The 576,716-nt window shown below is 37.5% G+C and overlaps 22 protein-coding genes, 1 long non-coding RNA gene and 1 other non-coding gene across 75 annotated transcripts in view; 15 read left to right on the top strand and 9 right to left on the bottom strand.

Moving 5' to 3' along the window:
- The window catches only part of LOC139965547 (coiled-coil domain-containing protein 102B-like), a 52,223-nt gene extending 13,873 nt beyond the window's left edge, over positions 1–38,350 (bottom strand). Inside the window, exons 1-8 of one of the 2 annotated variants that reach the window (XM_071968032.1) lie at positions 38,042–38,350; positions 28,472–29,878; positions 20,330–20,438; positions 19,485–19,601; positions 9,979–10,188; positions 8,492–8,662; positions 6,442–6,545; positions 1–3,612 (exon numbers count right to left, since the gene is read on the bottom strand). The exon at positions 1–3,612 is cut by the window's left edge and continues 13,873 nt beyond it. In XM_071968032.1, the coding sequence (XP_071824133.1) occupies positions 3,516–3,612; positions 6,442–6,545; positions 8,492–8,662; positions 9,979–10,188; positions 19,485–19,601; positions 20,330–20,438; positions 28,472–29,535 (1,872 nt within the window). In that variant the 5' untranslated portion in view covers positions 29,536–29,878; positions 38,042–38,350 and the 3' untranslated portion in view covers positions 1–3,515. Of the gene's footprint in view, positions 3,613–6,441; positions 6,546–8,491; positions 8,663–9,978; positions 10,189–19,484; positions 19,602–20,329; positions 20,439–28,471; positions 29,879–38,030 lie in introns of both variants that reach the window. The other variant, XM_071968033.1, reaches the window with a different exon arrangement.
- An 863-nt stretch (positions 38,351–39,213) lies between these two features.
- LOC139965560 (prefoldin subunit 4-like) lies at positions 39,214–45,664 on the bottom strand. 2 transcript variants are annotated; one of them, XM_071968051.1, is made up of 4 exons: positions 45,514–45,664; positions 43,257–43,370; positions 42,247–42,313; positions 39,214–41,066 (listed from the first exon to the last, which is right to left on the bottom strand). In XM_071968051.1, the coding sequence occupies exons 1-4, from the start codon at positions 45,547–45,549 to the stop codon at positions 40,864–40,866; spliced, it is 420 nt and encodes a 139-aa protein (XP_071824152.1). In that variant the 5' UTR covers positions 45,550–45,664; the 3' UTR covers positions 39,214–40,863. The 2 variants fall into 2 exon arrangements, with proteins under 2 accessions (XP_071824152.1, XP_071824153.1); XM_071968052.1 differs by having other exon boundaries at positions 45,520–45,650.
- Positions 45,665–45,679: 15 nt separating this feature from the next.
- Positions 45,680–82,926, top strand: LOC139965548 (protein disulfide-isomerase TMX3-like). The gene is made up of 14 exons (XM_071968034.1): positions 45,680–45,751; positions 45,858–45,906; positions 46,269–46,308; positions 46,913–47,036; positions 47,238–47,283; positions 48,246–48,326; positions 49,156–49,261; positions 50,859–51,003; positions 52,796–52,897; positions 53,674–53,794; positions 54,850–54,906; positions 56,055–56,187; positions 56,977–57,045; positions 79,255–82,926. The coding sequence occupies exons 1-14, from the start codon at positions 45,709–45,711 to the stop codon at positions 79,468–79,470; spliced, it is 1,332 nt and encodes a 443-aa protein (XP_071824135.1). The 5' UTR covers positions 45,680–45,708; the 3' UTR covers positions 79,471–82,926.
- On the top strand, positions 66,585–70,294 carry LOC139965550 (uncharacterized). The gene is made up of 2 exons (XM_071968036.1): positions 66,585–67,586; positions 68,034–70,294. Exon 2 carries the CDS (start codon positions 69,070–69,072, stop codon positions 70,153–70,155), a length of 1,086 nt encoding a protein of 361 aa, XP_071824137.1. The 5' UTR covers positions 66,585–67,586; positions 68,034–69,069; the 3' UTR covers positions 70,156–70,294.
- Positions 82,927–86,654: 3,728 nt separating the features above from the next.
- Positions 86,655–113,866, bottom strand: LOC139965543 (dermatan-sulfate epimerase-like protein). Its single transcript, XM_071968027.1, has 3 exons — positions 113,585–113,866; positions 89,859–93,404; positions 86,655–89,107 (listed from the first exon to the last, which is right to left on the bottom strand). The coding sequence occupies exons 2-3, from the start codon at positions 93,208–93,210 to the stop codon at positions 88,917–88,919; spliced, it is 3,543 nt and encodes a 1,180-aa protein (XP_071824128.1). The 5' UTR covers positions 93,211–93,404; positions 113,585–113,866; the 3' UTR covers positions 86,655–88,916.
- Positions 113,867–115,161: 1,295 nt separating this feature from the next.
- Positions 115,162–130,298, bottom strand: LOC139965544 (transport and Golgi organization protein 6 homolog). Of its 2 annotated transcripts, none has more exons than XM_071968028.1 (13): positions 130,160–130,298; positions 128,891–129,598; positions 127,629–127,931; positions 126,986–127,119; positions 126,402–126,564; positions 124,437–124,632; positions 123,745–123,927; positions 122,548–122,677; positions 121,904–122,248; positions 120,832–121,693; positions 120,091–120,242; positions 119,293–119,406; positions 115,162–117,896 (listed from the first exon to the last, which is right to left on the bottom strand). In XM_071968028.1, exons 1-13 carry the CDS (start codon positions 130,227–130,229, stop codon positions 117,720–117,722), a joined length of 3,537 nt encoding a protein of 1,178 aa, XP_071824129.1. In that variant the 5' UTR covers positions 130,230–130,298; the 3' UTR covers positions 115,162–117,719. The 2 variants fall into 2 exon arrangements, with proteins under 2 accessions (XP_071824129.1, XP_071824130.1); XM_071968029.1 differs by having other exon boundaries at positions 130,106–130,237.
- Positions 130,299–131,497: 1,199 nt separating this feature from the next.
- LOC139965551 (uncharacterized) lies at positions 131,498–165,293 on the top strand. 2 transcript variants are annotated; one of them, XM_071968037.1, is made up of 5 exons: positions 131,498–131,797; positions 132,679–132,805; positions 157,703–158,143; positions 160,315–160,437; positions 162,380–165,293. In XM_071968037.1, exons 2-5 carry the CDS (start codon positions 132,718–132,720, stop codon positions 162,784–162,786), a joined length of 1,059 nt encoding a protein of 352 aa, XP_071824138.1. In that variant the 5' UTR covers positions 131,498–131,797; positions 132,679–132,717; the 3' UTR covers positions 162,787–165,293. The 2 variants fall into 2 exon arrangements, with proteins under 2 accessions (XP_071824138.1, XP_071824139.1); XM_071968038.1 differs by lacking the exon at positions 131,498–131,797 and adding an exon at positions 131,877–132,030.
- A 9,962-nt stretch (positions 165,294–175,255) lies between these two features.
- On the top strand, positions 175,256–180,928 carry LOC139965559 (uncharacterized). The gene is made up of 3 exons (XM_071968050.1): positions 175,256–175,396; positions 179,065–179,231; positions 179,977–180,928. The coding sequence occupies exons 1-3, from the start codon at positions 175,306–175,308 to the stop codon at positions 180,277–180,279; spliced, it is 561 nt and encodes a 186-aa protein (XP_071824151.1). The 5' UTR covers positions 175,256–175,305; the 3' UTR covers positions 180,280–180,928.
- Positions 180,929–181,073: 145 nt separating this feature from the next.
- Positions 181,074–187,387, bottom strand: LOC139965557 (Fanconi anemia core complex-associated protein 24-like). The gene is made up of 6 exons (XM_071968048.1): positions 187,249–187,387; positions 186,638–186,799; positions 185,937–186,076; positions 185,116–185,268; positions 184,132–184,311; positions 181,074–183,564 (listed from the first exon to the last, which is right to left on the bottom strand). The coding sequence occupies exons 2-6, from the start codon at positions 186,786–186,788 to the stop codon at positions 183,487–183,489; spliced, it is 702 nt and encodes a 233-aa protein (XP_071824149.1). The 5' UTR covers positions 186,789–186,799; positions 187,249–187,387; the 3' UTR covers positions 181,074–183,486.
- Positions 184,529–184,601, top strand: Trnat-ggu (transfer RNA threonine (anticodon GGU)). Its single transcript has one exon. It is a non-coding gene; the product is annotated as a tRNA-Thr (tRNA).
- LOC139965553 (dolichol-phosphate mannosyltransferase subunit 1-like) lies at positions 187,355–195,942 on the top strand. Its single transcript, XM_071968041.1, has 10 exons — positions 187,355–187,491; positions 187,585–187,855; positions 189,696–189,795; positions 190,588–190,621; positions 190,905–190,981; positions 191,931–191,956; positions 192,829–192,924; positions 193,485–193,553; positions 194,433–194,547; positions 195,070–195,942. The coding sequence occupies exons 2-10, from the start codon at positions 187,752–187,754 to the stop codon at positions 195,172–195,174; spliced, it is 726 nt and encodes a 241-aa protein (XP_071824142.1). The 5' UTR covers positions 187,355–187,491; positions 187,585–187,751; the 3' UTR covers positions 195,175–195,942.
- A 2,167-nt stretch (positions 195,943–198,109) lies between these two features.
- On the top strand, positions 198,110–207,566 carry LOC139965561 (GEL complex subunit OPTI-like). 3 transcript variants are annotated; one of them, XR_011792283.1, is made up of 6 exons: positions 198,110–198,268; positions 200,482–200,596; positions 201,491–201,594; positions 202,095–202,224; positions 203,374–207,106; positions 207,299–207,566. XR_011792283.1 is itself a non-coding variant. In XM_071968053.1 (5 exons), the coding sequence occupies exons 2-5, from the start codon at positions 200,483–200,485 to the stop codon at positions 203,413–203,415; spliced, it is 390 nt and encodes a 129-aa protein (XP_071824154.1). In that variant the 5' UTR covers positions 198,110–198,268; position 200,482; the 3' UTR covers positions 203,416–207,566. The 3 variants fall into 3 exon arrangements, 1 of the variants encoding a protein (XP_071824154.1); XR_011792282.1 differs by having other exon boundaries at positions 207,203–207,566; XM_071968053.1 differs by having other exon boundaries at positions 203,374–207,566.
- A 5,230-nt stretch (positions 207,567–212,796) lies between these two features.
- Positions 212,797–219,440, top strand: LOC139965558 (echinoidin-like). Its single transcript, XM_071968049.1, has 4 exons — positions 212,797–212,923; positions 214,683–214,831; positions 216,098–216,281; positions 217,221–219,440. The coding sequence occupies exons 2-4, from the start codon at positions 214,692–214,694 to the stop codon at positions 217,467–217,469; spliced, it is 573 nt and encodes a 190-aa protein (XP_071824150.1). The 5' UTR covers positions 212,797–212,923; positions 214,683–214,691; the 3' UTR covers positions 217,470–219,440.
- Positions 219,441–221,080: 1,640 nt separating this feature from the next.
- LOC139965545 (CCR4-NOT transcription complex subunit 10-like) lies at positions 221,081–240,756 on the top strand. Of its 2 annotated transcripts, none has more exons than XM_071968030.1 (15): positions 221,081–221,238; positions 223,069–223,313; positions 223,613–223,787; positions 224,908–225,047; positions 225,482–225,553; positions 226,017–226,103; positions 226,885–227,140; positions 227,530–227,738; positions 228,300–228,424; positions 228,843–229,004; positions 230,469–230,681; positions 230,853–230,980; positions 235,073–235,269; positions 236,632–236,707; positions 237,279–240,756. In XM_071968030.1, the coding sequence occupies exons 2-15, from the start codon at positions 223,074–223,076 to the stop codon at positions 237,437–237,439; spliced, it is 2,241 nt and encodes a 746-aa protein (XP_071824131.1). In that variant the 5' UTR covers positions 221,081–221,238; positions 223,069–223,073; the 3' UTR covers positions 237,440–240,756. The 2 variants fall into 2 exon arrangements, with proteins under 2 accessions (XP_071824131.1, XP_071824132.1); XM_071968031.1 differs by having other exon boundaries at positions 221,082–221,238; positions 223,613–223,763.
- Positions 240,757–241,098: 342 nt separating this feature from the next.
- Positions 241,099–246,046, bottom strand: LOC139965554 (peptidyl-prolyl cis-trans isomerase B-like). 4 transcript variants are annotated; one of them, XM_071968042.1, is made up of 5 exons: positions 245,828–246,046; positions 244,695–244,763; positions 243,813–244,029; positions 242,665–242,784; positions 241,099–241,929 (listed from the first exon to the last, which is right to left on the bottom strand). In XM_071968042.1, the coding sequence occupies exons 1-5, from the start codon at positions 245,882–245,884 to the stop codon at positions 241,673–241,675; spliced, it is 720 nt and encodes a 239-aa protein (XP_071824143.1). In that variant the 5' UTR covers positions 245,885–246,046; the 3' UTR covers positions 241,099–241,672. The 4 variants fall into 4 exon arrangements, with proteins under 4 accessions (XP_071824143.1, XP_071824146.1, XP_071824144.1 ...); XM_071968045.1 differs by lacking the exon at positions 244,695–244,763 and adding an exon at positions 245,041–245,175 and having other exon boundaries at positions 245,828–246,029; XM_071968043.1 differs by lacking the exon at positions 244,695–244,763 and having other exon boundaries at positions 245,813–246,043.
- A 390-nt stretch (positions 246,047–246,436) lies between these two features.
- On the top strand, positions 246,437–257,143 carry LOC139965552 (CBY1-interacting BAR domain-containing protein 1-like). 2 transcript variants are annotated; one of them, XM_071968039.1, is made up of 8 exons: positions 246,437–246,591; positions 247,717–247,812; positions 248,797–249,031; positions 249,599–249,667; positions 250,562–250,663; positions 251,599–251,709; positions 252,941–253,054; positions 255,235–257,143. In XM_071968039.1, exons 2-8 carry the CDS (start codon positions 247,784–247,786, stop codon positions 255,532–255,534), a joined length of 960 nt encoding a protein of 319 aa, XP_071824140.1. In that variant the 5' UTR covers positions 246,437–246,591; positions 247,717–247,783; the 3' UTR covers positions 255,535–257,143. The 2 variants fall into 2 exon arrangements, with proteins under 2 accessions (XP_071824140.1, XP_071824141.1); XM_071968040.1 differs by having other exon boundaries at positions 246,438–246,691.
- Positions 257,144–260,882: 3,739 nt separating this feature from the next.
- Positions 260,883–400,433, top strand: LOC139965540 (piezo-type mechanosensitive ion channel component 1-like). Of its 35 annotated transcripts, none has more exons than XM_071967987.1 (57): positions 260,883–261,468; positions 277,063–277,158; positions 282,347–282,463; positions 283,664–283,706; positions 290,993–291,427; positions 296,846–297,014; positions 297,566–297,616; positions 307,230–307,307; positions 310,565–310,633; positions 313,421–313,435; positions 319,283–319,519; positions 319,876–320,142; positions 320,914–321,055; positions 322,178–322,380; positions 324,185–324,333; positions 326,016–326,168; positions 326,999–327,049; positions 332,038–332,079; positions 333,872–333,972; positions 336,905–337,068; positions 337,973–338,152; positions 340,848–340,862; positions 341,699–341,743; positions 347,178–347,258; positions 347,959–348,159; positions 349,257–349,458; positions 350,048–350,137; positions 350,554–350,710; positions 351,329–351,514; positions 352,410–352,561; positions 361,908–362,067; positions 363,137–363,226; positions 363,871–363,947; positions 367,188–367,211; positions 374,353–374,480; positions 375,564–375,672; positions 377,753–377,818; positions 379,000–379,092; positions 379,387–379,559; positions 380,160–380,248; positions 382,813–382,875; positions 384,342–384,398; positions 388,279–388,555; positions 389,542–389,733; positions 390,381–390,615; positions 391,868–392,009; positions 392,489–392,630; positions 393,050–393,264; positions 393,689–393,847; positions 394,460–394,607; positions 395,423–395,608; positions 396,237–396,329; positions 397,161–397,330; positions 397,804–397,941; positions 398,828–398,907; positions 399,446–399,617; positions 399,967–400,433. In XM_071967987.1, exons 1-57 carry the CDS (start codon positions 261,399–261,401, stop codon positions 400,217–400,219), a joined length of 7,692 nt encoding a protein of 2,563 aa, XP_071824088.1. In that variant the 5' UTR covers positions 260,883–261,398; the 3' UTR covers positions 400,220–400,433. The 35 variants fall into 35 exon arrangements, with proteins under 35 accessions (XP_071824088.1, XP_071824108.1, XP_071824090.1 ...); XM_071968007.1 differs by lacking the exon at positions 307,230–307,307 and adding an exon at positions 299,484–299,498; XM_071967989.1 differs by having other exon boundaries at positions 297,563–297,616; positions 326,016–326,156.
- Positions 400,434–403,932: 3,499 nt separating this feature from the next.
- Positions 403,933–431,455, bottom strand: LOC139965542 (receptor-type tyrosine-protein phosphatase eta-like). 3 transcript variants are annotated; one of them, XM_071968025.1, is made up of 12 exons: positions 431,035–431,454; positions 430,672–430,759; positions 427,626–427,735; positions 424,097–424,261; positions 423,258–423,342; positions 420,939–421,029; positions 419,405–419,478; positions 417,637–417,768; positions 416,813–416,938; positions 413,005–413,159; positions 410,683–410,818; positions 403,933–409,266 (listed from the first exon to the last, which is right to left on the bottom strand). In XM_071968025.1, the coding sequence occupies exons 3-12, from the start codon at positions 427,652–427,654 to the stop codon at positions 409,150–409,152; spliced, it is 1,110 nt and encodes a 369-aa protein (XP_071824126.1). In that variant the 5' UTR covers positions 427,655–427,735; positions 430,672–430,759; positions 431,035–431,454; the 3' UTR covers positions 403,933–409,149. The 3 variants fall into 3 exon arrangements, with proteins under 3 accessions (XP_071824126.1, XP_071824125.1, XP_071824127.1); XM_071968024.1 differs by lacking the exon at positions 430,672–430,759 and having other exon boundaries at positions 431,035–431,453; XM_071968026.1 differs by lacking the exons at positions 427,626–427,735; positions 430,672–430,759 and having other exon boundaries at positions 431,035–431,455.
- Positions 431,456–438,029: 6,574 nt separating this feature from the next.
- Positions 438,030–461,133, top strand: LOC139965539 (nose resistant to fluoxetine protein 6-like). Its single transcript, XM_071967985.1, has 16 exons — positions 438,030–438,190; positions 441,148–441,396; positions 442,638–442,780; positions 443,428–443,524; positions 445,234–445,342; positions 447,734–447,963; positions 448,195–448,371; positions 449,121–449,214; positions 449,854–449,946; positions 451,074–451,242; positions 452,217–452,296; positions 453,150–453,263; positions 453,493–453,631; positions 454,652–454,838; positions 457,076–457,218; positions 458,196–461,133. Exons 2-16 carry the CDS (start codon positions 441,189–441,191, stop codon positions 458,307–458,309), a joined length of 2,097 nt encoding a protein of 698 aa, XP_071824086.1. The 5' UTR covers positions 438,030–438,190; positions 441,148–441,188; the 3' UTR covers positions 458,310–461,133.
- A 10,089-nt stretch (positions 461,134–471,222) lies between these two features.
- Positions 471,223–476,505, top strand: LOC139965682 (uncharacterized). The gene is made up of 3 exons (XM_071968297.1): positions 471,223–472,108; positions 473,719–475,755; positions 476,483–476,505. The coding sequence occupies exons 1-3, from the start codon at positions 471,223–471,225 to the stop codon at positions 476,503–476,505; spliced, it is 2,946 nt and encodes a 981-aa protein (XP_071824398.1).
- A 494-nt stretch (positions 476,506–476,999) lies between these two features.
- LOC139965533 (solute carrier family 35 member G1-like) lies at positions 477,000–483,895 on the bottom strand. Of its 2 annotated transcripts, none has more exons than XM_071967980.1 (2): positions 483,568–483,895; positions 477,000–478,744 (listed from the first exon to the last, which is right to left on the bottom strand). In XM_071967980.1, exon 2 carries the CDS (start codon positions 478,730–478,732, stop codon positions 477,707–477,709), a length of 1,026 nt encoding a protein of 341 aa, XP_071824081.1. In that variant the 5' UTR covers positions 478,733–478,744; positions 483,568–483,895; the 3' UTR covers positions 477,000–477,706. The 2 variants fall into 2 exon arrangements, with proteins under 2 accessions (XP_071824081.1, XP_071824082.1); XM_071967981.1 differs by lacking the exon at positions 483,568–483,895 and adding an exon at positions 479,075–479,201.
- A 7,339-nt stretch (positions 483,896–491,234) lies between these two features.
- Positions 491,235–509,222, top strand: LOC139965537 (uncharacterized). The gene is made up of 2 exons (XR_011792279.1): positions 491,235–491,335; positions 506,384–509,222. It is a non-coding gene; the product is annotated as an uncharacterized lncRNA (long non-coding RNA).
- On the top strand, positions 491,558–500,430 carry LOC139965531 (uncharacterized). Its single transcript, XM_071967977.1, has 6 exons — positions 491,558–491,952; positions 494,803–494,974; positions 495,706–496,130; positions 496,649–497,040; positions 497,847–498,107; positions 499,883–500,430. Exons 1-6 carry the CDS (start codon positions 491,837–491,839, stop codon positions 500,272–500,274), a joined length of 1,758 nt encoding a protein of 585 aa, XP_071824078.1. The 5' UTR covers positions 491,558–491,836; the 3' UTR covers positions 500,275–500,430.
- On the bottom strand, positions 507,316–546,642 carry LOC139965530 (interferon regulatory factor 4-like). 4 transcript variants are annotated; one of them, XM_071967974.1, is made up of 11 exons: positions 546,527–546,642; positions 518,682–518,965; positions 517,261–517,438; positions 513,926–513,963; positions 513,147–513,210; positions 512,857–512,948; positions 512,455–512,509; positions 511,610–511,711; positions 510,934–511,104; positions 510,116–510,329; positions 507,316–509,731 (listed from the first exon to the last, which is right to left on the bottom strand). In XM_071967974.1, the coding sequence occupies exons 1-11, from the start codon at positions 546,543–546,545 to the stop codon at positions 509,236–509,238; spliced, it is 1,713 nt and encodes a 570-aa protein (XP_071824075.1). In that variant the 5' UTR covers positions 546,546–546,642; the 3' UTR covers positions 507,316–509,235. The 4 variants fall into 4 exon arrangements, with proteins under 4 accessions (XP_071824075.1, XP_071824073.1, XP_071824077.1 ...); XM_071967972.1 differs by having other exon boundaries at positions 510,934–511,194; positions 546,527–546,560; XM_071967976.1 differs by lacking the exon at positions 546,527–546,642 and adding an exon at positions 543,001–543,133 and having other exon boundaries at positions 510,934–511,194.
- Positions 546,643–576,716: the final 30,074 nt, after the last annotated feature.

The raw sequence follows: 576,716 nt of genomic DNA, 5'->3' as shown, positions 1-576,716 counted from the left end.
CCCGTAAAGTTTTCAGGATCTTATCAAAGCTAGCTGCCTTTTCTCCCTACTCTCTGAATGAGAGTGAAAGAGACATACTGTTCAACACATACTGTAAATGAATCTGATTTACTTTCATATTTTAACTGTGAGTAACTAAAGGAAAAGTAATATCTATGATACACCTTGTGTAGAAGGAAAAGGGAGAAAATAGGGATAGGCAGTAGTACAAACACACTTTCACTTTCGTCAAGGCCTGTGACGCCACAAAATACATTTTTATAAGAGAAGATGGTATTTTAATACTCAATATGAAATTCCTTACAAAAACAAAAATTATTATACATGGCATAGCTGGGATGAAATTAAACGAAACAAACTTTATACCAAAATATATAAATAAAAAAAAATTGAGAAAATACTATTCTTTTGAATGATTTCGTGAGCATTTATAAGCAATGAAAGTTTGAAGTCTTACGTACATGAATACTTTACCAACAAGGGTTGAGACTTGGACCATAAATGAAAAGAAACTTTGGTCATATAAAAAAACAAAAAAAAACAATATATACAATTAATAAAAAAGAAAAGGCAAATGCTTATAAGTACAAAGGAAAATGACGGAATTGCTGAAATTAAAGGTGAACGGATTGTTGAGAACTGTATTCACAACACAAACTTCTCACACCTCATGATGAATACATGTGGTCTGTGGAATACCTTCATCACTAGGAAAGCTCGCACGTGCCACACTTACTACAACACAGAGTGATGATATGTAGAGGTATGTAGACCCATTTCACAAAATTACGATAGATCCCCCCCCCCCCCCGCCCTCACCATGGTCAATTTCTACTCCATACCCTGCCACAAATTTTCTCAGTCAATTTCATCATATACTTAACTTCTTGACCCTACAGGTGCTACTAATGTTGTACAGTGTGTTATACCATCACACTGAGTGTCATATTACTCTATCTATATGCTTGAACACTGCTAGTTGAAAGGTTACTTACCTTTAGTTATTAAGTGACTGATGCATTAGAACAAATGACAAAGATAGCAATTAGTTGATCTTTCAATGATGTTAATCACTCTCCTGATAACCAGAGGACAAATTCATTAATTTCACCAAACTTTACTAATTCATATCTTTACCATAAAATATGCTATCAGTAAAATATGCGATACCGTCACCTAATCGGTAATAGAGACTTAAACTAGTCACCAATAGCCAAAAAAAGATTTCACAAGCTTTTCAAAAAGTGCAGGTCAAACTTCACAGCAAACTTTTGCCCACATAAAAAGCAGGATAAAACTTTGGTCCCAATAATATTGCAAGTTTTCCCCTCCATATTATTATTCCATTTTGCAGAGGTCTAGCAAACATACTAGAAAAAATAACTGATCCCCCCCCCCCCCTTCTCCTTTTTGTAGTTCACTTATCATTTAGAGAAAATCATTGATTTGTTTATGACTACAGCAAAACCATAAAAAATCCACCAAGATTAATTTAACTTCTACAATGGGAGAGAGGCAAAGTGCTAGTATACTAATGGAATGTTTGATCATGAAAGCATTTCTTTCTCACCAAACCAAGTATTTTTAGCTCTGATCACAGTGGTATTATACAGCTTTCTCTGTTATTATCTAGTACACACCTGTAACTCATTCTTTATTATATCACAAGACATACATTCAAGCTGTAAAGGTTAACCACCAATAATTGAGAATATTCAGACAAACTAGAGCTCTATTATTTCACCTTTTATATTTTTCTGACCTTTCTCATACCTAGTTTTAAATGTCAAAATTAATCCCGGTCTGTGTATTTGTAACAGAAACCATACGAGTACTGATACTCAAGGAACGGCATTAAAGCTCTGATTAAATGTTGAGGATGAGAAGTAAAACAGATCATTTGAATGTGAGGGATTCAGATGACTGGTATCTTGAGGTGAGAACACTATATAAAAACCAGACAAATGTCACATATAAAAAAAAAGAAATCTGAAATCTGTTTACATCCTGACCACTTTGGAAAGTGTCGCAATGAATCAAGCTTATTTCATTTCTTTATTTGAAGACGAAAAATCAAAAATGATCCTTATTAATTATCACCCTTAACATACTAATTACACAAGAGGAGCAGGAACCATTTTCCCCTTTTGTTATATATCACAGTTGAGATATTTTCTATTCACATCCGTGAAGATTTGTGGCAGCAACTTACTACGCTTAACTATTTCATTTGGCAATAACTTAACATCAGAAAATAAAACGAAACCTTTGGTTATCAAGGTCATGGATTATCCGCCACGGAAATTCATCCATTACAACATCTCTATCCATTATTACATAATACTGATCATGCACTTTTAATAGTACATTTGCAATTGATACAACCAGTAAAATGCAGAAACACTATACAGTACACTATATCAGAGAGTGAAATACACTGTACACCATGTACAATCCACTATGATAATAGCTACCTACTACACTATAGATATGAAACTGGATCATTCATTTCTCAGTAATCAGAAACTGGTTCATTCGGCTATTTCTTAATATCCTTATATGAAACTGGATCATTCAGCTGTTTCTCAATATCTGGGACTGGATCATTCAGCTCTTTCTCAATATCTTTATATGGAACTGTTTCATTCAGCTATTTCTTAATATTCTTATATGAAACTGAATCATTCAGCTGTTTCTCAATATTCTTATATGAAACTGGATCATTCAGCTGTTTCTCAATATTCTTATATGAAACTGGATCATTCAGCTGTTTCTCAATATCTGGGACTGGATCATTCAGCTGTTTCTTAATATCTTTATATGAAACTGGATCATTCAGCTGTTTCTCAATATCTTTATGAAACTGGATCATTCAGCTGTTTCTCAATATCCAGAAACTGGATAATGCAGCTGTTTCTCAATGCCCTTCTACAAAACTGGATCATTCAGTTATTTCTCAATATCTCGAAACTGGATCGTTCAGCTGTTTTTCAATAATCAGAAACTGGATCATTCAGCTGTTTCTCAATAGCTGGACCACCTCCAGTCCCAACCTGTCCAGATAACTCCAGTTCTACTGCATGTACTTAAATCAGGAAACATTTCCCATTAACAGGGAGGCGGTGCAAATTGGGGGGGGGGGGGTGGGGGGTTGGCGATGGAGTGGATTTAAGGATGTGGGGAGGATAGGGGAAGGACCATTTCCTTTACATTTAGAAAATGCCACATTTGATCATGGCCTCATGGTAGATGTTACCCATTCAAGCTCCACCATGTCAGAAAATAAAATTTCCGTAAATAGAAGACTCATGTGATAACAAAACACAAATAGAAAATGATATAATATATTAACAGAGCAGCATTGCGGTTTTCAAATAAGTAACTTATACAAAATGGTACAAAACCTGGCGAGTCACTGGAAGTCTCTGGTCTGTTTTATCCAGTAGGATAGAATTATGAAGCCTCTCCAATCATATATTGCACTAAACTGTTGAATGGTTTTGCTCAAACCTTACTCAATCTTGATCCTTATCATCTTCAAATCTTCCTTTTGGGTTGTACGTATTTCTTTTCTTGATGGGAGTGGTATTTGACGATGCCTGAGCTCGCAACCTACAAAAAAATAATAATAAAGAATTGCATTTGTTATTAGAGACATCCAAAACTTATTGTTTTCACTAAATAAAAAAAGGCATCTGGCAACAGTTTAAAATGGTGACATCAACCGATGACTATCATGAAATGTTCAGTTTTTATTTACACTTCTGTTTATTAGGATAAAATGAAAGTGGAAAACTGCAGTTGTGCAGCCATCATCCAAATAAGGCTGCAAGGTCTTGGCTGAAGTGAAAACCAGTCCGTTTTTCATTTAAAACCCGTTTTAACCAAAGAACCAAAGGATCATGCATGTAGACCTAGAGATGATACATTTTGGTGTTAGTTGTTTTTCTTGTGTGAATTTTATGAAATACTTGTCTATTGAAGGTCTTCAAAGGGAAATTTGACTGTCCTGAAAGAAAAATACATTTCGTCTAGGGAGAACAAACTTTAAACAATTACCTCAAGGGATTAACACATACCGCTTGCCTTATTTTGGGGGGCCTTTGTATAAATAAGAGTCTGTAGCACCTAGTCTGTTAATTAAATAGTTCTTTATTTATGCAAATATTTGTACAAAATTTGCAGTGCTTACACTGCCAAAGTCACCATTTTTGTCAGCCATTCTTACGCATTTTACAGATAGTTGTTCTATATTTGGTTTTTTGTTAATTTAGGAAACCAGTTTAAACCGTGTCTACTCCAGAAACCTGTTTTAGTTACAAGACCGGTTCACCATGCAGCCTTACACCCAAAGCAACTACATATCTTGTTAAGGCAACCATAATTTGCCTGTTATGCAACTTGTATTTCTATGATTGCAGACAGTTTATTGAATATGTGATCTTGTTCAATGACCAAACTTCAGAGTCCTAGCAACCAGCACAATTTCTTTGAAAACCAATGCTTTACAGCTTCAGTAAATTTGTTCTCATTCGCATAATATATTGAGTCAACAGAACTCCATTTGTCTGACAATATTCTTCATTAAAGTACAATGGCTATGGAGTATAAAGGTATTGAAAAGTGCAGCAAAATGAGCATCTCTTTGCTAGTATAATAAATGGGTGAACGACTAGAACACTACGAAAACCATGGCAAACATAGCTCGAAGCCATTGAAGAACTGTTTAAACTGTGTTGTGTTTCACTGTGGCCAATTAACTATTTCTAGTTTGGGTGTCATCCACTTTGAGTGTTCTTACTTTCATGGCAACTGTAGGAAATCTCCTTTATTGCTTATTTTCATGATATTCAGTGACTGTAGACAAAACTCAAACCATCTTGGCTTGATTTTGTGTAAACAGCAAGGTTTGTACAGAAAGGTTGTACTTATAGAACAAGTGATTACCAGTATTGATCTGATAGAACCAGAAACCTTGCGCCCTAATACAGAGGTCTAAAAGGCTGGAACCAGGAACTTTACGCACTAAAGCAGAGGTCTAAAAGGCTGGAACCAGAAACCTTACCCCTAATACAGAGATTTAAAAGGCTGGAACCAGGAACCTTACGCCCTAATACAGAGGTAAAATATGATGGAACCAGGAACCTTATGCCCTAATACAGAGGTCTAAAATGCTGGCACCAGAAACCTTGCGCCCTAATACAGTGGCCTAAAAAGCTAGAACCAGAAACCTTACACCATAATACAGAGGTCTAAAAGGCTGGAACCAGAAACCTTATGCCCTAATACAGAGGTCTAAAAGGCTGGAACCAGGAACTTTACGCACTAAAGCAGAGGTCTAAAAGGCTGGAACCAGAAACCTTACCCCTAATACAGAGATTTAAAAGGCTGGAACCAGGAACCTTACGCCCTAATACAGAGGTAAAATATGATGGAACCAGGAACCTTATGCCCTAATACAGAGGTCTAAAATGCTGGCACCAGAAACCTTGCGCCCTAATACAGTGGCCTAAAAAGCTAGAACCAGAAACCTTACACCATAATACAGAGGTCTAAAAGGCTGGAACCAGAAACCTTATGCCCTAATACAGAGGTCTAAAAGGCTGGAACCAGAAACCTTATGCCCTAATACAGAGATCTAAAAGGCTAGTCAATCACAGCTTCACACATAAACATTGGCAAAAGGAGAATTGAAACCAAGTTATCACTATTTACTTTAACATATAAAATTTCCTTTTAAAAAATGTTTTTCATTTTCCTTCAAGTTCAAGACTGAGATCTTAGGCAGCTTTGAGAAACCAATAGTTGATTGGGTTTTAATGATTTGTCTCCTCTATGTTTTCTTTTTAATAAATATATTTAAAATCGTAGTTTATTGAAAAGTTCCTTCCTTGCTACATTTCACGTTAATATCCAATGAAATTGGGTGCTATCTTCAAACCACATTTTTGTGATTACAGTGTTGTGATTTGAATTCTGAACTAGCTAAAGAGTTGCCTCCTATTTCAATAGTATTGCTTTGATGGGAGTGATATATCCAAAAGCAATTGTTACACATATTAAGAAGTTTACAACAAAGTACAGAAAATGGTTTTACAAACCACCTAGCTTATTTTTCACTATAAACAGAGAAAATAAAAATGTATTGTAACTTCTGGACCTGGTGTCTATGGTGAAGATTTCTACTCTAGAAGTAACTTCTACACTTCTTTCAAATTTGCAAAATTTCTTGCAAAATTTCAAAAATTTCTTTCAAATTTTCAATCTTGCAAACACAACACGATAGTCTTTTTCCCTCTAGGATACTATTTGCTTTTGTTGTTGTTGATGTTTTCACAGAGGAAGGAGGTGGAAGGTTCTCCAGATGCCAGTATATCACCAAACTAGATCATTTCATGAATATGCAATATAATAAAGTGATTCATATATCCATGGACCTACCTGGTCTGTAGATGTTCAACTTGAGTGACCAAGGTGGCAGTCTGCTGTCTGGAGTCCTCCAGGTTCCTTTCTACTTTACGAAGCTGGTTACCTTGCTGGTCAAACTAAAGAAAAGAGAGACAGATGAAAGTCATGATACTAAATTTATTTCTGACCATCCAAACGAGATAATCCTAAAGTTATTTGAGGAAACCACACATAATTATTACATGACACTACAAGTGAGATGAGAGAGCTATTACGTGTTACATTGTAGCACGACATCAAATATCTGGGGAAATCTTTCTGTATTCTTGGCAAATTATTTACAATGTAATAGGCACTCAGCACTCCTCCACTGTTTTCAATTTAAGTGACATACCACTCACAAATTTGCATACCAAATCCATGTCTTTGCATGTCATCTCACACTTGCATAATCATTCCCAACATTTTCTATATTTACTAACATTGCATGCTCTCTTTAACATTACATACCATCCCTTGAACTAATAAATCCATTTATAACATTGCCTGCCATCCATGACATTGTTTACTATCACTAACACCCAATACTATAACTAACTTAACTATACACTCTGAAATTTGTGTATCGTTCCAACCTCACATACCAACGTAACTTTGCAAATATTCCAGTTGATTTATAACCACAATATCAATCCTCTTCCATCAATCATATAAAATAGTAGTACTTATTTTGCATTCCATACAAGCAAACAATATAGTAGTGACAAACCTTGTGCAAAAACTACAAGTCAATCAGTCTATTAATGCTAATTCAATTTTGAATAGCCCCCCTCTAAGGAAGTAGCTATTGCAGGCCAGATACTGGAAGGGTAAACATCATGGTGAGGAAGTATTTTGTACCTTGTTTTTTGCAGTGATATGATCTTTCATTGCTGTACTTATTGCTCCCTTCCACATTACTGATATAAAACTTAACGATCAGGTCCTCATTCAATTTAACTAGGACTTACTTATCAACCTTGTCCTGCACCTTATCCCAGTCACGTCCCACTTTACAATCCTTTTTCAAGGTTCATCACCATATATGCCCTTCAAATATTTTACTCGGACTCTCCCTCTGTTGTCCCATAGCTTCACTGCTTTGTATTAAACTTGTCATCCCTTCTTTGCTATTTCCTAAACATTCTCATATCTTTTTTATACCCCATCTTTTACCCCTATTTGGTTTCCTTGTGATAATACATTTTCTATCATGTCCTACACACTATCCCCTCACATCTCTCTATCCAATCACACTGATATTCCATACCATACAGTCTCATAACCCTTTCTTCGTTTTTGTCGATACACTATACCATACAACTGCTATCTTTCTTTCCATTCTCTGTGACTTACTAATGTATACCCAAGTATATATCTTGACCTGTTCTATTGAGTACTCTATGTTCTCTTACCTCTTTACACATGTCCTATACACTCTCCTATCACATCTCTCCTTCCATTCATTCTGTTGTCCTACACCATACAGTTTCATCTCTCCATTATTTTAAATATACTATACTGCATACCTTCATATCTTGTCTTCCATTCTCTGTGACTTACTAATACATATCCTAGTATCGCTTGATGTATCCTAGTCCAAGATATCCTTTAATCATACCCTATACCATAGGTTCTCAATACCACCTGGGCAAAAATATTACCAGGGCCCTCAAGAGGAGAATCGGTCCGAATCTTGCAATAATCGGGTAAGTGGGCACATAAGGCCTTGAGCTTGAACACTCTAATGGCCTATCCAGTACATCACTCAACCTAAGCATAGCGAGATATGATCTTGTCACGCCCTTCTTTCCAACCAATGTTATTCTCTGGCCCTCATAGCAAAGTAATTGAGCACCCCCCCCCCAATAACTCTTCCACAAATATCATCTTTGATATCCACTACAATGACCTCTAATATCTCATCTTCCAATTTCAGGTTTAGAAATAAAAATTTCAGTGATGTTTTTCTTTTAGCAGCAATTTACATTATTTTGATATACGGTCATCTCTTCCACACTCTGACCTCTTACATCCAACTTACATCATCTTCTGCCTTGGCAAGGCTCTTCTTGAGGTCGTCCACCCTACTCCTCAGTTTCTTAACCTCTGCATCGTTATTCTCAGCAACTTTCCTGGTGTGATCTAGTTCGTCCTGTTTCTCCTGCAAGAGTTTCTTGGTTTTTGCAAAGCTGTGTTTTAAATCCACCAATTCCTGTTAAGTACATAAAAAAAGAAAAATAATTACATGACTGTTACATTTTGCATATACATTATATTATTTTGAAGAAAAAATATGACAAATATTAAAAGGGAAAAGCTGGATTATAAGGTCCGTGAATATAATTGCACGGTTAGTAAAAGCCCTCATTCTAAATAGGGTAATAGTTAATATATATGAGTGGATACCAGTGTGAACCTTTCTGAGCTGAACACATGCAGGCTGATGAACTCTTCCACAGAAAGAAATAACAAACAAAGAGAATATTAAGCTTGCATCCTGTTAGTTATGGATTTTACAGGGTGTGGGGAGATGAGGGAGGGGGGTGGGGGCATATAGCAGCAAACTTGGGAAAATTCTTACTACTGCTGTGGGTTTCATTGATGCCATGAGCATCCAATCATGCACTCCATGAAATGTAAAACTAGTATATGAAACTATTTATCTGGATGATGACAGCTCTTTCCCAAAAAAATTCTCACTGACATTGAATAGCTACTGTAAGTAGTACCGTACTTAAACATTACCACAAGTTAACCCACATCCCACAAAATGATATTGGAGGGTAACAGAGCTTCACTCCGTGTAGTGATAATGTAGGAAATGAATAGTTTACAAAATCACACAAACAAGAATTTGTTCAGCGGTTAAAAATTGCATCTTGCATCGCAGAATTATTACAAGGATCTTTCAACCTCTCTCGCTTTCTAAAACTTTCTTAAATGTTCTTTCAAATGCACCGCACTAAAATAAGAAACGTTCTGTTTCTTTTCCGTTTATTTTTTAGCAAAATCGCAGCTCTGTGGGGCATTTGAACAAATTTTGTATCTGCTGCACAGCCTACATAGCATAAAATGTTTCTTATTTTACAAATTTTCATTGAATTATTACACGTCTCCTTCAGTGTTACCCAGTAACATGTTTGACATTAACATCAAACTAGTGCGGATTTTAACTTTGATACTCAGCTCGAAAATAATCAAGCAATCTATAACTTCACTACTTCATTTAAACATTTCCTTCTTACAACTAAAATGAGAAAAGAGAAAAAACTTCATTTTCGACGATAAATTACGTCAATTTCCAATATCTCCTAAAGTCTCATGGCACCTTGTTTAATACCATGAGCAATATTCTTGTGCTGCACGACAGTTCCACCCAATTATCCACGTCCTCCCCTAAGAAATATCCATGGGGAACATTTCTTGTTTGGGAAGGATATGAGTTGAAAGTTTCATGGCGATGAACTTTCCACGAGAAGATATATCCTTTACAATAAAAGCCTAACTATGATTATGAGGTGACTGTACCTTGCTCTTGAGGGTGAAATCATCATCCAGTGTTTTCATCTTGTGTTCTGTATCTGTTGTCATCTGTCTGCTCTTTCTGCTCAGCGATTCCTGCAGGTCATGAACCTGCGATCTATATTTCTTCAGTTCCCTCTCCAATGACAGCTTCTCTGTCTCCAGTCTTTCTCTCTTCCCCCATTCTGTGGCATTTTCAGATTGCATCTTTTCCAACTGTCATTGACAAATGATACAATTTGAAATCAATAAAAAATATAAAAAAATCTGAAAATCCAATTAGTGGGGGGAAAAAAACTTGTTGTCTGCTCTATGAAAATTGTTTTTTACAAATTATTGTATTCAGATTGTGATTGTTGTTTTACTAGTGTCATATAATTTTCATCAGGACTTTGACTAGCTTGGTGCTGAAAATGTTCAAATAAATAATAAATTTGCTTTTCATATCATGTTTATTTTTCTACTTGATGTACTCTACATGGACACCCATATTCTTTTGTTCCTTATATCATGCATTTACGGTATGGTTGGTTACACAATAAGCTGTTTTTGCTCCTTCTTACTTGTAAGTCCCCCCCCCCCTCCCCAAAGAAACAAAATGCCATCAATTAAGGGTTGATATGTTAGTTGGTATAGCACAGGACTTGTAACCCTGAGGTCATAGGTTTGAATCCAGTTCTACCCAAAAGTTACCTTTTCTCTTTTCAAATTGTCATTAAAAATTTCCCAATCAGATTTTTGTTCTTAATTTTCATTATATATTCCAAAACTTACTGGTTTGGATATTTACGAGTGACGAGCTTACCTGTCTCCTCACAACCTTAGCACCTCATTCTACCGTGCCTATAAAGTCCTGGTAAAATAATAACACTGTGCGCCCTCTATGACCAAACCCCCCCCTCGGTCACTCCTCACTACTCATGAGACCACTCCTTAAAAGTGGCCTCACGGTCACCGAAATAGGGGTGGCCAGAATCCTCTGGCCACCCCCAAGGACTCCCGTCGACTAAACTTCTCAAAGGTGAGCCCTTAACAAAAGGCACTGATGCCTTCCTAGCAGGGAGAGTGTAATCCTCCCCGCCGCAGCGGGTAAGGGGGGGACAATCTCCTGAGCCCTGCAGGCGAAACTACCCCTTTTCCTAACAAGGAGCCTCATCCTGTAAAGGCCCAACACTTGCTAACCCTAAGACAACTTAGGTGAGTACGCATATGAAAAACACAGGGTACAAAGTTACCCTCACCGATAGACCTGGCCGGTGAATCTTAGTAGTTGTTGGCTCTGTCTATCTGGTGTTGTGCTTGGAGTCGTGAGCCTAGTCGAACGACTGCTCCCCCGTCCGGCTGTGTCCCACCCCCCCTCGGGGGAGGGAGGCGGGAATGGAGACAGGTAAGCTCGTCACTCGTAAATATCCAAACCAGTAAGTTTTGGAATATTTACTTCGCTCCTCGCTTACCTGTCTCCTCACAACCTTAGCACCGAGTGGCACTGCCCGATGGTGGGAGGCCCGAGGGGTGGGACCAAGTACCAACCGGACCTCCCATTGCCGCGCTACCAAAAGCTGCCTCGGCGTGTGGAGTGTCAGGTAAGTAACAGGCGACGAACGTAGTTGGTGTTTTCCACGCTGCCACCTTGAGGATGTCCTGTATCGGGATACCGGCAGAGAGAGCTGTGGAAGCCGAGGCCCCACTGATGTTGTGATCTCTTGGCCGGGTATCCCCCCATCGTGAACAGGCGGATCATCTCTACTAGCCATCGGGATAGGGTATCCTTGGTGGCTGCTGTTTAAGGTGGTCGTGGCAGGATGAAAAGGGAGGTTGTTTGTCTCAACTTCTCTGTCCTGTTTAAGTACCACTTCAGTGCCCTGACTGGGCACCATCGCTTGTCCTCAGCCAATGATGAAAGGGTTTTGATTTCCGGAAAGAAAATGTCCCCGGGCAAGAAAGTCAAGGCCCGGTTCCTGGCAATAAGGGACGGGTCTGGAACCGTCCATGGCCCTCGAATCTGATGTGATTCTGTTTGGTTGTTAGGGTTGGAGGTAACTCCTTCACGCTGACGCTACCGCAATGACGAAGAGTGTTTTCTTTGTAAGAGCAGCCAGGGAAGCGTTCCCCGTTGATTCGTACAGCGGCCCTGCCAGGGCATGCAGCCCTGCTGAGGGCCCCGCAGAGGGGGCTAACTGTCTGACTCGTGGACGGCGATTAGCCATGCCTTTGGTGAGCTGGTCAATGTCTGGGCTAATGCCCAGCGTGGAGCAGTCTGGAAAACCAGACGTCCCCGTCTGGGGCCTGCGTGTGGGACCTGCGGCCTGGGACCCGGGGTCCGGAGGGAGCCACTAGGATGAATTTACCCTTGGAGCTGCGAATCTTCCTCAGTATCTGGCTGATCATGCCAAAGGGGGGGGGGGAAGAATTTAAACCTCTGGTCCGTCTCAAGGCAGGGACCTGGCGCTATGTGGAAGGCTGCATGTGGGACCGCCTGTTACAAAAGATGGGCAGCCCATTGTTGCCCTTTGTCGTAAACAGGTCTATCAGAGGTATGACGAACATGTGGAAAACCCTACCGCATTGGTGAGGGTCTCCCATGCCAGACGGCACAATCTCTCTGCCCTGGTGCCACCCTGTCTATTGATGTAGCTACTGTACAGTATGCCACCACCATCGTGTTGTCTGCGAGGATGGTGATCAAAGTGCCCTGTACTTGGGCTTGGGAGGGCTCCAGAGAGCCCCAACCCCACAGTCCTGAGAGCGAGGCGAAAGTACATGAAACCTGGTTATCTTTGCAAATAGAGTGTTGGGGCCGATCCTTTGCCCTGCTGACGCCACTGTGGTGCAGGAAAGTGGTTTCTCTGTATATGCTGCTAAAGAAGTCAAGGACAGTGGCCTGTATGATGACCTTGTTAGCGCCTGCAGTACAGCAGCACTCGCAGTACTGCTTGCAGTACCACAGTACCGCTGATGACCCCTTTAGTTATCAACCAGTTGCAATCAGAAAACCTCTGAAGAAAAGTAATGCCTTGATGATGTAGACCTAAGCTGTACCCTGTAGGGAGGTTTAATGGAGGTTCTTTCCATGAAAAATAATATTAATAATAATATTGAGGGTTGAACTGCGCCGGCCTATCTATCGATAACGAAGCCAGAGGCGCTAGCAATATTACCCTGGTCAACAATAACCTGTTAAACAGAGAGGAATCCCTCCTGGATGGAAAGACGCAATGGAGATAAAGTGCCTTGCCCAAGGAAACAACAGAATGATCTGGCCAGGACTAAAACCTGCAAGCCTTAGATCACCAGTACACTGCCTACACCGCTTGACCACAGTGCTCTCCAAAAATTGAGTACTGAATGGATAGTTTGCTTCATCAGTCTTAATCAATGCTACAGCTGCTATGTGGCTTTTACAACTACAGTATATGTATGTATTTGTGTATGTAATTTAGATCATCCTGCAAGTAGGAACTTGTGAAGAAACCTCATTGGCTTATCAAAGCCGCAAGCTGACCAAAGTCAGTCTCGTACATTCATATTTAATTATGAGTAATGAATAATTAATGACTATGAATTGTCAACAGCTCTGTAACTGGACAACATACATTAATCTTGGGGTGACTTGAACCGGGGACCTTTTGATTGGAAGGCACCGGGTTTAACCACTGAGCTAACTAAGCTACAGCCCTACTCACCAGGAACAAACTCCCAACAGGGGATGTGTAGGGTGGGTTTGTAGAAATTCCACCTCATAAATCCTGGCTGTTTAACGGAGTCCAGGGAGTTACTCAGCAAACACAAAGGCGTTACTAAATGTTTAGTCTTTTGCTATGATAGCGTTATTAGAGGTGTAAGAAATATGTTACCGAAACCCTTTAGGGGCTATTATTTCAAACAATTTCCGTTAAGACATTAATATAACATTAATATAACGTAATATCTCATAGACATCTTATGTCAACGTTTTATCAACACCACATTTAACGTAATAAACACGTATTGAATTTTATGATAACGTACCCGTTACTTCTCAAATCTCTTCCTGTCGAGATGTGTCCATTTCGTAGTGCAGTAAAGGTTTCCAGCTTCCTATTGAAACCACCTAGCGCCTAGGCTAGTCAAGACTAGGCCATCAGGTGCTACGAAATGCAACTCTGCTTAAGATGTCGGAACATCGAACATTGTTCATGAAGCGCATGCTGTATGTTCGGAGCGTGTTAGCGCTTGTAACTTGCTGGGGTTGTATCGTACCCCTTTTTCAACTTACTAACGCGTTTGTCTTGGTAATTCACCAAAGAAATAGGGAGAAAGGCTTATTCCATAGGATCGCTCACGTAGTCGATAGCTCGTTGCAGTAAAAGTTGAGCTTACACGTGTCAAGCCAGGTGACTGCTTGGCCCCCCCCTCCTCTCTTAACAAATGTGCCACGTTGTACCTTTTTTTCTGGCAGTTTGCCAAGGATCTATGAGCGTTATGTTTCCTGGCACTTTGCCAAGTCTCGAGAAAGTTCTCTTCCTAGCAGTTTGCCAAGGTTTTAAAGTAAACGGAATACTGTACGTCATGAGAACCGATTTGAAACCCCTCAACATGTTCTGGAAGTGGGTTCGCCAGTGTTTTAAACGACAGTGTTTTAAAACACAAGTAAGATTTTAACCTAGGCAAATGGCGATGAATTATGATTAGAGAGGAGTATAATTAGCGAGGAGAATATGACCCGTGAGTGTCTGCAGGTACTCGATAAATAAACACACATTTGGGATGTGTAGTGGTAGCGGTGTTTTTCCGCAAATGATTCGAACCTGTCGTCGCCGCTCAAGCTGCTAGTTCCGGGGGGGGGGGCACTCCCCCTATTCTGGGAAGCGGGAGTAACCGTCCTCTGTAACCCCGAAATCTAGGGGTCGACCTCGTCGTCTAGGCGGACAGGTTGACCGACGCTCTGCAAACCAGGTCGTCCTTGCCGGGGAACAAATCAGGTTCCATTCTTTGGTCTGGGATTGATCGTGGTGTCGCGGCTGGGCTGGCCGTGGGTTGCGATCGCTCCTCGAAACCGATGTCTGTGTTCGGTGTCTGGGGATAAGTATTTCTCCCTTTGCCGTGGGGACCTGGCTCGGGGCTGGTTCTCTTTTCGGATTGGGCGCTTGCCCCTGCTACCCCGTTCTGGGGGCCCGGCATTGGTAATCTCGTCGGTTCCCGGCCTCAGGACCGGCCGCGGCTCCGGTTAGGGGGGCTGCGGGCCGGGCTTCTGCACCTGCTACCCCGTTCTGGGGGCGTAGCAGTTGTTAATCTCGTTGTAAATGTTGTTGTGGTTGTAAAAGTTATTGTAAATGTCGCAGTTGTAAATGTTGTTACTCTCGTAGGCTCCCGACTTCGGGACCAGTTTTGGATCCTGTTTGGAGCTCTGCGGACCGGGCTTCTGCCCCTGCGCCCCCGTTCTCGTCGGGCCCGGGCCCTCCGGAGCCAATCTCTGAGGACCCAGCGGTCGATTGTATAGCTCTGGTTCCCGGCTCCGGGGGCAGTCTCGGATCTGGAGTGAAACCTCGGTTCTGCCTTCCCTTCAAGTCTCGCCGGACCCGGGGTCTCGCCGGACCCGGGGCCTCGCCGGACCCAGGCTCCCGGAGCCCGTCTCTGTGTGCGTGCCACGCCGGGTACCACCACGCCGGTACTCCTCGACCCGGACATTCTGTCCTTTCCGGTGGGATTTTTTTTTTTTTTTTTTTTTTTTTTTTACTCGCCGGACCCGGGCTCCCGGAGCCTTCTATGGGACCGGCTCCGTTTCAGCGACCCCTCGGTCGTACTCTCTCTCTCGGACCCGAGCTCTCCGTGGCCTGTAGCCCGCGCTCCATGGGTCTCTCTTGCTACGACCCGGACTGAGACGTTGCCTCTAGCCCGGCCGAGCCGTGCCTCTTCTCAAGAGGTCTTTTCTTGGCGGGAGCCTTGCTCCTGCCCTTCCCTCTGGCCGTAATCAACCGGACGTCGCCGGGACCGTTAGGGGTACTCTTTGCTGCGACCCGGACTGAGACGTTGCCTCTAGCCCGGCCGAGCCGTGCCTCTTCTCAAGAGGTCTTTACTTGGCAGGAGCCTTGCTCCTGCCCTTCCCTCTGGCCGTAATCAACCGGACGTCGCCGGGACCGTTAGGGGTACTCTTTCTCTCTCTCTCTACCTCTCCTTCGGCCCTCTCCTGGCCACTTTCCTCCACCTCTCTCACCACTTCTCCCTCCTCCTCTCTCTCTCTCTTGTCTCTCCTACATCTTTTTCTGGGGCACCGATGGCCTAAGGAATCAAGTCCAGCCTGCCCTAAAGCTTGCTTCTTAGACTCGTAAGCCACTGGTCTATCTAGTGCCACTGGGCTGGCGAAAAATTTATGCAGACCAGGCATGGGTCCCGTCTGGTGTAGGTTCTACACTTAGGACACAAATCGTGTTCGACCCAGGTTCTGCCTGGCCGAAACATCAAGTAGTTAAAAAACTTCAGCTGGTTACGAGACATACTAAAACGCTCGAATTAAGGAAAGACTAACTCTTAAGCTTACGGAAAAATGCTAACTAACAAGAGAACGGGAGATAACGGGAGGTACATAACGGTGAGTAGAGGTACGTAGCGTAACCTAGCAACGGCAAAATACGAAAAACGCTACGAAGTGGCCTAACAAAATCAACACAAGCTGAAAAAGAACATGAGAGAGCGAAATATAGAAGAAGAAATCGTGAATAGAAATACAATGTAGACATGCTATGAACATGAAAATACAACGACACGCCTATAGCGTGGGGAAGGAAAATGGCGGGAAACCTAGGCAGTTCGCGGAACTGCTACCCCCGCAAAAAACCTAAGGGCGGAAACGCACTAGGAATAAAAACAGTCCCCAAAACCCTCCCTTTCAACAAAAAAGGATACTTATCGGGCTGGAAAGGACTGCAATACTCCTAAGAATCCGAGGAAAGAAACTTCCAAAGATCGCTAAAGAAAACCAAGACGAAATCCAAGGGAAATATATCCACAAGAAATTCACGTGAAGACACTTTTAATGGTAGAATGAGTAGTGAGGAGTGACCGAGGGGGGGGTTCGGTCATAGAGGGCGCACAGTGTTATTATTTTACCAGGACTTTATAGGCACGGTAGAATGAGGTGCTAAGGTTGTGAGGAGACAGGTAAGCGAGGAGCGAAGTAAATATATAAAACATGAAAAGCAGAATTTCTTTCAAGAACCCTTCCGTGCCATTAACAGGGCTGTATCACATGAACGAGTGTGTGGTCCCTGGTAACACAATGTGTAAGATACTGTGCCCTGTAACTGGTATCCCAGCACCCCCCCTCTTTCCCCTCCCCAGCCAAAAAATTGTCTGCTAGAGATATCCACAACCGTACAGCAAGATAGATCACTCCGTATAGTAATAGTGACATAACTAACTGAAAACAGCTCTGTAGCCAATAAATTTCCAGATTTATTTTCCAGAATTTATTTTCTAATTATCCCAGTCAGCTTTCTGTTTATGATTTACTTATATGCTGATAAAATAACTTCCATGAAATATTACACACTTCCCAAGAATCAATAAAGATTTACTTCATACTGGCTTCCAGCTTATCTGAACTGAGTCACAGAGAAGTCTTATCAAGAATTATAGAGTCTTAATATGGGAATGACTCAACCAGTGAAATCAAAAGTATCATCATAGTAAATGACATACGGTGGGCATGCTGCCGTGTGCTACGAGTATGTAAAAAGAAATGTTCCCATCAGTACAGAGAGCTAATAGAAGCATTAGACAGCTATTTCACAAATGAACATGTATTTCAGGTTTCATAGGCTCAAGACAATAACCGCTAAAGACACCTATTTTATTCTTGCATGTTAAGTTAAATTTTAAGGCTTAAAATGACCTTGATCACAGCAAAAATATATATGTGTGCAATTTAAAGGGCACATGCATTTCAAGTCAATGTTAACTTTGCCTGTCTTTTCGTTAATTTCAAAGGCAATACCATCAAATACTATATTACTCTCTACTTAAGTCAATGACCTCAATCACAGCTTTACACAAGACACCGCAGCTTTCAAAATGACTTCTAGTACTATTACATTCCAGGCTAGCCCAATGTAACACTGAATAATGGGAACATAATATTGACTAACATGCAACACATTTCATAACAGGTAAAGGTCAACTTAAAAGGCAAATTTCATTGGACTAACCTTTGAGTGTAATATTATTTTCAAAAGGACAAGCTTCAGTTTGCTGCATTGTATTTGTAGCTTTACCAGAAACCACATATATATGCAAAGTGATTACTCATTTTAAGGAAAAAATCCAGACTAGCCTGATGTAACCCTGGCACATGTGTGAAATCTACAATCCACAAAGATATATTATATTTCTCAATAATTTTCTATACCTGTCACTTCTCTTGTCCTACTTATTTCCCCCCCCCCCCTCCTCATTTTCATTATAATGTCATCAATACATTTTCTACTCTTAATTCAAGACAGCTTCAACATTTCTCTTTAGTACCTCATGATGAAATAAGAGTCCATATAATTATATATGCAGTTGTAAGCCAATCCAAATTCTGACATTGCCTGGTTCATATAAAATGCCGACAAGTTAAGTTCTGTAACATTTGTGTACTCAGCTGAGATTTCTATTTTTTTTTTCAATTTGTCTTAAATTTGCTTAGTCATCTTCTTGCAAAGAGTTTCATCAGATATGACATTAAAGCCGCAAGGCTAATAATGTTTTCCCCAAGACATCCATTAGTTCCAAGCTCACAGTTTCATCTTTCAAAATCTTTCAAATTTATTATCTTAGCAGGGTTTGTAATTTATTAAAAATACATATATGGGGTTGATGCCATTTGCCATGCTGGGTTTGATGGCAGAAATAAGAGTAATGGTAAGAAATTTTATATTTTCTTGACTGCTATTTGAGGAGTGGGGGAGAAGGGGAGTCCAACCTGACAGGAGAAAATTAAGTGGAGATTCCATTACATGAATCACTTTGGGTTTTATGATGATAGAAATCTCTAAAATTCCTACTTAATCAGGTGTTGAGAATGACACAATAATTCAACCGATGCATCCATTTTCTTTCTTCTTTTTGTTTCAATGTTCAAGTAGTCTATCCCTGAGGTGGCAAATTCTAATTAAAAGCTTCTGGGAGACACATTAGGAATGTCTATAAATTTACATAACTCTTGTGAGATGTAACACTTTTTTAAATCTATAGATTGTTACGGATTTAATCCTAAAATGTCATAAGTATATGTCTGCACCTGCTTTCTTTAAATTGTATAAAACTGCAAAAACTTGCATCAAATTTACTAATGCAGTAAACAGTCATATCTACCTATCCCCTGGCTTCTTCCCTCAAAATAATGCTATGGAGTTACAAGTCTTGAATTGCATTTTGGTAAGGATTTGTAAAACACTTTTTTGCTGTTATTATTGCAGTACATGTGCATTTGACATGTTTCCTGGCAAAACAATATATTTTTGTATTTACTAAATAATGAGTCCTGTTAATACCTCCTTCCTCAGGTCAGCAATCCTCCTGTCCATAGTATAACGAACATTGGTCTCATCTTCAAGGTCAGAGGTCAACCTCCCAACTTCCTGTTGATGTGCTGTCCTCATCAATGACAACTAATGGAGAAATTAGAAAAACAACGGAAAAGTTATTAAACTGATTAAACCCTGTCCAATTTAATTACTAAGATATTATTGATGAACTTGATGCTTGGATATCAATTTCTAAGAGTGAGGATCTGAGGGCAGCATATAATACTAGATGAAATGTCATTACCTAGCGACGGGGTGATTCAGACATTTAAACATTTCGATGGTCTCCCCCAATTAGATTAAATCTTCAATTAGATTAGGGCAAGTGTCAATGAACATATCTTGTACTGAGTTAGCTTTGTACTGGGTAGAACAGATGACAGGGTTGAGATACTCGGATAGCAGTACAGAGAGAAGAAACAAGCGTGAACACCATTGGTTTGTAATAATTTTGGTTGTTATTCTGCGAAATTCTTGACACACATTATGAGTACATGTTGTTCTTAACAGTCCTGACTGATGACACATGTCCATTATTTTGGTATCCATGGAACTTTAATTTTTTATTTAATGGCAGCTAACCTTTACGTTAATAGTAACCAGGAATTCAAACATTTCCAGTTTTTCTACATCATTACAAATGGTTATCATACTTACATAGAAGAAACCATCTTAGCAATGTAACATGCCTTTTGTAAAAGGACACTCCTCTTTAACAAACTTAAAAACATACATTCTTTCATCTGTTCTCCTCAAACCATCTTCTGAGATTGGTATTAAAATACCTTCTCTTATTAGACTGATCCACTCACCTCCTTCATAAGTTGTTCTTTGGCTTCTACTAATTCTTCATGTTGGTTTTTGGTACTAACTACATCTTGCTGCAATCTTCCGATTTCTTCCTGTAAGGCATCTTTCTCTCTACAAAGGAACAAGGACAGTATATGACTTTTATTAAACATGAAATAGTTTGGTAACAATATATAATTTCAAGTCCTAAAATCAAAAGTCTACATCTAAACATTCCTATAGGTCTAAATTTATTGAAAGTAAGAAAGGAAGCAAAAAAAAAAAAACCCAAAACACTAGGTGGACAGTTCTGGGACCACTCAAACAGACTAAACACTAACTGTCATACTGCTGTAACTCACTACCGAACATCATGTGACTAGTTAGTCACAGGTCATGTGACACATCATGTGACTTTTTACTCTCTGGATTATATTGTGATCCTTTCTCTAGTTTATGTGACTACTCTATTACAGTGCTCCTAGGAAATGGAACTACAGTACATCTGTAGTCTGGGCATGTAACATGGCCAGTCCCTTTTAATGATTCCTTTTTCCCCCCTCTTTTTGCATTTGGCAACTTTACCAAACCTTTGACTGATTTCAAGCTGTTGACCTACATTGTCAAATGGGAATTTAGTATAGCAGTGTACCAGACAAAATGATCAAAACCAACTTTAAACAGCCGAGTAAAGAAGTGGTTATCAAAGGGAAGAACTATGCTTTAAAGCAGTAATTTTTCATAGGATTTGCCTGAGACAAGACCTCCCAAGGTAATAAGGATGTATTCATAAGCAAAGCTTATCAATCCTTCTATTCATCCCTAGAAGCAGTCAAGGGAATTGTGAATAATGCAACAGTTTCTACTCTTCTGTCAGTACAGTAACTGCTTGGTTGCACAACTAGCTAACAATGTGTACAGGGTATTAAAGTACTATGACAATACTGTATGCAGCAGCAGTAGAATGGGGGAAAGTGTTGTCCAGTATCCACATATGTATCTTCATGACTTGCGAAGGAAGCAATTATCAATAGATGGATATTATAATGCACATAATGAGAGCCTTCGAGCAGAAGAATATAATCATGTGACTTTACACCATTAGAAAAAATAGCCACTAAATATGCTACTACTTTTGCAATAAAAACACTACAATAATATTGCAGTTCCAATTTCACAGACATATGGACTCATGGTGGGGGGGGGGGAGGGGGGAAAGACAGACCGGAGAGGAGGATTGACTTAATTAAAAGGTGCATTTAATGATTTCATTTTCTGTCTTTTTGCAGCCGATATAACTTCGGAGAGGATGCTTATTCAGTTCTATCTCCACTAACAGTCGTTAACAGTAGATTCAACAGAATAACTACACATTATAAACATTCTCACTACTTTTCAATTGGGTTTTCAGGCCAACAGACAGCTCAGATACAAGCATTGAAGGTCTCCTGGGTGTCCTGATACTAACAACTTACAGTTTATAAAAGATAAAGCCCACTTCAGATCAAGTTTACATATATAATCAAGAGTAAGACACATCTCCAACAATTACTATCTCAACTAAAGCGACACACTGTCCCCTAAGATCTCCGTCATTTCAATTCCACGCAAATTTCTCTCCGTGCCATCATTCCATAAACAAATTTCCTCCCAGTTGATGATAGTAGTTGGTATAAACTTACTTTTAATACCTAAGTAAACAGAATGGCACAGTTTACTGGATGATAAACACAGTGCGTTAGTCATTCGACGGCTGCTTACATTAAATATCATCTTTTATTTAAAAGAAATGTAACTTTATCAGAAGGCCACCAATGTCTCCAGCAGATATCCTCCGCTAACTGCCAAAGCCAATTTGGGAGATTACTCATTCTGGCGATTCTTCCATTAAACAGAAGAACATGTACATCTATGTATGTAGCTTGACTTGGGGAGATCGAATACCCAGTGAATTTACATGTAGAGGAAACATAAGATGCTGTGGCAGGTGGTTTGTACAGAGAAAATTCCAAAAAGAGGAAACAAAAAAACAAAAAAAAGGAAAAAAAGTACCCCCAAAAAATATTTAAAGTTACGGAAATGGAAATAAACTATATTATTAAAGTAGATCTAGATTAATTGGAATGTGATCATCCATGGAATTAGGATTAAGTACAGTATAAAACAAGGAAAAGGCAATGTACTTTCTCTCTACATCCAATAGTTGGAATATGTATTCAGTACACTGTAGGTCTCTTTGGGCTGGGTTCTCATACTGTAATGCAGTACATATGTTCACATATATTGCACATTGTTGCATATTGTCAATTTGCTTGCATAAATATAGTCAGTGGTATCTTTAATATATGTGGCATCTATTCCTTTAAAGAAAAGTCACCCATGGGCATGAAATTAGACAAAGCTTCAGTAACTGTGTTGAGACCACAGAGACATGTCAATATGTGTCTCTTTTACACCTGGGACTTGGCTTACCTCAAGTGGCCAAATAATTTTTTGACATGACTAATTTGCAAACAGGTACGAATAAACTTTTCACGTGCCTTTGATAGTAACAAATTGTGATGCATTTATGCCTACTGTATTCATATCACCAGTAAGACAATTGTAAAGCTCATCTTCCTTGAAACCGGGAAACATATCAAATTTTAAATGATTTTTAACATGTTCTTGAATGATAAATCCTTGGGAGTATTATATTGTTATTAAAAATTGTGATCCCACTTCACATTCTGGTTAAACCATTATATGGCCAAATGCTTCTAAACTGCCGGTATCTGTATAAAGTCCAATCTGTCTTTCCTTTTGTTTAGTGTAGTTTTTCAGTGCTTTCTGGATACAGTGAATAGAATAATTGTGCAAGACTATATAAGATGTATACAAACAATGCACACATCGGATCGAATGTGTTAAGCCATGTGATGCTACCTAGTCTGTAGACAGAAACAAGTTTTGAGGATCATTTGATCCTTACTTTTCAAATCATTGATATACAATTACACAGAATCACAGTAAAACCACTATTTTATGCACCAAATTTTAAGTATTGGCAAACCCTTCAAGTTCAAACACATGTGGCTTAAATGTGGACTTCCTGCACAACATACCTTGAACATTAAATAACCTGGTACTGGTAGATATGTGAGACTGGAACATTCTTGACCCGCCCCTCCCATTCCCCTTTCCCCTCAATCCCTGATTGTTTCCCATCATGTCTACTGCAAGACTTATTCCTACACCAGATGTGCTTCAGTAACCATAGATAATAAAATGTGTGGTAAGAAATGAACATAAAATATTCCAAACTACCAACATAATACTCTTTCAACAACAAAGAAGTAAGAAAACAGAGAAAACTAGAAACACATTTCATTCTGTTTGCTCAAACATTTATGCTAATACTAGAAAGGAAATTTTAACCAGTAAAATCTCACATCACTGAAAATAGCTTCAAATTTCAGTATTTATTCTACAATGTTCATTCCAAGATACAAGAAAGAACCGAAAGGCAAAATCTTTATGAGTAATACAATTCCAAGAACACCCACTACTGAACTTCCCTCCAACTTTATCAGTAATTACAGCAAATCCATTGATATCTTGATACCAGGATACAGAGGAGGGAAGAGGTTACAATACTACAGTATAGTCATAATCAAACTAACTCATCTCACTGGATTGTCAACTTTATGAGATCATAATCTCTGAAATATGATAGCGGAATCCCATTCCATCAGGGAAACTGGACTCTGTTGTTAATACTAAATGATTAGCGGAACCGGGCAGATCGTGACGACAGATCGTCTGGGCAGAATGTCTAAGTAGGCTGCATTGTGCCCCCCCATGCCCCCCCCCCATGCATTAAACTGGACTTCATTAATACAGTATTACAGTGTAGTCCAGTCAACGGCAATCAGTCATCTTTAAGGACATACTGTACACTCCATAGTTAAAACAAGTTCAGTTCAAGTGAGTCATTGATGGGAAAGCAAATAAACGGACTATGGAGAAGAAAAGACACCCAAAAGTGTCATAAAGAAGCACAGTTTTCAATCTTGCATGGCTTTCTAGGACAGTTTGAGGAGCAGGAATATACATTAGTTGAGTAAATTACCATTTCATATTTTTATGGTACATTGAGCTATGTATACACTGACTGTATACAGTTTGTTTGCTCAGGTTATGATTATTCATGAAAGCACTAGTGGGTTTTATCAGTCATCTTCAGGAAACACAATCCATCTAGACTTCAAATATAATCTCCTCTCTGAGTCATATCTGGAAGAGAATGAACTAAGAGACCAAAAATATGCCAAAAAAAGTATAAAATAAGTATTTCATAAGTATAAAATATGAGCAAAGGAGATTACAAAACTTTGTCATTGTGCTGCACCTGGGATCATTTTTCCAGAATTGTTCGATTTCCCAGAATTGTTCGCTTCAGTATAGATTGCACTGGTACCTCTGTACTACAAACCATTGCATACTTCACATCATACCGCATTATGTCTTCACATTAACATGCACATAAATATTCACAAAGATCCTGAAAAAGTGCTGCATGCTCCGGGTTTTGATTATATACTAAACATACGACTCACTGCACTTATCTAATGTTCAGTCCTGTCAATCAAGCTGCAGATATTAAGTAATGAATCATTCATGTTATACAGGCAAACCTTATCCTTCATCACACATGGTATTTTGAATTCTCATTCATTTGGCCCACTTGAAATTTTCTGCTCTAAAAAGCAAGCACTGGAGAAGCTGCCAATGCTCCCAATAGTATTTATATTATAGATCTGCAGTACAGTGCATTCCTTCTGTGACTGAGGCAAGTCTCATTACCTCTATAGCTTCAAATTCATTCAGTTGATGGATGATCTTATTAATTTACTGAAGCTAGTGAACAATGCGAACTAAATCCAACAGAAGTAGGTGAACAATTCCCTAGCATATAAACTGTATATTATAATGGACAATTTTTTTGTTTGACTCAAATATTGTTCCCTAGCACAGTTACAGTACATACGATGGACTTGTAAGTTGTATGATATCAAGATTCTTAAGCCCGGGTCACATCTGCGCGATTCAACACGCGATTCAACTCGCAATACAATTGAAGTTGAATCGCGTAGTTAGACACGGGTATCAACTTGTTGCGCAATAAAAGTTGCACCGTTGATTTGGGTTGATTTGCAATAGAGCAATGTCCTAATCAGCGCAACTTCTTTGAAGCAACTTTTCTGATGCGCGTGATTTTAGTTGCAAGTTGAAACGCGTGTTGAAAAGAATCGCGCAGATGTGACCCGGGCTTTAGTCTCTCCCCTCATGTTCCTTCCCTGTCCCCTTCAGATCGTCTGCCTTGCAGGCAATTTGCCTTTCCCTCTTTAATGGCAAATGACCAGTTTCAGCACGAAACACCATCACTATGTCGTCAATTCCGGGTTACCGAATAAAAATAAGTAAGCGGTCCCTTCAAAGATCTTATGAAAAATTTAAGGAATTTAAAAAAAAAAAATCAATTTCACCAAGAAAAATTTCTCAACTGTTATATAAATTTCATGGTTCATTCTTCTTGAAACAGGTTAGAGTACAAACAGTGGACTTAAATTGCATCAAGACAAGAGCAGTATACAGATACTGTAAATTGGCAGAATTCCAAAATGGCTGATGTCCAGGATTTATCCATGAAAGTCTGTTCTTCATACCAAATATCCATATTTCAATCACAAACCAATGAATGAACTTGTTATAGTGGCACCTCTACAGGTCTACACCTTGCTCTCGTTCATCAAAAGAATCTTCTGAATGTGAGCTTTTAGGGAGCAATAAACTATGTCCCATAACAGCTTTATTTCATTACAGTATAAACAGAAAGCAGGCCACAATATGATTGAAAGCAATCTTTCAAAACTGCTGCATAAAGAAAAGCATTTTTCATATCTAAAACCACATCTCCTTGAAGGCATACTGTACATACGCAAAGAACACATGTATATTTGTTGCACAGTGAAGATCAACAGAAAGCTACATACAAAGTAGATCTTTTGCACCACTTGGTGAATGACTACTTTCTATGGCATTTGTACAAACCAGGACAGTACCATGAAGTAAAGGTATTTCTAAACTGTTGACAAGAAATTCAGAGAAGTAGTTTTGCATGAAAATACAAAATTGGATGCAAATACAGAATATACTGTACAGTAGTTGATAGTATCCCACAAATAGCATAGCAAGAAACTCCAGTTCTCAAGAATCATATATGTGGCACAGTTTAAATAAATGTGTGGAAGCTACTATATACACATTATTCACTCAATTCAGAAATGAATGATGTCTGTGAAAGTACCCATGACAGACATGCTGTACGTTACATGTGCCAGTACCTATTTTTTTTTGGCGGGGGAGGGAGAGGGAAAGGCAGAGGAGTGAGGGAAGGGGAAGTGGCATAAAATTTGATGGAACTAATATCTAAGATACAGTAATATTAATGGAACAAGGTTTAACAAAAGTGATGCACCGTCGCACCGATGACTGTTGCTGTCAGTACTCCATCAGTTTTCAGGAAATTACTGGTATTCCTCTCCAAAATGACCCTACTCATTGGCAACACAAAATGCTGCAATGCCTTCTAGCTTTTGCTGTCCAACCTGAAATTTAGTTTAGGCCTCAAGGAACTATAATTTTGGATTATATGAGTACTTTTGCCCATCTTATTTTGAACTTATGTATTAAACATTTACACTATCAGTTTCCCATTCCAATTAAACTTTGTGCCATCGCGCCCCTCACTTATATGCTGGTGATGTACCCTACACAACTGTGCCCACCAAAGGGATATATGTTATGCCCCTATTCAATACAACGTCAAGCCCTGGCGATGTCATGAGTGATGCTGCTTATCTTGGTAAAGAGAAGCACTTAACAGACTGATCAGTATCCCCATTAATTAAGGAAGTTGCTTCGTGAGTTCATTCCTCGCCAACGACATCATTGAGCACGAAAAAAAAATCAGATTTGATTGCTCCGAACAGTTGCAACAAAGAATGACATTTATGTTGAAGACATAAATTAAGAGAGAGCTGTTGATCCCCTTCAATATGTGCCTCGTTGGAGATTTATGAGAGGCCAGATACAGTATGTTCACTTGAGAACTAACGATCTTCTGACTCATACAGGTAGGACAAGTTCATGAAATTCTACCTTAATTATAGAGAATGTCTTATCAAATTAGGACAGAAGGAAGATTGGTGTAGACTTGATGACAGTTATCGACCTGCGTAAATCAAACATGACCAAGTGCATAGTACTTGGTGGAGGGTCGTTAGTCTATGTGTCTTCCACGATGATAGCTCGCATATATTAGTCACAATACATTAACATTACAATACATTTTGCCACAAATTATAAAGAAATAGAACCAGAGGGAAACCCCTCCCGGCAGTTACTTGCCTTTAAATACATTACATACGTAGCACAAGAATATTTAACAAGCTAACCCTGGCTGAGTTCATAAGGCTTTAGAGTGTGTGTGACCTTTGATGACCCCAAATGACCTTTGACCTCCACCCAAAACAGTAGGGTTCTTGTAATAATTAAGAGGAAGCTACAGGCCAAATATGAGAACTGCAGGTTTCCTATCTGGAGATATCATGTTTACAAGGATTCAATTTTGACCCCTGGTGACCTTAAATGATCTCTGACCTACACTAAATTGTGTAAAAAAAATACACTATCTAAGGCTATTCTAAATAGCATATGAACTCTTTTGAGGATCCAGTTCTGGAGATTTTTCGTTTTTGAAATTTTCACATTTTGCCCTCTGTTGACCTTAAATGAACTTTGACCTTCAAGCATAACAATAGGGTTCTTGTACAAATTATGGGTAAGCCATATAAGTCAAATATGATAACTGTATAGGTTACCTAACTTGAGATATTGTGTAACTTACAAACTAGGGCGTCACATGTATACACACACGCACACAAACTTGACTGCATAGTTTACTGTTTGATACAGTATGCATCCAAAAGCATCAAAACAAGTAAGAGATTTGAAGAGGTAAATGTAGTTAAAGGTTTTTGGTGAAATACCAAATTTGCTGGTCTCACATTTCGATTGGGTCTTAAAACAAAAAATTGAAAAAAGGGACAAGAAACACTTACTGCCTCTCAATTTGTACTGTCTTGCCCGCCTCTTCTAACTTCATCTGGAGCATAAATGCCTTCTGCTCTAGTTTCTCCTCCTCTGGCGATGGCATCAGAGTCTTATTCTTCTTCTTTGGACTTGATAATTTGCTATCCTCATTTTTTACCTCTGTCAGAATCGTTTTCTTTTCTTCTGGCTTGATTTCTCCTCCGTCAAATACAATGGTACTAGATGCACTGGAGTTTCCTGACGAAGAAGCTTGTACCTTATCGTCTCCATCAGAGAGTTTGACACTGGGGCTTTCATTGTTTGTACCAACAGCAGTACTAGTTTTTACACCCTGATCTCTTTTAGGTTTGGCAGGTCTCCCATTGGCTTCACTACAAGAGCTCTCATACGCTAGCACGGCTCTTTGAAGTTCTGCTACCTGCCTCCTGAGAACATCGTTCTCAGAAGAACACTCCTGCTTTCCTCGTTTAAGTATAAGGCACTCTTTAACAGCTGCCTCTAGTTTTATCCTCAATTGTCTTACTTCCTCTCTGGCTTTATTCCTCTCTGCTCTGACCTTACCCCACTTCTCTCTCCAGTTTGCAGTACAATCAGACCACCATCTCATGGTCTTCTCCATCTGTGCAGCCCTCGCTTTAGCCTCGTCTAACTCCCTCGTCTGGACTTCTAACCTCTCGGTTAGACTCTCCACCGAATTGTAGTGGCCATTGGATTTGTGGCCTCCACTCCCTATGTGTTTAGCAGGAAACACTAGGTCTCCCCCCAGCCCTGGAGGTCCACCTGACATCAGCTTTATATCCAGAGGATGCGGAGGATTGAAAGGGATGTCGTTCAAGAAAATGTCTTGATTTGGCATGATCACATCGCCAGGAAGATTGTTCTCAGCCTCTGATCCAAAATGTGTTTGATGTCGTCCTTCCCCTGTGATCGGCGGTGTCCTGCTCCGACGCTTCTCCTTGGATCTGACTCTCTCCACCGCACCTGCAGAGGAGGGTCTGTCATCTCTCCGTAGAGGACGAGGAGATCCGTTAACAGAACCCTTCTTCATCTTGACATCGAGCCAGTTCTGCATAAATGTAACATCAATGCCATAAATATATTTCCTCAATCAACGTGAATGCTTTTTTCTCCCAGTCAACATTCCCTCAATTTACGGGAAAGCTTCCAAATTCAATTTAGCCCAACACAGCTCGTCATCAAGTTCTCCGCAGTGATGATAACCATCCTCTCCTGAAATGACTCGAGAAGTCTGTTCAGCTCTGTTGGCTTCAAAGTCTGTTTACACTCTCTCTCTCTCTCCCTAGATCTCTGTCTCTGCTTGCTCTATAAGCCAGTCACGCAGCTTATTTCATTTCATTCTTTGGGATTTTACAACTTTCTATCGCTGTTGTAGCCGTCTCCAGTCAAGCATGAGCCTGTAAAATTAAAGGCATAGAGAAATACCATGAATGGGAATAAGTAAAAATCCACTGTCACAGCTTTGATTAATGAGAGATGGAGAGTCCTTTTGGCTGCTTTACATATTTCCGAGCCCTTGAACTTGTTTAATATACATATGACTATACGGCGAATGTTTAAAATGAATATAACACCCTGTCTGTGTTAATAAATCAAATACCGAAATAACAATGGCACAACACTGGGTATTGTAAGATAAATCTACCAGTGCTCTTGTAGGCAGATTGGAATCCAACTACATTAATGGCTTGTGAGATCATTTAAGATCCACACACATCTCATTTTAACTGCAATTAAATATCTAACTAGAATGCAAAAATGCATTGTGGTTTCGATGATGTAACATGAGCAGTTTTCTTCATAAATCTGACGTAATATATAGTGTGGGTGTACAACATACTTGATCTTAGTAATACATTAGAAACAGTTTGTTCTGACAAACAATAAATTCACAATGACACAGGCTGTCCTGAAATGACCATTGACCTCAACAACAGGCTTCTTGTACTAAAGTGATAGATTCATCAACATACTAAACATGACATCTGTCCTTGTTGAAATATTGTGTAAAACATGGTTTACACAAATTGACCCTTGGTTAACTCAAACGACCATTGACCTCTGCAGGCTCCGCCCACAACCATAGGCTATTTGTACTCAATGTGGTACAATTACATACCAAATATGCGATCTGTCCAAGCTTCCCTTGCCATATTATGTTTAGGAAGGTGTGTTAGTGTAGAGAGTGAAGTATATGTTTGGCATTTGTCTTTTACCTCCACCAAAAGCTATGATAGGCTCCTGAAATTTGATATGGTACATCTACAAACCAATATGAGATCTGTCAAAGGTTCCCTTCTCACAATATCATGTTTACAAGGTTTTCCCAATTTGACCTCTGATGACCCCAAATGACCTTTGACCTCCACCAAAAACAATAGGCTTCTTTTACTCACTGTAGTTCTTCTACACACCAAATATGAGGACTGTCCAAGCTTCTCTTCTTGAGATATATCGCATTACAAGGTTTTCACAATTTGACCCCTGGTGACCCCAATGACCTTTGACCTCCACTAGAGCTGATAGGCTTTGTATACTCAATGTGGTACCTCACACCAAACACTTAATTGGTCCGACCTTCCCTTCTTCAGACATTGTGTTTACAAGCTGGGCATCACAAATGCACACACACCCACTCATACATGAATGCAAAGGTTAACATTATCATCAAAACTAAAAAATGTAAAATGCATTTAGTTGATGGACAATCTATAATGCATTCAGGTCAGAAGACAAAATGTAAACAATATGGAGAAAATATGGAGGCTTTAATCATAAAGAATACATCTAAATGTCCTACTTTAGATATTTACCAGCTATTAAACTTACCTGTCTCAACTTTAATAGTCCACTTTCTCATCTACCTAGCCTATAAATCTGTGCTAATCACTTACTCGTTTATAGACGAGATCAATGAGAAAGTGAAAGGCTAGTTATTTCCATGTATAATTCATACATAACATACAATTTCACACATGTTAATTCCAAAATTATAGTAAGAACTAAGCAAATACTTGGCATTTATCAATTAACCCATAACTACCCATAGTTCTACACTCAACAGCACAGTGCAGAATCCATTAAAACTAACCAAATATGATGAACTTGAACTAACAAGAACCAATGCCAGCACTTAAAGTAAATCTGTACATTTCCCCGTATTTGATCAAAAAAGTCTATGTGACCCTCGCAGATGAGCACCATTAACAAATGAAAAGGTTCAGTTCTGTAAAACCAATGTTTTACATACCCTGTGCTCAACACCTTTCAGGCACAGCCAAACTTCCATCCAAATAAATGCAAATATGTCATCAGTTTCTGTGCCTTTTTAAATACTTGTCCATAAAAAATCTCCCTCCTAAAATTAGATCAGCTGCCTCTTGGTTCAACTGCCACTGTCGTGCTTTGCTAATGCAACCATTAATCTTAGCTATTAACCATGTACCCCAAATAGAGTTATAGGTATGACTCATAAGCCAAGGTGACTGAGGCAAACCATCGCAGCAGCGAGACACAAAGAAGACAACATCAATTTAAAGGAGCACTTAACATAAATACATCAAGAAATAAGGTTAGCTGATATCTATCTCCTTGAAATCTGCTATCAAAAATTTTTACTTCTCACATATTTATATAAATGTGAGTCAGAACCCCCAGGAAATATTATCTCAATTCTGATTTAAATCAGTTGAGATTTTGTTAAATTATTTTTATTGCATTATTCGTACAGGTCTGCATTCAATAGGATTGTGATGAAACATCTACGAATAAATATAATTTCCAACTGAACTCTTGTTATAATTTTCTACCAGATGTGGTTTCCTTTTAAGCGTGCTACTTTAAATCGAATGTGACTGGGAAGCCGGCACGACAGAAGAATAAGAAGTGAAGATGACCAAGATGACAGTAGGCTCTCCCATCGTGTTTGGATAGATGGATCAAATCTAAGGAGGCTTGTACATGCCATTTAATTTCAAACTTGTAGGCAATCCATAGGGATACTTACCTCACTCCCACATGTGATATACTCTACTGTGTTATTGATTTACCCTACTTTATGGTACACCCTTCCTCAATGCCCACTACACCATCCACTTTCAGTTTGACAACTTTTGAACTGTAAAGTATACAGGACTTTTCCGTTCAAATCACATAATTTCACACATGATAGTCTTATATCAAAATCTAATCTTTTAAACTGAAATAGTTTAAAAAGGACACAATTAAACAGTTTGGAAATCATTTATTTAACATGGAATTGTTTACTCTACAAATACCAGGCCTTTAGCTAAAATGTCAGCAAAACTAATAGCACTAAACCTGAAAGTGGGACTAACTAAATACCACCACTAAAGTTTGTTTACAATGTAGCAACAATAGTTTCATATCTTGCGACAGTATGTTTGGAAGACATCTTTTGAAACATATTTTTGAAGTTTCCAGTCAAGCTTACTGTTCGAAACATCTTAACGCATGTCTTTTCATTCGGTGGAACTGCACCAGCCTGGAATCACTGTGCGTGTCTGTCTGCAAGTTCACAGTTTGTAAGCTCTCGTTATGTGATTGTGTTACCTCAATTCAGAGATCGTTTGACAGTACAGATGACACACATCTTAACACTGATGCTGGAGAGCCCCATTGCCAACCCTGAAGATACAGTTGGTAGCAGCTCAAGTAGTGTATTTTTACCCAGGATGACAAAATCAAGTTTAAAATTATCTCACCTCAGGAATACAACATTCTTATGTAGGGATGATAGAATACAGTGTATATGTTTCTTTCTGTGTATTGGAGCTGCTTGGTAGTTCCTTCACTAATACAGTACAGTACCTGTCGTCATGGTGATGAATATTATTGTGTTTTGTAAATTACTAAAATGGTTTCCTTTCCTTTCCTTGATGACACTGTCCTTTAAATACATACATGCTGCATACTAAAGCCAAGGCCAAGTTATTTAATATTATTAAATTATTGAATCTAATTTTAGTTTCAATTAATTACCAAACTTGTTAATTTTGTTGTTATATGATTATACCTGCCAGCATTGAATTTGAAGATAAGATCAGGATGTCAGTATGGGTATACCCAAAGTTGGAGCATGTAACAAAGAACAGCATGATCGGACTTCAACAACAAATATTTTACAAGTTAGGCTTTGATCACTGAAAGTCTTAGAATTTTGTGGACTATGACGATAGAGAGATATTATGGAACAACAGATACATATCAAGCAAACATGATGGATAGGGCACAAAGAAATTGCATAAATTTGCAAAACAAAATCAAACTTAGGCAAATTAATTTCATTTCACTAAGGTTATGTACAAGATATGAGGTTTCAATACTGCATTATTTAAGTATTAAGTATTACTTAAGTAAGTATTAATTAATATATAAATTTCACCAAGCATAATGCAACATGCCTCACTGAATTTGCAATTCAGGATTTCCACAAAACAGAAAAAGACGTGAAAAACCATAGCCTTTTACAAGTTGTACATTTACTATAAGATGCATACCTGTGTAATAGAATGTTGTTGAAAAATACCGAAATAGCTGAAAATCATAACGGCAAGACTATTGATTCTATGTCGAAAAATAATAAAACTAAGAAAATCAATGAAAGTACTTCAAAAGGTTCCACCAAAAACAAACATGTCAGAATGTGGAGGCCTCCAATGCCTCTAAGCTATGAAGTATGTTTTTGCGATAAAATCTCTCCCTTCTAGAGACGATCATAAATATAATGACCTTCTGAAGATCAATGCTTCAAGCTAATAATCCGAATGCCTCATGAATCACAGAGAATTAACGAGAATTGAGGTCTCTGATGGGAAACATCAGAGGAAGAGTTCAATGTTCAACAGGATTGCCACCAAAGTATTTAGCACGTTAACCCTTGCGATAGGTTTTAAAAGTGCCTTCCTACAGTAGGTAGTACTCTGTCTGGCCTTAACGATCATTACCAGACTCTGAGAGATTGCTTTAATGAGATCATTATATGTCTCAGTGAGTTAAAATCTATTAAGAAAGGGAAGCAACCCTTGTTGAAATTTGAACATCAATGACCATAACTTAACTTTCTAGCATATTTGGGAGCTATATCGATAACCTTTCACAGACTACAATATTAATTCAACAAACAATAGCTACAAAATAGCACAAAATACAACAGCTACTGTACGTATCAAATTCCCAAAATAGCTGTGTAAGTGTACGACATACAGTTGCTAAATATTAACACAACACACAGAAACTACTGTACAGTACTGTACATGTGGTCAACAAGTGTACAGTAGCTACATATTAATTAAACACACTGTACAATAGCTGTAGTAATATAGTCAACAGTGTGTACAGTGGCTGTAGTAAATCATAATTTATTTATATGTATTTTGTAACTTTAATGTAATTTCAGTACAGAATTATTTGTGTACACATTCTGATCTCAGTATGTGTAAACTTCTGCTCCTTGTACATAGGATAATGGCCCATTAACTGTCAATGAGAAGCTTTCCATCAGAGAACACAACCTTCATATTTACTTTATTATATCTCTCTTTTTTTTCATTCAAAGAACTTCATTTTAGTCACTTTTGAAATAAACAACATAATAACACATAAAACATGATAAATTAAAGAGAAAGAGACTGAGGAGTGCCCACAGGAAGCTTGGAGTAGCTAACAAACATTTACAAAATATAAACGTCTAAATATGAAACACTGAAACATATAAAATTACATGATGAATCTTGTTCATACTAATTCAATGAATATACAACCTGTAGCTAAGTATCAAACAGACATAAAGTAGCTATATATATATCAATCCAACACACTTAGCCACATATTTCAATTTTGATCCACTTGCAGTTTACTGACCATCATAGCTGGTGTTCTATACACCAAACCTACACATCTCTCCTACAGTGTGCACATTGGTCTTCCTTTTTTTTTTTTTATTCTGCAACAATTTCTCGTAAAACCAAATCTGTTGTTGGGACAACCAAAAAGTAAGGCCTGGTTGTAACTGTGATAGTAGTCTACTCTTTAGTACACATCCTGATCTCAGAAGATCTAAATGCTCCTCAGCTCATTTAACAATTTAACTGCTAATGACATGCTGTATATCAATGAACACAACCTTCATATATACTGTACTTACAGTACTACATCATGAATCATTTTGTACCCATAAAATATTTGTCGTTGCAGTGTTTTTTAAACTTCCTGGTTGGTTTTCCCTTGTTGAATTAATTTTAAATTACAAGATAATCATACAAATCTAGCAGAATTAGAAAGGTTGTCACATGATGTATGCCTTTTCTAGAAAGGTGTGTGATTGAGCTTGCATTGGTTCTTAGATTTCTGACTATTTTTACTAAACCTCCTGGCTGCAGTACTAAACAAGATTGCAACTAATCAAAATAGAACATCCTCCTAGATTTTTTCACTCATTGAAAATATCAAGCACTTACAGATATTTTATATTAATTTTTTATATTAAAGTGAAGTCAGTAGTGATGGGAAGCCAAAAATTTCCCTCCTCGTAAATGTTTGTTAATTACAATCAATCTTTCAGGTATATTTTCATTACGCAATCAATCTTAAACCAAACTAGGCCTATACAAGGAGGCATTCATAAGCCTTGTTATACTACATGTCACGTACAGTATATACTGTATGGTAAGACTGTAAACAAGTGTTTGTTTGTTTAGCATGTGAAACTGATTTACTCTGCAAGATTACATCTTTATATTTACTAATATCCTAAAATTGCTTTTGCAAAAGCATCACATGTGATGTTTTCCCCTGATGATGTGTTTAAGTGATCTATGAAAAAGTTTGGTAACTTGCAAGTGTGCAACTCTACAGCCTTTCAAGCCAACCAGTACAATGACTCATTGAATGAATTACTCATGAAAAGTGATTGAAGAATTCCTTAAAGCATTTTTGGGGGATATATCTGCATAAAATTGCTACAGTTAAGCCATGGGAGAAAATTTACTGCAAAGTTTGCAAACCAAAAGTGTCTTAAGTACAAGAAATTTATGCACTTACAGTATAGGGCACCGCGATATCATACTTGTTCAACCTGTGCTTTTTCATTGCTGTGCACTAAGGCTAGCGCTCCAGGAGGTCCATGCTATTTACAGATTAATCAAATGGTTATGTCTATTGTTTAATTTTACCAATCGCATACATGTTGCTTGATTCTTTCAAGTATGGAAAAGCTCTGTTCAACTTTCTGGAGACCGTTCAAGAGTACAAAGGTCAAGTTATGTTGTGCACATTGAAAGTAGGTTATGCAAGCACGCAATGCTGGGAAAAGTTGCTTACATTATAGTACAGTCAACATATGTAAAGGTAAACGAACGTAGTTGATCAAAACTTTTTCCAGACAGGAATAGTAACAAATTTTGACCAAATTTTACACTTAAACACATCAAGAGAGAAGTGAATATCAACATATGATGAAACTATGAAAGAATACTTATGCAGTTTTGCCTCCCTTCCTATACTTCAAATATAATGATACTGAAAATGGAGTATGATGTTACTGATTACTTCAAATTTCTGAACCAGGTAGTAAAGGCTTGGACCTGATAGTAATTTATTTCGTTCTGTCCCGGGGTTCCTGTTCCTATCAATAAGGTGTTTCGTCGTTCTCATGTTTATATAGTTGTGGCTATTGACCTGATCGTTGGGTGAATAAACAAGGCGCATAATTTAAATATATCTTGTCAAATATACTTGTAAGCACTTGGAATGTATGGTCGAGTTGTTGAAACTGACTCCAGTGCATGATGTTACGGAATCCTCCGAAGAAAAAAATATTAAACAAACATTGCGACGAGAAATGATGCGTTATAAGACATATTTAGGCTACAAATTACTTTTAAAATTAGGCCAAGGTCAATATGAAAGGCTGGGCTTATTACTAATTTACTTTTTTGTATCTTGGGGAGGTTGAAAAGAGAGAGGTGTGCACTCCACCATCTGGTTCCTGGCCAGCTGTGCTGGCATATTTAATCTGTGATTGGGTAAATAAGTATCCCTTTATTTCACAGACTATCGGGTAAATAAGTAAGTGACATCGATATTGAACTGACGATCATGTATAAAACTAGAACCAAAGTGATGCCAATTGAACTGATTCATGGTACGTAAATAAGCAAAAGGTCCATCTTTGCGGAACTGACATTATGGAGAACAATACTCAGTCATGCACATATCCTTATTGCTGTAACTAATATTACACCTTTAGTTTGGCCTAGTCTCATTCTAACAAGTACTTAGGCCGATTTAACAATACCAAGGCTATTAAGTTTGATAAGTTTAGGCCTAGCCTAACCTATGGTATTCTAACACTAACAATTACTGTAGGCCTAATATACTTCAAACTAAGGCCTATGCCTAGGTTGTTAGTTCGGCCTACTACAAGTCGATATCACGTTTTCCCTTGACGACCACAAGCTTCCTGTCTATGAAAACATACTTTCTAGCCTAGGAGGCTCGTCTTTCAATCTTTACAAAATGTAATTTTACCCAATTCACACCTTATATGACAGTCAACGAAAACTTTTAAGTTACTTCTACGGCACTGAATGATTTCACTCCGTGAGAAACACCTTTCTCCTGCGTACAAAACTTTCGAACTTCAAACGAAACCTACGTTTGCCCTCTTTATCTTCATTTGCGACTCTCGATCGTCTGCAACTCAGCATGTAGAAGACAGGTTGCAGCACTCAATATCAATAGTGTACGAATACACACTAGTGTGATGTGAATCGGAAGCTACCGTGGGTTAATTTCAACTACGGGTACAGCCCCTCTCGTCTGCTTTCGGCTCCTCCAAGCAAGATGCAGTAAATCTGCCTCTTGATAATGAAGCTTTTCCTAATTTGGCTTGATCAAACTAGACAACTTTGCAGAGCCGACGGAAGAAGCAAATGCAGTGGGGGAGATGAAAGCTGCAAGCAGTGCCAGTCTGTAGTAAAAACTGATGCCAGACAGATATTAAGAAAGATGTCAAGAGAGGCAAAATTGGGGACAATGGGAGGAGGAACGGGTTAATAGGTGAGGAATGATAAGGGATAAAGGAGAGGTAGGGAAGGACTGTGAGGGGAGAAGGGGAAAGAAGTGGAAAGGAAAGGAAGGTTGAAGGGTAGCATAAGTAGGGAACTTAAAGTAAAGTGTATTCATTTGAAAGTACCAAATCTGATCAGTCCAGTTTTCAAAATACAGTTAACTTAAGGCCTGGCCTGACAAGAGAGGGATGTGGTTTGGGTACAGCCTCTGGGTCAATTTGGGGACATGGGAAATATGGGATGTATGAACAGTGAAAATTTATATTCGGGACCTGACTTGGCCCTTGACCCCCACCCCTTTGTTCCCCACCTATTAGGATTATATTCTACAACCTTATTTTTATTCTAAATAAATTCAAACTGTTGACTTATGATATCCACATAATCATGAATCATTTAAAATTCCCCCTATCAATTACTGAACAGTGAATGCTGACTGCTTCAGGTTTGCCAATTTCCTTTTGTAGTATGCATCACAGCAAGGCTTTTCTCTCTTTACAAAGGACTATAGACACCTGTGCAACACCCATGCAATAATCATGGTTTTCTTGCTGCAATTATAGTGAATACCTTTTTTATTTTCATTAAATGGTCAACAGTGTATTCACCAGTGACCAAAAAACAGACCAAAACAGAATCTCTTCATTTCCTTTTACTTTATATCAAAAGCTGACATAGACATTCATTTCACCTTTACAGTTTCACTTCAACAATCTCACAGTTATACAATGTACTGCTTTAAAAAGGAATTTCAATTAAAATATGTTAGACATCTACATTGTTCACATAGTCCCAGGGACCAGGTGAAGCCATTCAAACCAAGATAAAACCAAATGGAATATTATTGGGTCTTTTACTGTGATGTTAACTGAGGATCTGAACAGATTCTTATATTCAGTAAATTATTTGCCGTAAGTTATTCCTTGGTGAATTACATGAAATTTGATTCTCTAAAATATGTCCGAGATATGTCAAAATGGAATAAATGGAAAATAACATGCAATGTACTGAGAAAGCATTAGCTTCCAGAGACTGAAAAAAAGCAGAATATTTTTTTCTTCCACAGAGTTACAAACTTTGCCTCGGAACTTAATTGTTCAAGTAATCAAAGTCATCCACAAAATTCACATCAACTCTCAAGTGATTCTTTTCGTGAAAAGATTTGTAACAAATAATCTGATTCCCAAAGATCTTCACCCATCGACTTATCATGACAACTATTAAATGCTAATAAGAATTTGAAAGCCAACAATAATGCTTACAGTATGAGACTGTTCAATATCAAGGAAATCTTACCTATCTTAAACTGCTTGTAATTATCTTACATCTTGTACACCTCATAAACCTATGCACTAACTCATCACATGAAATTAGTAGTTTCATAGATTCATAACATTTCATGATTTAATATGCTAAATTATGCTAGTGTTACATTTTCTTCGGGGAAGCTTTTCAAATCAATTCTTATCAGTTGGCAGTTTCACATACTAACATCTTTCACTGAACTAATGGAAGTCATACAGTCTACCCACATGCTACATATAACATCACATTTTACAACTCTTCCTGGAGAAGTAAATTCTCTAGATAAAGTCAAACAACTCTGGACTCTAGAGTCCACAATCAATTTGATAATTACACATTGTCTGGACCATAAAGATGATTTGCTCTCTGAGGTAGCATTATGGGGTAAATTATGGCACTTAAGACATTTAAACAGGCTATTTTTATGGATTGCCACATTAATTTTTCATACTGACTATGACATATGTAACGTCTGCAATGTTTCACCTTCATGTACATCTATATTTCACATATTTTGATGAAAGATCTAATTCCAGGTAATTTCTGTAGAAATTAGCGTCATACTTGCATATTTTGCAGTTGGGGAACATGGCGCAGTCTTCTTTAGTGACCAAGGTACATCTTACATTTTTATGGTCGGCTACTCAGGGCTTACAAATACTGCACTATGTGATTATAGAAATATGACAACTGCAACAGAATATGTTTCAAAACAATGCTAAACTGGAGGGTATTTCTTCATTCTTTACATTGAATTAGCAGAGAACGGTTGAGTGTACACTTCATCAAGCACCGGAGGCCACCTTGCACACTCTCAGTAAATATTCACTATCTTCTAAACAGTGCTAGGAAACCACCCCAAAGAGAGTATCTTGAGCACAGATGGGTCCAATCCATGTCAAAAGGTCAATACTTCAGCACCACTCTAGCCTCTCAAAGTTTAAAAAAAACTGCAATCCTTGATATTGTTTGATGACTTGTTTTGTTCAGTCTTCGTCCATCTCTAAGTTGATATTATTACCAAATTTGGCATAAAGTTGTACTTTTAGCTGACTGAGGATTTCTTTGATAGCATCTGCATCTTTATTCAGCAGAGAGATGTCACCTTCCAGAGATTGCTTCGTCTGCTCCACCAGCTTCAAGGCTTCCTCCGACGTTTGATACACAAACACCTCGCCTACCCTATATGTGAGGTTAGAGTTAAGGTAATCAATGCATAGTTTCATGTAGTAATTTCAATTGAAATTTAAAAAAAAAATAGTGGGATGGGCTTTTTCTTCACAATTAAAAAAAAAAAGGAGAACATATTAATTTGATTAAAACCAATTTTTTTTTACTTCACTTGATCTTTCTACATCCAGTTGGGACAATTTTTTCTTTACTGCACTTTTATGTCTAGCTTCAAAGCACTGGTACTGACAGTACGAGCGGTTTGAAGCATGAAAACAGGACAGTACAGAGTGGTATTAGCATTAGAAAATTGTCTCAACTCCAATATTACGTTTGTCATGAATACATGCATATATTAATTTTAAATTCTGATGTAGTTCACTGACTGGTTTGGTGATTACATAGAGGATAAATAGTAGTCATTTCATTCTTTAGAGAAATACCTTTAAATACCTCATAACAAAACATAAAACTGATTTACTATAAATTGTCGACACATCTTTAATTGCATAAAGGGTACAGCATTGTCACTTCTTGTTAATGAACCAATGCACTTACTTCCACTTCAAGATTAAAAAACAAACAAAAAACCACTAGATATATGCCCAAACTTTTTACTTTTAGCAAAGCAGCTGGTTGTATTTCACTTACTTTCTGTATTAAAACCTCCTATTCTGTTTACCACAGATTCACTCAAACACTAGTTTAATAAACAAACCATATGAATACTAAATATCTTCTAGTTGGGAAAGGCCTACTGTAGACCTATTGCTATGAGAGTTCAAGTCTCACTGATGCTTAATGTTCACATCTGTATTTGAAAAGTAATTTTATGTCTCTAGATTTGGTGGTATCATTAATGCAATACACTACCTGGAGTACAACACAGTCTCGACACTTGACCAAATCATTGTAGTGACTAAATACACATTCTTCCCGTTCTTCCAACATTCATGAAGAGGTTTTATGAATATTCACATATTCATTTCTAGGGACTCTGTGGAACCAATCAGGACTCTTCTTACCAGTAGTCTATTCTATTGAATGAATGACCACCTATGGGGACCAACACTAATGAAGAGGTTTCATGAATATTCACATATTCATTTCTGGGGACTCTGTGGAACCAATCAGGACTCCATAAAGAGCAAAACTTATCAGCCAAAAGAAGGTTACTGAACAGGTTGACAAAGGATATGGAACAGCTTCATCTTCATCTGCTAGTTCTAGCTCATCTGCAGCATCTTGTAGATTTTGAAGCTGTTTCTGTGAAGGTAAAAAGTTAACGATCTGACATCGGTTTGATATTTCATGATAGTAGTACTACTGTAGTTAGTACTCAGTAAATGACAACAAATGAAACATTTATGACAAATTGAATACTGAGGACAATATAACTGTTAACAATTGCACTATTTTATTGAATATGTCCTTTTGTAATTTATATTTTAGGAAATGAAACTATTCTAGCATAAGGTAGACCCTTAAGCCGAGGTCAGAAATGACAGTTGCAAATCCCTTAGAACACGCCCCCCCCCTCCTCCCCCCATTTATCTGATAATAATAATAAAATACCTGATATTAATAATGCGATGGAAGTGATTTGTAATTGCATGCAATAATTAAAAGCACTAAGCAAGTGTATACATTGTTTTGTAGAGTAAACATTATCTGGTATGCGCAGTGAACTTTTGTCCCACTCAACAGACAACAACACCTCTCTATGTATTTGATATGTTATGGCAAATATACCCTGTGCCATCTGTAAAACCTGCTCTTTGATTTCCACAGATGGATGACTCCACTTTTCATTTTCATAAAATGACCATATATGTAGTGTTATGCAGGTTGCTACAGCTGCAATTTTTCACTAACATGTTTTACCATTGATGGGTGACTAATGACATCCAACCATTTTACTCTATTTTGGACACAGATAACCCCCCCCCCCCTTCATGAAAAGACATGAGTGGGGTGCTCAATGTATTAAATTCCTTAAGAGTACACTTGTTATTCTGCACTTCCATAACACTTTATATGGATGGGTTACTGTTAGTGATGACATCAATTCCAGTTTACTCATCGTTTAGACAGTGCATACACTTGAATAGACATGATTTGCTCCGTGTGATAACATATACCAAACATTGCACCTGTTAATCATTCATTTTCATACTCTCTACTGAAGGGTTATCAATGACATCAATACCTTTTTACTCTGTATTTCATCCTCTACCTCGGTCAGTTTATTTGTATTTGTTGCAAATTTATTGATTTTTTGTTGGTCTTCAAAAGTAATGTTGACATCTTCCTTCTCATCTGTCTGTATGGAAAAAAAACACAAAGATGTCCAAAGGTATTTGTGCAACAAATTGGAAGGAAATCAAATGTGAAACTACAAACAGAGAAAACAAAATACTCATTTTAATTTTCATTATTACTAGTCAAGCAAGATAAAAATTGAATTATTGTAGTATATTAAATTTACCAACAATATCAGTTAAGATTTTCATGAAGTAAGTGACTTCATTTTACAAAAAAAATCTTTAAAGTGAAACATTAGGGTACAAAATTACAACTGATTACATACATGTTAAAATGTATGTATTTACTCATTGTTGAAAGAGCTTTGAGGAACAAGACTTATTTTATAACTATTAGCTATTAATATTTGGCAAAAGAAGTCATTTATCTAGGCATTTTAGTACCATCATAGCAATTGAAGTTATTGGTCCCTACATCACAACCAAAAGTTGGGGTAATCTCCACAGCATCATACTTGTTTTCCTTTCCACAATATTGTTACGGTATTCACCTTATGCCTAATAGTGGAGGCAATTCCAGTGAGGACATGGACATTCTACTATTATATTGTGTTCTTTAATTGTTGTAATGATATTAGGGTGTTTTGCTACAGTAGGCAGAGCTGCCCTCTATTCCCAAGCATATTTGTGTCAGAAGCAACTGAGTAAGATGCCAGTACTTGTCAGTTGTTTATTTCTGTATGTTAAGCTGTATCTGTTATGTTATGCACCGGTCAAAGGACCTGTTTATTCCTGTTACGTCATATGTTAAGATATTATATTTGGGTTTCACCGATACTTCTTAGTTTGGTACATTGTCTTGTGATTGCTACATACATAACAAATCTCTTCATGGGAAGAGCATATACCTTGACATATATTTGCAAAGTTAGCCTTCACCAATTTTAGAGTAGGCTTGGCAGTCTTTCAAATTTTAAAGTCAAGTACCGGCAGTCCTTCATGTCATACTGATTCAAGACCTTTGTGATTATAGGCCTAGGGCTTAACCTAAATCTGATGGAATCTGATCAAAGCATTGATGAAATCATGTTGTTGAAGGACAAAACTAAAACAAAGTGTGAGATCTGAAAGATTGTCTTCAATGTTACTCATTAACAGAACATAGGCTATTTGTCCTTTGAGTATTGTGAAATTCCTTTTTCCTAGCTGAGGTTTAGGCTAACCTACCTTAAGCCAGTAACCATTTACCAATACCATCATACAATATGTGGGAGCTATTTACCCGATCATCAGTTCAATGAAGACGGTGCTCTTGCTTATTTACTCAATCGTAGGATGAATAAGCAATGCATTGGGGCTTATTTACCCCATCATCAGTTAAACTTGGGTGCTTATTTACCTGACTGTTGACTATATGCCTGATGTAATACTAAAATAATCCGACCGTCAAAATATAACAACACAAAAATTACATACTGTACATGTTCAATACTCATTTTTAGCCTAAATATGCTTAGAATGAGCAATTTCACATCTAAATTTGTATTTGTTTTCCTTCTTCTTGAGAGGACCCATAACTCCCACACTGGAGTCAACTTCAGAGACCTGGCCATATCCCTTCCAAGTGCTTACAAGTGTATTTGAGAAAATATATTTAGAATTCTTTGGCCCTAGCTAAGCTCTTTGGTCCTAATACCAATATAGTACACTAAGATTAGTATCATACATCTGCACAATTAGCAGTATTTGACTATTTAAATGATATGCACATACACAAATTGCAATCTGGGGAATAAGCAAGTGCACCATGCTTATTTTCCCAACCTACAGTATACAGAAAGTTCAGTGAAAGTGGCACCACATGGGCGGATGCCGAGTGTGTACAGACAATAAGTCAATAATTTACGTTATACCAATTGCATTAAACATATAGTCGCAGCCTTTTGATTAGAATTGGGAGACTAATACATGAACATCAGTCTACTACAAATTTACAGTAGGCAGATTGCTTCTAAGAGGCTTTTCACTGCAGTGTACAGACTGCACTCATTTCTGTACTCTGACTTGACGACTGTGACGCAGAACTGGTTCCACGATGTTTGTGTAAGCCATGCTTAGCGAAAACAGTTTCAAGACGTAAAATTGCTTAATTGAAATTAAAAACAAAATTTGACGGTGTCTCATTTAAATAGTAATACCCACACTAACAGGTCCCCGAGCAACGCTGATGCTGGCCATTTTCAATTTGCTCCAGGAACTTGGTAGACAAATGTACGTCCGTGGTTTTGGGCGAATATTAGTTTGGTTGGGAAGGTAAAAAGGGTTACGCTGTAATTCTTATGAATCTTGAAACAAGAAATTGGAATAGCGCCACAGTATTTCAGCACAACAAAGAAAATGGCTGCGCCCTGTATACAACTGAAAACGATACTATTCATTTGTAAGATACTGATTTTCCTTTGAGTTATATATATTTTCTTATGCATTCCTTCCATTGTATCACTCTTTATGGTCTTTTGTAATCAATATCTTTTTCCTTTTCTCAGTGGCATGTGCTTACATTTCTCGAGCAAATGTAATTGAACTGGATGAACGGTGAGTCATGTTAAATATCTTCATTTTAATTTTTATGCTACAGACTACAGTAGGCTAGAAGGTATAGGGCCAAGGCATACAATGAGTTACATCAGCCTATGCCCTGACGGTAGCTCAAATATGTTTACTTCCTTCTTGCTATCTTTGCCTTCTGGGTTTGCACTCACCGCTTTACAAACCTTGATAACTTGACAGTAAGTAAGGTTACATTTTGCAAAGTTAACAAAGATCTAAGCCAAAGACCTACTTTAGTTTAAGAGTAAAATTTTGGTTGTTGCCACACAGCTCTGACCTGTGCCCTGCACTTTATAGCTGATAAATGAAATCTTAGCTTTTTACTACAAAATGCACTTATCTTTCAGGTTTAATGAAGCAAGAAAAGACGGAAAATGGTTGGTGGAGGTAAGTTTTTGTGCCATTTTTGCTTGATAATTTGACCATTTTAGCAATAAACAATACCACCCAGAGACCAAAGGTACATATAAAAGTGGCATTAGGTACCAAACAGCACCTAACCAAAAACTGTATAAAAAAACTATTGTGGGTGAAGTTCTTAAGCAATAATAGTAACCTTATTTTCACAGTTGCCAGTGACATACCACCAAACTGTCCATTGCCTCTAACTGTAAAATAAAGTCTCATTAACCCCAGAAACCCAATAAAATTGTTCCTTCACCCATTTGGTTATTCCAGGAGGAGGTAAGAAAGAGCAAAAACAGGGAGAAAAGAAGAGGGAGGCGGTGGGTGGGGTTGGCTTAGGGATCTAAATATGCCACATTAACAAGATTAAAATGTGCAATGCTCTATCCCTTGTATAAGCAGGTAGTTTGTTGAGGTCATTCCACAAATTTGACAGCTATCTTCAAAATAAAATGTGAACTGATAGATCTTGTTTCATCCATTTAATGCCATCAATTATACACTGTATGTGAGCCTTCAGATTGTGTGGTAAAACCCCAGTGTGTACACAACATCACAGTGTTTTTCTGTTGTCATTCCTTTGTAGTTTTATGCACCATGGTGTGGTCACTGCCAAAGGATACAACCAATCTGGTCAGAGGTTGGTCAACAGATGGTGACGAATCATCCGGAGATCAGAGTATCAAGACTAGATGGGACTAGATATGGAAGTAAGATACATTCCACAGCAAAGGAATTTTGGGAATATTTACAGTAGTTATGATGCAATCTGAATTTGATTTATATCAATTAGTCCTCGGCCAGATGACTTCAAAGGTAATTTTATAAATGATATAGCCATATATGAGCCACATAGCAGATTTACAGATTCAAAAGTTAATATAGAATTCTTGTTTTTTTTTATTTTTAAGGTATAATGGATCTTTATGATGTCAAAGGATTCCCTACCATTATGTTGTAAGTATCTGTGCATTCAGCTGATTAATGGAGTAAAGCATATCTTCTGCACAAAACCAATGCATTTAGCAGATTCTCTCAATTCTGTTTCTCTCAAAACCCTTCTTATTACATATCATCTCAGTTACATTACAATCACATGCATCCAGTGTGTTACTTGCCTATGTGCTCATGGCTCAGGAAAGCAACTCTGTACTGCTTAGTATTGCATTAATCTCAGTCTTTCCTGTTTATTATATGAAAATTTTTGTGCTTATATCAAATGGACATTAGTTATTGTCACATTTTTCACCAGTATTATATTTTTCATGCATTTTGATGGATGCAGTCATTTAATATGCTGCTAATGGCAGACGTTGGTGTATCAATGTATGGAAAAAAAAGGAGACAGTGCCCATTAGTATGTGTCCCATAAAACTGGTTTGATCCTGAAAGGTGTAGTATTGTAATATGTGGAACAGTTCAGATGAGTAACTAGGTTTTAACAAGGGGAATTTCATACAAAAGGCACATCATTTATATACAGCATTTATCTTTTTTCTAGCTGGAAACCCTCCCATCTGCTCTACCCACCCACCCAGCCTCCCCTCCCACAGCACCTGGTCTTATTGTAGTAGCTAAGATTCATTATTATGTGTTCAGATTTGTAAGTAAAATGCTAGATTATCCCTATTACATCCCCTTTGCATAATAAGTGGATAAATTGTGTGCTTGGAACAGCAATTTGAGAATCTATCAGAAGTTCTGAAAATGAAAAAGCTCTATGTGTCCTGATTACATTACATCATTGATGGATGTACAGTGCTTTGAACATTTTGCGTATGGGCTCGTGCTCTGCAATGCCAGATATTATTATGATTAAGTAACATATTCTGTGTCTGTATTGCCTTTGATATGTTAGATTTTTATGTTCCACAAAGTTTTATAAATTAGAGCATCTTTTTCTGGTATCTTTCCTCCAGTATTGAAGGTGAAAGGTCATATACACATCGAGGAGGAAGAACAAGTAAAGACATTGTTAGTTTTGCTCTCAGGGCTCAAGGGTAGGTTTGTTATGTTCTTATACTGTTCTTTTGTTGGAGAAATATATTTTGGAGACACCACAATATACTGTATTTCTCGAAGAAACATACAAGCCAAATTATATTTCCTTAAAAGACAGACAAGCCAAAGTATGGGTAGGTTTGTATCTTTTTTTATAATATTTTTTTTGTGAAAAATATACTTCGGGGAAATCATAGTATATGTCTTGAAGGAACATACAAGCCAAAATATGTAACGTAAAGAAACAGACAAGCCAACCCTTTTTTTTTTTGATTCAATGACAGTATTGGGGCCATTACACAATTCATTTTCAATTATTTCTCATGTGTTTGTACAGTGAAATTACTCACATGTCGAGGGCACTGGAAAACGGGCAAACTTTTTTGGAAAATGGAAAGAGAGATATTAGAGTCTATAGTAGTTTGTAAAGTACAGTAATATGCAGCCAGAAACATTTTGATCTTTATAATGGCACTGATATGTTTCATTACTCACAACCACAACAATAACCGTTTCTGAAACAATTGCTGTATCTTTTCACTAAACATGAATTAATGTTACCTTCACACACAGATTTTATACACAACTGTAAGAATCAACAATTAGGTACTCGTTTGGTATCATGCTCTCAAAGAAAAGTGATGTAATTATCTTCTGTTTATTAAAATTCATATAACACATTTCAAGGGCTTTTTATTCTTTTATTTCTCTTAACTACATACTCCTTTCAGTACATAGATGTATTCTACCAAAAATGATAGTTCAAGAATAATAATAATAGTAGTAAGGGAAAAAATTTGGATGTATATTTGTATGTTTTTACTTTAGACCCGCTGTCAGGAATTTAGAAGACCAAGCCCAATTTAGGCAAGCCCAAAGAGAAAACGATGTAATCTTCATCTTAGTTGCTGAAGATGATACATCTGATCTACAGGTATTTATTCATCTCATACCCAAGTCATGCACTCCGATATACTGATAGGAAATTTGATGTTTAACCCTGCCTCCTCCCACCTCCCCACTGACCCAGTCCATCAGGTTTCATCATTTGTAAATACCTAAATCAGTAAGTATGTAAAACTGGCAGGGATTAAAAGAAATGACAAGAGGTAGCAGATATGTTTTGACCTGTAAAAGGAGGGACATAATTTTAAGAAACTCAATTGCAGCAGCTTAGACTATATGATTGTTTGTGGCAGACTTTCCATACTTGTAATGCAAGCTAAACCACTCAATTATTAGAGACAATTGGATTGAAATAATATTTTCATGTTTACCAATAAACATTAATTGTTGACTTATTTACCATTTCTTGTAAATCTACTTCCAATAAATCTGCCTCATTAGTACATAAATAAAGGTTATTTAGCGATCCTGGATTTCAGGTTTTTCTAGAATAATCCAAAAGCATTTTGTCTGTTTCTTTAAAAAAAAATTCTTTCCTTGTTCTTGGGGTGAACTAAGGTATTTTTCCCAAATGCATCTTTCTTACCATTTCTTACCACGTTTTCTGTCTATGATTTTATCTTTGATTTTTATTCTTTGCCTGAGGCAAAAGGAATCTATGCCAATGTGATAGTGTGTATGTGTATCTATGTGACACTTTCTTGTAAACATGGTAACTCAAAAAGTTAATGGTGGATTAATTTCATACTTGGTATGTTGATCCATCTTATTGAGTACAATAAACCTATTGTTTTCTGTGAAGTCCATTGTTCATTTGCTGTCAACATTTAAAATGAAAATCTTGTAAACACAATAGCACAAGAATTACATCTTTCTTGAACTTAAAACTTAGAGAGTGCAAGAATCCTATTGAAATTGGTAGATGTCAACAGGTCATGAGGTCAACAGGCATCAAAGTCCTAAAACATTTTAAACACGATAACTCCAAAATTTAAGCTATAATTAATCTGTGAATTCGTCCATGCTATGATTTTCTTTTGGTGAACCTAGTTTGGTCAAATTTAGTTCAGTTTATTTCTGTGAAGGGGCTCTATAGGACTTTAATAAAACATACCTGGCATTCAGGTAATTAAATCTGCTTCAGAGTTCATACTCTTACTTTAAACATGCACTTAAACCTCCTATAAGGGTTTCTCCCTCTGAGCTTCAAGGGGTCAACAGGTTATCTCAAATGGACACAAACTGGCTCAAGGGGTCACCAGGTTATCTCAAATGGTGGAAAACTTGGCCATGTTCTCAAGAATATTTCACAATATATAATCAATGTCATGTAACTATTTAAAAGATTTGCTAGCTCTTAGTTGGTAATATGTGATCTTTCTGGATATTGACACATTTTGGTGTAATATTCCTATACTGTAAAATCCCTATGAGTGAATGACATGGTTGATGCCCACAAGGGATTGCTACAAATCTTTTCCTGGTTCTCTCACTTAATTCTTGGACAGATCTAACTCACTTGCTCTACATTAGTCAGACAGTTACAGTACTTTGAATTTGGAACAAATTGTACGACAAGGAGTGACAAAGCTAAACTGGCTTTCTGGTTTTCAATTTTTACACAGAAATATTTCACGTCAACTGCTGAAGATAAGATCTTAGACAGTAATTTCTTTCGCACGACTCGGGATGTCATTCCTGAGAAATCCAGACCAACAGAACTGCCAGCTCTCCTAGTATTTAAAGATGGAACCAGTTACAGATTTGAAGGTAGTACAGAGACGTCCATCTCAGAGTCTTGACAGTTAAACACAGATTAAAGAACTTATGTAACAATTAGTACTTAAAAAGGATACTCCTGTGTTGATTTTTGGTTGACAAAAATTGCTGGAATATTTCTGGTCAAAATCACATTCTCATTGCATTTTGTATGGTGAGGATTTAATTTGTCAATGATTGTGATATTTGGTGAATGCATCTAGCACAATCATATCTCAGTAACAAGATATTGAGAAGGTGCTTTCAACAAACACAGGCACAGTGTGGAATTTATTTCTATTTAAGATAAGACCATTGTTACGAAGTCCAGATATCATGGTTTGGGAAACGAACACCATAAAGTAGGTTAGATAGGTTTTGTTTTAAAAGAATCTAATGCGTGTCTCTTGGTAACAAAAATATATAACTTAGCATAAATACATTACATACCTTAATACTTAAAGTTAACTTAGCGCGCACGCAAGGTACCTCGCTACCGCTGGGCTCTCCGTCGGGGTGTCAAATCCCAGGGTAGTCTGTAACCGTAGTGCGGGTGTGTCTGGAAGCTTCCGGAAGGCGCTTTTCGTATAAATAACAGCTCCGGTATAGAGAACAGGACCAAGTAAGGTAAATAATAAGTTCAGAAGAATGGTATCCAAAAGAGAGTTAAGAGTAAGTCACACACAGCGTGGTTGGCATGGTGAAGAAAGGCCGGAACGGAAAAGGTAGGTTTGGTAAGGGCTATGCAGACATCGTTGTTTTACGTGGCGTGACGTACAGGTTGGTGCCACTGGGAGAAGAGACCGAGCCACTCCTTGAAAACTAATTTATATGGCATTCAGTGAGGTTACTCGACCGTAGCTTAGAACTGCACTGATTGTGCTCTACGTTTACAAATTAGCATAATAATACACCATTAGGAATTGCATAACATCAATTAGCGTAGTTAACCTTTAAGGTAACATGCTGCATCATAACACCATCCCTTTCAAAACCTTTTCAAAACTTTATAGTAGCTAAATAAATGGGTACCTACTCTTCGGGTGTTTCTAAAGTTTGCAAAGAAATGGTAGGTTAAGAGTGTTTTTCATACATAAATGATATGCATCGTGCTTTTCCCAACTTCGCATATTTGGGGGGGGTGGGGGGAACATTCTGAGCATGCCCTACACAACAAAGTAGAGAACCTTACGGGATATCCTTAAGGAAACCATTTTAAGCTCGAGCTGGCCAGGTAATAATAGGTCGTTTTTTGCTTTGTAAACCTATACTATGTTTCCAATGATTTCGTAGGATTTGGGGATGAAGGTTTTCATTGCTAGTGTCTGTATTACATAAAAGGTAAGATTATGGTTATGCTTCCTCTTATATTAATTGTTGTGTAGTTGAGATTTGAATGTACCATAACCTCAGAAAGAACTGATGTAAAGTTTTTCATCTTTCCTTTAGTATCTCTTCTCTTCTTTAGTATAAAGATTGAAGATGATCAGACTTTAGGCTAGGACCACATGTTAAAATTAATACTGAATTCTTCATAGTTCTGTAATCAGTGAACTATTAATTTCATTTTTAAAGGATCAAGTGGGAGATTTTTTATTTGCTTCTTCTCATTCTTCCTGTTTGTCTTCTCCTCCTCCTCCTCCTCCTCCTCCTCCTCCTCCTCCTCCTCCTCCTCCTCCTCCTCCTCCTCCTCCTCCTCCTCCTCCTCCTCCTCCTCCTCCTCCTCCTCCTCCTCCTCCTCCTCCTCCTCCTCCTCCTCCTCCTCCTCCTTCTCCTTGTAAATAATATCATTTTTTTCTTTCAGAGGAAGTGACCGAAGAGAGCGTAGCTGCCTGGATTCTTCAAGAGTTAATCACAGCATTCCCGATGTTTACCAGTGATAACATCTTTAATCTTTTTAAAGGAGGTCAGTTTCATATATTTTTACTTTTCCTCCATGAAATGCCCATTGTATTATTTTCAGTGGTGCACTTCTACCTTGGTTTTATTTCAATAGTTTTGATTGTGCCATACAGCGATGAATAACTCCAGGTGGATATGAGCGTGTTAAAGCCGCTCACACACTGCATGGTTACATGGAAATATTGTGGAGGATAGAGGGCAGTGTGCGTGTGCTTAAGGTTCCCGCTGATCCATAGTTTGTCTGTTTTAAGTTGCATCAGCTTACCTAACATGAAATGTTCTGCCAAAGCTCAGTCAGAAGTCAGATAATAATAATGTTAACAGAGGTGGCTTCAATGAGGGAGCAGGGCTGGAGTGGGGGGAGGTAAGGGGGGGGCAGGGGAGCCAGCTCCCCCCTTCTGAATGTTTCTTAGCTAATAATTGATATGAAAACTACTTTCCCCCCATAAAAAAATTTGCACACTCTGTATGCTGCCTTCATAATTTTTACTTCTTCTACGCGTTCTCTTAGAAATCCTGGATTCACCACCAGGGTACAAACTAGGTCCTTCCATGTATGTTAAATACATATAATGGGGGAACATTGCTATGCAGCAACAACCTCCTTAATATGTAGCTAAATATGAATAATATGAACATCACAATCCCAACCAATGTCTTAGTCCATTGGTTGTGTGTGGACAGGTGACGATTATTAATATTTCAGCTGTTTTCTGAATGTTAAGCCTTTCCAAGTTTAATTCTTCAAAATGATTTTCTTTTGTTTTTTCTATTGTTCAGGTAAAGCCTTAGTTATCATCCTGACATTTCCAAGTGCCAGCAATGCTAAGAAACACCCTCACTACTTAATGAGAGAAGTATTAAAGGAAGCAGCCCTGCACCACAGAGATAAATATCATAAGTATGAATACTTACTACTCTTAGAGATGAATACCATATGTTACTTGATACTCATAGAGATAAATGTCATAAGTACGAATACTTGCTCCTGTTAGAGATAAATATCATAAGTATGAATACTTAGTACTCTTAGAGATGAATACCATATGTACAAATACCTGATACTCATTAAGATAAATATCATAAGTATGAACACCTGTTACTCATTGAGATAAATGTCATAAGTAAGAATACTTATTACTCATTGAGATTAATACCATATGTACAAATACTTGATACTCATAGACATAAATATCCTAAGTACCAATACTTATATCTCACAGAGATAAATATCATAAATATGAGTACTTGTTACTCATAGAGATGAATGTCATAAGTATGAATACTTACTACTCTTAGAGATAAATACCAAATGTACAAATACTTAATACTCATAAAGATAAATGTCATAAGTATAAACACTTGTTACTCATAGAGATAAATGTCATCATAAGTATAAATACTTACTATTAAAGATGAATATCATATGTACAAAAACTTATAACTCACATTGATAAATATCATAAATATGAACACTTGTTCCTCATAGAGATAAATGTCATAAGTATGAATACTTATTACTCATATAGATAAATGTCATAAGTATGAGTACTTGTTACTTGTAGAGATAAATACCAGATGTATGAATAGTAGAGATAAATACCACAATAACAAATACTTACTACTCATAGAGATAAACAATTTAAGTATGAATATTTATTACCCATAGAGATATATATCATATATATATATATATATATGTGTGTATATATATATATATATGTGTATATATATATGTATATACATATATGTATATATATATACATATGCTCGTCTTAAGCAAAGTAATCAAAGACGTTTAAGTCCTTTGGCAAACTTGCATGGCGGAGACATTTTAAAGTACAGGAAAATGGTTGAAGAAATGTAAGATGTTATGGAAGGATTATGTTAATGAGTTGGCATTGTGTGAGGAACCTGTTTTTTGTTTTTCTAACATATCACACTCACCTCTTACAGGAAGTATCAGTTTGTGTACATGGAGGATAAGGCCTTTATGCAGGAACTGATCTTGACGTAAGTATTCTCATTGTTTCTTTTCATTTTTTGTCTTTTTGCTATCTTCTTGTGAGAAAAGACAGACAGCCTTCTGTGTTGCTATGGTAACATGTATTATTTTAGTGTTACATTAATGACTGCCACTCAGAACACTTCATGTGGGGTAGAGAAAAACATGGGTTCATGTTTTGAGTAAGAAGAGCTGGATCAACAGATAGAGAAAATTTTTTACGAAGTCATGTAAACAGAGAAATGAAAGGGAAAAAAAGGGTTGACGGATGGATGGAAGGATTGGATACGAAGATAAACCTCACTGAGGATATCTACACTTGCATGAGTGTTGAGATAATGGATCATCTTAAGGAGGGTTATTTAGGGTATAGGGTCAAACACTCAGGAATGTTTTTAATGATTGTTATCTTAAAAATGCACATTAATCACAGTAAGAGCTCACAGTAAGGAAGGGTTGAGAGTCCAGGCTTCTTTCTCTTTTTTTTAAATTCTGAACTAACCCAAATATCTTCAAGGGATCTTCAAACTGGCTCTGTGATATTATATGTATCTTTATCAATTCCTACGAGCTATTTAACACACCGTTTCTTCTGCAGTGAGTATTTCAATATAATACTCTCCAAATGATGATATCATAAAGGGCATAATTACTACTTGAAATATGAATTGGTTGCATTGCTGATTTGTAAGAAATTTTGTTGTTTGTCTCTTGGGGAATCTTACAATTTCATTTAAAGAGAAGGATTTCCATACAGCAGTGGTGGTGGTCACTCAGTGGTCACTCAGCAATGTCAATGTATAAGTAAAGCTGCGACTCGGTGCTATCACTTAAAACAAACTATTGTCTCCATGGGATATATTAGAGATAGTTTTGGTTGTTTGACATCCATAGTAGCTTTGTTTCAATTATATCTTTGAATACTACCGTGCACGTCTAGTTTCATCAGGCCTGACGTACGGCATATTAAAATTATCCCTTCATATTAAGACTTAAAAAAAACTTAGTGAATGAATGAATTTATTAATTAGTTAATCAAACCAAAATGAGAAAAGTGAGAGAAATATGATTCAATGAAATAAGTGTTTGTACCTTCACAACATGAAAATGTTTTTCCCCTGATGAAAAAGAAAGCTGTATTTTGATTGGTTAACAGGTCCTTGGAGATTCCTAGCGTCCTTGTCTTTGATCCAGCTACGTATTTCTATTACTTAATGGACGACCCAGAGAAAGTCAGTCAGGAATCTCTGGAAGAATTCTTAAAATCTGTCGAGGAAGGCCTACAGCAGGTGAGGAAAAAGAAACCAAAATTGGCAACAATGCATTTCATGGGTCCAACTACACATATGTGTGTGCCAAGGGCTCAGGTCAAGTTGGGTCATGTCAGGTCAGGTCAAATGGTGCAAACACAAGATGGCGCCACCGAACCAGATTTTGACTGAACTTGTAACATAGTTTTGGATAGTGGTCAAGACACATGCATGACCTTACAACCGACCCCACAAACACGACAGATAAGTGCATGCTGAACGACCAGTTAGGTCACATGTAAAATTATTGCCCTGTGATTGGTTAACCATTAATGAATTTCATTGACTGATGCTGACCGGGACCGAAAACTCTCTAAATCTGGATCAGTCGTAATCAGTCATAATCATATGTTACACACACTGGCCGACTATGGACAAATTTCCACATTTGTGATATTCAAGCTGAGTCTGGTTAGATGGCAGTAGAACGTGCTCGGCTGCCTTAACCAAAACACAAATGTAAGAAGAGATGTACAGATGTGTACTGCATTGAAGTACCAGGTTGAGTTGAGGGGGGGGGGGGAGGGGGAGGGGGAAGACAAAAAGGAGAGAATTAAGTTGACAAACCAAACGATATAAATTCATCTCTAGTTTTCAGTATTCATCGGGCGATCAGTCTCTGATGGAGCGTTTAAGCTAAGAGTTCAGAATTTGGAATTAAAATATTTTCAAGGAGACTGAAAATTGCACATTAAAGATGCCCTGAATATACATTATGAATTTGAATTCAATTATCAATTCTGTTTTTTTTTCATTTAATATTTGCAGGCATACGGCGGGAACAGCTTTTTCAGACGTCTCTATCGGGTCTTTTACGAAATTGTGACTAGCGTAGCGGTGAGTTGTTAAAGACAGTCGGTTTCTTTCATAGTATCAATTGGAAATTCCCTTAAAGAGTAAATGTATTTCAGATTGAAAAGATTATAAGAAATGTTTAGATATGACAACGAAGAAGATGCTACACTGCACATTTTATTTTAGGTTTTTTTTTGGCTGGGCTTGCAGAGTTTGAGACACTTAACGTGTATATTTATTTGACCAGAAGTAGGTCTGACTTTCCTGACCATGGAAGTCAACTTTTGTACTCGATAAAATTTCACGGCAAGAAATATACAAACTATTCAACAGACTTGTTGATGGTTATGATTCTTTGTTTTAGACTTGACAGCACTGGTTCTTTGACTGCAATTATAACTGTAGTGTTAGTTCATTTTGGTTGTTTGTGTGTTTGTTTGTTAGAATTGATTGTTTGTATTGAAGCATCCAAAAATGCTACATTTTAAGGGTGGAATATCATTTTTAAGTATTTCCTGTAAAACTTTTGATTTGTGATTTTGAAAATTCAAATTGATTTGAAGTCACAGGACTACTTTCTATGAATTCAACTAAAGTGATACTATTCCCAGAAATATTAATAAAAGAAGTTGAAATGATGTTTAGGTGTGGTTCTTTTGTTGGCTCACAAAGGGTGTTCAGCAAGTCTGTGTCCCACACTTTTGAATAATCATTTTACCCTCTTCTCTCCTGTTCATGTACCGTAACTTTATGATGATCTATACAACTTTGAGAATCATTTTAGATTGTGTTTTTCATTTTTGGCCTTCCTTAGGAAGTGCAAGTCTATTATGTCTTGTTGATCTGGTACAAGTCACTTTGTATGCATTTGATGCGTTTGGTAAAAGAGAACGACAAACCATTAAGAAAAGACCCAATGAAAGAAACATCTCTGGAAGCAATTTGAAGTATTTATAACCTCTTGTCTTTCAAAAAACAAATAGGACTTATAAATAACTGTACAGCTGGTCCCTCAGTTTGTCTTCTGCTGATGGTTGGCTGTTAAATCCAAACACATCCGGAGTGTTGCCTGCAGTCATTCTGCATCTAGACTTGGATTCAAGACTTAACAAACACATTGAAACAAATGCGATGATATGTATTTGTGATTTCATGTATATACATTCGCGCTTAATAAACACATTGAAACGAATGCGATGATATGTATTTGGGATTTCATGTTCATACATTCGCCATTCTTTCACCGTCTTGCTGTATTCATGTGACTGGCTGATTTTTGTCTTTGTAATCCACCTGTTCTCTGAACAGATTATGATGTTTCTGCTGCCACATAGCTAACTGCTAGTCAAGATAGTAGCATTGGTATTTGGGATAGTTAGAAGGCCATTCGTGATAGTGAAAATTGGTATTCTGGACAGTTAAAGTACTATTCTGAACTGTTAAATTGGTATTTTCGATGGTAAAATTGCTATTCGGATACTTTAAATTGCTATTCGGGATAGTTTAATTGCTATTCGGGATAGTTAAATTGCTCTTCGGGATAGTTAAATTGCTCTCGGGATAGGTAAATTGCTATTCGAGATACTTAAATTGCTATTTGGGATAGTTAAATTGCTTTTCAAGATAATTAAATTGCTATTTAGGACACTTGGTTGTTCTTCAAGATGGTAAAAACTGTAAGGAAGACTAATATTGCAAGGTAACAGAGCCAGTTTGTTGTTCACGATAGATAAAATAGCTATTTAAGATAACAAACATTGCTATTCTAGATAGCTTATATTGCTATTAAGATTGCTAAGTTCTTATTTAAGATAGCTAAATTGCTATTTAAGGTAGCTAGAACTGCTTTGGTAAACTCTTGTTGTTTCTCAATTCGTTTTTTTTGGTATTTGTTTTAATGAAATAGGCAAATGCGCACAAATGACAAAGGTCATGCAAACATTGAAAACAAGCTTTCTTCCTGTTTAATGGAAGTACACATCAGCACAACCTATTTTTGCTGGTTTCTGGATAAACGCTCACAACTGATGGTTGAAGACTTGAACTATTTGGAATAACTGGGTACTTTCCTAGAGAGTGCATCAACATTAATTGGTCTCTTAAGTGAGACTACTTGAGATGATTCAAGGGGGTTTAAATAACATGGCCTCTTTTTTTCACTGCCAATCTGTTGCTGTAATTTCACTTACACTCTACGTCACCCTCACCTTGTAATCATATCGTTCAAAGCAAGATCATACCAGATGGAAATTGAATAACCACATGGAGTAGTTATGTCCCAGTGATCAGGAGAATAATTGTGTTCTGATACATGAATGTTCCTGCATAAGGTGCTGAATTGCTGTCTTGATTTCTTCAAATAAAGGGAGGGGGATTGGAGGTAGTGGAGGGTGATTGGGATAGTGGAGGGTGATTGGGGTAGTGGAGGGTGATTGGGGTAGTGGAGGGTGATTGGGGATAGGGGAGGGGGGTTGGTGATAGTGGAGGGTGTTTGGGTGGCGGGTGATTGGGGGTAGTGGAGGGTGATTGGGCAGTGTAGGGTGATTGGGGATAGGGGAGGGGGATAGGTGGTAGGGGAGGGGGATTGATGGTGGGAGGGGTATTTGGGTTAGGGAGGGGCAGTGGGGATTAGGGAGGAGATTGGGGGTACAGGAGGGGGTTTGGGGTAAGGGAGGGGGAGTGGGGGTAGTAGAGCTTACTGTTATTTACAATTTCAATGTTTAATGACTTAACCATGAACTTCTCCATTTTCCTTCCATGATACAAGTCTGTTTAATACCTGTGTCTGCTGTGACTTACTAGCCCAGAAAGAGTGGGAGTGCAGGAAGAGGGGGGGGGGGGGTTGAGAGTGAGGATCCTCTCAGATCCCTGAAAATAGTGAATATTTCATTGTAGTAATTATTAAGGAAACCTAAGGTTTGGTATACACAAAAATTTTATAATTTTCAAACACTGACTTAAAGTGACTCTTTTTAAATGACCTCTGACTTCAAATTCTTTAATGAGTGAAGGCACCCATGGATCCATCAAGGTGCATTTGTAAAATCTGGACAGACAGACAGATATGATATAAATAATTGTACAAGATCCTGTAAATTTGCTGGTGTGTGCCATACAATGGTTAATAGTGTCTGCTTTAAGTGCTCCACTTAATTAAAGGCATTGAAGACTCGCTCCAAACCGCGTGCCATGCTCTGAAAAAGTTAACTTTCCGTTGCTTGCAAGTGAAGTTTCTGCTTGTCGCTACAAAATGCAGACAGTAATGAAATGTGATACCTTGTTATCTTTAGCTGGAACTGAGATGTCCATCGCTGTATCGTTTTCACTGTTTTGTGGGTATTGACTGCAGCTGTATGTACTGACTGTACACTAGTGTCTAATTACCGAAGGTAGTAAGCTGTGTGCGTATTTTCTGGGATCGATGGTGGTTTCTAACACTTCTGTTACACCTCATTCGAAACTAGGTCTGATAACCGGCATTAGACATTTCTTTTTGCGTGAGTCTTCACACCCTTTAAGGGATCATATTAATCTGGTTGATGTATATATTAATTGTATACAATGATCCTTCAATTACCTTTGGAATTGTCAAAAGTCGAGAACGTATTTAAAAACAATGTGTCATCCGATCTTGTCATCAGTGAATGATTATTTTTGGAAAAAAGGTGAAGGCTAAGTTGATTTGTTCAACCCCAGTAACTTAAATCCAGATTGCAATTACCTCTGGTAAAAACAAAATGTTCTGGCTGGTGAGAGAGAGATCAGGTTTCCACTACAAACAAGGCTTGTAAAATGGAATTCACACTTCCTGATCGTTGTGTTGCCATTAAATTTCTAAATGTCACCGTGTTCTTTTAACCTTAACGTGGAAGTGCTTAATGTCTGTAATTGAGTGTAAGTACTTTAATTCACACTATATATAGCTGACAGATCAATTTTCCACACGTAGGCCGATTGCTGAACAATAGTTCAATGATCAGAAATTCATTCCACTTCCAAATGTTTGAATTTGGTATAATCTGCTGATCTAGATCTAGTTCAAAGGACTATTGGATATGCTCGATTTATCCTTTATCTGAAATTCTCATACTAGAGACCCAGAAGCAATGATGTGGACAGGATATCAAATATGTATGTGGGGGGGGGGGGGGGTTGGGGGGAGGCCTGATTGATTTTGGTAGTGGCATGAACCTTAATTGACGGAATGTAGGGGGATCAAAAAGTTTTTGAATGAGAAGCATGGCTGTGAGGTCTTTGCAAACAGCTCCCTAGAAAGAAAATTCAAAGTTCAAATGATGCATTCTTAGGCATGCATATAAATAGACCATAAAGTTGGTTTTAAACAAAATTAAGTACTAATAAATACTTTTGATAGTCCCCTGATTTAAAATGGTGGGGGAGTCCCCCTCTCCTATCCCACCCCCTTTGCACACACCACTGTTCAGATGGTTTACATTGATGTCAATTTAAATTGACAGATATCAATTTCAATTAACATGTATCAATTTAAATTGAAAGATATCAATTGAAATTGACAGATATCCATTTAAATTGACAGATATCCATTAGAATTGACACTTGACAGATATCCATTTAAATTGACAGAGCTCCATTTAAATTAACAGATATCCATTTAAATTGACAGATATCCATTAGAATTGACACTTGACAGATATCCATTTAAATTGACAGATATCCATTTAAATGGACAGATATCCATTTAAATTGACAGATATCCATTAGAATTGACACTTGACAGATATCCATTTAAATTGGTATATCCATTTAAATGGACAGATATCCATTTAAATTGACAGATATCCATTAGAATTGACACTTGACAGATATCCATTTAAATTGACAGATATCAGTTTAAATTGACATATCCATTTAAATGGACAGATATCCATTTAAATTGATATGTATCCATTTAAATTGGTATTGATTCCCTATTGTCTGTTACTAATGATTACGATTACTAATTCCCCATAAAGTCTTTACAATTTTTCTCACCAGAGATCACCAAAAACTGGTATAAAAGATGTTTTCCTCTTTGTAACTCTCATGGCATTTGTATAGCCTGTATACATAACATATACATAATTTTTTTAAGGGAAAACATTTAAAAACATTGAAAGGTCCTTCAAAATGTTAAGACCTAGGTTCTGTAAATATGATAGTAACTTTCAAAAAAACTTATGAATTGATGATATCTTTAAGCAAATTGCCAAAAAATTGATCCATTTCTCGCAATTAATAACTGATTTAATTCTTGGTTTATCTGCAAAAAGGACATGATGAAAATTCATCAAATTTTTGTTGGTCGTCAATTTGAAATTTTTGGGGGGAAAAATATCGCTAACATGTTTTGTATATATTTAGATAGACTTGCAATCTCCTGATGGCACATTAATGTTTCTAAAGGATTTAGTTTAAATCTGGATGCAGCTGCTTTGGTAGTTAACACATGAATGGAAATTCAGTCGTTTTTCAGTTTTCGAAAATTCAGTCGTCACTTCCTTCAAAAAAGTGTCATAATTGACTCTTTCTGAACATTTTTGATTTTCTTAAATATAGTTCATATTTTGATAAGATCATGTTAGAAAGTGCTTATTTGCAGACAATCAGGTCAGAATTATCTCTTTTCTGTTTACTCTTACATTAAAGGCTTAGCTTTAAATGTAGGTCACTTTGTGAAACATTGCTGTCCACCTGTTAATACATTTTGATGTATTTTATTTTTTCATTCAAGTATAAAAAATAAAATATATAAAGAGGAGTCATAAAAATTGTTTAACAGGAAGAATAACTAATATAAAAGGAAACAGATAAACAAGATACAGCATGTACGAATAGAGTATATGACTGTAGATCTAATTCAATTTATGAAGTGATATATAGATCCACTTTAATCATCTCCAATGTGTGTGTGTGTGTGTGCGTTTGTTTTTGTATTCTGACCGAGGACTTGAACAAAAGAATTCCAGGTCCTCGGTTGTGATTTTTTAAAGAATCACCACGTCCTCGGAAGAATTCTATTGTATGGGGTATTGTTAAGGTTAGGGTACGTGGATTTGAACAATGGAAAATACAATGGGGTCCTCGGTCTGAATGTAATACAAAAATGTGTGTACAGTTAGTGTGTGTATATATCCTTTAAATGATGTTATTATCACACTCTTAAACATTACAAGGCATCTGTTTACTGGCAATACAAGTTTTCAGAGTTTATGCAATCGTGGCATTTCTGTCTTGAGGTACTACTGTGTGTGATCCAGGCACCAACACCACATGACTGATTAATATAGTGTTAATTGGATAGAAGTGGGTGGTGCTCTTGTGAGGGGTGTGAATGTAAGGGAAGTAGTGGGATGGTGATTGCGTGTGTTTGTTCTTATTATGCCTTGTAAACATGGTAAGTCAAACACTAAATGGTGGGTGAACTTCATATGTGGTAAGTGAATGCACCTTGTAGAGTAGAAGAACCCTATGGTTTCAGAGTTCAAAGTTCAAGAGAGGTCAAGAGAGGTCAATTTCTGACAACCTTGTAAGCACAATAAATCGAAAGCCATAAAGTGGTTGAGTAGAAGAAACTCATATCTTTCTGTTGAGGTGAAAGGTTAAAAAGCGGTCAAAGTCTGAAATCCTTGTAAGCTTTCAAACTCAAACCATTTCTTTGATGACTTTTCTATGTCACTAACTGTTGCATAATTTGACCTTTGCTCTTTTAAATGGCTGAGAGGGTTTTCCACTTTCACTATTGACTGTTATCTGTCATCAACTTTCAGAAGGGTAATACCTTAATTACAATGATAAAGTCATCTGGAACTCTTTCCTGATGTTCTGGTTCTTGACTTTAGGACACATTTTCCTCATTTGCTCATAACAATCAGGTGATTCCATATACAGTATAAACTTATAAGGCAAATGAATCACTAAGCCTGCTGGCTCCCTGGTTCATGTTTCATCTCATGGTTCCTCAAGCCGAATAAAAAATCTGATTGCTTTTCTTTTTTTTACCTTTGACATGATGAAACTTATAATCCACAAGATAAAGCTCTGCAATTTGCATAAGTTCATAACCAGTGCAATGTCCTCTCCAACTGGTGCATTCACTCCCAGATCCCTTAATCTTTATTTCTAAATTCCATTTCTTGATTGATATCAGTAAACTATGTCCTGTTTCTGAGGCTTAACCGATGATAAGCCGTTGAAATGATTTCCTCTTCGACCATCTAAGATATTTCATCACTTTGGTGGTATCGATCCCTATCTTCCTCTTTGAAGGACTTGTTTCAATCAATGCTTTCTTCCTTCAGGTTGAATTCAAGAGTCTTTAATTCCCTCAGCCAGTTTCTTTTGAAAAATGTAGTCAACAAGATAGGTCGAAAGGTCACCGTGACCTTCCAGCATCCCACTGACTATATAGATTAAATTCCAAATTAGATCCTTTATTGTCTCCATCAGTTCTGTGATCTCCTTTACCTAAGATGGCCATATTTTTGCCAGGAAACCTCGGGGCATATGATGTAAACATTAGGAGGTGGAGTAGGGCAGGGGTGGGGGCAGGGGGGTTAGTATTTACACTGTATGGTTTAAGGGAGGAGTGGAATTCTGAAAGCATCTCAGTGGTTGGTGAATTTGGGGGAATAGCTTTCTGGGAAACTTGTAATGATGATCATCAACAGTACAGTACATGAAATTCAAAGTCAATTAAGCACACAGTACACAATATGCCATCTAATGAGATATTCAAACAGTAACCTACTTTGTAGTAAAATGTGGAAAAGATTGTACTTAAAACTGTTCCAAACATAGAATTAAAAAAAAAAAAAAAATCTTCAAAATGTTGTCTTTAAAGGTCTGCTGTATAGTCCCCAACTATAGCACGATATCATGTAAAAGTTTCTTGAGACTACGTAATGGACCTGCCTTGATCGTAAAGTGAACTCTCTTTACCAATTAGTCTTCAATGCATGCCATGTAGTTTGGCAGGTCGATTACGTTATCACAAAACTTTCCTAGCTATAGCCTACTGTAATTGGAGCCAATAAAGCACTTCTTTAACACACCTAGCTTGAATCCTGTCATATATGGCTTTTTTCGTCCTATTTCTGTATGATGTATTACTCATTCCATGGTTGTTTTACTATTCTTTTTCTCTCTCTCTATTTTTTTTTTTGGGGGGGGGGGCTAAATAGATTTCTATCATTCACCAGTCATGTATAGAGATTGCAGTTTTAAGCAATTTCATTTTCTTTACCGTCATTACCGAGGTCAGATACGAGAAGGTCATCATTGTACTTGATGGTTATTTGTGTTAAATTAAGGATATTGTTTATCAATCACTCTGTTGCCAATGGCTCATTAACAGGTTTACGCTCCATCCGTCTATGATTGTGTAGGCCTACTTCCTCCTGTTCCATGTCATTTTATTATCGTCCCTGCTAACTTTTCCACGCTTCTTTCTCATCATTGGCTTAGGTAATGCACTGACGGTGTGTGTAAATCAACCGACCTTGATTGATCTTCAATATAGATGTATATATATGTACCTCAAGCTATAAAGAGTGTTAATTTGCTCAGATTGTAAAGAATCTCTTCAGGTGTGAATGCATGTATGTCCGTACCTAGCACTAAAGTAGTTTAATGGATGATAAACCATCCAGAGGCTTCTCCTTTCTACTGTTATTAAAAGTTGTTCTCCAGATGACGATGAGGTTTGTTGAGCTCCCCCGTTAAACTCAACCGAGATGTCTGACAGCCGATTTGATATCAAAAGTCCTCTGGGCATGTCTGCTTGGCGTGTGTGCATTATGCCTTGTTGCAGTGTTAAATATTTATAGACACTGTAATACTGGGATATCTCCCCAACCAAACAAGGTTTTTGCCAAGGCGTTTGGGGGTGGGGGGTTGGGGGGAGTTGTTCTTTATAGCTAACGATGATAATTGGGTTTCCAACTCCTATAAAAGTCACCCTTTGCAAAGGAAGCCCGAAGTATTAAACTGAAAAGCAATCAAGACAACACAGTTACAATTAAACAAGAAATCATGGGTACACGTTGTCAGTCCGACACGTTTTCAGTCCGAAAATAAAATACACGTTTTTAGTCCGAAAAAACGAGTTTTCAGTCCGACACGTTTTCAGTCCGAAAATAAAATCAACGTTCTCAGTCCGAAAAAACGAGTTTTCAGTCCGACACGTTTTCAGTCCGAAAATAAAATACACGTTTTCAGTCCGAAAATAAAATACACGTTTTCAGTCCGAAAATAAAATACACGTTTTCAGTCCGAAAATAAAATACACGTTTTCAGTCCGAAAAAACGAGTTTTCAGTCCGACACGTTCTCAGTCCGAAAATAAAATCCACGTTCTCATAAAATCCACGTTCTCAGTCGGAGCTTAAATATATTCTGTTCATTATATATATAGGCCTATATATTATTAAATTATCATATATATTTATATATACATATATATATATATATATATATATATTTATATATGTTGTTTCGGATAGAATAAGCTGAGGAAAAGGTGAAGAAAGTGTTTTCCCTCAAGGCAGTATGCTGTTTACTAATTAATTTTTATACTCATATCCAGGTCTCGCATAAACCCCATGGGAGTCCGTGCACGGAGGGGGGAGGGGCGGGGGTAACCATTCCCTACATGCGCATGTATACGTTACGTTCGATTTATATCTGTAAATCTGTAAATGTTTACCTGCATCTCATAAAATTTGATACGCTGTTCTTTTTATGTAGGTAACATTGAAAACGATATAATTAACATAAATGTTCAGTGACGGGGTACAATATTGAAAATAAATCTTTATTTGCACATAATAAATTATGTTTGTTACAAGTATATGAGGACGCGATAACTTTTAATAATATTTTAATATCTACTTCTTTCTTTTTCTTTCTGGAATACACACGTCTACGCGGAAATATTATATTAAAAACTGAAATAATTAGTCATATGATACAAACCATTTAGACACTTTTCAAAATTAATCATCAAAAAAGATGATATGTTTCTAAAAGATCTCTCTACATTTTCCTTCAAAATTGGCTTTGTATACCGTATATAGGCCATACTGAACCTTGCTCATTTTTATTAATAATAGGCATATATGCAAAGCAGTGATAAAGCCATATGACGATAAAAAATATCAATATGGAAACTTTATAAGAAAATTCTAAGAATAGATATATTTACATCAAAGTATATTTACAATGCTTGTGGTGATAATAATAATAATAAAAAAATTGTAACAATCTAAAGAGACAGCAGAAAACCTCCCTATTTACTTCGCTCCTCGCTTACCTGTCTCCTCACAACCTTAGCACTTCATTCTACTGTGCCTATAAAGTCTTGGTAAAATAATAACACTGTGCGCCCTCTATGACCGGGCCCCCCCCCGGTCACTCCTCCTTTTTCATTCTACCATTAAAGTGTCTACACGCAAAAATTCTTGTGGAAGTTTCCCTTGAATTTTGTCTTGGATTTCTTTATACGATCGTTGGAATTTTCTTTCATTCGGATTCTGTGGAGTTTTGCAGTCTTTTCCAGACCGATAAGTATCCTTTTTGTTGAAAGGGAGGGTTTTGGGGACTGTTTTCTCAGTGCGTTTCCGCCTTCGGGCGTTTTTTGTGCGGGGGTAGCAGTTCCGCGAACTGCTTAGGTTCCCGCCATTTTCCTCCCCCACGCTATAGGCGTGTTGTTTTCATGTTTTTTCATGTTCGTAGCATGTTGTTTTTCGTGTATTTTCATGTTCATAGCATGTTTACTCGTTATTATTTTCCTCTTCTATATATATTGCTCTCTCACGTTCTTTTCAGCTTGTATTGATTGTTGTTAGGCCACTTCGTAGCGTTTGTATTTACCGTTGCTAGGTTACGCTACGTTCCACCTATTCTCTGTTAGCATGTTCCTCCCCCAGATTATCTCCCGTTCTCTTGTTAGCTTCATTGGCTTTCTTTTTTAAGCTCTAAGAATTATACCTCCTTGACTCGAGAGTTTTACAGCATGTCTCGTAACCAGCTGAAGTGTGTCAGCTGCTCGATGTTTCGGCCAGGCAGAGCCTGGGACGAGCACGACCTATGCCCCAAGTGCAGATCCTGCACCAGACGGGACCCCTGCCTGGTCTGTATAAAATTCTCGCCGACCCAGTGGCAGGAGATTGATCAGTGGCTCAAGAGTCTGCGAACCAAGCTGCAGGGCAAGCTAGACTTGATCCCGAACGACATCGGGGCAGAGGATATAGGAGGGACGGGAGAGAGAGAGGAAGAGGGTGAGGTAGAGAGAGAGGTGGAGGAGAGTGGCCAGGAGAGGGCCGAAGGAGAGAGAGATTAGAGAGAGAAAGAGAAAGAGAAAGAGAGAGTACCCCTAACGGTCCCGGCGACGTCCGGCGTAGTTACAACCAAAGGGAAGGGCAGGAGCAAAGGGAAGGCTCCTGCCAAGAAAAGACCTCTCAAGAAGAGGCACAGCTCGGCCGGGCTAGAGGTTACGCCTCAGTGTGGACCGCAGCAAGATAGACCCACGGAGCGCGGGCCGCCGGCCACAGAGAGCTCGGGTCCGAAAGAGAGTGCGATCGAAGGGTCAGTGAGACGGAGCCGGTCCCATAGCAGGGAGCCGGAGAGGGAGCCGGAAAGACGGGTCCCTACTGAGACCCTGACCCGGGAAAGCAGGGGGAGAGAGACCTCCCGCAGACCTAGAAGAGATAGATCCGGAACGCACTCAAGATCCCCGAGACGGAAGGAGAGGAGAAGACACTCCCCGACCTCCGACGAGTCTTCAGAGTCGTCTGACGACGGCTACAGGAGAGCGAAGAGGAGGCGCCGGTCCCCGAGACGGCGACAGGAGGAGGAACCAGCATGGCTGGCTCAACTTACCGGCCTACTACGCCCCCTGATAGAGCAGAGAGTAACCACGGTGACCGACAAGGCACCAGGCTCCACAGGCTCCGGCCCTACTACGGCCCCACATCCGGTCTCGGATCCAGACGCCCTGGACTGCAGAGCGTCGGTAAATCTATCCGGCTTGGAGGACGAGGGGGATCTTATGGATCCCACAGAACCCCTCGACTACGATCCTATGGAAGATAGCTTTAGTCGAAGCTACGAAACAGAGGAGGCTCCCATAACAGGAGGAGCGCTCCCCCAAGAGTTAATGGCACGGGCGGCCGACATCTTCAGACGGCACCTGGGGTTCGAGGAACCTGAGACCCAGCCACAGAAGGCAGGCCGGGTGTCCAAACTCACGGCAACCGGCGAGATGTCATCGAAGCCAAAGACCACCATGCCCGTTGACGCAACATGTTATGATAGATTCGAGGCCATAGCCGATAAGAACAGGTGGACTGCCTTCCCAGCCAGGGCAGACAGGGCAGTCAGGGTACCAGACGAGGCCTGGAGGGCGCTATTCAAATGCCCAACCATCCCCCAGGAGGCCAAAGAAAGGCTGAAGGCCGAACATGGGGCCTCATCTTCCCAAACCTTTAAGACTCCTGACCAGAGAAAGCTGGAAGAACTTCTAGTTGAGGTGGACACAGCGGCCCGCTCAGGCATGAAGTTCGCCTCAGTCCTAATACTGTCGGCCGAGGTCCTTATGCGGCACCACCAGCAACTCCCTGAGGACGACAGCCAGGTGTCCAGGGATGAAGCGGGCCAGCTCCTCCTACTGCTAGGACCCCTCGTAAGGCTCGCATACGACCAGTTTGCAAGAGTCGCTACACGTTCCGTAAAAGCCCGCAGGGAGAACGTCGTCTCCGCCATCCGCTGGCCATCAACCGAGGCAAGGAACAGAATGCTAGCTCTGCCAGTGCTCGGTGAGGACCTCTTCGGAGGCAACTTCCAGAAAAAACTACAGGAAGAGGTAGCCCGGAGAGAGACCCTGGCTAAATCGGAGTTCAGACCCTCGGCTACACAAAGACCGAGACCCTTCCGACCGAGGGAGAACAAGCCAACCAGGGGAGCGAGAGCAGCACCCGCCAGACCACTGAGCAGAGGAGCTCTCAGAGGAAGAAGCAGGGGAACGGCATACCGCCCGACCCGCTCCTGGACACCGAGAGGAGGCAGAGGCACAGCGCCTCCCAGACGGGACAACGACCGCTCCTCCACTCGACCGTCGTTCGCCTCCCAGCCCTAGGGGTGCCCACCTCACCGCGGCCATTCCGCAGGTGGGGGGGAGACTGACAAACTTTACCCAGCAATGGGAATTCATTGGCGGGGACAAGTGGGTGTTGGACACAGTCGAACACGGATATCGAATAGAATTCTCCTCCAGCCCACCCTTCGGGGGCGGAGGAAGACAGACACCCACACCCACAGACCCCGTCAAACGCCTAATTCTAGAAGGGGAAATTCTGGCCCTGCTGGCCAAGCAGGCAATTGTGGAGGTACCGGGAGGGACGGGACCACTCTTCCGGTCCTCTTTCTTTCTGACCAAAAAACGGGACGACACCTGGCGTCCCATCCTAAATCTAAAACCCCTCAACACAAAATTTATCAGGCCAAAACACTTCCGTATGGAAACCCTAAATATAATATTACCCCTACTCAGAAAGGGCATGTGGGCGGCGACCGTAGACTTATGGGACGCTTACCTACACATCCTAGTGCACAAGGATCACCGACGGTTTTTAACGTTCTGGTATGCAGAACAGGATTACCAGTTCAGGGCGCTCCCGTTCGGCCTGTCCACGGCCCCCAGAGTCTTCACGAGAATAGCGGGAGCGGTAGTCTCCTACCTCAGAAGGAGAGGGGTCACCCTGTACGTGTACCTCGACGACTGGTTGGTGGTAGGGAGCTCTCAGTCAGAGGCCGCCGACAACGTACACAAAACGCTCCATACCCTCCGAGAGCTGGGCTGGATCGTGAACGAGAAGAAGTCTCGACTATCTCCAACTCAGACGACCCAGTTCCTTGGAGTGATACTAGACTTCTCCGCCGGGGTAGCCAGACCCTCGGAAGAAAGGATCACTGCGGTCAGGACGACCACGCAACAGATCTTGTCACACCAAGAGTCACCCAAAATGATGTGGCTCCGAGCCCTGGGACTCATGGCCAGTCTGGTCGATGTAGTCCGACTGTGCAGGTTACACATGCGACCCCTACAGCTTCACCTCCTGAAGTCCGCAGACCCCACAGATCCGGACATGACAACACCAATCCACAGGTCGGAGGAAACCACTCAACACCTCCGATGGTGGCTCGACCCAGACAATTGGAGTCAAGGGGTACCTTTCACAATAGAGCTACCAATGACATCTGTAACGACAGACGCTTCACTCACCGGATGGGGGGCTCATTGGAGCAACCGCACAGCCTGGGGAACGTGGTCCCCAACAGAAAGATCATTCCACATCAATATCCTGGAGATGATCGCAGTCAAGAGAGCTCTGGAAACCTTCAACGAGCACATACAGGGTACAATAACCACGGTCTTCACGGACAACACCACAGTGGTGGCTTACATCAACCGGCAGGGGGGCACCCACTCGGAGAAGCTCTGCCGGCTAGCATGGGAGGTGATAACAGCAGCCGAGGATTCGGGCACGATCCTACGAGCTTCCCACATTGCGGGCAAGCTCAACGTGATGGCAGACGCCTTGTCCAGGGGGCATTTAGACCCCAACGAATGGACGCTGGAACAAGAAACTTGCAACAGAATCTTCGCGATCTTCGGAAAGCCGATGATAGACCTGTTCGCAACATACACAAACAGCAGGCTCCAGACCTTTTGTTCCAGACGGTTCCACCCCCAGGCCTACCACACGGATGCGATGTCCCTCCCATGGGACCACTTAGAGGCCTACGTCTTCCCACCGCTTTGCATGGTCGGGCAGGTTCTCAGAAAGATCCGGAACTCCAAGGGCAGGTTTATTCTAATAGCCCCGTTCTGGCCTCGCAGACCCTGGTTCGCAGAGATTCCCCAACTCCTCATGGACGTCCCAGCGAGCCTACCAGACAAGCCCCACCTACTGTCCCAGAGACAGGGAACACTCTCCCACCCGGACATCAAGGGGTTGCAGTTAGTTGCCTGGAAACTGTCCGGTCTTCCCTACGACAGAGAGGTTTTTCAGAGGCAGCTGCCGCGATGGCAGCCGACGCTAGAAGGGGAACGACCGCAAAGACTTATGATTCCCGCCTGCGGAAGTTCGAACAGTGGTGCCGGCCTAGACAGATACTGCTTACTAAGATCTCTATAGCACAGACTGCCGAGTTCCTACTCTCACTCTTCAGAGAAGGCAAACAAGTCTCTACAATCAAAAATTACAGGTCGGCCATCGCTGCCATCCACCAGGGTTTTCCAGACGGCTCCACTCTGGGCAATAACCTAGACATTGCCCAGCTCATCAAAGGCATGGCTAATCGCCGTCCACGAGTCAGACGGTTAGCCCCCTCCTAGGGGCTCTCAGCAGTACTGCATGCCCTGGCAGGGCCTCCATACGAGCCAATGGCAAACGCTTCCCTAGCTGCCCTCACAAAGAAGACACTCTTTCTTATTGCGGTAGCGTCAGCAAGAAGGAGGAGCTGCCTACATGCCCTAACGACCAAACCGAACCACATCAGATTCGAGGGCCATGGGGTGAGGATGGTTCCAGACCCGGCCTTCATTGCCAAGAACCAGGCCCTGACCTTCTTGCCGGGAGACATCTTCATCCCGGAGATTAAAACCCTGTCATCAGTGGCCGAGGACAAACGATGGTGCCCAGTCAGGGCTTTGAAGTGGTATTTAAGCAGGACAGAGAAGTTAAGACAAACAACTTCCCTCTTCATCCTGCCACGACCACCCTACACATCGGCCTCCAAGGATACCCTGTCCAGATGGCTAGTGGAGACAATACGCCCGTTCACAACGGGGGCTGCCTGGCCAAGAGCCCACGACATCAGAGGGATCTCAGCCTCCACAGCCCTCTTTGCCGGTATCCCGATAGAGGACATCCTCAAGGCGGCAGCGTGGAAAACACCAACTACGTTCGTCGCCTGCTATCTAACTGACACACTACACGCCGGGGCGGCATTTGGTAGCGCGGTGATGCGAGGTCCGGCGGGTAATAGGTCCCACCCCTCGGGCCTCCCACCATCGGGCAGTGCCACTCGGTGCTAAGGTTGTGAGGAGACAGGTAAGCGAGGAGCGAAGTAAATATTCCAAAACTTACTGGTTTGGATATTTACGAGTGACGAGCTTACCTGTCTCCATTCCCGCCTCCCTCCCCCGAGGAAGGTGGGACACAGCCGGACGGGGGAGCGGTCGTTCGACTTGACTCACGACTCCAGGCACCACACCAGATAGACAGAGCCAACTACGACTAGAGAGTCTCCGGCCAGGTCTATCGGTGAGTGTAACTTTATGTTTTTCGTATGCGTTTATATTACATGTTCTACTCCGTATACGCTCTCACCTAAGTTGTTTTTGCGGTTAACAGGTGTCGGGTATTACAAATTAGGCTCCTTGTTAGGATAAGGGGTAGTTACGCCTGCAGGGTCCAGGAGAGTGTTCCCCCTGCTCCGCTGCGCCGGAGAGGGTTACACTCCCCCCTGCTAGGAAGGCGTCAGTGACTTTTTGTTAGGGGCTCACCTAAGGGAGTTTTCTCGACAGGAGTTGTTGGGGCTGGCTAGAGGGTCCTAGCCACCCCCTATCTTCGTAACCGTGAGGCCACTTTTTAGGAATGGTCTCATGAGAAAGGAGGAGTGACCGGGGGGGCCCGGTCATAGAGGGCGCACAGTGTTATTATTTTACCAAGACTTTATAGGCACAGTAGAATGAAGTGCTAAGGTTGTGAGGAGACAGGTAAGCTCGTCACTCGTAAATATCCAAACCAGTAAGTTTTGGAATGTTTATACCGCGTATTATGTTGAGTTTATATATTGCCTGTTGAATCACTTGAATGGCCAATATATATGAACATTTCTGTCTCAATAGATACATCTTACTGAGAGTACAAAGGCCGCACACATGAGTTTGAAATCGATTATCTCTAAACGCCATAAAAGACAATTAAAATGAACAACAAAGGGTTTCTTATCGTCATGTGTTTCTTTAAACTGATCATTGTGTACAAATTATCAATCTTGATAGAAGCAACCACGGCTTCAAAATTCTACATTATTAAAAAAAAAAAAAAGTCGGTCGCTTCAAGATTATTACTACCTCATAAAAAAATCATAGCCCGAGTTTAATTCATTTTGTGCGATTACTGATTTTTAATTGTTCCTCTTGTAAACATATAAGACGAAATGAACCATAATCCTCGGCTCCTCGGTCGAAGAGTCTTGTCAAGTCAAACTTAACGTTACGTTAATAAATGAATCAATTATTGCTTGCCAGTGTTTAACGACAAGGCTTTCTTATAGCCTTTTCTGAATTGCATACAAGATGACGGTTGTATTATTGCTTATACGTATTGTAGAAGATGTAGAAAGAAAAGTATCGTATATGAACAAGATTATCGAGTTCGAGGGCGAGGGGGATATAAGAGGGTGAGAAGGGGGTGAGGGGTGTAAGAGGGGAGAAGGGGGTGAGGGGGTGCACGAGGCCGAGAAGGGGTGAGGGAGTGTCCAAAATTACATCAGTTAAGTGTTTGCTTTATAATCATTGCATTTAGAGGTCTTTATGATCACATTTTCAAACGGTCACGCCCCACCCTCCACCGTATAATAATAATAATAATAATATCCCTGCTCCTAGTATCCCTGCTCCTAGTAGAATGTGTCAAATTGTAAAAATAACAATTTACCTAGTTTGACGTCAGGTCTACGAGTCTATGTGTGAGTCTGAAGGTTCAGTTTATGGATGGAGGGGGGGGGGGGGTGACTTCCAAGGGCAGTGGTACACTTAACTTTGGTATGAAGGGGAAAACCACAAAATCACCTAAAACTGCCCCAACAAAGTGGACCTTCTGTGCATTTTGTACTACATATTCAAGTATTTGAATGTTGTTTTATTAAATTGCAAAAATTGCACAAAAAAAAAATATATATATATATATATATACACATATATATATACATATATATATATACACACATATATATATATATATATACATACACACATATATATATATATATATACACACACACATATATATATATTTATATATATATACACACACACACATATATATATATACACACATATATATATATATATATATATATATATATATATACATATATATATATATATATATATATATATATATATATGACTCATAATTGACAAATAAGGAGTAAAGTTTTTGAAAATATATTGAGACCTTCGTCAGCAATACTTGGCAGTCGAATGAAAAGTACAAAATGTAACACAATGAAAGTATGACGCTAGGCAAGTGTAAATTGCATTGATGGAATTAGTACCAAATAAACCATGACTATACAGGAAGCGGATTAAGGAGCAAAGAACGGATTACATATGTTTGTAACTGATAGTTGCTAAGGGGTTGAGGCCGGTGATGTGAGACATAATACGAAAGATTCAATCGATTTCTTTACTATCAGTTCGGGCTGTCACCGTTTATTGGTGGTATTATGGCATTAAAACTGCATGCTTTCATTCTCCAACTGAAAACGTGTATCTCATTTTCGGACTGAAAACGTGTATTTCATTTTCGGACTGAAAACGTGTATTTCATTTTCGGACTGAAAACGTGTATTTTATTTTCGGACTGAAAACTTGTCGGACTGAAAACTTGTCGGACTGAGGGGTGTACCCCGAAATCATGAGTGAGGAGTAAGAAAAAAAAAAATTGAACGTAAAAGAAAATTGGGAATCAGTGTGAAGAAATAACCGATTCTGCCTAGATCAACAAATTTTTGGTGGTAATTTGCCTAAATTGATGTATTATGATAAACCTGCCAGGGGTCTACAAATAAGTCTCAGTGGGTATACACATGGAAAAGGTTTGGAGCCCATTTAGGTACCTGGCAGCTGCAGTGATGTTGAAGATAGACCCCTGTCAGTGTCAACGAACCCAGTGGGAGGTTGTTATGATAGACAAGCTAAGAAGATAGTTTTGATAGCAAATATGCCATGGGATGATGAAATGTCAAAGGTCATAGCCTACAACTGCCTTTTTCTCTCCTTATAGTAGCTTTTTGTAAAGCACTCTGGGTATCAACTTCTGACAAGTTTGCCAAGTTCATGAGTTTTATACTGAAAATGAGATTTTCTTGGATCAAACTAAGACCAATTAGATGTTTGTTTACGGAATCAATGTTAAGTAGTGAGTCAGTAATTTATGACTAGATTTGATTTTTAATCTTTTTGTCACCGGGACATTTTTTTCCTTCAAGTTTAATAAACAGCTTTACAAAATGCAAATATGAAAGAAGGAATGAAATATTTATTAACATTTTCATCATTTGGGATAATCATAAAACCTAAACTAATGTTCAATTTTGATGAAGGTTTTATTCGTGCCATTTGGTAGATCGATCACCATGACTACCAGAAATTGTTTCAAAATAAACACAAAATGTGACATGATATTGTATGACTCTTTTGTGTTACGGTTCGTTTTGTGAAACTTTCACACTCTGTTAACTTCCATTCCCAATGATGCCCACCCTCCCCCCCCCAAAAAAAACATGACTGGTTTATGGTGTGCATTTATTAGCTGGCAGGTGTGATGGACCCGTAACTTCCTGTAGCATTTCTTTCGAGATCTATGGTTGGGATGAATGTAACAATTTGAAAACTACAGACAAATTAGTTGGAATTGTTTACAAAAACATAAACAGGAAAAGATAGAGAAAATGCAACTGTTTTCAAAAACTAACAGGAGAATATATCATCTTAGAGTAGCATGCTAATACAATATAAGGCAAGGGTTCTACAGTTCTTTTTCAATTAATCTTTCAAGTCCAATCTGGAAACAATTCATCGGGCAGCTTTGCGATTAGTGCTTCTATTTGCGCAGTCCGCTCATACATAATGCTGTGGTTGTAGCTTGGTGAAATCTCCATGACAAATTCCTAATATTTGTCAACTTTCTGTTGAAAGAAATGGCCTCAGTAGAGAGATGAAATATTAACCACATTTAACCTGCAATTTTTTTACTCCAACTAGCATATCCAAGGTCATACACAAGTATTTATATGTAGGCGCCACTTCTGTAGGTAAATTTACTGAAGAAGGCGATGTAAGTTCATATTAAATATTTAAAAGCAAGAGTGGGCAGAAAAATGCATATTGGTTAAACTATGAATGTGTTATATATATCTAAGAAAAATTTAATTGAAGTTACAAACTTGAAATTTAACGAGTGAATTTTATTGTCTTGCAAATGAGGTTTCGGTGGTCTATGTACTTAACATTACTTTAACTGCTACATGTTTTAGTAGACTACCAAATGTTGTTTGTAATGATCAGTATAGACTAATATTATAGAGCAGTATCAATGCAGATTAATTTTGAGATTGATCAAAACAACTCTCAAGCTGTATTACTGTAGATTTATTTAGAATAGAATTACAGTAGAGCAGTGTCATGATAGACTAATCTAGAGTAAAATATGCTAGAGTATTATCAGTGTACTAGACTTTGCTAGTGTAGACCACTTTGGAACAGTATCATTTAGACTTATCCACAGTACAATACTCTGGGAGTGTCTGGGAGTTTTATCAGGATAGACTATCCTAGAGCAGTATCAATGTTTACTTAAATGCAACATTATTGTAGACTTATTGAGAATATACTACAGTACAGTAGAGCAGTATCATAGACTAATCTAGAGTATTATCAGTGTAGACTATGCTAGAGTTAGACCACTTTAAAACAGTATCATTGTCTCAGTTTAGACTAGTCTGGACAGAGAGCTGTATCAGTATGGAGTACTCTATAGAATTATGACATTTGCATTTTAAAGCTAAACTGTGACTTTAAGATGAGAGAGCCCAATGTATAAACATTGCCATGACTAGGGATATTTTGAATTATGTATGACGTACAACACTACATCCCTTTAAGATGTAGAAGGCACACAGTTCAGTTGCAGTTCATTTAAATTCTGTTTAAATTCTATTTAATATTGGTACTAGTGAAGCTAATACTCCTTAGCAAAGCATGCTAGATTTATGCTAACTGTGTTGCTGTACCTTGTGCTACAGGATACAAATTATTCTGTACATGTTTGTATAAGTTTGGTAAAGTTATTCTTCATAATAGATGACTTTTTAACCTTATACGACCCTTTATGTTGACTTTACTCTAACAGCAATAACTCGGTGAACCAGAGTGTAATAATAAGCAGTAGGCAGGACGTGATTGGTATTAATGAACCAAAGGGGGATGTTAACAGTTTGTGTAAAAGATGCGTTTGCATCGATCTTGGTAACTCTGACAGTCTTTGAGAATTTAATCTCTAATTAACAATGCAGTTCATTTATTAGCTTGACTATTCCCAGTCTCAATTCAGAAAAAGGGATGGAATTGCAAAATACAAAAAAGACTTTTGAGTCGCAGCTTGCGTATGATTAATACTGATGTAAAAAATTGACAACAAAATGTTTAGAATCAAATACACTTGTGTCTTGCTAAAGTAATATTCCTTTGGTAAAAACCATCTTTTTTTAACAATTTTTTTTCGGGATCAAGTCCAATTTCATTTTGAGCATATTTGTAACATTTGCAATCAAACACAAAAAAAGCTTTTGAAGGGATGGTGTCGGGTGAAGCCCTCAGAACTAAATCTTAAATGGTTCAAATCCTTTATTCATCTTCATGGAATGATCATAAAACATCAGTTCTACACATATTGAGGGACAAGAGGATGACATTCCATCTAGGAATGTTCTACCTCCACACCATGGCGAGAGAGAGAGGGAGAGTTGTGTGTAAATCATCGCTGTATTTCTGTTTGTGTCATGTCACATTTGTTTGATTAATTTCTCTTTACTGAATCTTTTTGACAGGGACATTACATCCAGGGGAACATAACCCTCCTCCCAGGGTTGTGTAAAAAAAAAATCCCTTTCAATGAATTAAAAGTGCTCCTTTTAGTTAATGCAAAGTATTCAGTTTCTATTTTCAGTTTCCAGATTCTGTGAAAATACTGTGAAAACTGTCCTATATCATAGATTGAGATGCACTTTCTTTGGTGGGCATGTATCTCACTCTCCTTTAAAGTTCCTGTCTCCTCTCACACACCCCTTCCCCTCCCCTCCCAACAATTCACCCCTCCTCCACCACCCCTGATTTTCTGATATGATCATAGATGTGTCTCTTTGTTTGTTTTTACAGGCCATGTGGAGTGCCCAGCCCATCCTGACAACGTTACTGCTTGGTCTCCCGTCCATACTGATGACGTTCGTCTGTTACTCGCTGTGTACTGCAGAACCAGCCGAGGAAGGAGAGATGGACACAGAGGACGAAGGAGAGGAAGGGATGGAGGAGTTAGAGGAGGAACTGTACGACGAAGGAGGAAGTAACGAGGAGGAACACCTCAAAGCAGATTGAGGATGTCCTACCGTAATGACCCTATCACGGTCCTATCGGATGACCGTAATAACCCCATTACGGTCCTCTCGGAGCAATCGGAACGTTTATTGAATGTTACTATTAGTTTTTGACTATTAGTCATTGGTATATCCTCTTAATACAATCTTCATGGAATTATTCTGGTGGAAAGTGTCTTAGAAACAGGGGGGTTTTTTGGTAGCAAGTTTAGCTAACATTTTGTTACATACTGAAATGACCCTTGAAAACAGAGTTTTGGGCCTTTAGTCAACAATTTTACCCAACCTACTGATTGTCCTATTATTATTCAAAATAAGAATAAACTTAATCAAGCTAACCTTTATGTTTTACTTTATTTTTTGTCAGCAAATGAAGGTAGATAATCAACGAGGAATTAATTTGATTCTATCGTCAATCTTTCAGCACCCACACTCTTTTCTAAAGTATTATTAGTCACATATTAGCAAGCAAATTTGAAAACTTGTCACTTTTTTCTTATATTTAAAAACTAAGATATTATTGACAATCTCCCTGACCTACATTGTTATGCAGTTCATGTGTGTGTCTTGCTTGGGTCCACAATAACACAACAACAAGAGTGTGTGCCGTATTGTGTTTGGTACTGACTTTATGAGTATTAATGAGGTTATGGGGTCAAACATAAAAAATCTTTATATTGCTATAACTCTGCAACCATAAGTTGCATTGTAGCCAAACTTGGTATACAGTTGTTGGTTAATTGCTGGTACATGTAGGTCTAAATGTTTTGGGATCATCTGGACCCCAAATATTTGCGGGCCCATTTCTCATCTGGTTGGGCCCAGATTTTATTTGCACCTCAAATGCTTTTTGAGATTCTTTGGGCCCAAATGTGTAGGTCCCAATATTTTTGTGAACATTTGGGCCCACATTTAGTGGGGTTCAATATTTGGGCAGCAAATATATTTTTGAGCCAGTTTATTGGGCCAAATATGTTAGTACCATTTAGAGGCAAAATTTTATTGGGCCTTATATGTTTGGGTATGGCCAAAATCTTAAAATTGCTCCACAAAACACAACTCCACAATCTTAAATCACATTGTATCCAAACTTTGAATACAGTAGTTGGTTAATAGCTGGTACATGTGGGCCAAAATATTTTAGGCCCTTTTTGGCCCTAAATTTTGGCTGACCCATTTTGTGGACAAGTGGGCCTTAATCTTATTTCCACCTCAACTGCATTCGAGACACTTCTTCTTTTTTGTGCAGCCAAAATATTTTTTTTTTTTTTTCTTATATTAGGTCATAATGGGACTCTTCAACCTGTTAATTACTAGACCTCTGCAGTTGCAATTTGATGACATACAACACTTTAATATTCCATTAAGCAAGGAACCATAGTGCCTCTTTGGGCTCTTGTTTTACTTTTCATCAAAAACATTTATTACATGAAACTCGACCCTTCATACATGGCAATCTTGGTTCAGCCTTTCATTAATATCAGCTAATGGTTCATATTAAGTTATTGTAGATATACTTTTAATACATGTTTTGACTAATATTGAGCAAATTTTGACCAGTTTAGTTAAACAATAATAAGTGCTTATTGTCCTTGTACTATAGACTTTCAAACAAGCACTGACTATTCAATATGTCATAAATTGTGTAAGAATTAGAAGAAATATTAAATATTATTCATGTTGTTTTAGTTCAAAACAAAAGTTCATTAATGAAGGATTTTGCACGTCTGTTTCCTTCTTGAACCAGAAATCATGACGATTTAGATGTTGATGACCTTATATAGTTAATTAACAACAACGGTTATGTTAATTGTGTTAACTAGCACCACTCCTGAAATCAGTGACTTGTATTTTTTTTCTAAAGGAATGTGCAATATCGATATCTTTTTGTATGTGTCCAAAAATGAAAAGTAACGATTGATATTGTATGTACTGTAATCAAATGATAAAAAAAAAAAATAAAAGAATACAAATAAGGATTTATCAGAATTGCAAATAATACCAGATCTATAACAGCGAATGTTGTATTTAATGCTAGTCGGTTATTAAAGCTCCTTCTCTTGAAGTATTGTGACGGCGAAAAAAACAAAATTCCTTCTTTTTAAAACTTGAACACATTTTTGTTTTGACTTCTGTATGATATCTTACAGTGTTCCCGTTTTATGTTCTGTTAGTTTTATATAGTGCTGTGAATTTGATATGCTAGTAATCATATTGTGGTCCATTTTATATGCTGCTGTGAGGGTTGTTGTTTAATCAACACAGCTAAGAAAATAATTTTCAGCATTCAAACAAAAACCAAACTGTTCAGATCAGCTCCAATATGAGTTTACATGATGCGTAGCTTAAGCTCTGTGCATTAATTGCACATTAATACTTTAGTAGAATCTGCCAACCAGAGGTCATTGTTACATTCAAATTCTTTGAATGTATGAAATATGCATAGATCTAGGACCAGTTATTGGTTGCAGCTTCCAGTAAATGGATAGGATTTAAGTTAACCTTCATCTGGTTGATGAATATTCAGATTGCCAGGTAGGAAATTGCTCCACGTTTCAGTTTTCTGCAAATAAAGTCAAAATTGGTTCGCTGAGTAGCCTTAGTCCATTAGGCCGGCTGAAGAATATTGAAGATATACTAAAAAAGACAAAACATTTGTCTATCCTAACTAACATATCACATCTGTTAAAAATATTCAAATGGAGGCAGCTATTATGCAATACCTATAGACCACACCCCCCCCCCCCCTCACACCCTTACCTTTCTTTTCTTTGAATGTCATAAATTAGTCTCTTGGTGAGATTGGTTAAATTACCAAATTTAATTCTCTCATGGTGAGATTGGTATTGGCTTTTGTTTTACTTGTACCTTTTTCTTGTCTTCAAAAATATATGAATTCATTAGTCGTTATGTCTGTGATTGGATCGTTGCACTTACGAAGTGTGAAAATTTGCATCACAGTAAAGTGAAAGAATGTTTGTAGATAAACCATTCATGTTACAAGGTTTTATTTTTGGTGCTTAAAGAGATGAGCTATTTTAGATGTTTAAGTTCTCATCAGATCTGGAGTTTGTAATTCATATCACAGGGTTCTCTCTCTCCCTCACAAGACTAGTCATTTGATTGCCTTTGGAAAATTGTATTTTATCTTCATATTATAATAAAATAACCGAGTAATTTGAACACAATTCAAAAGTCTACACACATCACACAGTCAGGTTTATATGCCTTTTACTCAAATTAAACTGCATCAAAGAATATTTATCGTTTGCTAAAAAAGTTTTACAGAAGTTAGAAAATATTTGTTTTTATAAGGGAGCTCTCGTGTGTCAGTGTTAATAAATTTTGTTAAATATACAGAAATGTTTCTCAATTTGATGGTTTCTCTGATCAATGTCTTTCACAGATGTCTCAAATAAAATGTTACTCAGTCTAAATAAACCTTTCCAATACTGAAGTTCTCATTATGTATATTCTGTTATTCTTAATATATATATATATATATATAAGCGGGAGGCCCGGGTTCGAATCACGGTGAAGGCTGGAAGTTTTATCACTGTTCTTGATTTTCCAACTCATTACGATTTTCATTTATATATATATATGTGTGTGTATGTATATGTATATGTATGTATATATATGAATATATATATGTATGTATATATAAAGGAGGCCCCGGTTGGAATCCCGGTGGACGCAAGGATTAGATGAGGCTCCCTGAAACGCCGGGAGCAAGGTTTTATTGTTACCCAGGTCCCTTTTGAGAGAGGTTATAGTTTCTTTAATCTGATGTTAGTCAATTTGTTTTACCTCATTACCTCAATTAGAATCATTGATACAAGAAGTCCCCCAATGATCTTATTATGCTTCTGATCTTCCGAGAGAATATTAGCTTTTATTGCCCTAAGACTTTTACCCCATCTCAGACGATCAGACCCCCTCCCCCCCCCCCTTCGCTGGCATAGAACTAACCCATTGTCAAACTTTGACGATGCATTGAACATTATCCTTTAAATGTGGAAAGTCCTTCGGGCAAAACATGAAAATTAATTACATTTCAAAACGTTTCTATATATATACCAATCAATCGTCAAAAAACGTGAGTGTTCGAGAGACTGGGGGTGAGGGAGAGGTGATGTAGACATAAAATGGTTAGATGTCCAAAACTACTCTAATTTGTTTTGTCTGCAGAGCCTGTTGTTTTAACAAAAAAATCAGACATTTGTGAAAGTACAGCTCAGCAGAAGCTGTCAAGACTGTCTGGCTACCATAACAAACTTGTACTGCTTCTCATTACTTAAGAATCAAACTTTGCGTGAACAATTTTACAGAAGCTTAAAAGTGCCATCAACATAAGAAAACTTTGCTCCAATAAGTCAACATTTGTCAGTAAATTGTTTAGATAACAAGATAATATCTTATCAAAAACCAGAAAAATTGTTGGATTGCTCAGTTGCTTTATAACTGAGCAATTGAACAATTTTCTGCAAAAATGTTTAATTGACAACTTAGCAGATCTCGTCAATTCAACATTTTCCTGCAAAATGTTCAATTGTTCACTTCATTCCAACTGAGCAATTGAACATTTTTCTGCAAAAGTTTAATTGACAACTTATCGTATCTCGTCAATTCAACATTTATCTGCAAAATGTTTAATTGTTCACTTCATTCCAACTGAGCAAGTGAACAATTTTCTGCAAAATGTTTAATTTACAACTTACTTAATTGTTCACTTACTCAATTGGAATGAAGTGAACAATTGAACATTTTGCAGGAAATTGTTGAATTGATGACATAATAAGTTGTTAAAGCAACAGAGCAATCCAACATTTTCTGATGATTGATAGGATATTATCTTGTTATCTAAACAATTTACTGAAAAATGTTGTCTTATTGGGGCAAAGTTTTCTTATGTTGATGGCACTTTTAAGTTTCCGTACAATTTAGCTACATTGACCAATCAGTCATCTCAAAAGAAAAAAAGTTTCAAACAAAGTCTGTATCTGATAAAAATTCATTGTTACATAAATAGTTTTTTCTTTGGTTTTATCTCAAATATCATAGCACACCCTTTGATGTACAGTTCACCCTGGGGTGTCAACAAAACCCAGATACAATTATTTTCGGGCTTTTTGCCCTCGTGTCTGTTCTCTGGATATTTCAGATGGCCGAGTAATTTAATATCACCCGCAGTTATACAAAAAAGCCCCATTTTGATTAACATATTTTAAGGTTTCAGAAGCCATCGCCCCAGGTTTACTTTCACGATATTTAAAGCAGTATTCTGCTTTTCAGAAAAGAATGACAGCAAGCAATTTTTTTTTTTCAATTGAAAATGAGTATTTAGGACTCTTTTAAGTTTTAAGGAAAAACAATTTGAATTTCTTAGGGGAATGAAAAATCTGAAGTCTTCCACAATAAGTATAAACATAGCACAAACTGTGCCTATTGCTAGCACAACATAACCAATACAGTCAATAAACCTGTGCAGCAGTTTCCTGGTAAAACAACTTTCACCACTGGTAGAAATATATTTCAAGGAAAAAGATACTTCAAACAGCTTTTGCATTTGTTAACTTCACCAAAAAACGAGTCTTCTGGTTCTCCAAAGGAGAAGCAGTCTTCTGTTATTCCAATGTTCAACCCATTTTTGTAGAAATATTTAAGTTTAGGGATAAAGTTCAACTGTTGTTATATTTATAGATACATCTTTTTTTCGTTTGATATTTTATGATTTTATCAAACCTAATATGAATCACTCAAAATGTGATGAAACTAAACTGTTAACAGACAAGGAATTAATGATTCCAATCTCTTCACACATTCCCTGGCTCATAGACCCAGACGATTTTTCCTGTTAATGTTTACCTTGTGAAAGATGAAAATCATATAGTTTCAAAATGTTTAACATAAAATTATTTGAAATGTAATATTTCTAGTCACCCTAAAGGCAAACTCATTGTAAGGGAATTTAGTATCACAAAACATGTTTTTTTTTTTTTTTTTTTTCATCAAAGTTAAAGCTCATGCTTCACATTCATTTATAAGCTGATTTAACTTTCCAAAGAGAGTTACTATCAAAAGCTAAGTCCTAAGACAAAACCAGAGACTATGTATCAGGTTTTATGGATTCATGTTTGTTTTTATAGATTATAAAACATGATATTTTTTTTTTAATAAACAAACCATCAAGATTCCCTACAGGCAAAGAATATTATTTCACTGCTTGATGCCATCATGTCAACATTAATTCAGGATCCATTTACTGCAGATCAAAGGAGATAACATTTTTGAAGCAGTTATCTGAAATTAGAATATATCCACTGTCTTGTGGAAGAGTCCAATGCTCTAAAGCAGGTGTATGAATCTGTAATATTGCACTAATATCTATAACATATTTCCAAGATGCCCCAAGTTAGTTTTTTGGAGTACATCAAGCTCAGCTTAATGAAATCAGTAGAGATATAGCTATAGGCATCAATACAGCTATCTCAACAGTGGTACATCAACATTCATACCCTAACACTGAACCTAGAATATAGATACATTATAGATCTGGAATAAAAACGCTGCGATGTCAGTACTGATCCACCAAAATGGATACACCAACACTGATCCATCAACTCTTAACAGCACTGATCCAACAGCAATAATCCCAAACCTGATCCATAAACAATGATCCTTCAACAGATGAAGATTGGTACATCAACACTGATCCATCAAACCTTGTCCATCAGCAACGATACATATTTACAGATCCTAACCCATCCATATTAATCCTTCAAGCTTGATCCTTCAACAGTGATCCACTTACACTGATACATCAAGGACTGATCCTATATAGGTTCAAACCTAGTCCATCAGCAATGATACATACTGATCCTAATCCATTCCCATCAATCCATCAAACTTGATCCCTCAACACTGATCCACTAAGACATCAAGGACTGATCCTAGGTTCAAACCTAGTCCATCAGCAATGATACAGTACATACTGATCCTAATCCATTCACATCAATCCATCAAACTTGATCCCTCAACACTGAGCCACTCAGATTTATACATCTACACTGATCCTTCAAACCTAATCCATCAACACTAGTTTATATTGATCCTTCAATACTGATCCACCAAATTGATCCATCAACACTGATACACTAATAAATAAACAATACATTTGTACAGTACATTTACACATCATTTATATAGTCTTCATACTTTTGTATGGTATGTGTGACAATTAACAGGTGGACATTTCCTTGTTGGTGTGTGAACACCCTCGAATACTTTTTTCTAAACTTCTTTTATTGTATTATTAGCACACTACAGAAAGAAAGTTTAACAATAAATTAAAGAACTTAATTGCCATAGGTTATAACACTATAAAGCAACCATAACAGCTTTATAATTGTAACTATTAAACAGGATATGATCATATACCAACACAGCATTCCCACATACACCCTTTAACCAACCCTGTAGTATTATGCACAACAAAACCATTGACCCCTCTCGCTACCCCTTACACCACTGCTCCCTCTCCTACACAATCCAACCCTGTACACAAAATCCCACTAATAACCCAAAATCTAATATCCCACCCAAAAACCCTCACCTGAGTTAAAACACCTAAAAAAATACCTTACTGTAAAATGTACATAATACTCTCACTGACATGCTTTCAAACCAAACCTAACTTCTTTCTGGCCATGTATAAAATCTATGCTATAAAACGGTAAGCATCATTTGGTGTCACTGCTGTCACAGATCAAGTTCACAAGAGCTATCAGAGTATGTATCTATGCTGTCACAGCTGTAGCGGTCTAAATCTACCCGATGAAGGCGGTCACGGTACGAATCTTTGCTGTGGCAGTTTGTTTCAGCAGCTGTCACAGTACAAATCCATGCCGTCACAACATGAACTAACGAGACAGCTGTCACAAACGTACAAACAGTTGATTAACATTCCTGTCAGATTGTACTTCCTGATACAGTCTGGAAGAATGAAAAAGAACTACAGGTGCATTTTGTTAACTACTGTCTGAATTTTGCAGAAATGAAGTTAAAAAAACGTAATCATAACACATGTTCAGTGTAACATCAGACTCAAGCATATCTCCATACCATACCCTGTGAAACAAATGTAATAACTGACTCCAATTTGGAATGTCTAAGAAAACACTTTTTGGTTGACCCCCCTCCGGCCAGCTTCCAACAGTTACAAGCTTCCTACCACAAATTCCTACGACAAATTATGATCAGTCGAAAATTATGTTATAAATCTAAGTCAACTTTTCTTTTTCTCTTTTTTTTTTTAATTTCTCAAAACATGCAATAAACAGTTCACTTGGATATGTTACATTTTCACTTCTTTCATATTTCGTTTTGCGAAGAAAAGTTTTCCCATTTACAACTTTTGCACAATTTGAATTTGATATGTCTTCTGGTTTTCGTTTGTGAAGGTTCTGGCTTACAGTACTATCAGTTTGATATCACAACCAGGCAGTGTTAGCGATATTAAAAAGGTGGGGGGGGGGAGAATTCCCCAGTCAATTTATTTTCAAAGAAACTCTTTTTTTTTGGGGGGTGGGGGTTCATGATCCTAGTACAGTAGTTAGATGTATGTACATATGCCCTGTACCCAGATTTAGCGCACATATATACTACATGCAGTGCAGTACATATGGTCGACCATTGCGTCCAATACACACTGTGCAGTGCCCCACTAAGGAAGCCAGTGTTTTCTTTTTAAAAAGATTTGACCAATCACATTACTCCTTACATAAATCAACAACGGACACTGCAATCAGGTATGGGACACTAAGTAAATTATATTATGATTCTATTGCAATCTAGATTATTATGATTTCCTAAATCATGTTTGACAACAAGATTTCAGGCTACACTTGACTATTTCATTTTATTGTAAATCAATCAATGAATGAATAGATTGCTTAGACTGACCAAAATACTGGAAAGAAGTTGTACAATTGAGGAAGAAAATGAACAATAACTCACACACAAACAACCATAGAAAAGAAGGAGAGAAAAAAAAAACTTTAAAACAGCCTCAATTATCCTCTGGCAAATTTCATGAGTTGTATCAAAATACTGCAAATTGTCATTGCAAAGAATTTATAGTGAAATCTCAAAAAGGAAAGTATTGTATATCCAATCCAGCACATTTTTACTTTGTTAGGGACTCCATGTTTTGTCTAACACTGTTCACTCTATAGTTGTGACAATAGAGAATCCCCCTCTATATTACAGAGCTGAAAGTCTGCATGGTCCTGATACATGAATAGTTCAAACGTCAGCTCTCCTTCAAAGTTAGCGTGCAACTTTTCAAATCTTCCGCGAGGCCCCAGCGTGCCGGATTGCTGTGATATTGCAACTGGTAGTCTGTAAAAGTACTAGGGCAGCTCTATGAGGGCCGCACCATCTTGGCTACCTATAACCTAACTGAGCCATGAGAGGTCCACATATACTTAGAATATCTTGGATCTGTTCTTTGGAGAGTTCACTAGACCATGCGTCAACCGTGTGCTTGCCTATGGTACCCTCGTATGGTATATGATAAACATTGCTACGAGTCATCTGAAGGGCTTGATGGGTCACCACTGGTCGAACGGGCAAACCTAAAAACAAGCACACAGAAAAAAAACAGAGATTTCCAGGTCAAGAACAAGAGAATTGGTAGTCGGTGTACATACATGTATACCCAGACTCGTGTTATTATGAGTACAACTTCGGCATGAGCACATGAGTATAAGTACGGTAGAGTTCTGACCTTTCCCTTACAAGAGCAACAGCAATATGAGGCAATAGTGGTGAATACAATGACATGTGGGAGTGCTTCACTTGTTGACTTATCCTTAATTTTCATACATTCCAAATGCTTGCTTTAAAGCAATCAATGTAATATTAATTCATTCATTCTCATTCATGCATTCATTTGTTTCCATAGTTATTTTTCTCTGTGCATAAAAGGTTTAAACATAATAAAGAATGTATAAAAATGATATGAATCCCTGCAATGAGAAATACACGACATTTTTTATTTATATACTTTAAAATAGATCCCTGTAATGAGGAAAACATGACATTTTTGCTTTAGCTACATGAATATGGGATCCCTTTAATGAGAAATAAATTCATGAATATGGATACCTCTAATGAGGAAAACATGACATTTTTGCTGTAGCTACTTTAACTTGGATCCCTTCAATTATGAGAAATACATGACATTTTTGCTTTAGCTACTTTAAAATGGATCCCTCTAATGAGGAATACATGACATTTTTGCTTTATCTACTGTAATATGGATCCCTCTAACGAGGAAAACATGACATTTTATGTAAAACCAGCAAAGAGTGCTCATCTACTCACCTATAAAGTTATAAACTTCTCTTGCTATATCATCAGCTGCGATTAATAAATCTTCTATTTTCACAAGTTTGACATTTGTCTCCCAATACGCTGCTCCCAGTCTCACAACGGCCTCCGTGTGGGCCTTCCAAACTAGGGCCAAAATTTTGTGTGGGCTCGCCTTGTCAAAATTCTCCAAAGATTCTCTAATTTTTAAGAATTCTGGCAAGATTTTACCATTGGGTGCACAAAGTTGACCGGAGGACTCCAAAAATTGCCTCACGACTCTCTCCACCATCAGGGAGAGGTACAGCTTTTTGTCGTTTCTCAGAAAGTTGGCGATCCAGGCGCGTGGGTCCCTTACGAAATGAATCTGCCTTAAATTTGATCGGAAAACTAGAGAGAAAAAAGTGGTCTTGAGAGCCCAGCTCCCAGTAGTGAAATGTAGCACGGGCCGAGCCTGCGGGTACATCTCGACATGGCGTCGAAGATCGCCGACAGTGTAGTTTTTATAAATAGGTGATTCGCTTTTCACTTCTGGATTGGATGAGTTCAACGGTGGGGGTTGAACCTCGTCGCCAAAATGAATATCCATGTATCTGTCATCTTCCTCGTCAGTCTTGAAGAGATCTCGTTTTGATTTCGTCGGCAACGACCCCATCCAGGTCCCGAGGGCCATCAGATTACCCACGGACGGGTCGTCCCAGCTACACACATCTGTGAGCAAGTTATCGATGCTGTCCAAGTTTGGCTGTCTGATGTGGCTCGAGGGTAGCGGGAGAACTGTCAGGTCGGGATTGTTGACGAACAGCCACGAGGCCAGCTCGTGGCTGGATCCTGGTAGAGATGTCACTACCACTGACGGGAATTCTGATTTTTCGATCATGGGTTGGCTAACCGGATTGAAACTTTTATACGGCGATGAGCTTGTGCACGATTCACAGCTGTCTTGAGGACATTGAAATAAATAGATCGAGGTGTGGACTAAAGCGACCACTAGCATCACCAGTAGTATGGCCTTCACTCGAGCTGTAGCACGAACGCGTAGCTTGGACAGCGTGACGCACGTGACCAGACAGAGCGCGGAAGAAACCAGCGTGCAGATGGCGACTAGGTCGTAACATTCCTGTCTGCCTGGACTCTGTTCGGTAGGAATAGTCTCCGAAGGAGACAATCCAAAATAGATATCTCGACCTTGCGACTTGACGGTCGCAAACCCTGCGAAACCCAGGTAAGAATGCCTGGAGACAATGTTGTCGTGGCGAGTCGCGACGTGCACGTTATAATCCTTTGTCGACTTGACTAAGACGTGACAGCCTTCCTTGTGGTTATCCATGAACTGAACTCTCTGAATATTTGCGTTTGGACCCACCAAGACGAACGCGACCCGAGTGGTGGTCGGGGTCAGTTTCAGGGTGACGTTCACAAAGTGGGTCTGCCGGCTGCGATACTCGGACGGGTGGGACTCCTTCGCTAGAGACGCCTTGGGACTACGATCCAACGAGGTGATCCAGAAGATTCTATAATCCTTACCCTCGATGGCCAACTTGGCTCCGTGGAGGCTACCACCTGGCAATCTGTCGTATTCGAATAAATAGTCCAGGTTGTGAAAGAAAGCACTCACGTGCGTCAACTTGGAGGACGTTAGGGTCTGGATGTTATCAACGACCAATAACAGCTCGGGCTCTAAGAGGACCAAAGATCGATACACAGAGACCAGCTTCATCGATGAATCATACGCATCCTTCGCCTCTCCTCCGACGAATACCATTCCTTCTTTCTCTTCTGCAAATATCACGTCCCCTCTGGAAGACTTTACATTCTGATTCTTCCAGTTCAACCATTTATCACACTCGCCTAACTGTCCTTCCCACGGTTGGTTACAATTACTGGTCGCAGACGGGGAGAAAGAATGCACATTGTTCAAGTAAGTGAGCTTTGGTCCATAGAGGGCGTCGGCGATGAATAACTGGCCGTTTGGGACGAATACAAACATGTTCTGATCCGGGTGTTCGTGTCCTGGATTGAAACTGTACCATCCCTTGAGCCACGGGTACATGTCCCTTTGAACCACGTCAAATACAGCCCTGCCGTGCATGGCTCCCGATTTAAAAGCGAGGAATGTACTGTTGGGATGGCCTCCCCGGTCGGAATAGGTGACCACACCCCAGTCAGTGAACGTGTGTAGGTCCTTGGTGTCATACCCAGGGGGCGGTACGGGAACGATCAGAGGATCGTACCACAAGTATTCGGTGTGGAGGGTACACCACTTCTGACTCAGGGAGGCTCGCAGCGGAGAATCCTGGTCGTTCACCCTCTGTCTGTGGATCTCACGGGCGAGCCAATTCCCGTGGCCGGTCCGAAGGACGTAAGCATCGAGAAAGACTAATTGACTCTCAGGACCGTAGAACCAGTTGTGGTTGCTGTCTGCTATGCCAACCGTCCGCTGGAATTTTGGTAGCAATGTGTTGTAATAGAACCAGATGTGATTCTCGAGCCATGTGTCCGATGTATGATCTATTCCAAAGTGTCTCAGAGCCAGGAACACGTACTGGACGAAGGAACGGGACGTGTAACTCCCGTACGCCACTCCTTCGTCTAAGGATCCGTCCACGATGTGGTTGAGAAGCTTGAAGTTTCTCTCGAGCGCCAGCACGGCATCCTGTAACCAGACTGTCGTCTTTGGCATGTGAAGGAAAGTGACTAAGCAACTGTGAAAGAGAGCGAGATAGTTAGTGGCGACGTGATTCTGGAGATAAAACTTCCCCCAAGACCTGAGTTTGGAGAACTTGTGGAATTCCTTGGTTTCGTTGAAGATCCTGTGCATGTAGAGCTTGCGACGGTCGGTGTCGAGCCTCTGGTAAAGAAAATCATAGGCGGTCACAAATCCAGTGAGAGAATGCGCGACCGGAACTTCGTCCTTTGGGGCCGAGATGACCTGCCATTGTGGGTGAGAGGCCATGACGTCCATGTACTCGAGGACAAACTCAAAGACCGGGATATCGTCGGGATAGAGGACACAGTACATCGCCATGGGAGCCAGGTTGTTACCGTAGAGCTCATTCCATCTGCCGCCAAACTTGCTGTACTCTTTTGGCGGCATTAAGGCCTCCGTCTTGGCCATCACAGTCTTGACCATTTCTCTCAGTTCTCTCGCGATATGAGCGTGCGTCGTATCTGCCATCTTCCTCAACTCCGGGATGTTCTCCTCCGTAAAGTAGATAAAAGGGTGTGAGTGATACTTGAGCTTTAATTCCACGGCATGGGCTGTTGCTGTAACCGATAGCAACAGCTGAATCAAGAACACCATCTTGCCTAGCGAGGGGAGGACCGAAGCGGCAAAAAATAACCCTTGCACCCTGTCCGACGACATCTTGCAGTGCTTTCCTTCTGACCACCGCTTTCCTGTGTAACGGTAGGAGACTTCTGGGAAACTGTAGGAACATACCGATGATGATGGTCAGCTTCCAAAGTAGGCGGAGCTAATCGTAGCGGGGAGCAACCTCTGCAACATCTACTCTTCCGTCTCCATGCCGCCGTGTTGAGTATTATGAAACACTCCTATACCTGCAATAGAAAAAGAGAAATACCTGAGTTGAAAGGGAAAGTTTGCTGTTGCACTCTGTCAACAATTACTAAATGGCCATGCCCATTCACCTCGCCAGTGGTCTATTTGCTTTTCTGGTAAGACTGTGTTTGACGAAGGCAAACATTCACTACAGTATTTCAAACAAACGCCAAAGTTTGCACAATTAGAGGGTTTATAGATCAGTGACTGTGGGTCTTATGAGTTGTACAGTTGGTTGTTATTTATCTATTGACATCTAAATTTACCTTGAATAAGAATCAAATGAAAAAAGAGGAATTTTGTTTCTGGAGGAGTTGTAAATTTAGCAGAAGATGGAAAAGAGAAAAAAGCTTTTGCTCAGCTGACACACAAACACTTTAAAATTTGGAAATTCTGTAATTTTATATTTAACAACAATGCTCCTGTCAGAAGGCATACAAAATAGAGACTGTAGATAAACCTCCATCATTTAATGTGCTCTTCCTCAATACTCTTAACTGAAATTCAATGCAATACATACAATTTTCATGTATACACAGAATATAATCAAAACTTGGCTATTCAGACACTTTTACTCACTACATATTTTCTGTTCATTAAATTACTGAAGTAGCGATACTTTTAAGGTTTTTTCTTAACCTTGAATTAAATCATATGTTATTGGATATCCCTCAGTAAAACTGAGAGGTTTATATGTTGCCAACCACTTAAGTCTTGATTCAATGACTTCTCAAGGAAACAAACTTCAAAATATAGTCCAAAGAAAAGTTACCTTTGACTAATGAAAAAGAACATTTACAATTCCTCCCATTGAGTTTTTGAGATGTCCATAGTTGAAATTATCAGAGTTTGTGCAATAAGTGAACTTGAAGCAAACATGTGTGATGTCATAGCTGTTACATGACAGCAAAATATTCTCCTTTTTGGTTTCCTGAAGGGAAAATTATGCAGTCACTCTTACTGACCTTGCAAAAATTATGAGGGGGGCGGCTGATTGCAAAGACGGCAATGACGTAATCGCAGATCACAAAGTCAGTAACTACTGTACCATTACAGTTAGATTTGTCCAATATGGCAGCATTTAGAAACTGTGTACTCAAAGCCGAAGCCAAAGTGAATTAATCAGGTCACACATCCAGAGTCCATGCATGCTAAGTTCCTCAATGCCGCCCTGATTAGCTTTCCGGAGAGATTTGATACTGCAGTTTTGATTCCTTATTTTATCACTCAACTTTAAGGGTGCATTTATGACATCACACAAACCTGTTTTCTTGAAGTTCAATTTGTCACAAAACTTGTTCATTTCAAAATGTTGTTACCTCAAAAAAACTGTACATGTATGCAAGAATTGAATAAAAATTTCACCAGGATGCTAAATTATACAGTACATAAGGTACGTTCTCCTTTCACTAATCAAACGATGAGTTTTCCTCTGTGCAATCGGAATGATTGTCCAAAATTCACCTACTGTACTATTTTCTTTCACTTTAAAGCATGGCATAGCATATATAATTGAAATTGAAATGAGTTGGAAAATCAAGAACAGTGAAAAAACTTGAACCTGGGCCTCCCGCTTTATATGCAGACACCCTAACCACTAGGCTATGGACGCTTATTGTATGTCCAGATGTTATAAACCAGTAAGGAAGGTCGTATTCCACTGTAGGCGTTTTTCACCTGTATCGAACAATACTGCAGTAGTTCTGTTTTGGTGACGTATTTGCCTTACTCTAGAGATCAAACATGATTCTAACCAACTCGAAGTCATTTGTGAATCCTAAGCCCGATCTCGAAGGAGATACTTTGAACAGACTTTTATTAATGAAATGGAGGTAAACGACAAAGGAAATGAATATAATTGAAATCGTAATGAGTTGGAAATATATACATATATATATATGTGTGTGTGTGCTACAGTTAACATTATAAAACTTACTGGTTTATATATTTACGAGTGACCCACTTACCTGTCTCCCCACAACAAGGGGTAAATTTGGTTAATATACCTACATTATGAATGCAGCCAAGCAAACACTAATTTATGGTATATTCATCAAACTGCGAAACTGTATACCATATTTTGTAATGTCTTTACTCAAAAGTCAAAACAAATTTTGTACAAATCAATAATATCAACTTTGCACTCAGAGTATCTCTTTCATATTTTATGAACAAGCAAACAGGTTTGCTCGCAAGCTACGCAATTACAATCGACAAAATAACTAAAATCAATATGCTGTCTAATGTCCAAAAAAAAAGAAAAAAGACTTGTAAGGGTCATTGTGGTACAATGCAAAAAAAAGGTTTCTTGGACAATGAAAGTAAATAGGAAAGTGAATCCTGGAACAGAGATGGTTACGTGTCTAAAAGTGTTCTTGAATGAATTTAACTAAGCAGTAAATTTTGGACATGTGCCTGCCAAATGTAGCCCAAACTCCTGTAATTTATATTCCTCTTCCCTGGTCAAACTCTGCTGGTGGTGTCTGCATCTGTCTCAAGGACCTGACACACAAGAATACACATTATCAACGCACAGCGGAGTATGTGAGGACCTGCCATGATACTCCCCATGATGTCTGATGTAAGAATGAGATTCAACTGTGATTCAATCTTATCTGAAAGCAGAATGTTTCTATATTATTACAAGTTGGATAGGAGGTCATAGGGAGCAGCTGACCAGTTTGCATGACTACCATTCACTAGTATACTATAGATGCACAGCCTAACCAACAGTGTACATTATCCTGTGTTTAGTGTGTCATTACCACTACAGTAGATGCATGATCTAATAACCCTTCCTGCATCTTATACCGAGACATTGTACAAGTGTGGGATGAAGTATTAAAATACTATCGTAAAATCACCTCAACACATGTATTACAATATCTACCCACAAGGAACTTGACAGTACTGTATATATAGCTGCTCCCCAAATTTAATCTCCATATGAAATAATCAAGTGTTTTTTCTTTAACTTTAGCAACATTTCTCAAGGAGAAAAATTTCGGCAGGTCTTAACTCTGTACTTCCTGCAATATCTCAGCTTAATGATTTCCTTCCTGCCAAACTCAAAACAAAATGTATTATGGAATACATGTATGCACTTATAGACCTATAAGTATGATATATATGTAATCCAATCCAGATCTTTCTACATGAATACAAAGTGCATTCCTCTTCTTGCCAACTTGCCAATTAACTGGTAGCAATTAACTTGGGCTCATTTGTGATTGCTGTTTCCAAAGCATTTCGGCGAAAATTTTTTCCCAATCCGCAAACACTATGAGACACTTTGGTGGTAGAAAAATGAAGGAGGTGACTAGGGTCAGTGAGGGTGTACAGCAGGGTTGTCCAACCTTTTGCAGAGGAGGGCCACATGGAATGATTATGATGAAGGAGGGGGCCGCACGAACCCTACGCTCGATTTTTCGATTTTTTGCCCGAAGGCAACAAAATGTGAGCACTGCGCGCGGAGCGCACTGATTTATTTTCCTTCCTGATAAAGCAGATGAATAAAGTCCAGCCGCCCCCCCCCCCCTCCGCTGAGAGTGTCAAACAAACTGACCTGTATGCAGATTTTTTGGACCCGGAAGGTTCGAATGATTGATTATATAGCTTCAAATTGTTATCAATAATTCTGCTCACTAAAATTTCGCACCGTAGAGCATCTCTGGCGGGCCGGACGCAACCCTGCGGCGGGCCGGACTGTGGCCCGCGGGCCGTAGGTTGGACAACCCTGGTGTACAGTGTTAAAAGATTACCAGGGCATACTAGACATGGTAGAATGCGGTGCTTAGGTTGTGGGGAGACAGGTAAGTGGGGAACGAAGTAAATCACAATTTACTCCTGATTATCAGACTAACTTCCCGTACAAGTGCATGCTGACTTGATGTAAGAGACATTCACACTCACACATAATGTATATATATCTGGTTACTCATTTCACTGGTATTGTACAGTATGTATGAATGCATGTTCATTTTGTGTCGTTTCCCATCTGGAGAAAATACGATTTGAGTTTATATGTCACTATATATCATTTAGTCAGTACTGAGCCCCAACCCTGTGCAGTTATTTGATTTGAGATAAGTCAAACTCATTACACATTTCTGGGATATATACTTCTTATTTACATTCTTCCTCCATTGTTCTGCGGTGTTCTCTATACCATTTTCAAGTGTTAATAAACATGCATAGGTCTGTATGTACACAAGTGCATTAGTACTGGTTCTATTCATGCTCATGAATAAATGTCTTGCTTGTTTGTAAAGGATTCCTGTACTTCTATGGGACATTTGTTTGAACGTCTGCAACCATTGTGTCATCTGAAGTGTCCTTTCGCATGGAAACTGCACACACAGGAACACTTCAGTCCTACTTACTGTAACCATAGAAACTATAACTACTACTACAATCTTCTAGTATCCTGTTAGCATCTATTTGAAACAGCACTAAAACTATACAAATTATGCAAGTATTGATGTACACATACATGGAAGTATTGATGTACACATTGGTCACATACCAAACCACATCCCCATATGATCCTTGGACACTGATTTGCCAATTAAGTTTCCCCTCTTTGCCAGGGTTAATCAATTATAACACATGGCATTTTGCAGTACTCAGTAAGCCAGCCCAGGTGGGAGGAAAAAGCTTGCAAACCCATGATCATCTTTGCCACTGAAACTGTAACAGCTCTTTCGAGACTTTAAGAGTACAGCAGGAGATATTAAAACCATATGTAGGAATGTAATCGAAGGTGACTCAATCCATGAGATTCAGAAGATGAAGGAGAAAGTAACGATTCATTTCCTGATGTAAATATGGCCCTCATCTAAATCGGTGGTTATCACTCGGATAGAACTGGATCGTAACACCTTATGGGCCTATGTGAGTTACCATGGCAATGTATTCTCTTTTCTAAAGTGCCCAGCAGCATATAAAAGTGTAGCCCACCATGACAAAGATAAAACGTCTTTTTCTCCAACAATGGGTTCTTGGAATTCCAAAGCATCTTTGCAGAAGCAAACTGAGTACAGTCTAGTTTCTTGCATGGAGGTCAGGCATGGACACTTTGAGCTATGCTATCTGTGGCAATGTAACATAATAGTGACTTATGACGTTATCTCTCACTGGAAAAGGCAGGCAATAAGTTACAATTATTAGTCACATCTCTATGTGTTAAATGTTACTAGGTATATGGACTAGAGCAATGACTGGCCATACAGTGCCAATTAATACAGTACTTTATAAACTATGCATAGTAGAGTAGTATTTACTAGAGTTTACCATGACCCAGGATCATACAGGCAGTCCACAAACTTCCTGATACACATACTTAATTCACAACAACCGTTTAGGAGGCTTTTGATCAAGTAATTCTGTATGACGGGTACTTATGTATGACTGTATAACGGCGGCACCACAAGAGTACAGTACGACAAATTAAAATGTCAAACTTGAACATAACATTAAAGTACAGCTTGGTTTAATAACCATACTTACAGTACATGGTACAGAAATCAAATTGTATACATGTGGGTGTATTTTGGGGAAGCATGACCAGAGGATTTATTTGAAGTACAGAATAGTTTAATAACCATACTTATGGTACAGAAATCACAAGTGCATACTGTACATAAATGGGTGCAATTCAGGTGTAACACGGTTACATGAAAACAGGATGTGTTACACTGAAGTACAGAATGGTTTAATAACCATACTCATATGGTATAGAAATCACATAGCATACATACATATATATACAAACATGGGTGCATTTCCGGTGTAGCACGGATACATGACAATAGGGTGTAACTTACCAAAGCATACAAACCGAGAAACTTCAGACCTAATAACTTCATCTCCACCCCGCATCCAGGCCTATTTTTTATAATGCAAATCCATTACTGTGTACTCTTTTACAATTATGCGAAACCTGCCGCAACAAACAATCGGTGAGCTTTTTATATTGTCATAACTTGGCACAGCGAGGATTACTCCATTGCCACCACATTTGCCCTTGACAAATCTGTACGGGAATGTAATTATATGAGACAGCAAAAGTCATATATTCCTAAATACAAAAGTAATCAAAATAAAATGGTGTGATAAATGTAGGTCAACCACTACTTAAAGGCATTGAAGAGTCGAGCCAAACCGCATGCGGCCATCTGAAAAAGTTAACTTTCTGTTGCTTGCAAGTGACGTTTTGTTCGTGTCGCTACAAAATGCAGACAGTAATGAAACGTGATACCTTGTTATCTTTAGCTGGATATGAGATGTCCATCGCTGTATCATTTGTATACTGTGCTGTGGGTATTGACCGCAGCTGTATGTACTGACTGTACACTAGTGTCTAATTACCAACGGTAGCAAGCTGTGTGTGTATTTTCTGGGATTGATGGTGGTGTTTAACACTTCTGTTACACCTCATTCGAAACTAGGTCAAATTACCAGCATGAGACGTTTCTTTTTGCGCGAGTCTTCACACCCTTTAACTGCAAAACTCTACAAGTGAGTGATCATTGCTAAATACAACCCTCAGCAGAAAGTAGCACAGAGTACAGTAACTAACTAATTAACAAGAAAAGTTAATTGAATTAATGACATCAAAACATTGCTTTTCCTTTACAATTAATTCTATACACAAAACTCTGCAAAACTCTAAACACCATATTACATTTCTCATCATCATTAATAAAAGAAATCATGATGTGAAACTGTTTTCCCTATGAATACTCAGTTCAAGCAGATTTCTCATCGCGATTAAAGACAACTTTAGCGGGGTACTTGACATAGGTTTGGGATGGGGATGGGGAGGGTAGAGGAGTGGGGGTGGGGGAGGGGGAGGAGTAAGATCAAAGTTACCTGCTGGTAATGTTGCTGCACATGTATCCATGTCTCTACCAACTGCTTAGAAATGTGCATGTCCTACTGTATTCTAAATGTTAGTGTTGAATGCAAAATGCAGCAAACCTTCCCATGCTTTTTGACATCAGTTGCAGACTCACATATTGGGGTGTTTTTGTTTTTTTGGCTTTGCTTTGTTATTTATGGCAAGGAGACATCACACTATGAACGGAACCAATAAATCACCTTTTTTTCTACGATTATGCTTATTTATTCAAGTTTTTTTTTTTTTTTCGAGTAAAACAAATGTCAAGAATCGTGTATGAATATGATACAGTAGACTACAATTGTTTTTCTTGAACATTACTCAAACCAATGTGCAAAAAGCAGCTACTATTGAACTTTATCTGTTGTTACCATTTGTTACACCTCCAAGGAAAAGCTCCCCTATACATTACACTAAATCCAATCAAAACATTTTCTTTACCCTCCAGATAATTTCAAAAGTTATGATACTTAGTATTATTGTCCGCAGTAACCAACAATAGTCATTGTATATTCACATCTGTGAAATGGTTACTGTGATAACTCGCCTCTGGTTACACAGACCTCCTCGTGAGTCATGACACAATCCTTGCATAAAGTCGCCATCCTTAATCTACAAGAGACCAGCTTGCTAACTACACACAGCTGAAGGTGGGATCAAGTAATGGGTTGGGACTTTGAATCAATTCTGACCACGGTGTGGTATGCATTGATGGCAAGGCTTAATCTTGCAACTTACAGACCGGCCTGTGGGTTACAACAGACATTTTGGTGTTTCATCGTAGGGGCCTTGTAATAAGTTAATAGGATATTCTGGTAGCTGAAAAAATACTGAAATTTTTATGAAATATTTCGGCGAAAACCGCATTATGGTGTACAGAATCATGAACGTTATCAATTTTTGAAATATTGTAATATTTTGTAAATTTGCATCTGGTCAACAGCAGAATTGGTGATGATGTCATCAGGGCAATTCAGCGGAAAATGTCTCTTTATTTTGATCATAATTAGTCATTGATTAACCAAAGAGGAAAACTTTATTTCTACAGAAAAGATAACATTTGGATGACATTTGAAGAACAGAGAAGTTTGACAATCAAGCAAACTTTCCAAAAATATTAGGTTTGAAGGATAAATGAACAAGAAGATTAGGATCTAGCCTAAGTGAAGCCTATGAAGAGCATTTGCCAAGATGATATCACAGGCCCACTAATTATTGTGATCCAACTTCTTGGAGTGTATAGCTGAAGGGTACATTCAAGCAACCATATTTCAATTTTTTTAGTGGCAAGATATTGAAATGGGGTTACGTTTTCGACTAGCAGTGGGGAATGTTTTTCTCTTCAATACGCAGTAAGTTTCACATTGTTTTTAATTGTCACAAGAAAAAATCCTTTAACAAATAAATTCATTGCAGACAAAGTTTGCTCTAACAAATCTTGATGTAATTATTAAAATGACACATCTCTTGTGGCACTCATGCCACATATACGTAACCTGTGTACCATTATCATTAGTGCCATATTTCACATGCTTAATTCTGTTAAATATTGTACAGTAGACTTTGGAAAGACAAATTATGTTAATCCATGCAAGATGACACGCATACACAGAATGATTTGTAAAACTAGGACTCATCTTCAAAGCTAAAATGAAATTTGATGACAAAAACACGCCTGACCCCGCTAAGCATTCTACTATATATAAATATATAGGCCTATACTGTGTTCATAGTAAGTGACTCATTCAATACAGATCCCATGTGGAAATAAACACTGCCTTGCAATTCCAGGTCCCTGTGTTAGTAGCATCTCCCAATCCAATCTAACCAAGGGTGATTAGACCTACGTAGAGTAATAATCTGCTGAGGCTATAGCAAAGCAATACATGTCAAGAAGTTTCTTTTTTTAGTCTCTAATTACTCTTGGATGGATAGATACTAAACGACCATTAACAACAGTTCCTGATCATGGGGGCAGTTTTAAAAATAGAAACTCAAAAATGTTACATTTCTGTCCTAAAAACCACCACCATTACCAAACCATCAAGCCAGAAGGGTTTGTGATTCCTTGCCATGCAAGTCAATTGCTCAAAATTCCACAGATCTGACTTATAATGTACAGCAAAGTGAGTTAAATTTGTTCAAGGATTCAGTGAGAACGAGCAAAGATCAGATATATGTCCATCTATTATTTGTAGCACTCACTTGTGGGCATTAACCAACTAATTTCACTGGTAAGGATTTTTTACAATATAGAACTTTTTATTCCAAAATTTTTCAATATCCAGAAAGAACAGTCTTCCCTAGAGGTGAAATATAGACACATACAGTAGATGAATGAGAACATTTTTTCTTTTACCAAATTTTGAGCGAGCCAATCAGCTCTGCCACCAACCATCCTTTTAAAACTTGTTATTAATGAATGATAATTACATGACATTGTTTATACAACTGTGAAATATTTTGTAAACTTACTGCTAAAGCTAAAGTCATCTTGTATAAATCCCAGAGAATCAGGCCAAGTTTGAGTCCATTTCAGATAACAACGTCATGAGTTCTACACTAATAGAAACCTTTACATTCAACCCAGTTAGTTTGGAATACATTTCATAGTTTTAATATTTGCCATACATTTAAGCATCCCAGGAAAAATTTGCCTCTCCTACATATCTCTGACATATCAGTCTTCTTATTTCCTTCCAATTGCTAATTTAGTTCAAGTCTAGATCTGTCCTTCCACCCAATGAATCAGTTGGATTAGTAGACCTTTGCAATCTAATACCCATCAAACACAATGAAAGTACTTTAACATTATCAATGGATTTCTTCAGCTGTGGGTTGTATCTCAGTACCATAGCTTAACAATCTATATATCTATATCTTAAGCGCTTTGAGGCCTTTGCATAAAGCGCTCTATAAATATTTGCTTATTATTATTATTATTATATAGTCCATCCCATATTGACCAAAGTCTTCAGTAATAACTAATAAATATACCATTCCTTTTAATTTATCTAACTTGGAAATGAATATCCTCTACAGAAACTCTCAGCGATACCGGGTGTTACGTACCGTACAAAGAAATACACTTGCATGGAGTTGCTTCGGTATTCCAGAGAACTCCCTTGGTACGACGCATTCCGCCATACCTCTATGATATTACAGTACCTTAGCTACCCATCACAAACATGCATGCATCATCTACTGTACAAATAAGCACAAGTCACAAATCACTAATCTGTATAACTGTTAAAGCAGCTGTTTATAAGTTAAAACCTTGATCACTTTCTGATACCATGTCGAGACTACGATCCCATTAACTTTGACTGGACTACCATATGTAGTAATTTGGGGCTTGTTTTCATTTCAAGATATACAGAGAATGTCTGAACTTTTAGATATCTCCTATAACAAGGTATGCTACATTGTCTTTATCCCCTCTATGGAAAATTTCTTTCACGGCAACAAAATTTTGCAATTTATCTACAAGAATCAGTAGGCTACATACAGTACATTGTACTTGGGGACCAACTTGACAAGACAACCAACAGTAAGTATACAACCTTAATTTGATCATGGACTATAATCACCTTGGATGGATGGATGGGTGATACTTTCACTATTTGATCAAGCTTCTTTTCTACGTACTGGGTAACCCCCCTTCCCCTCCCCCCTCCCCTGCATTCAAACCCAAAAAAGCTGCTTTAGGCCAATTTATATCATCAGCCATGGGTAATATCTATGGAACCTCAATAGTCACATATACATCTAGTAACTACTAATGGACTCAGTATTATTGAGCCTGGAGGTACAATACTTTCTGTTGTCCATATAAATAAGTCACTCATGGATGAGGGAGGTCACTGATAAATGGCCATCTTTATTTGTATAGTTCTTTCTTTTTTGACCACATATAGACACACACAGTTCTTTCCACACTTTTTCGGGATCACAATGAACTTCAAGAACCCTCAGGGTAAGAGACACACCTATTACAGTTGTAAAGGGTCAATTGCTCAATGGTGGGTTCAGGGCCATATGACCATTTACCAACAGATCTTGTGGGAATGAGAGAGAGGTATTGCTAGCAGGCATTCCCTCCCAGTGTTACAACAGTGTTCATCGTTTGGCTGAGAATAGGAGTAGGGAGTGTGTAGTGTTAAACCTACAGTAGGGGTTGATTTTGCCTATGCTAGTAAGCATTGCAAAGATCAAACACAACATAGTAACCTAGCAATGATTTCATAAATTAAGTGATTCTTGTTCTAAGCCTTGGAACTGAAGTGCTTAAAGGCATTGAAGCCTTGCCCCAAACCGCGTGCCGCCACCTGAAAAACTTAACTTTCCGTTGCTTGCAAGTGACGTTTTGTTTGTGTCGCTACAAAATGCAGACAGTACAGTAATGAAAGGTCATACCTTGTTATCTTTAGCTGGACCTGAGATGTCCATCGCTGTATCGTTTATAAACTGTGCTGTGGGTATTGACCGCAGCTGTATGTACTGACTGTACACTAGTGTCTAATTACCAACGGTAGCAAGCTGTGTGTGTGTATTATCTGGGATCGATGGTGGTGTATAACACTTCTGTTACACCTCATTCGAAACTAGGTCAGATTACCGGCAATAGACATTTCTTTTTGCGCAAGTCTAACACCCTTTAAGTCCTAACAGATCTGCATTTTCTTTCCCAAATGACCCCACCTGAAGATGCCCCTGTTGTATACGCATGCATAGATCTTTGTGAAACGATGGAAAACATGTCAGTCTGGAGATGTGCAAGCAGCCATACATTCTTCATTTGCTCCAGTCACTTTGGGTGGTAAAATGAGGAGGGCGGTAAAATGAGGAGTGCGGTAAACCCGAATGGGCCAGTCGGAGGCAGTGGCGTCGCCAAGGGGGGGCCAGGGGGGGCACGTGCCCCCCCTGGAAAACCTAGTGCCCCCCGAGTGCCCCCCCATCTGAGATTTGGGTTGGTAAAAAAATATATATTTTGTTATATTCAACTCCCATCATCTGAGTTGGTTTTTCATAAGGACAAAGAAGCACAGTAATTCGTATTTTCTTCAAATGAGCTGCGAAAAAATGAAAAAGTTTATCCTTGAACGTCGGGTATCGAAGTCGTAACCCGCGCCATCACAACAGGTGTCGATATGTACATTGAATGTGTCAGTGCTCACGCCATACCAGCGAATATACACGTCCGCTTCGCGAGCTACATGACTGTGAGAAGGGAGGGTACTGCAATATGTTGCCTTGGTCTGAGGTTGACAGGTTAGGAGCTGACGAAATGTGAGAATGTGAGGGTCCGCAGGCACCATACTTGCCTATATTTGTGGACCCATATATTAACCCTGTTGTGTAGGGGGTGCAGAGGTCATTTGAGGTCAGATGCTTGTAGGAACAAATGGTGAATGTTCATACCTGCATACTGAGCCATACTCGATGTGTGATCAAACTTTGGATTGCATGGTGAGATCCCTGATAGGAGCCAATAACGATGCTGGAACCTGTTACACCTTAATAGATAATGGGCGAAAACGAGAAGGACAAGAAAGGAGTCGGGGTCATGCACACATTAATTCAACAAATGTAGGTTCTATTGATATAGGGTTAGGCATAATATCGACAGCATGTGGTTCATATCCTCTGCAAAATTCTGCGCCTTGTTAAAATCATTATCTCAAAAATAGCAATTTCTGGAGATATCTTCAGATCGAATTTAGCATCAAATGTGGCAGCATTTTGCATCTAGCCCATCCTCCATATGCGAAAATTTTCCAAAGGGGAGGGGGGCAATGGCGGTGGAACCGGGGGGCCTGGGGGCTCAGCCCCCCAATGAAAAAGTTGAGGGGGCAAATGCATGATAAGCCCCCCCCAATATTTACCAAGGCTCCGAAACGTGCATCTGCCCATTTTTCAATGCATACTTGTCGATCTGTCCGATGCACACGTATACTATATAGGTGTGATAATTTTAGTAAATGCTGGGGGGACCCTCGGCCCGTCCCCTGGCTATAGACCACATTGTCACCCCAACCGCGTCTTCACGCCCTGTGAAAAGTGGAAGCAGTGAGTGTGAGTACCGGTGAGCGCAACACAACTTCGTCTTAAGCCAATGACTTGCTTCATTTCAGCCAGTTCTCCAACATCCCCTTACTACACTCAAAAACGTCTTTGCGAGTACACTACGAGTAATAGCTACTCTCTTAAAACACCATCGAATATACAAATTACAATGTTTTTACAGACTTTTACGTGCAATCTGAGAAATTGCAGGCTTGAGACCCATATTTTAGGGCTAGGTATTTGCAGCATAAAACACTCGGGAAGTGCCGTTTCCGGCCATCTGGGGGTTTGAAAAACCCAAAATTTTCTTGTACGCTCCGCGCCAACCGATGGTGGCGCTCCGCTTAGATAGTCTCTACACATTAGCCCCCCCCGCCCAATAATTTTCCCGTTCCGCCGCGCCTGGAGGGGCACCCCTCCCCTTAGACCCCTCCCACAGGACGGCGATCCGTATCCATCTAAGTGCCCCCCCATCAAATGCTGGTGCCCCCCCTGTGCCCCCCCAGACTGAAAAGTCTGGTGACGCCACTGGTCGGAGGGTGATTATACTACAGGTGCTAAAAGGTTGCCAGAGGCTCTAGACACAGTACAGTGAAAGTGAATTTCTTGTGAAGAGACAGGTAAATGAGGGAAGAGTAAATCCCAAGATTCTAACCAGAAAGCCAAACGGCTTACTGATTCCAAAATCGCCACATTTCATTCATTCATATATTTGATGTTTTACACTGCAGACAAGATTACAAGTTTTAACCATGTTCTACAAAACTGACTTGATGGACAAGATTTTTGCACTCATGAAGACCTGTGTATTTACAAGGTTATACTTTCACTTGACCTAAACTGAACTTTTGAGTTTGACAGAAAGCATATTTAAGAAGCTTTCACTCACTATGCTGGACCCAGGGTACAAGTATGAACTTCATCCAACCTTCACTTTTTTAGTTCCCTGTATATTCTTGCTTTTTAAGACATTGACCTCTGTTGACCCTTGACCTCCACAGAAACCAGTAGGGTTTTATTTACGCACTGAAGTAGACGCACAAATACCATATATTAAAGTTCACGCAACCTTTCCTGTTATCATGTTTACTGTCCTGATCACTTGAGTATCACTTGTATCAGTAATCAATAGTCATCAAAGTTGATGGATTCTGGATGAGTGAAGTAACCTTGAAGACTAAATTGTCTGTACTGTAATTACTACAGAATTCAGATCGGGTCAATAGGAAACACTTTGACAAACTATGTCACTGAGAGATGTGTGTCTTTCACTCTGTCAAAGTAGATCAAAATCCTTCTACATGGTCACTATTAGGGACCAGGTATCAAAACCACATATTTGATAACGCTTACCATGCACTTCAGTTCTATGCAATTATCTTAGGTATTACAAGTAACATCACAGATACTGTACCTTTAGGGTATTCACCCTTGGAACTTACCAGGTCTGGAAATTTACGAATGACAGGCTTACCTGTTTCCTCACAACTTCAGCACTCTGACTATACCGTGCTTAGAGTAAACTGATAACCTTTTCTAACACTGTGCACCCTCTATGACCGGAATCCGCGAGTCAATGACCTCCCTTCTCATTATTATCACCCAAAGTGCTTAGATCTACTCAGAGCAAAATGTCTGACACATCAGTCGATTAAACATTCATAAGAGACATTTCTTTGAAAATTTCTCATCTGTTTATTCATCAAGTCTTGAAATAAAATGAACAATTTTTGGATAACTGAACCTTGTTGCATGATGTAGGATTTTTCTAACAATTGGCACTTCCCCAGGGCTACTAAACCAAAAGTTAAAAAAGTTTCCAATCTGTTCCTGCCATTGTTGAATTACAACTTGTGACTAGTCACAATTTGTAAAGGAACTGCACTTGTTACTGTACCACATTTCTATATACCCGTAAAATTATCCCAAATCTTCAAAGCCCCGTGTCACATACAAGCAAACAACCAGACACAGTCACAAAATCACAAAGACTCAGACTTTCAGCAAGGAAGAATGAGATGCTTCAAATCAAAACCCTCTCCATCCATCTTCCTATATTAGATACATTTATTCTTTACATCACTGACATTCTCCTCTAACAGCTCTTACTCATCAAAGATTCTATTTAATAAGTCCAGGGTATCTTAACCCACATCATCACATACCGTAAACTACTGCAGATTCCGTATAACTGCCAACTGCATACCTTTCGAAAAACTTGCAAGGTATGTGATTATATTTTGACAGCACCATCGGCGCTAATTTCCACGTCGCTGATACGTAAAACATGCAAAATTCACAAGCTCTCACAGAAAAACAAGGCGATATATTTAAGTAGGGACAGTCTGCCTGGCATAAATCGTAGGACTTGAATTTAATAACCATGCACGGATCCTTCAGGTAAATCCATACAGGATTCGATGATTGCGTTGCGGTAAGGATAATCACTTTCACTTTTGAAAAGCTTAACTGGGATTCACCTCACCAAATTTGCTCCCGCGATCGACGACAGCTTAATAACTAAATGCACACCTGTTGTGAGAGTTAGCCAGAATGTGTTTGCATTATCAGATTAATAGAATTAGCCATGAAAAAAAAAACACCATCTCGAAATAGCTGGTGGTGTGTTTTAGGTCTCGTAGCAGTAGGTACAGAGGAAGGCAGATGTCATACAAAGGTTACAAGTGGCAGACTTTGCTAATATTTCTTCACCTGTTTTATTTACTTCTTTTCTTTCTTTCTTTCTCTTTTCTTACTTGCTTTTTTTTTACTTGTTTTCTACTCTCTATTGCTTTTTCTTGTTTATTATTCACTTAAATTTGAAATTGTTCAGAGTTTTGTTTAGCAGTTATATTGAAGGCTCTCCAGTTTTGCACATGTACATAATTGCTACATGTGTACATGAACATAAACTGTTATACAGTATCTTTGAACTTGTATGTCAAATATATGACAATTTTGCATCGCGTTTTGCTATGATGCGACACCGGATAAATTATTCACTGTTGTATAGTTTTCATCTCCTCAGCCATAGGCGTAGGAGGCGGGGGAGGCTGAGTGGGGCTACAGCGCCCCACCCAAATTTTTGTGAAAATTCAGGCAAGATGCTGAATTTTTCGGGGCACCTACTGAAAGAAAAATAACTGTGTACATATCTTTGAACTTGTATGACAATTTTGCATAGCATTGTGCTATGATGCGACACTGGAAAAATTATTCACTGTTACATAGTTTTCATCTCTTCAGCCATTTGATCTCTCGTTGTAGTCCTTTTACCACTTCTTGCTTCCCTCTTCTTATATGTTTTCATACCTCAAATTGGTCCAATTTCATGTTATATATTAAGTCTGTCCATCGGTCTATTTTTAAAAGTGTCCTTTTAGAGTGTTCGGAGTTTGACTTCCGAAAGATCCTGTCAGTATTGAAGTGTCCGGACATCTAACTTTTGTATATCTACTGTATTATTACAAATTCAATGATGGCAGATAAGATACTAAGGCAGAGCCCTGGATTCCCTGGAAACCTCGAGAATATGTGGAAATGAATTGTTCAGAAAGCAGACAGTATAGATATATAGTAACCTGATGATGATAGTAAAGACAGATATAAACTGACCAAAGATTAACCAATAACTATGAACCATTGATAGCTCAGGAAACCTAAAAAGACCACAATTTAGCTATCTCAGCCAGTCCTTGTAATAGAACAGTTATCTGCTAAAATCTTTGCTTAAATTATCTTAAACCAGCAGCAATAGTTTAAAGGCCTCTCAGGTCACCAAACCGAAAGGTACCAGATTGTTGACGAGAACGTGGTTCTAGGAAATGAGAAAGACACATATCACAAATGGCAATTGCAGACTTTTTATATGTTATAAAATAACCGCTTAGAGATTTCCTTTGAACATAAAATGTAGAATCTACGAAGTGAGAATCACAAAAGTACAACAACAACGAATCGTTATTGGTTTGGTATATATACTTTCAATGGAACGTGGGATTCGGAGTAATGTTTCATCCAGCACGTATAGCACAGAGCAATTGAAGGGCAATGACCAACACATATATATATGTGCAGAATTATACATGATTTTTTCCCCAACCTTTTGAGATTCATTCAATAAGCAATATTTTTCTGAGCTTTACTTGTTTCTGACTGTTGGGTTTTGCTCACGGATAAAAAGATATCCTGCATTGCTGATTAGGATTGTTTTCCTGGATGTGATTCTGTTTTGAAAATTTAGTTTCGTCTGACACAGCGCACAGTAGAAAATATATCCATCTTTAAATGGTTAGCCTGCCAATGCTAATTCACAGTATCCTCAGCATGTTACAGTTCGTACTTGGTGTCGTTGAGCGTGAAAACTCGGGGGGTGCACATACCTACGACTAAGACTGATCAGGATTCAGCAAATTTCAAGTCACATCAGGTTTACTTAAAAGCCAACTCAACATACCTTTTTCTCCCAACTGGAACTCAGCAATGTCAGTAAAATGCAACGCTGCCTAGCTTCAACAAATCAATCAATCATTCATGGGCAATTTTGCATACTTAAGACTTACTCAAGCATCTGTCGTTAACATGTGCACTGATCAGTCGTTCACTGTGTGACTATGGGTCTTGACGGCTATTGAAAGGTCTACATACAGACCGTGCATCCTAACAGTCCAGTTACAGTGTTACTGTACATATAGTTCTGCGCATAGTGTGGCCAGTATTACAAGGCCAGAGGTGTTCAAACACCCCACCCTGGTACTTACTTTACATCAGGCTCTATAACTTACTTACAAATTTGCTTTCAAATCTCAAACAACGAGGAAAATAGACAAGTTTCAAAAACTCCAGTCACTGTAGAGTAGACGCATGGTGAGTAGAAAAACTCCTGGAAACATTGAAAGTCTGCATCGAAATGGAAACCGACTTTGTCAATGATGATGACACACTTAATTTCGACTCCAAGTACCACACTTCTCGATAAAACTCACTTTCTTTCAAATTTGTAAAAAATTTAGAGAAAATGTTTTGACAAAAGTCACAACCACACTGACTGCAAACTTTGGTCCTTCCATCTTGGTTGTAAACTTCTGGCGATGCAAATTAGTGTGCAGTATACCAATGGGATCATTCATCATGCTAAAAGGAACCTGGAGGCATAACAGCATCTTTGCAATGTGTGTATGACACTGTCTTTATGTTTCTACGATAAATATTTGCCGAGCGCTATCAGAGCAACGTGCAGCTTTTTGGCCCTGCTCCTGAAGGGGTGCGACCTTGCTGGCATGGTACACCTACTGTAGAGAACTGAGTTCTTGGCATTTTACTGGCATACTGGAGCAAGTTTTGAGTATTTTGTTCCATTAATAATAAGAAACTTTACTTTTAACCACACTCGATAAACAATTTTAAAAAATAAAAATTTAAGTTAGTAAGTCTGGAAAAATGGGATGGAGACCAAGAAAATGCTGAATTAATATGAACAGCATGCAACTTTGGTTACTGTTCATTGAATGACTTGAAATTGTTGCAAAGTAATGAAATCTGTTTTTTTTTTTGGGGGGGGGTTAGTGGTTTGTGGTATATGTTTATTATGTATAGGGTATTACATCAAGAGGTCAAATGAATCATTGTGTGGCCAAGCTTCTAGCTATTGTACACCCAAATTGATAACATTTTTAGTTTGTAAAGAAATTATAGATAGGCCTACAGAAATTCAGCATACAGTACACTGGAAGGAATTTATGGATGCTGAACTATAACCATACCTACACTGTCAACATACAGTAGTCAGTAGGTGACAATTTGTGTGAACATTATAAACTTATGCCAATTAGCTAATTAAGTTAAAACAGCAAGCCAAGAAGCTTAGTGATTCCTTGCCAAGTATTATAGTAGCCTATAACAATTGAAGGTTTATAATCTTGCACAATGACAGTTCTGATGTATATACTTAATACGGTGGATAAACATACAAGGTGTGAAGTTCATTAAAAATGTACTTTTGGAACTAAATTTGGATTTCAAACTTTGACTTCCATTGACCTCAAGTGAACTTTGGCCACCACAGAAACCATATTACTCATAAATGTGGATCCACATACCAAATATGAAGTTCATACATGCTGTACTGAGTTTTGGTTTTTGAGTGGTTTTAATTTTTTTTTATAACTTTGACCTCTGTTGATCTAAAATGACTGTTTACCTACATAGAAAATGATAGGGTCCTTGTATTGCAGTATGATGGATCCATATAAATAGTATGAATTAGTTCATCTGAGCTTTACTTTCTGAGCTGAATTGTGTACAAGCTGGTGTTTACCTCATATGAACTTTGACCTCCACCAATTTCAATAGGGTCTTGACACTAACTATGCGAGGTTAAAATACCCAAACCATGAAATTTAACAAGGATGTAACTTTTAGTTATATTTACAACTTGGTTTTCAGACTGATTTCATATGACCGTTAACCTCAATGGAAAACAATAGGGCTCTAAGTGCACAATAGATTAAGATGGAACCATATAGCAAGTATGAAGTTCATTCGAGCTTCTTCATTGAGTTATCGTTCATCACATGCCAAATATGTACTGTAATTCACCCACCAAAATAGCTTTAGAAAATTAGAGTTGCCTTGTTTACAAGGCTAGGTGTTGCACACACACAAATATGGACACACAGATCCTGAATTAACTTGCATGACATCAACTCCAGATACCATATTTTATTTTCATAGAAATGTAACATCTGCAATATGGTCTAGGTTAGAGAAGAAAGAATCCGGGATATTTCTTAACATTGGATAAAAAGCAAATAAATGTTGCGGTGAGATAAGTAGGCGTAAACAAAAAGTTGGCTTAGGCCCAACTTACTACATAAAGCCTAAATATGATTTTTATAGCTAGACTGCAGTAAGCTCGGTTTACAAAGTAACACCATTGCTGGACTTGCCTTTTGTGGGGAAAAAAGACTTTCTATACATTTCAAGAGCGACTAACTTGACGTTGCTATGTTAAATTTCCTAAAGTGTGGCATAGTAGCCATCACTCAATATTGGTCGAAGAGCCTAACAAACTTCACGGACAACAACATACAAACTCCGGCTCATATACAAAAGTATCCAACTGTACCTGAGATTGGCCTCCAATGTGGTTTGTAAGGTAGTGTAGTATTATAGGGAAATATACACGTACTTCGATGATTAATTTAATCTTACCTGTTCAACAAATAATGTAACATCTATTCCTTCCAATTCTTCCGTTTGTCTGTCTGTATGTCCGCAAACAAGAAAGGGGTTAACTTTATAAAATATTCCACAACATTATAGTCGGTCTCCGGAAACTTATAAATCACATCAATCTAGCAGTGTAGTCCTCTGCTGCCTGTTGCACGGAATTCCGTACGTACACGCACTCAGTTGTGCTGTAACATACAACAATGCGCACATGTACAGTGGAAGTACCTGTTTAAAGATTTCACACTTTTTTACAAATTCACAACTTCTAAAACAAAGTTTTATACGGAGACCTTTAAACGCCGTTCATCAGTTTCGGAAAGAATTACTTTCAAGAACAATCTTGTTCGACTTCGACTGACAAACATAGTTTGTTCGACGTTGATGATTGTATGAAGAAGAAGGAGGAGGAAGATAAATATTTGTCTATTTTTGACTAATTCCGCAGACATAACCGTTCCATCTCATGACATCCGATGGCATCTCTATCAATCAAATACAATGTACTGTGTTGGCACAATCTGTTGGCATGTAAATAGTTGCACGCAATGGTTAAATACATATTGATGTATGGTGACCAGGTGCTGGATATACTTATATACATGCAGGGTAATCTCAAACGCCACCAACTTCAAAAAATTTAATCGCATTCCTGCGCAAGTTGATCTTTATATTGCTCCAAGTTAATTTCATATTGTTTTATTACATTGAGTTTGCAACCGTTTACATTAGTAGGCTATATGTGTTCTTGTTGTTTTGTGCAAGGTATCATATCCGTCCGTAATAAAGTTAATTAACCGAGCCTCGGCTTATGTAATGGGCCAAGTCTCATGGCATCATGTTACTTTACAAATTTGTAAGCTCGTATATTCGCTGCACTTTACTGTCATTTTATATAACCTTAGCCTATTCATTCTATATATGTTCTAATGGACTTAAAAAGACTATAATCTTTGATTGGGGATTTCCTGGACTTTATCATTTTATCGTAAACTTCACCGTGACGGTTCATAAGGAAGTCACAGCGTGCCAGGTAAATCTCTCATCGTTATTTCATTGTGAAACGTCGTAACCGCAGTAGGTCCGTATTTTTCAGGCTTTACAAGTCACACGGGGTCCACACTGCATATTCCTTACAAATTTCTAGTGGCCCACATACCGTCATATCGAGTAATTAAACTCCCGGTTTGGAATAGCTAGTTTCAAATAAATCGTCATTTGAACTGGGCAATTTCATCACCACTTGTTACCCAAGTTCTTGATCGCATACGCCACGCAGCACAGGGCCGTAGTCATGGGATGGGGTGGACACTCCCCCCTACCACAAGAAAACTTACTTACAAGAGGCTTACATTTTGGCATGACAGTAAAAGCTTCTTCGACTTGGCGAAGTGCAGTTCAGTATTTTTTGGGTTATTTATCATTAACATGTAACCCTCTTCTTCTTTGATCATAATTCACACCAGATAGATTAAGTTTTGCGAATTTTGCACCTGACTTTGTAATTCTAAATTTGATGACTTATAAAGTTTTTCTTAAGCTGGGCCTATACAAAAAAATTTATATATGGGATGCCTTCTGTAACGTCTATGTAGCATAGGGGCAAAATAATTGCGTTACTTTATTGGAAAAGTTTAAGTGTAAACAAATTTCTGTGTATTCGACGAAATATATGCGTTTAATGATCATGTGCAACCAATTTGTAGAGCCTATAAAAAAGAGAACATTAAAATTGGTGGGGCGGGGTGAGTATATTTGCATGATTGATTCCTGTCATTAGGCATGTACCATAATGTAACCCAATCCGTGAATATTTGAATAGATCGTACACATTAGACCAGTAACGGAAGCTTTTTAACTCCATGGCGCTGCATTAATGACTGGTGGGGTACTATTGCTACATTAAACGGATATTCTATTTTTCACGTGATAATGCTACAAGTTCTAATTTCCTTAAATTTTCCAGTTAAACTGTTCATTGACCAGTCCTAGGAAACTTAAACACAAAGTATGGTTACTTGAAGTTTGATAAACAAATGACAATAGTGTGCTGCAAGAATTCATTGACGATATAACATCTTAGCACCCCTCCCCTCCCCCGTGACAAAATGGTGGTTGTGTCCCCTGCTAGTTTAGTTGTGGTGTGTGTAAATTTTGCACAATGTGGATCTCATTCTCTACAGAAAATGACAGATTGTATGTATTTGAGCAAGAAGCTCACACTAACAGTCCCAACAATGTTACCCTCACATTTTGAGCAGGATCTCTAACATTGACTGGTATGTTGGTATCACTTACAGCTGTGGACCTGGGCCCCACATCCATTTCATACTTACATTGTAATTGGCAGCCAGCCAATGAAGAAGAACCCATTAGGGCCAAAGGCCAGGAAGTGTGAAATTAAAGCTTACAATATCGTAAAAAGCTGCAACAGGGTATGAGCAGCTGATGGCTGAAGGGTTGGTTGTCTTTGGGAAGGGGAAGGCACAGGGACATGAGGGAATGGTGTAATTTTTAAGAAGCATTGGAGTCTTGGCCTACAGCATATTGAACGCTAGGAAGAAGTCCTTAAAATGTCTAGCTCAGTTTTGTAGGGTACTGAAAACAAGTTTGAATTGTTAAAGTTCCATTGTTCTAAGAAGACAAACTACTTGGATTCTTTCCATACAATTAATAAAATAACGTAATGGCAAGTGGAAACCGCTAAACAGTATTTCATATTTTAAAAGGAGATGAATACACAATAAATCAGAGAAATAAACCATGATTATTTGCTGATTTTATTAGTATTATTAAAATCCATCATTCTACTTCAAAATTTCAGAGGATTAAATCAAGGAATAAACAGTTCCCATTGTTCCTACCTTAACTGATATCCGGTACCTCTATCGCTACCCCTTCCCCACCTACACCTCCCCCCCCCCAACCCTCTACTTTACTCAAATTTATACTTTCTCATAGCCTGGGTAATAACTAATTTACTATGAAGCAAGTGATTATCATATATCCCTGCCCCATACCACCACTGCCTCTCCCCTCCTGCCCCCTCTCCCCACCCTTCCCCCTCTACTAATGTTCTCACCTTCCCATGGATTATTACTTATGTAATATGATGCATGGATCATTTATGCTGATATGAAGCATTCTACCACTTATCCTCTATTGTATTACAACCATATTAAAGAAACAGGCGTTAACCTTTAAACATGAGAGCTTTCATATTTCAAAGTGACTGTACTGCCTGATCACGAAGTCAGGTTCACACAAATATCACTTATAGGGTGTGAAGACTCGCACAAAAAGAAACGTCTAATGCCGGTAATCTGACCTAGTTTCGAATGAGGTGTAACAGAAGTGTTAGACAACACCATCGATCCCAGAAAATACACACACAGCTTGCTACCGTCGGTAATTAGACACTAGTGTACAGTCAGTAAATACAGCTGCGGTCAATACACACAGCACAGTGTACAAAAGCCATGGACATCTCAGGTCCAGCTAAAGATAACAAGGTATCACGTTTCATTACTGTCTGCATTTTGTAGCGACACAAACAAACGTCACTAGCAAGCAACAGAAAGTTAACTTTTTCAGATGGCCGCAAGTGGTTTGGGGAGAGTCTTCAATGCCTTTAACTCTTATGATGTCCTGTGCACAATGCAAACATAAATTTGTCACAGAAATCTGGTACTGCCATCATTACTTGGCCTGCCTGTTACATATATGAAACCAAAATAATGAATCTTCTGTCCAACAAGTAATTTCCAGAACGAAAGATTGAAGTTTACATTAAAGGAGCAGTCCAGACGTTGAGCCTTGAAATTGAAAATAGCAGAAGAACTATGACCCACATTGTTTCGCTTTCTCTCCCTCTATGCTGGGTTACTTCAAACAGCCAACACTCAAATTCTGCCAAAACTCCTTTAAAGCAATTGATGGGCCAGTTGTTCAGATACAAACGTTTATAATCTGTCGTTGTTGCTCTTACCAATACACAAAAATGTTTTTTTCACAATTTCTCTGTGTAAGTTTCCTCCACATTGATTACACATGTGTATGTGCTAGTCTAACTCCTGCTTTAATGTTTCTATGTTATTAACAAAATGTCCTATTCTTCTTATGGAAGGAATGTTATCTTTTTGCTAAAACTTTGTGGAGGGAAGAGGTATTTCTTCATGATTACATCGAGTTCCTCCAGAGCCAGTTGTACATGTAACAACATCACTTCATCTTTCTCTTTAGTCCTGAGTAGTTTAAGAAGCCGATAAAGATTTCCCATCTCAGTCTCCAGTACCTGCAAGATGGAAATATAGATACAGGATATTTTCTTAAGAAAAGTCACCCAAGAAATAACCTGGACACGAAAAAGCAAACAATCGAACGACTGATCCGCTCTCAAGCCCAGTTCAATTGCATAGAGACTGTGACTGTGTGATCATCTTCAGGTGTGTATCACGATTCCCCTACATGGGGAACAAAATGCTAAACATGATCTGAGCCATACAGGATATATACAGAAAACCATTTAAGTGAACAGTAGTTTGATATTGCTCAAGTATGGCATAGCACATTATGTAATAACATTGCTATGTCAGTATAGGACTTTGCAAAGGTATGTAGAAAGGGTATCATGTACATATTTAGACAAACTGTGCAGATGGCATTATCAAAATATTTGATTGTGTAAACACAGGATGTAAAGTATGTGTAAGATTACCACATCATAGTCAGTTGCAGCCTGTGTAAGTGTAGGAAGTGGTGTAACTTCAGGAAAGCACTACCACTAAGTTGTGCAATAGAGGGCGCTATGTAAGAATGGGTCATGTCAACACACTGCTATGTAAGTGAAGGAAGTGGACAAAGTATTTAGGCACCATGAAAGTGTATGGCTGCATAAGTAAGTAAACTTGTGTGTAACTGCAGAAAATTGCGGAAGCATAGGTTAGTTTATAAGAATGGCGTAAAACTACGGTTATATGAGAGCACATGATATATATATAGCATATTTAAGCGAGGAATTTCTTTAAAACTGTATGAATGTGTTCATATAAGAATTAGCTCAGCTACTTATTGATCTGTAGTAATTGAAGATACACAGTCGCTATACAGCACACCCTAAGTTCAAGATAAGGAGTGAGTTCAAGTATATTGAAGTATAAAACATAATCATGTTTATATAGTTTGAGAATACCATCTGCAACATTTCTCGTAGCAACTGTTCATTTTATTTCTCTCAACTAGAATTCCCTTGATCACTCACTGAAAACTACTAACTTAACAAAGCTAGGTTTTCCAGCTACAACCATAACTATGACTACTCTAGTGGAAGAAAATTTAGAAATAGTAAAAAAGAAGTTGGAAAATTGAAAGAAAAAGTAGGGTAGACAGACTGTAGGACCGGAACAGACATGTTACAATTTCAATGATGTTTATATTAAGTATAAAACGAATAAGTGAAATCCAGAAAGTGAATTTTGTTGAGAATGAACTTATTTGTGGTGAAAACACACATTACAAAAGCAAAGCCATAAAGTAGGATAAAGTAGGGAAGAGAAGAAATTTTGATGAAAAAGTAGAGAAATTAGGACTGTAAAACAAAAGAGGACCAGGAATTGAGGAATATTAGTATCACTTCACAGCCTGCTAAGCTCTGAACTTTACAAAATTTGAGGGAATCTTTTAAGACTCACTTCCAGAGCATCGGTCCCCAGTCCTCGTAACAGAAGACAGAGTACAAGAACACATGCTCTTCGAACAGTCACCTCAGAATCGGCTTGGAGAACGGTCGTCAGGCACAGGAAAATCTAAGTTTAGAAGAAATCGATTGATAAACTTAAAATGAAATATGTAATTTGGATCTTGACTGAGCTTTCAAACAAAAATTGACTGAACAATATAAAAACTTCATTCACTCTTCCATTACTCCCCTCCCCATTATTTTACACCCCCCCCTCCCACCCCCTCCAAATTGTCCCTCCTAAGACTGTCACCTCCTCGTCCAATGTCCAATCCTGAGATTGTCTCCTGCCCCAGACTGTCCCATGCCAAGATTTTCCACTTCCAAGATTTCCCCGTTCCCCAGAATAGTGCACTCCCAAAAGAGAGAAAATAAAAAAAGCATGATTAATAAAATAATCCATTTTAATATGGGGGCTATTTTTGTTGAGCTTCAAAGTTTTTCTCCAAAATTCCAAGACTATAAGAATAGTTTTACTGCTGAAAATGAATAGTCCAGGATCTGCTGAATAATGATGTCAAGGGACAGACCCATGCCCAGGAAGGAATTGGTACAAACCTGGCTCATGCTTTGCTGTATTTGAAGCAATTGAAAAGAGAAGACATAATTGAAGTCAGCATTCACCCAAAAAATCCTCAAAAACGGCAGAAATAAGTCATTCCGTGGCTTACTTTAACTTCCAAAATTAACTTTACTCTTGTAACCTTGCAGTATGTACTTGACCTGAACAACCAAGCAAATGCAGACTTACCTCATGAATACTGCCAGATATAGAGAATCTCAAAAGTTGACAGATTTCTCCAAGATTGGAGAGACTGCTGGCTCTGATGTGTTCATCTTCATCTTTAGCACCAAACAGAAAGACATTCAGCAGTAGTTTAGAGTAGAAAGGAGCCATCTCACCTATCAGATATGATGAAAAGAAAATAACATCATTTTCAAGAAATAAAATCATACTTTTCATTTCAAATATATGAAGGATGACTCACTAGGCCAGAAGGATTGGGATGAATATTAAAAAAAAATTATAACATCTGACACATTTCTTCCATTAACTTGCCTATTCTATGCATTTGTATCTTGGAGTGTATCAAATAAATTAGTTCTTACCATTTGTCTGTTTTTTTCGGTGTATGAATTTCATTTCTTACTTATCTTTAACTTATCTCAAACACACTATGGTTCTCTGTGTATTAATAACTGCTAATATATCTTTGCAATTGTGTAGCACCTGACAAATTACCCTATGAATTGTCTTTTTCTTTTTGCTTTTACGTTTTTTGGTTTTGTTTCTTAAAAATTGTAATTACATAAAATGCAGCAGATGTTAATTGCAGTGCATGTCAACTCGTTATCGTATGACACAAAGATTGCCGATTCGATAGAAATGTTTGAACCAAAATATTTTGACTCTTTAAACTTGGAAAACTTTGCCCAACATAATACATCCACACTGCTAATGAGTCTTATACTGTTAAATGTTACTACTAACCCATCATCCGTGTGGCTTTCACTAATGCTTCACCGACTTTAAGCCTCGTCTCGACCGACCTCTTGACCTTCGACCTCTTTTCCTCTGTCTCCTGATATGAATATTCAGAGCATAATGCTGGAATGACCTCAGAAGCAAACTTATCCGACAACGACACCAGAGCTCCGACGGCCGTCAAGTAGACGTACGAATCATCGTTCGATAAATGTTCCAGAAACAATTTCAAGAGTTGATCTTGTTCTCGTAGAGCCTTCGGGTCCTTTTCCTGGAGGAGCCTCGACAGAGCAATCAGAGCATGGCCGCGGACTGGGACCAAAGGGTCAAATAATTCTTCATACGCCTTATCAAATTTTTCAGATTCGACTTGGTCCCGGCCCTTATCGACAGATTCATGTCCCATATCTCTTTTCTTGACGTCAGTTTCTTTGAACTCTGTCCTGGATTTCACTTCCATATGACTTGATTCGGTATGTTCTCCCTGTGATCTATGCCCCTCTCTGCCTCTTTCCTCTTTCTCATCCAGAGATGCCTCTTTGAAGTCATCTAATGTATCTGTTGATTGAATCACTTTATTCCCTTCATTTACTTTAATTTTGTCTCCTGATTTTAACTCCTCTACTCTCTGAGTTGCTCTACTCTTTATAATCTTTTTGCTCTTCTTTGGGATCTGCTTGTCAATTTTTCCAAATTTGTGCAACATTTCTGTTGCATTTTCTGTCCATACCGCACCCTGGGTTGCTATGGCGATGCGTAAGTCTGCTGCCATCTGTTGTAATGTCTCTGAGGGATGTTGTGAGGCAATTCTCTCCAAGAGAGGGAGAAGAGCTTTTAGGGATTCTCTGTTTTCTGTTGTTACTTTCTTCTATTTTGAAAACAAGAGAAGCAAATCAATTTAATAAAAACATTTGCAATTTCAAAAGAAAATCTTCTTATACAGATATTTCAAAGATGAATAAATACCCCAAAATTTGAAAGATAAAGAAGGAATGTTCAATTGTTTTGGCTCAAGAAATCTCGCACAAAAGACTTGAATTTAGTCCAAAATGCTACAAGTAGTAAATTTTTCAATTACCTGTGTTTTTCCACCAATGATAGCTGAGATTAATCCAAAAGCAAACATGACTGTTTCCGCTTCGAAACCTCCAAGTAAATTCCTTCCCTCTCTCTCGAGATGTTTGCAAGCTCTCTCCAACGTAGCCTGAGCAAACATGATCATGTGCTCCAGACTCTGAAGGACGGTCGGTCCGAGACCCTCGCAGAGTGACGAGACTAACGCGAGCACGCGGAGGGAGCGTTGGACGTGAGAGATTTGCTGCAGCTGACGAGATTCTACCGCGAGTAGCAATTCTTCTTCGGGTCTAGAATCACCGCTAGATTTCCCATCATCGTCTTCCTCATCAAGGAGAAAACTCAACTCCTGATAGTAAAGTAAAAACAGCTAAATGTCATCTCCTTTGACTGATCCGGGATCTCTCATAGTTTTATCAACTTTAAACCAGAACTCAAAAGTCACTGAATAAAACATAATTCAAAATTACAGCATTTTAAAACCACTCACACTCTCTTCTCCCAGCCACTCTCACCTCACCACCAACCCCCCACATCTCCCCCCCCCCACACACATAAACACCCCATACTTAGACATTTTCTTCAATATTTGGGAATAAATATAATGGCCAGAACCAATTTTATATTACATTTCAGTATCACTTTTACCTTCAAGACCAAAATGAAGAAATCCGCAGCCAGGCCATCCAGTTTTCCTTTCCCAGCGAGAAGCAAGTCTGCACAGCAGGCAGCAGACTGCTCACCACTGAATACTGAATCTGTGAAACGTTCATCATAGCTGTAAAGGAAGTAGCATATTTCATTTTGAATGGTTTGTTTTTCATATTCCAGCAACTATCAGTCTTTATATAAAATCAAGATAAACAATCAAAAAACAGTCTTCTTGTAAATCTAACAAATATTTTAAAAAACTTTTCTGTTACTTGTTGTGTCGTTTTTGGCCTCCCTTGTTCCTCTCCCACCTTTGAGGGGCTTGCCTGTGTTGTATGCTCTTTTACGTGTTGAGAAAAACTACTAGCCATGTGCGCACATGGTGTCATCTACGACAGACGAACAGGCAATCGAGAGACAAGATTTTCAGAGTAAAGTCGTGGATTTTTCACTCCCTATTTGAATTAATCAAATTTTCCATCCTTCCCTTTCTTCTTACAAGAAATAAATCAACATTCTCAACGTACTTATAGTATATCTACTATCTAGCTACATCAACTATTAAATTAATATCTATATCAAAGTACATGAACAATGGAAAACTGACTGGGATATTGTAAATGAAGCTGAAAAAAGGGTGGAAAAACATTTTGCCAGAACGGGAATCTAACCAGTGACCAGTTGATTATCCTGAGGTCTCTGTTTCACATCCCGTTTCTGGTCAAAATTTTCTTTGCTCTTTTCAAATTGTCATTAATCATAACAAAGGTTCTTTCATCAGTTTTCATCTATTCAATGCTCCATAATTACATCCATGTTTATTAATGGGCTGTAAAATTAGGCTGGATAATTGAAACCTTTAATATGTCATGAACCTAAGCCATTTTATTATTCCTACTTGCAGAATGCATAAAGTTATGTCATAAGGGAGGTAAACTTATCTTTAAGTTGATGTATGATGTACAGTCTGAATCATGAAACAGATACTAAGTTAATAAAACATTTTTTGTGTCTCACGTCGGCTTTACCGCTGTATTTTGCTTCCATGTTACCTCGTTCTTGTTCATCGATGGCTGTTTATTTTCATCTGGTGTACCTTTTCCATCACATGACTAGCTATGATAAATATTTCCTAGAGATGAGAACCACAACCGAGTGAAACATTACTCGTTCGTCGTATGAACTTCACTTTACCTCTTGTGCACACTACAGACAGCAACAACTCCACCAGACGACCCTTCGATGAAATCGATGTTTTGATGCATTCTGGGATACTTCTTGTGCCCTTTCACCTCGGTGATAAATGCCACCAGCTCTACTGATGCAGCATGGTCACATGATTGTAAGCCAAGTAGTAACAACTTCTCTACAGCTGGCCTACGAGAAAATAAAAAGAAAGATTGGAAAGGAATGGGTTGGTATAACCCAAGATGAGGGTTACAAGCAGAATACAGACAGCAACCTACCTTGTAGACCCAAAGTCAACACTTTGGAACAGGAATATAGCTGCTGTAATGATAGGATTGGAATTTGAGTATTTTATGATGATAGTTAAAAGCAGGGTAAATTTAAACGACATGAAAACCTGCTCTCTCTGGTACACAAATACAATTGATATAATGACAATTGGATAACATTAAAGTATTTCAATATGATAGCTGAAAGCAGGTTAAATCAAATCTAGTGGAACACCTGATATCTCTGGTATGTAAACACTGCTGATGTAACAGCAATGGGATGGAATATACTGATAGCTTAAAGCAGGATATATGTAACCTACCTAAAACCTGCTCTCTCTGCTACATGAATACAGTGCTTATAATGTCAACAGCATAAGATTGTGGAATTTCAAGATGATAGCTGACTGCAGGGTAAATTCAACTAACCTGTAATCCCAAACACTCTCCTTAGTACTGATATACAGTTGGTACAGAGGTAACATAACTGGATACAAGGTTTCCAACAGAACTGAGCTAGGTTCACTGCCTTCCAAGTAAACTTTACAGAGATTCTCCACACACTTTGTCAGACTGCCTTCTGTTGCTATGGTGACCACTTCACTCTGAGTGTTATCTGGCAGTTCTATAATAGAACATTGATATAAAAAAAAGTCGACATCAATTATCATAAACATCAATGATTATGAACATGTAAATTATATCTGTTATCATTCTTTAATCCAACAACTTGCTGTTATTAAAGTAATTTGCTAGATAATTTTTCCCCAGTGAGATCAAATATTATTATTATTTTTTTTTTGTGCAACCCTTAACTTTATACAAAAACTTATAACAAAACTAAAATAATTCTGTACAAACAAAACTTGAGGAATTGTTTGTATGTGTTTTGGTCAGGAACAGGATCTGGGGGGGGGGAGGTGAAGGGGGTGTGGAGTGGTGCAGGAAGGAACAGAGTTTGTATTTCGTTACCAGTCAAATGTCAAGTGGTCCCTATGACTATCTAACATGCATGTCAATAATAACACATTTGAAAGGTACATGTTGCCTCAATTTTGTCTCAAACTGGAGAAATCAAATTCAAATATTACAGCAAAAAATTGGTACATGAACACCAAATTTGCTTGATAGGTCTATAGTAACAGCTACTGCCCAGTGGAAATTATGTATAGCCTTTGAAAGTTTGTAAACCAAACAATGAAACATTACTGGACATTTAATTGGGTGGGACACAACATTTTTGGATAGGATTAATCAGTGAACTCTACTAATAAGCCACAGTCAAACAATTGTAACCTCGTAGATTTCTTTGTTTGTAGGGTTGTATCTCAACAGTAATTATTACAAGGCTTTGCCAAAGCGATGCAGAAGTTAGAATCCAATTACATCAATTGCAGCTGTCGCTTTACATTTTGGGGAGCGTTGTGGTCAAGTGGTTAAGGCAGTGGACTGGTGATCTAAGGATTACAGGTTCGAGCCCTGGCCAGATCATTGAGTTGTGTCCTTGGGCAAGGCACTTTATCTCAATTGCCTCTCTTCACCCAGGTTTATAAATGGGGCTTTGCGAGGTAACTTGTAAATATAGTTGCATGCGCCGGTTTGTGGCTGCACCCTGTGGAAAGTCCCCAGGAGGTGCCCCAGGAGAGATTGATTGACTTACGCACACTTTGGTGTGTAGGTGTGACAAGTTACCAATGACCAAGGCTAAATTGTACACGCTATGGTACATTAAGCGCCTTTGAACAATTTCTGTTGATTTTGGCGCTATATAAATGTCTATTGATTGATTGGTACATTTTTTTGGTGTAAGCGTGTTGATGTTGGGATCAATTCTGGTTTCTGGATTTGAAAATTGGTTTTATGAGATGCATTCATTTTCTTTAGTATTGATATAAGAGTGATATTCTAATAATTTTATTCATTAATAAACTATGAAAATGATTGTTGAATCAGCTATAATGTGTTGCTGTAAAACAAAACTATTCATGATTTGATACCTAGAATATGTGCTAGATTAATACTGGAATTGTAGTCCTTAAAGGCAGTAATACAAAGTATCCCTACAATTTTTGTGATTAAAAAGGAAACATTTTGTTGAAGAATAGAGCAAAATGTAATTAAAAGTGCCCATTTGTTGAAAGCAGTAAAATACTGCGATTTGTGATATGCAATGCAGAGAGTATCCATTTTGTCAAAACTTTGAGCTATTTTTTCGGTTTGCCCCTCAACAGAATGGCATATGTACCACTGCTCCTTGTGTGCCCCCACCCCCCCCCCCTGCCCCTCATCTCCCACTATCCCTGCTGACCATGCTTCTATGCAGGAGTTTGGAGATAAATCCAAGTCTATTTCCTGTTAGAAAGAAAACATCTAAACTAATAGAGAAATACTCACCAGATATTTCAAGGGTCCTAAGGAGGGGTTCTTGGAGGGGAGTGATCAGATATTTCTCTGCCAGTTGAGGTTTCTTGACCAACAGTGCTCCAATGGAAGTACAGCAGACACGAAGAACTTGTTGCAGAATAAGATGGTCCTTGTAATTAAGAAGTTGTAGAATCTGTGAAGAAATACGATTACCAATCACATTTTCTGATCTCCTTCTGGTTTCTACCACAAATATTTGACACTGATGAATACCACCCCCACCTCCCTCCCCAAAAGGAAAAAACTGCCCCCCTGGCAGCCAAGATTGTTTTCTTGTGAAGTGGAGTCATGGTCTGCAAAATTACCTTCCAACAGCCACATGTAGAGTTACCAGCATGATATTAAAATGGTGTTATCAATTGACAGAATATAATATTTTTGTTTTCCCTCTTTAAATTATCTGGCATTCCCAGGTGATAACTTGGTTCCTTCAGTACTTGGTTCCCATTTTAAGACCACTTCACCCATACTTGGTCTACCTTGATGAGTACTTGGTTCATATTTTAAGACCAATAAATACATACTTGGTCTTCTTCTACCTGTCAAAAACCAACCTGAGGGCAAACTGCTTTAAAATATTCCTCCTCGGAGATGGACGTTGGTTTGTACTCTGTCAGAATATTCGCTACTGCAACACATCTCTGCCAGTCCAAACTTGATGACTTTATCCTACCTGTGCTAGAATCTCCTTAGAGATGAAACAGAAAATAAGATGGAACATTTCTTTCTATTCATCCGCATGCTATCCATTTATTTTAATGATGTAATAAACTAATCTACATATTCATCATATCTCAAACAGCCACATCCTCCTCTTATCACTCAAGTGGAACAGTGGCTGGAATGAAACTGCAATGCAAAGTGACATATCTTTAAATCTTTATCAATAATTTACAATGTTCTCCACATGAATGCGACATTAGAATGAGCTACATGATCACCCATCAGTATAAATTTGTGACAGAAAAGAGGGTGAACATATCTTCAAGGTCACAAAAGAGTGTTAAACATTGCAGTTGTACGGTTCTTAAAAAAATGTAATTCGGGTATTTTATCTCAGGTTTTGTTTCCTGGGGAAAAATTTGGATGAGTCAATCTTTAATAAACAGGAAACACCTACACATGTTTTTCCCAATCAATTATTTGCAATTACACTTTGATCTATTTACAGTCAGTACAACAGCATTACTTACTTACCTGATATATCTAGCACAGACCTCAGTAAACACTGAACTCCCTGCTTCTGCACAATTCTCTCTATCAATAGGCCTGCGCAAACACCTCTTAACCAGGATGGTGATCTTGGTAGCGGGTTTTTGGACAGTGCTCTCCCTTTTTCTGTATTTTTGGAGCCACCTGGGCCTCCTTGAAGAACGAGGAGTTCCCTAATCACTGCTGGTTGATAAGCCTTTTCTAAGAGCCTTTTCAAATTCTGCTGGCAAAACTTTTGTCGGTCCATCTGGTCAACAGCTTTTGACGTAGTTTCAAATTCGTCGGAAGCTATAAGAGTATAAAATAAAAATTTCCCAACATGACATAATATTTTAAGAGTTTTCCAATTCTATAGCAGTATTGAAATGTTATTAGTCTATCTTTAGGGCCTCACAAGTGCCAGTATGGACACCACAGGAACAATGCTTTGGCATACATGTGTGATAGACAGCACCCTGCACAGTCACCAATTATAGACCAATTGGTAACCTAGCCATTAAGCTACATCTTTGAATTGAATTAACTGAATTTGCTTTGGGAAAAAAGATTTACTTAGCTGACCAGCAAAACTTTCACAAGAACATTTCCCATTTGTTTCCCCTGTCTTATGTATAAAATATAAAGACCTTTAACATTTTGCTTCAGGTTGGATAGCCTTCAGGTCAAGAATAATTTGCTGTAGTTGCAGATATGATCGAAGAAACAAGGAACAATTTATTGTTCAAGTTTTGTGAACTAGTTTTGAAGGCTCTGAAAGTCTGAATTTTGTCTCTTAAAAAGAAAATATTATAGTTTCATGTTTATTTAACTGCTATACATCTGTAAACCTGTACAGCAATCTGACCAATTTGCATAGCATTTTGCGATTGTTTAGTTACCGAATAAATTATTCCCTGAGAAATGCTATAAAGCATTGAGGTGGTATGGAATGTAGATGTGCCACTGGACCATCAACAAACTTTCTCAAAATAGTGAATGTACTACTGCTACTGCACCATTAATAACAAACGTTCAATCCACTATCACAAAAATGTTAAACAAACTAACTGCAGAGAATAATGTAATTAACTGTGTAAACATTTTGCATAGCAGGTTTGAAGGCTATGAACTGTGCCTCTCATAAAATACTGTCATTCTGTGTACAAAAACTGCTATGCATCTTTACACTTGTATAGCAACTTGCCCAGTTTGAATAGCATCATTTGGCTATGCCATACCGTATCAATTATTCAATGTGCTGTACATACCTGTTGCACTGCCAGTGGTGTCACTCCGAATAGAATTTTCGGCAGTATTAACACTAGCGACATTGTTGGAGTTTCCACCTTCTTTCCCTTCCGATCGAGGTTCATGTAGAAGTTGAAGAAGAGATGACATCAAGTCACCCAAATGTCTGGTTAGTATAAATCCACCAAGACTGGGAACAGTCACACAGGTCAACAAGGTATGAATCACCTCGTACAAACGCGAGTACACTGTACATTTTGGTAGGGATGATGATTCTGACAATATATTGCCGAATCCAGATCTCAGTTGAAAAGGGATTCCTACTCCTCTCGACAGGTAAGTACAAACTCCCAACGAAACCACAAACTGGAGAACAGTGGAGAGTACCTGTTGATGTCCTATACTGAGTGTGTCAGGGGCAAGTGGGGGAATATCGCCCGGTCGTCTGTCCTTACTAGCTATTTGAGACTTTTTAAATGCTTTAATTTCTTCAAGTAGGTGAGAATGAAGCGACTCCAAGAGAAGTAACAAGCATTTGGTATGCTGCCACCGGACATCTCTGAGGCATTCTGGATGAGATATCGTGGCCTTCAGACTCTGTCTAACTTCCTCTGAAATTGCTTCCACTGCAGTTTGGTTCTCGAGAAATTTTTCGAGGGTAGCAAGCGCATTGACCAGTGAATCATTGAACTGCTGACCTTTGTCAACTATTTGAGAGGATGGTGAAGCTACATCGAAAAGAAAAAGAGACAAATGGCTGTGTATAACTGGTTTGGTGGATGAGTACATCTATGTACCGACTGAAAACTGTTAAAATAAATCCAGAAATAATACCTGATATCACACGTAATCTGGGATGGGAACATCACATGCTGAAGAACATTATTTTGTTTTTTGATGGGTTAGGTTTGGGGGAAAGGATAGTGATGGGGAATGATATCACCTCCAAAGTAGTTTTTTTAAATGTTTTTTAATGAATTTTATGTAGCCTAGGCCTATGGTAACATCAGTTTACAGAAAAGTTAGTGTGTAACGTCAATAGAGGGATCATGATTTAGCTGTAATTTGAGTATCTTAATTGAAGATTAAACCTATGTAACTGTTGTAGCCACAAATCAAACAAAACACAGATTCCATAAGAGTTAAGACAGTCATGTTGTTACACATTCGCACAATTAGTACCAACAGTATTTTGAGTGGCTTGGGTTAGCTTTAATTATTACGTCGTCTCTCACCGCAAGAGTAGGTTCTCATTTCTACCTGCTACACGATGCAATCTTGTTACGTACCTTTTAATGAGGACGATTTTGCTGTCACGAGTATTTTGAAACACTCAAAGATAGTTGTCGTGGTTGACATGATCTCAGATTCTCGTTTGTAATCAACACAAAGTTTCGTATGACATGGGGTCACACTATTTCATAATAGACGGTCTCTATTTCATAATTAGGAAGAACGCCCTCAATTTCAAAATATTGGTTTCGGTTTGTTCATAGCAAATGATTGTCAGCCATAGAAATTGAACTATATTAATGTTTATGTTGTGCGCTCATTTGGATAAACGGCAAGCGATTCGGAACTTTCCTCCACTGGATCACATGTTTTTCTTTGAACATTTTAAACTATTTTCTTCAGCCCATCATTGATTTTGCAATTGTGCAGTTAGTTTTAAACAAAACGTATTGTGGGTCACATGATACCTTTCTTTTGAGGCTCCCATCCTCCACAATGGTACAAATTGACAACCAAAAGTAGTCATGGAAATTCAACTGAATCATTAAAATATTTCAACATTATTGACTTCGACAAGGTGCAAATGTACATTTACAATGTTGAATTGATGCTATATAGACATAAATTCTCATGAAAAAGCCAGATGAATTTCTGGTTGGGTAATGTTGACTAGTTTATTGATACTAAAGTTGAGCTAACATATTGACATCACATCACAATTTTCGGTAGAAAAATAAATAACTCAGAACAAATCCAAATATTTTGTTCTGCGAATTTTCGTAATTATTTATATTTTAATTTTCTCAGTGGTGTAGCTATTAAAAAAGGAGGTGCGGGTGGGAGGGGATTATGGGGGTTTTGGTGGGGGTGGGGCACTTCCCCAGTAAAATTTAAGTCTTATAGATGTCATGGCCAGGGCAGATCATAATGAATTTCAACACTCAAATTTTGGACTATTTTATCGCAATGTCGTTAATTATTTCATCTTAGATATTCAACCATTTCATTTTAAAATTTCTCAATATAAAACGTCGAGAAGAGGGTGGAAAAGTTGGAATTGCTTTTATGCTAAGGAACCAGCTGAATGATCCAGCATTGATGCGGTGTGCATCCTAGGTTGCAACATAGAGAGAGTCGGTCACATTTTGGAACCAAATTTTCATTTATTTCAGAAAGGGAATCCACGAGATTGTTGCAAATGGTACAATGGCACCCTAACTGATAAATTTATTATTTAGTTTATTCATAGCAATCCTTGAAAATACTGTCTTTGTAAAATCGTGTGTGCTTTAATATAACGACTGCAAGTATGAGACTATGATTTGTTTTTATTGTGGTTTTAAGAGCAGTGTACCTTTACTATACTGTATATATCGTGTACTAAGCACACAACAGGTAATAACCGCAAGGGAGCGTACGATCAATCCCGAACATAACAGTGGTGTGCGGTGCTCAGCGAATGGTTTGTACATCACAACACTATATTACATTAGCTCAGCACTGGTTCGTTAATAATAAATCTGCAGTGTGATATTGACAATACATCATTGTGCGTATAGTGGATTAACTCCTGCAGGTTCAGTTATAAACTTGGTATCTTCTGAAGCAAGTGGGTATAGTAGGAACCGTGATTATTAACCGGGAACTATCTGGGATTAACCGTGAATGTTGAAGCAATTCACTTACGAACACAAGTGAGTATTGACAGGCCAGTAGGCTAACTCTTCCCTGGTTCCGGAAATAATCACACACATGTAACGTTAGGCCTAACAAACATTCCCTCGCTGTGACAGTATTCGTAGTGTAACTTAGGGGGAAAGTCCGAACATTCTGCCGTATGCAATTCCAAGTTTCCAGCCTAGGCCCACGACCAGACTAGAGATAAGCTACGTAGGGCCTAAACCAGGAATTGGCATAGCCAACTAAGGTATTGTATAAGACCTTGCGACAAATAATAAGCTAGGGCTAGGCCATGTTGGTGCAGGCTTAACAATTCTACTTATATGTGAGACAACCCTTTGGCGATAGGCTAACCAAGTTCAGGCCTGACTTGATAACTAGGGTAAATATTTTCACTTCTGTTGAACATGCATAGGGCCTAACTTAATTTAGTCTTCGTCATCATATATTGTTCAGGCATGCATTTGGTAATTTATGTTTTTGAGCCCAAAGTGAGCCATAGTGTGCAAATGTGAATAGACTAGTGAGGTTAAACTAGAACTGAGAGAAGACCAAAATGTATGAATTGTAGGTTTTGTTTTTGCAATAGACACAATCAAGTTAAGTTGTTGATTGACTTGTTACTGCCAAAGTCATTTGCACAGAACCTTGTCAGAAAAATTGACACTATTTACTGATTAGCCTAATCCACCAATGAGATCTACATTTTGTGAATTATGACTAAATAGCCAAGGTGAATGTTGGACTAAGCTGTATGCATACAGACCATGTTTCAAGCTCTGCCTAATATGTATGCACACACTAGACAATTGTGTTGTTCTTATAAAATCTTTGTATATTGTATAAAAGAATAAATAAATGACATAGTATATATGTTTTCTTTTTGATTCAATAGATTTATGTTACTGGACTTTGTGGAATATTAGTTAACATCATGGAATCATACAGTGTGGTCATCTGTGTTCTGTTGGCACTGACTAGCGTAGAGGCAGGACTGAAAAGTTATGATAATATTGAGCCTGGTAAGTATATATTCATCTGATTCGTTCTCCGTTTAAAAGTGCACTTTTTATTGGAATTACAGAGTTGTTACGATTTCTCTGGATACATACTTCAAGCAGAAAGAAAATGTCTCTGTACTCTTCTTGGATTACTATTTGTCAAAATACAAGAAGTTTGTAACATTTCTTCACAGCAGTTGCCTGTATACTTCAGTGTGAAAATATGTCATATGATCACTGTTTTTATATACAGAAATCCCATAAAAATGTGGTTGATTTGAATCATAAAATCCTGCAATTATATAATAAGTTTCTTATTAAATCATGCAAATAATATTTAGGTTTTTTATTGTGGCATGGGATGTGTGTAAATAAAGTTTTTTTTGCCCCTTCCTCCCTAAACAATTTTTGGATATCATGCAAGCAAGTTGAATCCACTCACAGAAAACTGAAGAAGCAACAACTCTATGTAAAACCTCAAAACTAGCACAACCCAAATCATGTTGTCAAAATTTCTATTTTCATCTTCTTTCCTGCAAAACCTATGAATCATTTCATAATTCACAACAAAATTACTTGTATTTCACATTTAAAATGTCTTGTTTCCATGTCCGTGATTCTTGGGTAAAACTTCATAGCTCTGTTATGATTCTCTGAATTCATACTTCAAGCAGATAGATTGTATCTCTTTGTACACTGTATTGGAAAAAATTAAATTAAATGGATATATAATACATATTATCATTAGGATTTCAATAATATATACTCATTTGCCTTTGTCGTTTACCTCCATTTCATTTACATAAAGTCTGTTCAAAGTATCTCTTTCAAGATCCAGCTTTAGGAATCACATATGATTTCGAGTTGGTTAGCATTGATGTTTTATCTCTAGAGTAAGGCAAATATGTCACCAAAACAGAACTAGTATTGCTCGATATAGGTGTCAAAGGCCTACAGTGGAATTACGACCTTCCTTACCGGTTTCAAACCTCTGGACATACAATCAGCGTCCATAGCCTAGTGGTTAGGGTGTCCCCATATAAAGCGGGAGGCCCGGGTTCGAAACCCAGTGGAGGCTGGAAGTTTTTTCACTGTTCTGGATTTTACAACTCATTACTATTTGAATATAAAATAGTGTGTCTAAGCATAATTTTTTTTTACAATCCGATGGACTCATTAAGTACTATTTAATGAATCTATATTTTGGTGAAAGGACACATTGGTAGATGCATCAGTCGATCATTTGCAATCTTATTTTGAGTATTAATTTCTTATGTTGAATAGAATAAACAACAAAATGAAAAAGCTGCTTGCAAAGTGATGTGTTTACTGTGTCAGACTTAGCACCCCACTGTACATAGACAGATGTGTCACTACTATAGCCAATGGAGGTCTGTAACTATGCAAGCTGCATCAATGGGTCAAGTTAAACTAGTTACCTGTTTGCTAAAAGTCAGTTATTTTTGTTGTGTTTACTTCATGTTTTTTAGAGGGATGTAGGGTGGGAGGGGATAGGATGGAGGGGGGGGTTGGGAATAATAAAATCATGGGCTCAAAATTCTCCACAGCAGTTGCCTTAAAAATTCAACAATCCTTTTCCTCATTAGCCTATATATCACATTTAAACATACTGTACATGTGTGAAAGAAATAGTTTGTGCAAAATTTTGTGAAAGATCCATGACGGTGCATTTCTTTGAAGACCTATGTTACTTTTCAATAAAGATTGGGGAAGAAATAAAGGAAAAATAATGGAGTAAACCATTTTAAAATGAAAATTGACAGTCGTACTTTCTTACACTATAGGCTATGGATTATTGTGTACCAGTAGTTAAGGCCACAGAGCCTGCATAGTTGAAAAGCTTTATTTTGGTTTGATTGACATGATCTGCTGTGATTAATCTGAACTTAAGACTCTTCAAGGGGTATACAGTATCCCTTGTTAGGGCCTGGAAACAAATATAAAACCCACAAGCATTCTTATATGCTCTTGTCTAATTTACTCTGAGCAGTTACTTTCAAATGCCTTAGCCTTTTGATCTCATCTTTTATTCTCATTCCTCCTCCGTGGGGCTCATATTATTTTGGAGTTAACAGTTCACTGCTTCTGTTCGAGATTGTCACATCCAATAGATCACAGACTCCAGCACACGGTGTGGCCCTTTTATTTATTCATTATTAAAGTTACTATTTTAAGATTGATTGGGCTCATGCTGCAGTAGGCCTAATGATTGTCCCAAACACAAAAACAAGGACAGAAGCAGTTCTAAGGAACAGTCTGCTAACTATATTGATGACCTGTTAAGTCTCTACGAGGCTGTGTGCGCGCTTGAGGTTTCATCTGGACTATTTTATAACTCGGGACAGTTCTTTAAGCAGCTGGTTTGTGTTCTGTCTTGTAATTCTTACATTTTGAACAAAACATACTTCAATTGTATTGTCACAGTTGCTGTATTAAATGCAGTTGCTGGCACAGTTGCTGTAACACATCGTTAAAAAGTGTTACTTTGGATAACCAATCATCAACATTCCATATTGTTAGTTATCAGGACTTATTAAATTCCCAAATAAGCTAGATTGTGAAATAAATGGTCATCCATGTTAAAAAATTGAATCGGCATTTATGGTCATCCTCATGCTGAGCTTTTCGTTTCTGTACATAAGGGATTTTATCGTCTAATTTAGCACTCCTCAATGTCAGAAAGCGTTTGGGAAGGTCACAACCTCCTTTAAAGTATGGTTGAAAACCTACAGCAAGTCAGGTCCATTTATAATGCTTATAATGTACAGTAAGCTAAGGTGATAGTCAGCAGTGGTACAAGCTAAGGTAAGGATTAATATTCCGCATAACTGTTTTTCTAATAAGGTTGTGAATGAATGGAATGGTTTGCCTGAGAAAGTTGTCCTTGCATGTAGCGTGAATGGGTTTAAGAATGCTTTGGACAAGCACTTTAAGTATTGAAGTCAGGTCTGATTTTTTGTGTCTTCATTTTTTCCCTCTCCCACAAGGTCCTTGATGGGGCCTTGATTGAACCTCCTGATCATTTTTTTTCTTCTACTAAACTCAATTTTAGCTAACCTAAGCACCAGTTGATAAGTAATACACTATCCACTACTCACTCAATCTCTATGGTACTTTAAAAGCTGATCATATTATTGGTATTGTGACTGACCTGATATGGCCTCACCTCAAATCCCCAAAAGCTTGAAATTTTGCTACCAGAGAACAATCCAATCCCACAGAGACTTCTCCTACTGACTGGCAGCTCTCTTGCAGTAAATCAAAAGTTTGTGACAAATTTATGAGTATTAAACAATAATTTGCACCATAATAGTGCAAATCATGTTAGGGTCAGTAGCTTAATTCTCACAGGAAATGGACTGTTCTGTAATAGGAATTTTGGAACTCAAAATCTCAGTGTAACTGTGCCACCAACTGTGCTGTAAAGGTCTTTTATTAGCAACAGATAAATTTATCAAAATGAAGGGAACTTTTATACTGTAACACTGCATAGATCTGTGTGTTTGTAACAAGTAAGCTTTATATTAAGAGAGACAATTGTTCTCCAAGCCTACTGGGGCCCTACATCTAGGGACATTCAAGATATTTTATCTTTTGAAAGGAAACTTGACCATGAAGTCTGTATCATTGAACCTTGAGCAGAGGGCTCAACATACTTTCACCCATGATGGTATTTATAGTAAGGGGGGGGGGGGCACAAACATTTTCACTTGACAGACAGTAAACTAACTGTATAGTGGCCGCAGAGATTAAGAGCAAGAAAATTAAAGCTGCACACCTTTCATATGGAAAGTATTAAGGGTTAATGTGAAAATCTTCATCACAACAACTGTACAGTACCTTAAGGGAACAAAATTTTGTTTGTAGGGAATCTACAACAGTTGTGGCTATGGTCAACGGTTAACAGATTCGAACAGTTTTTATCCAAAATGATCCCATCCGGGCAGCTCTATGTTTCGTCATTTGTAGGCAGCGTACAATTACATCTTCAATAGTAAGTGCAACTGTAGTACTTACTCGTTTACTAATTCATTAAAACCTCTGTAACAATCCACAACAAAGTTTGGCAGTTATCACTCCTTTCAAACTCTAGAGGTAAAGTATGAAAACATTCTGTAGGATCAGGGTACAGTAATGAATACGTTATACAAAACAGTACTGTACGATGCCTTACAGTGTTGAACACACTGTGCACATGCATCTAGCACACTGCATACTGTACACATGTATGGAGTCACTATTTCTAGAGAGACCCCTGCTGAAAGCAAAATGCTGCGTGCCTCTGCATAAATTAGGAAATAACATCTTCAGACACTCAGTGAACTCTTAGCTCAATCCGTCTCCCTGTATCAGTGCAGCTGGGAGGCCCAAAGGCCATAATTTGCAATTTACACAATTTTGATAACTGTATGACCTCTGCTATCAACTGTCATAATTTGATCAAATTGTAATGATAACAGAGGAGTGAAATTCTGCGTGTGTTTGCGTCCAAACATGTGTGCGTGTGTTTGGGGGGGGGGCCACGAAAGCCAAAGTATTAACCGCTTAAAATCGTAGCTCCAAACTTCCGTGGCATCCAAGGAATGTGGTCAAGGAGTAAATTGCTCTCCAGCATTGGTCAGTTTGCCTTGGTCAGAGTGTATGTCATCTCCATGTGTGTTCATTGGAAGTTCAAATCAATTAATTAGGCTATCTGATAATGTAGATCTGGTCTTCGTGTATCCAGATCGGCCTATAATTATTAAATACAGATTTTAACGTGCTTGTGGGTAAAATACCGAAATTTAATTTTAGTTCCATACGACAGGACAGTGATAACATTAAGACAGGCTTAGGTTTCCTCTGTATTAATTATATTACTGCACTTGGTTCTCTGGTTCCGTATTGCACATAAACTTCCCTGTTGTGCTATCATACAATACATGCCTATGTTTGTTAGATGCAACACGTATATATGTGTACGCAACAACAGGACAGGTGTGTTTTACCCTTTTCTAAGGACCAATTGGCAGACATTGTGCAGAACAAATTTAAATAACAAATAAATCAAATATTTATTTTAGCTGTTGAAGTAGATATTACAGACTGTTTGAATGCAAAGAGTTCTATTTTTCCAACCTCTTAACATTTCATAAATTTCCTCTTTCATATTACTGTACTGCTGTGGCTGAGTAAGTTATCATTGTTAGTGTACATAATATGTCTGGATAAACCGATCAAAGCAATCCATTACACTTTTGACAGCTTTATTTTTACAATTTGCTATTTCAATCTGGTACGTTATCAGTGGCAGTGTGTACTCTTTAGATCCATCATTTGTGATTTTTGTCATCACTAAAAGATAAGATTTAGGATAAGGAAAGATATTGCAAGAGTAGATTTAAGTAAGATACCTTCATAATTCATATTAAGATTATTTTTATAGCAGGCATGATATTAGAACTCCTTAATATCAGTTTAATGTTGATTTTAGTTGCAAAGTGCTAACATTAACATTTATTTTACTCAATCCCCTACACTGAAACACCTTTCATGTATTATTCTCTCTTTAATAAGGTACAGTTCGTACATACTACACTACAAGTACTATAGCCATGGCAGTGGTACCCACGATCACACAGTATTACAATACGTCTCCATCACGGATATGATGACAATGTCGGTTGAAGTTTATTAGTGTTTAATGAGCGAGACAGAATTTATTTTTTACACCTAATGTCTCATGTACCTGTCTCTTTCATGCACAGTGATTTATTAAATTAAGTAAAAATTAAAGTGAAATGATTCCATTTTACCGCCATGGCGGCCAAAACAGCACCTCTTGCGCACTATTCAACATTTAAGCACAAGACGGCATAACAATGGAGTATTTCATGTCCATGTTGCACCCCTGTCTATAACTAGCTCCTTTTCACCACATTCTAAATATTATATTAACGGTCTAAATAAAGTGCTTTGATGATTGGCTAAGCAATATATTTTTGTCCCTACTCACTTGCAGGTCTTGTAACCTATGTGCCATAACTAGGTTCCTGTTTCCTACACCTATATTAATATTGATTGTCCAACAATACAAAATACTAATGGCACATGGAGGTACATGTAAAAGTTAGGTATTTCCAACAACCGTTCAATATATTTGATAGTGACTTTCTCTGACCACACGAGAGACAGGCAGAATAGTTTAAGTTAATTCTACACAAGAGGTCAAATATTACCACTCAGGTAAATTTTGAATATGATCTAAGTGTACGCATTCTCTAGTCTTAATTGGTAACTGTAACAGGCAGAATTTAATAGACAGCCAGGATTGAATAACTTGGCTGGAATAGAAAATTTTGAAACTAGCACTCGGTAGCTTGCAGGCAAATGCCGGGTTACAGTTCTGAGTACTTGTGGACTCGTCAAAAATGTCAGTGCTATCATCCCATTCACGATTCACCTAGGAGGGTAACATATATTTAAGCTGAAGAAATGTGTCTTTCTCGCAGGTGACACACATTTAAGTGTTCAAAAAATTCTATCAGCAAAGCTACAGCTCTCATTGCCGGGCAGATTTTGTTTCCCTTTATTTTTTTTTTGCCGCCTTCGAGCCTGGCAGTTTACGTCAGGGAGCTGTTCATGCTGTACTGTAGCATTAGATCTAACAACCAGAAATCCATTTTGACGATTTAACCCACAAAAGGTACTAAGAGCTGCTGTGTCTGTTCTCTCAAGGCTTCACAGATGACTTACTTAGCATAATGGCGGACTTTTATTTTGCTATTTATATCAACTCAGGAAGCTTTTTAGAGTCTTCTATTCTGGCTCTTCTTCAGTGTTAATTGGGCTTGGCATGTTTTGTTGGTGCTTAAAATGTAAAAAAACTTAGAGCTCTAAGAGGCACACCTGGAGTGGAAGAGAATTGTCAACACCCCAGTGACAAATCACAGCGGATTTCTTTGCCAGGAGACAGATAAAACCGTGATAAATAACTGGAAAAGACCATTAGGTGGAAGGAACCTACCTTATTCCAAGAGACATTGTGATAGAGAGGCCTCACTTGATGAAACTATGTCATCATCATATAATTTGGTAAACGTCTCGATGTAAGGGGACTGGGGTTGAGAGGGAATCCAGTTGTTTGGCTTTGAGTTCAAGACGTTATCCTGGGTCACTTTTCTAAAAATATCTTAAAGTGGTTGTTTGTATCGGCTTGTAACTTTGGCATCACTCTGATGACAAAGCCATTTAATATGAAAATCCATAACTGGAATTGTGAGTACCCACCCCTTTAATCTAATTTTTAAGATCTTTGTTGATACAGCTGTTAAATCTAAAACTGCCAGATTTCAGAATTGCAATTTCTTGTTTTCTCAGATTTCAAAAGAAAATTGGGGTGCAATTTCTCCGTCAGCTTGCTGTGGATGATTTGCTTCCATAAGGCTAAAACTTTTGAAAATTTGAGCTCAAATTCTAGAGACACGCTAGCTAAAAATCTTGAAATTGAAAATAATTTCATTGGTTTATGTTATGTGGTATTTGGGCAGCTTGACCCACACTGAGATACAGTGTGTGGGTTGTCTATGTATGTGAACATGTATTTTCTTTCTTGGGTGATTGACAGGCACATATACCATGAAAATCTTTAATAGTTTTGTCTGTGTGGAATTTTTTTTTTTTCAATGATGCCTGAGGGTATCTTCAAACTGCTGTGTGTACTTAATTTAAGTAGGAATTACCAACTGATTGGTTGGGGCAACTTAAAAAAATACCACAGATATGTGGAGATTTTATAGCTATAGCCCTTCTTTCCGGAGGTATTGTACTTGAAGAAAGCAACCTATGTGTGTTTGGCGAAAGAGACATTCAGTGACATAACAGTGAATTCAACCCAACTGTATGTATGTAATTTAGATCCTCCTGCATGCAGGAACTCGCGAAGAAGCCTCATTGGCTTATCAAAGCCGCAAGCTGACCGAAGTCAGTCTCTTAGATTCATATTTAACGTCCCTGATTATGAATTGTCAATTGTCAACAACTCTGTAACTGGACGACATACATTAATCTGGGAGTGACTCAAACTGGGGACCTTATGATTGGAAGGCACCGGTATTAAACACTGAGATTACCCTCCTGAGATAATACTCCCTATCCAAAATGAACTTCAATAGACTAAGCAAGTCCCTGTTTCATGACATGAGTTGATTTTGGCTTTCAATTTTAAAATGATTACATGACATTAGCAAGTTTCATTTAAAAAAAAGGAAGTTAAACTTGAAAACTTTTGATTTTATTTCTTCCAATTTGCTTCTTGTAATATAAATATATATAAAATATGTACAGTAGTTAATACTGATACTATACTGTTTATTGAGAATCGATTCCAATTCAGTTCCTCAATTCGCTATTAATCAACCTTTTATCTAGGATGGAATCCTCATTTGATCAATTGCAATCTAATTTGCAAGTAAAATCTTAAGAAGGTTTGGTCAAATGGTTCATCCAAAGCAAAGTACTTTCTTAGCAACTAATGAAACTTATCACTACATTCTGTCTACAGACTACAGACATTGTCACCAAAGTTCCTTAACTATTGCAGAACTTTGCTATTTGTTTTGACAGGTTTCCCACTTTCACCCAAACATGAATTATCTGATACTTTCAGTGATGTTTCTTATCCTCTCAGTTTATATTCTGTGAATAAAGTCATAATTTTGGGACCTTAGCAGTGGATGGAAAAGGAAAATTGGGAATTTGTTGATTTTTAGTCTAAGCATGATTCTGACATTGTCAAATATTGTCACTTTAACTTAACACATATGTGCTGCCTATAGTACACTACATGTACTGTGCCAGTACTATAGTTGCTGCTGCATATATAGATATACCTACAGTACATAATACAGTATACAGATGTCAGACTCATTTCTGCTGTACAGATTTGAGTGGTTTAATTCTGTAGAGCTAGCTGCCTTAGGGCAGCCTGTGCTTCTCCCAATCATAATCTCTTCAGAAAAAAAAAAAAGACACTGACAAAAAAAAACGGAAGAAAAAAATAGCAAACGTTTATTAAATATTTCCAAATAGGAGCAAAAAGGTCAAAATCAGTCTTTCCTCCTGTAGGAACCGATTTTTTGGCGATAAATCATCTTTGTGTTGACATATCTGAGGTAATAAGGATCAACAGGCAGCAGGTCAGGATTCAACCTACTGTACTGTGTATGATTGATTCACCCACCTACTACTACTATTCAATAGTGTTACCCCCATTGCATTGTTGGTTGATAACAATGAATTGTACTTAGAGGATTTAAAAAGTTAAATGACTAACCAATGAATGGCTTCTACAAAACTTGTGGGTGATTTGTCACCCTTTAGACACCTCATTCTATTGGCTAGTTATATATAATCTCAGCATGCAGGTATTATTACTGTACTGCTGGGGTGGGTGTATAAGATTTATAATGAAAACTGGTTGGCACCACTGGAAACTGGATATGCTATGCACTGTGTGGGCATTGATACTTGCACAATACATGGAATAATACTCAGAATAAACAGTTGTATAAGTCATCCAACAACTACAAGCCAAACGGCCAAACCAAAATACAATATTCTGTAAGTAACTAGTAAATATTGTACACATTTGACTAACTGAATGCAGTGTGGAAAAAAGAAGGAATTTTACCATGTTGAATCCTGTCATCCCTATAGTGCCCCCTCCCACACCCCCTCCCACACCCCCTCTACTTTCCATTCCTTTAAACTGGGTTGTAACTTAACTTTTGATATTACGATCAAGCCATGTTGTATCAACACATATATAATTGTACAAAAAAAACTCCAATTTCAGTCTCACAAGGTCTATTAGACTAAATTGATGAACTGCAACTTCAGTTTATAATGGAGTGTGATACATTAAGATGATAGTGCTCACCATCCATTCAAACTACAGCTTCATTCATAGAAAACATTGTTATGGAATGTTAGCTTCAAGTTGCACTATCACCTCAGAAAGCTGCTTTCTATTACACAGATATAATAGTTTTTGCCTGACAAATTCCTGTTATATAGCAGAGAGATAGCAGAGAGACCTTATCTATTCATTGAATCAGGACTCAGTACTCTGCTCATCTAAGCAGGTTTGACAGACATAATAATGATGATCATTTCCAGATCATGAATGTTATGCACTTGTCATTCCTAATCACCTGATATATAACAGACCTGGCCAGTTATGATATAATAACAATAAAGATTATCTCATAAAATAGCTTAATGTGGTATTAATTACATCATAGATCTGCTATGTAGAGGAGTTCACTAAGAGGGTTGACATGAAGATGTGGTTTGTTGTGACAGATTAAAACCAATGGGGTTGTGATGGGTTGGAATGGGGGATGGGCAGGCCATGTAAGCCCAGAATCCCATGCATGACTTCACAGATCTAAGGCTATAGCATAACCTTAGTTATGCATTCCGTAATAGTGAAAGTTAGGTTGAACAGTACTTACAGTTACAGTATGTGACTGAGGTAAAGGTGTTACAGCAGGGAACTGAGGTGAAGGTGTTACAGTATGGGACTTGTGTGGAGGTGTCACAGTGTGGGACTGAAATGGTGTCACAGTATGGGACTGAGGTGAAGGTGTTACAATATGGGACTATGGTGAAGGTGTTACAGTATGGGACTTGTGTGAAGGTGTTACAGTGTGGATTTGTGTGAAGCTGTTACAGTAGGAACTGAGTTGAAGTTGTTACAGTATGGAACTGAGGTGAAGTTGTTACAGTATGATTACTGAGTTGAAGGTGTTACAGTATGGGACTGAGGTGGAGGTGTTACAGTATGGGACTTGTGTGAAGGTGTTACAGTGTGGGATTTGTGTGAAGCTGTTACAGTAGGAACTGAGTTGAAGTTGTTACAGTATGGAACTGAGGTGAAGTTGTTACAGTATGGTTACTGAGTTGAAGGTGTTACAGTATGGGACTGAGGTAAAGGTGTTACAGTATGGGACTGAGGTGAAGGTGTTACAGTATGGGACTGAGGTGAAGGTGTTACAGTATGGGAGTGATGTGAAGGTGTTACAATATGGGACTGAGGTGGAGGTGTTACAGTATGGGACTGAAGTTCAATTTGTACTCCATGTGCATTGTACTCCAGGTACATATCCAAACCACAAGAATCATATGAACAGATAATGTCAGATGGCCACTATTGAGAGGCAATGGAATTGGAATGATAGGAGTGTTCTGTCATTTACATATTTTTCTTGTAATACAATCCATGCACAGTGCAGTGTGAATAAAGAAAAGCAGTCAATTTAGAGTTGTGTCATATATGTGTTGTAATAGTTGTATATACTGTAACATAATACGTAAATATTAGATTTAAGTATATTGCTTTATTTAGCTGAAAGTCAAACTGTCTCCCTCTCCTCCCAGTCCCAAAGCTGTCCTGTGTCCAAGGTTTATTGAACAGTGAACATAATATACTGGGAGTATCCTGTGGTATAACTAAAGAGTAGCTCTCTGAGTATGTTGGGTTTAATTTACACATGTACACTGTACACACAGGCACGGTGCTGTAAAATTTTATGCACAACACTGTGACTGTTCATGCTCATGCAGTATGTAGCCCTAATGCCCCTAAAGAGATGCACAGTTAAACATATCCATCCACACATTATATATTCCCTGATGTGCAGTGTTATGTACATATATACATACACATAGATGTACCTGCTAAAACTGCATGAAGTGGTTAAAAGGATAGAACTTACATTACTGGCATGACATATATTTAGTTAATGTTGGGGAACCTAACACACAAGCCCTCCTGATGAGTTTCACACCATGCTTTCACACTTTCAGCTGTAGTCTAAAATATTGAAAACCTTGAATTGGACTTAACCTGGCATGTGCTGTCAAGATGTATCAAGTCTTCACTGTTTGTATATATATACTGCATCTGAAGGGCTCTAAAATTAAAGGAAACAGCAAATTTTCACCTCAGCCCCTCTGAAAAAAAAATTTTTGTAAACAATCTTATTTTGATTAATTTAAATATTCAACCCTAAAAATATTTTCCCATGAGTATATTATATATAATTATATTATAAGATAACTTCTGTTGTGGAAATCTTAGGAAAATATGATTTCATGCATGCGCTTTTTTTTTCTGTGGTCCTATGGGGTGGGGTGGATGTCTTGTTTATCTCCCGGTGAGGAACATACCTGAATGAAGTTAATGTGGTGGACACTTGTTTTACTGCAGGCCAAAAACCCCCTACGAAAATAAACAACACTAGTTTTCATCAGTTCCGGCTGTTGAAAACAACAGACTGTCTGTATACTCAGCACTAATCTGATGAAAGAGTGTTTCACTGTAGTCTGTACAATGCATTCAATAAACTTTAATTTCTATAGACTTTTGGAACTGTGTGAAGATTTAATTTTAACCTTATGTTGTTAAGTTATGATGAGCCTATTCAGTATACACAACTTACAAGTGAAAAAAAAAACCTCTTCCACCTCAATAAGTTGCCTTCTTTATCTGGTTATTGAGAAAAGGCCAATAGGATTAGTGGATACATCAATACCATTGGCAAAGCTCCTGACAAACCTACACAATTTGGGTAAAAAAACATCAAAGTCAAGCAATATTGGTTCTGAACAAACAATACCAAGTTACAGCTTTAGGTAATACTGCTGCAACTTCTTTGTAGTTATGTACAGTACTATCCTATCCTATCAGTAGGGTGTAACAATAAAAGTTCAGCCTTTACTGCAAACTTTTGTGTACAATTGAAGACTAGCCTAACTATAGATACATAATACAAAATTAACATTTGTTTTAAAGCTTAGGCTATAACCCTTTCTTACTGAGTGTTTCAACTAATCAATCCACATTGCAAGTTTTGACTAAAAGTAAAGAAAATAAAAGTAAAGTTGCTCAATTCTAAACCAAAGCCAGTTATCAATCTTATTGAATTCACATCCGTCTGCTCTTCATACTTCCTATATTAGCAGACATATATATACTGTAGCCTTCAAATATTTCTCATTGCCAAAGTACTACAACACCATTGATTTATGTCGGAAAATGTCATCAATTTGCTTGCTTTCCAACCCTTAAGTATACCCTTGTAAATTTACCAAACATTTTATCAATCAATTATCCCTTGTGACTTTGTCTATCCTCTGCCCCTTTCAAACTCTAGATAAATGTTTTCCCTGCCAAGACCATCTGAACCAAAAATGAGAGTCTTTAAATATTGACTCTCTCAAAATTTTTCCTTTTTATGTTGTTGATTCATTAAAAGCTGTCATCATCATTCATGCAACTGTTCAAACCTACTCAAAAACAATTTTCAAATCCACTGCTATTATCCAGCCAATAGACTCCTAGCAAAAAAACCTCTCTCTCTCTCTACTTCCTGAGCCATCTTACAGTTACTCAGATCCACAAATTCTAAGCAGCATTTTCTTGGCTCCCCGAAGGCGGCAGGGTGGCTCTGACGTTGTTTTCCTTGGATTCCATCAAATAGAAGATGCCTCTCTTCTACGAGGCGGGTGCCACATGACCAACTTTCAAATATTTGACTCCATTTTCCGAGCTATTTGATCAACTCAGACTTTGACTGTCATACAAACTATGCTGCGCCCGCTTGTTTTGTCAGTGTGCAGCCGTAGTGTGGAATTAGTATATATATTTATAATAGTATATGAAGCCTTACAAAATGACTCATCTCTGGTCATAGCCTGAATTCAATTTTTTATCGTTGATAGAAATGACCTCCGTTTTTGTCTTTAGAGATCGTCTCTGAGAGACAGTAGCCATCAAAAAGTCAATGTAATATTCATGAAGAAATTCAAAGATATATTGCCTTTCATATAAATTATTCACTTTTATGGGGTTTTCTAAATGCAAATTTCATATATAAATGAAACCGGGGGGAAAAAATCTCCATTTTCGGTGACGGTATCATAGTACATTAAAAAAAGTTTGCTGTTGGAATTAATGCAGCAGGTTTGAGCATTAGTGTTGTGTCAAGATTTGATGAATTTATGATGATCATTTCAGCTTCTCACCATTTTTTTTAATGAATTCATATGCTTTGCATGTACAGTAAGTTATAATGAAGTGGCAAGTGAGTGAATTGAATATTTTGCTGAACATTACTTCACAACCAAGCCCATTTAATAAATGTTATGTGGTGCTACAGAAAACATCAAGACATTTGATATATAGTAGATGGTTGTGTTAGTGCTTATCAATGTTCAGTGCAATATTAGTATTTTCATTTGTGCTATCAAAATTCAACAGTAAATATGTATAAATATAACATATAAATATTTATGTATAAATGTATGTATATGATAAAAGTATTAATCTTTTCATAAGTGGAAGTTAGTATCTTAACATTTGCAACAAACATAAGGAACAGAAAACAAAGAGAAGGCATTAGCATTAAACTCAAGAAATAGAATGTTGGCATGATTGAAGCTGCTGGAATAAATTGGAATTGAAAGTATTCAAACTTGGAATTTTGGAATTTGGAATTTTTGGAAAATTGGAATAAATTGGAATTTTTCAAAAAGATATGTTAAGGATAAATTTACAGAATGATTGAAACTTTTCTTTTACAAGGACTTTTCATTTAGCTCTTTCAAAAACCATCGTTGTTCGAAATTAATTTAATACAATGGACATTATAACAATGTAGATATTGCACCATGCTTGACTCCTCCTTTAAACCATACTAGCAATTATGTGTTTGACTAATTCTTTCTGAGAGCATTGAATTTATACTCAGATTTAAATCTTCACCACACTTTCCTTATAAGAAAAGCCATTTAAAAAAAAAACATTTTTGAAGATTTAACTGATTTTCTACAATCAGTTGATTAGGGGAAAAAAGGGTCATACTTTTGGAAGCATTTGTCGAATCCAACAGCCAGTAGGAAATTCAATCCTTAATGCAGTACCCCACTTGAAATTGTCATCATTTATGCAATATTCTCTCCTCCAATGTAGCACTCAGTAGCATGCCCTTCAGTATCGCTCTGTCACTGCTGCCAAATTGTGTCACCGTGCGTAAAACTTTTTGTTGTCGAGCTGTGTTAGAAGTGAGCCTACAGTAATGCATACACAGGCATACACTGGAGTATATATAGCATGTTAAGCCATCTTTCATTATGCAGTGTGTGAAATATTGAATGCTAAAAGCAAGAAATATTGTGCAGTAAACTTGCCTTACTGTTTGAAGGATATTTGTCATGTTGTGTTATAAATTATTTGGTACTCAGGTTTTTTTTTTTGCTCTTCAATGTTAAATGACATTATAACTAAAGCAAAATAAAAATGACTGTATAGTCGAAATTGTAAGCGATTCTTACAAGACATAAGCAATGTATGTTAATGTTTCTGTAATGATAACACATGTCATGTTCATGCAGTTTACTTGTACACATCTAACAAAAACATTAAAAAAAAATTACTGTTGATAGACATGGAAATTCCTTAGCCCGAAAAATATAGTTTGGACTTTGGATATTGAAGTTGCATCATTATATGCATTCATGTGTTCAAATAGAGGCTTGTTTTGGAAAGCTGACAGTGTATGTTGCCATGGCAAGATGCTTCTTTCAATAAAGAACCCTGTAATTCATATCATACTAAGTTCATAATGCAGTAATCACTTTTACTCTCAACTCCTCTGTGTACCAGGTCAATGATAAAGAAATGACTCTCCTTTGTGGAGGCCATGTCAGTATATATACAAAACACAGGTAAATAACCAAGTCCTAAGAGTAGAAAATTTGCTACACATGACATTTACATGGCAGACTTTCAAGATGCAATTTGTATCTTCAATGGCAACCATGTAATGTTTATATTTCTTGTGATATAGATGGTGTCTCTGATGTACATAATAGCCTAAGCTGATATATGTTTAGGTTTACACAGGCTAATAGCTTAGGCTAATATTGACAGATCTATGGCATTTCCTCTTGTATGTATATTACCTTAACAGATATACTGCTTACCATACTTAGATGGTATGACTAGCAACCAGTGAAGTTGTCTTGCTTTTTTTGTATTCAATGTATATTGACAGAGGGGATTGGGAAGAATGTTAGTTTTGGTACAAAGTTCATTGGCAGTATATGGAATTATACAATTGTGTAGTAGTGGTACATCACTACATCACATGTACAGCATTATATAGATGTTCAAGAGCTCGGCCATTGGAATTGAAAGCTCTGGCATTTATAAGGGTATGGGTCCCTCTTTCGTTTGTAGGAATTATCTGAAGTATGGAGAAACTTTGTGCAATGTGTGAATGTGGTATTTGCACACACTTTGCCTTGTACGTTTTGCTTCCTTGTCTACAATGTTGCAATAATAAGAATCCCTTAGCACTGTGTGGATATGGAAGATTTGAAATATTGCCATTAATATAGCGAGCGAGAGAGATATAGAAATCTCCAGACTCCTTTAGTAATGCTTCTTAACAACATCCAAGGGTTAGTAACTTAGTTGTATCCCGAAAAGGTTCCTCGTTTTTTTTGCCCACTGTCCAGTTACGCCGGATCAGTATAAATAACGATTCAGTACGTTTGTGAGTACTTTTCCCATCTAAAAATGGCACTTCACATGGTCCTATACATTGAGAGCAATATAACAGTTTAATTAAGTTTGGTGATTTGTTAGGAATTTAGTAAAAACAATCTGACCCATTTGATAGGGAAAACAATAGTAATCAATTAAGAATCTCAACCTTGAGTAAGAATATTAAAGGAAAAGGAAAAAGAGTAGCTGGTAATGATTACTGAGAGTTTTACCTAAAAGAATGTTATTTCTCGCAATTATTTGAATTAGTTTGTATTAAAAAAAACTAAAATGTTTAAATTTCAAATGTTTATGCTACTCCTCACTTGCCTTTCTCCTTTACTTACACAATCCTATCTACCCTAACCAAAGAACCGGTCACATTCTCACACTGCGCCCCTTATGACCCTATGTAAGGTCACTGACCTCTTCTATTATTCAGATGTCTATGCTTGCGTGTTTGTAACATGATTTGCCACCTTTGTTTCACCCCTGGTTTGACGTTCTGGGGGGACTCGTTTGAAGTTAAAAAAAGAGGTTACTTCTTCAAGTTTTCACCTACTACTTAGAAGAATCACGGCTTAAGTATCCTTGAATTTTTTATGGTTTTTGATTGCATGTATTTTTCCCTTTCAGGATTGCCCATCACAAGTAGTTTTGTCGTTTAATAAGTTTCGGTGGGAGCTGTAGATCTTGTCAATAAAATAAGAAAATAATGTCTTCGGTTCGATTATCGGTCTTTCTTAAATGTCGTTTTGGAATTGCTGCGATTATAGCGAGATCATCTATTAACTGTTTTCTTCTTTGGACAGATGTTTATTTCATTATCCTGATTTCCATATTTTCTCCAAATTTTCCCATCCTCCTTTTTTTTTTTTTATATCTCTTTTCAATCAAATTTAAGGTAATTCCTTTGAGAAATGACGACTACCTCGGTGGATAACCTCTAGCATATAGTGTAATTAATGAAGTTACCTGCACAGAGGTATTGTTTGTAATACTAATCTATTCTTGGAGGTGTTTCAAATATTTTTGGTTTCTGCCATGACTATTCACTCTGATCTGTATGCACTATAAGGTGTGAACAATGAACATTTAAACAGTGCTTTAGAGGGCAGTCATTGGTTGTGATGTTTAGATGGTAATTGCAACTTTTTTTGTAGATCCTTGGAAGTGCAGAAGTCCTGATAGGAAACTTCTAGAGTATAAATCCAAGGTAATCCGGGCGAATTTCGCGAAAATTTTTCTAACTCCGAAAAACACAGTGAGACACTTTGTGGGTAGAAAAATGAAGGAAGGCCATTAGGGCCAGTGAGGGTGTACAGTGTTAAAAGATTACCAGGGCATTCTAGACACGGTAGAATGCGGTGCATAGGTTGTGGGGAGACAGGTAAGTGGGTCACTCGTAAATATATAAACCAGTAAGTTTTATAATTTCTGCCATGACTATTCACTCTGATCTGTATGCACTATAAGGTGTGAATTATGAACATTTAAACAGTGCTTTAGAGGGCAGTCATTGGTTGTGATGTTTAGATGGTAATTGTGACTTTTTTTGTATTTTACCTGAAATGTGGTTTATTTTTAGTTGCATTTTAATTAAAGTTGCTTGTACATATATCCATGTACCTCTAAGGTCAAAGTAGGTAAACTATTAAAGCCAGTGCCCAGTGGTCCGCAGAGGCTGTTAGGTAAACGATCCAAGGTCTTCGGTAAGTACTGAGCCAAGCCTCATCAGACCCCCCCCCTCTCCCAAACCCCCAGTCTCCCCCTCAGAATCATAAACGCTATCTAGTTTATTCTATTAAATAGCTAAGAAACTAGGCAACAAAGTTAAGAAGATCCTGTCCCTGCCCAATATTACCAAGATCATCCATGTTCCAACCCTCATGAAAATGCCCCTTCACTTACCTGTCTCCATCATCCATCATCCATCCATAGCACTATTATACATAATTTTGGTGTTGAACAGTCACATATATCCCTTACCACTTTAAACACACCGTCCTCCCCCTCCCCCTGCCTTTCCCTTCTCTGTCTACATCCCTGCATGTTCATAACAAATATACTCTGTGGTGTGTTGGTATGCTTTAGTACTGTGTAGGATATTTACATTCTTTCTCTGTGATGACCCGGCGATGCCGTAATGTGATGCATTGGTAACTACCGAGATAATTTTCTGGACTCCCAGATAGTCCTGGAGCGTATTTGATTTATCATCTGTTATAATATACTCGATTCCGCCAGAATCCTGCCTTTATATCCCAGAGTTGATGACACATGTTCTTGGCGATCAGGTTGGTTTCAGTCATGTCTTAAGGAAATTGTACACCTATCAATAATCATTTTTCTTCCCTCCATTCATTTTTATTCTTCTTGATTGTTTTCTTCTTCATAATCTCATCTATTAAAAAGCCTGATGATGAATTGATCAATATTATGTCTTTGTGGTTGTTAGTGAAATTGTGGGTAGTGGATTGCATCCAATATGTGGAAGCTTTTAAGGTAGCATGACTCATTAATCAGACACACGGTTAGCGAATGACAATCGTAGATTCATGTCTCTTAAACATTAGCACCATATTAAAACAAATCAAGAAAATTGTCATTTTACTTCGACTAACATGAATATTTATAGGTAAGTGTAAACATGTGCACATTTTTTTTTTTTTTTTTTTGGTAGTTTAAGTTTTGGTGCAGTCACTAGAAGTATTGGAATTTCAGTTGCAGAAGAAAATTCTTATTATATTTAAAACTGTGCTGCACTCTGTTCAATATTTGGCATAGCTGGTATGTTTTAAATGTAATAAATGTAATAATCAATAATGTAAACAAATGAATTTTAGAGGATTACTGGTTGTCACATGTGAGCTTAGCAGTGCATACATATCTTTTCTTACATATTGATTTTCTAGTTCATGTAGCCTCTTTCCTCGTTTGGCAAACGATATTAAAATCTTTTACCGGTATTTTTATTTGTGATAAGTGTTCACCAGACGTAACTTTGACTTTCCAAAATATGTAAGGGAAAATGTTGACAGCGATGTGCAAATGTTTTCTGAAACGTTGTGGTCATTTTTAGCTGGGCGTTTAGCGTCAAATCTTATGGTCATTATAGGTCTAGTGCAACAGACAACCGAAAGAGCTATGCTCACTTTACCAGAGGGCAAGGTAATGCCACTGTTCGTAGTAAAGTCCAAGCTCTGAAAGTGGATATTAGACAAAAAGCATGGTTACAAACAACCATGTCCAATAAGTTATTACTTAACTGAGTTACAACTGTTTCATGAACTGCTACTATACGGAAGAATTCCAAGAGATTTTATTTTTGGCTAAACCAGCTCTATCTGATCTATGCTACCACGGTACTTAAGAATATAGGACAGCAAACTTTATATCCAAAAACTTGAGGTAAACACTGAAAACATCAGCAAAGCTTGATAGTTTTTTAAAGCCTCTGGTGACCACAACTTTGAGTAAATAAAAAACCTGAGCCATTGAAGCTTTCATGATTTGTTAGCATCAATTGGTGGTGAACTTCAAATATTTTTATAAAATGCAGAGCTTAGATGCCTTGCAGATAAATTGATTGTAATGTGTTTGCATTCATCTCATGCATGCATTGATCATAGCCTTTAGTCTCTGTTAAGCCGCTACTGCACTTACCACGTAACATTGTGTAACCTCAATTCTTTCAATACCCGAAGCATCCAAAGGGAAGGGGTTTCTTTTCTCTTCCTTTTTTTCCCCGTCATCATTTTTGTCACAAATTCGAGGCGGTGACTCACCGAAGCCTAATTTGTGCCGATCGTGTGCATTTCCCTTCGGGCTCGATAGAACAGAGGCCGACAGTAAGGCATTGATTTAGCATCCTCCTTGGAGTGAGAGAGAGAGAAAGAGAAACGGTGAGACGAAACTAAGAGGATGAAACATGTAATAATAAAAAATTAATAGACCAGGTATTACAGTCGCAAGACTTCGATATAGATAGAAGTTGCACCGACATGGAAGGTGCGAAAAGTAGGGTTTTCCTCGGAGGGAAGGCAATTCATGTCATATCATTAATTGAATGGTTAATACTACTCATTTTATAGATCTTTTAAGAATGCAGCTCTTGGCCAAAGTTCAATGTTCGGATGCAGCGATCTTCCCTCATTCACTCTTGTTCGGCTTACTTGTTCCTGTCGAGTCAAGTATCGTAGTAGACTAGTAGGTCGTTGAACATTGTCTGTTAAAACCAGCTCTTTAAGTCGATTTTGATGGAATTTTTTTCTTTTTTCTCCAGTTGCTTTTGCATACATGTGTGTGATATTAAAATGTGAAAATCTTTGCTTGGAGCAATTTTTTTGGGGGCTCAAAATTAAAATGGATTAACCGAGCGGTTTGCTTCATTTGTCGAAGAAAATTTGGTAGGCGAGAGACTTCAGCTTCAAATACCAATTTCATTTTTGAGTTTGAGATATACTCAGCAGATGGAAAAGAAAAAAAAAAATTAGTAGCGTTTTTTTGTGGCTAAGTATCAAAAAGCTGGTTTATTAATGAAAGGAAACTGAAAATTTATCAGACTCCTTGAAATTAGTGGGAGTATGTTTGTTCTGATGACTAATCTCACATGAAGACCTGAAGATAACATATATTAAAGCAGTATTGCAAGATTTATAGATAAATATATTAAAGCAGTACTGGCAAAAAGTAGAAAGAAATCATGGAAAGGAGTTACCCTTTAAAATTACCTTAATTAAAATAAAAGCAGATATTATCCATGTATAGCTCCTAAAGAATAATCAGTTACTTTATGGCAGAAATTTCAGGTATTTATCAGGTGTAAATTGTAAAGCAAAGCAGAATTTGGCAATTTGTAACTTGTTTTGTAACATTAGGGTTATACAATTCCAAAGATATTATATTTATACATTGATGTAACATTATAGTCACTTTTTGTATAAATACATATTTGTAGACGTCATCATGTGCTCTCCTGTGCTATGTAAAAGTGTGAATGCTTTTAAAGTATTCCCTATAGATGGAGTTGCCAAAGTTGTTTCTTTCTTGTGATTGTAGTAATGTACTTTTGTAGGAGTTCTTCCTTGCAAAATGATACTGTCTAGACTTTTGAGATGCATCAAATAACAGCCAAGAATTATTCTCTTAAGATGAAGAACTAACCTTCAGAGGCCATCAATAAAATGGGGGGAATAGACAAAAATATCAGCTTTGGAGATAAATGATCAAAGTTTTGATCATTCGAGGGTCTTTTGTTGAGGCACATTCATCTTCCGGAGGTACTTGGCTGTGCTTCTTAAATGTATCTCTCTTCTTATCGCATGCAATAAGACAAAATCAGAAATTCTTCAAAGTTTTCAAAATATTTCTTAAAAGTTGTTTTTGGTGGTGTGATTTTGGGGACTTCAGTTAACTTCATCAATTCATTTTTTTTTTGGGGGGGGGGGAGGGGGGCTAGTTGCAAATTATTTGTCAAGATTGGAATTTGACAATTTACTATTTTGTTGGCGTCTCTCACCTGTCTCCAAGTGTATACTTTCACATTTTCCTCATTTACAGAGCCTACTGTCTGATAACACTTTAGCACGGTGCCCTCAATCCAAGCTCTGAAACGATCCATCTACTCAATACTCCTTCTGAAGTTTGGAATAGAGAATCTGTTTATGTTTTATACTCTCATTCTTTGCTTAGAACTAGAAGTGGAGTCGCTCCTTCCTGCCTTGTTATTGGCTATAAATAGGACTTCATAGTTACAAAACCATGTTGTATTAAACATAGCAATTAGTTACTATAAGTCAGATGATGTTTCAAAAGTCAGCTGGCAACATCAATATTTTTTTTTTTTGGAGATGAAGGTCAAAAGGTCATTCAAAATACATCCTTGTAGTGTACCCATTTAGCAGAATCTTTCTTAATTAACAGACTTTCATAACAGTTGTGGATGTATCTTTGTAGGGGCGGTTCATTAGTGCTAGTAATACCCGATTGATTTCAGTACAAGTATTTTAACGAGTCACTTTAAACCTGATGTCAGTGACATATATGACAAGTTCGCTTATAAACATTGTAAAAGAACCGGACTTTGTTAAAAGAACCTTTCCTATCGTCCATCAGGACCTTCTAGCTCCTATTGTGATGTGTATACCTCATTAATAAGAGCTAGACACTACTATATCATTGGGAATCCGGGGAGGGGGGTGGGGAATGGGTGGGGGAGTGTTAGATATCAGAAGCACAATTAGTATCTTCTCAAATAAACGGATTTACAGTATTTCTTTCATGTATGTTTAATTATATACTGTACCTTCAGATTTCTGAGGGTCTAGGACATGGTTAATACAATACCAAAACATATTTAACAAATCTTATTTCAGTTGTTTCATTCCGGTAAACGGGTGAAATAATTTTAGCCGTTTAATTTAAAGCTACGTAGGTTAAATTGCATTTGAAAAATTAGTCACAAAATTCGACTTAATACAACACACAGCAACCACAGTGTCTATCGGTGCAGCTACACACATACATATACATGCATACTTACAATGTCAGGGAACACGCCAAGTCACTGTTCACCAACATATTGTCAGAGTGAATGTTACCGTACATTATTGCATGCTAAGTATAATTTGCGGTAATGATAGAGTTAACGTACAATCAGTCCTATAATTCCCCATCCATCTTCATTCATCACATATTTGCCTAGTAATTGAATCATTACCATAAACATAGGCTGTTACATTCCACTATAATTCTGACCCGCTTTTTGCTCCATTAAGAAGAAAAAAATGGAGTGCCATCAGAATGACACTACATTATGAATTAAAATATTCTTAAATATACGGTCTCAGTCACAATCAGTTCCACATCTCTACCCCCCTAACCCTAATTCATACATTTGCATATACTACTTGACTCATCAACATAATTAAGGTATATAAAGCTAAGCTGTTCTTCCGATGTAAGATTTCTACTCTCCAGAATCTCCTTGGACAACTCAGAAATTGACAAGGAATATTTATAAACAAAATCAATAGATCATCGTTCAAAACTGGGAAAGGAGAGTAAATCTAATTTAGGGAGAGAGAGATAGGTGGATAGAGAGAGAGTTCAGGAGATGGAAGATATTTCATCCTTGATATATTATATTTGCTGGCTGTTGAAGTGCATGTACATGTATGGACAAGCTACAGGTTGACTGATCTTGTATATATATATGAGCTGGTGTTTATACTACTGTACCTTGAACTGCCAGCATGCAGTGATTAATCAAATGCTGAAGTTTTCATACTACTGTTGTTTAGATTATTATACATTGTCAGAGTCTATTGTAATACTTTTTGAGCTACACAGTATCGTCGATTTTTAATAAAAGATTGCATTTTTTGAATTTCCTAAGGCAGAAGGAATCTATGCATGGTGATGGTGTTGTGTGGGTGCGTGTGTGTGTTGTATGTGATACTTGATCATCATAAACGCTCTTAACCTCAGAAGGATAGCTCTGGTACATGGGTATGTAGGTTCCCCTTAGGTAGAACTGGTTTGGTATTGGTCAAAGGTCATTTGAGATCTGTATGGGTCAAAGTCTTTCAACTTTGTTCACACAACATCTCAAGATGTAGAAGTTGCAACAAGTACATTAAGTGACAGATATTGTCTCAATGTTAACCCAAATATGATGCTGATGGAAGGTCATTTGAATTCAACAGAGGTCAAAGTCTGGAAACCTTGTACAGGATGCAAACTCAATTATATTCTGTGTCACTAACTGTCACATGATTTGACCTTTCCTCTTCTAAGTGGTTAAGAGGGTTTCCCACTTTCACTAATGACTGATCAATCTGTCATTAACATTCAGAATGGTAATACCTATATGCAATGACCAAGTTATCTGATATGATGTTCTGGTACTTGACTTCAGGACACATTTTCCTCCTGTTCCTCTATCAATCAGGTGATTCCATAAACAGTTTAAACTTAGAAGGCAAGGAATGCCTGCTGGCTTTCTGTTTTTTTTTATTTCAACTATGATAAATATTTCAATTGGTTTATGGATTATTTCTCAGTACCAACATATTCCAAAAATGTTTATGTCTTCTCTCAACATAGCATTCAAACTACCAGGCTTACAAAAATGGTCACAACATCTTACAGTACCACTGCATACTGTACCTCACCCCTCCCTCCCCTCCCCCACCTCTCTAACCTTTGGCCCTTTTATTGGATCACTGCCCATGTGTAAAAATGCTTCTCTCTGTGGACTTTACAGTTTCTATAATATAGAGGTCATCCTTTCTTTACAGCGTACATGCAAGATGCCAACCCGACGTTCATGTGTATCAACAAGATGGTCAACGACAGCTTCGGACTGATCTCGTCCCACGCGGAGGCAGACGTGGAACCCTACTCCACGAACGTAGACTGCCTGTTCACGATAAAGGCCACGCCAGGCAGCCGGATCAATCTAAGGTTTGAATTTTTCGACTTGGAACAGAACTACGACATGGACACCGGCATGTGCAAAGAGGGGGGCGATCGATTCGAAATATACGAGTCAGGCAACACCTTCTGGATCAAGTCCGACGACTGTCCACCGGAGAGGGTGATCTGTGGAGGGACGGGAGAATTCCCGGAGGACTACCAGTCCGTGGGTGGCGTGGTCACCGTGAGGTTCATCACAGACGGTACGAGCACAGATAACAAAGGACTCCAGTTCCTCTATTCCTCGTTCATTCCCGCTGAAGGTTAGTATTTGTAATGATCACTTAAGATCACTTAGAAGAATCTCTTTCCTATCTTGTTTTACATTGTGTTTGGTTTCTCTACTAAATTCTTGGAATGTTTGTTGTGTTGGTGCACTCCCTTAGAAATGACAATAGCATGTCCACTCCTTGAATGCATATGTCATGCGTCTCAGATAATAGGTATTTTTCTATCCATAGACCTCCAAAAAGCCCAAGAAAGTCAAGGCATAACCCAGGAGTGCAAAGTGTCTGGAGTATTGGTCCTTGGTTTACCTCATTTGCTCAGTTTTAGTAAATACTACTTGACCTTTTAACCATGCTTCCCCCCTCTCTTAAGTATCTCACAAGATTTCAAAGGTTGGGAGGAGGCCAAATGCAAAATTTCTCTGGACCGATTTAGGTCAGGGGGGGAAGAAACTTATATGAGGCTAATGAAGGATTTTAAGATGGGGAGCTTGCTGCCTTTGGGTCATGTTAGCTGATTCATGATTCCCCTCCCCCCCCCCCCCCAGCTAAACAAGTCAAGTGGGTGCATTCTGAAAACACATTTAGACTTGAATTTAGGTCTATATAGGTAGCTTTAAGTCGAAGTTTATAATTCTAATAAATGATCATAAATTAAAAATTTCTCCCAACTGATGTAGGTATGAGCCTGAAACTTAATGGTAGGACCAGAGGAGATTGAAGAACTTAATAATGCAGGGGACATTGCCCTGGGGGTCATGGAAGCTGTCTCATATGTAGGGGATTTGGGGTCCTCCCCAAGAGTTTTCTTTAAAAATTTAAGATGTCAAATGGTGTATTCTGAGGCAAATTTAATCTTATATATAGTTAGTTCTAAAAGCAAGGTTTTACTAATAAACACTATATGTGAGGTTGAAAATCAAGAGGGAGGGGAGGGGGAGGGAAGAGGATTAACTATTAGTGGTAGTCCCCCCTCCCAAACCCCATTGCACATGCAACCATCTCTCTTCCTCCCTCCTCTTACCCAATCTACACCAACATTTTGGTTGAGGTGTCACAAATTCCTCACTATTCCTTGTTGCTGTTTATTTACATGAAAAAAGACATGCGCTATAGTAACCTTTGTACCTGCAAATTCTGCAGATTTTGAAGGATTCTTGTTCCTTTAAATGTTTGCCCTACTTGCATATATATATATATATATATATATATATATATATATATATATATATATATAAATATATATATAAATGAAAATCGTAATGAGTTGGAAAATCAAGAACAGTGAAAAAACTTTCAGCCTCCACCGGGATTCGAACCACGGGCCTCCCGCTCTGTACGCGGACACCCTAACCACTAGGCTATATATATATATCTATATCTATCTATCCTTTTTCCTTTATAGTTACTTAAGATTGAAATCTTAGTACTTGAGGGAATGGTCCTGGTCCTCTTCCTCGTGTTTGCTTTCATTGTCGTCACAGTATTCGAAAAGCTCAAATTGAATCTCCTATGTCAAGGAGGATGGTATATATGGTTGGAAACATCCTTACTTAACCATCCCCTGCTGTTTATGGTATGTTGAACAACCTGGATAGTGATACCATGGTGATACAAATCAAGAAATCTATCTTAGGAAAAAAAGGATTTCAGAAGTCTTGACATGGGGGAAAAAAATGACTGTAGTCAAAAAGGGTAGAAGTTGTTATAATGTAGTAGTGCAGTGGTCGCTGCAGTGGTAGTCTAATGTTATAAAATCATAACAGGTGTAGGTCTTGTCAAGAATTATACCTTGGTGAACGTGGTTGTATCATGCTACAGTACAATCAGTGGAGCTTGATTTCAGAGCAGAATCATCGCTTTGTACCGGTGGCATTTTTTGCTGAATGTTTTTGTACAGTGAGAAATTTGGAATAGTTGAGCAATTGATTGACGTCTTGGATTGAAGTCCCTGAGACGAAAGCAAATTTTGTGGGATATGAGTATAATTTGCTGTAATTTCCTATCCTGTCTACAATCAACTTACACTTTCCCATCTACCTTACCTACGAAACGTTAAAAAAATGCTAAAGATTGACTTCGTTCCTCCAATTTCCTCCCGCACCTATCCCCTGTATACGCACACCTATCTACCTAGCCTATACAGACTGGTAACATTCTTGATCATTTTTTTAACCCCTTCTTTATGTTTGCCTCCCTTTTCCCAGAGGAAACAGAGGATTGCTTTGTGTGTAAGGACGGTAGTATGTGCTTAGATAACTCCTTGAAGTGTGACGGAGTCACACAGTGCAATGACGACAGTGATGAACTCAAGACCACCTGTTCCAAGTGTAAGTAGACCCATGTTAGGCATGCATACTGTACTTTATCACCAGTTGGTTTTACACACTATCGTCAAACTGATCAAGTTTTGGCAAGATGGTAGCAAGTGTGCAAAAACAAATTCAAGTTTCATATTTCTACTATGATTTTTTAGACCGATAAAAGTATCTCATCAAAGAGGTAATTTTGTTCAGATTATTGCCATTTTGGCAAGGTACTGTACGTGAATAGTTGTTGGAAATCTGTATAAATTTCCGAGGTCTTTGTTTCAGCTATACATGTGTAAGTCGTCAATGTGATATCCAGTCTACACTCCCCTGTATAGTAGTACATATTACTTTCAGAACCACTTTCTATTTTAAAAGCTTGTCCATGTCTGAAGCATTGGGGATGGAACCAGGTTAAGCAAAGAGACTGCTAGGTCAGCTCTGTGTGAACTGGATGAAAAATCAATAGTATAAAGCAGAATACCTATCTGTGACTGCATATAAAGAAATTTGTCTTTGATAAGTAGTCATAGATTCGATCCCTAGAACACCCTGTTGTGGTTTAAATGCAGTGAATTGCAGGATTAAAAAAATCCGATCAATCGTTAAACCTCTGTTATTGATAAATTTCCAAGAAAGTGTTATACACAGCAGGTCTCGAACCGCTCAGATAGTTCAATTAATTGAACTCAAGCCTGCTAGTATGTTGTATAACGTGTAAGGTCTCTTACCATTCATAAGAGTGGCATAAAAATTGTCTTTAGATGAAAGTATATTTGTTTCGTGTATTTGGTAGAGAGAGCTGGTTAAAGTTTTGGTGCCGTAAAATCAAAGAATATTACAAAGGAATTGGTTTTCATCAGCGGTTTGGCTATCCATAAAGTTGATTACTTTTCTTTGATGAGTCGGATGCTACGACATGGTAGTCAGTCCTCGTTGGGATCACGTCATAAAATATCAGTGTTTTGTTTCCATGGCAACATTATTTCATCTGCAGCTGTGTATAGATGGCCTCCAATCACACTTTGTGCTGTTATAATAGGTGTCAGATCCCTCAAGTTATTTATAAGCGGTAGCTGAAATAGACAAAAATAGATACAGTTCCTACTATCTGTGTGCATTCACACGAGTGATGTTGAAATGACATAAGATATCATGCTGCAGCTTCCAAGTAACAACGTCGGATTAACTTCAGACCGTCGATATAACAATGGTATAAAGTTATACACATACACATGATATAACAATGGTATAAAGTTATACACATACACATGATATTAAAATGGTAGTAGGTGACGGAAAACGATGGATTAATATTGACTGCGAACCGCTTTAACTGAGCCTATAAATGCATTTTGTAATTTTCGTCCAACAATTTTTCGCCCACCAATGTTGTTTGGGAGGCAAGTGGGGGGGGGGGGGAAGTTGGGACAAGACATTTGACTGAGGGGGCTTATGCCCCCCTCACCCCGCTGGTTAATGTACCCGGTAGTTAATTAGCCTAACCAATTAAAGACACTTTTACCATGCTTCTTATTGTGCAAAGTATCCCATTCATTAGAGCATCTTCTATGGAACATAATGTTGTATGTTCTATATACTTCTACTTGTACAAAAATTTCTTCCAAGTATTAAAGTCCTCCAGACCTTTTTTTTTTGTACACGGGAGGGGGGGGGGAGGTTTCCAGTATCAGTTATGAGATAAATACTACTAATTATACCACTAATTATATATGTGGTTATTGTGGGTGTTTGCAACATTGTTTTCCAAAAAAATGTTCTTTCTAAGACACACATGTCAAGCTGTTGTAGCTTATAATGGCAGTTTCAACCAGAGTTTTTTGTTATATTATAAAATATTATTTGTCCAAGTCCTGAAAGTTGCTCTCTCCCCCATGGTCAAAGTGTGCATTGATGTTATTCCGATATATTTTCATCTTCTGTCCGTCCGTCTCTCTTTCAGTCAACATGTGGCACGATTTGGTGGAGGAATACGGGTTCACGATGGTAGTGGTGGTCGCCTCTGCCCTGGCCCTCACTGTGGTACTTCTGTTACTCGTCTGCATCTGTTGCTGCTGCTGTTGCTGTTGCTGCCGGAAACAAGGCGACGTCCAAGAACAGAAGTCGTTCCAGAGTACCAACATGACCAACATGGCGCCCAGACCGACCCCTCCCGCCACCGCCCCGTACCATACCCACAACTCAAACCCTTCCAACTATTCCTCGTATTCGTCCATGTCCGGGAGGCCACAGCCCAACTACCCGAGCTACAACCAGGGGAACCAGCAGAACGGACACGCGGGTTACCAGCCGGTGTACAATCCTGCCAATTCGTATAACGGCCGGGCAGGACACCCACAGAAGGTTTAGTAGCTCTTAGTGCGGACAGGGGCAAAGATACTTTAATCAGCGTATGTAGTTAATTAGCTATGAAAGGATGACAGGTCGTTACCAGAGAGAGAGATCATCTATAAAGGGTTTATAAAAAAAACCATGCAAGTACTTTAATCGAGAGTTTGTCGTTACTGCGTTGCGGTCCTCATGAGAGACAGAAAGAGAGAAAGGAGATAGATAACATTGACGGAACTGTGAAAGCAGACAGCGCAAGAGTAGAAACCGTTATTCTAGTCTTTCCTCTTCAAAAAAGAACGCCGTCGTACCCGTCGAGGAGCGATGACGTTTTCTATTAGGACGTCGTTATTTTTTTACGATCATTTCTGTGATTTTAAAGACAATTATTCACTTCACTCCTCTCTCTTACCTGTTGCCATTCAACTGCTGATTTTTAATTCATTTTGGCAAGGTTTGGTAATGACCAATAGGAATCACAAGGCAAACATCATATTTGCCAAATATCAAAATATTTTTTGTTACCTAGTTTTAACATTAGTATTACTTTGAAATTTTGGGAAACAAATTGATTCCATGGTTGATTTGACAAAAATTAAAACAAAAAGGCATTTTTATGGTGTTTTTTTTCTTCAGGTTTGTGGGTTTGGTGAATGTTTGGCTGTTTCTACCTTTGAAGGAATGTCAAGGTTTTAATGAAAGTCATTTGATTTCCTTGTTGCCATGGATACTGTATATTGTACATAGTCTTCTTCCTGATATCATAATTCATACATGACAAATTGTCATCATTGACTATAATTTATCACTCCTAAAAAAATCTTCAAAGCATCGGAATCTATCCACTAGCAGGCTCAGTCTTTCGTTTGGTTCTGCCTCCATTATCCCGACTACAAAACTGCTGCATCTGTTTATACAGAACTAATTTTAGAGAGTGAAGAAACCGTTCCCAGAAGAGTCTGGGATAGACAGATATATTGATCGGCGGGAAGTTTGTGATCCAGGCAAGGCATACTCTGAGAGAGAGCCGCTGCCAGTGCGTGAGCGGTGGTTGGGAATGCACACAGCAGAGGTGTGAAGGTATAAACACATATATTTACATGAAAAGCGCCTGTAAATTCTTCTACTGTGGGAAGGATGTGAAGGCACTTCCACACTCTGGTGTCGGCTAAATGTTCCATACTGATGGTTAGTGTTCAAAATACCAACATACTTAATGACCCTTTCATGAAAATATCTCGGTGGCTGTCGAAGGTATGATCTATTTCAACAGATCAAGAACTTTTTGAATTTTCAGTCAATTTGCAAAGAATATCATACATAAATCCAGTTTAGAGAAAAATATAGAAAATTTATGCTTGGCAAAAATCAGAAAGGTGTATAATGTCGAGGCCTAATATTGGCATATACTCATTGAATTGTGATGTACATTATTGTATTCAGATTTTTCTTGGGGTGGGGGGGGGGTGTTCTGCTCATTTTTACAGGGATGAAGGAATCAAGGTAAATTTTGACTAGGTCATGTATATATTCAAACAGTAAGTTTTAATACAGCTTAGGCTATGTATTCAGTACTTAGATTACTATGTTAGGTGAACTGTCACATTGTCTCCTTTGTTATTCTTCATATTCTTCTTCTCTTTTCCTGTTTTTTTGCTGTTAAACTCGATGCCAAATGCTCTTGTTTTGTTTCTTAAACAAATTCAGACGTATTCCTGTATATAGCATTTCTTGTTGTAAGTATGGATGTGTACATCGTATTAGTGTTTTCTTAAAGGGTGCTGACAATGATCACATTGTTGACACAAGTTTTTCTCACATTTTGTGGTTGTCAATTTTTGCTGCATTTTATAAGAAATGAAATGTGAATTTTCTCTAGGCTTCATTTCTTATATTTCAGTACTTGATTTTTTATTTTTTTGGTGGATTCTTCTGGTGACAATAGTGATAGAATTGTATTGAAACAAGACAAAAAGTACAAAAGTTTGAAAGTATAAACCCCCAAAACAGGTTCGAAAAATATTCCTTGTTTTTTCCTTACTTGAATTATTTGGGATCATTTAATGGTTTTTAACATTTTCTCACTCCTCCCCTCCCCTCCCCTCCCCTCCCCTGTATCCATTTCTAATTTGTGTTTTATTTGCTGAGGCATTAGGTCCTTTTAAAGTAGATAGTTGTTAACTTGTGAGTCAGTTTTGTGTTTTGTAGCCAGCTGGCATTTTCTCTCCAAAGAATACCCTATGTTTTTGTCAAAGTTATATACCAAAAAAGGAAAGAAAGAAAAGATAATTTGAACTAAAGAAAGCTTTTTGATCACCTTCAAGATTCGTATTCATATCCGCGCAAGATACGTTTTGTAAAATCTCATGTATTTTTGTTCCGCGTGTTTTTTAATAGAAAATCTTATTTCATGTGTAACAGATAGCCAAGGTTAAGCGTAGTAATTTACGTTTTTGCCCGCTTGTCACACTCATAATTATTTTACATCTTTGTTTTGAGTTTTGCTGCTTTTTCTTGATGGTTGGGGGCGGGGTGGGGAGGGTGGGAGAGAGTTAAGTTTCAGCTTCTGCTATTATTAGATTTATCATACTTTATATGTCCTGTACAACAGTAGCCTCCCGTGGCAAATACATGCTGTTTAATTGTGTAAGACTGTAACGATGTTTATTTATAAAGGGGCTTTCCTTATGTAGCAGTGAATGATGTGCTGCTGAGTCACTATGGAAGGTAGATTGATTATGATTTTATCTGTGAAGTCTCCTATGAACATCTCTACATGTTACATATGAATCTAAGAGACTGACTTCGGTCAGCGTGCGGCTTTGATAAGCCAATGAGGCTTCTTCGCGAGTTCCTGCTTACAGGAGGATCTAAAATACATACATACATACATACATACACGCATACATACATGTAAAGATCTGTGCTCTTTGTACTACAATGCTGTGACCTCACTCACTGTATTATGATGTTGAACAGACTTGTTTCTGGAGTTTTTCCCGTCTTCCCTTCTTTTATTCTTCCTTTTTTAATTTTTTTTAGGTGTCACTATTTCATCCTCTATGAATAGTTATTTCAGAGTTACAAAGTGTGTAAAGAGCAAGTTCGGGAGTAAGGTGTTGGCAGAAGGGAGGTCTCGCAACTTTTTATTTTTATTTTGTGTTTTTATCATGAAAAGGTTCACTAATGCTGATGATGGGTAAGGGTGATGGGTAAGTGTATCATTTACCTTGACAGGACATCCCTAGAGTCCTGTGACTCACATAACTCTGTGGAATTCTGGAGGGTGGGGGGGGTCAATGGAGGGGGATCAATGGAGGGGGGTAAATGCTACTTGTTTACATTCATTAACAATTTGTTTGCTATGAGTCATGTGCATTGGTGTCATTCACTGACATAGGCATGAACAAGGGGAATAGATAAATGGGGGATGGGTGGGTGTTGGAAGAGGAGGGGATATTGGGGGGGGGAACTGTCATGTGTCATTCGCATATCATGTTTTAAAATGAAGAATGAAAAAGCTGTTCATACGGCAAAAACAAATGCCAAGTCTCTGAGAAGAGAATAGAAAACAGATTTAATAGCAGTCCAAAAAAAAAGTTATTGTGAAAGTTTATTGTATTGAAAATATGTTATGGTTGGTGCGTATAGTCATCTTTTAGTATTCATGAGCTCTGTGTGAGGGTTTTATATTCTCTCTCTTGATTTCATGCACCTTTTTCTTCAATGTTGTATTGGTAATTAATTTATAGTGTCATACACATCCCTTGCTCAGCATTGGTAATTAATTTATAATGCTATACACATCCCTTGCTCAGCAAATTATTCAAATCAACTCATTACAAGGAGCAACAAAAACATAAATAAATAATAAAAAATGAAGATTAATAATAAAAATTTATTTGAAGGAGAAAATCATTTCTTATAGTTGATATACATGCATGACCCTAGCAGCCTGGTAAAATCAAAATTATACATAAAATCTGTCTGAAAAGTAGAAATAACAATGGGTGAGACTTTGGGCATGGAAAAGTTAAGAAAATATGAAAACTACAAGATTCATGATGTGATATATATTTTCTATGCCGTAATTTATAGGACATGTACTCAACTTTTACACCGGCTTTACTTGCATTTGTTCTGCTATGTTTTACAAAACCTTACTGGCTGTTGACAGAATGCAGTTGACTCCCCAATAATCAGGAATAAAAAATTAAAAAATAAACGAAGGATGGTGTCGTATTGGTCTTATCTTCTTCCACGCAACTTGATAATCTGTTGGTATGAGTTTTAGTCCCCCCTCCCCCTATGTAACCACTAGCAGTGGCAGAGTGGTACCATCATTACATAATTATTCGTAATTATCGAAGAAGAGATCGTTGGAACATTTCTCAAAATTATTTAAATCAAACAGACTTATTCAAGCACCTTTAATATCAACCTGATGTTTTCTAAAACATGTTTTTTTTTCATTCGGCAAAACGGCACAAGTCGTCCTTTTTGAGTCGATCATTCAGCTCGTCTCCCTTCATGCCCTCGTGTGCATGCTTGTGATTGGCTGCCATTTCACAAGATGGTGTTAGTTTGAGTCCGAGATGGTGCTACTTGATTCCAACATGGTGTAACTTTGATTCCAACATGGTGTTGCTTTGATTCTGATATTAGGACCTATAATGACTGCAACCTCAGTTGGAGAGCCCCATTAATCAAACGATGCCGCTGTCCTATAGATTTATTCACTACATGGAGGCGAATGAGTGAGATGTTACCGTGTTGGATTCTCTTCGCAACACATTATCCCCAGACATTTTCATAATAGTGTATATTATATGTCAAATTCAATATTCTAAAAAAAAATTGAAGTAGATTGGGGATTCCTGTCGGGAATTGCCTCGAAAATGATGAAAAGACTGTTTTGAGGGCGCGTTAAAGCCAAGCATTTAACTTTTAATATAATTAACCTCTGTGATGGTTTTATAGATTATAAGAAAATCATTTATTGCTGCTTTGTTGTCCGTTTTCTCTTAAAAGCCATGAAGACAATCATGTTACTATTATGATTACTATTTTCATGATCATTTTCTATGATCTGTGTGGAAGCTGATTAATACCAAGACCAACTATTCTGTCTGTCTCAATGCACGTCACTTCATATCAAAGATTTTGTGAGAATCAGAGGACTTTCCTCCATTCTGTATTCATTAGTTCAAAATGTAGACCATTCTTCATTCATCAATGAAAGAGCAAAAGAAGAGAGATAACAGAAATTGAGTAAGCGTAGTCATTATGTTGCAATACCTTGACGACCCATTGTGAAGTGTACATGCTTTTTCTCTGGCATCGTGATACCCGGTGGTCTTTGCCCAGAGCATTTGTCCAATTCTATATATATGCTGAAAGTGTCGGCTATCTTTGTAGTTGAAATCATTTCACCGGTTCGCAATACGTTAGGCACGGTTATGTAGTTTTAAATATATTAATTATGTATGCACAAGTACTACATGTTTTTCATTCCATTCAGCGCGATTTGACCTAAGGTCACGGAAAACCCCTGGATACCGGACCGACAGAACTCATGCAATGAATGTTTCTGTACTCCACACATATATTGCTTTGTATTCATGATTCATGTTATGATTTTACTAATGGTGGGAGAAATATGAAGGATGTAAAAACATGTATTAATCTCTTCTTTTTTTTCAAGTTTTTTTTTTTTTTGAGAACTTGTTAATTTCTTCAGTCCTGTTGTATTTTTACAACCTATTCGTACTTAATTTTTGTCTTCTTCTCAGTGTACATATATAGAGAAACCGTTTTCATTTGGCTATACTAAGGCAATCATGTGACCGGTTTACTCTATTCTGATTGGCTGAATTTATCAGTCTTCTCCTCCTATTGTATTCATCGTCCCCTCCATCCTGCCTAGCTCGCTCTGTCTCTCTCTCCTCACTCTCCATTGATAGCCATTGTAAATTGTCCAGACAGGTTTACTTTTTGTTTGTATTTGTATAACATAGACAAAATGTGATGTAGAAACAAGAAGTCTCTTTTTTATCTCTTTTCATGTGTTTTGTCATGCCCAGATTCACTAGGTACTTCTGCTTTGCTTGGTGCCTCTCCTAGGTGCCTCTCCTTGCTGCCTCGTAATTGGTTCCAAGAAAATGCAACACTGTTTCTCATTGCATGTTATGTATGCAGTGCCGGCCGGCATGTTGCAAACATAGGGATTATTAAAACATCACTAATGCATGGTTTAGTGTAGAGGACGCTGACCCACCCCACTCTGACACTCTCCCCTTTTCCTCCCTTCCCCTCCAATACCCTCTGTTGAAGGATTAACATGAAGACATTGGTCCTCAATCGAAAAATAATACATGTTTTATGCAGTCTGTTGACTTTAATAATTCTTTCATCCACCAAATCCAGCACTGCTCCCCAAATTCCATCTTCCAGGGATGCTAATTTAGTCACAACTCTTCAAAATATTTCATTGACAAATTATACCAGTAAACCCATCAGGCTTGACTAATTATAAAGTTAACCCAAATATACAATATGTTACGGTATAGCAACAGCTGGGGATTCCATATATTTCTACCTTACTAATTCTCTCTAGATATCCCATTTTCTCCCCCTGTGCCTAATCCCCTCCCCCAATCAAACAAAAACCTCTGGCGCAACCCCCGCCCTCAATCTACCCTCCATAGATGCTTATTTATCAGCGAACCAACATATTTTCAGCGATCCAACATATTTTCATTCGTTAACGTTATCAGTGACCAATCAGATGTTTCTAAGAATCAAATTACTCCAAATATACAAAGGTATAGGAGACGAGCGACAGGTTGGCGTTCCTTCGTTGTACGTTTAGCTTCTTCCTAATTCGCTCTCTGGAGAAAAATACTGTAGCATCATTTCACTCGTCGAGTTTAAATCCTTCTGATAAATGTAGATTCGTTCATCTGATGGAGACGTGACTCATATACTGATAGCGTGAACAAATTGTTCCCTGATAAGAGAAACCAATTTACAGCGGGAAGTATAGGACGGCCTCCGGCATAGTATTCCATCAGTGTTGTAGACTGGTGGAATACTACAGTATTTACAATACAAGAAGTGAAAGGGAGAAAAGAACCCGTCCGTTGCTAGCGTACAAAGGAAAGAGTGCTTCGTTTCAATTACTACACAGCTATGACGGCACAGAAGCCTGCAGGGGAAAGCCATACCGATCCGGGATGAAATTTGAATATGCCGTTGCAACTCTGTGCTTGCAGGACGTTAGTTTATATACAGGACATATTACAATGTAGTTGAGGTTTAACTGATGGCGGGGGGAAGGGGAATTAGAATAGGTGGGGAAGAGTTGTTACAAAGACAGCCTAGCTTGGAGGACATTGGCATTGGGTTTCGTAACTTAGAAACTCATTTAAGACATCTAGCTGTGAATGAAAGCATTGTAATGCTCCTCCCTGTTGTTGTAGGTTCTGTTCTTTTTCCACCTCCCTTTTGCCATTATTATAAGTTGATACCTCGTTTTAATTCAAGGAAAATATGACTGGAGATGACTATGACAGCTTTTCCTGAAGTGATATAAAGTAGAGGACGCTCTTACGAAAAAGGTGTCTCGGCAGACATCGGACGCTCTCACTTTAGAAGAGTATTAATCAGAGCCATGTATTGGTGTCGTACAATTACACTACATGCCATGAAGAGAATTTCCTAGTGCGTGTTGATATGAACGCCTATAAAATTACAGATTCTCCATTGGCAAACCACTGTGCATGACAGTACAGAAAACACTCGTATATAGAAATACGCATACGAACGGAGGTGTTCTGTACTTACAACATGCGTACCGGTATTTCGGAGAGAGCGCCACCAGTTTATTGTGCTGATATTCTTGTGAGCGCTCTTGGTATCACTGCATGCAGAGCCGTATATATACGGCTCGCGAAATTATTTTTCCCACTTCGACGCGGCCACATGGGCGTGGCTTATGAAATACGTCACAGGCCGGCAAGTTTGTGACTTGGACTTCGAGCTCTTACGTATAGCTCTTTAATAATATACTCAGCTAATATACTCAGGCCTAATATACTCAGGCCTAAGACATGACTTCATGAGATCCATGATGATGTGCGACTGCTCCTCCCAGTCAATCGGGTCTTATGGAGCTCTTGAGGTAAATTCCATCACAAAATCAAACTGTGTTTGTTTATTAGATGTGTTATGAACCTCCCGTGTCTGGAAAAGTTTGGAAAAGAACCTCCCGTGACAGCAGGGTCTGGAAAAGTTATAAATGAACCTCCCGTGGTATTGATTATTACACTTCATATTACACCAGGTAGGCCCACTGACCTTTCAATGCTAGAAACCTACAAAGATACATGTATTGTATTGTGCCCATATTGTTTTATCCGTCATTCTAAATTATTTGTTCATTTATAAATGAACCCCCTTTTAAACGGCAGTAAGGAGCCTACGTGCTTTCATCATTAGTTTACGTACGCTACTGGGTATTGTTACGGACTTGAAATATTCTACCCATTTTATTAAACAGTTGTCACTTGCGTCTGTATTAACTATAACCAGGGAGCTGTTACTGTTAGAGTAGCAGCTCCCTGCTATAACTATGCCTAAATAGCAATGTCCCTCTGTACTATACTATTTATTACACTGGTACGTGTACTAGAATCCCTGACATGTAACTTAATTGAGAACTTTCAGCACCCAAACAAACACCCGAGAGATATCACTGCATAGTCTGTGACGTGGACCAATAAGCCGTAACAACGACCGATAGTCCACGCCCATTATGCTAATATGGCCGCGTCGAAGTGGGAAAAATAATTTCGCATACGGCTCTGACTGTATACATGTGTGCACAGGGATGACAAAAATCCATAGAAATTTGACAATTTCTATGCAAAGATCAGACTGTCACGTGATAGCTACTAAGCATATATTTAATTGCGTAAAGCAGAATATCAATTTACGTTTGTGCAGAAGCACACGTCTGTTTGACTGACAGTATTAGCTAAATATGCATTATGACAGCTTATTTGTGCCCCTTTCTCAACGGAGATTCAAATTAAAAATGTAATTGTCTTCAGTTATGAACAAGGAAAAAGAGCCATGAAAAGCAGACGTGACTAAAAAAAAACAATTATAAAAGTTCATATCGACTTCGTGATATCTCAATCTTAAAACTTTGCAATGTTCAGTCTTTAGACGAAGTTTGGGACAACCCTTCAAATTGTTACATATATAGCAGGGTTCCCTAACTTTATCCCCGCGAACCCCCTGTGGATGTCAGAGTTGTCCATGAACCCCAACTTTTCGAGACACGATCTGAGTCATTATTATACTATAATACGCATAACAATGCTTCGTAAAGATCAAGTTCATAGTGTATTATTGTACTGTCATGCGTTCACCAACTTCACCAAAGTCATGCGGCCTGTGTCTGATTCATAATTCAGTCATTTATCATATGCACGGTACGGAACTACTATTGCAACATATGCGTATGGAATGCGAAAAGAGTTTGTCGATAGGTACGACTTTTGTACATTACTAAATTATATGATATTTCAGAATTTAGTTCAACAAAATGTACTCTAGTTTTGACTTTCAGAAACGTCTCACGAACCCCCTGGGATGGACTCAATGAACCCCTGGGGGTTCATGCACCCCAGTTAGTGAACCCCTGATCCATAGGGTTATGTGCTACATATTTAATTCTTTGGGCCTACATATGTATATATATCTTACAAACTCACTGCTCCTCACTAACCGGTCTCCTTCTCTGTGACTGAACTTTTCCATCTTCCTGGTCTACACATTGCTAACGTTTAGCACTGCGCCCAATTAATTACTCACTTTCGGATTATTAGCTTCAACTTTCACTTCCGAAGACCATCAACCCTACTAGACCGAAAAGCATTGCAACAGTAGAGATGAGAAAGCTAAGAGAGGAACGCAGTAAAAATACCCATTCTGTATTTCGCATTTTGCGACACATGATTTCAATAGGAATTCATGGTATAGTTCAAGAACCTACAGGATATATATGACAAATATTAATTTTTTAACAACAACAAAATGGAAGAACACAGATTATCTAAGAAGACAGTGTGAAGTTAAAACAAAACAAAACATGAAATTACCACAAACTAAAGCCGAAAACCGACGAAGTAATACAAAAGCCGAAAAACAAGTAATCAATACCAAATTTGGGGTAATTACAGGGAAAATAAGAATAAGCAGGGGAAACAGCATCGGTAAGGGGGGAAAGCAATTTGCACGCTTATGATAATAATAATCAACAAAGCCAAATTTCCAAATAAGGTTGAGTGGGGTGGGGAGTTGTAATTACAAGAGACCCAACATGGAGGTTCTCGCCTTAATAGGGATGAATTCACATAAAAAGGATGGATCTCTGGGGAGAATATGAATAGGTATTCCCTGACTGGGATGAGTGCAGCAACCCAATATACCATAAACCTAATCTATGATACCAACTGCATAGTGTGGTAGGCTATATGTTATCGATAAAGCGCCGTACCAAGCCCGGCGGTTGCTTCCGCTAGTGGCGTTTCTAAGGTAACAACATGGCAGATGTACATGTCGTGAAATGATTTGACCAATCGCAGCAATCTTGTTTACAACCCGAACGGACCAAACGCTCTCAAAAGGTGCCATGACACAATTATACAGTAATGTACATCCGGCGCACAAAATGTTAACCGTCAAAAGAAGACGTAAAATGACTTACTGCAGTTCTTAGTTTTGGCATGTTTCCAATCATCACCATTGTTTTCTAAAACTCTAAAAGGGTTGCAAAGTTACTGAAAGTTTGTCCAAAGTACAGGCAATCAATCTGCTTAATTCATGCAAGGGTTGTTTTCTTTACTACAAGGCCAAGGACCACAGCCCTTTAATTTTCCATTTGTTAAAACTAAAGGTTAACTTGCACTCAATCCATTCATGTTGTCCTAATTCTATATTTTCCTTCTTCTGTTGACGTCTGACCTTCAACTAAAGCCCATGACCTAACATACAATGGAAAGCATATGCAAACACCTTTTGGAAGTGGCTTTATTTACCAATCCAAGAATAAACAAGAACAATGTCGTTTGGTCTTCGTTCAATTTGAAATTGTTTATTTGGTGTAAATGGCGGATACTTGGATGGAAAATAGGTTGTCTCTATCAACGGGAAACAAAGATAGCCGTTGTCAGCCGAGTCCCCGGGGGAATAAGGACATTCGAAATGGGATGAGAGAGTAGGGTAGGGAAAGTAAGGGGTGGTAGACTTGCTTGTTACCTCGACGGGCAAGGGAGGGGATGGAAAGAGTTGCAGCATGGGCATTATTAATGGTGGGTTCCACGTTTTATAGACGAATACATGTGTCGTAAACAGGTAAATATACTTTTTGAGGTCGTTCACAATATGTTGATGTAAAATGGTTACGGTTTCGTTCACTTCTGTACAGGCTATTCAGAAATAGGTGTTTATTGGCCGTAACTGTTCTACGACAGAAAGACGGACAAAGTTATGGACAAAAATATGAACAATTTGCAGGCTTTGTCGAAAATACATGCTCCAAACACTTCAATAATGAAGGATTCAGTTCCACTCTTTATTGAGTAATTAGATGTATCATGTATTTGTTCAAGGCATCTGCAATCTCATTAAACAAGGTACGATTTTGAATATACATCTATAACATTTATCATTTGATGAACACAAACGTCTTCTATAATTAGACCTTGGCGGGAAAAAAACGAAGAACTTAAGACAATAGTAACAGGATTTCATAGACAAAACAATAAACCCGGCTTACCTCAAGGCTGTCATGAAACAATAACTGACGTCCAGTAGGATATCTATATATAGATGTGTGTGTGTGTGTATAGTCCAGTACTATTATTGTAGATAAACCCGGTGCATGAATACAGGTAATATACCAGTATCTATCTATCTATCTGTCTATAAAGATATATATACATATATATATATATATATATATATATATATATATATATATATATATATATATATATATATATATATATATCTCACTCGAGATCCAGCCTTTCTCTAAATGCAGCATAGTTGTTTAACAGTTTTTCCGTTATTCCTATATATATATATATATATATATATATATATATATATATATATATGTGTATATATATATATATATATATATATCGTGACTGAGATATTAGCGCAATTAGCGCTCGGCGGGCAGTCAGCTCAATATTCTAACAGCGTATTTTCGGAGGCCGAAACTGATTTCTATTTATAATTTTATTGTTTTTGTTTTATATATTCGTTCTGAATGGTTTGGTAAGGGTCAGTTACGAATATATATGCTTTTGATACTGAAGTCTGGAGGTCAAGACACGTGAATCGTATGGAAAGTAGTCAACTTTGTCAACATCTGTTTGAAACAATTGCTTTCAAACACCTCGTTGACTTTGACATATGCAGGCCTATATTACATTATATAGTCAGTGAAAACTCAAAGAAATGGCGAAAGAAGACATTTTGCTTTTTGTGGTTGCTGTTATAACTACTCTTCGAGAGACTAACGGACAGGACACGATGGAGTCAGAATTAGGTGAGTTCCTCCTCTCGTTTTTATCTGCGAATACAGAAGATGCTCAGATAGGTATCTTGTGATGTTTTATTACAATAAAAAAAATAATATATAGAAGAAAAAAACAGCGACGGACGTAAAGGAGGATCCTGGCAACAGTTACTATTGAAAGGAGAGTCATTCACCGCATTGGAATACGTCTCACATAGGACTGTACAGGATTAGCCACATTAGGTCAGAACGATCTTATAGTTTGCATATACATGTTGAAGATTATGAGCCTACATTCTAGAAATTGTTTCAGAATAACACACACAGAGCTGGGTAACTTGGACTTTGGTTGAGTATACTGGTTTTCATATATTGAAGGCAATGGCTTATATAACTGTTTCATCTAGGCTGGTCGAGAGAGGAAGAGTTGGGTACAGCAGGGAGTTGTTCCATAACAACTCCCTGGATACAGGCTAAGGAAGTTTCCGCGTACAAGACTGTCCGTAATTTATCTCATATTGCCCCTCCTATCGTGGTGGTAGGGATATACTAACATGTTAGATCCATAGAGGCACTTGGTAGACACCCTTACATATAGTTACACACTATAGGTTAACTATGTAACACACGACTTGATTTCTTGGCCTATTACAAACATTGTCTATGTGTATTTGTTTTCGGGGCCGGGAGGGGGGAGGGGGAGGGGGGAGGTTGGAAATTGAATGAAATTTGTGACAGTGGGGTACCACTTTCTGCGTGCATGGTGTAGTCTTGTTGTGTATCAAACTATCAGTACGGGCTAATGTTTCCACATTTCTAGAGTTACTTACATTAACCAGAGTCCATAAGCGTATATGGCCCACATGGCCATGTCATGTGTATGGTAAAAGCATATACATGCATGCATAAGTATATATACATACTTAAACATAAAAACATGAATAGGCACGCATGCGTATATGACCAAACATCCACGTATATAGGTATAAACTCACATATAAGCAAACATGTATGTATACACACTCCGGTATGTGTACAACTAACATGTATAATGTATAAACATACATGTTTACAACGTAAAGATGTCTCAAGGGTATACGTTTACTTGAAGTCAATTCCCCTTTTCAGGACAGTTAATTAGAAATTATATACCATAAACATGCGAGTACTGGGGTGCCTAGGGAGAAGTTACTTTAATTCTTATCATTGCGGCCAAGTAAAAATCCACTAAACAGATAATTTACTAGGTTTTTATAATTTCAGCTTCGTTTCCTTTCGGTTATACTCCTTCATGCATATGTGGGTTTCATCTGTGGAGCCTCATATACCAGTGGGGCATTTACCCGCCCCCCCCCCCATAATACAATCATGAGGTTGGGGGAGGGTTCAGCAGACATATTATTACAAACACAAAATCCTAGTGTATAAATAACATGTATGTGCTGTAAAACCTTAACGGTCGAAAATTCTTCAACATTGCTTCAGAGTAACTTTTGCCTATGAGCAGCCTCCATCAGTTTACCAAAATTCTCAAGGGGGGCGGGAAGGGGATGGACCACCCTCCCCATTAAGCCCTTCACCTGACGACAGTACATCTTGAGTCCCACGGTGCAAACATGAATAAAGCTTATGTGATTGCAGCACATATCAGTGGCCATTAACGTTGATGATACCGATCGAGAAGTCAGAGCATTAGTATCAATCAATCGATTAAATATGCGAGCAAACAAGTAACGTATGCATAAATCAAGCAACAATAAATGTTGGTTTGATATATGATATGCGCGGAGCTTAGGGATAATAAAATAATACTGGTTCAAGCTTCAAGTCACGATTGGCCATTTCTATTTTTTACACTCTTTAGTATATATGTGGGAAGGCGGGGTGGGGAAGGGGGTGGGGAAGGGTGGGGAGGGTATTGGTGACCTTTATAGTAATACTGAGTTTTATTTACTTTTGGAAAAGCACAAAAACAATGACTACAGATTCAAGAACAAGAAAAGAATGAAAGAAAGAAAGACGGCCTATTCAAGGCTACACAAAAGATATTACCTAAAAGCTTAACCAAGGATCAATGGCCTCTGTGTTATGAATTAGCACTTTACTATCTGGTGGGTGATATATATTTGTTATTAAGTTTTTTGGCTTGTAGATAATATTATCCTATTCAATAATTCCTATATGCATATGAAGGAACAGGCTGTATTCAATGGCTCTTTACTAAACGACAAAATAACAGACCAGCATATTTGTAATTCTCTCCGCTGAAGTTCAAGTTTAAGGGCTCTGACCTGTATCACAATCGTCAAATTATAATCTATAGTATCTATTAATAGCACTTGCCACAGCTGTTATTATAACCCAAAAATACTGACACCGGCCATGTACTTTATAATTATACTGATTCCCGTGTGTTTGGAACTAGCGATGAGTTGTATAGATGCATGCACGTATTGTACAGATATATATATATATATATATATATATATATATATATATATATATATATATATATATATATACATATACATTATGATGAAAAATCTTAACATGACTCCTGTATGTCGTTAACTACGGAGTATATTTGGTTTGTTTGTTCAATGTTTTTCGAAGCCGCTTGGAAATTATCAAAACATTAAATTTTTATCATTACGAGTTCAACCTGGTTAGCCCCTCGCTTGGCCTATACCCAGAAGAAAGTCCCGGCGATTTTCCGGGTATCACGTGATCGACAAAGTAACCGAAGCTGTCTTCTTTATCTTACTCCTGAAGCTCTTTTGTGAAAGTTTATTCGTGCTGCAGCAGCTGCTTAATTAATTTATGTTCTAAATTAATAGAAGGATTAATTGCACAACCAGCAGTAAGCCCTAAGCAGTATAAAAGTGACTAATAGACCACAAAATAATAAGGCATCGAGGAAAGTACATCCGATGTCTCTCATAAGAACAAGACAGATTTGGTTGTGGGAAATTGTCCGGATTTATGAGTAGAAAAACCTGAATTTAGAATGTTTCACCTTCATGTGTTAAGTATTATAGGAAGATGATAGTCTATAGATGAAACAATGATATAAATACTGTTAAATAAAACTCTTCGACGTAAACATATCTTTCATTGTCAGCCAAGTGATTCGTCTTAACCCGGATTCTTAAACTCGACGTATGGAAGATCTGGCTACGTGCGCATGCATGTGCATCGAACATATTGTTCGCCATGTCACCCACACAAAGTGATGACATATGTATATACGTTGGCTATTATAGATCTGTTGTACGGAAACGTCATGGTGCCGTTGAAAAGTTAGAATTGTTTACTTAATGAATTATGTTAGTAGTTGTCATAAAACTATTGAAATGTTTTGTAATGAAAATTGATTTAAAAACAAATCAGTTTGCAGATTAATGAGGAATTAATCAGTTAATTAAGTTGTCGCAATTTGCTTAGATCTGAACTGCATGATCAATCCATCAGTTTGTTGTACGTTAGCAACATATTTATAGAAAGATCTTAATATTTTATGGCATGTCAACGTTTCCATACTATCACCATATTTCTCTCAACCAGTAACTGCTATGTTAGCCTGTTAGACGAGGTTTCTCCTCGCAACCAGGTAAGTAGCAGAACCCTAGTTAAACAAAAAACCTGATATGTTATAACTCACAACTCATATTTTTTAAATCATTTTTTCAATCTCTCAGATAATACACGGGACGACCACAATCATGCACATGGTACGTCACCACACCTCGTTTACATACTAACATCGGTCATTGGCTTGGAGACGTTTATCATCACCATCGTAGCTGTCTGGGTCATTTGCAGGAATTTCTCGTATTCTGCACAGAGACGAGTAACTGACCTAGAAGTAAGAATAATTTACCGAACAAGATATGGTGACGTCAAAGTAAATCCGGAGGGGCGGGACGGGGCATATTTTCACAGCATTGCCCGCTACTTGGCGTTGTGCCACCTCAATTCCACTACTATGAGACGTTTCTCCAGTTCCCCTCCCCCTCCCCCGCCCCATCTCAAATTATGGTGCAAATGAACCAAAGCTGCATAGGGCCTGTAAGGTTTTCTGCAGTAATGTCAACTGATAGCCTATATTACACGGATTTTCTACAGAGCATTATTACTCACAGGACGGTTAATAATCTAAGTTAATAACAAAGAAGGTTGCCGCCTGTGGCGAACCAGGGCGCGTGAATATCTTTGTAAAAACTTATTGGAGCAATTTGATATCCTCTTGCAACTCTTTTCTCTTTTTTTGTGGGGGGGGGGGGGGGCTGTTCTTTGTTAAATGAACCCCAAATTATTCGTAAACATCGAGTATGAGTAAGCGCAGAAAAACAGGCTGTCCGACGGCAAAGGAAAATGATATACAATGTTACCACTAAGTACAGTAAGGAAATGGCCGCAATAACCTGGTGGTTCTTTAATTGTACATATTGGGCAAACTGACGACCTTTAAGTATAGTCTTAGCCATAGAAATTCTACCGATTGTCACTGATGACTGTAAATTAATAGTTCAATATGAATAGATATTCACAATATATTGTATTTCAATCGAGGATGAAAGAATTATCACATTTCCCCCCTCCTCTTTCAGGGAAATGTAACAAGGAATCCTCGAATCCTGAATCGGGGTATACCTGGTCGACCGATACTTGGCGGGAGATTTGAACACATTCCAAGAAGATCCAGAACGAGACGAAACGATGGCCGTCCCATTGCTAACGTGGTCAATATCATTGTTCCTCCGCCTCCTGGTGATATATCAGAAACTCCAAATACCTCAAATGAAGAGATATCTTGTAAACATAACATAAAGTGTTCGCATGATATTGCTGATTGTGCTAGTACTAGTAAGGAATGGCCTAATGTTATACCTTCAGCACCTAAGCTATACTAAAGGCATTATTCATAATCCGAGGGTTAGTCAGGGTTGACATTGCCGTTCCCCAGGAATGCATGCACGCACAAATCTTACTTCCGAAAATGGGCGAAGTTTCAATGTAACGGGTCGTTCAGAAGACTCATCAAGGCCGGATTCTCGTTGACGATAAAGCAATACGATCATGAAGTTACGGAACGGAAATCCTTGGTACTGTCGTTATACGTATGGAGTTCGAGTTTACACTATTGATATGACAACTAGTCCTTGGTGAAAGTGTCTAAGTTTGATAAACGCTTGAAACAATTAAATATGCATATTCATAGTCTAGGATACTCTCTTGGATGGACCACTTCAGATACTATTTTGAGTAACACCTGGCGCTACAATTGCTGACAGTGGTCGACGAGATAAAAAATAACATACAGGCAGTGGAGGGGGGGGGGGGGTTGGCTCCTCACCTCCGACCATCAGTCGGGGGAAAGTGGTTTATTCGGAGGAATTTTTCATTTCTGCCAGGGAAGTGTTAGACCATTACCACTGGTATATCCCACCACTCCCCCACCCTCTCTCCTTTTTCAACCTCACACGAATGATTTATTAGCAAAATCTTGCATTTAGAGCTACTTACATATACCTTAATTATACTCAAAAAATGAATCAGAAAACACCATTTGACATTTTAAAAGTTTAATATAGGACTTGGCCTCAAAACCTATCAGATACTTCATTCACTGGTTGCCTTCCTACAAAATGTCAGGCTTCTACCTCAATCAGTCGGAGGATATTTTCATTTTGTAATCCTATACATGTCACTGCATAGATGACAGCATGTCTAAGTTTACAGGGGAACAATCCTTAAGATAGGATTTGACAAAGTTACCTACCATCATGTATATATTTTTTTATGGTGATGTTTGTATAAAAATAATAGATGGAGTCCCTCGCGGTTTTACCCACCGGAACTTATATATATATATATATTTTAATTGACCTTTTTTCAATTGTTATTAATTGTTATTTAAGCCAATTGTTATTTAATTGACCTTTTTTTTCCACTGTAAGTTTTTTATTTAATTCTCATGAAGCACAATTGTTTACGAGAAAAACCTTTTTATAATATCTATATTTATTTATTTATTCATGCAAACTTTAAAAAAAACATAAATAGACTTTTTTACTTTTTAAATCAATACTTAAATGCATATAATTCATATGATCGGCAAAATAGGAAATTGTATATATATATATATGACCAATAAACACAAATAAAAACACTTATTTTTGAGAGACAAAAATTTCCTTCTCTATGATTATTGCTTTTCTCTTTGTGTAAAACTGGCTCAGGGAAGCAAACTTGTTTACATGAATTACCCTTTTATAATATTTGTTGCTTATTTATATAAGCTGCCTTCAAAAAATCATATCTTTGCCTTGTTATTCTTTCAACTTATAATTTAATTCAAATAATTCACATCATCTGTAATATTTGTGATTTAATTATCAATAAACAAATTAACAATTTTTTTTTGTTTCTTTGAGTGAACAAATTTATTTATTTTGTGATTATGACTTTTTCCTTTGTGAAGCACTGCTCGAGGTATGAATTCGAATCAGTGATATGTTTACCATTACTATATTAAAGAAGAGTGATCAATTCAAAAGGATTGTCACTTTTGCCAGATATGGAAATATGAATTTCATTACAGTGAAATATCTACCAAGGATAACTTCCAACAACCTCAGCTTAGTAACGCTTCTCGCAAATAACCTCAAAATGAAAAATACAACAAAACAAGGGTTGTCATGGGTGGGTATAAAATGGATTTGGTACCCTGGCAGTGGAATTTTGTACGCAACAATCCACATGCCACAAAATATTAGAATGTACCTAATCTATTGACATAAAACAAGAAATAAAATATGACGTTCTACATCTTGTCCATCTATTAAGTTGAAATAATTTTATCACAAGTAGGAGCTCTGTATACAAAATCTTCAAACTAAACATATTTCATGTCTTTCCTTGTCATAGGCTAAGCTTCCCTGGCCTCGTCAATAAGGAGTTTGAAAGCCTTCTTGCAAGCCTCAGAAACTTTGCTTGAGGGCTGCGAGCTGCACTTTGCCCATCTGTTGCCTACAGCGTTTGATATTATGTATTAATACTGCAAATCATGACTACATAACAGCATACCTTATTTCAAAGCAGGAATTAATCCACCCCCCCCCCCACCTTTTCTTTTTACAAAAGTACTTCTTTAAAGCCGATTGGAAACCAAAGCACAGAGAATGCACAAGATTTTATCATTGAAAAGCTCAATACCATGTAAAACAAGAACCGGTTTTAAACATTAAAAGTAAAGATTTTGATATTTAGGGCTGGATCCATCAACATTGATAGTCTTCAACATACTAACCTAGCACTCAAATGTTTTATCATTTGTAAGGGGGCAAAAATTGATGAATGAAATAACCGGAATGAGGATAAAAATAACAAGTCCTACAAATACTAGCTCCAGTTCCTCTGAAATATATTCACTGTTTAAAATGATCTCTTTCTGGAGTCCAACAATAAATTTAATGATGTTATTTTACCTTCCATTATTCTTGGTAAATGTTCACAGGTCACAAACAGGAGCGATCATGAAAGGTATTCAGAACCAGGGGGCCACCTTCTGTGACATGTGGACCCTAGTTAACAGGCTCTTCAGTAGAACCATTGGCCAACTGGGTGTAAGTCTAGGCCATTTGTCTTTTTATAATCTATCTTTTACAACTCTTTTTGATGTACAGAGCTATCGCACCAACAACAAATTACACAGACTATTTAGTTTGCTGTTTATTTTGACAAAAATGGTGATGCAGTTAAATGTCAAATGAAAACAAAAAAAAGCTCTTCGCATATTTTCTCGGAAATCTATGTGCGGCACCTGGTCAGCTCTTATTTTCATCCTTGCTCACAAACATGAACTTATAAAATAATAAAATTGTCTACGAGTAGTAAACTAAACACAGTACAACTCTTGTCAAACAAATGCTCACACTGACTACCACAGCTCCCTCTCTGGTGTCCACAATGCTAGCTGTTGATGACTAAAGTCCACATTTTCACATTTTTTGGTCTCTTTAATCCATTTTCATCGGCTGTCTCGAGTCGATCAACATTAGGACTTCCTCTAAATTGTTTCTTCGTCAATATCACCATGGTGACAGCTCCATGGCAGTTCATCTTACTTTTCTTTTCTCTTCAAAGAATGCTTTCACATATTGCGCATTAGTCTTACCGACTACGTCCGAAAGATCCTGGGCAAAATATAAATGGACTGGCATTTACCACTTACCTAGGAAAATGTTTTCAATTTTTGTGTCAAGGGAGTGAGAAATTCAATCTTTGGTTATTCATCTATAGGTTATTATTTTGTGCACCCTTTCTAATCCTTTAGGTCATTTTTTTGTCATATTGAGAATCATTCATTGTGAAGGTGATATCAAACTCAGCTGTTTTATATACACTAGTTTACATAACCTTCATTTCTGGTAAAGGAGGTGAGGGGGAGGGAAGAGGGGGCTGTACCCATAGTATTAGAAACTTGTAGCTAGATTGCTTACAAGTTACCTAAAACCCCTGTGATCAGGGAACTGCTCTTGTCAGAAGGCAAATAGCACCTTCCTGTCAAATAACAGTTGCCTGTTAAAGAGCAATTCCTTGTCAAGTAGCATCTTCCCTTCACTACTCATATACATTGTTGCTTTAATTGGTCCAGGTACTATGAATTCTGAAGATTTTGAATTAAGAACTGCCCAACAAAGTCTTAAAGTTACTTTACTTATGGAGGAGAAAGAGGAACATTGCAGAAGTCAAACTCTTACGTGCATCGTTGCGGCTTGTATCCCATGGATGCTCTTGAATCTGCAGAGCAAGGCCTTGGCTTTAACGGATCCTAGCTTCGGTATCATCTGTACAGTACTGAGGACAGCTTGGTCCTGGGAGATGCCTCGCTTTACTTTAGCTATGAATGGATTGCCATTGGGTTTGTTCTCTTCATTAACCTGTATCAATTAGAATGAGAATGATAGATTTTATACAAATTTATTATTATTCAGTAATGGAATAATTATATAAGTATATATAAAACACCCAAAGCTCTCATGACATCACTTTCTGGGTTGTATTGAATGATACTGGAGAGTGGTCCGTGGTTACTGTGGACTCTTACTAGCGCCCCACAGCAAAGAATTGGTTGTATAGGGAATGTCAACAACTAAGGGCTGGATAGCTCAGTTGGTGGAGCGGTGGGCTGGTAACCCAGAGGTCGCTGGTTCGAATCCAATTCTAGCCATAAATTTCATTTTACTCCTTTCCAAAATTTATTATTAACAGGATAGAGATATAAGTTACACAATGTTACATTGTCACTTGGAATATTTCAAGAAATTCTACTTTTGTTTTAAATTGATTTTATCATCTTATCAATAGGCTCCCTTTGTAAGTCATAACTTTATTCTAAAGACATATAGGCTTCTTGTAAACTAGTACCAAACTGTAGTTACCCCAATGCTTGCTTATATCGCCACAACGGAAACTGTATTGATCAAATATTTAATACAACAACAATGATAACAAACGCAAAGTTCAGAATCAGACATAACTTTGTAAGTTCTCTGCAGGTAGAATCAGTCTGTAATGTAACAGATACATTACAATTGTTTCATATAACACAAATCCAAACATAAAGGTAGTTACAGGATAAAATGTTGTTTTTGTGTACCTTTTCTCTTCCCTAAGTTCTTGGAAGTGACATTGATGACAAGTTTGGTTACAGGTGGTTTATTTCTTGTAAATAATTTACCTACCATTTGCACAAGCAAGTTACCAGCCTCGACTTGGTTTGTGACTGGAAGAAGAACAAACCCCAATTCTATGACCACAAACTTCTGCACATCAAGAAAATATTGCTCTGTCATTGGTGTCTTCTCAACCAATACGATGCCTTTTAATTTCTTCGCCTGTAAAAATAAAAGATGTAATAAAAAAATAAAAATAGGAAGAAAATGAAAGAAATTTCAGGCAGCTGAGTTTTACAGTTCAGAGTCTTTCTGTCCTTAATAAGATGTATCTAGGAATTGAAAAATAAAATGAAAATGAAGAGGAAAAAAAAATTGAAAGATGAATTCATGAAAATTGGCAAACAGACTATGGGATGAAGCAGAGGTTTGCCTGATAATATCAAACTTCACTGAATGACTCTCTTACTCACTTTATAACACTGCAACAACAGCCTATGAAAATCATTGAAACAACTGTTCCAAAAATGCAAGAAAATTGCCCAAATTGATGTATATAACTTAATAGGGAAAGATTCTTCTGTCATTTCAACAATTCAAATCTCTGACATGAAAGAAGAGGTCCAATTTTAAGAGTGATATGTATAGAAATTTACAATTAAGGAATGGCAGTCCAACAGTATGCTACAAAGCTGTTTCCAGGGACATTTAAAGCTACTGCTTATAAAGCTATAATGACTCCTTTTAGCCATGATCCAAACAAACCACTTTGTAAGTAGTCTATGTACACAAGAAACCTACAGTAATTTACTGTGGTATATGAACCTTGATAATCCATTGGGCAAATAAGTAGCACTGACTGATCAAATTAATACTTAAAAAATCCTTACCTTTCTCAGTTTAGCAAGTTTCTTTCTGTATGCTGGACCACTGATCAGATCTGCTTCCGAGACATAAATCACTGCCTTGTCATGTGCTGTGTGGAAATCTACAACTCCGGTGTCACCTTCAAAAACTATTCTTACCCTACCTATTTTAAAAAGAGGGAAGTAGGGCCAAGTACACACATAAACAGAGAAAGAAAGAAAAAAATATCATATAAATACATAAATAACTAAAACATCATCCTAGAGTACAAACCCTTGGTTGGCTTCTGAAACAATCTGAAATTTAATTAAAACTGTGGCAGTTCTTTCCATTCTAATTAACAAGTAACATGCTTTTCTATATGACATTTTATGTAACTATATAGGAATATCAAAGTTGATAAACAGTAAGCCATTCCTGTTATACATTTGTCATGATGTGTGAGTCAATATGAATAATTCATAAAATAAAGAAATCAAGATGTCAATGGTTCTAGATTCCAGACCACACAGGGTAAAATTGAGGGGATATTGCCACCTTAAACTTCCCCTTTTAGGGGAAGTTTAAGGTGGCAATAGCCCTGGGTCAAATAAGGGATAAAATATAATGTAATTCTGCATTAAATGTCCCTGGGGCTTGACTTGGCTCCTCAAGTCTCAAAGCCCCTGATTGAGGCATATAAACTACATTTCTGTTTTGTAAGCTTTGTAGCATGAAGTAGTACCTTGCATGGTGTTAGCAACCTCTGTTCCCTTCCATCGAGGGTGGCATACTATACCACCGGGTGGAACTCTACCTCTGTCATGATGAGGGGTAGCATGGACCAGGGATGCATTCGATGAAGTCGTTTCAAAGTCAGAATCAGCCATAGACATCACTTCAGCACCTTAGATAAAAGTTTCAATTATTACTTGATAGGACGATGATTAAATTACTTAGTCCTGAGGTGATAATTACCCACCACATACTTTTTTATTTTCGATTTGTGAAATTGGTACAGCTACAGTACTGTAACCTCTAGTCTTGGTTTGCCATTGAATAGGACAGGATATTAGAATAAGACAGTTATGGTAGTGATGCAGAAACTTTCAAGTTGTTTATTGATTTGCTGTATATGCCACGACAGATTAGCTTGGCTAAGTACTTAGCAGTCAAATAACTAGTTTGGTTAGGCTTAATCACTAGTATATAAGCTAGGTTTATTAAACGTAGTGGCTATTATGAATGCCTGCCTAAATTCTCTGTCATACGGCATAATTCCACCTGTGAATGTGATGTCGCTCGTCCAGACATCCCTTATTCCCAATTTGCTAGTCGATATTATGTAAAACTTACCGGCAAAAATGGACCATCTGCTACCTTGGCCATACGCCTTAGTTAAGACGATTTATTTTTATCTTGATCATCGACATTTATGTCTTACGGCATCTGATGAATTTCGACAACGGTCTCAGGCATGATATCAAAGGCGTTCCATACTTCAGCTTATCTTATGTAATTCAATGCTACGTACACACGAATATGGTTCAGTGGGTTACAGAATCGTCAAGTGTATGGGAAACCCAGTAGGCAGTGAAGGTAAGCTGCTTCATTAGCATGTATCTTAAGCACAATTTAAATGACATGGAATTTACATGAAGAAGTTGTCTAATTCATTTTCTTCTTTTGCAGCATATTCTCAACATCCTCTAGGAACAGTGTATATGGTCTCACTGTACTGGTACTAGTTTCGCGATACTGAGCAATTTACCACAGTTAGCACAGTAGCAACTTAGGCCTTAAGTTACATTGATCAACTCCCAAGCTGAAATTGTTCAGTTCACCTACCAAGGAACAAAATGCCATCTTCGCCGGACAAATATTCTGTTTTACTTCCAACATACAATGAACGGGAGAACCTTCCTTTAATAATTTGGTTACTTGTGAAGCACTTTGAAAAATGGTGAGTTGGTTTATCAAGGCCTTAATTTAAGTTACACTCAGAGGCTCTCCCAACAATGGCCACACATTATTACTTTCAGCCATCATTGGGAAGGACTGAGTGTAATGCAAGGGGAGGCTGGGCTTACTGCATTCATTATTGTATCGTATGTAATTGACTTGTAAATTGTAGGCTTTGACCCATGTGTAAATGTATTGCACTGAGATTTCCAAGTTTTTCCATCCAAATTTAAAACTATCAATTCTATAACTGAAAACTTAAAGTCACCCGTGACAACATTCTTTAGGCCTAGACGACATTTAGTACTTTTACAGAGAGACAAATTTCCATCGTAAACAAGCAGTTTTGATCTTTGGCATGTTGTTTGCCTGCAATAGAATATGCTTAGTTGGTTTTGCACACTGCTGCATAAATCGTTCGAAGTGATTATTCGCAGGGCAGCCCGACGAATAACGTACACAGATACCTTATGCGCAGGGCTGTGACAATTTTGAAAATAGGTTTATTATTAGGTTTTGCTATTGATACCAGTCAGTTTAGGGGCCTTGAAAAAGCCAACCTTTTGGGCCCAAATAGTCTTAGCCACTTTATAAGCTAATTTTTGGAACCCCAGCAGTTCAAGTTTAAAAGCTTATTTTAAGGGAGCTTATCTTGGGATTCCCCAAAAGCCGATATTGCCTGAAAGCCAATATGGTCAAGGGTGTGACACCCCCCCCCCCTCCCACTCCTTTACATGCAAATGAGCAGTCACTCTGCAAAAACAAAGGTGAAAATGAGGGATGACATTTTTTATGTTGGCGGTACTAATGCTAGACTGGTTCAATCTTAAGGCCCTAGGCTCCCAAAACCAATCCTAACAGCTGCATTGAGGTAGGAATCCCAAATGCCAATAAATTCCTCAAAATATAGAGGCTCCCAATTAAGACTCTCAAAAAGATAGCTGGTGCCCAAAAGTAAACTCGAATAGCCCCAAAAGTTACTGAGCCCGTTAACCCAGTCTAAGGCTGCCCTGTGAATAAGGTGTATGTGTCTGGCTATTCGCAGGGCTGCCCTGTGAATAAGATACTTGTGTCCGGCTATTCACAGGGCTGCCCTGTGAATAAGGTGTATGTGTATGGCTATTAGCAGGGCTGCCCTGCAGATAAGCCCCACCTAAATCGTTGGTCTAAATTATTTTCAACTGATGTATCAGACTTCAGAACTTATACTCAGGCAATAGTGTACATATCGCAAAAGTTGTGTTTGGTTTTTGTGTGAATTGAAAGTAATGGGACGTGGAGTGTGAAACAGTGAAAGTTATGTAGATTTTTTAACAACTGCTCTGTTCTTAATTTGGCCTCTCCTGTCCTGAGATGATATAGATATTTTATCTCAGAAAATCTGCCATTTGAACAAATTAAGCCACCCCCCACCAATATTCATCTTCATCAGCAAATTTACAGTTATAAGTACAAACGTCACTAAGGTAATTGCATATACTTTCATAAAGCATGTTTGAGGTTGTTGTAGTTATACTTGAACTCCGTCTCTAAAATGTGGCATGATAGATATTTAGAGGAAAATTTAAGCATTGTTATTAACCAATTAAATAATTTAATTGGGAAGAAAAGCAACTGCAGTTGGCCAATGTTAGATGTTCAGGCTTATGTAGATTTGGAATAATTGTAAAGCTAGTTATATATACTTCGTTTAGCCTTGTGTGGTGCTATAGGTTTATTACACTGGTTAGTTGCATGGACATCACTGTTAGACTTCAGTTTTTCGTCTATTTTATATATGTCAAATCTGTATATTACCAGAGTTATACATTCAATACCAAATTGTACATTTCTTTTGTCAGTAATTACAATTTTGAGGTAATTGTTATCGACGATGGAAGTCCAGATGGAACCCTAGAGGCTGCCAAGCAACTCCAGAAGATTTACGGTGAAGACAAAATTGTGAGTAATTAAAGTTTTTGTAACTGAAAAGGCCATCAGTGTGACCCAAAATGTGCTAGAGTGACAGGTCAAATAATGCTCCCTCAAGTGTGTTAATCTTAAAGAAGTTTTACTGCCTCGTCGATAATACAAGTAAATATATTTTCACCCTCAACAATCCTCAATATCTGGGCATAGCTTGTACATATTAACAATCTTTAGGAATGTACCTTTGAAAACATTTAAGCAATTATTTGATGCTATTCATTTCTGGCCACTACTGCTCACCTTTAAAGGAGACATTGATAATGGTGATGCGAATAAAAGAAGCCAGTGGAAATTATGTTTACATTCTTTTTTGATAACATTATCTCAAGTTTCTCAGATATTATTCAGTCAATGATTTGACCGGTATTGTTCTTAAATCAATATAGTTGTTGAAGCCAGGTCTTATTTTTAATCTGAAAGTATCCATCAGCATAATCCTGCAAAGCTTTTGGTTTGTATCCAGAAAGCACAGTAGTGTGAAGTAGTTATTTATTTATTTTTTTTTGCAGTCTCTAGTTGACGGAACTATTTAATATACTGTCAGATTTAGGATGAATATTCATGAATTAATATTTCTGACATTTGAAGAATAAAAATGTCCACCAAAAACCCTGTACAATACTTTTCACATGACTTATATTTGTTGAGCAAACAGATAAATAAGTTAATAATTGAATGCAGACAACATTATGGACTGTGTATGAGCTTTATAAATAATATTTGGAATCCATCCATACATTGTATATCCTTCTATCTTTCTTCTAGGTTTTAAGACCTAGAGCAAAAAAGCTAGGTCTAGGTAAGTTGTCTGATATTTCCTTAAAGTTTTTTCTTACTATCCCCCTAGGAATGGTTACATTTTTTCAAAATGTTTTTGGTTTTGCTATATGGAAAATTTTGGACCTTAAAATTTAGTGTTTTCAAACCATTGTATTTATAATTCCAGCTTTCCTGGTGATATTTGGAATGATACAATCTAAGTGAGGCAATTTTGTTTGGAATAAACTGAAGTAAAATTTATATGTATACATATATATATTGCATCATTAACAAAAATCGTTTCTTTATTTACATTTTTACAGGTACAGCTTACATTCATGGTATAAAGCATGCAACTGGCAACTTTATCTTCCTTATGGATGCTGATCTATCCCATCATGTGAGTGGTCATTATCCATTCAAATAGAACTCTGTTGCAACAGTTGTGAAAGAGTGTACATTTTATGTCTATGGATTAATAATAACACCATAGCCTCCTTGATGATGAATTTGAATAATGCATATTCATGACATGAGCTTTCAAGTTCAACTAAGGTCATCTGAAGTCCTCACAATACAGTCTTTCCTGTACTACTCAAGAAGTTTGTAAGTTGTGCCCCAATAGATGTTTCAATATCATTGTCTTTGTCCACGTTGATGTGTATAACTCAGGAGTCTCCTTAGCAGTTAATTACTTACTGGCCTTTTTTTTGTGCAAAGTTCTACATTCGGATTCTTTAATAGATACTGCTGTTTTTTATTTTAAATTATTGGAAAAGAGCTAAGAAATTTTTGACTAGAATTTGATTCAAACCAGGGACCTCATATAAACAAATCCTGGGCTCTACCAACTGAGCTATCCAGCCCTTAGTTGGTAGTGATCTGTGTGTAGCCATATCTTTCCTCAGGGTTGCAAGGAAGAGGTCACATTACCTTGCACACCCTGTAGTAAGGGATCGTACCCCAATATCATTTCATACAACCCTGAAAACAACAGGGAATGACTTTCAAATGGAATTCAACTTCTTATGTTTATATCTAAGTAAGCTGAAGAGTGCAGCATTTCTTAGCTAGATTGAGATTCGAACCAGTGATTGACCTTGTAGCCCTCAGGCCCTCAGGTTTGATTCCCATTTTAACCACAAATTTCTTCGCTGTTTCCCAGTTTGTTCCCAGTCAGTTTTCATGATTCAATTATTATACTTAGATTTCTAATTGATTTGAAACTGCTCCAGGCTACTTGGTGTTTGTAGGGTACTGCTGTGTGGATATCTGATTCATGTTTAATGACATAACAATGACAATAGGTGACATAAATATTTTCATGTTTTTTTTTTAATTCCTTACAGCCCAGATTTATCCCAGAATTTATCGAGTGAGTGTCAGTCTCTCTTGTTTTCACGTCTCATGGAAATTGTAGCAGTCTATCAATTTGTTAGACTGACATGTAATCAATATAGAGTGCAGCAATATCTTGTAAAAACATGCTAACATAAGTACTACTTCATTTGAATATGCAATGAATGTTATTGAACTATTAAAAGTTATAGTAGCCATAATTGATAGTGATTTGTAGCAAGTCTGGCTATGACTATATGACGAGATAGTTCAAAAGTTCAAAGTAAATCTTACGGTGAAAATCTTAGACTATGTGTGTCATTTTGTCCTCAAAGTACAAAAGTACTTTTAATATATGAGTATAGGCAGAATTTCAGGTTTGATATGTTATAGTCCAAGAAAATACAAAAACGTTTGAGTGCATGCACTAGTAATATTTTGTATAGCTATTCTGGGTTTCAAGATAATCACATTCAAAATATGTTAAATCTCTGGAATGTTCCTTAAAGTCTAAACTGGTGATGATGTTGGCTCCTCAGTGAAAGCCTAAATGTTTATCCATTTCTAATCTTCATTCATTCTAAAACATCAACAAAAGCATTATAGAGGTTTGTGTTGCACCTGAGACTCTGACCTAATGGTCTATGTCTTAGACCATATAGTCCAGTCACTTTAGTTGATGAACCTCAGCTGTCTAAATGGTCATTTCTCAAAATTTGAAAGTGTTCTAGAACTACAACCTGGACTAATTATATGATAGCAGTGCTTTTTAAAATCTGCAACAAATCAGATAATTTTGTGCCTTCATCCTTGAAGTAATAGTAGACATTTATGTTCAGTGTTATCATTACTAATGGAAGTCAAATATGGTGAATGGTGAATGAGTTTGTGATGGTGTTTACTTTATAGACTGCAGAAAAAACACAATTACGATGTTGTTTCTGGGACAAGATATGCTGGTGGGGGCGGTGTCCATGGATGGGATCTGAAGAGAAAAATCATAAGGTAAGAAGAGAGTAATTTTATCCAGCTTCATGCTAAAACTTCATGAATACTATGTAACACTTGTTGTCAGGCAGTTATCAAACTCCTGGTTCATGCATGGGTTTTTGTTGGGAAGGGTAGGGCTGGCGTCAGGAGGCTCCTAAGTGGTTTCATTGTTAAATCCTCAGAGACGAGTGATACCTTGAAGTTATCTTATATGTGCCAGTAAAGAATCTTTAGGAGCAAGGAGATTCGTTTCCTAAATTACAGAATACAATTTGTGACATTATGTTCCGTCACTGTTAGGTACAGAAACAAGTTGGATTCGGTAGTGTATTCTTCAGCTACTCCTTCTGTAAAAAAATAAAATAAAAATTATTTTAAGAGACTGTGACACAGTATGTTTCTCAAACATCATATTACTAGTAAGTTACATTAATATTATCATAGTGAACTTTGCCTGTCCTTTTGTGTGAAAAGCTTTTGTAAGTTTGTCTAGTAATAGACTAGAGAAATGTCTGGCATGCCTACTGTTAAATATACTCAGAGAACTAAACTAAATATAATTTCTCTTTTTCTAGTCGAGGAGCTAACTATCTTGCTCAAATTCTCTTGAGACCTGGTGCTTCAGATTTGACCGGTAGTTTCAGGTTTGTAGAAAGTTGTAAGGGGTGGGGATGAGGGTCAATCTGTGAGGTAGAAACTTAGAGGGCAGAGTGGAAGATGCAACCTTTTCAAGCATCAAATCACAAACATCACCTCAAAGTGCCAGACAAAATGGATATTTTAGTGGATTTCTGCTACACTGGTTTTAATTACAATGTATGCTTTTGTCTTATTTTCTTTTCTTATCAAAAGGGCAAGTTACAAAAAGGCAATTTCTCATTACCGAAAATGGAAAAATTGAATCACAAAGTGGGCACACATTTGAAGTTTTTCACAAAAATCGGGCAATTGGCAACGTCTTGATCAGTGGTTGTCATAAGCACATGCACACTGCCCTAATATCCACGATTTCCACGTAACGACATTCAAGTCAAATCAGATTGTGATCTGATCAGTGGGCAGTCTGAGACAAGCTTAAGCATCATAGTGAAATTGGCATGTATTTCATACATAGCAGTTTGAGATTTTGATGCTTGAAATGGTCATAGCAAATGGGCATGATCCCAATGTTGCACAGTGACAGCAATATATATATATATTTAATTTTTCTTTGGGCTATATTTTTTCACTTTAATGATTTTTCCTTGGATTAGATAGGGTTCCCACTTTACCTAATGAAATGTGAAGTTGACAGTAAACTAACGACTGTAGTGTTATTCATATTGAGATGCTTTCCAAGTTTGAAGTAGAAAATTAGGTATACATATTGAATTGAAACCTACCATTTGGTAGGTTGTGGGCTCAATATCTAGCCTGCTAAGATACGATGAATTTGCATATTAAGTTGTTACAATTCCTGCACGTTTTTTTGGACTCAAATCTCTGATATAGTTCTGACATTGCTTTTTGATGTTTTTTTTCAGATTGTACAAAAAGGATGTTTTACAGAAACTCATCGACTCCTGTGTTTCCAAGGGATACGTCTTTCAAATGGAAATGCTAGTCCGAGTTAGACAATTTAATTATACCATAGGAGAGGTAGGACTTGTATTCTTTGAATATCAATTATTTTATTACACCTCATTCGAAACTAGGTCAGATTACCGGCATGAGACGTATCTTTGTGCGCGAGTCTTCATACCCTTTAAGGCAACGTGTCGAATAGAAAAGCTGCAGCAGCTGCAAGATTTCCTGTAGCAAAGCTGAATCAATATCAAGTAGTAGAGATTATGTCTGCATATCAGTAGTACCTGTTTATGTGAAACTGTGGGGCCTATTGTGTGACACTGCACATCACTAATGATTAGGTCATACGCAGCCTGGCTGCAGAATGATGCAGCCCCCTTAGTGATCTTATTTTGACTCAGTGATTGATGAGTTTTGGTGTTCATTTCTGTCATTTCTCAAAATTTAAAAGTGGTAGTGAAATGTCACCTTGACTATTAGCAGTGGGTTTTTTTTGTCTTGGAGGGGGGGGGGCAGAATTTTAGGACAATCTATGTCATATTAACATTCCATTTTATACCTAATATCCTTTAACAACTGACCTTCTACTTACAGGTGCCTATCACATTTGTGGACAGAGTCTACGGAGAGAGTAAACTGGGGGGTCAAGAGATTGTCAGCTACGCTAAAGGTCTTCTCACTCTGTTTGCAACGACATGAAGTCTCCAGACAAAGATTAGAACAAAGATAATGTGCTAAAATATGAATGTCGTGAGGTTATGAGAGATTTGTATTTTTTTGTTGCTTTTTGAGAATGTGATAAGTCTAACAGGCTTTTACCTTTGCTATCCAATAGATGAGCTGTGTCATGAATCTTGTAAGTAAATTGGAGCAATAAATCGTATTCTGACTTGAAAAAGGGGTTTAGGCCAAATGTTACTAAGCAATGACAGATGTGGGCGCTAAAATTGGACAAAGATGGGTAGATCACAACATTCCTACGAAATAAGGATATATAAGGTCTATGAAAATAGCAGATATGAGGAAAGTGTCGATAAGAGTTTCCAGTATGTACTTTATTTCGAGAAACAAGATTGTAGCTAAAGTTTGTAGCTAAAAAAGTTTGAAGCTAAAAATGTTTGTCATTTTCATTGCCAAAAGAAGGGATGGCCTGGGTTATTAAAATTTAATGCTTAAAAAAGCTTGTTTGAATTTGAAATTATGAAGGAAATTCTTTAATTCATGCATAAGTGAAGGTACCATACTTGCTGTAGATTTAGAGTTAGGACTCTGATGAAGCTTAATGATGAAGCTTTCCCCACTTACTCCATTAAATGTTTAAATTGTCTACAGTTAGAAAGTGCATAATTTTTTTTTAAATTAACTTCTAGATATTTTTTTTAATCTTGCTTTTTTCTTCTTCTTTTGCATTCTAACGTATCATGCACCCTTACAATAAGTGCCAAAAAAAAAAATACAAAACTATTGTTTATCATCCATGTATCAGCAGTTGTTAAAAGTTTTTATTGCAATGAAATAATACAACGTGATCAAAATGAGAAGTGAAATGTGAAGCAGGGGGGGGGGGGTAATGTAACCAGGCCTGCTGTCTGAGGTTTCACTTAAGTATATTATGCAAATGAGAATACAAATTATTATCCAACACATATTTCTGTTTTATTTATTTTGGAATGACTGGCAGGTTGAAGATTAAGGAAGTCATAAACATGTAAAGAAGGTTCTCACTCTCAAGCAATATTTCTCCAATTCTGAGGAACTTACATTGAATCAAAGCAGTTTCATTTCTACAAACTTTACACGACCCACCCAATCCTACACCAACCCCCCTGACCCAAACCTTCCTAATTTCTCATCTTCGGTTGGACATGTCGAAAGTAGACTTTACAGATTTATATAGCGCTCCATAGATTTCAAAAAACAGAGGCTTGCAAACTATTAGCAATGGTTCTCATGAAGAGATAGTTCATGCGAATGTAACCCTTTCTTTCTCACTGTTATTGAACGCCCAAAGGACAAATGTTGACAGCAACCTACTAATAATAAAAGATATGAGCCTACGTTTTGTTCATAGTAAAGACAACGTTTTAAATGACAGCATTGTAAACATTAAACGGACCCATCTGAAATCACCATATTTGACAAACCACCGTATATGAATCTATTACAATCTTGATGAAAATAACGGGCGTATTTTGAAGCAATAGCGGCCAGTTGGGATGAAAACAAAAGATTTCAAAATATTCCACAAAGAGAGGAAAAATGGGGTAAAAACAATAAAAAATTAGATAGTTTGACCTGGTTTGCAAATCGGTCTAAATTAGTATTGTTGTATTTATAAAAGCAATTCTGTCAATTTTTAATATTTGACGAAAGAGCTTAACATCTGTTCTTTCGAAAGCCATTTTATAGAAGAGGAAACATCAGAATGTACAACTCAACTCACGGAAGCGTAGAAGGAACATGTCAATTGATGTTTTGATGAGATGCAACAATTAGTCAAAATGACAAAAATTTGAAAATAGACCTTTTATCAACCAAAGCAAACTCACCAAATTAAAAAATATCTGAAAATTGATATTTTGGCGTGATGCATTACTTCGGCAAAAATCTGAAATTGACGATTTTACTATCTCATACCAACTGCGTTATGATTATCAAATAGTTAGAAAGCTTGTGTACACCAAATCCCCGCCCATAATACGAGAATGAAATTTTGTTTGAACAGTTTCGGATTCTTAGTAATTTGTTGCATTTGTTTAGGGTCAGGCCCTCAATATTATGTTATGTTTAATTGTTAATTTTAAAGGCATACCATGGTTTGGATGTGCCTTATCTTTATTTAGGCAAACAGCATAATCAATTGGGAGAGTTATTGTACGGTATAGAAGATAAAATTCGCGTATCCAAATCCTATTCAAGCACATCGCAAAATTATGATGCAGTCCAGGCTTTCAATGGGGTGTAGAATGATTCTCGAATAGCAGTTTCAGAAAAGGGTAAATTTCTTTTTCTTTTTAGTTTCTTTATGTCTTTGAGTCATAGATAGATGTTTGCGATTATGTTCTCTGTCATTCACTAGAAGTGAAGGGGTTTCAGAGGGCCTTCGCTGAGGCCCAGGGACATTGAAAAGTTCTAATGACCCCCCCCCCCCCAGGCTTCAGCATTGTCAGATATTTCTTGTTCTCACATTGCAGTGTTTTGTGTTCCCGACCAAAGCAACCAGAAGCTGCTGCTGCATTTTCGTTGCGATTTTGAAGTAAAAACTAAAAAAGAGTGAAGTTTCTCTTGAATGTATAGCAATGTCAGGGTCCGGAGAACTGTCGAATTTTCATATATATCTTGTTAACTCGTATTGATTGTAAGTACAAACCTATGACCGGTATTTGTGAAAGGAGTATTCTGAAACTGCGGAAACCTACAATACATTTTCGTTATCTCCGTTCTTGTTTTTTTTTAACCAAATTATTGAGGAGCATACCCCTAACCCTCTTCCTTCTCATTCTCTCTCTTCCAACCAGACAAATATTTAGAGTATTTATCAGCACAGCGTTACGAATACACCTATAAAAAATTTAAAGCCTAAATATGAAAAGAGTGTCACCCACAACCCTTCCAGTGGCGTCAGAGGCTTTCGTTTAGTTCACTACTACCTCCGCCATTTCGCGAAACTGACCAACGACACGACAGAAATAGCAACTAAACACACGTGAACTTTTAGCTTCTTTAAGTGTTAAACAACATAGTTTGCACCTTCTCTTTCGAACTTGGAAACAAAACTTGAGGACCAAGAAAGGTTCAAATCCATGTTTAGTCGTTTGATTGATTCTGCATAGAGATTTTGCTTTGAAGTGAAAGAAGTAGGCCTAGCCTGTACAATTGACCAGACGTTTAACGTTCATTGCTGGCATGAACTTAATTACATTTACGTTAGGCGTTACTCCGTTAGGTCCACAGAAATTGAACTAGTTAAATTTCTATGGTTAGGCCTATTTCTTTTCTAACGTGAGCATTCATCTAGCCTGACCACTAGTAATACTGACCTCGTTCTTTAGCACCCAGAGAAGGTATTAAGTGTACCGTTCTTGTATTTACTAACAGGATTATAATCTGTGAAACCACTTAGGGCCTAGGCTAGTTTTGTTGTTATTAATTAGGCCGTGGCTATTCTTACGACTAGTCGTAACAATTAATTATAAACTATTCTTACGACAAAGGCGAATTCAAGCGCAGTAAAGTAAATAAAGCAACTGCACATGTAGTAGGGGTAACCCTAACCCTGACTTTAACCCTAAACCCCACTGACCCTAACCGATAAATTATTGTTACTCCTGGTTGTAAAAATAGTACGCCTGTCATAAAAATAGCAACTGCGCATGCGTATTCGGAAATTATTCTTACGAATAGTCGTAAGAATAGCCACTTTGTATTAATTAATGATGCTTTTATGTGGTATATATTTTATAATAATATATCTGGTGGTAAATTTTGATCAACTGTCCATTTATTTAATTTCACCAATGGCAGATACGCACATGAGTAGTATGATGGATATAATTTGATTGCTGACAGCCTGACACGGTGACACCTCATTTTTGTGCTAAGTAATACTTACTTAGCTAGAATTTAGAAAGATTCAATGTTAAGGTGGTTCTTTGCAGTGACAGAAATGCACTCATACTAGGCCTACCTCCCTTTCCACTTGTTCTGTTAATTGAAGGTCATGCAGCACTTACAGTAAATCTGCACTAATTCTTCATATGAGATTTTAGTGAAGTGCAAACAGATCCAACCCCAAAAAATACTGTAGTACAAAACTCTAAATACTGATTTAAAACCCCAAACATAGCACCATTATTTTAGCAGACACATGAAGTTGACTAGGTAAATTAAATGAAGCAAGTGGTCCAATATATATCTCATTGAAAACAGGGTGTGAATACAAATGAATATTATGGATGCTTTAGAGGTAGCCAAGCCAGTGATATGCAATCTATTATGCTAAAAAGAAAACACAATGCAAGATGGCATCATCGTATAACTGCATTTTATCAGCACTAATTTTATTTATTGAACAGAAATGGTAAGTTGGACCAAAACCATTTTGCAGTTTAAGACCCCCACGGCTGACCCTATAACTTAAGGTCGCAGTTATTTTAAGAAGATTTGAACTGTTAAACTGCCTACAGATGATTAAAGCCTAAAGCAATTGTCAGTTCTAAAAACTATCAATATCACATAAAAACTATGAATATCACATGTAAACGAATGAACAGCCTAGCCTGGACTCCATTTTAAAGTGGAACTGATCAGAGGCTAGTAGTTGTAACTACACTTAACAGTCCACCTCCAATGGAAAATCTAGAGCAATTTTTTGCACATTCTGTTAAATAGCAATTTTGACCATTTTCATTAAGGCTTTTTCCTTTAAACTTGCATTAAAAAATTGGCAAAATGTGACAGCACTTTTGCACATCACAGCAACATAAAGTAGTCTAAAGGAACTGTCAATAAAGTTATATATTGCTCAATATGGTTTTTACTCAAAGTTAGGATACATAGTGTGTCTTCTGTACCTCCAGAAGCATTCGATACTGCCATCTAATGGAGGTATAATTCCATGATTTTGTGTAAACATTTTAGTCGAGTATATTTTGTATCTTTGTGGCACGTACATTTCTCACTTTGGGGCTTCTTTCATGTTTGCATGGATCTTTTTAAGGAGGGTCGTTGATATTTTTCCAGTGCAGAATTAAGGTGTTGGTATATTGAGAACATGTAGTGAGTTAGCTTACTGTAACTTGCAGTGGCCACATATGAGTGGATTACAGCTCCAGATGGATAAATACTGGATTATCCATCTATTCTAACAAATGGTGATTGATTTGACAAGCAGAAGGTACTATTCTATTTTTGCCAGCGAAAGAGACAAGCTGAATGGTGCCAACCATTGAACAGCATTGAACATTTTCCGATTACACTTCTTTGTTTTCAAATTTTTCATGCTAGGATGGCTTCGAAACGAACAACAAACAGAAGTAACAAGGAAGAAGAAAGGGAGGGCAGTCTAACACCAAGCATTTGGAAAAGAGTTCTCACAGCGAAATCATCATGGCCTGAAAAGGTAATTGCCTGTTACACCAAGATTTTCATTCTTATCCAAAAGTTGGAGCTAGAAGTCAGAAAGTTGAGTACAAGTTCAATGAGAACTATTAAAGCATAGATCAAGATAAAAAATTGACAGAACTTTGTTATTAAAGTTAAGCAGGATATTGGGCTCTATGTCATGTAGGATGCACTGTATTAACCAGATTTGTACATAAAGTGTTCGAGTACAACAAGGTCTGGAGTACTTGTATGATTGCGAGTACAGGGCATGAGTTGTACATGTACAGTACACGATATTTACTTTTGTTGACAAAGAAGCTTCAGTACAAAACCTATGAGTACAAGTACAGCAAGAATTGTAATTCAGTACTCGAGTACTTCAAGTCTGGCATTTCGAACCATTTTGAGTACCCCTGTGAAACTGATTATTACGATACCACAAGCTTTGTATGAAAATTGAAAGTGTTGTACAAACAGCAATCTCATCATGAGAGGTACATTGATGAAAAGTTTCCACGAAAGTGTTTTTCAACTGGTTAAAAGTCATCAGGATTGTTTCCTAATTTTGCTAAATTATCTAATTTTAAATAATCAAAATTTGAAAATGATTTTTCTAGCCATCTCCAATGTACGGGGGTTCTTAGAACTGTCACACGCAAGCCAAATCCCCCACACACACCCTTCCAGACTACCCTGCACATTGCTGATGTGTACAGTATATAGGTGTGTTGCGATGGTGATTATTATCAGGCCATACAAAAGTGTTTCTAGAGCCCCAAACTTTGGGGAAATTAATCAAGAAGCTCCATCTTTGGCTAAGATAGAATGGTTTCCTGTATTGTATAAATTAACATCATTGAATGATTTAGCAAATATAGTGATTCACGCTTCGTATCTCTCTCTATTTTAGGACGAGTTCTTGGATGTGATTTACTGGACTCGTCAGGTTATAGGGATCTTGCTGGGAATAGTCTGGGGAATCGTGCCCCTGAAGGGGTTCATTGGACTAGCCTTGTAAGTATATCAGTGGAATGAACAGATAGAGAGACAGAGAGACAAACAGACAATGGTTCTTGGTTTGATTTTCAATTACGGTAGACTCTCACAACAATATCCCACTTCTCTATCTGGAGTCTCCAGATCTGACAAGAGAAGGGGGGGGGGGGGGTCAGCGGTGCTGCAGTTGCTGGCCTGGGGAAACTTAGGGCCTGAGGATAATGGGGTGAAGTATAATTTACTATTGTTTTCATTTTCATAATATACTTGAGAAGTAAGGATGACTTCAGAAAGGGGTTTCTGTGACATAATTGTCCCTGGGCCCAACTTGACATTGATGTCCCTGAGAGTAACTAAGTTTTCTGCCAATATGAAGTAGATTCTTATGAAAAATTTCTCTTATTTCAAATTTCTGCAATTCTATGGACATTATTCTTATTCTTACTTTCTCATTCATTTACCCCTATTGTATTTCGAATTATTTTTGAATTTGTCGTATTTACTATTTTTTTTGGCAGATTTTGTGCAATCAATGCTGGTGTTCTTTACATATATTTCACATCATTCCAACAAGTTGACGAAGAAGATTTCGGTGGACTTTGGGAGTTAACCAAAGAAGGTTTCATGTCTTCGTTTGCGTTATTTATGGTGAGTGTCGTATTTTAAACTCTCCTTTTGCGTTAGATTAAGGAATGTGTCGTGTCAGTTAAAAGATGAAGATAAAGTATTGAGAAGTTTTCTTTTTAGTTCTTCTTTGGGGATATTCATAACATTAATGCTACATCCTTCATTGACTTGTGGAAATTTGTTGACACCCATACTGACCATTAAGATTTGTAGAAATGAATGCACCATCTGTTACTCTAGTTCACCAAAATTGCATCAGAATTTGCTGTTTGGACAACCATACCATAAGCCCTGGTTGTCTGGTATTAGACATTCGAAATCATGTTCTTCATTTAAGTATCAACTAAAGAGTTATCTAACTTCCAAGTACTGTGATTGATATTATTGTCAATTTTGTTTTGTACATTTTGTTTTTCTTTCTTACTTTGTTCTGTTAGTTTCTTTCTTTTTCTTTAGGGTTACTAGCTTTGATAAACATTTTATGTTTTTTCTAGTATCCTGTATATACCATTACTGCACTGTTTTTGTATGTCTATGTATATGCGAAATATATTAACTGAACTGAACTGTCCATGGGAACAATCAGAATAAATCCTCCAAAATGTGCACTGCCAGTGCTACTGTTTGGGGTGCACTTACTACCTTACAGAAGTCAAGGCTCTATATACAGTAAATCATTTCTGGCTGCTTGGTTGAGGGGGGGGGGGGGGTTGTTTCCATTAGCACCAAGGACCAACGATGCTATGGTCATTTCAAGAATTTATTTTCAAGGCAGGGAATAATTTTAGTGTTTCATTTTTTATGTAGCACGTTTGAAATTTACGATTTTTGTTTGTTTGGTGAAATACTGAAGTACTTTGAATCAATGTACAAAAACTTCAGAAAGTGCTAGTACTCTCTTGTTTTCATTTGTGTAGCTTCTATTGCATAGCATTTTTTTTTTATAGATGATAGAAGTTGTTTCCAGATAAGATGATTACCAATACCCCAAGAAACTAGAATTTAAAAGCTATAACTGATTTGTACAATTTCTTAGAAGAGGGAGAGAGAGAGACTTATATAAACACTCTTGACTATTAGGTGAAGGGTAATAACTGATAACTTTTGATCCATGGTTTAAAGTTTGTTCTATATGCGAAGTCAAGGTGTGATTCTGTTTCATTTTACCAGGTGGTTTGGATTATCATATACTCTGCACTCTACTTTGATTGACGTAAAGAAGCTGTGAACAGACTCGAAGCAAAACAAACACTGACTGTAACCTCGAACGGACATAAGGATATTTGAGAGAAGCCGCCAAGCAATAAAAGGATGACACGAGAACCGTGGTTCTGTGAGAAATATATTAAATGAGACAAAGAACACATCACATTGGATATCATCATGAAAGCAATATGGCATTTGAGCATGAAGAAAAGAATACCAGAGAGAAGGAAAAGGACCAGTTGGTCTTCGAACCATGGTCCAGAAATATAAATCGAACAAACCGTGGTATTGTCAGATATATAAACAAGGCAAAAAGCGTATCACATCAGATAGTCAGATAGTATGAAGCAATTTGTGGCATGTGAGAATGAAGAAACGATTTCCAGAGGGAAGGAAGGACAAATGTTATTGGAACCATGGTTTTCCAAAATCATGAATCAAACAAACCGTGTTTCAGTCAGCTGTATTTTCCAGACAGGCTATGGAACCATTGTATATATTTAACCATGAAGGTGAAGGCAGAGGAGGATAGGACAAAAATTACACCAAAGGGGAGGCCATTAAAGGTTGACATAGGGAAGAATGATTGGCGTTAGTGTAAAAGTAAATAATAAATACCAGTGGTACTGTAACCATGGTCTAGAAATATAAACCAAACAAACCGTGGTATCGTTCGATATGTTTTTTTCCAGACAAGCTTTTTAAGGAAATGTGATATATAACCATGACGGTGAAGTCGATGGCAGAGGAGGATAAAAAATACCACCAAAGGAGAGGAAAATGTCAGGAAAGATTGACATGGGATAGCATGATTAATTCACTTTGATATAAACGAAACCACGGTTCATTCAGTTATGTAAACCATGTAAAGTATGTCACATCATGTATCACAGCTGTGTATACAGATTAGATAGTATACCAACCAGGCATACCACATCTTATCAGATATCATAGTGAAGCAATGGGACTTGGAAGAGTCAAAACACAAAATAAGAGTCACATTAGCTTGGACCGCATTTCTCTAGAATGCCTGTGTTTCGGTGCTGTTATCCCTTTTGCGATTAAGGTGAGCATCAGTACCAGGAATATGGTAAAAAGAAATCACTTCTTGGAAGAGATTGATCACTTCTCTAAATCACTACCAATGGTAGTGATTAAGAGAAGTGATGAATCTCTACCAAGAATGAGCAAATTTTATATTTGATATCTCGAATGAATTTGTTTTGTCCGTGGTGTCAGCTGATATTCAGTGATCTGAGATTTTTTTGGGAAAAATTAGGTTCTTTAAATTGGACTGTTAAGAATGTAAATGAGCAAAGATCTAATATGATGAAAAAGTAGGTGAACTTGATGGTGTTCTATAAACAATTTGGCTTGGCACATCACCTTACCAATTCGTGACTAACGTAACAAGAGCGTCCTGCGGGACCATGGAAGGCCAAAATGATTGATAAATTTGTAAAACAATGATATTTCATTTCCATAAGAGTATGTACATATGTTCATTCATTATTTACTTGGTTCTATACTGTTGTGACAGAGCAGCTAACATAAATGTGTTTTTTATTAATAAATGCATTACTGTCAGTGTGCATACGTGCCATTGTACTCTGAAGTGAGCGCGATATTAATGATTATGTATTCAGTTCAGGTCAAGTTTTACATCCCATCGGTCTTAATTAGATACTTTCTGCACTTATGCTTGTAACCATAGCAGCAACTGTATTAACAAATTGCTGCATTTATTAACAAAACAAAAGGCTATTACTACATACAGCTACAACAAATTATTTTGATTATGATTCCTCAGCTGTATAGCTCTGTCTTGGACTCAATTATCATATATTCTTAAGTTTTACTTGTACTTTGGATATATTTAGAGTAAAAAATTTGTGATGAAATTCAGCTGATATTTTTTTTTTTTTTAAGTATGCTGATATTAGCTCATGGCATTATTAACAACAGCTTGACATTTGTGAAATTATAACTGTTTTCCCTGGTAATTTTATTGGTTGATTTTATGCAATTTCCTTCTAGCAGGGACATAGCCAGAACTTTGAAGGGGGGGGGGGGGGTGGTGAGCAGAATTTTGAAAGGGGCATTTCTCACAAAGGGAGTTTTATTACACTTAACAGAGTGCCATGATGTACAAAGAAACTTTTTGCCCAAAATGCCTCCCACGTTGCAGGAAATAAACAGTATTGTATTAGGTAGCAGACAAACTTTCAGGGAAAGATTGAAAAGGGTGGCTTAGCTTCCTTCAACCTGAATAGAGGGCTTTAATGACATTTGCTGCTTTTAGTTAATTTGATTTTTTGGGGTACTCAAAGGGGGATGGGGGGAGTGGTCGCTCCCATTGCTCCCCCCCCCCCGGCTACGTCCCTGCCTTCTAGTGAAATGGTGGTTATTTAATGGAACGGATATTTTGATATGACTCATTATGTTATTTATCTTACACAAACAACACGTTTTATGGCATAAAAAGACATATTTACAATAAATTAAAAATTTGTCAAGGACAGATGGTGTTTGATGACCTCTTGTTTTATATGAAAGTTAACAGGGGATGTTTTAGTTGAGTTATTAGAATTAAAAGAACAATGGATTAACAATTAGGCCAGGCCTTCATTGACGGGGTCAACGTAATAATCTCTAAAGCCTTGAAGGAGCATTTAAAGTTTTAACATATTTTGAAGGTTAATATCTTTAAACCTCCATTGCTAGAGAAAACATTACTAGCAATCCATTTTTCCTTTTTCTTGAACTATAACATATCCATCCTGAAATTCTACCTACAGTATATTAAGTCACTGTGTATCAGTAGTGTTTGTCGCAGCAACCAAGAAATGGCACATTGATGGGTTATAGACACGTTATTGCTACTAACAGAGTACCAGAAGAGAGGGCTGAACAGAGAACTTGTGTACAAGACAGGATAAAAAAAATCATTCTTTATCTTATTATTATCACAATCGTTAGGGGATACAGTAATATCACACCTAATCATGTGATGAATGAAGAGACAATAAGTTTACAATGAAATGGACGTTAAGAGAGAAAAAAAATTATTTCTTAACAGACCTGAACTAGACATCAACCTTTTTTTTTCTTTATAGCTATCTACATATATATGGTTGAGGAATTTCACACAACACATTTAAAAAAGAGTGTTTGATATTTAAAAAATAGAGCCAATAAAAAGCCCAGAAAAAAATGAAACAAATAGAAAACAGATAAAAGCCTTCTAACATCGATAGTTGGAAAACAAGTGTCATTTGAAAAATGTTCACATGAGGAATCGAACCCATCATGAAACTACAAAATAATGATGGCATTGTTCTGGGAGAAAACCTTAACCGTAACCCTTCCAGCCCTAGAAAAAATATAAAGAGGACAGCCAAATTTTGCCTATTTGCTTGCGTAGGTGAAATCTCATAAAACCAGCAAATTTGAAATCTCTGAGTCGTTACCGCTCTGTCAATAAAAAAGTTTATAAAAAGAAAAAGATGTCCCTCAATTCGACTTTTAATCGTTGACTAATAAAGATATCAACAATTAGTAATCATTCTATCACTAATGAAGAACCTGCTGTGACCCAAGAAACGAATTTTTCATAAATTTCCCTTTGGATGTGTCATTTTTTGGTGTGTCGATTAGCCCATCTTGCATGTGTTGAAAGGTCTTTTCCTGATTACAGGTCTAATGGTTAGTTTGTTTAATATAAGTTAAAATTTGTACCAATTAAGTTGTAATGAATGTAATTAAGGCAAGTTCCTTTATACAATGGTATAAGGTCGAATGGTTAGTTTGTTTAATATAAGTTAAAATTTGTACCAATTAAGTTGTAATGAATGTAATTAAGCCAAGTTCCTTTATACAATGGTATAAGGTCGAATGGTTAGTTTGTTTAATATAAGTTAAAATTTGTACCAATTAAGTTGTAATGAATGTAATTATACAAGCCAAGTTCCTTTATACAATGGGACTCGATAGTTAATAATGTTAAGTAGGATGATATATACTATACACAAGTTTAGCTGCACGGTGATTTGGTCTTCAGCTCAATTTACTGTTTTCAGTGATTATGTGTGTATCTATATACTGCACATGTTATTATAACAAGAATGATAATATTACACTTTCTTATTAAAATTTCACCGTCTTTTAGTTGCTTTTTTCACTCGTTCTTCTACTCGAAGGAAGAAGCGATGTTTACACTGATTGTAAAAAGGAGAATCCGACTGAATCATTTCCCCGATCCCCACCACCTCAGGTTTACATTGTCAATGGTTCGAATCGCTTTTAGCCCAAAATTTCTTCACTCATATATTCAGTTAGTTAGTTTGTTGTTGATTTACTTATATCATGATGATTATTTACCAGCTTTGCTACTTCCACACATCTTTCTTGAATATAAGCTAATCCTAATTTATGACTGCAGTTTATAGTTCCAACAGCAGTGGCGGAGCTAGGGGTATTGGTTAGGAGGGGCGAGAATGGTCTGTAGGGGCGCTTTCGACACTATCTAAGCGGAGCGCCACCACAGGTTGGCGCGTAGCGTACATAATTTTTTTGAGTAAAGATACTCCCTAGATCGCCGGAAATGACCCTTTCCGGGCCTGGCTAATTTGCAGATAAACGAAGAATAAATAGGTGCCATCGCCAAGCTTTACACCAACAAAATGTGACAAATGTCAATAGGTAGATGGGAGCGCAATGAAAAAGTCAATAATCGCGAATAAGTAAAAAGTGGTAAAGAGCTGAAAAGGGCGCCAGCAGTCAATTTGAGTCCCTGACTGTATGGACGCTCCGCCACTGTTCAACAGGTGTTTGCTATCCATTTCAGTTAAGTGTTAGCCGTGTGTCATAATGCTTGTTTACTCAGTGTCTGACTCACAAACTCGCAAACAAACGCAAATCGTCTTCTTTTTGTATTAATTATAAAGTTCAGTTCGTTTAAAATTGTTCAATTACACTAAAACCAAATGCAACTATAATTAGCCTTTTCCCTCATGGAACAGACAGACGGAAAATGGCAAAGTGCAGGGGCGTATCAAGGGGGGGGGGGGGCGCAACAGGCGCGCGCCCCCCCTATTGGCCGTCACCAAAAAAAAAAAGTTTAGCAAAAAAAAAAAAAAAATTGATGACGACCTTTATGTGAGATGTCGGTGATCGCTCAACCACCCCCCCCCCCTCCCGTATGCTTTATTTTTTGTTTGCCACAAAAAGGTTCTGGCGAAGTTCGGCGGCATAATAGTTTTAGAAACATAGATGGTAATTGTGTTTGTATTATCACTATAAACACTAAATGACATGCCAGCCATACTAAATTGTGCATTTTGTGTCCATATTTACTGGAAATGTTGCTTATTATTAAGGTCGAAAAATGGATCACATATGGCCATGGGCGGTGATCCTGGGTGGAGGGGGGGATATATCCCCCCATGAAAATGGGTGGAGGGGATGTAATGCACCATATCCCCCCCCCCCCCACCAAATGCCAGGGATAAGAATATTTTCATGCCTACATTTATGCATCTTCGTTAATGTACGGCTCTTTTTTAGCTTCATTTCTCGCCTACCATAAACGCAGTGCGATCTTTTCAAATAAAGCGTCTTTATAAAGCAAAAATAGTTGACTGTAGGCTTCATTGGCCCTATAACAACAAAATGTATTATTGCGCCCACGGTATTGATATAGTACATATATGCACCCTCATAGTATTCATATAGGCCCTATAGTAGGCCTACACACGTACATGTTCCCTCGAACAGCTGAGAATCTCATGTACCCAGGGTAATGCTTAATACACGTTTCACCTGGATGCCCTAGCAATCGGTACCTAGGAATGTAACTATGTGTAATTGTGTATTGCATGTGTATAGGCCTATAATAGCCTGCATGGGGCCATTTTCTTCATCGAATAATATAACAGAGCTCTCGAACATTCTAACGTTGCGCCTGAAACAAGATTGACAGGGGCAATTTTCCCAAAATAACACCCGAAATTAAAAAAAAAAAGTATTTTGGATCCTGATTATGAGATATTTCGGACATGACATCCCTATTTTAAAGTTGGGTATATGCCGCTTGGAAACCTCGGGAAGTGCCGTTTCCGGCCATCTAGAGGGTTTGTTAATCCCAAAATCTTCTTGTACGCTTCGCGCTAACCCATGGTGGCGCTACGCTTAGATAGTCAACAAGGTCATATCCCCCCCCCCCCCCACTCGGAAGTACGGATCGCCGCCCATGCATATGACACCATTTTGCATTTCAGCCCTTCTTTGAAAGCAAAAATTGTACACCCCTCCCCTTAGACCCACCCCCCAGGACGGCGATCATTCATGCCTGGCGCCCCCCCCCCCTATTGGAAAATCCTGGATACGCCCCTGAAGTGTTCCAAAGACGGTGGACTTAATTCCCTTCCTGCCCTTAAAAACGCTACCGCCTCAACTGAGCCAAATGTAAAAAATAAAACACGCACACACAAAATTGTACTTTTAATCTGGATGTAAGCAGGACTTTTTTCGCTCCATCCTTTGTCTAATAATCCCCTAACATCTATCGTCAGTGTCCGTAGTGCAAAATAAAGTGCAAAAGTAACGTCTCACATTGAAATGTTAATACTAATCCCCTTAATAATCACTAATGAAATACTAATCCCCTTACATCTATCTCTTTGTGTTCACCATGCTCATTAACCTGTCTGTATTCTGTGCGTGTTTTTGTCCCTTCTGTTACTGTTACTTGTCAGTTAGCCTTTGAAGAAGATCCTACTAGGATCGAAACGCCAGGCCAACTTACTTTTACGCATTCTCTTACACAGGCTCTCAAGTGGATAAGCAGTTTGCTAACAGTTTTATTTTATTTTGAGGACTTGTTTAACAATGACTACAAATAATACACCATTTATTATAGAAGGAACAGTTATCGGTTTCTGTGTGACTTGACTGAGATAGACATGGAAGTGTCCTTATATCAATCAAAAATCTCAGGTCCACTTTCAGACATTTATGGACCCTTGGAGATGGAAAAATATCGTATGTTTTACGTCAGTGTATACGATATTCAAATGTAGGCGTATAACGTGAGCCTTTTTGTTTCATTGTCAAAAACATGATACGTTTAATCCAATCTGTTTACAAACGCACGTAAACCTACAATGTTTAACAGTTGCCGTCATTGGTTAGTTTTCTTAGACAGGAGACGCGTCACATGACTAAACGCATTTAGCATCACGTGTACCCTCGACTGTTCAGCTTAAATGGCATTCAACAAGATATCAAGCAACTCACTCGCAGAAAAGCTAGGTTTTAAAAATGTGTGGTAGTCAAGACAAAAAACTTACAGTAGTTTAGTTATTTTTCATTGTAAATGGTGCTGTGGCCGAGAGGATAAAGGCATTTGCATTTGAAGAAATGAGACTTAGAAATCGGGATGTTCCATGTTCGATACCCGGCCGGGTCATAGTAAGGTGGGTTTTCATTTAAGAGCAATCTACGGTTTTCCCATCTGCAATGACCTTCCAAATTGATAAAACAGAATCCAAATTTGAGTTTAAAATGTTGAATTGGAAGCCACCCGACGTGTAAGTTGTAATCCATAAGCCCTTGCGGGTTTCTCCCACATTTGTGGTCGCTTAAGCATCGTAAGAAAAACTGCACATTATTATTATTAAATGTGGTAGATAGGAAATTAGACGGTCAGGTTAACTGATCTTGACAAAGTGGAATTATGGAGGTTCGCGAGTGATGTATCACATAATTAAATGCATCAAGCATCTGCATCTCCATGCATTGTTTCTTTAAAGTTAAAAACAAAATGTCACTATAACAATCAACCAATTTTACTTAGCTATACTTTACCCGCAGTTAGTGAAAGTTCCAAAGTTTGTTATCGACAGACGTAAACAATTACTTTATTTATTTTTCTTTTCAAAGAGGTTCTAAATGAGATGAATTTAGTGGGTCAGGTTAACAAGTTAACTGGATCGTATAATTATTGACATTCGTGCAGGAGATCATCAGAGTGACATCTGTAAACCAATTGAAGTATGTAGAAACATAAATTCTGAAAGAAAATAGAAAAGTTAAGCTTTAGCAGATCACATAAAATGACCCAGATTTGAATACATATTTCAAATTGATAGCTTCATGGTATAAGAATTGAACGTATAGACAGTGCAATGTTCAATGTTAAAGTTATTATAATGTAATTTATGTTGGGTATAAACCAAGTAACCGAAAAGAGGTTATAAACCGAATCGACAACGGATATGAGCAAATTAATATTAGACTGATGGAAGAGAAACATATTTCTTAGCGCTCTGTTGAAACTCCCGCATGACGTTTATCACGAAGTATCGATTATTGAAAATCGCAGTGAACTTGAAGCAAACAGGTGTGATGTCATAGTTGCTCATTGACAAGAAAATGTTTTGGTTTACTGTGATTTTAACTGTATTTTATTGACGTTTGATTGTATGTCTGGATGTATATGGGTTGCCACTTGACCTTTTCAAGAGGATGTGAAGTAACCAATATGCCAATGCCTTCATGACAACTTGAAGAATATCCTCCTAGATTTAATTCATGTTAATCTCCAATTGAAGGTAAATAAGGAAGAATTAATCAAATAAAAATCGGTTCTTAGCAATCTTGTACCCCAGACACTCGTTCGTACTTGTATTAATCAAATTTTCAATAACACACTCGAAATATGTCGAACTTGTTTTCTTTTTCACTTTATATTCTAATAATTGAAATAAAAGTTCACTAGACAACTAAATGGCCTACAAATTGAGACTTTAGTCAAGAAAAAATATCGAAAAAGAAAAAAGTTTTTGGTAAAGTATGCAATGTTTTTAGCAAGACTTGATCTAACAATGTCCTTCACTTTTCGTTACGAAACACCATTTTGGAATAATTATAAATTTTAAAAACTATCGTCATATAAAGATTTATCATTTTTAATTTAAATCCTTTAGATCACAGAGAATACACTTTTAGTTTTAACATATATTAGTTTGATTTGCAAACTAATTTCAAAAAAGAGAGTTGCTTATTTAGAGCCGTCTTTGATGCTCCCAATGTCATGCATAAGTTCATGTTAAAGAGGAGAATAAATTGATTTATCGGCAATTAGATCACAGAGAATATTTATTCTTCACACATGATGCTCTGTTATTTGCCGTCGAATTGTGTTATGATAAAAATTATGTCAATATTCAGAATTTTTTTTATCAAACAGAAGAAAGGGATAGAAATCACCTGCCGTCCACTTAAACTTTGGTCCAAGGGGATTATAGTGGTTTACTTTTGTGGGTAGTCATCAAGTTTCCAGTTTCCGGAGAATAATAATTATATCACACTGGATAGACATATACACTTTATGATTACTAAATACAAATGGAAAGAGACTGTGTTGTATAAAAATTAAATAAAATCGATTGTATTGCTTGAAATTCCATCGCACTAAAGAGGAACAACAAGGATTTATTTCTAAACGCCACAGGTAAGAGGATCAATGACGTCATCTGTTACATATTTTCTACACCACATTTAATTGCCGTGTATGGGTTATAACAGACTTCTCATTAGTCTGTATAGTAATCACAGGCTTACCTGTATGGGATGCGGGTGTACGGTATGCCCTATAATGTGATAGCATATATGGTAGAGGAAACAAGCCTTGGTAGAGCAGCTTATACTCATGTCGTTTACAGGGGGTCTATTTTGACGTGGCGTATCCGCCATGTTGTCTTTTTGGGTATTTAACATTTCTCAATGTTTACAACCTTGTATAGTAGTTCAACTTTATTGTTATTACTTGCCAATGATTTCTTTACTACGTCACCTTGCAAATCGTAAACACCATCACTGTTTTGAGGAAATATTGAGGAAAGGGCTTCCATGGCTCAACAGCGTCCGTTCATCATCCATATTTTATAAACCCCTCATGCACGGGTTCAATACCCATCTATATGTAATGGGTTGTTCCTCTTTGTAAGAATTGTAAAGGAATTTTCATTTGGAAATTAATAAGGCTGCTTGGCGAAATTATTTAATACGTATATTATATTCGTCATTATGACAAAGCAATAACAGACAAAACTGTCATTACCTTTTATCAAGGAACTCAAGTCCGTTTATGGTTATAATATTAAATGGTTGCAAGTACCGTACGACAGTATTCTATAGATACCGTATATTATAAATAAGGAAATCTTGATCTAAACAGTATATATGAAGCATCGAAACCTGAATTTGTCTTTGCATATAGCCTTTTGAAGACTCGCCCCAAACCGCGTGCGGCCATCTGAAAAAGTTAACTTTCTGTTGCTTACAAGTGACGTTTTGTTCATGTCGCTACAAAATGCAGATAGTAATGAAACGTGATACCTTAATTGTTATCTTAAGCTGGACCTGAGATGTCCATCGCTGTATCGTTTGTATACTGTGCTGTGGGTATTGACCGCAGCTGTATGTACTGACTGTACACTAGTGTCTAATTACCGACGGTAGCAAGCTGTGTGTGTATTTTCTGGGATCGATGGTGGTGTTCAACACTTCTGTTACACCTCATTCGAAACTAGGTCAAATTACCGGCATTAGACGTTTCTTTTTGCGCGAGTCTCCACACCCTTTAATTAAGCAGCTCGTTGACCAGGCTAGGGCACGATGAAAGGGTGGGGCGGGGTGGGGGCGGTGGGGTAGGGGGGTTGTCCAACATGAAGAATATGTATGAAGAAAATGTTTCCCTCGCCCCCTTTAACCAATACTATACCAACATAGTTGTGTTTTCCCAATATTTGGTATTGACAATAACAGAAGCAAATACTCACAAAGCCCTGTCACCTTATAAAACAGAGGTGAAAGTCATTCATGTATGCCTAGGCCAATTTCCAAGTCATATAGGAAATGATAAAGGTGATAAAAGGTATAAAAAAATATTACACGATCTTGGTGCTCTCTGTATACAGACTATATAGTATATATATACTTATACAAAGTCCAAAACATGATTGGATATTAGCAGATTTTATAGCTTTGCGAATGGTGACACACCGCTTGGGTTTGCTTCCCTACACGTTGTACAGGATACAAATATTGTGCCCCTCCTCAAAACTTTAACCCCCCCCCCCCTCTCCCAGCTCAGATTTCCTGGCTACGGGTTACATCTAGTATACATTTCCTCATTTTCTTTTTTTACAACCTTCATTTTTCATTAGGCTGGTAAGATAAAGGAACTTTATCTTCTGATTTTGTTCCAGTGAATTCTGATGAGAATGAAACGGTGGTGGTTGGCCATCACGTGTTTATATCTCAACGGTCTTATCAAGGCGATACCATTATCAAACGAGGGGAGTTTATCCTCGAGATGTGTCCCTGGATGGACTTTTTGGGGCAGTCATTGTTACAGGTAGATCATTGGATTAATGTTTAAAAGTTACACTTAGTGTGTACTGAAGCATACAGGGGGCAACCAGTCTACAGGGTGCTAAGTTACACCTACATATGTTTTCCCTTAGCCTACCGATGGGATCCTTTATATTTATCATAGCCTATACCTATCATCGTATAGCTCTTAACTCTATAGGCATAGCGTATACGTACGTCCAGTAGCATGTTGCCTTACAACTAAACGCGTAAACCTTCGTTCCGTAGACCTTCATGAACAAATATTCGAAGAACCAAGGGCGTAGGAACCGGGGGGCTGGGGGGGGGGGCGCCAGCCCCCCAGTGAAAAATGTGGAGGGGCGGAAGTATCATTCCGCCCCCCCCCCCCCCGCTTCGCAAGTCAGAAAACCCCTTTTTCATTTCCAAATGAGAAAAAAATCTCATTTGGAGCACCAAATTGCATCTAAGGCCAGGTGAAAATGCAAAATTATATACAAAATGGAGTGGGTGGGTTGAAGTGTGCTATATTGCACCAAATTGCATCTGAGGCCACCTGGAAAAACAAAAAATTTCCAAAGGGGAGGGGGACACCCTCCCCCTCCCCTTAAACCCCTCCCCCAGGCCGGCCATCAGTCTTCAGCCCCCCCCCCCCCCACTCAAAAGTACCTTCCTACGCCACTGCGAAGAACGTATGGCTCATTTCGTTCAAACGATTTAAGACCCGGACGACTGGTTCAATCACAATTTGACCTAGTCAAAACTACACATTGACCTTCAAACTAATAAGAAAGGAGGAACTTTTGTAAGGTTTTTCTTACGTTTTCTAATAGCTCGGTGACCCTATCTGCTAAATGGGAATTTGTCTCCTCCGTCAGCATAAATGATCAGAAATTCTTTTCACAAATAATTATGTGGACAATATATTGAAATCAAAATTATAGTGAAACGGTTGGTTATCTCAAGTGAATATCTTTTGGCCTACAATATTAATGACTCAGTCATTATTGCTAGCAAGTATTGCACCGCTACCTCTACCTACCCAGTACCCATCCACAAATACAGCCATCCATCAATTCATCCATCCACCCACCTGTCCATATACCCAAACGTCCATCCGCCTACCCATCCATCTGTCCATCCATCCACCCTCCCTCCCATCCATCATTCGTCCATCAGTGCCCCGTCAATCCATGAATATCTATCTGCTAGCCTGCCTATCCACTCTTGAAATTCATAAAACTACACCAAAGTCACATCTTTTGACTTTTTTTTTAATTATACTATTTAGGTTTTTCAGCAATCATCAGATGGAATGGTTTGACGCAGAGAGGTTTTGTAACCAGTTCGGGACGATTTACGAAGGAGCTGAAGACCAGCTTGCTCATCTGGTTTCGATTCATTCAGAACTTGAAAACATGTTTGTTCGATCACTGTGGGAAGGAGTTTCTGAAACCATCCATGGTCACCGCAGGGTAAAGTATACCCTGTGTCTTTATATACTACAGCCTAGTGGTTAAGTACACATTATGTGTCACAATAATCTGCGCCTCAATGCGCGATTTAGAATACAATTTTGAAAGTCTCAGATGTGGGTTTTTGCCTTTTGTGAATTATCGTATATATTATGAATATATATATATATATATATATATATATATATATATATATATATATATATATATATATATATATATATATATATATATATACATATATATATATACATATAATACTATCTTAAGCGGCGAAAATTATACGGGCATTAAAATAAGACGCAGACATGAGTATCTTCTTTAGCTCATAATGACGGAGATCTTTGTATAAGGAACAACTTATAGCTACGAAAAACCATGTTCTGGTTTTGGGATTTTTCCTTTCCCTTTGCTTTTCTTTACATATTTTGAAAATATGGAATATTTGCTGTGTTGACTACTGCAAATCCACATTGGTTAGGCCATGTTATACAGTGTAAATATTAGGTTCAACATTTGCTATGCCAGCTCAAATCAGAAAATGACACATTTTATAAATAAAGACAACATGGAAAAAGACTGGGGTCGTTGGAGCCGACTTCCTCCTCCTCCTCCTAACTTGCGCACGCCACTGATAATTTTTCTAATTAAGCTTAACATATTGGTATATCTAATTTGCATACCTTCAAGGATTTTTAATGAATGATTTTAATGAACTGAATGATTTTAATGAACTCAATACTAACAGACAATACATGTGAACCTGGACTTTTCTTATTATAAAGGTTGGATATGTTTTCACCAATTGTAATAAAATTTAACACAAAATGTAGTAAATATAAGAAGTAAACAATTGCTATGAGTAAATGATGTTTGAAAAAGGTGATTATTATTTGTATATATATATAAGATTATTCATTGTTGATTCTCTTAATTCAGAATTGCTGGATAGGTTTAAACGACGTGAGAAAAGAGGGCGACTTTGTCTGGTCTGATCGAACCACCTACGATTACTTCAGGTGGAAGATTCAACAACCAAACAACAAAGGAGGCCACCAGAATTGTGTGGCATTGAGCGACGCCGACAGTGGAACTTTCATGGGAGGCAGTTGGGACGATGGACGCTGCACCCTCGTGTTACCATTCATGTGCAAGATGCTTCCGGTTTACATAGCACCACCACGTTGATTACCAGAGAGCAGGGGTGGCGGAAACGGTTGTAAAGGGGTTACATCTACCAACTCTCCCTTCCCCTCCGCAGTTTTGGTGAAAAATAGATAAAAGCCATACCTTAAAAGTGCCGCTCTTTGATTATACCATAGTACCCTTTTCCGTGTTTGTAGTGAATAAATGTCCTTCCAGCTGTTATTGAAAACATGTCCATTTATGAAAGATAAAGTAAAGAGCCCTTACGTTGACAAACCGTAATATAAATAAAATGTAAATGAAGAAGGCTCAAGTACTATAATGTATGGCACAAAGGATCCATTTTGTAGTAAATGGCTTTGATTTAGGCTGTGTGGTTTGCCCTATCTGGTCATTTGTCTCACTGTTGCCCTTGAAAGAGTTGCAGAACATCACATCACACACCAACCTACCCCATTCCTCCCTTGATTCGAACCCTTTTCCGCCGCCCTGGCTGTTACTTCAAAACTGTCAATAAACTAATGCTAAGGATCTATAGTATGTTATTCTTTATTGTCAGACAGCGTTTACTAAAGCCTTGATCATCCAATTTTTCGCCAACACGTGACGCTGACTTTATCATATAGATATATCAGCTAAACATAAGTGTGCCTTTTATTTCAAAACATAAATATATTCTGTCACTTCCTCCATGTATAGGTATAGGAAATTCTTCTGTGTGATTGTTTACGCACTCGTTCTGCGTCTTGTTTTCTTGTTGAAGATCTGTAATGCTTCGGTTGAGTTGAGATTGATGATGCGGTTGCTAAGGCAGATCACAGACAGATGTTTAATGCTGTGGAAAATGATGTACCGATTACTATAAAGAAAGATAAAGAAACCCAATAGGACAAATATAAAACCGCATATTTACAATGCATTAAAGAAATTTCAAGGGCTCTTTGTTGTTTATATGATGTTAAAAGAACATTATTCTGTTGAGTTATAAGAATTTATAAATCAATGGATTAGCATTAACATTTATGCGTGTATTCATGAGTGACGTCATCATTAATGTATCCTTAAAGGAGCATTCCATGTCGCATTTAGTATAGCTTAAAAGCCGAAAATCTTGTAAACCGGAATAGCTACAGAAAAAATTGCATTCAGATTATTGGACTATGAAATACCAATACTAAAATTCTGGCCAATATATCACACTTAAATGTGTCACACTTAATTGTCAGTATGGGAAATACATGATTGCGAAATCATGACGTCATTATTCGTTTAACTGACGAGAAGGGAAAGCCCAATCATCACTTGTATCTTATATAACTGATATGCTTGAGACGAACAACTACTCCTATAACAGCTGCAAAAGGAGGAAGCTTGTATCGTATTGGATATATCCTGGTTCAAAGGTCATAAGCCTTCCATTTTGTCAATTTGTGATGTCATGGTGTCACTAAATAATGGAAATTCATAATTTCCCCTTTGTTTTCTACATCTTCATTGTGAAAGTATTTAGCATTGTAGCTGAAACCGGTGCCAATATTACCATGATATCATGATCATTTTCGAAATCGAAATTTGCCCGGCTTCGAAGAGAAGGAACAGAACAATTAATACAAACAATAAAACTACTCCACCACTACCGTAGTGACTCCTTGACGTCAGTTTTAGACTCGATCAAGTCGTAAAGTTGTAAGAAATAAAAAAAAACCCGCCTTAACACATGATATCTCCAACAGAGAGTCACATTTCTCTTAGCTGTTTTGGATGTCGTTCATCATATCAAATCTTATCTTAATCAATTTGAATCAAAATGTAACTTAAAGATGATCTTTGGGTTTGCCTCTTATTCTTCTTTTAAGTTTAAGAATTAGCTCGAGATGGATCAATCTTTACGAGTGTCAGATCACTACGTCATGACTTGCATCCAGCTGCATTACGTCATCCGCCTTTGTTTGTTTTCGTTTCATTGATCTAACTTCATCACATAAGGGTAGGCAATAAAAATTTCGTCATTACTCGAAAGTCATTTTGTTCATACATTTCGTGTTTCGTATCAGCGTCTTTATACCGAATGAAATAGTCAGATGACATGGGCGTCGATCTGGGTCCGAGGACGTGAGGGAGGTATTTGGAGCGGCATATGTTTACTCCCTTTTTGTGGGGTTGAAACCCTTTATGGTAGCTCACTAACGAACTTTCCGTCTTGTTTGGTCACAAAATGTCTTTTAATTTACCCCCCCCCCACCCTCCCAATCCCCATACACCCAAAAGAGGGCCGACACACATATATCTGTTGGGTTTTTTTTTATGCCAAAGCATTTCAACAGAATTTTGCCTTCTGGCGGGACGCAGAATAGTGATTCACGAGCCGCATTTTTACCCAAGGCTGCATGTGGTTCGACTCATCGACTTTGGCTGGGAGAGGAGAAGGTTGGTTCATATAGATCAGTCTCCGGATTCAGAAGCTGTGGCTCGGCAAGTTCTGAATTGCACATTGGTATAATAGCAAACTTCAATCCAATTCTTAGTGTTCAGTTTAACTCAAGTTAGTAATCCGCTCAATTAGTAGGTGTACTGAATCCAATCGCTGCCGTTACCACCGTCCCTAAATCTGAGGCCTGTGCGCGAACATTGGATACCATTCCAAAAACTGATAAAACAGATGAATAAAGTTCAGCCGCAGCCCCCCCCCCCCCCCTCCGCTGAGAGAGTCACACAAACTAACCTGTATGCAGTTTTTGGACCCAGAAGGTTCGAATGATTGATTATATAGCTTCAAATTGTTATCAATAATTCTGCTCACTAAAATTTCGCACCGTAGAGCATCTCTGGCGGGCCGGACGCAACCCTGAGGCGGGCCGGACTGTGGCCCGCGGGCAGTAGGTTGGACAACCCTGATCTAATGGAACTTAGTCAACGGCGTAACTCGGCCGGTGCTCCCACCTGTAAAACACAGTCAGTACAGCAAACGAGTCCCATGTTATATTCATGGCCCACCGATTGTTCTATGAGATATCCGGATGCATGGGTTCCTTCTTCCGCCAGGCCCACTAAATATAGGGATAAGGCGGCCAGTCCACTAACGTAGGTCAAACTGTTTAAGACGCCTTAGAATCATTTAATGGCCTTGCAATCGGAAGCCTTCGGGCTGAATAAATAAAAGGTTTTATTAATAATAAACATCTAGCAGGAATGGTATAATGTGTTACCCAAACTGCATGTAACTATTGGATGCAACTTCAGACGAGTTTATTCAGTAATGTTCATACAAGTTCGACAAAATGGGAATTCAAACGAAATTCTACCGTCAAACAGAGAAAGTCTGAGAGTGCAATATGCAGGCGTCTTGTTGTGCCAAATATCAAAACTGCTCATCCGATCCAAAGCCATGGTTAACTTTGTGCTTAGGTGAATGTGGTCTCTCGGCTTTTGGGGCCATTTCTGCTGCTTCACCGGGCTATGTTGCTCCTTGCAACGTCACTGCACTGAGCACGAAACTTGGTTTGAAAAAAGGTTCTTATTCACTGTGATATTTTGCAAAGAATAGCAAGAGAAAGAAAACTACGCAGATTTGTTCTTATCTATAGAGAAGTGAGTATTCAACAGGGAGGGAGCATAGAGTTAGAACTCCTTGAGTAAATGGTTACAACTCACAAGCAGACACTTTATAATCTCTTCATAGGCTCGAATATATGATCACTTGGCGTTCCTCATGTGCGATCGGCGAGTTTCTAATACTGTGTAAACTCGGCATGCATAAATTTATGCTAGAAGACAGTATTTTATCAAGTGTATTGTCACTTCATCCGCAACTGTGAGTACACTACTAAACTTTTATCGAAAGAAACTGTTTCCAATTATACAGAACCTTTATTCATTCTTCAAAACAAAGGCCTTTTGGGTAGGCCATAGGCTAGGATAGGCCGGGTACACAGAAATGGCCTAGGCCTAGAAGTCGAACTAGGCTGGGCCGAGCCAAACTTAGATCTATGATAGGATGGGGATGCTATTGCTAGCCTAACTTTATTCCATTGGTAGCACTGACCTCTGTGATTGGTAGCCTGAAGATATAACAGTAAGGCTACAGTAGCAGGATGGGTTCCACGAAGGAGTAGTAATGGAAAATTTCAGTATATTGTGGAAAGGTCAAGGCCTAGGCCTACATATTCCTTCATTGAACAAAAAGATAGTGTATAACCAGGGCCTAGGCTAGTCTACTAAGTGCTGGCTAGGCCTAACCTTAGAGTTAGACTCTAGAGCTTAAGGCGTAGGCTAGGTCAATAACCTGTCCGAAATAGGGACTAGGCTAGGTGTAACAACATTACAGTTCCAGTGTGGATTTTAGTGCTAGAAAATGCAAACTGTTACAACTGCTAAGGTTGGTCAAATGTCACGTAGCAATTGTTTTGGCAATGTGTAGCCTGAGATAGGCCTAACTGCAGGTTAGGATAGCTATACTTACCTGCAATTGATTAGGTTTACTTAAATTTAGTAGAAAAAAGGATCAGGAGGGACACTCAAGTCCCTATCAAGGACCCTATAGGAGAGGTTTGTGCAGCTCCTATCATAATGTAACTTATGCCTGCTAATGTTACTACTAGTGATGTGTAAGTGATCAATAAGAAAAGCTTATTCTCACAGTCTAAACTACTGTAGTCTTCTTGGGACCCCTTGTACATAAGAGATTTGAGATAAGTGATCATGTAACGTCCTTATCGCATCTTCTCGCCATCTGCATAGTTTATAGGCCACAGGGGTTCCTAACATTATACCAAAATTGTATGTTTATAAAAGAAAAGTTGGAAATCTCTGGGCAGGTCATGTTGTACTTTGTAATTGGCAGTATATTGTAACCAATTTTATTAAAGCATTGTTGACCAAGTCTGCTATTACTAATCAGCCAAATTAAATTGGAAGTGAGAATTAATATTTAATGTTTTTTTTTATTGTGAATTACATATTGTACTGCAAGGCACATTATACATAGGTGAAAACTTTTTGTATCACTTTATGAAAATCAATCATTGGCCAAACATATCACACAACTTTATGGATAGTAAGTTTCAGAATATGGCATTTACAAAGTTTATGCTGCAATTCAAGCTGCTCAAACTTGTCTGTGTATCTTTCTCAAGTTATCGCCTGGACATTTCAGTGTCCATAGTTGTGTAAAGCTCAAGCCTAGTTTATTAGTTTTGAGTGTTCTTTCATTGGATTATTTTGCCGACTGTGCCTGCAGTCCTTACAGCAAACTTAAACTCTTTCTTCTCTAAACAAAAATCCATTGATGATTAGGCTTGCCTAGATAACTAGAGCTGACCTCAACAGCTCACTCCATAGAAGACAACTAGGATCTAGTATTTCTCCCACAAATTACAATGTTTCAATGTTCTCACTTGTTTCGTCGTGTTTGACCGCAAAGAGAACAGGCATAAGTGTGGTCTTTTTAAGTTTGGTAGTAAATTCAGTTTCTTATTCCATCATCCTTTATTTACAAATTTTCTTTTAAACTGCCTTACATTATGAATCCGCTAGTAGTTGTGTTAGTAAGTGTTCCTCACTTAAGTCTGGGTAACCAGACTCTTCCAACCCACAAGATTAAAAACCTCTAGTCTTATTATACCTTTTTCTTCTCCTTTCACAGCCAAAATGGCAGACAAAAAGAGTGGATCTAATAATAACCATGAAGAAAAGGAACTTTCACAAGCAGCCCGAAAAGAGTTTGAGGCCAAGAACTTTTCAGCTTGCATGGACAAGCTCAAAATTTTAAGCACCATGTCACAGACTAATCCAAAGGTACAGCACAACATGTGTGTCTGCCATTTCCATCAATCAGGATTTCAACATGTAGAAAACTTGAAGAAGGGTCTCAAACAAGTTTATAATATGGTAAGTCACTAACACAGTAGTATTTGCTTCTCCTTTTTGTTACAGGATTTGTTTGTGTATGTGCAGAGACTGTAGGCTTAGTGAGAGAGTGATAGAGAGAGAGAGAGAGAGAGAGAGGGGGGGGGGGGGGGTATAGTTAGGTAAGGAGAGAGTGGAATGGGTAATTTCATTGTTGGTTGTTTTAAATATGAGCAGGAAAGTGACAACAAACTTCTTTTCACTATCATTTTCTTGTTACTTCCATAGTAATTTCTTATCTTTTACTAATTTATGTTATTTTTTTGTCTTGTCTGCTCAAGGTTCAGGTTGATCCAGATAATGCTCCATCTGTAGAAGATACAGATCATGCTGTCCTCTTCTTCAATCAAGCAGTCATTCTCTATCATCAAAGACAACACAACCAGGCTATAAAGATTCTGGAGAAGCTCTTCCAAGTTATCGAACCTCTCGGTACGTATCTAGCCACATTCAGAGGTAATTTAACAGAGCTGTGCTAATTAAATGGCAACCTCAAGCTTTTATCGAGGGAATCACATCTGGCTAGAGTTCTCGCTGCTAAGTTTTAAATGCCTATCCACATACAAACTCAATACACAGACTATCATAGCTGACAGTCTTTGAGCCACCAATGATTCTGTAAGTTTACAAGAATGATGTTGACCTGGGCCTTTGTTTAATTTGAAGGCAATCCACTGGGAGAAAACAATCCGCTAGATAGTCTCCAAAAAAAAAAAACTAGAGAATAAGTTAAGTTTCTAGTAATGTTTCTACAGCTGGTAGGATTTTCACGATATTCACCTTAAACATAAGCTAAAACTCTGAAATACTTGTTTAAGGCCCCATAGATGGAGATGACTGCTTACTGCGTGCAGCCCTTAATGTTGAAGTTAACTAATTGATTTATAAATTCTAATAATTCAACTGAAACATGTTCTTCATATAAATCAGTTAAAAACATTGGATGACATCCACACCATTTGTCTAAGCATAATTTTATAATGCATTCCAAACATGTCATTTTAGGCCATGAAAGGACCTAACGCTTTCCCATAATTGTTTGAGTTTTGTGTTGCATCTGAGAAACTGACCTAATGGTCTACGTATCAATAATAATAAAGTGACCACTCATAACGTGCCATATCTGTCAACGTGACAATCCTGATGCTGGTTTACAGTCTTGTTTAAGGCTAAGGCCCTTTCACACGACTTTACAACTTAACCCTGGTCATTAGTAACTTGTCACACCCAAACACCAAAGTGTGCACATGCAGTCAATCTCTCCTGGGGCACGGGTGCAGCCACAAACCGGCGCACACAACTATTTCACACAAACTTTAGACACAAATTTTTTACCTTCACAGGTTTAAGGGGTCATTTCATATAGATTAAAAGTGTCAATGGAATCCAATCTGGTCTGATACCAGTCCGTATTAAACAAATTTAACTTTGTGACTGTTGTTTTTAGCTTACTGAACTTTCAACTTTTACAGATAAGGTTATTGATATTACCTTTTTAAGCTCATACCCATTTACAACCGTTTCAATATTTTGTAAGTGAGCGACCATTTTCTCTTTCTTTTTCTTGATTTCTTAGAGGACAAGCTGGCGTTGCAGGTTCTTCTACTGTTAGCCGAGGCTTGTTTGTGTACACAACAGCCAGACAAGGCCCTCAGACCTCTCAGTTACATTGACAAACAGATGACCAGTAGTAAACAAGGCGGGGATAAGACCGAGGTAAGTCGAGATGACGGTCAGAGAGTTAACCGGAAGCAAAGAGTCGCCACAACCACAATGTATTTATGATTAGTATTCTGTGAGTGAAAACGTAACCGGGATATATTTTAGTTTAGTTCACTTTGATCTACCTAACCTAATTAGTAAAATTTTGTGCCCTTGCTGCCCCCTTTGGGTCGCTGTCCCCTTTAGGTCCCTGCCCCCTTCTTTCCACCGTGATTCAAGCTAGCATTTCTCATCTGCTCAAATCTAAATCATGACAGATCACTTCCGAAAGTTCTAAAGACGGAAGTCACGTTTTTTGTCTATCGTCATCGGCAGCAAGAACTGCTTAAGTATCCTTTTAAATTTACACATGTGTTTTTTTCTTACGTGAATATTTTCATATTTTGTGTGACAACATTTTCTCTGGTCCATTGTCTTTCGTCATTTAGGGTAAAGAAAGTAAAGAGACAGACTCGGACTTTGTGTCGTTGTGTGAGAGGAACAAAGCAAAAATTCACCAGGTTAGTACTCGGCCAGCTGGAATGCTAGTTTATGTCGTCGGGGTGTGGCTTTCATCATTGTATGTATTCAGTTTGTCTGGTGTATATGTTATAGGAAAGGTTTATAGGAACAGCAACTAAAATAGTACAAAATTCAGAATGCCTGACCAAAAGTATCCAGAAAGAAGTGCTGTTGACTTGGAAGAGAAATGACAAGAAAGGCAATCAAATAGTGAAAGGCTGATCTGAGGGACACATTCATTTTCAATGTACAGTTAAGTACAGTCACCTCTGTCTGGTTATTAGTTTGCTGTCCATTTGTCAACAGGGTACAGTATAAAAGACAAGATGGTGTATTTTTTCATCCATTACTCCTAAAACGGTATTGTTTCTCTTGGGTTGCAATACAAAGTAATTATACAACAGACGACATCATTGTTGATATGATATGTTTAAAGGAAGTTGTTTGTCTCGTTGTCTGCAGCTCAAGACCAAATGTTACCTGCAGTTGAAACACATGAGGTTTTGTAAACGTGAACTCAAGTCAGTTATGACATCATCGTCCTCTGGGGTAAGTTTTCATGAAGGCCTTCTTTACTCGGCAGCGGACATGGAAATCGCTTATTCGTCTGTACTATTCTGCTAGCGCTATGAGAGTGGATGAGTCACGTAACATTGTATACAAACATCGTCTTTGCATCATGGACTGTGATTGGTCAGTAGGGGTGCAGAGTTGTAAAATTGAGGGAGATGTTCATCAGTTATGAACCTTGAAACTATTTGGCTAAAAATATAAAAAAAAATTGTGGAGGTTTGGACCCTCTTCATTCTTCTAGACTTTTATAAAGTAATGTTGAAGTAGAATTTAAATATGGCTGAGTGAGTTTTAAAATGCTTAAAGAGTAGTGGTAAACATTCTAATGGAAGTTTGGATATAATTGACCATATTCAGACTTACATATCTTAAAATGTGTAATATAAGCTTCAAATGGATAGTCCAAGTATTTTTTTAACAGATGAAAAGAGGAATATATTCTGAGCATCCTGGTGAAATTTGCAAGCAGAATTCCTTCATATTGTTTTCAAGTTAATTGGAATTGTGACAGTTTGTACCATAGTGAACTTGAAGCAAACGGGTGCGATGTAATTTTGTAACAAAATGTATTGATCAGATTCAAATGTTGTTATCTTGAAAACAGTATATTAAAAAACTGAATCCAATTTTCACCAGAATACATAAATTTAAAAACAATGTTTCTATGTCATCAGCCCAATTTTTTTTATTCATTTCGACTATCCATTAAATTGAAGATATCGTTGTAAGCTTTATCATTCTCGATTATTCTTCACAGCACCCATCAGCTGCTCTCTTTCTGAAGAGCAACTTTGAATACGAGAGGGGCAACTACAAGAAAGCCATCAAGCTGTTAACGGGTGCTCATCACGAGTCGGACCACTGGCAGACCGGGGAATCCGTACCGGTCATGTATTATAACAATCTAGGATGTGTACATTTTTACATGGGAAAATATCATCTCTCGTGCCACTATGCCAAGAAGGCCTTATCGGAGAACGCAGACGCTGTGCAAGTATTGATTAAGAAATCGAGTGAGTGGCACGCCAGATATATATGTGTTTTTTTGCATGTCTGTAAGTTTTATCACCTAATGAAATAAAGTAGGTCTATTTGTAATGGTAGGTTTTTGTGTTTGATCAACACCTGTACTCTGGAGTATTTCATTTATGATGATTGTAAAAAGGGTCCAATTGATTTTGAAGAAAAAAGAAGACATGCTTCTATGTTTTTTTTTTTGGAACTGAATATCACTTACAGAGAGAGAGAGTAATTTCAGAGTATGGGTTTGGTTCCGAACATTTCACTACCCACAGTTTTGTCTTTAACGAAAATATGAATTATCAGCTAATTAGAAAGAAACAAATTAGTAAAAAGTAAAAAAACAACAACCATTGGCATCGGTACTCCGTTTCTTCCTCAGGCCAAAGGAGGACGAGTCGACCCTTACACACGATGGGCTTCAGCCGTCACTATGAGTTACTCTACAACGCGGGCATTCAGTTACTGCACGCAGGAAGGCCCCTAGCAGCTTTTGACAGCTTGATTGAAACCGTTCAGGTGTATTCAACTAATCCCAGGCTCTGGCTACGACTGGCGGAATGCTGCATAGCAGCTCACCAAGGAACGCCTGTAAGTTTACAGAGTAATTGGTTAATGAGTTGGTAAACTTACAGGCAAAGTTGGGCATTATCGCTCAAGTAATTTACGTCAAGCCACAAAGACCAGAAGCTGGTTTGAGTTTTACTAAAGAGGTATCTGGCAGGGAAATAATTGCCAAATTTTGAAAGAGCAGAGATGTCATTGGCTTGGTAGATAATTTCTACTGCTATTGACCTTAAGTATACATATCTCTTGCTGATAGGGATGGCCACCAATTCAATAGGTCTGGATAGTGGAGTCAATTGGAATTCTGTTTAAGTCAACAATTACTTTTATCCCCCCCTCAGAATTAAATAATTAGTATTCAAAGCACATTGCTGAATTGTATCTGAATGGGCAGAGACATTATACAGTGCAAAGTTGTAAAGTTGCTTTGTAAAATTATAAAAATTAATTTAAATGAAATTAAAACATAAAGTTGTAAAATTTTAGGAAAGAATGTGATTGGTTGTTAGGAGGTTGAGTAGTGAGTGTTAAATGAATTATAAATGTTGAAATTCTGTCATGGTTTTGTTTCTATATTTTTGGCAGGGACCAGAGTCTGTGTCTAAAGGGATACCCGATGCCAACAGGCATGGTATCGTGAAGAGTGTCATAGGATCAGGACCACACAGAAGGGTTGTCATCAATCAAGGTGTCACAGAGAAGAAATACAGGTATTAAACGGACACTGTCTGTCTTCATTCTGCGTGTCTTGTGAGTGTTGAAAGAAACTGACGTTACTGCTTGAAGACTGGTATTATTATCACATAATGTGATGTGTATTACATGTGGGCATCTGTACTGTACTGTAAGGAAGTACTGTGTGTAATTTTATGGATGTCATATTTCTGTACTGTATTGTTAGGTGTGCTGTATGTAATGTCATGAAAATGTCATATGTTTACTGTTATTGTGTATAATGAGTATACACTTAACTTGTGTTTATCGCATCATTTAATATTTCATTGCTTCATATAAAATTTTGGTTGATATTTATGTGGAATGGAAAGACGTGTGTGTTTTCAAGGGCCAATCTATCAGATTACTCACTCGATCATAAAGCTATGGCAATGATTTTCATATTTCTTTCAGCAATGAAGTCAAATCTGCTGCCATTCCTGTGGCATCGCTGGAGTTTGGTTCCTTGTGTCTCTGTAATGCTCTATCTCTGCTGCCCTCTAAGATCACTTTACCGGCGGATTCATTCTCCTCTACCAGCCTGTCCAGCGATCCTTCCGATGTGTCAGATAGCAGGTTAGTAGTCGGCTGGGGTCTTCGTTTGATTGGTGTGAGGGTTACCCCAAGCATCAACAAGTCAGTGTACATGGAACTGACTCGGTCATTGAAAGACACAACAAATTATTAAGTGCAGTCCAGAGGGTGGACAGTCACTGTTAAGTTATTGTCTATCTATCTGTCTGTCAGTCTGTATGTCTGTCTGATTGATTGTGTATATAGATATAAATGTAGATATAAATGTAAATGTAAATATGAATATTGATATAGATGTACATTTAGATATTGATACTGATGAAGATATTGATATTGATACTGATGATGATATTGATACTAATGTAGTAGATGTAGACATTGATACTGATGAAGATATTGATACTGATGTAGATATTGATATTGATACTGATGTAGATATAGATATTGATACTGATAAAAATTTATACTGGTGTGGATGTAGATATTGATATTGATTTAGAATATAAATTCCACATAAAATAGATATACTGCTGATGAAACATATCTGTATATCTTTTAAGTCATGTTTAGTTACAATGCTATGTGTGTATTGACCTTTTGAAAGAGTTGTTTGAATATGGAAACTGATATTTTTAGAAAATATGCTGCCAAGTTTGATCAAGTTTGTCACCAACCAGTGAGTGAAAACCACATCCTGATGATATATTTAGCCCAGAGATATGATGTTTAATGTGAGATTTTATGAGCTTTGCTGGTAGCAATAGAACTTATGACATCATAAAGGCAATTGAGCTGACAATTGTCTCTGTTTTTTCTTTGTTTTGGTGTAATCATTAATTTACGTATTAAATGGTATCATTCTTAACAAACATATACATGAAATTTTTGAACTCTGAGTACATTTACGGCTGAGCAAACATTAAAACTGTGTCACAATTTAAAGTGAATCCATTCACAAAGTTGTAAAATAGAATTGTATCTGCCATGGTGGCATCACAGATGATTCACTGTGATCTTTTTTTTCTTGGAAATGGAGACAGCTGTACCTAAGTAGTTTAATTAGTAATTACCTTCATACAACTTTAGTTCTGTAGTTTGGGACAAAATATTGCGATTAAGTTACCATGTGGATTTCATGTTTCTTGTTGTTCTTGGGACCTTCCGGTAAGTGATACAGTGTCTGTACCAGAATTTTCCTAAAATATTTGAAGCCTGGATGCCGATTTTATTAACGACTTCCTACTTTGATACTAACTTGTCGAGTAGCAATGAAAGACAAAACTCTGTTATGATATCATTAGAAGGGTATACAACATTAGGTTAAAAGCAGATATGCTACACAGTACCTGTGAAGGCCTTTTCAATTTATTTTCTATGATAATGATTATGATGATTTAATCAGATTGGCAAACTTTACACTGCTTGGAGAATCACCGTCTCAGAAGGAAGAAGCCAAAAATTCCATTTGCATTTCTTTTAATCTGGACTTTTCCTTTTACATTGCAGTTCAACAAGCACTGGAGCTAAGACCACCACCCCATTGATGGGTACCTCAGGGGCACCTCCTGGTCCTCCTCTGAAGGCACATGAAATTCTGAATCTGAGATGTTCTGTGCTGGCCTGCAGTTCGTACGTCTCGTTAGTCTTGGGGGATAATGTGGTCGCTCTTCAGCATGCCAAGGATCTGCTGGCCATACCAGGCTTAGCTGGATCACTAAAGTGAGTATATATGTTAATATGATCCCTTAGTAGTGTAGCAGATAGGGTTAGAAACAAAAGATGGCCATTTTAAGCCAACTTGATACCAGGATTAGAGACAGACACAGGAGGACTGTAGTTTTAATCTGCTAAATTTATCAAATGGATTGCTATTTTGCATTTTTCTTTCAGATTCCTTGGTCATTTATATGCAGCAGAGGCACTGGTTCACCTCAATAGAATTACCGATGCTCTTCAACATCTGTCTGCTGATAATGCTCATGATGTATCTGTTATCTACCCTGCCTCTCCTGAACAAGGTATCTATCTAACAGACTACATATCTGTTATATGCCCTGCCTCTCCTGAACAAGGTATCTATCTAACAAACTACATATCTGTTATCTACCCTGCCTCTCCTGAACAAGGTATCTATCTAACAGACTACATATCTGTTATCTACCCTGCCTCTCCTGAACAAGGTATCTATCTAACAAACTACATATCTGTTATCTACCCTGCCTCTCCTGAACAAGGTATCTATCTAACAAACTACATATCTGTTATCTACCCTGCCTCTCCTGAACAAGGTATCTATCTAACAAACTACATATCTGTTATATGCCCTGCCTCTCCTGAACAAGGTATCTATCTAACAAACTACATATCTGTTATCTACCCTGCCTCCCCTGAACAAGGTATCTATCTAACAGACTACGTATCTGTTATCTACCCTGCCTCTCCTGAACAAGGTATCTATCTAACAAACTACATATCTGTTATATGCCCTGCCTCTCCTGAACAAGGTATCTATCTAACAAACTACATATCTGTTATCTACCCTGCCTCTCCTGAACAAGGTATCTATCTAACAGACTATGTATCTGTTATCTACCCTGCCTCTCCTGAACAAGGTATCTATCTAACAGACTACATATCTGTTATCTACCCTGCCTCTCCTGAACAAGGTATCTATCTAACAGACTACATATCTGTTATCTACCCTGCCTCTCTTGAACAAGGTATCTATCTAACAAACTACATATCTGTTATCTACCCTGCCTCTCCTGAGCAAGGTATCTATCTAACAGACCATGTATCTGTTATCTACCCTGCCTCCCCTGAACAAGGTATCTATCTAACAGACTACGTATCTGTTATCTACCCTGCCTCTCCTGAACAAGGTATCTATCTAACAAACTACATATCTGTTATATGCCCTGCCTCTCCTGAACAAGGTATCTATCTAACAAACTACATATCTGTTATCTACCCTGCCTCTCCTGAACAAGGTATCTATCTAACAGACTATGTATCTGTTATCTACCCTGCCTCTCCTGAACAAGGTATCTATCTAACAAACTACATATCTGTTATCTACCCTGCCTCTCCTGAACAAGGTATCTATCTAACAAACTACATATCTGTTATCTACCCTGCCTCTCCTGAACAAGGTATCTATCTAACAAACTACATATCTGTTATATGCCCTGCCTCTCCTGAACAAGGTATCTATCTAACAAACTACATATCTGTTATCTACCCTGCCTCCCCTGAACAAGGTATCTATCTAACAGACTACGTATCTGTTATCTACCCTGCCTCTCCTGAACAAGGTATCTATCTAACAAACTACATATCTGTTATCTACCCTGCCTCTCCTGAACAAGGTATCTATCTAACAAACTACATATCTGTTATCTACCCTGCCTCCCCTGAACAAGGTATCTATCTAACAGACTACGTATCTGTTATCTACCCTGCCTCTCCTGAACAAGGTATCTATCTAACAAACTACATATCTGTTATATGCCCTGCCTCTCCTGAACAAGGTATCTATCTAACAAACTACATATCTGTTATCTACCCTGCCTCTCCTGAACAAGGTATCTATCTAACAGACTATGTATCTGTTATCTACCCTGCCTCTCCTGAACAAGGTATCTATCTAACAGACTACATATCTGTTATCTACCCTGCCTCTCCTGAACAAGGTATCTATCTAACAGACTACATATCTGTTATCTACCCTGCCTCTCTTGAACAAGGTATCTATCTAACAAACTACATATCTGTTATCTACCCTGCCTCTCCTGAGCAAGGTATCTATCTAACAGACCATGTATCTGTTATCTACCCTGCCTCCCCTGAACAAGGTAGCTATCTAACAGACTACGTATCTGTTATCTACCCTGCCTCTCCTGAACAAGGTATCTATCTAACAAACTACATATCTGTTATATGCCCTGCCTCTCCTGAACAAGGTATCTATCTAACAAACTACATATCTGTTATCTACCCTGCCTCTCCTGAACAAGGTATCTATCTAACAGACTATGTATCTGTTATCTACCCTGCCTCTCCTGAACAAGGTATCTATCTAACAAACTACATATCTGTTATCTACCCTGCCTCTCCTGAACAAGGTATCTATCTAACAAACTACATATCTGTTATCTACCCTGCCTCTCCTGAACAAGGTATCTATCTAACAAACTACATATCTGTTATATGCCCTGCCTCTCCTGAACAAGGTATCTATCTAACAAACTACATATCTGTTATCTACCCTGCCTCCCCTGAACAAGGTATCTATCTAACAGACTACGTATCTGTTATCTACCCTACCTCTCCTGAACAAGGTATCTATCTAACAAACTACATATCTGTTATATGCCCTGCCTCTCCTGAACAAGGTATCTATCTAACAAACTACATATCTGTTATCTACCCTGCCTCTCCTGAACAAGGTATCTATCTAACAGACTACGTATCTGTTATCTACCCTGCCTCTCCTGAACAAGGTATCTATCTAACAGACTACATATCTGTTATCTACCCTGCCTCTCCTGAACAAGGTATCTATCTAACAGACTACATATCTGTTATCTACCCTGCCTCTCCTGAACAAGGTATCTATCTAACAAACTACATATCTGTTATCTACCCTGCCTCTCCTGAGCAAGGTATCTATCTAACAGACCATGTATCTGTTATCTACCCTGCCTCCCCTGAACAAGGTATCTATCTAACAGACTACGTATCTGTTATCTACCCTGCCTCTCCTGAACAAGGTATCTATCTAACAAACTACATATCTGTTATATGCCCTGCCTCTCCTGAACAAGGTATCTATCTAACAAACTACATATCTGTTATCTACCCTGCCTCTCCTGAACAAGGTATCTATCTAACAGACTATGTATCTGTTATCTACCCTGCCTCTCCTGAACAAGGTATCTATCTAACAAACTACATATCTGTTATCTACCCTGCCTCTCCTGAACAAGGTATCTATCTAACAGACTACATATCTATTATCTACCCTGCCTCTCCTGAACAAGGTATCTATCTAACAAACTACATATCTGTTATCTACCCTGCCTCTCCTGAACAAGGTATCTATCTAACAAACTATGGCTAGACTTTACCGATGCAGTCATATGGGTGATGTCACCTCTTTAGTCTAGATGTGTCCTTACAGAAGTTTGAATTGTTTATGCTATATTGTTTTTTTGAGGCTGTTGGATGACCTTGTTGAAACTTGGAAATTTTGAAAATGACATGTAGCAAGTATGTAAATACTATTGAATTATTGTAGCTGTATATATTAGGTGTTTACATCACAGCTTTATTCCTGTATGGTTGCTCACTAAGTATGAATTTTATTAAGTAATGTGCTATCTCCCCAAGTGATTAAATGCATCGGTAATCGTACATTATTAATAGGGCTGGTTCAATAAATTTGAACTAATGTTTTCTGCTACCAGTTGCTGTGAATTTAGTGACATTTTGTCTTCTCGTTGACTGGTGCAGTTAACTGATAATCTGAAAATATCTGGGCTGGTCAAAAATTTCAAAAAAAAAATAAAAGGACTGTTTTCTGCTGGAATGGTTCGGTGAATTCAATTACAAGATTTCATCTGCTGGACTGTTTCATCATATTTGATAATCTAACAATATCAACTGAGCTGGTTTTAGATTGAATTAATTATTTCTCCTTTTCTGGCTCTTGGAATTTGACATGTTGTCATCTTTGTGGACTGGTTCATCGAATCGATAACCTGACATAATGATGAACCTGGTTTGTTCAATAAAATTTGAACTAATATTTTGCGATGTGTTGGTTCAATGAATTGAATAACATGATGTCATCTCTCTGGAATGGTTCATCAAATTGATAATCTGGTAAAATAAACAGGGCTGGTTCAACAAATTTGAGTTATATATTCTCTACTGTGCTGTTTCGATGATGTCATCTCCTGGACTTTTTCAATGAATTGATAAAATCTAGCATTAATCTGGGCTGGTTCAATAAAGTTGATGAGCCAATCTTCATCTGCCATACTGGGTCATTGAGTCCGATGGTAGCCTGTCCAATTAACGTTTCTTTCAATTTATCTCCTTTGCAGAGAGAGATAAAGACAGGTCGGATAAAAGTGATGGAGCTAGTGGAGATGGGACCGACTCTCAGGAAGTGCATGGGTCAAGGGTCAGACAAAGTCACCCTTCTACTTCTGAATCTGCCAAGGCAACAGTTTTGATTAATCTGGCCAGTTCTCTAGCTTTATGTGGCGAATGGGACAAGGCTCGCAAATGCATAATGAAGGTAGGTTTGATATGTCACCATGGAGAAGACTCTCAAAGATGTAGCACTTTGCAAACCACCAAATATTATCACGATGGCGTAAAACTCTGCTTCCCAAACCTTTTCGTTGGCAACACGTTCTGTGTTTGCTAGAGGTGGGTCCATCAATTCCTAAGGCCTACAAATCACCCAATACATACTCAACTTTGCAAACCACCAAAAATCATCACGATAACGTAAAACTCTGCTTTCCAAGCCTTTTCCTTGACAACATGTTCTGTGTATGCTAGAGGTGGGCCCCTCAATTCCTAAGGCCTACAAATCACTCAATATATACTCCACATTGACTGCAAAGCTTTGAAAGCAAACAAATTTGTGAAGCAAATCACTGCATAGCAGGGATGAAGTTAACTTTCAGGTTTCCATTCCAAACTTTATTTGCTGCTCAATTGCTTTTTTTGCTGCCTGCCTCCCGGCTGGTGATACCCATAACAGTCTGGTGACCCACTCTTGGGTCGCGACCCATTAATCGGATAGCACATGCCTAAAAACGTCAGTAATGTATCTTAGTGGTTAGGAGTGGCAGTACTTCTGAACAGGGGGGGTATTACAAGACAGGACAGCATTATTATTAGTGCGTATGAGGTGGAAAGAATAGTCAATTGTTTTTTTCTTTGTAATAACGGTCAAGTTATGAGCAAGCAAAGTGATACCCATTCAGTGACCTTTCATATCCTAAGTTCAGTGAATATTTTGTGGAGGGCAGCATTTGTCTTATGATGTTTGAACTATCTAAGGTCTCTTTGATATATGAAACATATGGTAATCTACATAGCTTATATTTGGCATGTTAGAGGTTGCCATAAAGTCACTATGTAAAATATGCTATAGAGAAACATTTTGGAAAGTAAGATTCTGCTCTCTCTTCCTTGTAATCGTTAAATACTTAACTTGTTTAAGTTGTACGATGCGATAGAATGCCAGTCGACAGTTTGATCATTGGTCTGTTTGATCATTGGTCTGCACACTTTGAGGTCCGGGATCCAGGATCTTCTGTGAAGATTGAGTCACAAACCCACAGTTCCCTATCCCTCAGAATCAAGTGACCAATCAATCCTCAGAATCAATGATCAGTATGCATAAATGGTAGCTCAAACTGTGGATATCGTCAAGCTTTTGAAACTTTCGATAAGTCTTTCAGATGTCGGAAAAAAATTTCACGACCCATATCAAACTAGTTTGCAGAGCGTAGAGTTAAATGATGTTTGACAGTCATGTGACTCTTGTGCTAATATATAGTTAACTTGGATGTTTGATTGTTGATGGAATTGTGTAAATTGTTCTGTGAATGTGGTCAATATTGTCTTTGTCTTTTTATCGTAGGCATGCAGCTTACTGCCAATCCATGAAATGCCCCAGGAAGCTTTATTCTTGGCTATCTACCTCGAACTGCAAAGCGGTGAGTAACATTTATTTTGAGTTAGTTATTTCCGTTGCTGGTTTTTTTTATAAGTTGCATCATGGTTCCTTGTCAAAGACAAAGGAAAACATATGTGATATTGGTTTTGTGGCTTGGTTTGAGCATTATTCAAATGTAAGAACTAATCTTTCTGTCTTCAGATATCACAAGTATAGTTACATGTTTACAATTTATTTCTACTTTTGCTGGGAGTGTTTTTGCTGAATTATAATATGATGGTAGATAGATTCTCTCAGTAAAGTAGAAACATGTTCTGTGTGAACCTTAAATACTTGATCACAAAAGTATTGCCAGAATCATGCATTGTGAAGTTTCTAAATTATGGCAAACATATCTACTGTACTTTTCAGTAGAATTGGAAACTATATTTTCATTAGTATTTCACTCTCACAATACCATATCACTGTACGTAACAGCTCTAAAATGTCATTGCTAATTTCATCTAACTTAGAGGTCAAAGAGGATGGGTACACAGTTCTGACAGTTGAGGGTACAAGTCATCAAGTTTCATTCAATGTCCTACATGTTTACTCTCTCATTCCATCTGTAGGAAATATTCCAGCGGCTCTCCAGATGATAAAGAAACAGCAAATAATTCCGCAGTTTAAAGCGGTGGACGTACAGTGGAACAACGCTCAAAACATAAACAGCAGCAGCCCGTCAATGATGGCTCCAAACCCTTGGCCTGACAACTCCCCGTGGAGAAATTGATAAATACGAAATAGTTGTGGAATGACAAAACAGTTGTAGCTTCTATTGTAACCCTATGGTGAAGGGACAGGTCTGATGAATATTCCCCATGAATGTAGATAGATAGTAGGCCTGGAAAGGCCAGTATATTCATGGTAACCCCCAGAGATATTGAACAGAGAGGCAGTAATAACTGGTGATGTTAACGATGCCGATCGTTAATCGATTCCTTGCTGAACAGATGCGCCTGACGAATAACCCCTGTAGACCATGGTGGAGAGCAGGTCTGGAAAAAGGACTAAAAACATTGAATTGGAAAATTTCAAAGAAATTATAAACATCACAGGCTAATTAATATTGCTTGTAGGGAGTCTAGTAATAGGTACCTGCTTTAGTTATAGAGGGGGGGTGGTATGATTTAAAATTATACCTATTTATGACAGCAATAACTAGTATGAAAAGGTAACTCTAAATGAAATTTTATTGACTTTAATTTGTCATCAATTGGGATTTATTTGTGTGATGCAGCGGAGGTTGTGAAAGTTTTCTTAACTGGTGTTTGCTCCATTGGAAGGTTAGGTACAGCATCCTGTGAGATAGAGTATCAATTTACATGCGTAGCTTTGAAAATTGTTTACCTGAATATATATATATAAGTGGATGCAACAATAATTAATTTCTGAGCCGATTCATTTGCACAGCCGAAAGGATTACTTTGAAAAATAGTAGAACTAGCTGCCTTTGAAGCTATTTGCAAAACATATATAGGTACAAGAATTCATTTCTTTTTTAAGCCTGACCAGATATAAATGTTGGCGATTGAAAATCCTCTTTTCATAAATATGTTAAAGGTTGGCTCTTCTCTCATATCAGTGGTTTATTTAATGAGTGTAATACCACAGGCCTCCTATACAGTGGCATACACAGATATAGTCAAACCTGGCTCGTCAGGTGGAGAAATATCATTTATATATAATATGACTCATTTGTTCGTCACTTAAAAGTTGTGTATATTCAAATTCCATGAACAAAGAAATACAGGTTTGGTGAACACAAACAAGAAAACATCCCCTTGTGTAGTTTTTCCAGTACCTATGCTATGACTGACCACTGATGAATGTTGCAATTCTAGTTCTACTGCAATGTTTATTTCACATTATTGTAGACATTATGCTTTGTAGGAGCGATGACATTGTAAGTCAAATAAAACTCATCACTAACAAGTTGTTTTCAGCATTGCATTCCTGGTTGGTATTCCTCCACCGTTTCTGTAAAGTTCTATATCAAGGTTGTTCAACTGGTGTAAGGTTTTTGCAAGTGAGAATGGAGTATTTTCCAGTGAGATGAGATAAGATGAATAAAACAGAATCTTGAGGTAAAATCATGAGCGTTGGCAGACATGGTGAGAGTACTAATTCTACCAGTTTGCTGTTAAAGGGTGTGAAGACTCGCGCAAAGAGAAACGTCTAATGCTGGTAATCTGACCTAGTTTGGAATGAGGTGGAACAGAAGTGTTAGACACCACCATCCATTCCAGAAAATACACACAGCTTGCTACTGTCGGTAATTAGACACTAGTGTAAGTCAGTACATACAGCTGCGGTCAGTACCCACAGCACAGTGTATATAGCAGTGATGGACATCTCAGGTCTAGATAAAAGATAACAAGGTATCACGTTTCATTACTGTCTGCATTTTGTAGCGACAAAAACAAATCATCACTTGCAAGCAACAGAAAGTTAACTTTTTCAGATGGCCGCACGCGGTTTGGGGCGAGTCTTCAATGTCAAGAAAATTTCATGATACAGGCAAAATTAGGTTGATGGATAAACAAACTGTAAAATACAAACAATGTTAACAATGTTGGTGGTAACAAAGAGTGTTGTATATAAACAGGAAGTAATGTTGGATGGGCAACCTAGAAGGGCAAAAGCGAATACATACATCTGTTAGATTTTATGACAACGAAATGCATGACGAAGAAAAAACAAAAGAAACATGTTATAACTTCATGTCCAATTTATTTTTACTACAAAAAAAAAAAGAAATGTATGGTTTAAGTTTTAATTGCATAGATAACTGGCAAGTATTATGAATTTAAGTCTGTAAGAGTAAAATATAGAGCTATTGTTATAAATACTTCTTGTGTTCATTACTTGTGCCTTAGGTCTCTTATGGTTTCCCTTGACACTGGTAAAGATTCTGAAAAAAGAGTTCTTTATCTTCGACGACGTAACACATCTGTTGGCATGTCACTTCTTTCTAATGAATATTCATGATACATTACAGAAGCTTTGTATATATTAGTCAGGATCATTGTTTGTTCTCTATTCAGTTATTAGCACAACTTTGCATTTAATACCTAATTATATACTTAATTTATAGTCTGAATATGCCTCAGCATGCATCAATTGATGTATAATAGTATAATATAAATAGTATAAATAAGTATAATATTTTATCTGGGGGGAGGACCCCCAGACGAGCCTGTATGGGAGTCAGCTTCTCCAATATAAAATCCAAGCAAACAACCAACAAAAACTTATACAGAAGCTTCTGCCTAAGTTACAAATATCTCATCACAACCATCAACGTATTGAACAAAAGATAATTATTATAAGTTAGTAGCAAAAGATCTGAATATGAGGCAAACGTGTCTGTACACAATCTAAAGCTCCATTGAAATGCCAATCACACAAGTTAATTAACCTTAAACATTTGCTGAATTTCCAATATACAGTAATAATAATAAGGTACCAAGGTCCAATACTGACCAAGGAGCAACTCTGGCACAATTGACTGACCAGTTATGTAAGAATCTGTACAAGTGTGACAGTGACACCTCTTGTCCGAACTTGACGGACAGAATTCTTACCCGGCCAGAGTAATAAATATTAGACCTGTATCCCCATTTTTTATGACATGAACTGGATAAATGGTCTGAATAAAAATTGGTATTCAAAATGAAAAACTGATTTGTCAAGATACTATAAAAGTACAAAACTGTTGAGTATAAAACTATAAGGCTTAATAGAGGCAAGGGGCATGGCAGCACCATAATGTAAGGAATGATAGGATGGTCTTAGGCAGTATCATAGAACAATATCACTAATATTTATGTGAAAGAAAAAACAGGAACAGAGTAACACTACTGTACACTCAAAGACCACTGAAATCCTTTCAGTGAACGTGTAGAAAGAAGTATTACAAAATATACGAGAATAAATCATTTTCGAACTAATTGGCAAACTACTGTTATTTTTCTAAAAGTGATGCGAAAAATTTGTAGCTATCATGTTTTTAAACATACACAAAATCCAGAAACAAGTAAGAGAATACACATTTAAATACCTTGTCATTTTTTGCTTATTTTCTATGCGTGTATAACAGAGTGTAATTGATGGATACGTGTTTGGTTCTTATTATTAACAATCAAGGCTCAGTCACCTGATTTTTGTTAACAGAGACAAATGTTTCAGTTAAGCACTCGTTACATAACACTATCTGATATACAATCACAGCAGATTAAGTTAACTTTTACTGGAGATACCATTTTTCTTTTCTCTTACTTGACAGACATACAACTTTCAAACAATATAAAATTAAAATAAAAACAAAAGGAAGACTTAAAAACAAACACAGAGGATGGACAAAAGAGTAGTAATCTTTGTACAAAGCCCATTCTATTTGAGTTTTACTATACTGTAGATGGTTGGTCACTTAAAAGAAAAGTCCGGAGGGTTCTTTTGCATATATATGAATTATTGATGAAGTGTTGTTTTGTGCTATTTGGGTTATCTATCATTAATATGAAAAACCTCGGAACTGTTCGTTCAAAGGCAAGAGAAAAGCTGTGACCAAACATACAAAAGCTAGAGGCCTGACTGTCTAATCACTCTAGGCTCCAGGAAATACTTTCGTATCAAAATTCTTTCTCACTAAAAAAGTGTTTTAAGACCTCATGCATTAACAATCGGCAGTCTCAGCCAATTAGGCCTTTTTGAATAAACCTGGGGAGGATTTTGCAATCCCAAAAGGAAATTATAACTGAATGACTCATTTATATATACTTTTTTATTTTGTCGGATTTTTTGTGAGGTTTTGATTCGGTAGTCGTAACTAAATTTTTGACTTATTTGTACCTCACAGTGACCGATCACTCCTTAAACAGCAGTGAATATTTATTTCGGGCAAGATCAAGCTAATTTTGGCCCTGGCCCTCGGCTTCCTTCTTTCAAGGCATTCTCAAGCATCTTACTCTCCGACTACTTTTCCCTCCTCCTCGGATGCTATCTTCTCCACTACAAACGGCGTTTCCACCTCGATGACACCTGAGTCTACTATCAACACGTCTGTCAGTGGTGCATCACTCTCTTTGTCTGTGGGTGTGTCTTCCATGGTCCTCACGACATTCATCCCCTCCAGAACCTTACCGAACACGACGTGATGGTTGTCCAACCAAGACGTCTTTGTGGTGGTGATGAAAAACTGACAGCCGTTGGTGTTCTTTCCTGCAGAGTAGAGGGATCAAGGCAGATGGTTCACTAGAATCAATCTAACTGCCCCAGACCCATGCAGTGAGTCTATCACTACTCAACAAATCACAGTTTACAGTCATTACAAGATTGGTTCACACTGTTCAAACTTTGACATATAAGTTGAAGAAAATATCATTTTTTCATTAAAGCCCCACTCCCCCGCCCCTCCTGACTACCCCCTTTCCAATCGGGGCACTTTGCAATAAATAATGTTACATTTGCTACAACTGCATACCATAGGAAAAGTAGTGGTTTTTACTTCACAGCGACACAGGAAAATATTGATACAAATCAGAATAGCTGCAGCAGTGGGGAGAGGGGAGGGTGGGGAAGAGATTCTCCGGAGACTTGTGGAAAAGAGACAACTTTATGTGATGGTACACCAGTGACGAACAGAGTTAAAACTAAAGCCACTTTAACAGTAACTTAGTTCTAATGTGAAGCAAGGGCAACTGTCACTACACTACCAATAAAAAGCTGGAAATGTTAAAAAAAATACTGGTCTTTCTGACCCATGTAAAACTATACACCAGATGAATGGTCTGAAAACATATGGTCATGTTCCTTGCCTACAAGGATGAGAGTGAATATGGCAGAATATGTACATAAACAGAAAATAAAATGTCCCTGCTAAGTTCAACCTTGCACATATATCACATGATTTGTATCATCATTTGCACAGAGTCGTTTATGTACGAGACACCATACCTGCATTAGCCATGCTCAGCCAACCAGCTCCGTAATGCTTCAGGTCAAAATTCTCGTCGTCAAAGTATTTTCCATAGATGCTGTAACTGCCGCTGCCGTCCATAGCAACCACATCACCACCTGTAGGAGGAAGAACAGGAAGTAGAATGATATGAGAACAGGAAGTACAATGATATGTAGTAGGCTGTAAGGTAATATATAAGTAAAGTAAACAAAAAAACAAAACTGACAGGGGGGGTGGGCGTAAGTTTGTGTATTATGACCCAAGTCATGTGATATCAATGCTAAGTTTGAGACCTCCTTAATTCTAGCTAAGTGTTCTTTTGGAAGTTTTTGCTTAACATTCCATTTTAAAGCAAATCTAATGGTGGAATTAAGATGTAACACACAAATCACCCCAAAAATAACAACATCCACTAAAATCATATTACTTGTGTCATTCCATTTTAAAGCAAATCTAATGGTGGAATTAAGATGTAACACACAAATCACCCCAAAAATAACAACATCCACTAAAATCATATACTTGTGTCATTCCATTTTAAAGCAAATCTAATGGTGGAATTAAGATGTAACACACAAATCACCCCAAAAATAACAACATCCACTAAATTCATATACTTGTGTCATTCCATTTTAAAGCAAATCTAATGGTGGAATTAAGATGTAACACACAAATCACCCAAAAAATAACAACATCCACTAAATTCATATACTTGTGTGGTAAAAGTTTTCTAAAACAAAAACGGAAATGGATGCAGCACAGTGATATACATTTAGAGGCATCTTCGGTCAATGCCTCTAACAATGAATGTGTCTAAATTAATATTTACATAGACAATCACACTGTCTTGGGTGAGTCTTGCAAAAACAAATGGACTATTCTGTTTCCAAAGAAATAATGATAAAATATAAGAAGAATATATAAGAAGAGACAGGTGTGTTTGTGTGCATGCTTGTGGGGAGGGGGGGGGGGAGGGGATGGCATGATCATTTAGCATGGCTACAACACTTTGCTGAGTCACTCCTTCATCTTCCGAATGATTGAGCATTTTAATCCTTTTCCTCAGGCTGTAAGGGTGAATTATCAGCCTGAACGTTTGTCGATGTGAGGTTTGTCAAAAATATGCAATATTTATTAATCTGACCTTGAATCATGAAGTCCTTGATGACTCGGTGAAATCTTCGACCTTTGTAACCCTTGCCATCGGCGACTCCTTCAGCTAACTGCACAAAGTTGTCTGCGGTCAAGGGTGCTGCTTTGCCAAAGACACCAATCACGATCCTGCCAATTGCCTCTTCTCCGATTTTGATGTCAAAGAAGACTTTCTTGGTCACCAGTGCCGGAATTTTGTCATCATGAACCTGAGAGGAGAAGAAGCAGGCAGTGAAACATCTCGAATCAGTAAAAAGCAAAACTGTCTGGTTGCTTCTCTATAAAGAGGGTTTTCATAACACATAAGGATAGGCCTGCTGTTATGCATTCAACTTATATGAGGTTTCATTACAGGCAACATTTTCAAATTGGGTTAAAGTAGAATGATTTTGACTGCTGACTGCTTAACATGCAAAAAAAATAAAAAATTCATACTGCATTTACAACAGTAAAGTGCAAGATTTTGCCACTTAGTGAATGTGATTCAATCAAATTTCCTCAACATTTAGCCAACCAAGTTCTTTCTTTGTATCAATATTATTAAGTCCAGCTACTGAACTAAATAGGCCATTGAACTTTCATTCCTATTTTTGGATAAATGTGTCAGCTGGACGGCATAAGCAATGAAGTGTTTGCTCAAAAGTTATTTTGATGATAATTGCAAAAAGAAGAAAGAGTAGAAATCTCAAAATTAGCAAAGAAAAAATCCCCGAAGCTATAGTTAAGCCAAAGCAAAGTAAAGTGGCAATAAAACCAATATAAGTCTCACTCAGTTAATTATCAGATACTGGTAATGCTGTGTAAGGATATATATATATAAGTTTTCTAATATAGAGCTAGTTGGCTGAAGAAGGGCTGGTTAGCAGTCAGGTACCTGTTCTTGTTCTGTATTTTGGGAAGTGTTATCTAAATCTGGACTTGCTTGTTTCAGACACCCTTTCACCTGAAAACCAACAATACAATAATTTTGTTAATTTTTTGGGGGCTGTTTTGTTTTCATGCAGGTCCTTGTGAAATTATACTGTTCAAACAGACTATTACCGATCCTTTTGGCGCGTGGATCCAAGAGAGTGGAAATTTTTGTTTGTCTGTGTAGTTAAGCTTAAATTCCCTTCCTCAGCCAACCATACATCGGGATTACAATAAATAACTTTCAGTTGAAAGCCATTGATGTTCAAGACAGTCACAAAGATTACCACTCCTAACAATATTAAACATACCTTCATCTTTAAATGTATGGATGCACACCAATGACAATTTTCCCTGCCAGAGTAACTCACAAGTCACAGAGATAATTCTCCAAATCTTTTCAATTCACCCTAACCATGTGGAAACAAATTTACACTACTCATACCCTGCGGAGAGACCGTGATAAGAAATCTGTACATAATTCTCTTGAAATGGTTGGTATCATTTTTACTAAATTCTTCGCCAGTTATAGAAGCGTCTGATTAGCACAGAGCATCCTGAACAGTAAATGGAGAACATTGTGTAAGCCTACACCTAGGCCTATACCAAGGTATTTAAGATTTCATAACTCATTTCATTAGTTATCAATACCATTGCAAGCTGCCACCACCACTACCAACATGGCGTTGTACAATTTACTGAGTGAAATTTCATGACAAGATCTAATCTTTCCATAGGACATAAAATCTTAATATGGCTAGATCAACGATTAGGCTATGCTTTGGGCCACTAATTGTGTCAGAATTGGTCTAATACTCTGCAATAACTTATTGAGTTAGCCCTGTTTGTAAACCAGTTAAAATGATGCTATAAAATCTTCATAGTTTACGGGAAAAAAAGTTTGTCCGCGTGTATAATGATCAATCTACATAGCGTTAGCCTGGGCTTAAACAGTTAAACTTTGCCTGGGTCAAACAGTTACGCCTAACGTTAGGCCTAAGTTAGGCTGGACTGAAAATTGTAAAAAAAAATATATCCTATATCTGCAATCCCTAATATGCTTTAATCTATTCTAAGTTAAACCTTATTGATAATCACCATGGCTAGTGAAATGCTAAGGCAGCAGAGCGTTGAAATAATCTTGAAGAGACCCATGATTATGATTTAGTTCGTTCTTCTTGTTCACTTCGGTGGCTTGTGTCTTCTTTGTAAATTCTGAAATAGGACTTTCTAGCGAGGTGAAAGCGTGAACGTAATTTCTGCTACGTGTCACCCTTGCAGATTGTTGGCTGGTGTTTTTTTTTAGATAACAGACCCGTATACAGTGTATACGTGGATAGTGCTGAGTTGACAACTGTGCGGTTGATAAATGCAGGCAAGTGCAAAATCTAGTGTTACCTGGGATGCAGAATTGCGAAATTCTTTAATGCTTCCACTTTTAGTAGCCCGAGAACGATAGAAGCGGTAAAATAGCGTCATTTAGTAAATGTTTGATTTAATTGATGATTAGAAACTCAATATCGATATTCTTAAAGATTTAATTTGACTAATAAATTACTTTTGTGCAATGATTTGGCACCAGAGGGACTTAATTATGCATTCCATTTCTAAAAGCAACGTATTTACCACAGATAGAAGTCAAAATAGAATTTCTCAATCACACTGTGGCAGACGACTTGGTCAAGCATGCTTCATAATTTCAAAACACATTCCATTCCACATTTTGTACATTGCTGATCCTATTTATTTTTATCGACGCTTACCAACAAGTATAGGGTCGGGACATACGAAGTAGTGAACCGTAGAGACAAAATATTCGAGCTTGCAAATAAATATCCGGTTGCCTAGAAGACCTCATTCAAGTTATCAAGTATAACAATTTTAAAGTTGATTCATGTTCAACTTATGGAGACTAAAAGCACAGTCTAGGCTGGGATACAAAATACAAACTCAGGCCTACAAGTTAGTACAACTGCAAACTTTGGCAAAGTTAGGCCTAGGCTTACTTACAAAGTTACAGAACCGTACTATAACTAGGGCCTGGTACTACAATCACCAACTTAAAATTAGACTAGGCATAGCCACAGATGTATCCACAAGACAGCCCACAGGGCTTCAATTCCTACCTTTATTTGTATCTTTAATGTAATTATTGCATATTGCTCTTTGACATTGAAAATGCTTAGTTTCAAATGTCTCAATATCCTGAGACTTTCCAGTTCCACACCTTAGTTATATTTCAGGAAATGGCAAGTTTAAGGTTCTTATTTACACTGTTAGACCCATTCCACCAACGGGTCAGGGGCACCGAAGGCATTGCCAGGTTAATGTGCCAAAAGGGCAGGTTCCACTTGGTCATGAAAGGGGCTAATTTTTATTTGAGATACCAAATGCTGAGCTTGTTTCAAGACCCAAGCACCATTAAATGAATAACTGATCCAGTAGTAATTTATGTACCAGTCTGCCAGTGTGAGTGTGATCACACAGATCCTGCATAATTCAAATAGCTTTTTCCTATCTGGGTTAAGATGAGTTTAAGGGCTAGGTAGTCAGATATGTGAGTTTCTTCATATTTCTTGGTAAGAGTGAGTCCATTTCATATTTCAAAACTGTAGGTTTGCAGCTTTAGTGCTACAGTTCATCATGCCGCAAAAGTGTCCATTAGCTATAGGTTTCATCCAAAAACCCGCCGTTTGCACTGAACGGCAGGTTTTTTTCCAGTTGGTTAGCTGAGTGATCAGTCCCATCTTTTCGCACCTTAGTTGAGCTGCCTATCTATTATGCAACTCTTCACACAGCTAGTAGCCAAATCACTATCAGATCAAGGCAGACATGGCAAGGTGTGAACAAATCAACTCTTCCAAACTCACCAGTCTGTTTGCAGGAGAGATAAAGTTTCTGAAAGTTGAGGTCAAGAGAGCTGAAAAATGCAACCTATGGTTAATGGACTAATTCTTGTGGTGTTATGCTTCTCATTCATATTTCAGGTCTTAGATACCAGCTGGAAAGTTTGACACCTGAAGAAGCATTTAGATAAATATTGAGACTTCCATTATGCAGAGAGGAGCAGATATTAGGGCGAGGTAATATTCGGACAATAAATACTTATTGTTTTGTTTTGCTCATTTAGTTATCATACTTATTAGTGAAGACAAAGACAAGAGAAAAGAACAAAGAGTCAACTTCCATTACAGTATTTAATGCATGAAAATGCAATAATCCTATTTTTAAGTTACTTAAGAATGAGCCATGCTCTTCCTCAGTAAATGCTGTGGTTGAGTAAAGGTGGGTTTTATTCCAAAAGAGTGCTCCATGCAGTTCCTATCTGGAATGGCATTCCAATTGGGAAACAAAGTTTAAAAGGAGATAAAACCTGTTTTCTGGAATGCCACTAAGGATAAAGTGTAAGCTACAAGACATTTGCATAATATTGTAAAATGATTGCATATAATGCTGGTTATTTGTAATTTACTGTAAGAGGTATAGAGCAACATGTTTGATCAAACAGCTCTTAAATTAAATGGTATGTTATTTAATATAACTATTCAATTATAAGACACTAGGAGGTGATTGAGAAGTTCAAAGGAAAAAGTTGTGATTGGAAAATTATTTTTAAGGTACTGTCTTGACAGTGAAGCCAACAAAGCATTATGTGAGGATAACATAATTCAGTGAAGATTATCTCTCTCATGTGGTATTCTGTGCAATAGTAACAGTCAACATGACAAGTTACAGAATTTAATAATTTTGTTGGAAAATATATATACAAATAAGCTATGCTTTACTTTTCAAAATGTGTTAAATACTTGGCTAAAAATGATATTGATTGCAAATGAATTGCATTTACTGAATAGCAAAACTACTGTGACATGTGTGTATAAATTGGCAATGTTTCCTAAGTGTGATGGAAGCAATCATCACTATCAATGAGAGAAAGGGGAGGAACACTGTAGCAGATTTTATCAAATTCTGCTTTTGAAAGGTGAAAGCTGTTACTAAAGCATCACTCAAGTGAGACAAAAAATATGATAACTTTAAATATCAACTTTCTTTATTTGTTTTTCTAGAGAAAACCAATCTCGGTTTGTACAGCAGAGAATATCAGACATTGAGAAACACTTTGCGACCATTTGTCAGGATGTTGCTGCATACGCTCGTAAAAGTGCCCGTTTGAGGGACAAGGGAGATGATCTAGCCAAAGATTTGCTGGCGTATGCCGATAGCGAGGCTCAATCTACCAAGTCAGGCTTGACTGCATTTGCAGAACGGATCTCATCAATGCAGGATTATCGACAGGCTGAGGTAAGGAGCATTTGAATGAGGAGAGCACATGATAATGGACTTCCGTAGTCCCTCCACTCCTAACATAAGTTGATTTGTAAGATTATGGTTCAATTCCCAGAGTACTATAATAAGCTACTGGTTTCATAAACATTTACACTACCACCCCCCCCCCCCACCCCATACTTTCAACATAACACACTCTAGGACAAAATGGTCATGCACCCACCCTAATGTGAACAAGAACTTTTTCTTTCTGTCAAAATTAGGGGATCAGCCTTAGGATAAATTTTCAGTTCAAAGTTTTTGAGTTGATATGAATATGCTCCATGGTTCTGAAGACAGCTATATCTCCACGTTTTCTTCTATTTATTTGTTTATTTTATTTGTTTATTTGTTGATATGAATATGTTCCATGTTCTGAAGGAAACTGTATCTCCATGTTTTTGTTTATTTATATATTTTATTTGTTATCCTTTTAAGCATTTTGCCAACATAATTGCAAGGGGTGTCAGTGCTCTTTATATTCTTCTCTTATATAATAATATGCAATGGTTTCTATATGGTTTTTATTTGTTATACTTTCAGGTAGAAAGGCTTGAGAATAAAGTTGTACAGCCGTTGACTCTCTATGGAACCCAATGTAAACATACAAGAGTGAGTTGTGCCCTCAAACTATACACAGTATCTTATCTATTACAAAAATTGCACTAGAAATGATTATATTAAGCATTAAAGGTCAAAGGTTGCAAATCAAACAATAAATGCATTGCATTAAATATGTAGGACACAAAATTGAATGTAGGTATTGGAACAACCCTTTAAGTGATATTCTGGTGGCAAACAAAGTCAAACTTGTATTACAGAATTTCATCAAAATGCATTTTTTTTTATGGCAGAAATTAATCTTTTCTTCTGTGGATAAAAAATTGAAATATAATCAAGAATAAACTATGACATATTAATCTGAACTGCCTTGATGACATTTTCATTCTGCTGTTGACCAATGCATTTACAAAATAACACAAGATCTGGAAATTGAAAATGTGCTGATGTGGTTTTTGCCTAAAGATGCACAAAATTTGCAGCAATTTTGCTAAGCAATCACCTTCAGCCATGAGAAAATCCTTTTAATAATTCACAAACTTAGGAGCATCTGAATGCTTTAAAACCCAATATTTCTAAGTTGAAAATTAAGGTATATATCCATTGATATGAACTTTTTTACATAGCTTGGTCAGAATCATACAAAGGTACAGCCCAACACCAAATACAACTGAAAAGATTTAAACAGGATGGTTGCATCTGTATTGCTATGTGTCAGACCAGTCAAATCTTCCTTGAAAATATTTGTTGAATTAATATTACAGTAGATTTTTGAAAGGCATGCAAAATTAACTGTAAGTTGACCTATACAAGATATCTTTACATGACTTCTATGTCAGATCCAGCCTTATATTCATGTAAACATCAGTGCATGAAATTGCTAGAGTATCTCCTGATTTGTGCCTTGGGTTAGCTTTATTTTTTAAATTTTTTTTGGTTTATCAGGAGGATCTGAAAAACTCATTTGCTGCTCGAGACAGAGAAATTAATCAGCAGAAAAAATTGGAAAGAGTCCGCCAAAAGAAGCCTGGAGACAGACACCAGATTGTATCCTTTTGTAGCTCGTCATCTTCAAATTGCTTTTGTTTTTGAGATAGCAAAGTTTGAAGCTGACACGTTTCGTACCAAAACCAAACCAACCGACGTGATATCATAGATGCTCACTGAACAAATTTGCGTTACGTTGTATTTAATTTTGGGGTTTTTGTTTTGTTTCGTTTATTTCCGCCATTAAATCACAATGATGTACATTTGTGAATACATAGTTACAGCAATCAGGCCGCTGGACCAGAAGTAAGATAACTTTTCGAGTCTGGTCCCTTACAAAGTAAAACGAGAAAAATTTTATATAGAGAAAAGAAAACATCAAGAAAACACATAGAAAAGCAAACACATAGGGGTTTAACAGAACTGGGAAAGGAAACATTAATACACTGCTCATAATAAAGCATAATTATACGAAAATTATTCGTTGGGTAGATAATGTTTAAGATGTCTTTTATATAAGATGAAATTGATTTGCTATTCCTAATGTTTTCACTTAAAGAATTCCAGAGGGTGACAACAGAACATCTAACCTTTCAATGAAATTTCATATCTAATCCTTCGTCTTCAAAAAGTTGGGCTGCATCTCTATTGTCTGCAGTCTATTGTTAACTTCACATAACCCCTCAACTTGGAACACAATCCAATCCAAGGTCGAAACAATTGAGTGAAAAATAAAGCAAATCGAAACAATTTGCTGTCATTGTGCAACTATGACATCACACCTGTTTGCTTTAAGTTTATTATTATTATTATGGTACAAATGGACAATTTGAACTATAAATATCTGGAAAAACACAATGAAAGGGTGCTCATAATGTGTTCCTCTTTCATCTGTCAAAAGTGTATTTTCACCTCGACTGAACTTTAAACTTTTAACGTTCCATACATTTGTGTCCATTTTGTTTCACTGTGAAAGTCCTTGACAATTGTAACAGTCCCAAGCAGAGTCCAAACTACAAAGAGCAACCGTAGATGCCACAAGAACCAACAAAGCTCTGGAAGATCAGATGGATACCTTTGAAAGGAAAAGACTGCAAGATATCAAGGTGAGATTCATTTAGCTGGAAACAAGAAATATTTAGTAAAAAAAAGGAATATCATTAATTGAACAAAAGAAAAAACCAGAATGAACAAACATGATCTCGACAACACAATTGAAAAAAAACATATATAATCTAGAAAAACAAAAGAGAGTATCATCAATAAAATAGGATGAAATAATATTACTAATAAATTGCAATTTGGAGATGATTAATGAGATGTGAAATAGTGAATAAACATCAAATTATGAACATAATAAATAAACATTCCAAACATAACGAATAAACATTAAATGAATAAACAACATATTCAAGAAAACAGGGATCAAATACAAAAGTTGAGTAATCATTAATGAAAAAAAAGGATAAGAAAATGAGTATCATCACTAATACAGAATGAACAGAAATTAGTATCATTAATAAAGTACAGTTCTTAGATGAGCAATAATCATTGAAACAATAAATAAACTTTCTTATCAAGAAAATGTATCAAATACAGAAGAAGAGTTTTCATTAATGAAACATAACCATAAAATGAGTATCATTACTAAAACAGAATGAACAGAAATTGTTATCATTAATAAAGTACAGTTCTTAGATGATCAATGATCATTGAAACAATAAATAACCATTCTTATCAAGAAAATGGATCAAATACAGTACATGAATAATCATTAATGAAACAAAAACCATAACAAAAAATGAGTGTCATCACTAAAGCTGAGTGTACAGAAATAAATGTCAGTAATATAATTCAATGGATATCTTTAATAAGGATCAGTGAAACAATGAAAAAAGAACTCATCAAGAAAGCAACGAACAAATAGAAGGATAATATAAATCGAAACAAACTAAAAGCAAACATAAGTATCATCAACGAAATGATGAACAAAGTCAACAATTAATAGAGACAAACATAATAATAAATTTCACTGAAAGAGAGAAGTAGACTTTCATTTCCTGGAAGATGTAAAAGAGGTAAAATTGTAAAAATTATTTTTACAGTTGTTGTCAATCTCAGGTAGTGTTCAGTAAGAAAACCCCAATGTATGCATAATGCTTGGTCAGATTAGTCTTAATAGCAACTTCTAAAACATTCACTGAATATTCATCAAATATGCATAGCAGTAATGGAGAGGACCATCATGTCACATTTTTTGTATTTTCTATGCCTGATCTACACAGACCTATTCTTTCCTTCTGCGAGTTCATGCATTTCCTTGATTTTATATTGCAGAAAATTTTGTCTGAGTTTGTGAAGATTGAGATGCTATTTCATGCCAAATGCTTGGAGACTTTAACCGATTCCTTCCAGTGTCTGCAAACAATCAACGATGAAGATGATTTGGAGGTACGATTATAATGTCAAAGGTCATTCGCTGATGTCAAACTTTCGGTTGCATGCCCTGGAATCATTGTATGCCTGTACAGTCTCCTTGATTGCAAGAATTGTCTTACCTCTTCCTCCCCCTCCCCTCTCCCCGCCATCCCCATTTCCTCACTCCCAATATGTTATGCTGACATAACAGTATATCATGTGAAGCTAATATTGATTACAGTCAGCCCTATATAATATTACATGGCTTAACCATGTTCAAAGTTACAAAGGATGTTGACTTATTCAACTCCATTGAACTCTTAAAACTTCAAAGGTTCAATAGTGTATTGCGAAGCCCCCTCTACATTGTATAAATTTGGAATCATCACTTACATTTGACCAAATTCACCTGTTTTACAATAACAGCGTGAGTTTAATGTTCTATGTAAATTTGTAAATAGTGCATTTAACTATAGTTGCTTGTGGCTCTTGTCCACAAGAGGTGTAATTAGCAGCTTAAAACCAGTCTGAACAACAGTTTTATGCAAATTAGGTACATCCGTAGGGAAAGTGTTCAAATCTGTTTGATCAAATACAGACAAAATGTAAATTGAGATTCTGAATTCTTGTGATATGAAACCCTATTTGATGAAAAGTAATTCATGCAGGGAGATTTAAACTTAAAGCCTCATATCACTTGCAACTGAATAATATATTGTCGGGTTTCAACAGCCACCACCATCACTTTTATATAATTGTTCATGCCCAGGCAGTGAACAAGATAAAGGCACTAATGGATGCTAATGTCCTCCAGTGTTAATTATACCAGGGTAACCTTCTAGATGAAGTAATGCAATAACAATTGGCCCAGGCACCTAATATGTCCAATTAAAAGCCATGAAAGTGGGTGTGAATTTCAATAGATCTTTGTTAAAAGGTATAAATGCATTGTATATATCGGAAGGAGTTTTCTTTGATTCTACAAAACATGGTTAATGTCCTAAATGATAAAGTTAAATGGCAAATATGTGGGCGGAATATTTTACACCCTTTTTGGAAAGTGAATGTAGTTTACGGGGGCGGATTGATCATTGTTTCTATAGAAACCAGATTTATCCCTGAATAATTCAAGGTGGAAAGACAAATATGTGTGTGGGAGTCATATCTTTGTTCAAAGTAAATGTAACATGTTGGAAGCATAGCTCATTGCTTCTACCTGTCAGTATATGAAAAGATAACTGGGTGAGTAGCAATTTATTTTACTGGTGAAACTCAAACCACAGGGCTGTGGGCTTTATTGTCTAGAGGCTGTCTGTATTGTCTTGTTACACATTGAAATTGAGTCACCATTCTGTATGGCTGGTGCACCTGTTACTATAACTCCTTGAAAATGTGTGCATTTTGAGCTCTTCGAGGTGTGCCCATGTGCAGCTTGGACCATAAATCTCATGGGCCAGGTGTCTGGAAAGCCAAAACTTGACCAAGATTTGATCTCAGCACAATGCATAGAAATTGTTGTTGACTTTAGTACAATTGTGTTAACTTGATGAACTGGCTTCTTGTCACCAGTTTTGGTCTATTCAGCAGACAGTACTTAATTATTGCAACATTTTTCTCTCCATCCCTTGTCTACTTATAATCTTTCATCTATCTCATTGTGTTCACCGTGCTCATTAACCTGTCTGTATTCTGTGCGTGTTTTTGTCCCTTCTGTTACTGTTACTTGTCATTTAGCCTCCGAAGAAGATCCTGCTAGGATCAAAACGTCAGGCCAATTTACTTTTACACAACATTTTTTAGTTCAGATCAGTTTTCTGCAGGATACATGAAAGGAAAATTTCCATTCCATAATCTCAGTTTTTTTGCTTACTTGTGTTCATTTTTTCTCTTGTGTTCCTTTTGATATAAATGAAAGGGGGAGGGGTGTATGTGTGTTGGATTTGGGCTGTGAGATGTAGTATGTAGTCATTCAATGTATTTCTCTGAATTTAACACTTTCCAGAGCCTTAATTTATCTGGCTTAACACAGCAAGCCGCTGTGCTATAAGTACGAAACTTGCCACTCGAAACATAAAGATTAATATTGCTGTTGTTGCACAAAGAAACATCGTATTTTAAGCAACTTTTTGAGAAATTAAATTCATTACAACGTCAGAGCTGGCACACGAAATCTCATAACATGAAAATGATTCTCTGCTTCTTCCTCCTTCAAGGAATTCCGAAGTTCCCTCCGTCCACTGAATCAGACCGACAGCAACTCGAGATTGGACATACAGCGTTACGATTCTAAGACTTCCCTGAACTCTACCGGAGCCAGCACCAATTACTCGACTGCCTCCAAACAGAAGAAGACAAAACTGAAACGTCAAGAGGCAGATCACGAAGAGGACGAAGTGAGAGAGTTTGACGATGACGAAGAAAGTGACGAAGACGAGGAGGACGAGGACGATGATGAGGAGGATGAGGATGATGAAGATGATGATGACTATCGCTATGGAAACTACAAGAGATGAAAGCCCAGGATAAGATTGATGAGAGAAGTGGTATCAAATATGTTTCACTGGTTGATGAAGGTGGCTCTGTAATTTAATAAGAGAATCTTTCCGACATAGCAGAGTTTTAACATGTCACTGTTAATTGAGGGTGGAGTTGATTCCAGTGGAGCCAGTGACTCCACTCGTTGTGCTTTCGTGGTGGAAAACTTTCACAAATTTGTAGTTGTGTTATTCTTTGGGCAATCATTAGGTGACTAGTTACAGCAGCACTGTGATATGGTATGTGTGGAGATGACAATGACTTCACATTTGGAACCACAAATCCCTTTTGTTGCTTGCAGTGCATTGGTCATTTGAAGAGAGGGCTCATGGTTGTATGAAGGATAACCAGAGGCTCAAAATGGAAACTCTAAATAAGATGAATGTTTACAAGGTAAATTGTCACCTACTCAGTGAAAATTATGCTAAGTCTGTATCTTTGTTATCAGGAGGGCCCAGATAAACAATAAAACTTTCCAAAAGGGATGACCTTTGCCCTTTAATTTGTAACAGCCAGGTCAAGGACTGACACAATGTTTGGCCTGTGGTTGTTCCATTTTATGGTTTTGCTATTTTGATCTCTTTATCATTTGATCTTTATATGAAAGTCTTTGTCTATGAGTGATGTTTAAATCTAATGTTTATGTACCAAAACTTTATCATATTTATTCTCTGCCAAGTCTAGAAGTAGGTTGTAATTTTGAGAATTTTATCTGTGATTTCTTATGTGCTTTCTGTCATCAGAATGATTTTATGTGAAAATCAAATTATTTAGTGTATGAACGTTATTAACTGTAACAGCATTTATCAAAGCAACTAAACCCCATTGTTTAGTTTGGGGAGGGGGAAGTGAGGGGGGGGTGAGGAATGGGTTGATTCTGTTTGGAGGGAGAGATGATATTGAATATCTAATATCCATTCTCCAATCTTCCTAGTTCCCCCGGCCTGACACAGATTTATTCCCAGGCACCCTTGCATTCTAATCCATCTACCTCCCCAGGCATCGTGCTCAATTACCCCCCCCCCCCATTGTTTAATCTTGATACCTCCCCACTATTCACTTTTAGCTTACCCCTCTGCTCCAATCTTTCTACCTAATCAGGCATCACACTGAACTATGTATGCCCAGGAAACCCTGTACTCCAATCTTGTACTTCCCCAGGTCTCACAGTAAGCTGCATTAGCACACTCCTGGATAATTCTGATGTCATCATTTAAGAGATTTTCTAGAGCAGCTTACTACTCAATCTCCTCCCTCCCCCTAGTACTTTTCAGCCCTTTTGTATTCTTAACATAAGAAGTGCAGTGTACTTTTATTTGTGATAATTGCCTTGAACCATTAGTTATTCATAAAGCCATTACACACATATATTATCTGCCAATTGTGTGGTTGGCTTGATTTATATCCCCATGAATATTTGATGTTGAATTCGTGTCTAAACAGAGAAAGTTAGGTCTACGTAATTTATCTTAGATGCTGCGGATCAGTAGCCTGCATTTGTTTTTTATATCATATATGCATATGTGTGTGCTTGGGTTAGCATGAAACTATCTTTGGACTACTCTGTCTCAGGGAAAGTCAGTCAGGAGAATATGAGGCAGTAGCTAGAGTTTAAATATTAGATCATGTTTATACAAGAGGATATGGTGGGGGGTGGGGTGGGGGAATATGAAATGTCAGCTAGAATTTGAATAGGAGATCTTGTTTGGACAAGAGGAGTTGGGATGTGGGTGGGTGGGTGGGGGGGGGGTAGAATTTGAGATGTCAGCTAGAGTTGAAAAAGTATTAGATATTGTTTCAACAAAATGAGTTGGTGGAGGGGTCTGGGTGTGAAGGGATGGAGGGGAAATATATGAGATATCAGCTAGAGTTTAAATATTAGATGTTGTTTGGACAAGGAGAGTTATTGCAGGGGTTGGAGGATTGAGCCATTGGGGCTTCAGTATCAGCTAAATTTGTATAAGACATGTTAGGAGAAGGTAGTATACTATAGCACTGGGTATTAATAAATGTTTCTTATGAATGGCAATTGGCCATAACTTGTTTTGAACTTCCTTGGAAATGACGATTTTCAATTTTCAAATCATTCATCTAGTAACCTTCCTCCACCCCCTTCATCCTTCCACCCTTCCACCCATCCCCAACTTCCTGTTTTGGCATTTTACTCTTTTTATGTAAAAGACAAATGGATATATTAAGGCAGGTTATTTGGAGCTCAGCACAAACCATTGATATTTTATGTGTTTTTACTTCTTTCAAACTAATGCACAGCCATTCAGAGTTAACAATAGTAGATGAATTTATATGCTTTGCAATTTTCTGTTCAAATTATTCATTACCAAACATTTTTTCTTGTTTTCTGTTATGCAAGTATAGTATAGAGGGTTTACAGTATTTATAAAATTTTATTTCATATTTATTTTTATTTCAATCTATTCAATTTGGACATGTTTCTTTGTAACCTTGAAAAGGATATTGACCATATTGTTATTAACCTTGATTCATTAACTCACCTTGACTATTATAAAATGTGCTTGCTGAATGTTTTATACTTGCTTGTAACATTCATAGACACTTGCACGCACGCATCTATGGTATTCATTCATCCGTCCCATCAGGCTCTTTAGGACATGCCAATCCAACAAACTCGGTAGATATGCGCCTCATTTTTACCATTCGTCTGGTATTTCTTGCCTCGGAGTATAATGAAACATGCTGTTATTCAACTAGCGCTGACTTTTACCCAAGAAGGTGATTTTGATTGCACAAAAGTTTGTATTTTGCTAAAGATCATAATAATTCACCAGTTTTTGTATCATTAAGTAAGTTTACAACCCTTCAGATTATTTCTAGCCACTGAAAAGAGGTATTATTACAGTGTATACCTTGATTGTAGTTGACCATTTTTCTAGCCTGATTTGTAGCTATAACTAGAGCACTTAATGTCCAAGGTGCTATTGAACTTTTAGAGAACAAAGCCAATACCATGTGACTGAATAAACATATCAGTTGACTCTTATTTGTTGTTTCTGTACTTTGTTAAATATTCTCGTTGTTATTCCAGGCATATTTTTTATGCTATGTTGATGGTAATTTCGGTATGTACCAATGCTTGTCTCACGGGTTCCTTCTGAAAACTAGTGAAGGCACAACAATTTGGTGTAGGGTGTGATGACCATGGAAATGTGGGTTATTCAGGTGAGAAATAATCACCAAGAAAATTGGTTTTGCCCAGGCCTGACAACGATTGAGTGGGCGTCAGACAAATTTTCAGCCCAGGGCCCATTGTAAAATGGGAAAGCTGGGAAAATATGAATAAATATTAGTTTATCCTCATTTTCATATGATACTGAAAGAAAAACAAATGGTTCAAAAGGGGCACTCAGTGACATAGTTGTTCTTGTGGAGGGAGTGGGGGGGGGGGGGCACCTGGCTCTTGAGTGCCTTTAATCTTGTCATGAGAAGGAAGGTGTCTGAGTCGTTCCGGTTAGACCTTTAAGGTGTCAATTTCTCCAGCAGGGTAAGGATCACCATTTATGACAAAGTCAATAGTTCTACTTTCTGGTAGAGACAACCTAACCATATCTTCGGATTCATCTGCACTAAACCTCCCGTTTATCCGAGCTGGCTGAAACCACATATAGCATTGTAAGAAATATGCTTCTTATTTGAGGGGGGGGGAGGGGGATTGCCATGTCTGTGGCAGAAGTTTGGTCACATTTGATGTGGTGTCCTCAAAGGAGTCGGATGCTTGTACCAAGTGCAGTGCCCTTCGATGCATTATAAAATTCGCCAGTGGCCCTTGCAGAAAAGTTCAGCCCCACGTCAGTCGGGGGGGAGGGGTGGCCAGCAAACACCAAACGTTATCATAACATTTTTAAAATAGCCTCTAAAATATGTTTTTATAACATTAAATGTGGTGTTATAAAAACGTCGGTATAACGTTTCTATCAGATATTAATGTTATACTAATGTTATATTAAGGTTTTAACGAAAAAATGTTTTGAAATAATAGCCTGAAAACGTTTTCGTGACATATTTATTACACCACAAATAACGTTATCAAAACAAAAAACGAAAACGTTTTAAAAACGTTTTTGTGTATTGCTAAACGCGTACCCCCATCCTTCAAATCCTGTGCACACCTCATCATACGACAATACCGGTCTGCTGGTTAGAGTCCACATGAATTTCATTAATTCTTCTAGAAATGATGAAGCTTTATTTAACAGTTCGACAAGATCATCGCGAAATGTAGACGTTTTATCTCAACTCGGGGTGTGATCAGTATTTTATCTAAAAAGTTCGGCACCAAGTTTGAATTTAAAACCCTTACTTCAACTTGTTATTTCGATCTCCAAACGAAGTATCTCAAAATGTTGATGTATTTTATCCCTAAATTTCGATGCTGTTTTTTAACTTCGTATTTTGACGTTTTATCATAATCGTTTCATTTTAAGTTTCCTAAGATTTACCTACAAATGTCCGACATTTCATCTTGAAAATAAAAGGGTTTATTATCAAATTGCAACGTTTATTTGTGTAAAAATTATCATTGTTAAATTTACACGTTTATTTCTCTAAATTTTCAATTTTTAATGTAACAAAGTGAGATTCGATGGATTAGAATAAATGTAGATCACTTGATCACGGTGCATTCGTTGAATGCGGTGTGGCAACTGAGAAATATTTAATGGAAAATCTTACTCTTTGTCGGGACGGGACAAACATAGTTGGTTTGTAGGATAAAAATCCCACCCGACCCTAGTCGTCGCGAACCGTAATTGGTGACGTTCACGCCAAAACAGCTCCCGCGGAGGTAGACCCCCCCCCCCCCACTTCATTGCACTAATTTCTTTTTGTGGCAGCTGTTTACTTTTTGGGAATGTATTTAACCTAATAATTGTCTCTACCTACAATGAAGGGTATGTCTGAACTATGAATAGATCAGTAACTCGAGAGAGTGGAAGGGACACTGATAAAGTTCTGTTTGATTTATGGCGCGCATTTTCTACATATCGCCATCAGTTCTAACCTCATTGATGGCACTCTATCGACCCTGGTAAAACTGACCGAAATTGAGAAATCAGAATGTCTTATGCCTAATAATACTCTTAAAATGTCGATTGAACACCTGTACTAAAAGGTGTATTCGGATAGAACTGTGGATCAATGACTCTATACACTGCACACAACAAGAGCGAATCTTCGTCCGTTTGATTTATGGCGCCCATTTTCTACTTTACCGCCATCAATCTAATCCCTCCGATGGCATTCTATAGACCCTGGTAAAAGTGAACGAAATTTGACCCCACCAAAACAAAGTCATTTATATCCAAGGTGTAGTAAAACCAACGGCGTACGCGCGGTGCATCTGAACAAGTTAGGAGCACTGGTATCACGTTAGTACCGCTTTAAGCTTTGTTTGCACGTGAACACCTATCATTCCTAATGTGCGAGTAGCCGAACTCAGCTCGGAATGCCGCATATTGTTGGGAGTGATATATTTTCCGATATTTGTGCTTTCCTAGCCTTTGACTAGGAAGAAGTAGGAGTCGTGGAATCTTTTCAAATATTGTAGCACGGTTTGGTCCACGAGACTTTTCTGAATCTGACAAGAAGTAAGATCTGAGATTTGTGGGCGTGTTACAAACTCATTGACTTCGGCCTCAAAGGCCTTGGTCAACATCACAGGAATATAACGGTGAATGTATCACACACTCGTACAGACTGATAACTTTTTTTTCGGGCCGAAACAACTTTGGTCTGACATTAGTCAGGCCTTTTGAAGGCCTTATTCTCAATTAGGGATAGCCTAACCAAGGCTGTTTAACACTGCAAAATGGTGAATATAGGAATTGGCGTTGCAGCTTTCCTGTTCAAATGGATTCTACCATGCGTTATTCTTGCAGGTGAGATGAGCGAAAACAACTTTCTATCAGGACCGCTAGGATAATGTTTTTGTGTACATATGCTATATCGTTACTAATAGTAATACTAGAGAGGGATAGTTATTTCGAAGCCGTCTGTCATCCAGTGTAGGCCAAGATTAACGTTATATTTTGTTGTAATTATCACTATTACCACATTAATGAAAATATAGACAGTATTAATACTTAATTGGGTTAAAAATTGTAGTTTTTGCCCTAGTGATTATCTTGACCCATTAAAATTGAGCCCCAGATGGACAACTCAATGAGTCAATGCAGACATTTGGAAACAATCCTGGTATACCAAACATTCAATTTTGGCCTAGGCCTAGAGCATTATCTTATTAGGTATTCACAATGGTATCAGCAGGGCAAATTTGGAATGGTCATCTGAAACTCTGAAAAAATGGCCAAATCAGCTTTGTCAGGAGTCCTATGGACCACTAGTTGTTTACATTGAAGTTTGAATTCAGATTGCATTGAAACTAAATACAGCCAAAAGGTATCACTCTTAAGTTGGTGTTCTATTCACCAAACCTACACGTCTCTTGTGCATACTGCCCATTGTTTTTTGCTCCCTTTTATTTGGAAAACCAAATTTAATGACCAAGAAGTAAGTCCTGGAAAAAAAATCCATAAATTTGACTAGTATCAGGGATGTGGGAAATGTCCTCCTCCCCCTCACATCCCTCCGAAAAGAAGAAAGAGAACAAAAAGTGCCCCCCAAAATCATGAAACAAAAACGGAATACATCGCATACTGTAATTGCTTGGAAGAAAATGCAGAGGATGCATCCCACAGCTGTAAAGTCATATTTCTTGAGTTACTGTGAAGTTTGATGCTGCGAGGAATGTCTTTTAAATGATTATCAATTTGTTAGTGGAAACTGTTCTATTTTAGTTAAAGGTCTGATTTATTGGCTCCAGTTATATGTGATTACGTAATCGACCTGCCACTGTTGTTAATCGACCTCAGGCTCTCTAATTAGCCTGCATAGCTTCTTAACACCATTAGGCTCTTTGTGTTTGCACAGTTTGGCAAAATGCTCATTTCTACATTGTAGTTAATCATACAGCGTTCACACAAAGACCCTCATACAAGAAAAATATGTGGCAGGCGTTGCAGACTAATTAGTAAAACGAGGTCATTTTACGACCAAGACAGGTCCATTATGTAATCTCAAGAAACTTTTCCATGATAGCATGCTATACAGCAGGCCTTTAACATTCATGTGTAGTAGCGCTGAGAACCAGGTAGAGCCTCTAGGACAACTATATCACTTGGCCCACATTTTGCACTCTTTATTATCCTTAACATAAGTATATTTTGAAAAGTAAAATGTATATATTACACTCTATCCCACATTTCCTCTAGCCCCTCCATTAATTCTGATGCCTGCAATTTGACCCTGGTCCCCAGAGACACAAAATTTAATATATGAAAAGTAAGACTTTATCCATGGGCTTTTGTTGGAATTAGATTTGTCAAGGAATTGAGTTGAATGTCATCCAATCTGTTGTTGTCTGAGGTTAAAAGAAAACATGCTTTTATTCAGTCATTATAAGTAATCCAATAATTGATTAATGATTAACAACATGTTTGTTTAAGTCAGCACTGAGGAGCTGATGGCATCACCAAGTTCACATTAAAGGAACATTCCAGAGATTTAACACATATTTTCAAGATCTTGGAAACCTGAATGGCTACATGCTAACATCACAATTTGTTGGTTTGTTCTGACATGTTCTTGTGCTATGGCATATACCAAGTTTAAAATTCTGTCTAATTTAAGGCACCCTTGAAGTAAACTTGCATTTAAATTCTAATGTCTGTGTTGTTACATAAAAATGTCTGCGTTGTCACTTTAAAGATAAGAGAATGTTATCTATAACTCTCATGCCATTGTATGAATACAGTACATGTATGCATAGATTGTACATACAGCAGTATTGTGACTCATGCAGGCTTCATGATCATGTTTGGAAATTATATGTGTTAGTGGTTAATTTATGTTACTATGCTGGTTGAAAATTTAGACATGTCACTGTATATAAAAAAAAATCCATTAAACATCTTGAAAATGTCATCTCTAAAAGTTGTTAACTGTTGGAGTGTGTGTTGCATATGTTAAGACACAGCAACATGTACCAGCAGTATTGCATTCTTTGTATATATTTGAAGGCAAATAATTGTCAGAAATATGGATTCTGTATGTATACATATATGTATATTAATACTTGGAAAATTTCCTATAGTTTCAAAGCCTTGAGTAGGGCAGAGGGATTCAGTCTAAAATTATTTTATGGCAAATTTTTATAATGAAAAGTACACAGCTTCCTTCATTAAATTATAACAGTGCAAAAGTTTCCAGGCCTTGTTATCAATTAAGATCTGAATGTATATTACACATAAAATGTAGATACTGTGGATACTGGAGAGCATATGGTGCATAATAGAATTGATTTTCTTCTTTGAACAGTCACCTCAAAGAACCTTGACTCCCAGTCTAAAGTGAACGCTATTACCTTGGACAATTCTATTGTATCATTTAAAGTTAATAGGATCAGTTGTCACATGTGACTGGAGATCGATTGCATACTTAGTGTATTAGTATATCATAGTATTTTGCATTTAGGTCTGGCACACCTGTACAGACTATCAATAGCCATATAGTATGTTAAGTACTTAGTTACACAGTAGCCTACAACCCTGGACGTGGCTTGTTTTCAGAGATAGCAAGTCTGTGGTTTTGATAGAATGTGTTGGACTTTGAACTATAAATGACACTTATATAGAGCAGTTTGCCAAACAGTGAAGGGATTTAGTTTGTCAGGTCACTCTGTAAATAGCAGAGCATGTTATAACAGGATTAGGGTTGTTGAGAGTAAATTTGAAGAGGGTTACCTGTCAGTAGTTTGAAAGTGGTTGAGCCAGCTAATCCTGAAGCTACACTAGTACATTGTATTACTGTTAGTATTTACATGGAGGTATCCCTTCATGGTATTTACTACTGGCCATGCTGCTATGATGTAGATATTACTGAATGTGTAATAATTAGGTATAACTGATAAAATTTAGCAAAAATTGACTGATATACTGTAACTACAATGGTTAGTACTGATTGCAAAGTCCGTACATCTTGTGCTCACTGTAGTATTAATTTAATGTAATTCTGTATGTAAAATCAATTTTCTTGTAGAAATTTTTGGGAAAGGATCACTATAAGTCTGTTGGCAATTCTTGTCAAACTTAAGCATTTTACAGAAATCGTTATTTAAACTTTAAAGAAGTTTCTTTCAGTGTACAACAAAATCATAAAAGGTTTGACTATCTATAGACATTTCAGGTCGTTGCCGAACATTTGAAAACGTTTTTCAATCTCTGATTGGGTTTTATAGAGCTTGTCAGCCATGAATTTAGTTTGTGTTTGTACAGTAGGCTGACACTATGTGGGAGCACAGCTCTTCTTTCGCACTGAAGTATAAGTTTTCCTTTAATCTATATTACTTGAAACAAATCATTTAATACAGTTTGAAAAACATTGCAAGCACTTTTTATGATATAAAACACCTGATCAAATTTCTGTTTGCACATTAGTTTAATAGGCGGAAGGAAACAATCATATTCACTCTTAAAGTTTTGTTTGTAAAAATGGAGATCTCCGTGGTTACCACGATCAATTTATAACATGTTCAAATTGCAAAATAAACATCAGTGTGTAAATGCTACGTGATATATGCTGTCTGATATTAAAATCATTGGATATTTTGCAAACAAATGTAATTGAATTAGAAATACTTTATTCCCCATGCCATACAGAATGTAGAAAATTAAACAATGTATTTATGGAAAAAAAATATTAACACAAGATACAATATTACTGTAATTAAGAGGTCTATTTGTGCACAACCATTTAGCGCAACATTGCTAAATTAGGGAGCTTTTAATCATAATTCTTCTATCGGTTATGTACATTCTGCTTGGGTGATATGGCATCATGTGACCATTCCTGACTATATGTTATTTTCAATGATGGATAGCTGACTTCATTAGCATGCACAAATCCTAAGAGATGTCATTTTAAAGGGCAACAGGGTACAGTGTTGCTTTCAAGGACACTGACAGGGTGCATCATGTACTGAAAGTCAATGCACTTTTCCAATGATCTTCTGTTGACACAATAATTAATAATCCTATTTTAATATTCCTGCGCCTCCTCCATTACTCCCCAGAATTTTAAGGTCTCGATGGTTTATTCAACAATAGCAGGCAGCAGCCTTAAGCAATTAATTCCTTAATTTAATTCAATTGAAAAAAACTTTGTATCCCACAAAATTTAACTGTCAATTGAAAAACAGTAACTCACTTTTTCTGGTCTTTAACAAACTTAACTGTTTGCCTATAATTATTGTTACTTTGTATTCTTCCTAATGAGATATTGGTTTTACTAATGAACATTACAGATGAAATATGTCTCAGGTGCCTGATCTTTCCGCTTAACCAAGCATGGTCTTACTAGATTGCGACATGCTTGCTTAGATTAAGAAGCCAAAAATTGCAGATTCACATTCTATGTGTGGGAGTGCTGTTATCAATAATTTCATGTTTGTGCACATTGATACATAATGAAGTAACTAATAGTACTTTTGTCTTGTGACATTTACCTTTCCTCTACTTACAAACAAAAGGTTGTTTACAGTAAGGTGGTGCTATTAACTGACTCTCATAATCCTCCCTTTATTGCCTATTTTTAACACTGGTTATATCTTGCTTGAGTTATCCCTTATCTGATTGAACTTCAGGAACAGAGATTTCAATTATAAAATTGTTACCATATACTCGGGCTGAGTATATTGATAGTGATGTATGCCCTGAATCAGGGGGCAAACCATGGTTACTTATGGAGAGGTTTTAACTCCCCACCCCCTCAGAATAAAACCAGGGGAACAGCCTCAGTCCCCCCCCTCCCATCACTGGCTAAGAGAATATTACAAAACATCCTAGTGTACAATTTAAATAGTTGCAAAATTGCATGCCAGCACCCTTCACTTTACCAAATTTCTTGAAGGGGAGGGGACATCCCTCACTATGACCATTCCCCTACATATCATGAATTGTGCTATTGTAGCTCTAGTAACTTATGAAGTATATTTTGTTGATGTTAAATTTGTTAAATGTAGCTTGGTATTCCTTTGAATCCTTACATTTCTGACAGTGAAAGGAAAGATAAGGTGTACCGGTGGGCGACAAAATAGGATATATAATTCAGTGTACAGGTACACATGCAAGATTATGCCAAGAGAAAAGTCAGGAAACATACATGTGCTAAAAAACCACCAGAATGTGTGCACTGAAAAAATGGCGCCTTTATTAGGAGCTTCCAGGCCTGTTATTTTATTCACAGACACCTGTTAAAATACTTAGCTTTGTACTGTACTTTGGGAGTGGGAGGAAGTGGTTAGGGAAGGAAGAATGAGGGGGTGGGGCCAATTATGTGGTTAGTCCACACGACTCATACTTCACCAAACTCATGTACTTTTGTAAGATAGTGAATATGTTATAATTCATAATGTTTACCTTTCATATATCCTCGGTAGCAGTCATAATGCAGTCTGTAGTTTTCAGTATCTCATATAAATATGATTATTAAAACTTTTCCACTTAGTAATCTTTAATATTCAGCTACACTGCAGTACATATGCATATATAGTGTATTGTATATCATACATGATCATCTGTTTTAATAGTACTAAACTTAAGATTTAACTGGGCATCCAATCAGCATCGACTTCCTGTCCTGAATGGAACAGCTTCCAGATAGTTGTACTTTTGATGATATTCAGATGTAGATATATATTCTAGTGCAGGGTCAATGCCAGTGGATTAGACATGAACCTAATGGTGGTTTAGTATGTGAATGATTTGAAGCTTAACCTTGGATTGACTTCTGACACTTGTTGATTATATCTACACTATACACTGTACATATATAGGTTTCCTGAATTGTTGCTACTAGTGCTACACTAAACAGCAATTGATGTGTGCTATAACCTTTTCCTTTGTTTACACCAAATGAAAAAGAAAGTAAATCCTCCCCAAATTTCCTATGACGGTCCACAAAAATACATAATGGTGAAGACAAATAAATATGTCCAGAGGTATATACAGTACATATATGTATGTATAATCATCAACAGCAATATAAAGGCCTATACTCAGAAGTTCTTCTGTGATTATGTAGTTTATAATTTAAGCAATAACTTCAATATTATACATACAGTGTGTATATTGTGTTCTGTACATTTGTTATGTGTACCAAGACTGTTGAAAACACTATTACTGGCTGCATGCATATATACTGAAGATTTAATCCTTTTTTTTCAATTATCATGCTTAAGTTAGTTCGGGCGGCTAAAGAAATCTTTGTCCACTATTGCTAGTATGCTACCACTGTGTCCAGAGCTGCACCTCCAACTTTTTCATTATATTAAACCCGCAATTGTCCTTCCTTTCTAGCGTGGGTTGTGTGCGCATGACTAAGTTCATTGGTATATGCCACCATATGCTTGCTGACTGCCTCCATTCAACTTGTGCATCCACACACAGTGTATCATTCATTCATTACCAATATTGATTTCTTTGTTCAGAGTTTATCGGCCTCGGACAAAGAAAGTCCTGCGATGCTGTTTGTCGCTGGCAGCTTATCATTTTCTCCTTTCAGATCATCGCCAACTTTATGTGAAAGAAGCATGTGAACTTGATCTAGTTTTAGGATTTTCTTGGATTGAGTTTAGGCAGAGAAAGGAAACTTTAGAGAGGTACCTTACAGCCCATCGTGTTCAGTATGCACAGCTGTATGTATACATGTGTGGAATATAGACTGGTTGCTAAGAAATGATGAATTAGCAGGAGAAGATAAAGCATGAGTGAATTGGTTTACATAGTATATATGTTAAAATAGGAATATTGACAGTAGTTAATTAATATTTTACTGCAATATGGTTGCACCAATCCATAATACTCCATCGTCAAAGAAAGATCAGTAAGGTGCGATAAAATAATTTTTTTACATCTAGTCCAGCGAAGTCCCCACTGGGCTGATGAAAATGAGGTAAAAGATTTGTAAATGAAAAAGTACAACGTTACATTGAGTAAAGTAAATTGAGAAGAATCTTTGTGTCTGGTGCTGTCTAATTAGGAGCAGCAGCAAAATTGTAACAATTATGTAACAAATTTTATGAACATGATATAATAAAAATGATAATAACAATGATGGTAATACAGTATATACTTGTTTTTGTGCATATATAATACAGAAATCTCAATTCGCTAAACAAGTAAGAGAAAAAGAAAGACGAAATTACAGTAGAAAATCAATTTAAGCAAGATATGATGTTATTTATAGATTGAAGGGATATCCAATTATGTGTGAAAATACCACTTGGTTTGTTCAGAATATTAAGAAAAGTTACAAACCAGTGCGAGATGCAGCTTTTCATTTCCTTCAAAGTTTTGACTTATTGTCCATTCATGAAACTGTTTGATATGGCAAGTAGATGAAGTCATGCTAAATAACATACAGGACTTAATCACTGTTGAATATTCATGCATTTCATTAGCTTCAAAATAAAGCTAGCTCAGCTGAAATTAAGCCTTGTTTTTAGGCTATCATGATCTTTGAAAGACAATAATCTATGTCACATCAGCTTAATATTAGAGCTGTAGTAGATGCTAGTAAATCAGTGATCATAATTAGCCAGGGTGGTAATTAATAGTACTGGCACGAGGAAGAGAAATGAATAGATACAGCTGTAGTATCTACCAGTTGCAGCAATGCTTGGTTAGTTTATAAGGTTCATACACTAACCAGTATTAAAAAATCCTTTCGAAGGTCAATGGCTTTGCCAATTATAAACAATGAATTTCCTCTCAGAACAAGGAAGACATCAAAAGGTAAAGCCACTAGGCATGCTGACTAGGGAGATTTTGTTAAACACAGAAGACTTTTAGACTGATGCAAGAAAGAGGTAGAAAACCGTTGACGAGGGAGCAAAAATGCAGATCTTTTTTCACTGTCAATGATACTGTTGAGTGTTGAGCTGTAAACTTACAGTCAGGCTTCGATAAGAATTGAAAGAGCAAAATGAACTTTGATGATGGATTTTGATGTGCCCAACATTCCAGATTGTCTAGTTTACACCTATTTAATGAGTTTCCCAGATTTATCAAAACAAGTTCAAATATATGTAACTTGGAAACAAAAAAAGAGCTTTTAAAAAATGTCAACACATTTTGAATTAGATTATCACACACAACAAATGTACTGAATATCTGGCACATTGGCTAGGTGTCCATAGTACTTTCAGTTTGACTTAAGTATTGCATTGTTTTTAGTCTACATTGTGTGACATTATGAATTGGGGTACTGTATGTTAACTACTGTACATGGTTCCTCACTGCAGTAGTACACACATACATTATATATCACACCCACATAAGTTGAGCATGTACAGTACAGTAATATGCCAGTTTAAACAAGCTATGTTGAAATGTGCCCTCACAAGCTAACAGACAGACAGACAGACATACAGATAGCCTTGACCCGATCTCATTCTGTAATAGCTTCCATACCAGTGTAAATGTTAATGTCTTGCCTGCATTGTACTTTATGTAAATATGTAACTATGTATAAACTATATTGTTTTAGGCTTTTTGAGAGAACTGACTAGTAACTGCTTCTTTTTGCATCATTTAAATTTAAGTTTATAATGAGACTAACCTTCTTGATTAACAGTCAACTGTGTAGTCATTTAACATTGAATTCCATTAGCACATGAAGGGTGTGTCCCATACTTACGTACTTTGTAGAAGTTGTGAAGTGCCAGTTGAAATGCTTGCGACTGAAAACTAAACGTAGGCCTAGAACTACCTTGCTGTCATATCAAGAGTGTGCTATTAACTGGAGCTACTTGTTGAATAATGAATTCCTAGAAGCTTTACATTTTAATTTCTTGCAACCAGCTTAAAAATCAGCAACTATGACAGACTGCATTGCCTAAGGGCTGAGATGATACCGAATTATCACCTCACCTTTCTCTCGTCCTAATTTCCTGGTAACAGGTAATATTCTCCAGCATCAACTCTAGTACATATATCCTCTCACTGCCCCTATCCCCCTGACCCCCTATCCCCCAATCCCACTATCCCCCTGGCCTCCTATCCCACTGGCTCCCTATCCTCTTTGCCCCTATCCCATTTTCCCACTAATCCCCTGGCTCTCTATCCCCCTGGTGCCGTTGTCTGACCTTAAACTTCAGTCTGCACACATTTCACACAGTAGTCTGTTTACAAACATTTCACAGAAAAGATGTAAAGAAGGCCTTAGTTCATTTAGAGCAAAGCTTAACGTATTCATCACAGATAGCATAGCTGCCCTTTACTTGTGTGTGTGTGTGTGTGTAATGTATTGCTTACGTTATTACCGGGCAATATGCTGCTGTAATTATTAACTCAAACAAATGACTCGTTGAAGGTTGTTGTCTGCATGATATAATGCTAGACTGATCTTGTCAATGACAGTTCCATTGTATCAGTGCTAATAGTCTGTGTTCAATTAAGTCATCACAGCTATGACAAACAGGTGTGAAAGGTCATCTTCTGTAGTAAAAGGTCATCTTCTGTAGTAAAAGAGGGAGCTGGAACTATACAAAACTTGCTTGGGATTGTTTGTGTATGTATATATAGAGGCTAATCAACATTCATGCACTATTTAATGATATCCCTTGGTTTACTTTCAACAAATCTAATTGATTTAGCAGAATAGGACGGTGTATAACATCCTTCCTAGTGTTCGTCTATTTTCTTTCCTCGGTTATGGTGACTTATATTGACAGGATACTGATTGAAATGACAAGTGCCCAATAAATGCTTTTCGAAGTGTTCCGTCCTGTGGTGTGAACACCGTTAAACAGTAGCAATTTTAAGAGATTACATTTTTATTCAAATAGTGTAATTTAAAAAGAAACATCAAATTCTAGTCAAAGCAAAAGTATTAGATGTAATGTTGGGGTACAAGAGAAGTACTCATGCTCGATGGAGGAGGGGGTGGGTGGGGGGAGAGGTGGGAGCTCTTGTAGGGTAACAATTTCTTAAAACAAGGAGGGGTTTTCAGACTTATGCAGGAAAAATTGATGCAAGGAAACAATTTTTTGAATGAAATGTTTTATTTACTAAAGAGGCAAATTAGTCAAACATCCATGTTTTCATATTGCATATCTAATGAGTACTTGTAGAGAGCAAAAGTGAACAATTTTGATTTTGGTTTGTGTTTGTTGCATTAAATGCCTTGATTTGTCAACATTATTACTAAAAATGTACAGGGCCATCCAACTTCATTGCCTCACTGAGACAGAGGTCAAAGTCTGAAAAGCTTGTAAACAAGATAACCCCAATAGGAAAGGTTGAATGAACTTACATACTTGGTACTGTGATCCCAATGTATGGAGTACCAGAGCCCTACAAGACTAGTTTCTGGGAAGGTCAATGCCTGCTTTAGTTTAAAAGAGGTCAGAGTCTGAACACTTTGTAACCAATGTAAACTAAAAAAAATTAAGCTTTGATCAACTCAATACTGGATATGTAGATCCTCACTCCTCAGTGTGTACAAGAATGCTATTGTTTTTTTTGTTTTTGTTTGTTTCTTGTTTTGTTTGGCCAGGTCAAACTAAAGAGAGTGGTCACTGGTCAGATAGCTTCAATTACAATGTCCATCCTGTGCCAATTATAATCCTGTCAATCCTTGTAGAGGTCGGTCACATGATGGTCAAAGCCTAAAGACCTTCATAGTGTGATAACACCCTAATTAAAGCTTGGATTGAGCATCATTTCACAAAGTTGAAGTCACTTCACTTTTGGAATTTAGTGAATCAAGTCACTAGGAATCAAGTGACTCCTTACAACCACTGCCTGTTTGACAAACTGACAAGCTTCATATATCAGTTGCCTTTGCACCCTCATTGGTTCCCTATAATGTCCTCTCTGTTCGACTGTACCATGCACAGAACAATTGTTCCTCATTTGTGGAAGTGCAGTATCAGGGCAGCAAAATGTCAAAATGTGGAAATCTTAGTGTACATGTTTTACATGTTCCCTATATGTAAAACCAGGCAAGGAATTTAAGTATAAGCCTGTTGGCTTTCTGAATCATTTCTGAAATGCATAAGTAGGCTGAGTACTGTAGTCCATCAAGCTGCTATGGAAGTTTGTTTTTTTGTTAAACCCTGGACTTACATCGATTCCCATAAATCTGGATCTTGATAACTAAGTTTTGTTTCACTCCAATAAGCATCCAAAAGAAAGTGTCATCTGCTAGACTGAAGATGTGACTAATAATAATAACGATGACACATTGTAGCATCATGGCATGTCGAGGCCAGTAGTGATGGTGACATCGTGTATCCAAGACTGAACTCATCAGTGTTCATTGAAGTAGCAAATTCACAAACAGGAAAGACACTCAGCCTAACATGTAGCCTAACATTCAGCCTAATATACATAAACTCATAAACTTTACAGTACCCCATGTCTCTCTTTGAGTTCATATCCTATGTATGTATGTTGTATAATTATTTAAGTTATAGTATATAGAAGCTATTGTCATTTATCTTTTGAAGATCCATTATCTGTAGTTCAATGTTAATGTGTCAACTTTGTTGTTGGTTTAAAGAGTGAAGACGAAAACCCGTTTAGAAGGCACGATGGGTTATGAAATGGAAAGTGAAAGTAAACTTTGGTCTGCTGCGATCCTTTTGATCCTGTTAAATGTTCAGCTTTCAAGCATCTCCTTCATGTATGTACAACATGTGATGGATGCATGACATACATCATCACGGCCTATGATTTTATATTTAGGAATAAAGTTAGGCTAGGAAATACCTAGCAGTATAAGGCTATAGCCTAACAGAGCTATGCATGCATTCCATTCAGTACTATCACCGGCAGTGATGGGGGGTATTACCTGCAGAATAACTATTTGAATTTAGTCAACTTCTACACCAACTTCATTCTGTATAATTATTTCTAATGTCATGGTACTGGGGAAATATCTTCACAGCACTATCACTTTTAAACGTTAGTAGCATGGTGGTCTGTGCGAAAACGTGTGCATTGACGATACAAAGTACTAGCCTACTAATCGGTAGTCTGGTAGGCTGTAGATGTGATATCTTGCATGGGATGCCTGGCGTGATGGTAGACAGTAGTAGGTAGTATGTCATTTTCTTGTCCTTTCAATCGTCTGTTGTAAAGAATTTGACAAATGTGTTGTTGACATCAGGGCGGTGTGCATCCTTTACATGTATATATCAATTTATTGGTATGTGCACGGATGATGGAATGGCCTGCTTCACTTGGTAAAATGGAAATGTAGGGAGAGGGAGGGATCCATAATCAGATTTTCTAATCCACAAGCCACACTTTGATAGGATAAACTGTAGATAGGTATTGCTAAAATGGTAATGTAGCAGGTAGGGAGCTAGAGGGAGGGATCCATAATCCATAATGAAATGCTATCTGATTGTACTGTAGACCAAATAGATAAAAAAAATACAATCAGAGTGAGCTTGTAAATGTTAATACCAATAAATTTTGTAACATTTTGACTGTTACTCGAGTAGAGCTTTGACTGTATCTGAATTTCTGAAATAATCTACCATTAAAGAGCTTTTCATCCCAAGATATATCTCCCTTTACTCATGTATGTGTATGGTATCTCAGGGGGTGTATTGTTTCCCCAGGCTGTGAAAGAAGCAGCCAATATTTTCATTGCAGTTGTGATAGTACTTTGTGTGAGTTTGAAAAAGAGGAAGGGGGGGGGGTTGGATGGGGCAGTGGTAGGTGTATACCCCTAGTAGTGGTCTAAATCCTCCCTGACTGAATGTAAACAATGCCAAATCGATCCTTGGGAGGTGGGACATGCCACCTACCTTAAAGGATTGGTTCAGGTGTCTGACATGTCTACCTTGTATGAAAGAGCTCAAAAAGGCAAACAGAACAGTGAAGAAACTACCATGATAGCATACTGTACTCTGTTTAGGAGATATCACGCTTTGAAGAAATAAAAATTTCTTTGAAAATGACTGGTGTAGAAAGACTAACTGTGAGGGTGTGATGTCACATCCTCACTTTCTTAACATGTGTGCATATATTTCAATAAAAATTAATTACATTTTTTTCACAAATCTAAAAAAATAAATTCAAAAATTCTTCAGATGTTAAATCTCTGATACTTCCCTTGACAAATATGAGATCCACATGACATATCTTTTGGTTGTAAGTCATAAAATCTCCATCATCTTTTATTCATCAACTCTCTTCTGGATGACTAGGTTCCCTGAAGACATCCGTCCATCTCCATAACGGAATAAGATATTTAAACAGTTTTTTCACCATTGTGTTTCTTTTATTGTCCTCTTTCATATAACATAAACATGTATGACAACTGAACTAATCCTTTAAGTACATGACAAACATTTTAGCACTGCCATCCCACTTTTGGGGCACTGACCACATGGGAGGCATAGTGCTAAAAAGTTCCAGTCACGTAGTTTAGGAAGATGCATATATGTAGAATTGGAGACCCATAATTATCATCGCTCATAAATCCCCCGAACCACCGTGTTGTGGGGGAGTTGAATAAATAAGTTCTAATCTTCAGCAAACTACCATGTGAGATTAACTTAAATAAAATTAACATTATTGATAAATAAACGACTAATATAATTTGTATAGATACATACTCATGTTTGGACTTTGCTCGTGTAGGATTATTCAGAGCATTCCGTAGCCCCGCATAGCCCGTGATTTGCCCCCACAATGTAGACACAGCACTTCACCATATATTGTTAAACTGACATAATTAGCACATTAGTTTTTCCTCTTACAGCATGGTAATAGGGCGTTGTATAAAGTCATTGAGATTTTGTTATATTCTATATTCTATATTTTGTTATATATGTGGTAATACTGCAGTCTTTATGTGCTGTCGATATCATTAATGAGGTCGTTATGATAGTGCATTGACATGAGATCATGCTTAATCTTGTGGCTAAGAGCACGGTACGCTCCGACGCATCACGAAAGTACAACTAACCTTCAGGACTTAGTTTGTGAAAATAGTCGTTTGGCAATCTTAATTGTGTAAGTGTGATTGAGGAAGGAGAAACTAGTACCGTACAGCAATGAAACCAGGAACTGTAACTATACGTACCGAGAAGTTATCTCTGTTTGTGGGAGACAGGATTGCTCACCATTTCCTGGTGTACCCACGTGATAGATGTGATGTTTTCTAATCATCATGATGCAATATTTGTGCTGAAAACAGAATTCTGTTTATATTATTAGACTGTTACCCTGTAGCAACGGTTGTTATTTATTGTCTTAGCAAAATAGCCATGTCAGCAGAAATTGTTAGTTTCATCTGTTTATGTTAAAGCAGATTTTTGAGTTTGATATAAAGCAATTTTGCCAAGCATAATCTGCCTAGTATTAATACTCAAATATAGATTGCCATTAATTATACCGATAAAGACACCCTACTAACTCTCTTTCATCCACTTCAGCTTAATAAGCAGGTCATTAAAGTGGAGTGTTAGCTCAGTGGTTAATGCTGGTGCCTTTCAATCATAAGGTCTCGAGTTCAAGTCACTCCAAGATTAATGTATGTCGTCTAGTTACAAAGTTGTTGACAGTTGACAATTCATAATCATGGACGTTAAATATGAATGTAAGAGACTGACTTCGGTCAGCTTGCGGCTTTGAAAAGCCAATGAGGTTTCTTCGCGAGTTCCTGCTTGCAGGAGGATCTAATATACATACATTAAAGCTGATTTGATTCGGGATCAGTTGCGATATATGTGTCAATTTTCTTCACTCCTCTTAACTGTCTCCATTCTACATAAATGATGCAATCAAATCAACCTAGCTTATCCCAACCAGGGAGTTGTTATCCATAACAACTCCCTCTCCCAACGCAACAGAAACTCTTCTACATTGCTCTCTCTATGACTGACATCTCCCCCTCACAATTATGACACTCACAAATGCTTGTCTGGAGTGATGGGGTAGTATTTAAGTTTTGTCCCACCCTATCCTGTTTTACTGCATCCCTTTGCATTTTTCTACCATCTTTAAGCTTGTAGAAGCTCTTAAAAATGGTTTGTAACAAATATCTCTCTTCTGTTTAATAATCTGATGAACAGGCATTCAATAGCTCCAAGTGTCTAGCAACCCAGAAAACAGCTGAGAAAAAGGGATTTCTAGAGATCTTCCAACTTTTCTCTGCTCTTTTTCAAAGCTTATAATATCCAAATCTGTTTTCTGTTGTTCAAGTTCATGGTTCATAGAAATATATTTAGCAAGTAAATGAGATTTGGCCAGGATTCAATAGAAATTTCCCACATGAGAGGTATTTGATTCAGACTCAAACATTTTGTAGGTTAGAAACTGCATATATCTCTCAGTGGTTCTTTTGAGTTTGCTTTTTCAACCTATTTCTATTTTCTTCTTGTATTTTTACAGCGAGTGTTGCCAGAATCAATGCTGTGTCTGGTGTCTATCTGCTATGCTTTCTGCTATTACCGTTGATGCCCAATCCAACCAGAATAACTTTGCAAGGTTTGTATTTTAAATTTTCTTCCTCAAAGTGGATTTTATAAATAACTTTTATTTCTATCGATATTATTAGAGCAATGAAATGCTTTCTAGTGTAGATTAGTTTATTTTCACGGTTAATTAGTGTTAAACTCGATTTACTGTGAATAGTTGTGATAATGAACAATATGAGGGGTGTGTACAACAACCGCTATTATTTCTACTGTGTGAGACATGCTGTCTGCCAAATCCAACCAGAATAACTTTGCAAGGTTTGTACTTAAAATTTTCTTCCTCCAAAGTGGATTTTATAAAAAAAAAAAAATTCTATCGATATTATTAGAGCAATAAAGTGCTTTCTGGTATAGATTAGTTTCTGTTTATGGTTAATTAGTGTTACACTCGATTTCCTGTGAATAGCTGTGGTTATGAACTTATGAGGGGTGTGTGCAACAACCGCTATTATTTCTACTGTGTGAGACATGCTGTTCATGCCAGACAGCCTCGCTCCAATGGATATTATATTGAACTTTACTTAGTATTGTGCATTGTCATACTGTAATTGCTGGCAATAACAATTTGGAAAGAACCAGCATACATATCAATATAGTACCCTAAGTATCATTTTACTCTGAAGATCACTTTGACTAGTGATAGTATGCTATTAAGGGGTCTTAGGACTTTTGACCCCATTAAGAGGGCTTGTCTGGAACTCTGGACTAGCTAGTATTTGCCATGGAAACCCCATAAGTTTGGTTTTGAGTTTGATCTTTTACAATAAATGTCACTTTTTGTGAGATATGACTGTCCAGGCCTCAAAATTCTGGCTATGTACTGGTTAAATTTGCAGTGGATTTTGCAGTTTACCAGTCGAAAAATAGAAAGGTCAAAAGATGCTGGCAATTTTTTTTCTGCCAGCTGTGGACAATATTAGAACTTCAACATATGGTAAAGTCAGTTAACAGTTCATCGTCAGTCAAAGAATATTTCTAACTGATATGTGTTGTAATTCAGGAAAACTCCAGTGGGAACTTGATTTTAGCCCATAGACTTATTAAAAGCATTGGCATTTTTTTTTTTAACAAGCGGCTAAAATTGTCAGTGGTGTATCATTTATTGATATATATTTTTCATGTCGGTTCAGCACAGTGGCCGCACCAGTCCTTGTAATCGAGGGAGGGAGGGGGGGGAAGGGGAAGGGGAATTAGAGGGCGATGAATTTTTCACATATATCTGACCTTCCTAAAATATTTCAATTTTATAGCGATCAAGAATTGTCTTTGAAGTTTGAAAAACTGAGTGCCTACGGTTTTGTGCCAATAGACTTTGGTGGGCATTGGAAGCTGTTTCAGATACAAACGATTAGTCGAGCTCTATATAATTTGGATAAGCACCAGATCTGGTGGGGGGGGGGAGGCAGGGAGGCAATTAGTAGAGGGGCAAAGGGAAAATCTGGGGGGCACTGGCTCAACATAATTTATAATGTGATAGATAATCTGCTAGAATCTCTCCTTCTTGATACAAGTCTTTTAATTGAATCCGAGTGGCCTTGCACCCACCTGTTAATTTTCTCATGGTTAAATCTTAACATGCCTGTAGAATGAACCAATGCTGTGACCCCTGCTCGGTATCCAATACTGTACCTATGCACCCAATCTATCTTATAGCACTCGGTCAAATTTTTAGTAAAAATTTGCCCCATCAACAACCCCTGACCCTCCTCCCCCCTGCCCCCAAAATAGGGCAGTTACTAGTCATAGCACCACAATGATTTGAGATGGAAACAAGGAATGTAGAAAATGATTGATTGTTCACAATGATTATGTTTGCTTGATTAATCTGGGCAAGGTAACATATCCAATCCATACTTTTAACCAGTCACGGTTGATGAGGTTTGTAGAATCATGCCGGACGGATGTCTTCAGGGAACCTAGTCATCCAGAAGAGAGTTGATGAATAAAAGATGATGATTAAGTCAAGGCACATGAAGAGACCGCAGTGTCTAGTATCTAGATGTGAATTAATTATTACGATTGGACGGAAAGAACGCTCGGATTTAAGGACGCTTACAGATGGTGGCTGGTGGCAGGATGCATAGAGTTGGAAATGGGAAGGAGAAACCTTAATTATTGTTCTATCGGGAACAGTCAATATGTGGGTTTTGGAATCGCAGTGGTCTGTACAGCTTGGCTTACATGCGGAAATTGTGGTACATTCTATTGTACAGGTGTATATGGGCAACACATGCAGTACTTAGCGGTATCCTACTCAGTTTTTAAATGCATATATACAGGGTAGCATGTTGCATTGCACTTTTGTACAGTATATATGCCTAGGGCGCAAGGGCCATGCAAAGGTCAGTGCATTGCCATGAAATTTAAGAAGCGGTAGGTTAATGCATATCATGTATGTACGTAGTAGATCTATGTACGATTCATTTTGGATCTTCAAAGCCTAACCATACTCGCTTCATAGAAACAAAGCAGTGTTGATTTGATTGTATTGGCCTTTTAATGTATAAATTAAAATTGGATTTTAATTGATTCCTTTACAAATGAGCTGTACGACAGATAACCAAGTTTGGCAGATTAGCTCAATGAATGCAAGGGGTGCATGATTTGAATGAGTATGGGTACTATACAGTCATCGCTCCTAAATATTAACCAAACCAGGAAGCCTGTCAGAAGCTTCTACAATTCTGTTTTTATGATGCAGCATTGTTTGAAATCAAACAAGGAACTCAGATTATTAGCCGGCTAGAATTTATTGTAGTTCCAAGTTTACCCTGTAGGTAAACACAGGAAATCCTTGTGGAATTATAGAAATGATTCTATTCATTGAGGTAGAACTCTTCATAATAAATTGTTGGTACAAAACCGGTCTGTGACAAAATTTCTCACTGATTTAGTTAACGGGGTGTGTTATGAGCTGGTATGCAATTTTTATTGTACATGTAACTGGCAGTAGACCGACATATACCGGCGATTAATGGTTATGTTGCAAAGGATTGTGGGAGCCTCATCTTAATTGTTTGTAACATCAACTAATTCAAGACCTTAAATGATAACATATCATATTCCACCTTCCACCAATTTTAATAACTTCTTAAAGTATAATTAGTGTAATTAGTATAATTACTGATCAATAGCAAAGTTTCACATTTGTTGAACATTAGCTGGACATGCTTAGTGAATAATGAAATTTATTTTGTGCTGGACATGTGATACATGAGACACTACCATCATATCTTGGTCACTTGTTAGTTGCATTTTAGTTCAGTCTCTTATCAGTGTTACCATAGTAGTTATATAGTCAAACACTACATATGTTTTGCTGAGAACCCCAATATGTGTTACTCGAATGTTGAATGCTGTTGACAAATTATAGTTGTAATTTATAGTGAATTTAACTGTTCACTTGTCCCAATACTGAAGATGTACACAGTGAGTGAATAGAAGGAGCCTTCAAGGATACACACATGCTGCTCACAATGAAACATCCTGCTAGCTTTACAACCACTCCCACTGGCAACAAAAATCTTTGAAGTATTTGTGCAAGGGTCCCAAGGTAAAAAAGAACATGCTTGCCTTACAAGACTTTTTGGCAAATATTGTGGATGTGCTTTCAGCTATAACGTACATCATTAATGTGTCCCTGGGAGGTCCCTGTCACAGACAGTCATGTAGGAATTTGGCAGATCTACCCAAAGACTCGAAAGAATTTCAGCAAAATTAACATAAAGAGTCAACAATTTTGCAAAGTCTTCTCAAAGCATCCCTCCGCAGACAACTCTTAAAGATCTGCTTTATTGGATCCAGTTATAGCACGCTATAGCTAGGAAAGTTTTGTGATTACGCAATCGACCTGTCACAGGCGTAAATCCACCTCAGTTAGCCTGCATAGCTTCTTAACACCATTTAGGCTCTTGTGTAAAAATTGTGTGGAAATTAATTTACTTCGATTCTCGCTTACCTGTCTCCTCACAACCTTAGCACCCGTTCTACAGTGCCTATAATGTCCATGGTAACCTTTTAACACTGTGCACCCTCCATGCCCCTCCTTCTCATTCTACCATCTTAAGTGCATACATGTGTTTTCGATTAGGATTTTTTCCATGTCTACAGTGTAGTTAATCATACAGCGTTCACACAAAGACTCTCACTCAAGAAGAAATATGTGTGGCAGGCATTGTAGACTAGTTGGTAGAAAGAGGTCATTTTACGACCAAGGCAGGTCGATTACGTAATCTCAAGAAACTTTTCCATGATAGCGTGCTATAGTTGGGGTCTATACAGCAGACCTTTAAATTCATTCTTAACTGAGTCATGATAACTGATATGCTATGGATTAATCAGATAATGGAATAGCATCATCTTCTATCTTGCTGCTATAAATGATTTATTAAATAACATTTGAGGTAGGTTTGAGATCAGGGGAGGCCATGAGGTGAAGGCTACAGTATGAGGTGGAGTGATGGTCAATAGACCTGTCTCAGACTGTCTAGACTACCAGGTTAAAGGGTGTGAAGACTCGCGCACAAAGAAACGTCTCATGCGGGTAATCTGACCTAGTTTTGAATGAGGTGTACTACAGAAGTGTTAGACACCACCATCGATCCAAGAAAGTACACACACAGCTTGCTACTGTCGGTAATTAGACACTAGTGTACAGTCAATACATACAGCTATGGTCAATACCCACAGCACAGTGTACAAACGATACAGCGATGGACATCTCAGGTCCAGCTAAAGATAACAAGGTATCACATTTCATTACTGTCTGCATTTTGTAGAGAAAAACTTCACTTGCATGCAACGGAAAGTTAACTTTTTCAGAGCGCGGTTTGTTGCGAGTCTTCAATGCCTCTAAGACTATCATATTTCTTTCTTGCTCTTAAATATTATCCTTTTTCCAAAAATGGGTGATATTTAAGAGCATGTTGTCTAATATATGTGGTATATATACATGGTTGTCTACCAATTGTGTGGGTGTGATGAAGATGGTTCTCTTGTTGTTGTCAGTTGGTCTTAAATATAACTGGAACCATCGAGAGGTTGCTGTAAATATGTGTGTATATACAATTATCTATTTTCTCATTGGTCTGCAATACCATTGGCTGCTCCCTGTATGATGTCCTACATAATCCAATGAACACAAAACACAGATTTCCCATCTCACTCACACGTTTATTTATTTATCTTCATTTTTGCAGGAAGGACGGGTATTTACTTGAAAGTTGTGACAATATTGGGAGCCATCGCTTGCTTACTCCAAACTGTATTTCAAATTGTCATCTACACCACGGACATAGCTCAAAATCTTGAATTCTGTGAGTATCCCAATCGCGTTACTCTTCGATTCTGTCGGTGCTTATTCCTTCCCTATTACTTACGGTACAAGTTAAAGCTCGGCTATAGGCAGAGGGTTCTTGTTCCCATCTGTAAACAAATAGCAGGGAATTATTAAGTGTTGATAATTTGTTTATCATATTTCAAAGGCACTGATTTTTTTTTTCTACTCTCATTGAATACTAGATTTCCTGCATAGAAAACTGCTATACATCTTTAACACTTGTGTGGCAACCTGCCGATGTTGTTTAGCAGTTTGCGATGCGCTACTTGATAACCTATTCACTAAAGTGCACTGACAGTAACAACAGTACCAGCCGTTGCTTTGTTGTTAAAAAACATTTTGCAATGCGCTATTGGATACATTATTCCCTGTATAGTCTGCTGGTAACAAAGTGTAAAGAAAAAAATCATAAAGAAATGAAGAACACAATAAAATTGGAAAAGGAACTAACTTTCAACTTTCAAAAGTCTACTTAAGACCCATTTTTTCACTTGTTCTTTTGTAAATTAATTTACTTTCTTTGTAAAGCACTTTGAGCAGTAACTTTTGTTTACTGATTTGGCGCTATATAAGTCTCATTTATTATTATTATAAAGATTACTAAAGGATTATGGAAATTAGTAGTCGCACAAGTCTGTGTGAATTGTTAGTGTTGATTTTTAGCTGTTCATTGCTTGGCAATACTCTCTTTCGATGTGTGAACTTGATAAGTGCATCACTGTTTCCAGTTCAACCGTAATTTCGTACTTAACGTTAATGGCGCAGACACAGATCTGTCACAAAGTCCAAGTAATATAGAATCGTATGTTGGTGTAGGTGAATTGTGTCTTGTGATAGAGCAGGTGTTCAAAAAACAAACACAGTATGCAAATGTTGGGAACGTACTAACTTTCCGCCAGAGATGAAGTTAAGGATTTTCGATATATTGAGCTGCATGCTCCTCTGAAAAGTCAGTATCAATTCTGAACCTTCGCTGGTTAATGAGAAATTGCCCAGATTAAATACAAATTATAAACAGCGTAGGAAACCTCTGTACAATCATTAATATATTTGGGTTTCACTTTTCAGTCTAAACTGTGTGTTGAATTTTTCTATGGATAATAGGCGGATATGAGATAATTTTGCTGGGGTCACCATACAACAAGATAAACACTTTTTTTCCCTCTTTACCACACAGGTGAGGCTAATGAGTCACTATGGAGGCAGTTAGGTTTTCAGAGGTAAGAGTTAGATTTTACTGAAAGAAAAATGATAATCCATACTGATAAAACACCAAATAAAAATTAATAAAAATGATCAGTTGTGTAATACAACAGGAAACTTAAAATTGGGGAGGGTATTTTCTTTTACAAAATATTACTACATATATATATCATATTCTGCATTTCATCAGTTTGGACCCCAAATTTTGTCAAAATGGTTAGACTATCTCCTCCACAGAGTTTGTGTAGGCTTGAATTGGAGACCAAACTCCTTTCTCAAATGAGGAAAAACTACTTTTGACAAGAGAAATTTCATAGTTGACAACTTTCTGTTTTTTTCTAGAATATTTGTTGCCCCAATACAAACAGGTCTTTAAGCCTGTCATAACTATTAAAGCCAAAGATATTGGTCACATTGCTCATCAAAAGTTTGATGGATAGCAGTATGTACAAGATGGCTGTGGCCCGGATAAGATATCACAAGTAGCATTTACTTCGCTTCCTCACTTATCGTTCTCTTCACAACTCTCGCTTCATTGTCGTTTCTAGATTACCGTGGTAACCTTGTTCACCAAACCTACATATTTATTACTGAAAGTACCGATTACAATCGATCCAAAACTAAGGCACACTCCTAGATATTTTTTAACCCAAGTGAAGGGTTAAGGCTAAGGCACACTCCTAGATATTTTTTTAACCAAAGTGAAGGTTAAAGAGCGATGAATCAATAAATTGGTTTGATAATCACCATTTCATCGCCTAGAAACATTTCATGTCAATGTCAGTCCTATGCCATGAGCAGTTTGGGAACTTTAAGCATTTCCACTTTCCACTCGCTATTTGATATTAACCTTGATGTGGCAAGCTATCAACTAAAACTACCTGCAGATCATGATTTTCATATTTTAAGCGATAAATATCGACATCAAACTCAGCGAGCTGCATGCTTGAAGACAACTGCCTTCCAGTGGGTCAATGTTCTGCAATCTTTAATTCGTCTCCTCATTATAATTCTGCAATGCTACCTTACTCTAAAGTGAAGTTATATATAGGAATTGCTATTGATTTCATTCAATGCAAACCTGACCTTGAAATGTGGAAGTTTCTCACATCACCCCTGCAGGGTAGCTATCTGTACCTTAAAACTAGGGAACTTTTTCTATTTAGAGCATTTATAGAGCTTTTTTTTCTGCTGGTCAGCCATGTGATAACCTTGAGGGATTTTTGACTGGCATTCTTCAATCTGAAACGCTTCCATTTCTGTTTTTGCAATTTTGAAAATGTCAAGGTAAACTCAGTTAAAATTGTGGGATCTTTAAAGAAGTGAATTCATTTATAGGGGTCAGAAGGAAAACAAAAAATTGAAATATTTAAAGAGGCTTGATGGGTTTTTATGAAACAGAAATAAATAACAAGATTGGTTTCAGTAAAGAGATTTCCAAAATCCATATTTACTATATATATATATGTCCTGCATTAAGACTGGTGAAGATAATAAAGGCTCACCCCAACTTAAAAGATGTGAATTACATTTTGAAAGTGGTCAGACAGTTGCTGATTTGATTGTATGTAGAATCATCATGGATTGGAAGAGATATCTAACAAAAAGTGAAAAACAAATTTTTAACAGAACTCTTAAAAAAGGCTCCAGCTGTACCCAGTTTTGCTTTAGCTCCCAAAATGCTTGTGGGTCGATTCCTCCGTATTGTTTCCAAATATGCTAGAAAAGTCAAATAATTGCCACTTAACTATAGAAACTTCAACAAGCATTTTATAGGTACCATTGAAGCAATTTCATTCATTGAGATATGAAATTGGCAAATTTCTGCCTTCTCAATACCTGGGAATAAGTTTTGTGGAAGTTTGGAATCTCCATGAAGGCTTTAAAAAAAAAAATTGTTATCAATTAGTAATTGACATTAAAGTTTGGGTCAATACTTAGTACTTTGAAGAAAGAGAGTGTCCCTTTATATGGGTGTCATCTTCTAGTATCATGCTGACTAGTTCATATCTTGGCTCTCAATGGTGGGTACAGTAGTGGTGTCTAGTTAGGGGGTGGTAGGTCACTTTAAAGACCAACTATGGAGACTTTTCGATGAACATAAAATCCCTCCATTTTTCATGTATGTAATCCTTAACTGACTCCAATTACATTGCTGTAATTAACTTTACCAATTTCGGACGTTAAATAAGTGAAAAATGGGACGAAAAGTCAGCTTCTATTTCAGACATTCCTGAAACATTCCTAAGACATCAGGTGACCATGTGACGTCAACGTTTGTATACCTCACTCACAACTATACTTTTAGTGTGTAAAGTCGTATACTTGAGCTGCCAAAAACATGAACGATATTACTCCTTTTTCCTCAAAATGTCACAATTCTGTGTTGTTGGAGGTTGCAGTTATACCTCATCCAACAAAAGCATCAGCTTTTTTAGATTTCCGAGTAAAAGAACCGACGTAAAACGCCGCAGACTTTGGATCAATTTTTTGAGATCCACGAGGAAAGATTTTTCAGCACCCGGAGTATCTCATGCCCATGAGTCCACATGCATGAACCTGCTTCTGTGTATGCTGCAAATGTCTCATTCTGTGAAAATTATATACTGTCGATAGCTGTGTCGGACCATGGTCGGACATAGCTAATGTGAAATTGACCGTAAACACGCCCTGGACGTCCTTACATGTAACATTATATCACGCAATTGACAGTAATATATTTACTGTAAGAGATGACCGTATATATATACCGTGCCAAGGGTATAGCATTGTTAGTACATGTACGGTAGTTAGTTACAACTCTCGCCGGCGTTGGCTCACAGCATGTGTAAATAGCCATGTTAGGATTTATCTATTTCATTTGTTGTATTCCCAGTGGCGTATCCAGGATTTTCTAACCCGGGGGACGCGAATTACTATCTAAGCGGAGCGCCACCATCGGTTGGCGCGCAGCGTACAAGAAAATTTCTGGTTTTGAAACCCCCCAGATCACCGGAAATGACACTTCTCGGGCTTGAAAATGACCAACCAGATGTACACTTTTGCCTGAGAACCAAGTATTTCCCAATAGTTTTTCTTCCCCATCCATAACCTTTTTGAAGATTTTCACCAGTCACACATCATGTTCGACCTCATCGCATCTCCTGTGGATCATTGCTTTTTGTAGGTGATTCTACGTCGCGGCCCACAATACCCGACAGCCCCACTTTTGAAGGTTTTAAGCCCATTTTTCGTTCAGAATTTCAAAATTCACATTTCTCGTGATTAAACTCACTTCAAAACATACCCATAATGTTGCAAAAAATTTCATCTATGGACAACCAATATAGAAAAACCTCCTTCAACCCTTAACAGACCGGTCAAAATTGCACAAGAAGAGGGAAGTATGATGAAGAATGTTGGTCAGGAAATTTTCGAAAATTCAGACACAGTTAATTTATTGGTGTACAAATATTGAAACCTCCTATAACGGCTATTATAAAATTTCGTTGAAGGAAATGAAAAAAATACCAGATATTTCCTAACCGGACACTACACACATAGGTCAAGGAGGCGGGGGGGGGGGGCGGGGGCTAACGAAATATTTCTTTCTGAAAATTCGGGCAATATGCTGAGAATTTTTCGGGCACCTATACTGAAAGAAAAATACATTGCAATGATGTAGCTAAAGGAAATAAATAGTATAAAAATCATATCCTTGGTAATTGAAATAAAGTTCTAAGCTTGGCCGACTAATTCGCCATCAAGGGAGGCGGAAGCACATTTAATCTGGGGGGGGGGCACCGACATCCAAGGGCACTTTGCAGAAATTCGATTTGACTGATGCAGCCTGATATTTAGTACCCTTTATAACTCTTACTGTATTATCTTCTTTGCATATACACATCACTCCCTTAGCGTCCACCCCCCCCCCCCTCAAGGAAAATATGCATACTAGCACTGCAATATCCAATGTGCAAATTGGGAAACAAGGAACAAGTTTTCTTTTGAGACAAAATGAGGTGAAATCATGCTAGTTGCTAATGTAGGAATCTTCCGATTTAGAGTTTATTTCTTGTTAATATCTTAACAAATTTCTTCCATTCAAAATAGCTTTGAGTTTGACCCACAGAAATTCATTAAAAGTCAGGGGCATAGCCAGGATTTGCAAAGTTGTATGCACGACTATCTGAGCGGAGCGCCACCATCGGTTGGCGCGGAGCGTACAAGAAAATTTTTGGTTTTACAAACCCCTCAGATGGCCGGAAACAGCCCTTCTCGAGTGTTCATTCTGGTTCCCTGGCCTCTTGCTAACTTGAAACACCTCAATTTTTCTGTAGAAAAAGGGCACATTTTTAACCTGAGGAAAAGTGGGGGGGGGGCACGTGCCCCCTGTGCCCGCCGGTTCCGCCGCCCTTGTTCGCCATTACTAATGTAAAAGAGAGTTTTGACATAATTGGACCTCCATGCTTTTTCTCCATCTTCATAGGACAATTCGTTGTTTATATGAGCATCCCGCGGTATACTGCGCAACTTTCAGTGACCGTACGGTACATGATGGCATGCGATGTAATAACCGATGCTTGCTTATATGATATTGACATTAACATATTGAACGCGCACGGAGCGCGCGAAAATGTTGGTTATATTTTTCGGGCAAGTCGTTACAGCTCCCCAAATCAAATTGGGCTCCTTCGCCTTTGACTACACACATAGACAGTTTTTGAGGCTGTTCATCCTGAAACGCCATTTTCAATCTCACTGATATGATGTGATATCTGCTGTTTGCTCTACAAATTCGAACAGGCGCGTAGCGAATAATTTGCCAAGGGAGGGCGAAGCCTGTAGGCGAACTATCTAAGCGTAGCGCCGCGAAGCGTACAAGAAAATTTTGGCCGAAAATGCCTCCCAGATCGCTGGAAATGCCACTTCCCATGCCTTGTAAGTTGCATCTAAGCATTTTCTATTTCGAATTTACTATAGCGATATCATAAAAAAAAAATATGCTCGGGGGGGGGGCGGCGGTCGCCCCATTCCCGAAATGCGTCATGTTCCCCGACGACTCGGTCGAGTTCGAGACCAGCCACAGTTGGTTTCATAGCACAATAATGTTTAAGGCGTCCATACACACACACGCGTTATGATAGACCATATATAGTATATATATATATATATATATATATATATATATATATATTTATAGATACATTAGTGAGAGAGGAAAAATAGAAACGTCAAAAATGGAGTTGTCGGTGTAAGGAGTAGGGTGAGGCGCACGCCCCTTCCGAAATCCTCGATCCGTCACTGGCTACCCGGCCATGTGTATATGATAGGGTTCAGCGCTGTAATGATGTCACTGTTCCTCTTTCTCTTCCCGGTGTCTTGGCTTTTATCTTCTACTCCCTCCTTTTCTCCTTTTTCTCTCCTTCTTCTTTTTCTTTTCCCTTCCTTTCTCTCCTCCTCCTCTTTTTTCCCCTCTTTTTTCCTTTTTTCCCCTCTTTTTTCCTTTTTTCTTCTCTTTTTTTTTCTCTCCTCTTTTTCTTACCCGGGGGGCGCGCGCCCCCAACGCCCCCCCCCTGGATACGCACCTGATTCCAGTATCGTGAGTTCGTGATACATGTGTAATATTGTCCGTTCTGTATATTTCAACATCTGCATGGTCCAAGGAGTTGAATAAAAACGGTAGTATGTAGCGATCGGACGTTTTATTTCGTTAGTGACTGTCTTGTGATTGTGGGATGTTAGTACTGGTCAAGGCCTGTTTCACCTAGACCTAACTCTATGGAATTACACAGACTCACGGTAGTTTTTCGCCCAGGATTGAACAAGAAACGTGGATTAGGATATTCACTGCTAAATTTGTTTATTGACAGGATACTTTTTCTGTGTTTGTATACTTTTGGATATTAAAACGAGTAAGTACTATGTAAGTATATTGTACCGTACGGACCTATTGACGCTACGCTATGTAAAAGATGCCTCCATTTGAGTGGAAATTTTGCTAATAAAATAAGCAATTTAACTAAAATTTCTGCTTATAATTGTCTTAAAACTTGTTGTTAACCTTCATGTGTTCTTGTTTTAAGCTAACAGCTTTTCAAACGCTCGAAATTGGAAGTCAAAAACAGTACAATTGTTCGCTATCTGTGTACAAACAGTGCCTATATCAGCGTTTGATTTTCGCGGTATACAAACTTTGACGTCACACGGTGACCAGAGGCTCCTTTGGGTCAATCTCTGTTTTCAGACATTCCAGAGGTTCATGTCATGTGACTACCCAAAATGTCCATTTTCGTGGTCGTTTTTGATGGGTTATAGTAGGTTTTCGAAGATTATTTTTGACACATGTTGATTATGGGTATGTAAACTCCTAAATTAATGGAAAATCTCAACAACAAAAATTGCCTCCATATTTGGTCTTTAATGAGGCCATCTGTGTGGCATTCCATCCTGTCAACAAGTTTCTGCTGATTCGCTGACCTCCCTTGCTTTTTACCTATATTGGAAACTTTTGTAATTACAGGGATTATTTCGTTGCACTGATTACAGGTATTTGGAATATCAAGGTGTGGCTTAATAAGGTTAAGGGGTCAGTTACCATGGCAACTCCTTGGATCTGCCACTGCTGTACATACTGCCACCTCAGATGGTGATGTGTTTTCCTTGGCTTAAACAATATATTCCATATTGAGATCCCTTTAGTTAATTGATCCGTAAGTAAGAGCATTATGTGGGAGAAAATTATAACACCAAGCGCTGCAACTATTGATGAGCCGCAAATGTCGAAAGAAGAATTTTTACCGTCTCAAGAAGAACCGGATGTGCATCTAGAACTGCGTTTTGTTATCGCGATAAACTTTAATCGTCTGTGAAGAGTTATGAACTGCAAGTGTGCATTGCTACATGGTTAAAGAATAAGGAAAGAAGGGTTTCACTGTGATCCTTTCACCCCGGGCCTGTTTGGAATCTTTCATATTGTTCTTTTCCATCTGCGAAGTCTTCACATAGGAAATTTACATTAAGATCATTCATGTTTTGACATTAGTTGGAGAAGAAATTCTCTTTTACATTGTTCAAGTTAAGCTCATTGAAAGTTAACTTGGAGCATGTAGTATCTGTCATGATAATAACATATACATCTATCAGGTCTGTCCATCCATCCATCCTTCCTCCTGTCTATTTATGATCATTCAAACTGTGTAATAGCCCTTTGTGATAGTGGCCCAAACTGGGATATAGTGGCCCAAACCAGGGGAACATTATGAACCATATTTCTTACATTCACAAACTTACAACAAATTCCCTTCAATTTCCCTTTCCCCAGGTTGGACGGTGTGACGTTCGTAGACGGTCTCCGTCTGGTGGCTCCAGATGCGGTCGTGTTTCTCCTCACCATCGTCATCTTCGTGGCGAGCAAGAAATTGGTCGGACCATCTCCCGACGATGTCCAACGACAGGGTGTGGTCATGGAACGACGCCCGCGGAAACACAGCCAGGTAGCGGAGGGTATCACCTGCTTCATCACCATGGCCCTCTTGGCGGCTGCGGGCATCATCGTCCCATCGGCCATCTCCTCTGTCTACTTCTTGAGTCTTCTGATAGTAGCTACCTGGTGGGCCCTCTATATGACCTGGGGTAGGGTCTTTAATGTCCTCCAACTAGTATGGCTCATCTACAGTGGAGCTCACATCATTCTCCTCTATCTGTACCAGTTCCAGTTTTTCCAGGAGGAAATCGACCCCAGCGAATTTGTTGCAAGGTTTGTATCTCTTTTCACAAGTTCGAAAGTGTAGAGTGGAGGTGAAACAAGTATTTCATCCAGACTTTATCATCTGAATCGAATCTGAAAATAAGAATGAGAATAATTAATATTTTGAATCTGAAAAAACGAAAAGAAAAGAAAAACAAACAAAACACAATCTTCATCATCAACCTTTATCTGCACATCTGCAGGGTACTGAATACATTAACTGGAAGGTTTGACTTAAATTTGATGGAGATTTGTTTGGAGGTTTCAATATGTCAAAAGCGACAGGTATAATTATCGACATGTCTTTTTATGCACCGACATGGTATATCAGGAGCTCATGATTATTCATGAGTAGGTTCATTTGTATTAGGCTAGTGAAATAGTATACATAAGATGAGCCCAAACAAAAGTCACAAAGGAGAGGATGAAAATGTTGGTAAAGTGCTAATAGCAGCTTTCAAGTGGAAAAGTAAACTCCACATTTGCATCTGAAAAATAGGTTGAATTTTGTCAGCTATGTGATGGAAAAAGAAAGCAAGTAGAAGAAGTATCAGTTCAGTGCAAACAAATAACAGACTTGAGAAAAAAAAAACTGTACATGTAAAAAATTAACCAATTAATAAATAGCTTGATAAGTTAGCTTCATAAAGCTTTTAAAAAGTATCTGTGACACAACAGATTTAGGTACAGTATTATGGTATTGTCAAATAAACAGGCTTGAAAAAACACACTGTGTATATGTAAAATAATTAACCAATTAATAAATTGCTTTATAAGTTAGCTTCATAAAGCTTTTAAATGTATCTGTGACACAACAGATTTAGTTACAGTATTGTCATCTTTAGAAATAAGTCAATCAAATTACTCTTGCTATGGTGTTTACACGTACCCATGCTTTGTGTTAAAAGCTGTGATAGTCTCAATGCCTGTCCATTTATCACTGCTTAATGATAAAAAGTATCTGTGACACAACATATTTAGATACAGTATTGTCATATTGTCAAATAAACAGGCTTGAAAAAACAAACTATAAGTCAAAAATTGACCAATTAATATATTGCTTTATAAGTTAGCTTCATTAACTTTTAAAAGTATCTGTGACACAACAGATTTTGATACAGTATTGTCGTCTTTAGAAATAAGTCAATCAAAGTACTCTTGCTATGGTGTTTACACGTATCCATGCTTTGTGTTAAAAGCTGTGATAGTCTTGATACCTGTCCATTTATCACCGTGGTTAATGCCTGCTATTAACTGAAGTTGGTATTTAAATTAAAGCCATGCTAACAGAGGTTTTTAATGGTTAAACTGCATACCTGTTTATAATCACCAGTTTATTATTAATAAATCAAATATATCAGCTGACTCAAGGATTTGCTTAATGTGACCTGCCTTAGAATTATCACAGATAATTGACCTTCGTTACCGTGGTAGCGTATATTGACAGCTTGCTAACTACAATATTGAATTTCACCAATGTACAGGAGGATGAAGTATGGCCAAATAGCGTAGGATAACCCAATGTAAAATTTTCACAGCAACAGGTTGACACTGACAATTATGCAGTTTAGGCCTCAACTACCATCAAGAATTTTCCGTTATGCACTTTTTTGTCTGCTAAAGATCAAGTTTAAAATATACTGCACCAAAATAATCTGAATCACACTTGATGCCATACAAGTTATAGTCAGGTAACAGATCATAACATGTCAGTGAGTGTGCTTAATGCCTGATCACCATGGCAACCATTATGGAAGCTGGTAGCTTCCCATTGAAAGCCTCATTTAACTGAGTGCATTAGGTATCGTTGGTTGTTTCATTAGTGATGATACACGCGTAAATGATATCTTGGCGATGTTATCATTTTAATACCTGTATTAACCTGATCTGTCAGTTTTTATCAGCATTTTCAGGAATAGTCGGTAACAGACAGCTTCCTAACAAGCTGAACTTTGATACAGAGTTGACTGATAAAGTACTAGTAGTAGAAGGATGGGAATGATTTTTTTAGTAGCAAGTCATAAATAATGTTGAAATCATATTTATTCATTCATTCATTCATTCCAGTATAAATATAAAATTTACAAAGAGGAGTCAATAAATATGTGAACAGGAAGAATAATTAATATGAAAAGCAAAAAAATATTTATGACTTCACTTATCAGTGGAGGAACTGACCCTATCTACAAGTGAATCATGAAGAAATTTCTGGGAAATTTAGGTTAAAGCAGATCTATTTGCAGTATGAGTTTTGTCTTCATCAAATACCCTTGAACAAAACCTACTTTATTGCTTCGTTGAATGAATGCTACAACAATTTTGGAAAATTTTCAAAATGTATTTCAACCCTAGGTAGAGACCTACCACACTAACATAGTAGAGGTTCCTATTCTAGCCTTCTGGCTGAGCTGTTAGTTGTTCAATGTCAGAAATTTGGAGGATCGTTACTACTATCTGGGAGAAGGTCCAAAACATTTGAACGGAAAACAAATTTCTCAAAGCAGCTTGAGTGAGCCTGATGAGAACTGGAACGTGGCTGTGAAAGGCAGTCTTCTACTTGTGACGAGGGTGATAGCAAAAAAAAAAAAAAAAATGGGCAAATGCTATTGATAGGAAACCATCAAATATTCAAATATGTATTTTATCATTTATAGCAAGGGAAGACTTAGTTTGCAAATGCAATGTGTTAATTTGGATTAAGGGCGGCTATGTTTAATTAGCTCATCAATGCCTCTGTTGTATGCCTGTCTATGTTAGCCAGTGTATGGTAGTAATGCTCCCAATGTGACAGTGTAGGCAAAACAGAAATTAAAAACATATCAATACCTATACATCATTAATAGCCAAACTTTATACCTAAGGTGTCCAAGTTTCCAGGTTTAATGAACTCAAAGGACAGTGAAGAGATCAGCGGTAGTATTAACAAAATTGAGGCATAAAAGACTGCAGTTTTAACAAGAGAAGGACGGGCGGGGCCCGGTGGGATGGGGGCAAGGGGGCTAGGGGGAGGTTTCCATGTGACTATCCATAGTCTCCTTTCATCTGTTCAGATTCTGCTAAAAAAGGCAAATGTTCTGCCTCAATTTGTGAAACTTTGTCTTTTGTTCACGAGTTAGCTGTATGAATGTTGATAGTTCAGTGCAACAGTGGGTACAATATAGTCCTGCCCTTCCTCAGTGTAATAATTAATTCTACTACAACAGCATTGTATTCATATATGAACTACAGTTTGTTGTCCCCCTCTGGGCAATATTTTATTTTGTAGTGAAATTCTGGGGTAACTACCCCACAGACCGTTTATAATTCTCACCACGTGCACTCCATCTATGTTTAAAGCTGATCTTTACCAGATGCAGGGGGGTAGGAACTGGGAGCACGTACCCCCCCCACTTTTTCCAAAATAGCAAATATGACCTACTGGCAAATAAAATGTGCCCCTTTGATGAAGAACTGTCTTTTTGGATATCTTAAGCCTTTGTTAAGTTAATATTTTATTTTAATTATTCACATGCACCATGATAGTATTGATAGCATACTAACACATATATATTTAACCTGATATGGCCGGTGTGTATCGGTTTATAGCATAACGAGTGGTATTTGTGGAATGATAAAGTGCCCCTCTGATGTTGTGCCCCCCCACTTTTTTGAAGCTTCCTACCCCCCTGACCAGATGACTGTTAAAAGCTCAATTATAGTTGAGTTTCACAATCAAACTGCAAAATAGCAATGATACCATGCATAATTATATCAACTATACACAGTATAAAGTTTGATTAATGTATTTGCTAGGATCTGAATTGTAAGGAAAAACCAGTAAAAACTGGTGAAAACCAGAAAAACAGGACTATTCCTCAAATAATGTCAGCTGCAACAGCCTGTACAAACAAGCATCATTTTCATCTCTCTGTTCCCACTAGTGTGCATTTAAAAGCATAAAAACATAATTCAACATGGTTTTCTCTAAACACTGCCAATGAAGCGTCTGGACTCCATCAAACAAGATCTATGGAAGATTGTCACCCAAAATCGTGACTGTGAACAGTATCACGTTTCTAATCTTCATAACCCAATCCAAAAAATTAAATTGTCACTCTGGTGGATGAGATGAATGTCTTCTTCTAAATTAATTATGGCTTGTTACAAGTTAAAGGGGATAGTCAGTGTAGAGTGAAGTGTCTGCAAACTTAAAGTCCTTATATAATACATATCCACTCTTTGTTTTGATTTCTGAATAACATAATCAGGGGTTTTCATTCAGAGGAGGATAGTAAAATTGGGATTGAGAATATAATTACATAGCAGATATAAACCCCATCCTTACCCCTGCACCCCCCCCCCCCCTGCAAACTCAACATTCTAATAAAAATGTGCTTAAATTTTACATGGGATTTACTGCATTCCTCTCCTATCTACCTGTCTCCTCTCTATGTTAGCACTTTCCCATCTACCTGGCTACAAATTGAAAACAATTTTCCATTGAGCCACTTTTCACAATTTATGTACCTTCTGTTTCTCCTGAAACCTCCATTATTCCTCTGTGGAGTTGTTAATTTTCTTAATTACCATGTACAATCCAGTTATTCTAATGAATCTAAGCTAATGACTGCAGAAGTATGTCATAATTAGAAGCAATTCAATTAAAAAAAATTTTTGTATGACATGAACAAAATGTGTAATAAAAATAATTGAGCCAAATGTTAAATTACAACCTTCCCTGGGCAATGTGCACGAGCGGAAAATAAAAGTGCTTAATGTCGAGGTGAGAGCAACAAACAGGAAGTAGTAGGAAGGAAAGACTTAACGAGCAACTACGAGAGAAAACATACAGAGAAGTTGTCATAGTTTCCATCAAAATGTTAACCTTTGAAATATTAAAAGTCAGTTTATAAGTTTTTTTATTGAAATATCGTATAAAGGGGAGGAAGAAGTCACTCGTATTGGATGTGAAGAAAACAGTAAAAATGCCCCCAAAAAAATGCATTATTGATTAATAAAAGAGAAAGAAAAGGAAAACAAGACCAAGTGTCATATAGGGGTGAAGGTGGGTTGGGTGGGTGTACAGAAGGGGTCAAATTGCATAACTAGTGAGTGGGCTGTACAGTCTATGACTTAACACACAAGAATCTGGGAACCTGTAATAAATGGATCGTTTGATGCCAAACTGATTTCAGAAAAAGTTAATCAAAGACGTTAATAGCCGCTGACAAATGCGACATCCAGAAAAAGCTCCCGACCAGCTTGAATTTTCTGGACATGGCCAAAACTTCAGTTTCTGGGAAGTCGTTTTTTTTGGTTCCAGATTAGGAAAAACCTGATGTTTGAGCCGTGATCATTTACCGTTGCCCGAAAGATGAATATTGGTGCATCCTCCACGTCGTCAATTTCATCTTCTCAACTCTCTTCTTGACGTCTTTTCACACACAGGTTGGTCGGCTTGACTAGTATCGTGGACGCAGAATGCACCCCAGGTGTAGATCCACGTGCCATGGCCTTCGTGAAAGGACAGATTTGGCCGATTTATGCGAACCCCGGTGTCCTCTTTCTCTTTTATTGGTACGTGGGCCTTCAAGTTCGATCGTGGATGGATGGACCTGTAAGTATCCCCGGGTTTTTTTTCTTGCTCATCCTTCATCTTCTCTTCACAGATATCATGTTTGTATCTATAAATATGATAGATGTATACATATATAAATTAATAATAAAAGTTAATTTATAAATTGTACGTGTACAGTACACGGCCAAAACGAGCGATTCAAAAGAGATTTGATTTGATATGCAGCGAAACTCTTGGAAATGACAAGGTCCCAAAACATCAAAGTCAACTTAAAATACTAATTTAAGATGAAAAGAAAAAAATGGAATATATTGGTCAAGTTCATTTCTTTTTTCCTGGTGCTATAGATTTCCAATAAGAAGGATTTTGGCATTTATGATGGTCATGAAAGATAATAACAACTGTGATAAAGTTCTCCATCCCCCTCCCCCACCCCTTATGTATAGTTAGTGATATCGCTTGCTGTGTTGTTAAAGGCATATCCTACTACCAAATGGAAACTTGTTTTTGTTTGACTTGTAATTGCCGTGTAATTATTTGCATGGGGCGGTCAAATAAATTGTATCAAAACTTACCTAAACTCTCAGCAGAAAGGAGATGATACCAATTTAAATGAGGCACAAAATGGCAAAGCCAATGGGGTAAGTTTTTGGAATTCTTCACGTTTCAGAATTTCTCCTATGGAATGCTTCCATGCACCGCTAAAAGTAGTCGCTTTTTATCGTATTAACAAAAACTCCTTATATTACCGCATATTTTATTGTTCTCAAGGTGACGAAACTTGTCAAAGCCTTTTAATTTTTTCGATCCTTCCGTAGCCAGTTTCCTCAGACTCTAACGATCCCTTTACCTCAAATGCGTATTTCTAAATTCCAGCACTGATTGTGGACAACTATCTGTGGCTTTCAGTGAGCCTTGCGTGTAGATAGCTTCTCAAATTTGAAGCAAAGTTTTAAGGAGTAACTGTGCCCCCAAATCTGTCCACCCTTGAGAACCATTGTATTGAACTTCATATGATCTAATTTGCGGGATAACTTCCCAAATTACTTTGTATTGTGTCGAAAAGCATCCCTGCATTAAATTTTGGGAATTTGACAAGCAATGGACTAGCTTGATTTTGACAAGTTTAAGGCACTATCATGATTTTCTTCTTTCTAGCATTATCTTTCATTTTTTGTTTCACCACCTGTTTAAGATATTCTTGTGCGTTCTTCAAAATATGCGGTAGCTTTACTCATGGATCAAAACACAGAGTAAGCGGAGCAAACTGCTCCTCATACATCATAGCACATATTAACAAAACTTTCACCAGAAAAATAAAAGATAATTTTTTTTTTCATGAGCATGAAAAATGAGGATGTGACTTTCCATGATCAACATTTTTCCTAGAGGAAAAAAATAATTCAGTCAAAATTTGGCTCTGTTTTAACAAACAATAGGATGATGCTCATCAAATGCCTCCAATTTCTTAAAACTATGAAATTTTTTTGGTCTACAATGTGATCTAGTAGGACTATGTTAGTTGTATGTCTGCAGTTTTGCTGGTAGAAAAATTAGGTCAAGATAAAGAGAGACTTTGAGTTTATTTAAAGAAGCACAGATGTTTATATCTTGTTGGTTTGTTCCCGATGCACGTTGTTGCAGTTCATCATATATATTTAGTTTCATTTGAAATGAACTGTGATACGTACTTGTCGAGAGAGGGAAGGCATGTACAGAAATACCTACAAAATAACCGTCATTTTATATTTTTTATAGCGTTTTACAAAAAGGGACATCTCAGAGCACTTTTACATGGGACTAGAGCAAAAAGTAAATAGATTAATAATAATAATAATAATAAATGAGACTTATATAGCGCCAAATCAGTAAAGAAAAGTCACTGCTCAAGGCGCTTTACAAAGAAAGTAAATACATAAGAGTAATGCAAGGAGTAACATAGTCAAATTAGCAAAATTAACGAATTAAGAAAAGGAATTAAACTAATATAAGAAAGGTTAAAAAAAATGTGAACAAGGTTCAGTCGTTTACTTACATGATGAAAGGAGTGGCTTTGAGTTTTCCAAGTATTTCATGTTATTTAATGCTCTGTTAAATTGTCCCAGTATTTGAAACTAAAATGTTTTCACTTGGCTTGTAGGATGTCGTGGTTACGATTAAGTTAAATCATGTAGGTGGGTTTGATAATTAGACTGCAAAATTTTCAATCCCTCCAGAAAATTGGATACTTCCGAATAATCCCACCAAAGCATGACACTATTTGGAAGGGGTTATACTGTATGATGGATGAACTTGTGTATGAGGGTGTCATGGTTTCATACTTAAAACTTTGAAACCCGTAAAACAATCCCGAACAATCCAATTTTGAGATTTAGAAAAGGAAACTGTGTAGCCTTTATGTTAGCCATCCTATCCAGAATTAAATTTCATAAATTTTATGTTTTCTATGAACATTGTTGTATTAATTACGGTTTTGCTCAATTTTATTGAATTTATGACTCCCGCCAGTTGGAGCCTTTGATGGTCAGTGCCAAGTTTTTTTTTTCCTTCTTATTCTTCTCCCATTCAGCTGCGTTGTGTTTATTTTGTTTTGGCGGGAAACTTTGATTGTTCCTGTTTTGTTTACGGGGAAGTTGATGGTGTTTTTGTTTTCTTTGGTAGTTTGTTCTGATTTTTAGTTGGGGAGTTTGGTTTAATGGTTAAACATTAACAGAGAAGAGGAGTGGGGAAGGTATTAAGCAAAGCATTGCCAATATACAATGAACATGCATGAAATTCAGTAAATGAGCAGTTTTCTAATATCCTACTCAGCCCTTCTATCAAATATGGTGTCTAACTGCCCTCCAAAAAGTTCTGGCAAGGAAACAGATTTTTTTTGCTGCTGGTGAGGGTAAAATTCAAGAATGGTTTATGACCTCACATATCTGTCTCTGCTGGTTACATTCATGTCATGACAAACATGAATGTATGTTTCTAAATTCTATGTATACCATTTGTCATAGAGAAAGTTACCACTATGAGCTTTCAGATCATTTTCTCTTAGCCTCTTTAAGGATCAGTATGGTGAAACATTGTCTGACTTCTGGTGCCCAGGTTTTAACCCTTAAAATATGCTAGAATGTCAAGGAATGGTCAGAAACATGTTTTATCTCCACAGTCATTCAAAAGTCAATTTCTCTCACAGAGGTATTTTATTTTCTAATTGTCTGGAAATATGGTTGGATGGCCGGGATCTTTAGTAAAGTTTTTAAGTGGATGTCTTAAGATCGAGGGGCTAAAATTGTTGGACAATACTGTCATTCTTTCAAAACTATATCGGGTGCATGGAAAGGTGTTTGTACATTTTAGTGTCCTTAAAAGGAGTATTTTGAAAGTATCAATAACTTGAGGGCATCATGTCTGTGTAAGTGTAGCACTAGAGAATGTGAAAGTGTAACAGTCAGTTGACTCTCAAAAACATGTTTTTTTTTACTTTCTCAGACAAACAGTGGTTACGTTTGCTTCTAGTTTCATTGGAATCTTCTTTCTCTATTAACTTTTTTTTTTTATTTGTGCCTGTGTGGAGGGATCTGTGTGTCATTTGTACTTCTTCATGGTTTCACCTTGGCAAGTGACATAAAACAAACATGTCAATCTTTGTTGGGTTTAATATATATATCACATTTGCTAGAAGAAAGAGAAAACAATAGAAAATTTCTCAGCAGTTGCAGCATTATCATCTGGTTGCATTGCTAATTAATGCCTGGTGAATACTGACATCCTGTTAATAATTGTTGTATGAGGAAAGGTACAGTAAGGTACTGTATTGATGTATTCAGGTGGTAGAGAGGAGTTAGTAAAGGGCGAATCAATGGCTCTTGCAACCTATAAAGTCACATGAACTCCAGGTATATTGTGATCTAATATTTGTGAAGACCTCCAACGAATAGTTTCAGTAAACTTTCTATACAAAACAACAAACTATTTTCTTTTTTCGTGCAGAAAACGCAAACGGCGGTGTTCTCGCGCTAACTTAGCCTTTGAACAGCAGTTTATTATATTACTAGATGATTTCCTTTTGGTTCCCATTGGCACTTGTTTTCTATAAGTTTCGGTTTCGGTTTGGTATGATCATTAACTATCTAATTAGTAATGACTAATTCCTAGAAACAAAAGAAAGAGCTGTTTGGCAGCATTCACAGATTGCAAAAGCATTAAAATATTAGTATTTTTGCTACATCAGCGCAAGATGTGCTTATAGTGAGAAATTGGGTAGCGCAAAGTATCGAACATATTTTACTGCAAGTGAAATAGATACTATTGTCAGGTAAAACAGTTTTTAGGCTAGCCTAGTTGTATATGCAAAATATCCCACACTATAGCACTCATACTACTCATATGGTTGCCGTGGGCATGGACAGCCGTAGATTTCTTTTCCGAATGATTACCGCCTGGTTAGCCTCTTGCCCCTGTTGTCAACTCTGTGAAAATCCACCCCAGGTTTCTCTCTTGAGTAGCCTCACTGCTGTATAATTTAGTCCTGATGCAACTAGTAGATAACGAATGGAGATGGTTGATAGTCGAATAATAGTAACGGCTAATTACTCATCACAGCCCGTCAGTATGCTGTGTAGTTAAGTGTTAAGGAAGCACTCGGTATGTATTAGACTGACTCTCTGATAACTGAGTGTGTGTGTGTGTCACAGATAGTGGTACCAAACTGCGTTAGCCGTGCTACGAGATGAGTTGAAGTGTTTCCTTGGGGCCTAGACGAGGACTCTCTAGAGGATGTTTTGTGTCTCTTTAGGTCCTCCTACAAGCAAGAACTTGCGAAGAAGCCAGCATTGGCTTATCAAAGCTGCAAGCTGACTGAAGTCAGTCTGTTAGATCATATTTAACGTCCATGATTATGAATTGTCAACAACTCTGTAACTGGATGACATACATTAATGAGTGAAAATGTTGAAATGTTACAACCTAACCCAAACTACCTTTAAAGAGCTATTCCCTGCAGCTATCCCATCTAGCTATCATATTTAGCTATCCCCGTTAGCTATCATATTTAGTTATCCCATCTAGCTGTCATATTTAGCTATCCCATTAACTGTCATACTTAGCTATCCATTTATAGCTATCATATTTAGTCATCCCATTTAGCTATCATATTTAGCTATCCCCTTATCCTATCCCCTTAAGCTATCTTTTCAGTTTCTAGATTAGACCTATCCTCGTGTTTTAGACTGACCATTGTTTTCATACAAACGTATCAATTTACTAAAGCAACCCTTCTTAAAACAGTGACCCTAGTCCTCCTGTGACCTCCCACTATTAAACTACTAGTACCCCGACTACTAGCGCTATGCAACAGTTTCTACCTGTCATAACAGGAAATAGAGTTTGTAGGATATATTTAACATGTCGGCTTTCTAATCATGAAAGTTATAACCGGTTGCCTAATTAATAACTTCCTCTTCTCCCTGTGTGTGTCAATTGATACCTTTTAACTTTCTCCTCTATCAAGATTTGTTACCTTAGATATCCTACCCAGTTTCATACGGAAGCAGGACACTTCGCCCAACAACCAATTCGCCCAACTGCCATTTCGCCCAACCTTACCATTTCGCCCAACCAGCCTGGTCATTTCGCCCAACCAGCCTGGTCATTTCGCCCAACCAGCCTGGTCATTTCGCCCAACCAGCCTGGTCATTTCGCCCAACCAGTCTGGTCATTTCGCCCAACCTTGAATAAATATGATATTTCAAAAGGAAACGTTCGGGAATTGTTAACGTTACAGGATACGAACCGAATACTAAGGAGACTTGAGGATTGATCAGTGTGTTAGGGGTTAGGTTTGATAGTAAACGTTCGAATATTAAGGAATATTAAGGAAACTTGAAGTCCTTTACTTTGTATAACTTAAGTAAGGAAACGTTCGGGAATTTTTAACGTTACAGGATACGAACCGAATATTAAGGAATCTTGAGGATGGATCAGTGTTTTATGGGTTAGGTTTGATAGGTTTGATATAGTAAACGTTCGGGAATTGTTAACGTTACGGGATACGAACCGAGTATTAAGGAAACTTGAAGTCGTGGTTAAATTGATTACATATGTGATTACATATGTGGTTACATTGATAAAGTGGTTACATTGATTAAATATAGTCATTCAATATTACGGACGGGTTTTATATTTTTTTTTTTCAATTTAATAAGGAAACGTCCGGAATTGTTAGTCAATAGGATGGATCAGTGTTTTAGGGGTTAGGTTTGATAAGTTTTTATGAAGACCGATTCCCCCGTGTTTGTATAATAATATAACTTTCATTGTATGCGTAAACGCCTAAAGAGTTGTAATCCTCCCATTAAATCCGAAATAACTGCTCAGACTCCGATCGATATCGAGCGGACCTCACTTTTTTATTTACCTATTACGAAGTAACCTAACCCAAAATAAATCAAATTGAACTAGTGGAATAGAAAAAGTAATATTATTCTGACTGAATATTAGTAAAAATAAGGTTGGGCGAAATGACCAACACGGTTGGGCGAAATGACCATGCTGGTTGGGCGAAATGACTATGATGGTTGGGCGAAATGACCAGGCTGGTTGGGCGAAATGACCAGGCTGGTTGGGCGAAATGACCAGGCTGGTTGGGCGAAATGGCAGTTGGGCGAAATGGTTGTTGGATGAAGTGACTAGAAAGCTTTCATACCATGGCTGTTTATCTAGAGTTTACAACTCATGGCCGGATTAGTTGCATTTTGGGTAGAATAATCTGGTGGAATCACTCTCAGATTTATGTAAAGATAAGAAACCATAATAATTATAATATATATATCTGTTACATGGGTCCATTAAAACCAGGAAAGATGAAATTAGGTATTGACCTTCAAACCTGTGGTAAGGAAGGGAGGTTTCAGTCGGGACACTGAGGCTTGTTTGCCAAATGAACTGTGAAGGACATTGTTGTTGCTAAGAACATTTGCAATGTTTTTGTTATAAATTTGGAAGGAGTACATGATACTCTTGTTTCAAAGAGCCTCTTAGTTCATATACACACTTGCCTGCACTCTTTAATCTTTGATGGCACTATTAGGCACTCCCTCACTTCTTCTACAAGACAAATACTCATTCATGCTAAATAGATCCTGAGTGTTCACACTGCAACGTATGTTAAATTAATTTAAATATATAAAGTTGTTATTTGTGGGAAGGTCATTGATGAAACCTACTAATCTTTGTATTGTACTATTTTATCAACAAACTTGTTAAATTTGTGTTTGGTTTTGCTGATCACCTGCAACCGTGAGCATAAAAATTCTCTCAAATAAACAGAAGCACTAAATGCCGCTCAGTGCGAAACACAAGCTAATTACAATATGCTTCTACCAAGGAGAGAGAAACACTGCTTCTGAGATGTGATGAATCAATTAAGAAAAGAACACTTCTTGAAGGTGTTATACCTGTAAAACCAATCAAGCATATCCCCAAGAATGTATTTAAAGGGGCTTTCTGACTTGGGAAGTCAGTTTTGCCAAACCTGAGTATTACTCAAGAGTAAGGTTGGAAATTGGCAACTTATCAAACTAATTAAGAAGCCCTCTTAGATTTTCCCACCAAGATGAATGTTTCATGAGTGTTTGATGAATGCAATTAATTGGATAGTCAACACTTCGTTGCCCAGATACAATTCCATGACAGTATTAATCACAGAAAGCCATTAATTATTAATCATTATTAAGCACAGAAAATTAAAACAAAAACAGTTGAAAATTTCAAAGGGTCTCAGTCACTTTACCACATTAAAGAAAATTTACCATGCAAGCTAATAAACTTCAGTTTTATGGGATCTTAAAATTGAATGACATGAAGAAATTTTCTCTAGTCTCATCATTTTGTGCTAGCCACCACTTAGCATCACTTTGTGCTTTAAACATTACTTCATATAAGATACTTGGTTGTCATCAAATCATTTTAGTACACATCAAATAACTTTAGTACACATCAATCACTTTAGCACACTTCAAATCACAGTAATACACTTCAGACCACTTTAATACACTTCAATTGAATAACACCTTTACACGGTATTTACAACAACAAAAAATCAAGGATGACAAATGCTTTTGAATGTCATTCAGTGGTACATATGCTATATAGTATATATATGAAGTAAAAAACAGAACATGTTTTTGGTTGAGTAATTTAGAATATATTAAACCTTGAAAATTGCTTAACATTGATAAACATTTATGTCTACACTGACAAGTCCACATCATTACAAACTATCAAGTAACAGCCTTAAAGGACCATCTTAGAAATTAAACATATTTTTAAAGGTGAATATTTCAAAAAACAGAACATCTGTAGAAACTTTACTAGCACTCAATTTTGTTTTTATGATAAAAACATATCAAATCTTAAGTTCATCCTTAAAAGTCATCTTTATAAGATCTCTTTATCGTCCTTTCATTGCCTTTCATCTGCAGGCTTTTTGAACTTTTCAAAGTAGTTTCATAAGACAAGTAAAAACTACATATATTACTACACATATACAGACGCACAGCAGTGCAACCATGCCTGATGACTCAGCTGGTTTGCCAAACCATAGTTTGATACACTTCACTTAAGTTCATTTCGAGACGACTTCATTTTGCGCTTCTATCAGTTCCATTGGTAGCCAATAATGACTTCACCGTTGGGTACCACTTTTGGACGGGCACTGTGATATAACACTCTGGTATGTCGGTACCTACCGTTGTACCGAACCCTCGAAGGCTATTACATTATATTTGTGTAATGGAGCTTAGCATCCTTCTAGTGGTATAAGCCTTTATGATGGTATATGAGAAAATATTGTGTGATGAAAAGTTTAGATCATACCTTTTAACCAAAGTGCAAATTAACAGTTATGTATACTGTATATTTAATACAGGAAGAATAGTTTGCCCAAGTTTAATGTATTGTTGTGGGGGCGGGGGGGGGGGGGTTATAAAGGAGGGAGGGAAACTTAAAAAGTGATTGTTCATTTTTGGGAAGAAACAAGATTACTCTGGTAAATAGTAATCAAGCCAATCAAAAAGATGAAATTGGAGGTATTATATGGTTGTCCAAACCTTGGTATTATATCAGCTCCTTGGGGGTATAGTAAAGAAACCCCAGATGTAATTCAAAAAAATTTAAAAAGTGATAGTTCATTTTTGGGAATAAAAAAGATTACTCTGGTATAGTACTCAAGCCAATCAAAAGGAGGAATAAATTGGAGGTAATATATGGTTGTCCAAACCTCGGTATCATATCAGCTCCTTGGGGGTATCGTAAAGAAACCCCAGATGTAATTCAAATGTTTATTTCCTGCAAAGTAAGAGGAAAAATGGGAGAAAAGAAAATGAGATATATTTTAAGACATGTGAGGAGTATAGAACATAAAATAATGACAATCAAGGAAGGGTTATTTTTTGTTATTGTGGTAATATTAGCTGGAACTGAATTTAGGTAAAACATTTGTTACATTCAGTGCATCTTGCTGTAAAGTACCTTTTTTGATTCGTTCACCATTTTTGGAATTTCAACCACACCAACTTGGGTTTTACTCAAACTGTGATTAAATTTTTGTGCAACAAAGACACACTTTCATTGATTTCTCTTCTCCAAATGAATCTTTTAGCTAGCTTGTCATTCATCATTCACTCCACTGAATATGTTTCCCAGATACTTTGTTAAGCTCTTTCACACGCAAACATGAAGCAGTTTGGACATTTTCAAAATGTTCAAAATGTTCTTTCTTTTACGTGAAAGAATTGCTGATAAGAAAATGACAATGTATGGTACTCTCATTTTTAGTATCGAGTTGTATATTATAAAAATGACAAAGATCTGCAGGTTAATAATTTGCTATCATCATGTGTAATATGCAAAGTGTAGGTGTAGCCTGTGCTGTTGTAGTATTACTGACCATGTGCGGTCATTACAATTTCGAAGCAAACATGTATTAAAGCAGTTTATGTTTCTTGAGCGTGATAAGAAGATACATATTCAATAGAAAAATAACTGAGTTAAACCTGTTAATGTAATTTGTAATAGCTATCTAGTGTAAAACTTAACCAATGTTTGACAACATTGTAAACCATAATACCATAAACTTGCATCAAAAGCAGATTGAGGGGTGTGTCATTTGACAAGATAGGACGTCATATTAAAGCTTATGAGAATATTCTTCAATTATAGAAACATTTTGAAATACAAAAATTACTTTAAATCCTCCAAAACCAGGACCCGAAGGAACCAGTAATGCTTGTCTCCTTTGCTGCAAGCACCGATGCATTATTACCAACGGATAGCTTAAATTCGGTGAGTTTTGGAAGAAATGTCCCTGAATTTGGTCAAACATTGACCAGAGCTGGGCAAAATTAACCATTTTGCCATCCTGTCAATTCTCTTCAGACAACATTGCTGTTACCATAGCAACCGGTTTATGAGCTTTCTTCATCGCTACAATGTTATGCTTGTGCTCCTGGTTCTGCTAACACATATCAAAATGGATCAATGGAATTAGATATTAGATATTAATATCTATGTATTTCAGAATTCAAGTGCAAAATGTTCAGTTTAGCAACATTAACATTGAGGAAAAAGGAAGTTGTAGATAACCAGGTAATAGTTTGTTTTGTGAAAGTCAAAGTCTGTTCATTGCTAATGTTGCTTTTCCCTACACTAAGTGCTACTTTTCACACATTTTCTTGGCAGCAGTGCTGGGTTATTCAATAGGTAGAAAAGGCAAGTGCCAGTGCCTAGGCCCTCCTAACCCCCCCCCCCACCCACTTTCGGGAGGTCCTGAGGTCTGTAGGGACATCTATGAAACTGTTAGGCAAGATATGCAAACTTTCTACAATTTTCAAAGTGCCAAGAAAACTTATGGGGGGGGGGGGGGTTAGGGGAAAGATATTGGTGCCTTAGGGCCTGAGGTGCTGTTTGGCAGCTTACTTGTTATTATGGTACTCAGAAGATAATAAAAGAAAAGAAGAAATACTACTTTGAGAGCTGCTTCCTGATATACTTCCTGCATCTAATGCCTCTCATTGCTGTATGCTGGGTTGAGCCTGCCACTGTTTGGGTATCTACTGGACTTGTAGTACTAGTACCACAGCAAGAGTATGAGTAGAATGGACCTTGTTATGAGAGTAAAGGTGCAAATACCCCTTGGTATTAGTTACCATTGGTATGAGTACAACTACAAGAACCCCTTTGGTATGAGGACAAGTGCAAGTACCCCTTGGTATGAGTACGAGTACCTCTTTGTTATGAGTAAACCTACAAGAACCCCTTGGTATGAGTTAGAGTACCCCTTGTTATAACTTATAAGTTCAACTACCCGCATCCCTTGGAATGAGTACAGTGCAAGTATCCCTTGGAAAGAATGCAAGTATAAGTACCCCTTGGATTGTGTACAACTACGAGTACACTTCATCTTGCACTTGTGTCTAAACTAGGTTTTCAAAATGCCTGGAGTATTAGTACTGGTATCAGTCCACCAGGGCAAGTACAACTGTGCTAGAATACCAAGTACAAATATGGACTTGCTACAAGTCTTTTGGTACCAGATCATGGAGATTAAGAGCAAGATTAAAATAAATGGATTAAAATAATTTGTTTATTAGTTTTTCAGAGTGGCACCCTGAAATCATGATATTCTTACATATAAATGTTAAGGATACTCAATGAAAAAGTTCCTTAGAGAATATCATGATAATACAAACAAAACTTTCTCTATTGGATTGTGAACAACTCCCGAGTTGTGAAACGGTTGAAACCAGCTAATGAATATTTACTATCTTGTTTGGTAAATTACTGAACCTTACCTTATATTGATGTACTGTACCCAGCTAGGACTTTCTTGTAATATTTTTTTGTGCCACTAGCTGTCATACAAAGGCATGTGTTACAAAAATCCCAACTTTCATATGAGCAATAGATTCATTATATTATACAATATATGACCTGTATCCAGAAACATTCGCTAATATGGTACTTAAACAGCAATATATAAAAACCAATATTATAATCTAGTGCATTGCCTCATTTTATTTCATCATTATTACTGTCTTTATCTTATATCGATGATGTGTAATGCTGACAGCTTACATACGTATGCTCCTAAAGAAAGGGACGATTTTGCCTTAAAATTTGCTTTCATACCAAGTTCACATACAATCTGAACTGTGCTTCAGCCACGTGTGCACATGGATCACATATATATGGTAGCTTTGTGCTTTACTGTAATAGCCCAAAATGGCTGCTGCTTCAGTTTTTAATGTACATTTGTGAAGAAACTAGACACTGCTTCTCAACTTTAACAAGTAGCACAATGAGATTTGAAGTTGCGTCGATTGCTATCTAGGGGAGAACTTGCCATGGGTATTGATAAGGAGCTGTGGGAGAATATTAGGAGGGGGGGGGCGAGGGAGGGATGCGGGTGGAGTTACAGAGAATTTTGTTTTCAGCGTCTGTACATATGGTTCCTTCATATAAAACTTTTGAGTTCACATTTCATTGTCAACGTACTTCTGAATTGCCCCAATTTTTTTAATTTTTTTTTTATAAAATCATTCATTCAGTGCCTTATATACCATCCACCCAAATTCTAATTTACTGCCAATTTTTTATAAATTTACAAAATCACCTATCCAGTGCCCTTTTTGTCTTTACTCCTTTTGTATAATTTAAATAATCCATTTAGAACTTTAACATTCCCAACCTCTCTAACCTCAAATAACAGTACATCCACCAATCACCATCAGTACCATGTTAATAGATGCTAAAACCAGTCGGTTTGTGTCATTAACTCTAAGACCTGTCATAATAAAACTCTTCACATATTATTTGACATTAACTTGTATATAGGAATGAATGTATATTGAGTTTCTCATGATATAAGTGCATGTCATCGCTATCTGTCACCTGTTAAAGCTACGACCATGCTTCAAACAAAAAAAAACAAAAAAAACAGCAGAACGTATGGTACATTTTTGGGAACATCTTATTAAGTTTTATTCAAATCTATAAGTTGGTATTGGCTGGTAGATAATTATGGTTTATGATATTTCATTCCAGTAAACTATTAATTTCTCTGATACTTTCGATATGGCGAAGGAGGCATTAAGTTTAATGTGGCGATTGGTTGCTGCTATTCCCATCCCAGTCAACTGTGGGGTGGGGAGGGGGGTTGACAGAAATGAAATTCTTATTTGATAAAGAAGTTGGAACGGTTTCTTTCAGTTGGGATTCCCTACCAAGAAATATTTACATGATGCTTTAATAATAGTATTAATAATAGTGACAATAATAATATTTTAGAATGTTAAAAGGGGTTGGGGGGGGGGGAATGGTGCAATGAGTAGATGGATTTATAGATTAGTAGAGGCAACCAAGTGATTCTTAGACCTAAACTCTAAAAGGAATTAGAAAATCATTAATTAAGCTATATAGTTTCTCCAACTAACTCATTGTAATCCTTGATGAATGTTAATGAATCATAATTAACAGTATATATATATTTGTATCTCTATTTGTTTGTCCATGTCATTTTATTTCATCTTTAATCATAACAGGAGTATGTGGAATCACCAAGAAGCCCAAAGAAGAAGAAGAACAAGAAAAAGAAGAAGGGTGAATTGGAGGTAAAAAAGGAAAAGGAAACATTGCTAAATTTCGTTCAAATTTTAAAAATCACTATTTTAAGACATCTATGTCTTACATTTTCTAAATATTCAGAAAAGATTCCCAAAGGTTTCAATATTTTTTTAGTAGAATTATACAACATTTCATGACTTTTCTCCCTGCATGGTAATTTTTTTTTTATATTTGACATCTGAGGTTCATAAATTTTTGCTGCATCGCGGCGGCTTCACGTGTTTGTATGTAACGTTCAGCTTACATACTTGTGTATGCCCACAAGCTTTCATCGTTTATTTATGTATTTTAAAGGTGGGCTGAAGATTATTCTGTCTTTAAGATTACTTTATAGTTTTTGTGTTGTTGATCAATCACAAGTAGCACGTCCATCTGGTTCATCTGTTAAAATATTCTTTTTACAATGCTAAAGTTTGAAGAAGCTTCATGAGTCGGTTCTGATTCATTAATGTATTCTAAAATGCTCTCAAAATGTAGTTCATTGGCTTAAGTAGTCTTTCTGAAGTTTATTTCCAAAAAAAAAAAAAAAATGAAAATAAAAAAATATCTGGAAAGTTTTCCATTTCTGTGCTGCCTGACGTGTCATTTAATACAGAAAGTGTCTGGGAGGAGAAAATGTTGAGGATTTAATTAAAATTCATTAATAACTAGCTGGTAAACATTCATGTGCCAGGGAAAAACAAAAAACAAATTGAGCAATGCTAGGTATAGGTTTTGTCAAACTGCTGACCGAACAAGATTCTTTAACTGTAACCCTGTTATCATATTTGCCAGATGGCGTAACAAAAAAAAAACTGGTTTTGGAATAAGTGTGGTGGGGTTGGGTAGGGAGGGGTGGGGTGGGTGGGTGGGTGGGTGGGGAATAGAGAGAGATGATGGCAGAAGGGAGGGAAGAGTGGGAGGTATTGGTTTTGTTGGGGAAAAAGCAACTGGAACATGTGTGATGATGGTTGATACTGCAAAAAGATGACATTTGTTGCATATTTTTCGAAGGAGAATTTTGAGACTGAATTGGGAAATAGCAATTCATCATTCAATCAATTTTTTTGTTTATTTGCGAATTGATGATAAAAATTTATCAAGTCTTCCAAGCATTGCGCAAGTACAGTGACATATGATTGACCTATAAACAACTTTCCAAGTTGTTTTGAACTTTTGTCCAAGTAAACATTAATTAGCTACTGTTTCTTTTCGATTCCAAACTTTTTTGTCGCCGTTCAGTGTTAATCACTGACAAGAGGCAATTGAATAGCATTCTTATAAATTTTGGGCTTTTGCCTTTTTTTTTATTATTTTATAGAAATAAAGCATAGCTATTAGAACATAAATTGCATTGTTGTCCTACTTTAAAATATCAAACGATATCAATAGTTTTTACTTAAATCAATGCAAAACAAAAAAGCTGTCTCAAAATAAGTTAGAAATAGTAAAGACTTACCTTGATACCTGTTAAAATCTTATCTGCTTCTCATAATATTAGCATGGTCATTCATTTGAATTTCTTCTTAAATTACAACAATATTTTGCATGAAACTTCTCTTTTTGTATAATAATGAGCATTTAGATCTCCTTGTACTCTGACTTTTATCTCTTGATAACATAGCTCATTTACATCGGGTTCACACATGCTGACACACAGACGGACTTTGTCCACGGGGTATCTGTGTTGGCAGACATATAAGTTACATGGGAATTACAATAAAACAAGAAATTTCTAGATTGTAGCAGTGAATAAATTAAGAATTTATTCAAATGTGAAATCTAAATGTAGATGAGGTAGAAAGTCTTCAATGATATATTTAAGAGGTATTATGTCTTCAGTCCAGGGAGGAGGAGGCACAGTGTGTCTTCAGTGATGTTAATTATGAGAGGCAGGAGTTCTCTTCAGTGATGTATATAGTGTTAGGCCTACAGTGCCGTCAGTGATGCACAAGCACATACTGTACATGGTACTAATGTAGTGCAGTTTTATTTTTCCCAGTAATAACATAATATCGTCCCATCAAGTTCACATGTGTATGTTTAATGTGATAACAATGATAGCAACATTTATTATACCTCTTTTTTGCATTAGGATAGAATTTTTTAAATGGAAATGTTTTGGCTTGTAGGGGTAAACTGCCATAACATGTAACAAATAGTGTACGAACAATTATACAGAATTATGCCAGCCAATATCATACTACATCTAGTATTGCTGTGGAAGGGTAAACTCATCCAATTTGCAAAACATTGATGAACGACCTTTTTGTATATCCCGTTCGAGTTTGTTCACTGTGCTTTTTAGAAAAGAAGTTCTTAGCAAAGCTGTGTGATGCGTACCTCAGTTGGAATAGAATCATCTGGAGTTGAATCAATCCTATCATCGACCTTGTAGTTTTACTGGAAAAAAAAAAAAAAGTTGAAATTTCTTTTGAGGTTTCTGACATGTTGTGAATAGATTGTACTAACAATTGCCATTAGTAATTCAAGTATGTGTAAAGTGCTTTGTTTTTGTGTGGCCACGTGGATCAACAAATATTCCGATAATTCTCGTTAATTAGTGTGTCCTATTGGTGCTTCGCCATTTTCATTTCTTTTCTTTTTCTGTATTCTCAATGTCTAAAATTCAGTCAGTTCTAGGAATAGTTGTTTTTAAGACCAAACCTAGCTTGAAACCCAAAATTTTCCTCCTTTTTTTTATCTTCAAAGTTTTCCATCATCCTGTTTCATCCCTAATATGTTCCAGTTTTCTTCTGTTTTTTTATACCAATTTTGAATCGTCTTTTTCACAGGATACTCAAGAAAGGGTTTGTTACCATTCTCATTTTACCTTCCTTGCTTTGCATGCCGCTGTGTGCCAAAACCCTTTTCTCTTTAAATACTAACCTCTCGTCTTGTTTGCGTTTGTATCTGAGTTTCTCTCTTTCGATCTTTACAACTTCTCCTCTTACATTCATTCCATCATGAATTATTCTCAAGCATATCCCCCTCTTGATATGTTTGAGAAGGTTTGGAGCAATTTTAATTTTATAGTCGCTAACGAAACAGATTATTTTACAGCAAGTTCTTTTCTTTGTATTTTCTTCAGGTGTCTGTATTAAATACCTGTAATTTCCTACAGGAAGGGGGGGGCAGGGGGATGGAGGAGAAATAGGGAAAGGATGTTTAGTTATGCTGTTAGATATGCAGTTTCTTTTGAGGGCAGGGGTGTGGTTGGAGGGAGGGGCATAATAGTTTAAAAAAAAATGATGTATCAACATTTGGTGTCGGCCTGCAGTGCAACGTTGTACTTCTTTATTCTAATTTTTTAGCATTTTCTTGGTGGTGGTGGCTCTCCCTTTCCCTCCTAGCCCATTTGGGATATGTTAGTAATTTCTGTCTAGGCTTTATTATGTTACCAGGATAATGGTAGTTATCAATGACACATTTCAACTCAGATTTCCTTCAGTCCAAGCCAAGCCAAACAGATTTATGTAAGCAAAAGAGCTTTGCCTAATAATTGAATGAATTTGGGGTTTCATCAGTTGACTATAAAGCTGGTCAGTATTGCCCCAGAATATGCTAGCAAGTCAAATAATGGTCACGCATGTTATAATTTCAATAAGCATTTTGCTCTCCCCCGCCTCCCCCAATACCAACCATTTCTCTGCTCAGAGGCATTTCTTTGTCTAATTTTTTTAATAATTGGACGGTTAGAACTTGTAGGAGAGAACTTTTTGAACCTTATGAAGTCAGTTTTATTATGCTGCAATGGTAAGGGGTGATGTGGGAGGGGCCAGATGTGGGAGGGGTCAGCTGTGGGAGGGGCCAAACGGCTTTACTGATAACATTCATACTAAATTACTATTCATTTGGTATAATAATTCTGGTTATTTTTGCATTCATAAACTTTGTAGATTTATGACTTGCGGTAAAATAGCAGCAACCTCATGTGGCAATTTAGGATTTCTTTTGCGTCTTTAGAGGGTAAAGAATGGTATGTTAAACATTAATTTGAGGAATACATATATACACAGAGTAGGTGTAGTCACAATATTGACTATTAGTAATCCTAAGTGAGCAGCTGTTTGACTGCAGAACATATGGTAGGCTATTAATTTATCAGCAGCTTTGTATAAAAGAATCGTCCATATGTCTGTAAAGACAATAAAGTCAATTGAGATATAATTACAATGTTGACCTGACAGCAACTGTGGGGGTAGTTGGGAGTTTTTTGTTTGTTTTAATGAATCCACTCATTAATTTTGGTACCTAGTTTTCTCCTGATATGGTGTCAATTTTTGTTGAAGGTCTGTGTTTGAATACACAGATCTGTAGTGCATACAGCTGCCATGGCAACGGTGCTGACAGTTTCACAAAACTCACACATAATAATACACTTTCATTAAACTTTAAGCATGAATTATGTATCAAAGTTTAGGATCCCTCTTGTCATCATGACTTGTAATAGAAGAGATCTTTTTTATCCTGGTAGCACTGGAAATCTTGGCGGAGCTCTGTGCCAGCTGCTTCAAGATCTACGATCCTTCTTAGAAGCAGGAATGCTTGCCCTCACATAAATGGTCACTGATTGTAGCTTGGCACTACAATTACGTCTATAAGCTATTCAGTATGGAGAAGTTGTTTTCAGCTCTATGCCACCGCACGATGTAGCTCATATCCCAACAGTTTGACCTTTGACCTGTCCTGTTACTATATGGTGCTATGTTCAGATCCCGTTGTTTTCTCGCCAGAATTCTGCTCTCGCTATATGTAGCCGTATTCAGCGAGTTTTCTCCGACATTGATTTGAATATGCAATTCTGCTTGCGAATGCTTGTGCTAATAAAATGGTACGGTTGAAGGGGGATTGCCTGAGAGCCAGCTTAACAAGTATGTGTGGGTTTAATTACAGAGACAAAATATATGAAAAAAAACTAAAAGACCGGGCGAAGCTAATTTCTTTACCAGCACGAAGCCACCTTACTGCATATAATGAAAGTAGTTTATTAGCCACTTTACTTATTTGAAGGTTAATGTCAATTGTAAATGCCTCTGATAGCACATACCACCTATCCTCTCTTGACATGTTCTTTTTGGATTGCTATTGTTTTGTTTGCTATTGTCTTATTTTTTGTTGGATTTTTACTTCCAGCCCCCTTCCCTTGTTTTTGTTGGCCTGCTGTGTAATTACATTATATACATTAATTATGTTGCAAGTGAACTGTCTTCGCCATGTATGCACACGTTGTCCTGTCTGTAACGTAGTTTGCTTGTTATGTTAATGTCACCAATTGCAACAACAACAAAAAGATGAGAAAATGGAAAAAAATATTGTCACCATATATATATATATCATGATCAGTGCTTTGAAATAAGAAAGCTTAAAGTGCTAGCCATTGATTAATATATTATAATGGTCACATTGACTTGTTTCAAAGTCCAGTATATATATATATATGTATGACAGATTGAATGTAAATATTCTGCAAGTATGATATATGGTGGTCACCTGAGCTGGTCAAAGTTCAACAATTAATAGGTAAGTGGCTCAGACCCTATGGCTTGATCAATTGGTATGTAAGTAAGGGCTTGTGAAGCAGCACTTGTTGGTAAAAGATTAGGCCCTAGGTGGGCCAATGTCAGCAACCAATAGGGGAAGGTTCAATTCCCAGATTGAGCCTATATCTACAACTAGTAGGTAAAGGCTCAAGCCCTAGCTGGGCCAATGTCAGTAACCAGTAGGGGAAGGTTCAAATCCTAGATGAGCCTATATCTACAACTTAGTAAGTAAAGGCTCAAGCCCTAGCTTGGCCAATGTCAGCAACCATTAGGTGAAGGTTTAAGTCTTAGATGGGCCTACATCTACAACTTAGTAGGTAAAGGCTCAAGCCCTAACTTGGTCAATGTAAGCAACCAGTAGGGGAAGGTTTAAGTCTTAGATGGGCCTACATCTACAACTTAGTAGGTAAAGGCTCAAGGCCCAGCTGCGTCAGTTTCTGCGACCAGTGTGTTGAAGGCTCAAACCCCAGCTGGGCTAGTTTCTGCAACCAGTAGGTGAAGGTTCAAGCCCCAGGTGGACCAATCACAGCAGCAAGAAGATTCATAACGAAAGCACTGGGATGGACTTAAAGGGATCTGTTGATTTGTGACTCAGTCTGCAGTGTCCACGCCATCATGTTCTGCAACTTTTGAAAGAGCTAAATCATTAAACTTCCAAACTTGGAAAAACAGCTAAATCATAAACTTTCTGCAGTCATTTACATGCTGTGTTCACAAGGAACATGACAACATGGTTTATGAACTCTCTGGCTACAGTCTCTTTATGAATCCAACGAATGGTGAAAGAACCGCATTATGTCGCACACGAAGCAAGTAGAATTGCCAAGGACGAATAAAGTTATCGCCAAAGCTGGTGCTTTAATGTGAGCTTCTCTGATTTATAACTCTATCCCTCAGAAATACTGGCAATCTTAAATCAATCTGATGTTAAAGAAACAAACACAATTAAATAGCATTGAAATCCAGTCTGCGAGTCCTAAGTGATATTGAAGCAAGCCAAACCTTAAAATTTCCAAGTCTCTTGAATAAGGTGGAAATAACCATTACTATATATGATGTCAAAACACTATTTGTAGCATTGTCATAGCTTATAGTCTTTATAGGAGGCAAATGTTTGGATTCCAAATCTGAAATGAGCTGGAAAATAGCTAATTTTTACTAAAGATGCCATAGAAATGTTTTGTAATATTTCCATAGTTAATAGTACAGCGGGCACAGCTGGCTTTATCTCATCATTTCACTGCATAGGGACGTTACTAATATCCTACAAAAACATTTCTTCTCACAAGGTTATCTCTTTGCCAATAAAAACAAAAGTTAAAAAAAAAATTAAATTTATAACAAGTCATTCCGCCGCATTAGCTTTTAAGAAGATTACATAGATTTCTTTATTACTGGAAAGAATTTCAAAATTATAATTGTGGATTTCAAAAAGCCAATGCAAGGTGAAATATGTTTGTGATGATGCTATCTCTTGAAGAAGAGACAAAAATGCCTCTACAAAGCATTTATTATATTCTTTTCTTAAACAAAGTTTGATTCAGATAATGTAGAAAGGTCTCAGCCTCAGCAATGAAAAATTTTTCTGAATAAAAAATATTAAATATTTTGGTGTAAATCCTAGAGGTATACTGTAATATCACCAAAAATTAAAGGAAAACAAAGGGACCTTTTTCATCTTTTTTTGAACAATGCCTTGTCCCCTTTGGTCCCCAACTTCCTTCCTTTTACTTCTTGCAGTCTCGGAATAGTAGCATATTTTTTTCATGAAATGCTTTTTTTCTTGTCTCCTTTTGTCAATAGAATATTACGTTTTTATTTTTGTTATGTTTGGATAAAAGTAGAATCCATTTTTTATTTTTTAGTTATGACTGCTTAAGTAACGGTTACCTCAGATTAACTAATACTGGCATGTCCATCTAAGAAAATAATAGTTATGGCAATTTAAGTAATGGTTACCTCAGATTATCTTATACTGGTATTTCCATATTAGGCAATATACATTTAACAGCAGTTCCCTGTTTTCTGAAAGTAAAGCCTTTCGTTCACTTACCATTGTCTCAAGTCTCGTGTGAGCTACGTTTATATCATTACTGGTAATAATAAGCTTTATGTAGAATGAGATTTAAACAATCTCTTAAAAAAAATTGATATTATATACTCACTAACTGAAAAAAGAAAAAGCCGAAAACTCAGATAATTTATCTCAACATTTATTCTCACCGTATTCGCCAATAAATTACCAAAAAGTATTTAACTTCCCCGCATGCTGATACAGCCTAACCATGAGCTGAGCCTAATGTATGATCTATTTTTCTATTGGGTGATGGGATTATTCTAATCGACTGACTTGCATATATTTGGGAGAAAACTCGACTCCTTTTAATGTGACAAAGATTAATAAAAGCCGCAGCTTACTTTTCTCGATAGATGATAATAAACCCGCAAGACTCACTTTACAAAGCAGTTTCCCACAAATCAGTTCTCAAGTACAAATGAAATTTCAGCAATTAATATCTACCCTGGTTGTTATTCCTTGAATAATTAAACAAGTCTTTATCCAGTCTCGTCGGTAGTCGGGTCAGCGACCACTGTTTGTGCTATGAACGAGTGTGAAATGTAATTTAGTGAAATGATTAGAATCAAGTACAGGTCTGTTTGGAAACAACAAAGTGGGAGTAATTTTTTGGGGTCAGAGCTTGGTCATATCTGAAGTGAATTTCTAAAAGGTAAAAAGAGGATTATTCATCGATGGTCTGGTTTTGAGTCTGGAGTCAATTAGTCAAACTAGTTACCACTATTCTACTGTAAATTAGCTGGAAGATTGAAGTTTGGTCAATGTGCCCCAAATTTGAATTTCTATATCCCGCTTTCTCTCAACGCTCTCAAATCAACGCCCATAAATTCCCATACCGTCAGAATTAAAACTTTGAGAAAAGTACTCCTGGGAAGCTTCAAACATATGTTTATATCGTGGAATTATTTGCAACTAGTCAAAAGTTAATAAAGTTGAAAAAAAGAAAAAGAAAAAATTATCTTATTTTTATTGGATTTTTTTTTTTTTTTTTTTAACCCTTGGGCTTGTCTAAAGTTTTCATTGATTCCTCTCCTCAGGGTTTAATGGATGCGACTGCAACCTCTTACCAATCGATGGGAGAGTCATCCGGTCAGGCGGCAGCAGCAGCAGCAGAAGGAGGAGGAGCAGGGGCGGATGAAGAGTCTCCTCCCGGCCAGACTCCCGCCTCTGGGGATGAGGGAGACGAAAGTAGCAGCTACAAGCTGAGTCCTTTGACGACCATCGTAGCCTACATCACCAAACAGAGCTACATGGTAGCTCTCATATTCATGATGGTAAGAAACCCTTTTCTGCACATGAGGCAACTTTTTAGCCCAGTTTTGCATTTTCTAAGTATGACTCTGTTGTATTTCTATCCATCCCGGGTTTAGAGTTTTACTACATAACTGGATACATTTAGAGGTGCACACCAATTTTTCAACTTTACTCCTGTGTTTTCCTCTCGCCACAAAAGAACATTTCCTTTTCGCAACTATGTTTTGTCCGATTTTTACCCTATAAATTATTTGTCTCTTGTTAGAAAAAAAGAAGATTTTACTTCAATAATGCTGCAAGAAGAAAGACCTTTCGTTCCTTTGCCAAGTTTATTTAATGTTTTAATTTTTTTTATTCCCTTTCCCATAATTTGCAGGCTTGGAGTATCATCTTCCTGAGCGTTCTCTCCTTTGTCTTGCTGGTCTGGGCGCTGGCCATCTGGGTTCTACCCATAGGTACCATGAGAGGGCGCTGTCTTTGGACCTCTCTACCCCTGGTCCTCTATGCTGAAGCTCTGACCTGTATCACCTTTGTGTATGGCTTTCAACTTGAAGAGGAACTCCCTGACAAAGTCAATGGCATCAACCTGACAGAGATTGGGTTTTTAAGAGTGAAATATCAGTGTTTGATCCTCGCTGGTGAGGTAACTCCTCTCTCAGATATCTTTAGATTTGATCTTGCCATCCAAAAGAAATGAAAAAAAGAAAATACCAATCCAAGGACTTTGAAAGGCTTTGTTCCTCTCGTCATAAAATTGCAGAATTTAAATTCATCCGTAATATCCACAAAATTGAGCAGGACTTTATAAAGTTTTTCTGAAACGTAAAACTACTCTCCCGGGAGGTTTGAATCCTTAAAATATATTTTTGTGAAAGATATTGCATATATTCGACATCGGTGACCATTTTTGGACTTTCTAGATATATCTGGTGGCAATAATATTCAGCTGTTCATGGACATTTTAATTGAGAACGATATTTTTGCTCGGGATGGTATTTTTTGATTTGACAGACGTTGTGGTCAAATGGTTAAGGCAGTGGTTAAGGCAATGGTCTAAGGATTACAGGTTTGAGCCCTGGCCAGATCATTGCTATGTGTCCTTGGGCAAGGCACTTTATCTCCATTGCCTCTTTTCACCCAGGTGTATAAATGGGGACTTGTGAGGTGACTTGTAAATATAGTTGTGTGCACCGGTTTGTGGCTGCACACTATGGGGTGTCCCCCAGGGACACGTGGCTGTGGTGCACTGTGGTGCCCCCGGAGAAATTGTTTGAATTGTGCACACTTTGGTGTGTAGGTGTGACAAGTTACCAATGACCAGTGTTAAGTACAGTGCGGCGAGACTTTATTGTAAGTTGCGCTTTATAAGAACTCTTTCTTATGATTATTATTATTATTACTTTTTTCTTTGCAGCTTATCTTCACCTTGATATTTTGGCTCACACTCCGTCAGTTCCTGCGCGAACGCTGCCTGAAGAAGGTGAGCACATCCAACGAAGGTATCGTCCTACAACCGTTTGGAGTCATCTTTTCTGAACCCCGGGAAGAAATAGATGGTAACTATATCACTTTCAAGCCTACGCTCATGCTCGTATTAGTAACTTTGAATGTTAGGCTCTCGCGGTATTTCCGTGCAAAAACGGCTTTCCGATTTAAAAAAAAGAAGGAAATTTTTCGGGGTTTTTTCCACATGTGTGAAAGTCTGTCCATCTGTTAAGTGTCGTTGAACTTGAAAGAAACTCGTTTACTTTTGAACAGATAAGACTCCTGTTTAAGAGGTTTTCTACCATGTGGTAGAAGACTGTCACATGTTGAGTTTTATTTTATTTTGAAGTTGAGAAATCTGTCATACCTAAGGAGATTTTTAACTCGGTGAGGAGGCTGTCACATGTTTTGGGACATGTGTAAACAGGTGAGGGTCTGTCAAATGTTGAGGAGACCCCCATTGAAGAGTACTGAGACATGTCACATGTTGAACAGGTCATTTTAACATGCCGAGCAGGTGCTATCTTCTGCTGAGGTTTGTCACCAGATGAGATCTGTTCCAAGTCGTACAGGTCTGTCACACATTGAGAAGATTTTAAAATTTGTGTAGATGGCCTTGTAGAGAAACTAAGTCCATAAATGAATATAGGACAAGTTAACTCCAACTAATTATATAAACTGTAAGTACTGAAGGAAAGAAAAGAGATGTTTTCAGGCTGGTGTACAGGAACAGAAATGAATCTTTATTAAGCAAACTATCTGTTATTCAAGGTATATTACATAACAAGAATTTATGCAAATGAGAATATACAAGGAAGTTATGCATACTAAGGAAGCAAGTGTACATATGATCAAAACAAGTGGAGAATAATAGAAACAAAGGGAGTATCAAAGTTGAAGCATGCAAGATTGAAAATAAACAAAGGTAAGTAAAATTATCTGAGGAAAGGTAGTAGCAGCTTTCTGGAACTTTTAGAAAAACAAACACAGAAAGCTGTCTGCTACATTCCCCAGGTAGAAAAGAGAGAATGTTCAGGAGATCTCTAACATGTTCGGGGTGTGGGGGCGGGGGGGGTTTAGTATGTTTCCTTGGTGAGACGATGGAATGGTTTTCTTTGCAAGATTATTTTTCATCTCAAATATTGTTATTAAGTCATCACACTATTCACAGAGATTTCTTTCTTTCTCATCAGCGTTGTCTCAAAATTCGAGACAGAAAGAGCTCAGTCAAAGTGAAACCATGACAGTGGTCGGTCAGCACATCCGCAGATTCAGTTCTAAGTACTGGATATTCCTAGTGGGGGCGTTCTTCCTGATCATGACACTGGTTGGCCATCCTGATGTCTTCAAGATTGTGTATTTGCTCTTCTTCCTGGCACTGGTCAACCTGTTTGTGGTAAGTTTTAAGAGCGACACCGTACCAGGGGTAAAAATTTACACACTTAACCGTATTTTCATTCGTCGTCATGATAATGGGAGTAGACTTGTATGGCAAGTCACAGCACCAACACAGCAAAACATATGATAACTGAGTATGAACAGATAGCAGTCATCACTGGTCAACCTGTTTGTGGTAAGTTTAAAAGTTTTAAAAAGTAGGGTACGACACCGTACCGGGGTACTGCGGTGTAAAAATTACACACTTGACCATATTTTTAGTCGTCGTCATGGTAATGGTGAAATTTGTATGACAAGTCATAGTCACAGTCACAGCAAAACATATATTAACCGAATATGAATGGATAACAGCCATCACATATTACCATATGAGGTTTAAACGCTGCTATATTAAGGACGCTTTGTACAGCCCTGTTTCAATGTCATTGCCAAAGGACCAGCATATAAGTTAAATGGAAACTCAATCTGTAATATGAGCCAATGTTTTTGGAATTTTGTCTTGACTAGTGAATTTTATTTTTAAACTTCCAGTATTCCGATTTAGCTGAACGATATTGTATGTCATTAACAAATGAACAGAAAACCACAACATGTATGTTATCGAAGAAAATATAAAATTGAAGCAAAATAGATTTAAGCCTTTTGAATGTGTGTGGACTCTAGGAAGCAACATTAGAGGAAACAAAATGTCCTTCTATGTTCACCCTGCATCGTAATGTCACATCATGTTCAGCTATATTGAGGACAGGCTGTATTTTGATTGGCTGTCTAATACTAAAGAGAGTTAACTTATGCTAATATTTAGGAAGATTGGTTTTATGTGAATTTTTGTTTTCAGTATTGTGCTCTAGAACAATAGAATGTTTAGAGATTATTATTATGATGATTTTTTTTAGTTATCCTTAGTTATGATTTCTTGAGTCTAAATAGGTGTTTGATCTGGCTATTAACCAGTGTTCAATATAAATGTGAAGTCATCTTACAGGGGAAGGTCACCTCTCCTCCACCCCTCCTCCCCTCCATCCCTCCTTCCTCCCCTAATACACTTGCTATAAATTTTAAGCCAATGCAAAACTTCCAAAATAAACTACAGTTTTAAAAAGAAGCCTGTGGGAATGTGGTTGTTTCTCAGGCTGCAAAGAAGATCAGTGTTGTGCATTATGGGTTGTATGTAGTGAAGGGATTGCTTACTTGTGATCAAGCATCTGGTGGTGCCCTCTGCATGAATATATTATCAGATTCAAATGGTTAGATCCCGTCACTGGGATATTGAAAAGATTTTGAAAATCAGTTTGATGGTGTTGCCAACCTCCTTGTGGTTATTTACAACCAGCTTCTGTTAATTCATATGCTAGAAACTAACATTGAATGTACCAGTATTTTGATTTTGGTGGCCAGTCTGCCAAATTTAGTTTTGCAAAACCTTAACAGGGATTGATCCAAGCATGTTTGGAATTATAAGACTAAACGATGGCTAATCAGCAAGTAGCTTATGATCAATTGATCGCAACAACAACAAACTTGTTGTTAAAAACAAAAAACCCATCTAAAACACATGTGAGCCCAAAACAAGCAACTCCAAAATAATTCTTGATTATTGAAAGCCGCCGAACAGCCCAACAGATCTGTTCCCTAATGAGATCATAGCCGGCAAATAAATCCTAAAAATGAAATTTGTATCAATCATGCTGCTCTTGTTACATATCCACGTAATGTACTAGTTGATAATGACTAAATAAATCAGCATATAGCCATACTTCTTGATGTTTTGTAACGTTGAATTTTGATTGGTCAATTTGCAGTTATCGTTCACTCTGTTCCGAGTCTTTTCTGGTCTCATCTGTTGGATCGTGGTCATCTACTCCATGTGCTGTCTCCTGCTCATCTACTCCTATCAGTTCGAGTACGCTCCAGAGCTGTGGGAGAACATCACTAACATCTCTCCCGACACGTGAGTTTATTTTATTAATCCTGAGAAAGTTCATTTCATTTGTCTGAGGCTGGTCGTTGTTTACAACAAACCAATCTCTCTTGGCAGGTAGATACTACCCTCTGAAAAGCAATTAAGTTATATCAATTTTGTTGAATTTAGGATAAGAATAATTGTGAGACGACGAGCCCTAATTTTGTCAAACTATCTTCTTTCGTTTTGGCAGTTACTGAATAAATTGATTTATTGAGTCAGTTAAGCAAAATCTGACTTAAAATAATCAAACTTGATCTGCAAAGGCAGTGATTTATCAAACTTGTTGTGAAATGGAATGACACTAATTACTTGCGGCCAGAAAAATGGTAAGTTTCAAAGTGTTGAAAATATTTTAGCAATCTATGTGATTCAGAAAGAGAAAATGCTATTCTGGTACAAACTGGTACAAACCGGTACAAACCGGTACAAACCGGTACAAACTGGTACCTCAGTGTTGAACTAGACCTGCATTCTGCAGCTGGATAGCACCCTGCTATAGATTCACATTTTCCAGTTTTCCTACCCAAGTCAGTGCCCTTACATATTAGTTTGACTACAGGGCTACTACTATTGTGACATAATTGTGGTCTTTCTTCAAAGCTTGTTTTTAAATGAGTATTCACCCCCAGAAAACTATTTGCCTTGGCAATTATAGTGCAAAGTGGCTAATATATGAAAATTTCTTCATAACCAAGGATTGGAAGTAAACTAAACAGCTCAAAATGGATGCAGACCACTTTTCCTGACATTATTAAGTTTGCTTAACAAGGTTTTCCGAAATTTCATTTGTTCTGGTGAATTGATTTTATATTGACTAGAGGCGATGGTTGGAATTAAATTTATATTTGTTTATTCAGTACAGTTTATTTGTGCTTGATTTTGTGTACCTCAATGGCCTGAGGCACTGAGGTCAATTGACTAATCAAAATAGAGTTTTGTATTTTCTTCCTGCTAAGGTTCATGTGCGATGATATTTAGGGAAAGTTGTTTTGTGACCTCGTCAAAACTTTTATGAATAGTTTTTCACTCGGCGAAGTAGTTGTGTTGATTATTTGTGAGGTCTTGGTTGATGCAACTAAATATGTGTATATGTAATATGCAGACACTGAGGCATTAATATTCTAATATATTTTCTTAAATTATAAGATCTATATGTTTTGGATATTTCATGCATTGTTACACCACTTTTCTCAAGTGACAACAAGTAGCAACAAATTCAAATCATATGTAAATATCTCAGTGAAGGTGTCTTCAACGATTTCACCCACTTCACCCACTAATGTAGTGAGAATCTCACCCACTTCACCCACTAATGTAGTGAGGATTTCTCTTTACAACATGTGTTTGAGAGCAAAGTACCAGCTTTGGTTACTCACCTGAAATCATGCAAATGTCAAAGATCAACACTCAATCTGTTTAAGGGCTCCAGAATATAAACTTAATCACAGATATAAATGTTAAACATAACCTACTTTTCGAGCAGCTGTGGACATCCTTTGAAATGTGTTTCTTACTCGACACAGAAACTGAAAATGGTTTATCGATCAGAAAATTGATATCGAGCGCAGTTGCTACATCTGCAACCTAATAATGGCTACGGTGTGTCGTCATCGAGAAAAATGGTATTCGGTACAAACAATTTGAATCTTTTTTCTTCTTTCGAACAGATTGGAATCCCTGGGTCTTCAGCAGTACAACATCGCGGAGCTGTTCATCAATCTATTGATCCCGGTTGTCTTCATCGTCGTAATCATGATGCAGCTTCACTACTTCCACTCGGAGTTTCTGAAGCGTACACAAATGAATAGGTCAGGGTATAGGTCAGTGTCTTGCATGCTTGCTGCTGCTTAGTCATGCTCTTTTACCATCTTTCACACCCACCTTCTTTTCTTCCCCTTCACATTACCGTAAGATAACTCCAGGCCACGTTAAGATGCCCTTTGACCCTACTGTCGTCGCATGTTTCGTTATCGTTTATAGTGGAAGTAGTAGTTTTTGTTTGTTTTTTAGAGCATTTGTATGTTTGAATGTGAATGCATTTTATTAATATTCATGTTGTGATAATTTTGGTAAGAGAAAACAGATAGGAGAAAAGTTTGGAAAGAAAGACTCTTTGAGAGCACCGAGGGTAAAGCGTGGACAGATTAAAATGTCCAAAGGCTAAGGAATTCGAAATTAAAGGTTATTATAAACTGTTTGTTCGCTGAATAACAATAAAGCAATAACCACATTGAATTAGCGCTTGGTATGAGCTAGACAACGACGCACTTGTTATCTGTTTTCGTTATGAGAATAAAAGCAACGTTATTCCAATATAGAGTGAATTCATACACACAACAATTGGGCAAATTGCTTGTCGATTGAATATGCTATAATGGTAACTAGAGCAATATTTCGAAAACTTGTGGAAAAAAAGGTCAAACTGAACTATTTTATTTTAAGGTAATTTAAAATATGATCGATCAAAACGTTTCTTCATATCTCAACCCAAAATTGATGTCATCGTCCCCCCCCCCCCCGCATCCCCATATCCCCTTCCTATCCTGTGGCCTGGAGATATCTAACTGTCTTTTACACAGTTTGCATATTTATTTCCTTTCAAATGTCAGTTCTGTAACGTGCAATTTTCATTCCAATTTAAAAAGTACAGCCCACGACAGTTAAAGGAAACACCAAGTTCAAGCCATGGAGGCCGCCAAGGGTTCGTAATTTATTCCTTGATCAGCAGCAAAGTTATCGCTCGCATCACTCCCTTCTATTCTTTCAACTAATTTCTGGATGAATGTCATTGAAAGATTTCTTAACTGCCTCTGTTAGGAAAGAGTATTATTTTTCAGTCACCAGCTTCTAATTTCATACTGGTCGCTAAAGATTAACTTTTCTTTTAATTTTTTGGCAGTTTCATACTTGGCAGTGCCTTTTAGCTTGCTTTTTCTAACATGTTTAATTTGGGGGGTTTAGTGTTTTATGGATCTGTAATTATATGCCATTGGAGTTTCCACATTTTGACTAAATACTTAATAGCAAGTGTTTGAATTTTTATCACCGAGGCAGGTTAGGGTGTTGTAATCGCAGGTTTTACAACTTGTCATGCATTCAGTGGGTTGCACAGATGTTGTCAAACGTGAAAAGGATATGGAAATTTATATGGAAATTTATACGCACCTTAATAGAGCTTTGCAATGATTTCACACGTGCTTCAGGTCACAATGATTAAAGTCAACTGGTTTTACAGGTGTTTTTGGGGAACCTGTGGATCAAGTGGGAGGTTAAGATATATCCCCCCCCCCCCCCAGTAACTGACACATACAAGAAGACGTTGAAAATGTCGATGAGAGCGTCTTGTGTTAACTTTGGTTCATCATATCAGTTCACTCCATTTCTTGTTTCAGTTAAACTTTCATTTGCCAGATTCTATTTCATTAAAGCCAAAGATTGATAGCAGCATTCCAATCGTTATACTCTATATCAAATAATTCACTCATTTCAACTGAGCAGCACATGCTTGACACGATATTCTCCTCCTCAAGTTTTTTTAATTCTGGAATCATCGATAAATTTCCATTACTATGAGAAGAATTTAGTCATTCCTGACCACTCTTAATATTTTGCAACTTTTCTTTTTTTTTTACTTGTCTCAATGTCATAACATTCCTAATCAGTACTGTTGTATGAGGATAGCATGGTTATTAAATATAATTTCCTTAATTGACTTGAATATGCACTACAATGTAAGTAAGAATGCTATTGAAAGTGAAAAACCATCCCTCTCTGGCTTCTGGAAACATTGGCCGTTTGTTGCACCTTCAATTTCCGGTTCTATGACCATGCAGATAGGCGATGATAGGCCCAGGATTTCATCCGTTTAAAATCAGGCCTCGTTTTCCCACCAGTGAAAAAAAACCCATTCCTTTGCTTCTTTGGACTAAAAATGTCTAAAATGTTTGAAATTTCCCACATGTTTGTTCCCAATGTACATACAAGCCTTTAAAAGCAAATCTTAATATTGTGTAATATTAATAGAAATCACCCTCTTCGCCCCATCTCCTCCCCCTCCCTCCCTCTTGGATTTATTTTTCGGCACACTTTTCCTGTGAACTCTTGAGATTAGGAAAAAGAATGGCATAGCTGCGTTTACATACTTTTGTAGAATCAAACTAACTGTAAATCTTTGGTAACGTGTTGACATATACAAAAATGAAGTTATGGGAATATAATTGTTTTGTTAAGAAGTGTAAGAACATTTTATTCAGTTTTCAAGTGGCACAGAACTGGTCATTGTTTTCAGTGTGTTTAAATGCGATGCCAGAAAATGAGAATCATAGTACTGTATACCAACTTGTAAAATTCGGTTTCATAAAAATGCTGGTTAATCTCGAGGATGGTAGTAAATGTCTGACTTTCCTCGCTGTACCATTTATTGAAAAAATTTTTGTACTGAGCGTGATGCTAGTTCGCTTTGTTATGATGGCCAGCGAAACTTGAATACATCGTACAGGCTTCTAAATGATGATGGCCTAATTGTAATAGTTGGAAGCAGACACATCAAATCTACTCAACTAAAAATTCTCTCTGGTATTTAAGCTGAGAAGTTTGTTTTCAGTTTGCATTCATTGTGAAACCTTATTAAGTTACTATTCCCAAATGCTGGTGAAGATACAAAAACATCATTACGTAAACACTTTTTGTTGTTGTGTGTTTGCGTTGGTGATTCCTGTAGTCTCATCAACATTTCTGTTAGTAATGCTCTGATCTGTATAAGCAATCAAAGAAGAGAAAGATAACTGCACAATTATAAAATAAACAAAAACTTTGCTCTTGATGAATTAGTTGTCTGATTTGTCAGGTGTCGTAACTATGGAAAGTGTCATCGCTCCTCGCGTTTCATTCTGAACACAAACTGGAGCTATGCTCTTTTTCTTTTGGAATTTTTAATTTAATAGTAGAATTATAGAGAATTTTTGCTCTTTTGGGGATCTTCTTTTGGTCTAATTTCTGGAATTACTGGTGCAATTGCAGTATTGCATGGCCTTCTTCTCTGTGAATTTTATTTTGAATCACAATTTTCTTTTTGGAAGCAATTTCTTTTCTTTTCTTTTTGTAAATCTTCTGCCATTGAGAATGTAATTTTTTTTAACAGATTCTGTAGTATAACTTCACTTAGTCCTTTTGCACTTCTATGAAAAACTAGAATATATTTTGAAGGTCGAGGTGAGCAAAGATACAGAGATGACCTAACCCTTTCCCTGGAGGGTCAATGTACACAGATTTATAGTCACAGTGTCAAAAGGAAAACTGCAGCAGCTGCAGGCCACAGAAATTGAAATCCTACTCAGCCTGGCTGCAGTACAGTGATGTTGCATGCTCCCTTGGCATCCTACCATTGACATGTTGGCCTTTAGTAGGTTTCAGTAAGTGATTGGTCAGTTTGAGCTAATCGGAGCTGTCTGGTCGTGCATCATTGGTTTACAAAACCCGAACTGGATGGATGGATGGATGGATGGATGGATGGATGGATGGATGGGTGGGTGGGTGGATGGGTGGATGGATGGATGGGTGGGTGGGTGGGTCTTGTTGGGGTAATTGTAGATGGATGTGTCGGTAGTCAGAGTGGGGTAATCCTAACTGGAAGAGTAATGGGTCTAATCAGAGCCGTAGTATTAACATTGCTAGTGTCTATTAGTAGCAGTGTAGCTTTGCCTATATGACATATATGTATATATGTATCTTATATATCATTATAATGGATTAACATACTAACACCAACAAGACTGCTCCTTGTCTCTGTCACAGGTCTTGCCGATAATATATGACTCAACTGTGTCCGAATTATCTCTGTCCTGTCGTCAGTTATGTAGAACATTGTTTTGCCTATGTAGAACTATTGTAGGACATTGTAGAACTATTGTAGAACATTGTTGTGCCTATGTAGAACTATTGTAGGACATTGTAGAAGTATTGTAGGACATTGTTGTGCCTATGTAGAACCATTGAAGGACATTGTAGAACTATTGTAGGACATTGTTCTGAACATTGTTCCACCTTTAGCAAACTGACACAGACAGAGGGTTCATGTGAATAGGTTGGTTGTGCCGTTAGGTAAAGGACTGGTTTTGGGAATTGTGGATCTGTCTGGTTAGGGCCAGAGGGAGGAGGAGGGGGTCAGGATTGATAATGTGATAGTTGTTATATCTGAAGATGTGATGGGGGGTGGGGGGAAGGGAGCCTCTTTCCTATATTCTTTGGGAATACCTTTTGGCTGTTTCCTAAATTTATGAGCATCATTCGCTTGAAAGGCTCCAGTGTAAATTTGTCCTTGACTTGAAAAGTTCACTCTGAGGTTTATGGCATCCACTCCTTGCCCTGTTTCGTACCTTGAACTTCATTTTTAAAGTATCCTTTTAACTGTATTATCATTTTGGATGGCTAAACATAGCCTATGACTTGTTGAAGGATATCAGAAAGTGTGCCTGGTCAATTGGCCATCTAACTGTTGTTTTTATCGGATTCTGATTATTTGATAACGCCCTGTTTGCCAGTACTGTATGACTCTTTGTTTTCTTTTTGATAACTAAAAGCATAGCCAATGTCTCAGTGTCCTTGTACAATGTCCCCTTTATCTCCAACTTAATCTTCGAGAAATTTGTATCTTGAACATCAAACCAGCTTAAGTTTGCCAACAATGATTTCTTAGCGCCCAGCATCATTATCTTTGAGCGATTAAATCTTAATTCCCTTCCCTTCCTTCCAGCAGTTTTCAGAGCTATTAATGTCTGTTTTAACACTGATTATCAAAGAGTCATGCTAATCTAGCTAATTATCTGCACTTATAGACTGTAAATTTTAGCATTTGTCTTTGGTATGGTTTTCTTGTTTTCTGGTTTAGAAGTATGTGAGTAATGCTTGATGCCATGTTACTGTACATCACATTTGCTTGGTTGATGGCGGTAGTTCTTATTTTTTATTTGCTTTGACGTTAAAAGACAAAGCAATGAAAGACAGATTGATTTCAAATTGTAAATCACTGAGACCTGTAAAAGTTATAAGGAAGATAAGAATATCACAATGCATTGCAGCTAGGATTCATGCACATAAGTTTCAGCTGACCTTTGACCTGTCATATCAAGGTACTACTATTGTAACCATAAGTGCATAAGAAAAATTGGAAAGTTAAATCCCCTTTAGGTACCATGTCAAACATAAAATGTGGCAAGGCTGCATAGGACATAATCTTTTGTGTTGAGTTGTGTTGTGTTGTGCGTGAGATAATCCCGATTTTTTTTATTTTAGTTCATCCTGGCTGAGCAAGATTTTGCTTTTCTTGTTGACACGGTGCCTTAATTACTGTAGTTGAAACTTTAAATTGTCATTTTCATTCCTTTCTGCCTTCCAAGGTGTTGTTTCAAAACAAATTATTCAAAACAAAGTATTGGCGTTCATTCTACAGAATTTAGTAGTCACAGAAAAATCTTTTCTTTCTTGCACTCTTCATTTTCCTGAATTTTTTTATATTTTGATGTAAATTTGAATGATCAGTGATCTACACTTTGGATGAACAAGGGGGGCCGGTGCACCTTATTTTTTTTTTTTTTTTGTTAAATGGTCAACTACAAATCCAATATTACAGGCGGACTGAATAGGTTTATTTTGACAGGTGAAACACACGTTTTGATCCATATTATTTCACAGTGAGTTGCCAAAGGAAGATATCGCAATGGCTGAAATGTCAGGGTTAGTTCCTCTACCAATTATGCCTTCATATGTAATGTATTTACACAATACAACTAATGAATATTCAACAAGCTAATTCCCATATTCAGTATTGCTCAAAGCTCCTTAAATTACCTACCCCTTTGATTAATAGACCTTCAACAGAATATAACCCTCTTTATCCCTTCTATCACCTATCATTTAATCTCAATGAGAGAAGGTAGCTATGTTAATTAATATTAAATGAATTTCTTTTCCGGCTTTCTATTAACATGTGCTGTTTAATTCAGTACCTTCAATGCTTAACCATCCTTTCAAATTAAAAAATAAGGTAGCATTGTAACCATTCTAACAACTCCATAATGTTGCAGCCTGTATATCAGTTCTCCCCCCCCCCACCCCACCTACCCCCAACTCCTTTCTCCTCTTTGGAAGGGATGATTTATGTGACAGCAGCCCAGTGATTACAGGACCTTTTGGTGTATATCCCCAGTTAGTGGCTTTGGAAGAGGTTAATTATACTTAGTCTATTGGGAGATCAGCATCTCATGTGTAAATAAATGGTCCCTGCTATAGTAGTAGTTTTTTTTTTACCTTTATTTTACAAAATTTATGAAGAAAATAACATTGCTAATTTGATCAATAATTGTTGTCTGTCCCTAGCTGTATTTTGGAACACACTTCAGTGAAACAGTGTAATAGGCAAACACTTTTAGCGGAAGTACAGTACCTTACTGAAAAAGTGGCAGCTTGAAATGTTAATATAATTTTTTTCTGAAATCTATTGGTCTGAGAATTTTTGTCTTATGTCGACTTGACTGAAATATATTGTAGAAAGTAGATCCTTTGCGATTTTGATTAATCATAACTATCAATCGCTCAGTGAGTGATTTAAGTTGTGGCAGGCATGGAAACCAGAGTTATGCCCTACAACTCTATTTTTAGAGAAGGCTTGAAATAAGCCAGTGTTCATCAATGATCTAACATGGATAGGGTCTCAAATAAGCTACTGTAAGGCCTCATGATCCTTGGGTCTCTAAATTAAACTAACTTTACCTGTACAATGCTAGTGTACAGATAGCCTAATTTTATGTGATGTGTGCATGCACTTGTGTTAGGCCAGCTATTCAGGATTATGCAATGTAGTTTATTTTGGACCAGCTATGGATTTTTGCCATTGATGCAATAGGGCTTCTGCTTTAAGTTTAAACAAATTAACAAAACAATGCATTTGGGGAAAGTTTTATTAATATTGATTCCCTTTTCTTTTTTTTTGGCAAAGCCAACTGTAATTGATTCGCAACTATTAGGGTTTCCAATTGGCTCACAAATTGTGATGGTAACCCGGATGTATTCTAAATAGAACCAATGATGCTAGAACCCTTGTTGCTACAGTACATTTGGTACTTGTAATTTTGAAGCATCAAAAACCACTTTTTCTGAGAGAATGGTTTACCTTTGACACCCAAGGAAATGAATCTAACAGTGTAAATAGAGCCATATGCCACAGATCACTTGTATGTATAGTGAAGCTACCATGCTCAATGATATATTTAATTTTTGTTTTTTTCTCCTTTGTATCTTGGTAATAAAAATATGAAAGTCAGAACAAGAGTGTTTTTTTTTGCTCATTATTTTTTTAAGAAAGAAGTAGAAGATGTCATGTCTGATTCCTGGGAGTCTGAGAACTTATTTCAGTCAAGCCATGAGAACTGTCTCGTAAATAGGAGTGTCAGTTGCAACCAGTTTCCGTCAGGAAATTCTAAGACTTCTGTTCTGAATTTTTTTTTTGGTACCTGATTATCTTATACAGACGGCAATCAGACGGTGACGATCAAGAAGGGGTCAATGAAGCTGCTGAAGAGGAACAAGGTGAAGGGGATGAAGGAACCAGCGGTGATGCAACCGATAAGGGTACGTATAACATAAAGGTCATCAGTAATTAAGTTTGCCCTAAATTTCCAGATTATTTCTAGACATACAGACAGTGTTAACTTCACATTAGTAATAATAAGGACAAGTAGTAATTACGCTGTATGCAGGCACGTAGCCAGGGATTTGCCAAGGGAGGGGCGAATCTGTAGGCAAACTATCAGTGCCGTAGATTCTGCATTAAAAACTATCTAAGCATAGCGCCACAATGAGTTGGCGCTACACATACAAGAAAAGTTTGGCTGAAAATGCCTCCCAGAATGCTGGAAATAGCATTTCCCAGTAGGCTTGCACGGTAAACCGGTTTTAGTACCGAAACCGGTTTTTTCCGACCGAATTTCGGTACTATTTTTTATTTTAAGAAAACCGAAAAAAACCGAAATGTGAATTGCAAAAACTGAAAAAAAAAAAGGTTTGTTGACTTTGGTTTCTCCTTTTTACTGTTCTTTTTGCAATATGAAAGTAAATTGCAACAAGAGAAAGCTTTTCTGATAGACGACATTGTCAGCTACGATCCGCACATGCCATAACCAGTGCTTGAGGGTGGATAGCTAGGCCTAACATTAGGCTATGCAGCCCATATATGCGTGCATCAGTTAGGCGACCTTGTAGTATTGAACTGACCTTGGTGGCCAACGTTAGTAGTTGTGAGAAGTACACACTCAAATGACGAGATGCAGTTCAAAATAAATTGTTACAATCAAAGTGTTTGTCCTCTTTGTGTTCTTCTTACTATTTAACTTCAATTAAATAGTAGAGGATATGGAGAAAATCTTTTCAAACACATTGATCACAGTTCGTGTTCAAAAAATGAACGTTAAAACTTGAAAGATACATTGCGCAATCCACAATACAATACGACATGTACAGTCGCAGGGGAGGGGGGCTCTGTGAGTTTAACAACTAAGATGTAACAAGTATCATTAGAACAATCACGGGGGGGGGCTCTGAGTTTAACAACTAAGATGCAACAAGTAACTTTAGAACAATCGCGGGGGGGGGGGGTTGAGTTTAACAACTAAGATGCAACAAGTAACATTAGAACAATCACAGTCCATTATTCACAAGAGACACCTGGCGTCAGGCTTGAGTCAAGGAATATTAAAGGAGTAAAAATGTTGCATACATGGCTGAAAATTACAGCTGTTGCTGTTGTGACACTTCTCCTTTGTACGCTAATGGATTTTATTTTCTTTGTAATTTTCCTTTAAACCTTTCTTCTTATCAGTTATCAGACAAGGCGTCTCTCAGGTGGTTTTTCGTTTACGTTCATGAACACATGTTTCCAACTTAAACGTTAACGTTTCTTGAATTTATTATTCTTATTTTTAACAATTTACTGCGAACGAACAGACTTGAACCCGCTGTTGATAAAGCTTCAAAAATACGCAGCTTAGCGATCGAGATTTGGATGTTTTCAATGCAATTCAGGAGGGGAAAAAAAACCGGTTTTTGAGCCAGATTCGGTTTTTTGCTAGAGAAAAACCGGTTGTAAGTTTTCACGAAACCGTGCAAGCTTATTTCCCAGGCCTTGTTACTTGCATCTAAGCTTGAAATTACTAGTGATATCATTAAAACAGGTTCCCCCCTTCCCCATTAAAAGGGTTCCCCCTTCCCCCCCCCCCCCTTGGCTACGCGCCTGGCTGTACGGCGCAGAGTCTAACTTGAACGGGTTGCTCAATGTTCCTTACAGGTGCCAAGTTAAAATGGGCAATAAATATCACATTTTTAATACATGCATGCTGTAAACTGTGTGAGAGAGTCCAATGATCTTTAACCGAACGATCATCAAAAGGTCTTCATGCGAGACAACGGGACTAAGGGGTATCTCCGTCATGAATATTCATTGGCTTGGAAGACCAACAGGAGGAGAGTTTTGTCGGTCTATACAAATCTTAATGGGAATTTGCCAATGTAGTTATTCCTTAACTGTTGGGCGTACTGTTGTAAATCTGGACGATGCAGTCAAAATTCCTGCAGCTGCATTCAGAGAATTAAACGTCTTGGTGGGAAGTGAAAATGTCTGAAGGGTGCAGTGGATAATTCTTGTTGAAGCATGTGTGACCAATATTTGACATTCTAGCATATTTGGGGCCAACACACATTACTCTTCAAAGTAGCTTTTGAATTGATTTTGTGAGTTCCTTGATGCTACGCAACACTAAACTCCCGTAGGGGTGTCGTTCATTCGGCTTTTCTAATCTAGTGTCTTTTTAAAGTTTGTCAGTTCTCCAAGTTACTCATATATGATTAATACATATATGCAAGAAAAAAATGTTTGGGCAATTCGGAAATGCTGAGAATTCAATCAAATGCTTGAAAGTATCTAGATCTAGGAAGGACACTGTCTTTATTTTAGCCGACTGCAATCTTATTATTTTTTGATTTTTATATATATATATATATATATATATTTTTTTTTTTAATAACAGGGCCTACTGATGATCGGATATTTCAATATAACAGATGGACAATACGAATATAGAATTTTCAGATTTTTTACTGTATAGAGTAATGTTCTCATTTCATGGAGGTATAAGGTTGATCCTGTTATTGTCTAGTGCTTTGGCCTCTCGATTGGGTACAAAATGTCTCTCTGGCCCACACGATTTATTTTCGTGTCCACCCTTTACAAAGACAAAATGAGTGCATGAAAATAGTCCAAAATAAAATGATGATACTAAAAGTATCTCCATTGTCTTCTGCTTGTTAATTCATGTTTTGAAAAGTCAGGTCATACAGATTTCTCATCACGCAAGAAATGCGATCATTCGATCTCGTCTAAATCTTTATGTATCAGTAAAATGACTGATAATTTGTCCATATGTTTTACCTGGGGTCTATTGACTTTTGCATTTTGGATTCTCTGAATGTTTAATACCAGTTGCAATTTTTTCTTTCGCTTTCATTTCAGCAGCGAAGAAGAAGAGCAAGTCCTGGATGAAGAATTGGTTCGCAGCCAAGTGGCGACAAGGAAAGAAACTTTACAACCCTGCCACCGTCGCGCTTTGGCGATTCGTGGAAATTCACATCGCCAAAATTGTTCTCTTCACAATCTTCTTTGTGGCTACAGATCAGGTAAAGTTGCTGAATTTTTGAAGAGATTTTCTAATAGGTTTCCATCTTCCGTCTTTTAACATGAGAAATGAAGTTAGTTATGGAGACTTTCAAAGAAAAAACAGTGGGAGGGGAGAGTTTAGGGTAGCAGTCATTGGTGACTATAAACATTAGCCCTCCCAAACTGTATGGTACCCTTTGATCCCCAAATTGTTAAATGTTGACCTTTTTTGGAAAATTCAAATTGAACCAAATTGTTTTTGTTTTCTTCTCTGTGCCGTTCAACTTCAAAAGTAGTTTGATTATTCAGCAATTCAACCCTTCATTTACACATTCTCCTTCTAAGAAAACACTGAATTGCCCGGACTACAGCTGGGGACATCGATATAAGTTGATATGAGCTTTGTTTGCCTGATTTTCATCCTGTTTTATCCAAACAGTCACATACACAAAAAGAAGAAAGAGAAAGATAGAAAAACCATAATGAGAATGACACTTTCTTTGAAAAATGGCAAATTGGTTACAGGAAAGGAATTACTATCTCAAGGGAACATGCGACACACATGGTTCGGGACTCCCTCCCCCTCCCTCATCCCCAACCCCACCCCAACCCATATCCATCAGTGTGAATCAACATAGGGCTAAACAGCTGTGCCATCATAGTATTGTGCAACTATTTGTACCAGCTGTGGCCAGCATAAAACTAGATTAAAAACCACAGAGAAAATTGATCAAGGAAAGATGTTCCGTGCTGGTGAACTTTGGTATAAACTAATGCAGTAAGGAAGTACAAATTTGTAATGTGTGCTTGCTTCATCTATCGTGTGTAGCGTTGTACAGCAGTCGTGTATTAAAACTGCCCTTCAGGGCTTTATCATACCGCTGTTTCTCACTTTTCACAATTGTTTTTCCCTCTGACCTATAGATTACTTTCTTCAACGGTGTTCTCATCCTGATCATATTCCTGGCCATCTTGTTCCCTCTGTTGATGAGGCTTCTCTCTCTGGGCAGTCTCTTCTGGGTGTCTATCGTCATGCTCGCCAAAATGGTATACCAGATAAATCTGATAGCCGATGAGGTGAACTTCCCAGAGTGTGACGATGAGGTAGGTTCGATCATCTCAAAGTATCGTACTAGTTAACCGGACATAAAAATAACAACAAATTCAAGGTACCCCTGGAAACCATGTACCTTGAATCACTTACCGAATGAAGTAATCATAGTCATTGCTGGATATGTAAACACCGCCCTCCCCTTATCTCAAATCACTGACCCACTTATTTCAACAAAACTACTACACACGGTTTACTTATAGGTAGCTTTCACTGACATTCAACCTAAATCACTTATGACATATTACCTTACTACCTTACCTTACCTTATAACCTTGGCAACTGAACATGGTTACTTATAGATAGCTTTCACTCACATTCAACCCAAATCGCTAATCACATATTACCTGATAGGCAACCTTGGCAACTGAACATGTCACCTTATAAACAACAATCTGTCTCAAAATCACTGACCTACTTAAGCCATTCCTATTCATTCCTGGACTAGTTACCTGATAGGTATCCTTGGTAACTGGAAATGTGAACTTAAAGCTAGCACTGAGGACTGATCCTCAATTTGTAGCTCTTCGTGCTCACAAACTATTGGGTAGAGAAGAAACCACTGGTAATCACTGCAAGGAGTTTAGTCTTCTAGCTAATGACTCGGGAGGTGCTTCAGTCTAGCTAATAAATAACTGTAGATCTGCTTCATTCTGGCTGATGACTCTCGACCCGCTTCATTCTAGCTGATGACTCTCGACCTGCTTCAGTCTAGCTGATGACTCTCGACCTGCTTCAGTCTAGCTGATGACTCGACCTGCTTCATTCTAGCTGATGACTCTCGACCCGCTTCATTCTAGCTGATGACTCTCGACCCGCTTCATTCTAGCTGATGACTCTCGACCCGCTTCATTCTAGCTGATGACTCTCGACCCGCTTCATTCTAGCTGATGACTCTCGACCCGCTTCATTCTAGCTGATGACTCTCGACCCGCTTCATTCTAGCTGATGACTCTCGACCCGCTTCATTCTAGCTGATGACTCTCGACCCGCTTCATTCTAGCTGATGACTCTCGACCCGCTTTATTCTAGCTGCTGACTCTCGACTAGCTTCATTCTAGCTGATGACTCAAGACTAGCTTCATTCTAGCTGATGACTCTCGACCTGCTTCATTCTGGCTGATGACTCTCGACCTGCTTCAGTCTAGCTGATGACTCGACCTGCTTCATTCTAGCTGATGACTCTCGACCCGCTTCATTCTAGCTGATGACTCTCGACCCGCTTCATTCTAGCTGATGACTCTCGACCCGCTTCATTCTAGCTGATGACTCTCGACCCGCTTCATTCTAGCTGATGACTCTCGACCCGCTTCATTCTAGCTGATGACTCTCGACCCGCTTCATTCTAGCTGATGACTCTCGACCCGCTTTATTCTAGCTGCTGACTCTCGACTAGCTTCATTCTAGCTGATGACTCAAGACCTGCTTCATTCTAGCTGCTGACTCTCGACCTGTTTCCTAATTACTCTCCACCTCTTCATTTTAGCTGATTACAATAGCCACTTGGGTTTGACATTGCGATAGGAAGCGTCCTTTAAGTCCTAGCAATGTCTCATCATATATTCACATAACATTATCTTAAATCCATGATGATATAAAATCATTAGATTGTCATTTTCTCTATATTTTCTTTTCTCTGGTTGCACAATCACACCAGTACTTTCATTACAATTGCACATTTTCTCTCGTGTTTGAAGCGTTTTAAAAATTTGTTGGTTATATATTGATTTGTTCTGTCATCAGTAGGTTATCTATAACAACACATTTTCGTAATTCCATTCTTCTGCCTTCATCTCTTAGAATTGAAAAAAAAAGTATCATTGCATCATATGCATTGTCCTTTCTCTTTGGTTGTAGGAGTAAAAGATTTCTTCAAATTTGAACAGAATTGTGACTCCACAATAAAGTTAAATAGTCTAATATATTGGAACTAGTCAAAACTTGTTTAGTGCTGTTAGAGTTATTTTACTTCATATTTCCTCTGAAAAATTAATTTTACTTCATATTTCCTCTGACAATTTCAAAGTTAATAATGCTTTCACCAGTATTACTGAATTAATTAAAATGAAAGAAAGAAGAAAAAATGCTATTAAAAAAAATCATAATAATGATAACTTATTAGCTTTACATTATTGATGAATGTTTTGTTGCTTGACTAAACTTTAAAGAAATTACACATTTTTGGCCTCTTTTAATCGATTATTCCTGTCAATGGTGACATGATTTGACAATTTCTAAATCAGCTTGTTTAACTTGAGCAAAGAGGTTATTGCCAATATTTGTGCTAATATTCATAAAAAGCTGGAAAAGAAATATATCTTTTTTAAGAAAAGTAGAACATGAAGAATCGTCATGGTGATGTATGTTGCTGTCCTTTGTTTTTAAGTACTTAATATGTAGAATTTCATGAAGCTTGAAAACTGAAATGTCTACTCGAAAACATGGCTAAAACCTTGTGACACAAAAGATTCAAATTTTTATTTTTTGGCAAATAGAACATTCCTTTGTTGTCATATTTTGTAAATACATCATATAAAATAAATAGATGTGATTATAATCAATAAATATCATACAAGGTAATTTTGTTCCACGTTATTTTAATTGATATGTTTAGAATTTTACAAATCTTGTTCAGTCCATGTAGAATAATATATCTTGTCTCATTGAATTGCTGTTCAAACTTTGCAGAGTATAATGTTCAAAGTAAGTATAAATTTTAAAGCCTGATCGCTTTACTCTCAGATCATATAACAAAATGTTTTAACCCGGGATAGATTGCAGCTCTCACTGTATATAGACTGCGTAGAACGCCACTGATATCTAGATTTGAGCTTGGTTCTAGACTTTCTCAAGATCAAAATTAATCTAACTTTTTCAACCACAGATTTTTCAGGATAAAAGGAAAACAAAAACACAATGATCAGATCATTTTCAGAAAAAAACTGGTGTGTATTTGAAATAATTCTTATTCCATATGGCTGATTTCAGAAAAGAACAAGGGATTAAATAATTACAAATGTGGGCATATCAAAAAAAAAAAATTTGAATGATGAGAAAGTCTAGTCCAAAGCTTACAATAACTTTACGATATATTTGCACCTTGGGATGCCTTTAGGCTTATCTAAACCTGCATGCCAGGGGATTGTACGTATAAATTTTTGGTTTACCTAAAATGCGTGGATTGAGAAAGAAATAATTGCAAATATTCTCCCAAAATAAAATTTCAATAAATTAGGGAAAGATTTTATCTGAGTTGTTAACTTTTCGTTTCTAATGATAGATTTTGTTAATTATTTTCATCTTCTTCATTTATTAACTTTCATTTTTAGTGTTTACCAAACTGAAATCGCTCTCTAACATTTAGTAACATTTAGTCACAGCCTTTGTTCATGAATCCATATCTGTACAAATGTACTGTCATTCTTTATGACTATTCATGAGCTGCTATGACTATTCATCAGCTAGCTAGCTAGCTAGCCTACTGATTGGCTGTTTAACATTTTCATTGATACTCTTCCAACACATTGAATATCATGCAGAATGTTACATCGTGGTTCACTATTCAGTGGGCTAATGAATTAATGGTAAGATATAACATGTTATTCTTTCTCATCTGAATGCCATCAAATGCTGCCTGCCTGTGTTTGTACATGCTTTCACTATCAACAGAGAACGTAGAGAGCAAGATTGTCAAATCTCAACAGTTATATTACAAGTGTATGTGATGGTTGTTACATGGGGTGGTGACATAAACATAAGATCAGTTTCCCGTCTGGTATATGTTTTCTCTCTTTAAGGCAAGAGTTGTGTGTGTGTTAAAAGTGGTTGTAGGTTTGTCACATATGTGGCATTTAAGAGAATTTGAGGAAGGGGAGGCTGTGTGAATGACTAAATGCAGATAATGGGCATAACAAGGGTGGATGGAATAGGGATGGGGAGGGTAGGAAGGGTGGTGTATAGGAGAAACAGTGGGGGAAGGATATGTAACTGTTGACAGTGGTACATATGCTAATTTAAGTATGTGGAGCTGCAAAGAAGTAGATACAAAAAGACTACCTAAATTAACACATCTAGGTATTCATGATAGTTTAAGAGGTCAAAGGTGGGTGGTTGGTGACAGTCGTAGGGTAAGGAGTGATTATGGAGGAAAATCTGGTGGGTGGGGGGGGGGGATGCGCGGGGTCAGTCATTGTTAATATGGATGATCTCTATGCATGTTCAGCTAATGGAGTGAAGGGAGTTGGGGTAAGGTAGGAGATACATATTTTTAAAAGGTGGGAGGACTTTGCCAGCTGCAGGAGAGGAGGAAGGGTAAAGTTCAATCCTGGAAATATTGATTTATGGGATATTTAAGTTTCCTTTTCAAGACAGAACTGTAATGCACTTCCAATATGAACTTTATATCTTAAGTCCATAGAAGTGTGTGTGTGTGTGTGTGGGGGGGGGGTGGGTTAGGGGTAATTTTGATATTCTTAGATCACAAAATTGTAATAACATTCTTGCTTGAGTTTTGACAATCTTACCTATCTCAATAGAAATCTGCCTTTTTCATCTTTATCACCTTTATTTGCATGCTTCACTTAGGTCTGTCATCTTTATTTTTGCACCCCCCTTCTATTTCTTTTGACCAATTTATCTGAACCCACCTTCTATTCTTCATATAGCAAAACAGTATGTACAAATGTTTTATTTTCCCAATGAAAGCATCCAGCAGTGTGACACATGTTAAGCGCTCTCTCTCTATTGCACTTTTATCGTATATTCGAACAAAAAAAAGTGAAGCGTAATTGATATCATGTGTCACGTATTACAGCACACCTTGTATTTTTCGATAGGTTCTTATCCAATCTGGATGCCACGTGCTCTTATCTTTAAGCCCCCCCACCCACTAACCATTCTTGATTTATTGTTTAATGCTGCTGTATGTGAGTGAAATATTCACAGCATGATTGACAGAAAGAGAGAGAGGACCGATTCAAGAGGGGGACATCTCGTAGGCCAAAAAAATAATATTTTCGAAATTGTTTTTAATAATTGTTGGAAATAATAAATATTCATTTGTGAAAAAGCAGAAGAATAAAAAAACACAACAACCCAATCAATGGGGAATGAAATTTGCAAGCGGTTTAAATGTATCTATGATTTAAACCATAAAAAGATACGTTTGAAGATGTTACCTGGGTAGGGAACACTGGTCGATCTGATTGTGATTTAATGAAAATTGCAAAGAAAAGAGAGAAATTTGCAGTTTTGCAAATGTTGCTTGTCTGGTAGAGAAGGAGATGTCGCAGCTCACACAAGGAAGTCAATATTTCATGTTGTATCCACTGCATCTTTTGGTCTAATTTTTCCTTGCATTACTTTGATAACAGCTATGAGGATTGATTTTTATATTAAAGAAAATATTGCTGAGAGCTTTTGTAGAAATTATATGGATAGTATGAACCTGCACAAGTCCACATGCCTAGTCTGCTCTGCCAAATTGAAAAAAGTGTTTTTTGTTTGTTTTTGTCTTCACTGTTATCTTTTATGATAAAGCAAAAATGTTTTAGCCACCTGCTCTATGTATAGATGTTTGCAATAGACTTGCCGTGTCATATTTGTTGTTATGAAGTAGAATACCAGCAAGAATGAAACGTTCCTGTTTGTGCGGTTTAGCTGCAGCAAACGCCCCGTCTTATTCGTAACCTTGTTTATCGTATTTCATTCCCTCCTGATGTTACAATCGATTAAGACCGTTTACAATTTTTTTTTTTTTTAGTATAAAATAAAATAAAAATATTTATAAGAAGGAGTAATAAAATACGATACTTAAAACAAAATACACAAACTGTTAGTTCATACAAAATATATAACAATCTATGACATTTCATCTCGTAACTTTTTTCGTTGCATAAAAAAAGTTAGATATCCCTATTATGTCTCAACATAACCCTCTTCAGTCCCCTCCTCAACTTCCAGTATCCCCAATATTCCATTCTATTGTTTCCTTCTTGACTTTAGTCTTCTTTGTCACCTCTTGTACTCCTCTCCTTGATCGAGGTATTGATGCTATGTCTTAATAGTCCTCCTACCCCCTTCCTGCCCCCCCCCCTTGTCTGTTTCTCTCCCGGTAGTTCCTTACTACTTGTATTCTTTGTAGGTTTCTGTTTCAACCCTTAGATATTTTGTTCCCTCCTTGACCCCTCCCCTAGCCCTTAATACTTTCGCCCGTTTCCCACTTTGGCGTTCTTCCTTCCCTTGATTGCCCCTTTTGAATTATTCTTCTGTTCCTTCTTTTTATTACCCTTCTTTAGTGCCCCTTAGATCTGTGGTATCCCTTTATTCCATTACTCTGCCATTCCTTCTTGATCTGTGGTGCCCCTTTTATACCTTCTTACCTCTTCCTTGCCTCCTGACCCCTTGATTATCCCTATCATCCATTCTTGTGGTCCCCTTTTACCTTTGGTATCCTAACTCTGAATTATTCAATTCATTAAATTTAGACAACTTTTTTCAGCTCCAAGATGAAAAGAAATAAACTTTCAAATATTAAAAAACATGTAGGTTTCTTTTCAAAATAGGCATAAAATAATAGGTTGTGCCTGTCATATTTCATATGAACTAATAAACAGTATTAATAAAAATTTATTCAAATCAAAGGTCTTAATTCGGATATTATTGCGAGCTTGAACTCGTTGATTGATTGATGGACTTTGGCCCTCATAAGAAATGGACATCCAGTCTTCTACAATTACTTTAAAGTGAATTGGATGTACTTCTTATTTTTTATTTTTTTTTGTTAATTTGAATTTTTGTTTTGAGAATTTGTACTGCTTTGATATTTTTCAAATGATACTTTTTGTCTGTCAATGATCTCGATGCTATCATAAAAACCTGAATATCAAAGGAAACACATTTCTGTGTTATACATTTAAAGCAAATTTGATCACAACACCAGTAACTGAAGAGGTGCATTTGTTCAACCACCTTTACGGTATGAAAGGTACTTCCCGTGCATGTGGAATACAAATCATGGTGTCGTCAGTTTTCCATGCATCCAGGTATCATCGGAATTCCTAGATGAACTGTGTACGAGGATATGTAGGTAACTCCCTAAGGCATATTGTACCCAGACAATAGGGTATCTAGGTATCTCCTATTATGATTGCATTCTCATACATGGTTATCATGTGTTCGGTTATCATGGGTCGATCACTTTCCATGTGGCTGTGTGGTTACTATGGTAACCAGGGTTGTCATCAGACCATTTTTAGAGCCGGGTAATTTGTGACAGTGTTCCGCGGGGTTAATTACAGTTAAGCTGCGTTTTGCACTGAATCGCGCTAATCTTTACCAAGTTACTTACTGGCGGTACTGTAGGCTAATTTGTGCCGGGCGGTAAGGCTGAAATTGACCTTGAGTACCGGGCGGAAATTTTGAGAGCTGGGTAGCACCGCCCGGCGCCGCCCGGCGTGGTGACAACCCTGATGGTAACATACATGGACAACCTCTTCCTTTCCTGATCAATCCCTCCCTACATCCAATAGAACCTTTCTATGTGTTGTATTTCTGGTCTGTTGTATTCGTGTCTGTTCCTTTTCTCCCCATGTACTGGATACGTGTGTGTATTTAAAATATTCATTGTGAAAAATGCTACATCAAGTTATCAGGTTAGTCTCCCTCAAAAAGCTGTCAAAATTGAATAAAATCTTAATGAAAATGTAAATGCTATTGATGGGAATAAGATTTATAATGAAGATCTGTAGAAATGACCCGCCCCCCCCCCCCCAAAAAAAAAATATTCAATAGTATAAAATCAAAGTTAACGATCAGACATTTGGCTCTGACTGAGATGATGCATAGTTTAACCAGGCAGGTGATATTTAGGAGATCCAACAAAACGATCCTCTTTGAAGGTAACCTTGTTGCAGACACTAATCCTGTCTTTGACTCGGAACTAAGTATTGAATGTAAGTTTATCCGATTTAATGTCATGTTCGTATATTTAAATACAACTTCGTAGGCTGCTACGATTTTGACCGTAGAGACCCAACCGCCTTTGCACTGCCAGTCATTCTAGGGAATTGTACATTTTTCAAACATTGACGAGATTCAACGCTCAGACTTGTATCAGCTCAGTGCCTTACTTATTAACATGTAAAGATGTGATATAGATTTGCAGAAGCAAGTGTAAGGTAGTCCTCAATGAGTCATAATGTATGCATTTGTATTTGCAGAAGCTTAAGTAGTAAATGAGAACCAGCCGTTTTGTATCTAATTTTTAATCACGATTAACCTCTGGCGGCACTCAGATGGACATCAAAGTATTGTCTCCGGGTGTAAATAGCAGCTCAGAATGCGAAGTATCAGTAGTCACTTCTACCGTCAATTGTTCGGGTGTTCTTAAAATTCCCAAGAGGATGTACATAAAATGTGGATTAGGACACTGGATTTGATCAAAAGAGATTGTTGTAACACCTCCTTGGTTTAACATGTGTTTACTCTACAAGTGTGTGTCTCAAACTTTGCAAGAATGGAGTAATTAGACACACCTGATAATAACTAGCTTATTAACATCACTATTGTTCTATTTTTTGGATTATCGTCTCTCTTAAACGAGGTAAGGCTTTTGTCTTAGAATATCTCTACCAAATCCATAAATATTTAAAATATGGATAACATCTCTTTGATAAGTTCAAAGAGATAACTTCAAAAAAGAAATGTTTATTCCAGTTACACCTGTGAAAATTTCCCTTAGGGAGATGATATCAAAAAGTTTTCTTTTTTTCTTAAAATCTTTGAAAATTTTTCGGTGTCTCAAGTCACCCTACGATTTAAGAGTTACCTTTCTTTTAATGGGCTTTGCAACAGGTGTGATGGCACAAGGCCATAGCTCATTGCGACAAGGTTTATCGATGTAATTTTGAGAGTTTAAAGCAGTTGATATGTAGCATGTTAAAACATATATTATATCACGGTCCATCGTATTTATATTGGAACTAATTTTGTTTATTCGCTAAATTTTTCTGGTTTTAGAGCATCACTACCCACGGCAATGGAAGCACTCTGGTATGGATCGGCCTGGAGAAGGTGGATAATTTCTCATCGTATGTTGGGGTAAGAAACTTGAATTTTACAAGAATATGAGTTAATAATTTGTTTTGTGATTCCCAAAAACCACAAGGGCAGCAGTATTTTGTTGTCTGTGATGGGAGTCATGTGACCGTTGAATGTGTTCTGAGTTGGGTCGTAACATTGAGTCACTCTGACCAAGACATGAATACATCACATGACGTTGCAGCAGTGTACCCCATGTAGTGGTTAGTAACCTGTCTCGCTCACTCATGTGTGCACGATCGAAACAATTGCTCTCTAAAGGAACTACAGTGCATGACATTAATGTGACCCCTAGCAGACATCCCATAATGTACTACTAAAATCGGCAGCGCACATCTGTATGTACAAGCTGCTTTGCTGGGCTTTGTTCATACACCTGGTTAAAGAAAGGATACTGCGATTTGAAGTCTCTTCAATCCTTAAATCGAAAGTCAATTGAGCAATAATAAACGACTCGACCACAGACGGTTTTCTTGATACATCCCTGCCTACTTTCACATTTGTATGTACAAGATACTTTGTTGGTCTTTGTTCATACACCTAGTTACTGATTTGGATTCTAGTCTTATTCATCAATCCTTAAATGGTAAGTCCATTGCCTAATAATAAACGACTCGACCACAGACGGTCTTCTTGACACATCCCTGCCTACATTAAGTTTCTATCCTCTTCATCGTTTTTTAAATTTGACATTCGACAGGGTTACGTCGGCATCATTGTGATCATAATTGCCCAGTCGGTGGTCTGGCTTCACCAGAGGCAGTACAGGAAAGAGAACGGACTCGAAGAACCCAAGTACAGCGTGGTGTTCTTCGACATCACCAGGGACAAAGCGGACGAGGGTCTCATCTCTTGCTCCAAGTTCCTCATCAACTATGCTTTCTACAAGTTTGGTCTTGAGGTACCACTGGCACTCTGCTATCAATATTAAATTACAAAAATTTCATTATTTTCACGTCGGGCTCTGCCGGTCCTCAAGTTTTGAAACTATAGCGATATGGACTAATATCAGGGATGTAAGTCTTCCGTATTTTTACGGAAATCCGGTTTTTTTTTTCAGGGATGTAAGTCTTCCGTATTTTTACGGAAATCCGTTTTTTTTTTAATTCCAATAAAGTTCCAAAAAATTGTTCGAATATCAAAGACACAACGCGGCAAAAATGCCTGGCCCGTTGCAGCAAGCTAACTTCAACTTTCACTCATCGATCAATCAAAATACCATTCCTGTTTCGCATCATCGCATTGCACTGTACAACATTGTGCCATGTGAATATCGTTGCGTACGTGCGAACTTCAAATCGCCATAGCTCATTTCTGTCGTTGAAAAACCTTGCCTAATTCACGTTGATTGGACTGCTAATTGATATCTTCGTAACTGCTGGTGCTCGACATAACTTTCGGAATTAACGCTTGTGATATTTGTGAGCGGCGGAAATCTACGGGATACACATATGAAAGTCGATATTTGTGATCGCATTCGAATGTGAGACTGTTTTTTATTCCGTAGTTCGCTGCGACGTATTCGTAACTTTGAGCTAGCCTAACATAACGATAGTGTGTAAGTAGTAAGAACTAGGGGTAAGATGAGTTAGCGCTAATACTTGTGAGCTAGCCTAACATAACGATAGTGTGTAAGTAGTCAAAGCTAGGAGTAGGATGTGTTAGGACGGCATTCACCCAGGGTCTCCGAATAGTTTTCCGGTTTTTTTTTTGGGCTGCACTTACATCCCTGTAATATGTTTACGGCTGATCACCTGATTACGGGTTATCGCGGTATGTATTTACATGGAGACGACGATACAATTGTCAAACCAAGTGTTTTCTGAGTATGAACATCACTAAAAGCAGCCATGCAATGTTTCAGCTTGTATACAAGCAAATGGATGGAAGCAAACTTTAAAATTTAAGAAAGGAAGTAAGAAGCAATCAAAATGAATTGAACAATTGAACCTTTGTTGTATATATATAATATTCCATATTTTTTCCTTTTTTCTTTAGATCTGTTTCCTGTTCACAGTGATTACAACCTCCGTACGGTTGGACGTCTATGGGGTCATCTTTATGCTTCTCATGGTTATGATGCTGTTCCTTCGCCGTCAGAAAGTGGCGATACTGTGGCCATTCTACGCCCTATGTCTGGTGGTGTTGTTGTTGTTAGCCTATGCACTATCCCTCGGTCTGCCGCCCGCTTTGTGTTACAGTGAGTAGCAGTAACATAGAATAAAATTCCTCCCATCACAAATCGAAAATTATAATTTGGCTCCAAAAATCGGACCTCATTAGTGTCATTGAAAACCTGACCTGATAAAGTGTCATCACAAACCTGACTTGATAATTTTCATCACAAATCATATATTGTTTGAAATATAAATATTTTTGTAAATATTATCATAAATATCATAAAAATTTATATATCATGAAAGATCAAGTCCGATAGATGGCATCACAAATCTCAGCTGATGAACATCACAAATCGTAGCGATGCATGCCTTCACAAATGTGAGCGTATAAAATGCCTCCACAAAATCTGACCCGATAGATGTCATCACAATTAACCAGACCTCATACATATCATCACAAAATCTCAACTGATTAGATATCACAACAAATCTGAAAAATGTTGTCACAAATTTTGGCCCGGTAAATATATTCCATATTTACGTGAGAGTAAAGTCTGTAATAATTCAAATGATCTAGGCTGTGAAACAGGTCTGTAGATGATCCAGTAAGGTTCATCATCAGCATATGAAATGATTGTTAAAGACAATTAACCTTTGTTATCCATTCAGGCTATCCGTGGGCCGGCCTTGACGAACGTTTAGTCGAATGGTTGTACCTTCCGGACTATGCCAATCCACCTACTGGCAAATTTATTTTGAGTGAGTGCCATTTCTACTTTCATTTATTGTGATGCTTTTTTTAAATTTTTTTTATTTTATCGTAGGTAGGTTTTTGATTTTTCTTTTTGACTTGACATGCTCTCCTCGTTTGTTAGAAACTTGTTAAAAGTTGACGGTACTGACATTGTTAACTTACTATCTAAGGTTACCTTCAGAGTAAGTTTTTTTGTCTTTGCTCTTGAAAATGATATTGCGTGTACCGTCAATACCTACAAACTAATAATAAAAACTGTAGAAAATTCCTAAACTTTTAATATGAATATGATGACAAAGTTAAAAAATGACAGTTCCATTATTTTTTAATAATTATTTTATAATTTTGAATTAATATTTCAGGATTTTTTTAAAATCTTCATTATTCATAAATTAGAATACTTTCTACCTTCATTTATTAGCTGACTTCATTCAACTGTTGTTGGTGTGTCTACAATGGGATGTCTTCAGGCTTGAGAAGCGTCCGGAGGGCATCCAAGGAGGAGGGGACAACTACGAAGCATCGACGGATGTGGAAAACATCGCAGAAAATCCTGTGCCAAACTTCAATATCAAGAGGTAAGAACTCGACATCGTTTCCATGCCGACAGTCGTGAATTCCTTAACAGTCATATCGAGTAGAAACTCGGTTTGCTATGATATCTGATCGTGGACTGCAATGGAGAGAAGTTCACCTCTAATAGTTGTCTTTTATAATGTTTTGGAATACGATTTATAACGTCGTTTCCATGCCGACAGTCGTGAATTTCGTAATAGTTGTCTTTGTAATGCAATGAAATCAAGTTTTTGTATTTGATTGTATCAATTGATAATGTTTCTTGTGTTTTTTTTTTCCATTTTGGAATATTCCATGTAATGATAAAAGCAAATCAAATTTTCCCCACCTCTTTATTGCATCATAGGCATGATCATTAGGATATGGTATGATATCCATTTTTTGTAATTATTGTGATGAAAGTAGTTCTAAAAGTTTAATCATACATCAAAGTCAATAGGCCAAAACGAAAGAGATGTCAAGAAATAATAAAATATCTAGGATTGGTTTAATCTGTTACATCATTTTAAAGCGATCACGTTTCGTTACCTTGGTGATACATTATTCAAGTTCTATTTTTAACCCAAAAATTCCCTCCTGATCGCCATGACAATGCTTTTTCATTCTTCCTTCTTCAACAGGACATACTTAAATATTCTGAAGATACTCATCTTCAACTTTAATTTCTGGGTCACCTTGGCGATCGTTTATCTGGCCGGTACTCTAAGAATCAGTTTACTCGGATTCATTTACATCATCCTAGCATTCATCTTCCTATGGGGAGGAGCAGACTTTTTGATGAAGCCGACCCTTGTCAAGATGAGGAGGTGAGTACAAACATAAAGGCAGCCCCCACCCTCACCCCCCCCCAATTTTTTTGGGGGTAAGAATTGAGTTTCAGACCATTTCTATCTTCATGCACCAATTTAAGGACAGGCAAATGCAAGCATCATAGTTGATCTATTAATACTCTATATCATTCCCAAAAACAGCAAATGAATCAAAACATATTCCATTTTGGGGACATCACAGACAGGTTTAATGTTCCTTCACTCCCAAGGCAACATGTGCCTCAAGTTTCTTCTTCATCTATAACAATGTCTATTCTTCGGTAATGGAGATGGAGTTTTGTAAATTATGCTAAGTCCAAGACGTTTCAGCTCTCAAACATGATTTTAGTGATGGCATTTTGGTTTCAGTGTCAATAATATTAACCTTGAGAATATGATAAGGAAAACAAAAGAGAATGTATAAGGTTCCAGTTTCCTAGTGGCGCTATGATGTCACAGATGTACAAAATGACATCACAGATTGTACAAAATGGCAGAACATAGACAAGACCCTTCAACCATGATGTCACCCATAGCAACGGCTTTCTCAGCCATTTAGGGGAAGTTATTCACCACGACGATCAGTTTCATGTAAGCTAAAGACGATAGCTGGGTGTAGTGTCTCCTTTAACCAACGTGTTCCAAAGGTTTCATGCTGAGAGAGCTGCAGCCTCACTGCAACCAGGCTGTGTAGGACATAATTTTGAGTACTCTTGAATTTCACACAATAGAGGGCGATGTTGAGTTAACCGTGCTTCCAGGGATTTTGCAACTGCTTCAGTCTTTCTTTGTGGCTTGGTGCCTTACTAGGCCAAACTTGAAATAAATATGACACAGTGTCGATCTATTCTTTATCAATTATTTGACAATTTCGTCTGTTTTCTTCCCTCAGGTGGAATGTCCTACTCGGTTACTGTGTGTTTGTTATCCTGGCCAAAGTGGGACTTCAGCTGATGACGTGTGTCTTTAGCCACGAGCTGGCCGAGAGTGGACACTGCTGGGTGGTGCAACTCTTTGGAGTGGTCTGCTTCCAGACTGGATATAGTGAGTTCATCTTAAGTTTGTTCCTTTTATTTTTATTTTCTTTTTATTGTAAATATCTGACTTTATTCAGACAAATATATATCCATCAGTTAGTCTCGGTTGTAGGTTTTCCAGGGAGGGAAATATACCACATTTCGGAGAGAATTTTGTTATCATGACTAAACCACAGGTTGAGGGATATTATATATATATATATATACAGTACTGATTTCGCTTAACTCCCGTTAAAATTCGTTGAAAGAAAAATAACTGAATTTCTACGTGTTTTTAATCGAAATTCCCCAATTTTTATCGAAATTCCCCGAATTTTAACGATTGGTTATCTCAGTCATTTCCTTCGTGGAATTTTCAACGGTGCGTTGAAATTCTTTTTTAAACGAAATAGAAGGTCAATATGTGGTTACGCGAATCGCCGGAAAACGCGTAACTTCGTTTATCAGTATCAATTAGACTTTGGTACAGTCGTTTGAAAGAGAGAATATTTACAAGAGCATTCTCAATCTCAGGCTTGTATGAGTAGTAACGCACATAAATTCATGTAACTAAACTGACGGGGGACGTTTTCTTACTGTGAACCCCAAACACAGTGACATAAGTCTTAACTTGGCCAGGCAAAATAGAAGGCTGCAGTACAAGCTATGTACCACGAGGCACCCTTCCAGATAAGTTGAAGTTCTGTTTAACCATTTAAATAACAATGAATGGACATATAAACTTGGTTTACTTGCAGATTACTAAAAATAGTTATTTTTAAGAGATGTTAATTGGTTTTTATGAGAGTTGAAGTATGAAACTTTGTTTCTGAGCGAAAACATGTTACTTGAAGCAAAATAAAGATGCCCCGCCCATTCTGCGAGGACGCTTCCATTTTTCAAAAAGGCGTTTTCTCTTTTTATTTTTTCTATTTTGTTTACATTTTAAACATAAACATGTAAATTATTTAAAAATATGTAAAGAACTTAGTAATGTACTGCAAACTATCTATAAAAAAAAATAAAAAAACAATGTTTTAGGGATGAATAATGTGCTCAATATAACTAAAGTAGTAGGCTAATAGTCATGAGCTCATGATAGTGTCGTCAATTCGTTTTCTCAGTTTATATTTGCGACATATCACCCGTGTACATCGATCAATGGCATGGTGAAATCCCGTGTGAAAATATGTTGACCCCAAAAGACGCAAATGGTCGTTCCAGAAAGTACCGTTATAACATTAACAACACATGGCCAGTTTGCTCTCTCAGGTCCGCACGTGTACAGCCATTTTTTTTCACACATGGTATTATGCTGTGCATGCATTGCGGGCGGGATTGCGGCAAACATAAAAGAAAATGAATGAAAATGAAAAACTTACGATATTTTTCACAAATATTGATGCTTAGATAAGTGCTTCCTCACAATCAACGAGCCGCCATAAAATTTGCTCCGCTTACGTAAAAACGTCTATATATATGTACACATGGAAAAACCCGAGTTTTTACACACATAAAACCCACTGACATTGGTCACAGAACATAAGTAGGTCATTGACATTCGAACTTGGCAACTTGCCCAAGTTCATCGCACCATGGGAACGACACAACACATTGAACATGATGTTAAATTCTCCCGCCATCTGGACGCCGAGTGTAAATTTTAGTGTAATATGCAAATTATTAATGGTACTGCGCAGCGTGGTTAAATCTTAACCTATTGCGACACAAATTTTGGGAAGCTGTTGTTGAAGTTACTTTCGTATCAAATGTAAGGTACTGTATCATGTATGTGATACAAGCATAGAAATTCTATGGACACAAGAGAAAGAAAATGAAATCGACGGCTGCTCAAACCAGTTTCAACTTGATTTTTACAACCCATCGCACAACACGTGCGTGCGTAATTTGTTTTCTTAACATGACTGTTAATGAGTAAGTAGGAAAGGTGGGTAAGTTTGCTAATTTAGGCGAGTTTTTGTTTAAAATCTTGTGATAGATAGAAAATATATTGTTTCTTTTACTTCAAAAGTTACGATGTTGCCGAAGGCCGAGTTATATAAATTCAGTGATCTGAAGTTCTGAAGACCACGAATACTGATCATGTGTGTTAATAGGCAATTATTATTACACGAAAGGTTCGCAATATTATTGGGCCTAATTAGTAATTAACATACATTGATCGTTGTCTTGCTGCCTGAATTGCTATCTGCTGGAAAAGAAAACCTTAATTATTGTACTCATAACGTCCTATTTTGATTAAAAGTCGAGTGACGGTGCGTCGAAAAAGCCGCGATCGGGAAACGGCGTTTAAACGTTTAACCGACCGGCAGGCGATACGGTGAAACGGTTAGCGAAATATCTGTTAGGTCACACCCTTATTTAAACACACACAAAAAAACGACCGTATTCAATGAAAATATACTGAAAACCATATCGCAAAAACACAAAATCGCTTATAACTCGAAAACGGAAGGAGACATCGACTTTTGTCGGCTGTATAGGGATTTCCTAAACCGAATTTTGATGCGCTCTATCCACCTGTGTCATTTATGAGCTTCTCTGACGTAAGCTGCAGTACGTAATTTCTCTATACCAGTTCCGCAAAATTTATTTACGCAGTAAACATCGTTCATTATGTTTTCTTTCACAACGAATATTCAAAGTTGTGCTCCACACGCTTCACAGATATTGTTTTATGTCGTTCATTTTCAATTCTGCTTTAAAATTACATTTTCGAACGATGCATTGCATGCCTTATCAAACATTCCTGATTAGTAAAACTAAGGAAGGATATTCAAATATATATTATTTTCATTTGATATGATTTTATGAGTTGTTCCACTTGAAAAACGATGATAAAACCGAAAAACAAAACATTTACTTCTCATGTGACGCATACCGGGTGACTCATAAAAACTCCCCCTTCTCATTAAATTAAATTTACATGCCGTCAGGCCAGTTGAAAGCCGTCAGGCCAGTTGAAAGCCGTCAGGCCAGTTGAAAGCCCTCCCCAGTAATGTTTGATCAACTCTTCCCAATATACAATACTCAAATAAGCAATGAAAATATATTCATTTTCCACAGAAATCTACCCAACGTGGGCCCCAAGTCACTGCTTTATTTTCTTAGTAGTCATGGAAACAATTGTTTGCAACTCTCTTGCTGGCCAGGTGTTTTCAAGTTTTATTAATAGCACGACTTCTTATTGGTTCATTCAAGATAAACTTTTTATCCCTGCTGGATTGTTCTACTTATATATATATGAATGAATATTTGGTTTTCAATTAACTAAGAAACAGGTAACATCCATTCCATTTTGAACAGTAGGGGTAAAATAATGTTTGCTTCTAGAGGCAGCCAGCCAAAGGTTCTGCAGTGCTAAACCCCCACGAAGATAAATACTATGCTAATTAACATATGGTAGGCGTGAATTTGACAAAGCCAGGTTTATGATTGGACTAAGCCTCTCAAGAAAGTTTGGTGGTGGGGATATCCAGGGTAGGGAATGCACATGTAAGCAGCATACTATAGGTGGCCCAGACCCAGGCTGCGACCTTAATTACCAGGGCAGTCCATCTGCATTCGCAGGCAACTTAATACAGTAACGGGTTAGGGGGAAAATAACAGTTTTTTTGTTGTTTTTTTGCGTGCATTGAAGCCGGGGGAGGTTTTTTGGACGGAATGCAGAAAAGTTTGAGAGTGCGGTTCTGTAGTAAACGGTACTGTAGTACGTCAAGTAACACAGGAATTTATTGGGAATAAAGATCTCTTTCATATCCAGCTACGACTGTTTCATTGTTGATATTTTTTTCTTCTTGTTTTTCTGACACTGCGTTCCTTGGTGAGTTAACTTAAACTTATCTTAGTTTAATACTAGCCTATAACTTAAGAGTCGTAGAATGTGCTTGTTACGATCGACCAAGACTAGTTTTTATTATCCTAGCCAAATCATTTTTCAAACACCTAGTACAGAACTAACTCTGTCTTATATACAATCAAACTTTTGCAACGTTTGTAATATTCCTCGGCAACTTCTGGTGTAGTCTGAAAACGGCTGTAGTTACACTAAGGATTCAACGCAAGTCACAACCTTGATATGTCTAGAATTGCCTTGGCGGTTTTTGATCGCGATAACGTTTGTGGAAATTTCGTTGAAACTTTGTTGACAACCGTGCCCGCAGTAGTCTAAATCTTGTCAATGAAATTATTCGTTTTTAATTGATTTTCAACGATTTTCAACTTTTGTTATCGATCGTTGATTTTTTTTTTCAACGGGAGTTAAGCGAAATCAGTACTGTATGTCTGTTATGTTGTGGTGATGGACATGAAATTTGTACATTCCAATATTTTTTTTTTTTTTTTTTTTTCTTTGTCACAAAAGTACAAAGTGGAGGGAAGTCTTCCATAAAGCTTAAAAGCTTAACAATGTGGAAGACTCCCTGAAGAAAGAAAGAAAAAAAAATATATATATATATATATATAAACACATATACATAAATACAAATTAAATGTTCAATATATAGTAATTACTAGTGTTTACACGGGTCCAAAAATCGGGAACCGGGTACCCGAGGGCCGTTACCCGTCGGGTATCCGGGTACCCGGAAAAAATTGTTTACCCTCGTGTATCACGATTTCCAAGACATTACATATTGGATGCTGTAATAAATGCATTATATTCTCTACTGACAATGTTTTCATGTTCAAATACGTAGGTGTAAGATAAGGTATAAAACCTCCCTCAATCATTTTTATTTGCTTCTGTTTCTTCCATTAACTTGTTAATAAATAAATAATTTAATTATAATTAGCATTACTACTAACATCGTACTGCCGCCGCTGCTTATGCTAGCTCGTGCACGTCTATTGGATCAAACCATATAAATATCCAATTTAGCTCTTAAACAGTTTTTAATACTACTACTATCTATTATGCAGGCCCAGGGTTCGCATTAGCCGCGAGATTGCGCGATTCGCGCAATTTGATCGCATTTAGAATAAACGATTAGTAAAAAGCCACTTGCGATTACTATTTTTTAGTTATCCCGTCTATAATCCATAAACATCGCGTAAAATTCCTTGTCAGCCTTTCCTTCTTTGAAATAAACGAATGAATAAATAATAATTTCTTCCACATGGTAGCCTAACACCACACTAAGTCAATGAAAAATCTAGCTAAGCCTAACCATCTGTTTATTTGCTGGAGTTGTGACGCAGTTATAAGACATCCATGGAATACTTTCGTTATTGCTGTTACGTTCGACCACATGGTTGCCTAACACCACACTAAGTCAATGGGGGTAGTCTAGCCTAGCCATCTGTTTATTAGCTGAAATTGTGACGCAGTTATAAGATATCTATGGAAAGCTTTCGTTATTGCTGTTATCTTCGACCACATTGTTGTCTAACACCACACTAAGTCAATGGGAAATCTGCCTAACCGTCGGTTTGCCAATTTTTTTTTTTTAAATCACACTTTGCTTAGGATTCGGGTAATAAATTAGGAACCGGGTAGTATCACGTCGGGCGGGTACCCGGGTACCCGGATAACCCGTGCAAACACTAGTAATTACATACAGGTATAATTTGGTAGTAGTCAGTAACTAGTCAGTAAGTTAAGTACGCCCTCGTGGCTGCATATCGCTAGCAATTTCAGTGTTTCATACCTTTCGTTTTTCCACACTTTTGGACTTTCACTCCGTTTCGGACTATTAACATCTTATTGTAAGTACTGTTCGTGTACTTTTTGAGAGCCGTCAGTCATTTTAGGTTGGTAGATTTGTTTTAATTCGATTTCATCGTTTTATCATTTTTATTGGACATAGTGAACGGAGCCTATCACTTAGCCTATACTGTTCATTCTCATACAGCCTACATGCATGCCTTTAACACACGTTGTTTAGTGCACTGCGCATGTGCTGTGTTCATGATACTTGTCATGATGGCAAGGCTGACTTACACCAGAGACGTGCTATTGAATCTAAGGAATAGCTCGGCTAATCCGATTGATCGACGGCCATTCACACCAACCGATTGGGACCGCCTGAAAGAATTAAACATTGCTCGGAAGACAAAGAGGGGATGTCATGGTGGTCTGCAAGGCAGAAAATCCCCTATTCATACAGTTTTATCTCAAAGGGACCCAATGCGGAGACATTCTGTTCGTGGTGTGTCTTTTTATAATCTTACTTCTGTTCGGATTTTACTATCTCCAACGCTACGCGATGTAAACAAAACTGGCCCAAAGGCGTCGCTTGCCACATGGAACGCCGGTTCGATGAAGTCCAAGATATCCTCCATCACTGATCTCATTATTGAGGAAAAGTTTGATATTCTCACGATAACGAAATCCTGGCTGAACGGTGATCAACGGGATGATCGTACCATAGCGGACTTACAAAACGCCTTGCCTCATTTTAATATCCAACATCGTCCTCGTCAGCACAGGAAAGGTGGTGGTGTGTGTCTTTTATCTCATAAAGGATTCAAAGTCAATGCTAACACAATTGATAACTACTGCTCATTCGAATACATGGACAGCAATTTCACCAGTCGGACATCTGTAGTGAGAATTCTCACTATTTACCGCCCGCCACCATCTCGAAAGAACAAGCTGACATGTAAATTATTCTTCGAGGAATTTTCATCTCTACTTGAGACCCTCGCGACACACCCCGGCTATATCGTCATAACTGGTGACTTTAACTTCCATATGGATGATCCCTTAAACCAGGATGCTGCCTTCTTCTTGGAGTTGCTTGATTCAGCTGGATTCCAACAACACGTTGATGAACCGAGCAGTACTCACCGTCACGGTCATACGCTGGACCTCATCATCTCACGGAAAACAACACCACTTGTCTCCCAGGTCTCTGTTCTCACTGGAATGCCCTCTGATCACTCTCCAGTTAAATGCGTTCTTAATATCACTCAACCGTCTGCTGTTAAGGTCGAGACGGACTCACGTAATTTGAAAGCAATTGATATTTCTGAGTTCAAGAGGGACATTGCTGATCTGCCTCTTTCATCCGGGCCAATTTCTGATCTTGGGGAACGTTACGATACCGGTCTTCGTCACCTTCTGGATGAACATGCCCCTCTGAAGCACCGCACAATAACCCTCCGTCCGCACGCACCGTGGTATAGCGATGAGCTACAACAGGCTAAACAGCAAAGAAGGAGGCTGGAAAGAAGAATGATGAAATCTGGCTCAATGATCGACAGACAGTTGTACTTCGAGAAATGTGAGCTTTATCGTAATTTGCCCGACAGAGCCAAACAAAATTATCATCGGGATCAAATCGAAAATTGCAGTGACCGGCAATTATTTCAGCTTATTGATAGCATGTGCAAACCATCTAGCTCTCATACCTTACCTGATCATGTCTCGGACGCATCACTTGCTGAGGAATTTGCTGCGCTCTTTAATGACAAAGTCCGCAATCTCCGTTACAAACTTGACAACCTTACGCCACTGGATATTTCTGTGAATGTGTCTGCTCATTGTGAAAGCACGTTTACTTCATTTGAACATGTGGACGATGAGAGAGTTCGGAAGCTCATAATGAAATCGCCTTCTTCGTCCTGTTCTCTGGACCCAATTCCTATGGACGTTCTAAAGTCATGTTTGGATCCTCTGCTTCCACACATTACGAGCATCGTCAATTACTCACTTTCAACTGGAGTTATCCCGGAATCTTTGAAATCTGCTCAAGTTGTTCCCATTCTGAAGAAGACAAACTTGAATAAAAACAACCAGCAGAATTACCGTCCAATTTCGAACCTGAAGTTCATCTTTAAGACTATAGAGCGAGCAGCCGCTGCCCAAATCAATGATTACCTCCAACGGGAGGGTTTGCATGCTCCGAAACAATCCGCGTACCGTAAGCACCACAGCACTGAGACAGCTATGCTTCGTATACAGAACGATCTCTTGGAAGCTGTCGATCATTGTCAAGAAGCTGTGCTGGTTTTATTGGATTTCTCTGCGGCCTTCGATACAATCGATCACGACATCATACTTGAACGTCTTCAGAACCGCTACGGTATTCTTGCCACAGCTCGGAAGTGGTTCGAATCCTATTTGAGGGGCCGCAGTTTTTCTGTAAATATAAGAGGAGCCCACTCGATCCCGCGTAACCTCAATGACGGTGTGCCACAAGGCTCCGTACTGGGACCATCCATTTTTGCCATGTATGTTGCTCCACTTGGGGACATCGTCTCCGCTCATGGTATAGATTATATGTCCTACACTGACGATACCCAACTGTATCTTACCTTAAGTCCTGGTAACCGTGAAATTTCGATATCTCGTCTGGAGTCCTGCATACGTGACATTAAGTCCTGGAGCATACAGAACAAATTAATGATCAATGACTCTAAAACAGAGGTCCTGCATATCTCTTCGAAATTCCTGAAGTGCCCAACATCACCTAAAATTGCAGTTGATGATTCATTCGTTGACACTGTATTGAAAGCTAAGAGCCTCGGAGTCATCGTTGATTGTAACCTCAACATGAAACATCATGTAAAGAACACCGCCTCCGCAGCTTCATTCGCATTATACAAGATCGGACAACTCGCCAAATACCTTGACCACAAATCTACCGAACGACTCGTCCATGCATTCATTACGTCCCGCTTGGACTACTGCAACAGCCTCCTGTACGGCATTCCATCCACTGAACTTTCCAAACTTCAGCTCATTCAGAACTCGGCCGCCCGTCTTGTCACACGTTCCAAGAAGCACGACCATATTACTCCAATCCTCCGTGATCTGCACTGGCTGCCCCTCCATCTTCGCATTCGTTACAAAGTTGCCCTTCTTGCCTTCAAAGCTATTCACGGTATGGCCCCAAGTTATCTGACGGACCTTGTCGCTTCCTACTCACCACAACGTCGTCTCCGCTCGTCGTCCGAAACCCTCCTTTGTCGTCCTCGCAGGTGCAACACTAAATTCTACGGAGACAGATGTTTCAGCGCTGCAGCTCCCGAAGTCTGGAACAATTTGCCTTGGGACCTTCGTGAAGCACCTCATCTTAACCGTTTTAAGAAAGATTTGAAAACTTACCTTTTTAGCTGTTTTAACTGTCACAGTATTTCCTTCTTTTTATATGGTTACTAGTTTGCTTTTTAGCCTGATTTATTTTTGTAGGTTACTATAGTCTTATCCTCTTAGCTGTTTTTCTGTATATTGTATTTCGTATCTTGTTGAGTTTGCATCTTTTGGTTTCTAGCCTGGTTTATCTGTTTTTGACTTTCTTTTCACTGTACAGCGCTTCGAGATTTTTGGGAGGCGCTTTATAAGTAGTATTTATAATTATTATTATTATTAACTAGCTATTATTTTCTTACATTTTTGATCCCTTCAGTTCCACCGGAAGATGAGTGCAACCTCCCCGCTGATTCTGCGAGGATGACTTGGGATATTGTCTGCTTCATCTTCATCCTGATCCAGAGACGAATCTTCAGCAGCAATTACTTCCAATATGTGGTCCTGGACTTGCAGGAGGAAGGCAAACTCTCATCCAAGTAAGATATAAGGAAGTCACATATAATCTGATGTAATCTGATAGAATAATAAAAAATAATAATAATAATAATACCTTGTCTGTTCCCCTAAGTGGATAAGGGAACAGACAAAGGTACAGGATATAATGGAAGTAATCAAACATCGTAAATGGACATGGGCTGGCCATGTCACTAGAAGGGGAGATGGAAGATGGAGCACGCTAACCACTGTATGGACACCGCTTGACGGGAAAAGGAACAGAGGCAGGCAAAGGAAGAGATGGAGAGATGAAATACAGAAATTCTGGAATGAAACCAATTGGTACACACATGCAAGGGAGAGAGAGAGTTGGAGATATCATGCCGAGGCCTTCATCCAGCAGTGGATCGACAACGGCTGAAGAAGAATAATAATTGGGCTTATATAGTGCCAAATCAGTAGACAAAGTCACTGCTCAAGGCGCTTTACGAAGAAAGCAGATTAATTTACAAAAGAACAAGTGAAAAGATGGGTCTTAAGTAGACTTTTGAATGTAGAAAGTTTAGAGCATGTTCGAATGTGATCTGGTAAATTGTTCCAGAGATAAGAGCCAGAGTATTCAAAGCTTCTGTAACCATGGGTCTTCAAGAGTGGCTTAAGGACAGTTAAATACAGTTTGTTGGAGGAACGAAGTGTGCGAGTTGGAATATATGGCAAGAGAAGTTCCTTCAGAAGTGGAGTGGTTCGGCATTTTCTTCCCTTCCTTTTCACAATACGGGCAGCGGTGTTTTGGATCTTTTGAAGTTTCTGGATGGTCAAATCAGGAAGGCCACATAAAAGTGAATTTAGAAAGTCAAGCTTTGATGTCACAAACGCATGGACCAGTAGAATCATAGATAGGTAGCAGGATTTGGACGACGACACGATACAAGAGCGAATGGACTTTAGTTTAGGTTTAGTATTTCCAACAGTTACATGAGTCTTAGAGAAACAAACTCTGTTGCTGTTCGTGGTCAATCTTTGACATCTTTTAACACTTTATAATGTGCCCGCAGAGTAATACAAAACAACCTATATATTCTATATTATATATTCTTTTCTACCTTTTAGGGGTGCAGAGCTCATCAATGAGATTTTGGCCACCAAAGTACGTAACAATCGTCTGAAGGAACAACGAATTCTTGAAAATGTCAAGAGAAAGTAAGTTTTGTTTTATAAGGATAAATGTGTCTGAAGTTAGATGCAGATGGACGTTTGGCAGGTGGGAAAGGAATGTGAATTGGGAGGGGAAAAGGGGGGGGAGTAGGTGAGGGAGTAGGTGGAGGTAGTGGGCATATGATTCACAGCTGCTCTGTAAAAGTAACAGAGGCAATAGGGACAGAGCTGCCCAAGGGTATGGTTGGAAGTAAGGAGATTGGACATGTGCATGATCAGGTGATTGATTTTGAATATTAGAGGGAAGCTTGTCAGACAAGCAGTGCCTTATTTTAAACTACACAGTACAAAAGATTTTAACCTATGCAGCCTGGCTGGCAGTCCCTCAAGTGTGTTACTTTTGCCACAGTGTCTAACGGAACAGACATAGAAGTTAACTGTGTTGTCATAGGTTTGGGGACAGAATTATAACACGGTTTGGTGACAGACTGCCATGGACTGGTGGTGACATGTTGCCATGCATTGGTAAGTCTGTTGCTATGGAGATGTGGCAAGGCTTCCATGTATAAGGCCTTGGCTTAACTTTTTTTCAAATGAGGCAGATTCATATGCTGGTTGCTATGGAAAGTAACCAATAACATCTTAAGTACTGATGTACTGATTATTTTCTTGTTACCTGATCCTTGCAGGATGGCCAAAATCCGGGACAATCAGGCCAAGCTGGCACACACGACTGGATGGATCGAACCCAAAACTCACGGAGAAGGTAAGACGGTTGTCGCTGTAGACTTTTAGACGTGAAGGGAAAAACACGGACTAATCATTAATGATTAATATATACTGTTAGTTATCTTAATGAATTATTTAGTTGCACAGAAAATGCTTCACACACATATTAAATAAACTAGATTTTTTTGTAATAGGGCACAATGTATGTTTTGTCTTTGATAATTTCTCATTTAATGCCAGCTTCACTTTTGACCTCTTGACCTCAGTTGGAGGAACTATACATAAAACCCCAGCTTTATCAATACTTGTCAGTGTGATGATATCATATAAAATTGCAACCAACATTTAGGTTAATAGATTTGCGCTCTAAAAAAAATATATTAAAAAAAAATATATTAAACTTGGATGAAAGATGACAATGCTGATGAAAAGTGACAAGAGTGTAAAATAAAATAAAATAAAAATTTGTGAAAAAGCAGTTATGTGCCAAGTTTGTAAACCCCAGTCATTTCCTGTATGTAGTAACATCCTTGTGTGTTTACTGGTTGTCCTATCAAGATATCAGATGTGTCATTTTGTAGTTTGTTTGTTTGCTTTAAATGATTGCTTCAATTATATTGATGGTATAAATGCCATTCATGTACAAGTACAATTTCCACATCAAAAAGACTCGGCAGACTCCAAATTTGAATTCCCTCTTACGCATCGAGTGTTTAATTTCAAGCCAATTTATTCTATTAACAATCAAAGATACGTTATCAGTTGTAGGACCAAGAGAGCTGGTGGATCTACATTTGCAGTGTAAGTTTTGGATGAAGTCAAACACTCTTTCAGCAATCAGTTCTTTTCATATCTGTTGCAACTTTTGACATTGGAATTTCTTTACATCTAGACGATTTGAACTTCCAATCGTGATTTCACAAAGAAAAATAAGCTCTCTTTAAACATTCTTCTACTTCTTGAAACTTTTCTTCGTCTGTGGTTATCAAGTCATTATCTTAATTCTTGGGTTAATATCTTTAACGTCTTCGTTACGAAGGATATCGACATTCTGCAGTAAGGGTTGCCCTCTGCAGCAGACAGTGTCTTCTAGAAAATGGAAGATTTTTGTGAATCTTTGTGATGGATGGGTTTCGACACGGGTCAGCATTTTCGTCCTCTTTTCCTTCTGTCTCCTTTCTTCTCCTTTTTTTTTTGCTAAAGTAAAAGCCACCATAAGAGCAACTCAGTAGCGCACAAATCCAGAAGATAAAGGGTGTAGAAAATCACAGTTTTACGAAAAATTGAAAAGGAAAATAATATTAAAAGAAATGAAACAGGGACTGACTTCTGTTCCTATAATTTCACATATCCATACCGTACATTCCACCCATCTACACATAAAGCTGAAAAGCAATTTTCACCTAGAAATTCATGCAAGAAGCCTTTGAAACCACCATTAATAACTGCCAGAAGCCTCACAAGGAGAAGTAATTATAGATCCCAATCAGTAGAGTGGACACCCAATCCGTCCAGTTTAGTGACAGCTTTATTCATTCTCCTGATGTTCTTATAGATACCAATTAGTAGAGAGGACACCTAATCCCATCTAGTTTTAGCGACAGCTATATTCATTCTTTATCTCCGATGTTTAGAGTCACATCAGGCAGTCTGATCTGATCTGCTCAGCTTGCTCTCATGTTTTGTCTGAATTTTTTCAATCCACAACTGTTTTATCCTCAAACACCTCAAGTCTTTGCTTGGTGAATTCATCACTGTCATAGAGGTAACTTTCTCTCTCACAGAATTGGCATTGAAGCTGCTGTAGTTTATTTGAATGTCCTCCCTCCCTGTTATACCGTCCCGCTGCCCTACCCTGCCCTACCCTCATCTCCAGATGAAAAGGGGGAAAAAACAAGAACTTTGTGGTTAATATCTCAGTTGTTAAAATAAACAACCTGAAATCGTTTTGTGATAGAATGGTGTTTTCATAAAGATGGAAACTTCACGTATTATTTCATTGCTTCAGCAGAGGCTGAAGTTAGGAATTTGCTAAGAGACTCTTAGGTCTAAAATCAAAGATAACACATGTCAGAGATGTGAAGAGAGACACTGGCTTTAGCTTGAGGATGACATAATTGTATGCAGAATGGGGGAGGGACCTGAATGTGGGGAGGGACCGGAATGGGGAAGGGACGGGAATGTGGGGAGGGACCGGAATGTGGGGAGGGACCGGAATGTGGGGAGGGACAATCGCTGTAGGTTCATGGGTAGCATACTTGTGGAAATGATAAGCAACGATTGCTTCAGGGTAGATTGACCAGTGCCATGGTCGATTGGATGAATGCGGTGGTATTACAAACAATGACACCTAGCATCTCATTGGTTCAAACACCTGATTGGCTAAAAGTAAGGTGGGATTCCAGTCCAGGAGAAATCCACGGTTTTGTCTTCCAAAATGTTAAAAAGAAGATCCCAAATGAGCAGAAACTTTAAAATCAAAATCTTAAAGTAACTTTTTGTCAGGGAAATATGAGAGAGGAATGAACGTTGGGGATGGAGGTGGGTGGGTGGGAAGGGGGAAGAGTAAGGGGTTCCATTGTAATCTTTTGGAATAATGTATATTGAATTATTGAAAGAACTAACTTGAACATGCAGTGGTCTGTGGGTGAGATATAGTTAATGGCATTAATAGCTGACAGCCTACTTTTGATGTGATCAGATTGGGTTTGAATGAGGTATGAACATTTATATTTAACAGCCTGTGCTCTATTAGCTGATTGGCATGGCAACGTGTATCTTCTTATGGTATGCATCAAGTTAATTTTGCACATTTTTACTCTTTGACCGTTCCGACAGGTTAATTGGTTTGCTGAAGAGGTGCATGCATTAGTGGTACCGTAGCATTTGCTCTTTGACTAATTATGTTAATTAACGAAGCCCGAGAACGATTGCACATTAAACTCTAATCTTTTATCTATCGACAGAGTTGCATCAACAGCAAAATGTACTTTCATCGTTGGAATTCTGATTAGATACTATTCATGTGTTTTTTTTCATATAATATCTACTTATTCTTTTGGGCATCATAGCAATTAATAAATGAGATGCATAGATATAGATACATATATAACTGTATAATAGAGCTCGTTGACATGTTTCTTATTATATGCGGGGCAACAAACATCAGCTGGGGTCTCGTTTTCTGGCCATTTTTTACGATCATGTGTTTTGCTGTCATTTTTGTATCTCTGCATCTTCAAGTTTGTTTTCTTGGTATTTTTTTCTGTATTTACAGCTTTAGAACAAACCCCACCAGAAGGCAGGTTTTATTATACCACATACAGCACTCTTACCTTTTCCCTTTTTTTATCAAACAAATTTTGCCAATAACCATAACTAATGCACAATCATATTCGACTAACAGATCTAGCTTACCTCTCTGTCTTAATGGTATGAGAATCGATGATTTAAATTAGTCAAGAGAACCCTAGGGATTAAGAATTTATCTCCAATCACCACATCAGATATTGATTTTCTTGCTCGACCAATTTTTCCGTTCTTACTGGGATTTCTTTTTCTTTATAGCACTGATGGATTTTGTCAAGTTTTGGGTCAATTGACAGCAAAATGTATTCCACAAGATTGCATGCAAAAACAAATCTTTTTCTCAATTTTGATCTTTCTTGGGTCAAAGCTTTCGTAACAGAACGAGAAATTGAACCGTAATTTAAAAATAAAGAACTGAAAATTTAAGACAATTTAATACAAACACATTTTTTTTTTAGAAATTTGTCAGTTTTAGTGTGAAAGTTTTTTGACTGACAGTATTTCATCATTATTGAAGATGTTTGGTGAGAGAATTCTGCTGTCGTAGTTGAGAATACTTTTCATGGAATTTGAAAACCATTCTTTCAATCTAATTCAATCTAAGAATAGGAAGCAGGTCAAGGTGGTTGTGTAAACTAAAAGCCTAGACGATATTTCAAAATGTGAAGCACACAACAGGTATCGTTAAAGCATTAACTACAAATGTATATGGCAAACTCTCCCTAACAAAATGGTACACACTGTTTGGTAGTATGCATCTTTCCGAATGGCTTTGCTTAATTAACAATCCTCAAATTAACACCAATAATTAGTTTAATCTTCGGGTCGATTCGAGTAAAATAGATAGATTTAAATATGATTTTTTTTTTAATACATTCAATTTTAAAGTCATCAGTTGATGGAATTTTTTCGTGTGACAAATGATATTTTTAGTAAAAAGTGTACAATTAATTTGTACTGTTGTCCAAACAGTTATGACAGTTTAATGACATCTATACCCCAGGGGCAGGGGTGGGGGAGTGGTGTACAAAGTGGACGCCCCATCATCCTACGTCTTTAATTAAATCATTCTACTAGTTCTGTCTGTTAACATAGTGAAGTCAAAGTTGTAATCCATAAGCCCTTGAGGTCTTCACCAACATTAGTGGCCGTAATAAAAAATCAAAAGATTAATAAATATCTGCCTGATTATTGATTATTATTGATTACTTTTTTTAAAAAAGAAGTGTCCTCATTGATCTGTTCACCAGATGAGTTTTGAGTCGAGAGGAAATATTCTAGCAATGTCATTTTATAAATCCAGTTCATATTTTTATGTATGTTTAGTTACCAAAAAAAATACTGAATGTACTAACTAGTTTTGTGTGTAAGCACTATCATTTGTTGTGCACCTGTGCTGCAAAGTAGGGCCAAATTGTCTTAACAATTGTTTTTTGGCCACTTTAGTGTTTAATTGGAAGAGCACACCTAATGCAACAGGAGTAGGAAGAAGAATATGTTTCTCCTTTGTAATATCTTTGGATTTTTGCCAAGCTTAACAGTTTGTACCCCTTCCCCTCAAGATATCCTACCCATACCTCAAGACCTCAACAACAGAGGAGAAGATATTTGATTGCTTGAAGCCTAAGACTTACCCAGACCAGTAGCGACATTTGTATGAAGAAAGCTCTTCTCACATGTTTAAGATAATGAAATTAAAATGCTCAAGATAAGAAAGAAACCCATTTCTACAGAGAATATCTAGTTTTAATGTTAAATTTTTGCTAAGACTCATTCCAGTAATGTTAATAGTCTTCATTTTGGCAGAGGGGTATCTAACCAAATCAAACCAATCTTCCTCCCTCCCTTTCCCAGTCATCTTGTAACAAACAATTTTTATCATCACCAACATTTACAACTAGAAGGAATAATAATCACTTCTTTTTTTCCCTGTGGTTTGTTGTGGTTGTCTGTGCTAACAAGGAAACATTGTAAAACGTAACATGGCATAACTGTTTCATCTTGAGGTATCATATTTGTTCACCATCCTCCCTTAAATATTAATGTCCCATTTCAGCTAGTATTCATGTCACAGTTATACAGGTAACGCTTGTCTTGGGTTTTACTGACCTTGTTTGGGGGGAGAATTTTTTTGACCTTCAAGTGAACGTCTTCTGGACTATGTTGCGTCTCTCTTATAATTATTCTCTGAAATTCAAAACTTGAGACAATTAAATTTTCTAAGTTTCCGTTTCCCCAATTCCATCCTCCTTTGGTCTATTTATATGTACAATTATCTCTGCGCCGGCAAAGAAAGTTAAATGAATGTATATATATATTTATATATATATATTTATATATATATATTTATGTATATATAATTTTATTTAAAAGAAATATAATAACAAATTATAAAGCAAACAGAAAAATGTTGGTTGTGGATACCCAGTTTGCTGTCTTGGGATTTCATCTCGAGATGCTGATGGAACATGATTGCAACAAATAATCAACATATCAATGTTAATAAACATCCTGCACCCTCTCCCATCCCCATCCTCATCACCCAGTAAGTCCTCCTCTGTACAGGGAGCATATGGTTTATCCTATTGATGATTAAAATTTGGTTAATTAAATCCTTCTCCAGGCCCTCCTGTCTGTCTTCCAGCTTTTGTATATCCAAGAAAAGGAACAGCTGAGTCGTTCTGACCACATTAAAGGGGAAAAAAATTGTTTTTCCTTTTCTTTTTTTTTTCAAATTACAAGCCAGGGATTTTCAAATTAATTTCCACTATATGTCGTCATAATCATTTAATGTGAACATTGTCATTTTTGATGTCTATGTTAAATATCCATACTTCTTGTATTTGTCCCAGGACACATATCATCCCACTTCAGCATTTGTCTGACATCTCGGTTGTTTCCCTGGGTTAATCGGTTCCTATACTTGCGTTTTTATCTCATAATTTCAAGTGATACTTTTCTCATTATTTGGTGGTGCAGTATTTTGGAAACACTTTTATCTTCTCTCTCTCTCTCTGTGCTGTGATTACCTATTGGCGACCTAACAAAGTATCCTTGGAAAGATGGTAGTTGTGACAACTGACCCAAAAAGGAGTTATTAAAATTTTTCCCTCCATTCAGCTCGTTTTGAAAATAATTCATTGCTTGTATTCATTCCTGTTCATATTAATTGTCATAAATATTCACAGAAAAAATGGAAAAAAAAATTAATGAAAAAAAAAATACATTGTGCTTTGCGGTGTTAAAGAGATATTTCAGTGGCAAAAGACGTAACCGTTTTATTAAAGCGAAAATATTCCACACAACAGTTTGATTTAGAGTAACCTAGTTTGACTCGCTTTACCTTCCCGTCATATTCAAGGAACTCTATCGTAGCAAGCGGTCTACGATTTCAGACTTTCTCCATTAGCTTAGACTGCATACCAAGAAAATCTTGTTGTCGATATATCCTTGAAATGTGATAAATTGAGAAATGTTTAATTTTAGCTGCCAATGCTCTCTGTATTTTTGAAGAGTTTCATCATCAAAGTGCAACATACAAGAGAGAAATATTATTCCCCTCTGCGGATCAATGATTTAAAAGGTTTTACAGCAAAAACAGAGCCATTTTCAACTCTTAATTACCATGACCACATCAAGCACACTGCTGTTGACGGACACATTTACTAACAAACACAAAAGTCACAAAATTTTTGAAATTTTTTTATTGTGTGGGTTTTAACCTAAACATGCAGAAAATTGAATTTTGTAAATCTTAAGAAAGTGTTTAAGCTTACCAAACCTCACCACCAGTGTATCCCTTGAAGACTGATGTAGGACCTCGATGTGATCTCGTCACATATAAAGATCTACCATAAGAGAAAAACAGTTTTTCTTAAGTATGTCATTTCGTTCATTACAAGAGTCTTATTTGTGATATAAACTGACAAATTTAATGCAAAAATTTTTATTGGGGGTGGGGGGTGATAAATTATTAGTCTTATTCCGAAACCCCTTTCTAATGTAGTAGTTGTTGTTAATTTAAGCTGCCTAGTTCAAACTTTTGAATATTTTTGAAGTTTCCCAATTTGCATTCTACATGTGATTAATACTTATTTAAAGGCGCCTGGGCAACAACAACAAAACAAAAAATAACAATTTAAGAGTTTGACTTTAGCTTGATCAGTTGCACTCTTCTTTTTTGCTACTTTGGGGTGAAATGCAAATGGTTGCTTTTAAACTGAGGGTTAATTTTGTTGATAAATTATTTGAGACTATTCTGAAGTCCCTTACTAATGGTAGGTGCTGTTAGTTTGAACTGCCAATTTTCTTTTGTAATAAGTAAAACTTGAATATATTTGAAGTTAATTAATTTAAAAGAGCTTGGGCAACAAAAACACAATTTAAGAGTTTGTCTTTAGCTTGATCAGTTGCACTCTTCTTTTTTGCTACTTTGGGGTGAAATGCAAATGGTTGCTTTTAAACTGAGGGTTAATTTTGGTGATAAATTATTTGAGACTATTCTGAAGTCCCTTACTAATGGTAGGTGCTATTAGTTTGAACTGCTTATTTTCTTTTGTAATAAATAAGTAAAACTTGAATATATTTGAAGTTTATTAATTTAAAAGTGCCTGGGTTTAAAAAAAAAACAATTTAAGAGTTTGTCTTAAGTTTGATCAGTTGCAATATTTTATTTTATTTTTTGGGGACAAATGCAGGTCACTGCTTTAAAACTGAAGGGTTTTATTGTTTATTTTGTTCAGTAAGTAGGTTTATGTTAACCATAGAGGGGGAGGGGGTTGGGGGACTAACACTTTACCTGGAGTTACTTTCTTCACTAAATTTTTTAAAACTTTTAAAATCTTTGAATTAGATGCATTCTTGTTTGATAAAGTGGTATATTGAACTTACTGAATCCTAAAGTGAATAGTAACCTGTTATCTTTTGGTAGATAAATAATGGAAACGACTGATATCTGAGGGTAGGACTGTCTCACAAGGAAAGTATGTGTTGTGAATCAATGCTGTGTTTATATAGAAAAGGGTTTCAAGGTATTCACTACTCTGTTATTTCAGAAGTTAATTCAGCTTTGCAAGAAAATCATTCACTTATTAATTACTTTTTGTTTAGAAAAAATATATTTCTGTCAGGGAAGATGAATCAATATATTTCAATCAAGTTTCTTGGCACAAAGGTTAGACCATTGCAAGTTTGTATCCAACTTGGCTTTTCATTTTTGGTTGGTCAAGAGAAATACAAAAAAACAAAAATGTTTCAATTGGATCCATCGGTACACCTGCCATTTGATGTTATATGAAACCAGATATATAATGTATATTTATTTGTTATTATGTAACCAATGTTGGATGTACTACATTGTTAGCTTCCTAATTCCCGCTTTCTTGAAATAAATTACTGATCGGTAAAAGGGAACAGCGCTTGCTGGTAGCTTATCTTGAAGGTAAAATGAAAACTGATCATCTTTCTGCTAAAGGTTTGATTAATTTTCTTTCTGGGGCCTGATTTTCCTTCCCAAGGACTTGGACACCATAACACGGTGATAAAAGTTGCAAAGAATAACCTCGATGGCAGCTTACAGAACATTAACTCCTAACAATTAAGTCCATGGAGATCTGATGTCAGCCAGTAACTATGGTAAAAGAGTCAAAACTTATGTACTTAATTAAGGACGTGATGCAATAAAAAAAACTGTTTTTTTTAAAGTGATAACAGTTTCCTGCATGTCATATTCCCAAGTAACAGCATGTACAGGACAACACTAATAGCACTATAATTAAAAACACCAGAATTAAAATATGGCATAAATTATATTTTCTCTGCAGGTTTTGACCAGTAGACAGGACCCTCTGAATGACTCATAGTTACGCTCTCTCACCAGTAGATTAGTTTGAAGAAGAAAAAAGAATAAACCAAACTATTTAATCTTTAACTTAAACAATCATTTCAAGCATCTATTTTTAATGCACCCCTCCCTCCTCTTCACTATCTACACCTCTGTATTAACATAAATGGAGCACATTTATCAAGAAAGATCACTCGTACAAATAAGTGAAGACAAGGTTTTGTCTAAAGTTTGAGATTCATCATCTTGTAGGTGGTCAGTTGAAGTAACATTTGGAGATGATGAAGAAGAAAAGGTTACGAATACCAGTTCTTCTAAAGGTCTCTGTAAGTGGTCAAGAAGCGACGTATTTTTGGTAGATGGCGTTGCTTAATAGAATCACAACCAAAAGTTATGAGAATTTCTAGATTTATTAAAAAAATTGATGACAGTGAGTAGAAATCTTTCAAGCAAGCGAAACTCTTACATTTCGCAAAATACCAGCTTTCTGTTATATCAGTCTTCAGCTGTATCATGAAACCATTTCCTTCTCGATGTCAAAACGTCACATGCAGCCATTAAAACTGCTCTTCAACCAGTGAAAATTCTGCCTGCAGTTAACTTGTTGATTAGATATAGGCAGTAAATACTTAAATATATATAAAGAGACATTTTAAGAGGGTATATTATAACAAAGGACTTTAAGAATGGAAGTCAGTTGATCTAAAGGATTTCTGAAGAATCTTATAACTGAAAAATCAAAGCGGTTATTTTGTATAAAGAAATTCTCAACCGTTATTCTGAAGTTGTTTCCAGTCGGTTGTCAAAGTTAAAAAGTATAGAATATATTCCCAGAAAATTGAATAGTCCTTGCAGTTGTTTTTACTGTTACTTCCAAAACATGTACAGTATTGAATCCACATTTTAAATTTGGGAAATCTAAAGTCGAAGGAACTTGAATGTAAGAACACCAAGTAGCTAATGAGTATAAAGATAATTATAAAGATAAAAAAACAGATAATCAGCATCGTTGTTGACAGTTTTCTGATATTAGTTTACATCATATCCATAGTTTTGTAAGAACCCTTGATAATTTATACTGTCTTTGAAAGAAAAAGTTCACTGTATTTATGCTGTTGTCACGTATAAACATGGCCAAGACTTGGCAAGGCAGTATTTTACTGAATTATTTTTAAATAGCACCTGCAATTGTTGTTTGTGTTTCTTCACCTTTTGACGTTACTCTTAAAAGTGATTTTTTTGGTTTCTGATTTTTACTGATTTGAGTCTTCTGTATTTCATTTCCCTATAGCTATCAGAGGTCAGGGTGGCTACTACATGTTTGAAGACCTCAGCGACGAGGAACTCAGCGACATGGAAGAAATAGGAATCATAGATACCGAAGAGAAAGGACCCGAAGGACAGCAGACGGCTGCACAGGTAGGCGGTGTTGTTATGGTTACCATACATTACAAATCACGTAACCAAGATGTTGTGATATCTATATAGGGCCATCAGTGTGGGGAGAACACTAATTGTTATGATTCTACACCTGGATTATTGCTATCTATTATCGTCTAATAAATCGTTTGTTTTCCCGTTAATCCTTGAGTCAATTGTCATCATTAGAATACAACACAAGAGAAGGGTTTGTCGGTGCGAAATAATGGCATTGAGTGCTTTTTCAAATAGTCGGAAAGTACATGTGCTTGCTATGCCCACTAGCAGTAAGGAGGTACTTTGAAAAACTGAAAGCCTTTTGTAGTGTGAAAATGATGTTACGTTATGATGCAGAAAATCAAAGTAGCCATAAAATTGATGGGTCTCTTGAAATCCTCAAACCACTTCCGATACCTGCATGACCTGTCAATGAGCAGTACTGCAGCCCATCAATGCTGGGCTTGTTCATATCGTGTGTGCCATGATTAGGAGCATGTTCTTTCTCTCTTGAGGTATTAGCCTTCAAATTAGCTTCAACAAAAACACATTTGTCTTACAAATGTGTGTCCTCCTCCCATATTTTCTTTCTTTTGAAGACAAGTGTGTGTTTCAGTTTTCTGTAGTGCAAATAACAATTAAATGAGTTGCATAATTTAAAGGCATTGTAGACTCACCCCAAACCGTGTGCAGCCATCTGAAAAATTTAACTTTACTTTGCTTGCAAGTGACGTTTTGTACGCGTCGCTACAAAATGTAGACAGTACAGTAATGAAACGTGATACCTTGTTATCTTTAGCTGGACCTGAGATTTCCATCGCTGTCTGTATGGTTTGTATACTGTGCTGTGGGTATTGACCGCAGCTGTATGTACTGACTGTACACTAGTGTCTAATTACCGATGGTAGCAAGTTGTGTGTGTATTTTCTGGGATCGATGGTGGTGTCTAACACATCTGTTACACCTCATTCGAAACTAGGTCAGATTACCGCCATTAGCCGTTTCTTTTTGTGCGAGTCTTCACACCCTTTAAGCCCTCCATCCTGGATCTGTCAGACATTGTTTGCTATGATTCTATCGATACAGCTTGCATTCCAAGGTATCACTCAAGATCCCGAGAAGGCCCTCGAGCTTGACGACAAACGGAGGGCAGAGGTGAAGGACCAAGGGGCAGGGGATGACGATGCTGATGCAGGTAAGGATGGACCCCAACTCTCTCCCTTCCTCCCTCTCCTTCTCTCTGTTGCTTTCTACCCTCTTGTTGAATTTGCTTCGCTTTCCTCTTTAATTCTTTGGAAAGATGCCTGATCTTAACATGCTGAGCTTGGACAGGTGATACTAATTAATAGCATCTCAGAAATGTCACATAATGTCTGTTAGTTACAGCTTGCTCATGGAGCATCCCAGTCTGATTAACCTGAATGTAATATTACCTTGGCAGTCACCTGTTGCTCATGGATCAGGCTTCTAGTCTGACTAGCTTGACTAGCTTGACTCCTTGAGTGTCACATGCCCTCTGGAATATCCTATCAGATCCTGAGAATGTATGTTACCCCATCTCAGCCACCGTTTGCTCACAGAGCAGCTCAGCACTAGAACTTACCATTGAATCTTAACAACAGCACCCACAATCACCTAATGCCCATGGAACAAAATTAAATGTAACCTACTCACTAAAAGGGTATTCCATACTGGTGGAAGTATTTTAACTTCATGATGATCGTCTGAAAATTCATTCCGGTAGAGGACCACCGACTAACATTTAGTTATCTTGGTTTTAATTCAACGACCTCTTTGGTAGTTAGAATCAATGTATTTGGTCCCATAACAAATTTACCAGAACAGAATCAAAAACAAAAGGATGACTGCTGAGGCCTTACCTTCTTTTTGTGTTGAGTATGGACTCTTTTGGTTGGGAAAGGTTATTCAAATTGCATGTGCTAGCGTTTGTATGATATCTTTGAGAATGAATGTAAGATATTGTTTCCCTGGTAACAGGCATGGAAATCATGGAAAGCTACTGATTCCACAAACCTCAAGACCGTGTAGTTGTAAATCTGTGTAACTGTCTTTTAAAATGTTAAAGCATAATATAGAGTAGTATGTATAGAATAATGTACAGACCAGGTAAGCAGTACTCATAGATAAAGAAGCCAAGAGAATGTCTGTTTGAACTCTCGAGTGTTGACTTCTCTAGGTTTGACTACTATTCGATACTGGGATTTCATAATACAGTACGTTAGGCTTTATGCAAATCAATATGATTTGTGGGCATATAAAAACAAACTGAACATATAATTTAACTTCTATTATTTTTAATATGCATGTGACTGCTATAGGAATGAAACAGATCATTAGAATTATATTGACTATGTGTGTATAGTGCTGTATATATATGCAAATGCATGTATTAATTTATATCATTTGCAAGCTTTTTCATAACTTACAGTTGGAGAGGGGAATGGGGCTTTATTTGAAGTTTGAAGCAGACTGTTGCCTATGACAACCGTATTCCTATTTCTACCACATCCACTCAAGTAACTGTTGAAAAGTTATTTGCAAATCAGTTTATAGTAATTTCATTTCCTGGTACAGGTAGTTAGCAACAATTGTTAATGACAAAAGCAACTCCAGCACACACTCTTACATTTAAAGCTGGTTAGGCTTGGTGCATCTGCAACACAAAGTGTGGTAGGTCTAGCCTTTTTCTTTATACTTGTTTTAGAAAAGTGCAACAGACCTCTGTCAAGAATTTCAAGATCTGTTGTAACATTCTCATATAAATTTGTTGACCAGAGATATAATGGTAGAAACCAAACCAGCTGCTTGAAGCTTTATTTTGAAAGCAATTAATGTTGTATCTTGTAAACGGTTGCTTTTATTTTCACATCAGTTTTGATAAGATAGGTCTCAAATTGTTTTACTTTCTAATCCAACAATTTATGAAGACTTACATTTGCATGGGTTGAATTAATATCTTTTCATTTTGCACGTGGCATGCTCTGCTTTTGCTATTTACCTTCTTCATTTTTCATCTGTTTCGAGTCTACCTGGCTTGGCTTTCTTTCCATTTCCATTTGGCTTTCCATATTGGTTATTAGCATGTTGAGTGCTGTGCAGTTCTGCTACTAATCCCATCAAATCTTAAAAACAAAACAAAAAGCAAGAAAAAAAAAAAACCCAATAAAAAAGACGGTTGCACCAGAGGTCCCAGGGTCCAAACAATCTACTTTTCATTCTCTCCCCATACGACACGCTTTGCTCACCCTTAACAGTGTCTTACTCAACAGCCCATGAGGAGGATACCGGAATGTTGGACCCGTCTACAGATAGTGCCAGGGGTATGCAAATAACTAAAGCTTTATATTCATGATGTACTCACATGATACCTTCTTTATGGGTATGCATATATATCCAATGCTGAATATTCAGATGGTAGCCATGTACAATGCTAATAACCACCACGGTAAAACTCACGATCTAACCACATACTGTTACTGATGGGTAACTGATGGGTATGCAAATAAGCACCCGCTGTATATTCATGATGCAACATGCTCACTGTCCCACTTCTCAATACATAGAAACAATTTACTTTATTTGAGATATTTCTCTCTAGTATTAATAAACAAAATTTAATTGAACTGTTAATTGAAGAGTTGCTCTGCTTTTCAACTTTCTTTATTGGCCGTTTTGGAGTGTTCCTGTTACCGTTCAGCAAATTTATGACTAACAGTGTTTGTTATTTCTCAAAAGAAACAACGTTTGAAATTAATAGTTGATTTTATTTATTTCTGTCAGATTTGAAAATGTAGATTGTCTCGTAGTCTGAGGCGTTGTGTTGACGTCTTTCTTAAGGAGATGGATATGACTTCCTTGCATATTTTATGAAGCAAAATAAATTTAGGAGCTCCCTGATCTTACAAGTTGTGACCTATCATGTACTTTTGAATTGGCAAAATATGGGTGAATAGTTGATGTTGGAGGGGGTGGGGGGGAGGGTGTAAAAGAGGATTTTGACTGATTTCTTGTTACATTTATAATATTAATAGTAGGAGGTTCAGCATCTCATCATGTGTCTTTGTTTTTTTTTAAATTTCATTTGGTAGCTGGTTTATTATTATTTTGTTCCCCTCAGAAAATATTCTTTGTTTTCTGTGTCACCCTCATTGTGTATTTGTATCATGATATGTTTATTTGTAAAACCTGTTATATTTGTGCATTTATGTAATCATTGCCACAATATCTATTCACACATAATTCATCTTATTGTAGGTTAGAATAAGATTTTGTGATTTATTTTATGCTTTATTTTTGTTCTATGATTTTCTTCATTTACCCTTCTGGTGATTGGGTGAAACAAAATCTCCAACTAATATGATTTTTTTTTAAATAATTACCATTACATAACTTCATCTTGGTGAACAGTTTCTTCAGCATTCTATCAAGCACCCTAGAATCATGCTTTTATTGAATCTTGAAACCCTTTGACCATTTCCTGTTTTCAAATGTATATGTTTAGATGAAGATGAGGAAGGTCCCACTCCTGATGAGTTACAGGACGATGTTCCCATGGGAGCAGAGGCGGAGCCAGAAGAAGAAATTCCTCCTCCAGGTCAGTGCATAGCTTTTTGACTTTTGACCTTCAAAGATTCATTGAGGTCAACAGAGGTCAGTGTCTAAAGAACCCTTTCTGTACATGCTAGCATCAAGAATTGGAACTTGGAAGAACCTGATGTTTGTTATGTAGGCCTACACTAAAAACTGCAAAAAACCTTGCTGATCAATTGAAGAAAAAATAGATGTGCATACCCCAAAATATATTGAATATGCGTTCTCACAAGTAAATGGTCACAAGTAAATGGTGGCAGGTAAATTGTTAATCTCCCCGGTCTTCTATTCTCTTTAGAGGGTATGAAGGCCAAGATCCTTGTCAAGGTCAAGTGGATCTGGCGTATCCTGATGAGAATCGTCGACACGGTCATCTCTTGGCTGGACGAACTCTCCAAGGAATACCGCTACGTCCACCGAGAACTCCGGAAGATCAAGCTGGAAGCCAAACGACAGAGGACCACACAGAAGGTACAGGAACGAAACACTGGCAGGGTCGTGTCGTTTGCATTTTTAAGTCTTGTTTTGTCGATTATAAAATGGCTGCCGTCATCCATTACCTCTTACATGTAAAAGAATCTTGCTGGGAATGAAAGATTCCAAGACGTGTCATTTCCAATTCTTAGCTTGCGTCAACTGCATTAAGATTGAAGCATTCAGTTTATAGAGACCTGTAGTAGACTATTAAGCTCTAATGACTGAAAGACTATTCGCCAGAGTCTAGGTCAGTAACGCTAACCCCATATATATTATATCCTGTACTGCCCTGTAAATACATTACCTTCACTTGTGACTTAACCCTGGAATAGATTAGACACAACTATCATCTTGTATGTTCTTCACCAATTATTGCTTATATGTAAATGCTCGACACGGAGTTACTACAAAACCAAAGACTAATTCGAGGTTCTCAGAGTCAAGGATGAAACGTGGAAAAGTCATGGAAATTTACAAACATTTAAAGTTCCCATCAAGTGCTTCCCTAAATTGCTCGGTGGAGTTGAAAATGCACTCACTCACCCTGCTTTATTCCTCTAAGATAACAATACACTGTCTCTTTAACTTTCTCAGCCTGCAGTCATCGATGAAGGAACATCAGAGGAGGCAGCAGAACCTTCCAAGGAGGATGGAGAAGAGGGCACTCCTAAAGATGAAACAAGGTATGAAAGTCCTCGTTTGCAAAAATTTTTTTTTTTTTTTTTTAATTTCTTCTACATTTTTGTGCGGCCGTTGACGTATTTAACCAAAAGCTTTTTGTAAAATTCATTGCGGTTGAAAGTAACTTCGGTAGTATTGATACAGATAGTCGTTAAAAATTGGTGTCGGTACTAACGAGCATGATGTGAATATTGGTCTGTGAGTCAAATGGCATTTTAATTTTTCCCATTAAAAGGAAATTGAAATATCTTTGCTTCCGAAAGACCTGCCTTATAAAATAAATGTATGTACAGTACATGTGTATATCGTAACATGTGCTCTTGCACGTTTTGCTTTCTTTGAAATGAATCTCGTTGCACATTCATTTAATTTAATATTATACGGTAGCGGATAACGTTTAGAGATTTTGCTCACAAATCCCAATGAAGTTTATTAAATGCAGAATTGCAGAGTCGCAATTCCTTAGTAAAGAGATAAGTTTGCTGTATCAAGATTGTTAGGGTAAACTGCCGAATGAAGACATTGAACGGCATTGAATTGAACAAATACAACCTAAACATGACTTATGGTTTGACTCCCTGTGCTTGTAAATTTCTAAAGAATGACTTAATACTTGCGGTAGTTTTTTTGCATGCCATGAGCATGTCTGGCTGGGACCGAAAGTTTGTGACCCTGCTAATTAAAATGGAAACCTGTTGCTGAGTGAAAAATATTTTTCAAATAGTACACCAATATCTGACTTAATAATATTTGTTATCATCAGGACAAGGAATGATGTTTTATTAATGCAAAATTCAAAACCACTTTCTTTTAAAGTGATGATTTTTTTCCCTTCATTGCTGATGTATAAAGTTATTATACTTCTTAGTTAGCAATAGGACATTCATACTGATGTGATACAGTTATGTCAGCTGCCGAGAGTTGTAAGGAGTGGTAGAGATTAGATCAAATCTCCAATCAACGAGAGAGAAAATACAAACCAGTCAAGTTTGTGACGGTTTTTCTTCTCACACAGTACATTACAGTGGGCTCAGTTTGCTGACTGAGTAATGGTAAAACTGTTGCTGATTTGTTGAAATCCTATATGACTCCTCACAACTCTACAGCTCAGTCAGTATGTTAGATATTTTATTCAGCATCTTTGGGTATCAATAGCTTTTCCTTTTTTATTTTAGTTTAGCTTCATATCAAGTGGGTAATACTTTCCATCTATTCTTGGTACATCTGGTAACAGAAAAATTTAGTGTGACTGGTGACAGTGTGCTGGTTTCAGCACCATTGGTGACAGTGTGCTGGTGTCAGCACTATTGTGGACAGCTTCACTGGTGTCAGCATGACAGTGACACTGGTGTCAGCACCACTGCAAACTGTTCCACTTGTGTCAATACTGCTGGCAACTGTTTCACTATAATATCAGAGTAATACTGGTGTCAGCATTTCTGGTAACAGTGATACTGGTGTCAGCATCACTGGTGGCAGTGATACTGGTGTCGGCATCACTGGTGACAGTGATACTGCTGTCGGCACTATTGTCATATGTTCTCCTGATGTCAGCACTGCTGTTGAATGTTTTGCTGGTGTCAACACTACTCTTGACATTTTGGCTGGTTATGGCACTAATGAAACAGAAATGCCATGTCACCATTATTATCGACTGTTTTGCTGGTGTCAGCACTATTGATGACAGTGACACTGGTTTTGGCAGTGCTGTTAAATGTTTTGCTGGTGTCATCACAACTGATGACAGCATTACTGACAGTGTTGTTACACCAGCATTAATCTCGACTGTTTTGCTGGTGTCAGCACTATTGATGACAGTGATACTGGTTTTGGCAGTGCTGTTAAATGTTTTGCTGGTGTCATCACAACTGATGACAGCATTACTGATGACAGTGTTGTTACACCAGCATTAATCTCGACTGGTTTGCTGGCGTCAGCACTACCGTTGAAAGGTACTGTTGAAAGGTACAACTGGTGGTCAGCACTGCAGCCAGTTGTTTTCAATGTACTATTATTTTTGTTAAATTGTTTAATGAGTGTCATTTCGCCATTGGTTGGTACATTGGTAACTCCAGACAGTTTTCTCACCATGTTTTAGTTGCTCTGTTATTAATTATTGAAGGTTCCAAACAACAGAATTGGACATCCGTCAAAAATAACAAGATTAGGTGAACTTTTTAGGTCAATGCTTCCAGTTTCAAGTTTGGCTTTTCTCAACATTGTGATTTTAAATAGTTTTGGTGTTAACATTCTTTTTCAAGGAGTTGCACATCCAACCATTATCATTGACATTGTTTAATGTAAAGTAAAAAAAAGTTAAAATATGCTAAATGTCTTAAACAAGACCGAAAAAAAAAAAGGTGCAAAAACATGATTTTTTGTAATTTTTCTATCGATGTCATTTATGAATTTAACTTTCTTTCATTTTCTCATTTTATCTTTATTTATCTATGTATTTATTTTTTGTTAAGTCATGATTTTCCTATTCTTTTCTGGCATGATGCATGTCTGTGAATCTCTGTCACTAATCTCTGTGGTGTATATGGTTATGAACGTTAATTTCTAGGGTGACCATCGTGGAACCACCAGAGGTTGAAAGATCAGGTGAATCTGGCGCCATGGGTCAAAGGTCAGTCTTCATGCATGATTCATTTTATGCAATTTTTCTCTATGCATATCATTTCACCAGTAGTTTGATTTGATGTGTATTAGTATCGTCCGTTTTCTGATCATGTCCCAATATTTTCATAATTTTGTATTGAGCATGGTAAGATTAAACTAGAAAGAATTTTGTTAGTGTCACAATCTCTCTGAATGTGAGAAATAAATGCAGTTATTTTAAAGTAGTTCGAAATTTATGCATCTCTGTTTGTGAAAAGGAGTAACGGTGCTTAGTACTGCTTTTAAGTTCTTTCGCCGTATAATTTCTGGTGAAAATTTTGAAATTTTGCAGTAATTTCTTAGTACTCTCTCATGTCGTAGAGATAGCCCATCTATTTTGATCCTTTCCTCTCCTTGATCCCAAGAAGTTTCTCTCTCAAGACTCATTTTTATATTACCTCTCTTTATCTCTCAGGAAATCCTGCATGTTAATTGTCAATAAATTTGCAACAACATATTTCTCTACAGTGCTTTTGCTGGATGATACAGCTCTGTATTGTTGTGTTGAACTACTGTTGCCGCTAAAACTTTACCGCTGATATTTGCCAGTGGGTTGCTGTCGAATATTTCCACATTGCTGTTAAATGCAGCCTATATCTGTTTTCTGCTATCAGCTGTTACAGTAGCTGGTTGCCTTGGCAACCACATTTTTCTTGCCATAAAATTTGTTTGAAAGAAGTTTTTTTTCCCTCCCCCCTTTATATCTAATTTTTTGACTTACATACACAACAGATGAAATCTCTTCAAAATGTTCTTGCCTTAGATAGCAAAAGTTTGTTGCCCTTAAGAAAGGCCAACAACAACAAATTACTAACAGAATTTAAAATTATCTCCAAAAAGTAATCTTGATGATCAAAATGTCAAATTCAATTAACTGGCAAACAAGAAAACACAATTCTGGCACTAAAGCTTGCCAGTGGGTTGTGTTAAATCTCTTTGGACAAAAAAAAAAAAAAAAACTGTAAATTTGCATGAATAAGATCATTTTAGATTGTATTTAAAGTAGCTCAGAAAAGGTGGTTTTTGGTTTGCTAAGAGGGCTAGTTTGTTTCTACTATAGGTTGCATGTGTTTTGATCTACATTGTAGCTGCATACACATGTATAAGAACATGATTTTGTATACGAATGTATTAATGATTATCTTACTCGAAATGAAAACCCAAATGTGGTCAAGTATTTCTATCGACTCTGCCAAAACTTGCTAGATTCCTGTTTATTGCTGTATGTAAGATTTGATGTTTTGGCATCATTTTAGTTCCAAGAAGCAACTTTGACAGTTGAATGATTTTCTCTGTGTTCTATTTAATTAACAGAAGATTTATTCAAGGAACGGGGTGAGGGGGATGGGGGTAGCGCTGAGGGTCACTTAAATGCACCATTTTCATATCAGAATCTAGATTCATATTTGTAGTTGTTCCTCCCAAACCTCGTAGCGCGGAGTCCGAAGAAGAGAAATCCAAAAATCAGATGTTTGGATTCTTGTTCAAGTCGTAAGTGATCTTCTGGCCGCGACGGCCTCCTAAAAACGTCTAGTCACCCTCATGTTTCCATCTTCTTATTCTCTCCTGGTTTGTCGTCATCAAGTCAACCCTCGTGACCTTTTTCGAAAGGCTGCTTGAAGTTTCCTTTGTGACGTCTCAATTTGTCATCTCCCATACAGACATTCTTTCATAAATGTTTCAACCAAAGATCATATTTTGAAAAACATTGATGTGCTTTCCTCATTCAATATTGTATGTGTTATAAACCATATAATATACTTGACCTTTTTCATGTAGTATTATCTGAATATCCTCACCATCCTCTTAAAAACAACCATAGGATGTATCGACAAAACATTGAACCCATGCCTGGTAGGGTTTTTCAGTCTCTTGTTTAGTATCTTGGACGAAACATATCAATGTCAGTATTGACTTAATATATGTCACACCAATGTGTGAAACTCTCCCCCCCCCCTCCTCCTCACCCCTTCTCCTTACCCCTTCATGAGTACTGACTCTTGAAGATAAGTCACAATGACAGGAGACTTATCCACATTATATGTATTGTCTACAATTTTCTATACCCTGCACGATATTCAATAAACCTGACCTATTTAGTCTGAGTCCATTTATACTCATCTGAGTCCATTTGCCTGACATATATAGTCTGCGAGTCCATTTATACACACTATGTTCGACAGATATCTTTAAATTTTGGCCATGACACGATACACAACCACTGTTTATTGGTACTGCAGTACCAAACACTCTTTTGGAATTTGGTTTCTACATTAAAGACACACTTGGAAAAAATTTCTGATACTGTCTCACATAACATTATAATATACAATTAGTGCTGTTACTACAATACCTGCATCACATAACACACGGGACATGTGACTTTCTTTGGACTGTGTGCTATGACTGACCCGCATTTAACATTGAAAGATACTGTAGGCTCTTTGGCTTCACTCCCATGATACTAAATAAATACAAAATACCCTGCCATGAAGCAATAATGACACTTTACAACACTAAGTGGGATGTCACTATACTGTCTGATAGTGAAACCTGCAATATTGAAACAAAAGATGACACTATATACACACTCAGTGGGATGTCACTATACTGTCTGATAGTGAAACCTGCAATATTGAAACAAAAGATGACACTATACAACACTGAGTGGGATGTCACTATACTGTCTGATAGTGAAACCTGCAATATGGAAACAAAAGATTGCACCACATGTTTGCACAGATTTCACTCAAGGCTACAGTGTGTGTCTTTTAACACATTTGCACTTTTAATAACAATACCTTAGCACATTTTTTCCCCCCATATTCTGTCACATATAAACTGTATGTTCCAACTTGATTTACTTTTTCACATTTCATATTTGCTAACTCACACAATAAATATATCAAGATCTTTAAAAAGTCATCGGTATTGTCCCGCAACTTCATAGAGCTAGTGAATCTGCTAAAACATTTACAGAATGACCCATCCTAGGGGATCTAACTCTCTAAATTACTCCCAGGGATTGAGGGTTGCTCTATTTAGCATATTAAATATCACACAGAGATTAGAAATGTCTTGAAGACTGGCTGTAAGATGCTCAGTAATCATTTTTTCTTCAAAATGTACTCCTATTTCGAATCAAAGCTGTTGACCGTTTAAAGTCAATTCAGTCATTATCCAAATTATGAGGGAATACTTAGGAATAATAATTTTTTTTTTTATCAGTTTGTCTGCTATTTCATAATTGCATGTCATCATTTTGAAGTTAAGCAGTAGAACCGAACACCATTTTTAAAAAAATTCCTTTGCAACATTTTGCTCCATCTGTGCAAAAAAATGGAAAGATTAAAAAAAAAATCAAACATGTATATGGTAAACAAGTAGAGTCATAGGCTGCTTTGACTATACCTGATTATATTAAATCTTGTGTGTTATCTTGATCTACACTTCAAGGCTACCATACGAATTAGTCGTAGTGTGCTACAATTGGATCTAAATGGTTTGACCAGCTGTCTAGTTAGGCGTCAACCGTTACAGGTTGAAATAAAACCTCTGAAAACTTCCACAGTCATTGCCCACAGCTGTTTGGTAGTACCAGGAAGGTCAAAGTTCATCCCACAAAGATTTGACCTCTATCGGTGGATCTAAAGTAAATCACGTCTCGAGGCAGACTGCATCTCATTATTGAGAGAAAATCTCTCGGTAACGGAGCATTTAACCGTGACCTTGGATGACCTGAGAACAGCTGATAAGATTCATTGTAGAATAAAACAGTAGTTTAAAGTAGTTGGACCCTTGTCATGTAAAGCCACCAACTTCTTGTTCTGCTGCTATAAATTATGTTTTTCCTTCAATTTTTGGGGTTATTTATCAATTTCCCTTGTTTGTAATCATTATGTATGTCCAGCTTTAAAAAAAAAAAAATTCAATATTTCTTCCCAAATTCATTGTTTGTAATAAGTGTGAGCCAATGTGTAAATCACAAACATGGTAGCAGTCAGTCTTTTCATGCTTGGAATCGCCGTATTCGGTGCTTCACGTAACGGCTCAAAGGATAAAATATTTCCAGAATTTCTCAGGGAACCAAGACAAGGCAGAAAATCAGTCGATTGATCTGTTAAAGGTCTTCAGTATTGCTATTAAATGTAACCAAAGCCCCCCCAAAAAAATTGCTAAAAGGCTAAAAATTGCTTTTTGGTTCAGAAGGACTTTCCCAGAAGTTCACTGTATTCAAATTACTCCCACACGTCCACACAAGGATTAAACATCTCATGAAGTGAACATAAATCTGAGAATCGCAGTAAAGAAGCTTTCTGAAATTTGAACACGGGTGACCCTTATCTGACCTCTAGCATATTTGCGGCAAAACTTATGACTTTTGAGCAACTAGTATGACTGTGTCATTAGAGCCCTGTCCGTATGAAAATCGATAGAAGCAAGAGTTATTCCAATGTCAGTTAATTAAAGATACATCAATGTTCTTTCTCCTATATTCATCCTGCATCTGCTGGTATAGGTCCAGTTCCATGGCCTTTCCGTAAATATCTGTTTTTCAAGTTGTCTTTGGTATTTGATAAAGCTGTAAAATTATTGATTTGTTATTGCCTGTTTACAAGTCTCCCCATTCTGATCATATTACCAATTGAATCTGTGCGAACATACAATCGGTTTGTTTAAAAAAAATGTGTGGTGATATTCTCGACTTGCTATAAGGCAGTGTGAGGATCAAAGGTTATTCTAGTGAAAATGGCTACTGGTTTGTCGAATTATTTGTATAGCAGAGTTCTTGAAATAAAATGGACTGCTTTTACCTGTGCAGTGAAGCCTTTGTAGGTGGGTTTGATATGTATGACTTTTTTAATCACCAAATGAAAAGAAAATACTAAAAAGGTTCTGTCTTCTGATGTTGCTCTTAATATATACATATAGATATATCAATATGCATTGTGTAGCGATGTGACCATTTTTGTAACGTTCTGCTATGCTATACGGAATCAAGTAGTCCTTGTTTGTGAGGCTTGCTCTGCTTGTGAGGTTGGTGATGGCAAGAACATACCCTCCAGTCCTTAAAGTTGGGTGATATTTGTATATTTGTGATATTTGTATCAGATACCAAAATAAATGATCCAAAAAAGAAAAAGATTAAACAAATATTAGTAATGGAAGCTAAACAGCTGTTTAATATAAAAAATCTTTGAGAAGTCAGGAAATATAAAACTTAGGTTAAAAATTGGATGCCAGAGCCTGCAGTCAAGTGTTTAGAAAATGGTTTTTAGATCAGTTCGAGTAAGATTATCAAATAAATGTTACGACTTCACCACTCCCAGATTGATTAAACGTTATGTAACTTCCGTTCCTTCCCTCTCAGCACTGAAAGGAAGGAAGAGGTCGCCTCGGTAACCGCCACATCCAGCACCACCAAGTTTGAACGATCCATGATACGCCCCTTGAGGCTCCTCTACGCCCTCTTTTATGCCATCATCTCCCACTCTGAGATTCTCTGCTTTTTCTTGATCATCATCAACCATATTGTCCGGGCCAACCTTCTCTCCATGCCGCTCGTAATCGCTCTCTTCCTCTGGGCGCTGCTCTGCATCCCGAGACCTACCAGGAGGTTCTGGATCTTCATCCTGACATACGAAATGGTAAGTCCCCTCCCAAAATACCGACCTCCCCCCACCCCAAACCTGGTACCCACCATATACTGTTTATCCTGCTTTATAACCATCCCCCCACCCACAAACCATTTATAAATCTGACATACACTATTTATGCCTGCTTCTACCATCATCCCCCCCAACCCCCACGCCAGGTACCCAGGTGTCTGTTTATGCCTGCTTCCACTACAACCCCCCTCCCCCACCCACCCCCAAACCTGGTATCCACCATATACTGTTAATGCCTGCTTCTACTACCATCCCCCCATACCAGGTACTCACCATATGCTGTATATTTATGCCTGCTTCTACTTGGTTCCTTACTTCTAATCATTGGATCAATTATCAGTGATTCACCTGTCTTGTTTACCGCACATGCCGAAGTTATCAGCAGGTGTCTGGTCTTATGTCTGTTGTTTAGAAAACATTAATATATTCCTAACTTCCTAAGTTTCAACCTACCTGACTCTTTCCATATATAATATCATTCTACTCAGTAATGGTGTCTCTGTTCAATTGTCAAAGTTGGTGTTGACATCCCATCCACAAGTAGTAAAGTTTCCTGTATGGATGGAATAAATGTCTCCCACACCCTCCCCCACCCCCCAACCATTTGTTGATTGCTATATTGCATGTCCAATCGCAAATTCCGATTTTTTCATCTCTTTGGGAGTGGACAAGGTATCTCTTTGGTGAACGTAACAAGGTACAGTCATGCTTTGCATTTGAGAGGCTTCACTTGTTATCATGATAATCCAAGACCATGTTTCAGTTTGGTTAAATTTTACTCCTGATATACAAATCCACTTCTACAGCAATCATGTTTGTAAATTAAACTTGGAGGTGAAAATGTACTCCATGTTAGATCTTAAAATGTCTTCATAATCTTGCAAAATTTGCTGCAAATAATTTTTTTTTAAACTGTTCAACATATTTCTTTGTTTGTTTTTCAAACATCTTGAATGATTCCGTAGGTCATTGTGATGTACAAGTACGTCTTCCAGTTTAGTTTCTACCCGTGGAATAGCGAAGCAAACTTAGCGTACAACGAAGGTAACACTCCTCTGTGGCCGCCAGAGGTCTTTGGAATGGTCTACACGGAAAACTTCTCCGTCTTGGATCTCTGCTTGCTCCTGGCTGTCTTCTTCCACAGGTCTATACTTAAGGTATGTTTATGTCAGACCTAACAATCTTTTCACTTTGTAATTTAATATATTTTGTCCCCCCCCCAACCATCCCACCACCCTTGGTTTGGCAGTATTGAGGTACATACTACCACGTGAGATGAAGCTGTGATGTTCTGTCATTTGTCGAAGTAAAGCTGTGTGGAAAATTTCCCACAAAGCCTTTTTTAAGCTTCTCTGTTCCCCAATACACCTGCATTGAATTGCTTGAGCATATTTCTCCCAAAAAAGTCCTGTTCTCAGAGAAGGTGGAACTCAGAACATGCAAAGCAAAACAGGCAGAACATGGAAAATTTGAAGAATAAGTTGAAGAAGAAAAGAAACAGATCACGAGCAACTTTAAGTCCCCATCATCACAACTGTGGAAAACCATTCTGTGTACCCATTCTGTAAATTGGGGTTTTCCAGGTGGTGTAAATGTTTCCTCCTTTTGAGTGTGTCCTGGAAAGGTTTGCGGGCTGGAATCGATCGTTAGCGCAAATAGCTCGTTGACATATTCTTCAGATTCTCATTAAGATCTTGCCTTGGAGGATAAATAGCTTCAGAGCATAATTAGATACTACTATCATATTATTATTTATTATGATTATGATCATATCAACACTAAAGTTCATCCTGGTTGTTTGCAGAGCCACGGTTTGTGGACGGAGAGTCAGGTGGTACCAGACCTCGGACAGAATGAAGGAAAAGAAGAAGAAGAAGATGAAGAAAGCAAGGAAGAAAATGAAGATGATCAAGATAAAGCAGCGAAGGAGGACATGGAGAAACAAAAGAAGAAAGACAAAAAGAAGAAGAAGAAGGACAAAAAGGACAAAAAGAAGAAGAAGAAGGACAAGAAGAAGTCTGAAGAGGATGAAGAAACAGGTAAGTGTTAATCCTGGGATTAGTTTGAGCAGTGGAATTAGAATACTTCAGAGAAATTAATTAAGTAAAACAGCAAGAATTACTGTTGGAGTGATATTTTGGGAAGGGAAAATGAAAATATAGAAATGAAGAAAGGGGGGGGGGGAGGGATCTAATGGTTGAACAAAAGGAACAAAAGGCATTGTTTAATTTGTGTGTAGTCTGCCTATTACCTAGTGGTCTCATTATGACGATGTTTGTTGTGATTGACAGATTGTGGTCTGCTTGAGAGTTAATGGTCTGTGTGTGTGGCATTGTGTCTGTCTGTGTTACAAACAGTTTGGTCTGACGTATAGATTATAGTCTGCCTAAGTCAATAGTCTGTCTGTCTTACATAATGTGTGCTTGCCAGACAGATTGTGGTCTGCTTGAGAGTTAATGGTCTGTGTGTGTGGCATTGTGTCTGTCTGTGTTACATACTGTTTAGTCTGACAGACAGATTGTAGTCTGCCTAAGTCAGTGGTCTGTCTGTCTTACATAATGTGTGCTTGCCATGCAGACCTGACTGTCAGTGGTTGCATAAATGTGATCTTTCTGGTAGTAACCTGGCTGAGAGCTATTGTGCAATCAGTCTGGGAGATTGTAGTACATCTGTGTGATACATGTAACCTTACTTCTTATTATACAGTGTGTGGTCTATTTGAGACTGACCTTTGTAACAGCTTATACTCTGAATGTTACATGATGTGCAATCAGTCTGGGAGATTGTAGTACATCTGTGTGATACATGTAAGCCTACTGCTTGTTACACAGTGTGTGGTCTGGTCTGAGACTGACCTTTGTAATGTTCAGCTTGTAGTACATCTGTGTGATACATGTAACCTTACTTCTTATTATACAGTGTGTGGTCTATTTGAGACTGACCTTTGTAACAGCTTATACTCTGAATGTTACATGATGTGCAATCAGTCTGGGAGATTGCAGTACAGCTGTGTGATACATGTAAGCCTACTGCTTGTTACACAGTGTGTGGTCTGGTCTGAGACTGACCTTTGTAATGTTCAGCTTATACTCTGAATGTTACATCATGTGTATTCAGTTTTTCAAACTTATTGCTTATTACAGCTGGGGTGTGTGATCTTATGAAATGTTACGGTCCGTATGGCATGCCTCAGAGTTAGTAGTATTGCATAATACACAAAACTGTATTAGCCTCTTTACTGAACCTGTTTAAATACACCTATATATATGATTACCATTTATCTGCTCTCAGAAGCTGCAGATGGAGATACAGAGGACGCAGCAGCTGCTAAGGGTGGAGATGAAGAGGGAGCAGCAGTTGGAGAAGATGGAGAACCAATTCAGAGGGAGGAAAGTGAAGAGGAGGAGGAAAAGGAGGAGGAATCGGAGACAGAGTAAGCCATTCGCATTGTTTTATTAAAAGTGATGATGTTCCAGTGGCAGTCATTGAGATTCCGTCGTATATTGAAGGGAAAAGTATTGCACACTGTTTAGTTCTTACTCTAAACCTCTATATTCTGGTTGCGAAACTGATACCGAAGAGAAAACTATTCCACACTGTTACCTTAAAACCTCATCATTATATCCCGGCTGAAACTAACCTGCATAAAAGGGCCAGTATGACAGGCTACTGGAGTAGACTTTTCAGTGTTAACGGTGAGATGGATGTAATGTTCATTTCATGTTTTGTCTTTGTTTCTTTAAGATCCTAAAACCAAAAAAATCTGCCTTAATTTCTACACCACAGATGTGTAAAATTACTTTTCAAGATAATCTGTATATTACACCTTGTTCTTACAACTCGCTCTTTCATCAGCCCGAGTCATATGTAGCCCAACACAAGTTTTTATTATTGTTACTTCTTCTTCCGTAGGAGTCTGCTGGCTCCATTGAAGCGGTTTTATCAGCAGATGGTCGATCCTACCTTCAGTGCCACAACTGACGTCTACGTAGTAATGTTCCTGCTTCAGTTCATCATGTTCATCGTCTTAGCTCTCTTCAACCACGCTTTTGGTGTAAGTTAAACCAAAATGTCAACAAAAAAAACTTTTCGATCGGGATCATCTTAAATCGAAAGAGATTGCAGTCGATGATTCCCAGTGGCTTGTGCTATGTACCTAGTTTGGCGGTTTTTGTCGTGCCAAAGAATTTTAGAAGTGTCTATCCCTAGATCCACCCACTTATAAATGGTTCATTCTTTGTGTACAATTTCATGATAGCAATATTAAATACTTGTCATTGATCTTCTTTTCTTTGCTGTTTTGTTCTGACAACAGCTGATTTTAAGCATTCATTCTATCTAAGAGATAATACAGTGAAATTTAAAATTCTTTCTCCATCATGTCATGGCAGAATATTGTAACTTAGTAAGTTTTTCGAAAAGGAAACTCTGTCACGACGTCACCATTATCTTTTCCTTTCCTTACTCTGACAGGAAGAGAAGGCCGCTAGTGATGTCACCGAGTTGGTCGACAGCAACAACATCCCGACTTCGTTCCTGGTACTGCTGCTGATCCAATTCTTCGTCATCGTGATCGACCGGGCCATTTATCTCCGCAAGAACGTGACCGCAAAGTTCATCTTCCTTCTCATCTGGGTGATCGTGATACATCTGTGGCTGTTCTTCATTTTGCCTCCTATCAACAACAAGTGAGTCTATATATATGGCAGTAGAAAATATTCAGAATATTTGGCCTTTTTCTGGTTGTTTTGGGGAGATTTTGGTTCAATTAGCCTGAACTGTTCCAGTTTTATCAAAGTAACAAATGGTTTTGCAATTGTAGACAAAGCTCTGCCTGCATGCATACAATATTAATTTTTTGTTGATATTCAGTTGTGTCACCAGTGGCAGTCAAAATCGATGTTCGGGACTGCATGCGCAAAATTTCTAAGATGTTGGTCTTATTAGCTGTAAATTACTCTCTTGATGTGTTTATAAAACTCTTATCATAAGTTGCTATGGTAACAGACCATCCATCTGTAATTTTCAACCTTCGTCAATGCATGCATCATTTCTGTTGTTTAATTCTCCGTTATTTGTTGTCTTTTATTATTCTCATCATCTCCATTCTAGGCCATTCACTGAAAACACTCCAGCTAGATGGTTCTACTTCTTAAATTGTGTCTACTTTGGACTCTCCTGTTATCAAATCAGAAGTGGATATCCCACAAGGATTCTGGGTAATTTCCTGTACAAGCGGTACAGCTATGCCAGCCTGGTCATGTTCTACGGGTATGTTACTTCTTTGTCTTTTCCCTTCACCTAAAGAGGTATATTCTGCTTGAAGAGAAAAAATAACTACTAGGCTAGGCTGTAGGCTAGGCTACTGTCCATTTAAACAGTATAACTACAATAATGCTATCAAGTGTTTGGTGGTATTTCTAATTGGTGGAAGAACAAGATGTTAATTAACTGTAACTTACCCTCAGTTTTCATATGCAAATATGCTGTCACTTTATATAAGTGACCTGAAAATTCAAGTAATTCAAGGTGAAGTGTTTCGAACTGTAAAGGAAATTTCTTCAAGTTGCTGTGACATGACTTACAGGTAGTAAGCAAATTATAATATTCAGTTTATGCCTAAGTGAATTGACTGGGGAAAAACATTACACATAAACAGAACCCACCGTGGCGTGTAACACGGTGAAAGCTTTCTGCTGCTGTCCAGCTTCTGTCCACCAGAATTATTTCCATTTCATTTGCATCCCTCGGTACAATACTGTCTGATGAAATTAAGTAGATATTTATTTATTTAGTAGTGACATTTATTTGGTCTTTTTTATAAGATGGTGCACAAAGCTAGACAATTTTATTGAGATTTCACTCATATTTGGTGATTTGCAGGTGGAAGGCAATTCCATTCCTGGCAGAGCTGAGGCTTATCATGGACTGGGTGTGGACAGACACGACGTTGTCACTCTTCCACTATGCAAAGATAGAAGACATCTACTCCAACATTTATCCAGACAAATGCTTTAGAAGAAACGAAAAGGTAAACAGTAAGATTGCTATATTAAACAGCGAATTTTTCATGTTAGTATCGACATCAACATCATTCAGTACCGCAAATTTACGCACAGAAGATTAATACGTTATTCTTTAATCCGGGTTTGCTAATTGACGTAAACACCTGTCGGTAGTAACGAAGAAATATTTTTATTCATATCTTGTAATGTTTGGAAGTAAGAAAAAAATTCTTTTGGTCGACAATGTTAGAGAATTCATCAGAGGATTACTGAAATAAAGAATTCCGTTGATCCAACTATAGACAGTAATCCCCTGCATTTTCTTCACCGAGTATAAATGCACGAGTCAGTAATGATTCTATTCAATTCAGAGCATTTCGTTGCTCGTAAGGTCCGTCACATTCATATTGATCACGTGTAAAAAAGCAAAGTGGAAATTCGCTCATAATTTTATATCTTTTCCGAAAAATAGAACTTGACTTTTGTCAAATAGCCTTTTCTCTTTTATGGAAAAATAAATTGTCAGAAAACATTGCAAACTGAAGCAATGTCATCTGATAAAGCTGTTGTGTTATTAATCAATATGAAAATTTGTACTTTTGCATCTACACTGCTCACTGTCATTGGTTGGCATCGTAAAGAAAACCAGGTAACCAAGGTAACCCAACAAAAAATAAAACATGTTTTCCTTGAGTGTAAGATTCTTTTTAAATGTTTGGGTAACGTCCGAAGAGTGGAAAATAAAGATAAGGACGAGGATTATCCTTGCTGTATTGATCATCAAACTCATACTCTGTATAAAATATTGCTTTTTTTTTTGTCCACCCTCAATTTTCACCAGAACATGCCAACACCGAGAGGTCAAATGCAGAAAGCAGCGGTGAAATATGGAATGGGAGGGGGTATGGTGCTGGGTCTCATCTTCATCATCTGGTTCCCTCTTATCTTTGTATCTTTCGCCAACACCGTGAGCATCGCCAACCCACCGCAGATGTCCGAGATCTCGGTGTCCTTCAGTGGTTACCAGGTAATTTTAGAAAATGGAAAGGGGGTGGGGGGAGAGGTAGAGGGGTTTGTTCCCTGACAGGAGCATTGAACAGTAGGTTAGGGGACTGAGCTATGGTGTCTGACTGAGGTTGGTTTTTGATAGAATAGTAGAAGATTTAGTTATTAAGGGGAGGGGGGAGGCCGTGAACCCAGAGGAAGAAAGTAATGAACAAAATCCCCAAAATATGTGAGAAACGGGAGAAATATGGATAGCAGTGAGTTTAATCACTCATGAAATTTTTTGTAATCATTGTTCAATTGGAGAAACAATGAATGTAATTAGTAAAACCTTTTCTCAATCAAGTGTTGCATTACAACTAAGATTAAAATGCCAACAGCTTGGGTCATTTTTGTGCTGCTTTGGTTTTCTAAATATTTTATTTAGTTTCCTTAAAAAGTTTTAAGTTTATATTAGAAATCAGTATGGACTTCCAGAATCATTCTTATTACAGTTTTATTTTTATATATATATATATTTTTTTTAAAGCTTTTGTATCATGCATATTCAGTAGTTGCATTATCTCGATGAATGGCCTCTGTGTCACCAGCTGTTGCTACCAAGCTGGATATCAAACAATTCCATGTATTTATTTTTGCCTTCTTTTCAGCCAATTTTTACATCTTTTGCCCAAATGGGATCCCTGGCGCCTTTGTCGAAACAGGAGTACAACAAGTTAGTCGAAGACTTTGATGACGATTTGGTAAGATGATGTATCTGCATTTTCGGGGTTTGTTTTACTTACAGCTGTTTTTGCTTTTCTCTTGCATGGGAACTCAGAACTTTATTGAAAGGAGACACAAACCTAACCATTATTGTTGCCCTGTCTGATAGAGATAACTGCCACGAACAACTAGCAATAATTAATATTGTTAATTAATATGACTTTGTCACTATTTCAATTTTTGTACACTGAGGAAAAAATAAATAAATGAAATGAACTTGAATTTCCAAAGAGCTAAGAAAGATCTTACTCCATTTTGGAGATATTCACAGATTAAATGCTTCCTTCACACACATTTTAATTTTACTTCAAACACCACAAGGTCGAAAGCCTTGATCCAGTCTTAATATAATTGAAAATATTACAATATTTACTTTCTGTAATGGAGATGTATTTTTTTTAATATATTGGATTGACCCTTGTAACTTGACCTAAAGATGGCAGTTTTCAGTGTGGACACATGTTAACAACATTCTACCTGCATGCAAAAGCAAATGATTAGGTTTGAAAGCGTATAAATGGCACTATTACATGTACAAACCGACAGCCCTCGGACACGACTTTTAAATGGTAGGATATCTCTCAACCAAAAACAAGATCGGAACCACTAAACTACGTTGACAGGTCTTTGGTCTCTTACAAACAATGAACAAACTTAACCAGATCATGTTTGAATCATGTGTATTAATAGGTAGCTTTGGAATGCATGGCCCATAGATGACACATGGCCTGTACATGACACAGAACTGGGTTAATTCTCTATGAAGTCGATTAAACGGCGGAATTTACCTATTTTTTCGTCATCCGTAGGAGGCACGAACATTCCTCACTCTTTACCGACAAGAGGACTTTATCAAGATTACCTATAGCGGTGAATCGGGCACCACCTGGGAGGTCAGTCCACCAAGCAGGGAGTCATTTGAGAATGAGCTGAACTCAAACCAGGATGTCATCATGACATTCAGATACACCTTCACAAGGTAAGTTGCCCTTGATATATTCTATCCCTTCTGAAGATGTATCTACGATATGTAAATAAAAATGACATCTATCAAATTCCCCTTATCTTAAATGGAAAAGTAATATTTTCCATATTGAAATTGAACATCAATTGAACATCTTGTTTCACGTTTGAGTTTTTATTAATGCTTCTGAGCAGCTGATCCTATAAACTCAGTCTGCTAGACTGTTACAGTAAGTTGACGGCTAGTCACATGTTATTCTGTTATTTCTTTATAACGAAAAGTGAATATAGAAAACTAACTTGGACAAATACAGGTTGTTCCCCCCAAACCCCCACCCCGCCCTGTTTTCTCCAAAAAGGGTCTATAACTTATGAAAAGTTAATATTTTGTGCCCCCATTCATCGTTTAACTCTTCTTATGTCTGAGAAACATGCTATTCCTATTGTAATATAGTAGGACGATGTCGTTTTGTTGCTTTTCTGGTACAGAATCACAGGTAGTGAGTTAGTTACACCAACAGTTGGGGGCGAAGTACAGATTACTCTCAGCCCCACGGATGAAGCAGACAGGAAGATTCGTGACGGACTAGCAGCGATGCTTAACTTATCCGCAACCAATGATCCAGTGTGAGTGAGAGGGTTGAACTTAACTTTTGTTTTGGAAAAAATGTTCACTTTTGCAATATGTACCCGATAGTAATATTTCTTCGCAAGCTGCTGCAGCTCATCAGTCTATGATGAAGAGGTTCATTAAATTTTATGTGATATTGTCCATGAGTAAACATACACATGTATTGATTGCTGTTCTAGGGTTAGGCATAGCACACATGTGGAATGTTGTTGTATGGTTAGGCCTATGCATACTGTTGAATCTTGTATGCTTAGGATATCACATAATCTGCTGAGTGGTGTATGTTTTAGGCCTAGCGAACCTTTCGTTGCATAGTTAGGTCATGCAGTAACCAATGTTCAATATGCTTGTATATATAGTTACGCTGAGCCAACCTGTTGGATATTGTGTACGGATACGTTTCACGATAGTCCTGTTTTGAGGCTGTACCTAACAGATCTGTTGAATTTGTTGTATGGTTAGGCTAGCAAACCGTTAAATGTTGTATGATCAAGCCTCACAATTCTATTGAATGCTGTTGTACAGTTGGTCCTCGCCAACTGCTGAATGTTAGTTTGGATAGGTCTCACAGCAATGTTGAAAGCTTTCGTATGGATAGGCCTCGCAAACTTTCCAATGTTATTGTCTGATAGGCAAATAGGGCAAACTTGCACTTAATATGCAATAGCATTGAGAATCTTGTGATTTCACTATGATACACCTCTGTCCAAACAATAATTCAATACTTCACAGAAGCGTTTTTTTTTCAATCTTAAGTCCATTGATTATCAGTCTTGTATCAAAAGGGTTCTTTCAGCTGAAAAAAAAAAACATGTTGATGTAAGTTAGATGTTGGTGTGTGTTTCTTGAGTCTTCAGAGAGTTCATTTATGTTTTCTTACAGATTGATTCCAAAACTGTTCCCTAAGTATGTTAGAGTGCCTTTGACCGGTATGGCGTCTTCAGCAGAGAAGATACTACCAGGTAAATTCAGAGTAACATTGTTGAATCATGTCATGGATATCCTACCAAAGACAGAAATATCAAAACATTTTGCCTGTTAACCTTTCTTATAAAAAATAGTGAAATCTCTGCCTCACACATGTTTTTGTACATTCTTTGTTGAAAACATTTTTTATGCCAACTCCTGTGTTATAATTTCCAATATAGCATGTTGGATTGTTTTCTTATTGATCAAATTTGTTCAAGAACTGTTTTTGCCAACAAGCATTGTTTGAATTGCAACTAAAGAGGTAACCGGTTCTTGTTTGGGCTAGTGTGCATTGCATAGAAAAACTGCCATTTGCTAAAATTGAGCAAATGGATATACAAGTGAACAGATATTTAGATGTGTTTTCTGAAGAAAGACCGTAATATTTACGAGAGAAATAATTTAGAACCAGCGAGACTCCAAAACGAAATTTGAACGCAAACACCGTTCCCTGTGCTGTCTGGTAGAACACGATACAGGCAAATTCTGATTCGCTCGGAAATATAGATTATTCTTGCCGCTTCTTTCCAGATGGTGAAAACTCCAATGCATCCTTGCTCCTGAACTCTGGTGCCATCGCTGGACTCTCCAATACGGTAGAGTGGTGGGATCTATTCGAGAGCGAAGACGACAAGACGATCGTGATCATAACCTTGAACGATAGGACGGCGTCGCAACTTCTCGCACCGTTGGCAGGCTACGGGTGAGTTGAAGGAGGAGGAGTATACAGTGGTTTTTAATGGCAGAAAAACACAGGGAGGGATTAGGTGCCCGGCATATTTATCCTCCGTGGATTAAAGACCTAAAGAAACTTAAACGTACCTGCAAAAATGAAAAATGAGAACTAGTCGATTCAATTTGTTTCTGAATCAAGATGCTTTTAGAGGAAATATGGCTTTGTTTTATACCATATCTTTTGTCTTGAGTTCTCCTTTCTTGTCCTGTACTAGTGTTATCATTGAGGTATTGTCTTTCCCTGACTGTATATGCAAGCCTTCAACGTTCTATATTCGGTCTCATAATAACTCGTAATCGTTCTCTACTCTTGATAGCATCATCGGTCTGTACGTCTCTCTCGTGCTGGTGATCGGTCGGTTTGTGCGGATGATGTTCAGCGGAATCTCCTACACCATCATGTTCGACGAGCTGCCCAACGTAGACAGAATCCTGAAGCTGGTCCTGGATATCTACCTGGTCCGCGAGAGCGGGGAGATGGAGCTGGAGGAAGATCTCACGGCCAGACTCTTCTTCCTGTACAGGTCACCGGAGACGCTCATCAAGGTCACCAAAGATAAACAGGATTAGTAAATACTTTGGGGAAATATTCTTGTATCTGATGACAGGTGATTGTCTTCTGTCAAAGGTCCAGGGTGCTAGCGTATCTTTTGTTGGTATCGTTAAATTAGTTTAACCTTTCTTTGTAATTATCTTCTTAGTGTTATTGAGTCAATTTTTGTACTAGCTGTGGTATATATGTAGTTATCTATTCTGTAGGTTATGTAGCTTAGAAGAAGCTGGATTTTAATTTCCTCTGCGTCTGAAGTCAAAAAAGGAAAAAAAAAAAATGGAATTTGAGCTGATGAGATGGTTCGGTGGTTGTCATCATACGTTGAAATGTTAAAACATTGCTACCTCAAAATCAGAAAATGAAAAAAATATTCTGTTGCAATTTACTATTCCATTGCAACTATCCAGCACCATTTCACATTCCCCACACTCCAATTTGACCACCAAAGGTCCACACCTGATGTTCCTTCATCCTACATGAGAAAAAATTATTTCAATTTTGTTTAAATCTTTTGAAGGACAAAATGTTAGAAGTTGGAGCTTTCATCATGTTTGTAAGACTTTGTTGCCGAGGGGAACAGGACTTGCTGCAAACCATGTTCTCATTGTTTGGAAGGAGATATACTCAGGTCTGTTTAAGGGCTTGAAGAGGGTGTAAATGTGCTTGGATTTGTCAGTTTAGCTTTCCATTTTGATGTTTGTGAAAACACCAGCCTGTTAATATTAAGTTCAATTAATTCCATTAGTTATTCTGTGCTTCTTCAAATGAATAAGCTACATGTGTAGGGGTTTCACCCAAGCATAGTGATTCATCTATCCATTTATGATGTACCCATGCAGTGATTCATGTATTCATAGGAGTTCATTTATTCATATATGATCTAGCTATGTATATATGATCTACTGTATGTATTTGATTCATTAGACGTAGTGGGCTATCTATGATATACCTCTGTATGGTTTCATTAGACATAGTGGCCCATCTATACATAGTGATTCATCTATGTTCTACCTATGACTGGTTTCACATTAGACATAGTGGCCCGTCTATACATAGTGATTCATCTATGTTCTACCTATGTCTGGTTTCATTAGACATAGTGGCCCATATATGATCTACCTATGTATTGACTCATTAGATGTAGTGGTTCATCTATTCCTAGTTGTTCATCTGTGTGTGTACTGATTCTACAGTTATGAGCTACACATCTGGTGGGTTCCTTAATTCATGTATTCTTCACATTTCTGGCAAATTGCTTTGGTGTTAGCTGGCTTTCTGATATCGTTATAATGCAAAACGTAACTTCAGTCACGGCAGATGTAAGCTTCTAGATATAACAGGTAGACAAACCAAAGAATTACTCACAGGGGGACAGTATTGCTAAAGTATCGCTAAATATGATCAGCTTTTAATAAAATATACAAATATTGCTATCTGTACCAGTAGTTCTACCAGTAGTTTTGTAGGTAAAACTTACCAGTGATATTTCCCATGGTAAATACATAGGTATTGCTAACTGCACCAGTAATGTTACCTATAGTTACTTAGCTATTGCAACCTACATCAGTAAATTAACTATAGTTGTTACACAAAGTATATCACTAGTGATACCAGTGATATTTACCTATACTTACATAGGTATTTCTTGCTACAACATTACCTATAGTTACCTAGGCATCGCTGACTGTGCGAGCAGTGGTACCTAGAGTTACCAAGGGTATAGCAAGTTGTACCATCAGAAGTATCACTTTCTGCAGAAAGAAAGTTACCTATAATTATAAGGTGAGACATTGCTTCTACTACCAGCAATGCTATCTGTACATAATACATCTAGGCAGTTCTAGGTATATAACATGAGGGATATTATCAGAGGGTTACAAACCTTTCTGCTGGAAATTAACAGTAATATCAAAATTATTACATAATTAGTGTAATAACTATAACAGTATAACCTATACTTTACACTGGAACTATTATCAGTAACAATTGTGTACTACACAGAATACAGTTTTTTTTTTAAACAACTTTTTCGTTCTTTGTAACAAGTTTGCTACAATAGAATCGTCTGGGTGAGTGGGCCAACTTAGCTTGTATCATTAATACCACCTGAAATATTACATTTGACTAAATTTGGTATGCTACATACATAACAATAATTATTTTTGAATTTCGTTTTGCAAAAACATTTCAACTTACAAACTTTCTAAAAGTTAACATTGGTGAGTACCATCTTAGCTGGTATCATTAATACTACTTGAAATATTACATGTGTCAAAATTTGGTATGCTACATACTCAACAGTATTTAAAAGAAGTATTTTTTTTTTGGGGCTTAAACATTTCAACTTTCAAACTTTCTAAAAATTTAAAATTGATTGTGGCCCTGATCAAAACATCTGTCATGAAAGCAAAATTTCAGGAATTGTAAAATATTCGATATTTATTGGCGGTGATTCGTAAAGCACGGTGTCTTACTTCGCAAACGGGTAAAATTTGAAAAAAAAAAAAACCTTTCTTTGTCTTATTGTTCTTCGTGTGTTGTTCATGGTTGGAGTGTCTGTGAAGAGTTGTAGATATTAAGATCCCTCTGTGGATGTGGCTCGCAATGTTGAATCCATCTGAAGTTAATCTGTGATATAATTCCAAATGTCCGTTTGAAAACCTTCCGACAGCCCATCAAATACACTCCCCTATACAGGTTGGCATTTTCCTGTGATATCACCGACTCAAAAAAGGGTTTGAAAATTTTCAGTTTTTATTTCTTTCATTGTGGTTTATGGTTTATCTCTCGAGCAAATTCACTGCCTTAAACTGTCATCTGTTTTTCCCTTTTTAAAAAGAAATTATTTTTCTTTGTCAAAATAGCCAGTGAATGCTTGGTACGTACTTGGTCCGACATTTTGGGACTTTTTCGTTTTTATAAAAGAAAATAAAAGAACAAAAAAAAACATGCAGCATCCATATGGTACTTCGAAATGATATTGCAGCTGTAATTTGATACTTGAATGTTAACATTTTGCTTTCTTATAATCATTTTGTGACGATAACAACAACAAAATCATCACATTTGAGGAGAGGATAAATCATGACTGAATCTTGATAGCTTTTTTTTTTATTGCTTGTGTGATCTGTGGGTTTGTAACTTTTCATTTCCTTAATATGCATAAATGACTTTTAGAGGCTATCGGTTTAAAACACAGTTGCTTCCAGTTATACAAAAATTGATCGATCGATTGATTGATAAATTCTGATATTGATTTATAAAAGAGGAAAACAATTCATACGGATATTATATGTTGGAGGCTTTTAAAAACAGACAAGGTTTGGATAACCAATATTTTTCGGTATCAGAACAGACGCAGGTCTCCAAAGAGCCAGCAACAACAAAACTTTTAAAAATACTTTCTTATTACGTTTCGAAAACATCACTGTTATCGCCAACTTTTTCAATTCTATTAAGTTTATTTAAAGTACTGGTGAGCTATTCGTTTATATGATAAACTGGTGAAGAGTTCATTCGCTACTATAACATTTTCCACTCTTTCAAGTTGATGTGATAAACTGGTGAAGAGTTCATTAGCTTCACCAGAAAACGTTATTCTGTTAAAGTTGATATGATGGACTGGTGATTAGTTAATGAGCTATTTAAAGAAATTGTCAATTCCATTGGTTTATGTGATAAATTGGTGAATGGTTCATTTAGCTTCACAAGAAAAATTTTCGTTTTGTTATGTTTTTTTGATAAACTGGTGAATAGGTTATGAGCTATTCAAATTAACTTTTAATTCTATTAGTTGATATGATAAACTGGTATTTCATTAACTTCAACAAGAGATCTTTCCATCCTGTTAAATTTTTCGTGATAGACTGCCGATGACTTAATGAGCTGCAAATCTGTTTGTATGTTACACTTAATTAATGAGCAGTTAATGACCTCAATTTTTTTCAGGAAAATTTTCAATTTTGTTGAATAAATCATGAGATTTTGAATGAATAATTCATGAGCTATCATCTCATGTCTTGCATATTGTCTCCCTTGGTGATAGTTTGCATGACTTTACAAATAACGTCAGTAAATTTATCGGTCGATCCACTTCTACAAGATTGTAGGATATTTCTAACGCTTTTTGGAGGAAGAATTTTCTTGTTTTAAATTGAATGCCTTGGTCCTTATGTATTTTAGTAGATTAGAACTTGTATTTAATCGTGTTATCTTCTTTTTGGGTTTCTTTTGTAAATTATATGATCATGTTGTACGCTTTTTGTGATGATATGCGGTGCAGGACAGGGTAAACATATCACAAATCTTGTCTCTCTACTTTTTTCGTTTTGTCATTCTCTCAGAAGAGCTAACCATATTTGGCTTATGCCCTTATGACACTTGCCCCACCTTAAACCACCTCCGCAATCCCTTCCCTCTGTACCTGACCCCTTCCCTTTGTTTCCCCTTCCCCTTCCCTCCCCCTTCCCTCCCTTTCTTAGAAGCCAAGGGCATAGGAACCGGGGGGGCGCCAGCCCCCCGGTGAAAAATGTGGAGGGGCGGAAGTATCATTCCGCCCCCGCTTCGCAAGTCAGAAAATCCCTTTTTCATTTCCAAATGAGAAAAAAATCTTATTTGGAGCACCAAATTGCATCAGGCCAGGTGAAAATGCAAAATTATATACAAAATGGAGTGGGTGGGTTGAAGTGTGCTATATTGCACCAAATTGCATCTGAGGCCACCTGGAAATGCAAAAAAAATTCCAAAGGGGAGGGGGACACCCCCTCCCCTTAGGCCCCTCCCCCAGGCCGGCCATCAGTCTTCAGCCCCCCACTCAAAAGTACCTTCCTACGCCACTGTTAGAAGCCCACATCGCTGGACCTTAAACGAAAGAGTGAAAAAAACCTCGGTGGTACAGATGTCCTGTATCATCCACCCCTATACCGCATAGAATAATTGCCAGTGATTATTATTAGCAGTTTGTGCAGTCATATGTGATGGAATCACAGATAGTTAAAGAAACGAACAAACTTATAAGACAAAATTGGTTCATATAAAGCTGTTTCAATATTGCTTTAATAAATCTACTATAAATCGATTCATAAGGAATGAACCATTCCTTGGTATTAAAATAAGAAAGAACATTGCACTTTAAAAGGTACAACAAAATGAAGATTGTTAATCGCAACTGTAGTAACTCCTTTTGGAACGCCAAAAGGGTAATTTATCATCGTATGCACACCACCGTGTACGTTTACATGGATATCTCTTACAGGACTTGAAATTATTATTATCATCTTTTTTGGCGTTCCATACATGTTACTGCACAGTGCCCACTTTACATATTTCAATTTCATCAGATAATTGTTTGATGTTTAAGCATTTAAACTCAACATCTGGTGCGCCGTCGTGTGAAAATGATGAATCGAGCACCAGCCATTTAGTAACTAGATCAAATATGTCATCGAATAGTATATGGTGACGGATTGCCAGCCAGCGAAAAACGACGTCACGTGATTGGCATAAATTTATTTAACAATGTATCGCATTGAATGTGGTGGACATTAGCGAACCTTGCTAACTGAGTAACGCTATTTCCTATCCATACAGTCGTTAAGCTGTAAATCCCTTTTGATTGCAAAACATCCCATAGCGAGGAAGAAAACAACCTGTTAACAAAATGTTTATGGTACTGAAAAATACCCTGCGTGAATATATGCATAGACATTATTAAAACATGTAAAAATCTGTACAAAAGATCCGAGTTTAAAAACGCAGTTACACCCATCCTTACACACAGGTACACTTTTAGGACGAGTATATAACAAGTGAACAGGCTGCTAATAGTCGCATTAGCGATAGCTATCTAATTTTGAACCATGCATTTGTGGTCGTTTTTACAAAATATGTAAATATCTGTACAAAATATCCCAGTGTAAGAACGCAGTTACATCGAACTCATGCCCTTACCCCATCCTTACATACATGTACACCTGAAGACCAGCTTGAAAATATCAAAACATTTTACTCGCAAATAAAACCTGTCAGATATTTTAAAGACAAAAATATCACAACAGGGATTCTCCAAAATTGGAAAACTTTAAAACCAGATATAGGCCTATTGGGTATCGAAAGAGTATTTTGTATCATCTGATTGCAAAATACTATTTGGGGGGGGGGGATCACTAACGATGTGGCTAGTGGTGGCACTAGAAATCGGGTGGAGCAGTGGGAGGGAGGGGGTGGGGGTAGGGCATTGTGGAATTACAAAAACACACCTGTATATAAAATGAACATCGCGGGACTATAGGAAGCAAGTCCAATCTATGGAATTTATTTGATAGCCCCACAAATGATGATGGATTTTGAGATAATGTGTGCTCTCTCGCGTCACGAGAGAGCAAAATAACTTATGTGGAAGGTAGGCCTATTCCAAGTCCGGAAACGACTCTGCTTTTCAGACATATCTCACCTAGTTATTTTAACTGAAGCACAGAAATACACTCCAGGGATTTCATTGGAGTGCATTTCAAATCCCCATTTGGGGGTTCGCGGGCGAAGCTTAGGGAAGGTGTTATATTTTGTTAGCCTACTAATTATTTAAACAAAGGAAATTTTGATGTAAGGGATACTCCCTTTCGTTTTAGCGAAGCTGACTACAATCACGAGTTGGGGCATATGCCTTCCCACCCCCCCCCCCCCTTCTTTTTGCGCCTATACTGCTCTAGGCACGAAAACCAAGTTACCCCTCACGAAGTCCTCTTACAACAAGTCTAAACCTTTAACTTAGTGTCACGATTCCCTTGGAAAGTAAATATATAGAAATATATTGATACTACACAGGATCATGTTAAAGTATATAGATACTGAACAGGATCATGTTAAAGTATACAGATACTACAAAGAATCATGTTAAAGTATATAGAATCTACACAGGATCATGTAAAAGTATATAGATACTACACGGGATCATGTAAAGGTATATAGATACTACAAAGTATCATGTTAAAGTATATAGAATCTACACAGAATCATGTTAAAGTATATACTACACAGGATCATGTAAAAGTATATAGATACTACACAGGATCATGTGAAAGTATATAGATACTACACAGGATCATGTTAATGTATATAGATACTTCACAGGATCATGTTAAAGTAAATAGATACTACACGGGATCGTGTTAAAATACTTAGATACTACACGGGATCGTGTTAAAGTATATAGATACTACACAGGATCGTGTTAAAGTATATAGATACTACACGGGATCATGTTAAAGTAAATAGATACTACACAGGATCGTGTTAAAGTACTTAGATACTACACAGGATCGTGTTAAAGTATATAGAATCTACACAGAATCATGTTAAAGTATATACTACACAGGATCATGTGAAAGTATATAGATACTACAAAGTATCATGTTAAAGTATATAGAATCTACACAGGATCATGTTCAAGTATATAGATACTACACAGGATCATGTAAAAGTATATAGATACTACACAGGATCATGTGAAAGTATATAGATACTACACAGGATCATGTTAATGTACATAGATACTACACAGGATCATGTAAAAGTATATAGATACTACAAAGTATCATGTTAAAGTATATAGAATCTACACAGGATCATGTTAAAGTATATAGATACTACACAGGATCATGTAAAAGTATATACTACAAAGTATCATGTTAAAGTATATAGAATCTACACAGGATCATGTTAAAGTATACAGATACTACAAAGAATCATGTTAAAGTATATAGAATCTACACAGGATCATGTAAAAGTATATAGATACTACACAGGATCATGTTAAAGTATATAGATACTACACAGGATCATGTGAAAGTATATAGATACTACAAAGTATCATGTTAAAGTATATAGATACTCCACAGGATCATGTGAAAGTATATAGATACTTCACAGGATCATGTTAAAGTATATAGATACTGAACAGGATCATGTTAAAGTATATAGAATCTACACAGGATCATGTGAAAGTATATAGATACTACAAAGTATCATGTTAAAGTATATAGAATCTACACAGGATCATAGTAAGGTATATAGATACTACACAGGATCTTGTTAAAGTATATAGATACTACACAGGATCATGTTAAAGTATATAGATACTACACAGGATCATGTTAAAGTATATAGATACTACAAAGTATCATGTTAAAGTATATAGATACTCCACAGGATCATGTGAAAGTATATAGATACTTCACAGGATCATGTTAAAGTATATAGATACTGAACAGGATCATGTTAAAGTATATAGAATCTACACAGGATCATGTGAAAGTATATAGATGCTTCACAGGATCATGTTAAAGTATATAGATACTACACAGGATCATGTTAAAGTATATAGATACTACACAGGATCATGTTAAAGTATATAGATACTACACAGGATCATGTAAAAGTATATAGATACTACACAGGATCATGTTAAAGTATATAGATACTACACAGGATTTGTTAAAGTATATATATACTACACAGGATCATGTTGAAGTTTGGTGAGCGATCTAGTGTGTACTGTTTACATGTGTCCAGTAGTCTTAGCCAAAATTAAAACCAAAATAGCAGAAACCGAGAGCCCAGTTGATTGCAAATGTTTCCACGTCTGATAAAAAGATATGCAACATCTACATGCATTTTAGACTTACTTTCAGTTTGCTTACAGTAGTACGCCCTAATACCGAGATATTCTTGCTTACAATTGTCCATTGTAGATGGTTCGTCGTGTCATACATCACCAAAACAGCATTATACTCGTCTTCAGAACGCAATCTTTAATGTGTGACGTCAGCAGCGAGATATAAAGGGATGTAAGGATTTGTTCGTCAATGAGAGAAGCCTTCTCAAGTTATAGCTTCTAGCTGTCGTTAATTACGTCATCGGATCCGGTCACCCAGTTTATAGCATAAATAGATCATACATCTTTAGCGAAGGAAGCGGTGACATCTTTATCTAAGCAAGTGGTTAACCCCGGAAAGGCGCCTCTCTTGATTAGATAGAGAACACATAGATGAATTAACTCATATTCTTCCTGTGAATGAGAAAGTTATATATTAATATAAAGTTTGTAATTTGCCGTCGGGTGCCCATAACACTTGCCGCATACGCCCTTAATTTAAAAACTCCCCCGTAATTCCAACGGCAACAACTGCCGTGTCCCTTTAATCAAGTTGCCGTAATGGCACCCCTACCCCCCAACCCCCAATTTAACTTCCGTCTGAGAAAAGTACGTGTGGAATAAAGACATAAGTGATACTTTCCTGTTTTGATTTCCTTGTGATACATTTTTTTGCCGTCACTTTCGAACGGAAATTCCTTATTGCCCTGCTAAAGTCTAAAAACTGCTTTGAAGCTATTTTTTTGAAAGCTTAAAAGTTACCGTGGTGCCGTAGTGCCATTTCAATGGATATCCAAGAACACATTTTAACTTCCTCTAATAGATGTGCATTGCCCTCCCATTAATCCTTAAATTTGAACCCTGCTCGTAAGTTTATTCAAGAATATGTACATTGTGCTTATCTGTTCCTGTCACGTAGGAGGACAAAAGTACAAAGTCTATCCTGGATAATCGAAGACAAAAGAGATTGCTTACCAGTGATAATGAGGAAATGTGTACATAACAAATGTATTACTCATTGCAACATAGCGGAAAGGGATTTTCCCAGCGCTATTATATAGATGGAGATATCTACAACCATGATTACATGACCATGGGACAGTGTATAAGGTTGATATTCCCCACTTAAACATAGGATTCCAAAATTCTTAGCGTATGGCATTTTTTCTTCAATATTCCTCTCAAAAAAAATACAACAAATTAACTTTAATGTCTTCCTAATTATTGAGATGTTATTCTCTATGAGCAGAAGTAAAGTTAAAAAAAATTTGGGGAATATTTAGTGTGTGGTTCAACAAAAATATATTTAAAAAATTCTTGTTATGATCAAGTATGGCTACTTTTAAGAAGCATCCTGTATCACCACCTCAAACACTTTTTATAGTTTTCAAATTGAATACTCCTGAATCATGAAATAAATCATTGTTAGAACTTCAAGGCAATCGCATTATTAAACTAGTTAGCCATGTTAACATGCTTAGTTTAGAGTGCCATTACTAATGATTACCCTGAGCAGACAATACTTTCAGTTTTACAGATTGCTCACCTGAACTCCCCCCCCCCGCACACGCAGACACAAACACCACTACCTCCCCCACCCCCCCCCCCCACCCCATACACATGCGTCCCATGTCCATCGGGTACGTACATAAGTATAACACCATTATGTACTTTCAATGCATAATCGTAAATTTTTCCACGATCATCGCATGTACTTGTCTTGTCCTCTTTGGCGTTCCATATATTCATGTACGCTCTTTCTACACAATTTAATTTAAAAACATATAGGCATGCATACTTATTTAATTGACAAAAGAAGAGAATACCAACCGCTGTCTTCACTAGTTGCATCCTCTGCTCTCTCATCCTCTTCAAGGTATGATAAATCTCAACCTCTCCCTCTTGTCGAAGAGTTTGGGCGACTTTATTCAGGCAGATGAATGTACCGGTCTTGCCCGTGCCGAGTCTGACAGTTGGCAAAGTAAGACGGAAAACAAAACTTGATTTAGAGTTCAACTTCGTTTTAATAAGATAAGATTAAATAAGATAAGAAAATAAGGAGAATAGATAGTAGAGTAATAACTACGGGATAAATACATAAAATACATATATTTGAACTTTATAAACAATATATTTAATCTTTCATGACAAAACAAATAGGCTAGGTTGAAAGCATGTTGTTAAACCTTTCAATGACAACCCATATATATATAGGCTAGGTTAAAAGCATGTACTTGGTTGCACAGTTATGTCGAAATTATTCAAATGTTTGGACAACTTTGTTGAATATATTCCTTCACCTGACCGCTGAAACTATTAGTGCTGTTAAAGACATTTCGAGTATTCTGGACAATTTTAAGAAATACACTGAAGCAAATACGAGTTACAACCATCTGATTTTATCATTCATAGTTTTATTCAGTTTGCCGTTTCTGGTCTCCTTTTACAATGGAATGCAATGCTTTATAATGCTTTTATTCTCGCGTCATCTTAATCCTAGCTTATTGCTATGGGGGAACGCTCACAAAACTCATTTAAATAATCTGCATCTCTTACAAAAAGAGATTATCAGAAATATTCACAGTGTTCAATACAATACCCATACTTGCACCTCTGTTTAAGTACTCTAACATCTTGCATATATTCGACCTTAATAGTTATCAACCTGGGTAGTTTATGTATAAATTCCATCATGGACTCTGACCAACAAACTTTGAATTTGTTTTTCACATACAACTGCGACTTTCATAACGATACTCGTAAAAAAAAAACTATATTCATATCGCTCACTCAAGGACAAAGCTAAACATGCATTTCGCAGTCATGGTGTTATTCTCTGGTTCCCCTTTCAAGCAATTAAAAAAAGATCCGTGGTATTTTTTTTTTAGTTGCCCCAACCAATCAGTTGGTAATTCCTACCCTTGCGTCGTTTTAAAATTTCACTTAAATGTCACATTCAAACTTTACTGTTTTTTTTTCTCTTTTAGGAAGTAAGAAATAACATATATTTATATATCTATCTATTCCACAATCTTTGGTTACTCTTTTTGTTTGTTCTATGTTGTTCTTGTTGTTATTATTTGTTTAATATTTTTCATCTTTTTTTTCGGAAGGGACCAGACTATAAAACAGATTATGCTTATTCTGGTTCCTCTATTAATCTCTCTCTCTATCTCTCTGTATTTTGGAATTTATACGAGAGACAAAATCACTTGCTATTTACCGTTAAAGATCAGTAACCTATTAAATGATGTATTATTTACGTTTTAATAAATAACGAAATCCTTATATGCAACTGGTTTCCTTTATATATTACTTGATAATGGTAGAAATAAACTTAAAACTTATCCACAGTAAAATGCATATCCATGGAAAAGAAGACTGCTTTTCCAGTATGCATTGTACCGCAACAAAACACGGGCCTCTAAATATATATTTTTTTATCCTAATACCAAAGCATATTTATATGCTTATAGCTTATAATATATGCCTTACTGTAATAATAAGGTGAGATTTGGTATATGTTTATACGTACTTTTTAAGAAAAGGTCGCCCAGGAAAGAACCTGGGTACGAAAACCAAACTACCAAACGACTGATCCGCTCTCAGCCCCAGTCCCCTTGCATCGGGACTGTGACTGTGTGATCATCGTCGGGTGTACAGCACCATTCCCCTCGAAATATATGCCTAACTGTAATATTACTTTTTAAGAAAAAGTCACACAGGAAAGAACCTGGGCACGAAAACCAAACTACCAAACGACTGATCCGCTCTCAGCCCCAGTCCCCTTGCATCGGGACTGTGACTGTGTGATCATCGTCAGGTGTGCATCACCATTCCCGAAGGGAACAGATACTACACATGATCTTAGCCAAAAGGCCGAGAAGCCCAACTGTAATAATAAGGTACTTTTTAAGAAAAAGTCACCCAGGAAAGAACCTGGGCACGAAAACCAAACTACCAAACGACTGATCCGCTCTCAGCCCCAGTCCCCTTGCATCGGGACTGTGACTGTGTGATCATCGTCAGGTGTGTATCACCATTCCCTAAGGGAACAGATACTACACATGATCTTAGCCAAAAGGCCGAGAAGCCTAACTGTAATAATAAGGTGAGATTTGGTATCTGTTTATAGTTTGGCCAATTACTTACTTGCAGCACACGAGTAATGCTGACTTGATTTTGTCTGCTTTCATCTCGTCGTGAATAAACTGATGGAAATTTACCAATGACGTCACTGCCTCAGTAGATGTATTAAGTGAGGTTGGTGTGTATAAGTATAATGTTAATGGTCTCCTGTACTTCTCCTAAATAAGAAAAAAAAACAAGGAACGGTTCATGATTTTAACAATTAAAAATATGCGAAGAGAAAACAGTTGATCTCTTGCCAACCAACGTGACGATCGTCAGTAATTTTTCTATGTGACGAGGGACACATACTAGTTAAAAGAATATAAAAAAGATATTTAGTGAGGAATGGTGATAGATCGGCAATACTGCTTTTGGGCTTCAATTATTTAATATTGTTTATATTGGAGAGGGGTTTGGGAACACCATTAGTTTCCTCTCTCAACCGTCCCCCCTCCCCCAACTCTTCCCCCTCTCTGATCCCGCTTTCACGTATAAGTAACGGCTTCGCAACATCAACCACATCTGCTTACAGCCAGGTTTATCATTTATATTGGGTGGTACCCGCTATATATTACGGTTTGTATATGGAACCACTGTGTCTTAGTTGAAGGCATTTTTGTTCACTGTTTCCCCCTTTGCAATGTTTCTGAATAGGATTCTGTGTATGATTTACATTCATGATTAAAGATTAACTATACGTATTCAAAACAATTCTGTACGTCATAAAAGTGCGTTCGGCTCACAGGCGTTTAGGAACTATATCCACTTGTACCATGCAGCCAGAAAACAGACATTACAACATTAACATCCATAGCCTATAGTACGATATCTTATAGTCCGTATAGGACGAAAGAATAGTACATAAAATTTGCGACAAGAAGATAAACAATTTACCGGGGTGTAATATAGTAAGATCATGATTGGGTGTAGTCGCCAAATTCAGGCAATCTGCAACAAACCTTTCGCCCTTTTTGATTTCCCTATCTTCTTTGGGTGACTATATAGAATAACATTTTTTTTCAAAAATCGACTCATTTAAACCAGATATGTCGAGAACCAAGACGGTCACCCTCCCCTTTCAGCCAGATTTCACTCTTCATTTTATACTTAATTAAGTATGTTATGAAAACGAGAATAGCACTATTGTCTATATCTCAGATTTCACAGAGTCCCGTCAATATTTTCCCATACCCCAGTAAGTGAACCCGGTGACATTGTAGTGACATATTTTATAATGGTCAACTTTGTTTGTTTACTTACCCCCTCTAATAAGCCTCTGGCTAGAGTCATCCAGATTGCATTGATGGAATTTTTCATCAGTAGCACTTTGTATAGTTTCTATACACATGCTAATTACAGGTGCGTATCCAGGGGGGGGGGCGTTGGGGGCGCGCGCCCCCCGGGTAAGAAAAAGAGGAGAGAAAAAAAAGAGAAGAAAAAAGGAAAAAAGAGTGGGAAAAGAGGAGGAGGAGAGGAAGGAAGGGAAAAGAAAAAGAAGAAAAAGAGAAGAAGGAGAAAAGGAGGGAGTAAAAGAAAAACGCGAAGACACCGGGAAAAGAAAGAGGAACAGTGACATCATTACAGCGCTGAAGGGTAGCCAGTGACGGATCAATGATTTCGTAAAAGTGTGCCTCACCCTACCCCTTATACACCGACAACTCCATTTTTTTTGACGTTTCCATTTTCCTCTCTCACTAATGATCTATATATATACTATATATGGTCTATCATAACGCGTGTGTAGAATTGTGCTATGAAACCAACTGTGGCTGGTCTCGAACTCGACCGTGTCGTCGGGGAACGTGACGCATTTTGGGATGGGGGCGACCCCCCCCCCCCGTTCAGCATTTTTTTAAATGATATCGCTAAGTTATTTCAAAATAGAAAGTGCTTAGATGCAACTTACAAGGCCTGGGAAGTGTCATTTCCAGCGATCTGGGAGACATTTTCGGCCAAAATTTTCTTGTACGCTTCGCGCCAACCTATGGTGGCGCTACGCTTAGATAATTTGCCTACAGGCTTCGCCCCTCCCTTGGCAAATTCCTCGCTACACGCCTGTTCGAATTTGTAACGCAAACAGCAGATATCACATCATATCAGTGAGCATAAAAATGGCGTTCCAGGATGAAAATCCTCAAAACTGTCCGACTTGCCTGAAAAAATAACCAAAAGTTTTCGCGCTTCGCGCGCGTTCAACGTGTTAATGTCAATATCATATAAGCAAGCATCGGTTATTACATCGCATGCCATCATGTACCGTACGGTCCGTTAAAATTGCGCAGTATACCGCGAGATGCTAATGTAAACAACGACATGTCTCATGTAGATGTATAAAAAGCATGAAGGTCCAATTATGTCAAATTCCTCTTTTACATTAGTAATGGCGAATTAGGGGCTGCACCCCCGCCGCGCAGTGGTGGAGCGTCCATACGGTCAGGGGGCGGATGCCCCCCCCCCCTGACGGACTCAAATGGACTGCTGGCGCCTTTTTCAGCTCTTTACCACTTTTTTCTTATTCTACATTATTGACTTTTTTATTGCGCTCTCATCTACTTATTGACATTTGTCACATTTTGTTGGTGTAATTTGGCGATGACACCCTATACTTCGTTTATCTGCAAATTAGCCAGGCCCTGAAAGGGTCATTTCCGGCGATCTAGGGAGTATCTTTACTCAAAAATTTTCTGTGCGCTACGCGCCAACCAGTGGTGGCGCTCCGCTTAGATAGTGTCGAAAGCGCCCCTACAGACCATTCTCGCCCCTCCTGACCAATACCCCTAGCTCCGCCACTGCCGCCGCGCCTCCTACGCCTATGTGTGTAGTGTTCGGTTTCGGAAATATCTGCTATTTTTTCATTTCCTTCAACCAAGTTTTATAATAGCCGTTATAACAGGTTTAATATTTGTACACCAATAAATTAACTGTGTCGGAATTTTCGAAAATATCTGACCAACATTCTGCATCACACTTCCCTCTACTCGTGCAATTTTGACCGGTCTGTTAGGGGTTGAAGGAAGTTTTTCTATATTGGTTGTCCATAGATGAAATTTTGTACAAGGTTATGGGTATGTTTTCAAGTGAGTTTATTCACGAGAAATGTGAATTTTCAAATTCTGAACAAATTTGGGGCTTAAAACCTTGAAAAGTGGGGCTGACGGGTATTGTGGGCCGCGACGTAGAAGACCCACGGGAGATGCGATCAGGTCGAACATGACGTGTGCCGGGTTGACAATCTTCAAAAAGGTTATGGATGGAAAAAAAAAAAACTATTAGGAAATACTTGGTTCTCAGGCCAAAAATGTACATCTGGTTGGTCATTTCAAGCCCGAGAAGTGCCGTTTCCGGTGATCTGGGGGGTATCAAAACCAGAAATTTTCTTGTACGCTGCGCGCCAACCGATGGTGGCGCTCCGCTTAGATAGTAATTCGCGCCCCCCGGGTTAGAAAATCCTGGATACGCGCCTGTAATTAGTAAGTATAACTTAACATTATATTTAACCTCTTCAACATGACCGAACCCCCGGATTCCGAGCCCCTGTCAGCACTTTTGTTTCAAAATCTCTTCGTTCCGGAAAAAAGTATTTATGACCAATTAATAATGTCATTATATGGCTTATGAAAACTAACACATTTGTCTTTTCTAGTGCCCCTTCATATACATAGCACTTGATGTCACTTGATCCTTCAAGTTTGTCTACTCGCATATTATAAGAGAAACTTTAACTTCAACTGAAGTATACATTACAGTCATGTGTTATATGTAACACTGAAGGAAGCCAAAACTCCCGAAGAATTATATTCGTATTTCAATGCGGTATTTTACCGCTTACCTTTTGAATGAAGATTTTCCTGGTAGAAAAACATTTGTAGTTCGTCCACTGTGCCCATTGTACTTTCAGCCTTCCGTACTCACAGAAATCGGATTCCTCTTCAGGCCAAATGTCAACAGTTTTAGGCTATAAAATGAAAATATTTTGCACTTGAAAGCAGCTTAGAGTATATAGTTATAGTGTAGATGAGAGGACGTTATAGCATACGTTTTTACAATTCAAAACTAAGACCAAAATTCCCCGAACAATACTTGCATGAAGGCAAAATGTCCTTATAAGCTATGAATATGCGTGATGACCGATCTATAGTATCACATGATCAGGGTATAGAGAGTAGCTAACACAATAACCCGTTTCGGTTTTATTTATATATTTTTACATAGCTTAAATATATATCATAATTCAGTTGACGCTATATAGTGAGCCCTATATATGTTAATATCTTCATTAAAGTATGTCCGTCAATATTAGTTTTCATATATTTTATTGGTGATAAAGGATTTTAGCAAACCTGTCAGGATTTTGTCTAATTCCGTTGTTCCTCGTGGGGAGGGGGGGGGGCGGGCGTGGGCTTTTGGATGAAAGACTAAAGGAATAAATTATGTATACAGGGTACTGAATCCGTTCTCTTACATTCGACTATGGTACCAACGATATTGTGGCAAAGCATATGAAAGATGAATATTTAGGTTCAGTATTATTATTTTATTTTATTCATTACTATTATTAATATTTTTGGGGTGGGGTGGGGTGGGGTGGGGGCTTTGTACAACACTGAATTTATCATAACCCAAATTAAGACTTAAAGCATATAGGTTGCATACCCTCCCTTTAGGAGACTCCATGAGGACTATTCGAACGACGTTTTTCTCCCAAATCATTCTCCACCAGTCATTCAGGCTATGACGAGTAGGAAGTTGACTTGCAATATACCCGATTGATGAACCGCATCCCAGCTGTTATGAAATTAAGATATAAATACAAAATTTGATCATTTTGGGGAAAATGTTTCCGTTCCCATGACGAAATATCTGTCGGAAGTGACTTCAATAATACACCTGTGAATACGGAAGCGTAGAAGTACTTACATACATTGCAAAACGCCAAAATGTAACATGTGTACAAAACGGTAATTTTCATCTTCTTGACTTTTCTGTAATGTAATGTAAGTCGTCAATACACATGTCTCTCCTACGCTTCCGTATTTTTGTTGTAGTTCAGTACTCGGTGACCAAATATACGGAAATACAGCAGCAGGCCCACATGAACTTACTCTTATGCGATACAGTTTAGCTAAGTGCTTGTTCACCTATTTTGAGTGGAGTTCAACATAGTGAAAGAAGTTAGTCAATAGGCATATTGTGTGGAGAAGGATCTACACTTCTGTACACACAATGGAACTATAAATAGCTTGTGGTTGTACTGTAAATATTGTCAACATTTCTGCAATGTTCATATACAGATGCATAATGTAACGATATGTGTTTGTTCATAGGCATACCATTAGCGCACTATAAGCCTATAACTGTCCTGTAATGTATCTCCTAAACTCGATCTAACGATATATTTTAACGTGAATGTGGGTTCAAACCGGCCCGGGAATCCTTCGCCTAAGCTAGATCGGCCCGTTGTTAATTGAGTTGACTTTAAATTGTTTAGAGGCTTCAGCCCATATTTTATTTTACCCAACCGACCGGCCCACCGGGCTTTGCGCAAATGCCCATATGACCAGTCCGCCCCTGTCGTATATATGCTTCCATACTGCATTCAATTCAAAATAATATGCATTTTTATCACTCTATGAGGGTTGATATATCATGCTTTTCGTCATAACGTTATACTGTGATGTTATTGGTACTGTTGCAGCATTTCTGTATCAAGTAAACATGCAGATATTGACACATGGCGCCATATAAAGGACTTTCAGTGCAACTAAACCGTATATGTTGTACACTGCAATTGCGTCAAATTGGTTGTTATGTCTCGTAAAAACGTGTCACGCAATACGCTGTGTGGATTTAATATATGATTTTCAAAATATAAAACATTTCAGTTGAATAGGCTATACTGATTACTGCTCTCGACTTAAGCTATAAACAAAAGTGCACCATGTATTAATAGGAGAGTTAAACACATCATTAGTTCTTCTACGCTTCGAAAGACGGAAGCAAAATTTTCTGGGAAAACTTATTTAACTGCATCGAATTGTACCATAATGATGGTTAGGCCATTAGGCCCCGGACAGTGTATAGTGTGTAAGTCTATGATTTGTTGTAGTAAGACACCACCAGTATATAGCATAGGCTGTTATAGCGTATACGTTACACGACAGGATTCAGTTTGCTGTTTGACGATAAATAGGGATGGTGATGATCAGAAGGCTACAGCGCCATGGCCCCGGGTCAGGCAGTGGACCGGGCTAAATATGAGATAAAGAATGATATATTCTCATTTTGACTCTTATATACTGAAATTAAGGAAACATAAATATAGAGTTTCGGAAAGTGGGGCCCGATGGCATGCATTATATTTGTCCCAGGGCCCACCCTGACTATCGTCGACGCCACTGGTTGTAAATTACACGAACTTTACCCGGATGTGGCTGGCGTTGATATAGTCTGAACAGGTGTCCTCGTCTGCATTTAGTTTTACTCTTGAATCATCGTCTGTAATAACATAAAGAAAGAATGTAAACAGTAACATAGATCTCCTGAAGGCATTAGTTCATGAAGTCAGCCTAGTTGTTATGGTTACGGCTACGCCTCTTCAGCCACTCTTTTGATGTATACGAACCACCCCACCCACACCCCTCCTCTCCCCCAATTGTTTGTTTACTGGGGAAATCTATGAAGCCGTTTTCAAAACATATTAAATTTATCACAACGCAACTCACAACCCTCAGTAAGCTTTGGAATCTCAAACATTTTGTTTTAACATGAGAAAACCTTATCACAAAATATCAGGCAGATGCCAAAGACGTTGGGGGAGGGGGGGGGGGAACTACATCAATCCCCATACTTGAAGGTTCTTGAAAATATCAATGGCATGATATTTCTGTGATAGTTGTTAATATTTATTTTTCCTTTGCAGAGATCAATACTAAAATGAGGACACCGTGCCGACCTCTCAAAATACAATTACTTTGAGAATCAAAAAGCCCTAATTTATTACGAAATGTGCCGTATTCGAAGAAAAATTCACCACTGGTCTATCTTTTTCATATAAGATAAGTGTGGAAACTAAGTTATGCAATTGGGTCACAAATGACTAAGCAAACTGCTGCACGAAAAGAAAAACAAACCGGAAAATGATCCGTTTCCTTTTATGTGTATGTGTGTGTGTCGCTTCATTACTATGTGTTTCCAGAGTTGTTATATATTTTTAGAAGTAAACCTTCAAAGCTTTCACGGTCGATAGTATTCATACATATTAGCGTATACATCTGCAATGTTTTATACAGGGGAAGGGTATATATGGCTAGTCGGCGGGGAGGTAACTATGAGGCGAATATACAGTACCAGGGCTTGGTTTTGTGATGTAGGACCCTATTGGAAGTTCCCATTAAAAATCAAGCATGTGCTCATATAAGATTATAAATTCGTGCAGGAATTGAGTATACAAGTATATAAGGTCCAAGCAAATGTTATACGGCTCAGTCACGCAGGAGCATTTTCTCCGCCATGTCTCTCTATAGTCTCATTTGTTGAGGCCCTATCTCCCATAGAGAGAGGGGGGGGGGTATCCTATTCATGCGCGGATCGAGAGTGGTGGGGTGTAAACCTCCCCCCCCCCCCGACCCCTTCAAGTCACACCAAACATAAAAGTATAGTTATTAACACAACCTTGCGTGTATACCTAATTGTTCCTAATTTCTATTCTAAATAGCTATATATGCCATGGATTGCACCATTTCTCGTCAAAAATTGTTTTCATTCTGGAGGAGGTCCCCCCTCCCCCTCAGTCTCACCCGCTTACATGGGAGTAGATTTCCAGTAAAGGGAGATGATCATTTCTCAGTTAAAAACGGCAAGGTATAGAAATTAATTAAATATTTTTAAAGTATCATTTGCCAAATCTGCCCATTAGGTTTGGCAAAAGGTACAACATTTAAAAGTTATATACTTGCATGGAACAATATTTTTGAATGCATTTTTGCGTGCGTTAAGAGAGTCTTTGCCTGCATAGGCAGACTTTGAAGTTCCAACCGACTCCAATTCCTGTTGAAAATAAAGGAAGAAAAATGTATAGGCTAACAACCGAATAAAATAAATCAGATTATGTGTCAATGACAACAATAACGTGACTCTATTTCAAGTATGTTATATTTCCCACGTATTTCTGCCAGGTTTAAAAAAAAAATGTTTGTGTATATATGAACACAGCATTCTGTCATATTGCCTTTACCTATAATGTCATCAATACATGTACTTTAACTACTAAAAAATGTATATTTATAATTCATATTGACCGTAATTGAGAGTGGCTATTTAGCGGCGCGGATTCCACTAGGCTTACACAAAGCAGGGTCGTAGCCTGCCGGTAGAATCTATAGCGGGGGGGGGGGGGGGGGTGGTGGGCAGTCGAGAAAACATCGAGGAACATTATGTATCGTCTAAATGTGTCCACAGTGACGCTTCTGATGTGTATATATACCATGGCCTTCTCAGAGAAATGTTTAGTGGGTGGACCATTTCCCGAAAAGGGGCCGTGATGACATTATATAAGCGGAGCGCCACCATCAGTTGACGTGTAGCGTTGGCATATTTTTTTTTGGGGGGGGGGGTGAGCTGAGTGTGGGTGGGCCGTGTAGAGGACTAGTTGGTATCTGTTATACAGGCCCTGGATTATATATATGTATATTCACAGTGCCTCAATATTCTTATTTAAAACATTGGAGCACCGATATAGGGATATATTAATGAATCGTAGTTTCACATTAGATTGCTACACTGGTCAAGCAGTTTCAATCTTAGGGGCTCTCTGCGTTTATTGTTATTCTAACCAAAAAAATAAAAAATAAACACACAGTCATTGTTTCCGCGATCGTGCAGCATATATATTTGATGAGTGGGTTAAACAAACATTGTGTTGTTTTTGAACGCCAGAAACTTGCCTAGAATAAGGAGGTTGCACATCATACTGACAAATGGTAATCAAAAGTACTTATATTAAACATTTCAATAGTACAACTAACTGTAATAGTGCACTCTGTCCAGATGTTCACATTATCTTAGGCCTACTTTCATTTAGGGAAGTGGTAATGTCAGGGGAGGGGGGGGGGGTGCATGCCAGAGTTGTCAACAAGTCCATAGCTGCAAGTCTCAAGTCAAGTCTCAAGTCTTTACCAGCAAGTCTCAAGTCAAGTCTCAAGTCACCTTGAAAATTTTGAGCGAGTCTCAAGTCAAGTCTCAAGTCTTTGGAGGTCGAGTCTCGAGTCAAATCTCAAGTCCCTATGAGCAAGTCCCAAGTCAAGTCTCAAGTCTTTGAAGTTTGGATACAATGATGCAGGCTACGAATAATGTAACAGTGTTCCAGGAATTATGTGGTATAAATTAAACAGCCGAATAGCAAAACCGGGGCACACGCCACGGAACAAATTACCTCAAAATTTGCTAGCCACTGTTTTATTGAAAAAGGCCAACTTTCAGCCAAACAGCAGCCCTGGATGGAATATTCAACCAAGCCAATGGTAGTTATGGTAACGCCTGTAGTCGTCGTTGGGCGCTCGTAATTCGAGCGTACACGAAACCATAATTATTTATTATCGATATCAACTTATGAAGTTATTTAATGATTAAAAAATTGTGAAATACAAACAAGTCTCTAGTAGAAAAACCGAGTCTTTTGAAGGCAAGTCTCAAGTCAAGTCCCAAGTCTTTGCTAACTTTTTGGGCAAGTCTCAAGTCAAGTCCCAAGTCTCTGATAGCCGAGTCTCGAGTCGAGTCTCAAGTCCTAAAATTTGCGACTCGATTCCCCAACTCTGGTGCATGCTCCCTGCCCCATCCCGTAGGCTACGGCCCTACAAAGTGTCAATTTTAGCTCTAAAGACCAGTTTGGTGTTTCAATCTATAAATTTGGCGTAGCTAAACTTCTGTTTTAGGGTGTGGAAGGGGGGAAATTATTTTATAGAGTGGCAAGCAATATCTATTTGTTTTTAATTTTTGGGTAGGGGATTCAAATTTCACATTAGTTTTGTTTTGTTCAAAATTACAGCAAATTTGGAATAGAATCTAAATTTTGAATGGAACTTTAAAGTTAAACTGATATATATTATCCTTTGATGTAAGCCTACATTTCATGTATAGGCGAGTTTTTTTTCATACTTGATCATACTTGATTTAAAAATTGGTTGGATTCTTCAAGCATTACATTATTTTCAGTTAAGAAATGTTAGGGTTATAAATATATATTGCAAATGCAAAATAGAAAGAAAAAGAATGCTTACCGTGAGTTGTTCCGCAAATCCTGATCCGGATTGCTGCATAGAGGCTACGTAACCCTCGAAACTACTCAATGGAATTCGCCAGCGACTGACGGAAGATAGAAAAAAAAACAATACAAAGCTAATTACATGTATTTGGTTTTCTCTTCAACAGCATATCAACGGTTGGCGAATTAAGCAATAACCAATGCATGTAGCGTCACACGAGTCAGCCATCTTAAGTGCTTCTTTCAAATATTATATATATATATATATATATATATATATATATATATATATATATATATATTAATGCAATGGAGGTAAACGACACAGGCATGAACGTTTTTGCACTGTTCTTGATTTTCCAACTCATTAAGATTTTCATTTATATTTATATATATATACATATATATATATATATACATATATATATATATATATATAACCAGGAATCAGGAATTTCAATTGCTTCGTTGTATCGTATGAATTAAGTCACGAGGTTGATGGTGGATGTTATTATTTAATTTTTTTACAGTTTTTATCTACTTAAAATATAAAGAATACCGGGCAAATACTGAACCATCTGTCTACAATAACAATATTTCAATGACCATACTCAACCTGCATGTGCATGTATACATTATATAGAATTAAGAATGAAACAATCCTATTCATAAGTTGGCAATATTTTCACTTAGAAATTGTTTCTTTCTTCTTTTGTTTCCCCCCTCTTTTTTCTTTATCCACAAACCAAACAACAGACATTTTTCAGAATAACTTAACTTAATACAAGTTTTTCTTATATCAAACATGATGGATAGAGATGGGTTTTCTTGTCTGGGTGATATGTTGTTTTATACCTTTCTCTCAGAGGATTGCCATCTTCCTCTTGGTCGACTGGTGATGTCATTGGTTGTCTTGGGGTAGCTCCATACCTGGGGGGCTCCGAGACAATGGACGTAGTGACGATGTTTCTTTCAAGAGGGTCTTTAGGCAAGGGCATTCCTTCCCTCGATTTTGGTTTTCTGAAAAAAAGTCAAAGTGATATTTCGATATATCAGCCACTGTAACAAACTATGCCATAGAGTTCGTTGACTACTCCATCTCAATATCTTACGTTGTCTCTACCGCGCGATGTGGTTGGTTGAATGCAACCAAATTTGGTCTGGTAATATCCCCCCAAAACACACAGGTGATTTGTGATACCATGATGGTAAATTTTCTTTATAAAATCATGTTTTTTTTGTAAATGAAAACGAAATATGCCGTAAATTTGTTAAGATATATTTCTTTGCAATTTCGCTGCAATTTTATCATTTTTGCTGCAGAATGTTGAAAATGATGACATCCTGATGCGAGCGTAATTAGTCGTTTAGTAGCCAAATGTTGAATTGACGAAATTTATTTCATATAAGTGATTAATTTATCATTTTGTTGCAAATTTTTAAATTGTTGACATTTCTTTTAAAGAAATAATTTCGTTTTTTTTTTGCAGTACCATGTAGAATTTCTCAGTTGTTAGATTTAAGGAATTCTCTATCTTGTTGCAAATTGTTAATATATTAAGGCTGAATAGTTAATCATTTTGGTTGAAAATTGTTATTATTTTGAAGAAAGAAAAGATCTTAACCGTTTGACGGCACCTTAACGTTTCTATCTGCTTCCTGTTGCAATCCACTGTTTGATTTGTCATTGCGTTGGAATGTGAGTCATTTTGAATGTTTGCTTAGCTGTTATTGTTCTCTGTATCAGAAACGTCAGCAAAATTTAATGTATTTAACCTTGATGACATCATGCACTCTACTGTTGCCAGATGCCTGCATTCACAAAACATCACCAAATTTGAGGGGAAAAAAAACAAATCTTTACATACAGGCATGCAAAAATCGTTGATTAAAAGGTTGTTCGAAGTTTGATATCGTTTATACAGAATTCTCACGAGTATGTTTTTATAACCCACTTGTATAAGTTTGTGTACGCCTTGTCCAATATTTGTGTTAACGTTATAGTACGTGACATTAACAATTCACGTCTTCTGTAATTGCGATTCCCGCCAAAATATGTGGCAACGTTTTTTTTGCTCCTAGGTTAAACATTATTTCATTCTTTTTTCACATAGTTCAATTTCGTGCACGCGGTCATCGAAAGAAAAGGGATCAGCAAATGTTATTAAGTCAACTCACTTTTTAGGGGGAAAATATGACTTTGTGCTACTTTATAAGCTCTGCTTTATTTATTATTTTACACAGGTAATTGAAGATATTTGAAGCACACTAGGATATTCTAATGGTAGCCGTAGCCTATATATATTAAGGGGAAGCCTTATGGGGAAGTTATAGGTGAAAATTAATTATTAGAATTGAGTTGTTGTTATTTGTCTTCCATGCCACCTACTGGGAGGGGGTGAGCTGAGTGGGTGGACCGTGTAGGGGACTGGAGGGGCCACGACGCCCTAGTTAGTACGTTAAAAAGGCCCTGTTATATACGTATAGTCACAGTGACTCAGTATTCTTAGTAACAACATTAGGGATCCGTAGTTTCACATTAGACTGCTTCACTAGTCACGCAGGTTAAATCTTAGAAGCTCTATAAATAAGTTTATTGTTATTCTAACCAAACTCGTGAAAGCAATATACAAACACACAGTCATTGCTTCCGCGATCGTGGAGAAATGTTATGAGTGGTTAAAATAATCATTATGTTCTCGCCATTCCTACAATATGTGCCTAGTATCTTGAGCTTGCACACTATACTGACTAATGAAATCAGAAGTAATTATAGGGACATTGCACTAAAACTAACTGAAATAGCTCATACTGTCCAGGCTTTCACATTAGCGTAGACCTACTTTCTTTTTACGCAGTGGAAATCCCGGTGGCAGCTTTCCCTGCCACTTCCCCCCCCCCCCCAAGGCTACGGCCTTAGTTATGGCCCTGTTGGCTAGTGGTAGCCGCGAAGGTAAGCGCCCCGCCCCTCGCCCCCCCCCCTTCCCCATTTGCTTGTCATTACAGTTCATAAGTATTCACGTCAAATCCGCTTTTGTTTTTATTCAGTGATTCTGGTAGATAATCCGATGCTATAGTATAGTTACCCCGGCCCATATCAAGTGGTTCGTTTCCATAACAACGTATAGTAGAGAAAGAGCAGAAAATGCCATTTGGCCTTTGCATGTTGTCCATTGGTGTAAATATGAGAGTGTGTCCGTACGACGTAATATACATATAAGGTCGGCTATGATCACTTTGGCAAGTGGGGTAGGGGTGGGGGGGGGGTAATATGATTCATTTAGTTTGCTCATTATCAATCTTATCCATAGTAAAACTTGGTGGGCTTAGTCAAATTTCAGGGACAAAACGGACAAGCATACATACACAGATACACACACAGATATACACACACACTAACTGCTTTACTTTTTGTTAATCTTCGCTACGTGTAACGTCAGGATTCTACATAGTTATTAAACACCATTTTGGTCTCATGACATGTTTATGATGCTTTACAAATTGACAAATGGTGTCGGATGTCAGTAATAAGCAATGCGATGAATACAAAAAAAAACAGTGTTGAGGATAAACAAGAATGAACACATGTGATGAGTGTTGAATATACCAGCATTGGATACAATGAACAATGACGAGTACATCAATGAACGCAACACTAATATATTGGTTGATGAATGGGTGCGATCAGTGATGAGTAGATGCAGCGACCACGCTGACCCAGTCATGAGTACAGATATGGATACAACGATCAGGTTGAATAAAATAACGTGTAGTGTATACAAGGATTGATACAAAATAAAATAAAACTGTTAGCAAACTGCTTATAGACTAGAGAGCCTGTGTAAAAGTAAGTAGGCCTGACGTTTTCGATCCTAGCAGGATCTTCTTCAGAGGCTAACTGACAAGTAACAGTAACAGAAGGGACAAATACACGCACAGAATACAGACAGGTTAATGAGCAGGTTGAACACAAAGAGATAGATGTAAGGGGATTAGTAGACAAGGGACGGCTCTGAGAGAAGAAAGAAAGAAACCAACAGGGGAATATGAGAGGTAGGAGATAAACAGCAGAGGGACAAAAAGAGGATTAAGGGAAGGGGGTGGGGGATAAGCCAGAGAAGGACAAAGACAGAAAGGTGAGGAGAAAAAATCCTACTTGTCATTTAGCCTCTGAAGGAGATCCAGCTAGGATCGAAACGTCAGGCCTACTTACTTTTACACAAGGATTGATACAGGTATAAGTGATATAAGTTCATCCATAATATAAATCCAAGGACGTTACGATTACCAGTGCATGATTAAGTGGGCTAATACATTGTGTGGTGCAGGTTATGCCTCAATTTCTGGCGCAAAAAAAAAACCAAAAAACATTTTCTCTTCTCACTTTTTAGTTAGTTGTCCCAGGAAATTCATTTTCGATAATATTACACCACTCTGTTGCCGACTGAACTGGAATCTTTCTTGTTCCTCTGAATAATTTTCTGGTTATATTATCTTGGATCAGAAAAAGAAAAGAAGATTATTTTGAAAGGAACAATAAATAAAAGTAAAGATGATGATTAGTTAAGTAAACTTAGAGAAAAGATTATAGCGAAGTATCTCATAGGAAAAATGACCATTGAAACGATTTCAATTAATGAGTGTATAGCGCCCAGTTTTAGCAAGCCAAAAAATGCTAAAAGTTTTCAAAGTACCTTCCTAAAGGTTCTCCCCATATAAATTATTTTCAGACAATAATGAACACTTAATTAAGACAATGAAATGAATCAGACAATGTTGCGGATGAAAGTCAAATGTTGGAACATGAGTGACCAGGCATTATTTGAATTTCTAGCATACTTTGGGCCAATAAGGGTGATGAATTGAAGCTGAATACTCGTGACGTCATGTTCGCATAACTATAAGATATTCTTCTGTACGTCGAAAAATTTCAGTCAATTTGTTTTTGCTGAAGTCTCGAATAACTTGGGAAATTCCACCCCCCCATCCTTCACCCCTCCTCGCAAGGGGACATCATCAGACGCAGATCAAATATTCGGTTCGAGTCAGTAAAACTCAAATGGGACAACAACAAAAAAATTGAAGACTCGCCCCAAACCGCGAACCGCGCTCTGAAAAGTTAACTTTCCGTTGCTTGCAAGTAAAGTTTTCTCCTTGTCGCTACAAAATGCAGACAGTAATGAAATTTGATACATTGTTATCTTTTATCTAGACCTTGAGATGTCCATCGCTGCTGTGTAAACTGTGCTGTGGGTATTGACCGTAGCTGTATGTATTGACTGTACACTAGTGTCTAATTACCGACGGTAGCAAGCTGTGTGTGTATTTTCTGGGATCGATGGTGGTGTCTAACATTCTGTTACACCTCATTCGTAACTAGGTCAGATTACCGGCATGAGACGTTTCTTTGTGCGCGAGTCTTTACACCCTTTAAGGTGATATCCTATAGTTTAAAAGTCTTGTCTGAGAGCTGTCATATTTGTAAATCTCTAATGTCGTAATGCCACCAGGATGTGAAACCTTTTAATTTCTCGTTGTGTTTCCTTTCATAGTTTCAATGTAGAATATTATCATCACTTAAATCAAAGCCATCATTTGGGTAATGTTTATGTTACATATAAAGTCATTAGAGTCAGTGGGCATTGCAAAACCCGTCTCCATAACAGAAAATAAACATTGTAATGAACGGATCAAAACATTAAAAAGCATTAAAAAACAAATTTAAACACATGTGGGTCGATGATGTCATAATATTTTAGACTTGATCAAGTCCTCAACTTTGTGTGTAGAGGAACATTAAGTTAGTGATATATCTAAAATGGGATAACAATTTTTCTCAGCTGTTTGGATGGAAGCTGTTCATGACAGGTATCTCTATCACTTAGGTCCACCATGATTTGATTGGGTATCATTCTCATTTCATAGAATCACAGACTATTGCGACAAGACTGACCATAATGTCACAATGATTGCCATAATATGTTAATCCGTCACATGGTCAGAGTGACGCAAAACTTGTAACCAAAGTTAAATCTGCAGTTTTAAAGGAGATGCCAAACTTATCCATTATCATAGAGATTTTTATATATATTTTTTTAAATGATTAAACAAGTCTCCCGAAAATCTAATAATAATTCCATGCTCTCTGGGACATATCATATTTCAAGCATTCCTTCATATTCCATATTGAAAATTTGAGCAAGTCGACATAATGACGTAATTATTATGTTGTTTTTTTTTCTCATATGACGTAATGTTTATTGCAACAATATTGAATCATTATAACACTACTACTAACTGTTTCTGTGTATGACAATATAGGAAAAGAAAAGCAAACGGAACCAAAAGAGATTTTCACTTCCTTGAAACTGAAACACGTTGACATAATGTCACCCCCCCCCCCCCACCCCACACCCTTCTCGCCCTGACGTGACGTTTGAACCAATTTATCTACGAATCGACGGAAAATATTTATTATATATAGGCTATTTCTTAACTGCATGTTTGAAAGAGTTTCCTACCAAGGGTAACTCGTTCGCATAGAAGTTATAGAAAGGTGACAGCATGGTAAGGCACGCCACATGCAGAAGCCGCGAGAGCCAGTTTGAGCTCGGAGATAATTATGTCACCAGTCCCCCCAACCCCCCCCCCCCGTCCTCCTTTTGTAGTCGGTATATTATGTAAATGAGAATGCAAGCAAAACACTATTCATCTATACACGCCGGGCTCCTCGATTTCTTTCCGCGCGTCCCTAATTTACCACCTCTCCCCCACCTCTCCCACCTCTCCCCACCTCTTCCCCACCTCCACTTCCTTCTCTTGCCTCATATATGGTACATTTATAACGACAGTACCAAGTACAGATGTTCAACACGAAGTTAATCCATTTACAACTTCGCTGAGAGGTGATTGCATGATCGCATTTGATTGCATTTGAAAGTAAGTTCCTAATTGTAGTTGCAATTAGACACAAGAAGTTCTGTGGGGGTGGGGTGGGTGGGTGGGTGGTGGGGGGGTATAAACCCACACACACACTGGATCCACGCTTGATTGTGGCTAAATTACCTTTATCAAAGAGGAATTAACAGTTATTTAAGTAAACAATATTATTTGAAAATTGACTGCCGCATCATTAAAGCAGTGAATTCGAATATTTATATAGGCCTACAATCTTCTTTTGACATGATGGGCTACCTGTAAATAAAAATACAATTGGTTAAACGCATTGAACAGAAGACGTTAATTTCACTTTTTGTTTAAACTTCAAATTGTCCATGTTGTCACTTTGGAACGCATTGTAGTATATAAAACCCATTAAGTGGTCCACTGACTCAGCCCATAATTTCCCACCCCATCCCCAGCCACTCCTCAGCCCCCATCGCCCACAACCCTTCTCTGATATGGACATATAACGATATGCATATACTCACCTATAAACTAAATACAAAGCTTTCAAAAACCGAAGAGAAACATAACAAACATTATTTCGCAAATGGTAATCTGAACCATGTAGGCCTTCTGTTGCAAAAGAAGAGATTAAAGAAGATTTTGCTTCTGTGTATAGAAATTTTGAAATGCACGCAAAAAACAAATGTGACATTTACTCCGTCGACGACGTAATGGCAATCACAACTTTGAATATAACTGAAAAGACATTGTAAAGCTAGTTCCCGTTTTAATTTTGAGCGACTATACACATAACCATATATATATGCCCTATATATATCTATTCCTATATATGGCCTATATCTATATATATATATATATATATATATATATATATAATAGCCTACCGCATCGACATTAGGAATCGCTAAATGTTTATCCGACCTCAGACTGCACTAAATAACATCATTTTCATATAGTAATCCATAAACGAAGTACGCAAATGGGATAGCCTATTCCTTTCCGTTTAGGTTAGCGGAGCTGAGCTACATGTTATAATCTGTATCTATCCGTCATGAAAAGGACTCCTCAGCTTTTATAAATCTCAGTGCTAACGTTCCCACCGAAGAGTAACAAGCATATACGTGCAATGTAAACATTGAACTGAATTGGACTTCGTTGTATTATGTGTTAAGACTGTGCGGCTTGGGAGTTCCCCTATATAGTATATAATGACAGCGCCACACGTTTATCACGCTGTCCTACTGTTAGTTTCCTTCTTTGTATTTATACAAGGCCAATGGTTTCAAAGTTGTTCGGTATCGGTATCGGTGTATAAAAATACACACATAGAATATGATGCAAATGATAACTACAGCATAAAGTATATATACTCAAAGTTTGAGGTTTCAACCTTTGGAGGGGGCTGGGCATGAATGAATGGGTTTCGTTAATAGCGCCATGGTTTAAGTAAATAAACGCCAGACTGTTTATGCAAACTTACATGGCACTGTAGCCTAACACGAATTCTCATTCAGTTTATCTATATATCTTCCCATTAGTACGGGGTAGACGAAACTGGTGCCATATAAACATTTAGAGATTACAACAAAATATATCCTCAACCAAAATAATAAGAAATATGAAAACAAGAAGAAGAAGAAAAAGCAAATAATAAAATAATAATAAAATAAATAAATTGAAAAGAGCAAAAAAGAAAGAGGACTCCAGTAATATGATTTTACACAAACCCAGTTTAAAGAAACAAGCAACCACTTAATACTCAAAAACAACAGATTCGGAGCCATCTCTTTTATAGCCACCAACTCGGAACATGAAGGACGGACTAGATTTTAAAACCGTCCAAGCATTTCTCCACAATAAAGACTAACCTTGAGTAAAGTCTTCTTACTATTGGACTGAAATAAATGTTCCATGTTCAAAAGGGTTTGGGTTCATATAGAAATACTGAGGGGCAATTGAGATTTTTTTTTCTTACTTGAGAAAACGACTGACATTCGAATAAATAATGAAATTCATGTCCTAATTTATCCTGATGACAATGACTACAGATTCTATTATGAAAAACGATATTCTTATACCTATACCACTGACGGTTGGTATTTTACTATATTGCTACACCGTAGCCTTAAAGATATTAAGCCCTGTTACACAGCGAAATAAATGTGTGATATAAAGTTGAATGACCTCTTCTAAAACCTGCCTGCTCATCACTTAATCACACCCTGTACAATGGTTTTTAATTCGATCACTTAAAGGCATTGAAGACTCGCCCCAAACCGCGTGCCGCCCTCTGAATAAAAAAGTTAACTTTCCCGTTGCTTGCAAGTGAATTTTTCTTCTTGTCGCTACAAAATGCAGAGAGTAATGAAATGTGATTCCTTGTTATCTTCAGCTGGCCCTGAGATGTCCATCGCTGCTATGTACACTATGTTGTGGGTATTGACCGTAGCTGTATGTACTGACTGTACACTAGTGTCTAATTACCGACGGTAGCAAGCTGTGTGTGTATTTTCGTGGATCGATAGTGGTGTCTAACATTCTGTTACACCTCATTCGAAACTAGGTCAGATTACCGGCATGAGACGTTTCTTTGTGCGCGAGTATTCACTGCCTTTAAACAATTTAGTTTTAATTTTCAAAATAGGTGCTGAAAATAGGTGCTGAGCTAGTCTTAAAGAAATTCACTGATGACACCGTCAATTCCAGGAGTCTTATCAACTTCTTTATTTGCTCAGCGACTTCATTGGCCCATATGTCCCTATTAACGTTATCATTTGATAACAGCAAGTACTTATCGGGCAATTTCTGAACAATGCTATGAACCTAGCAGAGATTCTCAAAGAAAATCTCAGCAAAGTCAGCACGAAAATATATATATGTCAAAGATTGTCTAAAAAAATACTCTGCCACGTAAATTTTGACTACCGATTTTAACTCAAGTAATTTACAAAGTTCACTTCAAACCCATCTTTTACTTCTTAAGACATTTTTCATCAGCACTGCCGAAGGATGGTCTACTCTGCATAATCACTTTCTGTTTCTTTATATCTCTATATAGTTGCCATATATTTCAGATAATTAGATTCACATCCTAAATGAAGGAATAGTTTTCACTATTTTCAAAGTCACCACAATAATTGCGAAGAGTTCTTCCCAATCACTGCGAAATTGTCTACAATAAGTGTTCATGTACCGGTACTAGTTCATAGCTCTGATTGAATGGTAGCCTGTGTGATAGGGAGTTGGCCTAGCCTGACAGCAAAGGTAACTGTGCAAATCAAACAATTAAGAAGAATTTGTTTTACGATTATACCGTGAATTTGCCACTCGTATATTGTGTACTTTGTGCACGGACTCTGCACTGAAAAAATTACAAAGGTGTCAGTTTAGAGCAAACAACCACTTGATACAACTTGGTAAACTAAATTGGCTACTCGGCCGACAGAATTGCTTATAGTACAGTATCCACTGATCATAATTATATAGCATAAATTCGTCAATGGATAAGAAATACAATATGTTGTGTATAGGCTATAAACAGAGCCTTTACAGAATTTAGACAATGTACGTAGCATAAGTATTCAATTGATCAGCATGAGTCGTGATGTGTATACTGTTGCGGTATCTGCTTTTAAATAAGCCTAGATAGCGAGTATTGTCCTGATTTAGCCATGCAAATAAGACTTTCTTATCAACACTGAACTTGTACTATATATGCAGCCTACCGTATACATAAATAACAACTGATCCTAAAAAATAAAATAATACCAAAAAAAAAAAAATTCAATAAAAAACGTTTTCTTTTCTTTGATAACATATCTATTATCCACCGCAGGACCTCTCGCGAGGTCGATCAGGGGTTAAACTTTTTTTAGTATACTTGGAAAATTTCGAAACAAACATTAATAACAATCTATATATAAACATGGCATAGGGAACTTGCAATAGCATTGACTTGAGATCAAGTCTAGCATGACCACTATGTCAATATAGCGTGATTAAGGCTCATAGAGTAAATAGTATTGGAGTTCATGTAGGCCTATACAGGTATATGTTCAGAGCAGTTTATACGACACTTGGTAAATGAAGGCTCGTATAGTAAAATATTAATTTATATATGGTTAGGCCATGGGTTAGGCCTAATCAATGGCGGCCTGGCGGACATGATATGAAATATATGAAAACTTGTTGCATCCAGTCTTTGGCTGGATATCATGACGTAGGAGCGATTGGCTGAATAAACTTGAACGGTTGGATACAGCCTCGGAATCGAGCGATTAAATTTGATGCTTAGCTTTCAAGAAGCAACCTTTGCAAACATTCAAAACAACAGTCAATAGAAAAGATGAGACTTTATGAATGCCCCGACCGAGGAGCCTATCAGTGTTATCATAAATGTAACCGCGAAAAGATCATTGCAAAAATTTAACGCATTATGTTAAATGGAATAGCTAAGGACTCGTTGCTAACACTCAAATGTGTCTACTGGGTCGTAGGACTATGATATAGCTACACTGAAATTATGCTTAAAGGTAGTGAAGACTCGCGCACAAAGAAACGTCGGATGCCGGTAATCTGACCTAGTTTCGAATGAGGTATAACAGAAGTGTTAGACACCACCATCGATCCCAGATACACACACAGCTTGCTACCGTCGGTAATTAGACACTAGTGTACAGTCAATACATACAGCTACGGTCAATACCCACAACACAGTGCACATATCAGCGATGGACATCTCAGGTCCAGCTAAAAGATAACAAGGTATCAAATTTCATTACTGTCTGCATTTTGTAGCGACTAGAAAAAAAATTAACTTGTAAGCAACGGAAAGTTAACTTTTTTATTCAGAGGGCGGCAGGCGGTTTGGGGCGAGTCTTCAATGCCTTTAAGTCATTCAAAGTGTCATCTTCTTTCTGTTCCATCTATGATGTGCCGTATCAAGACTGAAATTCTGACTGAAGTCATCCTGCCTAAAGTTATAGAATAAAATAAACGTAAAGAAAGTATACAATTGAATATTGGCCTATACCCTGGGCGGATCTAGGATGTAATAAAGGCGGAGGTCGGAGGAGGAGGAGGTGTGGCCTGGTGTCCCCCCCCCCCCTACTCATACCAGAACCATATATGGCTCTGATTCCAACGAGCCATTGGGGGCGTCCTAACCAGAACAAAATTGGACGTGAAATGTGCATTCTGAAATACCGGTAATGTCTATATCATAGACCACAAATTCGGAAGATTTATTTATGTCTTTCCGAAAATTTGTACGAATAACTCATTTCAATTTTGTAATACTTAAAAAGTGGTGCGGGGGGGGGGGGGGTGTACGACCCTCTTGATCCGTGTAACTTGTAACATGCGGACTGAGGCTGCAAAACTACACAACTGAGAGTGACTTAAATCGGTGGCGCTCTATCGAAACTTTTCTTTACAGGTGCTCAAACTGTTGTGCGTTGTGGTTGAACTTTTGTTGCGATCAAAAATTGACAATGGTTTGCTGACACCACCGATTGACTCCCGAGAGTTATAAGAAAACAATAACAATTTGGAGAATAAATCATATCATATAAATAATACCATATCGTCAAATGAGGCTGACATAACCAAATCAATGTCGTCAATAACTGAAACCTATATAATATCACAAGAGAGCTGTGTTTCAGCTCCCTGCTATCTCAATAGTTTTTCGCTATTTCAGACAAAAGAAACTCCAAAGACAACCTAACTCCGCCGAGGGAAACAGGTTACAAAAATGATTCGCTCGTCTTTGCAATAGTACATTGGACTAGAAATACGCATTTTCCTTGGATTGGAACTTATATTTGTCGTTATTGATAGGTCCAAACCTTTATCACATTTCTTACTGTCGTATTAACCTTGTTTTGTAACCGTTTTTTGTCATTAATGTAATATTCAAAGTTCGTACAACAACCCAAATTTTGCCCATATTTTGGTAATTCTGCAAGCGATACTGATATCAAAAAGATAAAAAATTAGAAGGAAAAAACGAATAAACAGACAAACAGAGGGCAGTCAACGGAGTTGCATATCTCATCGACCGCAACACTGATTTTAAATGAAGAATTGTTTAATTAGCTATGCAATCTGGCAATACCTTTTTTTTTCAAGTTAACGTGACAAAACTAGTCTTGCAGTCCTAACTGCATAATCATACTTTTAACAATGATAACATTATTGTGAATTTTTGGTTCCATTTGATACTAACCTTTAATACTAGAGAGATTACCACTCATTGTCAATCAGTGATATTCAAATGTCGTTAATTACACATAGACTTAGACGTAGACGCTAGACTAGGCCGACTTTGTCCTCTTACGCGCAAAGACGCAGGGAATAGACTTAGGCTGCGCGTCTAGTCACAATGCAGTATAAAAATCGTGCGTACTCACGCCTGCGTTTATAAGATACAGGCTAGACCCAGGCAAAGCCCACCAATTAAGTCAAATTTTCATACATACTGGACCAGCAGGTCAAGCACAAAATTGTACTTTGAAACCTAGTTGTATTAATGATGTGCCTAGGCCTAACGTACCATTAGGTTCAATGTTAGTGCGGCTTCAGCTAGATCTAGGCTTATTATCGGCTAGGCTTAGGCTCCTCATTTTCACTAGAACTGTAACCAAGGACTGAATAATGGGATAAAATATTTACATTTAACATTCTACCACGTGACCGTTGACCTGTTCACAGGTTAACCACATGATTTTGATAGTACTTGACATTGCCATGATACATGTGAAGGTTCCATGTCAATTCAATGTTCCCCTTTGGAGTTGATAGCAACAACAACAAAAATCGATTTGCACTAAAATTGACCTTTGACATTGGTTCTGGGGGCCTGCGAGACACAAGGGTTAATCCTATCCGAGGGTACCTTCCCACCAATCTTGAAGAATATCGGCCAGCCGTTTAGGATGAGTATTTGACACAAAATTGCGTTAAAAATATACATTTGACCTTTAACCACGTGACCTTTGACCTCGGGTCTTCATGGCAACCGCATATTTGGATAATACTTGACATTTCCGTTATACTTGAGAAGGTTCCATGTCAATTCAATGTTCACCTTGAGCGTTATAGCAAAAATAAATCCCTTAACTTGACCCTTTAACATTTGCTCCGGGGGCCTGCGAGACCCAAGGGCTTACTATGGGGTACTGTCCCACCAAGTTTGAAGAAAATCAGCCCAGCCGTTTAGGAGTTTTGACACAAAATTGGATACAGACACACGCTCACATGTTCGTATTACATTCAGACCGAGTACCCCATTGTATTTTCCATTGTTCAAATCCACGTACCCTAACCTTAACAATACCCCATACAATAGAATTCTTCCGAGGACGTGGTGATTCTTTAGAAATCACAACCGAGGACTTGTAATTCCTTTGTTCAAGTCCTCGGTCAGATAACACACACACACATAATGACACACTCACACTTAGACCTCCCCACCTGCACACACACGGTCACGTTTAATCCCTGCCTCATGCATTGATTCCGGTCACCCTGGGTACCGTTCTTGTATAGAGAAGGAACTCTAGGGTACCCCACTATGAGAGACCCCCAGAGAGGAGCTACTCAGGAAAATTAACCATTACCATGGCAACTATTGCTGTGGCAACTGACATAGCCGTATATTGCCCAACTGGCTAAGGAACTACAATATCTCATCCTCTCCATGGGAGGACGAGATTTAAAAAAACACATCGAAAGATCTAAACGAAAGTGTCCAAGCATCACCGAGACTTATTTACATTCTGGAAATTGGGATGGCCTGCCGAAGCCACTGTAGTATTTACATCATGACCAGCTGTCATGCATTGTATAATATATATGTTATCATGCGCGTGACATCTATTTGTACATTAACAGTATTACGTTAGACGACGGCTGTGCTAGACGTCCTTGGTCGTACCCTTGGCTTGTGTTAACGTAGCGTGATTTTTTTCTTCACTGGCTTAGCACAGAAAACCCCGTTAGCCATAGAAGATAACAGTAACCCAAACAAACCTAACAGTAAGTTTAAGTTTGGATGGTTTTTCAATTTAGTCTGTACTTAAAGTAACTTGTGGTAAGTGACTAGCACTGTAGCCTAGGCCTAGTACAAGTACCCAGTGTGTATACACTTGTAAGAAGTAATAATAAAGTTTCTAGACTAGTTCGGAACACGTACTGGTAGTGTTTCTAAGCTAGGCCTATTACTCTAAGCTAGGCCTATTATCATCTGGGCCTACCCAAAAGTTAAAAACAACTGGTGACGAGGATGGCTATGATAGGACATATTGAAGGATTCGATGACTCAAAGGAAGATTTTGATAGTTATTTTGAGTGATTCAAGCATCGGCTTCTAATTAGAAGAATAGCTACTGTGTTTTTATCAGCCATCTGATTACAAAATCACTTCAGATCAAAGCCAGTTGTGACTGCATAATGGTTTAAATCCCACAAATGGAACCAGAGACAGAATGAGCCTCTTAGAGATTATGTATATTGCTTTGAAAGAACTCACTAAATGTTATGAATTTGGAACTTTTGTGGACGATGCCTTACGTGACCAGTTTGTGGGCCAGTAATGTTATAAAACCATTCAAATTGCTTAGTGTGCAGACTCTCATGTTTCAAAAACAGCATGATATTGCATCTGCAAGGAAATGTCTGACATTATTGCTAGTGAGCTGGGTGAACAGAAAGCTCAATCAGTCAACGAGGTTGGGTTTTCCTCTCGACCAAGAAATAAGCCCTTTCAACGGAGAAATACAGGTAGGCCTCACAGCACAAGAAGTAACGTTAGATCTAATTGCAATCTGTGCTACAAATTTTGTCTAAGGACAAACAGGAACTAGTGGTAGATGTGATGTTAATCTGGACATAAAAGCGCCACTTGTTGTTGATACTGGAGCAGCTATTTCCATTCTGCCAGAAAGACTTTACAGTACCTGCAGAATTTGTCAAAATTTCTCCTGACACAAGTAAAGCACAAGCTGACTACATACACTGGTCAAGCAATTCCTATTGTAAGTCAAGTTACTGTACTGGTAGCTTACAATGGACAGTACTTTGAGCACCCCCTTTGTCCAGACAGATTAGGACCCCTGCCCTGTTTGGACGCATTTCTGGCTTGATTGGACTGAAATTTTCAGTGTGAGCCAAATGGAAAGAACCGTTCTTTTAGATGTTCTTGAACAACACAAGATGGATTTTCGACACAAGTGTTACTGTATGTGAGAAGGTTTATCGGCATTCAAGTGAAAACCACCCTTCGTAAGAACACACAACCCGTCTACTTCAAGGCCCGTCCATTACCTTAAATGCTTTGAAGGAAGAGTACTGTAGTTTCGAAAGAGTCGGATAGTCCGGAAGCTGAGAAGATAACCAGCAGTGTCGAGCACAGTGACTGGGCAAGTCCCATTGTTGTGGTTCCATTAGCAGATGAATCCATGGGGTTATGCAGTGACTATGAGGCCTCTGTGAACCAACATATCCAAATGCAAAGTTAACCATCACCAATTAATGTTGAAGACTCCTTAATATATGTCTTGGTTTACTCATGGCATTGAAAACTTTGCAAATGTTTTCATGCATTTGACTTCAACTCAGCAGCTTGTATGGTTTGCATCCTCATAAGGATCTAACTGTTAAAGACTACAGCTATATGTTGAACTGTTTATCACAAGAATCTATGCATTTCTTTCTGATTCAAATGCCCTTGATACCTACATACATGTGTTAAATGCATTTCTGATATTTTTGGAGTTTTCTCGCGGTACAATTCTGTTAGGCCAGAAGCATATAAATACTGTAAATCTCAAGTATTTTTAAACCTACTCAGCATATAACTTAGATAAAGCCAACTATCTTAGAGGCTACTTAGTACTAGCATGAGTTGAAATGTCCAGAGCAAATTACATGATTGGGTACCGACAACATTGTTTCTCTTTAATATGATGAGCTGAAACACCAGATGGACATAGAACTAGCTGATAAATGCCAGCAATTAAAAGCAATTTTCTGGTGACAAACAATGCAAAACTTAGACTTATTGTTCAGAAAGATATTCCACACTCCTAGTCAAACAATTCCATCTTGCCCCTAACTTGAAATATGGTTGATTGAATGTAACTTATTTTGACTGGCTAAACATTCACCTACTCTAGGCAGTTGGATCACAGTATGGGGATCTGTGCTGCCATCTGGGCAAATGTTCTCCAAAAACCTTACTAATTAGGCTGTTCAAATCTTCTTGTATATTTGATCGTTTGAAACCTGATATATTTGGAAAGATTCAGTGCAACATTTTCAGAAATTTGCTAACACTAAGACTTAGTCAAGACAAAGTTACACTAATAATGTAACCAACCCTGAGGTTAAAGTTTTCCTTTGAGCTGTTAATTAAAACATAAAACCTATTTGCTAGTGGACTGTAGAAAATGTACAAATTTTGTAGTTATATTTATTGTTTAGTGTGTGTTCACATTAGTTGGAAGGCATACAGTAGCCCGGCTCATTTACCACTGCCCACGGTAAACCCTGTGTAGTCACGCTTGATTTCACAAAATGAATAAAGTAGCAGGGATAAAAGAAAAATATATATCGGTACAAGTCTGAAAAAGTGCATGCATCATGCAATTTTCAGTATCAAATGCGGTAATAGGGTATTGCCTATTTAGGGCCTTGTGGTGAAGGTTTCTATACATGTAGCTAAATATTGTAAAAAACTGCTGGGCAAATAATACAAACCTGCTGACTGTAGCAGTCATTTTGGGCAATGTTTCAGTGCCTTCAATATTTGATGATACACAGAATTTATGTCCAAATGAGAATATGAAATGAATTCTAAATCATTTCTTGGATTTATTTGATCAACTTATCACAACATTTACAGTACTTTTCAGTAAAATCTTGACTTTTATTAGTAAGTACGGTTACATAAATTCGAGAGTTATTTTTCTTTCTTTCTTTCTTTTACTTTACAGTTCATTTGCCATCCTTGTCCGCCTTTTGAACAAACCAAGCAATGTTTCTTCTCAGGCTGTCAGGAACACTCTCTCTAGTCGTGGCCATTTCCACGTTAGCGTGTGGGCAGCATATTGTTGATCTCTATCGACCTCTCTATGAGAGCCAGAGGGGACCTCTCCTTGAACCCGAATCGGGCAATGTCAGTCAAGCATGCGTCAACGGGTTCAATTATCTGTTATTTAACAAGACGAAGACTGTACTAAGTGGTGAGAATGCACGGAGACCTCCCGTTCTTCTGATCATACTGCATTAACTGAATAATTCATTCTAGATTAAAGGTCTTCAGTATTCGCCCACAAAACTTGAAATTTATGAGGTTGTAGACTTTGCTAAAGGTTTTCAAACATTTCTGGATAGTCAGGACTCTCAGGAGTATTACATAAACGCTCTCTGCTTTATCGATCTATTTTCCTTCCTTTCCTCTTCAGTAAACTTCAAATCACAGAAACAGATGACACATTCCATATTAGGAAGATTTCCCTTTAGAGTACATATTATATTCAGTCTCACTTAGGGTAACTTAGGTTTAATTAGAGCAGGCTTACCATAAGACCTTAACCATTTAGGGTTACAACTTAGGTTTACTTGAAGCAGGCTTACCATAAGACCTTAACCACTTAGGGTTACAACTTAGGTTTACTTAAAGCATGCTTACCATAAGACCTTAACCACTTAGGGTTACAATTAAGATTTACTTAGAGCAGGCTTACCATAAGACATTAACCACTTAGGGTTACAACTTAGGTTTACTTAGAGCAGGCTTACCATAAGACCTTAACCACTTAGTAACTTAGGTTTACTTAGAGTAGTCTTACCATAAGACCTTAACCACTTAGGGTAACTTGCAGTAGGTTTACTTAGAGCATTTATTTCATCTATGAAACATTGGCAACTCTTTTAGTCATAAGATGTCCCCCTCCCCCCCCCTTGCAAGGAGGGAAGACACTTCCATTGTGATTATCAATGCTTATTTAATCTGGAACTTATCAAGTAGTTTTTATTGACATTTGTAAACTCTAGTACACTTGGCCCATGTGTAATTAATTCATTTAAAAAATGCATTATAAATTACCATTATACTTTTGATAGAAACTTCTTTGTGCAAACTGAAATTATGTTGAATTGATTTAAATCATGAAATGTGAAGGGTTTGAGGATATATGTCTTATTAAGTCACTACTTTCAATGGTAGTTAAGGATATCAGAATGTGTCATTACATTTTAGCTGCAGTGGTTGTGTACATTAGTGGTCAAAGTTTGTCTTTACATGACATAGCATACCCAACTATATATGTGTGACTATGGTTGCTTAGATATAACAAAGCATATCATTTGCAGCCTATAGGCACGGTTACTTTACATGGGCACTACTTTTGTGGCTATATGGCGATTCTATCCAAAATTACCTTTACCGAAATGAGCTTTGTTGTTGTTTTCCTTTTAACAGCACTGGATGCATTTGGGAAACTGGAACCTGGATTTTTGGTTGGAAATTGGGCTTGGTTAGGTCACTTCACTGAGTGTTCTAACCTGAAGGATTATCATTACTGCCTCCTGACCCTGGAGGTCGATGCCAGTAGCCTCAATAAGGTCAGTATTGCATCATCGCTAGCAAACAACACAATTTACTGTAAATTTTATGCTACAGGGTGATGTAGGATTGTGTGTGTGTGTGTGTGTTTTAGATCCTCCTGCAAGCAGGAACTCACGAAGAAGCCATCATTGGCTTATCAAAGCCGCAAGCTGACCGAAGTCAGTCTCTTACATTCATATTTAACGTCCATGATTATGAATTGTCAATTGTCAACAACTCTGTAACTGGACGACATACATTAAACTTGGAGTGACACGAACCGAAGACCTTATGATTGAAAGGCACCGGCGTTAACCACTGAGTTAACACTCCTTACCTGTGTGTCCTCCAGACATCTGTGTGTCCTCTGTGTCCGGTTTTTTGGTTGAACATTCAAAGAAGTGATTATCATCTCATCAGATTATGATATCTGTATCTTACCGTCATGTTTCTGTGACAGCCAATACCACTACCAATAGACTACCAATAGATGTACAACATTCATGCACACACATGCATCATTCAAATACTAAAAGAAAAAAAGGGAAAGAGAGATATGTAATCAAGAAGTTTCTTACAAGGGCATATATATAATCATGGGGTTTTTCCTGTCACTGATTTTAATCATGTTTTTTTGTGTGGAATTCTTGTTATGTACCCTCAGAGTGTATTACTTGAAGATATCCCCATACAGTGGGGAGTGTGCGCTCCCAACGACTGCACCAAAGATGATGTTCATAACAGTGTCTACACTCTACTCGGTAAGACAAAGCTGTTTTGTGTCACTTTATCACTCCATCCATCAAGCCTGGGTAGTATGAACAAACAAGTCAATGTAATTCTCCATCTTTCAGGGACGATTGCCGACTTGTTTTTATGCAGGATTGTAACCATGAACGATGTTATAGCTCTCTGATACATTAGATAGCATCTGTGCATTTATTCATCTGTAGGAATAAACCAATAAATCATGCAATATCTGGTTAGATCTTGGAAAGTTCTGCCTTTTTTTTTAGTAAGTCCTTCTCAATGGGTACAGGTAATGGCATATATACAGAAATGCAATGTTGAAGTGTAATTGTAAGGCATTATGGCCTTCAATTTCCAAACTACTACTAAAATAAACAATTTCCAATCTACTACTAAAATAAAGCTGGAGATCTGACATATTTTGACATTCTGCAGAAATATCCTTTGTTTCATTGCGAAGATGATGTTGGTCGACATGTTAAGCAATCAAGTGTCTTTGTTAATACGAAGAGAGTTTGTGTAGCATACGACTGTGCTTTGAGGATAGTCTTTTTTATGTGCAGTATATAACATTAATCATACAATAAACAGACTAGGGAGGTGAATGAAACTGAATACAGGCGCATAGCCAAGTGGGGGCGAAGGGGGCAGCCCCCCCCTCCCCTTGAGCATATTTTCTTTGTATGTTTTTATGATATCACTAGTAATTTCAAAAAAGAAAATGGTAAGATGCAACAGACAAGGCCTGGGAAGTGCCATTTCAAGCGATCTGGGAGGCATTTTCAGCCAAACTTTTCTTGTACACACAACTGATATGTGGCGCTACGCTTAGATAGTTTGCAATGCCGTGTCTACAGCTCTGATAGTTTGCCTACAGTTTCACACCTCCCTTGGCAAATTCCTCGCTATGCGCCTGACAGAATCGGTCCATTGCTCAATTGTCAGACAATGTAAGCATCAACATAAGCAGATAATACCCCTCCCCCCCCCCAAAAAAAAGATAACAAGAATATATCTTGTTTAACTTTTCAGATATGCAACCTTTGCGAAGTTAAACGAAACATGCAAACATATATAATACTTTCTATTGTGATCAGAGCTTGAAGTTGAATCTGTTTTAGCCTTTTCCCCTTTTGTATACGCTTCTTTTTTTCAGTTTCTATTTTTCATGACATTTTTTTCTCACTGTTAATGGAAAAGTATTAAACCTATTGTTTACGGAGTTCTTTTGTTTCAATTTGATGTTAATGATTGAAAAGTCTCAGTTTAAGTCAAACCCTTTTAGTATTTAACATCCTCTCTTTCCAGAGTACACTTCTTGAGTTTCAAAAGGGTTCAAAATTGTTTATTACTGTCAACCTGTGAATTGTAAGTGTAATTGTAATTGAGGAATGCCTCAATGACTTCGTGTCCAGTCGGCAGGATTAGTTTCAGTATCAGACCGTTTCGATATGATGTGCCTTTTTGGTTTCCCAAAAGGGAAACAATGGAGTCACTCTTAAACGACCCTGCAAAATTGTGAGTCGGCAATGACTATAACACGGATTGCAAAGTCGGTAATTACTATTACGGCACACAAAAACGTTGTACTCGAAGCCGAAGCCAAAGTGAATTAATCAGGTCACACATACGTCATGCATGCTAAGTTCTCAGTACCTTTAGGGAATCATTTCATACTGTAGTTTTGATTTGTTCTTTCGGGGGTTCCTTCCTGTGACAGATTTCCTTCATCTGGGCTCCAACGGTTTAAATCTCGTCAATGTTAGTGCCGCCGTTACCTGTGTGGACAAGCCGGTCGTCCCTTACGGTGCGGGATTCATCGCTTGCATGTAAGTGACATCTCGTATAGAGCTTACTGTCAGTTTACGTTTTGCTTCATCTTGTGTCAGACTGTACTGACTTTGGGAGAACCTTACCCACTGATAGCAGATTAATCGCTGTCATTACTAAAGTGGCGGATTTTTAAACTCCCTAGTCTAGCTTGATCAGTATCTGAAATGTAACGATAGGTTCATGCATAGTGAGTTCATTGATGATGTACAGTAAGTACCTACCACACACATTAAAGGTAATTGCTACAGTTACCATCCTGTCTGTGTCAAGCCATTACCTTATGACTAGGTAAACTGGAAAATCAACCAAGGAAAGAAGGATCATTTCACTCGGGGGAGGGGGGAGGGTGGGGGAGGGTGGGGGGAGGGAATGAACTGATACCAAAGTACATTAAAGGTTTTTAAAATAGCAACATTTTTGACTTGTTTAATTTTCTGATGTCGTTTGACAAAGGACATCCCACAGCGAGGTAGATCATTTGCTGGACTTACCAACTCTTTCAATGATACATTAAAGAGTTTAAAAAACAAAATTGAAATTTCTAAAAGTTATTCTTATTATATGTGATTTATAATAGACTTGTAGTACAACTACAAATACAGCAGCCCTGAGTATGCATACAAGTCACACATCCCTTTGTATGAATCTGAGCATAAAATCAAGGCTGTACAAGCAACAACATATTGATATGGGTAATTTTTACCCAACAGCAGTGGAATATTTATTTCTTTAAGGTGAGTGTGACCTTGTCTCCCCATGGAACGACCCTTTAAGATTAAGTAAGCAAAAGTCACCTTTGCGTGTCAATCGGTGTCTCTCTATTGATATCTCAAACTTGATGACACGGCATTATAAAATAGACAGCATATGTAATACAAAGGAGGCAACACTCTTATAAGGAAGTCAAAACACAAATAAAATTGAATTGAGACCGAAATTACTGCTCGAACAAACGTTCCCAACAGCAGCAGTTTTGGAGAATAATTAATCACATTACCAAAAGAGAAAGTACTAGATTGAAGGAAATTGTGTATCCACTATTAACCGTCACAGATCGTCCTTTCTGACCAGTTTGAGCGAGAGTGCAAAGCAAAAAAGGACTTTCACTGGCTAAAATTAACTTAGCCCTTAGTTGAAACAATCATATCTTTAGCAAGCATCAAAATCTGTAGATACACACTCTGTTCAACTAGCATTGATGTGAAAGTTTGATGTTGTCCTTCCTTTAAGAATCAATTGCTTGTCACCAGCGCTGTAAGACAGGGAGTCCAAGTATATGTACCCGCTGTGCCTGGCTTGGATCCAAGTAAAAGGGACTGCATCTGCCTGGCCTCCCTTTGTGGGTGTTGCAATGGGTATTCTAGAATTGCCTCCTCCCCCCTCCACCCCCCCCCCCCCCCCCGTAAAAAGGAAAGTAAGCTAGATCATCCCAAAGGTAACTTCTTGAAACCATCCTGTACATGATGCCAACCATCTCAAAATCATTGGCACAGAGATGACAGATGTCTCATTCGGGCAGGGGGGGGGGAGGGAGAGGGGTTTGCCAGAGAGTTTTAATTCTATCGTTTATCACACTGTGATACTCTCCTATCCTTTTTTTTTCAAGCGAAGGTCAATGAGACGAGGGAATAATTAAAGGATTCCATTCAATCCTCATCATTTTATCACATGTGTACTTCTCATGGCAGTAATAAAACAAACTTGAAAGCGTACTGACTCCTTTTCCACATTTGATGAGAAACTTTGCCAAGGAAGCTTATGATGGATCTGCATTGTTAAGGAATTTAAGCATCAAAAAAAGTTTCGTATGAAAATTTGTATTCCTGTTGCTGTTACTTGTCATTCAGCCTCTGAAAAAGATCCTGCTAGGAAGTCAGGCCAACTTACTTTTACACATTCTCTTACATAGGATCTTTAGTGGATAGGCAGTTTGCTAACAGTTTTGTTTTATTTTGATGAAAAATTTTAATTTGAGAAATTCATTAGTGTCAATTATTAGAAGTTGATATAAGGTTGAGAACACGGAAGGAAGAGGTTTGAAAATGCAGTTTATATCTTATCTGTGTGTGTGTTTGTCTGTGTGTGTAATTAATACAGGAAATGGGGGATCAAGTTTGAACTTAAAAGTTGTGTGAAGTGTGAATACTTTCGTTTGGAATTCTTCTCTTATTTCCTTCCTTCTTCTTCTTCTTCTTCTGCTTATTTTTCTTTCTTTCAGAAATGAAAGGAATGCCCACACTTATTAACAAAAACCTTTTAAAATCGGTAACAGAATTTGTTAAATTAGTCAATTACTCTCACAGATCAATATTTTGATAATAATGTTATTACTCAATTTCATTTGTTGTGAAACATGTTTTTTTCACGGCTGATATTTTCTGTTGCAGGGTGCTATGTGCAATCCTTGGCATTCTCATGATAGGGGGATCCATCATAGACGTCGTTGAGACATGGTCTCACGAAAATGAACTCACCCTTAGCGTCCAGTCCGGGGACATCGAGCCATTGTTGGCAAACTCTGAAGATGGACATCAAGCAGTTAACGGCGGCGGTCACAGGATTCAACCTCTCCACCAAATGCAAACAGGATGGAGACGGTTTCTCAGCCAGGTTCTGTGTGAGTTTTGTACCTTTGTTGCTACGGTGATACACACTTTCTCTGTTGGGTTTGAATGCCAGATTTTTACTCTTTTTAATGGCATCTTGGCTGTTGTGTAGTTACCAGACCAAGTAGTGCAGCATCTTGCTATGCGACACCGGTTTAACAAATTCCCTGATGTAGCCCATTTCGCTCGGTCTTAAAGTAAAATGGCCCGCCAATAACGTCATCTTTCAATCTCTCTTACAGATGGCGTTCGGCTAGTCTTCTTAGACTTTGCGCTGAATCGTAACTTGGGCAAGCTTATGAAGATCGGCAAAGCCAACGAACGGAACATCGACTGTTTGAATGGAATCCGTGTTCTCAGTATGTTCTGGGTGATACTCGGTCATATCTTCTTCTTTCCTGTTACCTACGGTGGTCTGTGTAAGTAGTTTATAACCCAATGCTAATTTGCTTTGGATAACAAGGTCCCTTGTTATTGGAATAAATATATCATTCTTTAAGCTAGGAATTCTATTTCATCATGTACGAGATGTATGCAGATGCTTACATGCATTTTTAGGAATAACAATATCATTCTCTAAGCTTGGAATTCTATTTCTAGGTGAGGGTTCTTATCAAATTCAAAGAAGCGATACTGTAGTGTCCTTTCCTTTGGCTAAATTCTAGATTTTATAAAAAAAAACAAGAACGGTATCAGAAAATAGCATCAGCAGGGTTTGCAAACTCTCATTAGACTGTAATGTCAGAAGTGATCGGCTGTCTGCTAGGCAAAGGATACCGAGAATTGAGCGGTATTAGCAAATACCCCCCCCCCCCCTCCCATGGAAATTAAGCAATGTTTACCAACCATGTAGCAGAGCAGTTTAACATGTTTAATCTCTAAGTGATGTGACCAGTCATCTAGGAATCTTATGTTTGCTTATAAGAAATCAGTCACAGGTCAACATTACAGGTACAATTTGCATATATTAATGACACATCCATAGCTTTATTCACTACTATCGCCCGACAACAACACAGTATAGTCAAATCCATTTGGTCCTGGAGACTGCAAAATATTTGCTCTGCCGTCAATATTCACTTGTGAGTAATAGAAAAATGCCAAGCCAGTGAATTATAAGTAGCTTAAAAATTAAGAGTGTTTGTTATCTCTTGTTTTTCTCTTTCAGTTAACATTGCTGATGCTATGTTATGGACCAAGAATTTTGCCTTTCAAGTAGTCTTGAATGCCTACTTTTCTGTGGACTCATTTTTCTTCTTGAGGTAAAGGAATAATGCACGTTTGTAACAAAAACTTCTATCAAAAAAATAAAATCTGGGAAGAGAGAACTCATGCCCTGAAATATTCCAGTCTTGTCCTGGAATGTTCCAGTCTTGTCCTGAAATGTTCCAGTCTTGTCCTGAAATGTTCCAGTCTGGTCCTGAAATGTTCCAGTCTGGTCCTGGAATGTTCCAGTCTGGTCCTGGAATGTTCCAGTCTGGTCCTGGAATGTTCCAGTCTGGTCCTGGAATGTTCCAGTCTGGTCCTGGAATGTTCCAGTCTGGTCCTGAAATGTTCCAGTCTGGTCCTGAAATGTTCCAGTCTGGTCCTGGAATGTTTCCAGTCTCGTCCTGGAATGGTCCAGTCTCGTCCTGGAATGTTCCAGTCTCGTCCTGGAATGGTCCAATCTATTAGACCTATATCATACCAGTTAAAGTTTGGCGAAGTGTCTCTTCTTATTTACTCTAATAATTGAAATTTAGTTCATTGCGAGTTTTGATATGAAGTCATCAGCAAAAGTCAGCAAAGGTTTTCCAAATTCTTTTCAAAAACCTTTTACCTCGCCGAAATGAATTTCAAGCTCTTCTCGTCTGACCTTAGGTTTTCCGATCATTTCATTTCTTTCACGTTTTTGATTACAGCGGACTTTTGGTCTGTTATATAACCCTGCTGAAGCTGGATAAAAGACACGGAAAACTACCGTGGCACTGGTTCTATCTTCATCGATATATCAGGTGAGGAAGAGGGTAGTATGAGAGTTTCCATCCTGTGTGTATGTGCGTGTGTGTGTCTGTGTGTTGATATTATAAGCTTTGTAAATATGCTTGCCTCAAATATCGAAAAGGAAGTTGTGGTAGATGGTCTGAAGACCTAAGCATAGAAGGATGTTTGAATTTCATTCTCTGTATTAAATTAAGTAGTTGATCATGGATCCATTACCACCTCTGATATCATTTCTCAAGAGAATCTTTGATTTGAGTGATTTTGTAAGGCTCCATGTAACATTGCTAACCAATTCAACTATCGATGTTTATTGTTGAGGTCTACCCTGGGTTAGCTTATTGAAATATTTGCGACTGTAATGATAGTTATTACAACCAAAAACAAGGAAATGAAGAAGAAGAAGAAGCAAGTTGCATTTGCGTGTGTGTGTGTGTGTATCTATGACTGTCTGTGTGTTTGGATGCTTGCCTATGTGTAACACTAAACTCTTAAAGAATTTTTTTATTTCATATGAAGAAAAAACACACCAAACTTGCAAATTTTCCAAAAACTCAAGAAGAGTGTAAACTTGGTTGGGTCTCTTATTTCTATGTAGATATGGCATAAATATAATTTGTAAAACCAAAAATCAAAAACCATTTGTGATGATATCAAACATGTTTAAAGGTCACCAGAGGTCTTAAACGCACACAGACTGTGACCATGTTACCTGTAGGAGGTAATATGGATGCCACCATTTGATATACCACTGCTCATTAGTTTGTTTCCTCATTGTTGTAGAGTTCAAAGGTCACTTGAGGAGGAAGGGTGAATTTTTTATATTTTTAAAAAAAAATTGTGAGTACTTTAACAAGCACATTGTTTATAACTGATACAATTGGTGTGCTCTCCAATATGGTTGACAGTGTTTGGGTGGATTATACAGTGCATTTAAACAAAATGCCATCTGTATATCAAACGGGTAAAGCAACTGTCATGCAGCCTAGCATTCCGATTCAACTCTAACCAATATCTCGACAAAAGATTGAAAGAAATATAAAATAATTTTAAAAGTTTTATAAATGTTTTACGAAAAATTTGAATAGATTTTAAAACTGTTTTTTTTCGTACTACTTCTGTTTGATTTGACTTTTCACAGGTTGACTCCAGTCATGCTTACCACTATCCTGATTTGGATGTACATTGCCCCTTATACCCTATGGGGTCCCAAAGCGGCCCTGATGGCTAAAAGACCATTTTGTCCTCAATACTGGTGGGCCAATGTGTTTTACATTCAAAACTTTTACCCAGCTCACTTTGGACAATCGGTAAGCTGTCAAATAGATTCCATTTTGCCCCTTAGATTGTTCTTTTTTAAGTCCCAGGAGAACCTGTCACCTACCCCTGTGTCACCTACCCCTGTGTCACCTACCCCTGTGTCAGCTACCCCTGTGTCACCTACCCCTGTGTCACCTACCCCTGTGTCACCTACCCCTGTGTCACCTACCCCTGTGTCACCTACCCCTGCGTCTCAGGGCTCTCTTTAAGAATTGCTGCATAGACTTATACTATTCTGTGCTTATTGTATGCACTCCATACAGATTTTACAAGCTATTATTCATTGGGTGGCTTTTTTTCCCTTTTTTTTTGTATGATTGGTAATAGTTTGCTGCAACGGTGTCAGCCCATGGTTAGTCTTTGAGTCTGCAGTATGCTGGATATTGGTATACAGAAGTGGTGTCATTAGTTTACCAAATATGAAGAATATATTTTTGTGTAATGTCATATTCAGTTAATGAGTTTCTTTCTGTGATATTGGCAACACTCCCTGGGTATATGTGAGGGGGGGGGGGGGGGAGGATGCTGTTCTAAAATGATTAAACACATACTGTGATTCACTTTCAAGAGTTAGGGGAAGGTTTAGCCAGTCAAAGTAGGTGACATTGAATCAATCATGTCTAGATTTAGAGACATCCTATCGAGAAGGGAGTTTCCAATTAACTGTGTGAACTGAGAGAAGTGTTTCATAGTCTGTCTGTGATATATATCTGTCTCCTCTGTGTCTGTCTGTCCCATCACTTGCTGTGGATTGAAGGTGACTACAGAGTGAAGCAAACAGAGGCATCTTTTTGCTCAGTTAATGGCATCTTGCAAACTGTTCAAAAAAAAAAAAAATTATATGAATTCCATGCAAAAAACCCCTTCCCCCTGGTACAAAAAAATGCTGAAAAGTTTGTTGAGAGATTTGAAATTTTCCCACCATTTTTACTGTAAATGTTAGAATCCTTGTTCTTGTTGACAGTGTATTGCGTGGACCTGGTATTTGGCTAACGACATGCAGTTCTTTCTGATAAGTCCACTCATCATTTTTGCACTGTACAGGTAAAATATGATATAATACTCATACTTAATATTCATGATACAGTCGGAAGATATATTGCTATGCTTATCATTGGAATATTTTTCAAAATGGGAATAAAACAGTTCCTCTCAGTTGTGCCTTGAATAAAACAGAGGATGTATTGGAGTATTTAAATGCTGCAGGTGTACTCGCTAATGCAGTGAAACCGATAACGTCAACATCACAGCAAAAATGCAGAGTGTACAAGAGGTCGCTATGGTAACAGATGGGCGCATGCTCATTGAGAATACAAGTTTAACAGTCGTGGGATTGTAGACTTACCTTTAGGTAATTGATTTTAACCTCTAGATAGGAATTCTCATCAAAAAAACAAAGAAACGAGAGAGAGAAGAAAAGTAGACCGACTTTTGAATCATAGACCTTGTACAGGTTTTTATCAGTTTGTATATAAAATCACAGTAATATTTCACTAGCAAGTCTTTCAATACCAGTCAATGAAAGGTGGAAGAGAAGTACCTGATCATATCAATGTGATTGTCTAAAGGCACCTGTCTGTGATTGTCTAACGGCAGCTGTCTGTGATTGTCTAACGGCACCTCTCTGTGATTGTCTAAAGGAATGTCTGTGATCGACTAAAGGAATCTGTCTGTGATCGTCTAACAGCACCTGTCTGTGATTGTCTAAAGGAATATGTCTGTGATTGTCTAAAGGCACCTGCCTGTGATTGGCTAAAGGAACCTGCCAAAACTGAAAGAATGGTTTAGGCTGTCACGATATGCATGCATCACCTTTGTGTGTTTTTATTAATGGAAGCTGAATATGGCTCAACATAATCATTGTAGTTCATCTAAGTTTGTAATTTTTTTTCAATAGAGCACCGTTAGTCGGGTTTGGCCTGATTGGTTCACTTCTCGCGATGAGCTTCTCTGTCACAGGCTTTATCACCGCTAAATACAACTTGCCTGCCTCCCCGACAGCCAATATTGAGTAAGTTTTCCAAGATCGACTCTTTCAGAGACAAAAGGAACTGCATTGTTTGTTGGATTATAGCGCTGATGTCGTTGCAAAGATATGCTTCCATTTGTCCATACTTGTGTACAAGGTCACACACACTCACCCTTGCCATTGGTGATCAAGGGAAGCTCATTAAAACAATTGTTGGTCAAAAAAGAGGTCTCGATGTGACATTTTATCCCATTTTGTGTCTTTCTCTTAGAACTCCTTCAGCCGATGCACCAGACGTTGGTAATTTATTGTACCAGAAGCCGTACGTTCGAATACCTCCTTATTTAGTGGGAATGGTTCTAGGATACGCCTTATATAGATTGAAAGATAGGCAATTCACCATAAATCGGGTAAGACATCATATTTCTACATATATTTGTATTGCTACTCTACGTCTAGATCATTTCTGCAATCTGTCCCAGAGTCTGTATTTCTATATTTTCTAGTTGTTGTTGTCGTCATATTTTCGCAGTATTTCTGCAGCATTTGTATATTTCAATTGTACATAATTAACTGCTTTATTTTTATTATTATTGCACATCTGTACTAATAATTGTGTTTGAAAGAGGTTTCGAAATGGCAGGGTGGATAGTTTTAAGGTTTGTCAAGGGTTGACATCATACCAGTTCCCTCTGTATAAGTGAGACATTCCTTTCCATGAAATCCCAAAAAATGTGACCGGTTTGCACTCATTGAAGCCAGGATTCCTCTTCATCAGGCTCATCAGGCTGTTAGGTTCATCAGGCTGTTAGGTTCATCAGGCTGTTAGTTCCATTATTCTTATCCTTGCCTCTTCCATTCAGTCTGATGAATCTTACTTTAAACCAGGCTCTAGAGTTTAACAACCATCAGTGTTTATCATATAACTCTCCCTCTCTCAATTTCTGTCTGTTCCATTCATTGTTCAACGGTACAATTAAGCCATCTGGCCAATCATCCATTTTGAATGTGTCCTTCTTAGACTTAGTTAGTGTATATTCATTTCAGTTCGCCTCTGAAGAGGATAAAAATGTCAGGCTCTCAAATTGTTCTACATCTAAAGTTTCTAAACCTACACAGGCTTTTCTTCAGTGGATTTATTTATATGTTTGTTTAACAGTTTCATCTCTTTGATTTATCATAACAAAATCAGGGAGTTACAAGAAGTATTAAAATATCAAGAGCGAAGCTGAAGTGAGAGGTTAAAAACCCTTTTGTCGTGTCGGTAACTCGGTATGGAAAAATTCTGACAGTTATCTTCCAATAGTCTTACAAACTTCTTAGGCCACCAATCTGAACTCTAACTGAATCAAATTTCTGCAGGGACAAGAAGAAACGATCACATCACATGGTTTGATTTGCTTTGTCGTATTTTCTTGGTCTCCATGTAGGCATTGTTAGCCCTGGGATGGTTCGTTGCTACTGCCATAGCGTTGCTGACCCTGTTTGGTCTCTACGGCAACAGCGACAGTCATCCGCTCGGGAAAGCTGGCAACGTAGTGTACGAGATGTTTAGTCGTTTTGCATGGGGAGTGTTCCTCGCCTGGGTCGTGGTGGCCTGTAAATTTGGCAAAGCAGGTAAATATGGCAGAAGAAAAACAAGGTTCCTTCTTTTTTTTCTCTGGTCTTCATCTATTTTCTTGCAATTATTTTGTTTCTCGGATGTTATAGTTGGAAGATGCATTCTCCTACTGGTAGAATCAAGACTGAACATGCACTCCCTTTGTGATTAGTTGCTTTTGTCGCATAGCCGTGTGTTTTATCCCCACCGGTACAAAGCGACCCTCGGGTCACGTTCAACCGGGTCAAATGGGGGTGGAGCTGTCATTAACAGAACTATGAATATGACTTGACTCCACTAATGTCTCTTGTGTCTCTAATTGATCAACAACTACAAACAAGCTAAAAACAAGTGTTCCTCCAGTGTTTAAATGATTCAATACAAATTATCACCATGTGATTCACTACTTGACTTATTTAGTTGATCCATTACTTGATTCACTACTTGACTGATTAGTGGTTACATTACTTGATTCACTACTTGACTGATTAGTGGTTACATTACTTGATTCACTACTTGACTGATTAGTGGTTACATTACTTGATTCACTACTTGACTGATTAGTGGTTACATTACTTGATTCACTACTTGACTGATTAGTGGTTACATTACTTGATTCACTACTTGACTGATTAGTGGTTACATTACTTGATTCACTACTTGACTGATTAGTGGTTACATTACTTGATTCACTACTTGACTTATTTAGTTGATCCATTACTTGATTCACTACTTGACTGATTAGTGGTTACATTACTTGATTCACTACTTGACTGATTAGTGGTTACATTACTTGATTCACTACTTGACTGATTAGTGGTTACATTACTTGATTCACTACTTGACTGATTAGTGGTTACATTACTTGATTCACTTCTTGACTTATTTAGTTGATCCATTACTTGATTCACTACTTGACTGATTAGTGGTTACATTACTTGATTCACTACTTGACTGATTAGTGGTTACATTACTTGATTCACTACTTGACTGATTAGTGGTTACATTACTTGATTCACTACTTGACTGATTGTGGTTACATTACTTGATTCACTACTTGACTGATTAGTGGTTACATTACTTGATTCACAACTTGACTGATTAGTGGTTACATTACTTGATTCACTACTTGACTGATTAGTGGTTACATTACTCGATTCACTACTTGATTGATTAGTGGTTACATTACTCGATTCACTACTTGACTGATTAGTGGTTACATTACTTGATTCACTACTTGACTGATTAGTGGTTACATTACTTGATTCACTACTTGACTGATTAGTGGTTACATTACTTGATTCACTGATTGAGCTGATTCATTACTTGATTCACTACTTGACTTGTTGAGTTGATTCATTACTTTACTGATTGAGCTGATCCATTACTTGATTCACTACTTGACTTGTTGAGTTGGTTCATTACTTGATTGACTTCTTGACTTATTGAGCTGATTCATTACTTGATTCACTACTTGACTAAGTTAGTTGATTCACTACTTGACTGATTAGTGGTTACATTACTTGATTCACTACTTGATTCACTACTTGACTTGTTGAGTTGATTCACTACTTTACTGATTGAGTTGATTCACTACTTGATTCACTACTTGATTCACTACTTGACTTGTTGAGTTGATTCATTACTTTACTGTTTGAGCTGATTCATTATTTGATTCACTACTTGACTGATTAGTTGATCCATTACTTGATTCACTACTTGACTAATTGAGTTGGTTCATTACTTGATTGACTTCTTGACTTATTGAGCTGATTCACTACTTGATTCAATACTTGACTAAGTTAGTTGATTCACTACTTGATTCATTAGTTCAGTACTTGATCCCCTACTTGATTTATTAGTTGATTCATACTTGATTTAGGAATTGAGTCATTAGTTCAGAACTTGATTCTTTACTTGGTTTACAACTTGATTTATTAGATGATTCCTTACTTGATTCACTACAGGATTTATATGTTGCTTCATTACTTGATTCAGTACTTGATATATTTGTTAATTCGTTACTTGATTTAAGACTTGATTCCTTAGTTCATTACTTGATTCAGTACACGATTCAGTAGTTCTGTACTTGATTCCACACTTGATTTATTTTATTTATTAAAAGGTGCAAGTGGGAGGTGGGAGGGGGGGGAGGGGGGTGATAACAGAATCTGCTATCTCATCAGGCATGTGTTCCTCCTCTCATCATAAAGGTAAACATCTTGTCATAGTAATAAGTTTCCATCTTTCTTAGGTTGGGTCAACAACTTTTTGAGCTGGAACCTCTGGACTCCTCTGAGTCGCCTGACCTACACAGCTTACCTATTGCATCCAATCGTCATAACGACATTCATCGGTAATTTCGGTCTCCCGTACTACTGTTCCCAAGTACTTCAGGTTGGTTCATTTCTTTTGCTTTCCAAGCATTACTGATCACTTAATATAAAGTGTCCAGTTTTCTACTTCAAGAATGGATACATCAGAATGTTTGACATACCACATTCCTTGATAGTTGGATACCCCAGAATGTGTGAACACCACATCCATGGTATAGTGTTGTACTTTGCATACTCCTCAGGTAAAACTTGGAACGGAACATAACATGTTGTCAGTAGAGAGTGGAAAGACAAACAGAAACCAAGGGCAAAAACAAACGATATTCAGTCCGATTTATATGAGAGTATGCGACAATCGTCAGTTGTTGTTGGGGCTACAAAAAGTGCATCAAAAAGAAGGTCAATGGTCATGTACCTAAAAAGTTGTTTGCATGTGAAAACAGTTTTCTAACAGATTTACAACAAATTTGGACAAAAGTCGGTAACGACCGTCACTTCACATGGCATTTCAAGTCGTGCCACATCCCCAAATTGTGAGAATCTTTGGAATTTTCTTGTCGGCAGAGACTAGCCACGACTTTGGACAACGTTTAGGGATATTAAACGTCCGTTATTGAGTGGAAAACTTAAATTTAATCACCCCTACACATCCTGTTTCTCACAGGCAGTTCTTGCACCCAATCTGTTACAGTGGACTCTTCTCCCTGATAGTTAAAAGTTTACAAAAATATCATCTTGGATTTCGTCCTGTTTATGGAACATAAAATTGTTTCTTCATTTGCATTTCCCAAACAAGGAGTCAAAGGTCATCTGTGTATGTATCACTTTTCACAGGAGATTCACATTTAAAGGAAGTTAATGTAATAAGAGATATCCTAAATCTTACAATTTTTGCATTCCATTTTTAGTCACAAATTACACAAACGAACATTGATAATGCGATAAAGAAAGACAAACCTTTTTGGTCCGAAATGATATGATTATAAATTGATAATGATTATGATTAAGATTATAAATCTTGGTTCCGTCAAACTACAGGTCTTCTACTTCTTCGGTGCAGTCCTGTTGTCCTTCGGGTGTGCTGCGATTCTGTCGCTAGCGATGGAGTTTCCTCTGGTCAATATGGAGAAGCACTTTATGCCAAGAATGTGACCTGCTGGTCAGTGGTAATGTTAACTGTGATAAGTTTTGGCACGCACACAAAAGTGTCAGGATATTATTGAAATATCCAAAGCTAAACAGCAAGGTATTATGAATAAAGCTTTAGTTTTGATATTAAAAGCAAAGACATATTATGCACACAATTTTGCACAACCTTTTTTTTATTTTATTTTTATTTTTTAACTGAATGAGTCAACAATACATTTATTATTTGCTGTAAAGGAAAGAAACGGATATTAAGAAAGAAGGGAAAGGGTTAGAGAGGAAACACACATGCCAGGTTAATAGGATATTCTTGTCAAAATTATGGTGATATAATGAACCAATTAAATACAATCAAATTGTTACATCAAATATAGTAGAAAATAATAACCACATAATTTATATATAAATGATAAATAATCTGTATCAACTTGTGAAATCTCAAACTGAAATGTTTGGCATTAACAAGGAAGAGAATTCTCTGTTTTCCAACAATTAGATTAGGTTAATTACTGACAGAGAAAGTTTAAAAAAAAATGTATTTACAGATATTTTTTGATTACATTTGATCAGAATGAAAGTACAAGATGTCTTTCACATTTATTATATCATCTTTAATCCTTTTTATGTTTAATTTTGTAAAAAAAGTGGAAAGTTCTTTAACCTTTCTGATAGATACGTGAAAAATTTTGGCGTCTATTTGTCCAATATGTAACCTTTGGACTCAGTTCTAAATAAACGATTTACATGAAGGGTAATCCCTTTAAAACTTGCGGATTATATAAAGGGTAATCCTTTTGAAACTTGCAGATTATATAATGGATAATCCCTGTCGACTTCTTAATAGTGGAGTATATGAAGGATAATTTCATTGAACTGTATTCTAAATAGTTGATTATATAATGTATAATCTGCATGCTTCGATTTGTGTTTGATTTGATTTACAAATATCACAAAACAATACTATTAGTACAAAGGTTTGAACAATTGTAAGTTACTAGCTAATGATTTTGCTCTCATTATAGCTTGAGATAATATCAAGTATTTTAACATAATTTTGGTTCACATTGGCTAAAGGTTGTGGAATTCTATGGTGTTCAAAAAATAACCATAAGATTTAATTGTGTATTCATGAATGTATTGTTACAGAATGTAGCATAACTGGAAACCCCCCAAACTGGTCACATGTTACCAGTGACAGCAAATTCCCCTCAGCAGCTGCTTCAGTATATTAGTGCATTTTATTAACGATCAAAGTTTCATGGGTTGCACTAGTGCAGGGTTCCTCAACCCACAAGCTTGTAGGGTATCGGTTATGAAGGCCCAGTAGGCCTAACACTTGAACACATTAATTACGGGTTGCACTACTGCAGGGTCCTCAACCCACAAGCTTGTGTGATATCGGTTATCAAGGCCCAGCAGGCCTAACACTTGAACACATTAATCACGGATTGCACTACTGCAGGGTCCTCAACCCACAAGCTTGTGTGATATCGGTTATCAAGGCCCAGTAGGCCTAACACTTGAACACATTACTGGTATACCCTGCACATTGCTCCATCAACAGTGAGATCTTTATTTCTCTGGCCCTTTGAAAGTTGAGAACCTCGGCACTAGCTGCACATCACCATGTGGTAGTGTGCACAGCCTTCAACTATTGTCAAATTACCTTTGGTCACATTGAAATTTACTCCTCTGCAGAAGTATTATCTGACACCAATCATGTGAAGACCTGTTTGTAGGTTGTAGACATAAGGACATAACCCCCCCCCCCCCTGTTTTTCAAGTATATTCAATTACATCTGGACATGTCTTAGGTACAAATAGTTTGGTTTTAATGGTAAGTTAAGATCTTACTGATCACCCCACCAGGAAACTAGCAGTTTGAAGGGTTAACTTTTACAAAGTCATCCATCCTCTATAATATGTTTATTATTTCAAGTTTTAATTTTAAAACACAAAAGTTCCAATATTAGCACGTGTATTAGGGTAAACACTTTTCAGAACTTGTCATTAGTATTCATACGTTCTCCAGCCTTTGAATTACGAGGGCTAGTTATCGCTCAAAATCGTATTAGCACATCTGAAGTAAAAATTTATCTTGCCAAGGGAAAGGTTTAAATTTTTTTATTTGCTACTTCTAGGATAAAGTTTGAATAATTTTATATATATATTTTTTTTTAAATATTGTATGTTTCGATTATTGAGGGTGTGTGGGGGAGGGGGGGGGGAGCAGAGGTGGTAGGTGGGGACAATGCTTCTTATACATTGCATCATTCCCTTTTGAGTGGGTTTTAAGCCAAGACGTTTAATCAAACTTGTACATGAATGTTTTTGCACAAAATCTCAGGTCAAATTTATGCATGTTATGGAATCATAATTCTGTAGTTTTCACCAGGGATGTTGTAAAATGTCAAAATGATATAACATATGATTAGTCTGTTTTGTGGCACCCATCATAGGGCTTTCTTCCATTATCAAGCAGTTAAGCCGACTGACTCTCTGGGGGAGGGAAGGGAGGGGTTAGGGGAAGGGACTCTCTGGTTGCTTTGTTATTGAAGTGAAGCAATAGAGGAGTGCACCATTTGTACATGTTTGATTAATAATCATTACAATCTCCTGTAAATGAGCCATTCTTCAGATTATTAAAGTCATCTGAAATTTTGTCCAGTTATCTGTACATGTTTATATTACAGCTGTTCTTTATTGAAATTTCCCTCGGAAAGGTTCCACAGTAAATTAAGTTATTTGAATTGTAATTTTACATTTGAGGAATATATATGAATATTTTGTTACATTTCAAATTGTTAATAAAGCGGCTTCTGATCTTAAAGTTTTATTTGTTTTGTTTTGTTTATAAACCCACAATTACTATGTGGTGAAGGCAAACTTATTTTAACAACTTAATATGGATCTCGGCCCAGCGGAGGGGCAACTCGATCAAGTTCCAGTGGAGCGTACTGTACCTCGATCTAGCCTAGCGGGAGGGGGGGGTACCTCGATCCAAGCCTACTGGTAGAGTATACGTTGATCTAACCCTTGTGAAGGGATGGGGAGTCATCAATCATTTATGCACCTTCATATTATAATCATATTTTTCAGAAAATGGGCAAATTTCAAGTTCATTGGAAAAAGACAATGTTTAGTTTTTCTCTTGAAGATGGCAAATCACGAATGCAAGTTGGGTTTGAGAGTAGTTACATAGACGTTACACTGATGGAGAGACCAGCTTCTTACTAGATTTATCAACTTTATTGGCCTCGCTTACATGAATAATTATGATCGGTTATAGACAAGGAGAGACTAGCATAGAATGCATAATCATCATGATATGTGCTCTATTAGAAAAGTCACCCAAGCAAGAGCCTGGGTACAAGCAAAAAACCAAACGTCTTTGAGGTTAACTGATCCACACTCCACCGCAAAACACCCTGCAATCTATACTTGACCCGATCTGTATAGCAGCAGTGATTCCCCCCCCATGCACCCCCCCAATAAATGGATTCATCATGGTCGAGGGATGTCGAGATCCGTGGGTCGGAGTCACACAGGGATGATAATGTCAACATGTCCACTGTTTGGAAGAAACTCACTTGTTGTTCAACCATTCTCAGTTGCTATCTAACTGTGAAAATTCTCTTTAATTGTTACTCAATCAAGGAAGTCCTGGCTTCCACTCAACAGAATGAAATGGCGATCCAAGCAATATTTTCGTCTGACCAAAGATCAATTTGCACAAGCCCTGTCAATGGTTGAAGAAGATTTAGTAAAACATTGCAGAAGCCATGGGCGGCGATCCGTACTTCCGAGTGGGGGGGGGGGTATATAAGGCTCTGGTTGACTATCTAAGCGTAGCGCCACCATGAGTTGGCGCGAAGCGTACAAGAAAATTGTGGGATTTACAGACCCTCTAGATGGCCGGAAACGGGACTTCCCGAGGTTTCCAAGCGTCATATACCCAACTTTAAAATAGGGATATCATGTCCGAAATATCTCATAATCAGGATCCAAAATACATTTTTTTTTTAAATTTCGGGTGTTATTTTGAGAAAATTGCCCCTGTCAATCTTGTTTCAGGCGCTACGTTAGAATGTTCGAGAGCTCTTTTATATTATTCGATGAAGAAAATGGCCTCATGCAGGCTATTATAGGCCTACACACATGCAATACACAATTACACATAGTTACATTCCTATAGGTACCGATTGGTAGGGCATCCAGGTGAAACGTGTATTAAGCATTACATTCGTCCAAAAACGACTCGGCGTGTTTGACAATTAGACACAAATTCTTTGGCAATGTCCAGTGGGTTTATTTCCATGAAAAATGAAATGAAGCTAAAAAAGAGCCGTACATTCACGATGATGCATAAATGTAGGCATGAAGATATTCTTATCCCTGGCATTTGGTGGGGGGGGATATGGTGTATTACATCCCCTCCACCCATTTTCATGGGGGGATATATCCCCCATCCCCCCCCCCCCCAGGATCGCCGCCCATGGCAGAAGCAGGGAAGTTATGTGCCTTCGACAAAGACTTGCAATTTGTATAAGGTATGTACACAAAGATGAGACTGTTATAACAAAAATATGAAACTAAAGAATGTAATTCGTCGTTCTTTCACGCATGTTTCAAGAGACACAATTTGAGCGAATAAACAGATGGTTAGGCTAGATTTTCCCATTGACTTAGTGTGGTGTTAGGTTTTGTACACGTACATAGGCCTACCAGTATTAGATTTGCCCACGCTTTCCTTCTTACGATATCATGTTTACAAAGTTTTCCTAATTTGATTCCCTGTAACCCCTAATGACCTTTGACCGCCACCAGAAACAATAGGCTTATTGTAATCAATGTGGTACTTATACATAACAAATTTGGAATTGAATTGGTTTCATGCATCCTATAATTCATTTATTAATGCTGTAGAAAGGGTCGCTGTAAGTTGCGATGGCAATGGCATAATGGGGACTTGAATCAGATCTGGATTTTCTAAATTGAAAAAAAGTTGAGAAATCTGCATTTTTAAGCACGATCTGAATTGGGGACACAACCTCTTCATTCTCTCTGCACAACTCTGAAAAAACAACTCGATCACCATCTTTTGCTGGTGGCTCCTGCATATCCTTCTCCATATCCTCCCAATGTCGCTTATGTTGTTGAATGAGGTCTTTCAGCGCATTTTCTAACCCGCTATGTGTTCTTCGCAATCTTATACAAAGAGATACAACCCCAACCCATATTACTGATCTGAACCAAGGATCTGAAAGAATGGCAGTAGAAGGCCTAAGAGACATTCTTTGGATTGGAAACAGAGCTGGGGTAGAGGCATCCAAAGCAGGGAAATATTTAAGGAGTATTTCTGCAATGTAGCTCCAGTTGAATGGCAAGAATCCCATGTGACTCGAGGTATTTTTCATGGCATGAAATGTCAAACTGAAAACATGCCCCAGCAGAATATTCTTACCTTCCAATTGAAGTCGAACCACCATACACTTCACCATCAAGAGATATCTCACCCCCAGATGGAACGTTGCTCTCAGTACTGTAGTAGAAAGAGATTAAGATGTTGCAAATGTGTTGTACAACATATTGCTTTATCTGTACAAGTCCTTTTCAATAACAGAGGGTGGTTGTTCTGGTTAACACAAACTGAACCCTGTAAAAATCTGATCATATCCCCCATTGAATTAGACTGCAGTAATTACCGACATTTTAAAGCCAAATATATTTTTCCTTCAGCAAGCAAGCACAAAATGTAATTTTGTCAGCATGTCAAATAGATCAGTGCCAATTAATATATAGCCAGGATATGGACTTTTGATGAGGATTGTTTAATTATCTCAGAAAGTTGACTGATTTTAAATTATTACTTATTTTCTTCAATAAACTGGTCAAGAAAAGACATCTCAAAATATTTCAATTTCTGTGCCCTTTCGGCAGCCTGTCCACTTTTCTTTGTTTTTACTTCTCTGCGTTTCTTCATGTAAGTGTCCCGTTGGTTTCGCCACCTTTCCTTCCACTCAAATGCTGAAAGCTCATAAGAGGTTTTATCAAAGTTTCTCCAGTGTGTTTGCTAATTGATAAAGACGAAAATAAATGAACAAGGACTGTATTTTTCCACATTTGCTTTTTCAATCGCTAAAACTTAACACTACACAAATATCTGATGACTATAAAGCAACTGTACTTGAACAAAATGACCAGTCTGTACTACATATGCCCGTAGTATACAGCATGTCCCTATGTTCGTGTGTTGCCTAATTTCATGCACCCCAATGTTTGTCCTGCTTGCTTGCACCTAGGGAGGAAGGTCTATACCATAACTACATTAACCGGTAGTGTTTGTCTGAGAAAATGATGACTCCTAATGTAACTATGTTTTAGAACTCCAAAATGTTTTTTTTTTATGCCACTAAGCATGTGGGACCTGGGCCTAAGCTTTGTTTTAAAGTCGGCTAAACCAGCACAGAAAATAAAGATCATGCAATTATTTTAAATTGTTGTGGGTTTTTGGAGAAAGCAAAGTACCATGCATGAAATTAGGCACCATAGGCGTTTTTAACAGTAATGTGAACTGCAATGATTAAATAACTAGCTCCTTCAATCACAAGGAATCGTTATTTTGTACAAAATTTGAGGGAAAGGACTCCAAACATAGGCTTAGGCATTTGGCATTGTTGCAATTATTGTTCAAATTTTGTCATTTCCATTATCACAGAAGTATAATCAGTATTGCGAAGTTCGCCATACTGCGAAGTTCGGGCACCCTAAGAAATACACGATTTTCACCATGAAAACCTACAGGAAGAGCCAAATTTCACCAAAAAGTACGAAGCTACAGTTATTTTCTCTCCAAAATGACCCGTGTGCAAGAAATTACTTACATATTTGTCAATAAAATGACGAAGATCTATGAAGTCTGTTATAATTACTGAAAGAGCAACAGCGCCACCAATTTTTACCAGCGCCACACTGTAGGTTGCGTGGCCGAAATTCGCAATACTCTAGCAAGAAATACCAGTTCCACAATCACGAAGAATCTTCTTGGAAAACAACGTGAAAACAGTTTGCAGGAAAGAAAGTTTGGCCGTGTATCGTACTATAACAAAATTCTCCCACCATATGAAGTATATTTTCAAATGATTTATACCAGAAGATTTAGTTTTGGGGTGTTTTATGTCTTAAGTGGGCGAACTTCGAAGTCACCATCCTACTTAATTCGATTTCTGAGTTCATCATTATTTGGCCTATATTTAATCCTCCCCATGCAACATAGACCAGGTCTAGGCCCCTACGTCTAACTACCTAAAGGTGAGTTCATAGTCATATTCATCATAATCAAAGTTTCTCAATCGGTGATGCTTGGTCTAGTACTTCTACAACTACTAAGCCTAGCCTAGTAGTAGCAGTACATACCATGTCTAACTGCCGATCTATAAAACCGTCCCTTCTTACAAAAATGGTCTTATGTTTGCCATCATACACAATTCAGTGTTAACGACAAAGCTTGGTCAATAATGATATTGAATATGCCCTAACCCGAAGGTATGACTATGACTAAGTGTGAGCAACACGAAGTAGGCCTAGGCTTCTAACGTTAGACCTAGCCTAGGCATCACTACCATGGATTACGCTAGGTTAGGCCTCAGACCGACTCACCGTCAATTACTTCTCTGTTCATCACGTTGGCAATGCTCTGCCAAACGTTAAAGCATAGCTGGGCATCCCTATGCTCAGGAAGTCTAGCATCGTAGTGACACGGATGCTTCCTAACTAGCTCGATGAGCGTTTCATTCTCTAAGATACTTAAATCGTGTTTTCCTCGCGGCATTTTTCTTTGTTTGGCAAGTCACAAGTGGTCGTGGTGTCGAAATAGTATTGCCTGTTTACATGATGACGTCATATCAACTGTTCATCGTATGCGGCTAGCATCCGGATGGCCGTACCAATCGCTACATGAAGCGATCAAAGTTACCGCATGCGTATCTGCATTCGAAAACGCATCCGCATCCGTGCAGATGGAATCACAACCGTTGAAATTCAATGAGAGCGTATTTTGCCGCTTCCGTATCCGTATCCGTATCCGTGCTTATGGAATCCTACCTTTAGCGTACCAATCGCTACATGAAGCGATCAAAGTTATCGCATGCGTATCTGCATTCAAAAACGCATCCGCATCCGTGCAGATGGAATCACATCCGTTGAAATTCAATGAGAGCGTTTGTTGCCGCTTAATCGAGAGAAAAAACAGTAACCTAGGTAACTCGGAAATAGTTATGGATCTGACCATGATGTTTGGGACCATTTGTACCCATAGGCCTATATAATATAAATTCATACCATATATGGAGGCCGATAAACAATGGAATATTAAAAATCATGTTCGACTCAAGCGCTGTGGATCATCACCATGACGATAAACACTACAATATTTATTGTGCCAAAATACACAATAGTTTGGCTGGTCTACACTTTAACATAACAACGCAATGTTTACAGATGCACCAATGTGTAATTATAATGTGCTATAATATTATGTCGCCATGTTAATACGGTCTATAAATGAAAACCATGAATAAGTGAAATCTCAATACAGTTAATATGGAGCTGTGAAAATATCATATTAAATGACTGGAATAAAGTTACACTTTCTTGCTGTGGTAATTGCGTATGTGTATATGTCATAGAAATTGTCTATGGTATAAATACATTCATAATACGAGGCAACCAGTACCGTAAACGTTATACAAATTTTAACAATACGTAACTGTGAAATGTTCCGTACATATCGGTAGCCAATTGTTTGGGTTTGCTATGGCCCCTATCACGATGCTACGCATACATGAGGTGACCCTATTTTCTCCAAGAAATCCGGGCACATGATATTTGGTGTTTGACCCCACCTGTCTGCCTTCCCATGTTAGCATCAAGAGTTAGTACGTAGCCTACCTTAATACACTGTGCACGTACACACCTGAAGGGATGTTGGTGGTATTTTGAGGAGCTGTGAGAGTATAATGGTGTATCTTTCTTTCAAGGATGATGGTCAAATATTCAAAGTATAGAACCAGCCCATCCGAAGACAAATACTTCGACCAAGGTCAAAATCCAATGCCGTCCACAACTCTCGAAGGTATCTGGACATGTATTATTTCCCACCTAGTGCAATATGATGGTTTTCATGTGAATTGCTTGCCCGCACAGTGGACGTGTATTACTCCTGCACCGGTTATAGCTGCATCCGTAAATATCACCTAGAGCAGGGTTTCTCTAACTTTATCCCCCACGAACCCCCTGTTGATGTCAGAGTTGTCCACGAACCCCCAACTTTTCGAGACACGATCTTTATTTTACTATAATACGCATAACATTGCTTTCTAAAAGATCAATTGCATAGTGTAATAATATAGTATTATGAAAAATGCACGGTACGGCAACATATGCGTATGGAACGCGGACAGAGTTTGTCGATAGGTAGGCTACGACTTTTGTACATTACTAAATTGTATGATATACCGTATCAGATTTTTAGTTGAACAAAAAGTACTCTAGTTTTGACTTGCAGAAACGTCTCACGAACCCCCTGGGATGGACTCACGCACCCCCTGGGGGTTCATACGTCCCAGTTATAGGGAACCCCTGACCTGTAGCATGGTACATATCCACACCCGCTACGAAGGTTAGTGAATAACAGGCTATAAAACTATTCAAATGGTCTGGTTTGTGGTGCCTTGATCTGTGTGCCAGGCATGAATCAACTTTACTCTTGTAAAGATGCATATAAAAAATCACAGCTGTGATTCAAGAAAAGGCAGTAAGTCTAAAATATTACCATGGCAGCAACAAATGCACCATTCACCTCTAAAGTAAGTAAACAGTACTTGAATTCCTCTAAGTTTGAACATTCTGTGAACTGCCCTAGCCAATTCCAGTTATAGCAACTAAAAATCCAAGTGGGCCCTGGTTTGCCAAATGCATCAAGTGCTGAAAAAAAAGGATTATTAATAAAATTAATTACTAAATTGAAAATGCAAACGTGGTACCAACTTGAAGGCAGATAATTAATTCATATATGCAATAACAATTGTTTGAAAGCAGATTAATTATTCATGCAAATATAGTATCATCCAAATGAAGGCAGGTTATTCATGCAATTGAATGCAAGCAATTAAGTTTAATGTAATAACATGAAAACAAAATGAATTGAAGGCATTTTCAAGAAATTAACATAAACTATAAGTGCTGATTTGAAAGCTGTTAGTTAATTCACATAGAGCTCGGCATGAAAGACAGGTAATTTATGCAAATACACTATACCAAAATGAAGACATTTTATAATTCATGAAAATGCAATCCAAAATTGAAGGCCAGTACTTTATTGCACAAAGATCATAATTGAAGTGAAGGACCTTGCCAATTTATGTAGATAGAGCATAGTATCTATTTTAAACTGATTTCATCAAAGTTTAACTCTAACCACATACAAATATCACACCTTGGACAAAATCTCCAGTAGCATTTGCAAGTAAAAGATTGGTAATCATTTTTACAAGCTACTGAAACATTTTCTGGTCTCGGTCTCGTTAATGGTCCTCTCTGGGCTTCATAGAGAATTAAGGCTGTAAGAATCCTCGATAAACTTAGAAGAACCCTCCACAGGGACACTATACTCATTATTAGAGTTTTAAGTCCGGCCACTTTTTTTCAGCAGTTCCTTTTTTATAGAGTACTAGATGTTAATGCTGAAAAGATGGAAGAATCTAAATTAAATATTTTAACATGCAAATTTAGTTTGCAAATATTTACGATTGTTTAACTTAACTTAGGTGGATGCAAGATGAGTTTACTAAGAGAACACCTGATTAAGGGAAGGTTACTAAGCTTATGGAGATAAAATTTGAAGAGAGACGGAAGGATTGAAAAATATAATGGTCATCCTATACATATGAAGGAAATGTACCGATTCCTGTTCACTGTAACTCAGGTGTGAAGAATATTTAATTCCAAATGTTACAATTCTCTCTAGCTGAGCCGGGTGTAGCTGTTAAAGTTGAAATTAGTAAGAGTAAATCATATCATTTGAAAATACGCCGTTCAGTAAGGCTGCCATGGGCTTTGAGATCACGTGTGGGCAGGTCATTAGGTTGGAAAGTGAGCCTGTGTATAACATTACTATTTCGTCTATACTGTAGCAAAGGAAAAGCGCATGGATAATTTGCTTCATTAAGATGCATGCAACGAGGTAAATGAATCTGGAGAAACTATCACACAGTAAATAAGCGCGTACGCGCGTACCATGTATGGAGGGTCATGTGATGTGTTCCAGGGTGGTACTAATATACTACTCTCCCTATTACGAATGATGATTTCACCCAACTAGTACGTAAATGAGTTTGCGCGCTTAGAGCAGCAGACGACACCCGTTACCTAGCAATAACCGTGCCTGTAGCCTAACGTGATAGCTATATTCCCGTCGAACAGCATTAGGCTCTGTTCCATGGAGAATTCCGTGGTTGCACTGAACTAAACATTTCCCCACATTTCCCATTTCTACACTCACTTATAGCGTGTAGTAATAACGTTAGGCCATATGAGACAAAGCTTGCCCCTAGAGCTGTATTAATAAGTAAGATTATGTAGAAAGCCTGCCTTCATTCAAGAGAATAAGGTTGAGCGTTAGCATATTAGCACTATTTCGTAGGCCTGAAGTACCAGTACCTTCTTATGCCGTTAGTTCTCATGTCCGAACCGACCAATCTTTCACGAAGTCACTAACACTGTTCTCGAACTGCTACAGAGAAATATCAGTGTAGTACCACCCTGGAACACATCACATGACCCTCCATACATGGTACGCGCGCACGCAATTGACATGAATCCTCCAGATTCATTTACCTCGTTGGATGCATGGGGTTGACGGTGAATCAGATCTACCGTACTTGCCTCGTGCAATAGAAATCTAAATGGTAGTAGTATTATAAGGGCACATGTTAGTTAATGGAGAGTAATAAATAATGTATTCAATGTACCAATTAGCTATTCAAGGTTATTCTTTACTATTGCACAGGCAAAGACAACTGATTAGTTTAATTATTTCTTTTTATTCAGTGAAATGTGTGGGTATCACCCTTAAAGTCTCAATATCGTGTTTGCTGATGAATTTCGAGAAAAAAAACTTACAAAGTAGATTCAATGTTCTTATTCTAAATACAGTCTGACTTGGTGGGTTTAATGGAGAAAAGCTGTCGCAATCGAAAGAAAGAAATTAAAGTCAATAAATATAATGAATATTCATATGAAAAATGCATAGAACGGTGTCATTTTCACTGAACGTTTAGTGCAGTAAGCTGGAAAGTTCGAAGTTTAAATTTGGCAAACACGTATACTGAGACTTTAAAAAATGTATTTCCATTGAACATATTTACAATGAGTTCACAAGAACAACAAGGATTGTAGCAGTTGACACTATCTAATGCAACATCAAGTCATTCCGAGAGGGAATTCTCAACCTTCCAATGAAAAACCAAGATGCTTCTAACTTCAACTAGAAAAGTTCTCTAGTGTAGCGCCGCGTGTGGCTGCTTGTCAATTCTTGCTCTCATATTTTATCGTTTTTATTACGTATACTCGGTTATTTAAGGATTTTGTTATCGGTACTATGTTGTTCAGCCACATTTCGTATGTATTGGTTTACTGTTCACCCATATTTTGGTGTCATTTGTGGAATTTGGACACATATAATTTTTCAACTCTGGGAGTTATTCCCTACGGCAGTGATAAAAGCTTAGGCCAGTTATTCTATAGCGAGCCTACACACGAGCCTACACACAGGCCTTCACGACACTTCAAGAACAGAACTAAGTTCTATTGTTCTGGTGCAATTGTGCATGGAGATCTCGTTATTGGAGATTCCTACTCAATGACAATATTACGCTATTCTGCGGAGCGGCTTCTCGAACTGAATGGAGGCCAATTACCGAGATTATCTAACACACTTTTTCAACTCCTTCGAGACAATAGCATTCTTAACGACTCAGTGCGGACCAAACGTGGGTGCAGATCTGGGAAGCCAAGAATTAGACAATTTGATCGACGCGATGGGGTTGATTATGGTAATTTGCAAATAGTGAAACGGGTACCGAATCCACCTAGGTCTCTTAGACATTTGTCAAGCTTGAATTTTTGTACAGTGAACACTCGCTCCATAAGGAACAAAACCGGTGATTTTTCAGACTACATTGTATCCAATGCTGTTGATCTGTGTGCTGTCACGGAAACTTGGTTGAAAAAGGACGATGATGCAATCCGATGTGAGTGTGCACCTAATGGTTATAAGCTATATGACCACCCTAGAGAGGACAGGGCTGGTGGAGGAACTGGTTTACTGTGCAAAGAACCACTGGAAGCAAAGAAAATCATTGCAAACCAGGGCCAATCATTTGAGTCTTCTGAATGGAGAGTCACAGGACCGGATATTACGGTCAGGATCATTGTCGTTTATCGCCCTCCTTACTCGGCAGAACATTCGACCTCAGTTAACTGTTTTATGGAGGAATTTGCAGATTACTTGGAGTCTGTTATTGCATATAAGGAACCAGTTGTAATCACTGGGGATTTCAATATCCATGTTGATGATGTTTCGGACATGCATGCACGGAAGTTCAATGACCTTATTTCAAGCTTTGGTCTTGAACAACATGTCAAAGACCACACGCATTCCGCGGGTCACGTACTCGACTTACTGATCACGAGGGAATGCGACAATTTAGTTTTATCGACACCGGATGTCGCTCATATGGCAAGCCGTTTTAACATTTACCTCGCAATTAGACTTAAGTCGAATACATTTCACTTAAGTGGAATACATTCTAATTAAGTGAAATGGAATTCCACTTAAGTGAAATGTATTCCACTTAAGTGGAATTCAATTTCACTTAAGTGGAATTCAATTTCACTTAAGTAGAAATGGACATTTCTATTTCACTTAAGTGGAAATGCATTCCACTTAAGTGAAATTGTATTTCACTTAAGTGGAATACATTTCCACTTAAGTGGAATTGTTTTCCACTTAAGCTAAATAGCCCATCTATTTCACTTAAGTGGAATACAATTCCACTTAAGTGGAATCCATTTCTACTTAAGTGAAATACAATTCCACTTAAGTGGAATGCATTTCCACTTAAGTGGAATTGTATTCCACTTAAGTAGAATACAATTTCACTTAAGTGGAATAACATCTTTTGGGCGTCAATTTCACTTAAGTGGAATTCTATTCTGCTTAAGTAAAATACAATTCCACTTAAGTGGAAATGTTGATATGTGGCTTACATATAAAAACAATTTAGGGTAATGTTCGTCGTAACGCATTCAATTGCTCATCACATATGATGATTTAGTCGATCCTCGTTGCACGTGTACATCATGGCTACGGCTAATCATTCACATCTAACATTGCTGGAATGCGATCAAATAATTGTTGTTGTTAGAGACACAATTCGAAGTGTTGTTTCCTCACTTGCACAGGGGAACAATCAGTATGATGCACAACAGAGTCGACTTACATCTTGTTTAAGTAACATGGGCAGAATTCGTAACTTTTTAGATAGTGAAACTTTTGACGAAATAAAAGATTCCATCCAAAACCCCAAATCCACAAAAAGTAAAACGTTTTCTTGCCCTTGTCAATGCGTTTTCGGCTGTAGCTCCAACCACTTATAATGTATGTGCCATGGCTTTATTTTGGTAATGGTATTCGTCAGGTACCAGGTCAGGTACGTACGTACACACCTTGCACGGATGTTAAGTGCTAGCTGGATCCCGATGGACAGCCGATATTCATTGTGCACATATCGACACCACGTACGTACGTACACGTATCGCGGCAAGTTGTTTATAATGGCGCGCAAAGGCATGGGCAAAGTTTGGCGGTAAATGTACTAGCCAATCACATTCCACTTAAGTGGAATAGACTAGCCAATCACATTCCACTTAAGTGAAATAGACTATCCAATCACATTTCACTTAAGTGGAATGCATTTCCACTTAAGTGAAATAGACAGGACAATCCACTTAAGTGGAATTGTATTCCACTTAAGTAGAATACAATTGCACTTAAGTGAAATGCATTTCCACTTAAGTGGAATACAATTCCACTTAAGTGGAATGCAATTCCACTTAAGTGAAATAGAATTTAGCTTAAGTAAAATGCAGTGACAAGTTGATGAATTCAGCTTAAGTAAAATACAATTAAGCTTAAGTGGAATGGTATTCCACTTAAGTGAAATAGAATTCCACTTAAGTTAAATAGTATTCTGCTTAAGTGAAATTGAATTCCACTTAAGTGAAATGTATTCCACTTAAGTCGAATTGCGAGGTAAATGTTAAAACGGCTTGCCATACGCTCACTTTATATCAGATCATGCCTTCGTACATAGTGACCTTGCATTTCCGAAACTACGTCTTGATCGGAAATCCATATCCTTTAGGAAATATAAAGCCATCGACATCGCCATGTTTAAAAGGGATATCCAGGCTTCCCCACTGTGTACCATTACATCAGATATGACAGTAACATCTCCTACGGATCTAGATCGTATCGTGGCACTCTATAATACAACTCTCCGAGAACTCATCGACAAACACGCACCTGTTAAGACTAAACTCATCACGATCAGACCAGTTGTTCCATGGATGAATGATGAAATTAAACAAGGCAAATGTGCCCGCCGCAAAGCCGAGCGTTGTTGGCGAAAGTGTCCTGTGGATGATCCTGTTGATAGAGAGTTTCGAAAACAACAATTCCAACATCACCGTAATTCGGTTAGAGCTCAGCTTATCAGGGCTAAAACTGAGCACTACTCACAAAAGGTAATAGACTGTTCTTCTGATTCGAAAAGACTATTTGAGCTAATGAACTCCCTCCTGAAACCGAATTGTGACATCCAATATCCACCGACTATTTCTTTGGACGAACTATCGAATGATTTCGGGGACTATTTTATGTCCAAAATTGACAAGATCAGAGATGAACTTGATAATGATGATGTTCCTGATATCTGTCGACAGAATATTGCTCATTCCGCTACACCGTCTTTCCATTCATTCTCTGTTTTAAGTGAGGAAGACGTTAGGGCACTTCTCCGCCAGTCTCCGAACAAACATTGTGTGAACGATCCAATTCCGACGTGGTTGCTCAAGGAATGTGCGGAGGTGATTCTACCATTTTTAACTATGGTGATAAACATGTCTCTGCAACATGGCTACTTTCCACCAGTTTGGAAAAACGCTGTGGTAACGCCAATTTGGAAGAAACCGGGGGCGGAGAATGTTTTCAGCAACTACCGACCTGTGAGTAACCTTCCGTTTCTGTCAAAATTGGTGGAAAGAGCAGTTGTTGGACAGCTTCAACTACATTTATCGAACAACAATTTACTACCTCCTAATCAGTCTGCATACAGGCAGTTTCATAGTACTGAGACCTCACTACTCAAAGTTCAGTCGGATATGCGGCTGGAGTTCGACAGGCAGAAAGTGGTTCTTCTCGTCATGTTAGACCTCAGCTCTGCCTTTGACACCATCGATCATGGGATATTGTTAAAGACTATTGAATCACATCTTGGGGTGTTTTCCACAGCCCTGTGTTGGTTTAAATCATATCTCGAAAGACGCACCCAGCAAGTTATGGTAAATAACAAGCTGTCCAAATCATATCAACTGAGATTTGGCGTTCCACAAGGCTCGTGTTTGGGACCCGTTCTGTTCACGGTTTATGCTGCACCGGTTCTCGAGATTATTGAACGCCATTTACCTAGTGCTCAAGGATATGCCGATGATCACCAACTGTACATTGGATTCAAACCAGACTCTCGTGCTCAGGAGGAATTCGCAGTGACTGCCTTGCAGGAATGTATCTCCGATGTAAGACACTGGATGCTGACCAATAAACTGAAAATCAATGACAGTAAAACTGAATTCATCATATTGGGTGGTAGGCAACAATTAGAAAAAGTTACCATTAGTGATATCACTGTTGGTGATGCACAGATTACACCATGTTCCAAAGTGCGAAATCTAGGTGTTATTTTTGATGAGAAGTTATCTATGGACCAACATGTCTCGAAAGTTTGTAGTGTTGCATATTATCATCTTCATAATATTGCTCGTATTCGTGACTATCTCACTCATGAGGCTGCTTGTTCACTCATTCATGCCTTTATTACTAGCCAAATTGATTACTGTAACAGTCTGATGTATGGTGCTCCCGCTTATTTGATCAATAAATTGCAACGTGTTCAGAATTCTGCTGCTAGACTTGTTCTAGGTCTTAAAAAATCTGATCACATTACACCTGCTCTCATAGACTTACATTGGCTTCCTGTGCAGCTCCGTATTCATTTTAAAGTTCTCTTGATTGTTTTTAAAATTCTACATGATATGGCTCCTGAATATCTTGGTGAGTCGATTGAACTGCGTCACAACAGTACCTACCGCCTGAGGTCCAATGATGCTTTTATGTTGAGTACCCCGAGTTACAGGTGCACCACCTTCGGTGGACGTGCATTCCACGTCTATGCACCTAGGTTGTGGAACTCCCTTCCGCTGACACTTCGTTCACAACATAGTCTTACTATTTTTAAGAGAGATTTGAAAACTCACCTTTTTTACTCAGTTTTTAAACAATAGTTTTTAACATCGTTTTAGTTATTAATTGTTAATTATTATATTCATATGTAGTTTTACTATTGTACAGCGTTTTAGAATGTATTTTACAGATTTAACGCTTTATAAATTAATAAATTTGAATTTGAATTTCAAGAAGAATGCAATAAAATAAAGCAGACACTTCAGTATCAGTGGAAAAGGCTGGAGGTAATTATAGGCATAAGCTAACTCTGCAGTTCACCAGGGATTGGGGATGATTCCCATTACAATCATGTGTATAGCAGCAATGATATGTCACTGGAACAACTTTTTAGTTTGGACGAAGAGAGCCCACACATTTCTGTATTTATGATTTCATTTGTGTTTGTATGTGAAAAGTCAGCTATTGAGTAGGCAAGACATTGGAGGTGATCACTTGTAGTTTTCATTCATTCATTCACGCCAAAAATATACTCAATTAAACAGATAAAATCACAAATATCTTTTCTCTTCATTTGGCTGTTTTTACTCCTCTTCAGAACTCATTTGTGCAAACTTATGAATACAAAAACAAAAGGCGTGTAAAATTTGGAACAAATGCATAACCGGAAGATGTGAGTAGAATTATCATACCATTATAGAGTAATAAATGCATATTTCATGTGACAAATTACCGAGTAAATGCCTAAAATTTGGGACATAGTTGAAGAGTTGAAGGACAGATTGAACCCGAGTCCCGGGGTTGTCGCCCCTGACTTCCCTCTCATCATCTAGCCTGGGGCCAACTTAGTGACTGCAACTATACAACTACAACTATAGAAACGACTGAAAACTAGACTATATACATATAGGCTTCTGATGTTGGTAATGACGATTGGATCAGACATAAGACAATTTTACCTAAGAGCTATATGCAAACTTGTTTACACACACAAACACGCACGCACGCACATATATATATGTATACATATATATATATATATATATATATATATATATATATATATATATGTATATATATATATGTATATATATATATATATATATATATATATATATATATATATATATATATATATATATATATATATACTAGTGAACTATTCATTTGACATAGGTATACACAGCTTGAAGAAAAAAACAACCACCAGTTTCAAAAGTTCAGTAGCATTTAAATAAGGAAGCACACGTTGCAGTTGTCTATTTAAGAAAGTCCCCTCGTTTTACTTCATCTTGTAATAGTAGTAATGAAGAAGAAAGGAGAAATTCTGAAGAATAAAAAACGGACATGCTAACTTCATGAGATTGATATATTTACATAAACGCATCCATAATTTTTTTTTAACAAGCATTGTTTGACATAGGTGACGAAAGCCTATACAGTGGAATGATGACTTCCTCACTGGTTTCGAACCTCTGGAAATACAATCAGCGTCCTTGGCCTAGTTGGTTAGGGTGTCCGCATATAAAGCTTGAGGCCCGGGCTCGAATCCCGGTGGAGGCTGAAGTCTTTTCACTGTTCTGGATTTTCCAACCCATTACAATATATGTATTTCCACCACTATACCACATTTTATTTCACATTACCATATTAACATGATTAAGAACAATTTGGACATTTTATTACCATGGAATCATCATAATGTTTGCCCGATGTTCAACAAATTTCCGCTCCATAACATTTAAGACGTGTGAACAAATGTAAATTGATGTAAGTTATATATTAAAACTTCCAAACAACTGTTCTTAATATTTATTATACTTCATTCAACTTTACTAATAGTGATTCCTACACACGAGAAAAGTATTAACAAGGCAGCGACACCAGACAACCAATGAGGAATAATGCGTATTATGACTATCTGCAATACGTAAATAATAACAATTTCAAATGCTAGAATCACCGTGACGACAACGGTCCGTTCTTTAGATAGTGCAATAAAGACTAGAATTTGACCAATAGCTTGGCATATACCACCAACTACCATAGCAACGATGTGGTACCCAGAATCCAGAGTGGTCCAACAGCTAAAAATCAAAACCAACGTTCCATTTAGTACCACCGTGCAAACCGCGTTAACTGATATTGTTATAAACGGGTGTATCTCTTTATCTGATAATTTCACACCTAATACAAAACTCAATGCAAACATCACTGCGCTACCCAAAGCAAGAGTAACACCGACGAGAGACGGAGTTTGAAGTCCATCTTCGTTTGGAAACATGAAGGAAGGTCTGGCTATGAGAGTCACGCCGACGATACAACATAATGTAAATAATAAATCTAAAATCCCAAGTTTTTGGTTTAACCAAATCCATCCAAAAACGCCAGCAAATATTGGCATACATCTTAAAATTGTGATTGCATCGCCGACTGGCATGAGATTGATGGAAGCGTTGATAAACGTCAGCCCAGTACAGTTCGTAATGCCACAAAGAAGTAAATAAACCCATGCCTCCTTGACTTTGCCGATGTTTCTCGCTTGTCCACTGACGATCGAACAGGTCAAGCTGGTCGCAAACATGGCGGAAGCGAAAATAAACGTTACTTGAAACGGATGGTACAGATCTGTACCGATTTCAATACACGTATCTGCAAGTGACATTATAACGATTGCAGTTAAAGTTATAAGAGATCCAACATATTTCGATATGTAGGACACCACGGGAGAGCATAACCTAACATTAACCCCATTTGGTGATGCTGTTTCCTCTGGGAGACTATCGTCTGCTGATGTCGAAGTTGAAAGCGCTAATGGCAAATAAGTATTTACCTCTTTGGCTGCCATGTTTAGTCCAACCTACAAGAAAGGAACAATTCAATATTTAACATAATAATATCAAGAGGCTTATTCGATATAGTTTGATTATCAGAAAATCAATGAATGCCGTTCATTTATATACAGTCTGACCAGTAATCTTGTACATGCACTGCCTAATAATTATCCACATAATCCATTATAGCAAATGTTCGTGCTTGTGAAGGATATACTGTGATAGGAAGTGTGTTCTTTTTTTTGGTGGTTCATGGCGTGGGCGTCGGCAGAACAAAGTCTAGGGAGAGGGAAGCGGGACAGGCACTCTTCGGGTTTGTTTTCAATAACCGGTTAACTGTGCAAAGAATAACTAACCGGTTTACAATAAGAATTAACTGGTTAACCGTAAACACCGAACCGTTTGTTGTTGTTGTTGTTGATGGCATTTGAAGCAATGAGGCTTAGCAATCGGGAGGTTCGGGGTTCGATTCCCGGCCGGGCCGCGAATTTTCTTTTCCCAAACAGGTTTGCAATTACGGAGTTTTCAGCCAATCAGATTGCTCGTGACGTCAGCATCAATAATGACAATCGCTTGGAAGATCGAAGGCATACACTGAGTTACACACTGACACTTAATAAAGTCTTGTTACGCGATTTCCCTGCAAACGCCCTAACTTTACTTTTAATGCTTGGATAACATGTTGACCTTACTTATGATACATACGCTACATTCTATCGGGTTCGTGTTTACGTCATTCAAGATTCGTCAGCCGTTCTGTTAAAATCAGAATTCGTTTCGTGGAAAGGGTAGGCCTACACCAAAATCAACTTCACGACGCGAGTACAGTCTTGAACGAATATACGCAAAACAGTATAGTGTACAATATGATATATTTCCGTCACTGCACTGTGTAGCATGGTGGGCTCATAATTGACGCACTTAAGGATTTGATCAACGATGTCTATCAAGGAAAAATCCAAATCACTCAACTGCAAGGGCGGCGGAAGCACTTTTAATCTGGGGGGGGGGCACCGACATCAAAGGGCACTTTGCAGAAATTCGATTGGACTGATGTAGCCTTATATTTAGTACCCTTTATAACTTATTATATTATCTTTTTTGCGTATACACATCACTCCATCAACGCCCCCCCCCCACCCCTTTCATAGAAAATATGCATACTAGCTCTGCAATATCCAAAGTTGTATGCACGACTATCTGAGCCGAGCGCCACCATCGGTTGGCGCGGAGCGTACAAGAAAATTTTTGGTTTTACAAACCCCTCAGATGGCCAGAAACGGCCCTTCCCGAGTGTTCATTCCGGTTCCCTGGCCTCTTGCTAACTTGAGACACCTCAATTTTTATGTAGAAAAAGGGCACATTTTTAACCCTGAGGAAAAGTGGGGGGGCACGTGCCCCCTGTGCCCCCCCGGTTCCGCCGCCCTTGCTCAACTGTATGTGTTTTTCATATGTGTAGTTCCTCAGAAATGTTACGATCTCAAAATATTTAAGGTTCTGTGCTTATGCACCGTACACTTCAGCAGAATTTGACCACAAAATGTCTGCCGTGTGAAGTTCTTTCATACCCCTAAATTGACACATTCGTCGATAAGCTAACTGTAGTGTAGGCCTTAGTATACATCCATTGACTTTAGATGTTGTTTGCTATGCTCTGAGCATCTAAGCTCAGACAGGTCAGGTCCCAGAGAGTAGTGTTATCATATTGAGGTAATGTTGGTTATTTTTAGGGTGTAAGATTTCCAAATGCCCAAAAAAACGTGCAAAACTAGGGGGAGGGTTTTAAAAGCTTAAAAAGTGTCACAATTTGGTCAGCAAATTCTAATTCTGCTAGACTGCAAAAAGTTTAAGTGGCCTGTTCTATCGTTGCTAGTAATAACTGAAGGTGCGTCAATTACGGGGGTGCGTCAATTATGAAGCCTTTACTATACACAGTTTTAATACATATAGGCCTACAGCGCATGTGTTATGTACCCCTGTACGAAGTTATCGATTAATGCCTTCACAGAAATCTTCGATCAAAGTAGATCATACAATACTAGTGTGCTCAATATGTCTAAACCAATTCCAAACACATCTACATATATTAACGAAAAGCTTCGGGTAATTTTGAACGGGTATATCTTCGTTGCAACGAATGGATGCAGACATTTTGAAGTGAAGGTTTCCATTGTGATGACGTAACTTCTCCGACCAATCATGAGCGACTATTTACACACAATTGCAAACCTGTTTGGGAAAAAAAATTCGCGGCCGGGCCATAGTAAGGTGGGTTTTTCATCCAAGAGCAATCTACGGTTTTCCCACCTGAAATGACTTTCTAAATTGAAAAGATTCCAAATTTGAGTTAAAATGTTGAATTGGAAGCCACCCGACGTGTAAGTTGTAATCCATAAGCCCTTGCGGGCTTCTCCCACATTTGTGGTCGCTTAAGCGTCGAAAAAATAACTGCTGATTATTATTATTATTATGTTATTCGTCTATAGCTTTGGGGGAAAAGGTCGTAATAAAGAACAGTGCAGTAATATAATTGGGCTCCCAAATAAAGAGTCCAAATTCACCCTTGCCTTGTAATGGTTTGGGCTTGTGTGAGCAACGTTTATGTTTGGTTCTCATGTCCCAGTCAGCTGCATTGGCCCATAACAACCCCCCCCCCCCCCCCCCGCTGTCTAGATTTGTTCCTACAGATCACCAACACCGTACTCTATATGTAACTAGTTGGCTGAATGCTATCCGATTTGGTCGGTAATTTCCGCAAATTTGGCAGCAGTGAAGCCATTTACAAGTTGACATGCTCCTCTCTCAAGGGAATAAATAGTAGATTGATTTGTAGACATTACCTTTTGTATTTGTATTAAAGACCGACATGCATGTCGGTGACTGGTCGAGCAATGTTTTAAAAATTGAAACCAACAAAGTGACAATAATTGTGTTCTATCAGTACAGCTGTATATCACCAGGATGCATTTCCAATTAGGAACACTGTTATAATTGACTGGGAATACTCATTGGTGCATGGGGCGAAGCGCCCAGAATCTGTATCGCATGTTGAGATATTTCTTGCTCGGCTATATGGTTACTGCTTTGATTTTCAGGGGAAAGTGCACCCAATTCCTGCAGCAGACGCCCATGGAAGTTCATGGAAATGAACTTTCCATATGATATATCACTGCAATGCTCATAATAACGCAGTGTACAGTATTTCAGTATCTTTTTATCATTATTGATAGTGACTGTATACCTGCATAATATATATATTATATAGATATATATAATACCACTACGTACCACTCGACCACAGTGATTCAACTCCCTGGTTAAAACGAATAAATTGGCTTTGAATAACTGTCATTAAGGGCGTATTACCCAAGTGTTATGATTGTACAGAATGCACCCCTGGCGCTTTTTACACAGAATAACCACTCTTTATAGGCAAGCCAAGCCGTAAATAAGAATTGAATGTGTAGCAAGTGGTATGACAGATATATAGTTGACCATTGTGCCGCTATTGGTAATGAGCCCCAGTGGTTCTGCAGGAGGAAGATTAAAGAGAGTCTCCTAATAAAAGACTGAAATGCTGACTTAAATAGAAACGTAGCGAGCTACGGGTTGGAGCTATTTCTTATCCCTATTTACTTTTATAGTCATCAAAAACAGAACTAGTATTGTTCGATACAGGTGACAAACGCCTACAGTGGAATTACCTTCCTTACCGGTTTAGAACCTCTGGACATACAATCAGCGTCCATGACCTAGTTGGTTCGTGTCGACGTACAAAGCGGGAGGCCTGGGTTCGAATCCCGGTGGAGGCTGGAAGTTTTTTCACAGTCCTTGATTTTCCAACTCATTAATATATATAACGATTTCATTAATATATATATATAACTATATATATAACTATATATAATTGAAAATCGTAAATTGTTGGAAAATCAAGAACAGTGAAAAAACTTCCAGCCTCCACAGGGGTTCGAACCCGGGCCTTCCGCTCAGTACGCGGACACCCTAACCACTTAACAATGGAAATATATATATATATATATATAGCCTATATATATATATATAGCCTATATATATATATAGCCTATATATATATAGCCTATATATATATATATATATATATATATATATATATACACATATACATCAATCCAGCATCAGCATATACCTTACGGTATATTTTTATACGGATTTCTACCATTACTACTGCGCACGGTAGTGTAAAGCATACACGGTCACCGCGTCACGTTCCTGCACTACGGGCGTCCATCGGTTATAGGCCTATAATGTAGTGATGTATACCTATATACAAATAATATAGGCATTTGAACGTGTGCAGTTGTTGAACAGCGGCCAGCCATGTGTAGCTATAAACATACTATGTGCTTTTGAGCAAGTATACAACATATTGATATCGTAGACTTTGTACCCTGCAGCCCAAGGGCGTAGGAACCAAACAAAATTAAGCACTAACAATTCATTTGTCTGATACCGCAGTCGGCTTATATCTGTATTTAATAAACTAATATTTGGAACAACATGCACAGTTTCATGTGTTCTGACCGTCCGTTTAGAGAATCTATGAAAGACGTGGCTTCGATCGTCATACAATCGGTGATTTATTACATTACACATGTTGACTTGTGTTCCCTTTTATACAGGCTTATACAGTTAAAGCAATAGTTTTTAGGGTACAAAAGAAAAGACAAGATTCGGAAAGCCTGCACCCATCGGGACCATTTTCATGTAGACGAGAAATATCACGTCGAATTATATGTATATTATGTTATAACTTTATGCAAGCAGGCATTATAGTCTATTTCTTCCTATAATAAACATATATACATACCCGGGCCGTGTTGTCCTATACTTGTGTGTTGTTTTATAGTAACTGAGCCTGTGTTGTTTCCCCGTCCTTTGAAGTTAATGTTCATCCGTACAAGCAGCTGTTCAGCTTTCACCTGGCTGGGTCATCAGGAAATAAATGAAAGTACATTTTCGTGTCACGCTTCAAAACCGTGAAGGCTTTACTGTTTGAAAGGCAGTACTCGTTGCCAGTTTGTAGCTCAGCTGGAAAGTTTTCTCAGCTGAGGTATATGGATACCGAAATGAGGTATAGTATGGAACGCGGAAAGGGTCTACATAAGGCGCCATCCACTCAGAAATGGTCGTTCGCTCAGAAACCGTCCACTTAAAGATCGCCGCTCAAATACAGCAGTCGTCCATTTTTAAATCGCCGTTTAACGTGAGGCGCCGTCCACTTAGAGATGGCCGTTGATACACAGACCGTCTCAGTGGCGTAGGAAGGTACTTTTGAGTGGGGGGGGCTGAAGACTGATGGCCGGCCTGGGGGAGGGGTCTAAGGGGAGGGGGTGTCCCCCTCCCCCTTTGGAATTTTTTTTGCATTTTCCATGTGGCTTCAGATGCAATTTGGTGCAATATAGCACACTTCAACCCACCCACTCCATTTTGTATATAATTTTGCATTTTCACCTGGCCTTAGATGCAATTTGGTGCTCCAAATGAGATTTTTTTCTCATTTGGAAATGAAAAAGGGGTTTTCTGACTTGCAAAGCGGGGGGGGGGGCGGAATGATACTTCCGCCCCTCCATATTTTTCACTGGGGGGCTGGCGCCCCCAGCCCCCCGGTTCCTACGCCCTTGGACCGTCTACTCAGAGATTGCCGCGCAAACACACCCAACTTTTCGGGAACCGTCCATTCAGAAATGGCCGTTGACTTAGAAACCGTCGCGACTGAGAAATGGTCGTGATTCAGAAATCGTCCATTGAGAGATCGTTCACTCAGAGATCGTCGTCTCAGAGATCGTCCATTTGAGTGACAGCCAAACTTGCATATTTATATCGTGGGCGGGGCGGGGCGGGGCGGGGCGTGAACTTTTCAATCACAGAGTCGAGGTGCGACGACCGTTCGCACTCGTACTCGTTCATTGAATTTTCAATCACAAATTAAAATAGATCGAAACGATGATATACAACTCGAGGAATTTGTGAAAATCGGTTTCAACAACAGAAGAACTGCAGATTTGCTTGATTGCAGTGAATCAACTGTTATAAAAGGAGGCGTGCTTCTTTAGGCCTCAGGAAAAAAGATGGATCTTTCGCAATACAAACCTAACGTTAGTATGATGAGTGTATGAGTACGGTGCTGGTATTCCTCAGCTTGCGGCCAATCCCTAATACTAGACTTGACCCCCATACTCGTTTGTTTTGATCCATTTCATTCAGTATCGGTTCGTACTCAATCTTCGGGAGTTTGTGCATATTGAGACGACGTACAATTAAGCCCATTTGTATTTATAATTAATAATTCGTGATTATCAGTTGTAATTTTCCCAAACAATGATTGATTTGTTAGTACGAATTATAATTTTGCTGTAATGAAATACTTGTATGTTTTAATGAAATATTACTTGTTAAAAATGAGTTATTACTTCATAATGATGAATTATTAATTTGTAACAATTAATGTCGTATTAATAAGTACCACACATGAAGAATTTTTAACATGCAAATATATACAATTTTCATTTCATACGAATTGTAATTTCTTTAAATGATTATTGATTTGTTAATACAATTTATTTGTTTTAATGATATACTATTACATTTGTCATGAAATGTTACTTGGTAAAACTGAATTTACTAATTCATAATAAGGGATCATTAAGTGTTTACAATGTTTTGTAAATTTGTAACAGCTAGTGGAATTACTATTGTGTAATGCCTATAGTATTTCATAGTTACAATTTATCAATTCATTATTGTAAATTAAAAAGTAAATGTTAACATTTGTAGTTACCAGGGTTAACAGTTATGATCATCTATGGTCATCATGGTACACATCACATTTTTCCATTGCCAAGAATATGTTAATTTTGATGCTCAGTTACTGAAGGCATACATGTTAAGTCATCACTTTCTTTTATTTTGACAAATGCTGAGCACATGGAAGGTCAAATCTCGGTCAAATTGATTAGACCAAGGAAAAAAATATGGACCTAGCGAGGGATGTTACTACTTCCCAAATTAGCTATTCCTGTTTGTGTATGAGTTGCCTGTTCCCTTTCGAAGTTACGGGAAACTTCTTCGGCATTTTCGACCCCCAACGTGTTGATTATTTCTTCCATCTTCTTTCTTTTGGTTTCTGGAAACTTTCATTGCATGTGGTCTTCGGGGTACCGAGACGAAATTACTCTCCTGAAAAAGGGAGGGCCGTCAAGGGCGGCGGAACCGGGGGGAGGGGCACCGGGGGCACGTGCCCCCACTTTTCCTCAGGATAAAAATGTGCCCTTTTTCTACATAAAAAATTGTACTCTTGATCACCTTATTAGGTCAGCGATATTTCAGTAAGAGATATAATCCTAATTTAGAAGTACTAATGATTTCTGTGGGTCAAACTCAAATGTTTACTACCACAAGGCTTCTAACATTCTGGTGAGTGCCATTATGCATATTCAATTTGTCAAAAAAATTCTAATACATTTCCACAAATACATTGCTATATTACATTGTGACTTTGTAATAAGCAGAAGCCAATTATAGCCTACTATGAATAATGAGTTTAGTTTTAATAACCCATAACCTACCCCATCTTTTCGTATTTTGACATATTTCATTTGCTTTCATGCATGTATCGATCGCGTGTGTATGGATATGGACTTTATAATGATTTCACCTCATTTTGTCTTGAAAGAAAACTTGTTCCTTGTTTCCAATTTGCACATTGGATATTGCAGTGCTAGTATGCATTTTTTCCTTAAAGGGGGGGGGGGCAGTGGCGGAGCGTCCATACAGTCAGAGGGGGCGGATGCCCCCCCTGACGGACTCAAATGGACTGCTGGCGCAATTTCAGCTTTTTACCACTTTTTACTTATTCGCGATTATTGAATACTTTATTGCGCTCTCAAATACCTATTGACATTTGTCACATTTTGTTGGTGTAATTTTCTGGCAAAATGGCGATGACACCTATTTATTCTTCGTTTATCTGCAAATTAGCAAGGCCCGGAAAGGGTCATTTCCGGCGATCTAGGGAGTATCTTTACTCAAAAATTTTTTGTACACTCCGCGCCAACCTGTGGTGGCGCTCCGCTTAGATAGTGTCGAAAGCGCCCCCGGCCTACAGACCATTCTCGCCCCCTGACCATTACCCCTAGCTCCGCCACTGAGGGGGGGGGGGGCGTTGATGGAGTTATGTGTATACGCAAATAAGATAACACAATAAGAGTTATAAAGAGTACTAAATATCAGGCTGCATCAGTCAAATCGAATTTCTGCAAAGTGCCCTTCGACGTCGGTGCCCCCCCCCCCCAGATTAAAAGTGCTTCCGCCGCCCTTGAGGGCCGTATATACGGCCCTGGACTTGAATGAGGAGGGAACAACAGTGTTCTACTGTAACAGCTCGGTGTACGTTACTGGGCGGGAGCACAGCCGGTAAATAGTCCGCGCCCACTTAATGCATACGTATATAGCCATTGTAAAGGGAGGACGAATTCTAAGTAGGCGCGGCTCAGCATCGACCGGCGATTTGTAAGTGGACGATTTCTGAGTCAACGGCCATTTCTGAATGAACGGTTTCTGTACTTCAACGGCGATTTCAAAATGGGCGGCTGAAGCATTTCAACAACGATCACTGATTGAACGGTCTCTGAGTGAACGACCATCTCTGAGTGGACGGCGCCTCGCGGTTAAACGGCAATTTCTAAGTGGGCGGCTGCTTGTATTTGAGCAACGATCTCTAAGTGAACGGTTTCTGGGTGAACGACCATTTCTAAGTGGACGGCGCCTCACGTTGACCCTTTCCGCGTTCCATAGTATAGCTATCGCGAGATTTTGCCGAAAGTCTGTAGCCTTTTGCCTCCGTGTTTGGACGACTGCCGTTTCGTCATTTTTTATTCGATTTGGCTGACATTGCATTAGAGGGTTTTGTGAGTTAAGTTTCCATAAATGCGATCATATTTAATAAATTTGAAGGTTATTTGGGTTGAGGAGAGGTCATTTTCTGAAGAAATGTTACGTAAAAGAGAGCTTTCGTCCAAACGTAAAGAAAAGAGCTTTCGTCCAAATCTGCTGAATTGCTGTGGATATAACGTTTGAATGGTGGTGAACCAAAGCTGTTCAGGGGGGAAAAATTGTCGTAATGTGAGGGCCCAAAACTGGGCCTTCTCTTTTCAGTTATGATGAAACGTAGGCCACAGATCATATGCAATGATTATGGCATTTGTTTTTCAATTTTTTAGTATTCACGCCGTGACCAGTATGCGTTTTGGTGTTGTGAGTAGCTAAAATATCTTCCATGTATAATATTTTCCCGTTATTGTTTGAAATAATTCCACCCGTGGGTGGGTAACTTGATTAAGCCCAAATACGTACTTGTTATTCAGGCTTGCTATGTAGTTCCAGGGAGTTCCATAACAACTACTTGGAAGTTCGATGTCATTCATGTAAGAGGATTACTTGGCAGATTGGTAATTTGAACTTTTAAATAGTTTGTGTGTGGTTTATCTGCGGGTACGTCGATTGTAAACAAATTGCAGGTCGTTCTATTATTGTATGGGTGGAACTTTTGTGAGCAATTTCGGATTAACACAGTTCAAACGTGCTATCTAGGTCAATTAAAGCAGCTTGAGCAGAGAATCGGAAGAAATCTGTTTTACCTCCATGAGCAGAGGAATATACTGTCTCACGTTTTTCCCGTAATATTATTGCATGAATGAAAACTACGAAGTGCATATTCTGTTGGTTTCTTTGTTTTTACAATGAGGCATAGTCATAGAAATTGAACTTAGGGAGAATGACGTCATGCGACATATACTGAAGCCACCCACCCTACTGGTGGCGCTTTGCTTGTATACGGCAAGAAAGTACCGGCGCGTAATACAAACACTACGTCTTTGACATAAATAAAGTGATAAAGTTGACATAAATCACTCAAAATGGTGATATCTTGTGCCGCATTTGTATGCCAAAATCGTCAAACATGTGGCAGTGGATTGCAGTCTCACAGGTAATTCTTGGGAAGCGATAGTAGAAGCAATTACATAGAAATCTAATTACTTCACTAGTGTCGTCTGCTCAGCTTCTGTATTGTTATTCACTGGACCCTGGATATAGTTTGTCTATAGCATATACGGCTCTGTATACGGCTCTGGTCTATAGGCTCTTAGACCGCCTATATACGGCTGTCCTTTCGGATGCGATATGTCCAAATCAGTGGCGGAGCGTCCATACAGTCAGGGGGGCGGATGCCCCCCTGACGGACTCAAATGGACTGCTGGCGCCCTTTTCAGCTTTTTACTTATTCGCGATTATTGACTATTTTTATTGCGCTCTCATCTACCTATTGACATTTGTCACATTTTTTTGGTGTAATTTTCTGACAAAATGCTCTAACGGCTATTTATTCTTCGTTTATCTGCAAATAAGCAAGGCCCGGAAAAGGTCATTTCCGGCGGTCTAGAGAGTATCTTTACTCAAAAAATTTCTGTACGCTCCACGCCAACCTGTGGTGGCGCTCCGCTCAGATAGTGTCGAAAGCGCTCTCGCCCCCTTGACCAATACCCCTAGCTCCGCCACTGGTCAAAATCCTAATGTAAACAATTATTGCCACCTAATTTTAATTACAACTGTATCCCTAACGATAGATCCACATGCCAGAATAACATGGAATGACGGTTATGATGTTCTGGGCTTATCACTAACTTTTTAATACTAGAAAAATAGGCTACTACCCACTTTGCAACATTAACATTAAACTGAGAACTGCATGCACATGACTAATATGGAAGTATTATACACAAAAGTAGGTGTGTGTGGGAAGGGGGTGGGGAGGAGGGAGGGTTGCCTTTTCACGGCATTTTTTCAGGGACAACTATGACACTATTTGAGTGGAGCACTAAAATAGTACAAGCAAGTTAAATGTTTGCCATGTGCCTCTCAGATACTGGAAATGACACTGTTCAGACAATAAAAGTTGCAAAAAACACTCCAATTACTCGAGTCTTTAGAGGCGGAAATAAAAGAGTTTTCAAAGTTGGTTCTTAAGTCAGGAGTATAGTTCTTACCACTCTGGTCGCCATAACATGTCTCTGTTGTGCAAAGTACACATACTCTTTCGAAATAGCGGGTACAATCAAATTCAGTTTCAAAGTCGAATGCACAATGTATGTAAGAAGATGTACAAATGATCTGGCTTCTTGCCGTACAACGCAAAGCGCCCTCACTTTTTCAAGGCTTCACGGCGTTGCACTGTGCCAGCATAAGTATACAACGATCTATTGCGTAACATAAATTTGTGACAGTGCTTTCCACTTTAAAAGAAATTTCCAGTGATACGACAATATCGGGGAAATTTTCGGGACCATAGGCGAAGAGGCGGTTCGTATACGCCCTGCAGTAATTAGGGCTAACAACTGTTGAAATCAGTCCATTCCGGGGGAAAAAGTTACAAAAACTGTTTATAGATTTCTCACAAAGGATGATTACATTGTCTCATACCTTGTTATGATGAAGTCATCCATCAAACATCACTTCATGCAGTTTTGCATTCTGGTTTAAATATACTACAAATGCAGATAATATCTTAGCAAAAATCAGAAAAATGTTGGATTGCTCAGTTGCTTTAACTGAGCAATTTTCAGAAAATTGTCGAATTGACAACTTATCATATCTAGTCAACTCAACATTTTGTCTGCAAAATGTTTAATTGTTCACTCATAACCAGTAGCCAGGGTCACTAATTTCCTCTCCCACTGAACCATTGACCCCGACTGAATCATTTCGCCCGACTGATCTGGAAGGTGAGGGGATGGGGAGAGGGGTTATCCCTCCCACTGTAGCGCATTTAGTGGTATGCAATATATTTATTTGAATCACCTTCCCTGAGATTTGTCTTTTTGATCTCTTACTGCGTCTTCAGCGCTATGCTACATATTTGTATATACTTCGCATTCGAAAAACTGTGAAGTGCACGCGCGCATCTGCATTGTGGATTTAACCAAATACTTTTAAAGCGCACAAGGCGCTGTAACATATCTCTGGACAGAGCCGTATATTTTTTGTTATTTTTTTTTACAATTGAGCCCACGTGCAATGCAGCTATATAGGAGGGTGGAAGCTACGAGGCCCTAGCCTAGTAGCCTATATATTTTCTTAGTGGAAAGTAGGCCTATGGGACTATGAGTCAATTTAAAAAGATGTAGCCTGTTGGTTAACTTGAGATATCCTTTGTGTGAAACATTACACAGCCTAAACAAACACGACTAATTTTTTTCATATTTTCTCTAAATTGCTTATTTCAAAGTCACGGATAAGACAACTTACTGCTGCCACCTTTTTGGCGATATGTGAAGCGAAATGCGACCACGAAATTAGTTCAGTCATTTATTTCTGAACATACAGTGCTTTTTTTAGCCACCAGTACTTGCTTGCCGTCAGAGCCGTTTACGGCCATGCTGCACTAACACAGCGCCCTCACAGCCCCCCCCCACACCTTCAAAAAATGTGTGCTTCAGATTCCTTGGCATGACATCATCCTCCTCTTTCTAGTTCTTTGGATAAAACAAGGACGGAGAATCATCATACCGGAATATTTCAATGTATGTATTTTATTGTTAATGAAGTTTTATTTGATTACGGGGTACCTTTATGTCATGCATGAAAGTATTCCTTGTACGACAAATGATTTACAGTGAGGCTTCACTTTCAGTAGGGAGTAAAGTCTGTCACATATCTCGCTATCTTCGTTTCTGACCTAACAATAACAGAGGCGCTATTACAAATCTATGGAGCGATGAATTTGTAACGCACAGACAATCACATGTGTACGCGCGCGTTACTTTTGCCAGTGCGTACGTGTTTTAGTGGTAATCTCACGTCTGAATTAAACAAAACTAGGCTAGTCTATGACAAAACAATTCACGTTGCCTAGTTGTAAACTATTCTTTGCTACTTGTAACTATGCCAACCTATGCAAAGTGCTGTGTTTTTGTACTTTCAATCTGAAGTTGTCCTAGCCTAGTCCTTCTTGCACTTGTCTGGGCGGAAAATTGAAACATGCAGTAATAAGACCACACTAGGCCAATACAAAATTGTGTAAAATGGATGGAAGAGCAGAATGTAGGATCGAAAGAGATCCTACAATGGATAACCGGATTGTCCATGCAGTATGTGTCTCCAACAAGAAAGAACAGTGTCAACTAAGAGACAGAGAAAGGTAAGTCACTTACTTAGTATAAGTTATAACCTAGCCTAATGTTAAACTAAAGGCTATATGCCTAGTAGGCCGAGGCTAGGTATGTTTACCACGGTAGGCAGTATAGGCCAAGGTTAGGCACTGTAGGTTGACCGTGTGGACTAGTGCAGATCACATAAGTACTGGAAGTAGGCCGCTTTTTGAGGAAATGCATGTCGCCCGGCAAAATAAGGATTTCTAAATTGCTATAAAAGGTGGGTAGCATATGCCTAATTATGTTCTGCAGTATTAGGCCCACCAACGCAGGGGCGTCTCCAGGATTTTCCAATAGGGGGGGGGGGCGCCAGGCATGAATGATCGCCGTCCTGGGGATGGGTCAAAGGGGAGGGGTGTACAATTTTTGCTTTCAAAGAAGGGCTGAAATGCAAAATGGTGTCATATGCATGGGCGGCGATCCGTACTTCCGAGTGGGGGGGGGGGGGGGGATATGACCTTGTTGACTATCTAAGCGTAGCGCCACCATGGGTTGGCGCGAAGCGTACAAGAAAATTTTGGGATTAACAAACCCTCTAGATGGCCGGAAACGGCACTTCCCGAGGTTTCCAAGCGGCATATACCCAACTTTAAAATAGGGATGTCATGTCCGAAATATCTCATAATCAGGATCCAAAATACTTTTTTTTTTTTAATTTCGGGTGTTATTTTGGGAAAATTGCCCCTGTCAATCTTGTTTCAGGCGCAACGTTAGAATGTTCGAGAGCTCTGTTATATTATTCGATGAAGAAAATGGCCTCATGCAGGCTATTATAGGCCTATACACATGCAATACACAATTACACATAGCCTAGTTACATTCCTAGGTACCGATTGCTAGGGCATCCAGGTGAAACGTGTATTAAGCATTACCCTGGTTACATGAGATTCTCAGCTGTTCGAGGGAACATGTACGTGTGTAGGCCTACTATAGGGCCTATATGAATACTATGAGGGTGCATATATGTACTATATCAATACCGTGGGCGCAATAATACATTTTGTTGTTATAGGGCCAATGAAGCCTACAGTCAACTATTTTTGCTTTATAAAGACGCTTTATTTGAAAAGATCTCACTGCGTTTATGGTAGGCGAGAAATGAAGCTAAAAAAGAGCCGTACATTAACGAAGATGCATAAATGTAGGCATGAAAATATTCTTATCACTGGCATTTGGTGGGGGGGGGGGGATATGGTGGATTACATCCCCTCCACCCATTTCAATGGGGGGATATATCCCCCCTCCACCCAGGATCGCCGCCCATGGCCATATGTGATCCATTTTTCGACCTTAATAATAAGCAACATTTCCAGTAAATATGGACACAAAATGCACAATTTAGTATGGCTGGCATGTCACTTAGTGTTTATAGTGATAATACAAACACAATTACCATCTATGTTTCTAAAACTATTATGCCGCCGAACTTCGCCAGAACCTTTTTTTGGCAAACAAAAAATAAAGCATACGGGAGGGGGGGGGGGGTTGAGCGATCACCGACATCTCACATAAAGGTCGTCATCAATTTTTTTTTTTTTTTTTTTGCTAAACTTTTTTTTTTTTTGGTGACGGCCAATAGGGGGGGGGGGGCGCGCGCCTGTTGCGCCCCCCTGGATACGCCCCTGCAACGTTTGCGTTAAAACTTAGCCTAGGCTTAGGTAGCATCATAGAAATTCATTTCTATGGCTAGCATACAGCAGCCCTAACGTACTACTAGGCTAGACCTATTATCAGTCATATGCCATAGAAATTGACCTGGTGTATGCCTACTGTAGCTTTGGTAGGCCATGGCATGACATATGCCTCCAACAAAGCTTAAAGAAGAGGGATGGATTAAACAAAGACTAGTAGTAAAACGAAACGTCGAATGATTTTCCGATGACTCTCTTCTATCTAACTGAGTGAGATAATTCTACCGCCGAAGGCTCCGATTTTTATTTTCAACCTCTCCTGCTCTCCAACCCTGCTTAAAGGATATATGCCTAAGAAATAAAATCATGTTAATTCTGTACGGTAACGTACGGACTAGCTCACTAGCCTACTTCATTTACCACGACTAGAAAGTAGAAGCACGTGGATTTGTACGGCCATCTTTCTAACTTCGGTTTCGGTGAACTCTATCATCGCTGTTCTTCAAATAAATAAATTAAATAAATAAATGAGGAAACGATATGCTTTCGCATAAGCTAGGTCTTGCATGGTTCTACCATCGCGTTTGCCATGTCGTGTACTTTTGTATCAATTTCTTACCCTTTTGTACCTCGATCGTTGTAGCTTTCTAATTAGTCTTGCAAAGTTTTCCACTACTACTAGATGTAGGCTATAGCCTGGTTATGTGATGTCGTCATATTTAATTTTGTAATTTGTAAAATGTACTTATCTAGCTTGTCTAAAGTGCAGTGATAGTCCAACCAGCAAGAATAAGTGACACACTATATATACAATTCAGTTATCGACGAAACGAGCTTTATTAACAGAAGGCCTAATCGTTATTTTTAATAGCTTTTAGATATTTTCATCTTTTATTTAGTGAAATTTGATTTTAGTAAACTTGTGGGTACCGAAAATTTCCGCGAAAACATGGTATTTGCATAACACAACTGTGTATAAATTCCTTACAACAGAAATTCAAGCAAATTACTCACATGTTGAAAATATATCACTATAGTGTATTGTCGCCTGTGCAACAAGTTTCTTGTTTTAAATGTTTTCTTCCTGTTTATGTGAGGAAAAGGAGGGGAGGGTGGGTGATCAAACCGCCAAAATAACAGCAGTTATGGTACTTGTTTTGAAATGACACTTTCATCAATTCATTTTAATTGCACCATGTTATGTAGAAATCTCCAGAATGAATTTATAGTGGAGCAACACATCATACGACGTGAAGAGAAATCCTTGCTGAAGCAGTTTCAGAAATTGCAACTTGAAAAGCACCATCGTCATGGAGACGAAGTACATTCTCCTCGTCCGAGTTACAAGAGATTGTTGTCACCACATGATACTCATATGGTTAGCTATAACTATTATATTCTTTATTGGTTTCTGTTTTTGGATTTTTGTTTGTTTTTATCACCAAAAGGGAGGGGGCGGGGGGTATAAGTCAAAACAAATATCGGAGGACATCAATATTGCAAACAGTTAAAGTGGAATGCTAACTATTCGACAACAACAAAAACACAAGAAAATGTTGATAGGCATACTTAGGAAATGAATAATCATAATATTTACTTTACGAGCGTTTCTGACGATTACTGTCAAGTTATGAACAAAATATGTGGTAGTATTTATAGATCAGCGACGGAGAATAAACCCCAAATCTGGTAGAAAGTCAAATAGTGGTCTCTCATGCTCAAACTTCAGCAGGCAATTTACTTACTACTATGCACCCTCCAAACATCTGCTCTTCTCTTAGTCCCATTTGATTGTCTAATTAAACCCTCTGATATATGTATGGTGATAATTAGGACAACCAAACCCCTCAAGAAAAGTAATACTATTGAAAACTTTTAGCACCGTAAATTTGCGGGCAATACTGATGACCGGTATAATTAATTAACATATTTGAGGAGTACTTAATACTTAGTCTCTTTCAAAACTGGTCGTATCCGTGGCAACACACTGACCGTTGAATGTATTGCAAAATTCGATGTTTTTATATCAACTTTTATAACGTGCCACCCGATATATGACACGAGGTTTTTTAAGTCTAATCGTAGTCTGTTTTGTCCCTTCTTAATCAGACACGTTCAAGACATTCGGCTCACACTAGTCTGATGGCCAAGTCACCGATGGCGTCAGGACACCAGTTATCGTCACAACGAGTCAACCTGCAGTCAGCACAACCTTCTTATGCCCGTATGAAACACGGGCTTCCATCTTCATCTCACATCTCCAGTTTTGCATCTTCCGGTTATTCGCTACAATCTAGCCATGATGATGGAAGTCTGCCGAACATTGACGGAAAGGTGAGACATGGTGCATCACATGAATACCAAAAGCGGAAGGAAGAGGAACGGCGCCATCTTAATCGTCACCAGCAGCATTTGAATAACGAGATAGGGAGCCTGGTGGAGTCTTACCTGGCACCCCATCAACCTGCTGGTTATGGTCATTCCATAAAAGATGTCTCTCTACACAAGGAGATGCACAGATACCGTCTGCAAAAGTGAGGACACGTATTTCTTCACCCCACCCCACCCCACCCCCTTTTGGTAGATCCTCCACTTAGGCCTATAGTTCGTAAATATACTTTCTTCTTTTATTCATTCTTTTTTTTTCAAATATGACAATTTTAAAGGTCTAAAGTGCGTGGGTGACGAACTTGTGGAGATGTCACATGGCACGTGGGAGACATTTATTTATTCATTGTGTTGATGCTTTTGTGTAATGTGAATTGCCGACATACACTATACTTCAAATGAAAACGTATAATCGCATTTCAGTTTCGTTCCGATGTGAATCCTAAGTTTAAAGTGATCAGTGAGACCTGCAAACATGCTCTCGGTGCACATTATAACGAAATTATGTAATTATAGTTTCAGTCTTGACATTATGCATGGACAGTGGATTGGGTGACAGGGTGACCGGGTCAAAGAAGGATAGCCTTCCTGTTACATGTCCGTAATATTTTCCGGCAATTAAAATTATTTTAATACCTTTAAATTTCTGTTTGTTAATCAAAAGAGCTAAATGTAAACATCGACGCCATACCGTTGACTTTGACTATCCTGGCAACTATTGTCACGTGGGTAACCTTCATCTACTCAACCATATTGGACCAGACTCGGATCATCCGAGCCTACATAAGCCTGAATTCAAACAACACCAGACGGATGAAGCCATGAAAGGAACCTCGCATGAGAAGCACCAGCCGGCGAATAAAAAGTCAACCAGTTCCTTAAATATTGCGGTTCATAGACCAACAGCGGTCGCCGAACTCCATGGTAACCAACACCTTGGATACCAGATACCAGAGAAGGAAAGGTGCGAACTCGACAAGAAGAAAGATGGCAAACCGGAAAACCTAGAAATAACTATCAAAATCAGCAGAAAAAGGCCCCAACCTGCCAAAACTGGTAATATATTGTAGGTTTTTGTTTATGTGTTTATGATAAAGTAAAATAGTATTCATTAAGTTTACAACATATCTTATGACAGGGAATATTCTTAGAAAAAGAAAGTGTACTATTTGAACGTCTGTTGCAAAGCCACGACTTGCGTGGCCTTCGATCTGTAAGCCGGAATGAATTTGTCATTCTTTAAAGGGATCTTGTTTAAATACAGCGTTCTTAGAACGTCTCGGCACCACCGTCCGTGACCCTAATCACAAAACACATAATTAGTTATGCACACATTAAACAATATTAATTGCAATAGTGTTACAACATCTCGCAATGCGATGACGGATGTCCACATATTCGAGATACTTGAATATGTCCGTTCTTTTGAAAACAAATTTTTCGAATTATCCCTCAAACCAAAAAGCCTTTCATCTCCACAGTACGTGTAGATCTAACCTATGAATACATTTGTGTTCGTGGGATCGGTTATGTTATGTAGTGGGGGCGTGCATTACCAACTGATTACATCAAAGCAAATACTTCATATATAGCGTATTGTAAGTTACCGAACGATTTACTGGTGGAAATTTACAGTCGAATTCGATTAAAGTAAACGTTTTAGGACCGGAGAAAAACAGTTTTTGTATTATTTGTGTGTATTTGACTGTACTATTTATGTTGTGTTGTGATGTTCTGATTTGATTTGATTTGTATTTGTTCACTATTATTCTTTCTTTGTTCCTTCTTTGGTTCAACGTTTCGTTGTGTACTATTTACATAAAGAGGAACTAGACTTAGAAAATCTCCGTTTTTATTTTTAGCTACTAGTAAAGAGAAACCTATTCCTGCATCATTGCCAACTGATCGCAGAGGAGGGATCGATGCCAGCGGCAGTGTCGAGAGTAAACAATCAACAGGCAGTACTAGCTACCACAGTCTTCACAGATCAGCTTCCAAAGCGGGCCCAGCCGCTGAAATTGGTGGCAGCAGAGACATTGTACCTTATGTTCGAGGAGATGTTAAACAGCGATCATCAGTCGTCTCAGAGACAGCTAGACATAGCAACAAACATAGAACTGAAGGTAACGTATTAGACCATTTATAGGCTAAACGTAATCTTGAGAATACAAATAAATGAATGTCCAGAGGTTCGAAACCAGTAAGAAAGGTCGTCATTCTACTCTAGGCTTTTGCCACCTGTATCGAACAATAATACGGTTCTGTTTTTGGTGACATATTTTGCCTAACTCTAGAGATCAATCATGATTTATACAAATCGAAAATCATTTGTGATTCCTAAAGCCATATATCGTAAGCGCCACTTTGGACAGACTCTGTTAAATCATGGAGGTCTGTTTTTACCTCCATGTTTTTACCTCCATGGTTAAATGAAATGGAAATATACATCTGTGAGCCAAACTGATACGTCCAAACTCGTTAAAGAGTTACACCACACTTATTTGACACGTATTGTGCCGCCCCCCCCCCCCCCCTTCCTGCTTTTCCTTTTCTTTCTGAGTGACTTTTGTGGACTAAAGTATCATGAGATTTTCAGAGATATAATCTTACTTTTGTCTGGTACACGACATCCGGCTATAAATTCTTTTAACTTAAACTACTTCAGTATGCTTTTATAAATATATAAATACCTATATATACTTTCACACTTTGTATTATATATGCATAGAACCAAGGTCAATAACTGACCTAATGGAGGCGCTGCTAGCTATTTCGATTTTCCCATGGCATTTACCTAAAACAAAATATGCTGGAACGGTTCCTCCTATACTACTCTTGACGCCATCCCAATCTACCGTCCGTCTCTCAACCCAATCTCCTTAACCCCATCTCCCCACCCCCATCTCCCCACCCCCATCTCCCCATCCCCACAGAAAATGTTATGACGTTTGACAGTTTCTTTCAACAGTGAATAAGCAAGTATTAACTCCATTGTTACAGTTATCAAACAAGTCATTTATCATCTCTCTTTAGCATTCGAAACTAATTACTAATCTGCATAATAAAACCGATCAACTAATTAAGGCTATTGACTTGACTGCGAAGTTAATCGTGCAAGATAAAGCCACTTGTTTCTAAAGCGAAGGTAACTGAATGAATGTAATTTGAATAGACTTGTACGCGATATCACGAAACATACATTTTATATCCGTGCGTATGCACATGCTATACATATAGGTCTGGACAATGTTAATTAGCAATGGTTTTGTCATTGAAGTTTTGCCACGAAAACGTACGGTGATTTTCGATTTTGAATGTTATGTTCTGCAAAGATCAAGGGCAACTGGATTAATTTAATATTAGTCACACGATTCTATGTCAAATCAAGCAGATTGATAATATCTACATTTATGATTAATTGAAAAGAAGAATTTGAAAAGAAGTATTTGTGATGCAGATATAGCCAAGAAAAAAAGGAGATTCTGTGACATTTTATCAGCAACTTATTTTGTATAATGTGTACTGTGTGTATGATAATCCTTGGTTCACCTGCATCTACTTTAAGCAAGTCCAAACTATAGTCATCACAAATATTAAGTGTAACATTACAATAAAGAAATTATTGGCCATTTGGAACACCACGTGACACTTATAATGTTTACAGGAAAATAATGTTTCACTAGTTCCCGCTTTTCACATTCCCTAATTGTGACTTAAAAAGAGACTTACTGATATTATGTCTTAGTGCGTCATGTCTGACGTCATAATTGTTGGTCACAAGAGGGATACTTCCAGTTTCATTTTCTTGCCAGCGTCCTCATCTAGATTAAAACAGTCTACATGAAGAATGTACATAAACGGTGTAACCCATGTTTTGCATTCTGACTTTTTTTGGCAGATGGTGCTAAAGTCCGAGAAGACGCTAAACACCATCCGCAGCCTGATTTTGAGATTCCAGCAGACACCTTGGCAGAACTTGAAGCTATTTGTGGTAGCTCGAGTCAGGGTTACTTTAACCAAAAGGGCTTCGGAAACCGTCGCGGCAGGTTCAAACAACTGGTTAAGGAACTTCTCATGAAGCGAATGCCAGCAGCAGCAAGGAAACGCCATTTGGCCGAGTTTGATCCTCTGGAGGCACTCCAGTGTAGGTATTTAAGATTGTCGCCCTCTAACATCGAAGACCTCATGACCGCTTGCAAGGAGGCCGGTGTTGAAGTTGATTTTCTCCATCCTCATTCCAACGTCACTGATCTCAGTGAATATGTCTTCGGACACAAATCTGACCAGTGATCTGGAAATCAACTTTATAAATACAGAACTGTCATAATAGTCTTCTTAAACTGGTCTGAATTCGTTGTTAATAAATTATATAATAAAAATAAGTACCAGTTTTGAGGTATATTTCATCTGAATGTGTTAATACAATAAATGAATAAGAAAAGAAAATGTTTATACTCGGTGTGTGTTTTCTGTAATGAAAGCGTATGCTCATTTTACAATTTTTATAATTAGTTCATTAGTTAAAACAATGAGATTTTAAAATAAAAGGAAATTTTTGAAAGATAGGTTCTTAGGTCTCCCAACTTAGCTCAGTTCAAATGGAATTTTTCAATATACTTCATGATCGATACATTCTAGTCCCTGTCTTTTTTCCCCTCCAGTCAAACTTTATCTCAACTTTACCTAAAATGGTAAGAATTTATGGCTACCAGATTAGTGTTTACATCCCAATGAAGAGTTAACCATTGTCGGGGAAAGTCCCTTACTGGACATACTGAAGTGAACGTTTTCCTCATGTTTGCAATTATCATAATTAATAATGAATTGTTATGCTTGAATGGCGAAGAGAATGACATAAACTAAAGAGAATGTTTAAAAACACTCATGAGGCAGAACGTAATTTGCTAAACATTGACTATAATGGCTCATGATCTAAACGACCATGGTGGGTAAATTTGCAAGTACCACGGTACCGTAGTCTAACCCATTATGTATTATAAGGTGGGTAGGGTAGGTGTGTAGGACATGTCAGTTGAAAACTTCTATGCATGAGCTCTACAGTCATAAGAGAGTGACGGATTTACACGTCAGAGTTCAGGTGGAGTTCCAGGGATTAAAACCGTATGTGGAAACTTTACACATTCAAGTATTGCTTGTTTCCTCCTATAGCTGTTTCAATCCAAAAACTATATTACTCTCTTTTTTTCTTTTCTTGTGTGTGTGTTAAATTGTGTATTTTTTTCCGGTCGTTTTTGTTCAAGCAAATTTTGGGTGGTGGAGGGGATTTATACATATTTGCAACAGTACAAGATTTCTTTTTATGTGTGTAAATGTTTTAATAAACCTTCCCTTATACAAAAGTCACTTTCCCCATTCCTAACCTCAGTTCAAATGCCTAAGTACAACTTGCACATGTACACATTTTGCTTTATGTGTGCGTGTGTGTTTGTTTAATGTTGCTATTAGCTGCGAGCTTTTTTTTCTCTCTCACTAAATGCGTCGCCTCACGCTTACTACTGTTCTTTCATAATAACCGATGCAAAATGTATCTAATTACGGTACGTAAAAATCTAGAAATATGTGCATCGTGTTTTTGTCTTCATTAAGCCGAGATGGTTAAAACTGATATTACACGTAAAATCATCGGTCGACTGATCTGTTAGAGAAGAACAAAACCTAATCCCCTCCCCTGCCCCCCCCCCTAGACATTTGGACCGTATCCATGTTGCATTCAAAAGAGGGATATTTATCGACCAATGTAGTTGGTGGGGTGTACAGAGAAATTCCCATTTTATTATTGTTGGCTGCTGTGTCATACAGGTTTTTTATTGGTGGGGGGGGGGGGGATGATGACGGGGTTTTACCAAGCCAGAAGATCGCCAGCTCTCACAACACTCTGCAAAACGCTTATTTATCAATAAGTTGGTCATTCTTGGGACTTCCCAGAGAGATTTATCTCCATAATCAGTTTAGTAAAGATTAGCCAACCTATTGCGATCTGTTTGCTGGTCTGTTATGGGCTATCACTATGAACATTTACGGGGAATCCTGTTTCTTGCAATACTCTTAAAAAGTCATAACATGTTCTCATTCTGGGGAATGACCTCGTGTAGGACTAAGTGGTTTGGAAATCCCAACGCCACGTACAATGTATAACCTGTGCTATAAATGGCACATTGTCACAGCCGGTTCCAACCACGGGAAATTTTTTAACACATCCTATTCCATTTCTTCGGAAAGTAAGATTACTTCCGTTCGAACGTGACTGTGCGGTGTTTTCAGGCAGTTAACGTTCACTTTCATGAGTTTGTTTTTGTTTGTTGGGACTTTCAGTTATCAGAAACGTGGCAGTATATACTTGTGCAGTATTACTGAATTTGTGCTGATTATCTAGTTCATTTTTCATTTATCACCCACTATAGAGCCCTGTTATGGCATCCTATATGATTGCCCACTCCTTTTGTTAAGTTTTGAAAATGAACTTTGACCATGGGGTACCTTGGGCTTGGAAATCCTATAAGGTACTCGCCGCCTTATCTGCCTATTGGATAATTTACTTCAGAAGTATGTTTTTGTTTTTAGAATATTAGCAAAAAAATGAACCCATGTTCGAGAATTTTTGTCATTGACCTAACATAAATTGATAGTAAAGAACACACAAGGCAGGTCTGAAGTTTTGATATTTTGACATATCTGGTATCTGTTTTCGTTACTATTTAAAATATATTGTTATTTAAAAAATGTTAATAAAATACAAAGAGTATGCTCTTGTTTTATACTGACATATATAATTATGATTGTGTTTACTTCCCCCGCGCGATCCGTAAAAACTGATTTTTGTATTAAGAAAGTCCGCATTTCCGAAGGATGAAATAGACACACTGTTATAAGTCTTGATATGTTTATAGTCCTAGAAGAACACATGATTGCTGGGAATGTTTGTGTTGTTTTCAAGATATTCAACAGCATTTAAACTATGCTCAATATCCGGAATACTCCTTTAAGGCTATATTATATATTGATGATGACGTCGGCATCTCGGTGCAGGTATTAATGTTAAGTTTTAACTTTCTAAGAAAACTATGTTTGCTATAAGAAGGAGTAACGATAAAGCAATGTAAACGGGAGATGGGGGAAAGGCAATGACACCGTTATTGTAATTAATTTTTAACTTTTTAGGTTTACAGTCTTGTTCAGGGCCAAGGCCTTCCTCACACGACTTTACAACTTAACCCTGGTCATTGGTAACTCGTCACACCTACACACCAAAGTGTGCACAATTCAATCAATCTCTCCTGGGGCACCACAGTGCACCACAACCATGTGTCCCCCGGGGGACTTCCCATAGGGTGAAGCCACAAACCGGCTCACACAACTATATTTACAAGTTACCTCGCAGGTCCCCATTTATACACCTGGGTGAAGAGAGGCAATGGAGATAAAGCGCCTTGCCCCAGGACACAACGCAATGATCTGGCCAGGGCTCGAACCTGTAATCCTTAGATCACAAGTCCACTGCCTTAACCACTTGACCACAACGCCCTATATTGCCTATGTCTTTTATGCACAAATAAATGGATAAACTGCTCAGGAATATTGCCGATCCAAGCAAATTTCTCAACAATTAGACGCGTATATCTGAACTTCTGAAGCGTTCGGCTGCACTTGTTTATACATACGTTATAAACTCTTCATTCGAGGCTATATAAAAGTCCTATATTTTCCCATATATTTTTGCGTTGCATGTGAGGAACTGACATGTAATGCATGGCCTGTGTATTAGACCATACGTATAGTCTTAATCTCTATAATTGATTAACTGCAGCTGGTTAAAAGGGACATTTCTCGAAACAACCAAAAAGCAAACTAAGTCGTTATAGAAATCCAACATTGGATTGACGTATACATATATGTATTCTACAACGGATCGACAACATATATCAAACTCAAAACTTGTACCTAAAGTCATCGAATAATTCATTGAATTATCATTAGTGAGAAAAAAAGAAGAAAAAAATAGGACCTTTTCCAAAACTGCGCTCCCTTTCTCGGTATTTAAATGTAAGCTATCTGTTATTCAAAGTTGGAAAGGAAAAAAGTATTGTGAGCATGTTACAGTTCCGGGTCAAAATTTGAGAGATGAGCAAAACAAACAGGAAATGACTAAGCAGAGTATACCACTAACAAAGTATAGATATCTCTAACCCTGGTTTATATCTGTGTTGTCGTTGGAAAGACCATCACGCGGATTCTTCGAGAAAAATCTGCATACTTATTGAAAATATAACTATAAGAGGACTACGATATGTTATGCATCACAAGACTAAAGTCAAATGTTATACTCTGTGTAACTGTATTCGAGACGAGATTATTTTCCGACATTGAGAGGAGTTGTAAGACTATACAGAATAATGATTCAGTGCGGGTTGCATTTTAATATATTTTCTGGTCACTATCTGGGCTATAGTATTTTATAATGAGCTAACGCTTTGTTATATACCCTTTCTTATTGTTAAGCAATACACTTATTGTTATAGTAAATGAAGATGGTTTCAAGTATATAGTATACACACATGACTTTACGTATTTGCTTGACAAAGTAGCTCCTTGATGGTATACTCCACTAATAGTCGAAAACTACTCCTCCCCACCCCCCCCCCTCCCCACACCCTGCCGTGTCAGTGAGTGAGTGAGTAGGCAATATTATAAACACTCGATTCTCATGGCTTTATCAGTTAAAACTAGTAAAAGTGAGTACTTAATCAGTTAAAACTGATGTGCGCGATAATCGCTTACAACGTGTGTTACGTTTATGACCAGTTGCTTCTGAAAAGGACTTTGCAAACAGAAAATACTATAAACACACAATTCTTTGCATAATGATGGACTGGACTAGCCAGACTACTCTAAAGCAGGGTTTCCCTAACTTTAGCCCCCTGCACGAACCCCCTGTGGGTGTCAGAGTTGTGACCCCAACTTTCAAGAAACGATCTGAGTCATTATTATACTATAATACGCATAACAATGCTTCGTAAAAGATCAAGTTCATAGTGTAATGTTGTAGAAGTTGTCGATAGGTACATTACTAAATTATGTAATATATCAGATTTCAGTTCAACAAAAAGTACCCTAGTTTTGACTTTCAGAATCGTCTCACGAACCCCCTGAGATGGATTCACGCATCCGCTGGGGGCAGTCATGCACCCCAGTTAGGGAACCCCTGCTCTAAAGGTTTCGCCGATAACTTCGTGCACATTTTAACAGAGAGTGGATGACACTTTTACTGCAATACGCAATTTGAACCATTTTTACAAGGTATACTTACTAGTCAAACATAGGGACAGTTATTTAGACTCCTTAACACCGTTAGTTGAAACAGCCTTTGAGTAATGGGCTTTGTGGTCAAGTGGTTAAGGCAGTGGACTTGTGATCTAAGGATCACAGGTTCGAGCCCTGGCCAGATCATTGCGTTGTGTCCTTGGGCAAGGCGCTTTATCTCCATTGCCTCTCTTCACCCAGGTGGGACCTGCGAGGTAACTTGTAAATATAGTTGCGTGCGCCGGTTTGTGGCTGCACCCTATGGGAAGTCCCCCGGGGGACACGTGGTTGTGGTGCACTGTGGTGCCCCAGGAGAGATTGATTGAATTGTGCACACTTTGGTGTGTGGGTGTGACAAGTTACCAATGACCAGGGGTTATGTTGTAAAGTCGTGTGAGGAGGCATTAGCCTCATACAAGACTGTAAACCTTCAACTTTAACTTTAATGAATTCGTCTGGTAGTAGTATTTTGTACACATTAGCACCTGCTGACATGTGTTACAGTGTTATAACACATTTCAGTATATACTGATAAACCGCTGTTGCCTTATTAACATTACAAACAGATCAAACCATAAACATTTGGTGCATTATAGAATATGTGTATACATTTCGAGTTTTCACTGCCTATAGCAGTTACTTCAACGGCTTTTCATATATACCCTTGAACAACGGTTAAAAGTAACTGAACCTCATGACAGTCTCACCCTTCCCCATGCACACCCATGATAAATGTTATGCGTAATGTTATATTTTGTTGCATCATTCGCACTGTCGCTATCGCGGGATTTGAAATGTACAAGAGTGTGTGTGTAAGTGGCAAAACATGGTGATCGTGAAAGGTTCAGTTACTTCTAATTCTTTATGTTAAACTGGCGGTCTGTTAATTTCTTTACAATTAAATTAACGCCGGTGTCATATACATCACGCCCAATATTATACATATCGCGTGTAGCTAGCTACCTTATTTGCTTTGCACACCAAACTAGGAGTTGTGAACTTTAGTTCTATAATTACACCTTAGAGTTGTTCCTATACAGATATCACACGTTTTTTTCTGTTTTCATTATTCTAAATATAGGTATGACATCTTCCCTTGTTTTGACTGGGAATTTGTATGGCAGCATTCAGCACGTGCTGAGCACTCGTGGATTAAATAGGCCTATATACACCAACGCAAGACCGCTCATGTCCTGTGCAACGTATTTTCTATTAAAGAGAATAACTGCTCTCTTTGCAGGTAATTGGATAATATCTTTAGGGGCTTTTGATGCGGGTCCACGCACTGGGCAGCAATGTGCATGGGGACAGAGACTACTTCAAATGGCGCACATTAGTATACCCGATTATAGTACATTACATTGAAAAACTGAAAGATTGAATAAGTATAGTTGATAAACGCTTTGCTCATTATAAGGTGTGAGTTCCAAAAGGCTCACTCATTTGCCCCTGATGGGATCCACGGGCATTGTTGAACAGATTTTAATTTATGGAGTGTATGTAAAATCGGGTGCTGATGTGCGCCATTTGTAAGCAATCTCTGGCACCTATACATTGTACACTGTAGGAGCTTTAAGCGGGGCAACACGCAAATTGCGCAAAGTATTCAATCAAAGCTGATGAAGGGGCTACATATCATATAATTATCAATCTAATTGCTAAGGGGTGCGTGAAGCGGAAAAGGTTAAAAAACACTAATATAGAGCAACATTCATTATACACATCGGTATACAAAAAAAAAGTGATACGGTGTCCTCTGCTTAAGTTCTTGTTCATTGCTTTCGTTTGCTCTCTGGTCTTACAGCTGCGCATTATGTCCTTGTTTTTATTTGGTGGGGTGGGGGGGGGGGGTTAGATGTGAATCCGTTTTCAGGAGTTAGAGGTGAGGATATCTGTCTAACAGGCTTCCCTCGAGTTTTCAAAGGTGGTGAGGGCGATGACTCATATTTTAGTTGATTACGTCTACGAGGAATTTATACTGTGATAAACAGAATTGAAACAATGAAATTTGAATCGACCGTTGTTTTCTATTCTTTATTTGGAAGATACAAATGTTATTTGAAATCATGTTGCAACCAATTAAAGATAAACAAAACGTTACCTTTAAATCACGTTTACGTTTTGTCTTTATAACATGAATAATCATCAAAATCAAATCCAAGTACAAAACTAGTTTTTGCATTAAAAAAAAAAAAAAGGTTGTGAAGTTCAGAATATTAATTTCATGGTATTACAAGTAATATTTACAAGTTATGAAGAACGGTTTATACGACATAGAACACTAAATTAAGCAGCACATACGTCTTAGGCATAAACTACTATATACTGTGTCCACCCCAACCCCCTCCCACACCAGCCCTGTTGCCCCCCTCACGGACAAGGGCGGCCTAAGCTAATGTGAATCTTAAAACCAATATAGGTCCTCGGCTACATCAACACACAGATTACAGGTTAGCCAACAAACAAAAACCAAGCCTTGTTGACTAACATTAATAATACGACAAAACTTAAGATAGGCCACACACTTCGTTAAATTTCGATCTAACCATAAGACACCATAACGTTAGGCTATTCACAACATAGCCTTAACCGATGCTTCTATTGGAGTACAAAAAGACACTGCGTGGTTAATGCAACTTTTGGTCCGGTAACATTATAGTACGTAAAAGATACGTTCAGCTAAGGCACATGGAACGCCAATCATGTAAAAAAGGTCTGTATACTGTTGCTATACAGCTTTGTACATAGAAGAAACATGTTAAATAAAATATTATATATTTACAACCGTATGAATGACCAGCATTCTTGAAATAATTAAACTATTTATAAGGAAAAAAAATAATCACGTTTTCTCTCTCTCTCTTGAAAGAATTTGGAGAAACTTGAATGTAAAACACCACCTAAAATGAAGCTAATTCCCTATCCAGAACATTGCACACAATTTTGTTACCGTGCTTTTTCATGAGAGCAAGGACCTTTAGAAAAGGAGGAAGTAGATAGCGAAATTCCATTACCAGTGAGCTACACACTTACATTAATGTTTCCAAAAATGTTAACCTGAGTCACTCATTATTTAAAATGGCACCATCAATTTACCCCCCTCGCCCCCCCCAAAAAAGATTTTATAAAAAATTCTTTAAATCTTAATGTCTTCAATTTGAAACCTTTCTCTCTGTAGACAAAGGCTTCGGCATGTAAAGAACAATGGGTATGATGAGCGATTAATTTGTCCTAATTCAAGGGAGGTGAGAGGGGTCATAATTGCCTGACAAGCTAAGCATCATATGACGTATAACGTTAGGTGGGATTTCGTAAGAAAATGTTACTTGGAAGATGAAATAACAGGCAGAGAGAAACAAGATGCATATACGAGGGGAGGAGGGGGGGTAGGAGAAGGGGTAACCCCAAGTCATGTGAACAGTTTTAACTCTTTACTAATTACAACTATTTCTCGATAATAAAAATAAAAATTTTTTTTTGCCCGTCATGCCCCTTCTATTTCCTAACCTTCGATCTGGGCCCCTCCTTTTTGGCGGGTCTCGATTTAGTCCGACTAGAGTAACGTCATACATTATACTTGTGTGTGTTTTAATGCGCTACAGTAATCGGCGACAGCTTATTGATATCCGAGTACACTAGGTTGCCTGCAACTGAATACTCTAGATTATGTGAAACAGCAGGAATCAATGACGTCATTGGTAGAATGGGCTTCTTAAAATCCCTACTACATAACTGAAATAACCCCACACTAGGAAACTGCCAAATTAAGTGGTATTTTCAACTGTAAATGTCTGACTATAGTCTGTGAGTAATGTCGCTGAGAGATGCTTGTTAGCAAGTTATTTGATGCTGAGAATTTAAAGGTACAGTGTCAGCTATACAGCCAAAAAGGTCACTGTAGCCTATAGAGGGGGGGGGGGGGGAGCTATAGAATCATGGGGGAGAAGGAGAGTCCCCTTCGCTTTGAATGAATACATTTTCTGCCATATCAACCGGATCGAATGGATAACCTTCCACCATGAGGTCCTGATAGTCGAAGCTCTCTCTTTCCAGACTCGCTCCGGAGAAGTGCAGGAGCCCGCTGTGAACGCTCAAAGGGAGTGACTTCGCTTGGTTATTCATTGTCCTCAGCTGTTCCATGGACCGCATAGGCCGGACCACGATGGACACCAGACAATTCTTCAAGGGTGAGTTTAAGGTCCAGTTTTGAGCCACACCGAAATAAACCGCTGGTGAGGCTGGAGAATCACTCTGCCGGCAGACATAGTTCTTGACGCATTCACTGAACTCCACTAAATTGAACACCGCGGTCTCCTTGTACCTTTCAACTCTCTCAATCTTCTCAGGACGAAGGGAACAACTCCAGAAGAGAGCACTTCGACAAAATCTTGTGACGTAGATTCGTTTGTCTTTGACTTGCAAAGTAATTCTGTAAGAAGAAAATGACAAATACATGTATGTTTATAATATATATATCTATATAAATATGTATGTATATAACGCCAAACTACATATAAACCAAATGCAGATATGTCAAGAATGAGTTGCTACAGACTCCTTTTCTTGTATCTATGCCAATCGGACACCCTCCACTCCCCACCCCCTCCCAACCAACCGTATCACTTCCCACCCCTATAAAAAAAACTACCGTGGTAATATGTTGGTGAACATTGCATTAACTAATTCCTTCATCATCATACTTGGTAATACAGTAACATTGACGATTATATTTTTAAGTGTACTTTATATTGCTTATAGCGAAAAGGAAAGTAAAATTCCTATCGGAAGATATAAATATTAAATTCAAACGCACCCTCCTTCAGAAGCTTCCAGAATCGATCTAGTAAGGGTAGCGGGTTTCTCCAACATGTCGCCAACTTCTGACTCACTGGGTAGTACGATAGTCTCGGAGCCTAAGTGGTTGTTGTTTGTCTTGTTGAAGTAGATATGACAACCATTCACACTCTTGATCTGTCTAGAAATTACTTTCATATGACGGTAGTAAACGAAAACTTCAAATTCGTGCTCTGTGACAGAAAACAGAATCACAACAAAAGATGATATAAGTCACAAAGTTCCCATGATCTTACCCTAAAGGGACGACTTAGAATTAAGATGATGTCATCTGATCTTACTTAAAGCAATTCTAACCCAAGAAAAGCGTGAACGGCTACACGTAACAACCCAATGTTATTGCAATGATTAAACCCTCACAGTTCTTGCTATTCCGCTTAGTGCAACGGATGTGGTATTTGGCAACAATACCTTCAAATTGCATCTACGTAAGTAAGGCGTTAGCATACAACAAGCTTTATTCATTAGATGCAGTCCCTTTCTCGTGGACCTTTCCTCAATACCATCCCTACCCCTCCCCTCCCCTCCCCTGAATCCCAACTGACTCTTTCATAGGTATGAGACCACGCTGAATTCGGCTCCAATTTTGGGACCAACTTTGTATCTATTTTGGAACCGACTTAGATTTCTACTGGAGAGTGGCACCCACCCACCCCCACCCCACATCCACCATATGTACGCCCCTGCATGGCCTCTCCCTGTCTAGGGACAGTATGGAAGAGTTTAGGCAATATTTGATGTTCATAGATTGTTGTATGGTTTGATGCCTTTACTCACCAGCTGGGAGACAGTCTTGTGACGAAAGTTCATTCATGATGACTTCACTGCTTTCTGTTAATCCTGCACACGTTTGCATTGGTACTTGCTGATTGGTTTGTGATTCGTAATACTGGCCAGGAAAGAAATTGGTCACAGGAGCAGGAGTAGCCGGGAAAGTTTGGTAATAGTCTGGGGTAGAAGGAAAAGTTCCACTTGGATAGGCACGGTATTGGTCAGTTTGATTTGGATCATTATTGTTGCTATGGAAACACGGATGACCTAGGAATGCAAAAAAATGTAACAATCACTAACAATTACGCAAGTTAAAAAAAATACCAGAAATATACAAAACCAAGGGTTGTGAGGGGACCCCATCATCCCACATCCAACGAAAGAAACTTCTTTCTCGGTGGGCAAGCTAAGACAACTATACACAGTCTTTCGGATTCACACACTCTTGTATACGCTTTACAAACCATTTAAAATATAAATACCTTGTTGAAGACAACGTAATGGAAAGACCGAAACGTAATTTTCATAAGTGAATATTCATTTACAGGGTGAAAGTTTAAAACGGTGGTAGGATTCGCAAACATCCACTCTGAAACAATTTTTACACAACGAATGGAGACGAAATGGATTTAAATGTTTAAAAGGTATTAAAGCAGTTGACACAGAAATCTACGTAACTGACCTCCCATAGTCTGTGACGTCACCATGTTTCGGCTATCTTCGCCTGAAGAGATGACCTCTAGAACAGAGGTAAGGTCTCCTCTGGCCATAGGTTGTTGCAGACCTGCAGAATACAATGAGCCATGAAAGTTTAGGACAATATATTCATAACAATTACATACATCCTCTGTTCTTAGAAACGCTTATATTCTTTCTGTGGCTGCGGTTTGCTTGATACTTATCATATTCTTTGGGTAATATTTGAAACTACTATAACATCAATTGAATCACATTAGGAGGGTCAGTACCATCCGTTCAATGTCAGTGAAGTTTCTTATGCATCCACACGTTGAACGGCTAAAATAATGTAATCATTACAAGATTCTTTATGTATTACCGACTTTCCAAAATCATTTTTAGGATTTTAGAATTTGAAAATTGGCTTACTGGATGCATCTCACCCAGTCGACGTTTTGATTCCACCACCCCCCCCCCCCTCCTCCCCCTAAATCTGCTCTGTACTTGATATGAACAATGTCATGACCACACAGATCAAATACTTGATAGTCAAGTGTCATTCAAACAATTTATGAACATACAGAGAAATGGTAATTTTGGCAAAAGTGACTGGAATAAGGCCGGCATGTTAAATATCGAATGAGCCCTTCATTTGGTGAAGTCAATTTAAGCAGATATACTCAACTTGATCAGTTAAAAACTTACGTTGCATACTGTTCGATAGTTTTGGTAAAAATTGAGATCGACAGACAAAAATACTGTTTTAAAAGTACTTTATTCATATGGCAATCGTTATATACACTGTCATGCCATAGTCAAGACTATTGATAAATTGTTTGTATTATTTACCATGAGCATAGCCTTCAGACTGGTAACCCTGCTGACGTTCATCGGTATAATATCCCTGGAAATTCAACAACAAAAAATGATCAAAGTTTAATAACCAATTAAATTAAGAACGTTAGTATGTCTTTAAGGTCGTCATACATGCTAAGTTTTTTTTTCTACAGTAATCGCCTCCCCCCCCCCCCCTCCCCTCGTGTCCATTTCCCCTCTCTATTCCATTGGAGATGGACGTGATACCCCAGTAAGATTACGAATTTATATCATCATCTTCTGCCAGCCCCTCTCCTACACCCACCCTTCCCATCCCGTCATATTAACGCAAGGGCTGCAAGCGCTTCAAATTTCGTGTATCAGTAGAAATTTTTTCTTCTTCTTCTAAATATATATATATATAAAGACACTCACCTGTCCCGCGTACTGCTTAGGAGCTACGGCAGCTTGGTGGTGCCAGTTACCTACGTTAGTTTCAGGGTATGGTAAGGCGGCTGGAAAATATCCTAAATAATTAAAAAGAAATAAAATCTATATTAATTGGCTGTAAAAAATTTCATATAGTAAAAAAAAAATATACATATTATATTTTAAAAATTATATATTATAATTTGTTAATTGTTCATATATGTGTTATTTTATTAGTACAATTACACATTCTTATAATCTGATATTCTTCGTCGGATGAGTTTAAGACTACTTACCAGGTTGTCTGTGGTATCCTCCACCATTAAATTCATAGAAGTTGTTACGATTTTCGCTGCCACTCTATTAAACAAAGTCAAGAAAGAGAGAGAGATGAAACGCGTGACGTATACAGTATTGATGACGTATATGCTACGTCACATGCTCAAACTTCCCGCAATAACACAAAGGGAACACATAGGGAACGCCATTCATTTGTTGTTCTATTGTGTTTTTCTTCATTAGTTTTTTTCTTTTCTTTTCCTTTAATATGGATCCTCATACCTGTCACGATCTCCTTACAAATACTGATAGAAATATAAAGAATTTGGATCCCATTTTCAGCTACATGTGAACCCCAATGGTATAGTGAAACTGCCTGATGCTATTTTTCTATCATCATCAACACCATCACCATCATAAGTATTACTATAAGTTTAATTAAAGAGGGTGACGTGTGTGTGTGGGGGGGGGGGGGTCTTATCTATGAGCTTTCGTGGGGAAACTCTCCGGAATATTATTGTCAAGATAAACAAATAAAAATTACTTTGTTATGTCGAATATTGACAACAAAAAATCACAAGAAAAGAAAAAGAAACGACAAAAAATGTGTCTGATCTATACCTACTATATGTCAATGCACTAATAAATATTTAGGCCCACATATATAACTCAAAAACACTAAATTCTAGTATTTGAACGAATGGATGCTATTATAAAGCATACTGACATTGAATTCGGTTGAATAAGGACAAGTTGCATATTTCAAAAGAAAAGCTTCCAACAAAAAAAAACTTACTATTGGACGTGTTGCTCGAGTGCCGTCTCTTTGTTTGGCTGTTAAGAAAAAAGAAAGAATACTATTTGTCAACGCAAGTAAATACTGAAAAGTAACAGAAATCATAATGGCACATATACAAACACACACACACACACACAATTATATTCCAATGTAATAGGGGGGCCTATACCTTCAGTGTGCTTTACATAGCGCCACTGCAAACTGACTTGAGATCTGTGTGATATTCAATGACCTTTTGTATATCAAACATTTGACCCCATGCGGTCATCTAACCGTGTGAATCACCATCTTAAGAAAAAAAAAATCTCCCCTACTAGCTCTGCCAAGAGACTTACGACCGCAAACTTACATTCTTCCATTATCGAATCATCCCAACCAATTTGGGTCAAAATATCTCCGCACCGAAAAATTGACATGTTTACAAGCTTTTCGGACAAAATCCTGCGCGTCTGGATTATGTCAGTAGGGTACAGTTGGTGATGACTAAGCTGTATCGGAATGTGCATGGTGGGCTAGGAGGGCATTCCCAGACCCTATAGCAGCGAGCGAACACCGGAGGATGGAGAATGAAAACAAATCGTCGGCAAACAACGGATTTTGGTCAAAAACTGTATACCCTTAAACTCGGGACAAGGTCGAATTTAAGCTGACAGAGCGGGCGTACAGTAATGTAAGGGTTTGGTATACATGTGTATACCCTGGTATATGGTGAAGATCATTTATCGCTTCATTATATGTTTCTATTTAGGGTAGGTTGGGGGAGGGTAGGGGGGAGGGGGGTTAACAAAGGTTTATAGGAGACGTAAGTGAAAGGCGTCTGTTACTATGGTATGGAATATAAAACTGTTAAAATGTGATCTGCTAAAACAGTGATATGCCTGCACTTTTAGGTACAATTTTATGTCGTGGTGTTTGTAAGCCATTCTGCCTGTCAACGGTTCCTATTGAATGCCTTACATTAAGCGATATACATTAAAGGTAATGTAATATCTGTTGTTTCCAATTGTAGTTAATCTATTTGCCCAGCAGAGAAGGCACAAGTTAAAAGAATAAGGTTTAACCTAATTAATTAAGTTTTAATGATTATAGTTAATGTTAAATTCACGCAAGCTTTAATAATACGTTCCATATTTAAATATCTGTGGTAAGTAATATTTATAACATCTAAAGAATGACGTTTAGATATACACACAAACGCGTGAAAAACTTTAAGTGTAACAGCGGAAGGTGTCAGGTGAATTATGGATATATTGTATATGTATCGACGGAAAATATCAGCTTACACAATGTAGAAAGATAATCTGTGCCATTGGCTCTCATCGCCCTTCTTAACTGCTCCCCCTCCCCTCCCCCGGACTGGTTCCTGTCCCTTTCACTTTCACCCTTGGATTTTATGTCAAATGAAATTTTCCCAAAATCGCGAATAAATTTTTTTTTGGTAACTTATGTTAATTTATTTATTTATTTCTATTGTTTCTATTAACAACACCAAATAAACATCAAAGTTGTTGCTAATCAACAAGGAAAGCGTGGTGTGTCTGGCAACTTCACATACGGAGTTAACGCAAAGATATGATGCCTGTATTGTGGACGGTTAATAACGTTCCATTTCATATACCTGTGGCTTAAATCGAGACTAATCCCTTTAACAAATCAAGCACCGCGTCAAGGAAATCCTATACTCTATATGACTTCTGTTGTAGACCGAGCTCTCTTGACCCCTACTACTTGAATGACGTCACAGTAATCGTGGGTAGCTATGACTCATCATATAGGCGTTATCATATTATATTATATTATTATTATATATAAATAGCCTGCGTATTTTGGGGGGATATTTTAGTTCTCGAGGACTTTTGAGCCTGCCTAATGATTTGAGAGATGAGTCATAATATACATAAGTAAACGGTGTTATGGATTTAAAACACATGTTCTTAGAAAGTTTAATTTGGATACAATTAAACAGTTTTACCCTAACGTTCTATTTACTTCGACAGTTATATGAAGTATTCCTTAATTTCAATCTATACAGGGCTTCCATACTGGCAAAGGTTTTTGAAGCAAAAAAAAAAACTAGAAATGGAATGTGTGTATAATCTTCGTGACTACCGATATCAATGGCGATGACGTAGGACGTACCATCACCCCTTCCACACCCCTCATGCCCCCTGCTCCCACCCCAAGTCATTCACCTTATTACCACACTCTTTAAATGCTTCTGACGCAGTATTTTGACGAGCAATGATGAGTACGCCAATTTTTCGATAAATATTGTTAAAGCACAGTTTCACCCTGACGCCTTCAACTTCGTGACAACCCGTTTTCTGGCAATTACACATTTACAACAGTTACATGGAGTTTGCACAAACTCACTTTGTAGTCCCAAAAATATTAGGCAAATTTCCTGTTATCAAACTAGCTTCTTGTCCTCTTACTAGCATTTTTTGTACCTCCTACAAATGTTGCGCCTCTGCTATTTTGTTCGGAAAAACTTTGTTGCTGTTCTTTTCACACAAACATTTAATTTTATAGTTTTAGTTTAAAAATGAGTTAACATCCTGTCATGCTAAATTATGTAGAAAGGTCGCAATACTATCTTCAAAATAACATGTTTATCGCATCAAAATTAGTTATCACTTCCACGAGATACCAAATAATAATACATAATAATACATAATGATACAGCAGGAATTGTACAAACTCCCACATAAGGTTAAATGGGTCAACAAGAAACAAAAACAATTGAGTGAGAACAAAATGAGCTTCTATAGCAATTAACTGACGTATGACGATGTAAAGGCAATCAAGAGGGAGGAAATCTTTCCGCCTCCCCGTTTCCCAATCACCTAGCAACCCCCCCCCCCCCAACAACTCCTTATGTATTTCTTGTTATGTTCTTGTTCGTCTTAATGCGCATATTAAGGCGAATATTTATAAATATACATTTGAGTAAAAAGGAAAAGATTGATAAGTAAGTGACAATTTTCATGCGAGTTTGGTAGCAATTTTTACCCACCAGATTTATGTCATTCATTGCCAATCTGTTTTATGATTAAAAACCTTTTCAATGGATATCCTTCTTTTTGAGAGAGAGAGTGAGAAGGGGGAGGGGGAGGGGTGGAGAGAGGTCGGGAGTAAAATATTGAATCAACCAAACTTTATTACACGCGAATAAACCAGTTCATGATCACAAGTGGATAACCAACATTTGCTTGAAATTGTACTTATTCTTCACCAAATTAAGTCGAAATTTATATAATTTTCATTAAACTATGGAAGCCCCCCCCCCCCCCAAAAAAGAAATAACTAAGGTTTGAAACCGTTAGGCTCACCTGTTTTTGGAAGAAGTCTGTACACACGATACGGTTCGGGGATGTCCAACATGGTTTTATCTGTGACTTCTTGAATGTCTGGGAGTTTATTCAACGCAGTTCTAAGACGAGTCTTCCAAACGGCTGGTTCTTCTGGATTCACACCCACCTTGTACTTGCCGGTGTTTTCTGACCAGCGCTAAAATATTTGACAAAGAAATATTGTAAATTAAAATAAAAGCACCTTCATATTGCATCCTTTATTTCCCATATTAATCAGATCTAGAATACGGTAGCAAATAATAAATTTTTACTTTTGTGGGAAAATAAACGGCAGGATTCATGTAAGTGATATGAATATATATTTATCTCGAGATGGAACGTACACAGTGCTATTATACTCTCTTTGTATTTAACAGATTGAAACATTCAATCTAAATTGTCCGATCTCGATCTTTGGAAGTGGTATACTCGCGTGTCACGAGATTGGTTGGCCAATGCAATCTAAAATTCGATTGAACCGTTCAGAAGTCGTAAATGAAACCTATATTCCGATTGAAAGGTTACATTTCACTTGATCACGTTTTCCCACAGCTTTTTGTCGATTATTTTCATTTTTTCTTCAAGTCAAAAACTTAAAATGAATCACTTCTCTCTTTTTTTGTTAAAAAGAGACCCATTTCATGCATATATAACAGAGGAACAATAGTATTATTCTCTAGCAGTCTGATTGCGTTTCTTAAGTAAAAATCATACTACTTTGAATATTTATGACGTCATGTTATAGAAATTAGCATATAATAACTGTATAATTCCAGACCTTCAGACTGATTGATATATGTTCAAAACATTCAAGGATTAAACGGGTGTACGATCCTCATATTTTCATCGTCCACTATTTCTATTCAATTTGCGAATATATGAATGAGTATTTATCTTTTTCATTTTCATTTTCAATTTTTGCTTTATTTTAATCATTTTTGAGGCAATGCTATAACCGTTTATAAGTAATGAACTATCTTTGATCTTCTCTATGTACGAGGTGAGAACATTTAAAGCAAAGAATGTAACCAAAACCTTATAAATCAAGTTAAAACAAAAATAAACGGTAAGAAAAATAATCCCTTGAAAATACCGCTGTTATTCAATAGATAGATATATAGGTAATACCATACAGGAAAGTATAGCAACATCAACATGTATCAACAATCAACAACAATACAAATATCGACAATTCAACAATCAGTGAAACAAAGACTCAACAATAACTCACTTATACGCGGGGGGGGGGGGGGTCACACGTTAGTAGTGATAACGAGGGACATTTTATTTTTCGAACATCTTGACAATTGTCAAGTATAATCACCGTTCCAAACCTGATTTATGATAATGAAACATTCATTTTTTTTTAAATCAAGAAAAAAAAATTAGAGGTAAGTTACCTTAAATATCTTGGAGTCTTCTTCGGGATCATAGTCTTGTTTTCCGGCGTGTTTCCATGGTATTTTGAACATGTTCTTTTCCGCATTCATCCATACTAATCCTTTGATGTTTCCCTCATTAATCTGATTAACCAACCACGGCCTCAACCGTTGGCGTCCGTTGTGTAACGTATTGGTCTCCTCAGACATAGTGTTATTAGTGGTTGTACTATTACTGTCGTTGGGAGCCACGGTGAATCTCGATTTTACCCAGTTGTACCTGGCTCTACTAACCTCGCGAAAACCTATTTAGAAAGTAAAAAGAAGAATTTTAAATTTTGTAAATCCCTATTTATACTGGTCTGCATTAATTTAAAATATAATAAATTGGTTTTGTTTTAATTTTTGTAGTTAATTATGTAGCTTAATAGACGATAATATTCAATAAAGTAATTTATTGTATTATCTCAGCGTAAACGCTCTTCATATCATGGGAACATAGACCAAAATTCGAGTTTCCAATTCCAATATTACTATTATTATTATTATTATTTATCTGCGTTTCTAAATGATTTTGTTAAGGATTATAACTTAAAAAGTCATCTATATTTACATGAAAAGACAGAGAAACTTTTCGGGTAATATATTTTTTAAGTAGTCAACTGTTTTCTGTCATAACTTATATGACTTTTACCGGGTATTATTCAAATTAAGGATGATGAATTAATTACTTATTTATATGTCATCTGAATTAACAGGAAAACAAAAAGATCGCCCTTTAATTCAACACTGAATTGAATCTTGTTTGGCTCATTTAAATTGAATTGAAGTATCGAGAAATTATTCGAGTTGTCCTGTAATTACATAGTTTCAAGATGCAAATATTCCACCTATACACAAAAACAATTATCCACAAAATTTAATCGAAAGATTGAAAAAAGGTCAAATGTTGTAACACTACTTTTAGACTAAAGATTTTAGTATTAAATCCAAGCTAAACAGACTGAAATAAATTTTAAATGCTATACCAAAGGCTTTTCCTCTGAATTGCAATTGACTATAATTAAAGTGACACACATATTTACGCATAATGTGTGCGCATGTGCAGGACGAATAATGATCTGCATATATTGTGACGTCATAAATTTCCAGAGAGAAATATTTCAAACTTCTTTGTTGCTTTTTTTTTTTGGTGGGGGGGGTGCAGAAAAACATGAACAGATAAACACTAATATTCTAACAATTCCTTATGAATAATATATAATTAGCTACAAACTCTCATTAATCGGTTCATTCAATGCTTTCAGCTAGTCGTTTACTCATTCCTTCAATCTTACACTGAATTATTCAATCTAATGGTCAAAAGTGTCTCTACCTTTCAGTCTGGAAAGAGTATTTCCAATCGCTTGATTGAAACACAACAGAAGTAGATTGACGCATACGTTAAAGCTGTGTGTCTGCTTAGCGTGATAATATTGAAGAGGATTTAATATGAATCCCCAAGTTAGCATTTTGTAGGGCTAACACGAATATGGGGTCGGGGTGAGGATGGGGAGGGAAAAGGGAAAGGAGAGTGGGGGGGGGGGGGGTTGTGTGCATAAATTGTTGGATAAGGCGTATGGCGAGAGAAGTACGGCAGAGTAAAATGTAATCAAAATGAAAAGAAATTGTCAATATTACTCTAACGGTATATACACCTTCCAGTACAGTGATCCTTTATTTTAATCAGCTTATTAATTTGAAATATTTAGACTCTACTTGGCCTAAACTCTAAGCACGGCAGAGGAAAATGTTATCAATATGAAAAGAAATTGTCAATATTACTCTAACGGTATATACACCGCCCAGTACAGTGATCCTAAATTTTAATCAGCTTATTAATTTGAAATGTTTAGACTTCACTTGGCATAAACTCTCGTCTATATTACTATTTCCCCCACCACTAGCGGTGCAAAGACATTATCAGACCAAAGCTTATAGGTGAAACATTTGTCGAATTATTGCCTAAACATGATAAGGCTAATCTAGTAAAAACACGTAACAGTTTTCATATCGCTCGGAAAATAGGCTTTTGAGTGTGATAGTTTCTGCGTCCAAGATAGATGACTATACCTCCCCCCCCCCCTCCCCCCTCAACACACGCAGTTTGTAAACCAAAGAAAAATTGAGGGGGATGGTGGCGGTAAAGTAACCAACAGAATTTTTTTCTTAAACGTGGACTAAAACCGTTCTTAATGCTGGATATGAGGTGGTGGCAAATATTTAGTTTACGGCGTTTTTCTTTTTAATTCAGAACGCACGATATCACCTTCAAATACCACGTTTTTGAACGATACGCTACAATACGGATTGCTCAATATTGATAGGCCTAATATCGAAAAATGCTTAAACACGGAGAAATGTGTGGAAATAAAATATTGTTCTTTGCACTATGTTGAAGAGGTTTATTTACAGAGGCAGACGTAACGGTCACAAGTGAGTAAAAAGTCCTAAACAAAAACTTAATCAATTTGCCACCAAAGAAGTTAATCATCTGTGAAGCACAGATTCAATTGATATTTTGAATTAGAAATTGCTACAGCCAGTTTCCACTTGTTCGCCAGCCTCTGCGCGAAGAAGCTAGGCACTAAAAGGGTATATTAGCCCGTTAGTTTAACACAAGCAGAGTCAGTTACTGTGCTGTTTTGAATAAAAATGCATTTTAAGCTTGTTCTACGAATAAAACATAAAATGCATGGCGTGAACACTCAGGCACTCAGCCGTTCAACTCGGTTAATAACATATGACGAGCCTCCGTTGCGCATCGCTGAGGTTTGTTTCACGTGTGTCTTTTAACGTGGTGCATTTTTTTTTTATCATTCTAAACACAAAAATTCACTTCGAAAAGTATCTTAAATTTTGCTCTACTTCTTCGATACCCAAAAGTAGGGATAATTCAAATTCGAATTATAATCCGTTGATCAAAAATATAAGCCAGTGATAATAACTTTGTGGAGAGTAAAACGATTTAAAACAATACTTATCTATAGGGATATTGTGGTTGCATGTAATTGATGCCAACAGGTTGCAATTAACAAACACATTGAAATCATAAAACGATATCTAACAATTTTTAGAAATACCTCCAGTCATACGAGAGATACAATGTAGATGTAACTAAATGAATGGATGAGTAAATAAATAAATAAATTAATCAATCAATAAACAATTTGCGAAGAACACATCTATAGCTAAGGAAAAGCCAAAGTCAGTTACAGACATCATAAAGGTTAAAAACATATGTGAAAATTTGTAATAAGACATGTTTTCACTATTACTACGCTTTTTATGAAAGAATTGTTGAAAGCAAATCCTAAAATCCATAAGCTACTTATTAATATCCCGCGTTTAATTTGTAAAATATTGGTAGCTAAAACAACATAACAGTATGCAAACAATAATGTCTTCTAACAACCACCAACCAAAGACGAAGAGTTTTATAAAATATTTAGTTTTCGTTCGTAAGAAAACCAAAACTTACTGAATCAACAACGTCAACTTTTGGAGAAGTTTAGCTTCAAGTTTCGGATCTCGCTCAAAAAGCCAAATCTAATGTTGTAGAAGGACGAACCGTGCCAATCCTTGCGCAAGGAAACGAAGTTATGACCTGTTTGGGAACCCTTAACACGAATATAACAATCCCGGGCAAGCAGGCCTCGCGTATAGGGTTCATGAACAATCTTGATTCACGGTCTAACAAAACTAACTTGTTGCGCTCAAAATATACCTACTCTGATTGGTCAATAGCATTTCAGCCTTGTTCATTTAATTATAGGGGGGAATTAATTTAGCAATAGAGGCGATCGAAATAGCGCCATCTCTCCCACAAGCAGAACGCGATTGAACGCAACGACACTGTCAAACACTGTCTGATAATATTATATGATAATATTAGAACAAGCAGTGATGGCATTCTGAAAAATGTTTTTGTACTTTGAGAAATGAACATCCAAAAGAAAATTCAAGCCGAATAGATCTTTTTATTGAACATAAAAATCAAATAAAATATCATAAGAAGACTGCGGTTTGAGCGTTTTGCTAGCAACATAATGAAATATAGGCCTATATATTATTTGGCAACTTTAGCAAATTCCATAGTAAAGAGAAAAATTGTGAGTAAAGATGGAACAATTATGTAAAAATGTGAAACTTCATCGAATCTAGAATATAAAGCTTGGTTTCCTTGACTTCTCTATAATGATCCCATAAGGAAGATAATGTAGGCATACTCCTGCAAATTTACCGTTGTAATTTAGTTCACACAAATTTAACCCGCACCCCCCCCCCGCCCCCTAAAATGAAATTGGACAATAAATGTATTGTCATTAATGTACTATTGTAGTGAGAAACATTAATGTATCGTTTTAAACCATTATACTCCTTTTAAATAGAGGAGTGCAATATTTGATTATGTTTGGGTAGCCCTATTACATAGCTTGATTAGAGACACAGAGTTACAACCAAACGATAAAGCCATTTTTAAGATGAATACAAAGTTTATAAGTTCCCTTAATTGTGCCCGTGCAAACTCTGTACCTTCTATTACCCATGTACAACCCTCTAACACCCCTTCCCCTCCCATGCATCCCTCACTCCCGCATCTCACCAGTATAAGCTCAAGTCTGATGTCCCATCAATTCTTTAATCCTTATATACTCTTTGTGTGTATATATATATATAAGAGAATTCTTAGCGAGAATGGGTAACGACCTTCGATTGCCAGAGAAATAGTAGAATATTTGACACAAAATTAGGCCTAGTGATTAAACATAACCGATAAAGTCGACTTACTAAAGTTGTCAGTTAAGGTTTAGTTAGCCTAAGCACTATATTTATTGGATTACTAATTAACCGTGTGCGTAATTATCAACTAACTTTTGCTAACATGGAAATTCAGCAGTATGCGGTGCAGGAAATCATGCTTCCTCATATACCGTGTGCTTCCCTTGTAAAAACTCCGCAAACGATGGTGAAACAATAATTGTGTTGCATGATATGAAACAAGCACTCTTTGTTTATCAAATCAATAACGATAATGATGATGCATAAATGTAATGTTTGTTTTATCTTGAATCAACTTTTTTTCACGCTTTGTCAAATTATGTCCTATCTTTATCGCTAAATGTGCTGACTTGTTGAGGCCATGTAGAGGTGTTATATCACATGAGGTTTTTTGTTGGCTGCCATATGCAGATAACCACCCTTGTCAATTATTTATTTATTATTTTTATATTTTAACATTAAAGGGTTAACTCGGTTAGCGTAAAGCTAATCTCCCCGAGGCCACGGATATGAATTATCCATGAGCGTTGGGTCGTGAAGTAGTGAATAACATATCGGACTACAGAGAAATTACAATCCGGTTTAGTTCAGCGAAATAGTCTGCTACACGGCAGTTTGCCTGTTTAACAATTTGATGGCATTTTGATTAAAACCACCTATTTATTAAATGCGACGAAACACCAAATGTGAATATATAAACTAAATGGGTAATATGTCGCGACGTGCAAACTATTAACACAATCATAGTAAGTAGGGTTAGTAGGTGAGGAAGATAGGGAGGGGAGTTTATTTAAGCTTGAAGAAGATATAAAAGTAGTTTGAGTTACATTTTAAGAGCACACCATATAATAATAATAATTACAATTATTATAATAATAATACTAATAATATATATATATATATATATATATATATATATATATATATACACATATATATATATATATATATATACATATACATACATATATATATAAACAATAATAATAATATATATATATATATATATACATATATATATACATATACATATATATATATACATATATATATATATATATATATATATATATATATATATATATATATATATATATACATATATTTATATATATAGTAAAGCACAGGATCTGAGAAACAAATAATTAAACTAATTTTAATCATAGATACTATTTCTGGCGATACCATGATATATGAATTTAATATGAATCTTCCCATAAACAACACAACACAATCATACCGTGTTAACTTCCTCGCTGGGGTTACCTTACTTGGAAACACAACGGGTTGGCTGAGCGTTAAAAATATCCGGGAGTTCCGATACCATAATAAATAGATGGGATCATTTTGGTTATGTCTATAATGCCAATGGATGCTTTGTTTTACTTAACCTGCTTTGAAGGGTAAAAGTGATGCATAGATTTAGGTACGGTGGATGGAATTACGCTTAGTTGGCGATAATAGCTTAGTTGGCGATAATAATGCCTTCCCGTGGGTATCAGATACGACTTTGGCATAGACAAGGTTAAACCAAAATGTGTTTGTCAATTAAACATAGTTGTCCTCTTCTGTTGCTTCCCTGCATATTGACGCCCATTCGAAAGAGCTATTCGCGTTATCACGAGATGTGGTACGTGTGCGGTTGAGAGGGGAGTGGGGGTGGGTGAGTGTGGTGGTCGGCGTTTACGGTAAATGTGTTGTGAATGGTTGAAGGTAACGGTGAAGTAGTAACTTTGTTTCGAAACGAATTATATCAAAACTTTTCCTCTTTACTATTACATTCCTCTCCCTTCAACCTACCCCACCCTGCCCCACCCACACCCTCACACCCCCACCACTTTAACTTTGAACGTATGCGGTTCAGACTAGGCCTATGCGTAACACAGACTCATGAAAACGACTCTAAATGACACGCACGCACGCACGCTCGCATGCCCGCACGCACGCCCGCACGCCCGCACGCCCACACGCCCGCACGCCCGCACGCACACACGCCCGCACGCATGCATGCCAAAGCTATTCAGTATAGGAATAGCACAACGATGTTAGCCTACTAATTACTGAACACAGGGCCGGCGGATGATGGGGAGGACGGTAAACGTACCCTCAGTGCCCTCAAAAGTGCCCTTTTCCATAAGTATTCCGATAATATATTGGTAATAATAATTGTACCATTTCCATTTTTTTTTTTAAATAAAAAGAGTTGCAGGGAAATGCAAAAAAGAAAGTAATTTAAAACAAAGGTTCTTTTGTGGAAAAACAGGAACGTTGAAATGCTTAAATTTATGGTACGTAAAGCGTATGGGATGCATTTTGTCGGAACGTTTTGAAGTAACTTTGTGGTTTGCCTCCTCAAGTAAATGCCAGCGGATGTTACACTGCCTTTCGAACTTTGTGAACCTCCTCCCCCCTCCTCCCCAAAACCCTTCCGACTAAACCCTCACCCAGCGTCACTGGCCCTAGACTTTGGAACGCTCTCCCCGTCGACACAAGAAATTCGAAGACCATCAGAACTTTTAAAGCTGCTTTAAAGACTCATTTATTTAAGAAATCGTTTTTATAATTGTTTTGTTTGTTCGGCGCCATTGAGTGTTTTTACAGTAATGTGCGCTTTACCAAGTGTTACCACCTTAACCTTAACCCACTGTCACTTACTCCAGATTACTTTGTAGTTTTCTATTCTCTGAAATCATTAATGATGACGACTAAATTATTAAACAATGTCTTTCTTTGTTTATTAATGTTCATTTATATTTGATGGAATTACCCTGTGTTTTTTTTTTTGGCATCTATCAAAACCGAGAGAACGTTTTACTCCACCATCGAAACACATCCAGGGTACTTCTCCGGATGTCCTTCTGTTGCAGAGATAAATATGCATAAATACATATGCGACACAACCTTCCAAGAAAAGTACTCATAGTAATAATAATAAAAAGTTATAATAATAAAGGTAATGATCATTATATTGCGCCGGTATCCGTCAACAAGAAGACGCGCACGGTGCAGAAAGATGAGGCTATGTTGGGAGTTGAAATGAAGAGACTGTATAAATGTACAGGGGATTGATTTCCTATGTGTCAATGTATTAAACTTATAGGGGGTTGTAACATCACTCCTCCCACAAATACAGAATATTTTGTTTTAGACGTGATAATGTAACGTGACCACGTGACCATACTTTTGACGTATTTACATATTTTATTATAATGCACCCCAAGGGGTCTGCCTCAAACGACCCTTCCAGATATGCCCACAATAACTCAACTCATTTCCCATGCATGCAAGCAATAGTAATAAAAATGTTTATTATGCTTTATATTTTTGCCCTTATTGGCTATCAATCTTTAAAGGTAAGTTCCGACTTTACACAGAGATGTGAGGGTGATACACATACACAAAACAGCATGTGTTGTTTACTGTATAAATCTCCGCCATCGAAATCCACTTGAACACAGAAAAAACCTACCTTACGTTTCAAACACGAACATCAGTACACTAAGACCTTAAAGGGTCTGCAATACTTATTATAGCAAATGTGACGTCATACATGCCCTACCTGCTTTGAATATAAGCATTCGGGCGGAAAACGATATTGGTATAAGCGTGTGAGTTATTGAATGCACAGGCCAGTATAGCCAGGAATTTTGAGCTAGAAGGGCACCAACAATTTCAGAAAGGGCATCAACAATATACAGGAGGGGTGCAATTGAGGTACTTGCAACTTGTGGGGTTTTGTTCACATGGTGGTGGAAGGGGTAGGGGAGGGGGTTGCGTTGGAAGAAGAACGTTAGCGTACTTATTCTCATATAATGTGGACTGAAATACCGTCAAACGCAACCACCGATATAAAACCTTAACCTTAACAAGTTCCTGCCATGGTCACTGGTGACAGGATACCCCCCCCCCACTAAATCGTAGAGTCTTACACTCTCAACCCTGCACCCCACACGTACTTACATTACCATTGAAAAGGCTTATCAAACATGCTTGTCAATCACAAGGGCGGCGGAAGCACTTTTAATCTGGGGGGCACCAACGTCGAAGGGCACTTTGCAGAAATTCGATTGGACTGATGCAGCCTGATATTTAGTACCCTTCATAACTTTTATTGTATTATCTTATTTGCGTATACACATCACTCCATCAACGCCACCCCCCCCCCCCCCTCAAGTAAACAATGCATACTAGCACTGCAATATCTAATGTGCAAATTGGGAAATTGGAAAATCATTATAAAGTCCAAGTCCCTGCACACGCGATCGATACATGCATGAAAGCAAATGAAATATGTGAAAATACTAAAAGAAAAATAATTTTCTATGTGTTTTTCAATGGTTAAAGTGATATTATTATGATCATTATTATTGTAACGACTTTCCGAATAATTCTAACCAATTTGGAAGGGTTATAACACGGCAAATGATTGTATGTTATTGGCATGCGATGTAATAACCTTTGCATGCCTATATGATATGCACATTAAGATGTTGAACGCGCGCGTAGCGCGCGAAAAATTTTGGTAATATTTTTCGGGCAAGTCGTTACAGCCCCCCCCCCCCCCCCAAATCAAATTGGGCTCCTACGCCTGTGGTAGTAAACATTTAAAACTTCCCAAAATATTTCATTCGACGTGGGTTTCGCTTTGTAAACTCTTTATTTATTTAGAAATTTTTATGTAGAAAAAGGGCACATTTTTAACCTGAGGAAAAGTGGGGGGGCACGTGCCCCCTGTGCCCCCCCCCCCGGTTCCACCGCCCTTGGTCAATCATATTTAAAAAATAAACGTTACTTTGACAAAAATTGTGTGACGTCTTTGGTAACACTAGTATTATAAGGGTAATATTTACTATTAGGGGTATAATAAAAAAAATTGTTAAATTTGATACATGTTTTTTATTTTATCATTAAATATTTACTATTAGGGGTGTAATAAGTTTTCGCTCTCTTTTTCCCTGTTTTTTTTTGTTGTTATTAAACTGGCTTACGCACCTGTTATCCAAGGAGTTTTATAATTTCCATTTTGGGAAGATCATCATGATATACTTCCCAAATATAGCACACAAGAAGGTGCATGTAATTTAACCAAGTAATTAACCTTGTGTACAGGCTGGCAATAACAATTGATAGGTATTGCTGTAAAACTGTTTTAAGGTATAAATTTGAAAAGAAAAATGAAATAAAAAGAGAACACCTAAGCAGGTGACTTGATGGTGTAATCGTGGGATGAGTGGTGAGTTAGGTGGAACGCCCTGCTACTCCCCCCGCCCACAACCCAAAGCGCAAGTTCATTATTATAAACACATCGTCATCTCTAAAAGCAACACCGAAGCAGTGTAATGCTGTTGTTATTGACTTTAATTTGCTGTTGTTCTAATGTTATATCATTTCCTTTATTTACCTTTGAATGGATTGTTCTTTATAAGCAATGACTCCATTTCAATATAGTTAATTAAAAGAAGAAGAAAAAAAGAGAAGATTCCTAAATGTTCACTGGAGTGACTTCAAATGTTTCTATCTATAGAATTACATTTACCGTTAATTTGCATATATAAATTCCGAACAAATCGTCAACTATAATTAATGTTTCATACGATTTATTTTAATTTTTATTGATGATGGAATGATATACCATTATTTCTATAATTCAAAGAAATTATGGAAACGAATTTAAATTTCTTTCTCGGTATGCAACATGTTTTTCGCCATTTGTAAAGATACATGTTATAATGTCCCACAATCTTTATCACAATATATATTTCTGCTTATGTATGGGCTGCTCTTCCTGCTTTCCTATTGTTTTTTCCCCTTTTTTCGTTTAGTAAAACGGAAGTTTCAGACAAGCTTGTAACTTCTTTTCGCCTTCTGTTTCATTATATATCTCATAAATTGGGACAGACCAGCGAAGAGGAAACCTTTTCACGGTTCATTCATTTCTAGTTTTCAATATTGCAGAGGAAGAGAACAAGAAAATACATACGGAAATTAATTAGAAGAATGTTTAACTTTTAGTTTCTCATCTCATCATGATGGGATCTAACCGTTTAAACACTTCTTTTTAAATAAACAGTCGCTGCAGTTAAAGGGAAGTTGTTACCTTACCCACGAGAAATTTGATCTTAAATAAATAGGCTATAATATATATATATATATATATATATATATATATATATATATATATATATATATATATATATATATATATATATATATATATATATAAATATATATATATATATATATATATGTATATGTATATATATATATATATATATGTATATGTATATGTATATATATATATATATATATATATATATATATATATATATATATATATATATATATATATATATATATATATATATGTCTTAAGGTAGTTGAATGAATCCAACTATATATTACTCCATCTTTATAATCTACAGTTCAAATATTGGCTTCAGTCTTCTGATTTTCGAAGAACTTTGGTTATGTGTATTTTTTTCTTTTTCTCATGAGAACAGGGAAACTTATGGAAGTGATTGTATAGTGTGCAATATATATCAGTGAGACACGTCCTTCGTCAATAATGCCTTTCATACGGTATAATGACTTCATGGTAAATTTCATTCAACGACAGCATAGAGCTATATACAATTCGACACGCAACGGTCCAATTGTATTAGTCATCGAAGTTTCCGAAGAGAAAAAAAAAGAAGTTGAAAAGTGCATCTGAAAATAATCTGAATGGGTTACATGGAAACCAAACCAAGGAAACAAATAAACGAATCTTGGGACACCTGAGTTATTGGGGTAGAGGGAGAAGGACGACAGGTTATGATACAGTACAGGACCAGGGGTGAATCATAGGTCTGGTATAGGGGTACAAAAGGAGGACATGTTGTTATATATATATATATATATATATATATATATATATATATATATATATATATATATATATTTATATATATATATGTGTGTGTGTCAATATATGCAATATATATGTTCCTAGTAGTCGGGTTCAATTGATTATAGCGGGATTCTCGTGCACCACTCAAGACATGGTATTGAAAATTGTAGATCGAAGTCTCCGAAACACAGAAAAGTGGCTTGAACACCAATTTGTTTTTATCCGAACAGAAATACCAATGTATAAATATACATTTTATGAATATACATATTCAATGAATATAAATATTCTATGAATATGCATTTGTAACAAATATTTGGTAAAAAAAAGGGGAAAAAAGAAAAGAAAAAAGAAGCGAGAATGAAAAGCAAACAGCAGAGTAGTTGACACTTATAATAATGAAATTAAGCAAATGTTGAAATTATTTGCAAATGACATACTCCAAATCCTGATGACTTTTGAAAGGACTGTGACGGGTAAATGGCATATGACGTCATGACACATGATCACAATTATTTCAGAATATATATATATATATATATATATATATATATATATATATATATATATATATATATATATATATATATATATATATATAATTATGGCTATAAGGATTCTGCTACTTAACCCCATTGAGGCCTTCCTACACTGTGAAGTGCCACGGTTCTTCTCCCTCCCCCTCAAAATACTAAATGCAGATGTCACGTGCGACTCTATAGTCTTAGTACACAGATCACCCACGAAAGTCTAGTAAGAAATGAATACCCACCGCACGTCATTATATGGAGGTCTGAATTAAATTGTCCTGAAAATGTCCTTCTGTTATATCGAAAGTTGCTCTATTTTAGCATCATTGTTTAACCTGAAGCGACTTTTTGAAGTGCTGCTAGTCGTTAAATCACCCTATTAACATGTTCCCTGAAATAGAATCCGTTAAAAGTGCGGATGTGGAAAGGAGTCTTCGGAGGTCATCGAAAACTTTGACTTTTATACGATGTTAAACCATGTGACTACAGTTCATCAAATCGGTTAACAATTGTAAAACAGGGTTATACAAGTCACAAGACTTTCAAAACTTGGTAAATATATATATGATAACATTTATAATATTTTATCGTAAACAAACGGTAATGTCGACTAATCCAACATACCGTGCTTACGTTCGTTTAACCTTTCTTGTTGATGTGTCCGGGGGAAGGAAGGGGTGCATGGGGAGGCGGAGGTGGTAAACATCGTATGATGTACAACACATGTACAAGGCCAATATTCAGCTTTGCTCCATTAAGGCAAAACATAAGACAAACTGAGTAAATTATAAATATCAGTAATGACTTTTTCAAATGAAAATTCTCAAAATGTACTGAATTATTTGTTTTAAGGCCTGTTAAATATCTGGACATCCAACATGAAAAAAGAGGGCTATATTAATTATTGTGAACATAGAGGTATTCGGTGTGGTTAATAAGCAAGATATAAAGTATGTATGACACTTTTTGTATAGACTACGTTATGATGCTGATGAATATTCAATGGTTAGAAAATAAAATAGCAAACAAACAAACAAAAGGTATTCGTTATTTTTTGCAATAAAGCAAAATTTGTAATCTGTTTATCGTTTCCCGTCAGTTTGGCTAAGATGTAACCGTAGACAGAGTTACTGTTCTCTTTGCAAGAGAACCGTGATATTGCACAAGACAGGTCAACGTCATGATCACGTGGTCACAGTCTTACTGTAAGAGTACGTGGGCTGAGAGTGTAACAGTACAACGAATTTGATTTCCATTTAGAGTCCAGGCTCTATCTTTAAATGTTTATCCAATTTTTGGGGGTTAGGATTGTAAGCGGTTAAAAAAGTTAAAAAATTCTGTTCATAATTTCCCGTTAATAATTTGAAGATGCGACACACAACTATGGCATCATCTTTAATACGTCAACATGTATAGCTTTATTACTAAAATTATGCTGAGCCATACATTGTCTCGAATGGTTTTTGTTCCGTGTACATTTAACGCGGCTAATGTTCTCTTTCTAGTAAAAGAAAGAAGGAACACACTTTGCACGGTCATAGGGAGAATGACGTCAGGCAACACTAACATGTATATGTCAAGGCGGGAAAAATACGCGGACGATCAGTAATCCTGATATTTTCGTCACTATATAAGTTTTGCATACATCGTGCCTGAATATACATGCGGGGAAGGACTTATCATTACTATTATTATTTTTTTGGTTGTTCTCGTACACGTGAAAATGATTATAATACATCTCTTCGATGGTATCCGAGGAGTCGGTATATATAAATAATGGAGTTAAGTCTGTTTGAGTTCCGTGTCATTATTCTTACAGGTTAAACCTCTTTTGTGTTTCAAATAAGATAGACTAGCCCTTCTATATCCCTCGTGATAACGCTATAGCAAAAGAAAGTGCATTGACACCAGCCTTGTATATACAAACGGCTGATGGCCGGAGACAACGACACCTTATGTGCTTCAAATGTGTACAGTAATTTGCATAATTATTACGTAACAAACAAGGTTCTCTGTCACATGCTTTACATTCCTTATCCTTATTTCGTAAGTCCATTTGACATATATTCTCTAAGATTCAGCATAGGATCTTTGATATATAAAACCTGCAGTGTATACAAGTATACACAAAGCAAACGTCAATGGTTAACACTAGGCTAAGGAAATACCGCAGGAAGAATATGAAAGGCAAGCTTAAGAGTCAACGCGTTACTTTATAGCGAAGGAATCCTAGCAGAACACGTTATATTTGTTTGTCTGTTTGTATAGATTAGTTTAGTACACTCGGATTCGATGACACGAAATCGGATTTGAAAACAAATTTGTTTCTAGCTACTGAAACATGAGCCTTATCAACATTTTGCCAGTTGACATAGAAATATATTTGTGCGTGTGTACGTGTGTGTGTGTGTGTAAATCTTCAGTGAGTAATGTTTGTAGGAATAGTGAGAGAGGAAGATAAAGAGGGATATCATATAACGTTGAAAGTCATTTCCTTGTAGCGGATGTATACCTCATTATAAAGACTACATGTTCTCTCTGTGTTTTCCCCCGTGCTTTTGTCTAATTATTATTTATGCTATGTCATCGCAAAGAGTTCTACTTAAAATTCATTTTAGAGACTCGTAAATGTGAAAGAAAAAGTTCATGCCGATATATGTATATATCAAGCGTGCATAAGATTTGAAGAGCTTTTAATATTCAGCAGTGGATATTGCGACTATTCTTTTTTAAGTTCGTGTTAATTTAGTTATTTAATAACAACAAAAGTTACTTCTAAAAGTGACTGTGCCATTAGAAGTGGATGATATTTGAAAAGCACAATAAAATCGTAAAACAATTAGAACGAAAGTTAAATCAAGTTTGTAGTTTTATATACATGTTTTCAATAGCTAATAGTGTCTAGGCTTGAAAGTGAAAGAACGAGCAAAGAGGGCTTTCAATATTATATAAAATCTTCCTTAATTAAGCCACTCGAGAACTTCCTTTGGTCTGCACAGTTTCAATTTCGTAATTGTTTTGTTTCAAATAAAAGAGAATTCCTTTTATAAAGGCTATGCATTAACTTGTGAGTTAATGTTCTACGTATACAACCTTCGCAAACACTTTTGTAGTACAGTAACCTATACATTTAGCTACACTGCATTTTGCAGCCACACGAAAAGAGGTTTCCAGAAAAAATATTTTCAAGTTTCATTTTTACTTTTAACTGTCAATCTAAAATGGCTTTCAGTAAATCACACCGAGTTTGATATCACTTTCAGAGACAAAATTTTGTTGGTAAATTCTGTTGTACTGTAAAACTAAAGGTAAAACGTTGTTTTGGTAAAGGTTTTCAGTTGTTCAATTAGTTTGACTGCAGGCATGGTGACTATAAACTTGGTATTACTTTCGAGTAATTTATCAAAACGTGTTATATTATTATCAACGTTTATATAAGCATTGATTAGAGAAGGTAATGAGAACACCGCTATAGATGTTCTTTCTTTTCTTTTTAAGGTTTGTTTCGGCAATATGATACGATAGCATAACATTATATGGGATATATATATATATATATATATATATATATATATATATATATATATATATATATATATATCTATATATATATCTATATATATATATATATATATATATATATATATATATATATATATATATATATATATATATATATATATATATAATGTAAGTGTGTGTATTTAGAAGGTTAATCCCATAGTCAGACATGGTTTTTCAGCTAATCAGGTTGAAATTTGGATACATATATGGTTCATGTGTTAATCATTCATTAACACAGGAGGACGTTTGTAAACATATAACATGATATGACCAATGCTATAGTAGGACACTAACATACAAAGTGGCTTACAATTTGTGATTTATAGTTACATTGATGACAAGTATCATTAATGCATGCCATAAGTCGGACAGTAACATACAAGGTGACTTTATATAGCTGTATATCATTTACTTATGGTTTATGTGATAGTCAGATACTAGAAGCCGAGGCGATTTAACAGAGTTGATAAGTTTACAACCATGTATGGTTACTAATATTCTCAGATACTAACATTTCACGATTTGCTTACATGCATAGGTGTCGGTAATGTACTCGTCATATACTAGACTTCAATACGCTGATATCTACAGGCTAATAATACTAATCAGTTTATGTACTAGTCAGCTACTGACAGTGAATGCGACTATGTATGGTTGTTAATAACATAGTCAGACATTACAACAACCACTGTGACTAATCAGTTTATGATTTACTGAAATACATGATGTACTTGTCAGATACTAACAGTGAATGCGACTATATGTGTAGTTGTAAATAACATAGTCAAACATTATAACAACCACTGTGACTTATCAGCTTATGATTTACTGACATACATGATGTACTAGTCTGATACTAACAGTGAATACGACTATGTATAGTTTTTAATAACATAGTCAGACATTATAACAACCACTGTGACTAATCAGTTTATGATTTACTGACATACATGATGTACTAGTCAGATACTAACAGTGAATGCGACTATGTATAGTTGTTAATAACATAGTCAGACATTATAACAACCACTGTGACTAATCAGTTTATGATTTACTGACTTGCCTGGTTTATGTAATAGTCAGTTACTAGCAGGGACGACGCCATTTCTAATTTTGTCGACATGTATGGTTAATCTAACAGTGAGATACCAGATACAGTTGATATTATTAGCTGATTTGCTGCTTTTTAAGTTTAATTTTGCAGTCAGAAATTGACACTGACACGCGGCTTACCAGCTTATGATCATGCTCACATGTATGGTTCATGAAATGCTCAGATATATTAACACACATAATTCGCTAATCACTCAATGATTTTCCTATAAATATCCGTTAATAGTCAGCTACAATACATACAATGAGAAAGATCAGTTTATGATTTGCTTTCATTTCTATGAGTATACTGTTATATGGTCAGGCAATAACATAACATTGAGACATAATCACTTATTGTATGCTTGCATGCACGGTTATTCGTTGATGCTATACTCAGATACAAACACACAATATGACTTATCAGCTTATGATTTTGCTTTCATCTTTGTGTTTATTGTAATACTAAGATAATAACATAAAATATATCATATATATTATTATGATTTACTTAAACATAATAACATCTATTGGTGATTTTTTAAGTCATACATATAACATATGTGATATGCTTACATGTTTGGTTCATGTTATAGTCAATATTATTATGATTTACTTAAACATAATAACATCTATTGGTGATTTTTTAAGTCATACATATAACATATGTGATATGCTTACATGTTTGGTTCATGTTATAGTCGGGTACTTACAAATCCAATTTGGCTTGTCAGTTTATAATTCCTGATAGGTGTGGTTATTGGAATAGTCAGATCCCCGTAGAGTAACACAACATGATTAGCCTAGATCATATAGGTATAAGATTAATGTAGTGTTTTCCGATTCACAGACTACAATGCTTGGTGATAGATCAGGAGATATTTTACAGTATGTATTACTACCTTAAAGGTATTATACTGAACTTATGTTAAACCGCGGAAGTAAAGAAAGAGGTTTTTTTTTTTTGCTTCAATTATTTTTCACAAGAAATAGACCACCTCTGAAATGAAATGAAAGCATTGATGGGAGTATAATTTTAATAATATGAGGGGAAAAAAGATGTCATACGGGGATATAGGTTACAAAAGTGATTATTCCCACTTATTACATTGTCAACTATTAGTTTCCCCATTGCTATCAATATTACCGGAACTTTACGTATATTTTTGCACAAAATAAGATAATACGCCACATTTGAAAGATTGGCAATTCACTCTCAAAGAATGTTGAAGTTCTCCAAATAAATAGACTCTAGTTTAGAGCTACTTTTAAGCCTTGCACACTGTTGAAGTCATGCACGCTTTTCAGCTTTTATTACAATTGAAATCATCTCCTCAACAAATTGAAAAGCTTGGATAGAAATTTCAATCGGATTCTGAGACAGTTTCGTCTAAGACATGCACACATATTTATAATAGAATATGTAGTCATATTATAAACCTTAACCCTTTACAATTTGTCACTATTTTTGTTAATATTTAATCAATAAATAATAATAATATATATATATGGGTAGTACGCTAAATTGAAAGGGGAAACAATCAAATCATATCGATTTGTTTTTCGCTTTATTTTTCGCTATATATATATATATATGTATATGTATATGTATATATATATATATATATATTTATATATATATATATATATATATATATATATATATATATATATATATATATATATACCGTTCCACTGAATTTCAGATATGGACAGGCTTTGCGAAAAATACTTTTGTTTGGATCTAATTACAATTACGTACTGATACATCATATTTCATAGGAATAAGATCATGAAATTAAATTTCTTTAATTGACCTCTTACCTGGTATCTTAAGTTCATTTAGACTCCGAATATCATATTTATCTGTTTTTAATGACTGAATTATTTAATACGACTTTGCAGATTCATCGAAAGTGAAAAGAAAACTAAGACGGAAACGTGAGTTTGTGGATTTAGAATATCAACCTTTACATCCATTGTTCTATATTGATCACGTGACCTTAGCTCCTTTGCTCGAAACTGATAACTTCCTCTGTTTAATGTATTAGAAGATACCTCCCATGAACGGAGAGATGAAGAAAGTAAACAAAGCAAGAGAAAATAACGCAATTAACTGATTAAGTTAACTCATTTAGAAAGAAATGAAAGATTTGACTTTTAAAGGGTTACATATGCTTGTGTATGGTATATAGCTTTACACCAATATGTTTGCTAGTATGTCAATATATTTGAAGAAAAATTAATATCACACGCACAGTGAATACATTGTCTTGTATATGACTCTCTGTTATGCGGTAACTTTGTATTTGTGGTCGCGACCAATCTATAGCAAGATTTTATCAACTACGATCTTTGTTAATGACGGATAATTTTTTTATAATTTCAAATCCTGTTACGTCATACATTAGGGCTAAGTAGAGACTTTATAAAATGTAATTTCAAGGAGACATTATTTTCAAACAACCCCACAGGGTATACTTTCAGTAGATATAATTGATAAAGTGTCAAGAAAAATAAGAAATTATAAAAGGTTCTTTCCATTATTCATAGATTGAAGTTTCTTTGTCTGTACCATACTAAACTATCATCAACGCTTATAGCATGCTTTGGGTTATAGTTGTACTGTATAGACGTACTTGTATATGCTTAGCCTAAAAGTAGGTAGTAATTTGAGCGATACACAATGCTGTCGTTAACGGTAAGTCCGGGAGTGTGGTTGGGAGAAACGGCGATGTGTACTCTTAAACTATATGTCCAACAAGATCTTGACGGTCTTTTACATACCGCTGGATGTTGACTGAGCCGCGCATCAGAAACATATATATGGCGAAGAAAGGTTTTCTTGGGTTGCTCCTCATTTATGGAACAAGCTTCCAACAACAATCCGTACTATCAAATCGACTGAAGCTTTTAAACAAACTATCAACACACACACACCTATTCCCGCAGTTCTTAAATACTTGATCCAGCTTTATGTATGTCTATTTTTCCTTTTTGTTTTTTGTATAAAGTGCTTGTGAGCGGACTTATAGCTTCGTATTGAGCACTTTCAATGTGTGGTAATTATAATAATAATAGTAATAATAAATATTATGATGATGATGATTATTATTATTATTATTCTTTCAATCATTCATTCATTATTTCATTCATTATTCCATTCATACATTCATTATTCATTCATACATACATATTCATTCATTATATAATTCATACCTTCATTACTTCATACATTCATTATTTCAATCATTCATTATTTCATTCATACATTCATTATTCATTCATACTTTAAATTCATTCGCTTATTATTTAATTCATACCGTATTTATTTCATTCATACCTTCATTGTTCCATTCATACCTTTATTATTATATACATTCATTACTGCATTCATTACTGCATTCATTCGTCCATTTATTCATTCATTTATTCATTCATTCATACTTTCATTGTTTCATTCATTCATTCATTATTTGATCCATCCCATATCCAACCATTCCTTCATTCATCATTCATTCGGATATAAATATATAGTCTTGGTATGAAACTGATTGTACACTTCAATACAAAGTGTACACACATATGCACATGAGTCTCACCAACATGAATAGACCGTCCAGACGGGCAGATATGCACATTAGTCTCACCAACATGAACAGACCGTCCAGACGGGCAGACATATGCACATTAGTCTCACCAACATGAATAGACCGTCCAGACAGGTAGACATGTTCACATTAGTCTCACCAACATGAACAGACCGTCCAGACGGGCAGACATATGCACATTAGTCTCACCAACATGAACAGACCGTCCAGACGGGCAAACATATGCACATTAGTCTCACCAACATGAACAGACCGTCCAGACGGGCAGACATGTTCACATGAGTCTCACCAACATGAACGGACCGTCCAGACAGGCAGACATATACACATTAGTCTCACCAACATGAACAGACCGTCCAGACAGGCAGACATATGCACATTAGTCTCACCAACATGAACAGACAGTCCAGACGGGCAGACATGTTCACATGAGTCTCACCAACATGAACGGACCGTCCAGACAGGCAGACATATACACATTAGTCTCACCAACATGAACAGACCGTCCAGACAGGCAGACATGTTCACATGAGTCTCACGAATATGAATACACCGTTTAAGTAACTATTTAAAGTAAGAAATTATTTAAAAAAATACGTCTAGCTGTTAAGTTATGAAAGTTAATTGAGTACTATAACATAATCGTCGTTCATATGAACATTTTATTTTTGTCATTTTCTCTGTTCGAAACCATATATTTAAGAAGAAAAAGAGCGTGTTTTTTGCCGAAATAATGAGAATTGAGAATATATGCCGCATGTACACAGTTGAAATACACTCTTAAAACTACAATAGTAGTATGTATTTTACCGTATAAGTTTCTCACAGCTTTAGACAGATAACAAGCACATTAAAATAGTAATTGTTATTCCTACAATCAACTTTCATTTCAATTCGATTTTGTTTAACACAATTACGAATGATAATAGCATGCTAAAAGAGATGAATACTTCTTGTAATTACTCCTTAAAAATTATAATTCATTTTAGAAATAGTTTTACTTTCTAAAGCAAAGATTAATGGGTGGTCATATACAGTAAGGTACAGTATATATATATATATATATATATATATATATATATATATATATATATATATATATATATATATATATATATATATGTATATATGTATATATATGTATATGTATATATATGTATATATATATATATATATATATATATATATACATATATATATATATTTATATATATATATATGTATATATATGTATATGTATATATATGTATATATATATATATATATATATATATATACATATATATATATATATTTATATATATATATATATATATATATATATATATATATGTATATATATATATGTATGTATATATTTACATGATGTGAAGCATCAACATATTTTTTTCATTTCTCTTACCTGAGCATATTTCTATTTTCTTTTATTTCTTTTATTTCTTTCTTTCCCTTTGTCTTCCCCCTTCTGCTTCTTGCTTCTTTTTTTTAATTATTAATAGTTGCAATAAAGGAGATATTAATCGCCGAAGAAGAAAAATAGATAAGCAAATCCATTATTAAGCTACTAACCAAGTGGAATTTTATGTTTGAATTATTTTTTCTTTCGGTCAGCGATACTTTTGATAACACCTGATAATAAATTTGTGTGAATCAGTGAATACTCTCCGGCCAATTGCTATATTATCTTCTTGCTTCAATACTACACAATTTTATCGGGTTGTACGTATTTGACTTAACGAAAGCGATCCGTTAACGGCGTATTGTTTATACCCGCTAATCGGTGCAACTCCATTCCTGTTGTGTTTCAATGATGAAACTTTGAACGAATTTAAAATAAAAAAAAAACAAGTTGTCGTGACGGTCGGGCATTATATACGGTGATAAATCAAAATGAAAGTTAATTTTGACTTTGCTTTGTAAACGAAAGGAATGATGTAACACTTATCAGCAATTCGATCAAAGTTTATGGAGAACTATAACTGTAGAAAGATATACTGAGGTGAATAATATCCTATATGTTTTAATATAACAAATCCTGCTAAATTAGATTTTATCTAAAAAATTTCAAAGAACAAAAAAAAAAACAAAAAAAAAAACACATAATTATGTTCATTTCATCCCGCTCGGATAATACGGTTCCGTTTAAATTTGACAAATAATATTCTTTACATTACAAATCAATTATTTATTTGAAAGATGTATAGTTATGAATCACTTTACAGAAAAGTTGAATAATTGTTTACTATTTTTACCTTTTCTTGTTGAATTATTCTGCTTACGTTAACGATTTTATTTTTTACTTGTGGGCATTAATTTTAGCCAAATTATCATATTAGTTTGACAATTAAGTCGACTAAAACGTGAGTGTAATTGTGGAAAACTTGACCCAAAATTGATCAGAGCGTATATGTAGCCAATTACGGGTACAGGAATTTTCTAACAGTTGAATTTCAACATACAGTTGTAGTTGTAGTTTTAGTCACTTTTTAAAGCATTAAATAAAATCCAATGATAAAGATTAAATTAACGTACGAATTTATCATGAGACGGATCGTCATTATGGAGAATAATACATCGATAGAAGTATTTTTTTTTCCACGTAAAATACCAACAGATAGATAAAAGAAGACACGTTCGTATATGTTTTCTGTTGTCAAACCTGATAGTTTTTGTGACTATATATCCAATACTGTACGTTATACCCAGTCTAATGTATCACTTTGCATAAAGTTTGCTACACTGGACAAAACAAAAATCTTGCTAAGTAGTGGTGGTCAAAAGTATTTCCGAATTGCCTGGACAATTGCTTAACGTTGGTTTTAATATTTAAGCTAGATAAGTTGGAACGTTGATAGCTGAATATATAATTGAAATTATAGTGAGTTGGAAACTTCAGAACAGTGACAAAACTTCCAGCCTCCACCGGCCGGATTCGATATATATATATATATATATATATATATATATATATATATATATATATATATATATATATATATATATATATAAATATATATATATATATATGTATATATATATATATATATATATATATATATATAGTGGGTGTATATATAGGCTATGGGCTATATATAGGCTATATATATAGGCTATATATATAGTCTATATAATTGCATGGGCTATGGGCTATATATAAGCTATATATAGGCTAAATATGAAGGCTATATATATAGGCTATATAATTGCATAGGCTATATATATAGGCTATATATAAAAAGGCTATATATGTAGGCTATATATATATAGGCTATATAATTGGGCTATATATATAGGCTATATATATATACTTTAAGTGGGTACATCAGAATCATCAGCATCAGTCAATCCTATGTCTTAGGTTGCTCAATCATACACTTTATTATGTGTCTACTTGTTCCCAGAATCGCAACCTATTACATAGATATTTTTCCCTTGAAATGATTGTTAACCTGAAAGGAGTAATGGATCGATATCTTATAAATTGCATTTACTCAAGGTAATGGTTAGTGAAGTCCCTAATAATAGGTAGTAACCGATAATAACAGGTAATAACTGGTAACAATAATAACAGATACACGAGTAACTTCAACTATAAGGAAGGGTGAATACTAGGTAGAGTTAGACTAAATGAATGTTTATTTATGTCGAATGATCTTGAAATATGAATATTGAGGGAAAATACAAAAAATCTTTCAGTCACTGTTATATAAAAAACCCAAACATACACACATACATGCACACATACATACACCAATACACACACGCATATACGCATACACACATACACACATACATACATACATACATAAAAATTAAAAACTAAGTGCCCTTACCCTCTTGACCTCTGACCTCTGACCACTTGTGAATCAGCTGATTAATGCTAATTTGAATAGCATTCTGCTGTCGCTAGGTGAAAGTAAAAAGTGTTTCAACGATACCTTCACACTGTCACGCAATGATTGCGGTCCACATAGTACAATGTACCGTTACAAATGTCTCTTACAAGTAATTGCGTACTAATTTAAGCAGCTCATATATATCATAGCTAAAACTTAATCAAATACAAAAAAACATCGCAGATAGGGAAAGAAAAAAAAAATCTTCAATAAAACAAGAGAAAAGTTTCGGATCAGAGTTTCGGTAAATCCCTAAAATATCGAGCAAGGTTTGATTGTACCGAAAATTCGCGGAAAGTCAACCGTATCGTTGTGCATATAGGTGAGTTTAGTTTTGAATTCGCGCGGAAGAAAAGAACAACATCATTGGAGATTTTTTTGGGATTTTCCAGATCTACGTATATATATGCGATAGGGTGCAAATTTAAATGCATTGAAAATATGAATGCATACCAAATGTGTTAGCATTGAATATATTGAGACAATCACTATTTCTTATTCTGGTCCACCCAAACTTCACCCGGCACAGCCTCCTCGCTTCGCTATTTTGCACTTACACTTGCATGTGCTTGTTTTGTTTTGTCTAGCACTTTTTTATAATGGCGGGTTAAAGGGTAAACATGAAAACCCCACACACATATATATATATATATATGGTATATATATGGTATATATACGGTATATATATATATATATACCGTATATATTTATTTATATATATATATATATATATATATATATATATATATATATATATATATATATATATATATATATATATATACATATATGAAGGTATGCACATAGTGGTTTCGTCGGGATTACTTCTTTTAGCCATCACCAAATATCTAGAAATAAGTATGCCTTAGAAGTTACCAAATGAGTTGCAATAAGAAAATGAATGAATTTGCGATTTTTTGTTTGTTAAATCAGGCTAAAGTTTTACACAGGAACATCCGTCATGCAGCATTTTATTATGCTGACATTTTAAAGCCGTATATAGGTGAGTTTTCTATTTGCAGAAAGGACAAAAAAAAATGAAAAATGAAAAATACAAATTATTCTTCGATTTAAACTTATCATAGTTGTTTTTTTTTTGTGCATTTTTTTATATTATTTACAAACAAAATTAGCAATAAACAATTGATGAGTTAGGATATCATTGTAGGTATATGTGATTACAGTGAATAAAGATTTGTCATGCATAAAACATGGACAAAGATGAGCTCTCTATATATCTTCTTTATTTGCACAATATTTCATCTCGAAAGCAACTTGCTAACTTGAGTGCTTTGTCACATCGAACTGTGCGTGTGGTATACATTAATGGAATAGGAACTTTCATTAAAAACACAAGAACAACACCAACAACAATATTGAATTTCAAGCTCACATTATGGATGAAAGTTTTAAACGGGTTTAACGTCGACAAAGACGAACTTCAAGGTTATTTGGGTTTATCTTGAATTAACCGACCTGCTGACGTATAATATAATATAATATCCATATCATAATTAGTTTTTTTGTCTTTTGAGTAAACGCATGATTTGCCTCGTGACCTTTAACACTAACCGCTTGAAACCATCGTGAGTCCCATGATATTGTGGATAATATGGCATGTTCCCTATGTAGTTTATAAACGCGTAACACGAGTTCTGCGTGGGGCTGTGGTGTGGTTAAGAAGAAGATGAAGCAGAAGGGAACAAAATAAAGGTTGAAGATATATAGTCTTGCATCAAGTTTTCTCACACGACTTTACAACATTTAACCCCTCGTTCCCATGCCCGCCCGACTCCCATGTACCCATGCCCGCCGACCCCCTTGTTCCTATGCTCGCCCGACCCCCTCGTTCACAACACCGCCCGACCGTTCCGTCTGACTATAGTGGCCCACATCATTGGAGTACAACCCATAGATGAAACCGTCGGCGCGTATATGTGTATTTTCGATGGATGCAACCACACTCCGATGCATACAACTCAACTTACAAGTTTTTCTTGCAGGTCTCTCTTTTCCATTGACTTGGGTGACTTAAGAGAGGCAATTCCCATTAAGGGCCCAACGTAAGGATATGGCAAGGCGGACCCGGCCCTTTAATCCTTAGGACGCAAGCCTATACATGTCCAACACGCAAAGATTCTTTAGTGCTGAGTTTATAGCATATAGGTGTCTCCGTCAGTTTTGGTTCGTCCAAAACGCAAAAGTTGCAAACTGTTGGGTATATAGCATAGCAGGGTCTGTGGGTTTTGAGTTAAGCAATGAATTTCTTCATTGATTTAAACACACTGAATTCGTCACTTTCCAAGGCTGCTGGAGCATTGGTACAAGTGTCCTACACACCATATCGTTATTGGTGATTTGCGACTATCATGTCATAATTTTACAAGTAACAGGTTAGTTGCAGTCATGTCACGACACGATTTTCTACTTTGTCTCGCCGGCTGGAGATTGGAGAGACCAGACTGGGGGCGTCGATATAGCCAGATCGGGTATTGGGACAATAACGTCACCGCTGCAACTTTTTTCGTATTATGAAAATGATGACCCAATTCACGGGCCTGCTAAGTGACCACGGGCTATTTGGCTGTACTTTCCATGCCCCCACCCCCCCCCTCCCCTGAGCGTATTAAGACATAAATATGCTCGTCCAAGCATGACTCCCTTGGAAATATACATGCAACGTGTTAATTAGTGAAGGTGCGAAACAACTACTATCCACGATTAGTATCACGCTGACGCAGATAGTTTTTGATAGAGGGGGGGGGGGGGGAGGAGGAGGAGGGGATGGAGGCGTAGGAGAAAGTTTGACAAGCAAATAGTTCAACGAAACTACCATGTAATTGTAGTTTTAATTGCCACGCCCTTCAGCGTATCCAGCATCACCAGATTAGTTTGATCCTTTTAGAGAGAGAGCGAGTTAAGCGCGACGGATTATGGCTGCACCTTAAGGGATGTCACCCCCCCCCCTCCCCCTCCTTCGCAGTAGACGCGTAGATTTGGAGCAGTGTGTTGCCCCGAGAGCGAATGCTTAAATGCATGAGGAACACTTGGGTGTGTAAGTGTGGCAATTAAAGTTACCAATGGACAGTGGTTAACTGTTGTACAAAGGTCTTTGGAGAAAGCCTTGGCCTTTGTTACAAGAATTAACTAATGCCAATTATAACTGTAAAGTGGAGGACCTTGTAAATGTCATGGCATTGTTCAGCAAACTGCCCAAAAACATCACATTGTGATCAGCAAATCGCGAGATTTGTATATTCGGGACGCATCTTAGGAATACACAGTGTACATGTAACCCATCCTTGTCCCCTACACCTGTTCCCACTTAACATGTGATCTGTACTCTACCCCCTTCGCGCCGAGAGAAACTAGGAATAGGCTCATTCGTTCTTCACAATCACACTTTGTGTATAACGAAGTGTTCATAATTAACAACAAACAAAAAATGAGATAAAAAAATTACCTTTCTTTCTTGCATGCATGGTGTAAATCGTGCCTTAGCTGAGGCATTGTTCTCTGGAAAGACCTGAAGTTTCGTGGAATCGTTCCATTTTCGATGATCTGTGTTGTCGATGGAAAGGCCCCCAAATTTTATGTTTTTAAATCTTTATTATTGTTGGTAGTCATCTATTCGAGACAAAAGAGGGTATGATTGTGTTTTTAATTACAATCGATTAAAATTATGTCATTGTATACAACTAGACTTGAAGTTCAACAATATGTGTAGACTGTATTCATGCCGTTAACAAAAGCTCAACTTACTATAGCGATATCAGAATCATCAGTTAAATATTCGATCCTAACCAGGCCCTCATTCCCACCCCCCCTTCCCCCAGCCCTCACCACATACATGCAGACACTTGAAACAAATCTGTCTCGAAGGAAGTTTAGTCTTTGGGTGTAAGCTACCTGACATATTGCTGGGTGTGGTATTTATAAGCAGAAACACATAAATCCATATGAATATCGAACGTTTTATTAGGAGGGAGGGGAGGTTTAGGGCCAAATATTGTCCCTTCATTGAGAATATATAATGTTTCCCATACTAAAGGATTAAGCTACGGAAACAGAGTAAAATGTATACCAGATCAACCTAAATGTAAGCGAATCCACCTTAGTCCACCACTCCTCAACCCCCCCCCCCCCCCACACCCCCTTTTCTTCACGACACTTTTGTAGCCTATGACTGATAACTTCTTACCTTACTTAGATTGTTCAGTGTTGTGGTGTATGTATGGCGCTTAGTTATATCAACTCGCGCCATGTACTTTACCTATCGCGTGACTGGGAATTCATGGAAATAATAAGACTAATTCTATGTAAGCCACAGCACACTACTTCCTCCTTCGCAGTGTTGTTCCACTTAATGCTATTCAGAACCAATCGAGTGTATCCAAAAGGTACACCCTGGAGTTCCAGAACGGATTTGTAGACAAGCTTTATATCTTTTGGGTTTCTATGGGAACGACAATGCGAAATGTTGTGAGAAACACCCCAGCCCTCCTGCCAATTCCTCTTTTTAACCTATGAAAACAATTTGGACAGACATTATTTTCTTGTACCGTTTGACTCGTGAAAAGTATCACTTTTTGGTAGAAAATTCAAGGAAGTTAGACCTTTATGAATTCGTAACCGGGACCATGCTGCCGAAATGTGCTGAAGTGTGAGGGTATAGGGATTGGAAGATTAGATATCATCAACTCCCGTTCCTTTCATGATGACACCAAGCCCGCGTGGGTTTTCAAATGATGGTCTTTTCACACATAATATCTAATTCTTCGCCTTAGCCCACGCAGCCAAAAATTGCTTTCCTCCAACTGCTCTCCCCCTCTCCTCCACCCCCCCCCCCCATTCACTTGTCCTCCCCTCTACTTGCCCTCTTCCAATCCACTGACGCCGCCATTGTCCGTAAGTACGTACCAGCAGCAGTGCATGCCGGGAGATCAATGAAGTGAACAGTTCCTCCGTGGAAAGATATAACGAGGTCGAAATCACCAACCGAATTACAAAGCAAAACTTATGCATGAAGGGGGCGAGGGCGGATGGGGAGGGGTGGGGAGGGGGAAGGGGATGGAGTGTTCAGATTAATTAAATTTGGTATTGTCTTGTGCTACAGGTGTAAAGAAATCGCATCACTACCGATACATCGTTGATTACTCATGAGGCGCATAAACTCAATATTTCAAATGATTAAACCGTTCATTTGTTTTTATGAAGTTCCGCAAATAATATTGAAGTTATTTAGTTATTTTATATATTGACTTATGTTTCAGGACATAACTTACATCTTACGTCTTACTTATTTGAAACTCCGAAAAAAAGACCACAATTTGGCGGAATTGGTATACGATAGTCATATAACAACAATATTAATAAGAATAAAAAACAGAAGTAGAAGGAAAAAAAACGATAGAAAACCGAAACATATCCCTGGTATCGATAAAGTTTCTCATCCATTGTTGTGATACGTCGCACAAATGATCCTAAATAACGAAAACAAATAATAATCTTGACATTAACTTGTTCCGCAATCGTGGACTTAGTAGGCCCTTGTCGTAATATACATCATTTTTAAAATAAATCTTGGTCAATTTTAACGTTAAATATCATGTTGTGAGTTGGACGGAGGTGGGTGCATGTGGGGGTGGGGCGGGAGGGACGGCTTTGGCTAAGGATGTGAGTTGGGGAAGGGGTGATGTATTGTTGGATGGGGTGAGGTCTTCGTGTACCAATGGTTAAGTTGAGTCAGCGAACGTTCGAATTAAAAAAAATATATATGATGGGTTGGGGCGGACGTGATAAAAAAGGCATAGGTGGGTCAGGGAATATGTGGAGTTTCAATTAGGGGAGGGAGGAAGGAGAGGGAGGGAGGGGAATAGAGGGAGGGGAGGAAGATGTGACTTTTTAGTGTCGATATATCATAGTATTCCCCCCCCCCCTTCTCTCTCTCACATACATACACCCACGGCCCCACCTATAAGATCGTTCACTAGATGTTTTCCCATCTTTCGCTTCCCTCAATAGCTCTTGAATAAATTGAAACCAGGGTTTCAATATTTAAATCGGGCATCATGACAAAGCTGTATCAAATTGTTACCAATTAAAACCTTACCCTCAAATGGTCTCCACCCCATGAGTCAACGCTCAGAATGGTGGCGTGTCCCTGATGTGATTAAATAAACACGTGGCCTAAAAGAATATAAGTGCAACTCAATGTTGAGACGACTATAGCTGTTAAAATATTTGATACTTTTTTAGGGGGATATTTTATGTTGCTATTTTTGACTTAACTTCTCAGAACAGAAAAATGGAAACTTCCAACAAAGCTAATTCACTGCTCAACAAAATTAAACTCGCGGCGTGGGGGTATCCCCTTTTTCTTCCCTCCCCAAAAGTACATTGTTTTACCAAATACTACACATTTTACACGTATTTTCAATCTCTTATTTGGCTTATTATAAATTACACTGTCTAACAATGTCTCCCTTGTTAACTGCATATCCACGTGCTCTCTGTTTAGAGCCCTAAATCACTCGAGCGTTACAGTATACGTATAGATTTCGAACGGTCAGACAATAAAGGCTATCCGATTTGAATGGAGTATAGTTTGCCTGCTGGAATCCACCTGCCGGAAATCATGACGTAAAGTAAATACCAGCTACTCCTTTAGACCTTGTTCGAAACGTCATTCAGTTTTCTCTTCAAATTTTCGCATACTAAAACTTGCTACTGAGAGGTTTTCACATATATTTTCCAGTATAGGTTACACCCCTCCCAATTCCCTTTAACTTTCTGCTGAGGAGAAGTTTAAGTTATATCAACTAAGAGCTATAGTTTCCGGATGCATGGTATAAAATCACTCCACGGGTCGTAGTGAGGTCTGCGATACCTTTTAGGAGACTGTGGCAGATGGTCCTAGGAAGAGTAAAGAAAATTGATATTCGAAAGCCATTGGTTTCCAGCCCCCCTCCTCTCCCCTCACCCCCCTACCCCCCCCCCCCCCCTCTAATGTTCAACTCTGTTTCTTGCCTGGAGGTTTTATATGTCGACGTTTATTCCAAGTTGGAGTAGGATTAAATCAAACAACAATATAGAAGGGTCTCCACTAAGGTAAAAAGCCTTTTATTCATACAACGAGACCAGTGGCATGCACATGATTCCAAAGATGTGGGTGGGGGAGGGGTAGGAGTCCCCGATTAACTTATATAGGTGCGGGAACCTTTATGGAAGGAAAAGAGGGCGCATAAAGAATTTGGTAGAGGGGTCGGATCTCAAGCTGCCCGTGCTGCACAGGGCGGACTACACAAGATTCTGCCCACCAAACATATTACGCCCATATTTTCGCGAAACATTTATTTATAAATCGAAATTGGTGCCAATGTCCAGAAAAGAACCCGTGAAATACCATGTGAACTTTGTGCGCAACACTCAGTTATTTATTCGCTGCGGTTTTTTTTTCAACAACAAAAATAGACCAATATTGGCGTTTTATTTTACTTACTTCTGTCCTACATATTTCTCCTGTTCAATATAAACATCCACCACCTTTCAAAAAATAGGAAGTTCTTTATTTCCCAAAATTTTGCCGAATGCGTTCGTTTTTGTGCAACTTTCTGGTGAGTTTGCAAAAGTAGGTATAAACGCAGCGATTCCCTGATCACGCGACCTCACGTCACGAGATTTCACATAGATCCTGTTTACACAGCCATACCGTGCGGACTGGCAAAGACCATTGCAAGACAACACGGCGTCCCACGTCTCTGAAAATCAATGGTAAAAACCGCTCATGCCTAACGGTTTCATTTCAATCAACCATCGTTTGTTCGGCTCCGAAAGACACATTGCCAGATATGAATGGACTCATTCATGCCATAGCTACATTTTTAGTGATTTTCTTAAATCATAAGGCACATGATGCGGTTCCTTATATAGTTTATGTAATTGCAATTCAAAAATTTAAAATTTTCCGTACACCTTGTGTGAACTATCATACGTGACCCATCAAACTGCTGCATTCGATACACGGCAGCGTAATGACCGCTAATTCCAAAATAGAGGCTCTCTCCACCCCCCCTCCCCACCCCTCAGGATGAGACTCTCGTGGATCAAATTAACATCCGCGCAATACCGGTTTCACTAAATAGGCTCTGATGATAAATTAAACTATTTCAACAAAATTGTGTTTACTTTACAAATATCAAGTCAAGGGGTTGAGGAAGCACAAAATGTTTTAACTTTTGATCCACAATTTTCCTTTTTACTGAGTACATGCATGCCCTTTAATTTACGAAAAGATATGACATTTCCATTCAACTATATCTTAAATAATGTGGGGGGGGGGGGGGTAATGACTCGTCATTTAAAATGACTGAATTCCGTAGTCTTTCACACAGACCATTAATTCAGTTCGTCAGATGCACGACAAAAACCTGTCCGGGAAAAAACAAACAAACAAATCAATAAGATCTTTATTGCGTCAAGTAAGATGTTTGAAATTAAAATGAATTACAAGTTTAAGTTAAAAGAACATGCTTTTGGTTGAGTTGTTATAATGTTAAAAACAATCGACTAAAGTCAGCACGGAGGAGCCGATGACGTCATCAATGTAGGCCTTAAAGGAGCATTCCAGGCAAAAAATAAAGCATATTTTGAAACTGAATATCGTGACAATGGGATATAACTATAGAAAAATTACAAACAATATGTTTTATACCTTGAACTATGACACGTTTCAGGACAGAATTCTGACTGAAGTCATCATTTAAGCAACTCCGTTCATTGGGCTCGACTAGCTTACGCATAGCAACAAAATGCAAAAACCATTAGAGTGCCCCCCCCCCCCCCCAAAAAAAAAAAAGAGAAAAAAAGCTGCAAATACCTTCACAGAAAATGTCACTATTAATCGATGACAAAACGGCGTTGCCACTATATGTCTGTACCACAATACCGATGACGTTGTTTCACGTTCTTTTGTTCTAGCATTCCTTCATGAATATTCATTTAGCTTCAAAATATGTGTCGTCCCAGCGTAGACAGTGTACTTCTGTAATCTTACGAATTGTTCAGATTTCTTTTGAAATGCACCTGGGGCCGTTTTCCAACCCATTCTGTAAATTTGCTTAATTTACCGAATAATTTGACAAACATGAAGGTATCATCGACTTTTTTTTTTTGGTTTTTTAAAAAAAGAAAGAAAGAAAAAAGAAAGAAAATTCTTTGATATTAATACTCTTAATTGTTGTTGATAGTATAATTAAAGTTTCGACGTAAAGTAATTTCACTCACGACCGCAAAAATTGGTATAAAATATAGTTGATTGTCATTACATATATAATATGTTTTAAAGTCAGCTAAGGGTGACAGGTGGTATATCTCTCCCGCCCTATTACAGAGCACGAATCGATTTATGGGGGATTTAAACAGGGGTGTGGCAGGGTGTACAGCTGCAAAATTTAAAGGGTCGACGGCGAGACTGTTTTAAACAATCCGCGGGTATCGGAAAGTATAACCTATCAAGGTTATCAATCAAGTGTATCGCCTTCAGATGCTTCTCAAACATACCCCCCCCCCCTCATCTCATCTCATGTCACCGCTCCCCTCCCCTCATCCCGGCCATCCTCCCTACCCCACGCCACCCTTTTGAAACGCGAATGCAAGTCAGTTTGTGATTACGGTGCAAATACTTAACCATGATTGATGAGGTGCGAATAAAGCAACTTTTTTTTTGAAGTTTGACATTTTAACATATTTACAGTAAGTATTACATATGACTAGGATCGCCGATGTCTGACCGACCCGCACGTACTCGAGAATTTGAAGTCAAAACTATTCGTTGTTCACCACTTCTACTTCCGACGCGTACACGGGTGCGATGAAATATTTGGGGATGAACGCCATCTGCAAGTCAAGCGAAACATGTTACGTATCGGACTGAAAAAAAAACAGTAGTTTGATTAATTGTATACGTTGTCATTAACACATTTTACATTTAATAACAAGAATGCGGCGGTTACATCCATACACCTCCTTTAACATCGTCTGACACGTGCGCAAGTAAAGGCACGCGCCAGTTGAGTACCTTTACCGCCTGTCGGGAGTTAAGCAACTCCCGGCACCAATTAAGCCGCATTGCGTTGTAATTAGTAAAAAGTCAATTTTTAAATAGTCTTCTTTACTCAGATACGAAACAATTGTTTCTACCCAATTTAAAGTTTCATTAGGGGAACGTCGCTATGCATCTTTGGGAGTTACTTAAATCAACTCTCCGTCCCACTTTTTTTTTCCGTCAAAATTCTGGTAAAATCAGACTGGTTAAAGACAAAGTGGACCGCGTAGGCGACATGTATGGGAGCGTCAGTGTACCATCACGACAAAAAAAGTATGCAACCATTACCTGTCAAACATATATTAGTAAATTAATTAAAAGAATGTTTCCTCGCCTTCCTTTTGCTATTTGGCCCACATGTTTCAGAAGAGAACTAAAAATATATAAAAAGAACAATCCAGTATGATTAAAACATTTTGCTGCCCCATTACAAATTTGACAACAATAGTTTGCTCTGCAGTTTGTTTTAAGACACAGCCACAAAGCACAACTGCCACTGTTTTTTTTTGTTCGCGTGCTATTTACATTGGATCAAAAATGGATGTTTGTTTATTTGTACGGTGGTACGCGTACGGTTGTACACTCTCAAAAGATTAAAACTTCAAAATCTAACGCAAAGTGGTAAGAAACATAATATAGTTGTTACTAACTTTCTGTTTGTATAAATATGTACCTGTCATAAATTTAAAAATAAGAAAAATGAAAGAAAGCACTATTCGACCTCCTTACTATGTCCCCCTCGGTGAGATCCCCTCCACCTCCCCATACAACAAAAAGCGGAATTAATTCTTGCAAAAATATGTCACTATTTTATAATAAATCCAAATGAAACAACATGATCAAAATAAACCTTCCATCAGGTACCCCCGAACCCCAACCCCAACCCCACCACAAGAAAAAAGAAGAAGTAGAAGAACCGGTACACATTTGGCTACCACAGGTTTATTTGGGGTATTCGACTAGCGTCAGGTAAACATCAGGGGACCTTTCACACCCAGTTGCAACCTCCACAAACAAACCAGTTATATATATATATATATATATATATATGTCTCAATCATGTAGCACAGCCATGTAATATGTTCGAATGGAAGCAACCGCAATAAACTAAATCTTGTTTATTCTCCCTCCATTCCTCCATCCCCCCCCCCTCTCTCTCTGTATTTTAGTACCTGAAGTCGAAACTAGACTACAATGATACGAAGAACGTTCTCCTCAATACGTGGCGGACTGACCAGTTTAGTGACATGGCATTTGATCTCCACCGTACTTCTATAACACACTAGCAGCTTGACCCGCCAAAGGTGTTGTTCCTCACTTTTCACCGGAGAAGATCTAATAAATGGGTTTTATATCCGTCTGGTGCTCCATACAGGACCTTAGAGAGTAGAAGAGGTGTCGCAGGTCCATAACGGTCAACCGCAGGACACACGTTAAGGGTCACGGCTACTCGATAAGGGTCAATGCAAAGGCCTGTTTTATTGCTTAAGCATCAGCCTATACATGTATACACGCACCTCGTACAAATAAGTGGTACATTAAACTCCACAAAAATTAATCTTGATATAGTTGTGGACCTTTTATTTAAAACAAAAGGAAGAAGGGGGTGTTGGGGGTGTTGGGGGAGATGCTATTAGTCCAGGTTAAATGTCTATACTACCATACTTGTTGTTTTTTCTTTTTCAGAAATGACCCCTAATTTACCATCTTAGGCTCACCAAAGTATGTTTAGCTCTACTACTTATTCTAACACAGGCTCCATTAGGTGAGTTCCCAGATGTATCACCTGCAGATGTAACACAAACCTCAATGGGAAAACATCATATTTGTTATGGCGAAGAGTGGGGAGGGGGAGGGGAGGGGGGGAGGGGGAGGGGAGGGGGAGGGAAATCAATCAAATCCTGGTGATCTGAAAGACCAGCCTCCCCTGGAGTATATACACCATATATAAAACAAAGCTGACCTCAACTATGATCAACCGTAATGTTCCACTACAACAACAACAAGAGCATGCTTAATAGCTGGTATACTGTGGAGTGTTAGCTCAGTGGTTAACGCCGGTGCCTTCCAATCATAAGGTCCCCGGTTCGAGTCACTCCAAGATTAATGTATGTCGTCCAGTTACAGAGTTGTTGACAATTGACAATTCATAATCATGGACGTTAAATATGAATGTAAGAGACTGACTTAGGTCAGCTTGCGGCTTTGATAAGCCAACGAGGCTTCTTCGCGAGTTCCTGCTTGCAGGAGGATCTAAAATACATATACATACTCTTTTAAGGCTAAATTGAACATCATTACGTCGGCTCCTCCTTCATGTACACCACACTTATACGTGAATGTTTAAGAGAAATTCCCTCCGGAGAGTAGCTGTTTTTCATTCTTGTTCATTAAACTTTGACAGCAGCAGCAACCGTTCCAACTCCATATATCACTAAAATATTGACATTACACGATGTGACACACATACCCCCCTCCCTCCCCACTCCCCACCCCCATCGTGAATTTAAATGTATTGATTGTCTGAATTCTTAATTTTGTAAAACACAATTCTTCTTCTTCTTCTTCGACAGTACCTCTTTGCGATGACTGTAAAGGTGTGGTGTATATATATACATACAAGGAATCGAAACTGACATGATTGATGTCTTTTGCCACCTCTTACTAAAAACAAACTGGTCAAAATAGTCAAAGTACCTTGTGAAACATGTTGATTATTGAACTGAACACTTCTTCTTCCTTGTTTGGACTGTTTTCTCACAAGTTAAAGTCTTTACACACATCACTTAGCAAGTTTCTATTTTCAATAATGACGGATCAAGTTGACAACTTATATTTTACTCTTTTTTTTTTACTTTTTTGGAAATATTCGTGTTTGATAAATCAGTGAGTAATTGCTAGGTTTCATAAAGTATCGGCCACGAATTTAGAAAAGGAACCAGAAAATAGGCCACCAAAAAGCTTTACTTTGCAAAAAAAAAAAATGGTATAAATCTTGTCATCACGAAGAATCCTACAGTTCATCCCAAGCGTTACGTTTTATGTAAAATCCTCATGTTTACAACAGTTTCAGATTTGGGCATATATGGACCTCAAATGACCTTTGACCTCCACCAATTTTCTATAGGCTTCATGTACTCTCCAGGGGGAGATCCCTGCATCCCAAGTATGAAGTTCAACCAACATGTACGTCTTGACTTCTCGTTCTGCCACAAGGTTTTCAGACTTTTGACCTCTGTTGACCTCAAATGACCTTCTGTCTCCACCAATTTCAAAGTTGGTTCTGGTACTCACCAACCAACTTAGTGGAATCTACAAACATCCAAATATGCAGTTCATCCAAGCTGTACTTTTCTTGACATTTCTTGTTTACAAACACAGACAAACACAGACAAACATGCACATACACACGACTGTCATGAGCTCAAATCTTTAACCCACTTTTCTACCAATAAATATTTGTTGTTGTCCATAACTGATTGCTCTTTGTGTTTGCGAGAGATGATACAGTCTCTCGTTATATCCAAATACACTTTTATCATAACAGTCAGGTTTTACATATGACGTCATAACAGGAATGTTGAAGACTAAACTTATAGGACCTGTATAACACTCTCGTAGTATGTATACATATGCACACAATAAGAGACGGGTTTAGAAAAGTAGTTATTACTATTTCCAAAGTCCCGCTCTAAAGTATGATCAATATATATCGACTAGAAAAATAAAAAAATAAAATCGATGTTTGGATACCTCCCTAAATCAAATCAACCTATACTCCCAAGTCACATCCCAATGACACTCCACCTACCCCCCCCCCCCACACCATGGAAATAAGTACTGTCGGGATTAAAGGTGTAAATATTGCTAATCCTTTGGTAACAACAAGCCGTTCTCCCAAAGAGAGAAGTCACTTTAGAGTCGAGGTATGTAATTACACTGAGGCTTGGCTCTCATTGATGACATCCAACCCCCCCACTCCCACCCCAACCCCCAAAGGAAATGAAAAGTGTCTGGATTAAAGATGGCTACAGACCCTTGCCTATATAGTTTTTTGAATCAGCGTTAAGACAAGTCTGTTATACTGGAGCTTGGCTTTCAGCGGTGGCATCATCTCCTAATTACGTATAAAAGTCACAAAACTAACTTGATAGGCTATATCGATCTGTTAAGTTGTTATGATTTTGTCATTTCTTGGATGAAAACGGCTCATCTGGGGACCTGTCGTCTGTTTGGATCGCCACCATGCATGAGGTCGATGCCAACATACACAGATAAGTTAAGCGTGTATAGGATGATGGCACTATACTGGCCGATAAACTTATCAAGCATCACCAATTACTGCCATCATACAATTTTTTTACGAGCGGCCTTTTTACTCAAAATACAGGACGAAATATTTCCCAAATCACAAAAAAAAAATTGTTTGGGTCGACTTGAACGTTTGTGATAAACTATGGGTACCGTGGAGGTCCCCAGATAATAACATTCTCTAAAGATGAATCACACCAAAAAAACAAAAAAAAAAGAATGAAAAAAAAAGACAAGACTGAGGCTTCCCCGGTTCACGATCGGTGGGAATGGCCCGGGGTGCGCGGCGTAACACAGAGGGGTGCTATTGTCAAGCCTGTTTGCATAGCGTAAACTTGAAATATGACTTCGACAAAGACGTCGCCTGTACCCCGCAGGGGAAAATATATTGATAGAGGGTACCAAAAAAACCACGTTGTCATGGTAATGGAGTGTTATAATGCAAGCCTCGCGTGTTTCAAGCGAGCGAGAAAAATGGTCAACTTTTGTGGAGATGTTTGTTGTTGGGAAGCTATCCGACCTCGATGATAATGGATATCACGGATGGATTATGGAAAGGAGTTAAAAAGAAGGAAAAAAATAGAAAAAAAAAGCCAAGGAAGAAGAAAAGAAAGTGCAGGCATGCAGACGAAAGATTGAAGCTTGACACGCATGAGTTTATATATAGCCATGCATGCATCATCATGCATTATTTATTGTATTTCATGTATATGTATATGCCAATTTAAATATATGCAAATGACTTTCAGCAGTTCGTTAGAAAGTTAATTTCACAACAACGTTCAGATCATCAATCGCGCTGGACTATGAGTATAATAGAGTTCATTTATCAACACAAAACGACAAAGCGAACAACACAAATTGTATAAAAAATATTAAAAAATAAAAAAATAAAGGAAAAACACCATGAAAGCAGAGTTGAACGGTTCATTCAGTGACACACAATTGTTTGTTTCTTATTTAAAACAAACCAAACAGAAATCAGAAATATAATAACTTTATTAATTTGTCGATACTTTTTACAGCTCGTTGACTGCTACCGATTATAGCGGGCAATATTTAAATGGGGGTTTGACTTGTTTTGCTTTGCCTTGTTTTTATTTTGGTTTCCTTGTTTGTCAGTGAATACCAATTGTCATGAGTTTGACAGCAACATAGTTCTCCTGACACATTGTGACATCATGTGACGCTATATGTCACTGATGTGACACGATGATACTGTCACACTATATGACATCGGTGCGACACTTTGACGCGATGTGATGTGACACAACGTGCCACTCTAAAATCCCGAACCGCGTCACCATATCAAGACACTATGCTGCTCCCTGATCACTCGATCATGGTTTGAAGAGTTTCATGATATACCTCATAGCCTATACCGGTATATGATGTCAGAAATTGATCTTCTGAAGGCACGGCTGATAAACTTTCATCCGTCAACCTTGGAAAATCAACAAAATATTTTCCAAATCCCTTTCAGAATTGTGCACCCGACATATTTTAGAAGTTCTAATGTCGAAATATATAGTTCGAAGTTAAATATATAAATAGCCCCCAAATTCATCTAATGTATTAGGTATCATATTTGATACCATGTCTGAAGGAACATTCTTTGTACTGAGTTTTTTTAAGCAAAGAAACAACAATTTGTGCAAAAGTTTAATGTTACCATGTCCTGACGTCTGAATCAACATTCCTCGTTACGGGATCAAATGCTGTGATGAGATCAACTCAGTTATGTTGTTGGCTTCATGAATTTTGTTACAGACTCAGTCGGATGCTGGCAAGCTGGCATAGTAGGTTGCAAAGTCTCTTCTTATATGGAATTCGGAGCATCATATTGCTCGCCAACTATATTTACTCTGTAATTCGGAGCAACACAATGCGCCTTTATAGTACGACGTGTGCCGTGCATTGAGCGATTCTGAGCAATTGGATACGCACAAAGTTTTTTTTTTGGCAATTTAGAGCAACGTGATGCTCACTATATATATATTCTGTGCACTAAGCACATGTACACTGTTGCGATTCTGAGCAATTCCATTCTCCCTGTTTTCTACGTAGTGTCTACTACATGCATAACCTATCCTTCCCTACTCGTGTTTCGTTCCTTTCGGGTAATATTACTAATTCATTGATGTTTGCGACGTAACAACATCCTCTGGTACACAAATACATCAGGGAAGTTGTTTATTTTTTAATATTTTTTTTACAAGGTTGTCTGTAGTTCGAGGGCAAGTTGTCCTTGTATTAATGGCACGAAGATTTCACTTTTGACTTGAACTTTATATCTCTCCGACAGAAAATGTAAACGTGACATGATAACGACCAATACAGGTCCACTTTTGTTCTGGATTAAAATCTATAATAGTTTGAGAAAGTTCCTCTAATTTTGTTCTCCATTTATATACGGGTAAATATCTATATAGCCTGCAGATCTATATGCACTTTCATATCAGACTAATTATGCCATCCTAGGCTATAACCTAATGTGCATAGTATGACTTGTGCTGAAGTTGTTATTGTAATCAATTCGCCATGAATGTACCGCAAGTGATGTTCGTTCAGACCCGGGATCCAGGGCATACGGTTTCCCCCCCCCCCCCCTCCCTCCTATTAAACACCACAAAAAATAAGGTATTTATCAGCACTGTCTAGCATGTATATACCAAGTGCCTGGGGATTTTAATCCGAGGTGCCCAGGCCCCCTACATGGGAGTCAGCGCCCTAAGGGCCATGCCCCAACATGTTTAATAATCCCGGATCCCACCCCTGTGGTTGTAACGCCTTCATCAAGGCATCGCTATGTGAGAAAGTGGTCATACGATGCCGTGGATAAGATATAACTGTCTTCCGCCGGATGGTGACGCTAAGTGGGTTCCATTGAAGCAGTAATAGGTGCGACTGTCAGTCACACGCCTGCCTCCTTATGCGCTTAATTTCTCATCGAAAAGTGATGGTTTATAATATAAGCCACGATCGTGAAATGTTACGGGTTCTCAAATGAGCTTCTGTGGGCTTCTTAGTCATTAGAACTCATAAACTTACACAGATATGGCTATAGTTACAATCTTATCGTACCAAGTTTCAATGAGAAGAAAAGGCTTCTTATATTATTTTTGACAGGAAGTATTAAACTTTATACTTGAGAGAATCTGGTGAGTTTTAACTGCAATACTTTGTATATTGAACGTAAACAGTTGTACAGTTAGGCTCAACGTCAGTCGTTTAATTTAATCAAATCGCATGTGATAAAGACCAGCATAATGATTATCTATAAATGTTAAAACGAAAATCGTTTGCCTTTTGTTCCGTTCATAACCATGCTCTTACATTACAAACATAACGGACAATATCAGTTTCTTACCTCCACCTCACCCTCACCCATACCCTTCCCCGACCCCGACCCCCTCTCCATTCACCGCCCTCCGCCACCGACCTTTCTTCTAGTGCTTTAACTTCCTTTAATCCGGATTTGTTACATTGTTCAGTAAATATTGTTAGATGATGGTTACTTGGTAACGGCATATAGCCTATCAATGATTTCATCGACAGAACAGAATGTATAGGATGTAACGAAGTGAGTCATGACCATGCAACATATGTCAGTTGTGTTGTATATTCTTGCGTCCATGCATTGATCTTTTTTAACCTTGCCGCTCACCATTGATATCAACCTTCCATTATATCCCTTTCTACCATGGCTAAGAGCATCCATTGTGTTAGAGACTCAGTCTACCTATTTCACCGAGATGATAATGGGTGTCAATGTTTCAAGAAAATTGCTTCTCTTCTGCAAACAATATGATATTCCAAAGCCTTCTAGGTCAGTTTTATCAAATGATAATCATTTTTTCATGAACGCAGCAAGTCGCCAGCAGTAAAGTTAATCCCCCTTTTGTGAAAACAAACCTCACCACGTCGCACAATGCACCCCTATAAAGCCATTCAGGGTGCGTAGGGAGGACCGAGTCCTGCGGCGCCCACCACCGTCTCACAAGGTGCAAACTGATGTTTTGAAATCACTCAATAATGTTTAGAATTCTTTGACACATCCTTCCAAGTTATATTATATATTTATATTTATATACTGGTTGTGTGTAGAACGCGGAAGTGGTTACAATATAAAATAAAATGATCGAAATAATTGGGAAAGAAATGAGAAGAAAAAAAAGAAAAAGTATGATTGACGAATAGCAGGTCAAACTGTTACGTGATTCAATGTGCACTTTTCTCACCAAGGGATTATAAGGTGTTACACATTAAGGGGGTGTGATGGGGTCCTTAATCACTGTATGGTAAGTGACTACGAATAATGATAATAGTATGGCATGCTGAGAGGGTAAAGCAACACAAAATTCCCATTCATTGAAAATAAACGTCGCATGCATGATGCTGTTAAGAGAACAGGCGCTACAGACGTAAAAAAATATAAACATATAAATATATATACATAAATTGTTATAAAAAATAACTACAACAAGAAACAAGCGGTAAATTAAATAGATAAAAAAAAAATAGTAATATATAATTAGCTTAAAAATAGTTGATCTAAATGGAAACCAGTACATGTGGAAGATACTGTAGGTGTACCTCAAGTTTCCCCTTTGAAATTTAAATTCGGTAACAATTATCTTTATAAACAAATCGGGGAGGGGGTTGTGACTGCTATCTATCTATCTATCTATCTATCTATCTATCTATCTATCTATCTATCTATCTATCTATCTATCTATCTATCTATCTATCTATCTATCTATCTATCTATCTATCTATCTATCTATCTATCTATCTATCTATCTATCTATCTATCTATCTATCTATCTATCTATCTATCTATCTATCTATCTATCTATCTATCTATCTATCTATCTATCTATCTATCTATCTATCTATCTATCTATCTATCTATCTATCTATCTATCTATCTATCTATCTATCTATCTATCTATCTATCTATCTATCTATCTATCTATCTATCTATCTATCTATCTATCTATCTATCTATCTATCTATCTATCTATCTATCTATCTATCTATCTATCTATCTATCTATCTATCTATCTATCTATCTATCTATCTATCTATCTATCTATCTATCTATCTATCTATCTATCTATCTATCTATCTATCTATCTATCTATCTATCTATCTATCTATCTATCTATCTATCTATCTATCTATCTATCTATCTATCTATCTATCTATCTATCTATCTATCTATCTATCTATCTATCTATCTATCTATCTATCTATCTATCTATCTATCTATCTATCTATCTATCTATCTATCTATCTATCTATCTATCTATCTATCTATCTATCTATCTATCTATCTATCTATCTATCTATCTATCTATCTATCTATCTATCTATCTATCTATCTATCTATCTATCTATCTATCTATCTATCTATCTATCTATCTATCTATCTATCTATCTATCTATCTATCTATCTATCTATCTATCTATCTATCTATCTATCTATCTATCTATCTATCTATCTATCTATCTATCTATAGGCTAATAAGACTATAAACTTATGCCCTCACTTGATTAACGCCCATCGATGTCCATATTCGCACATTGTGATTGAGAGTGTTTCTACAGGTTTGATCAAATTTTGCACTCCGCTCTTTTGCATTTCTGGTGTACAAAATACAGATTTTCCCTCTCCTCTCCTCTCCTCTCCTCTCCTCCCCTCCCCTCTCCTATCCTCTCCTCCCCTCCCCTCCCCTCCCCTCCCCTCCCCTCCCCTCCCCTCCCCTCCCCTCCCCTCCCCTCCCCTCCCCTCCCCTCCCCTCCCCTCCCCTCCCCTCCCCTCCCCTCCCCTCCCCTCCCCTGCCCACCACTTTATGATAATAAACCCATATTACCTCGATCTAAATTTATACTAGAACCTCTGAGAGTATACTTCCGTTAGTTAAATTCTCTTTATACTAGTGGTGTCAATCGATTTATTTTCATAAATTTATCTTGTGTTGGCTTTACATTTTTGTCGCCTTTGATTTTGGCCGAATTGATTCCGAGTATTTTATAAAGATTTCATGATCTGGTCAACTCATATAAAAGACGCCGACACAATAACTAGGTCTGCAACTGACAAGGTGCTTCGTGCATCACACATTAACAATTTGTTTTCAGGTCAATGACTAAATTCACGGTGTATTGCGTGAGAAATTTTATAATAAATATATGTTTATATTGATATTTATACCTCGGACTGAATCAATGCGCAATGGTCAAGTCGTTCTATTATACGATTGACATGTTTAAGGAATTTAAGCGGGGGGGGGGGAGAGAAAGTTGATAAAAGAATATCATAATAATAACCACCACCAAACAAAAATTACAATGGTTCCTGTTAAAAAAAACTTAGCCCTTATAAAGTACAATTCCACGATAATTGTGATCCATCGAACATTGTGAATACACGTTAAAATCTTTATCACACATCAGTTCTTTATTCAAACTGAAATCATTCTTCGGTTGTAGTAAAGAAATAGAGAGAGAGAGGAATAAAGAAAAGGGGGTGGTCTCTTTGGTCGGCGTGATGTATCGGTACGGTTCATTTAGTATTTTATTGACCTTATAAACAGATTAAAATCAAAGAAATATTATTTCACAAAAAGGGGTGTTAATGACGCCTATTCTGTCACCCCATTCATGGTTGTTTCAACATGGGGGGTCTATCAAACCATTGTACTTGGTTGCAACATCGATCAGATTTTCCCAAGATCTTCTTCGATTTTAAGATATATGATCATGAGAAAATTAAAAGGTCTGTTATATAGACTTATAGAGTAGCGAGTGTATATGTTTAACGATGAAAGTTAAAAATCACAAATTCTCTCTCCACTTCTCTCTCTTTGTAGCTTTTTAACTATTTCTCTGAAAAGGTCGACGGCATAGATAATAATATTTAATTAACTAAGTAGCTTTTCGAGTCCATTTGTGAATAATACGATAAATGCAGCATTTAAATTCAACAATCCGACCTAATTTGGCAAATTTTTCGTATGTGTCTTCCTTCCAAATATGGATACCATTAATGGGAATTTTTCCGATTTGTAGAATGGCGATTAAGGCTATTTTTGATCTTCGAACGGAATCAAGTATTCCTTTATTGAACGCTAACTTGAGAAAAAAACAATATATATATATATATATATATATATATATATATATATATATATATATATATATATATATATATATATATATATATATATTTATATATAGGCCTATATATATATATATATATATATATATATGTATATATATATATGTATATATATATATATATATATATATATCAACAAATTATCAACAAAGATCGAAAGAAGAGAACATTGGACAATAAATAAAATGAGAAAAAGAGAAAAAAATCTTAAAGTAGAAAACAATAAGAATGGACTTCATACTCGAAATGAGTTATATTTTGTAAACTTTATACCGATCAATTGACACTGGTGTGAAATATTTCAAAGACTTGGTCCGGTGTATAATATCATGTACTTCTACCCCCTTCCCCCCCCCCCCCAAAAAAAAAATCGGTAACATGATTATTTCCTGCAGGCCATTGGTGGTGTTTACTGTTTAATGATAAATTTATCTAAAAGTACAATGATGACAAGTTTAACCGGATCAATTAGCCTCACTTTGTCCTTCCTACGAAAGTTCATTTATATAATGTAGTTACAGCTAATCTGTCTGATTTTGAAAGTATTTTAAGTCGGTCAAAGGCAAAGTCAAACGTCACTTTCGATGGGACATCATTAGCAAATTGATGGTTTTTGTTTCCGTTTTTGGCATCTCCTTGCTCCCCATCTTCCATCGCCTGTTATTGACAAAAACGGAAGCAGAAAAACAAAATTAAAATCGTATATTTATCTCTAAAGTGAGAAAACACTAAAGTTTTACCCACATCTCCCACGGCCCGGGCCCTGGGCCCCGCCCCGAGTCTGTAGTACCTGGCCCCTGTCTTCAAACTTGAGCGACAGCACCAATAAGGCATGTACAGTGAGACACAGAGTGTCTTCATCCGCTAAATGCAGCTTTTTTTGTGTCACGTCACACAATTCTGAAAAGGTTACCAAACATTCTAAGAATGCTCAAGCTAACGTTATACTGTTGATCTTATGCAACCAAAATTTAATTCGATGACTGACACACATAAGGAAAAATCTTGCCCTATTTGGGACATATCCTAGCTGATACGTCGTGTTGAGTTGGGGTAGGGGCAGTTCTTTCTTAAATCTGTGATGTCATTGTGACACTATAGGATCCCATACTTTTTTAGTTGCGTTTATTTTTAGTTTCATATAGTTACAAGGTATAATTTAAACAGTTTAGATACTGAAACAAATGCCAGCGTTATGTCATGTAAAGAGCTTGGATATGTTAGATTCAACATTTGAAAACCTATCTTCTTCATACAGAAAACAAGCATTGTAATAACTTGTAATAACTTAAAGGAAAACATGAAAGCGCACGTGACTCGATGTGTATGGTGCGCATAGTGTGTCATAAGTCCTGAAATCGACATATGTCGAATTAAATTGACATATGTCGGTTTCTCAAGCTCTCATTGGACGACCACTGTCACTTGTTAGTTTCCAGCGATTTCATTGGAGGAAATCGGCATATGTCGAATTAAATTGACATATTGAAGTTTCTCGTACTCTTATTGGACGATCATTTGTCACATGTTGTTTTCTAGCGCTCTGATTGGACGAAATCGACATATGTCGAATTAAATTGACATATGTGAGTTTCCCGTGCTTTCATTGGACGACCATTTTCACGTGTCATTTTATAGTGCTCTGATTGGAAGAAATCGACATATTGTGAACGAAATCGACAGATGTCGAATTAAATTGTCATCTGTCGGTTTTCGTGCTATGATTAATTATATATACATAGTCATAGGCCCCAGAATCCAAACAGTTGAGATTTTAATAGCTAAACGGTACGTTCACAAAGTTCTTTTCATGAAGCTTTGCCTATAGCATAAAGGTCAAAATAAGAAACCATGACCATGGAAGAACCAGCAAAAAAGTCCAGCATTATCTTGATATGCAAGTTTAATTAGTTGTGTAAGCCTAGGATGACCTATCCGGACAGCTTTCCTTTTTCTCTTTATTCCTTGTATAGTCTTGTTATGGATCCGATCGTAGTACAGGCCTCTAATATAGGCTAGACTAATAGGGCAGAAAATAAGAGAATTGATTGGCAAAAGGAAATTCAGGAATTATAGGCAAGACCATAGACAGGACTCGCTTTTTCAAACTTTAGGCCTACATTGTTGATCACACGACCAGCATTAAAGAGCACACTCTAACGAGATGCAATTTCATGTTTTGTTCAACCCCCCCCCCTCCCCATCCTCCCCAAATCTATGCTCTGGTATACTGTACTGGTTACATTTCATTCACATGTTCATTTCATTCACATATTCACACATTTCTTCCAATCAGAGCACTAGAAAATAACATGCGACAATGGGAGCACGAAAACCGACATAGGCCTATATGTCAAATTAATTCGACATATGTCAATTTCGTCCAATCAGAGCACAAGAAAACGACATGTGACAATGATCGTCGAATGAGAAGACCAGAAACCAACATAATGTTAACTGAAATCGACATATGTCGATTTCTCCCAATGAGCGTGAGAAACTAACACATGTCAAGTGAAGTCGACACATATAAACTTCAGGACTTATGGCACACTAGGCGCACCATAGATATGGGTATTATTTAGAACTTATCAAGTCTTCAACCTTATAAAGTAAATAAATTAAGGAGCATTAAGTCTGTAATATATATCAAATGGAATAAGAATTTGTCTGAACTGTTTGGGGATTTTTTCCCTGACAGTCATCTCTCTTAGACTCTCTATATCACATAGACCAATGATAATGATTTGGTTTTGTGTCTCCTCAAAGTTTTGCAACTGACCTGAATTGTGTGGAATACAAAAAGTACCAAAATCAACGCAAAGGAGCTGCTTGAAGTCTTTGAAATGAGGTTTAGCTTAAGCTTATTCAGTTTACTCACTTGTTACTCATTCTTACTTATGTTGTCTATTCTGAAACATCTCTTCCAATACGATTTTGTCCCTCTGTGCCTTCTTCATCCGTTTTCAAAAGAGGAAAAGTAACCCCCTCCCTCCCTCCCTCCCTCCCATCCTACCCCCTCCCGTCCGCCAAACTCTTCGGAACGATTGCAGAATTATACAACAAGCGTGACTCGACTAATATTACTAATATAATAGTGACAATGGCACTGAAAATATACCATCGGCCTTGTTTTCATTAAGGATTATTTTCTACTTCAAATTAAATGACAAGTTTAAATTGAATATTTATTTTCTGTAACGGTCTTTCGTTCAATCTCTCTGTCTCTCTAATATCCCCCCCCCCCCAATAGCCATCTGCACGCATACCCAGTGACAATTATCTAAACCAAGAAAGTGAACCTCAAATCACAATTTCATACAGAAAAATGCTAATATTAGAACCAAAAGAGCTGACGCAACCACCCCCCCCCCCCCTTCGTATTGACTTTGGTACGACTACCTGTACTAGATGTGTAACGTCATGAACGTAACCATGGGGTCCAAAGTTGTTTGTAAACTTTGCAGCGTCATGCTGTTGAAATATGTACTACGTATGTCTTCATATGCTCATCGTCATATTTCTCATCTAAATTTAGAATAACAAACATTTTTCACAATATTTGGATTCAAAAAAATGTCTTTTAAAAGAGTCACTTGTTTTGGTGTCAATCATAGGTTCTCCAAGGGGAGCTCGTCGCGTTCATAGACGACGCGTCACCGCGAATCAGGTTGCTACGCCTACGCAGCGAGTGAGTTTGGTCTCTGCCATTGACGGAGTTATACTATCCGCGCACAGCGGTAGCCATTTTGTTTGTCTCACTTTACTCCATGTGACGTAAGTGATGGTTGAGTCGGTGAATGACTCTTCGAAGGATTACGCCCGGATAAGAATTGCTCTTTGCCTGACTTGGCATGACCTCTATTCGGCAACTGGAAGAAAACTCTTATATAGCAATAACATAAGTTGCAAGCACTAGACCAGGACGGGCGCACGTGTGTATATATATATAAGGCTGTATTCAGGTATTATGGTAGTAAAGGGTGTAGGATACACTGTTACAAATGAACATTACCGGACCATCCAATAGACAGAATGCCGACAAGTTCCAAGATGACCCAAGCTCAACTGGCTTCAAGGTAGAGCTGGGTCCCAAAGGTACCTATGTGAAAACACTTCCATTTAACTCATACCAACTTTCATAATTCCTCAGTGTTATGCGTACAAAACATTGGAGTAGCATATGGAGCCGTATATTGGCTCCAGACGGTCGAGTTAGCTCAGAACTGACCAAGGACTGGATATGTCTATATTCACCTTTAAGCTGCAGCATTCGTCTGGAAGATGAATATATGTTTTAATAATTTAGTTATACATGTGGCAACATTTTGGGACTAATTAAACCTTTACCTCATCCAGGGAGAAGTGGAATTGGAGAGGGGAGGGGGGGGGGCGGTGGGAGTTGATCATAAATAATACCTAAAAAGTAACGAGTTTATTACGGTAAGGAAGTCACTTGATGCATGTTATGTATATTATAGAACATAAAATAGTTCAGAAGAAAACAAGTTTTTAAAAAAAAAAAAAACTTTTTCACACTCACTCTTTACGGTTATTTGATTTGAAACAGCTCGGAAATGAAAAAAAGAATTTTTCAAAGCATAAAGAAATATTAGTTTTTATGATATACCAGTACACATTTCATGAGATGGGTGTCACTTGATTACTTTCAGCCCCTTCCCCCCCCCCCCTTACACAGCATCCTCCTCGCCCTGCCCCCATCTATACCTGTCTCCCCAATCCTTTAAGATTGTTTGACTTACTTCAATATATAAAAACCACGTGTAACAATTACACTATATATTGAACCGTGCTATTGTTCGGTTTATGTAGTTTTTCGTGTCTATATACATCTGTGACATTTCATAAACATTATATATTAAATTACATTTAGCTATACAATATGGTATGGTTTCAAAGCATAGAATGTGTGTACACTGTGTATTACATTATTATCACAAACACAGACACACACACCACCATACATAAACGCATTCTTTTCAATAACTACGCGTGTTCAATATCACAGCCAACATGTCCCCCCCCCCCCCCCCCCGATTTATGCGCTGTATACTTTCCGGAAGATAAAGGATAATTAAAACGCCTGTATTTCTTTTGTTGGTATAGATTCGAAAATCAACCACTTGTGTTGGGAGGATGGGAAGGGGTGGGGGGGGGGTAGGGATGTGTCCACTTTTTTATGGAAGTGGAGGGGGGGTATTCTCCACTACTTATGATAAATATCAATCATGTCACCATTCTTTAGTATTAAACCAAGTTAAAGAAATGTTAATAGAAAAACAAGCATAAATATCAGAATCCTGTATCGGTCAAACAAACTTGTACAATAGAGAGGTATATTGATCAATTATTGACAAAAGATCAATACACAATCGATGATTATACACGATTAATCAGCATGACACGCCGAAACAGACAGCAACAGCGATGGAACGATAAATACCTTCAAATGGCCTCAATAAGAAAATTCAATTTAGATTTGTTTTGGTCTATCACAGCTGGAGATCTTTCGAAAGTTGTCTGAATCAGTGAAAAGCGATGTTTACAAATATGATACTTTCACCAAATATGGAAAACTTCCAGTAATATGGAAACTTCCAGTATTTGGAATTTAAATTTATACCAATACGTCATATTTATATATAAGGTATCGCCTTGGGGAGGGGATTGTGAGGGAGGATGGACATACAAGTGTTGTTATGTGCTTTTGGAAGGAAAAAAAAATCATGTCTTTATCAAAGATCTGCAATGATGCGGCAAGTCATATCATGGTGATGACATTGCAAAATTTCAGCATTTTTTATATTCTTCAAAGATTGAAAATTTATTGTGGGTATTTTTAATGCAATCGTACAGACTACAAGTTTTACCCGAGTAGATGGGACGGGGAACTGGAGAAATAGGGAACGAAGAGTGGAAGGAGGGTGGGGGGGGGGGAGAACGTGATGTAAGGGACAGTTTTCACTTCGCTGTTTCACACCAAACTGAGTATATCGTACAAACCGGACCTAAACGGAACATTGTTTATGTTATACGTGTCTGATGATTCATGTTTAAGGAAGGGTAGGAGTGGGTGGGGGTGGGGGGGGGCACCAAATTTCAATGTTTTGTAGTGGGGGAATTTAACTCTCCTTTGGTGACTCCACTGCAGAAAAAGTACTTGGTTTCATCTAAAAGTTTATAATTTGGAAGGATGAATTTTTAATAGATATATCTGAAATTGTGAGACACACTTTTATATGTTACATTTACTAGAATTTTTCAAAACTTTCTTCAAGAAATAAGAGATTCCGAATGTGTTTTTCATTGTTAATCTCGACTACCTCAACTTCATCTCACCTACCGCCCCCCCCCCCCCGACACACACACACACACATATCACAAACCATCGTGGTTTCACAGGTTTACATGGTAAACAGACTAAGAAATGAAATGTCAACCGTAGAATTTTGACTTTTAGTTTGAAATATTTGAAAGATTCATAGGTCAAATATAGAACTAGTGAGATACCCCCTAGATAGGTATGGAGTTACCTATGACGTATTACACTGTTAGTTATTCACAACGGTATTTAATCAATTATGGCACAACCATTTTTAATATTTCTTTATATTTGGCATTTGGCATTCCAAATCCACCGGATACTGGAATTATCCGTAACAGTCGATTATTATTCGGATTTTGAAAATTAACTTCATGCAACAATTACTTTAAAGAAAAGAGAAGGTGAGGGGGGGGGGGGGTTGGGTTGTGGAAAGAAAAAATTACTTCCTTTTTTCCTGTCTTTTCATGTTATTCATCAGAGGGTGAAGTTTAACAAAAGAGCTTATCCTTTGAATGAGTAGAACTTACAACAAGGACTACTAGAGACAATTATTAGAGACAACCAGGGATATAAGATATGACTCATAATTGACGACAAATAAAGAGCTTTAGAAAATAACTCCTTATTTGTCAATTATGAGTCATATCTAATTTCTCTAAGAATATTTTCTTTTGGAGAAAACGTGGATTCTCGTTATATTGTATATAAATATATATATATATATATATATACTTATATATATATACTTATATATATATATATATACTTATATATATATATATATATATATAAATAGCCGTACCCGTGAAACTCCGAGTAGCAGTATGATGATAGTTCAGTTAAGTATATTATGTGATATAAATATATATATATATTTTATATATATATAAATATATATATAAATATATATATATATATATATATATATATATGTATATATATTTATATATATATATATATATATATATATATATATATACCCTAGAAGTTGATAGCAGTTGCTGTGAGGTGGTCCTAACCACTGACGTACTAGGCAGCCCATGCATTCACACATATTTACATCGGCTTATGTTGTAGTGAGTAACCTAAGCTGGGCGATGGGAAAGATTTATCTGGTAAACCTTCTCGTTTGCAGAAGACCTGCCGTTATCGTGACAAGCACGTGTTGCTTGAAGCCAGACGTTCCGCAGCACGCGCACGGCCAATGGCGTTACTTCAACCCGGAACGCCACGTTTGTGCGGGCCACAGATATTCTGCGGGGATAGAAAATGCGAACTATATTCATAAAGTTACCAAACGACAATATGTAGACGACATTGGTCAGTCATTTACCTTTTCTTTTACGTCACCGACCTCCTGACTTACGTCAAAAAGAGATGTTAAGACTATGAGAGAAAAAACAAACGAAGAACACTTGCCTTCTGCAGTATAAAAATCTGTTTCGCGTAACCCTTTGTTTCATCTATGGAACCTATGCAGGCATGGATTAACCCCGTCTATTGTCTCCTTAGAAAGGATTAACATGGGTTCTACCCCGATCTAACCTATATATATATATAGGTATATGTATTTCCTTGTCGTAGAATAAATTAACTGACCGTAACGGGTTAAGACGGAATCTTCCGCCAAGATTTACCGGCCAAATTAATCGGTATTATATTTTGTATCTTCCTCCGGAGTTTCTTCCTCACTAGTATCTTGAATTGTTATCAGCTATATATGTATATATATATATATATATATATATATATATATATATATATATATATATATATATATATATATATATATATATATATATATATATATATGGCTTGAAAAGTGATTCTTTATCCATAGTTGCCAAATAAGCACAGCTGTACTAGTGTAAGGCGCTTCAAATATAGCTATTTATCAATGTATAGGCTGGCTGATACGTGGCATTTTCAATACCATTTTTTTCTCTCTCTCGAAAATCATAACTGACTCAGCATGAATGAATAAGCTAACACAGTGACTCGGATACAAGTCCGTTTATGTCTGTTTAAGTCAATTTTTAGTCTGTTGATAAAAGCGAACAGACTATACCATATATACTTAACGTCAATTCCGACGGCGAGCAGTAAAAGCTACTACATAATTTATATACATGACTGCAACTTAAACAGGAGTAGATTTCTTACATCCTAAACCGTAGTAAATCAAGTGATGATTGAAAAAGAAGAAAGTGGATATCCTCGCCCGTGTCTGAAAGTAACATTCCAGAAATGTTAATTCCTTTTTAAAAACTGAATATAGACAAACCCCAAAAATTGGGTGTGGGAGGGGGGGGGGATTTTTACATCACTATGCTGAACTTTTATCATTACGATATTCTGATTAAAGAAACTTCAATAATTTATCACTCGTTATTAAAACTTAAGAAAACAATAAAAACTGTCCTGGCAACTTCAAATCAACATTTTGTTCTCTCTTATAAAAAAAAAAACATTTCTTGTCTAATTTAATATTCTTCAATTTTATGGAAGTAAATGGAAGGGCCTGGATCTTATATCAGAAAAGTAGGGCTACTCTTGAAAATTTGAATCTATTTTCAACGAGGTAAAATTTAAAGCCGATACTTAAAAAAAATATAAAAAAATAAAGTAAAACATGAGACGCTTTAAAGGCACTGAAGACTCGCCCCAAACCGCGTGCCGCGCGCTGAAAAAGTTAACTTTCCGTTGCTTGCAAGTGAAGTCTTCTTCTTGTCGCTACAAAATGCAGACAGTAATGCAACGTGATACCTTCTTATCTTTTATCTAGATCTGAGATGTCCATCGCTGCTATGTACACTGTGTTTTGGGTATTGACAGTAGCTGTATGTATTGACTGTACACTAGTGTCTAATTACCGACGGTAGCAAACTGTGTGTGTATTTTCTGGGATCGATGGTGGTGTCTATCACACTTCTGTTACACCTCATTCGAAATTAGGTCAGATTACCGGCATGAGACGTTTCTTTGTGTGCGATTCTTCACACCCTTTAACCCTTACTACAAATATCCAGGGGCGTAGCGAGCGGGGGGTGTGGGGGGTGTCACACCCCCCCCCCAATAATTTGGTCGCTGTCGGCAAATTTTGGGTCTGTCGGCAAAAGGAGAAAAGGTGAAGAGAGCGGAAGGGGAAGAAAGAAGGAAAGCTGAATAGAGAAAAGGAGAACGGGAGCTTCTTCCGTGCCAAATTTGACTTAAAATATGCACCAGATTGCATCTAAGGACGTTTCAAAACTAAAAATTTTCCAAAGGGGAGGGGTAGACCCCCTACCCTTAGACCCCTCCCCCATTTCAGTCACCACTTCCAGATCCGTCGGCAAATCAAATTTGACTTAAAATATGCACCAGATTGCATCTAAGGACGTTTCAAAACTAAAAATTTTCCAAAGGGGAGGGGGACACCCCCTCCCCTTAGACCCCTCCCCCATAACAGTCACCACTTCCAGATCCGTCGGCAATTCAAATGTGACTTAAAATATGCACCAGATTGCATCTAAGGACGTTTCAAATCTAAAAAGTTGCCAAAGGGGAGGGGGACACCCCCTCCCCTTAGACCCCTCCCCCATTTCAGTCACCACTTCCAGATCCGTCGGCAAATCAGATTCTCCACACCCCCCCCCAACAAAAACCCCTTCGCTACGCACCTGCAAATATCCCGCGTCATGATCTGGTTGTTTCCGTTTTAACAATAGTATTGACTCAAATGGAGTGTAAATAGTTTGAAAACTATTGTTTCTATTGTTATTTTGGTAGACAGAGTCTATTATAATGCATCCATACAGCTAGTACGTCCATACGTAAAGTGCTGACAAATCAAATAAAAAAATGAGAAAAAAAGAATGTGGGAATTTCCTTTAGATAGGAAACTGAAAGCACCTGTATATATATTCATTTGTTTCTTTTTGGATTGAGAGTTCCTTCTACAATTGTTGTGAACATAGATTTCTCTTTTCAGACTTATTTTTATTTGTTTGAATTCCATTCCATCCTACGGATATCATCAAATTTGTTGTTTACTAGATATGGGTATAAAGTTTGGGCCTTATATGTCAAGTTGCAAAAAGGATTTTGGGACGAAACTTCATTTATATGTAGGAAGCGAAAGAAACGTCAATTATTTACCATTATAGTAAAATATACATATATACTCTATGACCAGGCAGTATATGTTAATGTGGACTGTCTGTCAACATGCATAACATGTTAAGACATATATACTTCCCGTATAACATGTTAAGGACAAAACTCCCATGTATAACATGTCAGGTAAATACATATATACTCTATGACCACGCAGTATATGTTAATGTGGACTGTCTGTCAACATGTATAACATGTTAAGACATATATACTTCCCGTATAACATGTTAAGGACAAAACTCCCATGTATAACATGTCAGGTAAATACATATATACTCTATGACCACGCAGTATATGTTAATGTGGACTGTCTGTCAACATGTATAACATGTTAAGACATATATACTTCCCGTATAACATGTTAAGGACAAAACTCCCATGTATAACATGTCAGGTAAATACATATACACCCAAGCCACGCAGTATAGGTGCAAGACATGACCGTCAACATGCATACCATACCATGTAATGACATTACGTATATAGGACATGTAAAGGGCATACTCTCTCCATACCATGTAAAACCCATGTAAAACTCTCACCACGCATTATGCCAACACGCATAGCTTGTTTAGACATACTTAACTATATACCAAGCACAACATACAAAGGCATTCTTTCATGGGAGTAGAAGAGGTGAGTTTGGTTTGACGAAGCCAACTGCAAAATTCATCTCAGAACTTCCCGACAAAATGGATCCACGAACGTTGCACTCCGTATTTTACACATTCCAAAATTTGAAAAAGTTTGTCAACAAAATGACACTTTTAATGAATAGTTTGTTAATTTTGAAGCAAAAGTTACTTGTAAAGGGCACTTTTGAATTATAAAACCTGAAAATGGGTTACTGTTATTACCAAGAAAAAGTAGTTCTAATTTAATGAAAGGGAAACCATATTTGAGGGGGTGGGGGTTTCATTAAAGTAGAGGGGTGACAAGTGTCCCGTGTGTACCCAGACTGCACCCCTACTCATTTTCGTATCACATATTACAGTATAAAGGCCTATACAATGTCCAAAATCGAAACGTTTTAAGAAATACACTCACCAAGGTTAACCATGATAAGGTACAGTCGCATAGAACAAATCATGTTATCACATACTAACAGCTGACAACATCTGATAGGCTGAAATCCATAATCGTCAAGCATGGCATCGTATAAGCATCGGCGAAACGTCAGGGGGTGGGAGGGTGCGAAGCCCTGTGTCCTGGAGCCTTAGGGGGCCCGAACTTAAAAAACAAGGTTGCACAATGTACTGTACATTGCGTTCATAAGTGACATCTTCATTATGAACAAAGTTGATGTGGGAACCGAATCTCATTGCGGTCTATATAATTTCTCACACATATGGGCCCCATTTAATCCCTGGCCCCGGGACCTTAATTTAATTGTTACGCTGCTGATCTTAATAAGGGCATACCCTGATGGTCTTTGCTCTAACATAAAATGTTAAAACATACTCTTACCAAGCACATGTTCGTTTTTTTTTCATGCCCAATTGTATTACTTTGTTTTGTCCTTTATTTTCAGGTTTCTTCTTTGAAGGAAT

Source organism: Apostichopus japonicus, chromosome 3 (assembly GCF_037975245.1).
Source record: "Apostichopus japonicus isolate 1M-3 chromosome 3, ASM3797524v1, whole genome shotgun sequence".
NCBI lineage: Eukaryota > Metazoa > Echinodermata > Holothuroidea > Aspidochirotida > Stichopodidae > Apostichopus > Apostichopus japonicus.
Note: the sequence above shows the minus strand (reverse complement) of the source record. Positions and strands in the feature narration are given on the sequence as shown.

Excerpts from the sequence above, each read along its gene's own strand:
- LOC139965560 (XM_071968051.1), bottom strand. The coding sequence starts at position 45,549 with ATGGCCAGCATCAGCGTTGCTCGGGGACCTGTTAGT. Across the intron at positions 42,314-43,256 it reads ATGAAATACAGAGTAAAAAG|AAACAGCTTCAAAATCTACA; the intron begins GTATTGATGTCA and ends TTACCTTCACAG. Across the intron at positions 41,067-42,246 it reads AGATGAAGATGAAGCTGTTC|CATATAGGGTAGGCGAGGTG; the intron begins CATATCCTTTGT and ends ACTCTAACCTCA.
- LOC139965548 (XM_071968034.1), top strand. The coding sequence starts at position 45,709 with ATGGCTGCGCCCTGTATACAACTGAAAACGATACTATTCATTT. Across the intron at positions 51,004-52,795 it reads AACCAGTTACAGATTTGAAG|AGGAAGTGACCGAAGAGAGC; the intron begins GTAGTACAGAGA and ends TTTTTCTTTCAG. Across the intron at positions 57,046-79,254 it reads AAATTGTGACTAGCGTAGCG|GCCATGTGGAGTGCCCAGCC; the intron begins GTGAGTTGTTAA and ends TTGTTTTTACAG.
- LOC139965550 (XM_071968036.1), top strand. The coding sequence starts at position 69,070 with ATGGATCCCACAGAACCCCTCGACTACGATCCTATGGAAGATAGCTTT.
- LOC139965543 (XM_071968027.1), bottom strand. The coding sequence starts at position 93,210 with ATGTCGTCGGACAGGGTGCAAGGGTTATTTTTTGCCGCTTCGGTCCTC. Across the intron at positions 89,108-89,858 it reads AGAAGTTTATAACTTTATAG|GTTTGCCCGTTCGACCAGTG; the intron begins GTGAGTAGATGA and ends GCTTGTTTTTAG.
- LOC139965544 (XM_071968028.1), bottom strand. The coding sequence starts at position 130,229 with ATGTCAACCACGACAACTATCTTTGAGTGTTTCAAAATACTCGTGACA. Across the intron at positions 127,932-128,890 it reads CACCACTGGCAGTGCAACAG|CTTCCGACGAATTTGAAACT; the intron begins GTATGTACAGCA and ends ATACTCTTATAG. Across the intron at positions 120,243-120,831 it reads GAAAGCCACACGGATGATGG|GTGAGATGGCTCCTTTCTAC; the intron begins GTTAGTAGTAAC and ends CATATCTGATAG.
- LOC139965551 (XM_071968037.1), top strand. The coding sequence starts at position 132,718 with ATGGAATCATACAGTGTGGTCATCTGTGTTCTGTTGGCACTGACTAGC. Across the intron at positions 132,806-157,702 it reads TTATGATAATATTGAGCCTG|CGTACATGCAAGATGCCAAC; the intron begins GTAAGTATATAT and ends CTTTCTTTACAG. Across the intron at positions 160,438-162,379 it reads CAAGACCACCTGTTCCAAGT|TCAACATGTGGCACGATTTG; the intron begins GTAAGTAGACCC and ends TCTCTCTTTCAG.
- LOC139965559 (XM_071968050.1), top strand. The coding sequence starts at position 175,306 with ATGGCGAAAGAAGACATTTTGCTTTTTGTGGTTGCTGTTATAACTACT. Across the intron at positions 175,397-179,064 it reads CACGATGGAGTCAGAATTAG|ATAATACACGGGACGACCAC; the intron begins GTGAGTTCCTCC and ends TCAATCTCTCAG. Across the intron at positions 179,232-179,976 it reads GACGAGTAACTGACCTAGAA|GGAAATGTAACAAGGAATCC; the intron begins GTAAGAATAATT and ends CTCCTCTTTCAG.
- LOC139965557 (XM_071968048.1), bottom strand. The coding sequence starts at position 186,788 with ATGTCTATGGCTGATTCTGACTTTGAAACGACTTCATCGAATGCATCC. Across the intron at positions 186,077-186,637 it reads GGTTGCTAACACCATGCAAG|GTAGGGTAAGAATAGTTTTT; the intron begins GTACTACTTCAT and ends TTTTTAAAATAG. Across the intron at positions 185,269-185,936 it reads AACTTGCTAAACTGAGAAAG|GCGAAGAAATTAAAAGGCAT; the intron begins GTAAGGATTTTT and ends TTATTTTTACAG.
- LOC139965553 (XM_071968041.1), top strand. The coding sequence starts at position 187,752 with ATGCCATCTTCGCCGGACAAATATTCTGTTTTACTTCCAACATACAAT. Across the intron at positions 189,796-190,587 it reads TTTACGGTGAAGACAAAATT|GTTTTAAGACCTAGAGCAAA; the intron begins GTGAGTAATTAA and ends TCTTTCTTCTAG. Across the intron at positions 192,925-193,484 it reads CTGAAGAGAAAAATCATAAG|TCGAGGAGCTAACTATCTTG; the intron begins GTAAGAAGAGAG and ends CTCTTTTTCTAG.
- LOC139965561 (XM_071968053.1), top strand. The coding sequence starts at position 200,483 with ATGGCTTCGAAACGAACAACAAACAGAAGTAACAAGGAAGAAGAAAGG. Across the intron at positions 201,595-202,094 it reads GGGTTCATTGGACTAGCCTT|ATTTTGTGCAATCAATGCTG; the intron begins GTAAGTATATCA and ends TTTTTTTGGCAG. Across the intron at positions 202,225-203,373 it reads CTTCGTTTGCGTTATTTATG|GTGGTTTGGATTATCATATA; the intron begins GTGAGTGTCGTA and ends TCATTTTACCAG.
- LOC139965558 (XM_071968049.1), top strand. The coding sequence starts at position 214,692 with ATGAGAATGAAACGGTGGTGGTTGGCCATCACGTGTTTATATCTCAAC. Across the intron at positions 214,832-216,097 it reads TGGGGCAGTCATTGTTACAG|GTTTTTCAGCAATCATCAGA; the intron begins GTAGATCATTGG and ends TATACTATTTAG. Across the intron at positions 216,282-217,220 it reads CCATCCATGGTCACCGCAGG|AATTGCTGGATAGGTTTAAA; the intron begins GTAAAGTATACC and ends CTCTTAATTCAG.
- LOC139965545 (XM_071968030.1), top strand. The coding sequence starts at position 223,074 with ATGGCAGACAAAAAGAGTGGATCTAATAATAACCATGAAGAAAAGGAA. Across the intron at positions 225,554-226,016 it reads ACAAAGCAAAAATTCACCAG|CTCAAGACCAAATGTTACCT; the intron begins GTTAGTACTCGG and ends CGTTGTCTGCAG. Across the intron at positions 227,739-228,299 it reads CAGCTCACCAAGGAACGCCT|GGACCAGAGTCTGTGTCTAA; the intron begins GTAAGTTTACAG and ends TATTTTTGGCAG.
- LOC139965554 (XM_071968042.1), bottom strand. The coding sequence starts at position 245,884 with ATGGGTCTCTTCAAGATTATTTCAACGCTCTGCTGCCTTAGCATTTCA. Across the intron at positions 244,764-245,827 it reads TTAGCATTTCACTAGCCATG|GTGAAAGGGTGTCTGAAACA; the intron begins GTGATTATCAAT and ends GTTGGTTTTCAG. Across the intron at positions 244,030-244,694 it reads AAAATACAGAACAAGAACAG|GTTCATGATGACAAAATTCC; the intron begins GTACCTGACTGC and ends TTCTCCTCTCAG.
- LOC139965552 (XM_071968039.1), top strand. The coding sequence starts at position 247,784 with ATGCAGAGAGGAGCAGATATTAGGGCGAG. Across the intron at positions 249,032-249,598 it reads AGGATTATCGACAGGCTGAG|GTAGAAAGGCTTGAGAATAA; the intron begins GTAAGGAGCATT and ends TTATACTTTCAG. Across the intron at positions 249,668-250,561 it reads CCCAATGTAAACATACAAGA|GAGGATCTGAAAAACTCATT; the intron begins GTGAGTTGTGCC and ends TTGGTTTATCAG.
- LOC139965540 (XM_071967986.1), top strand. The coding sequence starts at position 261,399 with ATGGTGAATATAGGAATTGGCGTTGCAGCTTTCCTGTTCAAATGGATT. Across the intron at positions 352,562-361,907 it reads CTGCTTCCAGACTGGATATA|TTCCACCGGAAGATGAGTGC; the intron begins GTGAGTTCATCT and ends TGATCCCTTCAG. Across the intron at positions 396,330-397,160 it reads AAGACTTTGATGACGATTTG|GAGGCACGAACATTCCTCAC; the intron begins GTAAGATGATGT and ends CGTCATCCGTAG.
- LOC139965542 (XM_071968025.1), bottom strand. The coding sequence starts at position 427,654 with ATGAATTTCCTGGGACAACTAACTAAAAA. Across the intron at positions 417,769-419,404 it reads TCAACGCCAGCCACATCCGG|CTGGGATGCGGTTCATCAAT; the intron begins GTAAAGTTCGTG and ends ATTTCATAACAG. Across the intron at positions 416,939-417,636 it reads TGGAGTCTCCTAAAGGGAGG|CCTAAAACTGTTGACATTTG; the intron begins GTATGCAACCTA and ends TTCATTTTATAG.
- LOC139965539 (XM_071967985.1), top strand. The coding sequence starts at position 441,189 with ATGTTTCTTCTCAGGCTGTCAGGAACACTCTCTCTAGTCGTGGCCATT. Across the intron at positions 442,781-443,427 it reads ATGCCAGTAGCCTCAATAAG|AGTGTATTACTTGAAGATAT; the intron begins GTCAGTATTGCA and ends ATGTACCCTCAG. Across the intron at positions 453,264-453,492 it reads TCCCCGACAGCCAATATTGA|AACTCCTTCAGCCGATGCAC; the intron begins GTAAGTTTTCCA and ends TCTTTCTCTTAG.
- LOC139965682 (XM_071968297.1), top strand. The coding sequence starts at position 471,223 with ATGACAATATTACGCTATTCTGCGGAGCGGCTTCTCGAACTGAATGGA. Across the intron at positions 472,109-473,718 it reads TGTCGCTCATATGGCAAGCC|ATCATGCCTTCGTACATAGT; the intron begins GTTTTAACATTT and ends ACTTTATATCAG. Across the intron at positions 475,756-476,482 it reads TATGGCTCCTGAATATCTTG|AACTCATTTGTGCAAACTTA; the intron begins GTGAGTCGATTG and ends ACTCCTCTTCAG.
- LOC139965533 (XM_071967980.1), bottom strand. The coding sequence starts at position 478,732 with ATGGCAGCCAAAGAGGTAAATACTTATTTGCCATTAGCGCTTTCAACT.
- LOC139965531 (XM_071967977.1), top strand. The coding sequence starts at position 491,837 with ATGGATGGAAGAGCAGAATGTAGGATCGAAAGAGATCCTACAATGGAT. Across the intron at positions 491,953-494,802 it reads CAACTAAGAGACAGAGAAAG|AAATCTCCAGAATGAATTTA; the intron begins GTAAGTCACTTA and ends CATGTTATGTAG. Across the intron at positions 494,975-495,705 it reads CACCACATGATACTCATATG|ACACGTTCAAGACATTCGGC; the intron begins GTTAGCTATAAC and ends CTTCTTAATCAG.
- LOC139965530 (XM_071967972.1), bottom strand. Across the intron at positions 517,439-518,681 it reads AAGACTCCAAGATATTTAAG|CGCTGGTCAGAAAACACCGG; the intron begins GTAACTTACCTC and ends CAAATATTTTAG. Across the intron at positions 513,964-517,260 it reads CAGACTTCTTCCAAAAACAG|CCAAACAAAGAGACGGCACT; the intron begins GTGAGCCTAACG and ends TTTTCTTAACAG.